This window comes from Anopheles nili, chromosome 3, assembly GCF_943737925.1.
Source record: "Anopheles nili chromosome 3, idAnoNiliSN_F5_01, whole genome shotgun sequence".
Classification (NCBI taxonomy): Eukaryota; Metazoa; Arthropoda; class Insecta; order Diptera; family Culicidae; genus Anopheles; species Anopheles nili.
The window spans coordinates 38762346-39339061 of NC_071292.1; the positions used below are offsets into that span (position 1 = coordinate 38762346).

Sequence of the window (576716 nt, forward strand, 5' to 3'; positions counted from 1 at the left end):
ATTATGTTCACGGCTTATAAATCGATCTGACGGATCTATTTTACACTCCCTGCCAATTTTGGATATTCATTTCGTTTTTATTGAAATAATTCGTAGGAGTGATTTTAACTATCCCTGCTGGTTCAAGTAGCCGCGACAAATAATATGTTTTGTTTCCTGCTAAAAGTTCTTTATGCCAGTTTTACATCGATTTATTCGATCAAGTGCAACGTCATGCTGCTGAATAGATTGTTTCTCTTATTTGTTGCCAAATTTGTTTTTTATTTCAAGCATTCTCCATTGAGGATTACAAAGCTGTTTTTGTGTATCAGCTCGAAAAGCAATCAAATCTACAGCGCAGATGTTATTTAAAAAAATCATTAGATGAACAGATCTATAATTGAGAAAAAAAGCACCCTAACATAACCCTGTTTTTAGTTAGTTTACTACCGTCTGTGCAAAACAATAAACAAGGGTCTTTCATGTGCGAAAAAGTGGCAGTGCAAAATCTCTACTAGTTCAAAAGAGCAAAATATAAAAAAAACTATACATTACAACATTTGGCTGTCTGCAATTATTTACAGATCGTCTCTAATTAAACTTTGAGCTCGCAATGCCATGACTGTGTGTGTGTGTGTGGGTTTTCCTCTTTCGTCGTAAAAACACGTTCAAACAATGTTGTTACATTAGTAATCAAAACCGTACAAAATTCACATTATAATTAAAGCTTTAAAATTGTTGCTAGTATTTTTTATTTAAAAGAAAACTATTTTTTTGAATATGTTTTATAAAATTATTATTTACTTTAATGATTTCAGCATGTGTAAGTAATGCTGATATTAATGTTATGGTATAATAGTTTTTATAATTCATTTGGCCTATTCGCTAAAGGAAGAATACGGAAAAGTTATCGTTGCTAACTAAGGGTTCGCTTCCAGCTAAACAAGGTGAAAATGGAGGTCACATGGCCATTGAAATGTAACGAAAATAGGACGCTGATTACAAGATAAAGTAGAGCTCCGAAAAGAATGTATATACACGCCAATACCGAGCGTCTGCTTCAATGGCTAGAACACTCGTAACAAGGATCGTTTACGATGAAGAAAAGGTCAGACGAACACATAGCAGATTATCTTCGTGATTATAAGCAAATGCTATGGGTCAAAAGCTTATAAATTTAGTATACCTACAGAAATGGTTCATTAAACATTGAACACTTAAAACGATTAAGCAGTATCAGCAATAACTTTAGCATTTCATATTAAAGTTTAGATTTGCGTTATTATTATATTAAACATCATTTGGTTTGATGGATTAATTTATTAAAGTAGTGAAAACATACAACATTATCTGTGACCACACTCAAACTCGTTTTGCATATTTTGCATTATTGATGAATTTATTGAATTTAATCATGAACTTTATAATTAAGCATTATGAATATTGAAACCTTGTATTCACAATCAAAATTGACGAATAGGTAATACTGAAACATGCATAATCTAATTCGAATGTATATCGTGCTATTATTTATGACATCAATTTGTATCTCTTTACTGCAGTTCTTAAGATAGATGTCTATAGACTAAAAAGAACTACCAGATTTAAGAAACTTTATTTATCCCAGTATCACAATTTGTTCAGAGTGATCTATGTAGAGCATCTGGCTGTTCTCATATGCTTAACGGTTTTTATTGGAAAAAGTTTATCGCAATTGTTTGTTGTTTGTCCTTTCGAGGTTACTCACAATCCACGTCCATACACATCCGGTGTATCGTAAAACATCATAACATTGGAAATTTCGATTCCTGTTATCATTCCTGTTATGTTTTATACAGCACGTTACAAGAAGAACAAACTCATAGATCGTTCAATTAACTTTCTATCATTAAACTCGACATATTTTCACAGAATTAAGTCTGTAAAGCAATGCTGTGTTATTGATTGATTCTGGCAGGGTAGAAAAGCACCTTTGAGCATCAGCTCATTAAACTGGTATGCATTCCCTGGTATGCTTTGTGCTGCTAGAAGCTTTTCATGATATCATTAATCTCCTAGTTACAGGCACGTTGGTCTACAGATCAATCACAAGCACATGGAAATTTATTTTGACCCGACACTCCTGGAATATTTTCGGCATTCATTATTCAAGGTATTTATAATTTGCTTCAAAATTTGAATATTCCCTTAAAAGTCTGTTGCTTAGCAAGAACGACATTGCGACATCCCCGTTGTACGTCTAGCGGAACAAAAGGCTGGTGGTTGGCGTTTCTTGTCTCATTCCTCAAGCCGACGGTTAAAGCCAGCCCATTCATTCAAATTTTCACTCGAATGTCTCGTGTCCGTACTTTTTAAAAATCCTACGATGCTTCTTAATTAAACTAATTTACCTTAAATTTGGATGGAGGATACTTTACGAATGTTCGTGACCTGAAATTTTCACCGTCGCAAACGGTTCACCGTCGCTTTGACGTTGTTACACGTCACACAAGCAAAAGAAGATCATTATCAACATTTCTGCGCTGAAATGATTTTATTGCATTTTTCAAACAAACGAAGTGCTTTATCAGAGCTCCATCAGAAACAAACAGGCAAAGCCTACCAAGCCAACGGAGACTAAGACCTATTGTAGCAGGGGTTTTAGGGTTCTAAAATCAATAACCACACACCTGGCCCAGATGGAGCTGATGGAGATTCACCTTTTTTATTTTCAAATGACAATAGATTCCGCAGCCATCACCGTTCCATCGATCGCCCAGCAAATGGTGTAGAGTAATAAAATTCTAATAATCCTACCCACCACCCCTGGGGCCAGGGACAGATTTTATGGTTTCCCCATTCCGTCTGCGAAATCCAGGATACCGAATGAAAGGGCACCCTAAAACGGACCTCCGGTTGCGTATAGAAAGCGAAAAATTTCGAACGCCCTTGCTGTGACAGTGCCCAGTGGCTCAGCAGCTTTTCCCAGGCATTAATTCAACGCTTTTTAACGTGAATCTCCAGCTCAGTCTCGACCACGGCCTAGCTCTGCAGCTTAGTTCTCGTCCAACCGTTCCGATGCTGATACCCTCCCCATTCCAACGATTCAATCAATGTGAGCCCAAGCACCCGGACACTGTCCCCGGCCATATTTCGGCAATTCAATTCAGCCGTGGTATCGGGTTCGTGCGCACGAATCATAACAAGCCCGAGCAGCCGTCATTAAAATGGAAAATATCCTATATCACGTCGCCCCGATCTGAAATATAAAACATTGGCCTTCGGGTTTTTTGTTTGAATTCCCACGCCCGCCTCGATTACATCGTCCCCCTCCCCTTGGGATGGTTCGGTGCTAGTGCTTTGAGCTTATCAAACCATACAGAATGGCGGTCCTTTCGCACCCCTGCCAAGATTATGCCTAGTCGCACCGGTGCTAAGAAGGATAAGTTCCTTCAGCAAAACGTCATTGCGCGGTGAACCACGTACGATCCGGTTTTAGTGCCTCGCACATGCCACCGGTTTCGCTTTACGGCCAACAATGAAACGTTACGATCGTTCGCCCGGTCCACACGCACCAGCCTCTGGGGCCTGCGAGTAATCACAAAAGGCAGTAAATAAGTGCAGGCGCAAATTGCACACTTTCTTCGGCATTCCGACTTTCTCGCTCGCTAGCCGGCACCTTACATGTGCTTAATTCAATTTGCCATTCCTTTGGAGCCGTTTCGTTGCTTAGTGCTCGCATTCCGAGCGATAGTAAAACACTTTTCAATATTTACAGGCAAATTCCCCCGACGACGTGCGCTCCGGAGCGATCGGGGCGAAGGCGAATGTCCAGGCGCACCGGAAACAGAACCCATTTAAATTATCCATCACTGCATAATTCATCTTCGAGGTGGAATGGAAACGCAACAAGCCGGTAAGCGTGCAAAACGAGGAGATATCATTTCCGGTTTCGGCAAAACGACGTGTTTTCCGTCGGGAATAAATAAAACACACACCACCACCAATGCATTTCGGCAATGCAATCGAAGGATGAGATTCTTTACGTTAATCATTTTTTGTTTTCGATTTTACCGAGTCGCTCTGCCTGTAACGCAGTTATCACACGTTGGATAAAAGGCGGTCATAAGACCTATTTTCTTTAATTTGGTACGAAGTAATGGAATACAGTGATGAATTAAGTGATAGTCTAATTACGACTAGTAAAAAGCCACATGTGCAAGGCTCTATCATTCTGAAAGTTACTATGAAAATATTAAAAATTACATGAAACAATGAAATTTCTGTACATTACGAGTTGATGTCCTACGCAATGTTTTACGTTTTTCTTAATCAGTATTATGAACAAATCGCATATGGTTTGAAAGATTATTAAGTTTTTTTCTTTATTCGTAGTTGTACAAATTTTAAAAATTGACTAATTTAAAAATAACATAAAAACATAAACTTTAAAATTAGTCATAGTTTTCGACGGAAAAACAGTGTTTGCTTCATTTCAATTGGGAGGCGTTTTTGTATATGCGCTAAGCATAATAATGGAGGCGCATGGTGCCTCGTAGTACACAAGTTGAACATCGTTGTACATAGTATTGAATATGACTACGAGAATAAAAATTATAGTTGTTTGTGCTTAAAATTACAACTTGCTAGCAACTTTTATCGAACGGATTTTCTGGCTAGCAGGCAGTTTTTAAACCTTTTATCTTTAAAACCTAGTTTGCATTACTTTATGTCATATCGAGCTGTTCAGCTATGTGTTTCATATTCATTATGGAAAAAATTGATAAGATGTTTTTTACAACAAAGATGCAGAGTTGCTGATTACGTAGGTCAATTTTCAACGATTTGTAGGAAGTGATACTTTCAGTAAAAAGAGAAATTGAAAGAAAGCTTTCGAATTAAGAATCATCGAAAATGTGATCAAATAATGTTGAAAGTGTAATTCTGTAATAATGACGAAAACAAAAATAGGTAGCGTAATGTAAGCACATCGCGATTTGTTCGTGCTTTTTAATCCAGATTGCCATGTAAGTGTTCTATTCGAAATAAGGGCTCAATGGGAGCGGTTTCGATACCATATTTGACACTACTGCTCGGTTGGTCTTTTCCACCAGGATAGCACTTACGCGTTCTAAGCGCGTTATCGTACAGCTTTTATGGCATTTAAAATTAAGCGCGAAAAATGCGTTGGCCTTTTCGTTGCCTGGGATCAGATGTAAGTTAAATGCAAATGGTACATACTCGCCTCGAGTGAAGCGATCGAAACGCCTGTTAATTACATCTCCACAATGCAACCAATCCACGGCGCAGGAGAGCGTTCGTAACAGCATTCACGACTCGGAACCCGTGCAAAGAACCCTGTCCGATGAATGCTCGACAATTATCTGATGAACGAACTTGCAAACGGATTCTTATCTGCTGTGCTTAATGTAAATAATAAAACGTAATTTAAACATGCTCATCACGCTCGCCTGTCCGCCTCTACGCTTCACTTTCCGTCATTTTGCATCGTATCTTGTGCGCTCTCGGAACTCTAGAGAGGATTTATTTGATTTCATTGCGGCCAAAAGCGAACATCGCAGTGACAGTGCCATTCCGATACATTGTTGCATTCGCATAATGTGATAATTTATCCGACGCAAAGTGCACACCAGTGTAAGCGATAAAACAGGCTCACCACATCGCGGCCAATTGTGGCCGAGGCCAGCACAGGAATAAAGCGCGCAACACATCCGACGGAACTGAGCTGGGAATAATAAAATAAAAAATGAACGTAATTGAATTGGGAGATCGGCAAATCGAATGGAATGCTTGCGCCGCGTGGAATCAGGGACCGTTTGATCGGTTTAATCAAAAAGAAAAACAATTTTCCACTCCCCCGATGCTTGGCATCCCGTGGAGGTGAGCCTTTCTGTCGAATCGCTACCTCACGCGGTTTCCAAACATGGTGCTGGCGTATTGCGAGCAGAAAATGGCAGTTTCGTTGCGTCATTATCACCACCCTCGGCACCGAAACGAAGGATACTTTTGTGACTCAATAAATTTACGCAGAACGGCTGAGCTTGCGGACTAGATTCGCAAAATTGGTCAATTATATTTCCCGAAAATTTATGCTAAAAGCTATTTAAGAAGCTTTGCGTCTGACGGGTTGCGACGATGGGCTCTTTCTCTTTCTCTCTCTCTCTCTCTCTCTCTCTCTCTCTATCTCTCTCTCTCTCTATCACTCTCTCGAAACGAAGTAATCCCGTTCTGGGGCAGGCGTTGAGTCGTAAAGCTTTCGTCCATCTTCACGGTGCTGCTGCAAGTATGAAATCGATAGACGCGTCCTAGAAGTCCTTTAATATTCATTATTTTTGCCACGGGGGCTACCAGTGGGAGGGTCAAAGTTGAAGAAGGTACTCCAACCCTCGGCCCTCGGCGCCAAAGTGGATTATTAAATATCGCAAACCTTTGGCTCGCAAATTAAAAACGTGAATCTTCAACCGGCGAGCGAAATGCGGAAACTTTTACCTTCAGCACCCAGTCGGTGCTGGGTTCGGCGAATTACGACCGTTTGCTCGTTACGTCCTATCAAAGATCAAGCTCGCCTCTTCTTCCCATATGATGGTTGAGCTTAACCGTCCTTCAAAGACCCTCTTTGGTCTGGGAAGGGTATCTTTTCTGCCTGGGCTCTTTTCTGCGCACACCCCAGCCAATCTCGGCTACGGCAACGGCAGGTCAAACATATTTTTTACACTCTAGAATTCCTCATTCAAAGTAATCATAGCGTTCGCATCGTTCCTTCGCACGCCCAAAAGTTTTCCTTCCCAAACGTTTGACCGGAACCAACGTTACAGCGGCACCTTGTGTGCTATTCTCCATCACGGCTCAGCGCTTTTACTCATTTAAGCTTCGTTGCTTCTGAATGCGTCTGTCCGAAATTGTGACACAAAATGTTTACGACCGTTACATACAGGCGTTGTTTTTCGAGGTTTCGGGAACAGAGTTTCTAGATCCCATCTGCTCAATAATTCAACCCGCAATCGCAACCGAGCCGAGGGAGAACGATTCCTTTTTCGCTCCATCGCAGCTTCCATTTCTCGGGATACGACATAAAAATCGTAATACGTCGTAGCACCTAAATGGATCAATTGATTTTGATATTTCCGAAACTTTTTCATTTCGGCTTACGACCGCACCGAATGTAACGGGAGAAGAAAACCTTATTCACTGAACCTGTCAAATGTCGTTTCACATTCCGGAGCTTGATTTGGATGGCATTTGCATACGCAATGGCGCTTTCCAGTGTACGAACTGTTTTTCTACAGCGCTTTCTGTGTATTAAACTTAATCTCATAAACAGTGCCGCAACACTTTGGCAAGCGTCTGCTAATGTCAAGCGTTCATCTGGCATTCCTGTTTATTCCTACGGCGCGTCGGCCATAGCAGGCGTTGCTTGGCGGAGAGCTGTCAAATTTTAATTTTCTACCTCCTCGGCCGTTGAGCGAACTTTCGTTCGTTTCTCCGCTAGCTTAGGCCCGTAATTCTTTATTTCTGTAAAATGGTAATGACTTTGTGCTGAGCTTTAGCTCGTACTTCGTGGCAACTGTGAGAGCCTCCGTTAAAGGCGGTCCGTTGGGTTGAGTGTCATTCGCACCCGCTGGCAGATATCTCGCAGAACCGTGCACTCGCCACAGTAACAGATGTAGTAATTTACATTCATCTGTTTGCTCGGCCAGGTTGCGCGGTTCTTCTGCTGCCATATTGCACGTTTCTCGCTGACAATGAACCAATGGTCTGGTGGTGCGCCATGCTTAGCGCTGCAAATTTATTCCATGCAATAGGGAGAGGGCACTGTCTCGTTTTCGACCAGGGACCACATTCCAAGCCGTTACTCTTTATTACACACCTGAGGTTGTTGTGCCACCGACGAGTGAACGGAAGCACGGATCGCTTTCACGCCGTCCTTGCAGCGCGAAACAAACCAAACAACATTTCACAAATGTCCCCTAGCTCTCAAAACTTTCCAGAACACGCTTAAGTCATCGGATAAGTCGAGAAAGAAAGCAATTTGTCATCGCCCGACAGAAAAAAGGGGTCGTTACATGTGTACGCGAGTCGCCGGTTCGCATCGCGCTGTCAGGCCTTTAATTTGAGCCATTCGTGTTTCATTTCGTCCCTTTCGGGGTGAGTTTTTAGTCCGCGTTGACTGGATTTCGTGCAAGAATGGATTCCGAGTCGAGAGAGTAAGAGAAAAAAAGGGATGAAATAGCTAACAATGATTTCTTCGCTTCGTTTCACATAAGCGACTTTTTATGTGCTTCTCGAGTGATGAAATATGTAGCCTTCTGCTAGAGCGACGCGTTTGCGTCCAATGCGAGCTTCCGGATTTTCTTCCGAATTAATGCATGTTTAAAAGCAATTCTTCGCGGCTCTTGAATAATCCATCGCTTACCATTTCATCACAAGCTTCAGTTTCAGTGGATATCGCTTCAATAGGCTTACCATTATGATTCATAAGATGCTTAGATATCGGCATTTAGGACATGATTTAGGACCGCTCCAGCTGCTCAGGACCTGCGGCACAAATTCAATATCGTATTCATTAGGACAGACGCGTAATCCATTCTTGTTATCCCAAAAGCAAAACTTGTCAGAGCTAATCCTACTTACGGCCGGCCATGTGCCGGCCACCCAAAACGTCCCAGTAAAAGTTCATCGGCCTCGAGAAAATGCGTCCATGTCTGCCCTATCATCGCGCATCTTTATCCTTCTCTTCGCATAAGGCACGCCACAACTAATCTTCTTAGGACGAAAACGAGTGCACATGTTTAAATTGCACACACACACACACATACACATACACACATCCCATCGATATTCCAGCTCGAGGCCAAAATATTCATGATCTGCTGCCACGCTCGTCCAATCGATTCGTCCATCTATGAATATCAAATACTGACCCACATCGGCCCGGGGCCTCGGATTTGTATCCCTCTCCCAACGCCAAGCTTCGCCTGATAATGCAACAGCTTTCCGAACTAATCCAAACCTCATGTTCTTTGTTGTCTGCGTCTAGAGACTTGGTCTCGAAGCGATATCGCCTGTTTAAGGGCCACCAAACGAAGCATCAAGGCGCATTCGAGGAGAATGAGAAACGCCATTCCGACACGAATCTGCGGTTGGCCACACAAAAAAAAGTTGACCGTTCTCACGAACAACCACGTCACATTTTCCAACTGACCCCCACACCACGCCAAAAACCCGCACACAAAGGATCGCTTACGATCCGTACTTTATGCGGGGTCTGGCTTCCGACCCAGCCACGTACTGGGCGCCTCCATCACGATTGCCCTCCCGGGACGGCATGTGTCAACGGCGGAACAATGGTGTCAACGGAATGTCACACTCCGGCACAAGCGTCCCCACGGTCGGTTGAAGATGAAAATTACTTTCCAAAATGGCAAACGCATTAGGGGGATCGATTTTTGATTTCCGATCACTCGCGTTCCGAACTGTTTGTCATCTTGATGGATTCAATCAAAAAAATAAAATGCCCCCACGTTGCGATGTGTACTTCCATTTCCTTTCGCACCCACGCTGAAGCAGCAAGAAATATCACAACGAACAAACAGACTGAGGTCTGCTTTCGGTGGTCGCATAAGTGTCTCTCGAGATTCTTCTTCATTATGCCGCAACCGCAACCGCCTATCCGGGCCCCGTGCGGTTAGCTTGGAGAAACGCTGGAAAATGTGATTCCTCTCTCACACGCCCCGTGTGATCGTTCAATCACCTTGGGGGAGAGGGGGGGGGTGTGGGAAACCTAGCACGCGCGCACCCACACCCGAACCTAATTGCGTATAAATCTGTGTGCGCCTTGCGAATTTGCGGTTAAGCTCAGGTCCCGCACGCCCCATCGAGTCGTCCTAATTGGTTTCCAATCACAACTCGTTAAAGCACATCGTCCTCGTGCCGTTTTCCTTTTCGATAAGATTAATTTCCACCTCCTCCCGCCCAACCGGTTCCCACCACTGCCATTACACTTTCTTCGCCTAAAGGTTGTTTGTATTTGTGTGTGTGTGTGTGGGTTTTGTCGGCGTTCCCGGACCACCGGCCTTCCGATCTACCTTTAACCCACCTTTGGCACCAGGGCCAGCGGCTCTGCAAGTGGTCGTATTTGCAATCGGCAGGCCCGCATTGACTCGCACCACACTACGAACGCTGCATGCTGCACTTGGCCGCTCACGTTCACCCTTAGAACGTGCCTTTCGCACTTCTACCGAGGGAGCACATACACAAATACACACACACCCAAACACCCACACACAGCACCTATTACAAAACCTGCAGCACACACAATGAAGGAAGCGATGGAGGTGAATAGAGAGAAGCGAAAATGGGACCTTAACTAATCGAGGACCTAACCACAGGTGCGCCTCCGGCGCGATGTCCTGCTGGTGGTGCCACTGAGAGTTTCAACCGTAAGGTCCAGCTACGCACCGATGTGCACTTTGTCGAATGCACCCAGGCCAACAGCCGAACGACCGAATCCCTAAGCGCCGATGACCAAACAAACCACAGTGAACTCGAACTCGCAACACGCACAACGAGCGCAGACATCCGCAATGTACGCTGCTCGAACCCGCCGTGAACACGTTACACAACACACCGCACGCTGTTGCTGCGCGTTCCAGCACGGCCTGCTTCGATGCTGCTGCTGATGCTGCTACTGGAGGCACGGAACGATTTAAATGCAAAATACAGAATGAAGTCTGTGAACGAGTGCGCCAAACTAGCAGCATCAGCGGCAGGAGCGTGAGGATGGCAGATAGAGGAATCCTACAGGAAAAACCTTCAGGACCCACTGCTCAGCGTCTTTGTTGTCGTCGAGCGCGGTAAAGGCAAAAACCCTCAGGACCGAGACAGACAGGACGGTTCGAGAAAACACACCTCCTCACACTGTAGTAGCTGGCTGCTGCTGCTGCTGCTGCCAGCGACGCGAACGCGCTCACGGAACAGCAGTACAGTGCACACCGGAACGCACACCTGCACCAAACTGCTTACTACTCGCCGCGACGTGATGCGATACTCTGCCGAGGCGAGTCTCGTACGGACGCTGTCAGCCAGTTCCGGCATTCCGAACGTTCGTCGTTTGGATTCGTGCATCGTTCGGGTCGTGGGGCTACCGAACTGACACACCAACACCGTCCCAGGCAGTGTACCACCGAAACCGAGATGCCATCTCGGTTGCCATGGCAACACGGACGACGCATGCGGTGCGCTTTGCGTGAAATGGGAAGCTGCGTGGCGTACGTCACGGCTAACCACGACCACATCCCTGCTCGTCCGGGAGGGCTTCATTGTCGTTCGAAAGCTGCCGCAAAAAAAATAACACCGAAACTCTATCACACTGGTGCTGCGAAAGTTGTGGCAAGCAGTGTAGTAGTAACCTGGATTCGATAGTAGCCCGCGTATCGAGCGCTCGCCGAAGCTTCCCCAGCGAACGTTACAACTCCGGGTGGGGAAACTCCGAGCCCGGCTGCGTATCCTTGCGCAGTGGCAGTCACCCCTCTCCCCCGGTCCCCTCAGTTCCCTCCACCGACGGCTCCCCTGCAGAGTTGTAGGATTTGTAATTTTACGACCTCGACACCTCGAGCAGTGAGCAACGAGCGCAGACGACGGCGTTCGAGCCTCGAGCCTGCTGTTGCCGCGAGCAAGGCAAGGTTCAAAGGCATTCCGCTGTCTGGCCGGCTGCGTCCAAAACCGCTCGTTCGACCGAACTTCCGTACACAGGAACTTTGTCGTCGCGTGCGACCGCACCCCAAGCCAGGACCAACTCGCGCATCCCGAAAGGATACGGGCAATGACTGCTTACTAGACCGGCTCAACCAGGCCGCCCAGGACTGGGTGAAAGGACACTGGGAAATGGCGTTGTTTTGTACCATTTCGTGCTTATATCGTGTGCGCCGTGGCTGCACGTTTTGAAATATGAAAATTCTTCGCTTCGTCTTGGAATGCAGCACAACGCGACGAACGGTCCTTCGGCGGGTGTATTTGTATTGATCCGTCTCAATTGTCTGCCATGAAACCGAACGGAGGTGGTGAAGTCCATTTCGAATGTGCCGCCGGGCGTACTTGATGTCGATGCCTTCATCTCCACTGGTGGACATCGATTGACTTCCAACAAGCGCAGGTCCTGCCGCGTACGCCGGAAGCACTTGGATGTAGGATCCTTAGCCGCGGGGAACCATCATTGCTTGACAGACCGGATATGTGTGGGTGTGTGATTACCGTCTTCATAGTGATACCGTGCGGCATTCGCAACGGTGGCTGCAATCCGATATCCGGCTTGGGGTTGGGTTCGGAAGTGACCCAACGGTGACCGATTAACGCCACGAAATCACTTTCGCAACATCCGCCCAATCAACGGGTGCCATCCATTTGCTGATGAATCGCGCGAAGGAAGGCTTTAGAGAGCATTTGACCTGGGGATTAGAACCGCAACGTGGAACCTTTAAGATCAGCCTTAATCAAATAGTTGCGTGATGCGTCCTTTCGCACCGATTCCCAACCACATTCGAGCGCTATCTCGTTTGCCCAGCGAGCCGTGTCGAGCTGTAATTTACATCCATTAAAATAATAGCTCGTGTCTGTGATCCAGTCGGTAATTTGGGTAACAGGTTTAACTGTTGAGTAAGGTTTTTGAGTTCATAATCGTTCATAACAATCAAACCAAACGTCATTAATTTAAGAAAAACTATGGCATCTATAGCATTAGCATTTCATTGAGTTATTTTGAACAGCTCGATGAAAATCGATCACTAAATCATCTAACTCGCAATGAAGAGTTAGACACAGTAGTTCAGCATGACAAACGGGGGATAACCGTGTCCAATCACGCCACATTTACTAACGCTACCTGACACGTGTACACGTGATAGTTAACTCAACAAAGTTGCAGAGTGTAACATCTGTGAGGAATCAAGAGAACGGGTCTATGCTAGTTCCGGTACACACAAGGAAACACCATTGACAAAGCAACGGAACATGCGAAATAACTGCGAATCGATATTATGACCTTTGACGTCGTTAAGGTAAATGGTCACGCTTAAATACCCTCTCGAATGCAAGCAATACTAGTGAGAGAAAACGATCGAACAAAAAAGGCCCTGGTGGTGATACGGATTAGAGGGATGAAAACAGATAAAAATCAAATGGAGAAGAAAGATCTAGTAACCACAGATCTTGATGTTTGAATGCTGGAATTTACCGCCGTAAACACATACAGATAGGAGAATAACGATGCAATGATTCGATAAGGCTGTACGATGGGAGGTAAATGCGAAAAGCAATTCAACTTTCGATTAAACCTTATTTGTTAACATTGATGAAACCCGACCATCGGGGGGTTGGATAATCGTTTCCATCAGATGAGTCTGAATAAACAAACGGCTACGCCTTAACCGTATGTGCGCCAACGGTACACTTTGGCGATGGTCTGCCATGAGCATGTTTTAAACATACGCCTCATTCAAACCAGCCATGAACTGGAGGAAAATATAATTACACAGCCGAACTGCAGCACTAAGCGATAACTTTATCCCTCCACGGTCTATCTCGCCTTAGAGTGTATTCAATTTTCGCCCCGGTTCTGCACGAACTTCGAGGCGTTACTACCGCGACTAGTGCAAACTCCGGAAAACAGTTCTTTTGTGGCGATACTACTTTTCCTCAACTTTCCCCAACCCGACCAGTTTGAACGGGACGGATATACTAATAGCGCAACTTCTCGGAGCAACAAACTTCCGACAAGTTGACGATGAAAAGAATTTTGCACAACCAATGCTGCTACGGTGCAAACGTGTTATTCAAATCATGCGCCGTTGTGCGCCGCTCGAGTGGTTCAAACGATTGCTATTTATTCGCCAAGTGTTTGCCGTAGATTGCTTTCCGGTTCAGGCACACATGATGCACATATGGCTGCACTTGGGAAATATTCTTTATAAACACCGCGAAACAGCCATCGTTCGAGTGTGATGGGCAGGATTGAAACTGTGAGTTTATTTAGAACCATACAGCTCACCATGTTGACACAATTTTCATTAAGCGAACAATGCCAACAGTCCTGCCAGGTTGGAAAACAAAAAAACACTACTCCATAATGCTGTTTCGATGAGGCTCAAATCATAAATAAGGGGGGCTTATTTGGCTTCCAAATTTCGGTTTGGTGATTGATTTACGTTTTTTTTTGCGTCTCCCCCTTTTTTTTACTGCTCTATTGTTAGATTTCAAAAGTACGCACATATTTCCACGTGGGTTTGTACCGCTGCCTTTCGCCAGTTTCGTTTTGTTTCGTTGGTTCTCTCTTTGCGTCGCGCGAATGCCGTATCTATGTGGCGCAACAAGAGTTCCTATTCCGGAAAATCGAACCAAAACGATCGATTTTCCGTACCGTTAAGGGGTTTTTGATTTATTTTTTTTTGTCTGTTTCGCAACAGCTTAAGGTTTCGCATCGAATCGAGTTCAAATCGAGACCAATAATGCGCACTGAGGCGCGAATATGAACCTTTCAGCTTTCTTCCAGTAGGGACAAGCTCCAGCATCCGTCGTTTCGAAAGAACCCGGCACAGGTTGCTCATTATTGATCTTATCATCTCGCAGGACCCGAGATGGGCCAGCTGCTACCATTAAAGGAACGAACATTTTCCCCCCGAGTACAACGGTACCGTACGCTGCCGAGCGGTTCGGGGCAGTTACAATAAATGGAATTATTCATAGGCCAAGATCTACGCGCGGATGGACGAGTTGGTGTGCACCGGAATCGACGGTGAATTGACACCTGGACCCGTTCCGTCGGCAATGAACCTTCTGCACGGGAATCACCTGAACACAAGTGAACCGTTTACACTTCGCGAAAGATTTGCCACCCAGTCAACCGTGATCGGAGGACCCGACGAAATCGAACATCCCGCCTAGTGGAAACGGAACGGAAACCGTTCCGACATTGACCGTGATTGACAATTTGACACTGGCGGGTAATGGCGCCGGGCAGTACATCAAACGCACCCGGGACGTACAAATGTAACCCGGCGAAAATGATTGATGTGCCATCACACCAGGCTCCGGGTACGGCGAATTAGCAACAGCATCAGCCGCGCCAGAGCCAAATGCTCACCTAGTAGGAAGATTTTCGTTAGAAATTCTCTCGCTGAGTCTGCATGTTTCCTTTCGTGTTTCTTCCGCATATACATTATTCTTCCACTTTGCTCAAGTACGGTCGTGATACAGGACGGTGCCTTAAAAGCGTGCTTTCGATGCCATTGCTTACTCCGACGCGTGCCACGAGTAATGAAAATTTACAAACATTTTTTTTCTCAATTTTCACGGAATGTTTCAATTGGTGAATGCTGCTGCACGTAAAATAGACAAACGGATTGCCAAATGCCTTCGTCTCCTTTCCAAGCACAGTACGCTGCGTGTTAAATATCAAAAGACATTCCTTCGCAACCCAACTCTGAAAAGCTTGAGTACACGAAGTATCTACGGTCTCCTTCCACTATGCCAGCGCCACAATTTCCAACGTTTGAGAAATGCTCGTGAATTTGCTTCCAAAATTTTCTATAATTCAATGAACTAGCAACAATTTAGAATCAGAATCCTCTTAGTGCTGTTTTCTATTTAACACGATTGCGCAAAAGCTTTACAAATTAATGCAAGCTCATTGAACACATTGCGCTGTGCATGTTTGTGCTTTTCATAGCACATTTTCTGCGCCTGATGAATGCATAAAATTTAGCGCATACGAATGTTATGCAACTAATTTCTGCCTTCAAAGCTATTTTCTCAAGCCCAAGCTGTTAACGTCGATGTGGCAACGCTCTCTCGTAACAATTATATGATCCACCTAAAGAGATCAACCGAAGCAACCGTATGTCCCACAAATCATTCCGGCCAAGGTTCGGTAAGGCTTTAAGGCGAACTTTTCCCGTCCATGCCTTCGTTCCGGTTGCCTTCGTCACACTCAATCCTTTCGAGGCTGTTTTACGTCAACGCACTCCGCCATCAGGCAATCCTTCAAATCATCCACCAATGGTCGGATTATGGCGCTCCCTAGTCGGTTCGAATTATTCCGTCAAATCATGCCGACACAAGGTCCTGTGTCAAGGCGATACAGAACCGTTCACCTTGCAATGCCAAAACCCACGCCCCGGGCTCGGGAAAGTCACATCCTGATCGGGAACGAGTACCTCGAAGCCTCACAAACAGCTGCTACAATGACGAGACCCCGTTCAAGCACCTCCAAATCCGATGTGCAAAGTTCCGTCTGAACGGAATTTCTATTTGAATAGCATCGGCACCAGCTAACCATCAATCATCCACAATATACAGGACCGTTCCGGTAGCCACGTCAATGCCCCACGGCTTGTTTTCGATGGCAAGTCTATTCCCAGTCGCGCCTTACAGCGTCGCGGATGTCGTTCTTTTTACCCCTGAAAGGTCCTTACGTCAGCACACGGGATTCTGCTTGGGCGGTTGTCACTTCAGAATCCTTCAAGTGTGTTGCTTGCGTTTACGAAAAAAGGCATTAGCTTCATGGCACGATGCTACGAAAATTAACTCCTTCGTGCGCTTTTGCACGCAAACGACAGGTATTAAAGGGAGTACGCTGTGTCCTGGAGCTACATGAAGCTCAACTACTAGAACCACGCTGGTGCTGGTTTTCTGATTGTGTCTTACCGGGATCACCAGATAAAATCGTAATTAACCACTCCTTGCTTCTCTTTTGCGTCGCTTTTTTTTTATTCATTATTGCTGTTTTACAACCTAAATAAATGAAAAACAGGGACGTTTAAAAAATCACCCAAACCTATGATAAAAGATGTCAAAACTTATTCGCATTATAACCTTTCGAGATGGGTGGTAACGAAACAGTGCTTTTCTAACAAAATCTGAGTGGCTGACGAACAACTAGTATTGAAACGAACAACTAGTATTACATGCACGCAGTCGCTTTGTTCCTTCGAAACACCACCAGAGCAACGTGTTTGAACTAGTACCTCGTTTGATCAAAACCAATTACAAAACAGTAATTCATGCTCAAGGGATTGATGCCTTGACCAGGCCATCTACGCAGTTTTCGCTTCGGAGAAACAAAATAAACAATCTCAGCATGTTCAGCCGTGAGTCAATCGAATCCTTTGAAGGAAACCCCATTATCCCTTTGCCATGGTTGCACTAAACGTACATGAAGCCGAAGCAAATCTCCAGGTTTGCATATTGCATCACGGAGACCTACCAACTAGAACTCGGTTGGATTTGAACTTTTTTTCTGGAGCTTTCTTTTCTAGCATTTTCAGAATGCCGCTGCAAAGAACCCGGCATTCTCAACTATACTCTTCAAAATAACAAATCTCATCTCATCGGTCTGGGAATCTTCAGGTCTGGGAAAATGGGAATTAATAAGCTTAAACGTTTCTATCCGATCCAGGCCAATGGTGAACCCTCGACCGACCGAAAGCATGTTGGAACAACGTAAAACAATTCAAACAGCGCCATTGCCTTCCATGAAGACAACATGGGCGCTCTGGATCCTGACAGGCAGACTTTGAAGTGTATCTTCAGTAAATTTAAACAAATTCCGCCGCTTTGAAGTAGGCTCCCTCGAGTGCAGTTAAAGGGATCAAAACGCAACGCCTCACCTCACGCAACCGTCCAATAAACACGACTATCGTCTTGTGTGCTCCTTACCGAGCGATCCTTAAAGGGGCACGAACGCCATCATTCCGTCGCTGAAATCCTTGTGACTTGGCGTGCAAAAAATGTTCGCCTATGCAAGGCGCACATACATTACACCTGACCCACCCACTTGTGAGCTTATCAAGACCGCCATAACATAATATTCATCATAATATCAGCCATCTTGCCATCTGCTGACGTGTCACCATCACCCCTTGGCCTTAACTTATCGATCCCCTCGCATTTGGCGCAACTATGTCAAGCCGCGTCCTTCTCATCTGCCGCTCGAGATCACATCTCAGGACCGCACGCTTCGTGTAAACACATCCTTTAGGTGAACGGGACGGCCGTGTTGTTACCATTGAGCGCCACCACCCGGGCTCCGACCGGGTTCCGTTGCCGGCACCTTTCGGATCTGCTATTTTTACATCCACCCGACAAATAACGAACCGATTATACACAGCACAGCCTCCACCGCATTGGCCTTTTGATACACACTGCTTTTCCTTCCTTTTATGCTCGTGCTCGTGCCGGAACGGCGCTTTCATCATTCTTGGATCTGAATTTATTTTTATTTCCATATTTATTTACGTGTTTGTCATCACCGCCAACGTCACCGTTTGTCGGGGGTTGGTGTCTTTCCCTTATCTGTCCGGTAGCTTCGCTGCTTATGCGGTAACCGAACAGGAACTACTTCAGGTGTTGGTATGTTTCGAAAAAAAAAACACTTTTCCCCATCCGTAAGCCGCTAGCGAAACCACCTTTGAACACCTGGAATGATTGGAACTTTCGGATCTTTGGAACTGATTAATCCAATAAAAAGCGGGCATTCATTAATACGTTCATCCCACTCTCTCCGTCCAGCCCAGCAGGGCCGCCGTTGGAGTGCCGTTCCAGTGCTGGAAATTGTAATGAATTTAATTAAACAGCAAAGCCTCATCCACCATACAGCACTGCCGCGTGCCGCGTTGTCATCTTCGTGTGAAAATTCGAAACGTAGTGTGTGAACAAATTCAATAAAATAACACAACGCGTCTGTTAGTGAATAAAGTTATTCATGTTTAATGATGAGTACATTTAGAGCCTTCAGTCAAACGAGAATCAAATGGTATGTGTAAGTAAATAAGTTAGTTCTGCCTGTGTCGCCCAAGCTCTGCGCTACAAGAGTCACCAATATTCGTTTGCTTGACCATATTTGTTTCCCGCGCGTTCATTGGTACGCTTGCTCTCTGGCATTGTTTGATACTACCTGCGTTTTGCTGTAGAATTACACCCGAACATCTGTTCGGAGTGGTTACTAACATTCTACAAACCTAAGATGGTGTTACGAAAATTATATCATTTTTTACTATTATTATTGTTACGATAAAAGTACAGCTGTAAATAACATGGCAGGCACGAAAGTAGGGAGCATTTGTGATGTAGCACTGGCGTGATCAGGTCCCCTTACCGTCGGTACGGTTGTTTCGAGTACCTTCCCCGATCGTTTTCATTCTTCAGCGACACAAAGTAGCTGTACACCACGATCCACAAGTAAACATAAAACACTGCAAAACAAAACACAATGGTAAGAATGTGCACACAATTTCTTCAGCATCGATAAAGAAAACTCACCGACGGCAAGCAACCCCACGACTATCCATAGCGACCCGGTCAACACGTAACCCTCGATGAAGTGCACCACCGCATTGTAGATCACACTAATCAGCACTCCGATCGCCAGCATCAGACCCAGCACGACCCACGGCATCATGAAAAAGTGATTTTTCTGCAAAAAAATCGATACAGTGAAACAGGAGTGTAAACGTTGATATATGCGATCAAGCGCGATCAAAAACTCACCTTCATCACACCCATGATCATCAGCAGCGAAATCAGGATGGTCATGACGAGATTAAGGGCGTAGATTATTTTTACCACGTTTTGCGGTAACCAGTCCATTAGGATGGTCTTGAAGTCGATCCGCAGAGTGAAGATCATGATGATTGAAATGATCGACAGCAGGATGCCTAGGATGCCAGTTGCAATAGAGCCGCTGCGGAGCGTGTAGCACCGACAGCAAGAACTGACCAACGGTTGCGCCATTGTGACCGCGAAACAAAACCTGTACTCAAACTTTTTTTGAAAGAGAAAGAGTGAAATTAATTTAAACGATGATTAAATTAAACCCATGCAATTAAATTTGTATTCAAACAAGCCACGGCATTTCCGCGAGTCGCCGAGGGACATTTATATCCTATGTGCTTGGATGGGATATTTGCGCTTGCAATAATGAAGTGCTAAAAAATTCATAATACCAATTGGTGCACCCAGGATTTGCCTGGTCGTGCTATCCGTGGGACTAATGTTGCAGCAGCTGAGCAGCTGAGCAGCGAGCGTCGTTCGTGCTGGTTTCCCTAGCATGCTCGTTAAGCCATGCATTTGGGGAGACGTAAGCTACTGTGCTCGCGTTCGAAGGTTACCTGTAAGTGCACAGCGAATCGCGATCTAATTTATTCAGTAGAGCACGAGCTTGTAAAGTCCTTCGGGAAGCTAGAGTAGCGGTTGGTCCAAATTATCTCCAGCTGCACGCAAAATCATGCTTATGTATAACCCCATAAGCACCCTAAACTCCCCGAACGGAAAACATTTTCCATTACAGTCGAATAATTTCAAAATTGTCTTGCAAACTACGGTAGGCAAAAAAATGGCATGCTTATAATGACGAGTTCTATGGTTGAATACCGGAAAGTAGTCATAATGAAGCAGCACTTGACTAAATTAGTACAGCCATCTGAAACTTTTTGCCGCTTTCTTCCACACGCCCTAGCTGCAGCTGACCTACAGAACGGTAGAATGGCGCACCTTTCAGAATGGAACTTTCGATCTGCGCAATCACCGGAGCTCCCCAGCATTCAACGCTGGCCGCACATAAATCGCTCCACGTTTTTCACAGCCTCAGCATCTCGCTCTCCACAGCTCTCCGTGTTATTTGTACATAAATTCCTAGCCTAACTTTGCCATTTTGGAAATGAGCCTCTTTCAGGGACGCCTCATGTCCTGTTGTCATGTTGACATGGCAGCATGTTGACAAACGGTAATTTAAATTATCTAATGATGAGCTTGGAAAAGCTTTGCTCTTGGTCCCGTGTTACATGAACGAGCCGTTGATGAAACAAAAAATAAAATTTACTGTCGTCCTTTCACATGGTTACAGCGACACGAGATTTCCGCCTTCTGCCTTCATTTGGCTGATGACCAAAAACATGCATATGACATCATATCCAGACGAATTTTTCTGCAGGACACGCAGGGGGTATCGTAAATCGATTTATCCAAGGCGCCTTTATTACGTACAAATTCCACCAATCCACCATCGAAAGCCAATATTAACTGGCTTAACGGAAATGAAAGGCGAAACTGGCGGTTTTGGCGGAAGTACAATTAATTTAACATCGTGCGGTTTAACATACCACCGAACACCGTATGAAATGAATATTTTACGACAATCTCGTTGGATTACGCACCAGGGCAATCTACTGGCTATAGAACCGAAGGTCTGTGTAGCTGCCAGCAAAATTTTTGATTAAAGTAACGTTATAAATCTCGCTTCGCAACATATGTTTTGCCGGCATATTGAATGAAAATGCAATCAACAGCATTATCGGTAACTGATTATTAAAATTTGTCATACGATTTTCAAACAATAACAAAGAGACGCAAGGAACAGAGAACGGCTACGCAATTCCGAATTGATATTCACGTTTTTTGTGTTATTCTCTCTTCTTTAGTGGCGCGACAACCGTAATCGACAAAGGACTGCCGAGGATCTTGCCATGTAAAAGCTCTCTTTGACTCGAGATTTCACGTTACCAGATAATGAAGTCCTGTCTCGCTCCGTTAAATTTTGAACCCGAGCTCGTCATGCGTTTGATATTAGTAGTATACAATTATGAAGTAACAAAAACTGATTTCTTCATAGTATGCTATTATAATCATCATCATTATCATCATCCTTAAATATCGCAACAGTTTTGGTGGCCAAGCCATTTTTGTTCATCACGATAGCTCTGATTATATTTTAATGTTCAATTGATGGTATGCTGTTATTTTTGAAATAATATATACTTTCAAGCAGCCGTTAGCACGGTTTTCGTGGATAAATTTAATCAAATTGAAACCACTGCGTTTGGTCCAAGTTCAAATTATAGTCGCTCCCGCCAGGTACCGCGAAACTGAAGGACCAGCTGAGGCGCGCATGTTTTTAATGCGCGAAAGAAATGGGGCAAGCTGTTTTTGGATTGGCCTCCAAGCACCGCGAACGATCTTAGCAGTGAGTCAACGACGGACGCAACCCACTCGCGACGAATATAAACAAAAATTTCAAGATCACTCGTACGGAACGTCGTGTTGGTGCACGCCAAAGGGTGTGAATGATGTGTGTTGTTGATATGGGGCCGCGCACTACCACAACGGACTCGACCTTCTGCCGCACTAGCGACTTACCAACACACGCTTCAGAGAGCGCATTCCTCTTCGCACACCTTCCGTGAACTCGTTCACCACTGCGCGACGAATCTTGGAAACACGCAAGAAATGCGTCATACTTTGCAAGTAGAGATGAGAAAATACATTGACTAAACTCACGAAGGAGCCAACTTGTAATAAAGCAACTATGCATTCCTTATGAGTGCCAGATTTTTTGCAACAATTGTAGCAATACATACTGAGGTACAGTTAAATATCAAAAGGTGCTTAGCTTTAAAGATATTGTTTGTATATTCAGCTCTCCCTTAGCTCGCACAACAACATGAAGTGCACCGAAGGGTTTTCAAAGCATGCACCCAAAAACATAAAATCCATCTGTGCTGGCGGCGGCACCAGTAATGGTGGTCGTGACTGCGAGCAATACTATGGCTCTAAAACTGCCTCGCGTGGAGTCTGCCGAACGGCTGGTAGAAAAATGTGATATTTTGAAACCTCGCTCATGCTTCAATGAACCATCGTGCCGCGAAACCTGAGCAGCGGAACAAGAATTTTACGGATGCGCATTTTTTCTTAGCTTCCGTTCCGTTTCTTCTGTTGCGCGTGAGCTAAAAATAAAAGATGATCGCAGCGTACACGACTGCATATGGTTGCGATCGCAGACACATCTCGTTCGGTTCACCAAAGTCATTCGTTACATTTAATCAGAACCGTTTTGGGTAGTTTCACTTCTCGCTTATCAACATCCGACGGATTTGAATAGAACAAACGGCAGCCAAAGATTTATCAATCTCCGTCTCTATCTTTCTTTTTCATCTTCTATTTTTTCTCGCTCAACCGCTTACACTCGCACTCACACGCTCATCAAACTGTGTCACAACAGCGCGATGCACCAGCCTCTGCGTTGATAGACTGGTCGACTTATTGACCTAGTTTTTTTATTTGGAAAGCCTAGGACACATGATGGGCACGGTGTGACACTTACTCGTTTTGCAAACCGCAGCAAATAACAAGAGCACTCCCGGAGACGCGCAACCGGAACAACACTACCGCAGAACTTTCCAGGAAAATTTGGGTTTGTTTTAAGACAACGAATTCGTACTCCGTTGCCGGAATAAACAGCTTCCGAACGCTCCCAACAACCGTGTGCAACTACTACAGATCAGCGCGAAACCGATGAGTTGCTCTCAGCGCAATCGATTCGCGCGCGTAGCTTATGTCACCCTGCGGTTTGCGCGTGCTAACCGCGAACGCCTCGCACTTCATACTCGTTCTTAGCAGTAGGCGGCCCGGCTCCTACTCTGGTTGTGTTGGTAACGCATGAATGAAATGAGCCTCTTGCGGTGAAATGGTGTAACGCTGCGTAACGTATGCCACCCTTCGCACATGTGGCGTTGGCGGCGCCGAGGATTGGCCAATCTTGGCTTTAAATCTGCTCTCGCAATGAGAAAGAGAAGCAGAGAGATAGAAAGAGAGAGAGAGAGAGAATGTAAGAAAGAAAAGAAAAAACGACTCTAAGCAGAGTAATGATATGACTTAAGAATCGATTGGTGCGTAGGAGGCTATGTTTTTATTTATTACTGTACGATGAATATCCATGTAGGCGTGAGCTAACCACCCGATCATCCGTGCTCACCATAGTGGAAGTGTAGGTTTGCATTGAACTTCGAATATATGTACCTAGACTAGGGCAGCCGTTTGAAAAATGGAAAATAATTTAAATTTATTCGTAGAATATATTCATGAGTAAAACAAGTATTATAAACATATGATTTTGCTTTCACTGCGAACGCCATGTTTCTCGTTTAGGTATCAAGCCGCAGTAAACAAACATGATTAAATATTTATAATGAAACAAAACAGAATTATTATTTGCAATACATGTACTGGGCGCCTCCATTGCATTTCTGCAAATGCTGGTTGATTGTTGCTTTAATTTGCCAATATAAACTGTTCCAAACAACAATTTACAATATGCATACGTTTGCGAGCATTTTGCTCCCAATTTCGTTGAAATTATCCATTGGTCAGTTTGTCAACATTCAAAATTTTCTTGAAATGATCCAATGGTTAAAACCAACCGTTCTGGTAACAACAGCGGTAATGATGATGTTGACTACGAGAGAAGAAGATAAGTCTTCCTACTTTTTCGTACATATGGTTGAGCAAGGCATTGCCTATAATTTGATAACATAAATTTAAAGATTATTTAAGAGTGTAAGAATATTCGCCAAACTCAACCTACTAGTAAATGCTAAATTATCTGATATGGCCTTTTAAAATGACCCATTTCTCTCAGGACGTATGATAACCACACACACTCAACAATATCCCATTTTTTGCTTCATTGTTTTTGATTTAATTTTGATACAGTTTATTTTTATACTTGATACAGCTAAAAATTACTAAAATTTCTTAGCATCATTAACATATATGCTATGTTAACGACAATGTCTCTAAAGGCATCAATGAATATTTACCATGAACGAAAATTTAATTATCATTCGAAAACGAGCCCAATTACCATTGCATGGCATAATTTGCTTTCGTGAAAACAGCTTTCACAGCAATTCATTCAATTATGCGCACAAGAGTATAAGGTTCACGTCGCACGATTTGCAATACTTTCAGAATTGGCATCCTTCTCAGCATTTGCATTGCTCAGTTGCTTAACGTACTACAGACATTACTGGGGAAATCGATCAATTCGTTTGACGTGGTAAGATATAACTAGATTGTGGACAAGATTGTCGCACCATAATGGTCTTTCAAAACGGAGATTTGAAATGGTGATTAATGTTGAATCGTATATGCTGCTTATCATCCACGTTGACACAATTTAAATGTAATGATAATAATAACGATAATATGTTCATAAAATCGCCTCATTTCTCTTCCACAACAATAACAGCTTATCAACAAAATGAAGAGGTTGTAATTACAAACTCAACAGTTTCGATTGCGTTTGAGTCTCTCTTTTATCGTTAGATCGCGTTATTGAATCAAATTACATACTGATTCCCCGTATCGTAAAACTGATCACAATCCAATCAATTGCAGATTCACTGCCCATCTTGAAGCACACTGGAAATTGCTGTTTGCAGGGGGCATGTAAATGTTAAAAACTCATCCACGTCCACCAACCGGCCACGTATCGAGCGACAAGGACGCTTCGACATTAATTATGAAGCTATTATATCGTACTGTCACGTGCAATCTCACGTTCGAGTGAACCGAACGCAGTTTCCCGTGCGGGGAGTTATGTTTTTATTTCCCTTTTTGCGATCGGAAAACAATACCCATGCATCACACGGTGCATCCGGTGCAATAAAAAGGGCAGCCCGATTGTGTGCTCGCGCCAGGACTGTCGTTCGACCCGACGCTACACCGAGCAGAGACACGATCAGAGCGAAAGCACAGAGACGAAACCCTCCAGCAGTATTGTGTCTTTTTAAGTAAAAACTATTAGATTGTAGTACTGCGCAGTGGGTAGCATATTTATCTTTCCGTATCATTGGTTCCGCAACGTCCATTCCACTTCGAGTCGTATCAGATTGCGCTAAAGCTTGCGCGTTTCTAGCAGGATCATCTTGGGTATCTCGTCAAGGAGGAAAAAATGCGACCAGGCCAGCGTGTCGAATAAGGCTGATAGACGATGGTGACGTTTCAAATGCGAACAAATCATTCGATGCAACAGCGCACAGCAGCAAATAGGTCGACAGGTTCTGCTGAAACTCCGCTTGTTGTGGCGTAGTTTTGCTGACAAACAAATTGATACAATATTTTCATACGCTTCTCCTAGAACCTGGTAACACCACGCCGGTTACAAAGTGTCGCATCCGGTCGCAAAAGTTATCCCGAGGGAGGCCGCACACCGGAACCAGTAATCGGAGTCGTGTCGGTGGTGCTGGAAAACTTTTAATTAACCACTTAACAACTCCCTGGGATGTTGCAAAATACCTCCTCTGCAGGCGAGCGCGTCCAAGGACAACAACACCGTTGGGCGTTGAAGCGTTTATCATAGCCCGGATTCGACGAAAAACGATGGCTTTTGAATGCAAGTGGGAAATTAATTCGCACACCGGTCCGGGATGTTGCGCAGCGTAGAAGTTTTTCCGGCGAGCGAGCCCAAAGGACACGATGGCACGATGCCATGGCCCGTCGAGCTGTCGCCGTGCCACTGACTTAATAATGCTCATTCAATCCTTGCAATCGGACACCCACTTCGAGTGCAACGCGTACCGGTTCAAAGGGCTCTCCACTGCAAATGCTAATTAACAATTAGTCGCCGACCAAATCGTTCAGTTGTAAAAACTGAACCCGAGACGGCAGCATCTGCCGTCCCAGTTCCGGTGGCACTCCGATGCCACGGCAATGCCATATCGAGCGTCCATTTTCCACTTGCTAAAGCGTAAACTGTTAATTAATACCCACACGGACACCGGGCACCAGGAACCGACCGAGTTGGTCGGTTTTCAGCTGCATCCGATGGGTGAGTGGAATCGATGCGTGGCATCTCGAGAGGGGCCGGTGTTCGAAACCGAAAATGCATGCGTCCTATCGACGGGGGGCAGCAACCAGTAGCAGTTGATCAACGCTGCCATTTAGCCAAGGTGCACGGAAGCAATAAGACCCGAACAAAGCTTAACGCTCAAACGAGTGTAGGCAATATCCGAGCCACAAGTTATGCACAACCCGATGAGTTACTTGGCAATTTGAGCACACACCCATTACGGAGAATGCCCGGTCGCTGCAATTTGCCAATTAGGTTGTTTCGTGTGATGCATCACCATCAACATGCCTTCGATGTTTCATTGCAAATATAACAAAGAAACGACCACATATCTGGAGACTTTGATTTGATTGTTTTGCGTAAATTGGATTTTCACAGGAAACTAATATGACATTGCTTCAAAATGTCCCGTCCATTGCATTCGTTGCATATGTAAGTTTTTACTCAAGAGTAGATAATAAATTAAAAATCTCCCTTGTCGGAACGCTCGTTATGTCGAGCAGCAATCTCCAGTGTGCTTCAAGATGGACATTGAATCTGCAACCGATTGTATATTGATAAGTTTCGCGACACGGGGAATCAGTATGTAATTTGATTCAATAACGCGATGGAACGGTAAACGAGGGGCTCAAACGCAATCGAAACTGCTAAAAGCTGCTTTTGATAGTGAACTTACACAATCTGGCGAAAATCTACAACATTTAACCGAAGGCAAAAATAAAGAAACTATGTTGACTCATGAGGTGGAATGAAAAACTTACAAGCTTTTGTGCCATGTCGATTTTTTTCCAGCTCGTGTCACTAGTTTGTTATTGCGTTTTAATAATCTGCGCTTTTTCTATGTAAGTGGGAGTCTCAACGTACTTTAAGTGTCTAGGAATGTGCTCTCTTGGTGCAAGTCATTCATGAAAATCATTGAACGAACAATTAAAAAAACAAGAAAAACATGCGCTCTTGTGTACTCTCGAATTAAAAAATGGACCTTTTAACGGGCAAAATTGCACTGCAGCTTGTGTTGCATGTTGAAAGTGCACTTTGCGCAGTGTAGTGAAAAAATTCACAATTCACAACAAAATTTCTCCGCCGAGCACCGGCAACGAGAATCAACACTCGAATGGTTTAAAACGTGTGCTCGAATGCTCGTTACTTCCACTGGTTGGCAGTCGAGCGTTGAACGATTCCACGCTTCTAAATACTTATTATGGTATTATGGACTCACCGGTTCGGCATCAGGTCGACGGAATTCGGATTCGACAGCGTACTATAACCCAGGAAAATGAATCAAAACCCCAGTACAGTCCAGACTTGTGGGCTCCGGCATGCAGATGCACCAGCATCGTACAAAACGAATGCAACCGATGTGGCAGAATGCAGCGATGTCATCGGCAGCGCATGGCATCGAAGCCATCAAACGGAGTTCCGCCTGCTGTAACGAGCTCATGGGCCACCGAACAGGCAAAGGGTTTGGTGGGCTGACCCTTTCACGGCAGCATACTTGTGTTTATAGGAAAATTATTAATCCATTTCATTGAATCGATGACGCCTGACACTGGCATCGACGACGGTACCGATCGCTTTCCGCCTTCAACCGTTGTTGCACTGAAAAGTGCATCCTCTGACATCAAGAATGCTAAAGGATACCCGTCCCCACTGTCGTTTGCAGTGTGCAGTTGCCAATTTTCGAGCAATCATGGAATCGAACCAGCGCATTCTGCCTGGATGCAGGCGATGCAGGCGATCGGTGCTCGACTTTGCTTTCATGCTTGCTTGTTGCTAAATCAGTGCTGCTACCGAACTCGATAGATGATGCCCGACTTAGCGCTTAATATGCTGCAAGACATTCGAGGGTTAAGCGAACAGTTGCTTGGTCCTTTTTGTATTGCGAACCAAAACGAATTATTTCCACATGTAAGCATTCTGAGCGCAATGATTATTCATTTGGTTGCTCAGTGAACAAATGGTACGCATGTCCTGAACACAATATTCGTGGACTGCAAACATAATCAGTTGGAACTGCATACCGGCTTCGCCAAAAGAATGGTTCGTTTGCAAAAAGAATATGATAATGACGGCTGAGGCTTATCATGTAGGAAAATGCAACAAGTACTCAAGTAACATTGAGATTCTCCATCACACGCCCAATCGGTCGGCGTGCTGGAGCATGTCACCCTTCAAACGATATCTATTGCTATGCCAAACTCAATTACCAATCCACCCGGCGGTACCGGATCGAGGTGGCTCCGGAATTGGGTCGATCTGGCGCTAAAAGGTGCATTACTTTATTGCTGCACTCGATGCATTGGACGTAAATGACGCCACACGGGCCTTCTATGCATGCGCACCCAGACGCGCAGCATATTTCGCATACATAAAAGACTACCGTTGACATCGTTTCATCGAGCGCTAGGACGATGTTTCACAAAATATGAGCCACTCCGAACGAACCCCACCCGGTGGTCGATGTCGTACGTCGTATGTCGTTTTTATCCACCCGTGTACTACGAACACTTGTGCACTCTACACGTGCCATTGTAATGCGCCTCTCGCCCAATCGGTGAAGGGGTCCCGGTGCAATTTGTCACATTGACAACCACCGCACGGAACAATAAACCTTAATTAACGATTACAAAGCAAGCGCCACCTTCGGTGCTGAACCGCTTTAGCCAATCGCGTAATTACGTTTTCCCACCGCCGGTAGCTTCCGTTTGTGATCGTGATCCCTGCATCCGGCATTAATGCCGCCGGTTGATGGAAATTTAAGGGAAAAAATTGCGATGAAACGTTGTTTCTATCCAGTCAAAACAATTGTGAAACCATCACAAGATGAGCTGTAATCTGTTGCCGATGGAAGCTGCCGCCGTAACGGTAAGAGATCGAAAACTTCATCTCGGAACAAAGCAAATTCCCGCAACCACACCAAAAGCAATAATAAAACACACAAGAGCAAAAAAAATAATAATACCAAACTAATAGAAACGAACCCTCCGGTGCCCTTTGCGTAGCATAAATCGCGGGTGCGATGCTTACAGCGTTACAATCCGATTGCATATCGACGGAGAGAGCCGTTTTTCGAACTCGCATCATCACTGCGTTATTGGGAGCGTTGTACAAACTTAGGCGAAAATCGAAAGCGATTCCTGAGCTGGGCTAATCCGGTCCATGAAGTGCAATCGGTGAGAAACAGCAAGAAAATTGAAAATGATTCTACATCGGCTGTCCAACCAGGGGTACATTTCTATCAACAGACAAAGCAGGAGGCGGAGGAGCTTTTGCCATTACGTTAAAATATATCCGCCCAGTAAAATCAAACAAACAGTGCAGCAGCATCAGAATGCTTCGTACAGGTAACTCATTTATATCTATATCCATACAATGTGAAAGAAACTGAATAAAAATAAACATGAACGATACGATTATCGAAGGCATTAAATTTGGTACAGTTTTTTTCTACAGAAGATTTCATATTTAACATACAGTGCATTCTATTAGCTTTCTCTCTAGACAAACGAGAAATGAAGGTAACAGCAATAAAAAGGATATTTTTTGTCAGTGGCTTGCATAACCCTTAGAAAATAAATATCAAAGCTTTCTCATCCACGCGGTATGTGGCAAATTTGGGTTGTTTTCAGATTGTGCAATGATATGCATACTCTTGTTCGTTTGCTTGTTTATGTAGTTCATAAGCACACAGCATTATCGTAGTTTGATTCACTCTATTCTATGGGATTATCACTCGTCTTACTTACTGAAATTGTTCAGGAAATTAGCAAAACAATCGAAACGAAATGTAAACTATCCTTATTATTTTCTACTGTATTTCGTGTTACATTTAGCTTTTACTTTTTCTTCGACATAGATTTTACAACAGTATCCGACACATCAAAGCAATGAATCAATTCGCGTCCTAAGGGCTGGTTCTATTCAAAGGATTTCTCAAGTTCAAACCCTCTCTCTCGGAATCAGTGATGTTTTCATCATTTATCGTTACTCTTACAGCTGTTGATAAGCCGTTCATCGTACTGCTCCCTTTTTCGGCTTACAATTATTTTCAAAATTATCATCGTGAGCTCTTAAGCCCGGTGATACCGTCGGTTTCACACACATTAACAGTAGGAAATTGGGACACCGAAATTGTGAGGCACTGTTGAAAATGAAAATCCTATGGTGGGCCCGTTTCTGTGTTTCAAGGCAGAACAAGATAAGATGGTGTATTTTAAATGAACAAACAAATTTTAGCTGCGTGTTGTTACCCATTCCTGCGACAAACGAGCCTGCTCGTTTACAACTGGCAGTGCGGGTGGGGAAAATCAATTTTATCTGATATCCCGTCAAATGATCTAACAATCTGACCTAACTGCCTCGTCCCCCCTACACTGTCTGTTTGATCCAAGAGTCGAAGCGCCACGTAGTGAATGTAAGAAGGCACATTACTTCGTTTCATGTATGCCACGTCGCTAGTTTCCCAGTCGGCGGTATTGTTTTTCATCGTTATCTCTCGCCTTTGCCATTTGCTACCCAGTTGCCATGGTAACCGAGCCACCCTACCCAGGAGTTTTCGCGACGCGCAAAGTGCTTCTACTCACGACATCGAGCTAAGAGAGCGGTAAACAGAGCAACGAGCATCAATTGCTGGCAATTAGGCTGCCGAATTCGCTGTACCGAATTTTCAACATTCTTTTGGCACATTGTTAACGGTGGAACACCTGCGAGACATAATTTACGTCGTTTGTATGGGGGTGAGGAATGGGCAAACGTCTCGTTAGGCGGTATCGCTCCGACGTTTTGTTGACGGTTGAACCTTTGCTCGGTCGCAAATTAAAACTTTTATAACAGTCCAAACTTCATTTAAAGCGTCTCACATTATTTACGAAGATGCAAAGGGTATAAAGATGCAAAAAAACGCAACTAAAAGTTAAGAAATTTATCTCTTTAGATGACTTCGTTAATTTTAGCATTCGTTAAAGCTAGTAAAAATAACTTCCATCTGTTTTCCAGTTTTAAAATCTGAAAACATACGTAACAGAAAAGGCTGAAAATGAAAAAGTTTTCGCTTCATTTTATTGTCCAATTGTTTTTTTTTTAATTTTATTTTATTATCCTTTTGTTTACACTAATGGTTTACACTAATGACAAACTTAAGAAACAAGGTTTCGTAAGTTTACTCCGTCTCTTATTGAGTGCCAGGGGCCCTCAAGAAGTACTCAAGTACTCAAAGTGCCAGGGGCTATAAATACGACTAACGGATGAATAAATCACCCTACACCTTTAAGTTCAAGATTGACCGACACAATTCAAGTTAATTACCAAAAAACACATGCGAAATCCGAAAGTTCGTACACCTTTGTATTTATACTAATGACAAACTAAAGAAACAAGGTTTAGTTAAGCTCACTCCTTCACTTAGTGAGTGCCAGAGTACTCAAGCAATGAAAGTGACAGTGGCTATAAATACCACTGACTTTTGAATAAATCACTCTCTTTCTTTAAATCAAAAGGCTGACCGACACGATTCAAGGTAATTACTAAAAAACACATCCGAAATCCGTAAGTTCGTACACCTCGTCTTATAAATAACTGTAAAACATATCCTGAAGAAAAGCACAATTGTAATCCCAAAGTCATAGAATTTTTTTCAGCCTGAATTAATTTAATGAAACAACTACTGGATGGAATACTCAACATGGTTAACATAACAAGGCTATTACTCAGCACTGCATCAATCGTTTAAATGTGGTTAATTAATTCGAAAAAAAGGCTCAGCTGAAGATTATTGAACTACAACAAATGTGTACGAAACATCGGAAATTCTTCTGATACGACTCATACGCTGTGCAGTAGTCACTGGTATGCTTTATGCTCGCACGATTCCAAAGCTCAGTATGCTACTGTGTACTACAAACAGCCTTTGAAAGCTATCACACGTTACCATACACCGGTAATAAATGGTAATTGCGGTTTGCGGTTGCAGTATGAACCTACTCCGGTCACCGAAATGGAAACAATTTCAATACTGAATGGAAAAGCCCTGGTCAACACTGTTTCGGGATACTAGTTGTGTTCGGTGACTTGTTGGTTCACATTAGGCTGCGTATTGTCCATAACTACAGATCAAGTACTGTTTACACCAATGGCAAGGCAAACGATGCTTCGTATACTTTATACGCCGTCACTTAGTGAGTGCCAGGGACCCTTAAACTACGGCGCTCAATTACTCACCTTGCTAGGGGGCTATAAATACGACTGGCGAATAAATAAATCTCTCTCTTCTTTGAATTCAAAAAGCCAACCGACACGACTTCAGATAACTAACCATAAATCATCCGGAGCCCGTAAATTCGTACAAGTACTTAAAACAGAAAGGCCTTACACATCTGCAACATCGCACTCATTTACAGCAGCATGGGAAAATTATATTTAGCAAATCACCAAAATAAATTATATTTCTACGAGGTTCTTTTCACATAAAAATAAAAAAATTCAATACAGAACTACTTACAAAACATAACGACAAATTCGTTGCATTCATACATCCTGCAGCGCTTTTTGTTGCGCCCACTTTATGAGATCGAACACTGTCTTCAATTCAATGAAGGCTGTTTTGCTTTTGTTCCTACTGGTGTACTGTTGTACGATTCAAACAGTTACTTCGTTGTGTATGGAGTAAAACTGTCGTAAAAAAAGTTTTCCATGAGTAAAATAACATTCTTTCGTTTGTACACCATGAGCCCGTTCCACTCGCTTTGTTCGATAATTGCTTACGATGCGCTGCTCAGACGGGTTCATCTTCTCGGAACGAGATGGAAATCTCCTCCGGTGTGAGAATACTGGCGACTTGTTGGCTTTGCGAAACGCTAACTACGGTGTTTCTGCAGTGCCCAAAAGGAAAGGATTAGTGTATGTGAGTCTCCTTTTCCCAAAACACCGCAATGGCGGACGCAGCGAAGCATATTTTGCGTTTCGGTGTCCTGCAACACCGGGAAAGAAAGCCATATTCAATTGTACCCACTTTTCCACCAACTCGATCCTTACTCCGTTTATCTTTCTTACTCTCTATCTATCTATCTATCTCTCTCTTTATGTCTTTCTGTTTATCTCTCTCTCTCTCTGCCTCTATCTCTCTTTGTTTCTCTTGTTCTCGTTTTCTATTTACTTCCTTTTTATCTATTTTTCTCCATCATATATGTCTGCATCTTTCTCTTCTTCCGTATCGTTGAACAACAAACGGCGGTCTTGCGGCATATAAATCTTCAAGTATTCGGACTGATTTTGTAATGCTCCATTTACGGAACATTGTCCTTTTGGATGCTGGCCAAGCTCGTCGTCGCCGCAAATGCTGAGCGCGGGGTCCGGTTCTTCGTATCGCCACGGTCATTTCTTCTAACCCATGGACGAGAATGAAGAAATTTATACGATTTATTTTCTACACCTGCACCAAAATGCTGAAGTGAGAGTTTCAAAGGAATGTGAAACACAACTAAAGAACCGGAAACAAACATTAGCTGAGTCAAATTTGTACTCGGCGAAATAGCTAGTTTATTTGCACGTGTTTAAAATTGACAAACATAAATTTTTTAAAAACAACCTTTATTATTTTTATATAATATTAACACACTGCTTGTTCAGGTTTTACGGGCAAAACATAGGCTGACTTTTATAATAATTAATATGAAATTATACGTACTTTTATGTATTGTATTTCGCTATAAACTTATTGTTGCGTAATATAAATAATAATAATTCTTAATTAACAGAAAAACTGTTAACCCAAAAATAATAAAAATAAGTTTGAAAAAATTATGATTAATGTTTGCGACTAGCTCTTATCACCAAACATAATTTTGACGGTACCAGATGAAGCATATGGATCCTATTTTGCGATCAACGCCAATTGTGGTCATGATTGACGCGTAAGCGCTTACTAGAGGGAAAGGGCAACTAAGATACATGCATACTGTAAGCATCATCAATAATCGATATTTTTGAAGGTACGATCCATTTAGTTCGATTGTAAGTATTAGTTTCGCACTGGACGATATTTTTCGATGCGAAAAATAAATTGTTTAGCGAATTTACGGCATTAGCGAATTGCATGTCAGACGAATCATTCCTATCGGTCTGTTTATTTCTTACTTGATTGTTCGTCTTACTTGATTTTTATTTTAAAGTTGGGATGCCAACGACACATGATTTTCCCAAGTGGTCACCCACCTAAATACTAACCAAGCTCGATGTTGCTTAACTTCGGTGATCGGACGAGAACCGATGTTTTCAACATGGTATGGTCGTTGCCTCGTCTCACTTGATTTGCACTGTAGTAATGGTAATCGTGTTCTTATAATATTGTTATATTAATTAATGAAACCATTTTTAAACTAATTTTATGCAATATACGATGTGATAAAAAAAAAACGCCCTGTCATCCTTTTTCTTCCTTTATTCCATTTCCATTCAATCACTAGTTTTGCATGGCCTCTGTCTATTGTCTTATCGTCTAAGGCTCACGTAAAGCCTCCCGTATAATTGAGTGTATCTCTCTTGTAGACGTATGGTAATGGACATATTCAGACACTGCACACTAGATAAACCGTGCAGACGAGTTTGATAGAATATTGACTGCTGCTGACAAAGGTATTAAAGTGTCATTAAAGCAGCTCAGTGTACGGATATTCTTTCCGGTTTTTTTTGCTCTAACACGATGGCAAAAAATTCGCCGCATTGTTGCGTAGTCGCATATCCTTTGATAAGTATTAACGGAAATGATTAAATGAAATGGCGGATTCGTGGTCAAGAAAACCAACGATAGTGTTGTTTTGTGAAATAACTACTAAAATACCAGTGTGATCATTTTAGTGAAAGGCCCAGAACGGAACTATAAAACGAACGGTTTGGTTTAACGTTTGTGTGTTGCCCACGTGCCTCGTGCCTCGTATGGTAATTGAAATGCCCTAAAAGATGGCGAAAGTAATTGATTATTTACAATACAGGTAAATGAAGAACGAATAAATCGATCCGGTGAGTCCTTTCTTACAACATTGCTATTAGCTACCGTTTTGTGCGTCACACCTCTGCTAAGCATCAGTTTTAGTTAGTAGGCATTCCAATTTCTGGCCTGAATTTCCAAAATTTAGTATAGCGTGTGATCACGGTAAACACATTATGCCGAAAATGAAGGATATTTTGTCAGATTGCATTCATCTGGTGAGAGGTTTACAGATAAGTCGGTACCTGTTCACTTTAGCTGATATTATAATATAATAATATGTTATATAATAAAGATAATATGAAATGTCATATATATTACATATATATATATATATATATATATATATATATATATATATATATATATATATATATATATATATATATATATATATATATATATATATATATATATATATATATATATATATACATATATATATATATATATATATATATATATATATATATATATATATATATATATATATATATATATAGATATATAATGTAGTATATATCTATTTTATATATTATAACGTCGGAACCTTTTTTTTCATAGTAATATTTTCAAATTGTATATCATTTATTACATGTTATGTATAATATATGTATATTTCGTTGAATTGTAAATTTTAGGCCTGGATGGTCACGCTGTTGATCAATTAGAAGTCATATGTATCGCAAATAATATTTCATTTCATTTCAGCACTAACATTAAAAATAATTTATCCACACACATACACACACACACACACACATATATATATATATATATATATATATATATATATATATATATATATATATATATATATATATATATATATATATATATATATATATATATATATATATATATATATATATATATATATATATATATATATATATATATATATATATATATATATATATATATAATATTCATATATATAACGTCAATTACTTATTTACAACGCATCTATTATTCTTGCAACAAGTATTTTGTTATAAAATCTTTTCTTCATTTTTAGTACATTATTGCCTTATATCGCGAAACTCCCCTGCCTTTATTTGTCAATATTTTCAATGTGAATAGGAATACCAGAGTTTCGTTACAACAGTGCATTACAATTTTCATCTGTTTATTCCCGTGAGTTAAAATTTTCAGGTTAATTTTAAAGTACTTTACTACCGTTTTTGCTTGCTACAGCTATCGGCAATAAACTGAAATGTTCGGGCGGGGTGTTAAATTTGTTGCTCTGCGTATCTTTAGATGCATGTGCGTATCTGCACCTAGATGCAGGTCTCCCTTGGGATATCTAGTTGTAACTTGGGATGGATTTTTACCTAGTTTCCGTATTTGATCGACTTTTGCAAGTTTTCATGGGTGCGGGCTATACCTCAGATACAATCATCTGTTAAAACTCATCGCGCTGCTGCCAATATGTATTAACACAATGTTAAAAATGTTGTCAGGGTTAGGGGCTTTAAACCCGGCGCTGTTGCTGACAACTGCAAACTGCTGAATAATCGTAAATATGCATTAGTATTTAGTCTTTTGGGAGGACCCATACTGGGTCTTTCCCAAATCCTGCTCGCATTCTGTGCAGGTTTTCAGCTGGTCTTCACGGGAGCCGATTTACTACGGCGAGTGGCTGTTTCCGAGCTACACGTGACACCAAGTTGCTTATACTGCGGAGCAGTCTTTCGTTATGTTCGGGCACCCCTGACAAACGCAAATAACATCATTAGTACTAGGGATAGATTTTGATGGATACTGCTGCATCGATAGGAGAGCTTTGTCCTAGGCAAAAGTCTTCGACATCTGCACTAATTGTCAAGCTCGACAGCGCACTGATGTTTGTAGAGTGAGTTCAGTGCAGGATGCTCATCATCAGTCGTAAGATTGGTGCGACAGCCAATGTAACTCCACAGATTGCTTCATCGTTTCCGAAAATAAAGTCAAGTTGACGACGTGAAACGTGAACATTTGTCGTGGATTCCATCACAGAATAAATTTGGTTTTGAAGATTCCAACTGATGAAGCGGAGATTGAAATCACCAAACAACAGTAGTTTGTCATTGGGCTTCAATGCGAACTTTACAGTCTGAATGCTGTTCAGTAAAGTATAGAGAGTGAAAGTGTTAATAGTGTAATCTGGCGGTAGATAGTTTGAACCAACGTACAATATTGCGCTTCGGAGTTTGATACGCACCCATTTAAGCTCCAAAGACATGTTATCGTGGAGTAGTTGGAAGCAGTCGAGGACATTGTTACATGTAATCAGGATACCATCTCCACGAGACAAATGGTCGCATGCAAGCGATCACAGCATTGTATACTATAATTGCACAATTCACTGTACATGTAGTATGTTCCGTTTCTAGATCTCCTCGATAAGGTGCATCAATGCGGAGCATTGCTGGCACCAACTTGTAGCACTCCGCCGTAGTTCAAAGCTGTATTGTTGCTCTTTATCTGTCTGATGGCGCTGGCTACTTCATGTTACTTGAGCAATGAAACTATATCTTTCCAGGGTCTTCAAGCTCAAGGTAGCATCAGTTTGTGTAAGAAGGGAACAGGCAAATAATTAGTTGAATACTAGCATTTTACGGAAAGAGTAACGTAAGAAGGAATTCGGCCATTGGTAAAATTAAAGGAAGAGTTCAAATGAATGCACGTTATTCGAGTTTAGATCTGACTAGTGAAAATGTGAATTGAGATATGTTCTTTGTGACTAGTGCAAGTGCTTTGAGATAAAGATCCATGAAGTATGACAACAAACGTTTGACCATTTGAAAATTTTGCAAACACTTTGAATAAATGTACTCATTGAACGTTATTCTCTAGTTGAGCTATACCCCAATACCTCGCTCTTTGTCAAGAAGCTAAAAAAGGACAGTATGTTTGAAAGGACAGAGCGGGAAAGAATGTTCAAAGGGAACCAGCAAGGGAAGAGATAGATTTGAATATTTTTATGTTATCACCAGCACAAAAACAATTAGGAAAAACGGAGAGCCAATGTCATTTAAATCAATAAGGGACGCAAACAGCCCGACAGGAAACAGCAAGCAGCTGTGAACATTAATTGAAAGATTAGGCTTGGCAGACATAGATGGGAAAAGATTAGAGAAATTTATGTAAAATTTGACTCGGTAAGTTCGATGAGGTATGACGTTGAGATGAGATTTGATTTTTGCCATTTCACAAAGAGACAAGCTGCCTATTCTATATTAAGGCTTATGACTCTAGATAGTCGAGCCTACAAAGTAGTGATTAACCTTTAAGTATATTAGAGGTTAGCCTTTATAGATATTCAAATGTAAAAGACTACATTTTTCTTTGTAAAAGAAGAAGACAAAGATTTCAGCTAATTAACAAAAGACAAATTGAAACCTAAATTACTAAGCTAAAACAAGAGAAGAGTGTGAGATATTTGATTAAAAACAACTTCAAAATCAGTATACACAATTTCGACCTAACCCCTTAATGACACATGACTGGAGAAAGTGAAACACGTAAAATATAGATGATTATATGATGCAGATCATTTGAAAAAAAAACATCTAGCAAGCTAGCAAAAAATTATCCTGGCTAGACTTGCGTATGTGACCGAGTAGCTGCTCTTCGAATTCGTACTTGGTCTAGAGGATTTCAGCATGAAAAAGTCCATGCCTCACATGCGTGCCTATCTGTTACATTTGTTATCAGAGCCGCAAAAGCTGCCACTATAATTTAAATTTTCGCCTCTTTTATCTTCAACCCGAGGTTTTCTGCCCCTGCTCAATCCATTTGTATGCTTCTTATAGATAGGAACCAATATAGAAACCAATGATGTCTATGGCATCAGCGTGTGTCCTGATTGACTTGTAGAAAATGGTTCCCGAAGTTTCCACTGCAGATTCTCGGATGGTTCTGTTACGGTACGAACTAGATTGAAAAGGAGACAGGTAAGTCCATCTCCTTGATGGCATACACGCTATACTATCGCATGCGGTTTTTAAGCCTATGAAGAGATGGAAGAACTCTAGCTGTTGTATCGTCATTTTTTTGCAAGATCAGCTGCATGGGGAAAATCTGTGCATCCTTGGAATCTTCTCCATCTATCTCTATCTCTTCTTCATCTGATACTTTTTGTATCAGATGAGCTAAAGGTTATTCTCTGTGCTCTGTGTAGCTTTCTTGAATATGAGATAGATGATGCCGAGATTCCATTCGCAAGACACAGGTTCGATGTTCAATACCTCAATAACAAATTGATGGACTTCTTGTTGCACCTGTATTCTTGATTAGCCTGTATTCCGTTGGTTTCTGGTGCTTTATTTTCTAAATTTAAAACTTAATTATTTCATAACACTATAATTGCTTAACTTAACAAAAATTTTAATTAGAATATTATATATTGTATTAATTAATTGTACGCAATAGTTTATCAACAAATAACGTATGGTTTTTAGTATTACATTCTATACTGGTTTAAAAATCGTGTAGGTTTATTTCGTTATGATTTTTGTCATTTAGCAAATCTTCAATCCCCTACTATGGAACAAAACCTCAATTTTTTATATGTTATTATTATCGTTATTTTTTAGCTTTTATCTGCTGATACTTTTTAGTGTGATTTGATTTTGTTTGCCTTGATATTGTTGCCTCACACTGCATTGATAATTTTATTTGCAAACAAGGATAAATATTAACGTTTATGTGTAAATCATGTGTGAGTTTGTTCAAGCCCAATTGTAATCACTTCTGTTAGTGTGGTTGTTTACACATGACATTGATTTTATCAACATGCTTCTAAGATAAGAACAAAAATTATGTTGAAATGCTTACGCTTGCATGTCCAGCCAGGACGTCCGTGCTGGGCGTATTTGTCCATGGTAAGCAGGAAATATTCCACTTTGTATATAGTGTTTGTATTATTAGCGTTATCTTGTTGTTTCGCCCTTAGGAATCAAAAACTGCTCATATAAATATTATCATATGTGATTGTTCGTTCTGATCGATTACATTTTTATATGGAGCGCAATGAAATATGTAATAATGCATACCAAGTACCTGTTCGCTGGACTCGAACTTTGGACGCTAACGTCTATGGTAAATGTAATAAATACATCGATGATTAAAAATACACTTTTTTTATCAAATTGTCATATTTTGTCTATTTTCAGATTATAATCCATACAAAAAGCTTCGTAAGCAATAGAATATGTTGATTGAAATTCATGTCAACATATTCCTTCATTCATTCATTTAGAAGCACATGTAAATGATATCATGAAATGATATCTAAATTAAAAAAAATCAATTGTGAGCAATATAAGTATAAATGCAGTGTATGCAAAAGTATAAATGCAGTTTATTTAAATTTTATCCCTTAATGTTTCGAATACAAATTATTGTTTTATTTTTTATCGTTACTTATATTTATTGACTCTTACTCTGCTGATATAACATTATGAGTTGCATCGGGATTTGCAGCTTATTCTTCATTTCTCCTGTTGTTACAAATATGAATTACAGATTAGTTAGTGTTATTCCTTTTTTCTTTTTGTTCTAAGACTCCTTAAAACGATGTTCCAAGGACAATTTGTTTTAGCTCTTATTTGTATATTTTTTGTAACAATAAGTCTCTAACTAAATTTCTTCTGGGTAGGCTCTTTTTTTTCTCCGCTTTGTTTTGTAATGACATTGAAGATTTGCTAACTGACAAAAATTCTTGTTCTAACCAGTTTGGCTATCTATTTATAACTTAAGAATCTGTTTATGGTATTTTTTAATTGTACAAAAGCCATATCAATTTAATATTCCAACTATAGTACTTTCAGAAATTGCTTGCTGAAGAATCAAGCATGAGAATTTTTAAATATGTTTTTTATCATGCAAGTATAAAGATATTCTAGTTAACTATTTTTTAATATTTTGTCTTTTTTATAATAAAAAAAAATTAAAAAATTAAAAAAAATCAATTTCAAAAATTAAAAAAATACTACAACTACTAATTTCAAAAATAACCGTTATAAAGCCAAGACTAGCCACGTGATTTTTCGGGGTACGCAAAACTCAAGTGTACATGCAATGAAATAGAAGTAAGTTGTAAACATAGCTCCATTTTTTAATGTTTACAATCGATTTCAAATAAAATTGATTATTGATATCATCGCAATTAGTTTTTCGCTAGTTTCGCTACTAGTTGCTAACTCTAAAATCACGCATAGTTTGTTAACAATGTTGTGGACAAAAAGGTGGAATAAGTGGTTTCGTCTGAGCTTAATATATACTCTCGTCGCGAGGACCACAAAGTTTAGTTTTATCACTTTTTGCAATGTTCTCATCGCAAAACTTTCTGTTTTTTTCTTTCTCACCCTCGTGCCTGTTTTTGTTTTTACAACTACTACTTAACTTCGACATATTGTTTCGTTTTTTCAGACATTGGCGAAAGCATAGTATGATTAACAACACATTGTATTAGAGAAAAGGACATACGCATATGTAGTATTCATGAGTATTGATTTCATTTACTAAAATAGATGTAAATATCTCGGAATTAAACACTCGCACCTAGGGAAAGGAATAATTTAAAAACTCTGACAGTCTGCCAAAAGATGATACGTAGTTGACTATTGAACAAGCGTTCTCCAAGTTCTCCGAGGCGAGAAAGATGGTCAATGACCAGAACAATCAGATTTAGAAAAGCCTAGATCATGATTGATGTTTGAGATCGCAAGTAACGAATGGTATGGGGATTTCAAATCCAGCGGTTTGGAAAACCAGCGCTTGATTACAAACTCGTATCTTACCAGGTGTGCACATGATTTATCGAAATGAAATATGTCAATTATACTGTTTTTGTTTTGCCTTTTTATTATTTACTTTTGCGATCAGTAATTTGATATGGATATCTTCTGTCCACCTACGATGATTTAACAAACTTATAATTAATGTTTATAAATACAAAAACTTTGTTCGCATTTGGATTAGGCGGAGCCTAATTCTAAAAACGGAGGTATTTTTTATTAAAGTCATAGGACATAGATAGGTCGTTAAATTTTTTTATCATAACTGTTATAGGATCATTTGAGGCATAATTTGTGTGGATAAAATTCGGCTTGAGCAATGTGCGTTCAGGAGGGGGTCTGTCTCGGAATATTGAAACTAATTCTGGACTCGAACAATGGACAATACTCAAGTCGTTGATGTTATTTACCAAGCCGCGGGCAATAAAGAGCGCCTGTGCATTTTTCCGCCTGTCTGCAAGTGAATCTAGTCCTAGTAAAAGTCGGCGAGATAGGTACAGTGGTAATGTGTTGGGCCATGGGAGTTTACGCAGACCAAAACGAGAGAATTTATGCTTTAGAATGTTTGTGAAGTACATCATTTATCACATTTATCATCGCCATTTTTTGGCTATTGTTAAATTTTATTTACCATTCAAATAGATTTTATATCCATAGTTATAAAACATTAGTTTCCGAAGTTACCCATTCTTCTGCTCTTTCGTATAAAAAAAATTGTGGACTTATATCGTCAACAATTGTGTTACATCGACAAGACACTAAAATCGCTACTAGACTTTTACATTTAATCTTTTACTAGCTCTTTTATGGTCAAAAATTTCTCCGAAAAATTTTGTCTTTCATCGATATCCTCGCATTTTTAACGGTACATAATCTGTGCGGGCCCTGTCAACGGAAAAAGAAAATCGTTATTAAAAATGACACGTAGTCCTAAACTCTTGAATATAAACCATCTTGTGTGCTTCTAAACAACCTGTAAGAAATGCGACGATTGTACACACACATGCGCACAAAGCTGACACACAACTCTACGTGTTTACGAATTCCCAATTATGTATTCGTGGATGGGAATGTTTATTCATTCTTCGTGTGCGTTTATGCGTCATCATGAAAAAAATAATAAACATAACTTCCCGGCCGGTCCATTGAAATTTGAAGAAAACAACGAACACTACGCATTTTCATCGATGAGTCATTCGCGTGTAAGAGTGTGTAGATGGTTTTGTGGTAAGCACGCTTTATGCCATTTACCCTCTAGATATCGCTTGTAGAAGAAGTATTTATTTCCAGTCCCAAAATAACCTTCGATCCGTTTGCAGTGTGCGCTTTACACAGATTCAGTACGCATTTCAACACGCTATCAGTACTGTTACTTGCAGTTAGTGTTCAATCGATTCATCCACCCCCCGAGATAACAAACCAATTGGTTAACAGTATGGCAGAGAACACCGTCAGCTCACAATTTGTTCAACAGTCGAATAAATTCGCAATCAGCCTCTATCAAGTGAGTCCAAACCGTTAATCTCTTGCTACACATTCAGCTGCATTGCGAATATATTCATCGTTCGTTCCAGTTGGTAAGTGCGGCGAATCCCGAAGGAAATGTCGTTATTTCGCCGTTCTCGATTGGAGCGTGTCTCTCGTTGGCCGCAATGGGCGCAGGAGGACCTACGGCTGATGAAATGTTCTCCGCCCTACAATTCGATTCATCTAAAGAACGACAAACGGTGGCAGATAACTTCCGTGCCCTTACTAGTCGCCTAATGTCCGATAACACGCTTACCGTGGCCAACAAAATCTACGTTATGAAAAATTACGCCGTCAAAGGATCGTTCAATGCGGTCGCCTCCGAAAGCTTCCGTTCGGAGGCGGAAGAAGTCGACTTCGGTCAGAACGTGGCGGCCGCGAAAACTATTAACGGCTGGGTGGAGCAAAAAACGCAAAATAAAATCAAAGACCTCATTTCTCCGGACGCGTTAGACGAGCTGTCGCGTATTGTGCTGGTGAATGCGGTGCATTTCAAGGGTACTTGGACGTACCAGTTCGACGCGAGCCTAACGCGTCCGTTCCCGTTTTGGCTGAACGAAACCGAGTCGCGCGATGTTCCGATGATGAACATCAAGAAGCATTTCGCGTACAACAATTTCGAAGAGGATGGCTTCTCGGCCTTGGAGCTGACGTACAGTGGAAGTGATATGACGATGTTGATATTGCTACCCAATGAGCGCACGGGGCTTGCAGCACTGGAGGCGAAATTGCCCAACCTCAACCTTTCCGAACTGACCACAAAAATGCATAAGCAGGAAGTCGAAGTATTCTTGCCCAAGTTCAAAATTGATTTCTCTCGTGAACTGAACGAAGATTTGAAGAAAGTAAGCGGTCGAATCGTATGATGTCCGTTTGTGCCTGTAGTGCTCATGCTTTATTTTCTTCTTTTCGCAGCTCGGAATGGAGAGGATGTTCAGTGACGCAGCCGAATTTCCCGATCTGTTGGAGCAAAACGAACCACTGAAGGTTTCTAAAGTAGTTCACAAGGCATTCATCGAAGTAAATGAGGAAGGCACCGAAGCAGCCGCTGCGACTGGTAAGCATTCGTTTTTTAAAGCTTTCCTTCCTGTTTTTTTGTTACTCACTACCTCATTAGTTTATCGCGGCACCTTTCTGCGCGACTAGATCAAAAGGCAATTTTTTATTCTACCTTTCTCTCGGTGTTCCTTTTTGTAGCGGCCGCTGTGCGTGTCAAGCGAGCCCTCGTTCAACGGCTCCAAGTGCACGTCGATCATCCGTTCTTGTGCCTTTTGCTGAAGAGCACTCCGCGCCAAGTGGCTTTCATTGGCCGATTTATTAAACCCGATCAATCCATCGCTACTCGAGCGAACAGGGACGAATTATAGACAGTGTAGTGTGCGAACGTGTTCTTCGTTATCAGCTAACAGTTCTACGTTTCTGCTGTTAACACTGTTGAATTGATACGACCTATTTATCATTTACACATGATAACATTTTTGTCCCCTCAAGCATCGCTACACCACCTTTTCGAAACTACCTATTGATGTATGTGTGAGTTTCCTAATCTTCTCGGTCACCTTTATTCTGTTACGCCAAAACAGTATCGCAAAGTAGCGGACTTTTCGTCAGCGCTACCCTTCCTTTAGACTCGCGTTTTTTATCGATTTATTTTTTGTTTGCTCTCTCTTCTTTCCAACATTACCTCACGCCTCCCGATGATACATCCTGGTCGGACATTCGGTAATAGGCATGATCATGATGATGCGCTGCATGCCGATGCATCCGTACTTCACGGTTGACCATCCGTTCCTTTACATGCTGAGACACCAGCACCATGTCTACTTTATCGGGCGCATGATGAAGATGGAAAACTAGAACAGCATGTCGAATTTTCTTCTGTACAACAGATAGTAACATGGGATGAATCTACATGTGAGAAATTTAGCAGTATTAACTAAAAACTCGCATGAAAAAAATAAATAAAGTGCGTTTTTATGCACCTCAATCTGTTGCACAATTTTTGACATTTTGTCTTACCTTTGTTTGAGAGGTTGCGGTTTGCTTTTAGTTTCTCATTCGTTCCTCATGGGTTAAGTGCTTACTAATATTTCTACCACACTTTTTATTAGATCATTCGTTTCGGTTCAAAGGTTTGACGATTTAAAATTATTCTACTAATCTGCGGAAAGCTTGAAGCTTTTCTCGATTTCGTAAGACTTTCAAAATCCCTACTGCATTTCGGTTGCGATTTCATCATGGTCACCGACCTGTTGCATATACACGTCAGTATGTTTCAGGCTTAGTTATTATCTTTAAACCCTGTAATAAATCTCCGATTTAAAATCGTAGCATTTGATACTAATCCTAGTACAAAGTACCGTGTTTGAGTCATATATTCATTTCTAGACTCAATCGGTATCAATAATCTTATAGCCTTCATTTATCGCATGTTCATGATGTTGATGTACTTTACGGTTGACCATCTCTCAACATGTCTACTTGTGATGAAGATGGAAAACTAGAACAGCATGTTAAATTTTCTGCCGTGTGATAGTTAGTACCGTTAGTACACGTGGAGAATCTATAATCTTTTGTAATTTTATTTAAATCCAATATTTTTTAAAAAATCCTATGAAAAAGATAAATAAAGTACGTTAATGACTTTTTGTCTTGCCTTTAGTGGTAGTGGTTTGCTTTTAGTTTCTCATTCGCTCCTCATGAATTAAGCTCTTACTAGAATGTCTGCCACATTTTCGTCGGTACGTTCCAGACTTAGTTATTATCATTAAACTCTTAATTTCTGATTTGATATCGCAGCATAAGGAAATATTGCAAGATTTGTATTACAAAAAGATAACCTATCATTCCTGTTGACTAAGCACAATGCAATTTAAATCCGTATGATTAAAAGTGAACAAACCAACAGATTGCATTTATCGTCAAATAATATCGCTAGCATAAAGGTGCTTTAAAGTACCGCCCATGAGTCATATATTCATTTCTCGACAAATCTAGACTCAATCAGTATCTCTTCATTCAAATGTACCACTGCCTGCAATATCAAACGATTCCAATAAATGCAACACTTCACCGCACTCACTTTAAGAATAAACAAATTCTTTCGAGCTTGTGTTTAACCAATTTCACGCATGCTTGACCTTCAGAGAGATTTTATTTTTAGAAGTAGCCATCTGTTTTCCCGATTATTGGCTATAGTCTGCAACGCCGGCGCGATAGAATGTAGCTCTCATGCATAAATTAGCGGCAGTGCACATTGTTGACTAATTATTTGTAGAAGGAATAATTCGAAACACATTTCGGACCATTTCAGCATATTTCGTTTTTTTTATTAGTTGCTGTGTCTTTATTCCAATACGTCACGGATATTTCGAAACCGTTCGATACAGACGGCACACGAAAAACTATTATGAACGACATGCTAAAGCCAGCAGATCATCGTTTTATCCCTTACTTCTCGTTAAGAAGATATGTTATCCCTGCTGAACACAAACTATGATAGCTGCAGCTGAATTTTTTGCCAACTGTTATCTGTACTGCTGTCGCTTGCCATTACGATGATAAAACTTTTGTTTGATAACGCCAGTTCTATTGCAACAGAAGATGGGGAGGATCGTTATTTCTACGCTTATCAATTTTCTGTTGCTGTTGAGATTATGCCTATCGTAACCGTGCTGTTGAGATTATTCCTATCGTAAATTTTCCTTTATATTTTTTATTTCTAGGCATGGTGATGATGGCATTTGCTATGATCATTTCCCAACCATTAGTATTCAAGGCGGACCATCCATTTATCTACGCGCTTATGTTTAAGGAAAAAAGTGCTTTTTTCTTGGGAAAATTGTGCAATTGCCTTTAAAATATATTCCACATCCAGCATTTATGGTATGTGCTTCAAGTTTAGCACACTAAAAGTTTCGTTTTGATGGTGTTTTAATTGAATTGAATAAATCAGGATTAAAACCACATAATCTTGAATAAATCAGGATTAATCTGCCTGTCTGCCATATTCCTATAAGCTTTTATTCCAGGCATTTTTGTTGATGGTGTTTTGTTATTTATATTATTTTTGCTAATATTTGGATGTGCTGTGGTGTCAATTTGTTTACCCATGTTAAGTTGTTGCATTATGCCATCTATGAAATTTAAATGGACTTGGTACTGAAGCTTAAAGGCCTTTCACAATTCCGTTTCATAAGGCCGCGAGATCATGTATAAAAAAAACACTTCATGATTTTTTTAGTGAGCAAGTTTATTTATGGTTTCTGCGAATGAACGAATACATTTTTTTGTTTTCACACGATTCTGAATTATATTTGGAATCTAGTAGGAATCTAGGGCTTGAAGTACTTACTTTTTCTGAAGTAATTACGTATGTTACTTCAACCGCACAGAAAGTGTAAAATTCTAAGTCATTCGCATATATCTGACATTAATGAGCAGTAATGCGTTATGAAATGCAACCCGTTTTGTCTCATATACGTAACATACCATCGCTTTCATTCGATTGTATCAGTTTTATTTTGCTTCATTGTTTTATTATTTGTCAATTGGTGCTAATAATGTTTTAACTGCAACAAAATCCGATGAAAAAATCGTTTATAAGTTATCTCTTCGATTAACCTTGTTCTCCTTTACATAGGCATGATGATAATGACATGCGCCATGATAATTTCCGAGCCGAAATTGTTCACCGTTGATCATCCTTTTCTGTACGCTCTTGAGGATTCGCATAAAAATGTTCTATTTATGGGCAAAACGCTCAAGTTATAACTTAGTGATCATGTGAAATGCAAAAATTAAAAATGCAAAAGTGATGGAACTAGAATCAGAGGCCTCATCGCCATCATGTCAACGTTCTTTAATATTTGATTATCGTTGTGTTTTCACTGCTTGCTTTCCTAAACACCAAACAGTTTCAGCCATTTAAACAAATAGAATTACTTTACAATTGCTGCAATTCTGCTGCCTTATCGATGAAGAGCCAGTATGGAAAAAATATATATAAAAAACAAATCATGTATTTAGCGTTTGAATATTTTTTATTGTGACATTTGAAAGAACTCGATATAAGAGCATTATTTTTTATTCAATTAAATTACTGTAAATATATATATATATATATATATATATATATATATATATATATATATATATATATATATATATATATATATATATGTATGTATGTATATATAAATATATATATATATATATATATATATATATATATATATATATATATATATATATATGTATATATATATATATATATATATATATATATATGTATATATAAATATATATGTATATATAAAATATATATATATATATATATATATATATATATATATATATATATATATATATATATATATATATATATATATATATATATATTTATATATATATACATATATATATATATATATATATATATATATATATATATATATATATATATATACATATATATATATATATATACATATATATATATATATATATATATATATATATATATATATATATATATATATATATATATATATATATATATATATATATATATATATATATATATATATATATATATATATATATATATATATATATATATATATATATATATATATATATATATATATATATATATATATATATATATATATATATATATATATATATATATATATATATATATATATATATATATATATATATATATATATATATATGCTTGTTAATGTCATGACTTTCGAACAGAAATTTAGAAATTTAGTTTAGACTTTATGAGTCTAATATCCTTTCGAGGTAAAGCGGCTTTAAATATACACATGCTGTTTATTATATTATAATAAGTTATATCGATTGACAGTTATCTAGATCCACAAAATACAAAAACAAAACAAAATTATCCGGCATGGTTCTTGTTTTTTTATAAACACTATAATTTAATTCAATTTAAGACTTGTTATTGACAACATTGGAATCACATTTTTGTTTTCGTATGCTAAAAAGTAGTATCGTACCGATCGTATTTTGTCCATTATTTTACCTTTTAATTCCAATCGAAGACATTAAAGGCTTCAGCTTAAATAAAATCAATAATGAGGAATGAGTATAACTTTCGCATGTGTGGTTATCAAAGATGTTAATTTCTCAAAAGTCAATAATGAATGGTTCGCAATAAATATCAATAGAGATGATATCATTTTCCAGCAATACATGATGTGAATATATTCGGGTCGCAGAAAATTCAGGGTCAAAAGGCTAGCTATAGATGATAAATGGGGATGTAGCCTTTAACACATCGGGTACACACAACCTTCAGCCTAGGCACATAGTATAGTTGGGCAAAGTTATTTGTCGGACCCTAATTCCTAGTGTTATTTACATACGTAGAAACTAGGTAGATTTCCATAAAGCATTGTTTACAAATCCTCCCGCATCTCAACATTGAATTCATAGTGCATATTTAATATGAAACATTAAAAGTATCTCAACATTCAATTGATTGTGAAAAAACAATACAATGGTGATACAATTCGACAAACAATACAAATCGTATAACTGGCGACAAAATTTCATTTTAACAAGATTTTTCTTCAAACATATTTTTTTTTGTTTTCCACACGCTCTGTGCCAGTGACATCTGCTAGCACATAAAAAGTTGTTTTGTTGGACAAAAGCGATGTCAAGCGAACCACTTGCTATTCTACATCATTTGCAAAGCTAAATTAGTTTTGTAGAACTTTTTCTCAGTTCATTACCGCAATGGATCCGTTGTAAACATTGTATAAATGTTCTCGCAATGAGAAAATCGGTTGCATACTTTTACAAAATTTAGTTTTTTGATTCATTATAGGTTGATTCTCCTTTTTTAGTAACATACAGACAGAATATTAGTTATAGATTAAAAAGTAACGTTGGTGGTGTAATATAATTGAGATGGAAAGATATGTGGTAATCCAAAAGCACTCTGAACGTTTTATCGTTAAGGTAGATGTTTTTGTGCAAGTTTCTTTTAAAAATTCGGAATCGTTTAACGATGACGTTTCAGAAATATAAATAGAGGCGCTTGGTTTCTCTACCGCTTTTGAGACTGTTCAACCTTTTTCGGAGACGCTTTTCTCGCGCCAATTTTGCTTAACTTTTTTGCCAACGCCTCTCGCTTTAGGCTGTTTTTGTGCCTTCTCGTCCATCGGCTTAGGGTTGTAAGGTCGTTCATGGATTTATGGATTGCTGGCAGTGTCATCTAGCGTCGGGTGTCCTGACTAATTATAATCTAGTGTTAGTTCCACTAGCCCATCTCAGAACTAACGCGCATTCAAAGAGCATACTCTTTACATAATTCCATTCAAATTACTGTATGCGAGTTTTGTTATGATACCGAACGTCGTATTTTATGTTAGGGGTCAATCTTCTAATGCTGTCCATCTAATTTATTTATTTATTAAAACTCAGTTCTCCAGCACAAGAGGCCTACAGAACTTTTCGAACAAAATACGCTTAACATAATGACGCTTTACAAAAACGACGCAAAGTAGACAAAAACAACCAAAGAGGCACATAGTTGATAAACCGTACAGGGCACGTAGACGCATTTTGACACTGAACATAGAAATAATAAAGCCAAACGCATGACACATTTCGTTAAAGCTGTTTGAATCATGGGGTTAATAATGCCGTACTCCCTACGCCGGAAGTCAATCGATAGCAACTGCGTGGGTTTCTGTGATCTGCTTGGAGACGAAAGATTATAAATGTGTCAAAGCATATAAGATACTATTCCTGGTAATGGTTACCACGCTGGATTCTTCTTAATTCTTGTGACTGTTCTTCACGGCTTGCATTTCTTCTGAGCGTTGTTGCGGCGTTGAAGATTTCTGTAAAACTTATTTTGCTTTGGTAACAAGCAAGAGTGTTTCTGAGCCTCAAATGATACTAGCATTTTCAATGATTGGATATTCATAATGAGGTGTTTATCTACGGCGGACCCTTTTAAATCAAGATAATCACAACAGCAAGGTTATTGCTTGGTTTCATAGCTTTGCGCAAAGTAATAGATTTTGCCGTCCTATTTCGATGATATTTGTAAAAGAAAGCAAAGAATTGGTTTTAAATAATAAGTTTAATTAAATTTTTATAATTTGAGAAAAAAGTCAGTTTGTGAGAAAGTGTATAATTCATTTGTGGTAAAAGATGATCAACCTAGTCCTAGTTCAGCATGCACTAGAACTAAGCTTTGAAGAACGATGAGAATTTGATAGAAAGATTTAGAAATATTCTCATCGTAATAAATTGGAAACAAGCGGTGGACATTAACAAAATTAAAGGTTATTATCTGGCCACGTATAAACTGTTATTGAAGCTATACAGCTGGTATGACATTCCAGCTACAGTACACAAGGTATTAGCTCATGCAGGAGGTATAGTGTTACATTCTCCTGTTCTAATAGGTTGTTTGGGAGAAGAAGCATTAGAGGCACACTATACATTTTTTAGGGGTTGACAAGATTTTCAGTATGATTTGATCCTAATTTTGACTTATTTCTATGAAACATGTTTTTGATCGGGGTTTGTTCATACATAATTGGTACCTGATAACATAATTAGTCTTTGATAACATTAATAACATAATTAGTCCCTGATCTTTTTTGTGACAACAGATTTTTTTGCCTCGCTATGCTTGCTAATGTTTCTATATGGCCCCATGTTTTTAATCTCATTCAAAAAATCATTTCATTTCATATTTTTATCTCGTGTCTTTTCTTCTTATTTTCAGACATAAAAAGGCAGTTTAGAGACCCGAGGAGGCCTCCGAGTATGTCCCGGTCCGCTTGCTTCCGAATGATCCATAGCAGGTGTCTCGATTCTAACAAGTCTGCTAGCTACTCACAAGTCACTCCATTGGTGTGCCGCTAAATTAGTTGAGGCTCCACTGGCTTCCGGGATAGAGACTGGTTGCCCCGGGTTTTCACTGCCGATGATTCAACCTTGAGATTCTTTTTGGATATGAATCACATAGTGGATCTTGCTGACGGTGCTTGCTCCGATTAGTCATTCTCTTATTGTTGGAAGATTAGTTCGACGTCACACGTGGGGATCTTTGTCTCTGCGGTGATAATATACTGGTGATATGTGATATGCCCCGTTGCTGAACGGGTCAACGTATTGTTTTCGGAGCAGTGGGCTTCTTTCCATGTATAAATCACCCTCTAAACAATTGTTGCTTATGGCAGGTAAGAAGGAGATTGGGAAATATCCCAGTTCCAAGCATTTGTTAAAGATGCTAGATGAAAAGCACAACGCCCTCATAATAACATAATGTTAAAAATGTTGTCCAGGTTGCTAACAACTGCATCATGTAGACTAGTTTTCGCTACAACACAGTTCGATTTATAAGGACTGTGGTTGTCCATACAATTAGAGTATCTGCGCTGGTTGTCAAGCTCGACAGCGCACTGCCGCACAATGTGCATTGAGTGGCCGTGTTGCACTGTTTCATGGCCATGGCCAAAATGTAGGCAGTTACTGCACTGCGTGCAATCACAGCGTCTGGGGTGTACGTTTCGTACCAAATCCTGGTGTAGTTGAGGTGCATGATCCCACGCACCTATTCCAATGTTGTGGTTTATTTTAGAAAAAAGACGACTTTCGAGGAGGCCCTATTAGATACTCCTACTTCGAGCTCGCGGACAGCAGTAGGTGCGAGCTTCTGTTCTGCCGAAAGGGCCACGACATGGTTCGAAGACCCATACCAGAATCCCTTGAGGACAACCTGGTAGGGATTTTCTCTCTAGAAATCATGGGAGTAAAAATCCTAGTTCAAATCGATTAGGTAAGCCCTAATCAACTCATGATCCTTGTGGGAACTACATGCAATCCTGCAAGGAAGGTGAAGGTGACGGAAATATCTCCTTTCTTAAGGGTAGCATATAGCGCGCTATAGTGCTGCTCGATACGATCGAAGAGATTGAGCATTCGATAAATTAATATCAATTAAAAAGCCGAAAGTATCTTCTTCGTTCGTAAGCTGTGATTCAAATTTTTTACTTGCATGGAATGATTGATTCAATAATCTCCCGCATTATTGATACCCTTTTGCCGTTTTTAAATTTACTACATGTGTGAGTTGGTCCTCTCTTTGATGAATTTTAACGATACGTACGAGAGGCCATATTGTTGTTGGTAAGGATTCATCTAGAAGAATAACTAAACAACCGGGTAGTATGTCATTTTTTGGGTGGTGGCTGATGCTGCCTTTCCGCATTTCCTGCAGATAAATCGTGGCCACCATCGTACATCGAACCTGCCACCATCGCAGATCGTCGAGCTTGTCATTGTATCGGCTCTTCCATTGGCCTTCCACACATACGGGTTCAAAGATCCTTCTGAGCATCTTCCTCTCGAACATTTATGTACCGATGAGAAAATGTGCGGGCGTAAGCGGTGCCAAATCGATTAGGTCATCGGACTTGAGCAACAAAGGACGTGAGTTCATCGCTGCTTCTATTCATTGAAGAGTAGCACAATATCTTTCATAGGACAGTCTCGAGTTGCGTAGGTGACGATAGCGTCCCACAATCCGCTTAAGTGTGGAGCCGACGAGCATAGTGCCAAGTGATATACCTTTCCTGGCACAGTCTGTGGCAATGATGTTCTACTGTTGTTCGTTGCGGAACATGTAGAAGAAATCACTAAGATCATGCGCTGTGTCTTCGAAATTGTTATGCGATGCAAAGCGTAGCAAAGCTGCTACCAAACCGGCTGTAATGAGGTCTCCCACGAGTTCTAGGTAGACTGCTTTCGTTGCGAAACACACAAAAGCCCACAAGTAACTCTTCACTGAAGCAGCTCGTGCTGAAGATGGTCGCTTTGTTAATGTCCAAGTTTAGGATCTTGATGTATGCAACGAAAGCAGTTTCCTACGATTTTCTTCACTACATGCCTGTGATCTAGTGGCCAATGTTTCCCGAATATGCGATAGTAGCAATATATTATGTTTTCTACTATTTTCATAAATTTCATGTTCATCATTTTCTGCATTTCCGACTTTTTTTCATATCATTTCTAGAGAATTTTCCTCGTCTATTTTCAATAGCTATGAATCTGTAGTATAAGATTCTTTTTCAATCAAAAAGATTTTGTGTTACTACATCTAGAAGCGAAGAGGGTTTTACAAATTATAAACTCGAGATGATATGTGTTGTGTTTTTAAGATCTGGCTTTATTACTGCACACTGTTGGGGTTACACGAATCCAGCTTACATGAGTGTTTGGGTCACACGAAATACGTTACACAAATCAGGACACTAAAGGAGACACGTCCGTTGCCCTCGAAGGCCGAGAAGAGAGAGAAAGCGGGCGACCACTACCGACGAACTCTGCTCAGCGACATCGATCGACCGATCGGCCAACTCGACGTGTCGCACTCAGTCGATATGCGCAGATCAACCGGCTGCGTCCGTTGAATTCGGATATCGGCTGCGTGCTCTTAACAATATGCATGCATGATTGGCTCTTACGCGTCTGAAGCAATTGTGTTGTGATTCTAGAGCTTCCTATCCTAAACATCCTATGGGAACAGGAGAATGGAGGATAATGTCGCCTGCATGAGCCAAACTTTATAAACAGTAACTGCAATTTTATACCAATTATACAGCTTCAAATACTTTCTACAGATGGCATCGCAATATTTTCCAAATGCTGCTACATCTATATACTTCAGGCAGCTGACAACTATATGGATGTTTCTAAATCTATCGATTAGACCTTCATCAACGTTCATAGATGTTTTTGCTAAGCTGGGATTTGTAAAATTACGACGACAGGTCTTGGTTGCTGTCCTGTTATCTCGAAGATCTTGGTCGAAGTTGATCCACTTTCACTCCAAAAACATTATACAATTGGTGGCGAACAATTGTTTCCGGCATTTAAACTTTGTGGTATCCTCTGCAGTAAATCTTTATTTTTTTAAGTGATGCGATAAGAAATGTTCAAAATGCATTGGAAACCGTAGAGTGAAATGTCGTAGCTCAATGTATATGGAGTTGGATTGAAGCTGTTTTCCAGCATAGCTAGATCATTTATCTGTGTAGGAGAAGCACAACAATCTGGAGAGCACATACTTGGATTTTCAGTAAATATTATTAACACTTTTTCATCTATCATTGTTAGCAAAAATAGGAGCTTTAACATTACACTTTTTCCTCCGCCTAAGCACGCTGTCCTTGTTTACAGATTTGTGAATTCTTTCAATACCGCATATTTCGTTTGAGGCACTAGTTTTCCATAGTCTCTTAGGCAAAAGAGGCATTGAGATTGGTCTACTTAACATGTTAGTGATACTTTTCATGTTGAATGACCGGTAGAACTATCCATACGCCAATTGCACTGCAATACCTAATTTGCTGAATCTAGCTTCTTTTGTTACAAATATTCTTTGATAAACTTACTTTGCATATTATCTGCTCTGCTGTTAGATTTACTAGAGATTGAACATTCACTTGCACATTATTTTCGTTGACTATTAAAACAAACGGAACACATAACTTTTTAGCTTTTTTGTTTTCTTGTCATAAACCACCTAAGGATCTGTCAGATGATTTCCTTCGTGTTGATCTTCGATCGATTAATTATAATCATTTGAATTTCGATCAATACATTATAATCATTTAAACAGCCGAAAGTCTCCTCTCCGTTCATGAGATGTGTTGGATTCGGATTTTGATTTGTATCGAATTATTTATTCAATAATTTTCCCAACAAATTTACTACTTTTAACTTATTTTCATTACTGGTCATTTTTTGCTAGCCTTAGCACTTCTTCCAAACTATATTTTTCACTTAAATAATTTTTTCTCCTCTACTTCAACACCGTCTTTGTTGTTTGCCAAGCACTTTAAAAGATTAACGAGGTCTTCCAGTCCTGATATGATTCTGCTTTTGTTCGATTTTCCCTTGACATACAATATCAATATCTGAATTTGGCAACTTTTGATTACATTTTTCAAATCGTGTTTGGAATTACAATAGCAGAAATGTTTTTCTTTGTCGAACAGACTGCGCAATCAAATTTCTTGATTTAATCATTTCTAGAATATAATTGAAAATAGTTTCCGTATTTTATTTAACTGAATTGAAAATATTAATTTGTTTTGAAAGATCTTGAATGATGAAGCAAACCATGGTGTCTATCTGTATTAATATAGAAATTAACTAGAATGCGAACCAGTAGAACTTATTGCATATAATTTGAGTAGCTTTTTGTTCTGCTCATTAAAACTTTTCGAATTTTTTTAATTTCAACTGCGTTAATTTCTCGAATTGAAACTTTGTTTTCGGTATCTTTTAGATATTTCTATAAGTTCTAGCGTTTAGAAGGCTTGATTGTCTTCGACGACTTATCAACACGTGGTCAATCTGAATGAAAGAGGCTCCATCCGCGGACACCCAAGTGACTGTGGATGTCCCAACGCGCGAACTTGGACCTTCCCACAATCATATTACTTGCTGCTGCAAGTTGGAACAATCTATTACCATTGTCATTACTGTGCTCATGTAGACTATGATCACCAATGTATTGGCGGTACATTGGCTCCCTACCGACTTTTGCATTGAAGTACCCCAAGATGATTTTAAGGTCATGCTTAGGGCACTTATCAATGATTTTTGCGAGGCGGCCGTAGAAAAGGTCCTTCTCGTCTTCGTCCTTGTCTTCGGTAGGGGCGTGAACGTTTATGAGGCTAATATTGAAGAATTTGTCTCGTATGCTCAGGGTGCATAGCCTATCATTAATGGCCTTGAAGTCGATGACCTCGGATTTCAGCCGCGGACCTACGACAAAACCCGTATATCCGAGCATATGGTGGCGGTCGTGGCAGCTGTAGTACAAGTGGTACCGTTTTTCACCACGTCTGCTTAGCACATCATTCCCTAGCCATCGTACTTCTTGTAGTGCTACAAGGTCCATGTTCAGTGTGGCTAGGGCGTCATCTAGTTGCTTCAAGGCTCCGGCTCTGTGCAGAGTGCGTACGTTCCATGAGCCCATTATCATTGTCGGGGGGCGTTACAGTGGTCGGTTACCGTTGAGTCCAGTTCGAAATATCTCCTGATTGCTTTCCGTAGTCATATTTTCCTTGAGGCAGGGTAACTGGCCTCCCAGTACCTCTGGAGGGCCTCGGGACAGTTTAGTTTAGCGACTGGCTGTCCCCCCGACGTTCAGACTGCCCGGTTACCCGCACTGCCCACCCCCCTCCTGTTTAGCCATGCGCCACCATCCGCCCAAGGGGTTGGATCCAGCCCGTTTACCCAAGCTTAGATATACGATGATACATGTTAGCGCTCTGCACGTCGAGGACGTGACGGAATAGGAGTTGGAAAGGAGAGCCTGTGTAGCCTTCTAGAGGCGTTGGGTCCTAACCCATTTGACCAATCGTACCCATGTGAATTGAAGTAACCAAGGATAAAAAAATGGCTCTTTGAGAGCCATCGCTAACTGGTCGAGATCTTTATCGATCTTCTTAGGATCAATCTTGGCTTCCGGAGGGATATAAATGGATGCAAGTGATACATCAAGATTCCCTAACTTGGCCTGGATTGCGACAGCTTCTACTACTTGCAGTGAGGGAATTGGGAGTCTATAGAAACTGTGACTATTTATAATGCCTATTACCGCGCCTGACATTCCCTAAACTTGTTCGAGCTTGACGTATCCCATTATATCCGTGGAAGGAAATTTTTATGTCGGGGGTAAGCCAAGTTTCACTAAGGGTAAATACGTCGCAATTGTTTTGGCCCACTAAAACTTTCAAAGAATCTGTTTTTCCAATAAAAATTCTACAGTTCCATTATAGTATGATGGCCATTTTCCTGTTAAGTCGTCTAGACGAATCATCATACTAAGACATGGTCAACTTACGAGCCATTGCCTGATGAATCTTTTCAGGATCGGGATTGCAAAACGTTAAATTCCTGAGAGAGGCTCAGGGATGTTGAAGGAGTCAACCAGTGATTCCAGCACCTCAGTGAGACTGGGAATTGCCTGCTTGGGATTTTGGGGAACGCGGGATTGGAGGGGGCCTTGGGTTTTCGAGTGGGGAGGGGAGGGAATTCGACGTCAAAGTTTGCCGTTGGCTTGAAGCTCGTGGATGGGCGAGGAGCTTCAGCGGTTTGACGACGTGGTGCCAATTGGGGAGAGGGTTTGTTTTTCGGTTCCTTAACCGCTTTTTTTAGGGAGGCCTTATTCAATCTCTTTACTCCCGTAAGAGCAGCCAGCCCGGGTAGCGTCTCTGCACCATCAACCTCAAAGAGGGACCTGATTTGTTGACTCAACTGCCGCCGATCTGACGGCCTCCGCAAACGCACCATGAGCACGCTGGATTACAGTCCTCTTTTGTTCCGCTTGTTTTCTGCGGTAGACAGGACAAGAGGTGACGTCGTGCCAATTTTCTTTGCAGTGTGGACACTTTTGAGCGAAGGACTGACAGTCCACAGTCCTGTGGCCACCCTTGCATTTTCCACAGGAGACTATGTTCGAGCAGTATGGCTCAGAGTGCCCGATCTGGCCACACTTATCGCATGTGGCGACCTTGGGGATATACGGTCGGCGGATAGGCACGCGGAGCCCCTTGATAAAAAGAGCCTGAGGAAGAATGGTTCCTTCGAAGGTTATTCGGAGAGAGGATGTCTCCTGGTAAACCTTCTTACCATTGACTATACTTGAGGAGTATAGTTTTTTTTACCACAAGCACTTTCACTCGAGGCGCGGTCTGGGTTTGGAATACCCCCTGTCCGAACTTTAGGACGTCCTCTAAGGGGTATTATAGGTCATCGACGACGCCCACGGCCTCTACCAAACTACCTGGGACGTATACCCGGTAGTCCTCCGTAAGGGCTGGATCGGCCGCAATAGCATTGGCTTGAGGGCGATCTTTGACGGTTATACGGAGCTTGTTTGGGCGCAACCGAAGCACGTCCAAAATTTCGGGGTATTTTTTATATACCAAATTCGTAATCATGCGTAAGTCCATAATTTTATGCTTTTGCATGAAATAAATATTATGCACCCCATTATATGAGGCATGGTATGCACGCGCGCGGGTCGGTGAGGGTTGTGAGGTCGGAGGTGTTGGCATGTTTGGTTTTTTGACAGTAGAGTGGCCTGGGTCTGGATTTTTTCGCTTCACTGTAGTGAAGCCATCACTAGTTTCAGGATTCGGGTCTACCTACATGGTAGCACCAGAACCACGACTTGGTCTGAGGGAAACAGGTGATAGGGTAGGTACTGGAGAGGATTATCTTACCGAAGCAGGATCGGATGCCGTCGCCCGAGAGTGTACTGGTTCCTAGTTGCTCCGAGCGTGGATCTTCTCACACTAAACAAATACTAGAAACAGCACGAAAGGAGTACACTCCACACATATAGTTTCGCGTTCACTCGATCACACTAACACTTGCTCTCAGGGGTCAATGTATCCACTTCTCAAGGAGACGCGTTCCCAGCGCAATGGGGTGTTGTCAGTCCTGATGCCAAGCAGGATGTTCCACTTAAACCAGACACAGTGTTATTTCTCTCGCGCCGATGGTGAAAACGACGTGGCGCCTTCCGCACGACGCGGCCGTGACTCCTTGAAGCCAAATCGAGCTAGTGACTCCGTGACTGTTTTTGAAGGGCCAGTGACTGCAGGTCAGGAACTGTTGCTATTAGTACGTTCGACTCTCTTAAAGACAGATTCGCCAATGTTTGTAAGTTCACTTTTTTCGGTAAATTATGCACCTTATATGCTTGTGTCAGAATAAAACTAATTATGACTCACGCCAGTACCGTAATCACGAAGATGTTTCTTTTTCCTATTTCGGCTGCGTTATGCTTCGGGTGGTCCTTTTTGGGATGTGCCTACTAAGCATTCTAGGCTTTTTCGGGGAGAAATGTCCTAGAGTGCAGATCGAAAGTGGTCCTTCGTCGTTTGTGCAGGGTTGGCATTTTGAATCACCTCACTTTGACTTCAGGTGCCTATTCGAGCGCCAGTTAAAGACACTATCACTTCGGATTGTAAAAAAGTTAAGAGAGACAAAAAGCTTCCTTCTTCTAAGACAGTAAGTCTAAGAGCATCTTTTTTTCTAAATTTTTTTCTTTATATATGCTAAAGTGTTTCTATATTGAAATGAGTGGAAACGGGATGGATGTCTAAGGACGTGTTGTTTTGTTGGTCGATTTATGGCGGTCTGAAATACCTGAAGTTTTGGCGGTTTGTCTGGGAATTTCCAGTACGGGTTGACGGATGCATATGTCTATTCAGGTGCTAGGGTACAAGTGGTCATTTAGTTGATGAATCGCTTTTTATGATGCCGCTGAGTTGGTAAGTGGTTGCTTATTCGTCTCAGGCCATTCCTTTTGGTAGATGTTGTAAAAATAAAAGATGCGTGGTGACGGTTAGTAACTGGCGCAACCAAAGCACGTCCAAAACGCCCGCATATTTTTATAAACCGAATTGATGATTATGCGTAAGTCGATCATTTTCTGCTTTTGCATGATATAAATATAATGCACCCCATTGTACGTGGCATGATATGCTTGAGTGCGGGTCGGAGAGGGTTGCACGGTCGAAAGTGTTGGCATGAAATTTATATATATAAATTTATATATATATATATATATATATATATATATATATATATATATATATATATATATATATATATATATATATATATATATATATATATATATATATATATATATATGTATACACAAATTTTTTTCCAAACAGGTTTCAAACATCCAACCCGTGGAATTTATTTTTATTTAGAAAAATTGTTGCGAAACTACGCGACGAAATGTTTTCTAATTCGGATGTGAAATAAAAGAGATTATTGAACTCGTTTTTGTGTTTTAAAAACGATCTTTATTTCGTGGCTATTCTGTCTCGATTCGCGATCTTCATCGATCCTATATATAGGAATCTCAGCAGGAACCTTGTACTTCTTGTCAGCATTTGCCGCGATCCTTTTCTTGTCGCCATTTGTGATGACAGCGGCTGGCGATATAATAAATGTTTTCAAACAAAAATTGTAACCTGAATTCATGTGCTAAACCGAATTCAGCTGTGTTAACACTTGACATGCGGGCAACGTATTTTCATGTTTTTTTACAGTCACTAGCGCGATTTACGTAAAAGTACATATAAAGTAGATTTGGGGTGGTTAGCGGGTATCTACGTACGTACGAAATAAATTGCTAATTATAGTTCATATATCGCATTTTTTTGAGTATGTTGCGCACTTTTTTTTTACAAAAAAAAGGTCGATGTTCATATGCGCACTATTTTTGCTAAAATACGGTACTTCGATCCATATATTTTGTCGCTTCATACCCAATTCGCATTCGAAGTATACCCGTATGCCAAGTGTTTAGCACGACAGTGAAGATGTCGTTCATTTCAGAGTACTCGTCAATAATACGATTTCTTCATTATTTATTTTTGTCCAGTTCTATCTCTTAGAGGATCAAAATACCTGCTAAGCATTTTCATCTTGACCGCGGATAAGAGAGTTTCGCAAGCTTTAAACAGAGTCGTGATTACTGCGATTAATGTATGGACGGCAGTGCTGGAAGTAAAACTTTCGTATAGCTGCAGCTAGCAGCAATTAAGATGAAAGTAAGTATTAATTATACATTCAATATTTCTCAAATATGTGATTGATGAAACGGCTCGCTTATAAGGCTTGGAAGAAAGGTTGCAGGTTGCCGAGCACGGCAAAAAAAAGAAACAACTGCCAGTGCTGTTAAAAGTGGTCGTCCCACGAAACCTTAAGGCCACGATTATCCGTAGTTGTAGTGGAATTATCTTTAGTGCCGAAAGGTGTCTTAGGTTTGAAAAGTGTGAAGGATGGGAAGATAACAACAGTAGAAGGAGCAATAGGAGACAGTAGAGTTGGAGCAGAAGGAAGAGTTGATGACTGAGCAAGCAATCGGAGGAAGCAATCGGAACACGTTACGTTGACTCATTTTCCTTTATTTGGTAAATGTGTATATCTGTTAGGTTCTTACAAAGGAATTTTCTTCCGCACACAACACGAAAAGCATCGCCTTTCACAAAAACCGGATACCAACTACAGAGATAGAAAACAAAAATGACATCCTTGTTTTCAAACATTTAACGACATACTTGTTTTTAATTAAAAACCATTGATCTTTAAAATTTGGCATTAAGACCAAATCAGCGGTTACGTGTAACCCGATACCATTTCTCTTGAAGCATGGATACCTCGGGGCAATAATATTGGCAGCCATATCGGTTGTAGCTATTTTATTTATTTCTGGCTGCCACTTGCTCCGCACACTTCTTACCAGATATAACCCAACGTTTGATCTACAGTAAATGGTTTTCGAAGCAGTATGCAGAAAAGTCATCAAACAATCTAAATATTGCAAACTCTCCATACACGTGTTGGTGATTATGAACATTGCTGGTTATGTGGGTACGACAATAAACTGTGCCGAAATCCTTAACAAATCGGGAAAGGAAATCTTTTGCACATGGCAAAGGTGTTGGTGGTTCGATGATGCCCAAATCGTCACACCACAAAAGTAGAGCAGGAAGTGATTGTAGCCTTGCGCATCATAACAGTCCTTCAAAACCACATGTTGTAAAATATGTGGCTTTTGTTAAAACCGGTGTTCGGATGATCCTTTTTAGTAACCGTTTTATGCAAGTGCTCAGTTGCTACCGTTTATTCTTGGTCCTGTTTGAGTTCATTATAATTCATTTGTTAATTCATTCTTTAAATGTTTTAATGCTTCTTTAAATGTTTTAAAAACGCTTCTAAGCATACGATGAATTTCAGAAGGAAGTTGCATCTGCATTAAAAAATTCGATACAACTTTCTTTACTTGATCGAAACACTGAAGATATCTTTCAAAATTGCCTTTCAGAAATCCTCGGAATATTTTTCGAGTCACCCCAAAGCAATTTAATGGTGTCATTCACCAACCACTTATATCAAAATTTCGAAGGTCTTCGAGTGGCGAAGGCCACAAATTGTGATGGTCAGGGCATGCGCTAGTTCGAAATCCTGTGTCTGTACGTAAGGGAGCATTCGTGGCATCGAGAATTACTTTCTTACCCTGAGTGAAGTATTCTCAAACCCAAGAATACTTTAAGCAACCAAACATTCCGGTAAAGCTCGTCGTAGTTTTTTTATCAATTAAGCCAACGTTCCAAGTATTTCATACTCTTGAAATATTACTTTGAAATATTATATCGGCAATAAAATTGCGAATTTTAAAATGCATCGTTTTTTCGCCGATAATCAAACCTCCTTGGTGAATTTCATTTATTTCATCAATCAGCGGCCGCAAGAATTCTTCAATGCTCTCCGGTTTTGATGGTCCACTAAATGTGGCTACCGTTCACATAAGCGGGAGCTTTCGCAACTCTACCACTTTAACAAGAATAGGCCAAAGCTAAGTTAGCCTAGCCTTATGTAGTGGCAGCCTGTCGATTGCCACATCGAGCGAAAAGTGTGTCGCTTCGGAATTGAGGGCTTTGAAATAGTTACAGGAGTGACATATGTTTTTTTGTTGACTATGAAGAGCGCTTGTGCGTTTCTCTGCCCGTATGCAACGACTCTAGTCCTCGCAAAAGTCGGCGAGATCGGTACGGAGGTATCGTGCTGTTCCATGGAAGTTTACATATTGGAAGTTTACATCCATGGAAGCCTGTGTAATATTGTCCAAACGTTAGCCTGTCATCAAGAGAAATGCCAGGATTGCGTTTAACGTTTGTCTATTGCTGTTTATGCTCCTCAACAGTATAGTCAGATATAACGGGTACACGAGAACGAGTAAAAGATGCAACAAAATATTTATCGACACAGATTTTAGGCGCGTTACGTTTGCACCAATAACTGAGTAGGTCAAGAGTTTTTGTAATTTTGAACTGTCCTTAGTATAAGAGTATAGTCACATATGGTCAGCATATATTAAATAGCTTACATCTTCTAACGGAAAAGAAACACCGTTAACATATATCAAAAAGATCATATGCTCCAGATTTCTACCTTAAGAGACGACGGATGCACAGCTAAATGAATTTGATAATTCTTGACCCAACTTTATATTATAGACACGATCGGACAAATACGAGTGGAGTCAGGCAAGGGTTTTTTGGGAAATTACAAGTTTTTTAGCTTTGCTAACAGTATCGCATGGGATATTCTGTCGAAAAATTGCCCCAAAATATGTGGATGTTGAGCATCGAGACATGACTCCTTGTTATGCTGTGGTTATGTATGGTACTTTGGTACGTGGGAGGACGTCGTGGAATATTATTACCATTACTTTAGCACAACAGCACATTAACGTAATGCCTCTATAGTTCATCCTTTCGTGAGGATCGCCTTTCTTCGGCAATTGGATTGGATGGGATTGGAGAGATCGGAAGATAATCGTGTGACGAATATCCAAGCGTCACCCCGATGAGATTCGAACGGATCCGACAGCAATGTCGATGGACATTGTGACGGTCGCCTTATTGTCCGGTTGTGCTTCCCCAAGCGCTGACGCATAGCCCTCGGCAACAGCAGATGTTAGCAGCCGATCCGTGTTTAGACGTTGAGTAGGTGTGTTACACTCAGTTTGTTGACAGCGCAGGGCTTTTGCTGTAGCTTCACCATGACCAGGAAATGGTCCGAGTCGACGTTTGCGCCCCTGTACGTTCGTACGTCGATGATGTCCGAGAAGTGCCTTCCGTCAATTAGAACATGGTCTATTTGGGAGTAAGTCTGCTGTGGTGACTTCCAGGTGTAGATGAACCTAGGTTTGTGCTGGAAGAAGGTGCTACAGATGTTCATGTGTCTCGAGGATACGAAGTTAATGAGCCAGAGGCCGTTGTCGTTGGTTAGCTGGTGGACACCAAAGCTTCCAATCGTTGGTTTATAGATCTCTTCTCGCCCGACCTAAGCAATGAGTTCTCGGATGACGATCTTTACATCATGTTGTGGGCAGCGATCGTACTCCTTCTCGAGCTGCGTATAGAAAGCGTCCTTGTCGTCATCGCTGCTCCCAAGGTGCAGGCTGTACACATAATACTCAGGTTGAAAAAACGTCCACGTATCCTCAGCCTGCAAATTCTGTCATTGATTGGTCACCATCCGATCACACGTTTTCTCATAGCACCGTCGTACCGAGCCCGTGCTTATCTCCACCACTCTGGTAGATCATGCAATCACTACTGTAACGGCGCTCCGAGACTCCTTTCCAGCGAACCTCTTGAAGTGCTACTATCTCGAAACCGCATGCTCACACTTCCTCTGCGAGTATTAAGACACTCCCGGGAGAGGTCAGAAATCAGCCATGTACCGAGTTTCCAATCGTAGTCCCTTTTCCGTTGCGTGGGTCTGGCATGATTGGTCCGAATCGGTTCTTCATAAAGGTCACGTTGCATACGTCATACATTGCAAATGTACAGGTGGCCTCTCCCCCCGCCTCATATCTCGTCTGTGGAACAACGTATCCTAATTGTTTAATTGTTTAATCCTAATTGTCCCCTGACATGGGGAACAGACGCTGGTTCGAGCCGCTTCTAAGATGGAGAACAGACGCTCGGGAATGAACTACTAGCAACTAACAGTCCAATTTCCCTCTCAATTCAGGATTGTCGCCCATCCGGCCAAGGGGGTGCTTTTCCCCGTGTACCCAAGTATGGATATTTAGAAGACAAGCTACCGTTCTGTACGTCGCTGACGTATTGAGTAGGAGTTGGGGAGAAGAACCTATGATAGCCCTCAGGAGGCGTCGGATCCAACCCTTAAAAGAACCACGAGCATTGTTTTAGGAAATTACGATTAAAAACAATATCTATTGCAATGTGCTTTCTGTTCTGCACATCATTTGTGGACATCGTAGCATCTATAGAACCATTTGCGTTTTCAAAAAAATCTGCATTCCCAAGATTTCCTTCAAATCATCTATATTATTAACTTTAGGTAAGACAAAGGGTTTGTTAGAACTAACATAATTATTACTATTGTTAACAGTATCTTTTATGATAACGAGGCAAGATTCAAGACCTGGCAATCGTCTGCATATTTTAGTTTGTTCGTTTCTTAACTGTTGAAATTCTCTTGCATTCTGTTCTGAAACAGTTCTATTTCGCTGCAGTGCTTTTGTGCTTTTGTTTAAATGCTGCACCAATGCCTCAAAACTGCTACTCGATAGGCTAGGTCGTACCCAAATAGAACTTTCCAGGGTTTAATGATGCGTGCTTCCTCTGTGCATGTGGGCAGCTTAACGCTGGGTCGTCCGGTGTCATTCTAATGGCATGGCCAACCCACCTGAGCCTGGCGAGTCTAATACGCTGCACGACAGTGAAGCTATCGCACAGTTCCTAGAGTTTGTCATTGGGCTCGTATGTGTGGAAGTACAATAAACGAACCGATACAAAGATCCTTCTGAGCATCTTTCTCTGGAGCGCGGCTAAGAGGGTTTCGTCAGCTTTGGACAAGGTCCATGTCTCAGAGGCGGTTTCCATCTACCATCACCTGGTGTGTGACGTTGGTAATAGTCATTTTAACAAGCCTGGTAAGCTTGGCCGGGATTCCAAAAGAGCTCATTGCGTCATAACGTTCTACATTTGCTATGCTGTCGTATGTAGCTTTGAAATTTATGAAGAGATAGAAAGATTGGAGCTGCCGCTCCGTCATCTTCTCCAAGATCTGTTGCATGGTGAAGATCCGGTCAGCGGTTGATTTTTCCTTTTTAGAATCTTCTCTGATAGTTTCCAACTATTTCTTGTACGAATGGGACAAGTCTCTCTTGGAAGACTAAGGAGAAGATCTTATAGGCGGTATTCAACACCGTAATACCCCTGTAATTGCTGCACTGTAGTCTGTCTCCTTTCTTGTATATGGGATAGATGATACCAAGATTCCAACCACAAGGCATCGATTCACTATCCCACACCTCAGTAATGATTCGATGAATTTCGGGTTCTAGTGCTGCACCTCCGTTTTTGATCAGTTCGGCTGATATTCCGTCAATGCCGAGTTCTTTATTGTTCTTCTACCGACGGATTGCTTTTCGAGTTTCGTCCATGCTAGCTGGCAGTAGCATCATATCATCCACTAGTGGAGCCTCTAGCTGTTGGTGAAACTGTTCATTTACAATGAAATGATGAAACAATTCATCAAAATACTGAGCCGATCACGAGAGGACCTCTGGCTTATAGCTGACCAGATTTCCATCCTTATTTCGACAACAGGTCACCTTAGGTATAAAGGTTTTTCGATGACCTGCTATCTCTTGGTAAAACTTTTTTCCTGGGCCGTATCGCACTCTGATTCCTTGGAGCTCCTGCACTCGTTGTTCTTCCCACTAATGTTTCTTGGTGCGGTGTACTCTTTTTTCTTCTTGTCTGAGCCGTATGTAATTCTCTGCGCATGCCCGCGTTCTATGCCGCTGCTGCATTGTTCGGTATGCGCAGTTCTTACGTTCTGTCACAAGTCTACATTCGTCGTCGAACCAGCCAGATTTGGTGTTGCCCCGACGTGGTGGTAGTGTGGATTTTGCACAGTTCACTATCTTTGTTTTTAGAGCGCTCCACCGTTCACTCGTAGTGTCGTATGGAGTTGCTGGTAATAGAGACTCACCTAAAGCGGATGCGAATGCCTTTTGGACTTTAGCGTCCTTTAGGGAGTCCGTGTTGAGCCGGGCCTGCATTTTTCCCTCACCCCTTTTTGCACTAGGACGGGCGATTCTACGACGTATCACTAAGCCAACCAAATAGTGACCGGAATCGATGTTGGCTCCGCTATAAGTGCTGACGTTTAACAGGCTCGGTGGCTTATCAGCACATGGTCGATCTGGTTGGAGGTGGCTCCATCTGGGGACACCCAAGTAACTTTGTGGATGTCCCGACGCGCAAACTTGGTACTTCCCACAATCATATTACTTGCTGCTGCAAGTTGGACCAATCTAATACCATTGTCATTACTGTGCTCATGTAGACTATGATCACCAATGTATTGGCGGTACATTGGCTCCCTACCGACTTTTGCATTGAAGTACCCCAAGATGATTTTAAGGTCATGCTTAGGGCACTTATCAATGATAATTGCGAGGCGGCCGTAGAAAAGGTCCTTCTCGTCTTCGTCCTTGTCTTCGGTAGGGGCGTGAACGTTTATGAGGCTAATATTGAAGAATTTGTCTCGTATTGTCAGGGTGCATAGCCTATCATTAATGGCCTTGAAGTCGATGACCTCGGATTTCAGCCACGGACCTACGACAAAACCCGTATATCCGAGCATATGGTGGCGGTCGTGGCAGCTGTAGTACAAGTGGTACCGTTTTTCACCACGTCTGCTTAGCACATCATTCCCTAGCCATCGTACTTCTTGTAGTGCTACAAGGTCCATGTTCAGTGTGGCTAGGGCGTCATCTAGTTGCTTCAAGGCTCCGGCTCTGTGCAGAGTGCGTACGTTCCATGAGCCCATTATCATTGTCGGGGGGGCGTTACAGTGGTCGGTTACCGTTGAGTCCAGTTCGAAATATCTCCTGATTGCTTTCCGTAGTCATATTTTCCTTGAGGCAGGGTAACTGGCCTCCCAGTACCTCTGGAGGGCCTCGGGACAGTTTAGTTTAGCGACTGGCTGTCCCCCCGACGTTCAGACTGCCCGGTTACCCGCACTGCCCACCCTCCTCCTGTTTAGCCATGCGCCACCATCCGCCCAAGGGGTTGGATCTAGCCCGTTTACCCAAGCTTAGATATACGATGATACATGTTAGCGCTCTGCACGTCGAGGACGTGACGGAATAGGAGTTGGAAAGGAGAGCCTGTGTAGCCTTCTAGAGGCGTTGGATCCTAACCCATTAACAGAGCTATATTTTTCTCATCTACAGCTAATTAATTTCCAAAGATTATCAAAAACATTGCTAAGGAAGCATTTCAAGGGAATTAATTGGTATGAATTAAACACCGCACAAAAATTGAAAAAACACAATACATTTGATGATCCAAAAAACATTTATTTTTAAATATTACTTACTATTTTTCGTCTATATATTACATATTTGGTATTTCAGTTAAAAATATCGACAATAATTTTCTCGAACTATGTTAGCGGACCGTGAAGAACTAGTGCCTGATGGCTCAAGATTTGTCAAGGGTGCTTGTTGTATTGTGTTAGTTTCATTGAAAATGTGGAGAGAGCTGTTTTAAAGCACATTCTACCACACTTCTTGCTCTTGATAATTAAACTGTCGTTTATGCGGTGCTAAAGATGCTGCATTGTATGGCTTCATTTATTTATTTATTATTAAATCTTCTGGCTCGAGTGGCCTACAAGACAGAACAATCAAACAAGGCTTAACAAGATAACGCATATCAGACATGACGCAAAGTAAACAGACGCAAATAAATAGATAAGCACATAAATCACATAAATCACAAGCCGTAAAGGGCACGAAAACGCATTTTAACACTGAACGTTGAATGGTTAAAGTCGATCACATGACACATCTCGTTAAAGTCCCTAGCCATTTGAATCATAGGGTCAATGGTGCCGTACACTCTACGCCGGAAGTCAACCGCCAGCAACTGTCTGGGTCTCAACGACCTGCTAGGAGCCGTGAGATTGATCTTACCTAAGAAGGAGGGAGCATCGATGTTGCCGTTCAATAATTTAAAAACAAACATACATTTGGCCATCTTTCTTCTGTGCTCAAGCGACTCCAAGCCAAAAAGAAGGCACCTCGTTTTATAATTGGCCTTGTTGACCCTACTAGCCCAAATCAATCGGTTAAAGATAAATTTCGTCAATCGGCTTTGAATAAGCTCAATTCTGTTGATGTGTTGTTGGTGAATGGGAGACCAGACAACACAAGCAAATTCTAAAATGGGTGTTGCGGAAGCAACGTTTCTTCGATCCTTAATTAACTGTTCCACGCGATTTTTAACTCGTCAATCTTTATTATCGCTCGGTTATCGAACGGACCGTTCTCGGACCGTTTTTTACGGTTAAAAATTTTACACGTGTCGTACGCTTTTTTCTCCAGAATGATGGCCGATCTTCTTCCTTCCCGATCTAGCGTCGGTTCTCTCGGTACTCAGACACTCATTTAGCACCACTGACAAGTGTACTATCGACTGTCACTAGTTTTGCCAGTGGTGCTAAACTCGGGCTTTGCCGACTGCGCTATTGTTTTACAACATTCTCCCGGCCGGTACATTGCCCTTCAAGCAATTTAGCACTTTTCGGAGTCGGCAATAGTTGGCGTTGTTATCACAACGCGATGAGGATGTCGGTCGGTTGGACTTCGAAAGTCTAGGACTGCTATTTTTGTCGCCGGTCGCTCTAATATACTGTTAGCAGTTTGAATGGTTGCTCGCCTCACCTGTCATCGTTGGCCCTGCACACGGCAATTACTCGTCCTTTCGGCCAACAGTTTCTTGGAAGGTTGTTGTCGGCTATCAGGACTATTTCACCTTCCTGAATGGGCTTAACCGGCTGAAACCACTTAGTCCTTCGTGTTAGGGTAGGGAGGTATTCAGCAACCCATTTTCGCCAAAACAAATGCGCGCCCCACTGTGACCATTTCCATGATGTTTTGACCGCTGATGCTGTATCGTCGAATGGTGCAGGGGGTTTACTGCCGTTCGAGCTACCCAGAAGCAATCGATTGGGTGTTATCGGAGACGCTAAATCATCGTCCAACGGTATGTACGTGAGGGGTCGTGAATTAATGATTGCTTCTATTTCAGCCAATGTAGAGAGCAGTACTTCATCGTTGGGGAGACGTTGAAAGTTTGTCTGTTCGAGAACCTTTTTTACCGACTGCACAAGACGTTCCCAACACCCTCCGAAATGTGGGGCTGCTGGCTGCTCCATTTCAGCTCCGGTCCGGTAAATTCTCCAATCAGCTTTCCTTCATCTAGTTCTTTTCGCGCTTCTTTTAGTTCCCTGGATGCGCCTATAAAATTAGTACCGCGATCACTGATAATTTCGCGGGGTGTTCCACGTCTGGCAATGAAACGTCGAATGGCTAGGATACAAGACGAACTTGTGAGTGTATGTGCGACCTTGAGGTGAATTGCTCTAGTGGTTAAGCACGTAAATATTACGCCCCACCGTTTTTCTACACGCCTACCGACTACAACGTTGATAGGTCCAAACTAATCGTTCCCGGTATATGTGGAGGCGCGCTGGAAGACTGCAGTTCTTTACGGCGGGACGCACCCCATTGACGGCGGTTCGGGAATGGTCGTTTGATTGCGACAGTGTTGGCATGCCATTCGGACACGTTTGTATTCCATCAACAATCGTAGTATGTAAAATTTTGAACGTAGTTCGTTTACAACGGTTTGATGGTTACAGTGGTGGTATCGTACGTGGTAGTGAGATATCAACAAGTCGGTACCTGCGTGTCTTCTAGGGAGGATGATCGGATGCCGTAGAGGGGTTTCAATTATCGAACAATTTGTAAGACGCCCGTTCTTTCGTAGAATACCCTCTCCGTCAATGAAAGGGGATAGTTTGTAGAGGGTCGAGTAAGTTGCGTCGTAGTTCTTCGGCCGTGTCTTTGGGCTGAGTTGATGAGGTTGGCCATTCCTTTTCCGGTTGCCAAAGGAAGCTGGGTCCTTTGATCCAACGGCTCGACGCACTCAGATCAGGCATGTTGACCCATTTCGTTCCATCGTCGGCTACGTTGACCTTTGATGGTAACGCCAAGCCAAGCAGCAACGTCGGTGGACTCGAGGATTTCAGCAACCCTGAAGGCAACGAACTGACTGTAGCGTCGGTGATCCGATCGTAACCAACAGATAACATCACGTGAATCTGTCCAAAATGTAGTTTTAGTTATCGCTAGTCAGTGGGATTTATAGATCGTTGTTGCGAACCGAGCATCATTAACCGCTGCCTGCAGCTCCAGCCGGGGAATCGATAAAAATCTTAACGGTGCCACTCTAGTTTTCGACCCTATCAAGGCACATTCGATTGTATTTCCTTCTTCAAATCTAAAGTATGCTACCGCTGCCATTCCGTTCTCGCTCGCGTCGTGTAATTGAATGTTTCGAGTTAGCGATGACGTATTCTGACGATAGCATCTGGGTATACTTATTTGGCAAACGCTTGGCAGTATGGAAATCCATTTTCCCCACTGTTCTGCTAGTCGGCCGCTGATCTGCTCGTCCCATCCGATTCGGGCACGCCAAATTTCTTGCAGTAGTACCTTTAGGAACATTAGCACGTTCCCCAAGAGACCTAGGGGATCGTATATCCTCATCAGGATTTGTAGCACTTCGCGTTTGGTTGGTAGTTTCGCGCCCGTCATCAGCAACCTATCATTCCTGGGTGAGACTTTGTACGTGTATGCGTCGGATTGCGTGTCCCACCACATTCCAAGTTTTTTTCTATCTTTGAGTCTGTTCCGATAGTAACTGGTCTTTCTTTCGTTATAGTAGCTTGCAATTCGCTTATAACGTGATTCGAATTAGACAGCCAATTCCTAATGTCAAACCCGCCCTGAGAGTGCACGTACCGCACGTCTTTTGCCAGTTCTACTGCTTCCTCTTCGGTCTCAACACTGGCTAGCATATCGTCGACATAATGTTCTTTGACAATACACTCGAAGGCACGTGAAAATTTATCTCGAAAGCGTTCGGCATTCATATTCTTAACAAAGTGAGCACAGCAAGGGGAACACGCTGCACCGAACGTCATTACGGTTACTGCGTATACATCAGGAGCTCGATCAGAGTCACCCCCGTTCCAGAAGATCATCTGACTGCGTAGATCTTCTGGTCTCATCAACACCTGAAAAAACATCTCTTTGATGTCTCCAATGATCGCTACCCGGATCTCTCTGAATTTGTGCAAAACCGTCAGAAGCTCAACCAGTTGATCAGGACCCTTCAGTAAGAAAGTTGGTGAATGGGAGACCAGACAACACAAGCACATTCTAAAATGGGTGTTGCGGAAGCAACGTTTCTTCGATCCTTAATTAACTGTTCCACGCGATTTTTAACTCGTCAATCTTTATTATCGCTCGGTTATCGAACGGACCGTTCTCGGACCGTTTTTTACGGTTAAAAATTTTACACGTGTCGTACGCTTTTTTCTCCAGAATGATGGCCGATCTTCTTCCTTCCCGATCTAGCGTCGGTTCTCCCGGTACTCAGACACTCATTTAGCACCACTGACAAGTGTACTATCGACTGCCACTAGTTTTGCCAGTGGTGCTAAACTCGGGCTTTGCCGACTGCGCTATTGTTTTACAACAATGGGTCTCACGATAGAGCAGTATAGGCTTTTGATCATAAATGGGTTATTTGAGTGCTCTTTGGAGACTCCCAAAATGAAGCCTAGAGAACGAAGAGCTTTTGAGACAATATAGTCAAGGTGGTTCGTTAAAACTAACTTCTGGTCAAGTAAAACACCGAGATATCTAACTTGGACAGCACGAGGAAATGAGGACCCTGACAGTGAGTAGTTAAACGAGACGTGAGACTTTTTCCTTGAGAAAGACACAACACAACACTTGTTGACATTAATGGATAAACAATTAGTCGCACGCCACGAATTAAGCCGGTCAAGACACTGTTGTAACCTCTGGCAGTCGTCGAGTCCTTGCACATGCGAGAAAATTTTCAAATCGTCAGCATACAGCAGCTTCGATACGCCAGGAATCCATAACGTGATGTCATTGATGAATAACGTAAACAGGAAAGGTCCCAGTATGCTGCCCTGCGGTACTCCAGATGCGTTCGAGAATGGAGACGAGAAGGCATCACCAATGTCGACTAGAATGCGCCTATCGTTCAGAAAGCTCTTGAGCCACCGCACCAGGTCAACGTTTACTCCATATTTAGTCATCTTGCCCAGGAGTAGTGCGTGGTTGACCGAGTCGAAAGCTGAATGAAAGTCGGTGTAAATGGCGTCAATCTGCATGCCTTGGTCCAAGAAGGCGTAGCAGTGGCTCAAAAAGCTTACTAGATTTGTCTCGATTGAGCGGTTTGGCATGAATCCATGCTGGTCAGTACTTAGAGAGTACTTGAATCCATTCGTGAAGTATCTCGCAACCAAGAGCTCGAACAGTTTGCTACAGGAGTACAGCATGGAGATTCCGCGGTAGTTTGAACATAAGCTTTGGTCCCCTTTCTTGAATACCGGAAACATCCAAGACGATTTCCACCGGCTGGGGAAACATTCCAACTGCAAGGATTTGTTGAATAGCGACGTCAAGAATCAGAGCTTCCTTGCAGTTTATGATTATAGCGCTGGGAATGTAGTCAGGGCCAAACGCGTAGGAAAGTTTCAAGTCGTCAATAGCCATACAGACCTGCTCTTCAGAAAACACCGGCAAGGACAAGGAAACTCCTTCGCAAATGGGCTCCAAGTCACTAGCAAGACTGTATTGGTCCAAGCTACCTTTTGAGAACAGACAAGCAAAATGAGCTGCGAATGCATCGCAAATCTCATGCTCACCAGAGACAACAGTGCCATTAATACTCATAGAGGAAGGAAGCTCGCCGCCTTTACCCTCACTGCCTGATTAGCGGATCTAAGCTGGTCTCAACTGATATCGAGTAATCGATGAACAGATCGCACACGAAGACAAGGTCCAACAGGTTGCCGTGCCCATTCACAGTGGAGTTTAGCTGTGTCAAACCGGAGAACTGCAATTCGTCGAACAGCATAGTGCAGGCAGGAGAAAACCGTGAACTGGCAAAGTCCAGAGCAGGAAAAGGGCCAGGAGTAGCGTAGGTTAGGTTGATTGAAGTCACCCATGAGGACACACGGAACGAGAGACGATCTCTCTCTTACTTGGCGAAGCTCAGAGCAGAGGGAGTTAATTGTTGCCAGATCATTTGAACGATCCGGAGGCACGTAGATAGCGCCGATCATTATATCATGATGAAAACGTTTCCCGCGCACCCAGAGACTCTCCGTGAGAAGTGTCGGATCAGAGCAACGGAAGGCGTCAAGCCTCGAGGCCTCTGCGATAAGGACACCTCCGCGATTTGTTCCTGTTCGAGGCAGATCGATCAATACGGAAAACGGAGTTTTGGCTGACATCGAAAAGCAGCGGTGAAGTAATAGTGTCATCTAACCATGTTTCAGTCAGAATAATTATGTCATAATCAGCGCAGGTGGAGATCAAGAAGAACTCAGTGGTTTTCGAACGCAAACCACGCACATTTTGGTATTACACTAAGAGGTGTTTTGAGTCGTTTAATCCGTTACTAACTCCAAGGCTAGAGCGGAACTCAGTGAGAGGAGGCCTACTGACTGGACTAGAGTGCACCGCCGAAGCTAACGTGGCCGTTAGTCGTTTAGTTGCGAGATTCGTACAGAAGTGTGAAACGGACCCGGAGAGGAAAAAGGCTCCTCGCTCCTACGAAGAAAATCAATTTCTCGGAAGACAAAACCCCTCGGCCAGGTAGTTGGTGATAGAGCGAACTGTCGAAGTGATAGCGACAGGCTCACTTTAAAGCAAGATGAATCGCAAAATATTTCGGTTGCGAGGATAAATATGCTCTTAAGTGCAATTCGGAGATACACGTGTGACAGATAGCCAGGCACGTGGTTCAGTGACCGGCTCGAAAAGGCTTTCGCCCTGGTTGGAGAGTCTCGTTAGTGGTCCCGGCAAGAAGCGGTAGGTGCTGTCCATGAGAAAAGCAGGGAGCAGTGATGTTATGCGGGTTCATTTCGTTGCATGTATGTTCCGCAAGTAATTCTGCATTACCCGAAGACAGCGGCTATTTTCTGTGGGCAAAAGAAAAGAAAATACAGAAGAATATCTCGAAATACGAAGGCAAAGCAAAACCTGGAACCCCTGGCTATTATGTGGCATGAATGCGTTGCTGGAAAGAAAAAAGAGGACCTAATTAGTACGTTTCATGCCTTTTTTTGCGAAACCGTGATGCAAAATTTATAGTTCTTTGCCTAGATAATTGTGCGGCTCAAAACAAAAATTGGGCACTCTTCTGTTATTTGCTTTATGTGATAAACATCGATGATATTGCAGCGCAATCAATAACATTACGTTATTTCGAACCAGATCATACGTTTATGTCCGCGGATAGTTTCCACCAACAGGTAGAAATGTCCTTACAAAGGAAGAAGAAAGTTTATGACTTCTCGGATTTTGTAGAGTGTGTAAAAAGCTTCGAACTCTGGCAAAGTTGATGCTAAAGAAATTGCGCAAGAAGACTTTTATGTGCGGTCAGATAATTCTTCCCAATATCATATTAACAGGTACAAGCCCAGACCGTACCTAAACGAAATAGTAGAAGTAACAGCTGAGCGTGGGCAGTACCAGTTGAAATACAGTTGTTCTTTCTCAGAAAAACAAAAGTGTTTAAATTTTAAAACGAAAAAAGGGAAGAAAGCGCCAAAACCCCAAAATATTCCGTCCGTGAGAGGAATTACGTCTGCAAAAAAAAACAATCTCGAAAACATTTTGCCACGTATTCCGGTAAATCGCCACGAATTTTGGATAAATTTGCAAGAAAACGAAACTGCCAAAGATTTACGAGATAACATAGAGAACTGAGATTGGCTTGATGTGAACAAAAACAAAATATAAATGCATGTATCTTTTCAATTTTAGCATAAATATTGATTTTTTGAACCAAAAATGTATTTTGTTTCCAATTGTACGCGTAATTCAATTTGGATAACGGTTAAAAAAAATAAGTAAAATAAAATAACTTTCTTGTTTATAAAGGACATATGCTGCTTCCTCGTGACTAATATTCTTTTTTATAATCCAGAAAACTTTTTTTTAGAAACAAAGAATCATTCAAGTATATTAAAAGCTAACATAAAACCAACAAAAGACAAAACAACGTATCATTTGTTGTATATCTTAAATGTCACAAAATCCTATATGAAGAGAAAAAAGGCGTCAAAATAAATCTATTGAAATTAAATTACTTATTAATGTTATTAAACCGCGAAGAAATTTAGAATTGAATAACTTTCGCGAAGATATTTAGAATTGAGTAACGCTTGTGATGGTCTTTACGGTTTTCTTGTGTTGGACAGCCCCTTTGATTTCATGCCAGTTACTAAGCAAAACAACCGTAAGCGCCATTTCGGGGCTTTTTTTTAAGATAGAATATTTTCTTAAACGCCATTCTTTAGCGCATCTAAAATGCCTTAGGAAAGCATTCATTTTAACTATTTCGTTTCAACAAGTCACGAGTACTCCATGCGAATCGCAAAAAAACAGAAAAACGCGGATTCCCACGTTTTTGCTTAAGTGGAATTACTGTTGTCTTTCTTTGTAGGGCAGCACTCCACAACAATGAGCCTGCTTAGTTTTGGCCCAATTTAATGCGAATGCCCGTTATTTCCTTAGCATCAGTCGTGGTAGTAGCTATCTTTTGTGTGCTATCAACGTCAGAAGATAAGAATCAGTTTAGTTTAGTTAGTTAAATTTTATTTCCAATTTCGTACATTTCAGTTTTAAGAATTTGTTGGAAGTATAGTAGTAGTAATGGGTTCGACTTTTTCATCTTTCCTCATTCATTAAATTTCAGATTATTTTAGCTAACTTGGCTGGTGAAGTAGATGAGTTCGTGAATCGACATCTAAGTGTGATCTTATAATTTCTAATTTTCTATTGTAATTGCCTATTCTACTCAAATCTAAGAACTAAAACTGCGACTAAACTTAGAGAAAGAAAAAAGAAACTTAAAATTAGTGAACTATTTACAAACATTATAGTTAGGCTACTAAGTTTCCTATTAACGGATATATACTGCCTTTGCATTTACCATCATACAGTAATTTATATATCGACATGATCTGAAAGATTCTGGGTAACCTACATTCTAAATGTAATGCTTTTGTACTGTACCAAGGAGGGACCCTTAGCGATGTTTTTAAAAATTTGTTTTGAGCTCTTTGTAGTTTTAAGATGTGTGATTTGGCACAGTGGTTCCAAACGGGCGAGGCATATGTAATAACGGGTCTTACTAGTGCTTTATATATTAGTAGTTTATATATTAAATTGAGTTTCGATTTTCTGTTTAAGAAAGGATAGAGAATTTTGTAAATTTTTTCACACTTGATAAGAAGGTTATCAATATGAGTTGAAAGTCAGCCTTTTTTCGAGGAATAAACCTAGATATTTAATTGAGTTTTCCAAGGTATGTTGATGTTATCCATACTTAAACTTCTATGGGGAAGTTTTCAGAGGCTAGTTCGTCTAGAGAAGAAAATTGCTTCAGATTTGGAGCCATTTAGTTTTAACTTCCAATCTTTGCAGTATTTGGAGTATTGTTTTAAGGTTGTATTTAAGTTTTTAATGATTGAGTTAGGGTTTGTAGATGATGAAGAGTAGGCCATGTCGTCTGCATAAAGGTATTGTTCACATTTGCACATGGAAGGAATGTCAGATATATATATGTTGAATAGCATTGGAGACAAAACACTGCCCTGTGGTACACCAGCCGCTGGGGAGTAGGGCTCAGACGTCTGGTTTGAAATGTGAATTTGATTTACCCGGTTTGAAATAAAGGAGGTTTATAATTTTGATTAGATAGGTTGGGTAGTTTAATTTGATGAGCTTGTAAATTAATCCTTGGTGCCATATAGAGTCAAAAGCGTTTTTGGTATCAAGTAGAAGTAAACCCGTCGATTTTTTACTTTGTCTGTCTTGTGAAATATTTTTTATCAATCTGTGAAGTTGATGCGTCGTGCAAAGTGAAGCTTTTCCCAAGGCAGCTGAGTAAACTTATGGGTCTGTAATTTTTTTATAGCGAAAGGTCTTTTCCGGATTTGGGAATTGCAATACTTTAGCTTTTTTCCATGCGTTCGGAAAATAACCAAGTTTTATACACCCATTTATAATATTGTTTAGGTAGATGATGGCTTTGATTGGTAATCTCTTGATGGAGGCATTATTGACTCTATCTGGACCCGTGGATTTTTTTGATTTGATTCGTTTTATAACTTTTATAATGTCTTTGGGTTTAAATAAGTGTTGAATGTTTATATTGTTCAATTTGTTGGTTTCGGAAAACTGTTGTATGGTTGATTTGATTTGGTGCTCGAGTTTGCTAGTGTGGTGAATTGTTACGTTGTGAGCCAGTTTAAATATTTCTCTGAAAGCTTCACATTTTTCTTTAGACGTAATAAGGGATTGGTCTTTGACTTGGAGCATTGGGATGGTTTTCTGATTGTTTTTGATGATTTTAATGAATTTCCATATTTTAGAATTATTTTGTTTTTCTTTGTTTAGATTTTGCAAATTTTTAGACCATACTTCGTTGCGTAAAACTGATAATTTATGTTCAATCAGGTTTTTCAAAAAGTAATATGAGGTTTTTACATTATGATTGAGTCTATGTCTTTGCCATCTTTTCCTGTGTTTCTAATTTTTATCAAGGCTAGGATTTCTGGTGGAATTACGAGGTTATAACTGCCCGGTGTTCTAGTTGGGACTGCGCTGTCGTGGGCTGTATTTATGATCGAGGTGATTTTAGTAATCATATTATCTATTTGCGTCTGGGAATGGATTTTATCTAAAGCTAATTTAGATGGGTTTATCTTGGAGTTGATGAGACGTTTAAAATATAAGTTAGCGTTTTTATAATCATAAATGAAATTATTGGATTTAGTGTTAGCATTTTCCTTTAAAATTGAAAACGTTACTGGAAGATGGTCGGAGGAAAAGTGTATAGATGTTTTCAGCTCTGAGAACTCAAGATTATTGTTGCTAAGTGCAATATAAATCGTTGATGGATTGCGTTTTGCATCTGCGGGGAAGTGTGTGGGTGTGTTTGGGAAGTAAACGGAGAACTAACCTTTTTGGATTTCATCAAATAGGCATTTGCCTGCCGAGTTTTTGGATGCACAGTTCCACAAGCGATGACGTGCGTTTAAGTCTCCGCAAATTATAAAGTTATTTTTTAGTTTCGTAAGTTTGCTAATATCTTTTTTAAAAGTACTGACTGATGTATTTGAGCCAGGATGGTAGGCCGCCACTATAGAAATTGGAGCATTTTTCGTTAATACTGTTATGCTTATTGCTTCTATTATGTTAAGTTTAAAAGAACTTATATGTTTGAAAACTATATTGTTTCTGACAAGGATAAGGACCCCTCCTTTAGTACTGCATACTCTATCTAACCTGCATGTCGCGTAATTTTGAATATTGAACCTATGCTCATTTTTAAGAAGGTTTCAACTATTACCATGATGTCTAAATTTTTTTTCTTTAAGAAAATTGACAATTCAGTTTTTTTGTTTAGAACGCCGTTAGCGTTCCAGTACGAAATATTTAAATATTGTTTCGCTTCCATTATTTGGGAAAACAATATTTGCTTACTGCTTCAAATATCGCAGTGATTTGCTGTTGTTTTGTGTTACATACGCCTAATTTACAAAAAAAAATTCTCTTACTATTGCAGTAACTTCATTAGAGTTGAAAAGCTCTTCTTTATTATTTGCTGCGACGTAACTCCATTGATGGGAGCCGGGAGCAGTACTGCGGGGAGTTGGCTTAGATGGTAAGGCAGGGAACGCGTTACCTTCGAAGACAAATTCATTTGTCTTTGGGTTAGGCACTGGTTTAATGGGCTTCGTTGGGCGCTTTGGGCAGCCCGTATAGTTAGAAGGGTGATTTCCTTCACAGTTGGCACATTTTAATTTATGTTTCGGGACCAGCCCGTTCTCATTTGCCGCACCTTCTATTAGTGGGCATTTACTTGATTCGTGTATACCAGCACATTTGTTGCAAATAGCTGGATGGTGGCAGTTTGCGGCTCCGTGCCCAAATGCTTGGCAACGTTTGCATTGCATTGGTCCTTGTTTGTTTGTGTAGTAGGTCCATCGAACTCTACAGTTACAGAGAGCGTTTATACTGCGCAGCAGTGGCATAGTAATACTTCCTTTGGGGAAGTGGAGCAAATAAGTGGCATGCTCAACATATTTTTTGTTTCAGGTAGAGAATTTTTTAACAGCAAAAGGCTTGATGCCTTCCTTGACCAAAATCTCGAGGACTTCCTCGGTTTGCATGTCGTACAGACCGCTTAGCACGATTTTGGTGGTGCGCTCTTCTGATAATTGGTATGTATGAAAGTTTGTGTTGGAATCAGCTAAGTATTTCACTACAGCCCGGAAATCTTTCGCTTTGTTCGTGTTAACTGTGATACCTTCATTGGCGATTTTAGTTGTGTATCGCACTACTCCTGCGGCAATGATTTTTTTGTGCACCTCTCCTAGCGATTTGCACATAATCTTAATTGGTGGAATATTACCACTGATCTTTACTTGATTTTTACTGCTCGTGTGAGTGTCCATCGGGTGCACTGCCTGGTCACCATCCACCAGTGCAAACGAGTTTGGTGACGAGAATTTTGTTTTAACGCCTAGTTCGTCAATACTATTTAGTTTAGACAACGGAATCTTAATGCTCCGTTGTTTGGCAGCAATCTTTTTACGACCTATGCTTACGGGTCGGGCGACAAAAGCCGCTCTAGTGTTGGGTTTCACTTTTGGTTTATTTGATTTAGTTAAATTTTTTTTGCACTGTGTGAGTGTTAGTTATAATTTACTATTCTTCTCTCTTCGGGACTAGAAAAGCACGTCCGCACTGGATGAGGATGAGAAGAGAACTCGGATAAAAATCAGTAGATACGGCAATTTGTAGGGGAAATGAATTCTCTGCAGCGCGATGGAATAAACATCAATGACTGTTCGATAGTGGTTAAATTGCGTGCAATAGTCGCAGATACACCCGCTCCATCATTTATAAAAGGTGTTGTTTCACATAACGCCAACCACGGGTGCTTGAAATGCACAACCAATGTTACTCGAGATACGGCTACGCGGCGAATGTACTACGAAACAGTTGCGCAAACGATGCAAACGTATCGTCTATTTGTCAAAAATGAATATGGATCACATCGAAAAACACCAACGCCCCTGACTGATTTACGGAATTTTGACATCATTCAAGACTTGATTGTCGCGGACCGTATGCATTTGAGCGACCTTGGTGTCAATAAAAAATTAGTTAACGGGTGGTTAAAAGGTGGATCGACCACGCACCGGAAATGGAATGCCAGAGAAGCCGAGGAAATTTCTAACTTTCTTATGGAGGTAAAATTACCATCAGAAATTCATCGGAAGCTTCGTCCGTTAAAATATCTTTATTTTTGGAAGGCGGTAGAATTTAGAGCCTTTTGCACTTCGTCGTATTGAAGGACAAAATAACTGGAATCGAATATTCTCACTTCATGCTATATTATTGTGGAATTACATTTCTGTGCTGCAAAGCACACGAACAGCACTGGGATTTTGCCGAACATTTGCTGAAACAGTTTGTATCGGAATTTTCACGAGTGTACGATAAAAGTTTAGTTTCCAGTAATGTACACAACTTATTACATATGTTCGACGACGTATGCAGATTTTGCTCCTTGGGTACCATTTCGGTATACCCGTTCGAGAGCACCCTACAAACTATAAAGCGAATCCTACGAAAAGACAACAGAAACCTCGAAGAGCTAATAAACCAGATAGCTGAAATAGACAAGCTTGAAAACACCCACCACGACGACAACGTTCAATATCCAACAATAGTAATATAAGGCGAAAAATTAACTGTCCATATAGACCAATATTTTGTCCTTAGACCAGGACATCGGGATGAATGGCTGCTTACAAAAGACAATACTATCTATAAATATAAAACGGCCGAGCAAACTTCATCAGGGATACGTATAATAGGCCAGCCCTTTGCCCAGAAGTACAAACTTTTCAATCAACCTTGTTTGTCTGAAAAACTATACATTTTCCTTGCAAAGTTGGATGAATTACGTTTATATGTGAACCTGATTTCAGTCGTCAATATTCGATTCAAATTAGTGGTTTTAAACATAAATCAAGGAAATAAATGTGTGGTGATTTCTCTTTTGCATACATTGAAATAAATCTCGTTATTTTCAACATTACGTTTTACAATGGATTTTTATTTTTTGATTTAAACTTTAAACTTTAATTTCAACTAAATTCAAATCTTAAATGAAATTTTAATTAAAAAACAACTTAAACAAAAAATCGGAAATTAAATCATAATTAAACAATAACTGTATCATAAAATAACTTTAAAGTAAAATAATTTTATAATTTCAAAAACCATTTGATTCTAAACTTAAATGCATACTTAATACTATATTCCTAATGCTAAACTGGTCCCATAATTCTGTAAAATAATTGAAAAAATCTTTTTAAATCTCAATTACATGCTACGCAATCACATTGATTAAAATTCAAACTTACCTTATAATCTATCTCGAGCAACAGCTTGTTTTTTATCGTCTTTAATCCTATTCGGTTTTTGCATATTTTAATTTTTGGAGGAAAAAAATTTCAACCATTAATTCGGTTACTTTTTTATAGCGAATTGCTCCTACATGCTGGAATAAGGCGATAAGATTTGTATAGTTCGCCAAAGCTTTTTTTTGGTATGCTCGTTCTATATTCCTCGTCCCCGCTAGCTGCACAATGGCAAATACTTTCTTTCAAACATTATCTAAATCGCATCGTGCAGCCGGTTCTGCAGATCCTGCCGATGGAGTTGGTTATTGAGGTAGCTCACGGATATTGGAAAACTTTATTCTGATGCGATCTTCTCTAACGCCATCGGATCGGCCAATGATGAAGGCAAATGAACAGGCGCACTTATTTTTTTGTGAATAGCTGCCAACATCGTGTCTAAACGCTCTACTTTTCTAAGAAGATTAGCCTGATTGTCTAAATGGCTCTGCTGGTTTTCTTCTATTTTTTTATGTGCAGCGACATTGATTGCATCGACTGTTTCACTGATGCCAGCTGAACATCAATACGATTGCTGGCTGTTGGGCTAGATGATCCTTTTTTCTCGGGCCGCGTGGTGATGGACACAAGAATTTTCAAAGCCGATGAGGATATCGAGGATGTAGACATCGGGCTACCGGCTTCACCAGCTTGGTTCATTTTGGCAAGAATGTCGCTAATAAGGTTTGGAACGTTTGCCATTGCTCATGAAATTATCTAAAAGAATATTTAAACCATTAACGTGTTAATTAAATACGTTTTGATATATTGCAAAGTGCATACCAACCTCTTGTAGAACACCGTCGATATGAAAACCGAATTAAGATGAGTGTGAATTTATATTCTACCGAACTCCAGTACAAATGTATCCAATACTAATTGTTTATGCGGAAGAGATTTGTAGCAAAAGTTTTTACTTGAATAATGATTTTTTCTTTCACGAGGCGTACACGATGGTGTTTTGTAAGTGACTATTTTTTCCTGAATTTTTGTACGTAGTTATATTTGCCCGCGGCGCCGATCTTGGCCGTTGACGGGTAGTGGAAGGATGAAAAGAGTAGTCGTGGGTGAATGAGGATTGTACCCGTAGTCCTAGCGCAGCGAGGAGCGAGTGCTACCTATACAATCCGGTTGACAATGTTTTAACAATGTTTAGGATTTTCCAGCCGTTTGTGTTTTAGCAGAGAAATTGCTGGTTGGTGCCTGACTGGCGAAACTGAACAAAAATGTAGAGTACCCGCAAGAGTAAAATAAAAAACAGGTTGTATCTGAAGGATAAAGGATTTGCAGGGTATATATCCTGGCCGTAACATAATTGCCTTCTTTCTATACCCTGGTTTTTTGAGTCATGGCATAGCATTGAAGATAAGTCCAAGCATAGCCACGACCACCCTTGTTAATATATAATCATCACTTTATGAAAAATAAAGGACACTAGACAACGTATGGACTCCGAGCAGGACACACGTACCTTGGAAAAGTGCGCGTTCTTTACCTTTCACGTCGTATTGTGCGTTGTGAAGTGCTGTGATGTGCGTGCGTTTCCCAAAATTGGCCTCTTCGGGGCCATCAACAATTTAAATAGCTAGTGTGAGTTTATCCCAAAAACGGCCTTTTTTAAGGCCTCACCATCATCATGAGCTGGCGGATGATCAGCTCGAAAGACAGGTGCAGCGCCTCTCGTAAGAGGCGCCTGGCCCTCGTTGCCCGAGAGGCTGCAAACGACGACCGCGCAATGAAGAGCGGCAGTAAGCGTGCATGTTTACGCCCCTCCGTCGGCCAATCGGCGGCGAAGAGAGCCGTGCTGCAGGTCACCGCAGCAACGGCGTCTAAGGAGATCCCGGTGGATCTTCCTCAAGCAGAAGCTTCGGCTTCACCCACGGCGGGGTTACTTGATCCCCGCCATGAAAAGATCCCTCCCATCATGGTCTGGGATCTGTCCGAGAAGCACTTTAGCTCGCTATGTGCCATCCTCAAGGCGGGCCATGTTTCGGCCACCTTTACCTTCCGTGCGAGGAACTTCTGCAGGATTGCTTGCAGTTCCCGCAAGGACCACGAAACGATTAAGGGTAACCTAATCGCTTTGAACCGGGAGTTTTACTCCCATGATTTTCAGGGGGACAAACCTTATCAGGTTTTCCTTAAGGGTCTGCGGTATGGGTCTTCGGACCATGTCGTGGCCCTCTTGGAGGAAAAAGAGCTCGCTCCCACTGCGGTCCGCGAGCTCCCAATAGGAGCATCCATAAAGGTCTCCTCTAAAACTTACGTGGTTTCCTTCCCTAAAGGAACCACAACCTTGGAACAGGTGCGTGAGATCACGCACCTGAACTATACCCGAGTCTGGTGGGAGAAATACTCCCCCAAACGAGGTGATTGTACGCAGGGTGGTAACTGCCTACATTCTGGCCATGGTGCAAAGATGTGCAACATGGCCGCCCGTTGCACAAAGTGCAGGAGTAAACATCTAGCTCGGCAGTGTGCTGTCGAGCTAGACAACAAGCGCAAGTGTGCTAATTGCTTGGGCGAACACAGTCCTTTCAACAAGAACTGTGCTGCCCGCATTGCGTTTTTAATAAAACAAAAACGCAATGCCAATGCCACTCTACCTAGTAAGAAGGTAGAAGTTGCTGAGAAGACAAAGCTCATACCGGCCCCAGTTCCGGAGAGCAAGAAGAAGCGTGAACGACGCAAGAAGAAAAAGGCATCGACACCGCTTCCACCTCAGCAGCAGCAGCAGCAGGACATCCCGGAAACGGCCGCTTACCGCAGTGAATCGGCCCCGAAGACGTCTAACCGCCAACCTGCGCAGGATAAGCTGAACCAGCTGCGTGCCACCCTGAGCGAGCAGCAAAATACAGAGGAGGCCGAGCTAGAGAGCCAGCTTGGCGATGTAATCCGCCTCTGGCTAGAGTTTAAACGGGTGGTGAAGGTCCTCCCGAAAGACCAAATTCTAACTCATATGGTCTCTTTTATCATCCGTAGTGACCCTTAAGTTTGCTACGTGTAACTCCAGGCCCGTGAAGCTGATGGATCCGTCGAGAAGCTGCGGCATGATCTCCGGAAACTGACGCGCGCACCAGGACGTTTCATCGTTGCTGGAGACTTCAACGCGAGACACCAGACCTGGGGTAACGCCGTAGCCTACAAGAACGGGATGCTACTGTTTGAAGATGCGCAAGCAGGCTTCTACACAGTTCTGCACCCGTTTCAACCAACATTCACCAGAGGAAGAAGCTACTCCACTCTGGACATCTTCCTCTCCAACATGGAAAACATCGAGATACCAGTCACCCTGACGGCCGTACCTTCGGACCACATGCCAGTGGTCATGTACCAGGACTTGGCGACGCAAGCCAGAAGGCAGCAGCTTAACTACCGGGCGGCCAACTGGAGCAACTTCAAGCGGATCGTCAGTGACAACCTCGACACGGGAGCACCCCTTACGACGATGGAGGACATCGACGCAGCCATTACTAGCCTCGCAAGTAGCTTAAGGGTAGCCGAGAATAGCTCGGTACCAAGGGTAGCTATAAGAGCCAGGTTAGTAGAGATAGACGAGGAAACGAAACGCCTCATAAAGTTGCGAAACTATGAGGCGTCGCTTCCAGCGATCAGGAGATAGGGCCCAATACCAGACGTTTAGGCGCCTTGGTAAAGTAGTTAGGGACAGATTAAATCAAGCTAGGAATGATCACTTTTCGAAGGAGATCAGTTCCATGCACAAAAACTCTCGCCCTTTATGGCGAGTAGCTAAAGTGCTGAAGAATAGGCCTAGGCCTATTCCCCCCTGGGTGAAGCCCCAAATAGGAGCTTTACCCCTGTTGAAAAGGTTCAGCTATTCGCTGAACATTTTGCTCACTCTCATCGAGTGAGCGACACGATGCCTAGTCCACACAACGCCTTTATTAGCAACAGCATCCGTGAACTAGCATCGGCTCCTTGTTTTCTTCCTGACACTGACCGGACCTCCTTGGGTGAGGTCTAGGCACTCATAAAGTACAGTGTCGGATTTAAAGCTCCTGGACCTGACAACATTTTTAACTTGATGTTAAAACATGTTGGCCATGGAGCTATGAGCTTTTTAATCAGCATCTTTAACAGATGTCTGGAACTGGGATATTTTCCTTTAAAATGGAATCTTGCAAAAGTCGTTCCAATACGAAAACTAGGGAAGGATACTTCCCTAGTCTCAAGCTAGCGTCCGATCTCCCTCTTGCCTGCCATAAGCAAGATGTTTGAGAGGGTGATTTACACTCGGATGGAAGCCCACTGCTCCGACAACAACACGTTGACGGATGTGCAGCTGCAGCGTGTCCTGAATGTCATTAATGACGCGAAACTGTGTGGAAAGTCTACTTCGATGGCCCTTCTGGACATCGAAAAGGCTTTTGACAATGTGTGGCACGATGGCTTATTGCATAAGCTTCGTTCCCAGCAATTTCCGACGTACTTGGTGAAAATCATTCAGAGCTATCTGAGTTCTCGTGCGTCGGTTGTACATATAGGGGGAACAATGTCCGCAACCTATCCCAACTGTGCTGGCGTTCCACAGGGGAGTGTCCTAGGACCACTCCTTTACAATTGTTTTACGTCGGATATTCCCGACTTGGCTGTTAATATGCAGTTGTCCCTGTATGCAGACGACACTGCCATTTTGTACTCCTCTCTAAATCTGAAGTCCCTCCGTGGAAGACTTCAGAGAGGTTTGGATAGTTATATCCAATACCTCAATGATTGGAGGATAAGAGTCAATTTTGCAAAGAAGTGATGGTGGTTCCCTACAAACGTCGGATGCTTATGGCTTCCATCGTGCGTAAGGTTGAACCTATCACCTTGCAAAACTGCGTAATCCCTTGGTCCACTGATGTGCGCTAACTTGGGGTTTCCATTGATCGAAAGCTTTCTTTTAGGAAGCATGTAGATCACCTTGCCTCTAAAACACTTGGACTCTTGATGAGTTTATATCCACTCATCGCGCGCCGCTCGGAACTGTCGAGGGACAATAAACTTATTGTCTACCGCCAAATCATCTTGCCGGTGCTGATGTACGGATCCAATGTTTGGAGCAATTGCTCAAACAAGGATAGGTTAGTAGTGCAGAGAATTCAGAACAAGTTTCTGAAAATGATTCTCAATTTGCCTACTTGATACCCCACCAGGGACCTGCATCTAGATGCAAGGATCCCTTTGAAAAGTGAGCGCATTGAAGCCGATTTCATGCGTCTCGAACTTCGGGCTAAACCGCGGTTTTGTTACCCCTTACCGTAACAGAAGTAAACGTTTCAAATGTTACATTTCATTTTCGAAGAGGAATGTTAAAAATGAGGTCAGTAGACCAAAGCGTGCTACTTCTTAAGAAGCATGTTGCAAATTAAGCCCATTGCTGCTTTTATAACGAGCACCATACACGCTTTCAACGCCTGTAACAAATTGATTTAGATATTTACAAACTAATGGCCATAACTTCAGATAAAAATCAGTCGATAACATCGTCACTGCACAAAACAACAGCATGAAGTGATTTTACTGATCTGTGTTTAAAAAATCTTTCACCACAACGATCGCCGTGTATTGCAGAAAGGATGCAAATTCCGAACCTTTCCAAAAACTCCGAATCGCCTTCCTAGACAGTGGGTCGTTGTCTACCTACCTACCTAGTGGGTCGTAGATCAAAGGCTGGTAGCAGAATTGTATTTAGATGGAATACCCAGCCCACTTTGTTTAAAATGGACGGGAAATACAACAAGAGACAAAGTTGAGTCCATGAGAGTAGCACTGAGGATCTCAGGAACACACGACGGCGCCTTAACTTACGATCTGCCAAAGGTCTATACTATACGCGATAGATCGTTGTCGATAGAATCAGTATTAGCAGAACAACTGGTGTATAAGTATCCCCATATCAGGGGCGTCCCATTAGCCACGTATTCGAATGGCTCACCGCTTGTTCTTATCGGAACCGACAATAGCTGGCTCAGCAAACCATTAAAAAGCAGATCAGAATCAGAAATTATGAACCAATAGCGTCGAAAAGTCACGTTTAGGCTTGACGCCTGGACCCCTACTCAAAGGCATCCACTACGAGCACGAATACTCAACATTGCTTCCACATCTGCAGTTAAGGTAGGTGATGAAGCACTTAACCAATCCCTAAAGGAGTACTTCGCCATAGAATCGATCGGGATCGCTAATACGTCGCAAAAACCAACGTCCGCTGATGACGCAAGAGCGTTAGAAATACTAAATCGCGAAACACGGCTCACATCCGGTTCTTATTGCGCGTGAGACATCAATTGTCAAAAATTGTATGGAGTTCGCTTGCTGGTTTGGTCCGAGCAATGGACACGCAAAACTTACGTGGTGCTCATTGCACTCGTTTGTATATTTAGTTTTTCTATTTAAAAACAAATCTAAAAAAATTCAATTAAATATCTCCTTTTGCTATGAAATAATAGTGTTATTGTAAATACAGTCCCGTTCAAAACTGTTTACATTTGAAACTGTCGTCGAGACAGCTCGCCATGTCCGACGATGTCCGATAGCGTAGGTCCACGACTCTGGAAAATACAAATTGGTCGCTCATTCTCATTCACTCAATTCTAGTCACTCATTCTTCTTGCTTGGTCCGAACGGTGGACACGCGCCATTATGAAACAGGACTATTGTGGAAATACGACAATGTCCGTCTACCGCCCAACAAAGAAATGGTGCTACGGCGGTATGAGTGTCTGCGAGAGAAAATGATAAAGGACCCAGAGTTAGGACGAGCAGTTGTGGAAAAAATGAGGGAGTATGAAAGTAAAGGATACATACGACGCCTCGGAAGAGAGGAACTCAGGAAAAGGGCTCCGCGTGAATGGTACCTTCCTATTTTCCCAGTGATGAACGGAAACACACCAGGAAAACTGTGCATTGTATTTGATGCTGCCGCCAAATCACACGGCGTAAGTCTGAACTCTTTTCTCCTAGCAGAACCCGATCAGCTCACGGACCTTGTCGCAGTTCTATATAAGATCCGTGAATTTTGCGTAGCAATAACAGGCAACATTCGCGAGATGTTTTTCATGATGGTTGGCATGAATCCTGAGGATCAACGAAGACATCTACTCTTCTGGGGAGAGTCAATGGATCCTAGGATTGAACCAGCCATATACGCCGTGACTGTAATGACCTTCGGAGCGACGAGCTCGCCGGGCAGTGCGCATTTCGTTAAGAATACGAACGCCGAGAGGTTTGCCGAACAGTTTCCGCGGGCAGTCGAGTGCATCAAGCACGTGAACTACGTAGATGATATGCTTGCCAGCGTTCAAATCAAGGAAGAGGCCATACGGTTGGTTGAAGAAGTGCGTTTTATCCATCAACAGGGAGGTTTTGAGACAAGGAACTGGCTGTCGAGCTCGAGGCAAGTGCTGGAAAGCCTAAAAGAAAAGAGTCGCGAAGACAGTCGGATGCTCACCGATCTCAGCACAGAGAAAGTTCTAGGCATGTGGTGGGACACAACCGTCGACGATTTTACGTACCGCTTGAACACTGAACTTGATGAGGCACTGCTGTCTGCCGAGAGGTGGCCAACCAAACGCGAGATATTGCGCACCTTACGATAAACTTCCCAATGTTTCTAAAAACCCTGCTTCAGGAGGTTTGGCGATCCGGTTGCGGGTGGGACTAGGTGATCAACAATACGTGTGATGGGCAAAATAGATCGCTCAGTAACCATCACTCCAAAGGGTTACCATCACAAGGTACTACAGGCTGAACACTCCAGCCAATACCCAAAATATACAGCTACACGTTTTCTGTGATACGAGCAAGAGCGGGATGGCAGCCGTAGCATATTTGCGTTTTGAGGAAGGCGAAGTCATAAAATGCACGCTGGTAGGCTCTAAAACACGAGTAGCTCCATTGATGTTTTTATCCATCCCACGCCTCGAGTTACAAGCAGCAGTAATTTGAGCACGGTTCGCAGCTAACGTCATCGCATCGCATTGACTCACAGTCACACAACGATTCTTCTGGACCGACCGAAACGTGTTGAGCTGGCTGAACTCCGACCACCGTAAGTACAGCCCGTTCGTAGATTTCCGGGTCAACGAGGTTTTTGACTCAACGAGTGCGAGTGAGTGGAGATGGATCAGCACCAAAAATAACGTCTCGGATGAAGGTACCAAATGGCAGCGAAATCCAGATATGAGCCAAGGCAGCTGATGGTTTCGCGGTCCAAGTATCCTCTGGGAGCCGGAAAATAGGTAGCCACTAGATAACGCACCCCAGAAGGGAACATCTGAAGAACTCCGACGTAGCGTCCATCACCACATAGCAAATGAACCAATAATAGCATTTACGCGATTTTCCAGATGGACGAGACTCGTAAGAGCAATCGCCTTCGTCCTCAGATTCGTCAACAATGCCAAGCACCGCGCACGAAGGGAACCAACCACGCGAGGACCCATTACGCAGGAAGAGCTCGACCGATCAGAAAAGCTCGTCATTAGGCAAGTTCAACACGAAGCCTTCCCCGTCGAATTCAGGACCCTGCAAAGGAATAGGATGCATCACGACGATACGAGCAAGATAAGGAAGGACAATCCGTTGTACAAATTGTCACCTGAACTGGATGTACCGATGTACTGGATGGATGGACAGTACCGTCATTGTAACCATCTTACGGCGGTCAATAAAAAAATCAGAGCTAGGTTCTACATCCCTCGTATCCTGGCAGAATTCAATCGAATTCGTCGTGCCTACCAGCACTGTATATATATAAAAGTAAAGCCGGAAACCCCGCAAATGGGAAACATACCACGATGCCGGACTGCAGTGGTACAACGTGCGTTCACGCATACCAGGCTGGACTATTTTGGGCCACTCTACGCCGTCGTTGGACGCCGTAAAGAAAAACAGTGGGGAGTCCTATTTACGTGCCTCACAACCCTAGCGATACACCTGGAACTGGCACATACGTTAAATTCGGCATCCTGCATTCTGGCAATTCAACGATTCACCGCCAAAAGGGGCACGCCGAGAGAGATCATCTCCGATAGGGGCACCAACTTCGTAGGAGCGTCGCGAGAACTTAAGGCGGCCGTCAAGGAAGTAAATGAGGGCCAACTAATTGAACGATTTTGTGACTCCAATTTTAGGTGGACATTTAACCCCCCTGCGGCCCCTCATTTCGGTGGGTGCTGGGAGCGCCTCGTTCGATCGGTGAAGAGGATACTGAATGACTTCAACCTACCCCAGCTACCGTCGGATGAAGTCCTACAGTCCACCCTGGCGGAAATAGAAAACATCATAAATTAAAGGCCACTGACTTACGTACCGCTGAACGACGAGCTAGATGCCCCCATCACGACGAACCACTTACTGCTGGGTAGCTCCGACGGATGCAAACCATTGACTGGCTGGAATGATACACCTTCGGCAGTTAAGGCGGCATGGAGAGCCTCGATAAGGAACGCAGATATATTCTGGCGAAGATATGTATCGGACTACCTGTCTACACTAACTCGACGAACAAAATGGTTCCGTCCAACTCGTCCGATCCAGGAGGGAGATTTAGCAGTGATCGCGGACGGAAACTTACCCAGGAACCACTGGCCGAGTAATAGCGGTAGTCAAGTTCGAAGATGGACACCGCGCAAAAATACAGACCGCAAATGGTATTTTGGAACGGCCGGCCACTAAAATCGCGATACTCGATGTAAAGTGTCAAAACCACGAGGCGGACCAATGTGACATGGAAGGTGCGTACTGAGGTGACATCGCCGGGGAGAAATGTTACAAATGACATTTGTAACGCTCTCGCGTGCCTACTGTGTGAACCGGTTCAGAAGCTCACAGACGTGAGCTTTTGAACCGGGAAGGATTTCAGTATAAAAGACTGAACGGGGGTCCTGCGAGGCATCTTATTTATGGCGACCAAATAAAGACCTCTTTAAAGTTTTGCTTTTCCCTTTACTATAAAACATCTTTTGAAAAGTAACCATTGCGAAACGTTGCATTCTCAACATTTACATTGCAGAAGATCCTACTCCTTTGGCGTAATAAGAAACGAAGCAAAAATGAATTCTCAAGAAATCATAACGGAATTCATTCAAGTTTGGAACTCCTATCCAGAATTATTGGATATCAAGCATAGACTATATAGGAATCGCAAAGATAAAGCGAGAGCTGTTGCAAAATTAAAATCGGTCCTCATTAAAGCTAAATGGAGTGCTATGGAATCTGATGTTTTGAAGAAACTAACTAGCCTTCAAAAGAGCTGTCAGCGAGAAAAGAGGAAATGTCAGAAGTCGCAGCTATCGGGCGCAGGAGTGATGGAAATATATACACTACAGCTTTGGAACAATAACCCCAATAATACAGAGAACCCAACAATAACCCCTCAACCTGTTAGAAGAAATTTCAGGTGCAATTTCAGAAGCAATGTGTTCACGAGGAATTTACATTTCGAGGACCACACAAAACCAATCGGAAGCAAAAGAAATGATAGCCAATGCGCGGCGAATGTTAGAAAATGTGTTAGACGAATCAACGCAAATGTGCGTATCATTAACAATTTTACTGCGTCAATTAGACGGCAGGCAAAGAATAACTATTTTTGCTGAAATACAATCCATGCTGACTCGGGCAGTTGTTGCACAATACGACGATTCACAAAGCAATCCTGATGCAGGAACGCCCGCCAGAAATTTGGAAAAGGATAGAACAATGACATAGAACAGAGCATTATATATATATATATATATATATATATATATATATATATATATATATATATATATATATATATATATATATATATATATATGTATATATATGTATATATATATATATATATATATATATATATATATATATATATATATATATATATAAATATATATATATATATATATATATATATATATATATATATATATATATATATATATATATAAATATATATATATATATATATATATATATATATATATATATATATATATATATATATAGAGTTATATATAGGCATACATAGACATATATATATATATATATATATATATATATATATATATATATATATATATATATATATATATATATATATATATATATATATATATATATATATATATATATATATATATATATACATAAGCAGAAACACAATGCCAATCCTGCTCAACCTTCAAAGAGTTAACCAAAGCAGGTTGAAATTGTTAAAAAGACAGAATTTATTCCAGCTTCAGTGCCGGAAAATTCTGCCTCGAAGAAAACCCTCGCATGTACGCAGCAGCATTCAAAAACCACCAACAGCGCTAACGCTCCCGTTTTTTGTTTGCCAGGGGTGTTCAACGAACAATCACACAGCTGCACGTGCCACCTCGCCGCTCCCGATACAACAGCAGCCACCGCAGGACTCGTAGTCGGCTATCAAAAAGAAGCATCGACGTCGCAAGAAGATCTCGACTCTGCTTCCCCCACAGAAGCAGCAGCAGGACATCCTGGAAATGGTCGCTCACCGCAGTGAATCGGCTACAAAGAAGTCTAGCCGTCAACCTGCTCAGGACAAGCTGGACCAGCTGCGAGGTACTCTGAGCAAGCAGCAAATGACCGACGAAGAGGAGCTAGAGTGTCAGTTTAGCTCTATCGTTCGCCTCTGGTTCGAGTATAAACATGTGGCTAAGGACCTCCCAAAAAATCAATTGTTTATTCATATGATCTATTTTATCATCCCCAGTGACCCTTAGGTGTGCTACGTGGGACTCTTGCTCCGAGCTCCAGAAGAAAATGGAGCTCGACGATTTTCGCAACCTGAGAAGGTAAACCTGGGAATAGGCTACACAAGACAGGAAATTTTCAAGATTCAAGACATTTTTTCAAGATTTTTAATTCCATGCATAAGAACCCCTTTTGGCAAGTAGTATAAAAGTGCTAAAGAATAAACCTTAACTGGATCCACCCGTAGTTGAAGACCCGAACAACAGCTACACAACTGACGAGAACTGTGATTTCTCCTGGATTGAGCTACGTTCATTTTTCAATTTATTCTTTGTGTGAGCAACAGCCTAGGCTTAGTCAGCTGTCAAAACCCATCAAATGGCTCTAAAAGTAACGATGTGAATGGATTCTCTGCCGATGTGCTTTTGCTATTGTTTTTCCAAATATGGGGCTTTAAGCTGCGACCTAAAGGTAAGTGGTGCAATGCGACCATTTATATCTATCAGCTTTATATCGATTATTGGTAAGTATCGAAGACACTGAACGACGGTTAGCATTGGGAGTGATATTTTGTTCAATCGAGATTTTCTAGATGCTTCGAGATTTTTCGAAAATGCTGATTTTCACCCAAAACTTTTTTTCGGACGATAACGTTAACACTTTATTTTTTCACGATCAGTATGGCACGATCGCCAGGCGTAAATTTTCAAGAACTTGAATAAGAAACATCATTAAAGAGAAAATCAAGGGTACTGGATGCAGTGCACAGCATCATATCGGTAACATTTACAAAGCTTTTACCTAACTAAGTAAGAAAATAATTATCTCAAGCTTATTTCAGATAAGTGTCCATTTTGTATAACATAAACAGAACAAAAAAAAAGAAAATAACAGATCGGTATTAAGATTAAACACGTGAACAGTGGAAAGGAAAGCAAATAATACGAAAGCAAACTCAACTTCGTCAGCAGAAAAGGATAGGAATGATCAACCATCGATCTGACAGGAAAATAACTCATCAGAAGTTAGAAAATTGCTAAAAATACAAAAAAGAGGAATCCCCAAATTTTTTAAACATCACTGTGTACAATCACACTTCTAAGAAAGCGCTAGGGAAAACTATGATACCCAAAAATACTAAGGCAACGTCAAATCGAAGTCAAGCACTAGAGCTTGCTCTTCTGGAACTAGGCCAAATCACGAAAAAGTTTAAAAGAGAAAAGCTAGCATTGTCTGTAAACGACAATTTATTCAAATATTATTCCCTGCAAACCGTAAAAGAAATAGGTAATAAAGCCATTTCAGGTTTTGAAATAATCTTGTATATACCAACCCAGGTAGATATCAGAGCAGGAAGAGATGCTGAGTATAATACACAATTATCACGTGACCCCTTCGGGAGGACAAATAGGCCAGAACAGACTATTATTGAAGATAAAGGAGAAATACGTATGGAGAAATATGAAAATCTATTTCGAAAAGTACGTACAAAACTGTAAAGCATGCAAGACTAACAAGACCCTTAGATATACACGACAAGAAGCTGCTGTGACGACAACACCTTCTAAACCGTTTGACGTAATAGAAATGGACACTATAGGACCAATTACGAAGACAAATAGTAATAACAGATACGCAATAACGATTCAATGTGATCTAACAAAATATATTGTAATAATAACAATTCCTAACAAAGAAGCAAATACAATAGCTAAAGCACTGGTAGAACAGTTTATATTAATTTACGGTAGTTTTATGGAAATGAAACCAGACCAAGGGTCAGAATAAAACAATGAAGTAGTTAAACAAATATCAGAAATTCTCAAAATCAAACAAATATTTAGAACAGCTTAACACCCTCAAACAATAGGATCAATGGAACGAAACAATAGATGTTTAAATGAATACCTACGTTTATACACTAATGAACACCACGACGATTGGGATGAATGGACCAAATTTTATTCATTTGTTTACAATACTACATCACACTCAGATACTAAATTTACACCATATGAACTTGTCTTTGGAAGAAAAGCTAATTTACCACAAGACATAATCAGAAACAAAATAGAACTAGTTTACAACATAGATGAATGTTACAATGAAATGAAATTTAAACTAGAAAAATCAAACGCAATAGCAAAGGAGAATTTAATTAATCAAAAAGACAATTTATTTAATCAAAAACAAAAAAGAAAAATCACCGCCAATATATCAGCAAACCCAATAAATTTGAAAATTAATGACAAGTATATATCACAAATGAAGACAGGAAGAAACTAGATCCAGTATACATAGGACCATTTACGGTTATTGAAGATCAGGAGCCAAATTGTATCATCCAAAGTGACACCACAAACAAAATTTCAATAGTACACAAGAACAGGCTTATCAAATTTACATAAGAATAACTGCATGTTATTACGTTGTTCTCTCAAAAATGGGAGGTGTAGCATGCCTGTAGCATGTAGCAAACTTACGTACGCTACTGAAGTACATTCAACCTGAACCATTTCGCAACGTTTCCCACACTCAAGTAAAGAATGCACAAAATAGATGATCAATGCACTAATGAAAAATGGCACACTAACCGACTCAAGGAAAACAATATATCCGCATGAACAAGGTAGCCACCCGAACAGATAGCCAAGTAAACATTTCTTCGCGCAAAGCAATAAAGGGGTCATTGCGACCGCAACGGAAACACTTACCAAAACATTCATGTTTATTATGATACAAAAACAACCATGTTATTAAACAAGCTCCAAAACCCAAAACAATGTTTGAGTATAAATAAAGTCAATTTTGAGCTGGACGAAGACACACAGTCCGACAAGCTTACCTAACGCTTCGTGATTCTATTCAAGAGCTTTGAGTGTCCCTCTACCCAAGGTAAGGCTTCAAAGTCTCCAACACTCCAGTATGGGAAAACTCTTCTAGGTTTCCAAAGATCGCCTGGAAGATCATATCCGTGAAAGCTCCGCCGATTGCATAATATTACAGTTATACTAAACAGCGAGTGAATAGTCTAGTTTTTACATGAAAAGCAAATTTGTTATCACTGTAAAGAACTTTGTATGGAACGGTTTTTCTATAATTTGTTTTGCTTAGTTTGTGTCAATTGATTGTTTTAGTTTCGTTCAAAGACAAACTGTAGTAACTATATTTGAACTGGTATAATAAGTTTAAATCCAATTTTAACCAGAAATTATGGCAGGAAGCAAATAAATTTGATTTACTCTAAAGATTGACTCTGCACCACGTCAATCTTTAGAGTAAACCAAATTTATTTGCTTCCTAGCATAATTTGTATAACAGCCAACTTATTGATGCATCTGTTGACTTTCCTTCTTGATTCCGCTGCTACCACAATCCCCACACTGGACGACACTCTGCGCGATAAATTCGATTAGCGTGCGTGTGGGTCGTCCTGTCATGCCTCGACGAAGGTACGGGTATTCGGTACCTTTCGTCTTCATCACGTTTAGCGCATCGATGTGCATCCACTTTCCACAAGGAAGAAACTCTCGCAGAAGAGCCGCAGCTTTACAGCTGTTGGCGCCTTCGCCCTGACCCATGTTTTGTACATCCACGTGCTCGGCTGAGCATATTTGCTGTGTAAAATAATCCCAGAGCGGTAGGCGCCAAACACGATCACCGGTGTGGATGCTGGCGTTTTGCATGCGTTCCCAAAGCTCCTCCGAGTTAGTGAACACAGCACAACACACCCTGCCAAAGGATTCCATGGTGGCTTTAGAGATGGTGGAAACGTCTACGATGAACTTCGGACCAAAGTGCTCCGCGTATAGCAGCGCATCTATCAGCGCGAGTGGAGCTTCGTTGCTCGTTTTCACTATTTCTATACTCTTTCCATTTTTGACTGTTATAACGTCGCCTGGTTTCATGGCGTTGCTACCAAGCATGCTCTCGCAAAGCGGAATCAAAGCGCGAATGTTCACGGGGAGTTTAAGGGCAGCAATGGCTCGACTAGCAGCTACGACACAGGCTGCCCCCGTCATATCTCCTCGCATATCCGTGAGGGCTTCGAGCGGCTTCAGACACAGGCCACCACTGTCAAAGGTATTGCCTTGGCCTATGAGGACAATAGGACGCTCCTTAGTGTCGGTTCCGTAATAGCTTAGCTCCAGAAATATCGGAGGTTCACAGGATCCCTTGGCTACCGTTAGAAATGACGTCATCTCCTCATTTTCGGCCCATCCACGTACTTTGACCTCCACGTTCACACCAGAGTTGCAAAGGATCTGGACGACGTTCTGGGCAAACGTTGTCGGTGTCATGAGGTTCGATGGAGTTTCTTGTAACTGACGGGCGAGATTTTGTGCCTCAGCCTTCGCCAGTCCAATTCGCCATCCATTCGAGTCGCATGGGAGCTCTGGTTCATAGTACAGCTGAAGTTGTGGAACAAATGCCCGATGCTCCACGCTGCGCAGCTCCTGATTTACCCACAGCCCCATATGAGCACCTTCGGCTGCCGATTCAGCATGGCCAAAGTCCTCTACAGAGATACGGCTAGTTTCCAGATTTTGTAGCTCCTGGCACCCTCTGGAAGCCGCTATACGAATAGCTTCCTTAGAAATATCCATTTTTTCGACGTCATCGTAACCAAGGCACTCGCTTCCAAGTCCACAGACAGCGACCGCAGAATACGTAGGTTCCAGGTTGTATAAAATTCTAACCTCACCACGCTTTGGCATGGGACCCGCCAATCGAAGCAGTTCGAGTAGGCGACCGCTAGTGTAAGACTGGAATAAAAAGTAATGCGTCTAAAAAATAACCGGATAATAAAACAGCTTCACGGATTACCTCATTGTACTTAGCCGCCGTTGGAGTGAGGACTCCGATGTCCAGCCGATCATTTTCATCGGCGTACACACCGAGTACTAAGCCACGAGATGCCGGATTCGAACATTGTTCAGTAATTCTGCCATCATGTTGAAGGCATCGATATGCCTGGCCCTGAAGCGATTTCACATGTGGCCTTAAAATTTGTCTTAAAATTCCGAATGACATTTTTCACCAATTGTTCAAGCTTTTTGTTTCACAGCGCGTTAAAAAGGTTCGACTGACTCTGTTGAAAGGCTGAGCCGACTGGATATTTCTCTCGTATAATGACTACTTATATGCTTTGCTAAGATGATTTTCTCATACAATGTCTACTAAGATGTGTGGTGCTGTAGCAGGAAATCTTCGGACAGGAAAAGAACCACTTTTTAGTTTGCAAATTATCGATGTGGTAATTTTTTTAATGGTTAAAACATTCAGCTAATTAATAAAAAAAGGAATAACATGCAAATCGATTGATAACCGTAATCATCGACATTTTTGTTTTGTTATAAAGTTTTATGAAATCTTTAAATTTGTGTGAACACATTGATAGCCGGCGACTGAAAAAATATTTGACACTTTTAGTGCCACGTCCCCAAAAATGGGTGATGGAAAAATTTCCCAGGTGACCATGTTTCCTATTTTTGAGTGACTGCAAAAACGAAAGTTTTTCAAGTAATAACATAATTTTCTGGTCCAATTGTTTTCTTTCCGCACAGTATTTTTCCATGTTGCAAACATATCCGGTTCTAGTTTCGCATAGCATACAGCAAAGTAGACCGTACTTTACTATTTTTGCCAGATTGAATGTTTTTTATATGTTTTTTATGTTCCACCGACAGTTCCACCAGAAACGTAAACGTACGATATACTAATATCGGAATTTACTCTTCGAAAGTTATTATTGCAGAAATTATTACGTCAGTCTTGCGAAATTCCACAGACGGCGACTGCAGAATACGTAGGTTATAGGTTGTATAAAATTCTAACCTCGCCTCGCCGATCGAACCGGGCAGCATTCGGTACCAGCTCATTGTCAGCGAAAATCGCGACAGGTGTTCTGTAGCATTTGATGTGTATCTGGGAGCGCAGACAAACAGGCAATGGGACGAGAGCCAACCAAACGACGACCTGCGGAACGGAGCAGGGAAATTTTTACCGGTTTGTTCAAAGGTCAACGTCCATAACGAACACCACCACATGCTGTTTTGGGCAGTGAGATGAACCTTGCTCCTAGCATCCGAATAGGAAAGGCATAACTCTTACACATTTTCACGGAAGAACGCAGAGCGAACATTTTGGAGTTAGTATTATTGGTTGTATAGCATGCCTGCTAAACACCTGACTGATTATTTCGCAAACATACGTACGCTACTGAAGTACATTCAACCTGAACCATTTCACACCGTTTCCCACACTCAAGTGAAGAATGCACAAATTAGATGATCAATGCACTAATGAAAAGTGGCACACTAACCGACTCAAGGAAAACAATATATCCGCATGAACAAGGTAGCCACCCGAACAGATAGCCGAGTAAGCATTTCTTTGCGCAAAGCAATAAAGGGGTCATTGCGACCGCAACGGAAACACTTACCAAAACATTCATGTTTATTATGATACAAAAACAACCATGTTATTAAATAAGCTCCAAAACCCAAAACAATGTTTGAGTATAAATACAGTCAATTTTGAGCTGGACGAAGACACACAGTCCGACAAGCTTACCTAACGCTTCGTGTTTCTATTCAAGAGCTTTGAGTGTCCCCCTACCCAAAGAAATGCCTCAAAGTCTGCAACACTCCAGTATGGGAAAACTCTTCTAGGTTTCCAAAGATCGCCTGGGCGATCATATCCGTGAAAGCTCTACCGATTGCAATATTACATGGCGACCGTGACATCAGTTTGCAATCTTCAGACGCGAAGTGAACCGTCACTATTAGGATGCAATCTACGGATATAAACAGTGAAATGCAACTATAGTAAAGTTCAATTTGTGAAAAAAAATGGTAAAGAAAAAAAAAGAGAGTTGCACAGTGCAACAATTTATCGACAAAAGTGATATAATACTGATGAAAAAAAATGATCACTAATGTGAAATGAACCTGTGGGATATCAGATGAAACCGGTGATGAAGAGCTGCAACCAGGGATCGAACAACCTGGAGGACGATTGGTGACTAGGCCATAAGAAGATTCATTACGATCTACGTCCAACAATGCAACCAAGATGCATTCTACAGGCGACACTAGTGCTTCTGAGAGAAAGAACGTTGGAGCCACAGAGGAAAAAGCAGACTCCAATGAAATATGCAGCCTACCCGCGAGAAAACCACCGTGATGACGAAGGATGTGATGTGAAAGGAGACTGAGGATGACCGGCAATACAGCGGAAAGGACGATACTGAGGAGGAAGATGTTGAAGAACAAAAGAGAAATGATGTAGAAGCAGAAGTAGACGGCGAAGAATCATTATTACTAAAAATATAAACAAGAGAGTAAGACTAACAAATAAAAACTATAACACAAAATAACTTTTGAAAAATTAACACAATATTGAACAAACTAGGACAAGCGATTTTCTGCATCGTGTATACAAAATCAGGTCTCATTCAAAGAAAAAGAAGACATTCAATTAGAATATCTCCAATTTGAATTGATTTTTGTTTAATTTTAACCTACATCCTAATAACTTTCAACGAATGAGGACTAAAGGTATGACTAGTTTAAGATCAGAACTTGGATTCGTAAATATCGATTAAATCATAGGTACTGGATGCAGTGCACAGCATCATATTGGTAACATGTACAAAGTTTTTACCTAACTAAGAAAGAAAATATTTATCTCAAGCTTATTTCAGATAAGTATCAATTTTGTATAACATAAAAAGAACAAAAAAAAAGAAAATAACAAATCGGTATTAAGATTAAACACGTGAACAGTGGAAAAAAAAGCAAATAATACGAAAGCAAACTCAACTTCGTCAGCAGAAAAGGATAGGAATGATCAACCATCGATCTGACAGGAAAATAGCTCATCAGAAGTTAGAAAATTGCTAAAAATACAAAAACAAGGAATCCCCAAACTTTTTAAACATCACAGTGTACAATCACACTTCTAAGAAAGCGCTAGGGAAAACTATGATACCCAAAAATACTAAGGCAACGTCAAATCGAAGTCAAGCACTAGAGCTTGCTCTTCTGGAACTAGGCCAAATCGCGAAAAAGTTTAAAAGAGAAAAGCTAGCATTGTCTGTAAACGACAATTTATTCAAATATTATTCCCTGCAAACCGTAAAAGAAATAGGTAATAAAGCCATTTCAGGTTTTGAAATAATCTTGTATATACCAACCCAGGTAGATATCAGAGCAGGAAGAGAGGCTGAGTATAATACACAATTATCACGTGACCCCTTCGGGAGGACAAATAGGCCAGAACAGACTATTATTGAAGATAAAGGAGAAATACGTATGGAGAAATATGAAAATCTATTTCGAAAAGTACGTACAAAACTGTAAAGCATGCAAGACTAACAAGACCCTTAGATATACACGACAAGAAGCTGCTGTGACGACAACACCTTCTAAACCGTTTGACGTAATAGAAATGGACACTATAGGACCAATTACGAAGACAAATAGTAATAACAGATACGCAATAACGATTCAATGTGATCTAACAAAATATATTGTAATAATAACAATTCCTAACAAAGAAGCAAATACAATAGCTAAAGCACTGGTAGAACAGTTTATATTAATTTACGGTAGTTTTATGGAAATGAAACCAGACCAAGGGTCAGAATAAAACAATGAAGTAGTTAAACAAATATCAGAAATTCTCAAAATCAAACAAATATTTAGAACAGCTTAACACCCTCAAACAATAGGATCAATGGAACGAAACAATAGATGTTTAAATGAATACCTACGTATATACACTAATGAACACCACGACGTTTGGGATGAATGGACCAAATTTTATTCATTTGTTTACAATACTACATCACACTCAGATACTAAATTTACACCATATGAACTTGTCTTTGGAAGAAAAGCTAATTTACCACAAGACATAATCAGAAACAAAATAGAACCAGTTTACAACATAGATGAATGTTACAATGAAATGAAATTTAAACTAGAAAAATCAAACGCAATAGCAAAGGAGAATTTAATTAATCAAAAAGACAATTTATTTAATCAAAAACAAAAAAGAAAAATCACCGCCAATATATCAGCAAACCCAATAAATTTGAAACTTAATGACAAGTATATATCACAAATGAAGACAGGAAGAAACTAGATTCAGTATACATAGGACCATTTACGGTTATTGAAGATCAGGAGCCAAATTGTATCATCCAAAGTGACACCACAAACAAAATCTCAACAGTACACAAGAACAGGCTTATTAAATATACAGCAGAATAACTTCATGCCATTGCGTTATTCTCTTAAAGGGGGGAGGTGTAGCATGCCTGCAAAACATCCTACTCTAATGAAGACTGATACACTACTGAAGTACATTCAACTTGAACCATTTCGCACTGTTTCCCACATTCAAGTATAGAATGCACAAAATAGATGATCAATGCACTAATGAAAAGTGGCACACTAACCGACTCAAGGAAAACAATATATCCGCATGAACAAGGTAGCCACCCGAACAGATAGCCGAGTAAGCATTTCTTTGCGCAAAGCAATAAAGGGGTCATTGCGACCGCAACGGAAACACTTACCAAAACATTCATGTTTATTATGATACAAAAACAACCATGTTATTAAATAAGCTCCAAAACCCAAAACAATGTTTGAGTATAAATACAGTCAATTTTGAGCTGGACGAAGACACACAGTCCGACAAGCTTACCTAACGCTTCGTGTTTCTATTCAAGAGCTTTGAGTGTCCCCCTACCCAAAGAAATGCCTCAAAGTCTGCAACACTCCAGTATGGGAAAACTCTTCTAGGTTTCCAAAGATCGCCTGGGCGATCATATCCGTGAAAGCTCTACCGATTGCAATATTACATGGCGACCGTGACATCAGTTTGCAATCTTCAGACGCGAAGTGAACCGTCACTATTAGGATGCAATCTACGGATATAAACAGTGAAATGCAACTATAGTAAAGTTCAATTTGTGAAAAAAAATGGTAAAGAAAAAAAAAGAGAGTTGCACAGTGCAACAATTTATCGACAAAAGTGATATAATACTGATGAAAAAAAAATGATCACTAATGTGAAATGAACCTGTGGGATATCAGATGAAACCGGTGATTAAGAGCTGCAACCAGGGATCGAACAACCTGGAGGACGATTGGTGACTAGGCCATAAGAAGATTCATTACGATCTACGTCCAACAATGCAACCAAGATGCATTCTACAGGCGACACTAGTGCTTCTGAGAGAAAGAACGTTGGAGCCACAGAGGAAAAAGCAGACTCCAATGAAATATGCAGCCTACCCGCGAGAAAACCACCGTGATGACGAAGGATGTGATGTGAAAGGAGACTGAGGATGACCGGCAATACAGCGGAAAGGACGATACTGAGGAGGAAGATGTTGAAGAACAAAAGAGAAATGATGTAGAAGCAGAAGTAGACGGCGAAGAATCATTATTACTAAAAATATAAACAAGAGAGTAAGACTAACAAATAAAAACTATAACACAAAATAACTTTTGAAAAATTAACACAATATTGAACAAACTAGGACAAGCGATTTTCTGCATCGTGTATACAAAATCAGGTCTCATTCAAAGAAAAAGAAGACATTCAATTAGAATATCTCCAATTTGAATTGATCTTTGTTTAATTTTAACCTACATCCTAATAACTTTCAACGAATGAGGACTAAAGGTATGACTAGTTTAAGATCAGAACTTGGATTCGTAAATATCGATTAAATCATAGGTACTGGATGCAGTGCACAGCATCATATTGGTAACATGTACAAAGTTTTTACCTAACTAAGAAAGAAAATATTTATCTCAAGCTTATTTCAGATAAGTATCAATTTTGTATAACATAAAAAGAACAAAAAAAAAGAAAATAACAAATCGGTATTAAGATTAAACACGTGAACAGTGGAAAGGAAAGCAAATAATACGAAAGCAAACTCAACTTCGTCAGCAGAAAAGGATAGGAATGATCAACCATCGATCTGACAGGAAAATAGCTCATCAGAAGTTAGAAAATTGCTAAAAATACAAAAACAAGGAATCCCCAAATTTTTTAAACATCACAGTGTACAATCACACTTCTAAGAAAGCGCTAGGGAAAACTATGATACCCAAAAATACTAAGGCAACGTCAAATCGAAGTCAAGCACTAGAGCTTGCTCTTCTGGAACTAGGCCAAATCGCGAAAAAGTTTAAAAGAGAAAAGCTAGCATTGTCTGTAAACGACAATTTATTCAAATATTATTCCCTGCAAACCGTAAAAGAAATAGGTAATAAAGCCATTTCAGGTTTTGAAATAATCTTGTATATACCAACCCAGGTAGATATCAGAGCAGGAAGAGAGGCTGAGTATAATACACAATTATCACGTGACCCCTTCGGGAGGACAAATAGGCCAGAACAGACTATTATTGAAGATAAAGGAGAAATACGTATGGAGAAATATGAAAATCTATTTCGAAAAGTACGTACAAAACTGTAAAGCATGCAAGACTAACAAGACCCTTAGATATACACGACAAGAAGCTGCTGTGACGACAACACCTTCTAAACCGTTTGACGTAATAGAAATGGACACTATAGGACCAATTACGAAGACAAATAGTAATAACAGATACGCAATAACGATTCAATGTGATCTAACAAAATATATTGTAATAATAACAATTCCTAACAAAGAAGCAAATACAATAGATAACGCACTGGTAGAACAGTTTATATTAATTTACGGTAGTTTTATGGAAATGAAACCAGACCAAGGGTCAGAATAAAACAATGAAGTAGTTAAACAAATATCAGAAATTCTCAAAATCAAACAAATATTTAGAACAGCTTAACACCCTCAAACAATAGGATCAATGGAACGAAATAATAGATGTTTAAATGAATACCTACGTATATACACTAATGAACACCACGACGATTGGGATGAATGGACCAAATTTTATTCATTTGTTTACAATACTACATCACACTCAGATACTAAATTTACACCATATGAACTTGCCTTTGGAAGAAAAGCTAATTTACCACAAGACATAATCAGAAACAAAATAGAACCAGTTTACAACATAGATGAATGTTACAATGAAATGAAATTTAAACTAGAAAAATCAAACGCAATAGCAAAGGAGAATTTAATTAATCAAAAAGACAATTTATTTAATCAAAAACAAAAAAGAAAAATCACCGCCAATATATCAGCAAACCCAATAAATTTGAAACTTAATGACAAGTATATATCACAAATGAAGACAGGAAGAAACTAGATCCAGTATACATAGGACCATTTACGGTTATTGAAGATCAGGAGCCAAATTGTATCATCCAAAGTGACACCACAAACAAAATCTCAACAGTACACAAGAACAGGCTTATTAAATATACAGCAGAATAACTTCATGCCATTGCGTTATTCTCTTAAAGGGGGGAGGTGTAGCATGCCTGCAAAACATCCTACTCTAATGAAGACTGATACACTACTGAAGTACATTCAACTTGAACCATTTCGCACTGTTTCCCACATTCAAGTAAAGAATGCACAAAATAGATGATCAATGCACTAATGAAAAGTGGCACACTAACCGACTCAAGGAAAACAATATATCCGCATGAACAAGGTAGCCACCCGAACAGATAGCCGAGTAAGCATTCCTTTGCGCAAAGCAATAAAGGGGTCATTGCGACCGCAACGGAAACACTTACCAAAACATTCATGTTTATTATGATACAAAAACAACCATGTTATTAAATAAGCTCCAAAACCCAAAACAATGTTTGAGTATAAATAAAGTCAATTTTGAGCTGGACGAAGACACACAGTCCGACAAGCTTACCTAACGCTTCGTGATTCTATTCAAGAGCTTTGAGTGTCCCTCTACCCAAGGTAAGGCTTCAAAGTCTCCAACACTCCAGTATGGGAAAACTCTTCTAGGTTTCCAAAGATCGCCTGGAAGATCATATCCGTGAAAGCTCCGCCGATTGCATAATATTACAGTTATACTAAACAGCGAGTGAATAGTCTAGTTTTTACATGAAAAGCAAATTTGTTATCACTGTAAAGAACTTTGTATGGAACGGTTTTTCTATAATTTGTTTTGCTTAGTTTGTGTCAATTGATTGTTTTAGTTTCGTTCAAAGACAAACTGTAGTAACTATATTTGAACTGGTATAATAAGTTTAAATCCAATTTTAACCAGAAATTATGGCAGGAAGCAAATAAATTTGATTTACTCTAAAGATTGACTCTGCACCACGTCAATCTTTAGAGTAAACCAAATTTATTTGCTTCCTAGCATAATTTGTATAACAGCCAACTTATTGATGCATCTGTTGACTTTCCTTCTTGATTCCGCTGCTACCACAATCCCCACACTGGACGACACTCTGCGCGATAAATTCGATTAGAGTGCGTGTGGGTCGTCCTGTCATGCCTCGACGAAGGTACGGGTATTCGGTACCTTTCGTCTTCATCACGTTTAGCGCATCGATGTGCATCCACTTTCCACAAGGAAGAAACTCTCGCAGAAGAGCCGCAGCTTTACAGCTGTTGGCGCCTTCGCCCTGACCCATGTTTTGTACATCCACGTGCTCGGCTGAGCATATTTGCTGTGTAAAATAATCCCAGAGCGGTAGGCGCCAAACACGATCACCGGTGTGGATGCTGGCGTTTTGCATGCGTTCCCAAAGCTCCTCCGAGTTAGTGAACACAGCACAACACACCCTGCCAAAGGATTCCATGGTGGCTTTAGAGATGGTGGAAACGTCTACGATGAACTTCGGACCAAAGTGCTCCGCGTATAGCAGCGCATCTATCAGCGCGAGTGGAGCTTCGTTGCTCGTTTTCACTATTTCTATACTCTTTCCATTTTTGACTGTTATAACGTCGCCTGGTTTCATGGCGTTGCTACCAAGCATGCTCTCGCAAAGCGGAATCAAAGCGCGAATGTTCACGGGGAGTTTAAGGGCAGCAATGGCTCGGCTAGCAGCTACGACACAGGCTGCCCCCGTCATATCTCCTCGCATATCCGTGAGGGCTTCGAGCGGCTTCAGACACAGGCCACCACTGTCAAAGGTATTGCCTTGGCCTATGAGGACAATAGGACGCTCCTTAGTGTCGGTTCCGTAATAGCTTAGCTCCAGAAATATCGGAGGTTCACAGGATCCCTTGGCTACCGTTAGAAATGACGTCATCTCCTCATTTTCGGCCCATCCACGTACTTTGACCTCCACGTTCACACCAGAGTTGCAAAGGATCTGGACGACGTTCTGGGCAAACGTTGTCGGTGTCATGAGGTTCGATGGAGTTTCTTGTAACTGACGGGCGAGATTTTGTGCCTCAGCCTTCGCCAGTCCAATTCGCCATCCATTCGAGTCGCATGGGAGCTCTGGTTCATAGTACAGCTGAAGTTGTGGAACAAATGCCCGATGCTCCACGCTGCGCAGCTCCTGATTTACCCACAGCCCCATATGAGCACCTTCGGCTGCCGATTCAGCATGGCCAAAGTCCTCTACAGAGATACGGCTAGTTTCCAGATTTTGTAGCTCCTGGCACCCTCTGGAAGCCGCTATACGAATAGCTTCCTTAGAAATATCCATTTTTTCGACGTCATCGTAACCAAGGCACTCGCTTCCAAGTCCACAGACAGCGACCGCAGAATACGTAGGTTCCAGGTTGTATAAAATTCTAACCTCACCACGCTTTGGCATGGGACCCGCCAATCGAAGCAGTTCGAGTAGGCGACCGCTAGTGTAAGACTGGAATAAAAAGTAATGCGTCTAAAAAATAACCGGATAATAAAACAGCTTCACGGATTACCTCATTGTACTTAGCCGCCGTTGGAGTGAGGACTCCGATGTCCAGCCGATCATTTTCATCGGCGTACACACCGAGTACTAAGCCACGAGATGCCGGATTCGAACATTGTTCAGTAATTCTGCCATCATGTTGAAGGCATCGATATGCCTGGCCCTGAAGCGATTTCACATGTGGCCTTAAAATTTGTCTTAAAATTCCGAATGACATTTTTCACCAATTGTTCAAGCTTTTTGTTTCACAGCGCGTTAAAAAGGTTCGACTGACTCTGTTGAAAGGCTGAGCCGACTGGATATTTCTCTCGTATAATGACTACTTATATGCTTTGCTAAGATGATTTTCTCATACAATGTCTACTAAGATGTGTGGTGCTGTAGCAGGAAATCTTCGGACAGGAAAAGAACCACTTTTTAGTTTGCAAATTATCGATGTGGTAATTTTTTTAATGGTTAAAACATTCAGCTAATTAATAAAAAAAGGAATAACATGCAAATCGATTGATAACCGTAATCATCGACATTTTTGTTTTGTTATAAAGTTTTATGAAAACTTTAAATTTATGTTAAAATAAATATGGTCAATAAAAATCCCTTATATTCAATCATATCAACTGGTATAATAATCAAACGTTCGGCGAATTTAGCTCGAGTCGGACCAATAGGCTCTCAACTTGGCTATTAGAGCTCTGCGCCGATAGTTCTGCTATTTTTATTTTTAACGCCCTCTAGTGGTGAATAGCATAGAATTTAATACGAGTGACATCAAAGCGCGTATTCGACTACTATGCCACCATTTCATATCAATGCTTCCCTACAACACTACAATTTCATGCTCAAGAATCCTTCGACTACCATTATCGTCGTTCATTACTTTTTAGATATTCTTGCTTTGATTCTTACAAAAGTCTATTTGGATGTCTCCAGTCTATTAATATTTGGATGTTTGGAGAAACTTGGTCTATTACCATTTACGCTAAGATCTATCTACATGTTTCCGATTTGTAGCCCTTAATGAGTTTTCAGTTTAGCTCTTGTTGTCACCCATTAGCAGTATCAAATTGCGTTTGAACAAGCGCGAGTTATACACCCTGTTTCCGGAGCGATAAATAAAAATGTCAACGTAAATTATGAACTTCGATGTAAAGGGAAAAAGCGAAGTATTCTCATTGTAGCATTGGCACACTTAAAACATTGTAATAGTTATAGTTAGCAAAAATAATATACCGTTGATCATCAACTCATGAACGATTTGCTCCATAACTGCATCCATCAACTGATTTATCAGAATAAGAATGAAATGATTAATAGTGTAAAATATATACTGAAAATTAACTTAAAAAAAAACTGATACCAACTGATGATACCAACTGAAACCGAAAGCTTTCCATTGGCGTTGGTATTAGGCATACTAGCTAGAGAGTCCTTTACGTTTCCATATCCCCGATATGTAATACGTTGCAAAATTTAACATTCCCATAAGGCTGCGCTTGCCAGAATTCAGGGCACAGGTTCAAGCACGTTTTAATTCTTTTTTCATTGACATTTCACAATTATAATGCTTACTAATTTTCAAACTAATCATGAGTTTCCAGGAATATAAAAAAAACAGGACATTGTATCGTCAACGTTTCACATTCCACTGCTTTAAAATGATTCTCTACATGACATCGACACATGTAATATATAAAGTATACGTGGACGAATTAAAATTACAGGAGTCTGACAATCACCAATGAGTACGCACTTTATTAAGGAAAAAAAACCTCCCAACCATTCGTTGGCCGGTCACAATTCAGTTGGTTTCATGATACCCCCGTGATATTCTTCCGGAAGAGTAGCAGTTCGTTCGATCGATCGAGTAGTGCACTGGGTTGGTTGGATGAGTTTTATTTTCGTTCGTTATTTTTTTCTGCATTTTTGTTTGTGCACACAGAATATGTAAAACACATCGCGAACCTATCCCGCGATGCTGAATTTCAACCCCCACGACGTGATCCACATGTCCCCTCGCCGCGCCCTACACACAAACACACACAGCTCTAGGCGCCGCGAATCCGAATTAGTAAAGTCATAAAAAACGCCCCATTTTTGGCCCTAACCTCGGATTTCGAGGATCTCTCCCGCCGATCAACATGTAACATGTGTTACACAAAGGAGTGCGCTCTACTAAATTCGCCTACTCCGAAATATCGATGCAGGAAGAGAAAAAAAAACACACACAGACACTATACATTGGTGGAGGAAGATCGACGTACGATCGCCCCTCACGGCTTCATCCCTACCCCGGGCCTGGGTGTTCTGTAAATAATGCCAACAGTCTTCCGGTTCTGCAGAACATGCAAAACAACAACTGCGTCCTAATTCTCGCCCGGTTGTCCTCTTTTATTTCTTCTTTTCTTTTTTATTTTCTGTACAATAATGGACCAGCTCGTGTCCCTCACTGAGCGCAATTTAAAATCGTATTGTTTGTCGCTTTTCGATTTTTGCTTTTAAAAGTAGTCAGATTGTGAAGCACCTTTTGAATAATAAAAAAACACTCAACGGCTTCGGTCCTATTCTGCTTCCGGTTTTTTTTTTGTTCCGGGTTGCCTTATACTCGAATTGAAATGCCTTTGCCATTTTCGAACTTTTCGATTGAGATTTCTACCCTTTTTTCCTTTTTGTTCGTCGCTTTGTTTGCGCACTCTCATATGTGTATATATCTTGTTGCTTTGCACATCACCTAAACGCTAATATTATGCATAGTCTGGTTTTTGCCGTATATCCTGCCGTCCTGCGTTCCCTGTGTGTTTGTTTGAGTTTTACCTTCGGAGATAATAGAGTGATCTTAAAAAGCAGCATTTTTGTGTTTTTATTTCTTATTTTTTACTGTGAGTTGTTTCGCCCCTTCCTCATCTAATTTCTCTCTTTCTCTCTTTTTCTCTCTCTCTCTCTTTCTCTGCATTCCATGATAAGTTTTAAAGCGCTTTATCAAAATAGTAATAATTTTCTTCTCGATCCAGCTCTTTCTTACGTTACGCTTTCCCGCTTTAGAGTCTTCTTCGTATGATTTTATGATTGTTTGCGTTTGCGTCTCAGGAAGAATTTATTTGGTAATTAGCTCTTTGTATAAGGTGGTTAAAAGCTTTTTGTTTAGTTCACTTGTTAGTACACAGATCCAAACACCTCTTTACACTTTGGTAGCATAGATAAAACAGTTTGTTGCCCCTTGGCTTCCTTCCCTTTAATAATCATTTCGAGGTTACCTGCTACTTCTCTTTCTTTTTTGACCGCCAAGAACACCGAGTTTTGCATTAGTCAGTTGTGCGGTTGTGGCGTTCCACTCGTTTACGAGTTAATATGTAGCTTTCCCTACGCTATTGTGTGATGTGTTCTTAAAAATCTTTTTTATTCCATTACTATATTGTTTTGTGAGGTGAGAAAAAAAACGCAACCTCAAAAACTCAAAACTGACGGACTGCGTTTGTGGTTTCAATCAACAGTTAACGGTATACTATAACGATACACTGGTTTAACGATGTATATTATCTCTGCTATTTGACTTTTGTATTCTGTTTTACCGCTAAATAACATTAAACTCGGCTCTTGGCAGCTGGCCCTTGCTAACTGTGTAACGCATTTCCCGGGTAACCGTTTTGTTTGTCACTGCAAACAAACTAAATCTCTGTCGTTACTTCACTCCATCCCATGGATGAAACTCTGGTGCTCCGGTAAACTGATGCGGTGGTGCCTGTGTCATCGTTTAAATTGATGAAGAAGGTGGCTTATGTTTGTGTATGTATCGTTATACGAGCATGGCTCACGGCCAGATCATAAACTCGGTGCATTCGGTTCGCTGCACCCCTTTTTAGAATCACACAAGATCATCGGTACTCCGTCGACTTTGTATTATGCTTTGGCAACATGTTAATTGGATTACTTCTAAACGCTTTGTTACAATACATGCTTCTGCCGTAAACAGTTAATAGCAAAATAAATGACACTGGGTTACGAAGGAAATAAATAGTAGCTCTTACAAAATAAATGATGCCCGTAAACTGCACGTATAGTAATTCTTGTCGCTTCGCCACAACACTCGTACGTACAGTATTGTATCGCTAAAATTTTGATTGCCAAAAAATCGAAAGCTTATCAAGTATTGGTTCGCCTTTTTAGAAAAGTTCATTATTCGCGTTCGTCATGCCACCGTTCGTCATTCCGTTCCCTAAGCTTTGTTCGCATGCGGTCTACTCTGCTGCAGGACTACTGCATTGCCTGGCAACTGTGCGCTTTGGCTCTTTTAAAGAACGAATTTGTGCGAAATTAACCATGTGAAACTTGTGCACACGAATAAGGATTCTTTTTTTCATTTTTGCTTTGCTTTGTCCCTTTGTGTTTCATTACAAAAATCGTCCTACATGAGGCAGCGAAACTATGAGTATGAGTATCGAGTGCTTAAACAAAGATGACTCGCAATAATTCGACATAATGCCGACCAGAGAGTTGTGTTCGTCGTTCGGCGCCTGATTCAATTTGATTGAGTATAAGCTTTGTACTGTTATTAGTTACTGGAACAACTGTGAGTTAGTGTTGCTGGTTTGTTTTCTTTGCTTTACATAGCACATTGATGTGCTGGTTTGTTCGATACACTATGAGTTTGTTTCTGATCGCTCCGAAACAGAAACTGCGCATACAGTGCCATCCTGCCCGTTCCACTGCTGCGAGCTGCAAGGACTGTTGCAATTTATTTTGATTTTCTATTGACCAATAAATGCATAAGAAGCGGCCAAAAGCTTTGCTCTGTAGGCTCGTAACTCGAATACAATAAACAAAAATCCTTTCATTGCGGCCTGCCGACGGAGCCAGTTATCGCCTTTAATTACATTTTTAATGTGCGCGTTTGTGTACGTTTTTACGCGTGGTGCAGTTTGTTGTACCACAACCGAGAAAACGAGAATATATGATAACAATGAAAAGGTAAACTTCGGTAAATCGGAAAATCATCTTCTTCCCTATTGGTTTGATATTACTGGTGCAGCATTCTATAACAGCGCTTCAAAAAAACTTCAAAAATTTTGGAGCATTGTATAGCACGGCGGTCGCTGGGACTTTAGTTCCTGACGAATGGCACAAATACGTTGTTTTCTCCCCTTTTCTATGACACACCATTATTTTGAAACGAATCGGCTCCAACATTCAAGGAACATTCGCCAGTATGGCATCGTATTGTTTTGTTGCTTTGTTTAACGTTTTGATTTGTTAACGTATGGCAGTTCGATTGTGACATTGCTTTTCAACAGTGATAAAAACGAATTCATAAACATAAAAAACGTGCTACCTTCACGATCACATTTCGTCATTGTTTTTTTTTCTTGTTTCTTTTTTGATTAAAATCCTTTTGAAGAATTGATTATTGATTGGCTCTTGCTGTTGTACACCTGTGTTGCGTTTGTATGGCTATGTCCGATGAAAAAGTAAAATGATCCCTCATTCCCTGTTTCCCGTTTCCCGTTCATACTACTGTAAGATGATAGAAAAATAAATCTTTCATCGCATCGATCAAGTGATGCAGAGCGTGTTCATGTTTCTTTTTTGTTCCATTTTGGCACACGATTGTTGTCTCTCTCTCTCTCTCTCTATCTCTCTCTCTCTTTCTCTTTTTCTGTCTCATACATACACGCATATCCGCACTGAAATTCTATAAGAATAAGCGATTATCCGTTCGCGTGCTTTCCCGCACGCGAAAACCGCCCTTATGCGCGTCTAACGATATCGTATATATCTATAAAAAATATTGTTACATTGTACGATCATTAGATGTAGATATAGCACATATATATGTATATGTATATAAATAGCAGAGTGTAAAAAACTATCATTCATTACACAATACGTGCGGCCTACTTCTCTCATTGTCCTGACATCTTGGATGTAAGGCGTGGGGTGTTTGATTGGGTTCGAATCATCAAGTTTCGCCTGCTGATCCCGCAATGATCATTCTTTTTCCACGTTTTATTCCCCTGTCGCCATCAACGACGCATGTTTTAACGATGTGTTAATTTTGTGGTGTTATTCTTTGGTTTTTGGTTGATTTGAATTGGTTGGTTCGCATTTGGTTAGTGTTCGTGTAGTCCCCTCTCCCCGGCACGCTCAGTGCGCGAGTAGTGTTAGGATGAATCGACAATGTGTTGCTGCTGTTAGTAATTAAATTGAGAAAGAAAACAATCGCAGTTTGGGTTTCCCTGCCGACGCATTACCGGCGTTAGCAACGCAGAGCCAGTATCTCTAGTAACGGAAAGCAGATGTGTTATGTACTCTACACGTGTCATGTGCACATGTGAAAGGACACTTTGTTTAGTGTTATGGTATCCCTCTCGATCTCTCTTTCTGTTTCCTGCACCATCTGCAGCGACTGTAGCAAACGACATTGCCGTACTTCGAACCCTAAAACCCTAGAGCGGGCATAAATAGTACACTAACTCTAAAGCATACAGACACACACGCAATATTAAAGTACGTAACAGCAGAGATAAAAAAGAACCTACGCAAAATTAAAGGTAGACGAACACTACACAATTGCTACAGCTAAACCTACGAACCTTACTGATCGCGCGGATTCGCGAATTTATTCGCGCATCTAATGCTCTCTGTCTCTCTGTCGTTCTTATCCTTATCTCGACTACTATTCAATGACTGGTTAACCGTTTGGAAGCTCCGTAACGGGGTTGCAGCTGGGATTGCGTTCCCTTTGTTGGTTGCCCTTTACAAGAAAGAAATCTTAATGTGCTCGCACACGCCCTTCCCTATACTAGTACCCCGTTGCAGGTTCTCGCCCTGCCCACACCTTGGGTGTCGCTGGTTTCATTTATCCTCAAACGGTGTGCATGACGCAACAACTTCCTTTCTTATTCTTACCTAATATGTAACAGGCTTACATATCTGTTTAGCACCCCTTTTTTGTTGTAACTTATAGTTATTGGATGCTTTCGAGCACACTACTCTCTCTCTCTCTCTCTCTCTCTCTCTATCTCTCTCACTCTCTTACACCCTTTCTCTCTCTATCGCTTTCTTACTTCGATTTACACACAAGCCAACGACCGTGCGCAGGATTCAGGTATAAATAAATTAGGGGAAAATATTCAAAAAAAATTTGCTAAATCCACTTACGGAAGAACAATAAATAGAAATCGTTAAAATGAACTAAACAAACAAACAATCAAACAAACAAAAAGTACACCCAAAGTGTGCCACTCCGTAGCCAGGAAATAGGCATTACTGCACGGAGGAGCGTGTGATCGCTGTTCCGTCCACAACCACAATCAATGCTGCTAGCGAACCGGCCGATCCTTCGGGATCTGCAGCAACGACAACAGTGCGCGGTGGTCGGGAACAACTAAACCTCCCATCCGTTTCCGTTCTGCAACGGTGTCGTTTTGTCGTTCTCCTGCGCCGAGACCTCCACACCGAGTCGCACGGCAGCCGGGGACTGTCAATTCCTATTAGAGACCTGTTGCTGACTTGTCTGCTGTTGCGCCTGTTGCTGCTGCGCCTGTTGCTGCTGCTGTTGCTGCTGCTGCTGCTGCTGCTGATGGTGCAGGTGGTGCTTCCGCTTTTCGCTCATGTGCAACCGCTTGATGTGCTGCTCGAGATTCCATTTGCGGCGAAACTTTTTGTAGCAAAACTTGCACTGTATCTTCTTCTCGACGCCGCACTCGTGGTTCATGTGCCGCAGCATGATACTGCGCGTCGAGTACCACTTGCCGCACTTGAGGCAGGGAAAATTCTGTCCGTTTTTGCGCGCCAACAACCGGGCCTGGTTGAGCTGGCGAGAGGGATCGCTGCGACCGTACAGATCGTCCGTCAGCGAACCAAAGTTGTAGTAATCACTCCACAGCTCTGAAATGCGGCCACGCGGAAATTGCGGCATCCCCCGCATCACGGCGGAAAGGAGGCAAGCGTGTGTTGATATATGTGTGTGTTTTTTGTTTTTATGTTTTATACATGTTCGTTTTGCGATTTTGATTCGACGTGTCACAAAGAGTAAGAGTTGGAATAGGGAGAGAAGAAGATAGAATTGGAAGAGAAAAAAACAAAAAGAACATTCTTTTCATTAGCAACCATCGATCGGAGCATAAACGCACATTGAATTCTCGCGAAATTCAGTAAACGTGGCGTGATAGAGAAATAAATAGAAGAACAAATTCCAAATGAATGCATTAAGAGTAGCAGGCAGAAAACAAAAATCGAACTGAATATTCAAAACGCTCTCTGTCCATCATCATCATCATTATCCTGCGGGAGATAGTTAGTGGGTGGAGGTTTAAAATGGGATAACATGGTTTTGGTGTTTTTCTTTTATTTTTGGTTTTCATTCAAATTGCAGTAATGTTATATCATCAGCATTTGGCGTGTTAGTAAACACTTGTGGAGCTTTTTTTATGTACATAAAAAATAAAAAAATGCACTAAATGCAAAATCAAACACACAAACACAAACACACGCAGGCAAGAATTTTGATTAAACGAATAAGTAAACATATCTGATTTGAGGAAAAAGAGAAACAGCTCGAACCAACCATAAGAAACCGAATAGGGGAAGGACCAAAAAATGAACAGGAAAAATTAATCATATCGGCCAAATTTACATTCACCGATCAAACTGAAATTCAACAGACCCGTCGCGTCCGTGCATGCTGCATCACTAGCGTCCGACCTAAGCTCTGCACACATAATTGTCCTTTCACCCACACGTCAGCGTTACGGTCAGTAGAGCAACCCCTAAAGGTAAAGTGTTTTTGTTATCAGCTAATGACGTTTGACATAATACCGGTACATCGTTGTCGATTTAACGATTGCGTAGGCGTTTTGTGAAAAAAACTAACGGTGACACGCGCTTTCCGAAGATTTTGTGGGCCGCTCGTTTGCGACACTTCTTGGAACGACGATGCGAATCATGAATGGTAAGGATGGTGTGGTTTGTGTTTTATTTTTTATTTAAATACGATTCTCACTTCAACAATTTCTCGTGTGACCCCGAGCGAGAAACGTTTCGCATGAAGAACAACACGCTGCAGCTTATGCATGTGGAGTAGATTGGAGTAATGGAATGGAGCAGAAGTAGCGTTGATCGCAAATGATGATACACCAAACGCTTTCGCTGTCCGTGTTTGCTTTGTGTTGTTCCTCTAGCGCAACAAACTGCATACTATTGCTTACTGCGAACAGCAATACAACGCCTTATACTGCCTATACTGGAGCTGCTGGGAACATACGAACACTTGCACCATGACAACTTACAATACATGCTATTGGCAATCAGTTGAAGGTGAACCTTCGTCTAGCTAAGCTAATAGGAGCTGCTGTCACGAATCTCCCCCGGAAGGTGGTATTTTTCGAGGATGATTTTACAAAACCATTTGCTTCATTTTAGATTAGCTTAGCGCATCACATACATACATATCTGCAAGAAAAGAAAATGTAAATTAGAATAACATAGCATATGTATCCATGTAAAAAGCAGTGCGAAATATGAGTATATGAATGAGACCAAATAGAGGGGAAGAGAAAACGATAGACGGTGCGCGATGAAATTGTATTACACCAATCATTGGTGTCGAGGAAGATCCAAATCAAATACCCTATATTTCCAATACTAACAACCAAACAAATCGTCGCCTATAAATCTGAAATAGAGAAATTAAGGAAAATGAAATACAACGCCTTATCTACAAATCTTAGACACTCTATTTCTGTTTCTTTTCACTCGCACGTTCAGAGATGCGGCTTTTGCGAGATTATTCACAATCGCACAATAGCCTACCGAGAGCTCACGCAATTGCATTACAGTGATCGAGGTTGTGCCTGTACAATGTCGGATTTTGTATGGTATGGTCTAGAGCTTCGTGTTGATTTTGTACAATTTTACAATGCATCTGTGCAACATGCTATGAGTTACTTCGAAATGGATAAAAATCTCAGATCAATTTTGGACGTTTTCTATACAGCCGCGCATTGGAGCCTATTTCCCAATGTATAATAGTAAATGCCTGTGGATTGCGCGAAAGAAGAGATAAACAGTACAGCTAAGCGATTACTTTGAATATCATCTCGTGTGTGTTTCAGTTTCATACCTAATGAATTTTCTGCTCAACATAAAATTTATTCTTTTGTTAGGTTATATCGTTTTTTTTTTGTTTGGAAAAATTCCTTGATGGAGTACTTGAAGATAATCCTTATTTAACACAGAATGCAGAATAATAATCTTTGAATTGTTATTGTCATTCATCAAACGATTGGCACAATATTTGAATTTAAACTTAGTTCTGCACGCGTAGCAAAACTTTTGCAGCAAAAAACTGTCCTGTTTGAAAACTGCGCTTTAACATCCAAGCAAAATTAGTATATAAACAATGTAACATTATCTTGTGCTATGGATGCATATGATCCTGGTGTTGCATACGATTCGATTGTATTTATTTGCATCTTCTCGGATGCAAGGGTTTTCTAACGAATTTCTGGCAATTCTAACATCTTACACAAATTTTTGAAAAACTTAACCAGCTTTCCTATCGATAGTTTATTAGAACGTATGCATGCAACCAGCAATTTCTTTTCGCATGAGTTACTTTTCGATATATTCGCGCATGCTAACGCGGTGAATAAAAGAAACCTAAATCTCCCAGCAATCACTTATCAGCGTTTGTTACGAAAAACTCTAGTTGAAATTTATGAAAGTGTACGGCACCGCTCACTGTAACTATTAGTGCTCTACTAATTAGACGCATCATGAGAATCAATTTTTACGCGAATCTTCTTGCAATTATTTTGTCTCTTTATTTGTTTAAATCATAAACTTAGGGTAAACTTCCTTAACAATGAATCGGATATCAACTACATTTGTTATGATCCTATGTCTAGCTCTGATCTTTATTTCAGTTTTGATAATGCACTGCCGTTAGTCATGTGTTTTTTTTTTCCTTCGGTATTCTTCCCATTCGCGTATGTTGATAATATTATAACACGATATGATTGCCGTTGCCAGTCTAATGCTTCAGATTTATCTTTTTTCGAATAAAAAAAGTAGGATACAATTGACCCTACAACAGGACTGTTACTCAAAATTACATGAAATAAACCTATAGCGTTAAGCATGCTGCCAAACCTGCCAGTATCACTGCGTTCCTTATGTCTAGCGCCATCCTTTTAGTGTAGTCTGTTAATCGAGCGAACTGTGTCGTCTATTTTCCAGATCCTTTTGCCATGATATTGAATATTACTTCCAGGACAATTGAGCAACGAGGTAGTATTTAGGAAACGTTACAGTGGCTACTGAAACTGTGATCGCGAAATGAAACCTTTAGCACAAAATCTGATAAAGGTTACCGACTATCGTAAATAATGTTTAAGCTACTCCGCAGGAGAAAAGTAAAGCAAGTCGTCACAAATGAATGGACAATAATGACACTTCAGCAAACGCTCAGATACACCTGTTTATGGCACTGGTTAAACTGAAGCTTGCTGGATGCTAGTAAACCTTACTGTATGATCATGGAAGCGCTTCGCTTGTCCTTCATAATCCCTTCCAGTTATCAGAGACCTAACCGTACAGAATCGTGTCTGTTTATATGTTACGTTTGACTTGTTTTTTCAGTTCATGTATATTTGTGCAAATCGAAGGGAGGTAGATGTTTTCTTCCGCGCACTTTTGCTCGTTCCATTCATTGCGCTTACGTACGTGTGATTAAACGAATCGACAATCTTAAATCAAAACACTTTAAAATGATATAATGCAGAAGAAACGACTGCGGACATATGCACTAACAGCTAACACATTTAAGTAGTAATACTTGGAATGAAAGAAAGTTAATCCTATGCTACGAATTGTTCAATGGATAAAAGTCATATAAACTTAAAATAAACGTCGCGTCTAATGCGCGTATGTTAAATGTAAAATAAGAGAAAACTTTTTCAAAATTAAAACTATGAATCAAAAGTAAGAAAAAAAAAAGCATACGATAATATGTCGTATAAAGCATACAATAAAAATTGAACATAGAAAAGAAACATTGTGAACAACGAACCGAATTTATCTCGCCGCTTGCTTTTGCCATCTGAAAGGCCAATGCAGCGATCAATACGAACTCTTTACAACGAACATGCAATAGTTGTGTTATCCCTTTCTCTCAACTGCTGTCGCCGCTGGTGGTTATTGACAACTTCACCTGGACGCTTTTCAGCTCAAATGATTAGATTTATGTTGCTGGGAAAGTTGTCAATGAAGTGGTGAAACTCCAGCAGCCCATCACGGCGATGACGTTCCATGTGCTTCGGCAGATTACGACGCTGTGTAACTATTTTCGGACACAGCGGACACTGGGCACCCTTGCCGCACTCTTTCATATGTCCGCGCAGAGCACTGAGCTTTTTGTACTTCACACCACACTGCGGGCACACGTAACGCGCTAGGCCATCGTCCATGATCATAACCTTCGGTTCCAGCAGTTCGATGCAATCTAGAATGTATCAAGCAGCACACAGAAGCCCCCAGTTCGCATGCAGCACAAGTTCACACATACACACACACACACACATACACACACACATACACATACACACAAACACACGGGAATAAAAACAAACAATTCGTGTGGCAGGCGCGTTGAAAAGAGAGAGAAAGAGAAAAAAATACATGAAATTTCGTTATTAGTATCTGAAGAGCTCATTTTAGATGCGAGTTTTTTTGTTTTGTATGGAAAATGAGAAGAATCTAAAAATAATGAAATCTAAGAAAAAAATACAATTTTGAACACAAAAACGAAATCAAATTTGATTGATAAAAGGAAAGGAATCTACTTCAAACAAACATTTTAAGAAAATAATAAACTCAGTACCAAAATCATGTTCGAACAGGTTGAAGGAGCAAGGATAACTAGCAAAGATGTAAAGAAAGGAACAAAATGCCAATCGAAAGAAATAGCTAATTCATAACAAGAAATAATAATAAAAGTAATAATAGCAAAACATAACAAACATAACAGTAAAGGAGAATAATCATAATTACCTCCGGACTCAAGCACAAGACAAGAAGTCCGAGAACAAGGTTATATTCGTAGCTAGAATGAGACCAAGCTAGAACAGCGCTACAAAAGACGGATGAAAGGATACAAGAAAAGAACAGCAAGAAACAGAACAGCATTCGGAAAGGGAAATACTTGCTAAAAAAGAAGGATAAAATAAAGGAAAAACACATTAACAGCAGAACAATCAGCTGCAGCTACGACTCCTAGGCAATGGCAGCAACATTCGCCAACGGAGTAACCCCCACCCAAAACACCACACCGGGGAAGAATTTGCATTACCATACTGCGAGGATACATTCTCCAGCAAACTTTGTCCGACTAATCCCAAAGAATGGACCAGTGGAGGAAGCGGTCCGATTCTGACCATGCGCAAACGGACAATCGCTGTAGAGAAGCAATGATGAAATGAAACTGCTAAAATAAACTAAACCACACTACGATAATCGGCTCACATTAAAGCCAACGAGTAAGGTCATTCTTCATTCACTTTTAGCGCATGAAAAAATGTTCCTGATGAGAGAGCTAATGAAGAAATAAAACTGTTATTCTGTTGTTGTATGAACACCATCACCATATGCATCTAATAGAGATGTGAATGTAATAATTATATATATATATATATATATATATATATATATATATATATATATATATATATATATATATATATATATATATATATATATATATATATATATATATATATATATATATATATATATATATATATATATATATATATAAGCCCGCCTAGCAATTCATATGCACACGGACAAAAATATACTTCAACAGATAATGGTGGTAATCGTATTTTGCTTGTTATATCGTTCAGTACACTACATATGCTACAACTTGCAAGCGCATCACACGATTTTATTTTTTCAACAGCATTTGCTGTTGCAAACCTTAAGCGAAAAACGCTAATATGGTGCCATGATGAAGTTTTTCCTTTAGTCATTTCTTATAGGTATATGCTATCTATCTCATCATCACCGATGCACGATCGATCTACACAAGACCCTGCCCATATTATTTGCGCTGTATATGCCCAATGCCTATGATTTTCTCTCTTGCTTTCTATTCTAAAACATGCAGTCTCACAAAAGTTTGATAAAAATGCATAGCAGAGAAAGAAAAAAAAACAATGAGAAAGTCCGCAAGTAAGATTTTTTTTTCGAAAATATTAAACAAATATCACGAGTACAATGTCAAAAACAAATACTTGGTCGGGACGAATTTTTAGTAGATTCTTTTTCTTTTTTTTGCTACAGGAATGTGGCAACTGATCGTTCTATTTCATCTATATTTTTTCACTCTTATTGATAGTTGTCACTAGTCAACATTCGTTAACAGTTCCCCCCGTTCCTGTAACACGCCGCAAGCCTCTCAATAGTAACCGGGACTCTCTTTGTGCACCTTCAGCAGATGACGATTTAGGATAAACGAGTAGGAAAACCTCTTATCGCACTTCGGACAAGAGTAGCGTCGATCAGCGTTGCATTCGTTGCGCAAATGCCGGAGCAACGAATACTTTATTTTGTACCTGAAAGAAGGGTAATGTAAGAACGAACGATCGAATGTCGACGAGGATACGTGTAAGCGAAACCCCCCGAGAACGTGTGCAGATGGAACGAGCAAGCAAGCATGAAAGGAAAGGAAGAGATGAGAAGAAAAACACAAATAAACATAGACACTTCACTCCGGGGGCAATTTAGCACAGGATTTCAGTCTGAGAGAGACAGCCGGCTTTGGACGCTGGACTTGAAAATCGAATACCGTTACAAACACGCGGAGTCTCCTTGATTCGACTTCTGTTCTCCCAACAAGCGGCTTTGTGGGGCGGCTCAGTTAAGAAAGAAACTTGATGTGAACAACGAGAGTACCGCAACGGATTTGAGCGGATGATTTTCTGGCCCAGTGTGTCGACCACCAGTGTACACCTCCTCTTGGACGTGTTTGCCACGTCAAGGACAATCGGCAGGAGGGGAAAACAAAATATGGCAAGCTGGAGTGCATACTTCCGATCACATGAATCCGCCGGACAATGGAAGTAACCATCTCCATCCGGACGTCCAACCATCAACGCAATGTCATCGTTCAGGGAACCTTGCTGATGAGTTTGATTTGCACTTCCACCGACGACACTGATGGACGAGCCGAACGACAAACCTAACGACTCTTCAAACAACGAGGCGGCCGTTGTAACATTCCCATCGTTCGCTTCAAATTGATGCAAAGTTGAATGTATTTTAGCGACCATTTCATCCTCGTCGACAGGATATTCGTTTTCTCCATCCTGGTCAGATACGTGCACTGCGGAATCCGCTATGATCGAGTCGGTAATTTTCTCCTCTTCCTTCACAATATCCATTTGTGATCCGTAAAGTTCCATCGACAATCCATCTGCAATAAAGAACGAAAAAAGTACGTTAGAAAAAATTATCATTCAACATAGAGCTTCCAACGAAACACGGATAGATTCCCAAGAAGAAACATTTTCGTTAGAGATAAAAACAATATTTCAATATTAAAGTAGTATGTATACATTCAACACAATGATGAGGTAGATAAATGAAACAATTGAGAATAACAGGTTCGTGTATGTTCCTTGTGGGTGTGTATGTGTGAGTTCAGAAGTTTGAAAGCAGAAGTTTGGGAAGAACCTCCAGACAAGGGTATCTCCATTCGATCCTAACAAAGTCCAGTGATCTAGAGAACAAGAGTTGATTATCTCCACGCTGCATCAAACACACAGAGTCAAACAAACAGGAGCATACAACTACACACACACACGCGAATCCATTCTTATCACTCTTAGGGGAATTTCTCCTGTTGGCAAAGAAATTGTAATAAATTGTACCGCGATCGCTTGTATCATGTGCTCAAAACACTGAGAGTGAGCAAACGACTTGCGAAGCGCTGGTGAGTATACATGTTTAACGGTTTGGGATTACTTTTTTTGTTTCGCTTTTGTATTTCATTACTTTTGCGTTTCACATTGTGTTGTTTGATTATTTTTCTTCTTGCATTTATGTTCCCCCTTCATGCATTCATAATCGCACGAACAATTATTATGTATACGTTCCGTACCAAACATCCCTATACCGTCTTCAATATTCTTCGTGACATGTACGCCATTTCGTCCATCTAAATATTTGTATATAAATATATAGCTATATATAGATATACTCATACATGCATGTCTGCCGATTGTGGTGGATACTGGTTTTACCTGTTCCACGATACGATTTTGGACAACTTCGACTAGTGACGTCAGCTCGATAGTTCTTCAATGTATGCTTGTTACTTTCAGTGTATAATATATATATATATATATATATATATATATATATATATATATATATATATATATATATATATGTATATATATATGTATATATATATATATATATATATATATATATATATATATATATATATATATTAGCTTCATTAATTAATATGTAAGGTTTAGTATTATTTTTTTTTTCGCGACTTTCCCGCACGGAAAAAGTTAATAAACAAAAACAATAAATGATCATTAGTTTTGGTATAAAATGTACACTCACTACCACTTCAGTGCGCGTATTCGCGCCAGTTTCCTTTCCGCTCAATCCAAATCCCCAGACATGTTACACTAGCCAGCTATGTTTGTTTATCCTATTATCTGTAGATTTGCACGTTTCCACGTATCGCCATGTCCTTCCGTATTTTTCGTTAACATTGCGAGCCTATTTTGCTCAATGCTTTTGCTGGTGTCGAAATTATGGTTTTCACTTCGTTTTACCGAATGCTGTTCACATCCTTGCGCTGCCATTCGTGTTGGTTGTAAAATATTCGTATTATTCTCGATTCAGCACTTAGCAGAACATTAGAATACCATCCACACGTCGCGAATGGCACCCAATAGCTTCCACCAAAGCATATGGCAGATTCTCGTCCTGCTTACTATAATTCAATCGACTCGTTTTGCGGTAACTTTGTTCACACTTTGCGTGTGCTTTGTTTACACCTTTTGCATTTTTGCGTGCACTGGAGCATGTACAGTTTCACTGTTTGGTAACTTGCTGATTGGCGTACGCCTCAATTAGCGCTTGTATTCTTTTCCGATGTATTCTTTTCCAATAATGATTACTTTTACGCAACTTCTCTGAAATCTTTCATGCCTTCCTATCCATCCATTTCATGCCTTCCTAGTCATTTATTCCTAATACATGTCAGGCGGGCGTTTTGATAGTTTGCTTGTTCTGTTACACATAACAGCATCAGGAGATCCAATTTGTTGGTTTGTGTCAAATGGCGTTCTAATTTCGACTCATTTAAGTTACATGTCCACCACTTTTCAACCAACCAGTTTACAAAACATTCTTTAAAGTAACACTCTTTTCCCAACGAACACCATACACACCAGGATAGACACATACTTCTCTTCTACCAATGATGATAAGACTAGCCGGCCCAGAAAAATGGAGAGAGAGAAAACAAGCATGTACAATATCTTGTTTCCTTCCTTAACAAAAATGCTAGAATAAATATTGAAAATCGCATCAAATTACGCACGAATAGTACACCATTGCACGTACTCTGTGTCGTTACACTTCTACTGTCATATTCATGAAAACCGGAAAAGGGATATTACCAACAGAAGAACAAGTCAACCTTACAATCACAGTTCATAATCCAATCTTATACAGATATCCGAAAGACACGGTTCTAAATCAGTGAAAAGAAATCGGTATTTTAACAAACGTTAGAGCGAGTTATTTTGGAGCCATCCTGTTTTCTCACATTTTGACGGTCAACTTACACATTTAACAATTTTGATATTCTTCGCTTTGTGTCGCGATCGTTTGTTGGAATAGCCCAATCTTCATATACACATTTACATGTACATGTCTATTTTTTCATCTTTTTTTTTGAATATACCATTTGTAGAAATGTAAAGATCAAATTGTTATTTTTTTTCCTTTTAAATGGTAAATGTTTTTAATCCTGTTTTATATATTTATATAATTTTATGTTCTTGTTGAACTGTAGCTCCGTCACTTTGTTTTTTTTTTCGGTAGTAACAATAACGATCACAAAAAATCACATCAATATTTTCATTCACAGCGCATTGTTTTTTTTTCTTTTCAATATTTTTTTTCTTTTGTCTCTTCTAACGGACCTATCCATTCCGGGACTGGATTTCAGTATTTAATGATCGTCGGATCGCCAGAATACCAATCATTGTGTTTGTGACGGAGTAGAATTGTCGGTAAAAAATATGACAAAAGGTAAAGCGATTCTTGCCACAAAAGTAACAAATCTAAACAATCACTTCACAGAATTGCACGGAAATTGAACCAAAACTCTCATATCTGGCGCTAAACATTAATTTCAAACACATGCGCATGCATATTTCGACTCCCAACACGTCAATGTTACACGTGGATAAAAAAAACTCATTTCATCGCAAAACAAAATATTATCATACCGTCAATGTCGCATTTAAGTAACTTCTGCTTTTATGTGGATATGGATCGCTCGTGTACGGCAAAATGTGTGCGCGTTCGAAGGCTTTAAGTGTAAATATCAATGTTTGTCTAGTGGTGTGTATGTGTTTTTGCCTGGCGGTTAGCAGAATATTACTGCATTTGAACGATGAGGTAAAAGATTCGCGAAAACAAACAGTATATGCACAGAATACAGCGATTAGTTGATGTTTTTCACCTTAATTTTCCTCCGTTCGTTGAAACTACTCTTATTATTCCTAATGCATCTATATATCCTTTAACGCGTGAAGTTTTCTTTTGCACGTTTGTAAAAATGTTTTTGTTGCGTACAACTTGCGGACTCTTTTTTTCTTACAATGCGGTATCTTTAATCACACTGAATGACGCATATTTACAACTATCGCATACCAATGGTAATATTCTATCGATTCGGATCGAATTCGTTTTTTCGCTCTAATTTAGTTCGATTCAGTTTCGTTACGCAAGTTAACATTATTTATCTCTAACTCACTAAAGGATCTTCCTATCCAACCTCTTTCTAGGTCGGTTAAATTGTTGGCGAACTGTGCCTATATTACATTGCATTTCCTAAAGTGTTCTTTTTGCCTTATGTTCATACCCGCCAGCCCGCATACAAATCTTCGAAAAATTAAATAAAGAACGACTATACTCTTTTGCAAATATCACAATCCAATTGTTTCAGTTTTTCTTCCTCTCACTCCTCTCTTCATCGCGTCGCGAGTTCATGCATCTAACGTATCCTCTTCTTCTTTTGTTTATATTTTTTTCTTTTTTTCATCACTGCGTCCTTCGAGGACTGATAATGCATGTTAAATTAGGCCTATGCTTCGTTCGGTAAATGCATAAGCGATCTTGATTTGTTATGTGTAATTTACTTCTATTTCTCACACCTTGCACTAATAGACCCACACCCGGTACTTGGCGGTATTCCTTCGTATCCCGTGGACTGTTTGGTCGTAAATAAACAAACTATGATTCATGGTAACAACAATAACACATGTATAAGCAGCTATCGTTAGGCAGCTAGTTAGGATGCAAACAATTAAATTTGATAAAACAATGAAGTATTTTTCCCACGAAATGTAAGACCATGCTTTGCTCGGAAATTCCAAATTAGCATGCTGAATTTCTGATTTTCTTGCTATAATTTGAAACTAGAAGGCGGGGTGTATCCAAGACAGAACCCATATTAACAAAAAAAATTACAATCAAACAATTACGGATCGAGAATTACGGTGTGTGTCCTGCTAGAAGGTATATCTTTGCTTCGTTTTACTCCCAATAGCGAGAGCTATTGTATGTTGGCTTTCTCTTGGTTCACTTCAACTATATAAATCTTACATTCATTATTGCACTGCAATTTCCAATCACGCTTTTGACTTTCTGTGACAACTGCACATTCTATAACACACTCGCACCTCACAATCTGGAGGCAATGGCATTTACAGTCGCCAAAGAAAAGCTTTATCGAACCCTATAGGAAACATGCACGATTTGAATAAATATCCCTATCCACCGCACATGGTTCAGGTGCATAGTACCTTTTTCTTTTTCTTCAATTCTGTCACACCAGACTATAACACAGTCTATGTCTATTATCACTGTTAACATCCTTTCAGCTCTGATCGATTCTACCCACCAGACAATCTTAGTGAATGGAGAGAAACAAACAAAAATTACCTCCTATGCGCATCGGCATCAGGACTAATCATAATCATGATCAATTATATTGTAACCCGTTCTTAATTATTTTTCATAAACTAACGAGCTTAACGATGTGTGTAAGTGGGCGTTGTTTGTGTACTTCTACTGTTGTAAACATATAACGATCTGTTTATGTTTCAATCTGGTAACCAATTGTTGCGTAAACGGTAGTAATATTGAAACCCCCGTAAGCGTGAGTTCTTGCCTGTTTTTATGCTACTGTTATCTATTTGCTTATATTGCAACATGTTTTCTTATGGACTAGTGAATTATTAGTGATTGGGAGCTATGCTCTCGTATGTTTTCTGATTACGGCGATAAATATGCTATGCAAGATAATATGAATGAAGAAAATTACCGTTACGTTTCAATCGTTATCAACGAGCTCGCTGCCGAATGGCAACATAAAGTACTGTTTTTCAAAGAACCTTATTCAATTAACTATGACTCAAATTTATCATGCAGCGATTTAGCAACTTCAAAGCATATGCTTGTATCAAACTGCCTTGTTTTACTTTGAATTTGGGTCTATTATTTTTTTAACAACAAGCGTAGGCGCATGCAATTTGACCGAAAAAAAATCAAAAACGAATTTCCTCGATCTACAAGTATACATTAGATGTTCTTTGTCTCTGTTTACTGCCGGCGTATATCCCAGAAAGTTAGCTATAGATGAAATTTTGAACGAGACGCCACCAAAACCTTGATTTCAAATAAAAAGTAAAATAACATTAGTTGCATATTGGCCGTTTCATTAAGATTTTGTCAAACTGTGGAGTCGACATATGGCGGCAACAAGGCAACTTAACTATATAATAACTCAATAAAATAAAAATATAATATATGAATGTTAAGTAACTGACCCACCTTAAATCTAGTTCCGTCACAACAATTATACACAGTGCATGTTTCTTGCGCATTTAAAACGCATTTGCTCTGTCAACTCACAGCGAACCGTTCCTACTATTACTGTTCTATTCTGTGCTATTATGTTTCATTCGAGTAAGCAAACAATTGGCTCTCAAACAAAAACACAACCTCAGCTCAGAGATGTTTAAATTGGCGCATAGCAAATTGAAACAACAAAACGTGTGTCGAATTTTAAGCACATTTTTCTTCCAGCTGGAATCGGAATGACGGTAAATCAGATGTGCTGTCCAATTTACTAGCAGTCCGCTGCTTAACCACTGTTCAAATAATCTTGAACGAATCCACCACATTTTCACAATGCTTCTAAACTATAGATATTACTTTCATTACTGCCCCGCAGCGTACTACCTACGTGCATACGATTACTCGCATGATCTACCACCCGATGCTCGATTGCTTGGCACAGAGCTCGAACGGCAAGTAAAAACACCTTTTCGTCACAATATACTACACTATAGTTCAATATTTCTTGATTCTTTGCCAATGCACTTGATTAGTTCAATTTTATATCCATATAGGATGGTTAGTTCATAGAATGTGATTTTTAATCCTCGCTCTACGGGACTTAACAACTGACTATGCGAACTCTTTTATCCACTAGTCTTCCTCGCCATTGAACTTTTCCATTCTCTTTCGTTCGGTTCCGTGCTATACACCATTTTCTTTGATTCAGACTGATGGATATGTTGTTTTGGTTAATTCTGACTACAAACAATTCCAAGTTACGATAATTTAGAAAATAAAATTAAAAAAAAACAGTACTGCAACTAGAAATTATACCGTTAGTTAATGGTAACAACAATTGCGAAGCAATAGGAAAGAAAAAGGAAGAAAAGATAACAAATAATATAACCGTATGAATTCATGCGTTCATTACGCCGCATTTACGACGCTTTCTCTTTCCCTCATCCGTAGGGACATCCGTATTAACTTCCGCTTTCTCTATCGCGCGCCCTCTCTATATTTCTTTTTTCAGTTGATTCGCTTCTTCCGCAGTATTCCGTGGAATCGCAATCTAAATAATAGCTGCCGAAAAATTGTTTTTTTTTTTCTCTTCTGCGATAGTTATTGGATGGTTGTTGCGCGATGTAATGGTGAAAAATGTCTCGTTTATCGAGCTTTTTGGATGGTCTACATGACCTATATCACACTGCAACCACTGAGAGAGATGGCTTTCATTGAAAAGATCCGCTCTATCGCATCAGCACACCGCAACACTCACTATGCCGATACCGTCATTTATCGTACCATCTTAACCCGATCAACAGGAGATAAAAAGCAACGCAAGGCTCAATCATCGATGCTGATGCGTGCGCATGTGTAGCACAAGGTTGTGCTTATGCTTTGACTTCTTATGACACACCGGACATTCGAACTTGGGCTCAACGCCACATTCGAACCGAATGTGCCGATTCAAGCTATGCGGGCGAGCATAAGAGTTACCACACCGCGGGCAGGAGTATGTACCGCCGACGATCGGCGAAGGCATTGCACCCGGTTGGGGTGGTGGCGTCGTCATGCTCATACCCTTGAACATCGGTATGGGCAGGGCAGCCGTTGTGCTCGCACTGCCGGTGTTAGCTGAAGCAGCAAGCTGAACCGCAACTGCAGCGGCAGCGGCAATCGACTCAGGTTTCACCGCACCAGCAAACTCCCGCAAGTAGGTGGTCGGGGTCAGCATCCGTAGGTCGCACGGTTGATCGTCGCACGGCGGCGATTTTGGAGAAAGCAGAGGCAGTGCGGCCGTTTGCTGATGGTGCTGGTGTAGCGATAGCGCTTGACTTTGAGATTGCAGCTGCAACGATGACACGAGATGTTGTTGTTGGGAAGATCCTTCTCCTTTCAGACAACTGCCCATTGGGGACGATGGTTGAGAAACCGGCAATGGAAACCCTACCCCGGCCGCATCGCTCTTAATGTACTCTTCCATCAATGGTCTACCCACAAGGGCCACTACCGCAGCGGCAGCCGCCGCCGCAGACGACCCCACCGGAACATTGGCAGACTGCTGGTTCAGGGCCAAAGCTATCGCCGCAGCAGCACCATTACTGTTGCTAATGCCTCCACCGCCATTACTGCTATTGCTGCTGCTACTGCTGCTGCTGCTACTGCTACTGCAACTACTGCCACTACTGCTGCATCCGGCGCTGCAAAGCGGTGGTACTGCGCTTTTGCCATCAACAGTGTTACTTTCGGTGCCAATGTTACTAATGGTAGTATTACTAACACCGGCACTTCCGGCACCGCCAGAGGCAACGGAGATGACGACGGAACCGTCGTTACCGATGTCACTTGAGGGTACAATTCCTTCTGTCGCTTCCGCCGTATAGCTGACTGATGGGCCTCCTCCATCAGTGTTGCTCGTTTGACCTACGGGTACAGAAACTGAACAAAGTTGGGTTTTGGTTTAAATTCAACATTTCTACCAAAGATTTAGCATTTGATCATCCCTTCCCGTGGTAGTGGCAATTTGCAGTTTAATTAATAAGATTGAAGTTTGATGTGTTCGTGTTTAAACATTAGCGTTTTGATTTATCTCTTTCTCTGTCGTTGTCTCTTTCATCCAAACTTATGCTCTCTGTATGTTTTTGTTTTCATATGATTATTTTGCACTTTCATCGATAATACAAAAAGACAAAGATATTTGACTATATCTTAGTTGCGCCAAATAAATTGTAGCCAAATATTTAATCGTTTAACCTGGCGTACAATCTCATCTGTTTTAAATATCTAATCACATAACAAATATTTGCATCAAAAGTTCGTTAAAATTTTGATCATCAGGCCAAATTAGTTAAACACTTAACGAGAAGCCCTGAGATGCATGTACTTCCTGTGTTTCGTATTGTTTCATCAATTTTTCTAGTGCCCTTTCAATGTGCTATCTTCAAGTGAAAATGAATATTAATGAAAATTAGAAATTCAACAAAAATATAAGCTTATTCCCTCAATTTTCTTCGTTGATCTTGATTTTACATTAACACATAACCATCATTCCACAAAATTCCAAATACAAAAAACAAACTTTAACTTGTGCATTTATATAGGTTTTTTAGTTTTGTTAAAGCTTATAGTTCATTTTAGTGTATTTATCATGAGATATTTGTAACATGAAGTAAATAAATTATTAGATGTGAATAGCAAAAAATTTAAAGAGGCACACATGGATATACATATGCACACATACGAGTTTTTCGTTTCTCATTGAAACACATCGATCAACGCATTAATAATTTAATACTAACAAAAGCATAAGCTTAGTGCCAAAAGACGTTACTCAGACCTAACTCTTTTTCGTATACCTATGGCCACTAACAAAAAGTTTTTTCTATCTTAGTGTAATCATTTAGAATCCTTCATGTATGTGCTACGCTACATTAATGTGCTTTCTTTTATTATCTCACAAAACAGACACGTGGTGTATGTGTACGCCTCCGTGTGTACAATATGTGCTTGAAGTTGCAACAGATTTTGGGGTATGCTTACTATGCATTGGTGCGTGATGCCAACACAGAACAGGACAAACAGTAACGATCATATCAAAAGTTACTCTCACTCGCTCATCTCTCCTTACTCCTCTATATCTCTGTTTATCTCTCTAAATAGGTTTATATATATATATATATATATATATATATATATATATATATATATATATATATATATATATATATATATATATATATATGTGTGTGTGTGTGTTTATTTATTTATACCTTTCTATCTTCTCTTTATTTATCTCTATGTAACTTTTCTTCGATCAGTTAAAAAGCAATTTCCGAAGCGTTTACGCACCCAAACACCATTCCCCACACACACGCACACAGATACAGACACATACACATATAAAACACAAACGAACAAATACACTTATAGCAAAAAAGTAATTGAGAATTTGAGAAATGAAAACATACAAAAACTTAATAGTATACATTAAAGATGGCAACAAAATGATAGAATTGAGAGAAAAACAAAAATTAATAGTTAAAAGTAATATAGTAACATCTTGCCACCACCAGATTTGCGTATATTGCAAGAGAGCAGGAATGAATGAATTGCATAGAGACGAAGAGATAAAGAGAAGATATGTGTGTGCATTTTGGCTGTGGTTTACATGATAGCAGGGTTATTTAGTGAATGGAGCATTATTTGTTTGTTGCTTTCTTTTTTTAACGTTTCAAAATTAGCGATGTAAATGTCTCCCTTAAGCAACCATTTGATATAACAGATGATTCTAATAGAGAACGCTTCCCAATGTTCTATGCAATATCCCTCAATACATCCAAGTTTACAACAAACGTTCCGTTTGATTTGTTGTAATGTAAAGAGAGTAGACCGTGAAACCAGGACATGATTTTACAATATTCTTAGTCGTACGATAAAACTTCAAACAATAATAAAGAATTTCCTTTTGGGATCTGCGTCATCATCCCCAGCCGGAATATTCTTTTGAAAGGGCCTACATTCTGCCTACGATTATGTTTATTGTTAAGCCGTTCACAATAAACAGTGTTTTCCTTTACATTTTCTCTCGTATGGTTTATTTCCCTAAGCTATCTTCCAATTATAACATCTAATCTCTACCAACAACTATTGTTATCTGTTACAACGTTGGATCATTTGTATATGTTTCCACTATTTCACGACATTTATTCCACCGGAAATGGGATAAAATAAATACAGAACTAATCAAATGCATTTTTATTCAAGGGAACTGCAACCAGATACGGCACAACTGCATCTTCATATACAAATATTCATTTCTCTACCGAGGATTATTTCTGGCAGGGTCAATCAATAATTGGGCCTCTCTTCTCACTTAAAATGGATTTCCAACATCACGTAGTTGGTCACACGATGTTATATTTTACTGATCTCATTTATCCGAGCGATATTGTGACACAAATGTTGATTATGAAATGAGAATAAGTATTAATCCATCATTCAGTCACTGTCTAAGCGATTGTTGATACAATTCGTTAAGAATCATCCAGCGCCGACGGCAACCTAAAATAAAAATGAATTATGTTAATAAAATACTACAGATTCGAATATAAATAAAATATATAGATTCCACAAAAAAAGTCAATATGCACAGTTCACTTATTTTACCTTTACACATCTCTTACCAAACAATTACCGAATACCACAGGTGGAATTTGTGTAGATTCAATTATTTAAATTTTTGCGCAAAATGAAATGCAAACACTGCTGTGCTTTTCTTTATTTGTTTTAAATCGTTCGCATCCTATAGTCACCACCTATATCAGTTCCATTCTCTTCGTTTACCTCAACCAAACATTAGATACGTTACGGGTCACGATCTCTGTATGCTACAATACTTTCTATTGCTCACCCCAAAAATTAAATTTCCCAGCGTGACCTCCGGGCACAACTGATAAATAATTACTTATTATAATATAAATGTATTTTACCATGTCAAGTTACGTTGCTTTTTGTTTTCTATGTGGTGAACAGGTGTATGTGAGACCTCTTTCTAACTTTCCCATATTTCTTTGGAGTTTTTTAACTGAACATGTTTCTCTGATGTGATGTTACATACGTTGCTGTTCTGCACTGATGTGTTTTTGTTATACAGTTAATCAGTTTATCAATTATTTATATTTTTCTTTTTTTGAAACTATTTTAATGCTTGCTTAAATCAATCATCTCAAACAACCAATTACAATCCACTCCTTCTTTTAGCTAGTTCCAAAGTCTATATTACCATATGAATTTGGAACGAGTGTAGCGTATGGCATTGCGGAACGGTTACGCTCCTGTATTTGTTTCAATACATTGCAATACAAGCTTGGCGATGGCCGTTGCGCTCCTTACACCAAACTGATCTTTCGTTCTCGTAATATTTCTAATTTTGTGGTGACATTAATCGATATTTGGTCTCCAAATAAATGCCGCGCATAGATCCTTGCCTTAGCACGCTTCGCTAAACATGTATCAATCTACTTCCTTCATTAGATTACCATTCTGTCACACCCTTATCTTCTATAATACAATATATGCAATTTTGAACCGGGGAATTTTGAATAGTATCGGGAATGTGTTCCGCATGTTCGCCAAACTCGGCGGAAAGCAAACATACATAACGATCTGTTTTCGAATGTTTTTGATGTTTACGTAGCTTACCCATTTCCAAAAGGAAAATTTATATCATATCGGACGCCAAAATCAATCGGAATGTATCACTTACACTATACGTTCAACAAAAAAATAAAAAATTATAACTGGGCGCGAAGTCTTTGAAACTAATACTTTAGAACGAAAGACATGGCTTTCCTACACTACCGTTTGTAAAACAAAACGTAAATATTAAATAAGTACATCCGACTAGATAAGTTAATTAGAAAGTTCACTACTGTTCAATATTATTATCTTGCTTCACTTACACAAGCTTCATGGTTCTCTTTTAAACAGTAAAGCGATTTGTTGAGAACAGTTTATCGTTTCCAGTTTTTGGTTACATTCACGCATTGTTTCGACAATGGCACTATCCAAAATATGGCACTCACAAACCTGGTACTTATACCCTCCTCTTGTTTGATATTTCGTGAAATAAATGTTGTATTCTGAACGTAAAATGTCGTCTGGTTTAAAATAATTTATCTTCGAGAGATGGCATATTGATAAAGCAACAGTGTAGCAAATGTATGCTACTGTTATTTAAAAATGGCAAAATCTTGTTACCTGTTCAATTCTATATATCCAGTTCTATGAATGCTGTCCATATGGCATTCCTTCTAACGTTAAACAAGGAAAACGATGCTGATACTGCTCAGTGTATGGGCTGAAACAATTGTGATGAATTTACCCAAAAACAAAAATATACTCTTGCATGTCAACCCATTCAATCAGCAATGAGAACGATTACTGCTGAGTACGATGGGTATTGTAAAAAAAATACCATTACTACACTAACAAACAAACTCTATCGAGTTGTTTTCTCTGTTTCTTTTCTGCTGTTCATGTAATTGTACTGCAACCAAAAACAAGAGTGTAATGTGAAAAATAACAAACAATTGAATTATGTGGTAAAATAAATAAGCAAATTAAAACTATCAATAATGTGTCTACCGCTACCGGTGCTGACTCGTTTTTCATGCTTTTTTGTGTTAGTTTCTGTTCTTCGCGCCCCAAATATATCAAAACTACAAAGCTTTGCAGCCTTTGCCATCGTTAGTCAGTAGAATAAATAGAAGAAAAATATTGAGCTAAATTAAACATAATCCAATAACCATAGTTCCACCTGACGCGCTTCTCTTGTTTAACTCCGTTGTCCTGCTTTCTACATCCGCCTGAAGAGACAAATTTATGTATTCTGCAAGTGTGATTCCACAATGCATACACATTAAAAGTCCGGATACTAATTAAGCTTCCTTCCACATACTGATAATACGTAATAGTACCAATATTACGAGTAAAAAGAAATACATCAACTGAATTGATAATGCATTTTTTAAAATGGTTAATATTCACCACTCACTGACTGTTCGGTGCATTCTCACGGCGAACGCATCAATTGCACAGCATCAAATATTTGCAGATCGTGGATGTAATTTCAATAAACTTGAAAAGAAAACCAATCGCTTTGCGTGATGTGTGATTTCAGAATTTTCAGTAATAGATTATGTGAGCACGATGACCACTACCGCCACCGGCTACTACCCGGCGAATCCGTCTTCGAGAAAGACGAGTCCGCGGTTGCACGGAATCTGCCTCTTCAGTTTCGACTTCCACTTCCGTGATAGCAGCGGGTGCAACAAGAATAGCGGTTCGTGTGCCAGGAGCAATCGAAAGCGATGAGGCTAGTGTCACGCCCACTGTTGATGCACTGGTGTGAGGTGTCGCCGAGGCGAGATGGAAGGAAGAAGACGGGATTGCAGGGGGAACGGAGGACTGAGAGGACGTCGACGTGGACGACGATGTTGAAACAACGGCAGCAACGGATCCTCCTCCGGTCCTTGCTGCAGTAGCCGACGTCGTCGTCGTGGCCGCCGCCAACACCAGCTCTCAGTTGGGCTTACAGAACTTTGAATTCAGGTGGCGTTTTAGGTTGCTGTGTATGTGAGTCTTGTATCCGCACATACGCTCACAAAAGTACTTCGGAGGCACGCCACATTCATTCTTGATGTGACACTTCAAGCTGTTCTTCCATTTGTAATTACGCCCACAACTCTTGCACTTCCACGGTTTTGCATCGTTCTCATGCAGAAACAAGATCTTCTCCTCTTTACGACAACCGATGGAGCTGGCACTGCCCGCGCTACTACCATTACTACTGCCGCTACCTCCACCACCGCTTGCATTGCTGTTCGAGCCACCTGTAATCGTCGTGCCCATCAGCGAACCGGTCGACGTGAGGAACACGTTGCCGTTGCCAGTCGTCTTGAGCGGTTTCATGATTGCCACCATGCTACCACCGCCTCCCGATGGAGAAGATTTCTTTGCCACCATCATGCGACCGACGGTCGTTAGCATCGGTGTTAGGGAAATTTTTGAGGTCGATTTTGACGTCTTGCAGCGCCAGGCCGGTATGGAAGTTGCGGTGGTGCCGATGTTTCGCTGCGATTTTGGCTGAGCAACCATCGTGCCTGCTGTACCATGATTAGTGACCGGTTCGGCAAAGGTGAACTCGTTGTCGTGCCAAAAGTTTTCCAGCTTGATCTTGGTAATACCACCACCCAGTGAGCTACTGTCCTCGGGATCTTCTGCTTCTGTTAGCCAATACACATGCGTACGTGCGCAAACACATACACATTCATATGTAACACCATCAAGTGATTAGTTAGGATAAAATGCATTGATTGAAGTGGTGGTATTGTTGGATTTAATCGTACAGGAAGTAGTGCATTTTAGTAATATATAATATTAATAAGTAGTAGTAGCAACAACCGATATGTAGAGGTGTTAATCAATAGGCAGTTAGGTATGGTGTATATTTTTTTAACGGACGTATGATGTAGTCGTTGCGAAGTTCCGGATATATGTTTTTGTTCATACATGTTAATACGATTTTATGGATATTCGAAGGAACGTTCATCAGCATAAACGCAATCAGAAGAGACAGAGAAAGAGAAATAGAAAGAAAATGTTATTGTTAGTTGTTAGTGTTATTTTTTTGCAAATATATAGAATTATGCTCTACTATAATTGAATTAGCTTGCATTCACTCATATTACTATTCACAATAAAGAAAGTAGAATTAATAATAATGTTTAATGACAGCTCGCCTTCTTAACAAAATCTACCTCAAACAATGAAATATGATAAAAAAAGGAATAAGTTGAAAAAAAAACATAAAACAAATACACGGAAACACAAATTATCATGGAAAACACACAAAACACGGAAGACAACATTCACAAAATAAATAAGAGATGGAAAAAGTTGACCAAACTGCATCATGAATGAATCCTTTTTTCTTTATGCAACGTGAAATAACATCACAAAATGAATTAAAGACATTTTGTTACATTTGCCAGTTATAACTTTTTGAGACCAACAGAATTTCCACTTCCATGCTGCGTGAAGCATAAATATATACAACCAATACGTGGGAGAGCGAAATAGAGCCAGGAGCTGGAAGCGTATGACTAGCGCGAAGAAATCCTTTACTCAATGTAAGACACAATAATTATAAATAGCTAGATAAAAGATAATCAGTAATAAATTTTCTGATGATTCGTGAGCCCATTATTTGCCTCATGCAGACGTATATTATTCGATGTTAGTAAAACAGCTCCGACCTGAGCATACTGCTCACTGCACCACCAGCAGTACGACAATCATTTATTGTCCAATTTATCGTTAGCATTACAGCATTATTTGAAAATCTACACAATAAGTGAAAATTTCAGTGGTAAACCTGCAGCTATACGCCATGCATTTATATAGCCGTAATGTTAATAATGTTACCAGATAATTGCACAAATGTTAAAACCTGTACATTTTGAACAAACAAGCAGCAATCTTTCGTCGCAGAACGTCATAATCTGTTTACCTTGCAATCATAAATATGTTTCACCATTTTAGTGAATCAAACGAGGCTCTTTGCATAGAACAGGTTGATGTATCTGGTAGCTGTATATCATGTTCAACATATATCTACCAGCACTTTCAATTCTTCGATTACGTCTTCGAACATAAACATGAACATAAGCAAATGGAAAAGATAGCCAGGGACACTCCTTTGATTCCAGAGATCACCAGGTTTAAATTTCCAATGCCACTGTTAACTATATTTTCGAACATGAACATTAAAAAATGAAAGCAACATCCGACACAATTCCTGCAAATCAATTCGTTCAATTAAGTGTTGCCATTTCATACAGCCGGTGAAAAATCCATCGCAGACCATTACTTTAACATGCAGATAGATCGATATTATGTTTCCCGTTCAAATCTTTTTACACAAACTTTTAGTAACTGCTTTCAGTCCTCAGGTCTGGATCCATACCTGAAAAAAGAAAAGGAATATGTTAATAAAAAGAATTACAAATAATATTCCTTCATCTACAAATATTTTTTTGATCGAATTGGATAGAAAAGGAAAATTTTGAAAGATGAAACCATGGAAAGACTGTTTACGAAACTTAATGTTAGTCCATTCCAAGGCACGTTGACGCTGGACTGGCTTATCCTGGCAAGTATACAATACCCGTTTTAATAAATCTATCAAAAATAAGACAAAACAAAAACGATTAGATTATTTTTATGCGAATTTCTGTAAAGATGATTCTGTCAAACTGCCTTTAGTAATAATACTTCTTCCATAAAAGCGCGCGCATGTGCTGTAAGAAAATAATTCGATACTTAAAAAAGTGTTTTTTGTTTTTATTTTGTTGCGTATATTTCTATAATGCATAAAACAACTTACTTAAAAATGGTAATGATGTATTAGAATTAATATAAAAACATGCGATCGTATTATAACGATCGTTCGTTCACGCGGTTCTTCCTTGCTCATTGTTTCGCTGTTACCTTTACTTTAACTACTATGGCTACTTGCGGTTTTTCGCTGACTGCTCTTGCATCAACACTATTTGTGTGTATATTTTTCATCGCTGTTTTGTGATGGAATGACATGACTGGAGAGATGCATAAGACATTACCATCATTCATTGATGCCAAAATGGATTGGATTTTGTGCTGCTCTCTTAACGAAATAATGGAATTTTGTGATGAAGGGTTGTTGCTAATGATGCCATCGATGAGATAATGTCTTAAGCGCAAAAAATCATATTTGAAAATGTTTATGTTTGTGTTTGTGTTTGCATTTCATATTTCATATCTTCCATTTTTGTTTTCCATTTTGTTAAATTAATGAGTATTCAGAATACATTTTTAAAATAACGAAACAATAGTAAGTAAAAATTAAAAATAAATGGAAGCAACAAAAGCAATAGAGAAGAATTGTAGACGAAAAGGCTTTTGCTGTATCAAGATGTGGATATTGCTTCGCGTGGTCCGCTTAAGGATTGTATTAAACTAATCTTGATGTGTATGTTTATCTGTGGTCAACTCAAAAGCACCGCCTATTCTAAGTTCATTGTATGTGTACCGATCGGAAAATCGCATTGTACGCGACTATGTAGTGTTGGATGTTCGGGGAACCCTCCAGTTTTTTCACAGTTCTTGCATTCACAGAATCGAAAAAATATACACATACAGTACATTTCATATACGTGAAACATTTCCAAATTCAACAAGTATCTACAATTTCACCAAAATTCATTTGTTCTGTTGATAAGAAAGACCAATCTTTGTAACGAAATTAATAACAAGTGTAATGGAGAAATTATTGAGGATAGTACAACATTTTGAACAACGCGTCGTATTGGCGAAACATTTACCGATTAGTCATTGAGTGAGTGACGATATCACGAAACTTCACTGTTGCATTGGCTTATCGGATCTTAGCAACAGAGCTAACACACAGCAGCAGGACCAAACAAACAGCTTGTGTTATAATAACTTGCTATGTTTTACATCATTTGTAACTTCATTCTGCCTGAGATATTTTTTAATGAATTTTGCATGACTGAACTCCTTGCAAATCCACTTTATCTTATTTTATGCTCATATTATCTCAATTTGTGGTCTGCGATTTGTTGTTTCATGTCTATTTTCATATGGTGCTCAATTACGGTAATTTGCTCAATTCCCACTGCATCTGATGACTGTAAACTATATACATGAAACAGATAACTTATTATGGCATATAAACCGCTGCTGTGCGTATTCTCATTTCCATGCGTCTCTCCTTTTGCTATAACAATATCTTCAATCACGTTATTCGCATTCTGTTTTCCTTCATGTAACTCGCAGCACAACAACCGTAGTAAAATCAACGAAAACCATAAAAATAATCCACCGCTTGTGAGCTGTAACAGAACACATGTGTGAAATGACGTGCTCGAAATGGATCCTTGATAATAGCGTTTGGAATCTTCCAAACCAAGCTCTAGATATGTCTCTGTCTACTTTTTTTTTCATTTTTGAATGAAAATGATTCTATTTCTTGTCTACCATCATTCGCTATGAATTTTATCTGTCCTTTCCAGGGTTTACGTCTTTCATAAAAAACTTACAATTAAGAATAACAGTACGTAACATCATAACGACCTGTTTCAGCTTTCCGATTCTCTCTCTCTCTCTCTCTCTCTCTCTCTCTCTCTCTCTCTCTCTCTCTCTCTCTCTCTCTCTCTCTCTCTCTCTCTCTCTCTCTCTCTCTCTCTCTCTCTCTCTCTCTCTCTCTCTCTCTCTCTCTCTCTCTCTCTCTCTCTCTGTCTGTCTGTCTATCTATCTCTAGCTTGTGTTTTTGTAATCGTGGTTTTCAATTTACATATCATTCCGTTTTTCAATTCTATATGTATGTATATATATATATATATATATATATATATGTATGCTTAACCCTAGATATCATTTCGATTTCACTGAGTGATGAATAATTGGCGGAGGGTTGTGTTGTATCTGTATGTAGCTTGTCTGAATCTATATCGAAAAAACAATCACAAACGGAAAACGTATATAATTGGTTTATTAAAAACAAAAAATAAATAACCAAACGAAAAATAGAGAAAAAATAATGCTTAGAGACAGGAATGTTTAATAAGTTAAACATATTTCAATCCAATTCTGCAACATTTACATTCTCTTTACATAATTCGATGGAAAACGGTGATCATCTTCTGGACGATCGATTCACGGCATCAGCCAAGCTACACACATACACAACATACAAACATGGCAAACATACGAAACACGCATCACGATGAAGCGCCTTTTTACACTTTTCCTTACATCACTATTTGTTCCGTGTTGTGTCAACCGTCGTGGTGTCAAAAGGTCGTAGCAACTTAGCTACAATATTCTTACATCAATTTGCTTACAACAATGTTACAAATCAGCATTACTTCAATGCTCAACGATCAACACTTCATAATGCTCGCTAACAAATATAATCTATTATGAAGGAGAAATTTACCCATGTTCCCTAAATATTTTACCGGCTAGATTCCTAAAAACATAAAACCTATTCAATCCATATAACAAGTAAAAGAAAGGCACATATGGTAGGAAACATCTGTCTACGTAAGGCGTTCAAACTTGATCTATTAGTTTGCTCCATACTTTACACTCCTTTTCTTGCTGATCGTTCATGTCACTCTTGTTACATCATATTATTTCTCCTTTCAGTTTGACCTTGATTGGTTTCTTTGAACTTAGTGGAACCTTCCAAAACGCACATTTTTATATATGTCACATGATTTTCCTACAACACTTTACCGTAATTTGTCGTGTCATCAAGTTCAGATTATTTGTTTTCTTCTATCCTGCTTTGTTAGATACAAAATGCAATTGAAAAGTATACATTTCTGGCTATGAATCTTTACATTAATAAGCATGAAAAACCAAAGTAGAAACTGAATGAAAAGACCCTACTAAAAAGTAGCTGAAATAGAAAGAAAATTAAAACCCTACTACATAATGTATTTTCTGAGGTAAAACGTTGTTTCATTACTAGTAATTCATTATTCGTACTAAAACACAAAATGATCGTAACCTTAATATCCCGCACCCTATTGTTTGCCTGCTTGTGTCTCGTCTCAACAACAATTGAAGGACGAAGTAAGCATACAATAATAATGTAAAAAACGGTAACAATTTTTAACAAAATATTTTCCATCTTTTTCCGTCTGTTGACGATCATGTCACTTAGCGGTGTGTCGTGATTCGATAATTTAATCATAGTTTCAACAGTCATATTTCCCATGCATGACCTTCGAATTATCCCAAAAAATCCTGTATGCAGATGGTGTTTACGAGTTACTTTTATGTTGTTTTACTTGGTCTTAAATATCATTATATCCGCGCGCCTATCACAGCGTAGGCACATGGTAACCATACCAAAGCTGTTACCCACGACAGTACCTTGCTATAGCGTAAATTAGAGTCCACGGAGGGCAAACAACACCCATATGGTGACGAATCGTTTTATCACTTAAATGCATCATTCTGAGTCGTTGTACACTAACCTAGTACTGCTGCTACAAAGGATTCTATTCAACAAGTAATTGGTAATAATTTATTCTCTTCTGCATATTGGAATTGGATTGGAGAATTTACGTTAATTAGGCGGAACATTTGCGGCATGGCATTTCAAGAATATAACATGGAATGCAAAATACTGAGTTAAACTGCCATATAACTGCATTGAATGGGTAACAAGCAATAATTGAAAACTTTAACCTCCAGATGCGTCATCTTTATGGTTCCGAATGCTTAAGACGTCACCGTCATGTATTCTAATTTTTTTTGATACATTTTGCATTAGTTTGCGCATTTTTAATCCATGCAATATGCAAGGTACAACAATAACAAACGGAATGTATTGATTTTAAAAAGAATGGATTATGTATTTGTTTTAGAAACTTTTCGATTGATTTGAATGTCTTTTGAATGTCTTAGTATTAATTTTCATCTTTTTACCGTGTAACAGATGGAACGAGTTGATTACGCTCCTATCTCCTCTCTCCACCATTCATCTGATAAACAATTTTTTTGTTTTGTTTTTTTTTTTACAACTCGAAGTATATGGAATGGTTTCGTTTACTTCACAATTATAAAAATATATTCTATTACCAAATGCGTAACTTTTACATGACCCGTACACAACGTGTCTAGAATATTCCATGAATTGTCTTTCATATTAACTTTAGATTATATTCTATTCTACGTCACTGATTTCCATAGGGTTTATGCTTATTTCATTTTACCGCACCATTATAAGAAAAAGAAACTCATGTTTTGCTGTCTATTCTGGCTTGTCTCATTTTGCACGCTATGGAAGACTGGTAGAATCGAATTTTGCGTTACGAGAAAGCGGCAGCCTGGAATTGACAGTAGCCCAAAACACAATATTATGCGTTAGTGGAGCTTCTATTCATACGGTGGCACGAAAAGAAATACATTGCATATTTCATTGTTAAATCAGCCACATTGCAAAGCTATTGTTGGATGCTGGCGTCACTTTTCGATGTACAAGAAGTTCTTTATGAGTGTCTAACGACACGAAATGTTAATGAGGAGGATATCTCCCCCTACCTTTCCTTTCGTCCTACACATCACAAATGTCGGTTGATTAAATCATTATCCAAATGTAATCTATGTGTTAAATGCCTAAAATGAGTTCAGCTTTCTATCGTTGCATAATTGTATGGCCATCGATAGCTTTCCTGACGTTTACTTTAACTTCCGTACACATCCAACACAAAAGGAAATATTATAGAACGTTGGTAGATAAGTGCTCCTCAGACAAATCGCTGTTTGAACAAGATGCTTGCCGAGAAGTTATTTGAAGGCGCTACATCTACTACTACTACTACAGCTACAAGAATTATTACTCAATTCGTCCTCTTAACAATCCTATCGGCTAATGAACATCTTGCATGCAGATTTTTATGGCTTCCGATGTACTCCGGCTATCCCTGACAAGATCCTGCTTTTCTGGTTCATCTACTTTGCATTATAATTTTTTTTAATGAAATGGCGATTTTCACTGTTGATTCGCAGTTGTGCACAGTTCGTTTGTATCGATTTGATTACTCTCCCTTTCCCTTCCTCTTATGATTAATGGTTGATTTGGTAGCTGTCCTACCTTGTATGTCGCGTGCTGTTTGGCAACATAGATCTCCTCTGCCGGATTCTTTATCCACCGTACAGTCAGATGAATCCTTCATACGGTATGGTTGAGATCCTGGCTAACCGGATCTTCAAGTGCTATCACTTTGTCACCTTCCATTTTAAAATAGCGCTCTTTATGCATGCGCTCCATGTGCCGGCCAATGTGCATCTTCTGCTTCGCCCGGTACACGCAATATGGACACTGGAATTGAGGCTCTTTACCACATTCCCACTTCTGATGATTGCGCAGTGACGATTTTAGCTTATACGTTCGACCGCAGTCCGGGCAGGCGAACCCGAGCTCCGAGCAATGCAGGGAAGAAACACTGATGTTACTACTATTACCACCACCTTCTCCTCCGATACCACCTCCTCCTCCACTTCGATGGTTGTTGTTGTTATTGTTGCTCGTGTTATTGTTGTTGTTGTTCAGAATATTCACTCCATTATTGCTACCGATATTGCTGGTTACGATGCCACCAGTAGAGGAGGAGGATGATGCCGATGAGATGCACTTTATGTTGACCGGACTGACTGACAGATCGCGTGGAAATATCAGCGGATGATGCCCTTCGCGAAGAGTAGTCACTAGTGGCATTGCATTGCTGGCCGCGGTCAGTAGGGCACCCGATCCCGGGAACAAACGTGCGTCTAGCTGGTCCCAGGTCAAACCACCTAATTTTGTGATGCTTAAGTCTTCCGCTGCACGACCAAATGCAATTTCGAAGATGCAGGCACCGCGTGGTATAGTACAAGCACGACATTCAACGCACATGGGAAGGCAGGCACGGTATATATATCGAGCGGGGATAATAGAGCGCAAAACGCAGCACAACACAACAAAATCACACATACGTAACACAATGTAACACACACAAAACCGAACAAAAAAAGAAAAAAAAAAGAGAAAACATCAATTAGAAAAAAGGCTACGATGGAACTAATTAAAATGTAACTAACTAATCTAGAAAAAAAAGGAAAAAATTAGGTCAAATAAAGCAGAGAAAATATCTCGAAAAGTATAACACAATCACACAAACAAAAATATAAAAAAAGCTAAATCAATGAGCATATTGCTTATAAAATGCATTTTTGTAATAGAAACAATTAACTTCAAAGTAAATTAATATTAAAAAATTAGTTGAACCTCTGCACCTTACAACCAAAGACCAAAGTAACAAGCAAATCACACAATTTCATTTCGTATTAACACAGATTTGTGCTTTCCATCAAACAGCAGTCGGTAGAAACGATTTTCCTCAACAGAAACTATAACATATTTTAAACAAATCCCGAGAATACTTTCTTGATAACCTAACTATGTTTATGTTATCCCGGTTAAAAAAGACGTTTCTAGTATATATAAATATATGCTTAGCTTTTCTACATGAACAAGGTTAACAACAAACGATTCACGGAACCGAACAACGCATTATTCTGAATGCTTAATATAATACAGCAAGAGATTAGTAATGTTTGAAAAACAAATTTACAAGGTGACTTAGATTTTACAAAAATGAGAAAGAATATGAAAAAAGGAAGCATTTTTGTGCTCTTTTTCAAGAACATTAGCATAAATATTTTAAGTAGATAATATAAATAAAACATAACATATGCAACGCTCGATTCAATCGTTAGTCCAATTTTGATTTCTTTCTTTTACAATGCCTCTTTTCCAAGAGATTTCAATTTTTGAACTGTTGGATATTTCAATAATTCAAATGATCAACAATCCTAATGATAACACATATGCTATAATATAAAAAACAATATCGTTAATATTGAAAACATAGTGTTAAATCTTATTTTCTGGTTTAAAAATGAATTGCTTAGGTATCAAGAACATTGCTCTATTCAACTTAGACAAGAAGTTTTCTAACGTATGGTTTCAAACGAACGATTAAAAATAAAAAAATCTTTTTTGTATAATCGGTCTATCTGGTTGACAAGAAGAGTCTTGGTTTCAATAAAATTTCATTTGAATGATTTCAAGTCGTGATCGATCCATGACGAATATGTTATGTACGAATCTATGGAAATTTATAACACAACATACTTGTACACTATTCATAGCATGTAAAACAAATATTATAAACTCTGTTTAGACTAAAACATTCAACATACAAAACAATGAAAAGAACTCACTACCATGAACATTTTACAATCCATTTGATCAAAACGCAATTAAACGCGTTAAACAACTGATCATATGTAGGAAAAAATAAGCTATGGCCGTTTTGTATAGAAAATAATACAACATTTCGTGTGCTTTTGGTTTTACATGAATCAATAAGATTTCGTAATGCCATTACACCAGTCAGTGTGTAAGACATTACAAGTAGTTATTGATTTTTGATGATTCTATCAATTCCGCACTGTACACATTGTTGTTGTTTATTATACTACAATCTACAGAAGTATTGGCAGTACCATCACTGATGATCGTTCGAAAGTTATCATTTCCAATACCACTAACAACTCCATCGGTAGCATCATCATCATAATTCACGTCGATGTCGTTATCATCAATCGTTGTGACTATGCGTATGGAGGGCTTGGGATTGATGAAAATGATATTTCGAACATCATTACTTTTTGAATTGCGATGGGTAATGGCACTATCAACACTAGTTCCAACAGTTTCCCCTTTCGACGTCTTTGGGTTATGATTATCTATTTCGCAGGAAACATGATGCGACTGAACGCAGTGTTCTTTTCCGTGTTTGATGCGATCATGAGTTTTCAATTTATGCTTATATTTGGTCGAAAAATCACAATGTAAACAGTGAAATTGAGATTTCATTCCGCACTCTGTACGCTCGTGCCACCTCCATGTATACTTTGTACGATACAATTTGCCACACCGATGTCATGTGTATACAGCGTTGATGACATTTCTCTAGTTGGATTTGCATTGTAATATTTGTTTTCAAAAACTTTACATAATAGTCATTGTTGGTTCGGAAGCTGATCAATACCAATACCATTGGCATTCGAGCTATTGTTTGATATTTTGTCTTTGGATGGATATGAGGTCATTTCTGCTGCAACGGCTGCGACGTTGCTGAATTCTCGGTGAAGTGTACTATAAATGAAAGGGATGTGTTATAAGGATACGAAAATCGCACAGGATACAGGAAGCAAGGACAATAAAGGAAAAGGAAGCAAAAAATTAAAATAAATTAATCTCATTTGCACATCATTTTATCATTTCTTGAGTAACACGCTGAATGGTCGGATGGCACAGATATATCCTTCAAATTGATTTTCGCAGGATGTTTGAATCCATATAAGCTGCCATCACATTCCATTTCATATTCATCCGAATTACCTGAAAAAGAAGGAAAATATATGTTAGTAAAATTGTTAAATTCTGTTACCTAGAATTCCATCAACACGTTACATTTTCTCTTTACAGTTTTTTTATATATTTGTAAACGAACAACAGAGAAACGGAAATAATGGAATAATGATGTATGTAAAGGAATAATGGGCAAGAACTCATCAATCTGGAAGGCCAAATTCATACACTGAATATGAAAAAATAATAATAAATAAAAATCAAAGCACATCACATTGATGGCACACAACACACAACATCACATTGATGGCATACATTATCATTTTCACTCAATATCGTATGCTCTCTGTCACTTTCTGGTTTTGTAAAGCATTCACTCATTCACTCATTTTCTTACACTCTCTTTCTCTCTGTCTCTCTCTCTCTCTCTCACTCTCTCTTATCACCTGATGAAGTAACGATATTTACACATTCATATTAAGTCATTCATATTTTCTTGACACTCCTCATTCACTCTAGCAAAACACAAACTCTATTCGTTTAACGATGCCCTACCACAATTTGTGATATTTATCATCTTTGTCGATTCAATCACTGTAGCCGTTATTTCACAAATTAGATCGAAAAAAAGATCACCATATGTTTTGATAACTTATTTTTCCTTTTTTTTTTTGTTTTTTAGATGTGTTGAACCTTACGTAAATATTTGTTCGTTCCTTGTTATTTTAATTTCGCGTTTCTCCTTCACAACTAATGATTTTTTTCTTTGCAAACTTTGTTTTCGTTTTGTTTCTTCCTATGTTACTTTCATATTTGTACTCACTATCGAGTTGTTTGAGTGTATGAAGGTGTATAGATTTGTTTGTATTGTATGATTTCAATATTGTATTCCAATAAGGATTTCCACCCTATCGTCATTATGATATTTCATCATCATGATCAGTTTCTTTTTTCGATTTTACGAATCCATTAGTTACTTCTCTAACATACACCAGTTTAAAAATAGTTCTTTTTTAACTTCGTTTGCTTCCGTGTTATAACTATTTGCACATTTTAATCCACACATTCGTAAGCCATACTTCCTCCTGTCCATGACTTCAATATTTGGCTTCGTTTTGCTGTTTGTTTTCTTTTCTGTTCAATATATAAAATGCACGTGCGACAATCATTTATACAGAAAATAAGGATCTTTCCATCGCTTATACGTAGCTAGCATCTCATGTTACACGACTTTACTTCGGCATTTTACTTGTACTCCTTATTTCTAAACAATCTGCATTCGTCTCAATCTAACAACTGATTTTAATTTCTCATTACTTCACGTTTAATCTAATAACTGGTTCATTTGCTTGTGTTTCAATTGATTCCTTTCGGCCAAAATGTACCTTATTTTTACATTGTTTCCTTGAAGTGCATCTCACAATTCTTTGTGATTAAATCGCAAATCGCCAAAACTTCAACTATTTCTAATATTTTATCTTCCACTCTTTTTAAATGGCCATGTATAGCCGCACTGTATCTTCGAGCAGAGTTAAAGTATGGGTTTTATTTGTTTGGCTCTAAAGAATTAAGGAGACTGTATTTATAAACTTCTTGCGATGTTTTTTGCATTTCTTGTTATTTGGACAAGCAATTTCTTTTTGAACAAAATTTGCAAATACCAACAAATATTACCGCTGGTCTGATACGTACGATAGAAATGATGTGTTACAGAGTTTTCTGTTTCAATGTGTTGCATCACTGATACATTATTAAAGTACCATATTATGCTGAAATGAAAGGGTACATGACTTGGAACTAAGGAATATGTAAAACATAAAATGCATTTAATTCACGTTTCTCTAAAAGACATTTCGTTGAAAACAAACATTCTGAATTATTTTGTAGATGCTTCTCGATTTTGCGGCACAGTTCAATACATTGCAAATTTAATTGAAACCATATATATGACACATACAATTCAAAGATCGATAGTATCTTTGAACCAATACATTAAACATTCCGCTGATAACCGTACTGATCAGCACGATTGACGGTAATCGTTTGTATCTACAAATGCGCCAAAGTCGTGGATGTATATATCGTATGACGATAAGTAGATCAACTATCTGAATCAAAAACAACGTATTCAAATGCAACTAAACATTGTAAAGCAACACTCAAATATAGATCGCACGGGATAAAATGGTTGTATGATATAGAATATGAACTATTCAGTAAAATTAACTGTTGAGAAACAATTTGCAGTGAATGTAAGCGGTAATGCATGTGTTTGCGCCGTATGACGTTGCTTGAAAACGAAATGGCTGCACTAAGACTGTATTAAAAATGCAAACCAACATACTAGTACTAGATATTTCTAGTACATAGTGCACACTCACACATACACTAATAGGTATATGCATATATCGAAAATATACGACAAAATACTTAATTAATTATAGATCTTATTTAATAGTGACAAAAGAAAACGTTAGACTAAATGTAGCGCGACTATAACCTTTACCAGACGCTTCCCGAACAAGTTATTCGATAAATGCAAGCAGCTGGAGACAGTCGGTGAAATTTGGCTCTGACGCGTTTTATAAAACGTATTATTTTAAATGGCAAAATCCCAAGGATCGTAGTTTGGAATCTAAGATTTGGGGAACCAATTTGCAATGCATGTAGCCACGTTATCATGTAATACAAGTGTGGTTTATTCAGTATCGTAGCTTGTGCAAGATTTAATTGGACAAACTTAAAAACGGTTTGAGAATTGATAAGCTCAAAACGCTCTACTTGAAAACAGAAACAATAAAAACGAAATTATTGAACCAGGAAGAAAACAAAATCATTCGAATCATAATTTTCTACTTCAGCAGCTAATCACAAAAAAAATATTAATTCCCGTCAATGTTGTTAAAATTTTAAAATTATATTCACTGAGAATAACTAGCTGTTCTATATTTATAGGATTTTAGGACCCCTTTCAACAGATAAAGTTAGCATTTCTTCCAAGATCATTAGTAATCATACAGAAATTTGAAAATGACACAAAAGATACATTTAAACTTTGTTTTAAGCTAAATGAAATAAAATAATCAAATATAGTAGTACTAAGCCTGGCTACACGTTTGAGTGGGACTTCATATTATAGATAAAAATGATCCACTGGAGCTCATAATTTCAATCACTACATTGCTTCGGCGAATGCATTGCAAACACATCCACATACCACCTTTATGAATAAAACATGGTGGTGGAAAACTTAGAACAGAAGGAAGGCTACATAAAAGGAATTAATTAGGAAGTTAAATAGAATGACGGGATTTATTCGAGCGGCGGCGACTTTCAAGCTGTGGCATTTCGGCATGATGCTTGCGTATGTGCACTCCGAGATTTCCTCTCTGTTTGGCCTTGTAGCTGCAATACGGACACTGATGAGAGGCCTCTTTGCCACCACATTCGACATTCTCGTGGCGTCGCAATGTCGACTTCCAGCGATATCGCTTGCCGCAATGCCGGCACACATATTGACGAACCTCTCCATCGTCAGTATCACTTACCACCGTCGATTCATTGACCGTATACTCAAATTTTTGCATGATGTTCGGGTTTGCTAGCAACGCAAACTTGCTATCACCCATAGAAGCATTCAATAATTTTGATCCTCCAGTTTGGCCACCTACTCCTTCCTTCTTCATCTTTGACAACAGCTTTGTGTTGTACTTCGCGATGTGTTGTTCGTCATCATCAGGTTCACCGCTTCCATCGTCGCCTCCTTCGTCCATATCCTGGTCGCCATCATCATCGTCGCTCTGAGATCCGTTGTTGTCCACGTCTGACGAAACTTTGCTCGCTGCTACGAGTGCCACTGTCGTTTGCTGTTGTTGCTGCTGTTGCTGCTGCTGCTGACCAGAACCAGCTAAGGTAGTACCAGCTGCTGCTGCCGCAGCTGCTACAACATTGCTGAAGTTTGTAGCTACACCATCTGACAGATCAATATCCTCGATTACGGAATAATCAAGGTCGTCGATCATCCCCTGCGGAAAGTCTGCACTCTGAGATGTATTCGAACCGGAAGTTTCATATTCATTAACCGAATACCGTGTGGTGATAGAAGTACCACGCGTACCACCTATCGCTGTCGCGATCGGAATTTGCTGGATGGCTGATGCATTGATCGCCGTTAGGCCAGGTGCTCCAACACTTGTGCCAGTGATCGTGACATGCTGGAGCGGTTGCTGCCCAGCAGGGCCCAATTTTCGCGATAACGAGAAATTCAAAAGCTGACGCTCAGTCCCAGCAACTGTTGCCGACGGTTGAGGTGCTAACTGCTGTGAAACTTCTTGCAATTGCATCGAAGAAGTAGTGATGGAGCTACCGATGGAAGGTGTTACGGTTGGGATCGTCAAAATCGGCATCGTTATCGTGGAGGACGTCATGGCGGTATTTCCCGTAATGTTATACGGATTTTTTGCTCGGGAATATTTTATTCGGGGATGACCAAATGTTTTGGCTGGAGCACTGATCGTAGCGTGAGTTAGTTTTCGAGAACTTCCATCATTTTTAGGCAATGACGGAACAACAAGTTCGTTGGGAAAATTATCCGGCTTTTGAATTGAAACAGACGTTATAAGCGAGCCTGCAGAGCTGCTGATTGGTGATGCTCCCGATACAGCGGTAGGCGGGGTTAATACATTGCCGCTTGTTACTCTCTTCCCAACCATTCCCGTGCTGGCCGTTCCAGACGACAGTGCGACATTTCCTTTGGCTACAGTACTCGTTCCCGTTTTGATGGGCAGGATATCTACGTTTTCCGAAAGATACCGTGAACAACACGCATGGTAAAATATACCAATGAATAAGAAAGAGGAAAAAGAAAGAAAAACAACAATAAATAAACAATCATATAATCTCTTGTTCATTTTGCTATTCAATTTTCTGCTACAAGTATGCAGCAAATTGTAGGGAAACAAAAACACACGTTCGCGTTATACAGGAGAATACAAGAAAGAGGTTGGGATGCAATATCATGCACGTACTCCCCAATCGCATAGCGCACACGGAACCACTCATTGCTCGACATAGAATTTAGAATCCTTCTCGTAAGAAGTATCTAAACAACCAAGCACAAGGGATTCTCTGTTGTTGCTGCGTGTTGGGTTTGTGGTAAACAAGGACTTGCTCAGCATAATTAAATGCAAAACATTCAAATTAAGGATTACAGCACACAGGTCAGTACCCTATTTGAGACGTAAGCTGAGACTGTAATCCGCTATCGACGAATGAAAGACGCTGAAACAAGGATATTCTATTAAGGTGTATGTAACTGTATATGTTTGCGTGTAAACTATGTGTGAAGTGCATATGTAAAACAAAACAAAGATAATCAACCCGTTAAAAATAACAAACGATATATAATTTCACCTAAAATACGGTTGAAAACAGTATCGCAAGACTAGAACATAACACGCTGAGTAAAAAAGATGTTGATAGCCAAACCAATAGTTACGATAAGCATAAATTGTTAAGATTAGTAGAAGTAATACCACAAATTTTATTAACCGAAAGGAATAAATGTTATTATAGCAAATATCAACAGCTATGGAGCTATGCGTTAAAATCATACAAGAAAAAAATTCAATACAAATAAATAGTAGAATTCACGCATCACGCAAATAAATTCACTCAAAAAAAGATGATTTTCATTAGAAAATAAATGAACAATTTTTTAGCATTCGACACTGCTTTCAAATGATGCACATATAAGCAATTTAGTATATGAGTTAATTTAAAACTAAGATACAAATGAAATCCATTACAGAAGGAACCCAGGCAAAAACACCATTACACCAAAGAAATTAATATTTGCAACAATGGAGAAACTTAAGAGGAAAATAGAAAAAAGGAGAAAAATAAACAACAATCCCCCCGTCGATGAATATCTTTATTTGGTCCACTGATACAGCGAAAAATAATGTAATCAACAAAGAAAACAAACCACCATATATTAAAAAATATTAGATATGCGAAGAACGAAGAGATCTCAACACAAGTTCACTGATGAACTAATTCGAAAGAAACCCACGGCAAATTAGTAATGACAGAAATCATAGACTCATAAGTTCTAGAACAGATTGTTACACAAATTATAGAAGAATCCAGTGATTATACCAATTCCAACCAATGATAAATTTGTTAGCAACCAAGAATACCTTTACAGAGGTTGACATAAATTTCCATTTTACGCATCATTTGTGTGATGCAAACATCATAGTCTTGGATTTTGGCATTAAAAGATATTTTATCTTAATCTGCTATACATCATGTAAAAACTAATATTCACCAACAAAATGTTGTTAATATGGAAAGAAATACATATATAAAAATTTTACAACATATTACCAATCGAAAATTGTATCACATTAATAAATAAGCAACATGTTTTGAAGAAATGTTTTCAAAATGAAACAAAATGCACAAACACGAAAACAGCTGGCATTTTATTTACAATTCAAATATTTGGCAAATGTACCAATAATAATGATGGTGGAATTTACATGAATAATGTTAATTCTTTCACCGTCAATGAATACTATTTAAAAAAATTACAAGGTGTTAAAAACGCATTCATACAATACGAAAATACACACCCAAATCACACAATACAATAAACCAATTATAAACATAAAATAATCAAAATGAAAAATTGGTTGTTATGAGATTATTGAAAATACAATGAATGTAAATACATTCTTCTTTTTTTATAGAAAGGATTTCAATGAGACACGCTAGCAAAAATATTGTATAACGCTGATTTCGTTTACATTTTCCTATTCTTCCATAAAAGGTTATCAATAGCCAACAGAAGTGGATTTTTAACCAGAAATAATAAGATCCAAAAACTGTGTGAATGTACAAGACGATGTAAAAGCGTGTAAATTTGAATGTTTAATATTTTGTGTATGTTGCACTATTTATATAGGTTACTAAGCTCTGTATCCACGCGAGATCAGAGAGAGTATGTGAGCAAGAACGGGTATTATAGGAAAGATAGAAGTTGATTTCATGAGGGTATGTGTTTTGTGTTTGTAGTATTACCGCACTCATCGAATATGTACGTCGTTGCCGTTGTGCCATCGGGGTGCAGCTCCGTCTGTTTTATAATCTTTTCCTTCTTCAACAGATCTTCTATCCGCATCTCGTCGATTATGGTGGCGATGGTCGTCGTGTTACCAATCGACGTGGATGCACCGCCGGTGGCAACCAAAGTAGCACTACGCATGGGTAGCATCACCGTGGTTCCCGCACTCACCGGTGGTTCCGGTGATGCATCAGGATCGGCAGTGAATAAAATATAGTTGTTGTCCTTCTTCGTTACTACTATGTTTTTGCTCTCAAGTAAACAGTCATTCAGAACAACAGGTGTAGCATGTGTGATAAGCGAACCAGATCCAACATCATTACTTTGTTCGGTCAATGGTGTTGCTATGGCCGTAGTTGTGGCGGTAACGGAGCTCGATCCGTTAAAATCACACTCTACATTGCCAGCAATCATTGCGCTCTGTTGTTGTCGTTCAGTTTGCCGTAATCGAATGCCCTGATTAGTAGTGATAATGGGAATTTCATTTTCATCCACCCACAGAGCCGGTTCAGAAGTAGTAACTGTAATAGTTTTTATTTTTTTGCCACCGGTAAGAGGGCTTGCGCCAGCTAACGCCATCAAGCTGCCCGGATCTCCAGAGGAACTGCTAGCTTCGGCAACTCTCTTTGACAAAATCACTAACTTGCGTCTGCCTGCAATAAAACAAAAAAGTTTGAACGTTAGAGAAGGCATCTGTAAAGGAACAATAAGATTGAAACATCCATCCAATGCTACTATCAGCTCTACGTTATATTCACTGTGCGCGATGCTATGCGTGTTTCAGAATATCACGATTCTTTGATCTGGTTGTCTTAGTTTCATTGTTACTGAAAAACCATTAGAAAATCTTTTTGACAAGGTTTAGTTTATTTTTATCCCTAAATTCCATTGTGCTGGTATTTTGATTTTATCAGAATATGTTTTCATACAAATTGCATACCATTAACAAGACTATTTTCATAAAAACAAAAGTTTGACTCTAATACAATGCAAACACAAATGAATGGGAATTTAATTGTAGGAATGTGCTAATATATATAACGAAACACTCGAAGACATTTATCGGACAATAAGTTTGAACAGACACATTCTATGGAGAAGTAATCTCCCAATTACAAAGAATTTAAAATAACAAGCACTATCACAAACTTAAGCTGACAGTTAATAACTTAATTACCACGTCATACCCATCGCCTTTGTGCTTAAAATAATTACCGGTTACTAAAATATTGGAACAGAGGATGTTCCCTTCGATTAATCGAAAAATTTTACACTATATTATTCGAATAAGTTTCGGAATGGAAAATTATTTCAATCTTTTGCAAGCGAAATAAATTCAGTTATTTTCAGTGAACAAATACAATTTGATGAACCCTTGCATCCTTACCGCCTTATTAACGATGAATTATGAGAAAACTAGATTACTTCATATGAAATCATTTCTAGTTTCATCGTAAGTATCTCCCCGTTTCGCATTGTCTGCTGCATATTAAATACACTAACCACAACTTCTATTGAGATAAACAATTATTTACAAGTACGACTGAACACTCAATTCAATTCTTATATTTAATTTATTGTATATTGTTGCTATACAATGCCGACCGTTCGCTAGGATCGTGTCACCACCAAGCCCAAAAAATTAACTCTAATAGTCAAGCATACGTTATCTACTCAATGATGTTAAGGAAAACTGACTGACGGATAGCATGTTAAATCATGATAAGCGAAAATAAATCAGCTGAAGAAGGAAAATTCATTAAAAAGATTATTCATGAGGGTAATTTCGAAGAATTTCAAAACAGAATCGATCTACATAAGAGATGGTGAATGGTGAAAAGGAGTTAGGAGGGTAACCTAACATGTGTGACTCAAGCGAATTGATTATTTTATGACATAGTGATCGGAAGTGAAACATGCGTATGAATATTACATAGGCAGATGAATGAAACATTTACATTTATTAAACACTTGTAGAATATGCCGGAACTATCATTAATTAGTAACGATTTCTTAGATATGATGACTTGTAGGATCCCTGAATCGGATGATCTTTTTTAAGCTCTTTTATAGACACAATGAATTAATCATCAATAAAGTCCGTTATGTCCATTTGTCTCTATAATTGGTATCAGAAACCTAGACACCATCTTTCAATTGTATGGCATCATTTAAATTTAAATATGCCGATTATCAAATTGATACTAGACAAGGCTGCCTACAGTCGCCTATCAAATATGGCTGTCGCAGTTGAGAACCTAAACTCGAAAGTCAGGTCATACAACGTTACCCTCTGTTTCAGCTAAGTCTAAACAAATGTCTTCGTGTCATCTGGTTTTCCAACTCCACTGCCTCTTCAATTCAGGATCAACTAATCAAACATTAAATGATTATTCCATACGTCCCAGCCAGCGTCGATAGAAGAAATTCACCTGAAGTGCTAGACCATGTGTAGCCTCATAGAGTGGATACCGAAAAATAGAAGAAAACAAGAAAACATTGTTATTAATTAGAAAAATATTTTACGAATAGCTATCAATAAATACAAAAAAAAACACATATTTGACACATTTTTCTTTATAGCAATTCCAGTACATACAAGCAAATTTATACAAACCCTAGACCGATGGATATTCGATACGCTTTGTTCAAACGATTTCTTATTCAACCGGTCTAAATTTTATTCGGAAATGGGACTACAAAAGAAATATTCTTGTATGAAGACCAGTTAACGATTTAGTTAGTTTCAGTTCTCTGGTTCCTTTTTCGTTTCGCAGCTCAAGCTGTTCCTGTATTTGAGGTTTCTACTGTAGATTGATAAATCGACATTGGTACATATTTTGTTATGATTCTCTTCTTTTTTTTCATACAACACGAAACACAACCGACTTGCATCAAGTCAACTACAGAAATATTCGATATTTTTGGCTTTAACTTTTCTAGATGACAGCTTTATAGCTCCCTACAAAAAGATTGTTTTTTTTTACTTGTTCAAACTTAACAACAACTTGTTACCAATGATTATTGGCAACAATCTCATGAGGTTTTATGATACATATCACACTTTTAACTAGGTATGATTTTTTTCTGCATTTTATCCAGACATACCTCGGGTTTTTTTCTTTCTAACAGTACAATCAAGCGGCCGCCACTACATTTTCTCTCTTTCAACAAACAAAAGGTGGGAAATATCACACTAACTGATAGCTATACTCTATTAGATTGTACACATCACTTTCTTCTTCTCTTTGACTTCTACTCTACCATTTTTTGCTCCACATATTGAGTATCTAAACAATGAATAACAATAATAACTTTAGTTTTCAAAAAAATATATATAATTTTATATTATTTATATATTATATATATATATATATATATATATATATATATATATATATATATATATATATATATATATATATATATATATATATATATATATATATATATATATATATATATATATATATATATATATATATATATATAAGCATTGGATTGGCATCAAAATCGTTTGATACAATTATTTTTTATCACGGCGAGAACGCATCACTGACATCTGTAACTAAAAATTGACTAGAACAATACATTTTAATATTACAAACGTTCGTTAAAAAAAATTTACAACGATACGTCTTCCAGAATTGTCGACGATAGCTCAATCTTACATAAACGAAAAAAAATAATATCCACATTTGTTTTTGTTAATTTCCATCTGGCTCCATCACACACAACACTACTTTACGCGCCAGCTCTGTGAATAACAATTTACAAGGTGTTCTACGAGCAAAGTAATGCATTCAAAGCTGATGCAACCCACGCTGCTAGAAGTAGTACTTGATGCACACACCGGATTCGAGGTGACGCTTCAAGTGCGATCCTTGGGAAAATGCTTTCCCGCACATAACACACCGAAATTTTTTCATGCCTCCACATTCGTACCTGTAATGAAACAAACAAATTTAGAGGAAAAGACCACAAGTGGTCAGAATGTTAGCAAACTGACATCTGTGGTATTTGATGTACATACTGTATGCAAGAGATTGAACTTTCCAAATGTTATGGTGCTAATGAGGAAAAAAATGATAACCACATCAATATTGATTTCTCACCTGATGTGTCTCTGCAACGAGCTGGCGTCTTTATAGTTTTTATCACAATCTCGCCGCGGACACTGGTATCGTCCAACGGCATTGAGAAACTTAGACAAATCAGAGAACTTCACGTCGTACAGCAATTCGTTCAGCTGCACCAGACTCCGCCTGCCTCCGTCGAACAAGGACGTGCTAGTGTCCCCGCGGCGAAAACCTGCCGCTACTCCCGGCACAGCTAATGAAGATAAGGACGACGATGAAGTCGTGGATGAAGATGCATTCAAACCACCTATATGTTCACGAAGGGAAAAACGAATCCGGAGGAACCAAGTTCAACAAATATTGTTTTGCGCACACATTCCGTACACAATCATAAGTATATATGAGCGGGTGAAATATTTTGTATGAACTATTGCTTGAGTGACTGACTGGAAACGAGCAAAAAGGATCAATGTCTGAATCACGAACGCATTTAATACACAGACACAAACACACGCATTTAAACACACTAAAATAGTTTTGATAACACAAAATATCACACGCGCGCACAAACACAGCAAATGAAAACATTGATGAAGGGGACTAAATGATTCGTTTTCGATTTGACACAATGTAAGACATTTAGAACAAGTTCAACTTTGGCTAACTTCCGATATTGAACTAGCTCAAAGCTAATCGTCCACTATCTAATATCACAACACTGAAATCAAACTTTTTTATAAACATTGAACTACACGTTGTATGTGTGCGAGCGTGCTTATATGTATGATGATCGTGTCTGCGATAGGCTTTGATCTTCTAAGTCAATAGAAACAGTTCAGAAGCAAGGGATTGCGCAACGATCCTAATTCAGTTATTTTTGTCGAGTGATCATCAACGGAAATAGGATACCATCTGTTAGCATTCGCTGCTAGCTAACGAGCAAGTAGCGAGTAAGTAGGAGAGAACACAAATCACATGAGATTTCAACGCAATTAAAAACCTCGTATTAACGCTATAAACACTAAAATCACTAACAAACACGAACTCACCAACAAAGGCAACGTGCATACAACACAAGGGTTGGTGGTAATGCGCACATTGTTTGTTGCAATTGTTTGCTGTTCGAAGCAAAAGGACACACGTACACGAGCCTTCTGGCGCGCTAGCGAATTATGCAGGACAGGATTTGCTTGGTATACGATGGCTTTAGGCAATCTAATTACTATGATGATGTTGAGATCTAGCTAGGTAGAACGCTTGCAGCTAAATTTATCATATGAAATGATTGTGAAATTATGCACGCGCTGTACTCAGACATAAAAAAAATTGCCAATTTGAACGACATAAAGATGATGCTGCAACCCAAAAACTATTGATTAACAATACAAAACATAGTATTCCGATAAATAGTAGCTTACAAAAGGAGAACGGCAAACGAAAAACGAACTGACAACAATCCAGACCTCTTTAATCAAGCATAATTAGAATCCACAACAAAATAAAAACGTCGTCCTTTTGACTGTTAGTTACATTAGGCGTTTAACCGTAAAATAATTTGGCTCATGTTTATTGGTATGGTTTCTCATCTTCGCAGTGGGAGTGGGAACGCAGTATTACTAAAGAAAAGCTTCCTGCATTAATTCAGCCTCAAAATTAACTCTACAATATCATTTATCGTCAAGAAAGAAAATGAAACTAAACGAATCTCGCTAAAGAGCTATTATTGACTCTTAGTTAACTAATTGAAATATTAGAACTTAAATTAAAGCGAAAAATGAGAGATTAACTGATATTGAGATTCTCCTGAGTAGCTGTAGAAGGATTGAATGAAGTAGAAGACTTGCATCTAATAAAGTATAGCGTAACTCTTCCTACGCCAGTGTGCCCTGATAATCTTACCGATCGCTTCACACACGATTTAGTTATTTACGTACCACAAATGTTATTTTTTACATGAATGTAAACCCTAAACCGGGTTTTCAATCAAGTCAAATCAAGCGCCGCTAATTTATAACTAATGTGAATGCTTTTTAAAAAATCTACAGAAGAGAAAAACAGAGAATTCATGTTTAAACAAAATTCGTACATATTTGAACCTCGGATTACTCTTCCATATACTGTTGCTTGTAGTTTCGTTCGCTTGTACTTCTTATTCCTGTTCCTAAACGCTACTCTTTGATGTAATTACAATCTACAAAAATGGCATATTTTGTTCATTTTGGTCTGGACTGAAGAACTTTGTATTGTATAGAAAAAAATACGCTTGTTGTATTATCTACTTTAATCAACAAAAGTTTTTAGTTTTTCTTTTACCACTCCAATGACTTTGAAGGACATTTTTAACAAGGCAAATTTTGTTTTGGTGATCTTTTGGTATGCGGTGGATGTAATGCTTCTATAAATGTACAATATTGTACTGGTACTGCCTTTGAACATGAAACATTGCTTAAATACAGACACACGAAATAATTTCACTTCGTATCACCTAAGTGACGTGTCAAATTTAAAAAAAGTGAGTCTTCAGATAAAAAACAATATCTCCCCAAGAAACGCTATCGACTTCCGAGATGTTCAAACGGACGATGAACATTGTCTTAGGCTTATTTTAATTTAATAAATCTTTATAAGAACGACCATTCACCGTTCTTTGATGAGATAATAATAAAAGCGGCCATGGCACAAATAAAATCCTTAAATGGGAAACTAACCGATCATGTATAATTAATTCAAATGTGTATATGAGCTACCCAGAGCAGGTATCACCCTTCCATAAAGCAACGGAAACCAATGGGGACACAAATGCGGAATATAAATCTTATACATAGCTCAAATGGCACACAACTCCAGCTTGCCTTCACTGATGATTCCTTAGTATTTGCGCTCTACTACTGCATCTGGGCCGGCACGTTCTTGAGAGCGTAATCCAAGAACAGATTCTTGAAGTTCTGATACATTGTCGACTGTGAGTTAACCGGTTCGATCTCTTCCTGTTTCACCATAAGCGCATCGACAGAGAATTTTGCATCGCTACTGTCCGTCATTCCGTCGCCTCCATCATCGTGCCTACTTCCTTTGCCATTTCCGGCTGCTGCCGCCGCTGCTACTGCAGCGGCAGCTGCTATTGCCAGCTCACTGTTTCCTGCCTCCGCCGCTAGTTTGACATATTTGATCTCGTCCCCCTCAGTCCCACTGCCAGACCCTCCACCATTAGCAGCAGAACCTCCGCTCCCCAGCTTTATCGGTCCCGGTTCCATCTGGATACCGTGTTTTGAGAGCATGTGGCGCACCAAATGATATTTGCGCCGAAACTTGGAATCGCAGTGTTCGCAGCTGAACCGTGGAGGTATTCCGATGCACTCATCTCGCATGTGCCGCTGCAAATGCCTTTTGCGAAGGTAACTTTTGTCACAGACCGAGCAACGGAACCGCTGCATAGTTATGTCCAGAAAGTTGCTGTACAGTAGGTTGGACATTTTGTATTCTAAATTTTCCCAACAAACACGATTTATGCACGATTGTTTTAATTGCAACAACGTTCATGATGATGATGATGATGACGATGATCATGTTGAGAATGACGACGACAATGGCAACAACGGCAATGATGACGGTGGTGATAATTGATGATGGGTGGTGATGATGATGAACATGTACGCAAAATTATCAATTCACGTACACAAATATAACAACAAAAAATGTTCATCAAATGAAAATGATTGCGTACAAAACCGGAATAGGATAGGCACCGAACAGAGAAGGAGAAAGAAGAAAAAAGAACGAAATGATACCATCGATATTGAAGAAAATGGCGAAAATGATAAAGGTTTACGAAACCGATGTTGGATTGTATTTCTCTTTGACTACACGCGCTCTCTACCTAATTAACTACTATGGCGCTTGCTGCTTTAGAACTATCTCTCATATGGGTACTGTATTGACTCTAATGACTGCTAAATCATTCCGGTATAATTCAAAGCCATAGGCATGTGATTCCTTACGACAAACACAAACTAATAACAGTAATAACAGTAGTAAAGTTTAAAAAAAATCAATGAAACAAAAATCAAATTAAGCTAATCTAAAACATATAAACTAACAAATCAATACAAGTAAAATGAAATACAAAACTAAGCTACACACTGTTTTCGCCTAGGTCTGATATCATGAGCACAGTACCTAACCATGAACTGTATCTCCTCACTCTTTACATTCATTTCGGAGCGGGAAGTCTAGACACACACAAGAATTTTGTACACCGTGCAATGAAGGTAAACTATCTACTCTAGTTCATGTATAACTATAGACTTATACTATTGACGAAACAGAAAATTATGCTCTAACAATCGTTTTTCGCTTCCCCCCTCAACAATTACTGAAATTGACACGATCTACAATACCGGTGTCCTACGAACATATTTGAATATTTGACAACCAAAAGAAGACAACGAACAGAAAGCCCCAGTATAACGAACGTAAGAGAACGAAATAACGGACACAATGACAAAGGAACGTCGCTCGCGTTACAGTGCCGAAAACAGAGTATTATAATTTTTAAACTCTGTTTCATTGACTTTTTTTTATTAATTTTTTTTTCTTTCTCTCATTCATAAATCAATCAGAGTTTATATACTAATGAACAGTTTTAAAACAATCCATACTAAATTTCCACTTTACTAGGCTGAAGAAACTGAATAGCACCGGAGAACATACAATTGTAACAATAATTTAAAAAACAACATAAACTTATGAACCTGCACAAGTATTCCTCAAGAAAGACAGCTACACATTCTTTTTGTGAATGCCGTGCTTTTGCTTGAGGTGCAGTTTCAAATCATAGCGCCAAGAGCACGAAAAAGAACAGTATTCGCAACGGAAGCGCTTGCTGTTGGCAGCATTAGCATCATCATTCACACCGATACTAGAGTGCAGCATCAATCCGGACGCAACCGTTATTCTCCCGCTACTACAAATGCGACCAGAGGCTCGTTGTTCACGCGCACGATGCATTCCAGTCACATTGGTCCTTGTGGACATGGACGCTCGTTCCGATTGTTCATCAGCCTTGGACGTACAAGAAGAAGGGGTGGAAGACAAAACACCTAAACTAATCCCTCTTATAACCCCTTGGTGTTTTTGCTGGGATCCAATGCTCGGACGAAGTTCTAAAGGATCAAGAACTCGGCTGACTGTACTGGCACCAACAGTAGGGGAAGAAAGCACAGAAGAACACATACAACTGTGCTGCTGATTCTGTGGCAAGGAAGCCTGATCGTTGCTCTCATGAGGCAATGAATTCGATGTATCACGACAAAAGCATTTTACGGAACTAAAACGCCCAAGTTCTCCTGCAGCGGATGCGGTAACACTCATACTGGAGCAACCATCATCAGCAAGCACCGAAGACGAGGAAGCGATCATTAGCGATGTTCGCGAATGCTGTTGCTGCTGCTGATGGTGCTGCTGTTGCGATAAAGATGACGTCGGGGAAGTGGATAACGACGATAACAACAGCACCTCGGGGGGAGCCATTCGAACTACGTCGTCAGATAGCATTGGAAGATGATGGTGGTTGTAGGCGGACAGCATCATGCCTGCAAGTGCACCTATCAAAGAAAAAAATCAAACTATAAAACAGGACCCACTTAAGCATATAAGCATAAGATACTTTCAATTCGTTTGGGTCTGTGTAAATACGTGTATATACACCCATCTGGGAAACCAATTATTTCTCATTGGGCGATTCAATGCAAGATATGTTACTGTCGCTATATACACAAATATATATTATGTATGCATTTATACACATATATATATAAATATATATTATATATCGCTTCCTCTCTTTCTCTTTCTCTTGATCTGCCTCTGTATATTTCTCTCAATTAGTCTCTTGCAAAACGCCATTTTAAATTTAATCTAATTGAAGGCGTTTAAAAAAGGCCGTGTGTGACGATGAAAAGGGATTCCAAATTCTAACAGCAACACAGACACCCACGCTTCTACGTCCACCAGAAAGAATTAAAACAAATAAAATAAATATACCAAACACAAGTGAGAGAACAGCGAGTGCAAATAATGAGAAAGAAGAAAATTCACCATTTAGTTAGCAGATAATAACATATCAATTAAAGTTAAATGAAAAACGAGCAATATCGAGTCTTCTTAAGACATAAAAGAGGACACATACATGGGATATCAAAATTATCTATAACATGATTCTCTTGCCAACAGTCATAAGAAAAGTGAAAATGCTTGTGAATACATAAAAAGATGCAACCATACAGAGCCAATAAGTAACACTACCACAGCATACCTTATTACATTAGCAGCATTTGAAGACAAAAAAAATGCCGCAATCTTGTCAATCTTACGGTTTTCAAAAACTATCTGTTTTTTTAACAGAAATTTGCAATTTTTTAGGTCTTTTTTATGCCTGTCTTCTTCTAAAGCAAATCGCCCGTGAACATTGGGTTTATTCCTGGAAATTTTAAACTCATTACCACCAGAATAATTCGTTAGAAAACTAAAGTAATATAAACACACTTTGCTTACTAATATTAAGATCATAATATTCCAATTTTGCATAACTTTTTTTATTGAATATTCAACAAATACAGTTTTCTTTTTGCCCTTCTTAGAATAGCAAACAAAACGAAGCTTATTGAACTTCTCGTTTTTGGTCTTGATTTTATCGGTAAGTATGCGAAGTCCAATTGCCTCACAATATTTAAGCACTGTATCATCCCGGAATGTTGTCACTTTTACCAACCAAACTTGTTTATCCAAGTAAGTGCTGCTGTGAAAAACTAAACGTTACTGTTTTAAGCATTTAACGTGCATGGGAGGATAGCCACTGCCGATATACGACGATGTAACAACGTCCTTAGGAACTAGCGGAGGATTTAACACTAAAGCTGTCGTCTTCGAAGGAAACATCATCAACCTCTCTTTTTTTATCGTCCACAGCTACAGCAGCAGCTACCGCAGCAGCACAGTGCAATCTTGTGTTCGATATGTGTGCCTTCAGAATATCCCTTCGCGAGAACCGCTTGCCGCATTTGAAGCAACCAAATTGCTTGGCCACACCACACTCATATTTCATGTGACGCTCAAGCGTATAGGACAGTGCGTATGCTCGTGGACATCGGGGACATTTGAACCCGGATGATGGCAAGGCCGAATGTGATGACGTAGCTACAGAAACGGCACCAACTGTCGCATAGCTATTGCAATCTCCAACAACTCCGTCACTATTATTATTTCCGGCACAGATGGATTCCTCGCTATTACAACATGCTGCACCAACCGAAGACGATGAAAACGATTTTACTGATGATAAAGAAGATGCTGGAACGTTGGTTTGCGATGCTGCAGCAACGGCAGCCGCGGCACGTAACGTAGCGGTTAGCAGACGTTGAGTACTAGTACGCGGACAAATGTTGCTTAGGCCACATACAGGTGACATGATACAGGAAGACGACGCTATCATTGCTGTTGAGGTTGGTTTCGATGAGTTGGATGTTATGCACAACGCTGAAAGTAGATTTCCATCGACACGAAATATTTCAAATTGATCGTCGGCGTGGAAAAAGAGAAGAGCGAGTTATGGGATAATAGACCGCGCTAATGGTTTGTGAAGTCGAACGTACGACAACTAACATTGTTACTCAAGGTGAACGCAGTCAAATCACACTCAAAGTTAAGGATTCAAGTACACCCCATATAGTCCCAACCATACGAAGGCAAGAATTGCTTAAGATACTGAAGGTAAAATAAAAAAGGAACCTCCGACATATGTCGGATCTTATTTTGACAAACCTCCACACAATTTAACAATTTTTACATCGAAAAGTCGAGAGTTAACGATATGATTAAACAACGACTTACATTTCCACAATTTACTCCCTCAATAAAAAATATACAGTAACAATTAAATACGACTGCTTCAAAATGGCGTCGAAAAATGTTTTCTATAACTTGTAGAATCTACGACAAGCTCAAAACACAAAGAAAAATAAATATAACTAATAACAACTGTGAATGAAGAACTCCATTTATTTCCTCCCTCACGCCAGTTGAACCTATTTTAACAGATATGATAGGCAAAGAAACAAGGAACAGTGAAATGGACAGTAGAATGTAGATAATAGATCGGAAATTCTATCAGATTTTTAGGGATAAACTCAAGCAAAGCAACTAACAAGAAGCTTGCACAAAAGCATACATTCTTCAACAAAGCACACAACCATGGCGTACAAGTTGAACACTTTTAAGCATTAAAGAAGAAACTAATGAAAAAAGAAAAGTTCAACAAGTCGAACAAGTACAATCCGACATTGCCGCGCGCGTACGTTTTTCTCGATGATCATGAATTAACGAGATCCGAAGGTGATTTCAAATGAGCGAGTTTTACTTAAATTCGAAAACGACAAAATGGCGCTATGAGGATCAAAACAAAATGTTATGGACATTTATTGCAAAGCCACTGCCAAAATAATGCATGATGAATAAAACAAGGCGTGGAAAACAATGTCCAGCGCGTTTTGCAACATATATCAAGGATCTCTATAAAACCTCTGATCTTAGGGCTAACAAATTTCAAAAATTCCAATTGAAAAATTATCAATTCCAAGATTAGTTTTCATACAATCTTTTTTAACCAAAAGTAAAATAATAATTAGAAAATATATTACTGATGAAATGACACAGAACGACAATTAAAACCTCAAAACAAATCTTCTACAATGTGATATTGCTTTGATATATCCACTGAATACACAGACAACAAATTTAGTATTTTTCTAAAAATTGTTATGATTAGTTTATTGTTGCACTAGAGGATCCTTGAACATGACTTCAGTTCTATTTGTTAATCTACTAGTAATTCTGCCAACGAACGAATCTTTTAAAACAATAGCTTTGCTCTGGACACACCGTACCGATTGATTCTTCAAAACATTACGAACATTATTACTTTTTGTCTGAACACAAAATCATTAAAACGATAATTTGTATTCAATGGAACTGATGTAGGGTTAATTTAACCCTGTATTTAATTAAGAAATCTTTATGAACGATAACTCAATTACGTACAATCTAAAAAATGGTACGTACATGTTCGTTTGTGAAAAAATACGTCTTACAATCAATCAAGATCACAAGGCATAGTATATACAACACAACCGATAGATGGCACAACCACGACGACTGCTGGAGGCATATCATTTCGGTTTCAATGTTACAATGCTTTAAAATGTACCATATCTCTACAACGCTGCTCACGAACGGACAGCATAAAATATATGAATAGCTGACCTTAATGCACACCATTCCTCTTCTCTAATAATAATAATATAATATTCAGCAAGCATACACCTTCTACCACTTCTCGAAGCAATAACTGATTTTACAATAATGAGTAATAAATTTTGGCTTCCTTCGCGCCGTGCAATAACCACGCCGCAGGATCAGATCAGTAGAGGATGGTGACACCAATTCCAGGCAATGGATACAACCACATACATTTGCCAGGCTTCTTCTCCATTGGACTCTAAATCTGACACACCCATCGTAATACTTTCAAATTAAAAAAAAACATGTAAGGAAGGTGGTGTAGGCCGGCGCTTGTTTATTATTAGAGTTGAATAAATGCTATGGTCGCGCGCGCTCCTTACTAGGTCGGGTCACCGTCATTAGGCATACCAACCCTAGTTTTCGCTTGCTGGCAGATGGAAAATTTGCATACTGATGGCATCAATTGCGACACAATTTACGACCTAAGTATATATAAATTTTAAACATAAAAATCTGTCCAATTACCATTTGCTTCGTTCAACACATCGGCAATGAAAAACACAACAACATTGCAGCAAATCGAATACGTGACATAAGACTATATTCCATCACTTGGTAAAACTCTGCCAAGCGTCGTTGAAGTAGCTACATTAAACACGTTTTCCTGAACTCCAATTCATAGAGCACGCAAAATGACGCCCATGCTCATAAATTTACCTTAATTATTTTACCTCCCTTCAAGTAACTCTGATACGTATATTTAAATTCTCCAGCACACATCCACCATAGCGAAACATGACAAAGATCATGCTTTAGCGAAAAGGTTTTGTCTCTGAAATGACTAACCAGTGTTTTAAAAATTCATAACGACACACAATATAAATTACATGCCGAATGAAAGATTTATTGCCATGGGCGAAAGGTCAAATTTTGATGCATCATTTGCATGTAACTTTATTTAACACAACTATTTTATGCTCTAGATAACATCTGTTGCAATAGATCCAAATAAAATTCCTTCAATGTCATCTAGGTTGGATGATCTTCTGTTTAGCTTTCTGATTTTCACACAAAAAAATAAAATAATCTTTTCCTTACTCTCAATAAATAACTCAATCAATAATCAGTAAATAGCTGTTGATGGTCGAAGCCATTCTAACCGTGTGCAGGAGAATTTCTTGTCTATTAAACTAATATCTTTGATGTTCTATTATACTTACACATTTCGTCTCTTTTTGCAGGCAAAATTAATCCGTACGTCGTCAACATCGACTTGATCTTCTTTCCAACAAAACAAAGCGAATTTTACACATCAACGCCGAGTTTGTCATGGGTGGATATAAACTTCAGGCAATCATTCTAGGCAGTCAATACAAAAACATTCTCTCTGCCACACATTCAACGAATACAATCATTCACATCTTACAAAGAAGGTTTTGGATTCGAAAAAAGTCTTTGCTCCGCGCTTCAATGCTTTAAATAAATATTTTTTTCATTTCGATTTAAGATTTAAAATTGAACGAAATCTAGAACTATTGATTCAATTTTTTTTAATTTCAATTTTTTTTAAATTTACTTTACAATTCCAATATTAATTTCAATAACTTTTTTAAGAAGTAAAAAGCTAGCAAAAATTAAACTATCTTTAAGGAAGCATAAAACAGACGTTGCTTTCGAAGAAACTGGTAACCTTCTTTGGAAAACGTTAGAAGCGCAAAAATACACGCACTCATATTCACGCTATCACACACCAAAAACATATCGATTCAAAATGATTCAAAATAATTCAAACATATGGTTTTCGTTATCCTTAAACGAAACAAGCTTCAAATTATCGTATGCTTATTCGTGCCTGATTTCCGACAATACCTTTCTCGGAATTAGCCAAAAGATAGTATATTTTTCAATAGAAAATAATACAAAAAAAGGAAACTATAACCATATGTAGGAGTACAAAGAGTAAGGAAGAATGATGATTTAAATGAAGTGAGATACTTATTTTTAATATGAACATTGTTCCCAGGCAATGATACTTTTGCCTTGAGAAGCATACTTACCGACCAACATACCTGCCAAGCCTGCTTTTTCTTAATCCAGTTATATCGAAGAATTCTGCTCGTGCACTCAACAATGACATAAATGGTTCATGTTTATCAAATATATGCTGAATAGAAAGCGGTGTCCGATCGCATTAAAGAGCATTGTTTTGAATAGAGAATTATTATTTAGAATCCAAATTTAGAAACTGTTTAGAGAATTGATTAACTCATTCGTATTCTTTCATCTCATAACTCTTGCAATTTGTTTTCTACGTCAACCAACTTCGACATTGTACGTCAGAGAGGCCACAATTCTACGAGCATTGACATTAGGCTCGTTTCGAAGTGTAAAATCAATACAAAACAAATTACATGGATCAACATTTTTACGCCACTTTTGCATATTAATGACCAATTTAAATTAAACAGCATTAAAATGTATGTAGATTTCAAGCAATTGGAGAATTGGAGACACACACGACGACTTCGGTGACCACTTCATTGAAATGCATAAGCGTGAATATTTCTAATGTGAATGTGGATTGAATTTAACATATCAGGTTACTCATTATGCAAGTCACAATACGTAAACTATGCCAATAATGCCAATACAATGCTTAAACGACTCATCCACTGCTTTCAATTCAGATTTATCTTACCATACTTATTTTTTTAATGAAAAACCATGTACCATTTACATTTACCTCACTGCAAACCAACGAATGTTTTGATTTGCAGCTACAAAAGATCAAACTTTGTTGTTGCTGATGCTGCAAATGACAATGATGATGATGACGATGGAATTGCGGGAAGGCTATGGCTGTTGTTGTTGTTGATGATGCATCCAATGTTGAGTGCGTTGCAGTTGAATGACCTCAACAAGATATATTCCTCGTCCACTCGAGTTTGCAGGATATTAACACACATCACAAGAGGAAGATCACTAACACCACCACACAAACCACTTGATGAGCACTTTACCAATATTTCACTGCAATGACACACGCTTATAACTCACATTGAACATAAACTTGAACACGGATGTATACTATTTGAGACAGCAACACTTTTCATATATACCACCGAACTGCACTTGCAACACACATTGACAGAATATTTAAATTGAAACGCAAAGCGAGCAAATAAAATTTGATATCATTAGCACAATGCATATTCTCAATCAATTTGATGATGAGAATAAGAGAGCGAGTAAGATAGAGCATGAAAAAGGAAAAAATAGAGAACAGGAAGAGAATCACAAGAGAACAGTAGAATCGGGGAGGGGAGTAGGGAAGAGGATTGAAGAAAAACCAAAAGCGATAAAATTATTTGCATGCTTTCACGACGCCCGAACCGAACGCGGTTTTGACAGAACAGGCGCGCACATAATCAACGTTCGCGAAATTGGATGAACGACGACAGTCGAAAAATGAAAAACATTTTGTAACAAAACAAACCCGAAAATGCGAAACTAAAAACGCGTCACCCGGTTCGGAAATGGAAACGGTTTCCTATCTTCTAGCAAGAGGATTGGCAACCGAACGAAGCTAAACATGATATTTTGACAGATTTGACAGCACACGTTCGCACATATGAAGTAAGACCATATTTTAACTATTTACTACAGTAACCAGCAGAGAAGAGAACGACGACGACGATGCGAAGATCTTAGAGTGAATCAAGCGAAATAATCCCAACCCCTATCGTATATAACTAATATCGTACCAACCCCTCATACATAATAGAGAGCAGAACTCGGGAAAAAATAGATCCCAGTTGTTTTACTCGTTGCAAAACATATGAAAATCATCCGTGCGAAACGCGCAACTCCTTTTCTTTGGGGAAAATCAACAGTTGGAATAACAGCGAAATTTCTCGATAGAGGTGTCAAACTACTAGGCATGCGAAATAAGTACTAATAGATTATTAATTTGGGCAAAGGTGTGCCACAATTCAGTAATCTGATTAATCATATTAAATGTAACATTTGCTTCGTTTACTTTAGGCAAACATGTATGAACATCGAAAAGAAACTGCAAATATTTGTTTCTTGTAAGCAAAGTGATCAAGTCAAGGTCATAATAACGAAAACCACTGATGAAAAGGAGCAGTTATCCGCACCAAATGAAAATATGGACAAATTATTGAAATAGGCGGCTCATTTGCAAACAAGAAATATACAAATGTTCTTTGAGACATAAACAAAAATCATTCCCTAAGATACGAAAAACTATGTTAAAGCAAAATATACAAGGAAAGTGTGAAAAGAAAAAAGGCGATAGTGTTAAGACAAAGTATCACAGAAGATATCAGATATTCCAAAAGAAAATAGTAATGAAGATAGAACAGTAATAACATATTGGTCAAACAATATTTTCGAAAAAAAAATACTACCCAGCTGTGCTATGAGACGAACACAAATATACATTTGTAAATTAAAAATATAATGGATGCAAAACAAAAGCATGACCATGCAGTCAAAGCCATACTAAACGCAACGGAAATCTAAAATCTATTTCGCTTTTGCTATTATTTGCTTTTCAGAGCAGGAATATAACCAATTATTTGAAACAAAATTTAGTTAAAATAAATATAAACCTTTGGATCGAAATGTACTTGTTGGTTGGTTTACATATGATTTTTTATGTTAACGTAAATGGAGCTCAATGAAGTTTTAGAAAACGAAGCGCAGCTAGTATTCTTTTCCATTTATCTCATCCAAGTTATTTGAGAATTAAAGAAATTAGAAAAACAATCTTATTAACAGAAACGGTATGCGACATTTAGTAAAGTATGTTTACCCGATTCGCGAGGGTAACCTCAGACACTTATATTCCTACATTACAAAAATGCAACTTCATAAGAAAGAATTATCCTGCAACCCTACTGTTGACTACTGTTGGCTAGCAGCGAACTATCGTTCGAGTATAAGGATGAGTTTCAATTGAAACTTTCCACCGCACTAAACAAGTAGAATAGCTATCGTGTGTTAATTTTGAAAAATATAGAAAAGAAAACATAAACCCGACTTTCTTCTCAACTTTTAAAATCAATTGTAAATTCACAATGGCAACGTAGGATTGTAAAAGCAATAATATAGATCAATGAATGGCGTATGCATGATGTGAAATTGAGATTAACGCACGCGCGCGCATAAAAACATAAACGCAAAATTAAATCATGGCGACAAACTTCGTGAAAAGAAATACTCGTTTAAGGATAATAAATAAGAAAGATAAAAAATACATAGCAGATCTGTTCAAAACTGAAGAATAAATATGCACGAATAAAAGAACGAAGAAGAGAAATACGGAAGGGATATTTTAAATCGATTGTCATTGTTCCTTAACAAAAATACATGCCGCACTCAACATGACACTGAATTAACGGGTTGCTGACCGAGTACATTTGATGTCCCGCTACCAACAAAATTGATTGCGCACAACATTTATTACACATTTGCAATATTATAACGAGCATTTCCAACCACCAAAACCCTCACATCGTCAAGGGTTTGCTTACTAACGTACCCTTTATTATTACTAATTTCGCCTGCGAATGCTCACCCGCACACGAACCACTAGCAAAATACATGTTTATGTTTTTGTGTCAACAGTAACAAAAATAATAAAAAAAAAGCGATAGATAGAAAGATATAGAAACAATATTTCTTAGCTAACATAAGCGGATTCAAGGAACCATCAACCGGGGACTTAGGCTGGAGCAGTTATGAGAAATATATTGAAAGCTTATAACATACGGACAATGAAATAATGGACTGAATGACGAAGGATATCAATAGTGTGCAAGATAGATTACTCGTGAAGACGAAAACGGAAAGAAAGGCGTGAGGGTGGAGATTATTGACCTTTACAAAACATAATTATTCTTATTACAAACTGAATAATGCATAGTAAAATATCAATACTACAATAAATATTAAAACTAAAGGAAAATAATAAAAAACAACATTATACTCTGCATAACTGTATTGGCAAACACAAGAAAAATAAAAGTAATACAACACTACACAATCACCAACTAGCAATTAAATAAATTTACGAGAAAAAAACAAATCAAACAAAATGGACACAACACGAAAAATATATTAGAATTTACAAGTCTATTACATGTCTGTTATTGAATTGACAAAAATCTACAAACAATGCAATTGGCATATCGGACAAGAAGCATCAAGTAGGAGCAAGAGAAAAACATCATATATGGCCGATCGTGTGTATTGTGTATTGATTTAATTAAATATGACTTGGTTGAATATTTTTCAAAACAATTGCAAATTCCTCATTTACAGCAACATATTCTACAAAAAATTGCGATAATTGCGTAAATTCGTATGCAGCAAAAGCGTGTTTATGAAAATTGAACTACTACGGTAAGTGTTTCGACCAAAAAACCGGTTTGATTTACCCCAATCCATCAGGAAATGAATGATGATGAGCTCATATTTATCATCGTATTGTCCATGACAATCGAGCCCTACGCAGACCGCGAACTGGTTAACGCCTGAGTGAAGCGCCATACTTTTTATTGATGCACCACTCCTACGTTCCTTCTGGTCAGGAACATTCCACAGTGGTTGAAGCGACAAGTGGTGGGCCGATTGAGAAGATGCATACAAATAACCTTACCACAAGATGCACTCATACAGTTGAACTAAAAAAGAGCGCATTCCGTCTTCGCCCAAAGTGGAACGGAAAAGTCCACAAAAGGAAACTCACCTCCGCTGCATGGTAACAAAAAATGCAGCTGTAAAGGTACAAGCCAGGGGGTGTTATACTGCAAATATAGCATCGAAATGATCCAACACGAAACACGTACCGACCGAAATGGAGTTGGAAAACTACGACCGACCGCATCGAACGGGGTAACACTGCAGAAGGACACATCGCAGTTACTTTCCCTTCTTTTCTTTCCTTGCCGTTCTTGCTGCCTCTAGCATACACAACGCACCCAACACCTTCCAAAGAGAATCCACCAGAACGACCTCTAGTGCGCAATGACAATAAACAGTGCAATGATTCCAATGAGTGTTGCAATTGTTAAGGTGCACGCATTAAGTCAGTACACTGAAACGCAAACGTATGAAAACCTCTAAACCGCGAGCCACCACCGTATTTGCTACATTCTCAGCAAAGAACATTGCCCTGTGCCACGAACAAACCGCAACTATCGCGCGGGTATTGTTGATTCCTAAAGTAAGAAGATGAGGTGACGATGGTCATCATCCAATGGACGCGTATGGATTTACGATACGAACAATGCCGCAGGAAGATACATCCGACGGTAGGACGGTGGATGTAGGTTGTGGGCATTCGCACATAAGAAAAACAGGAAAGGAATAACAATCGGTGGATGGACCCTGTGTAAATGTCACTCTCTGTAACAAGCACACAGCGGAAAACGACGAAGACGCGGCGAAAACGCTGAGGACGAACCAACAAGCGCCTTTCGCCCACGCGTCGCACAAATCGCGTAGTCATAAATACGATGGACAAAGAGAAGGCGACGACGACAACGACCATGGCATGGCGGCGTGGCACAAAAAAAACATGGCACATGCTGTTTCTGAGCTCAGACGTCCCAAAAATGACGGTCAAAGCGGACAGGCAAGGCGCGCGCGCGAATGTTTCGCATTGCATTTGCTGCTGCAATAATGCAACGTGCTGTATATTTTATGGGCGCGTGAGCGCTAATACCTGGCAATGTGTGCGTGTGTGATGACTTTAACTTAACTTTTGCGAAGGTTATTAACACCAATCATTTGTCTCGCCCCTCCTCACCGTTTGGCTTGACCAAGACACGAAATGGTCTTGACGCATTAAGTTTGTCCTTCTTTCTTCCAACACGGTCGGTTCTCCATCTCCACAATCCTACCACCACCAACCGGTAAAATCCCTTCATTTTCTTATTCCACATATTTTGGTCAAGGTGCACCTCTCGAAATCAGTGCAAGCGGTAGTGATGAAGATATCACAACGCACAGCATGGCAATTCCTCAACTATATATTGCTCTGCAGTATATTTGTTGAGGAAATATACTTTATTTAGAACTCACGTACATACACAGACTTTAAAGCAACTACCCAAGTAGCAAAAGTCGGAATTCAGACATCGAATGGTACAATTCAGACGAGATGTCCGATATATGGTTGTTCGACGAGTGTTGAACAACCATATATCGGACATCTCGTCGGAATTATAACAATTCCGACTCTTGCTACTTAGGTATATACTGTATTCAAATGAAATATCCGTGTTCTATGCCCCACAACTCGCACCGCAGCACCGCAAAAGTAAAGAATATTCCGTAACACGATAAACCAACAAATTCAGACACAACTGTCGCCACGTGCAATGCATGTATTTCTCTTGCTTGCTACTTGGATGATTGTTTTTGTGAATATTAACAAACAAACGGTAAAGCTAAATTTTTAAAGAACAAGATTTCGGTATTTATTGTTATGGAGGATTAATTTTAAGCAGTTGGTTTGCCAACGAAAGCGAATGAGTTATGATAAACCATAGTCATATATATCTAGCATTTCTAAGTTAATTTAATTTACGAGTCTAAGGAAATACTTTGGAATTTTAATTGCTCTTTTGTCTATTTTGCTTGTGTTGTATTGTGATTATACTTTTTAGTTTAATAAATACGAAAATGTTTAATTTTGCAAGTAATAATAATACAAAAACCAAACAAACAAACTATGAGAGATAGAGAAAGAGATAACAACAAATTTACATTGTTTTCTTGTTTTTCGTTTGGAAAGACATACGATCAATAAAACACTATCCGTGATCCCATAACAATCCAAGAAAAACCGATAAGAAACTGAGAACGAGATGAACTAATTATTTTACCCGCCTACTTTTGAACACATATACTCAACTGGTGTTTCCATAATGAAATTAATTAGATGCATGAAACTTTTTTTTTCATAATTATTCGAAAATACAAACTGCAAATAGTTCATATATCGTTGAAAATCATAAATACATCGAAGAAAATCTCGAAGAACATAAAACAATCAAAATAGGACACTTTGCGCTCTCTTACGCGATGTCTTGCATTTCATTACGCATTTAAAAGCTTAAGTTAATAATATGCTCCATTCGGGCGTATACCACAAACTAACTTGCTTCTCCGAACGCGCACGCGAAGGACGCGTACAAATCCGCAGGAAGCGCAACTTAATGTTTATCGATTCTTCTAGCACGCACGCCTCATTACCATCTTTATTACTTTCTGCTCTAACCGTGCAGTATTTTTATTTTGTTTCTGCATCTCGTTCTCAATTGCACAATCGGAGAAGGGAAAGGGAAATCAAACTGCCGCGATTCAAAGCATCCTTCCGGACGACCCAGACGGAGGAAGAAAATCGGATAGCTGCGCGTTTTATGTATCGTAAATCTTGGCCAATTTGAAGAAACGGAAAAAGCTCGCTTACCTTGTGCGTCTCGATGTTGTCCACCGACGGCGTCTTGAGCGGCAATAAACGCTTCGTTCTGCTCACGTTCCATCGGCCATTGTGCATACCCTGTGAGGTTGCCAAGTTCATATTTTACGATTGTACACGTTCCAATTACCCATTACGCGCAGTGATTAAGATCCGACCGCAGATAACGTAGTATGTAGCGATGCATGGTGCACACAGTTTAAAAGAAATTAATGAATACGAAAATGCATTAGTTTTCAGTCAAACGGGGACTCGCGTTATAAATTAAGCCGAATGTTTCAATCGAATTGAAAATCATTGTCACCATTCGTGCGATGGTACGATTCACCCTACCTTGACTAGATACATCGCCACCGTGGCTCGGTCCGGGTTGGTCCAGTTCGTCCATTAGATCTTCATCGTCCATAGTCAAATCCTCAACATTTTCATCCTGTACGTCTTCATATTCGCTTTTCGGTTCGATCATGAGTTCACCAACGGACGAAGTGGAAGTTTTGCCTCGTCTACCGCCATCCCGCAGGTGATGATGACGTGAACCCGATTTCACCGATGAAGCACCGTCACCATCATGTTCGTTATCCGTAAGCTCATTTCCGTCGTCGTGTTCAGTGCCGGTGGCCACACTGCCTGGTCCACACCGTTCATCATCGTCGGAGGACTGGGCAGCGGCTGCTGCAGCTGCGACCGCTGCTGCCTGTTGCTTCTGCAGCTTCAGCGTTTCGGCGGCAGCCTGTTGAACGGTTTCAGTCTTTTTGAGTGCAGCGGCAGCGGCCACAGCGGCGACCGAGAGCACATTGGCGCTGCTGTTAACGCCTGCAGCGGCCGTGGATGACGAGGACAAAGCTGATGCGGCAGCGTTGGCGGTGACACCTGAAGCGCCACCCACAACAGCGGCACTCGTGTTCGCACCCGTGGCGGTGTGGATTGAATGTGATGAGGAGTTAGAATGCTGGTCATGATTATCTGGTAATAAGATAAAATAAAACGAATGAAAATATTGGCTAAGCACAAAATTTAAAGGCTATTTAGGCTTGCAATTAAGTTAGACGGTTAATGGTAACCAGAAAAGGAATTGATACCCCAAATTCGATGTAATCGATAACAAAAAGGAAAAGAAATCAACAATAAGCCATTTTCAATGCATCAACTTAGTTTCAGCTCAATTGATACCGCAAAAAAATCATGTATGACAATATTCGTGTTTTGCATTAAATCTCGACAGTGATACACGAATAACTTCGAATTTTGACATAATTTTTTAAAATCAATGATTGAATTCAATGATTGATACCCGTACACTCCCTGAATCTCGCAATCGCATTGGTTATATCCGTTTTGGTAGATAAAGCTGATTATAGTGCATTTTCCGCCTATTTTAGAGCTCATATCAATGTTATTTCAACAAAGTAACAATGAGAGGAAAAAAAGTACGTGATAACAACCACACTCGCTTCTTGGCAGTTATTTAGCACACCAACGAAGGAGCCAACAGATTGGTAATCGATCAGTAACTGAACGTCAAAAGACGGCATAGATAAGATAGAGAAAAATTGTGCTTATAGAAGAGGGGAGAAATATTTTTCTAGCAAGCCATGTTAAAATTTAATTGTATGTTCATGAGATTTTGTTTCTTACCGATTAGTAGATTATTTGTATCTACGCTTCGTCTACGGACTTTTTTACGCTTCCGCGCAGTGGGACTAGTTGAACCTTCCCGCGAACCGGACACATCCGACTCAAGTAATTCCGACTTCAAAGGCCTTTTATTTTCAATCGTCAGACCTGATGCCTAGTGAAACAGAAAAGAAATGAAATATTGAGATCAGCTGCTATTTTTACGAGACTGGCCACTGAAGCGCTGAGTTGACTACGTGAGCCTCACTACTTACCTTGCTTGCAGGTACGGGAGGCTGTAGCGATTTTGTGGCGGAAGCATCACTTAGCTTTTGCTGCTGCTGTTGATGAACGCCTCCTCCCGCGGCTGCAGCTGCGGCAGCAGCCGAAGACGAAGAATTACTGCGATTATCGGAAAGTCCCTTGATTTGCAGTGATTCAGCCGCCTTCAGTAGGGCAGCAAGCTGGTCCTGGGAGATGTTTACTTCGCCACGATACATGTAGTCCATCATGGCGCGCAGTTCTTGAAATTTCACATCTTTGAGTATAAAGATCGGATGTTTGTCGTATTGTTGGGAGAGTAAGGTCTGCAAAAGAGGATTATAAAAGCAAGCCATTATAATTCATGCCCATTCAAGCACCACAATTGCACTCTGCATGAAGTAGAGCGTTTGGGATCATGGCCAATATGGCAGCAGGAGAACTTACCGCAAAGTAGGGGCTGCATGCCGAAAGAACAACTTTGTGTGCTTTCAAGAATTTCCCTTCAGCCGCCAATGTACAATCCACCAGGGTGCCATTCTCCAACAGTGTGTCGAACACCGAAATAAGTGTACTCTGGTGATTGTTCCATCGAAGACAGAACTGCTGATCATCGTCCATGGTGTGAGCCTGATTCCACCCGTGGACTGAGTTTGTGTACTACGTTATGTGCTTATTTTGCTTTTCTTGCTTATTTCTGTCGATTCTGAAGGAGAAAAAAGATAACGTTACGATTAGTCAAAGGTCGTTAAAAAAATGATAACAGAACAAAGTAACGAAAAGAAAATGATGCTCCATATTGCCCTCAAATGACCATCTTTCTACAGCCTTACATGCGCTTTGAAAGTCCGTTACGTATCCCTACTAGTGAAATCAATTTACATTGATATATTTTTAGCGCACAAAAAACAAGAAAAAACGTTTATCCAGTCCTTAACTCGACTAGCCCTCACCACAAAGCGCAAGTGACGGAAGAAAAGATGCGCAGTCCAAGCTATCAAAGAACTGAAAAAAATATCGAGGCTAATGATCTCATGCGAGGATCGCAAAAAGCTCACTCTAAATTTTAATAAGGAAAGCGACGACATACCCAAGAGCTCCGCTGTGTTTCAAACATTTTCTCGACCCTTGCTGCGGTCAGGCAGAAAAGGAGAATGTGACACACATGAGTGGAACCGACCACCGTCCTCCTCCTCCTCACGAGACCATTTTGACCACACACTCCCCACCAGTGTATATATGTGTTCACACACCACTCACTTCAACAAAGGAAGATGTGCAGACGCGCGCTTCATCGCTTATTTTTCCCCTGGCACACAATTGGAAAAACAACGTCCGAATTGACAGCCACACACAAACCCGCCACATATCTCGGCCCCCTGTCGTGTGGTGTATCGTTAATGTGTGCGTATCACATCTCGCTCCTTTAACAAAAATGATACACAAAAGCGGAGTGAGAGCGAATTGCTAACAGGGCATTACACATAGCGAAGTGTCGTATTTGGATGTTTAGCGTCAACATAATTATGCTCGCACCAGCAAAATGTCTTCACATATTAGAAAAAAATTGATCGCACACAATCCAATCGCAATCGATCGTCGCGGCGTGGAGTAATTTTCTCATTCGCTCTCGCGCGTTTTGGCTCTCTCTGGTTCGCGTTTTAACACCACGCTTTTCGCGGTGTATGCGTGAAATGAAAGCTTAAAAATATTTACGTGTGACCCACATAAAGGTATTTGATCCACGGTGACGATGCCCGACGAAGAAGAAACAACCCCAGCCAGCCATCGTTCATCATGAACGCGCGCGTTCCGCAGTTACGGGCTGTGGATGATTCGAGCAATTCACAATAAACCCCACCGAATGCGCATAATTAGACAACAGTGATCAAATTCATTCACTTATAGACCGGAAAAAACATCCCCCTTACATTAGAAGATCCATCGATGGAGAATTACATTTGAGTTGCGCGATAGGGCATACGGAGATAGCAAACGTACGATTCTCCCCGTCTCTTGCTACTGAAGAAGCATGAAACGACATGCGCAAAGCGATCACGTGGTGGGCGAGCCACAAATTCCTTTCATCGGAAACAGGAAGTATAAAATTTTGCTTGCTTGTTATTTGCTCGCGAAATGAAGGAAGCACAAATAATCTTTAAGACGATATAAATTCAAGCAAAAAAAAGGTTAACAACGGTGACCCCCATCTTCAATAACATATTTTTCTACATATTTTCAAATATATTTTTAAGAAGAGTTAAAACGAGTTAAGCGCCTCTTAGTCACATTTAAATTCTTAATCGTCCGGATCTTTCGAAATCAAAATACCCTCACGGATTAAATCCAACTTGGGTGACTAATAAAAACTCCAGTTAAGTTTGATGGGAAAACCCAAAGCTCTCTTAGCTGTTGCACCACCGGACATAAATACTTTTCTCTTTTCTGTTCTCAGAAAACTTACGCTTACGATCATTGTATTGACTTGTGGATTTTCGCACACAAGTAGAACAAAACGCGCATACGGATCGATGCTGAAAATGCTGATTCAATAACATAGTGGTAGGTATCAATGATCAAAACTAAAAGCAAACGAAACATATCAGAACTTATATTTTGTCTGCAAAAACACAAATAGAGGAATGCAAAATAAAGGGAAAATATTCCTCCATCTCGCATTCACGCTCTCGCTCTCTCTTCTTGTTGGTAATTCTTATGCACCGGCTTTACCGTGCACTGACAAAAGTCGCCAGAAAGAACGAAAAAATCCAAAGCACAGCAGATCCGACACGCAAAAGAATCACCAGGGGGAAAACCCAAGAGAAGAGAAAATGGCGACCCACTTTCTAGAAAAAGGGAAACAGTCATCCGCAGGAGGCTGCTCTGCCGTTCGCCCATCGATGTCGTACCGTTCCTTAGTTTGTCTTTTCCACAGGCGATCAGGCGTGCACACACAGGCGCGCATCACCACACGACTACACTACCAACTCAACCGAGGCGCGGCAGTCAGCATGCGAAGGCACACATCATGCTTTTTCTATAGAGTAAGGCTCAACAGGAATAGCGTAGAGGTAAATGAAGTGTGTGCGTGGAAAAGGAACATGAAAACGAAATCGCCTGAAATGGGTTCTCGAGTGAAAGCGATTTTCCTTCCAGGTCACACCGGTCAGTGGATTTAAGTGAATACATGATATCTGTTAAGGAAATTGCACAGGAAATTGCCTGAATATCCCGACGATCGTAGGAAGATACAAAGCGCAAGCGGCAAATTCATTCATACGACTAATTTCGTCGTCTTTGATAAAACATGCTAGGCTCTTTCCAGGAAACGTCAAGAAAAATGTAAAAATAAAATCTTCCAGCTTGATCGCGCTAATCTACAGCCTTCTTTCCCCATACACAAATCCTATCAAATCACACAGCTATGATTGAGACGTACTTTGGAGAAAGGTTTTATAAAATTCTTGAGCGGTTCCGACAGCCGTAGAGGATCGAGTCTCGCTTATTCAATTTTCACCCTACCATATTTATGCCAAGAAGCAGTACGGGCTCTGTGGAGCGATCGACTTAAAAAAAATTTCTTAGTCATAGGACCACCCATACACAAACGTACGACCAGAATGAGCCGAGATACGCAAACATGAGCCGAAAGGATAGAAAATATGAATATCGCCACCGTCTGTCGATGGCGACACCCGCCTGTCAGCTTGGGAACACGAGCACAAACCAGAGAGCCACACCAGGAAGAAAACACGTCTTGTTCTCTCTCTCTCTCTCTCTCTCTCTCTCTCTCTTTCTCTCTTTCTCTCTGACTCACCACCCCGGCGGCACTGATCATCGCGTTCCCTCTTCTGGGCAAAAATGCCACAGCCAACACACGTATTGGGAGGAAAAAAATCTCATGGGGAAAAGCACGCACCGACGGCTCGGAGGTCGGTTTATATTTTCCCCTTATAGAAGGTGCCTTTTCCCGACCCAAAGTGCAGCAGTACTAACGCCATCAGGCATTATACACGCTTCAACCCTCACAGCTTGTGTTCTGTCTCGTTTTCTCGTTCGATACACGAGCTCTAGTACCTCAAACGGGCAATGTATGTATCAAATGAAAGAACAGAACGGGACGTATATGGACGCGTTTGCAAAAGCGAGAGAGCCAACAGAAAAGTGCCTCAGTCGGACAACGCTTGCCGTCGCAGGCTTCTCTCAGGCGGTCTTTTTCCTTTCCACAGGCTAGCTGGCGTTCGAAAAGTACGTAGGCAGAGTCCACACTACCACCACCAGCAACAACAGCTTACGACGCTAGGGCTTAACAGAGTGGGAGACGGCGACGATGACGACCGACACATTTGTGTTCTCGGTCGTTCTCTGACACGCTTTGCCCGCGGCGGTGACGATCGTGCGACCGCGTTCAACACCGCACACATCTAACCACCAGCCAAGTTCAACATCTACGTGAGCCACACACTCGAAATGTTCTCCCTGCGGCCCTATTTTTTCAAACCTGGGCGAGCGCGGATTTCGTGCTCGTGCGTACCAAACGGCCATAGCAATCACATACCACCAACACCACACAACAAAAAAAGGAACACATGCACACTCTGGCGTCTGATCCCAGCAGCCCGCGCAGCGCACGATATGGAGGATTGAACGTCCGGCCAACGCGCTAAATACTTCTCGTGAACATGGGGGATGGATTTAGTATTGCTCGCTTGGTTTCCCTTCTGCAGCCATATTTACTTTTAGTTCTGCCAACCCCCTTTTCGACGAGGTTTCATGTATGCCCAAATGCGACAATCGACTCACTCACATACACGCACAGAACTCTACCTACAAGGTTCGCGCGCAGAACGCGCGGTCGTGTGTTCGTTTTCGTTGGTCTTGTTGAGAGTTCATAGAAACGAGGGACACACTTTTAAGAAAATTCGAGGACACTAAATACAACATAGCAAGTATGCTGAATCCAACACACCAATAATTGATTTATTATCTGGAGCTTCATGGACCCCGGTTTTCTCAAGTATTTGTACCATCCTCCAGAGGACACTCGAAGCAATTAATGCGTTCTTAATTTGAGCCCTCCTTTACATCCACATTATAAGCCCAACAAAATTGGGCTTTTCATTCTAAACTATTCACATTGAACTGACAGTTCACTGTCATCGGCCGCAGTGAAAAGTTACGACTGTCATATAGGATGCCCCAACAATATCTACCGACAACCATGGCTTGCTTCAATGCACGTATCGAAACCAAACCAAACTCAACAGAACAAAACGTACCCATAGCTTCACAACACACGCACACACTCATACACGTCGAGGACACTACCCTTGTCATCGATGCGAGGACAACTTTATCCCACATATAAACAGAAGAACGATAATTAACTTCCTATACTCCCAGAATTCATCATCGAAAATCCGTATTCGGAATGTGTACCATATTAACACCAAACCAGACCGAAATCTTTACCTCACACGGTTAATATCGCATACGATCGCTTGGCCGTTGCGTGCGCTTCCATCAAACGAATGTACTCCAACAATCTTTTGGCACTAAGCTAACTCTCTTGCTCGTACTCTACAAAAACACACACATACACACACAATCTCCTCGTCGTTCTGTTTTGCGCTCGCGCTGCTACCTACGGTTGTGTTGTGTTTTTTCTTTTCTTTTTTTCTATATATGGGCGCCTCACTTCACACGCCGCCTTGGAGGCCACGACCACGAGCCAAGCGACACGTTCTCAACGACGCGTAGATGGCAACTGAAAGCCTGTCGCGAGATCAGCGTCGAACACTCTCCCTAACAGCTTGAAATCGAAGGCTTTCCCTCTCACTCACGCGCGCCTAAACGCACGTACTCTCACACTCTGTGTTTAAGCCTCTCTCGACCGACTGGGATGGCGGAAAACGTGAGAGCAAAAAGCGAGAGAACCAGACACAAGGCCGGAGCGAGAAAGAGCTTCGGGGTACACCACTACGCGGTATACAACACAGCCACTAAACCCTAGCCTGCTCTCGCTCTTTTATAGGGTGCTTCTCTCTTTTGTATCCTCTGAGCCCACACACCATCATTCGCCCTGGTCACACCAAAAACACCGGACGATGACGGCAATGATGGTGATGATGACGATAAAGCGACGGTAGTCGCCAAACAGGAGGAAAATCGACAAACGCTGCGGCGATCCCACACGAAAAGTCATCCGTCGCCCGCCAGCGTTTGTGCGAAGTACGTACGAGTGTTTGTGTATATTGCACCCACACACCACACGCAAGCAACCCGGTACTAGAGCTCCCCTGGTGCTGGATACGCGACCATAGGCCGTGTGTAATTCATATGTTTACAGCCTCGGCCGGAAAAGAAGAAAACACGCTACGCACACAACCACACGCGCTTCCCTAGCAGCGAGGCCATGCCACAGGCCTGGAGTAATAAAAGTTTCCGACCAACCGATAAATGCCCAGAACACACACGCGGCGCACCCTGGGACCTGGCCACAATGTGAAGGGGGAAAAGGGCGATCGCAAATCGCTCACACACACGTGCGCGCCTCGTTAGTTTCCCACTTCGTTCCTCGCCATTTACCCTCTGCCACACAGGAGGTACGCACTTAAACGTAACTACGCCATTTTGGCGACTTCGACGTCAAAGCCTTACTCACCAACGCCGCCATCGCCGATGGTGGTAGTGTTGTATGCATGTGTGTGCGCAGCAGGAGCTGCGTGTGGTGTCGTGCTTGAGCGGATCCTTTGGAGAGGAAACCCACAAACCAATCGGCTACAATTTCCCGCAAGCTGCGAGCAAAGATGCGCGAGAGCGAGTTAAAATATGAGCTAAAGGAAAAGCACACACACTCACACTACCAACGGTGACCCGATGCCGACGCGCCAACCGACAATGATCCTCCGTGAACGTGAACGCGAACGCGCGTCCATCTCCGCGAGAACAGCTCCTGCCTGTTGCCTGATGCGCCATTTTCCTCGTTTCGAAACGCTCCCCGTAAAACGATTAGCGTGAGCCCTTTCAATGAAGCCCCCTTTAGTGAGGAAAATAGCATCCGAGACTTTGCTCTTGTACATTAGCGTGCAAGGGGCGCGTAGAGACTCGAGTAGATCCTAAAATCGACCCCCCAGCGTGAAGCCACGCTCAAAAAATAATGCTGCCGAACAGGCAGAAAAAAGCAGCCATTTTGTTGAATGCCCCTTCGCACGCAGAAAGAGAGATTTTCACCGGAATAGATCCACCATGAGCGATCATACCGCTGTTGTGTGTTGTACTAGCTGTGGGCGCGAAAAGGATGGCACAATTTTAGTAGCCTACACGCGCACACACCCAGTGTCTGTCATATCAACCCACCAACAATAAAAAGTCCCCCATGATGATGACGATGATGGATGATGGTTAAAAATGGTTAGGTGTGCTCAAACACAAACGCACATTATGGCCTACGATACCAAAAAAAAAACAGAACCTAAAATCGCATTCGAGAACATACACACTAGCATCTACTGCTCCGTACGAACGCAACCACACCACCAACCAACAAAAACATAACGATCCCGCCGAGATGACGGATGATAGAAAAAAAGAAGCCCTCTTTTTAGTGTCCTCACGGCACACTACCTTTTTTGTTGCTTGAACACACAGCCTAAATATCTCGTTTTTTCCGTCACGCAAGCTCTCTTTCTCTCGGTCTTTTTAGGCAGGCAGAAAAAAGACTGCCTGTGTCGAAGCGCATACAAAAAGTCACCGCTTGCTTTGATTTTGTGCTTTTGGTACTCTTTCAGCTAGTTATTATGCGCAGAGCCGCCGCCATGAAATGCATTTCCTTCGTGATCCTTGATGCTCTCTATATTTTGCTCTGTCTCTCCCTCGAAGCCCAACGGCTGAGATCACCATTACGGATAACAGGAGATGCATCGATATCCTTGCAAACGTGAGCAAGCAGGATCGAGCCACTTAGCAACATCATTGGCATGTTTTTCCAAGCTCGCCTGCCGTTCGATCGGTTAGCAACAGATACTCATCCTCTCCACGGTCAGGATGGAAGAGAAAAGGCATTAGACCTCTTCCAAGAGCGTGTACGTACATACACACATCTACCAGGCGGCGGCGGGTCAGGGAAATATACACACTCACACTAACGTCCTCGGTGTTTCTACCTGTGGGGAATACACGCGCCACCCTTCGCCGTCTCTTCGAGATCCCCTTTCGAGCTTTTGTTACCACCTCCTCTCACCAAAGATGTTGGTGATTCATCCCTCGACCGATCCTTTGTGCTTCAGCCCGTTCGAATGGCTGTGTACGTGTGTGAGTGCGTGCGTGTGCGATGAGTTTTACTCACGCAGGAAGAAAACGGACACTGCCGTCATATTCTCTTCTACCCCATAGACAGTGGATCGCATTCATACCTATTCCACACACACACACACACACACGACCATAGCTTCCTTTTCACGCGTAAGCAACACCCAGCTTTCCGGGAAGTTCTTGAACCGCGAAGGCTTAAAACAACCAACCAGCGGGAAATTAGTGTTTGCGCCGTGCGTGCGTATACATGTTTGTGTTGGTGTGATGCGGGTTCGAGAACGATACTAAAAACTCGCACGTTAAGCTCGTTATTCGTCCCATGCGAGGTCCATTTTCTTCGCACCTTTGTGCGCCTCCCAAATGCGGCTCGTTGTACCGGTGGCTTTTTCCCCTGCTGGTGTGGGGGGCATATACACTTAACATATTCGCGACTCCATCGCACTTATTTCTGCACACCTTCGCTACTCGTAGAAGGAGAGCGGGCTTTTATATTTTCAATTTTGTAATCCACTCCTTTATACCACTATCTTGCTATCTCTTTACGATACATTCGATTCCGAAAAATACGCTTACTTAGAATACATTATAAAGGAATACAGAGGAGCTTTATCGTTTGTAAGACCTTTGAGAAAACATAGTAGATCCCAAAATAAGGGGGATAACAACTCTTAAGATCAACATACTCACACACACACGCGGCTCAGCACGGATGGAAGTGCTTTTTTTTTTAAATCCTAAATCCGTTTTCTACCTGAGATGATTTTTTAGCGATACAAAAGCAAACATTTTTGAGAAGGGAAACGCGAAACCCGACACTGACGGATCCCAATGATCAAAGGAAAAAAGAGAAAAAAGAGAGAGGCGCCCCGCTAGCCAGCTAAAGCCCAGGGACTCGTCGGTTTCAGAAACGTTCCATCGCGCCACACTCCACTCAAAAGCACAAGAAAAGCCAAGAAAAGGAAAAGAAAAAAATGTGCGGCAGGAAATAGGTCCAACTCTCGAGCGATCGCGCGCCACAGAGCGAAAGGAAATTTCCTTCCAGGGGGCTGAGCGAGAGAAAGAAAGAGAGAGAGAGAGCGAGCGAGAGCATGGGTTAAATTAACGAAACAAAACAAAGTAAAAAAAAGAAAAGCATACCACGGGGGGAAGAAACATCATTTCCATGGAAAGACCCCAAAAAAAGGTCCATGGAAAACGTGATACGCAATGGAAAGGAAGGGAATGAAATGGAAAAAGGCACAGGATGGAGGATGATGACACCACACAAGGGGGCAGGGCAAGGCATTGGGCATAATATAGCTGGAGTGAAGCCGGTTTTCGAGAGAAGAAGGAAAACGATACCCACACACACCCCAGAGCGAATGGTGCGCCGAAAAGTAACAGGAAAAATGTCGGAAAAGAGACACTCTGTGTGCTGTGCCACTCCCTCATTAGTACATGCTGGGGCGTGTGGGTGACAGAGATAGTAAAACGGCTTCGGGCAGCAACAACAAAAAAAACGAAGCCCGTTTGAGCCGTGCGCAAAACGGAAAGACGAACAAAAAAAAGCGGAAAAAGGAAAGACAACCGTACGAAGGGATCAGACCAAAAATGTGACACAAAATAAGCACCACACACGAAAAACCACACCATCTTGCCATAATCCCGCGATCATGGGCTGAGCAAAAAAAAGTCGACCCGAAGGAGAAGAAAACAAAATGCAAAAAAACAACCCTCCAGGGACCCCCCCCCAACCAACCATCTTCGTGTGGTACATTCCTTTCGCCCACAGCCGCCGGTGTAGTAAAAATGCTTGATCTTCTGATCCTTTCCAGCACGACTCTGTGGCGTCTCTGTCTCACATTGCTTCAGCACTTTCTCGATCGATCATGCGCCTGCGACAGGGAGTCAACGGTTGGGAAAAAGGCCTACTCACAAAAAAGTGGAAAATAAAACATTCCCCACCACCCGCGATAGTACTACTACTGTGCGAGGGATGGCAAAAAACAAAAATCAAATACCCAAACAGGCCCTGGGCGTACAACAGCAGCAACAGTTCGACAGGTGGGGGGGGGGGGACTAGATCATGACGACAGAGAGAAGAAAGAAAAAAAATAAGCGATACGAAAGAGGTCGGAAAAGGGCAATCAGGGAAGAGAAGCAGTCGGCTTCTCCCGTGTAGCCAAAAGTTTTAAAGAAAAAGGAGAGTGTTGTTGCGACGAGATAAAGCCCGACCCAAAAGCGACGTGCTCAAAAGAAGCAAGAAAGAGCAACAAACATCGGGAGCCGTTCGCTCAAGCTTTCGCTCTTTCTCTCTCGCTGAGCTTGTCCACCCAAAAATCACAAAACACAAGGGAGACAACGAAAACACTACCCACACACAACCTTCGGGGTTTGGTGGGTCGAGACCCAAAACGCAGCTATAATATTGCAAGAAGAGATTTGGGACCTTTTTTTCATGCCACCACCACTGGCCGCTGTTGATGTGTGGGTTGATGATCTTTTCTCCGAAGAGAGATCGATCGTACTTGTGCCGGGTGGTGCGGCAGTAGCGATGGCAAGGGGGAGTAAGGGGAAAGGCGCACCTCGTTTTTCCCTTCATTTCTCAGCAAATTCCGCCTCCATCGATCTCTTTGGGAAGAAAAATGACCGAGTCTTTATTTTTTCCACCGTCGCTTTTTCCATGCTCCACACACCACCAGAAGCCAATTCTTTTCATCATTGGTGCCCGAAACGACCGAGTGTGTGTGTGTGTGTGTGTGTGTGTGTGTGTGTGTGTGAGTGGCACACTGAAAATAAAACCCTTTTAGGCGATTTCTTCGCAACTTCTCTCCGGTCTCAGGTTTCGCCCACCGACGAAATCCATTACTCCACAGGCAAGCAGGCAGGTGTGTGTTCGAAATCAAGGAAGGGTAAAGTTTAAAAATTAAAAGAGAAAACAACGAGAAGGCTGCTGACTGCGAAACTCAACCACCAACCACCAACAAAAAACCGATCGCACACATTCTTCGGGTGGCATAAAGAAAAGACAAAAAAACAGGGGGTTAAAATACATCCACGGAAAGGTTGTCGCGACGGGATGATTGGAATCTGTTGAAACGCAAAACATCGATCCATCATGCGATCTGGGTCTTGGCGAAAAAAGGGACTTTTGAGGGGGCGACGAATGTACTGCTCGTTGGAGAAATAGACAGCTGTCGAAATTGGACCTCATAAAAAAGGGGGTTCAGAAATATAAGATTCAAGATCCACGATCCCCATGGTGAGAAAAGCCTCTTTCCAAAGCGACCGCCATTCCAAGTGACCATTCAAACGAAACTCATACTCGTGCACCACTCACACACAAGGAGACAATTTTCCTGCGTTCGAAAATATAAAGATCGTCATCGGCGCAAAACCGAAGCCTACCAACAACAAGCAGCAGCAGCAGTAAAAACGCCATCGACACACACACAAACGCGATGCAAGCAAGCGCAGGATCTATGTGTGTATCCTTGCTGCGTTGCCGCTGCGCATAAAATGGCGGCTGCTGCCAGTTTTCATTTCCATTTTCCCTTTTCTGGGCCCTTTTCTCAAAACCAACTCATCGTTGAACTCGCCCTTGAGCCTGCTAGTAGTGTTGGTGGTGGAGGTGGCGACGAGGGCCAACAAGCTCCAAAATGAGCATGTGGCGGACCGGCGGAAGAGACTCGCAGGAGACGTGCAATATCATCATCACCGTCATCGATGACATCGTCATTGGCATTCGTCGGTTTGCGTGCGCATGAGCATTCGCGCGCTTGCGTCGCCTCGCGTTTCGCAACACGTACACTGGGGGTTGTGTGTGTGTGAGTGAGTGGAGATCTTCCTCTCCCTTTACGGAAAGCTCCGTCGTGAGCCGAGGGAAGAAGGGAAAACATGAACAGAACAGCTCTTGGACGCCCGGAAAACAAGAAGCGGTCGAAGAGAGGCGTCATTGACTTTTCCGAGTGTCACGGGCGTGGGTTGAAAAATGAAAAAAATAGGTGCACGGCATGTTGGCATGGGAAATGGAGTTTTCCACACGGTGGGATAGGCTTTTTCATTCTTCGAGAAACGATCGCTCACGGAGGACGCGTAGGAAAAAGCAATAGCAGCTTCTTCAAACGCCAACCCGACAGCAGGATACGGACTGACAGAGTAATTACAAGACCTGAAGGAGCTGCTTAAAGCAAACAAAGAAAGCCCACACCCACACAATCGAGCACGCGCGCGTGTTTGGTGAAATACAGCGAAAAGGGGAAAATTCGACACCATTTCCAATCTTGCCGTGCGATCTATCTGTTTGATATACACGCGCCCACCCAGCCCACCTGAGTTGGGAAATTGTGCGGATCCAGAGTACGGAGGCCGCATTTCAAGCCACGCACACGAACAAACACACCCATCCGTTGGTGTGTGCATACATCGTTTCTCTCTCCCCCCATGCAGCAGGAAATCCTGTCACGACAGGATCCTGTGTCTGCTTGCTAGTCGACCCCGACACCGACATCGAGTTTCGAGTACGATCTCCCCCTCGATATTTACGCTGCTGCTGCTGCGCAACAACGCGCACTCACACACACACGCGCGCTCGTGGTTTTCCATGCCGAGGGGAGAATGGCGTTCCAGTGAAAAGCAGACGTGCGGCAGGACGATAAATCCGCCTCCGGCGCAAAAGCCACCCTCCGGTCGAAAGATCCCCGGATCCTTTTCACGCGCGTACGGAAAACGACACAACGAGGATGAAGATGATGCTCGCACCAATACCACAACACGTGCGTGCACCACCACCCCATTTGGATGAGCCCCCTGCGTTGTTTGGTAGCGTGGCGGAAAATAAGGACGAACGGGCGCGCGTAAGCAGGATGCACCGCCGCCGGCAAAAATAAACCTGGGGAGAAGAGCCAAGTTCCATGTCCTGGGGTACAGTACTGGCGAATAGTGAATGGTGAAAAAAGGTCGGCTTTCTCGCCCCCAAAACGCACACGCGCTAGCAAACGGGCAAACAAAGAAACAGGAAGACGGCTTCAATGCGAAGAAACAACATCCGAACGGGACAACGAGCCAACAACACGGGAGTGGCGGCGGTACATACAAATGCCGTATGGTGATGGAAAAAAAGGGGGCACAAATGCCGGCAGGATCTAAACAGGACCAACTGACGCCTGGTGCTCCACAAAAGAGCGCACACGAGAAAAGCGGGCGTCAGGAGGACCTAAACCCAAACGAAAAGGTGTTCCATGCAGCGTAAAATAGATCCTCCACAGGACGCCATTTCTTGTGTGACAACGGCGAAATTAGCTTCATTTCCAAAAAAGGGGTTTCACAACTCCAGCTACACATGAAAACACCTTCAACACCCTCCAGCGGCCACTAAGCAGCAGCTACAGCGATAGAGAGAGAAAGAAAGTGGACAAAATTACGAAAGGATCCAAAAAGGAATGAATGTTCATTCTTTTTTCTTTATGATTAGGATACTTCATGTCCACAAATTTACAAACCCCATTCTTCCTTTCGAACGAGTTTTTTGTTTTGTTTTGGAAAGCGAACCGATGAAAGACTTCAATGCGCTCACACCGCAAAATGGGTGCGCACTGCTGACGTGTACCATTAAAACATGAAGAAAAAGAATGATTCACAACAACTTCATCTACGTGCGGGAGGACGGATGTTCAACGTGGAACAAAACATTTTTCCAATATACTCTCGCAAAACCTGACCCTCGGTGTGTCGTTATGTTGCTGGAGGAATGATTCTTCTTCCCAAAGGTTTTTTTTTATTTCCGCCACTCTATAATTGGCTTAGCATAGATCATCGTACACTTTTAGCAGAGGTGAATGGATCCTTCGGAGTTGGGCAACAAAGCAGGATACACGATTCTAAGAATCGAGCATGAATGCGCTTTCTCACTGCTTACAAGCCACTCTCGCGAGGAACAACATCCTGGCCGGAAAAGCACACACACATACACGCTCCTTCTGCTGCTCCCCCAGCGGGATAAGGGGCTTCTTTGGCCACATCCGATCCTTAAAACATCGGGGCGAAAGCCCTTCGTACAAACACACTCACACGAGAGCTGCTGCCTTTTGTGTTTCCAACAGAGCAGGGAGCTGGCGGCGAAGGTTTGTTACCCCAAAAAAAAAACCCTCCTACCGACCCTTAATGCTTCTGGTCGTGGTCCAAATGGTTCATGCTTTGGTTTTCCGTGCTTCACTGACGAATCCCCGGGGGATGTGTGTAAAAAAATTGCTTTAGGATAGATTTTTGACGCGGTACATCATATGCGTACTCACGCACACACACGCAAAAGGACGAAAGGACTGCGCGACCGCTTTCTACTGCCATTAAGCAGCACTAGGAGAGGATCGCCTTTCGGAGCTGTATCCAAAACCCAACGTCGAGATTGGTGCTGTTTGCTGGTCTCGCAGAGGGAGGAAGGACAGAAACAAAACTCATTAGGTAGAAAAATCCTTGCGCGTACCCCTGGGGAGAGATGGGTTCCCTACCGAAATGAAAAGGGTCCCTTCTCTCTGATCATTGCCAACCGACCGAACGTAAGCGGGCCCCTATTTTGTCTCTGCGTGCTGCTGCTGTAAATGCACCCCAAAAAGCATCCCGATTCCTGAAACCGGTCATAAACGCACACACACCGCTCTGGGGTAAATCATGGCCATGGAAGAAACAAAAAAAAGGACATCTCATTCTGAGGCGGGTGCAACAAGCAACGATGATAAGAGAACGCGTGCACATTTACCCCCACTGATCCTTGTAGCATGAGATCCTGATGATCTGAGCGAGTGAGAAGGATAACACAGCAAAGCAAGGACATGGTCGCTGGCGTAACGCATTTTTTTCGTATTGCTTTGTGTCCCTTCGTTTTCCTTTTGTGTTCCCTTTTATGCTGCTCTATTTCATTTCCTCTACACACAACTCCGCACGGCACCAGGACCAGACCAGGCTGGTTGCTAGTTGGCTCCTCTTCTTTCCCTTCTTTCATGCTTTCTCTCTCTTTCTCTTTCTCTCTGCCTCTTTTTCTTTTCTACTAGCTCCCACCAGAAGCGTCCCTTTTAGTGATCCATCTTCCCGTCCATGTGGCGGCTGCATGACCTTTCCCTTTATGTCTCTGCATTCGCAACGAAATCTCTGCAACGCAAGGACTAAAACGTAATAAACGGTACGACGGGTAAGGGAACCACCAACGAGGGCTGCACCGTTACAGCCCCCACAAAAAGGAGCCCGCAACACACACGCACACACACACACACGATGCACGGCAATGTGCACCCCTGGAAATGGCGTCCCTCAACGCGAGCGGAAATGATCCCTCTCTCTAACACCAACGACGACGTTGTGCCGAAACGGTGCACCAAAAGGACGAAACGAGGACCACAAACGGGGTTGCCGCATGCAGAAAAAGCTGAAAAGCGCACATATGCGCTTCGGTTTTGGGCCACCGAATCGAACAGATGTTTGTTTTTCCACGGCCACACACAGGGGCTACCCTTGATTTTTCCTCCCCGATTGCCGTCGTTCCGGGGGTAATGGCGACGAGAGTGGCAAGGAGAGAGCGGGGTGAATGATCACGCACCAATCCCCTCGACGAGTCCCTGCCCTGGCCTGGTAATGCTCCAGCATCGAAGCAGCGGAACCAGCTGCCGCCCGTGGGCTCGTTCAGAGGAAATCCTTTTTTTACAATTATTTCTTCGCCACTGGGCGGTATTATGCATGGTTTCGAACAGATGCACATTCAGAAGGGGAAAATGCCCTTCGATACGGTCCTCCAGCGACGTTTGTCGTCCATTTTTGTACCGTATATTATTGGCAGTATGGGGACAAGCACACATAATACCTTCTGTGCGTCGATGTAAAAATCTCGCCTAAGTTTGATTCCATTTTCGTTCGCCCCGACCATGTAATAATTTATAAACTTGCTATTTCACACCGACACACCAGTATCACAGTTAATTAGTTTGAATTTCACGAAGTGTTGTGCATAAAAGGTTCTCTTCAATTTTAGATTATCATTTTCTTCATATGCATAGCCTCGAATACGAGGAAGTCAAACAACAATTGGTTCGAAATACAACTAAGGACTGGAAGAGCGGATATTTTTGCTTTTTTGATCCTTGATTTCGTGGAGACGAATAGCAGCAGGAAAACTATTTGAGTTTTGGTCGAGTTTGTTTGACAACAGCAAGCCTATTATAAACAGACGCTGGGAATATCAGATGTTCACTAAGAAATATGCATAATGTCGGCATTAGTCGAAATTCAATAGTATTATATAAAATAAGATAAAACGGTGAAATAAGCAATAATAGCAAAAAGAAGAAAAATTTTAAAATAAAAAAAAATGTCTAAAAAAGTTAAAAATCTACTTCTTATATTCAAAATGACAATATCCCAGAAATAAAATACTACTTCCGTAAATGAGAATATCTCAAATATTGGTTAAATATGTGCACGAATATGCTCGTTTTCTCATTACACGTATTAACTGTTAATTGTCGTCCGTCATGCATTTATGAAAAACCAATGAAACAAACTGCCCGCAATGCATCTCTACATCGATAAATAGCATCTGGACGCATGCATCCAGATGATATAAAGCTACAGAACATACATAAGGGGCAAACCAAAACAGGGGGATGAACGCGTGCATGTGTATGATGTTGCCTGACGTGATCATACAACACAACTATGCATCATCGTCTTCTTTAAAGGTGCTCTGAAAAATGCATTTCAAACCCACTCAAAACCTCACTCACACGATTCCCGTTTAGTCGATCAAGGTGCCACCTCAAACAATACCACACCAAGCACCAATAAAAACGGCAATAAAAAAAACAAAATGCGAACAAACTTGGCTCGGGCCAAAGGGAATAAGTAAAAATAAAAAATAAAATAAAACACCGATCCTCCAACATCATTTGCGCGCGGACAAAGAAAATCCACCCCAACGATGGGGGAATGAAAATATAAAGCTTCCCCAAGGGGCGGGAAAAGGCCATGCGTCATGGTGTGTGTGAAGAGTGGGGTGCGGGCGAGGACAACCCTACCCGGCACCACCCACTCTTCCTCACACCCCACAGAGGTGCATTCGAATGCGGATTGCGACGACGCCGCCATCGCGCGCGCGTTATTTTCCGCTAAAAATTGTAATTCATTGCGATCGCTAATATTCTCCTCCTGCGTGGCGCTCGTGCATGAAACTACGACGGTTGACGACGACGGCGTCGACGACGACAACCCCACCAGCAGCAACAGCAGCAGTTCGTTCGCTCAGCCTGCATCTAGAGGAGAGCAGGTTCCGAGACGACGTGCGGTTTTTCCTGCCAAGTTTCTAAGCTCCACCACCGCTGGGCGGCATATTAATGGTGCAATTCGATCGCATTACACACACAAACACACTGACACATCTACTAATCCGCCCGGGTTGGAAACAGGTAATAAAAATGTGCTGCACATAGCTGAAGGAGGAGGGCGAAAATCAATCACTAAATTCCACCCCAAGTGATTCGTGGGGAAATCGGAATGGGATGAGGGAGAGAAAGAGTAAGAATGATTGTGTGTGTGTATGTGAGAAAGAAGGAGAGCTCCCAACTCCTCAATCACCTTGTCTGATTTCCATTTTTTTAATATGCGGTTTCGAGCTCACAGCACCGTCGGCGACTATTACCGATTAACCAAACAACATAACACGCTAATGCTGGCGAAGGTCATGCTCTACCCCCTCCGTACACCACCCGCTCACCCATTTACCCTTTTCCTCTCTCTCTCTCTCTCTCTCTCTCTCTCTCTCTCTCCCCTCAGCCTATGTTTAGCCTTAGCCGTGAGCCAAAACCCGACTCTTAGTGGCGGCTTTCAGCATAGAAGGCCTCTCAATTAGCCCGGTTTGATGTTTATGACGCCTGTGCTGGCTCGCGGAAGGTCTCGCATACAAGGCAGACATGGGAAAATGGAGGGGGTGGGGATACGAGAGAGAGGGAGGGGGGGGGATCGAGACCAGGTAGGGACAGGTATACGGAACTACACGCTGTGCACATGTGTGTGATGCTGTTTTTTTTCCCGGGAATGCTCTCGCCAGCTATATGGGATGTTTTTTTTTAATGCGAACGCAAAACGAATGCAAATATAAATGAGGGGCACAGGCACTGCTACAATCCTTTCCGAGGCAGCATATAGTGCTGTTGCTGCTGACCTAAAAGGAGCAACCAATTCTCAGGGTAGCCTTCGCCTAATGTGCTTAGACTGAATATTGATTGCCCGCCCGGTTTTTCTTCGCATCATGGATGTTTATGACTCTTTCGTGAGAGACCTGCGCCCCATGAGACTATAGCAGAAAGAGGTTCGCTTAAACGATTGTCTCCTCTTAAAGAGATACGCAGCAGCAGCATGTGCTTCGAAGCTCATTAACTAGAATGACCACGAGGCGCGCTCGCGTGTGCAAAAATGAAGCATGAAAATAAGGGTCTGTGTGTGCCGCCTCCAATGGTCCACTAGCAGTATGAGTGTTCATATTCGTTTTAAATAGCACGAAAAACAATCAAACGGACAAATATATTAGAATACAATCTCCCAACTCATTTCGGGCACATACATAGCTCGTGGTAGTAGCTTGTAGATCGTTCGAGGTGGAAAAACAGGTTAAAAACTCCACCGAGAATCGGACCAGAGAGAAGGAACGGAGGAAGGGGGGTTGGACTTTGCGATCGTGAAGCCCCACATGGCGCTTGTGTGTCACGAGAGAGACCGCGCGTGCGAGAGAGAGAGAGAGAGAGAGAGAGAGAGAGAGAAGACACGATTGGTGTACGTAGTACATGTAAAATAATCATAAATATAACATGCAAACAACAACTACACATTTCAAGGTCAACTTCCTTGCTTGACGAACGTGCGGAAGGGTTTCATCGAGGAGGAGAAGTGGGCACGCAGCAAGCATGTGTTTGAATGTGTGCCCCCTCGCCCCTTTCATCCAAGCACTGTAAACGACGACAACGAGGTGGAGAGAACGGAGACGTCTCCACCCTATCCCATCCGCCAACCCACCTCACGAAGGTCCCAGAGATGGCAGCAGGGGGAGTAGGCTATGCAGCAGCAACATAGCGATGTGGTGGAGTGAGGCTTGTTGGGTGGGGAGGTGGGTGTGTGGTTTTTCAGATTAGTTGGCTCTCACATTCAAGATTAGCGTCAGAAAGTGAGGTGATGCGAAAAACGACAACACCCAGGCGAGAGAGCGATAGTCCGGGATATGGGGTAAAAGGGGGGACGGATGACGGAGTCAGAAGAATGGGGAAAAAGGTGCTCGATTAATGCTCTTTTTCTCGAATGGGAGAGCAAGAAAAGGCGGCAACCAACGTCATAGCTCACCCTCCGCATTGCCAACGACGTTAGTTAAGTTACACCTTCAACAGGGCCACCGATGATGATGATGATGACGATGACGATGTTGAGGTTAATAATGCTCCACCACTGGTACTGACGCACACACACACACACACACACACACACTGACGGACAGCGATTAAAGGGAACGAAAGAGACATACAAAAGTACACACAAACAACACGCGTCCACGCGGCCTTTGCAACAGGAAAAACCCTGAATATGATGACCGGACGATAAGTGCATTCAAATCTGCACATCATAGCATACGTACGTGTGTCTGTGTGTGTGTGTGTATAATTTGGAGTCTTAGACCGGGCCCTTGATGATCTGAGCATATAATGGCCTAAAATGCATATATGCTCGCGCGTTTTTCATCACGGCCATCACCGGCGCGGTTTGACATTGAAAGAACCTGAGTGCGTTCATGTTCAAAGGTTGGGTTTGGTGTATCGTGAGCAAAAAAAATTATTAATTATACACACCCCAGGTCCGCGAGGGTGGCACTAGCAGCTTCCCTATGCAGCATAGCAACCCCGTGCGTTGAAACAAGTAAATTAAACGTGCACACACAAGGGCTGATTGTTGTTGGTGTTGATTTGTTGTTTTTTGCTCCCTCCCTCATTGAGCCGAGCGGGCGTGTCGTGGCCATTGACGGCGAGTACCCAATGCTATGCATGCTAATAGTTTATGTAAATTTTGCATAGCCATTAGCCTTCGAGCGGGAAGTATCACGCCGGCTTTCCAATCTATTGCGAGCCGTTGGCAAAAGATTCGCCCGCAAATTCCAACGAAACATCGAATAGTCCCAGGGAGAGGGGAGGGGATGTAGGTTTTTCAGGGAGGGTGGGACAAACCCCACCACCGTCTTCAAATATTGCTGACGTCTGGAGTTAGTGATGTAGGAAAGAGAGGTTTTCCTGTACATTGACACATTCTAAATAAGAGTGAAAGGATGTCGTCGCGTGTATCCTAAAAAAAAAGAATCCCAAAGCTCTCGTGTTGCCTGCCTCCTCCCCATGATTGCCCCCTACATTCCCTTCTACCGCCTGCCTCAATGCCCAAAATTTCACCTACAATAGACGCCACATTAAAGCGCTTGATAATGGGAAGATAAATCACAGCGGGCCACCCAAATGCCCACCCTTCGAACATTGAAAATGTTGGTCCCGTAAAAAGTGATCATTAACGAACGAGCGGACGAATTTGCGGTTACTCCAACACGGCCTTCGAAACCTTTGCGTTGAATAAAAGAAAAAATGGCCTCACAGTGCGCTATTGCTGCGGCGATTGGGCTGACTGAAAATTAACTGCTTCGCGGCTACACACGCAGCGAGGGAAAAGCTGGCTGCATGTGTGTGGGGTGTAGGGCTCTTCTTCCCTCCCCTCTGTTGGGGGTCGTCCCATCAACTCCTCTAACAACACCAATGTGACGACCGATCATCGGTGGAGCACACAACAAAGTTATGGAAGAAAGAGAAACCTACTTGGAGCGTGCGCAGCAGCGATAGAGAATGCGATATCATAGGGCCACACGAAAGGGCATGGGGAGCTGGCCCAACGGGAGAGTGGGGAGGTAAGGAAGCACTCACGCTTTCGGTGGGCTTTTTCTTTTTTCATTTTCATCTAATTCAAGAACGACCATAATTGAGAGAATGTGGGTCTTCCCGTGCCTGCGCTCCACACACCAACGCAACAAAACAATAAGCCAGCATACTCTCGCTCTCTTTCTCTCATGCACACACATACACACATACACGAACCCCCTACACGCTTACATGCAGGTAGCTCTCCAGAACAACAGGGCGCACATTCCTCGCGCGCACTCAACATATCGCCCGCCCGCCTCAAACAGCGTGTGCGAGTGTGTGAGAATTTTGGGGCACCAGTGCCATGGGCCAAACACACACACGCGCACACGCGTGTGGCCCGTTTTTCCCTCGCACTCCCCACCCTCGATCGAGCTCTCCAGAAGGAAATCAACCCCAAACTCAAAAACGCAGTGCGCGGCCTACTTAACCGAAGCAGAGCAGTGCGAGGTTTAGGTGGAAGCGGGGGGGGGGGGGGCTTTCTTAATGCACACACACACACACACCGTTTTCCTCGAGCCTCCGGGTCACACTCCACCCTCCCCTTCACAGCGGAAAACGATCCATTCGATCAGCGCGCACCCCATAAAGGCGGATGCGGGAATAAAACAGAGGGAGCAGCAGCTCTGAGAGCGTGTTGCTGACTAGCGCACAACCAATCAACCGGAGCCAGCAAGTGCCAGAGCGAGAGGGGACATACGATAAGCTCCCTCCTTCAACCCTTCACACATAAATGCACGCGGGTGCCCGCGAGTGGAGCAGCCAGCCAAGCACACATTATATATTAACATAAAAACGCGCTGTGAGGCGCGCGCAGAAAAAGGGCGAGAGCGCGTTGATCGGCGCGTCACCCCATAGCGCGGTTCTGCCATTTATGTTCCTTCCTGCCTGCCTGCCTGCTTGTCTCCCTTCTCCTGGCAACCCTTTTCCATAACCACATCCACTCCCACACCCAAACCCCCTCCTCCATCAACGCAAGCAAATTCCATTGAGACGTGCGCGCGCGCGCGCACACGCGAGATCACGCGCAATTCCTCATATACAATAAATATATGCTTTGGAGCAAAAGCTGACGCGAGGCGAATGTGTGGTGTGGCTGTGTGCGTGCGTGCGTTGCTTCACACTCAAACCCGGAGCCCACGTCGTGTGGGAGGGTTTGACTTAATAATAGCAGCAATAACAACGATGCCCCCATAAACCCCCACACGCGTTCCGGACGCGCCGTCTTAGCAGGCTTCTTGGGGGATTTTATTTTGTCCTCATCTCCCCCCCCCCCCTCTCACACTCTCTCTCCCTCTAGCCTTTTTTTGCTTGCTTCACTTGCCCTTGTGTGCCCTCTCGCGGGCGCGATGGTCGGCAGCGTTTTTGCACCTACTCCTTTCCTTTCATTGCACACACAACACGCTCGAGGAAAGAAGCACAACGAAAAAAAAAAGGCCACAAACATCGCTCGAGGCAACCAACGACCACCACGGCTATGTTGGCTTGCCGGGCCCGAAAGATGACATCATCCACTTCAGCATCCACCGTCGTCCACACACGCACGTACGGAGGCGTGCCGTTGAAGGGAAGGTGAATCGTCGTCGCTCCCCGGGAAACACAACACTCAGTCGGGATAGGGCGCCTCACACACGCACACGCATACGGACACACGCATGCATGCTCACAAGATGAACGTGATTTATCTGCAACGCTTGCAGATCCACGGAAAAGCCCAGTGGCAAATGGGGGATGCAAGCAAAAAAGGGCAGTGGAAACCGGCGAATGACTCACATACACACACGACCCACGGCCTGATCGCAGAGGCCACCCCCTGTGAGGGTTGTGTGCGCCTCTGGAAACGGAAAAATGTTCTAAAAAAAGAACCTTCCGAGATCGAGAGCAGAAAGAAAAACGACCGACCACCATCAGAGTGTGATTTCTGCTGGGGTAAAGCGGGAGAGCGAAAGGCTTACGCTTTCTCTTTCGCACAGTTTTCCAAGAAAAATCGCCTTTTAGGGCTGCGCACTCCTCTACACCCCGCTAGCGGTGGTGTGTGGCATTCTCCTGAAAATATGCCTTCCCTGCGCTATAGATCAGGGCTAGTACTAATTTCCCACAAAAGAGGGCTTTCTTTCTCGCTCTCGCTCGCTCATCGATTGGCTGCGTTCGTCGTGCTGTCGCTCTCATCTTCCTGTGCGAACAGGCAGCCCCACAGGCAAAATGGTACGATCTCCCCACACAACCATAAGTAGTAGTAGTAGGCGCTGCTGCTGACCTGCTTGGTAGTAGGCGATAGAGGACTCAAAAGCAACACACACTTCAGCATGGATCGCCGTAGAAGTGGTGCATGCTCGCACTCAGCCCCCCGCCCCCCACCCACACTGATGGACTTAGTAGTGGAAGCCTTCGAGGGAGTGAATTGAAAAAAAAAAAAGAAATAAACATCTGTATCGAACAACGCGTGGCGTACGTGTGGTGGGCTTTGTATAGGACACGACCCCATGAACAACGGATGGATCTCGAGTATGCGCACTCCACCATTTTGCCCGTGGAACATGATGATGACACCTCGGTGGCATAGACGGTGCGAGGGAGCGAAGCTTATCTATTTATTTCCCGATCGTTTTCAGCTCGCGGGCAAGCGGACAAGAAAAAAAGGTCCAGTGCTCCTTTGTGTGCGCGGACACGCACACTCGAACGCAAGTAGCATAGCGAGCGCTTCCTTGGTGAACTTTGGCACAATTTCAGTGTGTGTTTGCCTGCGGAAATGCCGAATGATCCTTGACCATTCGGCGACTCTGGCGCACACGCATACAACAATGGATCTTAGCTTAAAGGAGGAGGGCTATTTAGCTGATATATTGTTCGCGTAAATTCGAAAAAAAAAACCGATCGAATATCCTTACTGTTAGGATAGTATTCTGCTTACTGTTAGGATAGTAGATCTGCCATGATCACTAGAAGGGGAAATCAATAGCTCTCTCTTTCTTACTGCCATCTCGCTCCGGTGGAGCTGCTAAAAGTTGAATTTTGGAGTATTCGAAGGCCTGACTAAAAAGCCACCCGCCAACGGAAGCTTCATCGTGAGAGCTCTCGTTTACTAAAGAGCTCCAAAAACAGAAGCCCTCTCTATCTCACTTGCGCTAATGGAGAATTCTCTTCCTCTCGCTCGAGCACCGGGTTCGAATTTCGATCCTCTGTTACGTACCCCTCCTTCAGGCATTAACACACGGTGGGCCGCTATGGTAGTATGTGTGTGCCACAGGGTTTTATGATCCATCCGTGCATTGCGAGATTTCGGCAAAAGTAGTATGCGTTCCCGAAAAGTCGAGATCAACCTACCCACTAAGTAAAACCCACTTTGAAAAATGCATTTTGAATAACATTTTATACTCTCAAGCCCGAACATTTCATACAGTGGTTGCAAATAAATATCCCAACCAAACGCGCCGACGATAAACACACACGGCGACAGAGCATAAGCACAACATTATTTTTACATGCACTCACACACGTTCTGGCCTCGAGTAGCGTGGCGACTACCCATAGACACACACACTGACGCAGAACCATCCCTATTCAACACAACAGAGCCACTTCTACGCCGCCGTTGCCTACTGGGTGATGGCTGATTTTCCGAAAATGAACAAAGCCAACATAAAACAAAATGGCGGTCGGGGCACTTATTTTCCAGAATTTTTCAATTTTCGTCTCCATATCCGAGATTTTGTGGTTCTGGTACGTGTGATATCGTAATTTGACACGGTTTTCCACATCAATGACGATGGGTGTTTGAATTTCGAGCTTCCAGGTTTAATCGCCTGGCAACTCGGCATCATTTTTCATAATTCGAACCTAAACCCTTGCGTGAAACATGTGAGAAAAATAGCAGCGCAATATTTTCGCAATGCCTATGCCACTTCGCTATTTGGAAAACGACGATAGCGGTCGATTGATGTAGAACAGGGTCACCATTTAAAATGACCAAGCATAATCGAGAACTCCTCCATGCACAACGCCATGGTGCCATAGTAAAGGTGGCGGAAAATGATTCAACAATAACCGTATCGTTTGCATGCAGTCAAGGAAATTATTGCGTCTTAATGCTTTCCATGTACGATGCCAACACACTCGAAACGTGCCTAATCGACGTTATATTAAATATTCATTCACCTTTTCCAAGGCAGGTGCATCACCATCAAAACTTGCGGCAAAATAGAACTGTGCAACACGAATCACACGCACAAGGCACCTTTAACGCCATATACACAATCGATGCTTTCCATTTGCACCGCTTTCTGGTGGCGTTTGTATGAAATTTAACTTTGTTACAGATGAGAAAAATGCACTTTCATAAGCACTCGCTTTAGTGCCTTGTTAAAAGTCCCGAATCACATAAACACATTCATTAAAATATCTTACTAAAAGTTAAATAAATCACATAACGCTTACCTTAAACAGCACAGTCTTCATCGATGATGTTTGCAGCAGGCAATGTCACATTTGTGAGACAGTGTGTCTTATTATGAACAATCCCAATCAACATTGAAAAGCCTCACCAGAATGACGTTATGCTCGATGACGTTTATGTTGACAGTCACAGTCAACCTAGGGTTAACAGCTGCCCTTATAAAGGCCAGACCAAATTTTCAAAAATGCAATGGTGTATCGGTTGAAACTTCGTACAGAAAAAAATATTTTTTCTTACGAAAGAGCTGTTTACAATGAATTGTTTCGAATGAATTTTCATATGAGTAGAACGTGGTTTATAAGTAGTCAAGCACGGATATAACGAATGCGGTAAAGCATTTGTGTTGACATAGTATGATGTCATTTTTCAAAGTACCCTAACCCGTATTTGTGTATTAACAATTGTGAATATTTACATTAAAAATATCATTGCTCTTTGATGATATAACGGCAGTATTAAAAAAAGGTTTTTGTTCGACTTCAAAAGTGTGTTCACCAGTCACCAGGCTTCTTCAACATGTTTTTGGTGAGAAGATTGGCATGCAACCATTTGCTTTCGTGCATAGTGGTTATAAGTCTCAATTTTCGAACTGATGCACGTTGCAATTGCCTAATAGAATCATTTTTGTTAGTAGAAAATCAATTAGTTAGTTGATCCATATGATTTGGATACACATTTGGTGATGATAACTGAACTATTTTTGATGACATATTTTAATATATTTTGATTTTTGATATATATTGTGTATGGTGTTTATATGGATGTATAAGAAGTTTCAAATAACCAAATATTCAACCAAATCTTTTACAACTTAAAATTAATGTTTAGAAGAGCAGTAAGCACCATTTTACAAACAGGAGGGTCTTATATAATTCTTAATTTTCTGTACACTTTATTAATTCAATTTAGATCATACTTTGTCAGTCCACGGCCTTACAGTCGGTAAAGGAGGCATGCTATACGTTTACAAGCTCTGATGCAGCACTGGAATGCTTGTAACTTTTCACAGGCATCGCGTTTTGATATCTCTCTCTCTCGCTTTCTGTGGCGCGCTCGCTCTTAAGTTATCTTTACTCTTTTTCTGTTTCAATGTCTAGCTTTTTGTGCTCATTCATCTATCCCGTTTCATTCATGCTCCTTCTCATCGTTCCTAAGCAGCGGCAAAATAATAGTCTTTTTCTAATAGTTCACCCCTCTTCGCTCTTCCATGTGGTGAACATAAACGCGGTGAATAGCGGAATCAAGCTCCACTGGCGCATGATCTGTCCAACGATAAACCGCCAAGATCACCGAAAATTGACACAGCCCCCAAATCCCACGTACACAAATAGAGCCCGAATCCAAGCATGGGTAACCTGCCGCATCGAATGTGTGTTCTTTAAAAACCTTTTCTTGCTCGGTTGCCGTTTACAACAGGCAGGCGCAAAAAACACGACAAAACAGCGCGCGCTCTCTCTCGCCGTTTTTATTTTTATTACGTCTTCTTCGGGACTCTCGCTCGCACGGCTGCTTTGCCTATCGTTTGCGCTCACTCCCACCTCGGTGGCATACTTTTCGGCTCTCTTTCGTACCGTCTTTCGCTCTCGCGCGACTCATCGCCTTTTTTTTTCGGTGTGTACATTTTATCTCACCACCGGGCGCCAACCGCGCACACGCTCTCTTTCTATCGCTCTATCTCGCTCTCGCTCTCGCACTCACGCTGGGGAAGGAGTTGTGTGTTTGCTTGCTCCATCGTTCGCCTCATCCGTCGTCATCGTCGTTGCCTTCTTCGTTCGCATGTCGCACGGGAGAAAACCCCACGACGGCTCACAGCGGTGGCAGCGACGTCGACGGCGACAACGGCGGGTGGTAGTAAAGTCTCTAGGCGAATTTATTTCATCTAATCAGCAACTCTCGGCCGCGGTGTAGCTCGCTGCGCTCAGAGTAGTTCGGTCCGCGGTCTTTGGTGTCTAGGCACGCGCGCGCTCCTCTAAGCTACGGGGCCCTTTTGCTACGGGTGTTAGTGCGCCACACGCGAACCGACAGCGCGAAGGCAAGAGTCAATCACGGCGCAGCAGCAACTGTGCGGCGAAAGCGAAATTTTAAACAACACCCCAGAAAAGTGCGCCGACTGTTATAGCCCCCCTCCGCGCGATGACCAGAATTGGGGTGGTTTTCGGATGGGTGGATTTTCTTTTCCTCGAAGGGCCAAAAATACACGCGTAGCGTAGTGTACAAGCACAAAGGACCACAGGGTGACCCGGTTCCGGTTCTTCGACTGGACACTATACTAGGGCCAATACGGGCCCGTAGGGTGTCCGTGTTCCACACCGAGGGAAGGCGCGAATGGAAACCGAAAAACTCTACCGTGCTGCGTGTGTATGTGTGCGGTGTGTTGGTGTAACGTGCTGATGGTTCGTCTCCAATGATCAACAGTTTTGACAGGTGCTTTATCGGTTTCTGCTACAGCTGTATGTGTGTGCGTGTGTCTCATTTATATTGGTTCTTGCCTCTCGCCCATTTCATCCTTCGTGTCCCTTTTCACGCTTCCACCGAGTGGTGTTGTGCAAAAAAGTAAAAGGATGCGAGCTACGGATAATCTGCCCAACGGATTTCCGCATTCCGTGTTCCGATGATCCAACAACAAACTAACGGCGCATGGCAGCAGTGATCGGTGGTTGTCAGGATAAATGGTTCATCTTGCGCTCCCTTTGGCTATTGTTTTTGTAAAAGGGCCCCAAACTGAGGTCCGGGAATCACACCGGGAACCGCGTGAGTGCGTGTGCTCGGGGTCAGCGAAAGGACGAACGAATAACGCGAATCACGCAGAATAAAGAAACGAGTTGACAGCATTTCGCACACACACAGAAAGACACGCAGGCAGGCACACAACAACCCGCGCATACATGTGTACGAGCCGGGTGGGTGATGGAGGGTGGGGGTGGGTTTCTGATGAAGGTGGAGGGATGAAGTTCGCCAGCGAAGAAAACAAACCAACCCCACCGTGAACGAGACACGCACACACACACACACACGCATGTAGAGAAAGCGAGAGAGAAAGGAAGAACAAAGGGACTGCGGGATTCGGAACTGGAAAAAGGACCGAGTGGAAAATCCATCGAATGCGGAAAAGCAACCTAAGGGCGGGAGTACTCTTTGTGCGTGTGTGTGTGTGCTCTCTCTCTCTCTCTTCCTTCCCCCTTCCCCCTCACCAACAAAAGCCAGAATGCTTGCGCGGAATTAGAACACAACACAACACAGCTCGTTCAGAAAACAGCGATGCGGCACAACGAACGGACATTTCCTTCACAAAGGGTCGCCTCCCCTCGCCATCGAGGGCTAGCCAGCAACCAACCCAATCCACCCCCAACACCTCGGGGGTTGTCATGCTGCCTGCCATGCATTGCAACACAGCCTCCTGCCTTTCGATGGTTTTGCGAGATAACGAACAGATATGGCCGCGAACCGCCGAATCCTAGCCCATGAGCCCTTGTGCTTGGGTTTCATCGTACGGAACACCGGAATTTTTGGATTGTGATTTGTGTAGTCTTTTTCTTGACACGGGGGAGTCATGCTTATTCATCCCCCCACCCTTGCGCTATAGTTACCTTGGGCGGCTCTAAGCTACCGCCCGCAGTGGTGGTTGTTGTTTTTATCCGTTTTAAGGCCAGATGGAAATAAGACAAACGAACGATCGGTGGAGACGTGTGATGCAAAAAATAGGGCAACATGCGCTCGCTCACGTGTGCGTGTGTGTGTGTGTGTATGTGGAGCCGTCTATATTCTCCTGCCCCAATAGGAGCGCTGCTATATCTATTTCCCTTAGTTCTGTTTACCGTGCGGACAAATGTGTGTTTTGTGCTTCATATCATCACCGATTCGGTGCCAGTTGTTCCCCATTCTCTCTCTCTCTCTTGTTCCCCTTTCTCATCTCCTCTCTCGGTCTCTCTCTGTTTTTTTGCTCCTCTTCAGCGCTTATCTTCCGGATGGAGCGAAGGAAAAACGGTGCGACCGTGTGCGCACGCGTGTGCCGCTGAGTAGATCGTGTGCGAGTGAGAGTGGCGATCTGTTCTTAGTAGTTGACAACCGCCAGTGACGTAACAGTTGCGCGCGCGCGCGCTCGCTCGCGTGTTTACGTGCGTGTGTGAATGTGTGGGCCACGGTGGGCGGTGGGTGGATGTGATCGCGAGCTCAATTTGTTCTGTGGTTTTTGTTTTTGAGAACGTGTAAAAAGCGCGTGTTGTTTTTTCGTCAGATCGTTCACTCCCATCGCGCCTCACTAAACATCTGACAGGTGAAGTGTCACAATACCGGCGAAGAAGTGTCATCTGTGACAGGGTGTGCCATAGATGGTGTAGCTTGAAACCGTTACCGTTGGGGGTGGGTGCGCTCGCACTTGCCTCTGTGCCATATGTGCAATTGCCGCTATATAGCGGCGCCAAAGGGCACACGGAAAACACGTACGTGCCATACACCGTCTACTAACTGAGGTCCAGGAATTGGGGCGAGTGAACAAAAAAAAAATCGAAAGCCAAAGCCCCCACAATACGAAGGTGAGTACAGTTGGGGCAACTGCGAGGAATCTAATGAGCGAAATGAGCATGTTTCGGTGAACTAGAAATCGAACAAACGTAATCTGAACCTAGAAGAACACCAGCGTGGATCGGTTCCACGAAAGAGCTTTGTCCAGTTGTCGATTTTCAATGGGGGGCAAAATGTGTGTCACTTCTCTGGAATGTCCACTCCAGAGCGCCCTGCATTACCAACCGTCGTTCATTGAGTAAAGCTTGTGCGATGCCAACTGACAGCATTGGCAATGCAACAGCATAGAGAGCACCATCGTGAAGGTAGCAAAAAACGAAAGAGGTTAAGCAAGCACATTGGGTCGCTATTTAGCCGTGTAACGTGTTGTGTGTCATCATTCGGTGCATTATGCTTAGAAGTTGTTACTACTACACTTTTTGTTGTTCTTTAGGCCTATGGCTATCCTGCTAATGCCTTTTATGAATGAACATTTTTTGCATAGCTGGATTAGTGTCAGTTAGTTCTGTGTACGAGATTTGAACCCCAAACCACCATTCTTGTGTTTGTGTCGCTCGCTAACGCTTTCGGTTATGAAGTTACCCGTCTATAGATGATATGGAGCTTGTTACTAACAGACTTAAACAAAAAAGATCATACCGGTGTCGTCGTTGCCCTAAAAAACATCCCCCACATTCACGTTCTTCTCTAGTTTCTTCCGCAAATAATCCACACAATGCCACCGACTGTTAGGCTCAAATAGATCACTCTGTCTGTGGGGATGGATAACTCAAAGGATGACTTGGAAAAGCCTTGCTCCTTCCCCCTACAAAGGAAAGTACCTCGCTGTTGTTTGCGAGATCGAGGTCCACATCTTGGGCCTGGTTGGTGTTTTTTGTGCACTTAACAATTTCGTGAACCTCGAATGCCAAGCGTCGAGAAGGAAGGTTGAGATGAAGATCTCGTCGCTGGGGTGTGGAGCTCGGGCACTCGGGACAAGGGCGCCAGCAATCGATGGCAAAACAACGGTAACGGTGGAAAATAAATTAAAAGCCGCGCGCGGTGGGGGCTTTTTGGTGTGCTCTTAAAGCGGTCGAAATTAATTTCAACATAAAGCCCGAATCGCTTCTAGAGACCCATCCACAGCGAGTCGTGTCTCACACTGTGTGTGTGTGTGTGTCCTCCCGATGGAGTCCAAGTGGAAGATTGCTTTCTCGGCTCACCTTCTGCCGGCAGAAGGCTGCTGCTATGGGGCTAAATAAAACAAGTGTCTTTTCCTGGGTCCTCGGGATGGGGCGAGATGAATAGGGGGTGGTGGTGGTCGGGGGTAGGGGAGCATTACGGGGAAATAAGGGCAGGCTGCGCATGAAAACAAGCCAACAAGGCGATGGGGGCGGGAGGGGAGGAGGGGGGGGGGAGAAAAGGGAGCTCCACCAGGGTGAGGATTCGGGAAAATGGCGAAAGAAGGACGAGCTCGGAACAGCAGGAGATGGAGACGGACGGGACAGAAGGGCAAGGCAGTGAAAGCAAAACAAGCTAAAAATCGATATTTTATGGGCAAACGCGAACGGAGCCGCAAGCGGAGGAGCATTTGCTGAAATCCGCCTTTTTCTGCTCTGCTTCAGTGGGACAGTCAAGCAAGGGGAGGGTGGTGTGTGTGTGTGTGTGTGTGTGTGTGTGTGTGTGTGTGTGTGTGTGTGTGTGTGTGTGTGGAGCAAGCGAACAAGCGACGTAAAGGCGAAATGGGGAATTTTCATTCCCGCATTTGCCCGCGTTTCTGCTTGCACGAGGAAAGGAGATTGTTGAGGCTCGTTCCCGCCACTCTCCCTTCCTCCCAGTACACCCACACACACACACACCACTCGCAACTGTGTGTTTGTCCCCGTTGTGTCTCGTGAAGGTTTTGGCCCTTGCGTTGTTGCGCGGTTCCGTTCGACGAAAGCATTGATAAAGGGGCCGCCAATGGGGCAAAGCAGCTAGCATCACACACACACACACGGATACACACACACAGAACACGGCCACCATAAAAAAGAAACACGAACACGTGGAACGCAAGAACGTGTGGGCGGGTGAAATGTAAAAAGAGAATCGCTAACAAAAGCGAGGAGAAAGACGGCAAACAAAAAAAAATACAGAACGTCAGAAGAAGAACGTAAGCTAACGAAGGAGCGGAGTGGAATGGAACGCGAAGAAGAGGGCTTGGGGGTTGTTAAAATAAGTACTTCACTTTTTTTTTGTTGCCATTCGAATTTTGCTTCGAAGCGGCGAAAATGGGCGGTTTGGCAAGAAGGAGAGAAAAGAGAAGCGCACAGAATAAAGCGCACAGAAAATAGTAGTTTCCGAGCAGCGGCGAGAGGCTTTTATCGCGCGCAAGCGAAAAGTACACACAAGGGTCGGGCGCAGGGGGTGTATGTGGGAGGTCGAATGTGATGAAAGGACGAGGTCCCGGCGGATGGGTGAGTAGAATAGGGCAGCGTGGGAGAGCCGCTGCCTCTCTTTCTCGCTCCATCCAACGGGTAGTGCACCCACGAGCCAGGCGCGCGAGCAGAAGTAGTAAAAGCGAACAGCCGAAGGAAAAACACGGTTGGTTAAGAGGTTGGTTGGGTGGGGGTGAGTTGGGTGGTTGGGGGATGGCGATTGCGTCAAACGCAACAAAACGAAAAACAGGCAGACGGCATGTTTGTGACCATGGTGAGAAGATGTTTTTTTTTTGTGAGACCCGTTTTGTGGGGTAAAGTGAGGATGGACATGGAATGTGTGGATTGAAAGGGCCAAAAGCAAAGAGGAGTGCGCGCGAATGTGTGAGAGGGCAAGATAGCGTGTGTGTGTGTGTGGGAGGGAAAGATGCGCGAATTGTGTCCGATAGAAAGGGGAGAAGAAGCGACAGCGCTGGCTGGCAAGAGGAAAAATAGCTGAGGCAAACACGCCGAGTGTGTTACGGGGGTGTATTGAAGAAAGGGGGTAACGTGAAGAATCCTACGCGAGAGAATAGCGATAACACACACCCAACATAGTAGCGGGGGCGATATAGCTCGTCGGTAGATATTGTGGCCGGTTGGTGAAGCCTGATCGGGTTTTTTCCAATTTTCTTATGGAGGTTTCGATAACTACTACAAACATTCTAAGGTTCTAAGCGTACTAGCTGACCTTTGCAATGGGACCTAATCTAATGTCGACTCGACATTCGCTAAGTTTGCAGACGTTCTTGATCTCCGAACACCTTGTTTAAGAGCGAAATGTTTGGCATAAACAATGCAAATAGAAATGAATGTGCTTGTAACATGGTTCTGCTGTACGAATTTCCAACTTCACAGTCGTCAGAGCTATTACTCTAGCCTTAAGAGTAGGTGCGTAAAGAAGATGTGATCTTTTTTAGTGCAAATGCGATGGATTACTTTCACTCTTGTACTGGAGCTCTGGGCTAGGCGAGATGACATCTACGATGTTCTGTTGTGTGAAAATTCGCACTTCTTCTTTCTCTGTCTAAAACGTGACTATCGCATTCTGCTGTGCGGAACTCCAGTTCTGCTTGGTAGTTGGTAGGAAAAGTGGAAAACTTGACCTCTAACTGTTGTTAAGTTTTCATTATGGTAAACACCGCCAAAAAGGCCCCTACCCCAGAGCCAAACGGGAAGTAGATGCCGAAAATTGAAGCCTACTGTAGCTTTACCTGGCTCCGGAACTCGGGCCACGTGCAGCCTAAAATGGAGACGCACGGTAACACATGGAGGTGGGATCGAATGTGGTATTAGGAGCGGACTTTCTTTAAGCTCCCCCACCCAAGAAAAGGAAACAGAAAGAAGGAAAATGTGTGTGCTTTTCCACCACATCGAGGGATGGGGTGGGAAGGGGGGGGGAGGGAGGTGGATTGACCAGTTTGAGGGATTTTTCTCCCTTCCCCACCTAGCCACCCACGTTTTCTCTGTTTCTCTCTCTCTCTCTCTCTCTCACACATTTCAAAGAGGAGGAAAATTAGGATATACACATTTTCATTTTCCACCGACACGACGTTTCTCCATTATTTCTTCGTCCTGTGACGTCCACGGCGGCGCAATTGGCTATCCTCTTTCGCAGTATCCTCCCTCAGTCCCCCATCCCCCCCACATCAAGATTGTCCGTTTCTCCACCCGCTAGGCGCCCAACGGAGCTCAATGTTCGTCGTTTCCTTCTCGAAATAAATACGCTTTTCTTTTCGGGGGTTTTTCCCGTACACCTATGCCCTTCTACCGTCGATCTTCTCGTTACTCTTTCTCTCTCTCTCTCTCTCTCTCTCTCTCACACACACACACACACACACACACTCTCTCAGTCTCATTTTCGCTCTTGCTCGCACGTTCTACCACACGTTCCGCGGTGTTCTGCGCTTCTTGCCGCGACCCAAAACCGCTGCCCTGTTGCTGCTTGTCTTTCTTGCGTTTTATTTCGAGCCGTTCGAGTGACTGCGCCCAGGAGGGGGTGGCATTCCGCGGCCTGTAGCGGTAACGGAGCCTTGAACTCGTGCTACACAGTCCACCCCCCCCCCCCGCCCCCTCAGTCCCTTTAGTATGTGCCCTTTTAGTATTCCTCTTTAGCCGTTCACTGTTTACTTCGATTTTTGCGCCGCCAACGACGACTCCCTCCCCACGATTCTGTTGTGTACTAAACCGGCACTGTGTGTGTGTGTGTGTGTGCTAGCTCGTGCCACCCACGCGGGGGGATAGATGCCCTTTGTTTGATCGCGCTTCCTTTTAGCAATCTTTGCGAACTCGTTGCTGAGTTGATGGGGGGCTCTCTTTGCTGCCGGTGGACTCTTTTCGTTCATGTTTTCCGGCTCAGCTCTTCCTTTTTTTGTGCCCAAGCACACCGGTTCGTTCTTTTATCTTCTTCTTTTTGTTTTCATATGCACCCCCCCCCTTGGCAGCCCTTAATCTAGCTTGTACGCGAGCGCGCGCGCACGTTATTTATTTATTATTTCGCTCCGTCATCGACTCACTCGAGCTTGGGTGGCCCAGATAGTAGGCCTGGCGACGACACCCAGCTGGTAGTATAATATAAGGCAACATGCGTTAAAGTGCACCACTAGTTGGTTTTCATTATTGTTTTCCACCGTTTGCTTATGATTGTCCAACCCATGCCGAGGGTTTAATGCCTTTCGTCTCGAAGAATTGGGGTTGCAAAAATCAAAACAAAATAACCCCCCCCCCCCCCCAGAACAAAAAAAAAACAACATTAATGAAAACAAATAAATAGGCACATCGGCTGCATCGCGGGAAATCGAGAAGGGGGTTGTTTTCTGGCCACTTTTAGTGTGCTAGTGTGTCTGCCTTAGTGGGTGGGGGACTGTTTTGGTTGAAGTGAAATCCTGGAATGGTTGCAAATATTACCAGCACAATGTATTTTGCGGAATCTCTTCCTAAAGCATCTCGCATTCATGTAGGGTCTCCCGCGGTTTGTTCTACACCCTGTGCGGTGTGTGTGTGTGTGTGTTTGGCCTTAGCAACGAACGGGGCTTACTTTGATCCTCGAGGCTCGAGCCACCACCAGGGGGATATGGAATATTCGAACACGGCAGCTCAAATTGTCCCATTTCATGTACCATGTTACAATCAGTTGTTGGAGAAGAATGTGTGTGAGAGAGAGGGAGCACATATCCTAATATTCGTCGAAAATGTACGAGAAGCGATTTTAATGTCACACAAAAGCGACACGGGAAACGGACGCGGCAGTATAAACCGGCAGCAACGCGCATCGCTCGAGCCGTAGTAGGACACAATATTGTACGCGTTATCACCGCGTGAAGGCAAAAAGAGCAAAAAAGCAAGCGCATAATAATGAACGTCGCAAAAGAGGGCGAACCAAAAACACAATTGTTGGTCGAGGAAGAGGTGGGGGAGCTGAAAAGAGAATGTAGAAAGTGGAAGAAGGAGGGCAAGGAAGCGCCGAAGTAATTTTAGGAAAATTGTTTCTTACAAGAAAGGTTTCCACCCGCGCTGTTACCGCCAGTCCACTTTTGGGCGTGGGCGAGGATAGGTATGGAGGTGGTGTGTTGTGCTCCCGCTCCCCCTTCGTGTGTCCTTCGAACCGCCCTCCTCCCCATCCCCCCGTCCACCAGTAAACTCCGACCATACGGCTGTGTTGTTTCGAGGAAGAAGAATTGTACACTAAACGTTCGTTCACATATATGCGCCATAGAAAGAGGGAAAACGTGCAGCAACAAGAGAGCGAGAGAGAACGAAGGAACGCAAGAGAGAGAAAGAGAGCGGAAAAGATGAAATGTCGAAGATTTTCGCCGCGACTCCCACCCGGTTTGTTACTTCCTTTCGCGGTGTGGTGGAAATAGCAAGAGAAGAAAGGACAAAGACCGAGCGAGAGAGAGAGAGAGAGAGAGAGAGAGAGAGGCAAGAGCACACTCATCGATCCCACTCACCTCTCCAAGGGGGGTAGGTGGGGGTGGTGGTTCGCCGGTTCCTAGCTTCAGCCAGAACACGAGCGTTGTTTTACCTATGCTCCACAAAACCATGCGCCCCGGCGGAGCCACTCGTCACCCCCGCACCCCCTTCATGCACCCATATGCTATTGCGTTTCATCGTCCCTTGCCATGTCCCCCTTCCTCTCTTCTGCTACCGGCCATCCTAGAGTTCGCTTTTTACTACTTTTCCTTTCCCACTCGCGCGCGCTGCGCCAACAAAACCCCTTTTTCGCTCGATGCCTTCTATGCATGCACTTCGCTATTCTAAGCGGTCGACCTATGCTCCTTCTCTCTCTCTCTCTCTCTCTCTCTCTCACACACACACACCCGCTTCTCTCCGCCACGGTGCGTGGCGTACCCTTTTTGTGTCAGGAATATGGCACGAAGAATGCACGTGAGCGAAGGGCTAGAGGGTGGGTGGGTGTCAGACCCTATCTTTGGTAGAAGGAGGAGACGAAGGGGGGAGAGAGTGATGCGTGCTTCTCTAACCCATCTCTCTCTCTCTCTCATTCCTGATGGTGTCCTTTCCGTACTGCAGCGAGAAGAGTTTGTTTGGGTTTTGGTTAGGAATGGAGAAGGGGGTTGGGGTGGTTGAAGATGGTTAGGGATGGAGGGAGGGGGGGAGTCTTGTGCTGCGTCGTGTACTCACTCACTCACTCACTCTCTCTCTCTCTCTCACGCACACACACACACGATGCGATCAAAGGGTGTGTGGGGGTGGGTCGGAAAAAGGATCGCACAGCAGTGGCTGAGAGTTGTTTAAAAACCGACTGAAAGCGTTGAAAAACAGTCGGTGTTTCTGTGCAAAAGTGCAAAGAAACGCTGCTTGTTTTGTATGTATGCTCGTCCGTCCGTCGGTGTGTGTGTGTGTGTGTGTGTGTGTGCGTGTACGTGGTTGGGGTTAAGGCGGTGGGGAGCGAGAGATCGGCGACGAGGAGGACGCGAGAGAAGCTAGAAAACGGTCGTTTTTCTCCGGCCACGGACACGGCAGGCTCAGCACCACGCAAGTTGTTGTAGGCCATGCGTTTCCTCCCCAAATCCAACCCCCTCCCTACAGACACACCGTGTGTACGTGTGTGTGTGAGTGTGGAGGAATGTTCTAATGCCGTCGTTCGTTTTGCATATGGCCGGAGGTTGCAGCGCGAGGTCTGCCTACCAACCGTGCTAGGGCGAAAGTTTTTGAACGAAGAATTATTGCAATTGCAAGGGCGGATGTGTCCCTTCCATCCTACTTTCCCCCCCCCCATCTTCTCCCACACCCACCACTCAGTGATCTGGGTGCGGGATTTTGCGTGTTCTGTAGCCCGCACAAATGGCTTTTCGTTTGATAATGTTGCCACGAAAGCACAACGTCGGCGAGGAAATGCAATTGGGCGCGTGAGTCACCGGATAAAGGATGGAAGTTTTAAACAACTTATCGCTAGTGACAAGCTCAGTGCATGTAAAGGGCAGTCAATTAGAATCTCGGGGTTGGGAAAATGCGGTGAAATTGACCTCCGCAAAAATGCTGCAACAGAAGTAATGCCACGGCGCATCGGTCGGTGTTGGAAATAAAAAAGGAAAGATCTCAGAACACGTTTATGAAATGCGCTGCCAGCATATAAAGAATTTAAGGTACAACAACGGTGTGCAACACGTTCTCGAAATTCTTCCCCACACCACAAACAACACACACACATACGCATGTAGTCGACCACCGAAGAATGCAATTTGAGCAGCAGTAGGCGGTGACGGTAACCTACTTTTGTATTAATCGTCATTCATGGCCTACTGCGCGAGGACCGCATGAGAAAAGAGAGAAAAAAAAACGTCAGAAAAGCGCCACCGAACATGGTGATCTGTCAAAACGCGCAGTGGAGGGTGTATTCGGTAAACAACGAACAAAACCCCCCAATTGAAAGAATCCAGTTGGCAAAAGAAGAAGCAACGTCGATCGAATCCAAATAGGAAAAACAACACCGGGGCGCACATACTAGAAGCGATCGAATTCGGTTGCCTAAGTAAAAAACCTTGAATAAAAAAACATGCAAGCACACACACAAACACACACCGGTGAGGACAACAGGCGGCAAAAAAAGTCATCGTCGGCGGTAGGCGAACCACCCTCGGGGCCGGTTTTGTCTGAGACCTTGTCGCGATAGAAAATCGTTGTGACGTCGAGGCTGTCGCAACAACGCCGCGCGGTAATGGAAGTCGGCACATAAAATAGAAAAAATGGCGAAACAGTGAGCGCAACCGAGAGACAGAGAGAGAGAGAGAGAGAGAGAGTTAGAGAGTAGGTGCACACACACGCACACACTCATGCACGCTAATCCATGTCGACCACGATGGACCTCGCCGCTTCCGAGTGGAATTGGAATATATTATCAGTTTTGTTTTTATTCCGCATGTTTATTTATTCGCTTCTGTTCGCGCGCTCGCGATGGCCGTGTGGTGTTGGTTTTCGAGTTTTTTTTGTTTTGTCCTCTACTCGCCCCGTGTGGCACTCCTTCGCCCCCAGTTTACCTCCGCACGGTGCGAGAGCATCAACACGCTCGAGCTGACGAGAAGTTTTCTCCCGTCCGGTGAAAATGGGGAAAATAAAACCGACCGGGAACACCGGGTGGAGCAAAAAACAATGTTAAGCATTTCCTTAAAACCCGCCAACGCGCGCGGCCACTTCATTCACTCGTGTACAACACGCTCTCGCATCATATTTGGCAGAGCATTCTCTCTCGCTCTGAAACCCGAAGCGCATCCTATTTTTAAATCCTGTTTTCCGAAGTGTACAACCAGCACTCGTAAACGCAATTTTCTCCAATATCGTACACCCGTACAGTGTGGTAGAAAATAGTGGAAGCACTTATTGCGAAGCATTTTTGAGCCATTGCTATTCGTCTCGTAAGTTTTGCGCCTTGCACCGCGTAACAAGTTGCAATTACGCGTGCTGCAAAGTATTTTTTTGGTCATTGGCAAAAATGAAGCATTCTTCATTCACCACGAAGATAGAATCAGCTAGAAATATTAGCATTAGAGAACGCTTCTGAGCCCTATTCTGAAAATCTGAGAATTTGTTTGCTCAAATTGATATTTCTAAACCCAAAGCCGACGGTGTTTTGAGGTTTAGAATTGTATTATCAACGTACTGAATCAAATAAAAACATTTCGTACATTAATCAACTTTCGAACAATATTAATGTGTCTTTATTTTACAAGTATACAACGATGAAATTTGGTTGAAAATTGACACTATATGAAATAACAAAAAACTGCTGTAATAATCATACTATGGTATATTATCATATAATAGTGTTTATATTATTATAAAATTCGCTCTTGAGAGCTGCAATTTTGTGCTTGTCTAATTAACACGTTCAATATTATTAATATTGACTGATAAGCGTAGGCGTTGAATGACACTGATGTGTTTCAATGGATTATTAGACATAAATACGTCAGCATCAGAATCTGATCCCTCGGAAAACTAAGTCTCTTCTGTTGATATTCCTATTCTATAAACATGTATGCACCATGGGACAACGGGTAAAAAAATGGAATGTAACTTCCAAAACTCATAAGAAGCACACTTGAAACTGCTGCGTGTGTATGTGTGTGTGTTTCCATTTGTCATGCTTTCGTGTCCAATAGAGGGGGGGAATAAATTTTCCAATAATTAAAAATTCGCCTCGATTGGGAGCGGTGATTTTTGCTTGTTTGTTTGTTTATGCCGAAGTAAGTGATATAAATGGCAACAGCATTCTCGCACAGAGAGGTGCACGGGACAGGAAGGTACACAACGGAGCTAAATATTTTATCGCGATAAGAAGAACCGTGCATTGTTCCACCTTGCAGCGGAGGAGCGATAGCCGTGAATCGAGTTGTTTTGGAACAATTGTTTGTTGCCCATTCGAAACGCGCTCCGGCAGCGTAAGTGAGAGAAGATAGCTCAGGCTAGTGGCCGAGTACGGTTTGTATTTTAGCAACAGTTTGTATTTTGGCTGCTTCCATTCGCTTCGCGAGCCCATACGTTAACGTTTGAAGCTTGATTTTTGTTACGATATTATGCAGATTCAAACGTTTGCTAATCATTGTCCAGCAGCAACACTTCGAGGCCCTCCTCGGACTAGCTGTCGCTCGCCGCTGGTGTGTGAGTGAATCTACTTTCCTCAGGGCATTGCTGCTGCTATTGGCTGAAGATATTTAGAACAAACACTCCTCTGTTCAAACCTGCATTCTGCGTTCCACACGCCCGAGCTACGATGAGTAAATAGTACTCCGAGTGCGCTACTCAGCCAGCTAGCCAGCCAGCCTCTCTCGTTCTCGAGGTGGCCACTAACGCTTGCTCGTTGTTTGCGTTGCTGTACCCTTCGACGGCTTGGAGGCACATACTACCGCACAATCGCACGCCCTTGTGAACCGAGGAAGCGGCCGGTATCTGGGGTTACTATTTCCGTTTCGCTATATGTACCTGTTCCGCGCCTCTCCGATGCTAAACAGCTTGAGAATACAAACCAACGGAAACACGATAGCCGGTCGTGCGAGTAGTGTTAGCGGCTGGTGTACTATTTCTTACGGGGCACATCTTGTTGTGCCGTGCCGGCGTCTTTATAAAACGCCTCTTTGTTCGAGATCTCTGTTTCTATCACCTGGTCGAACGATTAACTTGCACGTATTTAGAACACCGCAAGCTAAGAAGAGAGATGAAACAACATCGAGAAAATGAGGGAGGACGTTGGTAGTCTACTGCACGAAAGCGATACGACTAGCGACCGGATTGCTTGGAAGCGAGCTTTTTTTGTTATCGAAACAGATCCGGTGGGGAAAATAAAGTAATGTTCTTTTGGCATATCTTGCTGGCCAGCTTAGCAACATCTAGTCTTTTGCTTATCGAAGTACGACTCTCGGAAAATCCTCGCGACATCATTGGTTCTTTGTATGTTCCGTGAACAAAATGGACAAACCTGAAAAATGGAGGAAATTGTACATGTGCTTAATCGAGAGCAAAATATGGGGAAATATCACTAACTAACGTGTAAATTATTTAACTTATCATCGAATGGAAATTGCACATGAAACACCATGAACAGAAAAATGTCGAGTCTTAACTCTGATGCTCCGTCGTGTTTTTTTACATACATGGGGAGAATATTTAGTTATTTTGCGCTGCCTATCACTGTCGTCCTACGTGATGAGGGAAAATTTTGCCATTTGCATATGCTGTACGGGGTAAATTAAGTTGACCAAGCGTTTGAAACCTTTCCCAAAACCCTTATCACTCCGTCTGGCATTGTTTTATTGTCGCTTTTTTCTATTTTTTTTCTTCTACTTCCAGACCGAAAGCCATACTCTACTAACTAATCTGGGCGTGAGGTGGAACCATCGAAGGGCGAGCACCTTTGTACATTAGATAGTTAATCGAAGCCATTCAATCGAAGGAATACCAACAATCAGTTAGTCAAATCGTAGTAAAACCAAAAACCACAGATTAGTCAGTCTATAAGACACCTAGGGCGAAATTGCATAGCAAAGGAAGATAATTCCAAATAAAAAAAGGCGCACCACAAAGCCATTGTAACTGACACCAAACTAATAGGAAGGCAACCGCACGAGCAACAGCACACCAACGCCTACGAGATATGGATACCAAAGCAGCATCGGCGGGCCCGGCCCCGACGCATTTACCCTCGTCCACATATCCAGCGACGTCGCCGTACTCGAAAGGGGGCGCCCGGTCGTCGCATCAGTATTTTAGTCTAAGATGGAACAACTACCAATCGAACATGACGTCCGTGTTCCACGAGCTGCTCGAATCGCAGTCCTTTGTCGACGTTACGCTTGCCTGCGAATACAATTCGCTGAAGGCGCACAAGGTAAGTGTTGCTTCTTACGTTAAAGAAAAAAAAACACACACTCACAAGATCATAAAACTCTTAAACAAACCTCCTACGGGCGCGTCCGTTCGATCCTCCTGCTCGCGCTGCCAACAGGTGGTTCTGTCGGCGTGTTCGGCATATTTTCAGAAAATTCTGCTCGACAACCCGTGCAAGCACCCGACCATCATCCTACCGGCCGACATTTGCTTCTCGGATCTGCAGTTTATCATCGAGTTCGTGTATCGTGGGGAAATCGACGTGTCGGAGGCCGAACTGCAGGTTAGTGGCAATATTTTTCTGGATTTTGTTTGATTGGGAAAGAGGATGTAAGCAGTTGCCTACTGACATGTAATCGGTGGCATCAGACTGGAAAATCCGTAGGCGTAGTGGCAATCATTGAAAAGAATCGAATTTTAATGCTGACATTCTGAACATTATTTTGATGCGGCATGTTGTGTACGCACGATTAATTCACATACGCGAACGCACCACAAATGCATCGTGCTGGAATGCGTATTTCGTTCCTATGGACAAATTCTCCACGTTAACTTTCCCTCCCCCCCAATTGTGTGTTTTAATGACCAGGACCTCGAAGACAAAGTTTTCCAGTCCTTCCGCGAGAAAATTTAAAAGAATTGTATATAGCTAATGTTGAACGGTTTGTAAATCCTACCCCATCCACTAGGTGAATGTTTCAGCAGCGACGGATGGCGAAAGTGCACGGAACATTGAACAGCTGTTGGTAAAACACTACAATTGTGCACCAACGAGAAAGCGAAATTACGTGCTAACATTCACCCATGCTCGCTGAGGTTTCGTATGTAGCCGCTAGAGGGCGCTACTTCGTCACTCTAGTGTTTTCTCGGGGAAATGGTTTAGCAGCGTTTTACTCAATAGGTGGCGCTGCAAAGCATTTTTGTTAAGCGTTGCAACGGTTGATTATTACAGCATTTTGAACCGTTTGAATCATTTTTGTACCGTTTGAAATGTTCGCTTCAGCTTTCGAGCTGCTTCTCCAAACAGCGGTGTTTCAATCTAAAACATATGTTCCACATTTTCCAATCGGAAATGCTTGAATCATTCAACCGCTCTTTATTATAGCATAGTGCGATGCAGATTCGTTGTCGGTTATAAATATTCAATGATGATTCGGTAATAAATAAAATTAATCTAGGGTTACTTAAACATATATGGAAAAATTTGATGTGAATATCGATTTTTACATTCGAATTTCTTTGTGGATCGATTGCCAAGTCTCGAATAGTGGACAAATAGTTTATTGATTCTTCCTGATGGAGTGTGAGTTTGAGCTATTGAACTATGTAGCTTTTTTCGAGCAGTATAAAATTCGCACTTGTGCTTTGGTTTCCTTTAGCCCCAGTTACCGGAAGGCACCCGAAGTATCCAAATAGCTAAGCAATTGAACAAAAAGTGCCTAAATGGCCACCGTCGTAATTGTATCCACTAGAGCCAGTTAGAGAAATCGAAACCAATTGCCTAGCAAAGCTGCTGGTTTCCTTTTTAATCGTTTCTTTCCCGTCTACTTATCTTCGGATCGATTGGGGTTTTATGTATTGTTTTTTTTTATTCTCAAATCCATCCACTCCATTCTTATGCTGCTTATTTGCGTAACGAGTGCATTGCTGTTGTTTTATAGATGATTGTTTTGCTTTCTCGTTCTTGCTGTTCACCTTCGTGTGTTCTTACTTTTGTTTGGAGGTTTTGCACCTACCAATCTGACCCACCGTATATCTTGTCGGATTTCTCTTTACATTTACATTCACGTCGACGGGGGCTGTGCGTGTGCTTTCTGTTCGGTTGGGCATAGGAGCACTCGTACAGCTTTGCATCTGTAGCTGCAAATTTGGTTAAATTTAACAGAAGGTGCATCACTTGCGAGCACCGGTGGCAGAACAACCGAAAAAAAAACCGCCTGCTCTTTTTCGAGCAATCGTACGACCAGCACCCAACGCAAAACATGCGCCCCTTTGCGCGCGAGCATGTGCGATTAAAATTCAAACGCGCTGCAGTATGCCTTAACGCGCGTGAAGTGTCATTGACGTCGCTGGAACACAATGAAAGAGAACGCAACACGAACGGCACCTCACCATCCGGCCAGCCGGCATCAAGCCGGTGTGGTGGCGTCGAGTGTGTGCAAATGAGCCCCGTGTGTCCAGTAACCCCAATGGCAAAAGGCGACGAGACGAATGGCAAATACAAATCAAACACATCAAACAAATCAAGAAAAGACCAGTACAGAAGGAAGAGTCGCGCGTCCACATGCGACCGTGCGACGGTGCGTACCTTTCGACTCCTGCACACGTGGCTATAGACGGATGGGGGGGGGGTTGGTTTTTTTTGTGCTCTGAGGTTGGGAAAACAAATATTTCCTCCCAGCGACGCGCAGTAGGCAATGGCTTCATGACGTGAAAACCCTAGCAACCAACCCAACCGGGTGTGCGAGCAGAGCGAAGCAAACGAGCTGGAAGGACGTTCGCAATGGAGCAGATGTTTCGCGTTTGTGGGGGCAACAGTGACTAAAGACGCCCAAAAATCATCTGCTCGAATTGCGCGAACGAAACTAAGTGGGGCTACAGTAGCAGAAGAAACGAAAGTGTGTGCTGTCGTCTCCTCGCCGCTTTCTGTTTTGCTATCGTTTATCGTTGATCGCAACGTTCTTCTGTCGTCTAGTTCTTCGTGAATCATTTCGCTGTGCTCCATATCGGGGGAGGAAGGGTTGAGACACGACTGCTCGTAATCGATGGAAATAGGTTGCCCTTCAACATTTGCCCATGCTCGCACACTCGCATGTAAAACGTGAGCTTCAGAGGATCTTGAGGTGTGCTTGTTTTGCGGCTTCTCTTTACCCACCAGTTGACATGTGTTGCTCGTGGTTGTGGATATGTTTCTAGTGGAGCCCAACAGGTGATAACTAAAATGTCTGTTAGATTGAAAAAGAAAACATGATTTTTCTATTTATGGAACTCAGAACAATTGCCTTTAATAATGTCATAATTCAATTTCCCATCAAAAGCCATTTGTTCTACAGCATATTTACATGTTGCCACATCTCCATGCGTGTGATGAAGCGATTTTGTTGATATTCAACATATTCGTTCGATTGCTTCAAAACAGATCGTTCGGAAACAACCCCCACTATAAGCCCATTCATCTTCAGTGCCTGCTTAGAACAACCCAGAACGACTGTATTAAGGCTTGTAGCTGGTGCTAGTGGACAACCCTTCGTACCACACAGCTGGTGCTAGGATGCGAAGCGAGACGACGTTCGCTTTTCTCGCATACCGATGCACGGTGTGGCCCCAGGCGCGCATACACAGAGCAGCACAAAAAGGAACACAAAAGATAGAGAATAAACTTTTGCTGTACATAAGTGCAGCATAAGCACATAAGCGCGTAACCCCGGCTGGAAACGGAAATAAAAATGTATCCAATGCCAACCGTTTGCATAGTGGGAAACAATCCGTCTGAAGAACGGTGGATGGGCAATTGTTTTAGAGATGGTCCGCTAAATGTTTGTGCCAACTACCGAGAACGCAATGCTGGGTGGTTTGGGTTTTTTTTCGTTCTAATTTATTTCTACATAATGAGCTGCCGAGAAGTGTACAACTACAATGTATCGTATGTCTACGTACAATGTTTCGCATTTTTAATACTTACAACCATTCAGCTACAACACAAAACTTCCAGTGAAAATAATTCCAAATAGCTTGTGCATTAAAAAAAAATAAATGTTTATTTTATTTTATATCTCGCAAGATCTAAATGAGTACCTAATTGAAGCGCAAAGTTGCTATTACACAAATAGACAATGTTACAAATGCAATCATCGTGACACATGCAACAGATGCGCGGAATTGAGTGCGTTTTTGAAATATTAAATTCGAGCAACATTATCGCCATTTACTTCTTACAATAATGGTGCCAGAATTTTGCGTCAATAATTGCCCATTGTGCATTACCGCGGTATTTATTGGCACCGGTGGCTTGGAAATGATGCTGCCTACCATTGTGTTTGCGTGTGTGTGCGTTTTGAGTCGCTGTATCAGTAGTTAAAATTATGTGTTTAAATGAAATCGTTCTTTTTTTTTTGTTGCCTTGCCACTTTATGCCGACTTCGGAATTGTTTTTTTCTCCTCCTCACGCTTTCGCGGTTCTCTTCAGATTTCTTATGATTTTATTTTGATTCCCGCTTTGCGCGTGCTCTCTCTCTCTCTCTCTCTGCTCTGTTTCGTTTTCTCTCTCGGAATTGTTGCACGCTGTCGGTCAGTCAGTCAGTCGCGACATATATCTATTGGTTTTCCTGCACGGGAATGGTTTGTTGTGTATGGTTTGCGTCTCCTTTCTCCAACGGAGTCTTCTCTCAGTCTCTCTCGTGGTCTGCATTTTCGCATTCTCTCCTCATGACGTACTGCGATGTGGAGAGATGTTGGGTGTTTGTAGAGATCACTGCTGAACGTTTCCTTGCAGCATTATTGACATCCCACACTACAAGCAAAATTTGCGATGTATCGTTCGTCTCGACGTTTCATGAGCTTGTCACCTCTTTGCTCCATACAAATTTCCAATCCGTAGCGTTGTGCATGGGTGTGTTTGCTATCGTCGTGAGCACCGCGCGTACCGCTCAACACCCCGCTCCACACAGCTCCCACAAACTAGCTCATTTTTCTTGTCACTCGTATCGGCCGGGGTCGTCACGAGTTTTTGTTCCGTTCTGTCTGTACCAAAACTATCTCCGCACTCGTCTTGAGCTTCAAACCCGTACTGAGCGGCCCTAACGTAGCTCAATCACTCAATGTTATTATCAGAACGGAATGTCCGTGGAACAACGACTAGAAGTTTGTAGCGATCGCTTATATTTAGCGAATTTCAATTAGGGGTTTCCCATTCTTAATAAATTAATAATTTCAAAATAAGTTTAACCCTTTCCGATGCCTCAACAAAATGGTTCAACCATTTAAGCAAATCACACAGTAGAAGAAAACCGAAGGGAAAACCGTATGGGACAATTTATTTTATCAATTTTGTAATCGTCGCGAAATTGTCTAAATTACGTTTACGATAGCTTTTCCTATAGGAGAGATGCATTCAAAAGATGCCATGCATGCGAAATTCATTGACTTCAATTTAAAGCATAGACCGGCAATTGTTTCTACGATTGGTTTGCAAAGCACATTTTCATAACGATTCAGGTGCTTGTTTATATTAACAAAATATGGTATTGAATTTACTCACAACCGAGGGTAGGCTTTCTGGTAAAAGATACAGCAATTCGTACATTTAGCCAATCGCTTCGATCAGAAAGCTATTGGATTGGTTTTACCCTTAGCGAAGGAAGTCTGTTTATGATAAACACCGAAGAAGCAAATCCAGTACAATTGAAAGTATGCGGAATGATAAGGAATGAATGATTGGTTGACGATGGGAATCACGATATCGGGGGATCGATGGATATTACATACGTATTTATTACCGATCGATATATTACCTACCGAGCTCCATCACCTAAACATGGGAAACGGAAGTCCTTCCCTGCAAACCAGCCAGATATGGATAACGCTTTTGTAAGGTTGAGTTAAAGTCCGTTATTATGTTCAATATTTTTTTCTACTTTCATATAAATAATATCGACTGTTGAAAGATTAGTTTTTAATATTGTCAAAGACATATGATTTTGACTGAAATATTTACGCTCATATCTCTTGATGGTTCCTACTCATTTGCTCAAAAGAAATAATTTAGTCTGTAAGAAGTTTAATCCAAGCACACTTAGCGCCAAATACCCTAATCATTTTTTTAAATCCACTAAAAATATCTATCTTTTTGATTGTGATGTGCCGACCATGAACGTGAAATAATGGTGCAGATCAAAAACAAACTTGCGAGACGGTATTTTGCTAGGCAAATTCAAGTCAGTTTCACGTTATGGGTAATATGGGGTTCTCAGCGATCTCAAAATATATTTTAATCGGCGTCATAATTTGGCCTTAAAAGAAAGAAAGTCAACCGTTAGCAACGGGGCACATAATATGAGACTCGACGGCTGAATCGGTAAATTTTCGACGCTCAATCATTTCAAGACAAAACTTCATCTCATCAGTTCCAACTTCTCCCCTCTCTAATTCGACCCGAAATAATTCAAATTTGCAAAGAAAAGGAAGAGAGGCAGAAAAAGCAAGGCAGCCAAGCACAACAAGACCTAATCAGACGAATACAGAGCATAGGGGGGGGGGGAATCGTTTCGACACTTAGAACACTCAGAGCTAATGTTCCACTCCGACATGCACTCGCGGCCACACGGTCAAGAAGAGCTTGAAGCGAAAATAACGAGAGCAGAGCGTACGGGCGGGCCTGAGCTTCCTTCCACATGGATTTTTTTTTATTTCATGATCACTCAATTTTACGCGAGCGCCATTGATTTGCAACACATGCTAGGCAACATCCTCATGAAACGTCGACTTTTTACTGCATCTCGACGTCGACGCGACGGTCGAGGCGACGATACGAAACGTCGGCTCGACGGTCGAGCCGACGATATTTAACGTCGCCACAGCCCTAAATGCTAGTCGTGCATTCATGGTTTCCTTCGTACTCGCAAGCAGTCCCGTGCTGCATCGGTGCAACCGAGTGACACGAGAGAGAGAGAGAGAGAGAGAGAGACCGCAAATGAGTTGGGAATATCAGGGAGGAAAAAAGAAAGGAAATTTGTGTGGGGTTTTTCGTTGGCATTTTTTTTCGGAAATGCCATGCTCATACCCAGCAGCAGCCGGTGCATCACATCGCTCGGCTCCTCCAACATTGTTCATTCAAACACCCTTTCCATGTTGAGTGAGAGCGTTCGGATAAGCGAGACAGAGACGGAAGGCCGTTCGTACGGAGCGCATTGGGATACGCGATGGTTAGAGCAGTACAGGCTCTACCCGGCTCCGTACACACACTAACACCCCGAACACCGTGGGGACGCTGTGTGTGCGTTTTTAAATGCTGCGCGAGATCGATCATTCCGGAGCCGCTGTGCAAAAATCCATTCTTCTTCGTTCATTTTGCACCCGTGCTCGTGAGTTTGTGGTCGAAAACCCGGTGTTGTTTCAGGAGGCTCGCGAAACTGCGAAAAAGTGCTGCTGTTCTGCGTGTGTTGCGAAGCGCAGTGGATACGAAGGCGAAGAGAAAATCCCATCCTTTTTCCCAACCTCCCCGAAAAATTGTGGGACGATAGTGTGCGAATGCACCACACCACACACACGCCGGTCTCGCCGGACAACTTGTTCCGATCTTCGCATTGCCTGGAGACACGGAACGTGTGGATCTAGTGCAGGCGATCGCGCTCTGCTTTCTTATTGGAATGTAAATTTCATCCGCCGGCTGCACTCTAGTGGACGATTTCGGTGTGAATTTTGGCTTGGAAAGTCTGTGAAGATTCTGGAGTTCTAGACCTCGGAGAAGCTCTCCCAAGTCCCAAAGAATAGGTAATCTTTTGCTGTTAGAAGGTTCAAAACTTATACACGACAACTTGACGTATGTTGCATGTTGTGGTAAATTTAGCAGCATTCGCAAAACCATCGTGAAGCTCCCAAGCAGGTCGTGACTTTTGTGTGCACAATGACATTATTTCCAATCCAATTCGTCTCCATTTCGAAACACAATACACGTGTGTCGGTCGTTCGTTGGAATTGTCTTGTGCATTGATTTTTGAAACGCAGTCACTCGTTGGCTTTTTCTTGTTCGGTCGGATTTGCTTGCAAAATTAAAAATAACTGTTGTTAAAGAGAATTTGCTAAAATCCAGCGGGATTCAAAGAAATTCTCACTATTGCTTTTTTCTCCTCTGAACAATCGTATACCACACACTATCGGACAGGTGTGGTTTTGTTGAGCAGAAATTAATCCCAAGAATAAAAAACCACAGATTTCCCCATACGATCCATCTTCCCGGAAGTCCCCTTGATGCCCTCGAAACCCACTGAAAAACATCCTTCCGTCCCGAGTCTCGCCGTCGTGTAGCTGAGGAACTGTCAAGTGTAAAGCAAGCCGCCAACCAAGCGTCAGTTTGTGCCAAGCAAGTTGCCGTGTAACGTCAGCCGGGCGAAAGTGGACTAGTTATTCGCGTTTTCTTCAGGGCGTCTGCCTTTCTGCGTTCAAAACTACGTGGCCTGAGTGCCCTGAGCCCCCCTGGTTGTGCTCCAGTGCGGTTGGTTTTGTGGCTGTAGTTGTGATTCGTCCGTAAAAAATCTGCCGGCAATCCGCCCAATCTGCCAGCCAGGTGTTCTTCGCGTTCTTGAAGCGAGAAGTGATCATTGGCTAGCCCCAGCTTTGGACAGTGCTCGAATTTCGAGGTGATCGTGCGATGTATTGAGCTGGTTGGTGGACATTTATCGAACCAAAACGTGAACTGATTTTGGGTGAGAAGCTTTCAGACGAAGATCAGCTCCCTCTCGTCTTCGTAACCAACTTAAGTGGCAGCTCAGAAGACACCGGTGGCAAGGTAAATATGCATACGGCAGCTTTATGGTTGCGAAACAAACATCACTACTTGCATACAAATTTCACTGCGCAAAATTCGATCAGAGATTCTTAGGCATCAAAGTGGGAAGCTTCACCGTGCCACAATTGGCCATGGTTTATTGGATGATTGGCTTCTTTTTTTTTCGTTGGTGTTTTGCCAAATGTGACCCAACAAGCACACATGTTGCGCCACATGATGTGTTCTTGGAATCGCGACCAGGCGAGAGCCATTCGAAGGCCCTGTTCTTTTCCCGATCGGCTCGCACGAATTCAAAATGGCGATCACACGAGGAACTGCACTGGAAGAACGCGCGGCGATCGCCATGGCCCACCATGGTTGGCTCCGGTTTTTTTTTGTTTTTTGGAAGTGGTGTCGAACTCGCGTTGTATTGCTGGTGTGGTGTGCGTGATGGTAGACAATTTTGCTGGCTGGTTTTGGGCCTCTGGAGGAAGTTGCCGAAAACCCACCATGGCGCCATGGGTGCTTTTGGGCGATCAGAATGCGATGGCTGTTGGACCGTGTTCAATAAGATCATACTCGGGTTGTGCATTTACCGAATTGAACATTAATTTTCCGTTTTTCCATGCTTTGATTATTTAGTTTGTTTAAGAAACTGTATGACTTGTAGCCCACGTTGTATCAGAATTCAATAATCAACGTATGCGTGTGCACGCATTTTTTTTGTATTTTTTTCCTTCAACCTCTAAAACATTTCATAGCTTTTTCATACCTTTGTCATTCCATTTAAAAGGTATATGTTTGTATCACATAAATGCTTAATCTGTACGAACAACGATCAGCAACTGCTACTGACTATCACGAATTTATCTATGTTTTTGACCGGCATTCCTACAAAATTGAGTGAAACATCTCGAATAAATAGTATGGCAAACAAGTCAATCTAATAATTTTTTGTTGAATGATTCGAAACTTACTTCATGTGAGGCTAATTAAAAAAAATGCCACATAAGGCATGGGCACTGCTTTTAGTTCGCGTTGAGCGCCACTGACCTGACCATCGTCGTCATCTCCTCTCTGCCATTGCCGAGAAAACGGTATCTGTGATCAGTTCTCAGGTAGACAAAAAAAACGGCCTACAGTGAGGTAGCTGTCTTCTTCATTTTTGGGATTTTGGTTTTGGTGGTCAACGCTGGTGTCCGCCGGGATTTGAGGGGATTTTTGAAAGACCCTCGCAGGTAGTTGGCAGCGTAGTTAAGGGTTCTATTCCATCCCCTAGCACCGACCTTGTCGGTCTACGTATCGTACCTTTTTTTTTCAAGTTCAAAACCGAAACAAGATCCAGTTTTCGAACCAGCGAACCTTCCTGAAGGATTTGTTTTTTTTTGTTTTGCTACCCAAATCCCCGGTCCCTGTACACGCGGGGAGTTTAAACCCGACTCACAGCGCGATCGCGATCGCACGACTTGGTCCTTGAGTCCTTACGGTGTGTGTGTGTGTGCTCACACCCCGAATTCGGCCTTGTATAAATGCTTATTGAAACCCTCCCCCCTGGCATGATGTCGTCATGCTAATTGAATTGCAACCGGCAACGAATCGCTGTCACTCGCGACGATCAGAAGATCCTCAAGGAAAGGGTTTTACTCGCGCAGAAGGATGACACTACCGCGTGGCTTGACTCTTCAAACGTGCTCTTCCAGCTAGCTGCCATTTTCTGCTTCTTCACGACGCCCATCGCGAACATCTGGTCGCTTTCTTGTGGCAATTTTGGACCCCCACAGTAGAAGCGAGACAAGGAACTGACAACGACGACGACGAAGACCGAGTGACGTTGGCTCCGCGGTTGACTGGTTATTGCAGCCGGTGGAATCCCAGCGGAAAAGACCTCGCAGACAGGGTCTGGTAGGTGCAGTGGCGTCAACTGAGGGTGTGTGAGTGGGTCTCTTCTTGCTCTTGATGATCGTCTTGCTCGAGGGAAACCACTACCGCGGGTCTCACAGCATATGGTGCACGCGGTTTTGCGCTCGACGGCATCGTCCGAGAATCGATCATCCAATCAAGGTTTTCTTTTTGAACCGATGCGAACGACGGAGCAGGTGTTGGTCGATTTTCCCTTACCTTCGATGCTACGGTGGGTACACCTTGCCTTTACCAGCTGGGAAAGTGTGAGGGAGGAGGGCGTGTAAAATCGGCTTCGAAAAACCCCGAAAAAATGCGCTCTTCCTTTGTCGGATTCACACACGAGCGCCGCTGCCAGGCCAGGAGAAAACTAATACTAAAAATGCACCGGACCCCGGTCCAACGGATTTTATGACGGGCCATTGGAAAATCTTGATCGTTCGTTTCGAATTGTGTTTTCTCTGCCGGGTTTCTTCGGCCACGCAGAGCCGGCTGCATGTGATATTTATGGACGGATAGCAAATAATGTTGCACTCCAATCGCGTTGGTGCAGTAAAATTTATGGCTTTTAGATAGTGCACCCCTCGGTGCGTGTTTTAATCCACGTCCCGGTGAAACGGTGAGAAAGACGCTTGCTCGCTGAAAAGGTGAAAAAAAGTGGAGACAAAATGTGCGTGATTTTTCTCGACTATTTCAAAGGAGATTCGATCGTGGTGTGAAAAATCAGCGAATCAAAGCCGGGGACATTCGCTGCTTAGCGCCGCGAAGTTGCTCAAAGTAACATTCCCATCTGGGATGAGAACTTGCGATTCTCCTTCTACACCTGGACGGGAAAAAAGGGACCTCTAGGGAATGCATCGATTCACACACCGATTACAGCACATAATCGCATAAAAAAGGTGTACCGCCACAAACACACCACCGCGGACTAGTGCACACATGAGCGCCACGAGGAACTCCATCTCGCCAATAGAATCTACGTGTTATGAATGAATCGGAAAGCGCAGAGCGCAAAGTAGACAACGAGACGAACAGGTGAAGAACGCGCGAAAGGACCAACCGATAATACGCCTTCACAGAAATCGTTGGCAACACTCTCACTTATCGTATATAGCACCTTGAGAAGCAGCAGCATCTTCGCTGTGTCCGCGAATCGGGCTATAGCAGAAAAGCCCCACGGATTGGAGTCGTCCAAGACCCATCGTCGTCGTCGTCGTCTTCTCGCTGTGTTGCTTTGCTTCGTGGCCCATTTCACTTTTTACCACACGTTCGCGTTCTCAATTTTTATTGCCGCCGCGTTTTCCACGCCGCCGGGGCTTCGTTCCCCGGGTTGCATCCCTTAGTCCTAGACGCGCGGTGTTGTGTGGGGTCATATTTGTGCTTCTCTCTATTCGTCCTACGTCTACATTCGAGTCCTGGGATCAATCCGCTAACGGCAGTACGGGAGTAGCAGAATCGTTCGCGCGTCGTAAAGCGGCTGTGCTTTTATGAGCCATTTTTATCGATTATCATGCTGGGATTGGTGCTACCGGGCGTAGAAAACCGTGGGCTACAGCCAATAACCGATTGCATCACATTCTCCACCGATGGGGCGTGCAATGAATGCAGCTTCTTGTGTTTATTCGATCTTTCGAAATAGGTTATGTGCAACTCCGGGGTTTTGATGCAAAATGTAATCGCTAACTGTCGATGACCACCATCATCAGGTTTGAGTTGTGCTTCAGCACATCATTCAACCCGTTGGGTAACGCGTCTCTTCAGCCGCGATCAGCCACCGATTCACACACACATACACACACACATACGCCCGTCGGTCACTCGACCGCGCGCGATGCCGGCAAAAGGTTCAAGGTCTAAATATTCAAAGCCAGCCACCCGTCGTCGTCGTCGTCATCGTCGCGCAGAAGAAACGTGTTTGGTTTTGTTGCGTATGTGTGGTGGCGTTTATCTGCGCGCGTGTGTGTGTGCGTGTGTGCCTCACGATCGTACGCCGGCCGGCACCGTGACCGGCAAAAAAGGGGGTTGCTGCAGAGGTTTTGCAGACATTCGCGTTCAACCCTGCGCGCTCAAGCCTCACTCTTTCTCTCTCTCTCTCTCTCTCTCTCTCTCTTTCTTACACACACAAACACACACACTGCGGGCGATGCTGCGTGTGTCAGGCATGGTTGCTTTGCGCGTGAGTGCGTTTATCTAATTTTTTTTTCTCCTGTAAAGGCTCGCGCAGCCTAACGGCGTCTCGTTCCGCCACACGTGGCGTGAACCTCTCGGTTGGTTGGTTGCGCCTTGGGGGTGGCTCTATCTCTCTCTCGAGACAGAAAAGGGGGTCCGTACGCAACCCCCTGATCGACGCAAACCGGCTTGCGAGACGCGAAACGGACAAAGCCAAAGACCGGCACGACGACGACGACGACGACAGCGATGACGCTTACATCCGGCGGAACTCGTCGTGGGGTGGCTTTTGGTGGGGTGGTTTGAATCACCCTCCCCAGCGCAGCAAGTTCAAGGTGAAATGTGCGCGATTTTCCCGCTGGTGGTGGGATGGGAGTGCTTTTAGCTGAAGAAATCGTTTCCTCTCCCCCACCCCTGCGAGGAGAGGTCATTTTGCATACACACACACACACACACACACACACGCGCATTCGCATTTTCGCGATTCTAATTCGATCGTACGGTTGCGTCTTCCGGTTCATTAAACTCTGACCAAAAACCACCGACCCACACTAAGACAGGCGAGAAGAGAATGTGATCGTTTTGGACGCCAGCCTTTTTTACGGCTACCCTGGCCCCCTAAACGGATAGTTAATTTTATTAGTTTTAAAAACAATCCATCATGCGCTGGGGCCGAATTTGCAACGGCATTTGCATGGCCAAAAACACAAAAATGAAGCGCGAATTTTTGGTCCCACCACCGACTACCATCAGCTCGTCGGAATGCTTCGCGCAGGTCTACGAGATTTTGTGTTGTTAGCACACGCAGACTGGAAGGTTGAGCTCTCGTTTCCACCCTTTTTTTTTTCGTCAACATCCTTTTTCTTCAGCACACACACTTGACCCTCGAAGCCGGAAGATTCGAACGTTCTATCACACGGCGAAGGGGCGTTTCATGCAATTTGTGATGCTTTTTTTTTTCTCATCATGTTGGGGGGGTATATCGAAATCGAACCAATCTGGCCCCGGAGAGCCCCCTCCATCTCGTTCCCTAGCACACCCCATCGTCGTGTGTTATTTCGGGGCTGCTTCACTTCAAAATCGCTCCAAGCAACGCCGGTTCAATAGAGCGAGTACAATGGGCTTGTGGGAGTTCTCAGGGGTGGAACGTGCCGGGGGTGGAAAGAGGGGAGACTTTAAAAATCGAATCATGTCTTAAATGTCTCCGGAAGGGCAGTTTGCAGCGATGTTGGGAAAGATTTTCGTCACAAGGTTTTTTATTAAAGTACAACAGTTATTATGGTGTTTGTATAAAAAAGTGTCACAATAAATGTTTTCATAAATGTATATGAAAAGCTTAGCTTATTTAGGGGTAGTTTGGAGGAGTTGTAAAACCGTGTTACGGGTTGTTTTAAATTTTGCATAACACAAGAATCGAAGAATCGTGTCATTCGATTTAGTTGCTGAGCAAAATAAAAATGAAATGGTTGTAAGCAATACATGTTTTTCAAAAGTGTTTGTATTAAAGATCTGAGAATTCTCATGCTTCATGGGTTTTTCTCTACTGTGTGATAATACAACGTCATAAAGTACAGTACTCTGGCCTTTACAGCACTATATGTGATAGTTTTGATAACAGATTCTAATAGATCTTGTAGTTTAAAGATCGTGCGGTTTTCCTCGTGCCCTGGCAACAGAATAAACCGTGGGCGGCATTATTATCTCTTTCACATGCTGCGGAAAACAGGAATATTGGCACACGTAATCGACCCTCTCGGCGAGCATATTGGCACATTTTCGCCGTTCCCGTGCCGTTGCCGTGATTGATCTCTCAAAACCTCTAATCAATAATCCTTGGAAACCACTGCGCCATTCTCGCCACCAATCGGGCCGCGTTCCTAATCACCGGCGATTCGTCAGCCCCCGCAGTGTAGTAGTATCGATCGGGGTGAGCTTGTCTAATGAGCACCAGGAAATGGGATTTTTTTCGTTCGCTTGCTCGCTCCCCCCACGTTCGATGAAGGCGAAAAATACATATCCTTCAATGGGTGGGGAGCAGACGGAAAAAGCAAATTAAGTACGAGGCGAAGGAAAAAAACACACCGCACACATACACACGTGTGCAATGCACTTCATCCTCGATCGATTCATCATCGGTTTCTCCGATGTTCGATGGCGATGTTGGGGAGCTTCTCGGCAAAGATGCTGCTGACGATCCTGGGCCCACATCCTGGAGAGTGTGTAGCGTGTGTAGAGTATGTGTGTTCGTGGCCAACCCCCCTTCCCACACACACACACACACGCTTCGATCGTGAGAGGGAATGAAAAAAGGCTCACCCAAATGGCCACGTCATGTGTCCTCCCCCCCCCCCCCTGCCTTCTCGCCTGTGGTCGTTTTGGTTCGTCTTCGGACCAAGGAAGCCGGAAGGAAGTCCGACAGGACGATGTCCGTCAGGATATGCTTCGCTTTTTTTTATCTTTTTTGCTCCTGCCAGGCGGTCTATTTGCCATCTGCTCCGGCGGCGGGAACCGAGCATTTGCTGACCACCGCTGATTGGTTCCACTCCTTGCAGCGGCAGATGACAACTCGTTTGCTCTATTCTTTGCACGATTGCGATGCGATTTTTTTACTCACTCTCATGCACAACAACGCGCTCGTTCGTCGTCCTCGAACTGGGTGTGTGTGTGGGAGGGGGGGGGGGGGGGGCGCTGTTTACTTTTCTTTTCTGTTCCTGCTGCTGCTGCTTCTTCTTCCAACGCGATTCTTCGGCACCGTTTTCCGACCGGCGTGCTTTTTTTCCGCTACGACCAGAGGAAATAATCGGCAGACGGGAGACGACGACCACGTGAAGAAGGGATTGTGTGAAGGAAGCCGCGCGCGCGGACAGGACTTGTTTTGAAGATGATCGTGTGAGCGAGAAGGCACTAGCGAGCTCCCGATGAAGAAAGCAAGAAGCGAGTGAGAGCGTGCGAGTGTGAGACGGTGTGTGTGTGAGAGAGAGAGAGAGAGAGAGAGAGAGAGAGAGACGGAGAATGCTCCATAGTGTTGGAATTGGGTTGCTGGGCGAGCGCAGCAGGCCATGGAAATGGATACGGTATGGCAAGCAAAAAAAAAAAAAAAGGGATGTCAGAAGCAGCACATAAACATTTCTTTCTGTAGTCCTGTTGGCTACCCACCACCCACCCACCACCCCCCATCGCCCGTTTAATGACGCCCGTCTTTACCTATTTTTTTTGTGCTCTCCACCCAACAGGAGCAGCAGCAGCAGCAGCACGACTTTCTTATTTCTGTGACGATATGTTTTTTTTTTCTTCTGTGACGCTCTTCCTTGGCGAAGCCGAAGCCCTTGGCGCGCGATTAGGAACGCTCCTGACCGATGTGCGTGCGTGTGTGTGTGTGTGTGCATTGTGTTGTGCGAATGTGTGCGTGCGTCGCAGGAGGTTTTTTTTCCCTCGCCCTTGGGGTGGAGCGTGTGCGCGCCTTTTGACTAATGATAAAAGGTGTGTTTATGTATTATTGCTCGCTCTCGAAACCCATCGGTCACTATCATCGTGTGGGGGCTGAGAAGGGGAAGGTTACGACGACGACGACGATGGCGAGGTGTGAGGGGAAAAGGGATAAGATGGCGCACTGTCGTCGTTGTCCTTGGAGTCCTTCCTTGGCTGAGCTGAGATAACGCGTTGTTGTTTTTTTTTTGGCTACTCGCGTTTGATGAGTGCGCGCGCGATATGGTTCCGCTGTTGAAATTGTTCGCGCCAATTGGAATGCTTCCTTTTCCGAGCCACCGGGAGCAAGGAACTGAGGTGCTCGCTTCTTCCTGTGCACTTCCCACCGAATGAAGCTATTCTTCTTTAATTTTTTTAAAAGCCCAGTAAAAAGCGCAAGGACGAAAGAGAGAGAGAGAGAGAAAGAGAAAAAAACACTGCGAGCGTCATTGTATTGATTATTTATCTAATGCCACCCTTCGAGGCCCTGAAGTCCTCTGGATCGTAAGAGCCGGCAGTGATGCTGGTGCGTGAGGGAGCTGAGGGCTGGAGAAGAGGGGGAGGAGAAAGTCGTCAAGGGGGGAGGGGTGGAGTTTTTTTCCTTCATTCAAACTGCCGTTGTTTAAAACGAAGGAGCTAGGGTTGGGTTCGCTTCTCTCTGCTGGACTCACGGTTGGTTGGGTTGGGGACGGAAAAGGGAAGTGGAGGGTGGGGACAACTCCAAGAAAAAATGGAGGCTGGACATTTGCGCGCCATCACAGTAGTGGGCAGCCACCGAAGGACGCCATTTGCCGAAGGAGAGTTGAATTTTTTCCCTGCTTCTTCTTGGTGTGTGTGTGTGTGTGGGTGTGTATGTGCGCGAAGAAAATAAAAATCTAATACCACTCATTGGGCGTGTGGAGTGGAATCCTTTTCTCTCGCTTGCTCTCTCTGTCTCTCACCCAGCGTGCATCTCTCCTCCGCGTGCGCGTGTGCTTTTTTTTTTTGTTTAATTTTCCAACCTTTTTTTCCGCTTTTAAATTTTCCACCATATCTCGCTGTCTCAGTCGCTCCCTCTTCCGGGTGTTTCCTCCCACACCTTTCCCTACATCCGCCACCCACCCAATCAAACCTCTCTTTCTCTCTCTCTCTCTTTCTCTCTGGTGGTGGTGGTGGTGGGTTTTGACCGTTCGAGGCTGGATGGGCCATTTTTTCCTCATTTAAGGAGCGATTTTTTTTTCTCCACCCACGATACCTCCCCCTTGCCCTCTACCGCCATTAAGTGGAATGTGTTCGTTCGGAAAGGGGATCGGGGTGGGGGGTGGGGAGGGAGATTGCGGGTGACTCGGCGAATTTTCCCGAGTTTTCCATTTTCTTAGAGACAGTTTTCTCATTTACCACCTTCTCTTTTTCTCTCTCTCTCTCTCTCTCTCTCTCTCTCTCGCTCACACACACATACACATTGGCCCACGCTGAAATTGGTGCGCGCGCGATTAAGCGAGTGAAGAACAGCAGAATCGGGAAATCCAACAAAAAAAAACCGCCACAAGAAATAACGAAAAAGTGTACTGCGTGGAAGGGGCCCCAAGAGGGTGACGAGAGAGAGAGAGAGAGAGAGAGAGAGAGAGATCTGCTGGACATTCAGGGTTCCGGTTCTGTGTTATGTACGTCCGCCCACAACCACCTCCCTGCCCGACCACCCGGCGGCTGTGTTTTCCCGGAAAGAGGGGGCTGGCTGGCTGGCTGGCTGGCTGGTCATTCGATGTTGGAGGCGAGATTGGTGTACATGGGGGCAGCAAAATGTTGGTACAAGAAGGGCATGAAATATGTACACCATGCTGCTGCTGCTGCTGTTGCTGCTGTTGCAGGACACTGCAATGTGATAAAGGGAAATGGTGGGGTGCAATCGGGCAGAAGGGGTTTGTGGTGTGCCCGTCCTGATAGGTGGTGGTGAGGACGCAGGGAACGTTGGAGGGGGGGGGGGGGTAGGGAGAGGCGAGTGAATAAAAAAGTTTTTGGTTAAATTGTGAAACGGGCAGGAAATTAAAAAAAAAAAAGGACAGCGAAACCAGAGCTCCAGCATTTTTTTATCCCTCCCTTTTCTATAGTAATTAACATTTTTTTTTCGAAACCCATGTGCAACGCTCAACCCGATCCCTTTCGATCTCCCCCCCCACCCACCCGTCTGCCGACCCAGTGCTCATCCATTTAACGCACCCACCCCCCCCCCTCCCTCCGTATCATCGTTCGTCCCGCGCGAGTGTGCCTTTGAGATTTTTCCTCTTCGTTTTGTGTGCTTTTTTTTTGTTGCCTTTTTTGTGGGTCTATTCAACGCCCACCACCACCATCACCATCGTTTGGTTGGCCGGGGATATAAAGTTGAAATTGAAGCTGTTTCTGCTGACGTGGCCATTGCTGCTGGGCGTGTGTGTGTGTGTGTGTGTGTGTAGAGGTGGTCCTGGGAAAAAATCATCGATCGATCCAGCACTCCAGCAAACAACACGCGGCGTGGTCATGAGGGGGGCGGGGGGGGAGGAGAGGGTTCGGGTGGTATCTGAGGAAGGAGGGTGATGAAAGTGGGAGAAAAAAATAATGCACACACACACACACCAGCAGGCGGGGAAAGGTAAAAAATAAAAAGGATAAAGAAATGAATGCGCCATTTGCCGTGCCAACCTCTCCCTCCTTCCCCCTTCCTCCCCTGTACGGATGAGGTCCCCCTTGTGTGTGTGCTGAGGGGGGGTGGGCGGATATGAGGGTAGATGCCCGGCGGTGGTTGAGGAAAAATTTTAATTTCTGCTCGCGAAAGCGCCGAAAGTTTTCCAATGACCGCGGAACAGCGCGGGAAATGTGCGCGCTGTGGAAAAAAAGGAGCTGTGGAAAAATAAAAAGCGTAAAGCCACGATCGGTCGGGAAACCTTACCTCTGGGTGGGGCGGGGGGTGGGGGGGGGTAGGTGGCGAAGGGGAGATGCACAAGTAATTTGCATTAACAAAAATGTGTTAAAAGCAAATTTTTGGAAGCGAAATAATGAATTTATTATTCTTGCGATCGCGAAAAAAGTTTGCCACACTTTTTTTCCCGAAATACACAAGCAATCATGCATGGGGTGGTTGCATTTTTCTCCACCCACCCCCCATTCTCGCTCACGTGTGAGGAATCCCCTGAGGGGCACATACACAACAGAGACAACCACACACACACACACACACGCGCGCGAAGGCAGTGTTCTCGACGAACAGCTGATATGATCCTGTGTCGCTCGAGGGAGAACGGACCGATAAAAACAAAACTAGCAAAACTCGCGCCGCTTCCATCGCCCTTGATGTGTGTGTGTCCGTGTGGGTGGGGGAGAATCGTGGGCGAGTGCGTAAAGCGCGTGAAAAAGGAAGCCAAAAGAGAGGACGAGGAGTGTGTTACGAAACAGCAGGCAAAGACAAGGGCCTAGAAAGATAAAAGTCGCACGCCGGCGAACGAGAGATGTGTAACTTTTGAACCGGAATCATCCGGAGGAGACGACGATGAGATGGTGGCATCGAAGGGGCGCCAAAAGGGAGGAATCAAAACAGAAAAAAGGAAAACAAACAAATGGGAAATGGCGCAGGGAGAAAAAAAAACGAGAAGAAATGATAAAGCAAACGTCGACGACGAGACGAAAAATCGGAGGCGAATAAGATGGTAATATTCTTGCTTCTGTCTCTGCTGCTGTTTCACTATCAAAACACGTTCGTCCTGTTGGTCCACCCTCCTATGTGTGTGTGTGTGTTTGGGAAGCAGGAAAAACGGAGGAAGTGAGTGAAAATTGCGTGAAAAGGCTGTGTGTGTGTGTTGGTGAGAAGAGAACATGGAAGTGAAATGGTCCGATAAAGCTAGTAACAAAGTGGGTGAAGAACCGACGACGACGACGACGACGTTGACGGTGCTAAAGAAACGGAAAGAAAGAAAAACGGCACACGCGAGAAAGTAACAGTAAATAAAAAATCAAGAAAGATATTTCATAATACCACACGGTCCGTGCTGCGGAAGGTGTGTCCGGGCGGGGGGAGAGAATAAAAGGCGTGGAGTGAAAAGCGCAAGGATTAAGGCAAAAAAGGCAAAGGCCGAGAAGCGAAGAGAGAGAGACAGAGAGAGAAAGAAAATCATAGCAGCAACAACGGCGGGGAGGGATTGTGTTGAGACTCCCCAATGTGTCTACATATTTTGCCGCGGTTTGTTTACGAAGCAGCCGAGATAAAGCCGACAAGAGAACTCTGTGCCTGACTGGCTTCGTGGGCCTCGCGTAAGTGTGCCAGCAACGAGGGAAAATAGGGCACATACAGGTTTAGGGCACGAAGGGCGTCCGCGTCTCCTTACACACACGCACTAGACGACGTGCGACGAAAATGGAATATTTTTCCGCCAGCACACCCACGGCATCATCATCATCGTGTGTTTCTGGGTGACCATGAAATTTGCCCAACGAGGAACCAACAGCGAGCGAGAGCGCAGGAAAAAGGAAATAGGCGGAAAATAGACAGCGAGGAAAATATAGACAAACACGTGCACACACGCACACACAGGCGCGTCACACTTGTCGGAAGGCAAAAGGAGAAAGTTAATCCACGGTTCCAGCACCACCAACTCTGGGATGTGTTCCGTAACACACCCAAACTGTGCAGCTGTTGGAATGGAGCAGAACACATCCATCGCTTGTTCGAGATTCGCTTTCATATCGTGCGGAGGTGTGGATGATGACGTCGTCGTCGGTGTGTAAGCTGGCATTAGTTGCGATTTCTGCGTTGCACAACAAAATGATGGAGGGTGGCAAGCGAATAAAAATAAAATAAAGCACACGCACACGCTTTGCTGATGGATTTTGCAAATGAATCCATATCCTTTGAATTGAAAATCGACAAAGCCAACGGTTTTGCGAGCGATGGAATCGATGGAGTAACATACAATTCCAAGCGATTGCTGCTGACGCGATTGAATAGATGCGTCCGTTGCTGAGTTTCATATAATGAATTTGTGTTCAATCGTTCTGTTTCCATTCTAATCTAAGCCTCGCACTTTGTAAAATCTATCGCTCCATCCCGATTGTGTGCAACTGATATGCGCTCTGCGTGTGTGTGTGTGTGTGTGCCTATATGTTTTTTTATTTCGCCTCTGTCAACTTCGCAACAAATGTCAACCGCCTGTCAAATGCCAACATCAAAATTATAATATCGATTCGTGAAGCGATAATCAAGCGGTTTTTTTTTCTTCGCCGTCTAGCTAAAAAAAACACCACCTCACCCGTTGGATGGATGGATTGAGCTGTTCAAATGTGCCTTTTTGCCACCGAATGGCGCGGTGCCTTTTGAATACCAATCGTTCATGCCTCTCGCGACTCGCGGTGGGCACACGCGGCTTAAGGCGAATTTTGATTGATGGGGCTTCGACTTTTTCGAAGTCTATCCGTAGGTCCGGAGCCCGCGTCGATGTCAGTGGCCTGCGAGTGTGCTGCGTTCCTTTATTCAATGGGTGAACTCCGTTTTACTTCGCGGAGAATGTGCGCGGCAGTGCTAATGAGCCACACGAGTTCATTGTTCGTCCACGAGAGGGCGCCACACAACGTTGCTTCGCTGTCGATTGGAGAGACTTGCTTTTGCTTCCAGGGAAAAGGTACCATTCTTTGAGGGTGATCATGGCGCCTTTGTGGCCAGGGATCGTAATTGAAATGTTGCGTCTTGCCGGTGAATGGATCATCATCATCAGCAGCAGCAGCAACATCGTGGCGAGAATTCACTCTCGTGTATGCTCGATAGATTTCGCAGCGCTGTGTGAATTTTGGGCTTGGTCGTCGATTTTTTACCATCGATTAATGAGACCCACCCGCGAAAGGGTTCTTTTTATTGGCACTGGAACTAACTCCTTTACATCGGGAGCCTTGCGTACAATGAACCCTGCGGGGTGGAGTTATTATGACACGCGCCAGGTTGGACAAAATGGCTGAATGGTATTATCATCAAAAACCCACCGTTTAGATTGTGCGACGCCAATTCCAATGTGTCCAAGGCTCCAACTTCGACGTTGGTTCGATCGATTTTTTGTTCAACATTGGCGCGTGGATTTTATGCATGTATACAGCGGGTCGATCGGGTTCGGAAACAGGACCTGACGACGAGATGGATAAATCAAAAAAGGGACACGCATTCCTTTCCTTCATACCGAGAAACTCCATGGCCAGAAGAGAAATCTGGCGAAAAAAAGCCACTAAAGAAGATTAGACAAGGGCGAGCTGAATGTGTGCGTGGCTGTATGGGTGTAAAGGCTCTTGCCTGAGAATCAGTATTTAATCAATCATGCAACCCCCACTTCCACTGAGCCGGCCTCGTTCTGTGCCGCTCGAACGTGACGCCTATCCCGTCTTTAATCTGCCACTTTCCGGCAACTGGCCGCTCTGTCAACTCGATTACATCCCAAAGAGAGAAGACAAAAAATGAATACATGAAACCGTGCGCGGCGGAAGCTCAAACCGGTTCCAAGCTTCTTCTGGTGCGTTCTTGGTCTTTCTTCTCTGCACGCTTCACTGCTGCCTGGCCATCCATCCCGGTGTTCGGAAACTCCTCGGACTTGTGGCCAACACAATTGCTTCCCAACTACTTACCAAGCCGCACTCCGCCAAGCGATTTGAACAGACGTCACACACCATCCTGACCGGGTTCTCACCGCGTGGTGCGCGTGTATTGGTGTAAGGGTCGCTTTTTGACTCAGAACCCCTTCACCTGCCTGTTCGAGGCGCCGTGGGGGATGTGCGTTTTGAAAACACCAACCACAGAAGGAACAGCCAAAAGAGTGAGGCTTTGGCGTTTTCCTGATTGTTATTCGATTAAGATTTTTCTTCCAACCGTCGGTTGAGGATCGTTATGAATTCGACAACGGCTTGCCGCTGAAGAACCATATTTTCGAACTGCCACAAATCCAAATTACTCGACCTCAGGAAAGAAGGAAGGAAGGAAACTATTTGTTTCCCTCGAGGTTTTATTTTGGGAACGCATTTTGGACAAGCAGAAGAATGTAAGAAGACTGGCGATCTGGGAGTCGAGAGTTTGGGCTTTGATCGGAATCAATTCCGCGGTGGGAGATCGATAGTTGTTGGGCTTCATTACACACTTACACACGATCAACGCGAAATACCGATCGTAATGCCGTTTTGGTTTTTGGGTAGCCGGACTTTTCATTCGAGATTATCTCGATATCCTCGCAGGAGACGTGGTGGAGGCTTGCCAAGGTTACGATGGCGTTGCTTTTGGCATAAGTGTTTTTATGCCATGAGCCAACAGCTCGATCACGACTTTCGGTGGTTTAAAATGGCGGTATTGATCGAAAGAACGGGCGTTGGGCGCAGTCTGCGATTGAATTTTAATGTTTTCTGATCAGCCTCGATGCGATGTGCAAGCGTTTGTCGCTTCAACATACACTACATGAGCGGAATTTGGTGTGTCCATGCATTCTGAAGTAAAAAAGCACTTGTATTCTATTTGAATTGATGTGGAATTGAGCACCAATGTTTCCTCTTGAAGTATAATGCAGTTTAGCGTGAATAAATTCAATTAGAATATAATATAACCCAAAATAAAGTGCATAGTGATAGATAAAGCTAGCGGGTGAACAAAATGGCAAAAATGCTGCTGGGTGAAAATTTGCTTACGCTCCTAAAAAATCCCCAACTAAAAGCTTTCCCGGATGGTAAATGCAATTAAATTTACAATCGAAAGCGTCGAATCTAATTGGAACAGGTTCCAATGGAGGGGGAATGGACGCCACTGGTAATTGTGTTAAGCCTGTGATTTTTTTTTGTTACACAGCTTTTTATGCGTAACGTGCGCTATGTTGCGTATGCCGTTGCGAACCGCCCGGCGTCTGGCTAGATCGTTTATGAGACCATTTCATTCATGGAAATGTGGCCCCAACGAGAGAAGCAAAAAACAAGAACAAACCTCCCGCCGGCAGCAGACACGCATCTAGCGTATCACCACCCACTCGCCGTTGTTACGAAAGTGGCGTAGAAAGAAGGGCAAAGAAAATGCGAATATATGATTCATGCATTGGAAAATCATGCTCCCAACCCACACACTGTCAGAAACACACACGAGCACGCAAATGCTCACCAACGACCCATGACGACTCGCCGCGATATCAAATTTTCCTCCATTACGACGTGTTGTAAGCAACGCTCCCACACGGCGCTGGTGGTTCGTTTCATCGTTTCGTTTTTGTTGTTGCAAAAAAAAAAAAGAAAATGCTCTAGGAATCCCCCCTCCCACCTCACCGTTGTTTAACTTTCGGCAGCGTGTAACCACGTGAGCGCGCGCGCGTCCTACGCCAACCGCACGAGATGGAGACGCCTGGTGTTTATGCTTTGCCGGGTCCTAACATTGCGTCTCTGTACACACGTACGTGGTGTGGTATCGTGCGGTTATCTGGACGTGCGGAGAGAAAAGTGGTGCTAGAAAGAGAGCGAAAGCGTGAGCGTGAGAGAGAAAGAACCCCATTCGTTGCGTACACGCATCGTAGACGGTTTCGATGTTCTATTTTCCCCAACACCGGACGATTCTGCTATCACGTAGCGCACGTGTGTGTGTGTGGGTGGGAGTTTGTGGGAGGAACGTCGGATGCTAGCGAAATACGCGCTTCCATGTGCGTTCTATGTATCAACCGGTATGTTTTTCTGTTTTCTTCTACGACTCGTCGTCCGCGTATTCGTTTTGTACACGCTATCTTGCGGCCCTTGTGCATTTTCATGTCCCTTTCGCGCTTGTGATCTAACATTCACGTTTTAGAAACGCGCGTTCTTTTGGCGCGCTCTCATTTCAACGCGTCACTGGGTCTTTGCTGACGAACAGATGTTTTCCAATCGGTCCCTTTGGTTACTTCTACGCTGTGTCACGTGGTGCTGCTGGAGGCATGTGCTTATGCTGTCGGCCTACTTCGATTTCTCGTTATTGACTCGTTTTGATCCAAGTAGCCCACGTGGTGAGACGTGTTTACTATTGACATATATTGTGAGTCCGGAAGGAGTCCTTGTCATGTCTTCAGATCTTTGAATCTAGAGACACTTTTTATTTGTTTTGCTTTATTAAATAGGAAGAAATTAGGTTGTTCATCCCGATCCGTGTTAGAAGCATCCAAACAATAATTCCATGCTGCAGAATAGCACTTTGCACCCTGTTGGTGTTGCAAGACCACTTTTCCGTGCCCCAGCAGTACACAAAACAACAGCGTACCGGAGTCACCCACCATCGCCTCTACCGGCTGAACGTGGCCGGCGTGTTTTGGTACGCATTTTGCCATTTTCGTCCCCCACTACACCGGTTCGTCCTTGTGGGAAAAAAAACTCTGAAACGACGGAATGTGTTCTAGCAAAACCGGCACACAACACATGTCCCCCTACACTAACACATGCCGCTTTTTAATTTTCAAAACACGCACTCACACGCGTATTTCGCGCGCAGGAAAGACCGTGAAAATGTACGCACGCACCACACCCTGTGTGTGTGTGTTTTATCCCTTCTGTTTTCCCGATTCCCCGCGCTCGTTTAGCGCGGGTTTACCAATATTTCGCGGCCCAGATGAGAAGAAGATACACACGGGGTCCGCCCGTCAGCCGGGATTCGGTTTTATGAAACCTACTTCGCTTCGACACACCACTCTGCAGAGGGGGCTCGTCTCCACTGGGAGGGTGGCACAGCTGTTTATGTTTTATTATTTGTTTTGGCCGTGGCGACGAGCAACAGTGCAAATAAAAATAATCATTTCACTCTCTTTGGCTCTTTCCTTTCACCTGCGCGTCGTTCAGCTTCACACAAACACACACACACACACACCCACATATATTGGTCGTCGGGCCCACCTACACGCGGTCGGGACGGTTATCTGTTCTGTTTCTTGGTCGGCTTGGGGGAGGGTTGGTTGGTTGGATTTATTTTTATCTGTTTTTCGACGTCTCTTTTACACGAGCTGGGGCTGGTTTTTGCGTGTTCCTTCTCTCGGTTCGCCTCTCGGTGGGATGTCTCGTTCTAGTCAGACGACCAGACCGCGGACTATTGAGCAGATTGATGCTGTCGTTTATGCTGGCGCTGTGTTGTTTGGTCGCCATTTCAATTGAGTGTGGTACTTGTAGCAACAACCGCGTGCCTAGAACATTGAGGGCCATTCATTAGTGCTATTGTCGTTACATTAGTAATTGGGTAGAAATGCGTTTGGCATTTGTTTTTGTAGGTTTAGGGATAACGGATAAGCCCCAAACAATTTGAATTTTTCAACCCGGGGACTTATAGCGCCAAACAAAACGTCAAAACAATGCGCTTGATTTTTCGCTAATTATTTCACAGCTCTTAAGGAGCACACATTAGGAGCGGTCGGTTTTCAAAACATCAATATATGTTTGGGTGAAATATTTATGAATTTTACTATTTTGCATAGATTTGAAGATGGGTGTTTGATAGATAGGCTGTAATTTGGAGTCCTTTATTTTTATTCTACGTTACACTTATGCAATTAGCTAACTATATGCTACTCACATGCACTTTAGGTGAATGCCTGCATGCCTTCAATCGTGGCAATTTACACACTTTTCTTAAAGTTTTCCTACACACAGCAAGCCCCGAAACACATAACGTGAATAGTGCCGGTGCTCAGCAAAAAAGTTGCAGGCGAAGAAAAGCCAATCCAAAATCGTGCACCAAATCCAACCGACTTCTTCGCACGTGCTAGAAAACAGCTGACTCCATTTATCAAAAAATCCCCATTGGTGCATCATCTCTCTATGGTGTGGTGTGCCTTCCCAGCTTCTACGTCCTGGCTGGCCCTGTGCCAATGCCAAACGCACTCACAACAGGCATGAGGAAAAGCACCTCCCGAGAACCCTGGAACGTAGTGAATGGCGCGAACGCGAGAACCTCAGCTGCAATCCGCGAGGAACCATCCTCAACACGACATGACAGGGCGGGGGGCATAACCGGGTCCGTGGTCTAGTCGATTCCGTTTTGATTTTCCTATTCCCACCCAATCCCACGAGGGCCGCGCCACCAAGCCGTGCCAGGAAAGGAACCGGCCGTGTGAAGCTAACCTCCTAACCTTGAAAAAGCGATCGCAAAGGAAGAAGCGATCGGTGGTACATATGCGTGGGCTTGTTGCACTGTTTTTCTCTTCGCTTTTTTCCCCATCGTTTTCCGCACCCACCCACACATCCAACCCCCCCATTGGATGCTTTATCGTACGCTCGCGTACGGTTTTACGACGACTTTTATGCACCACGGCACCGCGGCCATGGCACAGAACTAGTAGCGAAAGCGGACGACGGCTAGACGAGAAAAGAGAGCAAAAGGAGAGAATAATCGGAAAATCAACAGTGAAGTGGAGGGAATGTTCAATCAAACGGTGGAAGGGCCAAAGGGAAAAACAACCAAAAACAACAACCAACAACGATAACACGTCGTCGTCGTCGTCGTCGTCCTCCCCTGCATGAGTCGCGCGGGGAGGATAGAACGTTAGGGAAATAAAAATACAAGCGCACAGGCAGACATGACGGTGTGTGTGTGTGTCGGGAATGAGGGCGCAAGAGGAACGGTGAAAATGTGAAATGAGGATTTTCCTTTCTTTTCGGGAGCTTTGTGCTGGCGTGCTGGCCTGGCCTGGCATGGGCTGGCGTCGTCTTCCTTGACCTAGAGACTGACTTTTCATTTGCTCTCTTCGTCGTCGTCGTCGTCGTCGTGCTCTTGCCATTTTTCTTGCCTCCCGCCCCGTTTCGTTTTCGTTGATCCCCGTCTACACATCACCGCACGCCGTCGCGGACGGTATTATGTTATGCTATGTTTTGATGTTATGCTGTGTGTTGTTTGTTTACTTTTCCTTCTCTCTTGCCTCTAGCGCGGGCGCCGCGTTCGTCGTCATCGTCGTCATCGTCGTCGTCGTCGTTGTAGGGCTCGACCTTTACCTGTTGTGTTGTGTGTTTCTTCCTCCTTTCGATTTCGTTTCGATGTGTGTCCCTTTTTGCTGCTCCCGTGCCCGCCCGATGGTTGGCGTTTTGCGTTCCATCACTTGCACCACATTTGCGGCCACGTAGAGCAGAGAAGGTGGGCGGCGTCGTGAATTGTGCCAGGTTTGTTTATGTTATCTTTTGGGGTAGCCGATTCCGTTTTTCCCCTACCGGTACCACCGACAAGCAAGATGGGCTGCTTAAGCACAACAGCTGATCGTGCTGCAGGACAGAGGGCCCGTAACGTAACTGGCCAAGGCATTGCTTACTCCTTCCTTTTAGACTCTTGTTTAGCAGGAATGGTGTTTAGGTTTTCGTTTCTAGCTTGCTCTTAGACCTAGTTTCATGCGCTAATTGTTAGCACGATGCATTCTCAACCGCTCGCTTTCAGAATCTTTTCGAAAAGCCTTTTACAAACCGAATTTTTAGCATTGAAATGCCAAGGGGCAGTTTTTTATTCCACCAACTTGCTCACTCGCAAAGCACTTCTATTTGCGTTCGGCGCGCAATCTGCTGCAGCATGTTTGCGCAATGAATTGGAGAAGGATGAAAAAACAAAAAATAGCGAAATGTTTGCAATAGCGCAGAAATAACCTCTTCCCGCGTACCCCCCTACCCCACCCCCCCCACCCCCCCCCTCATCATCACGGCCGCGTTCCATTGCATTATACATGCTACATAAATAATGCCATTGCATTTTATACCCGTTGTTATTTTAAAAACGAGCGTTTTTTGTTTTATTCTTCGTGCTTCTGCTATTTTGCGTTTTGTTTTTTGTTTTGGCTTTTTTTTTCGAACACCAAACGAAACAAAAAGCGATGTAGTTTATTTTATCATAAGGCTATGTACGATGAAAAGCGCCCGAAGAGGAGGAGGAGGAAGAAGAGAGTGAGAGAGAGAGAGAGAGGCGCCAATGAGCGCAGCGAGGCGGGAAAAAGCAGGGAAAAAATGTGCTAGGAAAAACATAACTGTCACTGTGGGGGCGCGCGCGGTGGATGGGGGGGGGAGAGTGACTGGGGAGGACATGGCGATTTTTTTGCCGATCAGCTACTGTTTAAAAAAGTTAAAATAATATATTCTGGAAAACAAAAAAGAGAATCCTCGTGCTGGAATGCGAAAGAGAGTGTCTATGTATGGGGACGCGGCAGCGAACGGAGCAACCGGGAAATGCGGGGGAGTGGCGGCGACGTGTCCACCCACCCAACTCAGCCCTCCGTAATGGCGGGCATTAGGTGGATGAAAAAAAAAGTTTGCCGTATAAAACACACACACACACACCACTGCTCGGGTGGCAGCGAGCAAAATCGATAATTACTACAAGCGGGGGAGGAAGCCATCATGAGCGAGGGGTTGGTTTTTTTTTCTTGTTTCTTTCTCCCAACCGGGACGGTTTGAGGCGCTGTTTTTTTCCGAGACTGCTGCTACATAAAACGCGGCAGAGGCCAAGAGAGAGAGAGAGAGTACATAATGCAGGCATCGGGGATCGGAAGTAGCTTTTTTTTTTGTAGTCCCCGTGTCCCGCGAGCGCACGAGAAATATATGTATGAAGCCCTAGCAGCAGTAATCTGGCGCGCTGGTATTTATTTAAATTTTAAATGCTCATTTTATTGTCGCTTTCGATATTATAGCACTTGTTGTGGGGCTATGGGGCTGTTCTGGGGGGGGGCAGTGCGCATATTCTCTCTAACACGGTCGTCGGGCTCATGGCTGTGAGTATGCATAAATCGAACCAAAAACCATGCCTTCTCCCCACGATGAAGAAGAAGAAGAAGAAGTAAAAAACACCCGCGATCCAACAATTCGCATTATTTAACGTACAACTATTCAACTTCTTCTCTCTTCTTGCTCTTGTTAAACACCGCCTTTCACACGCTGGATGGATCAATCACATTTTGTGTGGCATTTGAACGATCGGAAACGCTTCTCACAAAGCCCCCATCGTGGCCCCATGATCAGCTGATGCGTCTCTTTTACTTCTGCCTATCGTGTGTGTGTGTGTGTGTGTGTGTGTGTGTGTGTGTGTGTGTACTATTCGCCGGGAGGCCTCTGCTCTGCTGGGCTCCTCGTGGGGAGCACTTCTGTGGCAGGAAAATGGGGAGCGCTTTTCAACGGGCCATTGCAAAGGGAAATTAAAAAAATGGAAACAACAAAAATAAAAACCCCGAAATGCAATGACAGTCCGCGCGCACTTTTAGTCTTTTATTTTCACCGTTTTCCCATCGCCCGCTCGAACTGTGTGACACTCAAGGCGAGAGGCGCGCACACACACGTACTCGCGAGTTTTCTTCGATGCTTCAGCGAAAAGGATGGCTTATTATAAGTATGTTCGCACATCAGTTTGTGCGTGTGTGTGTGTGTGTGTGTGTGCGTACGCGTGTGTGAGTTGGATTTTTTCGGGCTCGAAATGAACGACCCCCCAAGTGCGTGGCGCGCGGTATGTATGTGTGTTGCGCCGTTGTAGTATTTTTTTTTTAATATTTTTCTCCATTGTTGGAACTTGGCCCGCGCTGCTTTTCCTTTTCCATCCAACCGGCTTCAAGCTTTTTTCGTGCGGAGGGCCCATGCTTTCTTTCTCCACCCTTTTCTATCGCACGCTAGGCGGGGATGCGGGGATGGTGCGTTGTAACGCGAGTGGTGGTGGCGTTTTTTTTTCTGCTCCAGCTAGCACCCTTCTTTCGCTGCTCCTGTGCTGCCTTCCCCTGTCGTGTCACTACTCGGGGAAAACTCGCCGAATCGGAAACTCTCGGGCGCGCGCTGCTGTGTTGGTTTATGGATCGGGGTCGGTTGTTGGAGTGATTTCCTCCACCCAAAACCGGGTACGGAAAGGGGGGGGGGGACCCGGGCGGTTACGGTTCGATGGTGTGGGAGGGTCGTGGGGAGAAAAAAATCCGCAGCACCACCACCACCACCACTTTCAATCGGACAGCAGCAGCAGCAGGAACCCGCACCACTACAATGGTGAGGCCGGAAAAACCAGTAGCCCAGGAAGGAAGACGCGCGGGGGGGGGGGGGGGGGGTTAGGAGGAGGGAGGTGGGTGGGTGTGGAGGTGAAAAAAATCTGCACCAAATGCAAGAAAGAGCGCACCAGCAGCAAATACTGTGATTTTTTTTCTTCCCTCCACACTATCACGCTTTCCCGCTCTGGCGGGGGGCTTTTCCGCTTGCGGCTTCGCTTTTCATTTCCACGGAGGGGAACGCACACGAACACACCAACACACACTTGCGCGCCGGGTGGGGGATTCAGCAAAAAAAAAATACATAATATATGTGTTTTCCCTGTGATGCAGTGGGGCAGGGGAGGGAGGTGCGGTTGGCCTGACTGGAGAGGGACACTTTTCCTCCCCAAACATGTCTCCATGGTGGAAATATGGTGGAAGTGAATAGTAGCGCGCCCGAGTGAGCTGCGAAAAAAAAAGTCGCCACCGGCTTCTCTCTCTCACTCTCTCGCTTGGGTGGTGAAAACCACCAACCGAAAGAGCGAGACGGACAGAGAAAGGGAGAGAAAAAATCTGGAAGGTTATTGATTTGGCTCATCTTGTAGAGTGATGGTTTTTTTTTCTTGCTGTTGCTGTTGTTTATCTTCTTCTTCTTCTTCTGCTCTCTTATCTTTCATTGACCGTCTTTGCTCTCTTTTTTTTTCTACCGAACACACAGGCTTTCTCTCGCTCTCTCTCTGTCACTTACTATCTCCACAGCCCACAATCGCGCTCAGTCGGGTAAATTTTTCTTTTCCCAAGTTGGGAGACGTTTTTTTTTTTGGTCGAGCAGCAAAAAAAAGAAATAGCGAAGTGAAAAAAAAGAAGCAAACTTGCCTCCTCTGATGAGTTTTATTTTCTCGCATTTCCGCAACCCCAACGAGGCGGAAGAAGAAAGGGGAAAAAAAAAGCTGCAAAATAAGAGAAATATAAACGCGCTCTATCGATTTATGTACACATATAACTCACACGAAACGGCGCGCGCCGGCCAGTTAAAGATTTTTCCGGCCGGCTCCTGGGAAAGGAGACGATGATGCAGCCCCCTGGTGGAAATCGAGAGAGAGAGAGAGAGAGAGTGAGAGAAAGAACGAGAGAGACGAAGTTAAACAAAAAAAAACCCTCCCGCAGTCAGTAGTGGTTAATCAGCGAGCGTACTGCTGTTGCTGGTGGTGAGTAGGAGCTACACGGCGTGCAAAGAAACACCTTCTTCGTTTGAATGCCTCGAGACTCGTGCGTGTGGGTGTGTGTGTTTGAGGGTGGAAATAAAAATGTTCGCGCAATTCGCGTCCGTGTGGCACACTCTCTAAATTTAACTTCCACCCATTCGAAGGATGGGAAAAGATCACCACCACCCACCACCAAGGTTTGAACTTGTGAGAACAAACAAACAAACATACACATATGCACAAACGAACGGACGAAAGCAGGCTACCAAAACCGGCCACACGCACAAAGTCCTGCGAAAGTTGAGCACAGCAGCCCACCTTGACGAGGGCATTCGAAAGCTGGTTAGCACTTATCGCTAAACCTTGCTTGTTAGTGTTGGAAAAGCTAGCCGAAGCTAGTGAGGAGTCGTGTGTCCTTTCGCGACGCCGGCGAGCAAAACCAAAATAATACAAAAAAGCTGCTGCTTCCTGAGTGTGTGGGGTGGGTTTTGGGGGGTGGAGCGCAAAAAAAAAAGCAATTACTTCCTGCAGCAAATTAGTATACAAGAAAAGATGCACACGCGAAACGGGTGGGGCCCGAATGGGGGCAAAAAAAAAAACTCCCCACGATCAGTGTGTCTCGCGTCGTTGTGTGAGACAAAGCAGGAAGGCAAATAGTGCAAGGGAAAAATCGCCCATCGAGGGCTGCGCGCGCGAATCTCACTTACAAGACGCATGGGGGTGGGCGGAAAAATCCTTTGATGGTGGGAAAAGCGACCGGAAGGACAACGGACAGGGAGTGGGGTGACTCAACCAACGCAAAGAGCGAACAAAAAAAAATAAGTCAGACAAGACAGAATGAATAAAAATAGCTGCTGCCTTTGCTGCTGCTGCTGCTGCTGCTGGTGTGTGTTGCTGGTGGTGTTGATGATGAAGGAAGCAACATTTCTTCGCAGGAGATCCGGCGATGTTGCAATCGAGTACCGGAATTGCCACCTCCCCCCAACACCCACCTCCCCATAGAAGGGGCGATACGCCTTGCTTTAAATTAGTTTGAAAGCGAAAGAAGAAACGCTGCTCTGCTCTGCTTCTGACTGGCGCATGTTCGGAAATGGCCCGAATGGTTGGCCCTTTCTCGCTTTTTTTTGTCATGCTCTTTCAATTTATTAATTGTCATCCTTCGCGCTGGCGCGCTCGTGCATCCTTGAGCGGGGGAGAGTGGTTAAATGCGAAAAATAAAGCCGCCATCCAAAAAAACCCTCGCACAAAGCGGCATAATTATGCGAATGCTTTTCTCGACATTGCTTCCTTTAGAAAAGATGAAGTTGCGTGTCCTTCCCCGAAACTCGAGTCAGTCCACAGGCGCGTGGCGCAAGGATTGTTGAACCCCTTTTTAACTATCCGGGCGCGTAATTCCTCAAACAAAAAAAAAATAATCGAAAGGCTTCTTATTTTGGATTTTTTTTCCACCCCAACCATCTTCAGTAAATTGGTGTGTGTGTGCGCGTGTGCGTGTATGTGCTTATTTCTTAGGCAAGTCCTCGCACCTTGGTTGGAAGGCACCGAGTTTTTTTTTGTTTTCCTTCTTCCACCCTCCACCACCCAAATGCAAATCGGCCAATGAGAGGCCTGTGTTGGTGGTGGGCTCTTTCTGTCCTTCGATCGCGCGTGGCAAACTCTTTGGCCTTTTTCTCGCTCTGGCTGGCGCTTTATCCTGGCATTAATCGCACTCCATCAATTGATCGATAGCAAGACAGAGAGATTATAACCTTCTCCCGGGTCGTCGAAAGCAGGCGCAATCCCTCTGGGAGGCGCAAAGAGGTTTTTTTTTATGAAGAAGGAGAAAAAATTGATCCTGCCGTAACCCTTGGGTGAGCAGCTGCGCTGGATGTTTTTCTGTTCTGTCATATTTATTTTTCGTTTGTTAATAGGCGAACGCGTGCAAAAGAGATTGAACCATTTCCGTCAGCCAGTGGCCAGGGTATTTTCATTTAGCCAACCAACCGTGCGTACGTAGACTGCTCCTCGAAGGGTTAAGGGTTTTACATAGGAACTTAGAAAGCAAGAGAAGAAAAAAAAACGGATCCAAGAAATACGCGTCAAATCTGAAGAGGAGAGAGAGCGGCACGATTAAACCAAGCCCAAGCACCACCGGCACAAGTGGCGAAGACAAATTGCAAAAGTGTGTGTTTGCTGCGAGGAACAGGAGAAGAAGAAAAAAAAGATGCGTATGCAAAAAGCATTTACGTCATCGAGAAAATAAATTATAATGACAACCGGGGGAGGGCCCGAGGCGAATGGGAAGGGAGCGAAAAAAAATAAGACAAATCTATCACCCCGCGGCCGCCCTACTTGTTTGTTCCCTTTTTTTTGCGCGAAACCGATGGAAAAGATGGAAAAAAGGCCCGCCCTGCTTTTTTCCCCCTTGTACCACGGAACAGCGATCTCTTGATCTTGCCTCGGTGTCCAATTTTCCATTTTTCATCAACGCATCGCAGGCTTTTGGGAAGGGGGGGAGGGGGGGGGGGTGGATGAAATTTGTAGGGTGTTGAGGAGACCCGAAAAAAAACCGACAATGACGATGACGACTACTCAGCCGTCAGCTAGTGGTGTGGTGTGATAGTGGTGTTAGTGGTGGCCCAATGCGAGCTCTCGGAACCATACCGGAGTTCGTCGTCTCGCACAATTTTGGGGCTGAGAAAATGCCCTTGCGAAATGGAAAAGTTTCCACGAGCTGCCGATGAGTGAAAAGTTCGTCTCTGGCGTCCCAGCTTCGAACACACTTGTTCAATGCAATTCGTGCGCCGTGCGGCTGCTGGAAAAGAATGTGTTTCTGGGTGGGCCTATGACTCACTTCGTTTTCGTTTCGTTCACCGAGAAAGGGATCGTTTGCGGCCGAAAAGAGGGCCTCGTCTATGGACAAAAGAAGGAGAGAGAGAGAGAGAGCATGGCTCCCTTTCCTTAGCTCAGACCTCAGATCCTTAAAAGCGATGAAATATGTCTTTGATCAGGACCCCTCCGTTCGTTGGGAGATGCGCACACGCCATTATAGGGCTATCGATGTTTTTGCGTGTGTATGTGCGTCTCGGCATCAACATAATTTGTGCTCAATAAGGGTTTTAAGAGAACCTGCACACCAGCAGGCGAAGTAACGAGGAACGCTCGATAAACACGTGAGGAAGAATCAGTCAAACGCTTTATATTGTCGCAATCATTGCCAAATATGCTGCTCCATGCACAGGCGTATCCTCCTGCTCTTTATTTGCTGCACGATCATTCTAATACGGGAGTGGATAGCATGCTTCAAAAGAATACCGATTATGTGGTGGTTTTGTAAGATTTTAACGCCCCTTTTATGTACTACTAATTCATGTTCTAGAAACATTGATCGCTTGACGGAATGTGTCTCAAAAGGCTCCGATAGCAATCGATCTAATGTTTGTACCTATTTATAGGTTTTTGTTTGTGCGATTACGTTATCCTTCTCGAAGATCAAAGGAGTATCGATAAATGTTAACAAATATGAAAGAGTTGGTGCAGGAGTTCGCGGATTTGAATCTCGGTGGTTACATTCGGATGTCGGTTCCTCAATGATTTTTGCGCCATAATAATTGGTACATGTTGTATCTGAAATAGATGAAACACATCATCATCTGTCACAAAATTTAATATAAAAATAGTTCGATTAAATACTGAATAACACGAACAGTTTCGTAAACAGCATGTCGGAAAACTAGCTGCAAACTGGCTGGTATATATATCCGAGCTTTCCACTGCATGTAATCGAATTGATTATACCTTTTTGTGCATCCATACTTGGATTGCAGGAGCGAATAAAACGACGCCAGCAACTATCATGTGCTCCCTCTGTCTGTGTGTTAGGTATTGCTGGGGGTGATCTGCTTTTTTTTGCAGATCGAAATTGCAAATTAAGTGCATGCGAGTAACCGTTTCTTTTCTTTTTGTTTAATTTGCCTTCCTTCTCTATTTCCGACCGCTCGGATGTGGTTGCGGGACGGATTCGGCGAATGGACTAATGTGGTTTTCGGTTTTCGGGTTTTGGTTTGCGTCGAATCACGCTCTTGGGACGATTTCGGGTTAGTGGAAAGCAGCGACCAGTTCGATGCCATTTCCTTCTGTTCGCTGTGGTACCCCGAACTCAAAGACACCGGAAAAATTCGTTTTCGCATCCTGTAGCCCGGAAAACTGGCGGCTCTGTGTGGCTATGGTGCATGTTCCAAGCCGCGCTGAAAAGAAGGGCTCTAATGTGTAGCGCACTCGCAATCAAAGGATTTTTCCAAAAAAAAAATCCCCTCATCTTTCTGATTCGTCAATGTTGAGCAGCAGCAGCGAAGGGAAGCCCCAGTGGTGTGTTGGTTCATTGGCAGTAGAGCAGCACTGGCGAAAAGGAACCGTTGCCTTGGCAGAAGAACCGCAAGACAAAGAAGAAATTCTTAGCCATACAGCGATGTCTGAAAGTGTAAGCGAGACTTTCCCTAAAGGGCTTTTCCACCCGCTCATTGTGTCCCACCCACCAAGCCTCGTCCAGGAGCTGTTTGAAGTGTAGAGTAAGTTGCGGTTTTGAACTGGCTCGATTCTGTCTTTCTTTTCTTTTTTGCTTGCCAAGAAAGAAAGATTGATAAGCAGCCTTTTTCATCGGGGGAAAGTCATTAGAACCCTTAGGAGGGAAAGAAAAAAATCCATCGCCGGGTTGGTGACGATCGGCTCGTTTGTTGCGCCCGTTCCAGGAAACGCGAGTACATTTTCCACTCGTGGAGGAAAATCATGAGAAAAAAAATGCAACGCACAACTCGCCGCGGGTATATGGGCGCGGAAAATTTCTGCGCCAGCCGTTAATTTGAGTCGAAATGGAATATGAACGCAACCCACCCAAAAATTCCAATTTTCCTTTGATGATCAAGCGCGCTATGGAAATGCGGAGAAATGCACACAAAAAAAACACAGCTCACCGCCACGTGTCTAGTGAAGTGTGTTTGTGTGTGGAAAAAAATTATCATTATATTTCCAGAACTCGCGCGCGCGCGGTCCAATGACGATCAGCGCCCGAAGGATTCTCGAGGATCCTCTGGAGTCGGGAGTGGAAAAAAAATTGCTACATCCGAAATATAAGTGGTGCCGGCCCAAGCGAGATGAAAAAAAAAGTGGTGTTGGCCATTTTCAACCGTGGGCAACATTTTTTTTCGCCAACTTTTGAGCCTCATTTGGAGTGGAGCTTTTTTTATTTTCATTTTCTTTATCATTATTTTAGTGAAGCATAATTTTAAACTGCATTTTTTGTGCGACTTTCCCGGCCTGGCAGGTGGGTGGGGGCGCACTCGCTGATATCGTTTATTTAGGATGGAATGCTATCTTTGTTTTCTTTTTTCGGGTTCTTTCACTAGATGCCTGGTTTTTTGCTGTTTTTTTTTTGCAACCGTGCAAGCCCTGTCTCTCTCTCTCTCTCTCTCTCTCTCTCTCTCTCTTTCTCTCGTGCGCGATTTTTTTTTGGCTCACACACACTCATTGGTTCTCTCGTGCTAGTGCCCGATTGGGTCGATCTTTTTATGTTCCTTTCCCGCTGTTTTTTTTTTTCGAAAATTCAGCAGCGAAAAAATTATTTTAAAAAACACTCTCTCAATCTTGCATATTATATAGCAGCAGCAGCAGCACACAGACACGCGCAATGTGTCATGGGTTGGCGCCTCGGGTGGGGACACGAAGGGACTATCCGCAATCCGCCCTTCAGGACGACGACACCTAACCTTGCTCACTTGTGAGTGCGCTCTCTCTCTCTCTCTCTCTCACTCGCTTGGTGTTGCGAAATGTATAACTGCTGGGATATATTTTTTAAAAAGTATTTGCATTTTTGTTTTCGCTCCATTTTTAATTCCTGGCCCATCGTTCTCCTCTTATTATTACTCCATTCAATCGCAACAATTTGGAGCGTGTGCCTTTTATTTTTTTCTTGCTGCTGCTGCTGTTGCTGTTCTTTGTCAATAAATGTTGTTTCCCTGCAGCAGCAAGGCGTTGGCGCATAACTCTGCGTAGCCTCATGGAACAATAAGAAAAAATCAATAGGATGTATAATTGAATTAAGTTAGAGTTATTTTTTCGCCCACCGCTGCTGCTGGCGGCGCACACGGACGTAATCGATGGTGCGCTGGTGCTGGTGCGCGTGTATTTGCGTGGCTGCTCCATTATTCATCCTTATCCGCGTATCGATTGGAAGCGGCCGGTATCGCGGCCGGGCGAATGTGTAAATGTGAGGATGAATAATCAATAAGCACAAATTGTGCAAATGGAGCAGAATCGAGTGGGGAATGCGTGAGAGAGAGAGGGAAAGAGTGAGCGAGAGAAAGTTAGAGAAACTGGTACTAAATCAGAAAAGAAATCTGCTTTAGGAAACAGCACACAAAAAAACGACATCATGCCAGATGAACAATAGCGTTGTAATTTTTATCATTTTCCCCGAGATATTTTGCCTCTGATATCTTGAGTAGCGAGGACCAATGTTGGCCACCACTGCAGGACGAGCAAAATTGGGCACTTTGAGAGGGAGCCTTAAAACCTAAACAACTTGATTCGAGTGCTTAAACTCCTTCGGTAAACATGCTCAGATGTTGTTCGTGTTAACACTTTTCTTTTATTTTTCTCAGAGTGAGGTTATTGATTGCATGTATTTAAAACCGAAATCATCTAGCAAAAGCGGCAGCCCTCTGTTTATGGCGCAATATTCCATTTTATTAGACACGACCTATCTGTGTATCGAGCTAACATGCCATAAAGCAATTCGCGCTTTCGGGACGATGTATGCAGCGCGCAGGTATCGCTTGGTAGCCAATTTTTGTTTCGTTCTCGGGCGGCCTTCCAATAACACGGCTGCAAAAGCTTAATGCACACCCCAAATATAATACTCGTATCCCGTTCGCGAAGGAATGGGTCCCGTACCTGGTCAAACCTGGTACCTAAGTATATGACCTCCCGATAGAAGCAATGTGCTTTTGCCATCGCTGTAATGGCTAGTAATAAAGACTCTCTCATTCGTACCTGGAACGCGATAGTTGTGTACCCTTTCGGATCAGGCTTCGGAGTCCTGGAGGATGTTTGCTGCCTGTGAGCGTATTTGAAATTAGAGTTTTGAAAAATATCACTTTCCGAATACGATTGTGAGCAATATGCAGATGTCCGCTTGAAAGATTAGGCATTTGGTTCTAGCTTATTGGTATTGAGATCGCATCATGGATCACGGAGACAGATCATATTTGAGCCGATGCTCTCGACCACCAAGAATTGGTTCCCTTGCTGCTCTGTAAGCCACATGCGCTCCATTCGCCAGTTCATTTCCACGCCATCGATGGAGCCACAGAATGGCAAACGAATAGAACAATCCTAGAGCATTAGCACGTTGTCTCGCTGGTTTATGGGCGCTACATCATTCATTTTTCTCCCTCTTGCGAATCACACATATAGCAGGCGGAAACGCGAAGATAAAATCTTCAGCCCCAAGGTGTGTGGTGCGTTGTTTTCTTGCTTCGTTCTTATTCTCAGCCGTCCATAATTTGGCAAACGTGAAAATTTAACTAGCTTCTAGCAACGCAGCCACCTCTAGTGCGCACCTTCATGCCAAGAGAGCCTCGGTGGCGATGAAGCAGAAGAGGAGCAGCACCAGCACCCCATGAACACGAAAAGGCCAATGCCACCGATCGTGTGTGTGTGAGCCCGGAGGGGATATGCTCAAAGATCTACGCCAGCCGTGTGTATCATTAACCTCGGTCAAGGTTAGCATTTAGCGTTTTTTTTGCTGGCTGTCTTGCACGTTTCCTCCAACAACTCGCCTGGGTTTGCCTTATATTGCGGAAGCTTAGTTAGGAAACTAGTATACAAAACTTGGAACACGCTTCGCTTATCCACCTGATACAGGGAATGCCATTGAATTGTGGTGAAATGGATTGAAATGACACAATTGTTGCATATGTACCCCAGCCGCCGTCACGTTGAGTTTGAATGCCGCACGATGTTAATAAATTAGAAAGGTGTAGTGCACACTCTTACTTCGTTCGTCACCGTTTGGTGTGGCCCCTACAAACACCGGCCCCAAAAAACGAGCGATCGTGTTCCAAAGTTTTCGAAGGTGAATGTTCCCCATATGCAAATAATTAAACCCGTTTGTAGTCGTCGTCGTCGTTGTCGTTGACGAGCGGTCCTTGGCCGCCAACATACCATCAAGCAAAAGAAAAAAGGCAACCCCCCTCAACGGCGTTTGACATCCGGTGTGCGGGTTTTCGCGTAAGAACTCGCTTCCAGGAGGCAGCACGCGTTGTGTCGCGTAAATATTACGCTCTCCTCCTAAGCGCGTTGTTGCGTTCTTCGTTACGCGACGGCTCTGTGGGGCGCCAGCCCTGCCGAGAAGAAGGAATAAAGGAAACACACCAACGGCGATGGCAACGACGGCGAGCATAAACGACGTAACGAACGAATGGTACCGCAAAAAGCAAGAAAATCCAAAATCAAGGTCATTGTGCACGTTTCGCCGGTCGAACAAAAAAAAAGGTAATACGGTTTGCGCGAGCGAGCGCGAGTATGTATGTGTGTGTGTGCGTGTGTGAAGAGATGGATTGGCACAAAGGCAACGGTTGCTTTGGTTCTTCGCGAGCCGCCGCCGGCACATGGTGATGTGTGTGCTTGAAGGGGCGCGCGAGTGCATCAGCAGCACACACTTCTTCATTCGCGGGTCGCGTAGTAGCGTCCGTGCCTAGAGAAAGCAGGCGCAGCCGGATGGGGTGGATTTTATTTTGGGAAAAAGAGAGAAATTTCGGTGGAAATCTTTTGGGCCGCACTGAACCAAATCGGTGGTTGGTGGTGGTGGTTTGCGATTTGTGAATTTGGGAACGCGAAATCGCACAGCCTCCTCAGTCGTGTGACGGCATCATTTCTCCGCAGCATGCATGCATGCGGATATGGAAACGGGAAGAGTCTGTCTGAAGGCACGACACACATGTGCGCAACATGTGTGTGCAGCGGGATGCATCCTCTCTCTCGCATTGACCGGGGGAAACATGATAATGTTTATTTGCCACATTTTTGTTCGTGTTTCTTCCCGTTACACGGTCATCTCATGCGGGATTTGCACCAACGAACATATGCCAAAGGTCCTTTTTGTTGCTTCTACTGCTCTTATTTTAGCCAGCATCCTGGAGGCGTCGAGTTGACGTGCCCTGGTTGCCTTTGGTGGTGTCGTGATCGCGAGGAGATAATTTGTGCGGCTTTTTGGTCGATCGCTGTCTTGCGGGTGAAAGGTTCGCAATTTCGTAAATTATTCTATACGCCGACTAAAACCCGCCGGGGGATGTTGTGCTGTGCGTGAGAAGGCATTTCGCTCAAAAAATGGCCTTGCACCGTGTGTCACATGTCGCGCCGGCCAATATGGGTATTTGTGCGAATTTTATTTCTTTTCACACTCTACTTTTCCCCCAACGGCAGTTTCTCGCGGTCGGAAATAGCACCCGGCGCGGCCGGCACACGGAAAAAGGAAGAGGCGACGCACCGAAACCGGCCACACGTGTGTGTGTGTGTGTGTATGTGCGTTGATGATGACGGACGGATCGTAGAGCATTATGCTGCGAAAGCGTATGCATGTTTGCATGCCCGAACAAGACGTCGCCGTTACAAAGGAAGCAGCGAAGAAGCGCTGGAGGATGGAGTCTCGCGCTTCCATGTGTGCGCACTGGGAGGATGTGTGACGGATTGTGATGGGTGCATGGTGGGTAGTGGGTGATGGGTGGTGGTAGTGACGCGACCGTCATCGTGGTCTCTTCGACGACATTTGGCCGCGGATCGTTCGTCTGCGCTAGGCCGCCGTTGTCAGGTTGTGGGATGGCAAGTGTCGTGGCGGAGATGTACACACACCCGCAGGCACGCACATACCACACACACACACACATACTCGTGCACGCACCCACTAAACACACGCGGTCGCGTGAGCGTGTGTGAGTTACATTTTTAACTTTTTGCTCGCCATCTCGCTCTATTGCCTCCGGGGGCTCTTCGCGCTGTCTCTCTCTTTCACGCGTACGGTTTTGCCGGTACGGGCCATCGCGCATCCGGTAGATAGGAGAGCGAGAAGTTTGGTGTGAGTTTGTTGTTTTTTTTGTGTATGCTGTTCTCTGACATCCCCACCCGCGAGGCTTCAGAGTGAGAGCGAACGTTCGCGCGAGAGCGTGATAGCACTAGACCGAGAGCGAGTGTGAGAGAGTGAGAAAGCGCGAGCTCACTGAGGTGGATATAAAAATTGTACGGAGGAAAAAATGCGCCTGTGTGAGTTGTTATGTGGCAAATTTTTTCCTTCGGATTTTTTCTCCGGCTTGGTGGTTTTTTTTCTCTTCCCTTCGTTGCTTCCATCCTCCATCGTCGGTTCCACACAGCCTAGCGGGCGTGTGGTTGTGTGTGTGCGTGCTTGGGTTGTGCAGCCACGGCAGAAGGAAATATCGTCAGCCGGTGTAGATGGATGGGAATGGCGTGTGTTTTTGGGCCAAGAGTGGTGGCAGAGCGGATCACCAGTCCACGGCGTGTGTGGGGACGGTAGTGAGGAACTGAAGCGACGAACGCACACATCCGCGTTCGGGTGTGTGCGTGGTGGCAGCAATGGGACACAGGATAGATCAAGCGGTGGAGCATGGTCGTCGATTTTTTTCGGCGAATTCAGAATTCAGTTTAGTTTTTCGACTGTGGCTCTTCGGTTCGTCGTTGGGTCCCGGGGTTTCGGTCTCGTGTGTAAGCGCGCGCGCGTGTGTGTGTGTTTGTGTGTATGTATGTTGGGTCGGGTGTGTCGTGTGTGTGTTTTTACCGCAGCCGGTGTGTGCTAGACCTGCCGCACGCTCGGTCGTTGGAAAGAAATTCCAAGGAATCTTATCGAAAGGAACAAAAATTAGCCAAGACGGACGCGCGCGCGCCTGACTTGCGTGTCCTGCTCGTGTCAGTATCGCGCCCGGCTGCAGGAGCAGTCCTTCTCTGCACTTTTTAATTGGATCAGTACGCGCGCGGTCTGCTTGATTGTCGCAGCAGCAACAACCGGCAGCAGCAGCTTTGGCAAAGCGGCAGGACAAAACGATCGATCAAGTAGGCGGCTTTGGCGAGCAAAAAAGGTACGTTGTTTGGAGGTCGTTCGACGTCATCGCCACCTGCCGAAGAGGACACGCACTGCCACAAGGCGGTAGTTCCTGAGGTCCGCGATGGAAAAAGTGATCCTTCAGCAAATGATCTGCCCTAAGTTTAGTTAAGTCGAGGTTGTTTGTAAGTGCTTGAGTGAGAAGTTTACCATCACAGTGCCAAAGGATTACCGAGTGTACACAACCATAAATCACACCGTAGGCCAAACTTTCAACACTTAGTATAGCTGTGAGAGACACCTCTCTGCAGCTCAGTAGAAGTTCAAGTTGTTTGGTCACCCTAGCAGCGGAATGAATGATCGTATATTATGTGTGGTGTTGTAATGTTGTTGCTTTTTTGACAGCTGTTGAAAACTTGTGCATGAACTCGTAGTGTGACGAACTTTCACTCAGTTCGCAAAACATATCAGGAAGTCTTAATTCATGCTGTACCAGACAAATCTATGATAATCGATTCCCCATTGGTCTTTTACTCTTGAAAAAGGTCTCCCATTTGCAAATAGCTCCTGTTGGGTTTCATAATCGAAGTGAGCCATATGCTTCTGTCACCTGTCGCCTCTTCGACTGGCGACGTGTTTGTCCTTGGTGACTCGAGCAAGTTGGTTGTCCTGTTGCAGCAGCAGCCCGCTTGACGTATGGAATATTTCACCCATAAGTAAAAAAAAAAGTGCGTAACTTGCTGTACAATGTACGCAAAAAAAGTCGCTCTAGGCGATGAATGTCGCGTTGAAGAATTTTCTTCAAAGCTCATCCGACAGTGCGTGCGTGCGTGCGTGGGTCTAGTTTACATACCATTTGGTGGATTTTCCGATGGACTCGCACATTCCTTCGCGTATCCGTTGGAATTCGGGAGCGTGTGTTTCAAAAGGACCCGGGGAATGCATGTGTGCGATGAGCGGCATATTAAGGGATGCGCGAGAGTGTGTGGTGGGTGCGTGCGTATGTGTGTACACATTTGGGGTGGTGTTGGTGGCGACGAATAAGCTTGGGTTTGTTGTGTTAACATTTTTCTCCGAAAAAATGTTGTGTTCGTCCTCGAGCTGTGTAGAATTTACCCCCGAAAAGCAGTGAGGAAAAACCACGCACGATGGGAAACTCTCGCGAATATCCGTAAGGATTCCCTACCGGTACCGAGATTCGAGAGGTGGAACAGACCGTCTTACCTGGTATCATCTCGCTTACCTTACCTATTTTTGCGGCGTAGTACTATCAATTTCCTCGTAAATCATTGCCTGTTTAGCTCTAGTGTAATTTACAGCTCGCTTTTTCCTGCTGGAGAAGCAGAAAAAAATTCCAAAATAGATTCGTGCATTGATTTCGGGGCCCCTCGATATGGTTGTGTGCTTTTGACGCGCGTCAAGTGAACGCCTCTTCGATCCTCGACGGGTGTATGGGTGCGCGCGTGCACGGGATTCGCTAAGAACTTTCAGGCAGCAACGCCGCTTGATGAGAAGATCGTGTTGGTGTGTAGTGGTCAGTTTTTGGTAGATTTTCGGTTCTTGAAATGTCCGCCTCTTTTGTGTTGGTATTTTCGAGCAGCTTTTTTTTTAATATATGACATGGCTGGCTGGCTTCTGAGGTTGCCATCGTCTCGTCGTATTTGGCGTGTTCTGCCTGAAAGAAACGCCTCGTCGACATTGGTTAATCGATGCAAGGTTTTGGAATTTTGGAAATACTGTTGGCTGATAGAGTTTTGGGTTGTTATGATCGTTCGCAATTGTTCAACTGCTCAGCTTCAGAAAACGCTTTTCTCGATCATAGTTGGCGTTGTCGCAGTTTGGTGTACGATCATTTGTTTTCAAGCGTTAATATTAGCGCTGTGTCCTGGCTGATGACGCTTTTGAAGCGTTTTATTCGTCTTTACTGTATCCAATGTATTCTGCAACCCTATTTTAGGCTCATAATTGTAAAGCCCTGCAATGCAAAATTTAATCAAACAAATATCGCATCTTGTCCGTTTCGGTAATTGATTGATTTTTAGCAGAGAGTCATCCTATGGGTACCCAGTACCTTCTGAACCGGGTTGAGTGTATAGTTGAGTTTAATTCGCCTGTACTTTCTCACGATCTTGTAACCTTTTTACCCTACACCCCCACCCTCTCTGAGGGCATTCCTTCCACGTCTGCATCAGGCCACTGGTGCTGCCACGAGGGAAAGAGAACGTGAGCGAGAGCATGAGATATGCTCTTTCGCTTCAACAACAGGCCGTTGGAGCTGGAGGATAAGTTTTGGAACGAATTAAAAATTGCCTACCGCCGGTGTCGGGATTGGTCACGGGTCTGAGGTAACTTCTCGTCGTTGAAACCCGAAATAAAACAGGTTTTTGATCGGGACCAACAACGGGCAATGATGCCTTTGCTTCGCGCTTTTGCACTGAGACACACGTCCCTGCTTTTATGCTCCACTCCTGGCAGCAGGGACTCCCGAATGTACGCACAGGGATGTGAGGAAGGATGCTTTTAAGCTCCCCACAGCAACATGAGCCAGGTGGGGAGTGGTATCCTGTTACGGGTAGGTGTGTGTGTGCGCTTTTTCGAGCAATTATGTCTCAAACGAGTCCTGTTACATGATCCACAAACGGATCGCGGGGGATGCATGCCTCATTCAGTCGTGGAAATGTGATTCAAGCTTATATAGCCGAATATTCTACATCTGAACGTTGTCGTTAGAATTTAATATTATTAACATTGAGGATGGTGCATAAAGAAGCCCCAGTTTCGAACTATCTTTGGTGCAAGGAGAGTCAACAATTGAAAGAGACTAAAATTTGTAATGTTTCACCGATTACTGGATATAAATAAGTTACAGTTTTTAAAAGAAAATAGAAACATATTTTCACTACGTCAGCAAAATCGAACATTAAGCCAAATCTCACAATGATGAATTTGTTTTATAATTAGTAGTCGGGAAATTACTGCTGTATTTGTGCAGCAATTGGCAGATTCCCGCCCTCTAGAACATGTCCGGTAACTGGTAAATGGGTTTGCGTTAAACTTTTGCTATAAAACTTAAATTAAAAACTTGCAGAGCTTGTAATTCTGCTCACTTTGCTATTGACTGCATTTTAGACTCTCCGTGGACTGGCTAAAATGCGCGTCATCTCCACCGTCGTATATGACACAACGCGCTCTGGTGTCCGTGGTAGCATATCCTTTTTTGAAATGTGGAAGCAGAACGAGACACGGGGGTGCGAGAAAGAGAGTCTGCATATTTTTAGTTATTTTTTTTTTCGGGCGCGCACTTTCTGGAGCAAGTTCCTGCATTTTTTTGTCCTATTATTTTTAGTTTTTTAATCACGTTTTTCCCGTTTTTTTATCGCTACCTCTCGCGCGGGGACGAGAGAGACGTGGGGGGAATCACATAGAGACGGGTTTTATGTGCAAGCCACCGAGAAGGTGCACCGAGGTGTATCCAAGACGTGCGGTGCCGAAGAGAGGCAGAGTGTTGCGCCGCAGGAGGAGAGTTATGTAAAAAGTTGAAATAAAAATTAAGGGGTGGCACTAATCAATACACAACCTGATATCTCTCGCCTTCTTTTTTTTCTCCCAACGTGTGGCTTGACGAAGGGTCGTGTGTGGCGGGGTGGGGAGAATTTTTTTCCCTCGATTTCTTCCCCGAAAGAGCGAATGAGTTGGTCGCAAGGGGGAGCAGGATAGTAGCCGCGTTAAGGATACCACCCGAGGATACATCCAAGGAGGAAAAGCGAGAAACGTGGCATATCGTGGTGGTGGTGGTGCACCAGCAGCAGCAGCAGGTAGTGACGAGGTGGTATGTCGGAGAGGAGTGGATGGCTGTAAGGGTAAGGGAAAAGGGACGCCGAACGATGGCACGTCCATCGTCGTCGTCGTCGTCCCGTAGCTCTCGAGGGTTTTTTTTTCGCTCCGAGCGCGGATTGTTTCCTACGTTTTGAAGAAAAAGAAAAAGGACGGGATCTTGGATGGAATGTCCGTGCTTGTGTACGTGTGTGTGTGCGACGGGGTGGGTTGAGAAAAAAAGAATGAAATCAGGATGAACATCATCTAGTGTGCCGTGGGGTGTGTGTGTGTGTGCGTGTGCATGAGAGAGAGCGAGAGAGAATGTAAGCGAGCCTGTCGTCACCGAGCGAGATGCAAGATGCTTCGAGATGCAGAAGGACGTCAGCCGCGGCTGGGTTTTCTTCTTCTTGGTGGCGCAGGAGCGAGAGTTGCTCAACACTACTTCTGCTGCTGCTGGTGCGCGCGGATTGAAAGGAAAAAAAAATGGTTACGTCCGCTAGAAAGAGACGGGACGTGCGAACCAGTCGCCGCCACCGCCTGCTGTGAGCGGGAAGAAACGAGATCGAATGGTTTTGCGTTTGCGCGAGCGTGCAAGAGCGAGAGGCAAAAGGGAAAAGAAAAAAAGGGAGGGCAAAAAAAATCGGATGAATCGTGTGTCGCATTTTTTTTCTTCCTTTTTTTGAGTCAGTGTAGTACCACCCGGTCGGTTGGGGGGAGGGAGTGGGTGGGTTGAATCCTCGACGCCACCGGCGTGCTCCCCTCCCTCCTCAGCCCCCGCAGTCCACTCATTGGAAGACTCATGGAGGGTGAAAGAAGGACGCGTTCAAGATACGATCGCGCAAGGAAGAGAAGAAACGAGATCCACGAAAAGAGGAGCAGAGACCCGCTTCCTCCTCCCGTGTCAGGCGGATGCCGGGGGTGGTGGGTGGTCTCCCTTTAACTTCCCTTTTGCGTTGGCTTCCTTCCCCAAACGACGTCTCGACGGTGGCCTCGCAGGCTCAAGAACGGGACACCCGACAAAACATCGGAACGTACACACCGACGCACACACACACACACACACACGCATACACGTGCGCAAGGGCTGGGCCTGGCTTATGTATGCTGTGCCGGAATGGTGGGAAAAAGTTGCAAAGGAGAACTCGCGCGCGCGAGAAGGAAGAAGGAGAGAAAAAAAGGGCCCTTCGAAGAGGCCTGTAGTGCCCTACTCATACACCCCCACACACACACATACACCCGGATGGGCACACATACTCACGCACACATCCTCTTTCGAGCAGTGTGTTGTCGCGTGTGGCGAGGGGGGCGTTTTTCTTTTCTTTCTCTCCGCTAAGGCTCCATTCACCCCCCCCCCAACCTTTTCCGTCGATGGTGACGGTGGTTCTTGAATTTTTTTCTCCACTCGCGCGCTTTGGTGGCTCTTTTTTTGTCTTTCTTTTTCTTCTCCACAGTGCCAATACAAATACGTTCGTTCGTTCGTTCGTTCGTTCGCACGTTCGCCCGTCCTTTGGGAGTGGTGTGTTTTCCGTGGCTTTCCTTCCGAGAAGTATGGGTGAGGAAAGAAGAAGGAAGGTGGGGGAGAGTGCACCCTTCATGAGTGAGTGAGAGAGGGAAAAATGAATGTTGCAAAAAAGAAGTCGCCACCACCACATCGCGTCCATTATGGTGTCCGCTGCGCACTAAACATGCTGCTTAACAGAGGGGATGGCTCCTTTAACATTAAATCTTTCCCCACTCACACACACACGCAGCCGGGCACGTACACGTAATCAAACACAAACGCACACCGTCACACGCACAAGGGAATCTTGTTTTTTTTTATTTTTATCGCCTTCGTCTCGCGCGCTCCGATGCGACTAACCGATCTCGGCTTAGATTCCCTCCAGATGCTTTAGTCCTGTTGGAGTACAGGATACAGAACAGCCAAGGCTCTTAATTTAGCGTTGAAAGTGGTACTGAAATGAATCCTTTTGCTTTTCAGCATCACTCAGAGATAAATGCGAGCTTCGACTCTCGATCCTTATGCATTTTGGGAAATGAATCCAACCAACGATGCTGCTGTTCATTGCAAAAATAAAGAAAATTTGCAACAAATCTCTTTGCATGTTAAACTGCTGCTTCATGCATTTATTATGCATTGAGAAACATTGTACATTTTTATTCGATGCTGACAACTCCAAATAAAGAGTTGAAAATTTTGTTACATTACTTCCATTGCGCTCAATCAAGTTTTGCGAAGGGCATAAGCCTTCTTCTTCCGTTGTGAGAGCGCCCTTCTTCAGCTGTAGTATGCAAATGGGCAAGAGAGATAATTCAACGTATAAGCCAACACAACTCTTGTTCGTCGTGTGATAAGAGCTCGTTTATTTGCACCACTCCCTTTGCACCACTGCTGCACCATTGAGAGTGCACTTTCTGCTGCTGTTGCAGGGAATGTGTGTTTTGACCCGGCTGCTATCGCGTTATCAAGCTGCCGAAATATAGTACGCAAGAACGTGCGAGCCCTGTTTTTTTTTCTCTTCAAACCGCGCATATGGCATCAAATTTGATAAGCAGTTCATTCGGAAGCGCATGTTTGGGGAGGATTTGTTTTTGGCTCTTTGAGATCGCGTTGTGTGACGGACGCGGAATAAACAAACTCTCCGAGGCAGCGAATGCCGATTACAGCCAGCAGGGTCGTATGCTGTAAGGAGGAGAGCAAGAACACCACCAACCAAGTGGGCAAAAATTCGTCCTGATAACAGCGTGTCAAACGGGGCGAATCATCACGCCTCGGCGTGCACTAGGAAGGATAGCAGCAGTAGCGTGTTAGTAGCCACACTAGGTTGCTGCTAGGGCAGTCGGGGAAAAGGAAGAACTAAAAAGTAGCAAAAAAGGGTACGAAAACGACGAGCGTAGAGTGAGAGACAGAGAGAAGAACGCGCGGAGAACGGGGATGTGTACGATGCTGGGAATCAAAACAGAACCGAGCAATAAAGAGAAAAGCAAGGCGAAACATGAAGTAAATATTACACACTCAAAAAAGAAAAGAAAAGAAACGAACCCACCGACACTCGAGCATAATAATAATAATAATAATAAAAAAACAGCCAACTGGGGGAAGGTCGCCCCGAGAAGGTGTCGTCGTCGATATGGTGTTTAGAAAGAGAAATGGGGAAGATTGCGATGATGTGTTGTTGTTGTGCGAACAGAGAGAGAGAGAGAGAGAGAGAACGAAAGGTCGGAATGGAACCGAGAGATGGCGTCCGAAATGAAGATGAAAATGAATGAATGGCGTAAAAAAAAATGGTGCGTTGTAAAAAGGCTGCGCATGCTTCCGAAGGGCGCGCATGAAACGAAAGCGTGGCGCAAAAGCACGCGTGTGTGGAATATGTTTCCTTTCTGGTGTGGCGTGGGGAGTATATATGCGAGCCTCCTGCATCCACGGCGCGGCGTTTTAATGCTTTAATGCTTCTTCATTGCTGCTTTTAGTGCGCCCTTCGGTGCACTTGTTCTCCTGTTCTTTCTTCGCTTTCGTGTGGGCTTTCTTTCTGGGGCAGATTTGACGTGTGGCTTTTCTATTTTTTTCGGCTGACTTGCCGCCGGAGGCAAATATTGAGTCCTCTCCGTACTTTATCTAGTATGTGTGTGTGGTCTGCTAACAACGCACAAGGTCACTTCTCTTTTTGGGGAACAGGGAAGATGGGCGCAATGAAAAGCCCTGCACCAGACCGGGATTGTCTCGTTTGCTCAAGCCCTAAACATATGTGAGTGGGAGGAGAGAGAGAGAGAGACGATGGGATATAGGCATCATATGCTGTGGGTGCTGTTCGTGTTTTTTATTCGATTCCCGGTTTTATCGAAGTGGAGATTTCCATATGGTTATTTGTTATACGTTTAATGCACATCCTTTAGTTCAATCAGACGCAATAAAAGATTTTGCGTCATCGTTGAAAAAGGATATGGGTTCTTTGTTAGGCTGATTATTTAAACCCGCAACCCGCAGGAACTTCCTGGGATTTAGAAGGCCATTGGAAAGCTTTCATACAAAAGCGTGTTCTGTGATTAATTGCTCAATAATTAACGCATTATTTCTCTCGTCTTCCCCTCCCAATGTCCTTTGCAGAGCTTACTGCGAACGGCAGAGCAGCTGAAAATCAAAGGCCTGTGTGAAGTTGGTGAACCGCAGTACGAGCAGGACTACTCGCCGGCGGTCAAACGATACAAACCGTATCGATCGCGATCACCACCGGACAACCGGCATCAGCACCACCACCACCAACAGCCACCTCCACCTCCACCACCTTCATCGGGAGCGTCAGGTGGTTCCACCGGCGGTAGTGGCCGTTCCGGTGGTTCCGGGGCGACAGGAGCAGCCAGTGGCGGTGGCAGTAGTGGCGGCGGTGGTAGCGGGGCCAGCAACCCCAACAACAGCAGTTCGTCTTCCTCCCAATCGACGGGGTACAGCGAGAACGGCAAGGGTTGCAGTACGGGCAAGGGTGGAAGCGGCGGAGGAGGACTCAGTAGCACAGGTGTAGGTGTAGGACGCAGTCATTACCATCCCGCTGCTCAGCATCACTACCATCACCCGCTGCATCATCACCATCATTCGCTGTTGCATCATCATCAGTTGCAGCACGGCGGTGGTGATCCACGTTCGGCGTCTGGTCACATTATCAGCGAGGACGATGATGGATCGCCGGCTTCGCTTGTAGTGGTCGAAACGCACGATCTAACCACTACCTCCACGAGGTCCCCAGCGAAGGACAAGCACTACCACCTGCACCAACATCAACAGCAGCAACAGCAACAACAGGCGCATCAGCCCCATCATCATCATCATCATCACCATTCCCAGCAGCATCCGCTCGGCAGCAAAATGGCAAGCCTCGGGATGGGCGTTGGAATAGTGAGTAAAATATCAATTTAGAGCAACAGCAGAAACTGCGACATTGCGCATCGACAAAATCCACGAAGGAGAACGAAACCACCGGAACCTTTCCCAACAACGGTGTGCGCGGTAGTGATGGTGTTACACCTTACGCAAGACATAAACGTGTCCTTTCGATCGACCGACACCCTTTATGGTGTGGAGAAGGCGTTGTTGGGGAAGTGTTGGATTTTGTCGATCATATCCTCCCCGTTCCGAGCCGTTCCGAGTGAACTAACAGTGGGGCATTATTTTCTCGTGTTTTTTTTTCTTCCAGAATGGTTCCGTTATGGGCGTACCGATGGGTTACTTGGATTTTGCACCAGAGCCTCCGGCACCGACGGCGACGCCAGTGACAGAACATGTGGACATTAATTGTGCGCCTAGCAGCCACGATACCCGTGATCTGTCCAGTAAGTGTTAGTAACCTTTTCTTTATTTACTTCCTCGTTTCCATCGTATCCTTTGTTATCCCGTTTGCGTTCTCCCATTGCTCATGACTTCCGGTCAGGACATTCGGTCAAACATGTCTGCGACATCGATATCGTTTCATTGGTCTGGTTTCATGTCTAGTTTTTCAAGAAAACAAAACTCATATTCATTCAAACCTCTCTTCGTTTCAAATATACAAATTTTGAACATAATTAAGAGCGTGTTTCATAATTATCATTGCAATTAAAATAGCTGCTGAGTTTATAAAATCAGTATTTTTCTCTCAAAACCAAAGATCTTCATTGTTGATGAAGCATATGATCGATCGTATGAGCTGTAGTCCACCAACACCTTCCCCCCCCCCCCCCCCCCCCCCCCTGTAGTGTTTTGAGAAGTAGAAAGGAATACCAGTGAATAAACTAACCGGAAGTTTATTCCTTGCTTCCGAACAGATTCTGTGCCAAACGATGGTGATTTACGAGTGAAATTCGAAACGTTACGTTCGTTAGATCCTCCAAATGCGGTTCAACTGGACAATCACGGTGTGAGTCACCAGCAACAACAGCTGATACATCAGCAGCAGCAGGCGCAACAACAGGCCCAACAGCAGCAGCTACTGCACCAGCAGCAACAGCATTTACTCCAGCAGCAGCAGCAGCAGCAGCAGCAGCAACAGCAGCAGCAACAAGCGAGACAGACGCCTCAGCCTGTAGGGACTCAGCAGCAGCAAAACGATCATCAGCGACATTCGCCACCACACATGCAGCAGCAGCAAGCCCAACAGCACGTGATGTTGATGGATCAACAGCAACAGCATCATCCGACCACGCACAGTCCCGCGTCGAGTGTGTCGTCGTCCTCGTCCAGCCAGCATCCGGAGAATTTGGTCACCGGAAGTGGTGGCACTGGTTCTGTCACGCCAGGACCGCCTACCAACGGTAGCAACGGTGGTGGACCGCCTACGGCCGGTGGTGACGAGCTAAAACCTAGACTGAACCTGAAGCAGGAAAACATGAGTGATGCTGGCGATCAGCAGCACCAGACGATGGAGGTCGAGCAGGACCAGTCGTCGATGCACGGCATGGTGGTGACTCCGGAAATATCGGGCATCATGAACCAGAGTCAGATGAGCGGTAAGTAGAGGATCAGTTGCATGCTGCAGCAGAACGAACGCCCGTTATTTAACTGTTTCCTTTTTTCTTTTCGCATCGCACAGACATGTATCAATCGGACGCCAGCGAAGACTCGAAGGCGGGCATCCTGGATGGGTCCTCGATGCAGTACACGAATCTGACAAGTCCGAACGAAGCGAAGACCCCCACTGGTCCGAAAACGTGGACAGCCGAGGATATGGAATCGGCACTGGAGGCGCTGCGTTCTCACAACATGAGTTTGACGAAGGTAACGATCCTTCCTCATTACTAGCACGCATCTTAATGGCGATGCAAAAATGATCTAACCCTTTTGGTTTTCTCCGTCCCGTTCAGGCGTCTGCAACATACGGTATTCCATCGACGACACTCTGGCAGCGAGCGCACCGGCTCGGTATCGACACTCCGAAAAAAGAGGGTCCGTCGAAGACGTGGAACGAAGACTCACTCAACAGTGCCCTCGAGGCGCTGCGGACGGGTACGATCTCCGCGAATAAGGCCTCGAAAGCGTTCGGCATTCCGTCGTCCACGCTGTACAAGATTGCGCGCCGTGAAGGCATACGTCTTGCGGCACCGTTTAACGCGGCCCCCACCACCTGGTCCGCAGAGGATCTGGACCGTGCCTTGGAAGCAATCCGTGCCGGTCAGACGTCGGTGCAGAAAGCCAGCACAGAGTTTGGCATTCCCACCGGCACGCTTTACGGACGTTGCAAGCGGGAAGGCATCGAGCTCTCGCGCTCGAACCCAACGCCTTGGTCCGAGGACGCCATGATGGAAGCCTTAGAGTCCGTGAAGTAAGTGATGCTCTCTGCCGGCCACGACCTGCAGGCCTGTATTTCCTGTGCCTTGTTGTTCCAAATATCCTTGTCGATCCCACGTACATAACCGGAATATTTGATTGTGATTGTTTTTTCTTTCTCGTCCCACTCCCTGTACCACCCACTTTTAGACAAGGACACATGTCGATCAATCAAGCCGCCATCCACTACAACTTGCCGTACAGTTCCTTGTACGGTCGGTTCAAGCGGGGCAAATACGACACGCCCAGCTCGGGAGGAGGCGGTGGCAGTTCGTCGAATGCTGCTGCTGCTGCTGCTGCTACCGGCGGTGGAGCCGGCAGTGGTGGTGGTGGTGGCGGCGGCGGCAGCGGTGCCGGTGGCGCTGGTACCGGTGCTGGTAATGTCGGCAGTAGTCCCCAGATGGAGTTTAAGATAGAACCGCAGCATAACGATCATAGTCCAGAGAATACGGTAAATTACAGTTATTATTAAACAAAAAAAAATCTAGCAAACTAAGCGATCGATCTATTTAAGAATCCTTGTCCCCATGTACATGTACTATTAGTAGCCAAACATTCATTGAGCAAAAAAAAAAACAGTAACAAAAAATACATGAAAATGCAGTTAGAGGGATATAAGGTGGAGAAGGAACATAGAGGAGCGCACTCGAGAGGCGTCATCAGTTGTTCATCGGTCGCTTGCATACGAAGCATGGGATCTAATAAGTAGTTTAGTTGTACAGCGCTGGGAATCGGGATTTGGGACATCATCATTTTTACTATTGCTGCCTCTCGCCAAATAATGGGGCTAATGACAGTAGTGAACGGGTGCGCTGAGCGCTAGTTAGTTAAGGGTGCTTTCAACCCTCACTATCATCATTCAATCGCTTTCTTTTTTTTAATTTTTAGTTTTTAATTTGTACACTTTACTCACTAACCTAACCCTTCTGCTTGCCCCTTTGGTAATGGTATACCTCGGTTGCAGGGCAATAGCATGAACTACCTTATTTATATTAAGTTAGCATTTGTACATAACTTCAGTAAGTTTGTCGTTCTCTACCTCGTTCTCCTTGCGTCTTCTTAAGGTTTTTCGCGTATGTTTATTGAATTGAACTTGAGTCTTCTCGAGTGCTGATCTCATCTCGTGGCTAGCTAATATAGGCAATGGCTCGAGATTGTACGGTATTTGTTTTTCGTTTTTTTTTCTTTCATTGATTCATTTAAATTTGTTGTCTTTACAACAATACATAATGTGCAATTGATTTGATCACAACATTACAAATCGCTAAAAACATTATCTTTATCAAATCTTCAACTTCTGTTAAAGTTACTGGCATCGAAGTAAAACGATCCAAGTGCATGGTAATCAGATGATGGAAGGCATGCAATTAGCGACGCATGCGACGATATAATGTTCTGTAAAAATTTTACGAAAAAAATAATCGAATACATCCAGCAATCGAAAAGGGAACACAAAATGGTCTATGCTACTTAAAGGACTCATAGCGATCTTTTAGGGTGTGTTGCAGGAAAATGAGACACGGGGACTGTAGACTAATTTACCCTTTAGATGTGTTAGCCTATTAGCCGGATTTAGTTAGCGCCAAACAGCGGTTGTACGGTTAACTGGTAGTGGAGTATACCGAAGCATTGTATAATACACCTACAATAATTAGCACCGTGCAGTAATGTGTTCCATATGTATCTGTAATATCCATCGTAAAACCATGTCTTTATCTTGCTAATAAGTGTATCTATATTGTGCATACCAAACAAAAAACAATCATACCTTAGGTAGATACTAGTGCACACAAAATAAAATCAAACTATTTAAAAAGTCATGATCGGAAAGTGAATGATGAATTATGAATCCATAAACCCCCCGATATTACAGCAACATTACAATCCTGCGCTATCGGCTTCGTCGACGCCTACAAGCAATACTCCAACACAACAGCAGCAGCAGCAGCAGCAACAACAACAACAGCAACAACAACAGCAACAACAGCAGCAGCAACAACAACAACAGCAGCAACAGCAGCAGCTTACCCACCATTTAGTCCAACAGCCTCCGTCGGTACTACCAGTCAGCATTCACATCGTCGATGCCGCACACCATCATCTTTCGCATCCACATCAACAGCTGCACCATCAGCAGCAGCAACAACTTCCGCAACCACAGCATGTGGTGGTTGCTCAGCATCAGCAGCAGCAGCAACATCATCATCTGCATCACCAGCCGCAGCTAATACAGCATCACATCATTCCGCAGCAGCATCACATCATCTATCAGCAACCGCTGCAGCCGATCCAGCAGCAACCGCAGTATCATCCGATGTATCACATTATCAAGCAGGAGAACGACAGAAGTTGAAAGCATCGGCGCCCCCGCCAGCATCGTTATGGTGGCGGTCAGCATCAACAGCAGCACCAGCATCAGCAACAGCAACAGCAACCGTTGCAATCGCATGATCATAACCATCATCATCATCATCATCTTTTGCACCAGCAGCAACAGCAGCCACCGACGCCACAACATCCGGAGCAACAACAGCATCTGCAGCAGCAACAGCACCATCACCAACAGCAGCATCAGCAACAGCAACTCCATCACCATCAGCAGATGCATTATGACGAAGGCACATGACTGCGAAAGGAGGACGCAAAGTGAAAGCAAAGCGCCAAGTATCCTTGCTCACGCGGGGGAAGAGCACGAATGGATGGATTAAATGAATGATCTATGAAGAAGGGGTGGATGTGCTTCCTGCTGCGAATGCTGTTGGCACTATGATCGATCTATAGGTTATAAGTGGATAGGAACGATAAGTAAACAAAAAAAATCCAGCGGTGAACCGCGTACCCAACAAACTCTTCCCCCCCCGGTGTGATTGCGTCTGAGATCCATCTACCTCCTGTGTGGTGGTGATGCGTATTAGGGCATATTGTGAAATGCCACTGACGCCAGAAATGAGCTGCATGCTGTACATTAAACTGCGCTATCTTACGAGTAGATCGAACAATGGAGCAGGAAACGTATTCGCCGGCCAATATATCTACACTGTTACTGGTGCAACTGTTTGTTCAGAAGAGCTAAGAACGCATAATCAAAATTGTTTTCGGATAGGGTTCAAAGTGCTGTAAAAAATGTACTAATAGGACACACCCCGTTCAACTTCCACGCTTTCTTCGGAACGAAACACCCTCGCCGCTACATGCATTTGCTGATGAGGATGTGTTAACTCCTCCGTCACTGAGAAGAAGGTGTGTTGATGGGGTTGACGCGAGCAAAACAATAAATATTCGGATGTATTTGTTCATAGGGAAATATAGGAAGGGTCACGTTGCATACAAGAAAGGCAAGGATAAGGACAGTGCGTCTAGTGTATAGTATGGGAGTTTTTTTGGGACGTGTGAACTGCAGTTATTCGCCTTAAGCAAAGCAGTGTAGGACATTTGTGTGGGCTCCGAGGACTCCAAGCATCTCAAAATCATTACCTTCAGGGTAATAATTGTCAAGCAGGCAGCAGGCAGCAGTGAAACATTGCAGTAGCAGCACTGTTTGCTATAGCATGACGAAGTGACATGTAGTGAATAGGGTTGCATTTTCGAAACGATACGATAACGCGTAGCATTGGTTTCGGAAAGCCTCTTCCAGGCCAACAACCACAACGCCCGTGGTTGTGTGTACGTTTCCCTCGAGGCTAGTTGAGTAGGTTTGGATTTTTGTTACTGTTTCAATCTCCAAGGGCTTTTATCACGTTACGCTACAGAAATTGCATTCCATATCAGCTGACAAGAATCAACAATCATAGGTAGCCCCCGTTTTTTAATTAACAACCTTTTTTTATCATCATACGACTAAGCATGGGATGAAGTGTGTTACACGACGTCGTATTTGAATTAGTAGTGGCAGAAAACAGGTTGATGTGTTTTTACACCACTGCTTTATTTCTACTTGTCAGGGCCGTTGTTCTGTTATCTCAAATGCATTCTACTATAAAATAAATACACTTTTGGTATTTAAATCTTTGATACGACGTGCGTAGTACAGTTCCCGTTTTGACGATGACGATGTCTAACTACAACTACCCGGGAACGTACTCCAGGGTCGCGCGAATCTTACAAGGCTTTTGATGCTAGGTGATCCCTCTTTTGCAATCCAATGTGGTCTCACGGGGTGCGATAGTAGCGGCAATGATGATGTTGTCGATGCCGGAAACATTGTTGGCCCGCGGTTTTCTGGGTAGGGAAGATGATGTAGCGTTGGAGCATCGAATTGCGCGGAGTTGTATCATCAAACGGGACGGACTGATTTATAATGATTTTAATACAAATTAGTTATGTTGAAAACATGCAAACGAAGATAATCTCATGGCTACAAAATAATACGGTGTTAGGTTTATTTAGTTGAGAAAAGAAAAAGTAACGGAAGTCGATAAGAGTTACAGGAAGAGATCATCATTACCGGTAGTGTGAGATATTGTGGGAGGTTAAAATTAGCAGCCGCGGCTGGATTGAGCGCTTTTTTGACATAAAAATGAGCAAACACCACCTCTATCGACCACTTCTTCTGGAGCTAGCGTAGATGCTGTGCTAAGACTTTAAGATTGTTGGTTGTTTACGTTTTTTTGTTTCAAATGGTGTTTATTATTTTTGTACCGGAGATTCTCCAACACGTGTGGCGCCGGCAGTGAAATCCATTTTCTTCCTCTCTCCATCTCTAAAGAAGGAATTATTTCTCATGGAATTACAAGCAAGCTTAGAATATCATTAGTTACTTGTATACAATATCTATTGCGATTATTATTGCTATTATATGAATATCTATTGATTTGTGTACTATTATATTTTTGTCAATTATTCTATTCTATTGATATTATTATTATTACTATCATTATCACTATTATTCGATGGCCAGCTGCGTCTGTCAAAAGCGCTCGTGGCGTTCGCAATTACTTGAGATTATAGTAAGAGAAGATATTCGTCTTGATGATTCTTCTCTTCCATTTCATTTCTTAATCACGGCTATTTGAAAAAAGAGAGGCATACAGCGGCACGTGCTAGAGTTAAATGCTTCCGATGAACATATGCATAACGAAAGAGCGTCGGTGTTGCAGCATATGCATATATCGTGGATACTGTTGGATGAAGTGATCGACTAGGTATATCGCAAACATTAAGTGAGCACATTCACAGGTTATAAGAGGATCGTTTAGAACGTTACGTATAGATACACTCGTGGGAGCAGGCGAGCAAGGAAACTCGTTATTGTACACGAGAAGAACCCCAACAAATCTGTCACTTCCTGGTAGGGACGAAAAAACGTGTTAGAGAGTGCTTGTTGTAAACCGAGAACGAGGAGAACAAACCGAAACTAAATGTACTACGCGGTTGAAACGTAAAGATTTCAAAGACCCGATCAACGTAGCGCAACACTCGAGAAAGAGAACAATAAATCGGAAACATCACGCAAAGTATTAGCTAAAGCTGTAGTTTATGGAGTTGTTGTATGAGAAGAGGAGCAATATACGGAGTAAGGAAGACCGCACGCATTCGATATTTCGGCGGATGGTGTGCACAATCGCAAGATAAAGGTGGTCTACACGAAAGAAACACAAAATCGCAACAACGACTACTTACTCGTTTGAATCTCTCCGATAGTGCGAGCGAGTGTTTCAATGCTGGTCTCAAGGCATTTTGCTTCTGCCACGGCGTTGAAATGGTGTGGTAGAGCAAAACCCATATGTACTAGGTGAAATTGTGATGAGGCTGGATGCTGATGAACAACTGCACCTTGCAAATGCGATCCTGCTGGTGCGAAGTAGAAAAACGATCCACACGCGGAATTGCCGCATATAAGGTAAAAAATGATGGTGTCGTGGCCCGTCAAAACGGTGCCCGTTCATCGTTTGGAGGGAATAGGAAACTTAAACATACAGGGATACTCGAATGTTTATTCGTAAAACAGACAACTGCTGTTTGCCGGCGTGATTCCGTACGAACGAACGGCGTGTAGTATTAGACCATCATGTCCGCTTTTATCGGTACGGGAGTGTGCGGTGCAGCCGACAAATTGGCTTACCGGAATGTCCTGTCTATTCTTCTCCCGCGAATGCATTTGTAGGAATAAAAGAAAAAAAAACCATGGTCATAGGAACCACCAGACCATGACTAGCGGCTCCGGTGGCAGGGAAAGGGATTCCTAAACTACATAATTCGTCCTTTAGGCAAACAAACGATATGATAATAGTGAATAGAGAACAAAAAAAGATACTAGTTAAGCTACTAGGGGATTGTATTATACGTAGATGAAACCACAACACAATAAATCATGAAATGAACGGTAATAACCATAACGAAACAGATAAAGGCAACAATCTGTATAGAAATAGCAAATCGGCTGAATGATGTAGAAGAAAAAACGACTAACAGGAACCACAATACCACAAGGCAGGGTATTTGTAGCTGTTTGCCTGATACTTCTACGATCAATGGTTTTCCGATACACACGGTGTTCACCATTGTCAAGAATTTTTTGTAAAAAAGTTACACACATCCTCCCACACACACACAGACAGAGAGAGAGAGAGAAAGAGAGAGAGAGAGAGAGAGAGAGAGAGAGTAACGCAATTTGTATAACAATCACTTCCCAATGGCCCCCAAGGTTGTTTTTGGTTTCTTGTTTTGATTTGAAGGATTACGAACCAACGCAACGCGTGGGTTAATTTTAAATAATGGATTATGAGTAGCTGCGATATGCCCGCGGTGTTTGGTTTGGCAGGCGAATACAAACGCAAACTATCGCACTGCAACTTAATTGTGCACGTTGGCAATTCAAACACAAACGCACGCAAAGCTGGTTGTCGAAAAACTTCAGCCATGCGGTGTTTGTGCAGGGTGTTTACTAATGGTCAGGTTTTCTGTTTTCACGAAGCAATAAGTTAACACGCATGGCTCTAGTGCATTGCCAGGTCTCGCCAATGGTGGGTAAGTGTGTCGGTTTTTCGTTGGTCGTAGAAACCCGCCCGAAGCGCTTGGTGTAAAAACTTTCGGTCGGGTTTGGTTGTTGTTTGCTGTTGTTTTATTTTTCTTATTTTGTTGAGCATGTTGAAGCATCGTATGATGAGAAATGTAAATCTTCCACAGAAAAAAATCTAATCGTCTTATGACCGATCAGTATAGCAAACTGGAAACGTATAAGTAGAAAGCCCTCCCGGGCGAGTCCATAAGCAAACCATTGTGGTGTGGGAGAAGTGCAACGTCATTCGTCACGAAGACACAAAGCTATGTACAGTTTCTGTGGCGGACATGGTGCAGTTTTCCATCAATAATACTTCTTATCAGACCGTTACAAACTTACTGCGCATTTCCGGCTACAGAACGTAGGTTGCAGTTTTGCTAGAAATAGATGATTGCTGACGGTGGTGTGTAGCGAATGGTGTAGGGGAGTAAAGTAAAAACAATACAGGATCGCGTGAACTAAGTAAACTAAAATCAGAAAACAGTAACGCAAACAGAGAATCAAAATACAGTAGAGAAAATGGAGTACAAGCGATGCCGCGCTTTATCGACGTCATTCTCGTAGAGTAATAAAGGCATTACAGCACACGCTATGACTATTAGATCTACTAGCGCTGGAACATGGAATTAGACGACTACAAATCAAACATACCATACTAATGCAGCATGCAGGCAGGCCGGAGATCGATTTAGAACTGCGAGAAGGTGAACTAACAGATCCAAATCCAAACTGAAACATAGGCAACCACTATCTAACCGTTACAGAAATCGCAACAATACTGCAGAACTGCATGCATGGAAAAAAGAAAATGACCGCAACGGCAAAGAATACAACTGATATGTGTACAAACTGTAAAACCAAGAATTAAAAAAAGGAATATATACATGCAAAACCATTATATTATATATATACATACGTACACACATACATACATATATACTTATATATATATGTGGCGATATAAAGAAAACAGAAACAAAAAAGGCGGATATTTTAAAATGAAATTGTTGTGTTTCGTTTTTTGTTTGAGATGTCATCCGAAGATTTCACAGTGGGGCTAAGTATCCGAAACACTAAGTATCCCGTACTAAAGGGGAGAATCGTTTAAAGAAACGGTTATGTGCGCATGATTTGAATTGAATACATCTTCCGTATTGGCTTTAACAGATTACAGGCATCAAAGTTAAACGCGTAAAAGCAGAAATCAGTCCACAGAGATAAATTTCACCTCATCGTTGATCAAATAACGATCACGCACATTCACCGCCTACTGCTACTGTTCCATCGATGACAATTGACGTTAAATAGATCAATCTGCAGAAAATTGACAGATGCCCGTATTGTTGATAGTAGAATTGCTACATTGCTGCGCAATTATTGGCACCTGTTGCGTGACGTTAATTGGCGGCTTAATTTGCTTTCAAATGCGTTTACCAAATCGCTCCCAAACGCAGATGATTATTTGCCTGACTAGAAATGATACGAATCAGGTTTGGAAAAAGCAAGAAAATCATTCCGAGCCGCTAGTTCGTTGAACCAATCGGTTATTTTTAGTCCGGTTTCTTGTGCTAGCGGGAAGCTAAACTGCAATGGAATGCGTGTCTTGCATCAGTGGCATGTTACGCCCACGTCCGCGAATGCACCGTTTCGAATAGCGAGTGACCGCATTAAATAAGTGGCCCGAGGACCTGTTCGGATGATTAGAAACATCTGCTTGCACCGGATACCACACCGACACTAGAAATAAGCGTATGGGTGCTTAACGTGCACGATTAGGGCATCGAGATCGGCCATTGGATCACACACGTTGATTTATTTATCCAACGAATTTTGGATTCGTGGCTATTGCACCACGTTGCGGTGTGTTGCTTGCAGCTGGAATGGCGATGGAGACGCCTGGTGCTTTGTACGAGAGGCATTCTGCGTGCTAATGGCCGCCCTTTTGTTTTCAAAATACACCAGAATATTTAGATTTATTTATATTTAGACTTAGATCGAACGTATTTGAAAGCACTTATTACCGATGCTGATCTTGAGCAAATATAAAAGTACTATAGAACAAAATCTGTAAAAATATGGTGTCTAATCACAATGTACAACTTAACAGACATGCGTACGAACACGTTTGATACAGTAGGGTGAAACCTATCACATTTTCATGTTGTTTTCGTGACTATTTTAGAAAAATACTCAAATTGTTTGATTTTCACTTTATTTGTAAAAATACTTGGATTGTATTGATCAACTATCAATGTTTGCCTAACTGTTACAACTGCTTGTTAGTCTGTTATTTGTTCTTCCATTGTATTTTTAAATACGGAAGCTTTTATGTGAAATTTAATTATAATAAAATATGATATATGAAATATCAATCGATGTGTAGATAGTTTAGGACAATTTTGAATTTAGAGTGGCTTTTGTGCAAATTTGAAGAAATGAGGTATTTTAAGTATTAACTGGATTTGTGAATTGCTCGCGCCATGAACAGAAGTGATGGCTCTAATTGAGATAATGTAATGGCGTTAATGTGCTCAGCAAAGAAGGCTAAATTAATGATGGGCAATATTGGTGGCAATTGATCGTAAGCAGTTGTCGGATGATATTTGAAACAACACCCAAAAGCAAGCTACTTTGCGCAACATTCTTTTTTTCTTTTGAAGCATTTTTCTATTCTTTTTTTCTGCATAGATTGCTATGTCGGGCCAAATTTCTCTCTTTCCCTTATGCTTATTTGTTTAAATAGTTTTATACCGCCTGAAATTGAATATGTCTAAAAATGCTGATTGTTTTCTTCATTGGAAAGATATTTCCATCGTACAAATTGTTATTTCGTTTGAATTCCAATTTTTGAAATTTTACTTTAACTTCTTTTTAAACATTTTATAAATCCAACTAGAAAGCCGATAAATAAATCATGTAAAAAGATTTGTTTTGTGATTTTATCGTTAAATAAATTAACGATGATCAAACTCTCTGCAAAAACCGTCTTCTGGACCTCGGTATAGAGCAATCTATAAATGTAAAAACTCTATTTGCAATTTATACAGAGCGAGCAATTTACACTCAACACTCCCGTTTCACATTAACTCATCTCGTGGGATGGAAGAATTTCGTCGGCGAACACTTTTGGTTGTTGTGATTATTTACACAGTGTTATTTTATGCCGGCCATTGTCTTTACGGATTGCGAATTGTAAAGAGTGCATTTAGCAAGCGCAATCCCTCGTGAGGTGTTAATCACCAGGACCAGGAACTTGTTTGCATAAGCAGAATTGGCAGCTTTTTGGCGGTTCAATTAGCAGCAAAATGCAATAAAACTTTAACTGCTGAACCGGTTCAGCGTTTCATTCGCAGCATATTGAGTCCACCATCCATGGCGAGTGAGTTTTTTTATTCTAACTAATACAAAGATAAACAACGCTACAAGATACTACATTTATATGTAGATACTTTTCGGTAGCAAATTGCGAAAGACATCGCCTTGGCGCTTGGCACTCCAACTGGTTAGGTGCGAGCTGAGTAAGGTGCATTCGAGCCACGAGCATATAATTTCGAACAAGTCGTTATCCCGGAAAATCCGATTCGATGGCGTGAACGCAATCCGTGAACGAAACACGCCTTCCCTTGCGTGTTGCAACGATGTTTTTCGAGGGGGATTATTTTTTTTCTCACCTCACCTTGCCTGCGGTCGGGATTTGAATTACAAACTCGCGAGCGGATACACCGGCACACGGAATGGCTGGCCGGATTTAGAAATCGCGCGCCGTCTGTGAGCTTTGTTTACGCGATTCGGCCAAGCAGTCGACCAACACCGGGAGAATTAATGGCGGCCAAGGCCTTAACGGCAATGGCGTGTTCGCTATGTGGCTGGATTGTGGCACGAAATTCGATCATCGAAAGTGAGCTGGCCGCTAATTAATTGCCGCTTGGAACGAGCTTTTCTGGCAGCTCGTGTGGTGTCTTAAAATTGCGTTGTAATCGAGCTCCGTAGCTTCTCTCGATGACGTCACCAAAACCGCACGTACGTACCAAGAGCTAATGGAGGCGCCTGGTACCTAGTGATTGTGCCTAAAGGGTTGGATACCTGTTGTTTGGATAGTTTCCCTGGGTGGCCAAGACCGAGCGAATTAGGGAAATGAATTCGCGCAACGATGCTCTCACGACATGGGTAGATAATTAAACCGAGAAAGAGATGTCCTTGCCTGGCTCTGAAGCGTGTATGTGTGTGTGAACGGGACCCTGTGGTCTGTAATATATCAGACGACCGTGGAGGCCTTTCGGCAAACAAACAACCCGGTTCCAAATGGCCGTGAATCCGTGAACCGTGCCGGGAAGGGTGGAACGATTTTCCATTTTAACAACGTGCCTTTTTCCATCCGGGCCTTCTTCCTTGACCTAGTCAGGGGACTTTGTGCCGAACGGGACAAGGCGGGAAAATGAAAACACGAGTTTACACGCATGCAAAAACACGCGGCAAGGTCTGCACAGTGTCCGCATGTGCGTTGGGTGTGCGATTGTTTACACAAATGGTATTTTCTTGCTCTTGCTTTTTTTTCGGCATGTCGTGCGCGTGAAGAGAATTATTAATAAATGCCACAGCATCCGCGAGTACCGATACGAGTGCGAGAGACCACTTTAATTAGAGAATTAAACCGGAACCATGTCGGCGTAATGGTGGAATAATGAAATGGTGACTAGAATGGGTGAAAATGGTTGAAATTATTTCGGTTGCTCGTATTGTGAATGTACCCATGAGTTGAAACACCTGAGGGTTCCATTCTGATGGAGACGCCAGTACTTTTCAGCCGTGGATCAAACGACTTTTGCCGCCACGAAAACACCCATTCGGGAAGCCTTCCAATCCGGCAGGTGGTTTCTGTAACAGGTTTTTGTTGTGCTGACCGGCGCGTGCATGTTTAGCTTTCCCATTTTAGCCCGCAACGCAATGGATGCTAACGACTCGCTGGAAAGCGAATGCACGTGCAATGGCCACTTGGTGGCACCACTTTGGAGCCCCGTTTCGTCTAAGTACCGTTGAGTGGAAGAAAATGAGTAAAAAGGAAGAAAGCAACGCACTTGAAAGAAGAGAAAAAAAAGGACTGAGGTAAATCCCTGTACGAATTTATCAACCCTCCGTCAAGATCCTCGCACTCGGCGTGCGCGTTCAAGTGTGCTGGCCCACGATGGCCTATTTTGTTTCCTCATACAGGGTGCCCTTTCACACATGCACACACCCACACAACCCCACACATACGGGTGCTGCTACTCGCGCAAGCTGTCAGTTTCCATTGGCGCCTTTTTCCATCATGTAGGCGCTTTTCGCTTCGAGGGAGTTCACTGACGTGCACTCGCGTGGCCTTCTTGACTCGGCCGGGCACGTACTTCCGGGCGTTTTTTTTTCGGAACAGCCGGCAGCCGTCGCCTTCGGTGGAAAGCCGGTCGGGCAATGATTCCCCGAATCCGGCCGTCTGCTGCTACAACAACGCTGCTCCGCCAACGTCGGTCACGCCATGTTTCCATTCTACGCTCATTGCCGAACATCAGCTCGCTCGAGAGCAAGAGCGCAAATTGAACAGTACGCTCTCCCTCTCTCTTGCTCCCGTGACGTCATGGATGAGCAAAAGGAGCCTTGCGAGGGAAGGTTTTCTAACCGCGGATTTGGGGCGAGTGTTTGGTGCACGATTGAGATGAGTTAGAAAGAAATGCGTGAGAGAGTGAAAGGAACAGCGAAAAACAGAAAAGAGGTGTAAAACATTCGCTCACAACACAACCTGCGCTACTCGCTAATGCCACTTTGCGTGAACACAATGCACGTAAATGAAGGCAATCATCGGCACCGTCATGAACGCGTTCGCTTTCTTCACACGCAGGTCACTCGGCTCATCTGCTTTGATATCTCTCTCGTGTTCTCTCTCTCTCTCTCTCTCTCTTTCTATCTCTCTCTCTCTCACTGGAATCAAAGGGACTCTCTCGTGGTCGCCGACAGGAGCTGGGTCATTTTCACTCCGACCAAGCACGGTGCCGGTCACTCTCAGCAGGAAGTCAGCAGGAATCAGTGGTGAACCGTGCGTCTCCATCGGTGATTTGGCTCGAAAAGTGTGCTGGTGAGTGAGACCCCATTCGGTTGCAGTAGTTCGCAGGTTCGGTTGCCTTTCGCGTTCGGGTGTGTGTGCATTTGGTGGCCGCGTTCTCGAGGAGTCGGTTAGCACGCAGCAGTTGGCTGCAAAAGACCTCTTCACCTCGTGGTTCGAGTGTCGTGTGCCGGTGGGTGTTGTTCTCTCTCTTTGTGCAGGCAGTCAGGTCCTGGACACCAGGTGTACGGGCGTGTGTATGTGTGTGTGCGGGTATTTGTGTGCCTAATCTAGCCGAGACACCGACGGCACTTAAAGCTAGCTGTGGGAAGTGTGTCAAGAATTCGGTGCTAGTGAGAGTGCTTACTTATGAGGATGGCTTTGTTCCGTGTCCGTGATGTCGGAACAACTCGTGGAATGCTTCGCAAACTCCGACCGAACGGTTCATTTGGCGCTACGGCTTTTGAAAGCCAATCGTGCGTGGAAAGGCGGAGAATATGTTCTTTTGCTGTCGATCACACAAAAATGCCCGCCAAATGCTGGATGGGGAGGATTATAGCAAGATAAACACATCTCACGCGAATGGCCCTGAAAGGATGCTTCCTGAGGCCCTTCCCCAACGTCGCCACTACCGACGACGACGTCTCCTTCCACGGACGAACGATCAAACGGGAACCGGAATCGGGAAGCGCTAACCAATGGAAGGAGTAGGAGACTAGCTATCTCTTTCACTCACACACAAACCCGTTGGACACCCGAATGGACACTCTCACACACCCACATACCCACTGCTGTACCCACATACGGTCTGTTCTGCCAGCGAAGCAGAAGATGTGAAAGTGACGTCGTATCGTCAGCAGCAGCAGCAGCAGTAGTGGACTAAAATATCTCCGCCATGGGCTAAAAATAATCGGTGCTCATCGTTTCACGAGCTTTCCACCGCTTTTCCACCCACCCAGCGGCTCCCTACGGACTCGGAGGAAGTCAGCGTGCGACAGCTCGAATCGCAAAAGGAGTACCGAGAGCGTATGTGTGTGTGTGTATGTGGGAACGGGATGAAAAGTGAAAATCCTAACGAGCGGTCGAATAGACCGCGGAATGGGGATGGTCGGAAAATTCTTGTCACCGACGACAACGACAACGACGACGACGCTTGGTTGTGCCACGTTGTGTCTTTTATTTGTCGGTGTTTTTTTTCATTTCTTTCTATTTTGCTCTCGATTTCCACTCCCCCGTCGGTGTGGTCGTCGGTGCGAAAATAGCGGCCTTTCCCTCCGCACACACACAAAAAAACAATCCGTCCACTATCCTTGGCGGTTTGAGACGTTGAGAACAAAACAAAACCGGTGCGCGTTACGGGTGTAGGAACGAAAGAAAAATAAAAAAAAAACAAAAAGGGAAATGGAATCAGAATCGTAAGTGCCGAAGAACCGATGCATGCGATGTGCCTTACAACGAACAAAGGAGGCCGTTTTTTCTTCGTCGGCTGACAGATGCGCGATTTTCCAACGACTCGAGGTCATGCGAGGGCCAACGTCGTGTGGTGTGGGAGCAAATGTTCGATTCGCTGATAAGTGATAACGCGCCAAATGTTTGCAGCTGCTTTTCCGAAGGGAGGGGGTGTTGGAAAAACCCCGAGCGACCAATATGGCGCACGATACGTGAAATCGGCCGGAAAACGACCGAAAAAAAAACCAAATACGTGAGCGTGCGTGTGGAAATCGCTTTCCCAACCACCCATGGGTGGGAAATAGGGGAGTGGAGGGGGAGGGGGGGGGGGGGAAGGAGATGGAGTGGCAGCTCAGAGAGTCGAAGTTTTCCGTCCCGTGAGGCTAAAATAAAACCCAATCGGGGAACCGGCTCGAGGTCGCCGTCGTCGAAAATTGAGCGAATTAATACTAACCGGATATGGATATGATTGAATTTCTGCTGATTACTGGACGGCGATGGCGGCGTCGGTAGCGACGGGTTTCCTCGATCACCCTGGGGAGGGATCTTACAGACCGGGAGGAACACGCGGGTCCACAAGATTAGAAGTGGAGGGGAGGTTTTTTCCTCATTTTCCTCACCGCCCGGAAAGTACACACAAATTCGATTTATTGCCCGCGTGCTTATCCGACGGGACACAATTTCCCGTGGGTGGGTCGAATGGGCGGCCAAATTGTGGAAAATCGTGACAATGATTTGTCTTTGCTTTCTCGCGCGCAGATCGGTGATGTTGAAGCTGATAAGGTGAAGCGTTCCATAACGCGTGTGTGTGAGTGCTTAGAGTGTCGTTTGAAGAGTGCATTCGTGCGAGTGAGTGAGAAAAGCCTGTTAGTTCGCCGAGAGGGGTCGGAAAACCCGGAACGATCGAGGAGGCTCGTCCCGAATGACGGCTCCCACGGAGTCATCGAAGTTTCCGATTGAATGACAATAAATGGAACAATACTGGCCGGCTGCAAGGGCGCTGTTTGAGGAGGTAAGTTTTGGAAAAAAACAAATGCGCCCTATTCCGTTTTCCGGCGTGGGTGGTGGGTGGCGATTTGTGAGCAAAACTCATTAAAATTTAAATTCATCGAAGAAAGTTAAATCGCGTGGTTTTCCCGGTGCGAGGTTCTCCATCGCCCTTTTGGTTGTGATCCTCGGCAAAGAGAGGCCCGGAATTGCGGGTGCATCGATTCTGGCAGCTCGATTGGTGTTCGAAACGTTTAATTGAAATTTTCCGTTTTCCGGCATCGCCGCATTGATTGAAAACGTGCAAACGGTGCAGCTTCGTGGACAAGATTTAGTTGAATTTGTTGCATTACTTGCTAACTTTCCTGCTCCAAGAATCGCTGTGAATTTTGAAAAAAAGAAAGCACCTTCCCGAAAAGGTTCGCCATTTTCCGTGCCAGAAGCGAAATTCATCACACCCATTTCAATTATGTTAAAGGTTCGCTTCTGCAGCAAGCACCGGAGTTTGATTTAAATTGGGCAAAAAGAAAGTTAGAGCCCATTTCACATTTATCCGCCGTCATTCCATCTACGGACTACGTGTTCTGTATTTGGCACTTTCGAGTGAGCTGACCAGAACGACAGTGAACAACTGCACGCTCGATTCGTTGGGCAGTTTTTTTTTGTTTTTTTCGGTCTCTTTTTGAAACGACAATCACACCAACGCGACCGAACCTCGTGTGCTTTCGTCCGCTGGCATGGGAAACAATTTACGGCAGTACATTCGCTAATGAACACCGTGTGAATGATAATTGGCAATCCGGAGCGCTGTTTGGAATTCTCGCGCCGCGTTATTCTGTGGCATTTTAATGAACAAGACCAAGCGATTCGACGATCATTGCTTCGCACGTAATTATCCCTCGCGCTAAAGTTGAATTGTCACTTCGACAACGAACCCCCGCGTTACGTGACATACACACACATACACAAAAGGAGATCCTTAGCCAGGTGGCATCGCAGTAGGTGACGAAATAGCAATTGAAATTTCCATGGTTTCGACGGTGCTTTCGGATTGCCGCCTTAGTTTTGAAAAACAATTCTCGTTAGCCAAGCGAACCCCAACGGGTCGATGGGGTGGCGCTAAAAATAACGCTAATGGCAATTGTTTCATAATCCATCTCGCTGATTACTTAATCCGTAATACCAAGGTTGCCGCCGACTCGACCACGGAATAAAAGCGGGGAACGGGATAATAAAATACGTCCGGCTTTGGCAGCATTCCAAAATCCGTGTTCCGATCGCAAGAAAGGCGCACCAGTAAGGTGGGTAAGAAACAAAATGGCGCACCAATCTAGGATAACGATGCAATGCGAGATTGGCGGTCGGTTAGCTACTTGGGCCAGTATGTCCCTAGTACAACCACAAATGAGCCCAATTAATTTCACTGCCGATCGTTGACCGTAGGACCGCTTCCTTAGAGAGACCCGAGCTTGGGCTCTATAATGATGATGAACAGCGATAATAAACCGGGGCAAAGTATGAATTTATTGCGCTGTCTCCGGGGTTTTCTAGGAGCCGTTCGTTTTTCCCATTGCTGGGGGTCGTATTTTCCGCCCCACCGTGTGACTGTTTATTCAAACTGAAGCGGAATGCAATCTAGGAGATGGAGCCCGTGCCGGGATTGTATCGGTTTCAGGTGCTTTCAACACAACCGGCTCGTTAATGCGGTCGTCTCGAACCAGCGCTGCATAAACGAGTTTTTAGTCGATTGAAAATCGCTCACTACTGAAAAGCGCTAATAGCGTTTGGGAAAATGGCATAAATTTCCAACGGGTGATTTGCTTTCGGCATTCCATTCTGAGGTAAACATCCTTCCTACGCCTTGGCTCGGGTTGCATATACAACCTCAACTCGAGGGATCCAATTACACGTGTATTGCATTTGACTCCAGACAAAGTGTTTTCTTTTCAGAGATTAATCCTATGATCCTGACCATCGCTCGATGGAAACATCTTTTCTTGACTACGGTTTTTTAAACCACTCGCCGAAATGTGGGGCAATTTCCATTAACCTTCCCAATTGGCCAGTTCCTTATTTCCGCGGATATTAATTGTCTACCATTTCGAACTGTCATCAGCAAAATGTGTTGTCGTTTTCGTAACATTTCTGAGAAACATCATCCCTGAGTGAGTCTACCACCCAGGGGGAGACTTAAGAGAAGAAAAACTCAGCGATCGTTATTAATTGCGCTGCTCGAAAGGTTCCATTCGGCACATTGGCGCTCGAATTAATGGCGCTGGTTGCTCACTGCTAAGGAAGCGATTGACTGATCGCCGCAGAGCTTAAAATAGACACTCCCAGCGTGTGATGAAACCGTGGAATTAATCTTCCCAAAACGAGCTGGATGGCGCTGTTCAAAGCCACGTTGCGATCTAGCAACTTTGTGCCATTTCCTTCTGCGCTGATGGGCTCACTAATAGATCTTCACCTCCAGAAGTAGCAGCAGCAGCTATTCGAGCTGTTTCCTCTTGTGACCCTTACGTTGACGATGATCACGAGCGCCATCACAAGAGGCTAAACATTAGAAAATGGGAGGAAAATCACATCGCCACTCGTGATGAACGCGTCATTTTTGCGTCGTTGAGATCGAGCGTTGCATAAATAAAACCCAAGCCAAAAAGTCTAGAGTGCCGCAGACGGGTGATATTTTCGAGCACGGCTCGTCATCGGGTCCATTTCTTTGAATGGGTTTGAAAGGGACTCTTCGCTGTAGAGAGCCCTTGGGCCTGGGAAATTACACGCACACCAAGACCCACTGGGAAACAACCTGACCTGGGGCTTAGGTTTTCCTGCCCTCAGTGAAAATTCCATCCCCCGAGGGCACCGGGCGAAAGTAAATATCGAACTCATCATAAACATCCGAAAACATAACAGACCGAGAAGATGCTATAATGGGCATCATGTGTTTCGAACCGAGAAGCTACTGAGCCCCCCCAATTGGTGGCCAAGTGGCCGTGTTGCCGTGGATGGTGCGATCGTGGTGCGAAGCTGTTTGAAGATTATAAAAACATTAAGCTATTTATAACGGGTCGGCCGGCGTCGCTATCGGGAAAGGTCGCCTCGTGATTGTAGTCCTTTTTTGTGTGTTGGCGCTCAGGCGCTGCCGTGTGGTGGAAAACGTCTGCCGAGCCGCTAATGGCGGAGCTTAGCCAAGAGTGGCTCGCTTTTGGGAGAATGTAAACAGAAATTAATGCCTCGCCAGTGGAGACTGCGGGATAGGGCGCGATCCCGTCCTATCATTCGAGCAGCAGATTGAGCGGAAAACGAGGATTTCATTTCGGGCGCTTAAGCGCTAGCGGGCAAGATTTTAGCAAACTGTCGCAGGAATCCGAGGTAGATTAGCTCGCATTTGGGTCCGGTTGATCGGCTTGTGAAGCGTGCTTTATGAGGTGAATCTTACGATACACTTTGTGCTGGGAATGCTCAAAGGTGAAATGGTGATTTTATGTATGAATCAAAGTGTTAGAGTTCGATAGCACTATTTTACGTTACGGGTGGATATCTTTGACACACGATTCTGAAGATATTTGGAGCTTCGGTCATCGGTTACAGTAAAACCCTATATTGCTTATATTATGTATACCATATAGGCGCTTGTTAGCACTCCTTTCCATCATCCTTTGTATGCGTGTTTGAATAAACAATAAAACAAAGTTCATAATGAAGTTATTTGTTCAAAATGAGCGTGGAAATATATCTACCGCTAGAGACAGATAAAAGAACATTCGTAAATTATCGATTGATCCGTATACCTTATACCCGTAATACCTTATTTACCTTTTGTAATCACAATTTATGTGATGCTACAGTGTAGCGGTTTACATGGAGATCACGGCCTATGTCTGTGAGCTAGAAATACTGGGCTGACGTTATCCAAAAATGGTGTTAAATACGCTAAAATATGCTCCATTTTGACCCAGTTTTTTCTGTCCCCACCATGTCACGTCGTCAAGAGGTATGTTTCCATCTCAAAAAAGAATTCTATTCCAGAGTTTCATACTTCGTATTACTTCGTCGCTTCACTCATAAAACACAAGACGAACGTAATAATGAACATTTATCTGCTTTTACATAGAAAATCAATGCCAATGAATGTGTTCAAAATATAACACGCTTCCAAACTCGATAAAAATATCCCTAGTAACCCTCGCATGCCATTGCGTACATCGAAATGGGATGTTTCTCCCAAAAAAGGACAAAGGGTTGTTATGCGCTGGAAATGGATCACCTAACGGGGTGTATACGCACGGAGGGTTGAACGAATTTTCCCGTCTCGCTATCAGAAGCGTGCAAAAAAAATTTGCTTACGGATGGCCGCGGATGGAGGATCAAAACCACCAAAAACGGGACTAACCACGGGGAGTCCATTCCATCCCATCTCGGCCCAGTCAGACCGTCACGAAGCCGCCAATCTATTTTGGGGAGGCATGGAGGCTTTTCAACCCAACGAACAGACCCGCCCTCGAAAACACGGCTGTGGCGCGATATCCTTGTGCACTTCCGGTCACCGGAAAGCGACGCGAAATCGCTGCCTGCACAGAGGGGCGAACCTGACCGCGATATGGAAAGCGAGTAATGGAATAAATCGCGAGCTGCGACAGTTCCGGTGCCGAGGTCCACTTTCCACAGGTGTTGCTGGCGATTAGTGACGTGGCGTCGCTTATCATCGACGGGCCGGAACTCTTTTAGTCCTTAGGGGTTTTCTAGTTCGCTCGGGTTCTTTCCACCGCCGGATGCACAACGGACACGGCGCAATGCAATTTTCCCATCGGCCGTCTTGTAAGAAGCACGATAGGATAGGTGTGTGTCCATGACTCGGTGTGTGTGTGTGTTGGTGGAAAATGTGCCGTGTGAAAATGCCCGCAACACCCAGTGCAAGTGCCACAGTGGCTGTCAACGGACGATACTCGGTGATCCGCGGGCAAAAGTTCATTTTCCTCGGAAGCAAAATGGCCACCACACGGTCCGTTGGCTGGGTACGGTTGGACCCGGTTTGACGCGCGGTAATCGGGTTAAAACCTTGCAAGGACGACGACGACGGTCGTTCTCGTCGACCAGGACGAGCTGTCGCTGGCTGTCGCCCGATAGCAGCCTGCGAAACAATACCACCCATGGGTGGTGTGGGGTGAAAATATGGCCGTGATTGCCGGCTGGATGGGTGGGTGGATGGAATGGTCGATGGTGCGGCCCAAGGGCCGGATAATTGAGCCCACGTACAAATAAAAGGGGCCAGGCTCGGGCCGTGCCGCCACGTCAGACATTCAATTATGCTTTAGTCGGTGCGGGAAAATTATGTTTCACTTAAACTGATTAGTCGGCGCGGTGCGTTCGTCGGTGCAGCATCCTGTCGTTGCATTTGCCGAACGGTCGAATGCATTAATGCACGGCACGGAATGCAGGCGGAACCCGAATCCCCGATTCCACGAGTGGTTTGTGGTTTGCTAATTGCGATTGCCCAGGCGCTGGAAACCCGTTTCAGTGGGATCATAAATTATGAATCAGAGACCGGTTCATTTTCCTCGAGAGGATTGACTTCTAGCGATGGTTGTAAGATGATTAAAAATTCCATTAAATTTACACCCGGGCGTTTTTGTGCGGCCCTCCGGCTCCAACCGGAAACGAGCTGCAGCTCATTCCCAAGATAAACTCGAGTCGATTATAGGCTGCCTGTGGGCCGATATTTTGGTGCAAAAATCCACGCTCCCGGCCACTGATTGACGATTTAAATCAACCGCCCAGCTGGAAGTCAGAATCACGAGAAACACCAGCAAAAACCACGCATGTCGTCTCAATGTTGAACGGACTAGTGATTAGTCGGCACAATACCCCTTGGCCAAGGCATTAAAAGTGATATCTGTCACAAGAACCGAGACACAAAAGGGCTGCGACGTGAAAGAAACGGAGATGAAAAAAAAAATGAACCGTCGACAACGACGACTTATCTGACGATCGTCGGTTTGCCTGATGATTCATTTTGCAAATAAACGGCTTACGGGATTGCGCGTCCTCGAAGCGTCCCGCACTGGAAGGTCCTTTCATCCTGCTGGTGTTCTTTTGCATTTTTTTGTGTGCTGTTTGTCGTTGAAGCGACGTTGTCTGCCTGCGCTTCCGAGAACGGACCACAAGTACTTACCCCGTTTTTGTGTTGTTCTCTGGCGAGGACAGCGTTCTTGTTCCATTTTTTTTTCTCTCTATTCAAGCCACGTTTCGGGCTTTGCGCGGAAAATCTCGTTTTCCGGCCCACTCCGTGGTTAATGGGTGCGGGCGTTTTACAACATAATCTCCCACCGAGCGACCGACCGAAGGGCCGTTAAGAAGGGAAATTACTTAACGGAACGAAGGACACATTCGTCGTGTTCGCGTAGGTTCTTCTCTGCTTCTGTACGCTCATCGTTACGCTTTCATTTGCGGTAATGAGCATCGGAAAAACAATAAAACAAAATGCGAAGTCGCTTCCGCGGCCTTTGGACGGGGGGAAATGTATATACATATATTTTTATCGAGGTTCAGCATGCGAAGGATTTTTTTGTCTCTCTTCGATACTTCGATGATAGCGCTCCGACAACGATGCGATCATTCACCACGTGGGAGAGTTTTCCCGGCCATCGGGAAAACGTTGGTTATTTCCCGCATTGCGTACCCCCAGCGAGGACGCTCGAGGCTCGATTGCACTTGGCTCTCGAGAGGCGAAACACCCCAGCAGCAACTTCTGTGCCGGTGTCGAGTGTGCAAAAGTTAAACCAGCTTCTGTTGCCTCAGGTTCAGGTATTCTTGAGCGAAACAAGCGATTTCAAACGACGCCAAGGAGCCTGGTGGAGGAGGAAAAACAGCAAACTTTCGCAAATGGGGCTGGGACGCCCGACGGCTAGTTGGGGCCCAGGCGATGAATTCCAGCTCATGCCCCGGGAACGATGTAATAAAATTTGCAGCAAATGTTTTGCTCGGAGCGAAGTTTTTGCCAAACAAAACCCAACTCCAAACGGTGGCATTTCCACCGATACGGACACGTGCCTGCTTTCGTAAGATTTTAGACCATCGTACCGTGCGCGTGGTGGCCATTTTGTTTTATTTTATTCGCTCGAAAGAATGCACAACGTTTTCTTTTTGTTGCTTCCACGCGACCGGAGATATGGTGCTCCGTTAAATTTGGCGTGGTTTAAAGCGAGCAAACTAGGGTTGGGTAATAAACACAATTTGTTTTATTCGCCATTTTCCAGGCACAAACGAAGTAGGCCATGAATTTGGTGTGCTTGCTTACGAAACAAAGAGGTTGCTTTGATATCAATAAACCCATAAAGATGATGGCAGAAACCCTTGTAAGGATGGTTGTGATCCAAGCGCCAATCTATTCTGGGAGCTGAATGCTATGATTATGATCTGGTTCTGGCTTTAAATCTTTTTCTAGTTCTGTTAGAACATTCAAGACTCACTGCACTGACGAGTGATTAGCAAACTCCTAACGAGGATGACGTGAAATTCGTTCGATCTCGTTAGGCCTCTCGACAGTAATTGTGCGGTTAAGGGTGTTGTGTACGACCAACGGTCGAGTCTAGATAACCTGCACTGCAAAGGCTTTCACCCAACCAGCCCAACTTTAAACACGCTTTTGAGCAGCATTACTTAACGCACTCACCGTCGAGGAAAACGCACCAACCACCACCACGTCCTGGTGGCTAACGAGCTACGCGATGATTAATGAGAGAGTTCCTCGCCGGTGGGGGCTAAAAATAATCTTTTTCCGCACATGGAAAAGCCGCGCGAAAATTGGCGTGTCTTATCGGCTGAGCGGCGGGTTTCGGTGCCTCAGAACCCGCATAACTCGCCGGAAATTCGATGAACGTGTTTTCCTTTCGACCGACGTGAGGTAAATTAAATCGCCTCGCCATCGTGCTCGTGCTTTGTGGGTTGCCCTTTTGCGTGGAGTGTTGCCTCCTTTTGGGGGTTGGGTGAGCGACAATTAATTGAATTTAAGCCGAACTTCAAAGTGTATGTGCGAAAACATTAGCCAGCATGCCACACAAAGCCTCGGCAAAGGTTCTCAACGGAGTCTACGGCCTACTTTCTAGCGTTCTCTTCGACGACGGTCGAGTTAAAATATTGAATTCCTCGTACACATTTCCCTTTGCTTCGGTGACGAGGAAAACGGCAACGGCGGCATGTCGAACAAGGAATTTTCCACCGCACGCCGTCTTGCCGGGAAAACTTTCGGTACTCGAGTGGCGTGTGTTTTTCCCTCCGGAACCGCGGTTTGCCGACCACCCACCTCAATTGCTCTATCAATACCAAGCGTTGCACCCTTCGAGGAGCAGCACTGATAAGAGACGTGTACGTGTAAGTTGCCGGACGGTTTGGAGCGACTTTTAACTAATTGAATTTGCGGAAGTTTCAAGCACGGCTCATACAGCCGCGGAACCTTTGGAACGCCAAACCAAAACGGGGTGCCATCGTGGTGCTGCGGGTGGGTGTATGTGTGTGTGTGTATGTGAGTCACCCGGTGTTGGGCGGGAAATCAGGCTACAGAAAGGGCTGATGTTTATTCATGAGCCTCCGGGTTTTCAGATTCGGTCCATGGTGGTGAGCCTGGTGGGTGACAAGCAAAGAGCTTGCACCCGTTTCAGCACCTTTCTGCTTCTACCGCACACAGTGACACGTGCCACCCGCGCGGTTCACGCCGTATGCACCGGTTTTCCGAACACCGCACTTGCTGTTTCCGGCGTGGTTGAAGGAACAGAAGCGCGACCTGCATATTGACGCGGCTTCCGACAGTTCCGACGGGGTGTAAATAAAGGTAACAGAATAATGAATGCATTCTAGTGGGCACTTGCGTTAATGTACCGGTTGGGGGCGAGCACAGACTAACACGAGTACTAACAGTGTGTCTTGTCTGCTTCGGCTCTCGGGCAAACTTTCCCTTCCAGTGAGCCACGGAACCCACGGAAAACGATGCGCCAGAAGTAGCGACGGTACAGCGAACGGAAAAGCCCAGGCAGCGAGCTGCGATTCGGCAAAGCAATACATACGGAAGCAATTTCAACCCTCACATCAACGCACCCCGTAGCATATAGGCGAAGGGTCTACGAGTGCGTTAGGACTTGGTAGAGCAGCGCAGCAGCAGAAGTAGCACCAAAAGCAGAGTAGTCCTTCGAGACGTTCTACACCGATGACCATGGCGGACGAGATAACTTCATCGGCGCGACCCGCCTATAAAAAGCGCAGTTCGTCGATTTCGGCCCCGGCCTGTGCGAGTCTGGAGACGATCATCAGTCCTCCGTCGGAGAGCGAAACACCGGACAACGGGACGCCAGGATACCGGCGGCGGAAACCGGCCACACGATCCCAGAGTGCACGCATCACCGGACCTCGATCGGTAAGTTTTATGAAGAAGAAAAAACAGCCTTTTTAGGTACGCCTGGGTGCTGAGTTGTCGCGGTGTTGATGTCAGAAGCCCTGCACCAGCGGTCAAAGTAGCCCTTAATTTCTCTATCCAATCATCTGGGCCTTATAAATAACTTCTCTTTTCGACTGACTATTGGAACAGTGATTTGCTTGTTATTCGAATGTTTGAGCGCGGTACATCACTCTCCCACACATGGGGTAGCAACAACTAGGCTTCTTCCGTCAAACAGAGTTGTTTAGACGCTCAGAGTTATGGACTAGCACCCATAAGATAGTCACGAAATGGCTGACGCCGAGGACACAGAATGTTGATTCTAAATTTCATTGAAAGGAGACTTATAAACTACATGAATTACAACTGCCTGTAATGATGCGCACTCAACACATGTATTAAGAAGTCTAACATGTTTTATTTCCACCAAAAGCATATCAGTGAGAAACATGTTTTCTCATATGTATTTACATAATACTCATATGTATTTTGAGACGATCTCTAGATCGATCTTAGATAGGCACGTACCTCCACAGCAGTCTGCTTCAAACACCAGAACCAAAAGGTGCTGATGGTAACATTCTTACTCTTGTCCATCACTGTCGGTTTAACTACCGATTTACGAGTCGTTTATCAGATTGATTGTGTTGCTAGACTCCAATACTAAGTGTTGAAAGTAGAGAGGTGGCTTGATACTTTTGTTGGTTGAAATGTCGAAAATATAGATCTTATTGTTTTGATTCTTGTGTAGTCAGCCTCATGTTCTTATATTATAACAAGCCATATTCCTTTAGCCTTACTGTAAGAAGGAGAAGTACCTTTACAAAGAATTTATTAAAATGATTAAGTAAGCTACGATGTTTGTTTATTTCACATATCCTAACCAACCGATTCATGTTTTTGATACTTTGATTGTAAATGCCATATCTCAACCTTAGAGCTATATTTGCTCACGCCAACCGATAAACTTGATAAGATGGGAATGGTCTACACAAAATGCTTACTCTTGATGATTCAAGAGTCTGATCGATTCCAACAATTGTGTTGAATGGAGTATTTATGCTAAATGCTAATACGTTAGCATACGTCAGCAGTTTTTCTGAGACGAGAAATATTCTTCCAAGGCAGAATGAGGGCTATCCAATTTGTTTAAAGCGTACTGACATCGTAGAATGTTAGATTTTTGAAGACTCGACAAAAAACCAACCCTATGAATTGAATCCATCTAAGCCTTTAGACCAACGACAATGTCCTGAGAAAGTGTAGGGCGCGCGTCTGTGGAATATGCGTGTGACTGAGCAGACCTCAAGGGACAATTTCCCGTGAGCAGGCTGAGTAGAAATGGTTTTACGGTTAACGGTGGCACACATCCCGCGCTCTGGATGGCTGCAAAGAGCCCCATCGGGAACCTTGGGACGAAGGGCCATAAATTTCCGGCTTTCGTTTGTATAATGTAAAAACCTCCGTTTCGCGTGAAATGCGGTGCGTGTAAAAAATATGACCGATGTTATTTACGGGCCGGGTTTGTACACGCAAATATACGCTACATTTCCTTCGCGTTCAATCCGTCTTCCGTTACATTTTCCAGTGGTTCCCTATCCCGAAAAGACACTTTACCGATCAGGCTAGTCACAACGGTCAGAGCAATCCTTTTCTCGTGAGTCGTTTTTGCAACGGATCTGCTCGGTCGAATTTGCTTATGTGTGTTTGGTTTCCGCTTACGAAATAGAGCTCTCTAATCCGTGGTTCATTATTCACGCTATTTTCCGCTCCTCGTGCAAATTCCTTACGTCAAGTGGCGCTTTTTCAACACCACCCAAGTCCATTTTCCACAGAACTTGGTGTCGGATAGGCCAACTAAATGCGCGAATGTAATCGGTTTCCAAAAACCCTTCAGATGTCAGGATGTGTTTTCCCAAAGCACGGAGTAGAAAAATGGCCGCTTGACTCTCTCGGTAATAAATCGCTTTCCGCACTTTTTCCCTCCCCACAGGTACGCCGCAAGCCACAACCACCACCACAAACCCTGCAGGACTCGCGAGGACACTGCACAAGCGAACCGCGGCTGAACGATTCCGAAACGCCACCACCCCAGAAACGCCGAGGATCCCAACGACGTCCCATGCACAATTCAGGTATCGTACAACCTCCCCAACAGAACCTCGCCCAATTTTGAATAACACATCACACACTCATGCCCGCTTGCATCACTAACTGGGCGCAGTTTTGGTTTGCTTTTGTTGTGGGAGTGAGGGACGTGGGAAAAAAGGGGGAGCGAAACGTGTTTCAGTTTTGGGACGTATTGGGATTTTCCCCACAAAAAAGGACTTTAGAGCGTATTTAGAAACAACACATTTCGGCTTTCTCTTCGTTGCAGAGCGGCGTCACCAAAATGTAAGGACTAAGCTAGGTATGGCTGCGAGCGCGCGACATTCGCCCATTTGCCCAATCGAATTACCCACGTTCACGACCCACATCCACCCGGTGTTTCGGTGTGTTGTTTTCCAACCCTACTCCCACTCTCCCCAACCGTTGGTTCCGCGTGCCAACCCCACCACAATGGCCGCCAAAGGCGTCTTCCATTCGTCGAACCCTCGGCAGAACCCCTTTTGCAGTGTCCTTTCAGCGCTGGGTGTCTTCCTTCGCACGTTGTTTGTCGTTTCTCTCTTCCCTCCCCCACTCACCTTCTTATCACTCTCTCTCTCTCTCTCTCTCTCTCTCTCGCTCTCACACACACTCTCTTTCATCCCACCCACAACCTAGTAAGGACGACTGCTTTCCAGAGGCTGCAAACGCGTCCCGCTGGATGTCGTTTGCAAAATTCAACAAGTTCCGTCGTGGCCTTAATGCTGATCGTAACATGTCCCCGTGTGTGTGTATGCGTGTGTGTGTGTGTGCCAGTTGCACTCGGTTCCGAGTCCCGGATACCAACAGAATCCTGAAATTCCAATTTCAACCCTTGTCGGTGGTCCTTTTGCGCGAGCCCACGCCCACCTGACGTGGCTGACGTGGCCGGCTCGGGACCGGAATTGGTGTCCTGGTTTTGGTTTTGTAATCGACCGACCGAGAAATGTTTTCCCTCCGGTCGGGTGGTGGTGGGGTGATGAGGGTGTTTCGAAATGTGGCAAGCTTTCACTCACCCGCTTTTCATCGATCCAGAGCGCTGGTGCCGGTGGTTTCGTCAAAGTTGCTGCTGGTGTTGCTGTTGATGTTGCTGTACTCTTGCTTTCCCCGGCCACCGAGGCCCCAGTGGCTTCATTTACGACGGGTGTAATCGTAAATGATATGGCCTGATTATTTCCCACCTCGACGGGGGCGCATACACACCCACACACAATCGTATCACACCGGTGTTCCAATGGCCGACGGGAACTTGGTGAGGCACTGTGGGCATTAAAACGTCCATCCAGCTCGCAGAGGCAGATCAAAGCCAAACGCATTCCCGTTGCATGCCTCATCCCGTGGTTGTTGTGTCGTTTGTTGTTGCATGTTTGATTAGTCGAATGTCACTGTCTGTGGGTGTCTGAATCTTGACCGCCCCCTCGAAAGCCAGGAAGGGAGCATTAATAATCGCTGAATGTGTGCTTTCTTTCCCTTCCCGATGCCTGAACCCCGGACAGCCACGCCAAGGAAGTCGAATGCGTTTCTGGACGTGCCGCAGATCAACCTTCAGCACCTGCAGATAGACGACCAGGAGGATGACGACAACATCAGACTGAGAACGTTCAGCTCATCAAAGCAGGGTAAGAGCAACCTCCTTTGAGGCATGATCCGCTGGCTCGCGCTCGATGGGTTCAGGAAGACTTCCCGGAACCAGGGTTGTGCGAAAAGTTCAAAGACCGAACCGAAAATAGCGCGTTGGGTGTAAAATTAACTGCGTAATTGCCGGATAAGGTGCGCGGGGTTTTAAAGGGACCTGGTCGAACGTTTTAATTTGAACCCCGCCCCGGAAGCTGGAATTGGGGTGGAAAATCCCGTCGCGGGGACTCGTGCGTTCGAATCGCGATCCTAATTGCTTTCTCAATCGAGAACGGCCCGCCTAGGTGGGTGTGTTATTTCGTGCGAAATTGACAAAATTAGGGTCCATTGCTGGGATTCGGGTAAAACCCTCGCGATACGCTTGGCCTGATTCGAACGGATTGAATTTAATCGATCCGGTGTTAATAAACGTAAATCATTTTTACTGAGCCGTATCCGGGAAAGGCCGCCCAAGAAGGGTGTGATCGTCGGTGCCATTTTCGACATATTCTTTTCTCTCTCCTTCACAGGCGTCGTGAATCGGGGTGATTCGTTCCGTAGAAGGCGCTCGAGAAGCAACAGCTTGGCTCCGGTCAGTCCGGTGCGGGTTACCAACGAGATCCTGACGCCTCCAACCGGTCCGACGGACTCGTACTGCGTGTTTATGATTGGAGCGCCAGGTGTCGGCAAAGGTGCACTTTTGTCGCAGTTCCGATCGTCGGAGTGCATCAACGCATACGACACTCGAGGTAATGACGGGACCTCGACGGGATTTTGTCATCACTGCAGGTGCATCGATCGTTTCCCGTTCTCTTGTCGGTGTCGTTTCAGAGTCCCCGGGTGAGCAGAACATATCCATCATACTGAATGGGGAGGAATCGGAGCTGAAGTTCGTGACCGACAATTTAGGCAACAAGGTAAGTCCACAAAAGACGCTTGGGTTGGGCTGTTTGGAGCATTTTTCCACGACTCTGAGATTCTAGACTTTAGTTGTTCAGTTAGACAGTAGAAGGTTATAAAAACATTGCTATCTTTCAGAGCAATACCTAGCTAAAGCAATACCTTCGCCAAAGAAAACAATTGAAAATGATTTATTTCAATGCTCCAAATTGCACAAAAACAAGTTAAGCTTTCACAACGAACACTTAACTGTGGCGTTTTTTTTTAAATAATGTTGAAATAATTCTGATTCTTCTTATAGGAAGTGTGGAATGTTTCAGATTCTCTTGATGTCGGTTGGGCATTACATTCGTATTCAAATTTTGGCCTAAGAATGGTTTTATTTATTACAACCGCATACTTTTTTGGATTTTAAAATGTTTTTGGATTCGTTTGGATTATTATTTTAAAGAAGTCAGATAAAAATATCCCTAGTCAGCTGACACTCCTAAAAGGTTTAGTGCGATCTACACTTTACAACATTAAGCTGAAATGAAGAAAATTATATGAAAGCATCATTGTTAAGAATATCATGGCTTCGTAAATGCAATGGCTTTGCAGATAATGTCTTACCTAATTCTCAATCTAAGGTTCATGAAATGACATGATCTGAAAAATAAATCCATAATTGATTTATACCAAACTGAACACATGCGGATCAGATGGCCTACACTAAGAAAAATCGTCTCTGCGTGGAATTGGTTTAAAAATCCTGCAACTGCACATTCGCTTATCGAATCATTCCACCATAACAACCAGCTACAAATGCGCACAATGTTTCCTTCTCAACCCAAACGCCCATCAAAGGCTCTAAGCACTTTAACGAAAGACTAGCGTGCACAGAAAAAAAACAGCAGAACACTCTACAGTGTACGCACGAGCCCTTTTGCGAAGTAGCAGTATGGTTGTAAATTGAATTTCCCACCCAATGGTGGCCAGTTGGTCCGTTTAATTGGCGCCGTCGGATGAAAAATTAATCAGCGTTCAAATGAAATCATCTCGTCCTGTGGGATCCTTTCCTCGGACGCGGCCGCAGGCCACAATCACGCCACGGAATCGAAGAATAAGCAAACGAAAAAAAAAAAAACATGTGGCTTTGCGAACGGAAGAAACCCGTCACGCGCCCGGTCACTAATTGCGAATTCATGGCGCTTTTATTGCGAACTCATCACTTCTGCAATCGCTTACATTACGGCCCAGCGGCCTGCACGAAATGTGCATGGTAATTACTTCATCAATCTTTTCAGACGCCAATTTCGACGCACAACAAACGGTCGCGGTTTTTATTTTCCCTGCCCCCGGTTCGGTATGGGATTTGTCTGCCGGTGGCACCTCGAAAAAGGACTTTTCTACTTCGGCTTGAGCTGTCAGCGCCGTCAGGCGACAGTCCGTTTTATTATTCGTCTCCACACCGTCCAGCGGGAGGCCGAGTTTAAGTGAATGGTGTCGTTTTGCATTCCAACAGCCAGAAGCTCCGGGAGTTCCGACCCATCGACGCTAATCTCGAACCGACTGGGGCACGACGACGGCGACGACGACGACGGAACCAGTCCGTCATTCTCAGCCAAACGCTGACAGAGTGTTCGCGTTGATAAGGGCACACGCCACACAGGGGCCAGTTGAGGCCCCTTTTTGGTTGTGCTTGTCACGTTCGCGAGGGAAAATCGCAGAAGGTCTCGTTTTCTTTTTTGTTTTTTTTTTTAAGCAGCTTCTCAGGCTAGTTCGAACAAGGCTGTTAACCCTTGTGGTTGGAAGCAGTTCTCCTTAGAATCCTTTTTGTGGCGTTACTCCAAAGTGTTTGCTTACACGATGTCATTCATCCAAAGCGTGGAGGTCATTTGGGGGTTAAAATAACGAATTTCATATGAGATAGGCAGTTTTTCTATTAGAAACATAACGCTTATTAACCCTTCTTAGGCATTGGAAAGCTTTCTATTATTATTTTATTTTTCCCCATTGCTGTGCCTTTGTTCATGCTCAAAAGCATAGGGGAATTGAAACTCATCAGCCAAAGCACAAACAAAAAGCAATTTGTTATATCTCACCCACCTCATGACCTCAACCAGGCAGCATCCAAAGGTTACAGGAGCGGAAGAAAAATGAATATTTAAATTGTATACCGGGTAGCAGGCACACATCTAACATCGCAACAACCCCTAGTGGCTTCTCAGCTATGCGTACGGTTTCGGCAGATCCGCCTCCACCCACCGAAAGCATTATGCCGTAATCGGCACCCAGCAAATGGAATCGTTTATGAATTTTAAATAGAACCAGCTCATGTGAGCTTTCGACCCACGTGGGCGAAATCCACGGATGCTTGAACCAACAACCCCGGTGTAGGTCATCACGATCCGTTTTACGAGTGAGTGAAGAGTGACGTGGCGAGGCGAATCGCGGTAAAGGCGATTTTATTTCAACCGTACCGTAAACGCGTTTAATCAGCGGAAGATCCAAGAGACCCCTCTTCCCCAGAGGCCACAATGTGACGCGCTTCCGGAGTAGGCAGTTTCCGGTTTGACCCGCTTGGTGGGTTTTGTTAGCAACATGATATTCAAACACTCCCACACAAAAATAAGCTTTCGTAGCCGTTCCCCAGGAAAAAAGACCACTAGGGATTAGGACATGGGCTTTTAGCGTGCGTGGGAAGTGAATCATTTTCGCATTGGCCCGCTGTCGGAATAGCAGGGTAATATGATTTGCATTACTGCAATGAATGATAAGATTGACTTTGTGCAGTTTGCTGCTGGCGAGTTGAGCGACGGGTCTTTTGAAGGCGTGAAAGGGTAACATAAGACGAGCTCGAGCAGGTACAGAAGGATGAAGAAGCCCATGATTGGGTTTTACTTTAAAAAGCAAGATTGATTATCGAAATCCGGCGGAAGAGTATAATCCACAAGCTGTAGCAAGTTGATAAAGCTGAAGCTTATGGGAGGGCTTCTACTTCATGCTCGAGCTCACAAAACACGCGTTTCATCGAAATTCAGACCGTTTCTTTGGCTTACTTAATGGCGTCGGAAGTCAATTTCGAAAAAACGAAAGTCCAGCAAATGTCAAACAATCGGTGGTAGATAAATCCGACCGAACTGGGAGTCAATTGAACGGTGGTCAATTAGCAAAAACCTTCCAACCAGCTAAAAAGCTTAGACGCCAAATCGACCTCAGACGCAGGATTGTTTGTGGAAGCAATTTGAATCGTGACTAAGGCCGCCTTCCACCCATCCGTGCAGATGATTAAGCAGTCAGGATGTGCCGGCAAATGTCTCGCTTCAGCTGCAGCAGAACCCTTCGTTGGCTTGTCGTCGCATGATAAAATTATTCCACCGTCGTCCTAATCGCATGGCGCGACCACCAGAGGGCGCCTTGTTTCGTTGGACATCCCGAGTGGAATACTAATTCGGCACGAGTTGACATAATCAAGCCAATCCGGGTGGGGTTGAAGAGATTTTTGCCATTGCAAAGTTGCCCCTTGATTCGACTCTCATTAATGTGTTGTTGTCTCTGTTTCTCTCGTTCTGTGTTGGCTTCTCAAACAGGACGAGATGCTGAAGGCGGATGCGTTCCTAGTTGTGTACTCCGTGGTGGACAAGGCCACATTTAGCCGGGCGGACCAACTGCTCAACATGCTGCACGATATGGACGTGAGCCGGTCGCGACCGACGATTCTCGTGGCGAACAAGATCGACCTCGCTCGGTCTCGGGCCGTATCCTCCCAGGGTAAGCTGGCAGGTCCGCTGGAATGTCTCGCGGGAATTCTGAATCTATGTCATGCCGTTTTTGCTTTCAGATGGAAAATGCTTGGCTTGCACCCACAAAATCAAGTTCATCGAGGTGTCCGTCGCAATCAACCACAACGTGGACGAGCTACTGGCGGGCATTTTGTCTCAGATTCGTCTGAAACGGGAGCAATCCGCCGTACAGGTACATGATGTCCCATGCACGTAAAATATTGAGATTGTTGTATAATCAGGACCCATGCCTGTTCTGCAGGGAACTCGGGAGCCTTCGTCTGCGCATTGGTACAAAAACCGCAGCGTCGTTCGGGCTTCGATGAAGGCACGCCAGATGATCACGTGGATATTTGGCAAGGAGGACTCCAAGTTTAAGAACTGCGAAAACTTACAGGTGCTGTAAGACGGAGTGGCATACGAGAGAGACTTCTTGTTGAGAACTCTACAGCTCGTGGCAGGCTCATCTATAGCATCACGCCACAGGCAACCCGTCTTCGAACGGTTAAACGTGACGCGGATTAGGCATTCTGCGGCAGTTCGGAACAGAAATCAGCCTAACGCATCGCTGTACATGATGCGAGAGGGTGCAAGGATCACATGTAGTACGTAAGCTGTACGTCGTGTAGCAAACAAAATCCCACACAACTGAGGCGATATCAACCGGCATCGTTACTATTGTTATACATCTTGTTAAAAGTGCCTTTGTCAGCGTATCTGAATCTGCGTAGATATGTATAATGAAAATTGAACGACGATGTACAGGACGGTTTCTTTAGCGCTTGAGCAGCAGCATATTGTGGGAACGTGGGAAGCTAGGAGGAGCGAGCGAGAATGAGCGAGAAAAGGGTTAGTCAGGCAGTTGGTGTCGGTACATATTCAACGGCCGATCACATCAGGCCAACGCAAATCAAATTAAACGATAAGTAAACTTATTACCATGTGCCACGCTGCAGTTCTTTGTAAACTCTACTCGACACTTAAAAAACACTTTGTTTTCCATCGTTTTTCCAAGAAAACAGTAGCTCGCAGGTCTTTAAACGTATGTTAAACATATATACACATATATACATAAAATATATACATATATACATGCATCTTTTCTACTTAATTGAAAGCTAATATAATAAGCCGACATAGCGGGAGGTTTGTAAACAAAATGAAGGCAAACAATAAAATACCTTAAAAGCAACAACACGGGCGATGGCACGGGCAAAAAGAAAGGAAAGAAATATAAAATATAACAACATAAAAGAAAAACAAACAGAAGAAAGGAAGGATTTTGAAAGCATCAAACATTAGGCATACGGTTGGAGAAGGTGACAAAAAATATAAGCGCATACACGACGAGACACAAACAATAATCATGTGTAATGGCAGCAATAAACGAAACATCGTAATCATTGAACATCTTCATCCAGTATTCTGAGGGCTTGTTCGCGATGTTGGCATAGCAACCGTTAATGCGGACTGTGGCAGCCTGTTTCGTCGGCAAGGAACGCGTAACACCACTGTGTCGTATAGGCTGGCGTATTATATAGGAAGCTCCAACTAAACCCGTTCATCATCCATACTTCATCCAGTAGAGCACGTGCATGGGTAAAGATTCAAATAAACGGCTGTAACTGCGATGTCGTGGGAGTGAAAGTGTTTATACTACCGTTATTTGTACATTGATCAATGTTTTGCAACGCGATCAAAATAATTCAACATAGTTAAAAATAGCAACAACAAACAAAACATCCTCAAAACCCCGATTAGTAAATCGATACTTTGAACCAAACTGGCCATCGATGTCGTTGTAAAGTGTGAAAACTGTGAAAAGAAAACCCTTAAATTGCACCGTGAAATATTAGCATATATTATGATGGTTGGTGGCGCTGTTGTACGTTCGAATGTTCTATTACACGTATTAGAGGTATATGGGGACACGCATATAAAGTTAATAATAACAAATTCAATTAATATTTGAACGGATACGAAAGCAATCAACCTGTTCATCATCCCCGGTCCAAAGGCGAATAATGCACGAGACGATGATTTGTGCCATTATCACCAATAGTGTTGCATTGCGTTAGTCTACGTAACGGAACAAATTTCTTTTCTTAAACTCAACAGAACATATCTGAAACCAGCTACAAAATTGAATAGTTTCTCAATGTGAAGCATGAACTGCTTTATTGTTTACCCGTACAGTGAGGCAAACCAAACTATCGTTCCTCGTTTGTAGTACTTTAAAGGGTTTAATTTTCTTCCTCTGCTCGCCCGGTAAACATATGCACTTTCAAGCGAGAGTTGAAAACTAGTTACGAAAGCAAACCTGACAATAACAAAAATTAGTAAGTGTTGCTCATGAATTCTATCGTTTTCCGCTGACGTTGGCTTTATCTGTTCTTCTCCAAGTTTGAATGTGCATAGCCGGAAAGTCCATGATCCACTCACTATGTTATTCCTTTTGCCTAGAGTACGGACCATCCAGAATGTGCGACAAATATAGCTGTTGAACAATTTCTAAATCACACACACCATTTCCTTCGCCTTCCAGCTGTTTTAGAACAAAGCGATTGTTAGCACCTTTCCTAAAAAAAATTTGGTACATTTTTCCTCAGTGTCCGAGGCTTCCATCTAAACTATTATTCAGTAGTTAGCACGATACGCTAGATAACACACTGGTTGAGGGAAAACATAACTTCCGCGACAGTGGCCAAATTCTGAATCTATCTCTTAAAGCAATCTCCGATGATTTTTGAAACTTGTCAATACCTTCAGAGTCCGCCTTAGGCATATATTGGCAATACTTTACTAACGGCACACATCCGATAACACTTACCGCAACAGACGCGACTCACTTACATTTGTCCATCCACACCAGCGTGTACGCGCACAACCTCTTATGGCGCTACCTGTCTACTCTAGTACTTTGTTCGGATCATTGTGACTTTGTGAAACAATAATCATAACAGTAGAAACAAAGCAAAAACCAAACAGCAATAAATCATACCGTAAGAACGCTATCCAATAACATGGAGCGGAATGGCTGGTACGGAATATGAAAATCAAAGAATAAAAAAAGAGCATACAATAGTAAGTAATAATGATAATATCAAACATGACGATCAAACGCATGATGCATTCGCTATTTGTATAACAAAACGTTTAAGCAAAGTTGATAACTCGTTAACTGTGGGCCCAAAGATAATAATAATGTAAGGAAGCGGAGAAGATTAATTCAATCGAAATGGACGGAGAAAGCGAAGAACGGAACGATGTCGTTTGTGTCCTTCCCTGTTGTCCTTGAAACGGAACACCCTCTCTCGAAAACTAAAGTAAATATGATCCATCCAAAAGCACCACTCTACTGTCTATCGTTGTCCATCGGAACGGCATCAACCCGTAGATTTAATACTTCGAAACGAGTAGAGTAAACCTTAGTGTAAGATTGAAAAAGGCTCGCACGGCCCTCGAACGGCGGAAAGGATAATAATAATTCGCGACTGTCGAGAGCGCCACATGTCGATAAACATTAACACAATAAAAACCAAAACAGAAATTAAACATTTGGCAAAACACACAATCAGGCGCAAACAGGGCCTGCACATGCACATCTACCTGTACAACTGTACAAGCTAAGCTTAAATATTGATTTAGTATACTTTGTTTTCCTTTTTCTTAAAATAAAACATAAATCGTTCAACTGACAATGGGAGGTGGCTGACTATTTGACCGGCGTTCTTTCGCATGATAAAGCCCAATCTTGATTGCTCGATGTGAAAGAACTCGTTGTTTTTATTCCATTTTAAATCAATAAATTAATATCACATTACGTATTGTTGTTAGTAGCATCTTACCAGTACGAGTACCGCCGCCATTCTTGCGGCCCTTAAATGCGTCCCTTAAACGTTAGGTTGAGAATTCTCTTCGGTATCATGCAACATCGGTACTTCCTACTACTTCTGGCTCTCTGATCCCTGAATGTGCTTGAACGTATGATACGTATGTGCGTCTTTCATTTTGTTTTTTTTTCTTATCTGTGCTGGCTGCCGGACGGTTCGTCGCTTTGGAATCCCTTCGGAAACTTTAAACCTCCTCCAACGTGGTTGCTAAGCGTCGTGTCATGGTGAAATGCTTGATCGTCGAAGGATTTTTGGTATAAATTTGCGTGCTGTCACAGGACATGATCGCTTTAGCTTCTCTAACATTTCTCGTTTTGGTCCCTGTGTTCTCAACTCTCCCCCCTTGTGTCAGCGCAACAACCACGTTCACGTCCCGCGTCCGTACGGGAAGGATTCCTCAGTCGGATTCGTCGCGGCAACCTGACACACCTGCTCTTTCGCAATTCGTCGCAACGCCTTGGTTTGGTAGTAAAACTTAGCTCAGGGAAACAATCTGTATACGTTCAGCCTTTCATGGACCGGTTTAACGCTTCTAGACGTGTGTGGGATTAGGTTTAGAATAGTGACGTAAAATTGAAAATTGAAAGAAAAAAGAAATTTTGTCACCTAGCCTACAGATACGACGGATCCAAAAATACTGCCGTGTTTATTACTACCTTCTCGTACTCTCGCACTCTTTCTCTCTCTCTCTTTCTCTCTCGCTCTCTCTCTCTCTCTCTCTGACACACCGTCTCATGAAACTAATCCTAACTAAGCTAGGCAGGACTAAGGAAGGGTTGTCGACGAAACCGATGGTGGCTCGTCAGAGGCCACCACCGCCTGCACTTGCGAATGGCCATCGTCGCCGGTGGTGGTGGTGTTGTTGTTGCTACTAATACTAGGACTACTGGTGGTCATTGTGGCCGGTACCACCGGGGATGCGTTGTCGCTGTTGTCGGAGGGTTTCTGCGTAGGAAACAGCACCGAGTATGCGGGCGGTGGGTCAAGCTCCCCATACTGAGGTAGATTGTGGCTAGGCGTGCTACCACCGGATCCCATTCCAGGCCCGGGTGATGACGTTTGCAGAAACGATGGCACCGGATCCGGCAGCGAATCATCCGGATTAGGCTCGGGTTTGTGCGTTCGGCAGCAGCACTCTGTGTGGGAAGCGAGTGGGAGAAGCAATGTGAATTAGACTTTGTGTTGTGTTGCGTTGTGATATCGCAATAAAGCGGTGGCTCAAAACCACAACGATACTCACCCCAAAGACCGCAAATCAGCAACGCACTGCCGCATATGAGCATGCCGAGGAACAGATAACCCCACGGGCCGTACTTCGACAGTCCGGTCATGCTGCTGCGGTGTTTTTTGGGCGGTGGTGCAGATTCGGTGGTTGGTGATGCCATCGTTGGCGGCGGCAAAGCTGGCGGAGAGTAGACGGATCCAAATTTTTGCTCCAACGCAATGTCCACCTCACCGAATGGAGGCTTCGAGGGTAGTTCTTTCGGTTCGCCACCGAAAAATGACTTTATCGTGTTTTGGATGTACTGTCGGAACACGGATTGGACGGGGTTTTCCTGGGAAAGGGATTGACACCGTGGTCAGTGAAATGAACGTCCACATGCATGAATGCACGAAGCACGAAGACGACCAATTTCCGGGGATTACACTTGTGAAAACGGGCATCAAGCAAAAAACTTGCTGACCAATTTTGGCCCACTTCAGAAGTAGCTCGAAATCGGAGGTAAGCGTGACATACATAATACAGCTTAACTTTCCAAACAACGGAAAAAAGGAAAAGTAATGCGCACACAAAGCAAACAAAGCACGTCGAAAGCGAAACAACAGCAGGCCAGGATTTCTCCCAATTCGCGTACCTCCAACGCACGGTTGCGAAAGGAAGAAAGGAAATCAAACATGTCACAATTTATCACCGGGACCAGAGCAAACGAGCTGGTTTTAATAGCTCTTCGTTATGTTTGTGGAAGGAAAAGTAGTCTATCAGGAACGAAACAAAATGCACTGGTAGGATTTGGTTAAAATCGTAAGACAAATTTGTTTAGTGAGGGGTTTTGAAATTTTAATCACTCGTACCGATGGATAATCAAACTTGCAATGGACAGGTTGACGTTAGAAAATACGCTTAAAATCAATTTTATCGCTGGTGCCGCCGGCGTAAGGGAGCGACAGATTAATGCCGTTATTTATTCCGGGTGTAAAATCAACGTCGGATGGCGATTTGTAACAGGACGGATAAGAGACAAAGCCGTCAGTTTGATTGATAGCTTGTCCAACAGGATACGAGTAAAAGTAATCGCGAGCTCAAGAATCGGAATGCAGGAAACAAGGACATTATAGCGAACGGAATATAATTACATTGACATGCATAAAGAGGTGCTTTAAATTTCTTATCGAAATTAATCAGGTAAAATGACAAAATTAAGACTGGCAATATTTAAGTAAACAGAATTGTATGATTTTGCTAGTTTAGTGGTTCTGTTTTCATGTGAATACATTTGATTATAAAATGAAATGACCCAAAGCAACAGCAAAAATATTGTCTTTGAGTGCAATTCCATGTTGATAGGACATTTTTTGAAAACCCGATCCAGATGTAAAGAAGTTCATTTTCCAACACAACACAGACACTTGAGTCGACTGCAGTGCTGTTCCTGCATGAACAAACACACATTCCCTCCGTGTGGGATGATGGCAGAAGGCCCGGGACGAAGTTAATCAAGGTAATTTGGGTCAAGGATATCCCACCCCCAGATATCTGTTAGCAGTGGGCGAAAACGTAACACCAACAGCAGCATCTGAGAGAACCTTACCGAGTATTCCTGCTGGCGGTGTTTTATGCACATCGCTTCATTTTCATCGCTGACCTCAGTACCGAGTGGGGGACAGTTTGGCAGCCCATCACAGACCAATTCGCGGGCGATACACAGCAACGGCATGCCGACGTACTCGAGACAGGAGTGCTTTTCTCGCTCCAGACATACCGCCCCTTGGCCGACGACCGTGATCTGAAGTCGGTAGTTGGCTGCGTTCCCGTCATGGTTCCAGACGATATTCAGCTTGCCCTGCAGCAATCGCATCGGTTCCTCCTGAATGCCGCCGGCCGTCTCAAGCAGACAGGGATCAAGGCGCCACGATGGCAACACCTCCCCATTTGCGGACTGAGACTAGACCCAACCGGGGAAGAGAGAAAACAGCGAAACAAGTTCAGTTAGATCAATTGAGAGTTCGACCAAATCGCTCGAGCTAATTAGCACTCCTCCACTGGCCAGACTCTGTTGGGGCACGAGGTGTGAGTTGTTTGCTACGCATCGTTGCCCTCGGCCGGTTGTGGTTGAGCAGTTGAGCACACTGGCAATACCGTGTACTGACTGTTACTGACTCGAGCACCACGAGAACGGAACGGAGGTTGGCCAAGAATGTGCGACCATTCTCTTGGAGGCCCACCTCCGAATGGCCGATGTTCGATCGACAGCAACGACTCCTCTTCTAGTCAGCGGATCCTAACATGCTCGAGCGCTTATACACGAGCTCTGTACGTACGATAGTTAAGGGGCAGCTGTGGGTGCTGTTGCTGGATTTGTTGCCGTTGTACTTTCTGCTCGCTGAGCTGCGATGACTGCCCGTGGCTGGAATGCGTTGCATCCGGACGAAAAAGTTGTACGCATCAGGAGCCCGGAACTGGCGCTTGCAGGAGGGTTTGCCGTGTTCAGGGCGTAGAGCTAACAGCACGCTCGATGTAGCGCCCTTATCGCTGACGTACTGCTCACTGGATTCTCCATTTTCCGCACACAACGATAACAGACCCGCAGTACCGGTGGTCGTCGGTTCGGCATCTGAGGACGAAAACAGGAAAAAAAAATTGAAAAGCGGTCCCTTCGTTCAGGTACAAGCTAATCAGAGGGTTTGCAGGAAGGAAGATGTCGAGTTGCTAACGTTCTGTTGTGTAAGAATGTCAGCAATGCTTCAAGCGAACACAGAACATAGCATTTGAGTTGCAGAAAATGAGGATTTTTCACTGTGGGCGGAAGCGATATGAGATCTATTTTTATCTTCCCTCATTATTGATTAAGAACAAGCGCAATAGAGGAGGTCAGGACTAACGGTTGGATCGGATCAGAAGGATAAGAGCCGGCGACACTTATAGTTAGAGCCTCATCTCGGTAGGCTATGAAACCCAAAAGTAGGCTATAGAACCCAAAATCGATGCGTTTGAACAAAAAAGGTCAATTTATACGTTACAAAAGGCCGGGTGCGCTGGGTTTTAGAATAAAAAAAAGGAATATTAAGATCATCGCTCTCCCTGTCCTTCGCCGTATCCAAGGATCGAATGCCTTGTTGGAATGTACAGTTTACAAACATCACCCGCATAACGCTTAACGATCCTCGGTGAAAAGAATGCAAAAAACAAAACACAACAGCGAGAAATTGGCAATGAGCGCAGTTATTCAACCGTCTTGCGGTGTTTTTGTGGATCGTCTCGGTCGTGATCCATCAAATCCGCAAGGCGACGGACGGACGGAGCCCTCGTAAAGCGTCATCAGGGAAAAAAACCACCCGCTGAACAGCATAGATCCTGAAAGTGAGTGAAATCAGCAGCAAACGAATGACTATCATGCGGGATTCAGGAAGTCAGACACAAAAACGTGTTACATGATGCCCTTTTTTGGAGGTCCATGAAACGGTAATGGCGCATAGTTACTTTCTAAAACCGGCGTCCACTAAACGTGTGCGACACCTATTTGTTTTACGTCGGTGGTCGGTGGTGGCGCAACAAAATGTTGGCCACTCGACAGCAAAATGGAAGCAAACCCTTTGTCGAGGGAGGATCGAATGTAACAAACTCGCACCGCTGCCATGACGCACCAGGGCCCAGTAGGTGTGTTTGCCGATTGCTCTCAATGCTTCGATGCCAGCGGTGCCATCAATTATGCGAAGGTTACTGAAAATGACCTGTATCAATTTAATGTCCGCCGTCGGGTGAACGCCGATGAGGCCCCGGGACGGAACAGATCCATGTCCATCGGATCGCGGAGGTGTCCGCGTTGAAGCGTGCCAACACACCCAAGACCATCGAATCCATCGCACGGGTTGTGCATAACGGACAAGTGCACGGCCGTGTTGTTCGAGAGCGGCCTTTTTCGTGCTTCCTTTTCACGCTGAGCCACGAGTGGGAGTTGTAACGGTGTGGCGAATGCTGATGCAATACCGGTCACACAGGTTGTGATTGTTTGTGGCCCATCAATCGCTCAAGTGGCACGTGAATCTGCAGGTAGTACTTGAGACTGATGTTGGTTCCGCCACTTCCGCCATGAGGTGGCTGCTTTGGGGTGGGTGTGATAATTCCAGCCGAAACAGCCGAGAATGGGCTGAGGCGTCATCACATTGCCTGCCATCGATAAAGCGCATTCGTGGATAACTTTCAGCTTTACGGGGTTCAAACTTCGGTTGGGTGAATCTTGCATGTTTAATGTCGCAAATTTCGAAGGCATTTACAGTCAGAAAAAAAACGAACTGCGGTGATTGCCCCAGAGAAAGCAGTGGGCGAATATGACACGGATTTGCCAGTGGGTGAACCTTAAAATGGGACAGGCGGTTTCTTCACACAGCAAATGGAGTCTGTGTGCCGGCAAAAAAAACTCCCTTAACTGATCTAACGCGGTGAATCGCCGGCTGTTTTCATTTTAGTGGACATAACGCACCGTACGCCGTGCTTTATGGGGGACATGAGCGCCGATTGTAACGAATTTCGGCGGATTTGGACGTGAATTCCGTTTGGACACGCTGAATGTAACAAGAGTTTTGTGGGTTGCAGACAACCTGCCTGAGAATTGGGCAACACTTCCTCGGTGACACGAATACCGCATATTGGAGCATAGAAGCATTAGAGCATTTCAGCATTTGGAGCAAACCATAACACCAGTCTTGGGAGGTACTCATGTCCGCAATGCCTAGATATCAAGTTGCAAAAGCGTATTTGCCGCCCGATTTGTCATCAATACTGAGCTAATTGATACCCTGAAACGCTTTAAATGATAATTTTGCGTTGTCAGATGATCAGGTCTGAACTCATTTACATCCATCGTCATATCAAAGGTGATGGGCTCGAGCCCTATCACAGACGCATAATATGATCCGCGAAGGGCAGCAGCTTATCGATCTCGCGTTTTGTGATGAAATCTCGCGTTCATTAAGGTACGAAAGATCGAACTGAGCTCGCCGGTCGATCACATTTTTTTACTGACAGGTCGAGGTTACAGCCTACGTGAGCACAATCACGTCGTTCAGGTGAGCCTTTTCTCGTGGACCTCGCGTGGCCCTACAACATGAGATGAGATGCGCATTTGCTCATCATCGAGCCGGCACCCCGAAATGGACATCACCGAATGTGTGTGGTGATTCAGCCGAGCTGGGGAAAAACTTTCATCAACGATCATCCATGGCGGCGTGTGAGTCAACTCGGGGTGCTTCCATCAAGACGCGTTCCAGTTTAATTCCACGCGGGTGGTACCGTTTCCATTTCAAGCATCCGCGAGGGAAGCGATGGAACCACCAAAAGAAAAAAGAACCGTGCCGCCCCGTTTCCGTGATCGAGAAAAAGATGCTGCCTTTCTGCTTCTGCGTGCTTGCACAACACTTACTTGAGAAGAACGATGCACTATCGGTGCGTTGGGTGTAGAGTATAAAAATACACCACCACTGCAGGGATGTCGCCTTCGGGAGGATCATTTTTTATTTTTATATATCACCGTGCTCCAGCTGTCGCGATACCGTTGATGGTGCTTCTGCGTTCCGGCCACACACACAACACACAAACGTACAGACACACGCCTAGCATCTATCGCGGAAACCGATGCGGGTAGAGAACGGCTGCGGTTCGACCACTTTACACACTCGCGAACTCACGCTCTAACGGCCCCGGGGGCACCTTTTACAAGCGCGAAGAGTTTCTCCAACGACCACGACGCGTGAGGCCACCTTTTCTTCTTGATGAATCTTCTGCTCACGAGGCGCTACTGCTGGTGGTGGCCTGTTGAGTCGCCGCTTTCCAACACTTGGTCATAATTCGAACACTTGGTCACTGTAATCGATCGCACTGGTCATGCTGCTTCTCGGACGCACACAGAATGCGCTCAGCGATGGCGAGATTAAACTCGCGCAATACCCCGGACGGAAGCGAACCGCGAGACACGGATCGTGCGAAAGGAAGACGCGAACAACTGCGCCGTGCGAGCGTCAAACCATCTGGAGGTTTCGTTTCGTTCGGCGAAAATGCGAAACGGCGATTCGCGCACGGATCAAATGCGACCGCGATGGCTACGCAACGGTTGGCTTGACAACTTAAGCAATTGCGTCGAAGAAGCAAGCGTGCGCGGGTGGGAGAGTGAGCACGCGATGCAGTAAAAAAAATGGCTCCCTTTGAGAGTGTTTGTTTGTTTACATCCAACGGTACGACTTGGAGATGGCGCACGCACACATGCGCCGTGTGTACAAACGCGGGTCGAGAGTGCTGTGTTTGAGCAGGTGAGCCAACCCAACGATGTTCTCGTAGCTACGAAAGCCGTCACCACAGGCTTCAAAATCAAATTTTATGGTGGATGTACGAGATTTTAAGCGACATCTATTATTATTAATGAACAGAATATACAAGCTAACACAAAGAGCGGAAGGACTATGCGACTTTATGGGCAACAAGTTTGCGTATAAATGCCAAACCGTTTTTCAATATGGCAGCCAATAAGCAATGTGCGAGATGGCCCAGCCTTGTTACTTACTTATCACTATCGTAACGAATAAACGTCAAAAAATCCTGGAAAAACTTGATTTAAATCCACATTTTGCTCGAAACGTTTCGTACCGTTGGTAGAGTACAATTTGTATTGAAGTAGCATAGAAGATAATATATAACCGATATCTTGTATGATATATCTATGCCTTATGTTTAAAAACATGTTCATATCAGCGCAGAAATTAAGAACGATGTACAAAAAAGTTTCTAGATCAATGGTTTGAGCAAGTAATGATGTTTGATTCGGCGGGTTAACCATTCTCGCTTCAGTCTCCATACGAGAGAGTACATCAATAGTTGTTTTTCAATTACTTTTTCATTTATTATTTCACATACCAAAGCTTCTTGCTATTGTTCGCGTAAACACAACAAAAGCAATCACAATTTAACGAACGAAATAAATTAAACTTTCAATGATGCATTAGATTTGCAGAGCCGCAAACATGCTGTGCTGTATGCGATTTCTTGAAATCGGTGCCTTTGCCGTGATATCATATCATATCAACTGTAATGCAAGTCAATCACATATCATAAAACGAGGACTTTATCTTTTGAAACAGCTGTGTAATGCTTTCCAGAACATGCGTAAGCGCAGTAGACTTCTCTCAAGGCACATAAAGAATCACGACAATTTTGATAATAAATATAAAATACGACGGATTTTACTTGGAATTTAAGCATCTTATATTTTAGCCGTTATTATAATTAAATCTATAGAAACATTTGTATGCACATTTTCTCGCTGTACCATCACGTATATCACGCAATTAATTAACTAAACCTAGCATGTAATGACTATCGTCCGTTTCGATATACAATTAAAATCTATACCCGGTTTTGTCATGAGCGGAAGGAGCACTTTCTGGCACGTGCACAAGGGTTACCGGGAAGTCAGCTAGTGCCGATGATAAGCCTCGTCTTATCAGTGAAGTATTTTACGTTCGCAATTAATCAGAGATGCCACTCCTTACGATTGTTAATTATTGCGTCAGCGCGGTCAATCGCGATTACGAGATAGACAAAGATGCACTTCAAACGTAAGGTCACCCACTCGACTAGCGCAATGCGGAACCGCAAAATACTATTTGTAACACTAAGTTTGATTTGCGTTTAGCACACCATTACAGTTCCGTGACGTTGCGATCTGTGACGTCAGGCCCAGGGCGCGCGGTACTCTGCTCCACAACAATAACGGGAACATCGTCACTTTCACTGCTAATATCACTGATGTTCACGGTATGTTGATTGGACGGATGAAGGCGAGGCGAAGCAGGTTCTATGATCTGCTCTAGATTGCTTGCCAAGTCCTCAGCGTTTCGTTGGTGTCCGTTTTCGATCACACTATCATATGGAATGATGAAAATGCTATCGTTATCCTTCTCGAACACGAGCGAATCGTAGGTAGGTGGCGCAAACTGGCGATAGGACGGTGCCGGTGTTGGTGGCGCTGTTCTATCTTCGGTTGCTGGCTTCCGGGAGCGACAACGATGGCGATCAGCACAAGCCATTACCAAAAAGAACGCGATCAATGCGAAAAACGTAGCCAGGTACCAAATGAGAGTAATAACATCCATGACAGGCGATTCGGTAAATAGAACACGGTCATGCGTTGTTCCTGTGCTCTGGGTTGTTACATCTGCCGAAGGATTAGAAAGCGAGTTAGAAACAGGAGAAACTACGTATGTGGTGGATCCTCTGCATCTTACCTATCACGTCTTCGTTGGTAGTAACGGTAGCGTCGTCCCAGGTGAATTTGAACAACCCATCGATCTGCTCCGGGACCGTTACTGCCCGGCCAGGTACGGTTGGGATCGGTTCACTTCGCACGTTTCCGGTCACGAAAAGTGCTGAAATGCGAATGAAAATGTCCGTCACTAGGGGCAATGAAACATGATTCCATTTTTGCGCTAGCAGTACCTTATCTAGCAACCTCTTAATACTGTGATAAGCGAAAGTGTATCCAGGAAGCCGTGGGGTTTAAGTAGCTCGCGATAAAAATCATCATCATCCGACCGGAATACGTAGGCGAAAAGAGAATAAGTTGCACCGAAAATAGTGAAACAAAATTGCAGATTGTCGAGACCAAGGCCATGGAAAAGCCGGTAATCGTGGTACGAAACCACAGTGCACTAGTTACGCTCGTTTCCTCCATATTACACCTTTTCCATCGGATCACTTTCTGCAATTTGCGCCACATCAATTCGCAAATACTCGCTCAGCATGCAACAAATTGCATAAAATCTTCGCTGGACGATCAACATTCAAAAGCAATATGCTTATCTTCATTTAAGCCACGCAAGTGTAAATCTTTTGGTGGCTTCAAAAATGTGTGTTTTTTTTTAAATCTGATTATAAGCTGATTTAATCGACATAGTTTATTACACATCGGTTGGTTTAGGCTGTTTTCAAACTTACCGATTATCATGCAACATAAAAATCGCTTCCAGTGTCTTCTAGCCATCCCAGTTTGTAAAGTTGACATCAGCGTGTTCTCGATCAAAGTGTATCCCTAATATTCTGCTCTTTCGCAGCACGACGATCAGCTCCGTAGATATAATAATGTGGTTCGTTTTGGACAACATTGACACGCAAGTCATCGAAAAGTCACAGTAAGCAGAGATCCATCGCTGGCAGAGGTAGGCAGGAGCTAGGAATCACAACGACGGTTGACCATGGAGGTGCATTGAAATCGAAAGTTATTACACGCGATTAAATAAACCTTGCACGTAGCGCTTTGTTCTACGTCTAGCTGATCGAGTGCCGGCGAGACGACGCGAGAAGCAGTACAAGCGAGCTCAACTAGAATGGAGTCAAAGGCTTTCCATCTGCAAGGAACAGCTTTTTATACCTGGCGCCGAGATCGGGCCCACAAGGCCCGCTAGATAAAACAATAGCCGCTAAAGTGGGTGATTTTTCGCAGGCATTCGCGACAATAACAACGTTGTACGTCACCAAGCAACGCTCCAATATCCCTTTATCAGTACATGTACGCTTGATAACGGGCCGTATCGGAGCTGTCGTTTATGATATTCAATGAATGCGCGCGTATCTTCGCGAAGGCTTAGTATACCGAGCAATCCGATGCGCAGAAGACAGCTGGTCGGTGAGAAAAAGGCGAGCCTGCCCATATAAAGTGCATTCGTTGCCAGGTTCGATTCCTACGTTTAGTGTCCATCGTTATCGCTTACATAACACTGGAAGAAACCTCTGCCAAGTGCATACGATTTGTCGCGAGCAACAGATGTAGCTACATGGAAGGAAAATGGTCATCTGCGGCGCTTAAATGATCGTTCATCCCGATCGTGTCCGTCAGTAAAGGTAGAGTGAAGCGTCTAATCACACAATGCATCTTACCATGTTCTTACTCATTATTGTATGGACCGACCGACGGGATGTGAACAAAATAAAACAATCCAACAAACAGACCCCTATGACCAGCTCACTGTTACGGCAGACGAAATGCTTATCTGAGTTGATTTCGTTTGAGGAAAAACAACGGTAAAATGGAATTCCAGTTACGCTACAGTGCGGTAGAGTGCATTGGACATTGAGGTTCGGGGTAGGTTTATGGTTTTGCGTATGATAACAAGGGCACAGCAAAGGAGAGATAAAACAAGCCCGCTATCTTAATTAGACAAAACAAGCCCCTTGACAGCAGATTCGGCGCAGAATTCAGGAACAATCGACCGGAGCGCGTGCCGCCCGGTTTTGCTAACGATGATGATACGATCTTCGATACTGGTGTGACAAAGAATCCAACCACACCAATTACGGGTCGTATCTGTGTCCAGTTGCGAATGATAAGATTTCGGAGCGAATGTGTTACAGGTGGCAGATTTTCATCAGCTGCATACATGCATACATGACCCATTTTGCTGTCTGATAGTAGTGATCGGATAGTTGAATGGAAAGTCCGCATTTCAATTTCACATTTTCTAGTGAGTAGTTTTATTTTCAAAATAACACCCCACTGTACAGAGCTATAGTCCAACGTTACTAAACAACGCACGAAAGAAATCGTAGAAGACCTGTAGTGGGTCGCAGCTTTCGCGTTAACCAAGCCACCGTATCGCCGCGGATAATAAATAGATCTACAGTATTGTTTGAGAGTTTTGCCGGAATCGACATCTAGCTTCTAGTACAGCGCTCTTCTTGACAGCGATGCTCGAATTGTATGCTCGAGATTTCGTTTAAAACCCGATTTAACCCGAGTAGGCATATTCGTTAAGTAATGCTGACATTTAAATGCGCAGAACGTGTGAGATTAGCTTATAATACCGGCTGGTTGACACATTTTCGACAAAACAGTTGCGCGAAATTTGGTTTAATACTAGCAGAGTGCTCATTACCACGCATCGCTGGGATGCACCCCAGGCCATCTCGGTCCACGGTTTGGTGGACCTCGTTCACGTTTAAAGTTATCCTATTACAACGTACGGTAAAGCTTATATACAGCAACAATAACGAAACGAAATGCAAACGACTGCATTTGCGGCAGGATATTACGTCGACGTGTCCGATTCCCGGTCCAGGCAGGTCTTCGGTATGGTCGGCGAGGTGGCCGTCGAAACTGTTGTGGGCCCAGCGGAGCTGGAGGCAACTGCGGCGGTAGGAAACAGGGCGTCGTAGCTGGGCGGCAGATCCTTCTCATCCAACGCTAATGGCGGTGCTGACGGCCGTGTGCCACCTCGACTGCCAATGTCCGTTCCACTGCCACTGTTGTATCCGCTACTGCACAGAGGCATGCTTTGCCTGTTTTTATAAAGGCACATTAGACACGTGCCGAATACAGTTGCCGTCGTCAGGAGGGAAACAAATGCTGTGAGGGCAATATTTTGGTTGCTCACGACGACTTCGGCTGGCACTAGGGAACAACTTGGCTCGTCCGTGCAATTGGGACAGTTTATCACACCGTCGTTGACGAACGATTTGTGGATGCAGGAATACGAAGAGTAACTCTCGCATTGCAGCTCGTCCTTGCTGGAAGTGCACTCTCTGGTCTGCGTGGCCACCATCTGTATTTGTAGCATATCTTCCACGCTCGGTAGCGGAACGAACGAGTCCAGCTTGATGGAAATCTTCAAATTGTTTTTGTCGAAAAATTTTCTTGGCACATCTTCTGGTGTGTAGCAGAAACGTGACTTTTTGCCGGAACTCTGCTTAATCGAGACTAAATCGATGCAGTTTCCTTTCGGGTCCCGTCGTAGATTCAACTTGCGTATGATCAAATATAGCCCCGTGCCTACTTGGGACTGCAGGGTGAATTTACATTCGCTATAGCGCTTGAAGGAGGACGAGTTCCAAACCTGCTCGTAGATGGCACCCTGCTGGAATTCGTTCAAAGTTTTTATTTGCTTTCGCGAGTCTAGCAGTGTGTCGATTTTGGCAAACAGCGCGATCCGGCGTTCATAGCATATGTCGGATTTTATTAAATCGTCTGAAAAGAAAGTTGAAAACAAACACCATCTCACTCAATGTCATACTGCATGAATAACACTGTCCCTCCCCCGCCTGGCGTACATATTTCGTCATTGAGGAAGAAAGCGATGCGTCAACAACAAGGGGTTTCCCTGCATTAGCGTACTTACATTCCGCGTAGCTCGCGCCATACACGCTGATGAACGCCGTGAAGAGAAAAACCAACGTATATTGTACCATTTTCACCCGCGTTTGAATGTTACTCCCATATGAAAAAATCTGTTATTTGTGGATGCGGAACCATTTCTCTGCGAGAAAGACCCTGGGCGACTTTGTGCGACTTATCAGAATTTTCGTTTGACAGCTTGTTTTGACTGCTCGTTTCTAGGAAGCAAGTGCAACTGTGCGACCGCCAGCTACAGCCACTACTCCAGTACTTCGCTCGCACACGGTGAGCAGATTTTGCTAGCAGTTAAAAAGAAACCATTCCTTCCCGAATTTGTGGATTAGTTGCGTTGTGGTCTAATTTCTCAACTTCGTGGTTTTGGGTTTGCAGAAAGTATTCCTTTATTGGTTCTTTTCGCACTGAACTGAAATATTCAACATACTTGTTTTTTAATCATGCGAAGGTATTTCGGTTGTGTTACGCATACTTATACACGAACGAACTTGAATTGACCACGGCCTAACCAAGGGGTTGAGAAGTAAATAATTGCGACAAGTTGTGTTAACTTGCGCGGAGAGATCAACAATCTGCCGAATCTCTCGATACGATGGACGGGACTGATTTCCTGCTCGGTGGAATTGGCTCTATGGGTGCCACGCTGATAACTAACCCTTTGGAGGTAAGAACGGTAAAAATTAGCAAAGAATCGAGATGGTCACTATCGAATCTTGTTCCAACAGGTCGTCAAAACGAGAATGCAACTGCAAGGTGAGTTAGCTGCTAAAGGAACCTACCATAAGCCCTATCGCAGCGTGGTGGACGCTTTTGTGACGATTGCTAAAAAGGACGGATACGCAGCGCTCCAGAAAGGCCTAGCGCCGTCATTGTGCTTCCAGTTTATTCTAAACTCGTGCAGGTAATTACGAAAGCATCCTTAAACAAGACAATCCGATGGCTTGAATCAGTAGTCCAATGTCTATCGTTTAGATTAGATTAGGCATATACAACACGGCCAATGAGCACGGATGGACGAAACAGAGGAATGGCAATCAGTCCATTCTAAAAAGCGCCTTCTGGGGAGCAACGGGAGGGTTCGTTGGATCAGCTTTGGCAAGCCCCTTCTTCATGGTATAGTATGACTGCGTAACTAGCAATGTATGTCATGTTCATAATCGGTTGCTGCTTTTATTTTTTGCTCTTGTACAGCTACGCACTCATCTTCAGTCGCAGGCAAAGGCTGAAATTGCCGTTGGCTATCAGCATCAGCATACGGGAATGGTTAGCGCGATGAAGGATATTTTCAAAAAGCACGGCATCCAGGGGCTGTATCGTGGTGTCGCGGTGACAATGCCAAGGGCTCTGCTTGGAAGTGGAGGTCAATTGGCCGCATTCGGATATACCAAAGATTGTCTGTTACGTTACCCAATCGTTTCGAATCAAAGCGACACATTCGTATCGACGGTTGCAGGAGCGGTTGGAGGAACGGTGATGGCCATCACAATGACACCACCGGACGTGATAGCGACAAGACTGTACAATCAAGGAGTAGATGCCAAGGGCAAGGGCATATACTACAACGGCGTGGTGGATTGTTTTATAAAAATCCTGAAATCGGAAGGCGTCGCCGGTCTCTATAAGGGCTTTTGGCCGCATTACATGCGGATCGGCCCACACGCAACGTTAGTGCTACTTTTTTTTGATGAGCTTAAATCGATTCGAAGGAAATATTACGCAAAGAACCAGGTTTAGGATTGCGCTCAATTCACAGCGAATCAATTTGTTGGCTCGATATCAAATTAAACATCAATAGAACAATATGGTGCTTAGTGTAACCTAGTGCAATAAATGTTTTGGTTAGACAAAAAGAATTAGTCACGCTATTTGTTTTTTTTTCGCCAATGTTTGAATGTTTTGTTTTCGATTAATTGCCGGAGGAAAGAACGTTGGTTTCGTTGGACCGAAAGTGTTTTTTCTGATTTCTTCTAATGGATAAGTATCCTTTGATAGTATTTTTATTCCGATTGTTTCTGAAAAGAATAACCTTTTAATCTATACAAAACTAAATTTTCAATTGAATTTTACCCAAGCGTGTACGTTCAAGATACAGATTTTTCAATAAAAAAATACGTGCGTCGTGATAAAAAGCGGAGAGAGTAGTGATGAAGTTATAAATTTAAAAAGGTAAATTAGGAATTCCGTAGAGTCAAGCACGGACTCGAATTTTGGAGATTTTATTTATTTCTTTACGAATGCCCTGGTCATATTATGTTTTCATATTTTGCAAATAAAACAAATCACCTAGCACAAGCAAAAATTTACTACTTTTGTATACATTATTTACTAATGCACGAATAACGTGGTTTCGTATCAGCGTGGCGACGCGGTTAATAATAACTAAACATTGACGGAAGACTTCGTTAACAGGGTGCATATTCCAGTATTGTTTTTTCTGTAATTCTCGACTGACTACTCCAAAAAATTGAAATACACGATAAGGGGATGTCGTTAAAGAAAGTTCTAGTAAAATGTAGTTTAGCTAAGTTGTTGTTCTATTTAACTTTAGAACGAAAACCATGCGATACCTTCTGTACAACTTCGGTAATTTCTTTACCCCTGGTTTCTGGTAAGTAAAGCTGAACTAAAATTGTCAATAAAACACACGTAATGGAAAATGGCAGAAACACAAAGGCACCCCAAATGCCTTGTAGAGTTGGAAAGGCCATGCCGACAATAAAGTTGCATCCCCACGAAGAAAGACTACCCAGTGCCATGGCCGTCGGGCGTGGACCAAGCTCAAAGAGTTCTGGATGAGACGGAGATAGGTGGTAATGTCGTAAATTATCTCTTGATGCATTTCGACCATTGCTTACCTGATCCGATAAAGAATGGAATAGGACCGAGTCCGAATTGGTAGAAAATGATGTAGAGAAGGATGGTTCCTATACATAAGTATGAAAACCATTCGATAGTTTCCTTCAGGATGGAACAATAGTTTAGTGATCGTACTTCTTAACACCCCGTCGTTCCTCTTGTGGCTATGTTGGCAATAAAACTTACGATAAAATATATGGATAATGTAAGAAGGAACAGAATGACTGCACAACTGGAACACGACAGCACACATAGACTTCGGCGATTGCAGCGTGCCATCAGTAACGGTGCAAATAATGAAACAAACAAATTCAAACATCCAACTCCTAGATTGGCGAACTTGGCGGCTGTCGAGCTAAAGCCCACTGATTCGAAAATAGACACCGAGTAAAAGAACACCTGAAACGGGACAATCGAGAAGAGTAGCGACAGAAAAGCAGTCCAAAACATTTACTCACGGCATTAATTCCTGAAAGTTGCTGGCCTCCTTGAAGTGCACAGACAAGCACAAGCGGTAATGTGAGTGTTGAATCCTGCAGAACCGAACATAACGAACGGCTTGCCGGTGGTTGGCCATCCTCTGGATGTTGCCCATTGCTCGAGCTACCGTTCTGGCCATTCGCGCATTCCATCTGCAGTTTTATGTAATCATCACCAATTGCATGGCGTCCGAACAGTTTCCGGATGGCACGCAAGGATCCAGCCTGGTCGCCTTTCACGCTGTACAAATATTTCGGGCTCTCCGGAATCCAGCAGTAAAATGCGTAACAGAAAAGATTTAACACCACGTAGCAGCCGAGGGCGTAATGCCAGAGCTCGTCAGTTCCAAAAACCTGTTCGAGACTTGCCACCTGCCCAATAACGACCCCAGTTGTGAGTCCCAGCGGACACAATACACCCATGGCACCGCGGAGTTTTATTGGAGATACTTCGGCTAGGTACATCGGGATCACACCAGTTGTTAAACCTGACGCCAAACCAACCAGAAGTCTTCCCAAAAGCAGCAACTCCACCGATGATGCAGCACGACACGATAGGAAACATATCGCACCTACCGTAAGCAGGACCGCGCAGAACAAGAATGATTTTTTTCTAAGGAACACATTGGGTTTTCAAAAATTATTTAAAATCGATGCAAGGACCATGAAATATAATCGACGTCATAAATCACCTGCCATAGGTGGTAGCGATGTACGCGCTAAAATGAGACGTGATAATTCCACCCAGCAAAACTGTCGACACGATCACGGACCAAATAATCTGCAACGCATTGGGTGTAACATGCACATCATACCGTTGCAAGAAAACAGTGCGAATCCAGGCTTTTATGAACTAGAGCACGTGCGAACAACACACAGGGCAACAAGAAATGAAAGCTCATTGGACAGCGAACATAATATCGCAATTGGTTTTCGGTACGAACTTGTGCCGGTGCGTTGATAGAGCTTACTTGATAGCCTACGGCCATGGACACGGAGAGGTTCACTAAGATGCCGAACGTACAAAGACCCCAGGTCACGCCGGTGTCCTAAGCATGAAAAAACCGTATTCGTAAATTACAAAATGTATGGGCTGTCGCCATTGTTACGTACAGGAAGCTTCAGTTCCATTGCAAAACGATGCACACTGACGCCTCAGAAGAGTTCAAAATTAAACTGGACGCCTAGAAACTTTCGATATCTGCACTTCAGTGCAGTACTCAAGTGCATAGTAAAATAGTTTGTTTAAATATTTGCAATAGCAAAACGTCAGTAGATAATTCTTATTAAATATTCGATCAATTGAGGATTCCGCACTGTTGGCTATTTTTCTACGTAATTAGCGTGACAGCTACAACGCAACTGATCCGGCTCAAATTTTAGTCAAGCTTTACGTTTCGAGCGATTTTTTAAAAAGTTGATTGATCTTACCTTCCATATCTATCCGCTAAATATGCCCCTTGCAACGATCCAATCACACCACCGATCAAGGCAATTGAGATCGTCACAGCAATGATAGCATTTAAGGCAGAATCCGATAGATGAACGTCGTAGTTTCGATGAATCGTGCCATTGCACCAGTGTTTAATGAATTCAGATGGTGCATTTATAACGCCTATACTGAAACCTACTGGTATCGATGCACCAAACGTTGTTATCACACCCAAAGCTACCAGCTGGGGTGTCCATCCTGTTTCCTGCGAGATTGAGAAGCCAGCGAAACCAAATTAAAGAAATTTACACGTCATTGTCTATCCGAAGGTACTCCCAACCGGTAAAGTAAGATCCATCGCGTGGTAGCCAATCGCTGGCCGCAGAGACACTGGCCAAAAGCACTGACACTGACCAGATCGTGCAAATTCACGCAACGACTGGTCCACAAGGAAGTGGTGGAGCTTTAAGCCGAGTGCCAATGGAATCATTCCGAAGGGCTCATCTCGGCGTGTGCTTAGAACGTAAGCAGGGATGAGGATAAAATTTATGGCATCTACAACAAACCGGTGTTCAGAGGAGCATTATCATGACGCCGTTCAGCCCTGCAATGCATCAGCTTAAGATAAGTCTAAGATGGTGTGTGCTTTCGAACGAACTCTGCCCATTCATAGTGCCTATGGACGGGGAAAACGAACAGCAAATTCGCATGCGGCGTATATTGTTAACCGTGTTCTTTATTCATTTGCAGTTTTCACACAATCCAATCGCAGTCCTGCTTTCGTTTGAAAATATCAATCACCTTAAACTAAGTACTAATAAACAACGCAAAACTTAGGAGTACGGTTTAAGCCACTTTGTTCTTCCTGCATCATACTCCGCACGTTTGAGCAATGTTATAAGAATCACAACACTTTTCAAGTGTAGCTGTCGTATTTGCTTGTCATTATTGCTGCAGCTGGTCTGGCGACTTAAGGCACTAGCGGCTTGGAGCTGAATCCTTTAGCGACGAGCGGTACAATCTGCGAGATATGTTTGCCGCGGGTCTCAGGCAGGTACACCTTCAGTAGGAGTGTAAGGGCGACACACGTGATGGTGAAGGGAAGGAACACGAACGCACCCCACGCGCCTTGAAGGGTGGTAAACAGCATAGCCACGAGGAAGTTGCATCCCCAGGAGGCTATGCTACCCATGGCCATCGCTGCTGGCCGTGGACCGACTTCGAACAGTTCTGGAAGGGAGAAAATCGATGAGGCCACGTCGTTAAATCGAATTCTACTCCTTCTGCACTACGGGGGGTTCGCTTACCGGAGCCAATAAAGTAAGGAATCGGTCCAAGGCCGATCTGGTAAAACAGAATGTACATCAGAATGGCAACGATGCTCGCGTAAGAGAACCACTCGACGTCGTCCTGCGGAATGGAGCAAGAACATTATTAAATGTTTGCACACCGGCGTCGAACCGGGCATACTTACAATGAAGTACACGATGAACGTGAGACAGAAAAGAAATATTGCACACATGCCACAGGATAAAAGTGCGAGGAAGCGGCGATTGAATTTTGCCATCAAGATTGGACTGAAGAACGCCACGAATAAGTTAAGGCATCCGGCGCCGAGGTTCGCAAACTTGGCATCTGTCGAGCTTAAACCTACGGATTCGAATATGGATACGGAGTAGAAGAACACCTAATGGAGAGAGAAAAAAAAACACGTCGTTTAGTGAAAATTGCACGATTCGTCTGTAGCGAACTGTCTCTTACCGCATTGATGCCGGACAGCTGCTGGCCTCCTTGTAAGGCACACACTAATATTAGCGGAAGCATTAACGTTGGATCCCTGAGCACGGACAAAATAGATCGTTCCTTTGGTTTGTCGATCGTACTATCGCTCTCCCTGCCGGTTTCTTCGTCGTTCTCCGGGGTACATTCTCTTCGCATGGCGTCGATCTGTTCCCGGACGTACTCGTCACGGACTTTGCGGCCAGCTACGCGCTTCAACTCGTTCACCGCTTCATCCTGGCGCCGTCGAATGACGAAAAGATATTTTGGGCTTTCTGGCAGCCAGTGATAGGGTACGAAAAACGCTACGACCAGTATGACGTAGAAGCTGAGCGCAAACTGCCAGTGATCCTCGGTGCCGAACACCTCCTCGAGGCTCATAACCTGACCGACTACGACTCCACCGGTGACACCCATTGAGCAAAATACGCCCAGGGCACCGCGCAGTCCTAGTGGAGCCAGCTCCGTCAAATACATTGGGACTGTAGTCGTCGTAAGACCGGCCGCAAGACCCACTACTATTCGACCGATCATCAGCAGTTCAACCGATCCGATCGCTTTGCAGAACTGGAAGCAGAGTCCGCCTACGACAAGCAGGAAGCCACATAGAAGAAATGAACGCTTTCTGAAACGGAATGCACAGGCATACAAAAACTACAAATGAGTGATCTGTGAGGAAGCATCTGACAGTGGAGTCATCCTTATAGTGGATTACCTACCTTCCAAGTCGATCGGCAACCCACGCACCACCTAACGACCCTATTACGCCTCCGATTAAGAAAATGGACACAACAGCGGACCAGAATGTTTCCAAATTTCTTTCCGTAAACACGGTGCCATACGTTTCAAAAATGGTTTCATTGCACCAGCTTTTGATAACCTACACATGAAAGGATTAAAGACAAAAAGAATAACATGATTAGTAAGTGATGCATTGGCTTCCATTCGATTCCTACAGCTCTACTTTAGTCAGATTTAAAAGAGGGCGCTTACTTTATGTAAGCGCAATCGGAGATGGGTTGAATTTTTCAGCACAAGAGTCACGTGCTGCTAGTTCTTTCTGGTCAGCTGGAATGCACCATGGATGTTTACAAACTAACCAATATTTTGATAAGTAGTGTCGATAAAACTCTCAAGCTAGTATAGCAGACAAAGGTTTTATTTACGTTGGGACGGGTTCGAAATTCATGTTTTTCCACTTACATTTGCCGGAGCATTTATAACGCCTATATTGTAGCCGGTCGGTACTGCTGCGCCAAAGGTAGTCGAAACACCTGCCGTGATGAGCCAAAATGTCCATCGCGTATCCTGTAGGAAAACATTAGCAATCAGGTAGATATACTCAAACAGATTTTCTTAGGAGGATCGGCTATATTTGCTTAGCTAGATTAACGACATGCGAATGGATTAACAGGCTTAGTAAATACTGCGTCAGTTACTGTCTACACAATAAGGCATTGAAAACGTCCGAGGGTATTCAATCGTTATCATACGCGTGATAAGATTGTATATGCATTTCTCAAACCATGAAGGTAATCTATCAGCCAAGGGATACACGCGCTTCTCATAATACATATCAGCTACGTTGAGAAAACGTGCAAAGATATTTTTAATAGCTTTTTGAACACGATCGTTTTGTTTTTTTCATTAAAGAGATTTAAATAAATTGTCGTAATTCGATCGCGAACATGGACACACAAGGCACGAGATAATTCTGACGCTCTTCAGATAAGTAGGATCCGGGATCGTGTTTCACTTTCGCTCGAATGATTAACTATTGCTTATCACTCACTTCACTGTCTTGCAGAGATGGCGGAGTAACGGTCATGTTTGGGCAATAGTTTTTCTAATCATCGGAAAATAGATCACACGCGAAGTACTTTTTATGCCCGCTTTAGCACATGCTATGCCACATTCCGTCAACCGTAGGAGCGGTTGGTCCGAAGGCGACTAATCTTAACGACTTTTTTCGCGGCTAATTGCGTTCGGGATCGCTGGGTGCGATCCCTCACATTATCGGTAATAATGATGCTAATTGTGCGATAATCCGTTATCGACTATATACTGTACCCGTTGGTGTTGTCCTGTCTGGGGGCCAGGCAATTGCTCACTGGATGCGTGTATTGATTGCAACGCTATTGCTGTGAAGCGTGCAATCTGTGAGCTTCATAATCATCAATCCAAACAAGCCGTTAGCTTGAATCAACCACGCCGGCGGCTACCAGAAACGTGTTTACTTTTCGCGCGTTTTGTATTCGTATAACGCACAGATAAACACGGTAGGCGCCGGGACGCATTCGGAAACGAGCCTCCATCGTTTCCGTCAACAAAAGCGTTTTTTGCAAGCAACAGTTCTTCGATCTTCAGCGTCCATAAAATGCACGTGATCCATAAAATGCTCCAACATTTTATAAATAATCGCTCACGCAGTGTCTAGCCGTGAGAGTGAGAGTCTCGGCCGAATAATAGTCGTGGTGTAGTTTACGCATCACCTGAAGAACTGTCTGGCGCCGTCCAACCAGCCAGTCATCAGCTGTTTCTGCCGCATTCATCATTTCCTGCCCAGCACATGCACGCAACCCTTTTCGAACACCTTCGCACGGCCCCTTTCGTATCATTTTGCAAATGTCGCACTTTATTCAACCTCCGAGACTGTTTCGCGCGTGCCATCTCTCTCTCTCTCTCTTTCTCTATCTTGCACTCGCGTAACATGAGCTTTTAGCGATTTCACTATTTTTATTCGATGTTAGTTGATCGAGAGAACCGACTCCGCATTCCACCCTTAAGCGCGCCGCCACTTGCGTTATGAAACCGTGGGATTAACGGCACAATGGTAGATAAAAGGGCTACAGACGTTGCGAGTGAAAATGCTCACCTTGCGCACGTTGGCGTTGACGTTCGGTACGATTTTGGGACCCCGTTCGGAGCTGTACAGGACACTGGCTTCTTCGTGATCGGACGGACTCATGGTAGACCGTGAGGTAGTTGAAGCCCCTCGTGGCTTTTTTGCACTGCGCCAACAACACACCCTACAACTGCTCGTGCTGGTCAGAAGAAGCACTTTCACCACCGCAAATTATTCGCACAACCTTCGGCATTTAGCAATGATCTTTGCAGCTTGTCGGTACCGCGTGCCGCACTCTATTTCTCATGTGGTCTTGCTATGCTGTCTACATGCAAATGAGGTAGAAATGTTCGAACCCCTTTTTAATCAGGGGCTCTGTCCAGCTAACCGAAAAACTTATCACTTATTAAAAAAATCACTGATATGCGAGACATTCCTTCTCTTTCTAAGCAAGAGCTGTGCAAATGGGAGAAAAAACAAACCGAGAATCGACTTACGCACAGTGGGTGAGATAGCAAGACAATGGGTTTGACGTAGCATCGGTTTCTTCATTTTCACCGGTTCGCTGAGAGCGATCGTTACCTGGTAATTACAGAGCTAAAAAATGCCAGTACATTACAAACGGTATTTTTCACGTAGAATGACGTTTCGAGAAAATTCAGATTAATTATATATGTGTAAAACAGAAAATTAGTTTATGTTCCGTTAGCTGTTTATTTTGATTTCCTTGATGAAGAAGTAACTGTCATCTAAATGCGTCCTGTTCCAGCTGGTAAGCTGTCAAAGCGCATTGTACAGCGCGACACGACGTGTGTTATTTGTCAATAGATGGATTATAAACAAATTGCTCACGTAGCGAGCTTTGTGGAAAACCAGAGTTTATCTTGAAATTGTCCATAATTGGAGCTTGTGGATAGGCATGATTGCTCGCGTGCCAATGCGAAATTATTCTTCCGATGGAGTTTAGGATAGCTGTGTAGCGAGTCCAAGTTCTGCGCAAAAATAATTCGTTTCCAGCATTGACAATGGAAGCAATATTGACCAAAGGAAGCTTGGCCTCTCTGGCCACGGTTGCGACGGTGTTACAGTTCCTTACCGGCACGTAAGTAGTACAACGAATTCATTCTTCCTTTGATGTCTATGGTGTCATCAATCGTTACTCTGTTTAGTGTCATATGCAATCGATACATCAGGAAGAAATCTACTGGAGATACGTCGGCCTTCCCTTTTATATCTGGTTTTCTGTCGTAAGTATTTGTGGTCGTTCTTGTTGTGGCGAAATTTTTCGAAATGATGTGTGTTTTCGTTGCAGATGTTTCATGTGGCTCAAGTATGGTGTACTAACTGAGGAAAGCACTTTGATTTTGGTGAACTTTATTGGTTCAGCGTTGTTTTTCTCGTACACCGTAGTTTTCTTCGTGTTTTCCGTCAACAAGCGAGAGGTGGTTCGTCAAATGATGCTCATTTCGTGCATTATTTTGAGTGCAACGATCTACACGTCGTTTGAAGTGGATGCTGAGAAGTCGATCAGAGTGATAGGTAAAGTGATGTGAGCTTTTCAGCCAGGAGTTTGTTCTAATCAAGCGCTGTATTTTGTCCCATGCGCAGGTCTGCTTTGCTGTTGCCTGGCGGTTCTATTCTTTGCATCACCGCTGACGACATTGGCTCATGTTATACGCACTCAAAACACGGACAGTCTTCCTTTTCCGATCATTGTTGCTTCCTTTTTTGTGTGCTTGTTGTGGACAGCCTACGGGATACTTATTGGTGATCGGTTTATACAGGTTTGTGTTTTTGAGCCATGGTGCTTTACTAGCAAGATTAACGCAAGAGATTTATTGCAGGTACCAAACCTTCTTGGAGGAATATTGGCCGCAATTCAGTTGACTTTGTATGTGATATACCCGAAACAGAAAGCTTCCTCCGGCGGTGGACCACGTTACTCCCCGTTGGTATCTGAAAATCCGATTTTGTAGTATTAATGGTGGTATGATAGATAAGAAGTACCCAGTGTGCTTATTGTTGTAAGCAGCAATGAAAGGTATTAACGCCGTTGTTATTCCATTTTAGTCAATAAACAAACATGTGAAATACGATATGTTAGTACTGTTTTGGTAATTACAATGAGTGGAAAGTATTTAACTGATTGTAGTAAGCTTGACAAATAAATTTCCGTATTTTTGCTATGAGAAATGTCTCATTTTCAATTATAGAAACTTACATTTACCCTACGACATCATGAAAACTGTACATAAATATTTGATATGTAAATATTTCGATGTTCAGGTTCTGTATCTGTTCAATAATCCTTAACATTGATTATTTATAAAATAGGAGATTTGTATATTGAGCTACGGAATACTCGGTAGCCACTCCGTGAAATGGTTTTATTTTTGTTTTAAATATTTGATTGTATTTCCTAACAATTTCCTTGTTAGATTCTGTACAAAGGATGGTTACAATAAAATATCCTTGCACAAATAATCGATCATATTTTCAAAATATAAATCCCCCCAAAAATATAAATGGCTATTTGCTTGGCTAAATTTTGGAAAGAAAAACAAAAAATAATTTTTACTAATACCCATGAATATTTTGTAATAACATAAAAATAAAATAATTCGTATTAAAAAGCTTAAAGAAGTAGATGTTTATTATTTATTCTATACTTTCATGTTTTTCATAAATTGCAGCGCCCATTAATCTTATCGGATGAATTGATTGTGGTGATGCTTGATACTTAATAATGTTTGATTAATATGTTAGAGATGTATGAGAACATCCACATTAAATTCAAATTGATGCGTCCTTGTAAAATATTAATGACCTTTCAGAAAGGGTTGGATCACCTTCGTTTGCTTTTGTAGACATAGTAAATATGCAATGTGTAGGAACTACGAAAGGTCAGAGTGCTGGCCTCATGCGACCCGCCAGAATCTCTCAAGAGACACAAAACGAGTTTGAAAAACCTGAGATTACGTTTAAGAAATATAACATTTGTATGAAGTATAACATTTATAAAACCCGTGTACAACATCATCTAACAATGATTGTCAATATTCGTCAACATAAAAAAACATTTTATGCCTCGTTCTATCCAGCCACGCGTGCTTCATGATTCTGTACACTTTCTTTCTTGCAAACCGCTTCGAGTTCCCCAGTACAGATGCACAGATAATAATGTTTACTTGATTTGGTGAGCGAAAATTTGTCTGTTACGGAATCACACCTATCGCGTGAGCAACGGTGATGCAACGGTGGTTCAACTCGTGTTATGTTTTGCTGCAATAAAGCTGTGGACGTGATAAAGGGCCAACAATGGCCGGTACACGCTGCAGCGATGCGCCCCCATTTGCTCGGCAGAATAGAGATTTCAGACTGGCACTTTTATTATCGCCGACAACAATGCGTGTCAATGAAGTGAAGTGCACCCGAATGCCAACATAATTTCAGTGCCCATCACTCACAGCACCCCTCGACAGGGCGCCCGTGTTAAGGATGCGATTGATGAGCACGGTCGGGACGGATTGATCCGTAATGCTGACTTACTGATGGGTTTTCGCGATGAAAATCGCTGTCCCAAATTGACACTGTATCGTCACGAAGACCAGAAGGACGAGCACATCCGCAGCTGCAACGGGTGTTTCGGTGTTTTATTCCACACAAGCCATGGGCTGAGGCGGGATACATTGGAAAAGGTCATTCGTTTGTAATGTCGGTTGGAAGCACGCGTCAGACTCACGTGCCATGCAGCTGATGTACCTGGGCTCGTTCTCAACCTTCCCCTGTGGTGTTACGGATCCTCCACGAAACGGAAGAAACCAGATTCCGGATGCTGGCGTGACAGAGACGGAAGGACGGAAATGCGTCGGACATTTGCATAAAAATCATCAGGATGCGTGCAATCAAACGAGCTTGTTTGTTTGTTTATTTACGTTAGCTGGGGTCCACGCGATTTTCCCTGTCGGTTACTCGATTAAATCCCAAGGTGAGGTGTTCGTTTTTTCCCCATGCCCAAAGTGTTGCATTGTTTAATCTGATCGATTGTTACAGTTTTGAAGCTCAACTCACCCCTCACCATTCACCAGGGGTGAACGAAATAGACGCAATTTATGGTATGCGTTCGTTTACTTCGTTTGAATTTATGGCCTTTTAAATGTGACGCGCAGGTTAAGGTGATTTGGAAAGTTAAATTTACCCTTACATCGAGCACGCGAATTATCGTTCCGATTGGCGCATGCTTCACGCGTTGCGTTGACCATCTACTCAACTTACTTGCGTACTGCTGTTTTTGTTAAAAATAATTTAAAGTCGTGCTGAATCGTATCGACCATACCAGGGGAAATTTTCCATTTTCCTACTATAAGTGTTGCCAAAACGTTGCAGCCGTCCCAGTCGAACGCTGTAGGATATAACATTTACAATCAATGGTTTCAACATGGACGGAACGGAGCGATCGACAACAATGCAATAATAGCCACTTGATGCGCTCCTCCCCGTTGTGGTTGCTTATGATTTTTCACAAGTGCAGCCACTTGGTGCCGAAATGGTATCAACGAGCTCATCTACTGTGAAGCCCATGGGAAACGGGAGTTCCAGTTGGGCGTATGATTCGTTTTGTTCCCAAAATAGGTACCGGATTTGGAATTATTTTCCTCAAGCATTGCAACATCCAGGCGTTCGGATTTTAAGTGTTGTTACGCAAATCAGACAGCAAACCAAGAGCCGGGTTGTAGAGCGCAAATTATTTTTATGTAGCAACATATATTCTTTGGGTTTGTTAAATAAAGCGTGAGGTTTAAAAAATATCTGATATCTCTGCTGTTAAAAAAAAAACATAACAACAAAAAATCTCCACATGAAATTTGCGCATTTCCCATATGAGCACCACTGGTTTGCGCATTGTTGCTGAAATGGAGAAGAATTTATTTATTCGCGTTTAAGCGCCGAACAAACAACCGAAATGAAGCGATAAAATAATACCCGCATGGTTGGTGTAAAACGTAAATAAAATCGAATAAAGATTCCACCAAAAAGGGAGCAAAATGCAAGGGATTGATAGCGCAAGTAAAAAAGGGCTTTTAGCTAATGAAACCGCGCGGCCGTTTTAGAGCGGTAGTGTTTATTTTGAAACCCGATCAAAGCAACCACAGATCGCGAAGCCTGCGCCAAGCGTTATGCGCAAGGATACAGTGCTTGCTGTTCCCAAAGCTGGATGGTGTAAGTGGATGGGAAAGGGGTGCCAGGGGGTAGGAAAATGATCGAATGCGGACACAACCCTTCACGGAATGTTCGTGTAGGGACGGAACACAAATGGAAGGGAATGAAACAATACGGTCCAGGATGTAAAAAAATAATAATCGTTGATAAGTGCAACGTGAGGACGAACAATGTGTGTGCTTTGTCGATTATGCAACCGACCAACAATCGGGGGTAGTTTCCAGCCGTTTCTACCGTAGAAGGGTGCGCAAATGATTGATCCCATTCTGGTGACGATGGTGTAGACTGTACCTTGCCAGCACCGGGGGTTTCCTCAGTTTTCCTTGCTCCGTTCTATGTAGGGTCAACCCTACACGGTAACGCAGGATTTGGCTTGCGACGAGGAGTGCTCATGACTTTAGCATGCACATTAGAAAAAAGCCTAGGGAATGGGGAAAAAACTAGCTTTCTGAATCCCTCGCACAAACTCCGATAACTAGAGCATGCAAATGCTATCAGTGCGTAAACCCGCAAGTCGACCTAACGATGTCTCATATTAAAATCTGATAAGTTGGCAACGATTAGCGGGAGTCACCCATCTTTCTGAAGCAAGATATTCGAAAAATTGTTCCAAACACTGTCCTAAAGTTTATCAGTTTATCCAACATGAGTAAAGGAAATCTAGTTTCCGAGTTAGTTCTCCATTGATATATAAAGAATATAGAAGATAATTAGACTTGTTTTTTTTTTATTCGGTAAGTAACTTGGATCGTTTATTTTCTCTATTTTCATGTGCTAGTATCATCTATGGAAATCGGTTTCTTTAGGTGGACACTGTTGAGACTAAACTTTTAATGTTTTTGTAAATCCAATTTTGTTTCCGTGGTTTAGCATGCAAAACCTAATTATTTATGGTCAAAAAATAACTTACATAAAATTACTCATGTAATATTTTATACAATGTACAAATCCCGTAAACAGAATTACGATTTGAGGCAACATTTGAATTTTAATGTAAGTAATTTTAATGTAAGTAAGTATAAGTAAGTTCATTTGCCATAAGCCAATAAAAATGTGATGAGTCGGTCCATTTTGTCCATAAATAAATTATAAATATAAAAAAAATGCTCAAAAAAGCCTGTTTAATCTTTTAGAAAACTTTGAAATAATTCGTACTGCTTTAATCCAAAAAAGATTCGGATACAGTTCTACGATGCTAGAAGAAGCTAGAAGAAGGATAACGCATAACGGATTGCACGAGAGCGAGGCAGAATTTACAGGACATATGGCACTGAGCACCTAGAATGTTAAGCAATGCTTTGAAAACTAGGATGAATAGCTACAAAACATGAGCAAAAAATGGCTGATCAAGATGTGAGGGAACGAAAAAAACTGATAGAAAAAGGCAATTAGACGCTTTCACATGTGGCAAAACAGCAAAAATGTTAGAAAATTGATGAAGTTAACAGCGCGTACAAAATTCAACAGGGATAAGAAGCTCTATATGATCAGTACTGAGAAGTATTGTTTAGAAATGCTAAATCTTATTTTAGTAGCTTGACGGTTGCCATCCTTTTAAAAATATATATTATACACAATGGCAACAGGTAGATTTTAGCATTTTCGGTTTCCTCAAGAGAAGTACAGAAACATTTGTTTTCATCGGAAACCAAATTTCTGATGAAGCTGGCTAAATTCTCACCAGAGCTAAATTTCCAGTGGTCGCTCTCTCGACTTCATAGCCTGCTCTCCGTGCTCATATTCTTACAGCAAAGCTACACGAGCCACATCATGAGCTGAAATACGCAAACGGGCCCAATGCATAAAATATCTTATATGAAAATGTTTCTATGTATCACATTACATTCTTGAGTGATCAAACTCATAAAATTGTCATCTGAGCCAATTTTATAGACTTAATGTTGAACCAGGATGAACCAGTACCGTATCATACTGAATACGATATAATCGAGTGCGGTGTGTGTAGTTTTGCTGTCAGCGCTGGTTCCCTCTCAAAGTTGACATTGCGTAGCAGGCGCGCGCTGCCGCCATTTCGAATTCGTCCGTTACTGCGTGCGTACGCACGTCGTGGTTTGCGCGATAGGACTGTAAACGGTGCGCGTGTGTTGTGTCGTTGAAAACTGATACTTCGCACGGTAGAAACTGAACGGAATCCCATCGGCTCTCTGCGGTTGCACCAGTTGGGCATAGAGGTCGACGTCGGAAGCCCTGCACTTTAGCCGCACTTGAGTTTGTTTATCTCTGCTCGGTGCCATCTGAGGCGCAAAATCAATTACATTCACCGTGTGTTTGTGGAATCATCCCGAGCGCTGATAGAAGGCAAATAAACGTCGCTCGGACAAGAATTCCTAGCGGGGGCAGCGTAGTGCATGTGCATCGTGAGAACAAAAGAAGGCGTGCAGTGGTGGCTTACAAACAAACCAACGTGGGCTTGGTGAAGCCCGATCGTTTGCTTGCGTGTTCATTGGCGTGTGTTTATGTTCGGTGATATTTAAGCCCTGCTCTCAAATTTGTGTCGAAATGGTGGTAAAGTTTGTTGCGCCAGGCATCACAAGGATATCCACGTTCGAGACCATCTGAGCCACCCAGATACACCGTGCACAAGGTACGTGAAAGGATAGAACTCTTCACACAACTAAATTGGGCCGTTTGTTTGTGCCATGCGTTTGGAAATGTCCTTTCGTCGAGTTATCTGACAATGAGGGCTAAAAAGGGGCTCTCAAACGTTTTCTCACCCTAATTTCTGCTTTCTTCCTATCGGTTGGCGTCGTTGATGTCGTTGTTTCCCTTCTCGTTGGCTTTCTTCGACCGTTCTAGACGAGGGTGAAGTTTTGTAAAGTGTCGATACGCAGGCGATATGCTGGAAGCATGCGCAACAACAACGCAGCATGTCATCTCGACCTGCTGCAAGTAAAGTTTGGGATAGTTTTTTCCCACTTTTTTGTGTTGTTGCCTGCTACATTCTCTCACGCCATCGATCAACGGCTGCACTTCATTGTCGTCCGGCAGTTTGCAGGTCGATGCACATTTCCATTCGCCTTGGTGAATTTTCTTGCGCGTTTCCTTTCTTCCTTCGTGTGTGAGAAAATGACCACCGGTGCATTGTTCCGAGAGGGTGCACTTCCTTCGCGAAGGGCCCATTACTTGTCCGAGAACATTTCCCGCCAGCCGGCACTCGACCGATGGCCAACGTTCATGTTTCCGTTTTCCTTTCGATCGTTTACCGTGGGTTTTGTATGCGAAAGCAGCAGAAATGCGAAACGGTTGCGGTTGCTCGGTTTGTTCTGGCAAACGGTTTGTGTTTGCTTTTTAGCGGCAGATCAAGTAGAACCTGTGGAGTGTTTTCTAAGGAAAAGCATTGTTTGAAACGGAAAAGAGATGCTGCTTCTTGGTTGATAAATTTTTAGTAAAACTCCATGGCAATGAGCTATCAATTTTCTAAGAACACTAGGTCAGTATGTATACTAAGAGATAGTCAAATAATAATTATTTTTTTCTACGTTTTTGGTCTCGTTGAAATTTAAATGAGAAGCATAAATGTAAATTAGTTGATAGAGCTCAATTACTGATAACATTAGTCTCCGTGATGATGTTAGAAAATTAATTTAAAGACAAAATACAAAATTTTGTTAATAAATAACCAAAATTGATTTTGTCTTCTACAAGCAATAGGAATTTAAATCTCATAAATTCCAACTTTATTGAAATAATAAAGTATTGCAAGCAAAAAAAAACATTTTTTCTCAATAAAGGGAGGGAGTGTTTCATGATGCAGTATAATCGATCTTGTGACATTGGGTCGCTTATTCGTTCTGCCATTCCACACAAACCTTGCCAGCTCTGCACGTTCTGTTCGTGCTGGATGTTTTGGCAGGTGTTACAAATCAAATGAATGTAGTTTACCTACCTCATTACTATGCATTTAATTTCATTTAGACTGCGCGCGGGCCTGTGCGCGGTAGCAACACAATTCAAAACGATTCCCACAACCGGCGTACAGCGAAAGAAAGTCGCTAATTCAAACCGACGGCCTCCCAAGAGGGCGAATGCTGGAGATGCCAGCTAACTTGGGGCTTTTACCATAACGACATCACCAGCCCAGCACTGGCACAAGGCCACCGCGTACAAATGAGTTGTTGTGTTTTCGCATAACTCAAAAGTGTCATCACCTATTAGCCGATTGTATGCAAAAGGGCTCTGCCAACGGAAGCGAACAAATGGAATCCCATTCACCAGGGCCATGGGATGAGTCTTGGACAGGAAAAGGTGTTCTGCACTGTTCGCTGGATGGTTTCCGGTTGGAAATTCCTCAGTTTGGATGGGGATGGGGCTCGTATTTTTTTTTGGGCTCGAAGATGAGATTCAACCTCAACATTGCGCAATCTCGACCGGCGTAATATTGACCACGACCCGCAGCCAAAATAATTTTGCCAGGGCGGTCGGTCACGTCGTGATCATCGTTCGCAGGGCTCTAGGGCTTACGAAACGCGCGTGCGCGAAGGGCTCAGATTGTCTGATGCTGGTGGCCATTTCCCAGCCATCCCGGAACAGTGTGCCATTGTCTTCAACGGCTGTGCACGAGGCGCGCACAGGCTAAGAATGTGAAATTGAGCTTAATCGGTGAGTGAAAATTGCACCTGAGATAAGCCCCGGACAGCAACGCGTTCCGATCCGCGAGCAGCAGCAGGTGAAGAAAGCAGCACGCAGTTGCCGTCGACACGGACTCTCTGGGGGGAATATTGGGGATGTGCCAGCACTAGGGCGCGGAAAAAGGTGAAAAAAAAACACGGCTACAACAATAAACCGAGCGCCAGAGCACCTCGATGAGGCTGACCCATGGCGCAGTGGGAACTGGAGGTGGTATGTAACGTTATGTTACGTTTCGAGATGCGCTGTAACACACCGCCTGCAGAAGGAAAGAAGCGCACACGCACAAAACGACGAGTGGTTCGAGATCGAGATATGGCTTGTTTGCTGGTTATTTTGGTTGGGGGAAAAGAGTGCTTTCTTTCTCGAATCGGATCGATCGCGCGATCGAGAGAGGATCGTGTGCGAAGTGACGTGAATGCAACGTGCGCGAAGCAAATCGCGGAAAGCGCCAAGCTCTCGACCCGCGCATTTCCGCGGGTTTTCTTGCGCGGACAAGCGTTTGGCGTTGTAGCGAGCTGTGTAATTTGATCATCGAACAATTGGGTCATATGTACGATTATCACAAACAAAACCAATCCAGCCTGGATTCGCTCCCTGGGTGAGGGTTTTTTTTTCTTCGCCACACACGCATCGTGCGTTTATTGTTGATGCCCCTATTTCGGATTATTTTCTTTCGCTTCGCCGCACCACAACGGGCCCAATAAAGGGGGAGAAGGTTAGAAAATGCGAACCACAAACACAGACGAAGCAGCTCGGGCTCGAAGGCAGATCGACAGGATTATCGATATGCCAGTGATAAATCATGCGCAAACTCTCCTTGGGCCGGTTTGGTTTAATGAATTCAACGCACGAGCGCACCTCGTCGGACAGGGCTCGTGCTGCTAGATTGAAGGGAAGGATGAGAAACAAGCAACAACCATCATCATCACCATCATTGGTTGGCCCCGGCCGATTTACCCACAATGTTTTTGGAATGTGATGCGAGCAAACGCGCAGGAATATAATATTGTCGATTGGCTGTAATGGGGCAGCGTTTATGGAATCATCCGAAGTACGCTTTAATTCGCGTTTTCAATGCAAATCGATTCGCTCCGATCCGATCGATTGATGTGATAGCAGAGTTGACAGAATGTGTATGACTGATGTGAGGATTGCTCGATGGATGGGTTATGCATAATGTTGAGAATACATTTCGAAGATTCCCACAGGGCGCTTGATCGCAGCATCGTAGCATAGGAACAGTGGATTTGCGTGTTGTTACTGTGCGGGATAATGCACAATCACCTCATGCCTTTGAGGGTTTTCGGGTGACTGTTCCCACCGGAACGTGACGATCTCGGGGAGAAGTTTGAAAGTTCAATTCACGAGCCACAACTGGTCCTGGCGGAAAGACAACAGGTTGTACCTCGAAACAAGGTTGGTTGGAATGTCTAATGTGGCGCTCATTGAAGAGAAACGAGCCCAACGAGTCGCAATAATACCTTAAGCTTGCGCTAACCAGCACGACTCGGAATGATACAGTTTTCCAGTCACCGGAACCCACCTGCGTAGACATTCCCTTCTCGATTCCACACGAGATCGCGCTGGAAGCGGCAATTTTGACGAGACACCTCAGCTCAGCTTACACGTCGGATCGTCGGAATGGCCGATCGATTCATCCGGCCTGTGGAACCGGTCTCGCAGGCGCAGATTCCAACACCGAGCGATGGCTAATAAATATGCAATGACACACTGACGCATTTATCGACGACGCCTCCTTCACCACGACCTGATGACTAGCTCAGGAAGCGCGGGTACTTGCGATCGAAGGACGTTTAGCGTGAAGCAGTATAATCGGCGGATGTCGGCTCGGATGGTCGATGGTTAACCTTGGCAGGCTAATCGCTAACCTCGGTGTCACGGTGGCGGGAATCGATCACTGGAGAAAGCTGATTGGAAGTCATTAAAACTGTTTGTCCCCGTTACCGGTCCTCAGTCGTCGAACTAAACAGGCCAGACAGGCCCGTGATTGATCCGGATAACTGGCGAGGCTTATATGGCCCCTGAAAGTGCGTGTGTCGCCGCCAGGTGGCGCAGTATTGTAATGGCACTTTAGGGGTGCTGCCAAGGAAGGAGTTGAACGTTTTCTCATCTTTGTTGAGCTGTTTGCTCTCTTACCCCGAGGTATGCACAAAGACGCGCCCAATCGCTCCGCTCGCCCGTTCCGACCATCCATCAGAGGCAACCAACCACTAATGCACATTAGCGCCAAACGTTTGCCGCGTGCACGGTAAATTGCATTTATAATTGTAGCTATTGTAGCGTGGGGAACCAGCGTCGAAGACCGACGTGGCTGAATAGGCCAAAAGCTGCAGCACCAGCACTTGAGTTGGGTGGGCGTCAAAGCTACCACCTCCATAAGACTGGCACATTTGCTGCATTAGTTTTCTTTTTGCTCGATGTTATGCATTCGCCTGCCTTTGGGAGGCGTGTGTTTGGGATCGTATCTTTCCTGCGCCTCTTGTGTTGCTTGGCCATTGTTGTGGCGTGGCAGGGTGCGAAGAGATCATGCCGATGTTAATGTACTGCGAGTGCGTGAGTATGGGAGGTTATGTTTCCCACTTTGCGTTACATTCCGGCCTGCGGCTAGAGCGACTCGTCAGCGGCCGTTTTGATTTGTTGCAATTGTTTACACACCGTGTATACAGACCATTAAAATCGGCCTCAAACAAAGCGTGCGGCAAAGGTGTGTCTCGACTTCGAGCGATCGGAGCCTCGTGGGCACTCCTCTAGTGTCTCGAGTGTGTCGCGGGATACGATGTGCTTAATTTTGGGAGACGCATAAAGACGTTTTTTTTTTTTTTTTTTTTTTTTTTTTTTGTGTATTTTTATAGCGACTTTGAGCCGGCGTGGCTACATTCGCCTCTAAAATAAAGACGTTTGCGAAATTTGATACACACTCAAACGGCACTTATTCGACAAACGATATGCGCGACTTGGATTTATGTGCTGCCGTTTTCTTTCCCAGCCGTCACAGCCTACTTGGATTCGTTTGAATTTGTTCTTCCTGATCACGTCTGCGGTTGCTTTGTTTTGATGGCGCAGAGCGAAACGTCAGCTAAAAGAAGCTGACTGATAGCAAGAGCTGGTCGTCTGGCGGCATACAATCGATAGACTTCCGGTTCTGACGGTCGACTTTACGTTGGTGCTTAGTGACTGGTGCTATGGATCGTATTTTGGCTACCCCAGCTCACCGGTTTGGTGTCTCTCCCGTTTAACCTTACATGGGACTGCTTTTGTTTCAACTCATGAACGCCTTCGCGAGATTGCGCGCTGACTCAAGCTATATGAAGTATGTTCGAATATTATTTCGTGGGTGATGAACGGCGACTGTCTCAGATGCGTGTTTTCGTTGGGAAACCGGCTTAGAGTCGACCGACACAGCTCCAAAGGATTTTAGCGGGGGCATGGCACAGAATCAAGGCTGACAGTTTTTCGGTCTAGCATGTTATTAGCACGCCTTTTTCTAACTACGTTATTAGTACACCTTTTCTAACTGCACTTTGGAGACTAGGCGGCATGCATTGGATACTACTCAATGCAGCGTGTAGTCGCTTTGCTGTTTGCGTTTCATTTTGAAACACTCATCGGTAAAGTCAAAAATGAAAATCTGAAATCATAGTTTCGTTCGATAGGATGAACTTTGAATATGGTTGTTACTATTTTGCTAGAAAGCTATCATTTTCGATCTTTTCATCTATCGTGTCGTTGTGGATGTAAAGCCAGTTTTGAGGAAAAATAACTCAAAATTAGTTGTGTATTCTACTATATTCACCTAAAATAGGGAAAAAATTTCCAGCGTGTCTCAAGTGGGGCAAAGAATGACTCGGATAAATCTCAAAAATTATAGTGTCCTCATTCGAATCAGATTTTACCCGATCGCTAGTGAACCACCAGTATCTCGAGTATTATAAATTTTGCATGGTTCTAAAATTTACATTCGGCCTAAAACATCTTGACCATGCATAATGCGAAAGTCCTTCAAATTGTCCTCGCTTTTCTGTCGGTAGCGGTTCATTTTTAAAGCAACGCTTGGCCCCGACTACATGGCTGCAACGCTGGAACGAAATAGGCTCCGTTTCCGTTGACCATTTCAAAAGGTAAAATTCGGATGCATAAACTTAAGCAGCATTACCCACAGCCGAAAAATAAAAGAAACAAAACAACCCGCAAATTATAACCATGATTAATATGTCGCTTTTGGTCGGACCGTGCAAAAGCATCGTCCATCATCCGGAAACGCATATTGCCCGGCACATCACGCGGGATGTCATTCGGCGCAATTCCCATCGCCATAGGCTGCAGGCATCGCAATGCACCGGTGCATGACGACAATGCCACGGTGCATTAGCGGCCGGTTATGCACCGACGGAGGGGGAAACGAAAGCCAACATCGGGGTGCGTGTGAGAGCGTTGGTCAAAATTAATTTGTACATCCAAACAGCTGCTTTCAGCTGCTGCCATACGGGAAGGGTTCGGTCTCCGGTGCAGCGGTGTATCGATCGCATGGGTCCGGATGCGTTTATCAACCTCGGTCAAACTGAGGGCCTTGTGCGTGTGTGTGTGTGTGTGTGTGTGTGTGCAATGGACAATGCAACATATTTAGCTGAACGGCGGAACGAAGGGACGAAATCATGCGTAACGTCTTTGGCCGGCCCTTTGTTGCGCATCGTGGGCAACTTGTGGTCAAGTTCATGCATCAGTGCTAGTGGAACTCGTCGAAGGGACTTGCGTCAGTGTGTCCACTCTGTCCTGGCACATGGCTGGTTGGTTGGCTTGAGTTGGGCTTGGGTACATCAACTCGGAGTTGGTTTTTCGCGAGGGTTGTGGACTCGTGATTTATCGTCCGCACAGTTCGTACCCTTGCGGCAATAAGTGCCGCTGGCCCTGGGTGCGCTTTGGCAAGGGATCGGGTTCGAGAGTCACCGAGTCATCAGGAGATGCGTTACGACCTTGTCGGGGGAAAATTGCATGGGAGGATGTTACGAAAGGCGCTCAAAACACGCCCTAGCCTGGACAATGTCGCCCTTTCGTGTTGGGCCGTGAATGTGGTGCGTTTGGTGAACGCTAATTGTTAACGTCGATCGCGTGTAATTCCATTCAATCCCGTATAAATTATTTAAAGTCGTTCGCTTTTGGTGAGTTGTAAAATTTATTGCAAGCACTCTCAATTCTCAATTCGGTCCCGTTGTATAAGCTGGTTCTAGACGCAAACCCATACCAATCGCAACCTTCGGCAGTGAGCATGGGGGCATGGTTTATTTGATCTGAAACCCTGATTGTTACATGCGGAAATGAAATGAATCACTGCTAATCCTTCACTGCGCATGGTTCAGCATTGTTAAGCCGTTCTGCGCCACCAAACCTGAAACCTGGGTTGGAATGTGTATGTAATGCTCGTTGGTACTCGATGGTGATTCTAGATTTAGATCTTGAACCAATCCAATAACAATTTGTCCAATGAAAAGATGTACGATCTATCTATCAACCGTTGGCTGCAACAATCCAGCAAATGGCAAATAACAGAGAGAAAAATCTGGAACGTTAGAAATCAAAACTAACCACCGTTCTGTAATATTTACGATCACGCTGTGCGAGTGAAAAATAAAATATAAAACCCAACCGAATGCTGATTGTTGAATATTAATTTTACTGCTTCGTTATTAGCTGTAAATTACCTTTTTATGAATGTGCATAATTTTCAAGATCCTAGTTTGATATATCCTCATTTATAACGTGTATATTCCCATTAAAGGAAAATAATACTACCGTAAAAAAAGTAAAAGTTTACCAGAATAACAATTATTGAGTTGAACATCGAACGTTTTTCGTTCACGCTAGTGCTCCGGTTTTCCTAATGTTTTTCGGACCACCAACAATTTGGGAAACCCATCGACATTTCTTCATGTTCTGTAGGCATTATTTTTCGGGAACATTTACCAAGGGGCCATTTGACATTCGTTACCATTAATTTATTTAATCGCATCCTGCACAGTTTACTCCGGCCCGCATACAACGGCTACCAACGCATGAGGCACAATTTGCTTAATGAATGTGACCCCATCGCGTTGGGTTCGATCATAATTCTGACGGCGCGTGAGAAGTACGCCAAGAATGTCACCTTGGTTAACCTCACAAAAATTTAGGCCGCGAATGTCGCCTTCATTCTTCCGTATACCGTGAAGGTACCTGAAGCCTTCGGGCCATAGCTTAGGCAAAACATTTCAATAAAACCCCGGCTTGATAGAGCACCTCAGGGTTGGGACCGGAAGTGTCGCGAAACATAAAAAAGCGAACCGCCCCCGGACGGCACGTCGTTTAACGAGAGTGTGCCTTGAGCTGGCGCATGAAGGCCCAGAATTCACACAATTATTCTGGCACGAAGCGGCATTGGCGATATTCCATCGCTTTGCCAGGGTTTTGTGGTTAATTCTCGGTTGGTTTACGAACCGAATAACCAGTGTCGGAATGGAACATAGGCGGTGGGGAATTGGTGAGCAAAATTCTCACACTCAACCGTGTCGGTCGGGGGGAGGTCGTCAGCTCGAGGCTCGAGGGCCCAACAGCCGCAAACTCCAGTTCTCGGTTGGTTGATTGGAGAATTGCGTGCCGATTTGCTGGTGTTCCTGTGGTCTCGGGATCAGGCGGTGTGTGAATGAAGTCTTAATGTTGGTACCTGCAGGAATCGGCTCGTTTGGCTCCTTCGCCGTGCACCGATGCGTGACGTAGGCCGGGAAAGGATCCAGAGTGGGTTGGGGAAGTAAAAAAAATAAACAAAGAAACATTCATAATACATAAGAAACTTGTACCACCGGAAGAAGCGCGCCCCGTAGCGGCGATACGGTTCCGTGCACAGGGCAGAAAGAACACGACGGTCTGGCTGATGCGGGCAAAAACAGGCCCTCTGTGGGGCCGCTGAGGTGTAAAGATCGTTCTACCAGCTCACGGGGCCGTGTAATAAATGGACTGAACCAACCCAACACAGCTCCCAAAGCGGCGCGAAAGGCGAACCTGGAGTTTCTGGTCGAAGCAGAGCCGAAAGATAAAGCGAAAAATAAAAACGCATTCGGTCTAGCGAAGATCGAGTGGCGTTGATAAGATGGACACTGGCCCGAAAAAGAGGAAAAAATACTGCCGCAATAGAATTTAATGCCTCTTTAATGGGCGATCCCGGTCGAGAGCGGAGACCTCTAGTTGAGGAAACAACCGATAGGCTCTCGAAGGGATCGGACGAGGGATCTATCGATTTTTTGATCCTCAAGTCGCAGGTCCAGCTGCGGATCGATCGACAGCAATATGGCTCCAGATCGGTGTGTTCCCAGGCACCAGATCGTACTTGTGTAGAGCCGTGGAGTCATTTTTATTTATGGGACGGTCTTGGTCGTTTTGAGCTTTGGTGGCTTTGGAGGAAGTGAAAATTAAGGTAGCTCACTAGCTGGGCAATAAAGCTTCATAAAGAAATTATCACCTTTTGCCACTACCGGACCGGTCATTAGCATGGCTGCGTATTTCGGCCTGTTAGCGTCGGCGTTCAGATGCGCTTCCCATCGGCTCTGGGAGCTACGGAGGGCCGTAATCGAAATGAAACGTGAAAATGGCAACAACAAAAAAATGGGGAATAAAAATACCGAAAAAAAACTAGCCGCACTTTCGATAGAGCTGCTTAAAATAAATTTCTCTTTCGTTTAGTTTCACAGCGCGCGATCGTCGACTGTGGTGCTTGTTTTATTTGCCTCTCACTCTTTCTCCTCTAGTTGGGGGCGAAAGTAGGGGCGTATTGTGGAGGGCAAGAGGGTAAAAACTAAAAAAAAATGAATCAATTTACCGTCCAGATCGGCTCGCCGAAAGTAAAGGTCAATTAAACAGTTCCGAGCCTAGTTAGTAAACGTTTGGCCGGCGGTATTAGAGTCGCGAAAGTATAGAAATCTACTAGACCTGCGAACAACAACAAAAAATGGAAGAAAAATGCGAGCGGAAGGAGTTGGATTCACATTTCTTCGCCATCGCTTGTTGCGATACTGGAGCATTTGTAGTTTGAATTATTGTGAGAATAGATAACTGTGGAAACCGTTGGGTAATGTATTTCTACATTAAACTAAATATCTCAAAAATCTTGTTCGAATGTTTATTTTAGAAATAAATCGATAAAAGTTGTTATCATTTTTGTGAGAACTAATATTCCTCATTCTATTGTCTATGAAATGTGATTCAGAGGTTTTATCGCAAGGCGTTTAAAAGAAAAATTAATCGAATTCTCGTTAAACTTTGAGCGTGTTACTTTGGCAATAGAATTTCCGTTTTTTTTTCGTTGGTTCTTATACTGAAAGTTCTTCGAAACGTGAAATTTCTTAATTACATAATTGGTTGCGTTCGTTCAGCCTTTACCTAAGCCAGCTGCTGCGTGGCGGTTTGGTCGTGCTCCAGACTCATCGTTACGTGCGCCAGTGTGCTTGCAATGCTGCTGGAAGGGCTCGCGTTCAACAATCGCGTTCGCCTAAGTGTCCCTGCGCGAATTCCACGCTTCGGCAGCCGGCGTTGCGATCAATTAATTCGCTTCTACCCAGACGCGGCGCGGCATGCAACTTCTTTATTTATGAGCCACTCTTTTCGCTAATCGTTCCATAAGCAACGCGATCGCGACGAGCACCTCAGGGCACGTACGAATAGGCCGCAATGTTCTACCACCGGGAGAGACTTGCACGATAGCGCTGCGTTGCGTGTCGTTTGTTTTGCGCGATGAGACGGTTATGCGTTATGCTTCGGGCGTATGATCGCACACATGTGCTGTACATCGGAGCGTACTGATGACGAAACGCCGACACGGGGCGATTTCGAGAAAGAAGAGCAATTTGTGCTGCATTATATCATAGCAGTCAGCATGGGCTGGCGTTGGGTTGGTGAGTTTTGTTTGGGTCGAGTCGAGCAGACAAATTGGAGGCAAATTAAGTGCAAACTGGAGCGCATCCGATGCTCCTTCGAGCACGCTTCTTCTGGACGGTATTGTCTGCTTTGGCAGCCAGGTAAGGTGCTCGTTTGACGAGCATGCCATGCCGTAGAATATTCGTCTGGTTTTCGTTATTCAATGTTGAGAAGAAGGTGCCGTTCCGCAGGTACGTTAAATTATCTCAATTGGTCGAGTTTGTGGGTGAGATCGTTTGAACGATTACCGCTCAATTAAGGATCTGCGAGTAGATGTCGATGGTATGACTCCAAAGCCAAATTGTATGTGTGTGCTTGATTGACTTTACTTAACCAATACCGGTGAATAGCGAATGAATTATAAAGTAAAATGTACAAAGTCTAATTTTAATCAATTGAAATGAAACAGAATTCAATGAATTCAAACAGAATACTACATCGGGTACATACATGCAAACTGCAGTAATCATATCAATACGCTCATGTTTATCACCAATCTGCAGAAAACCATATTTCACCAATGTTTGAATTGTAGATATCGCTTAGAAATCGAATGCCATGGGTAGAAAATGTATGATGAATATAGAAATGATTGACTTTCTTTGCTAAAAGCCACGAAAGACAGGAGAAAGGTGGACCGAACAATGGGCGTATTAAATAAGGTCTGTCTATTGTTAGTAGCAAAATGCCCTAAATAACGCTAAATTGTAACTATTGAAACCCGATGTGAAATACGACTTCATATCGCATCAAGGTACCGTGAAGGAAAGGTAAAATGGGCTCATAAATTCGCTGGTTGATGATTGGTAAATTGAACGATGAACAATTTCTGTTTCGAGATTGATTGATGCGCAATTGTGTCAATTTACTTTTTTGGGCAGGGTGCAACAGAGGCAGCAGTAGCTTGGTCAGGGTAAATGTGTTTTTTTTATATCTTTTCCTCGAAACACAATCATTCGAAACATACTGCTATCATATCCAACACCCCATACGTCTAACATACCTAATGCTCGGTTCCCATTTGTTGTTTCAGAGCAGCCAGTTTGCCAGAGCTGGCCTTGCAGTGACTCGCGCTGTCTTCAATCGATCATCATGATAGTGTCGTGATGGAATCCGGTAGCCTCATCGTCAACCATTCGCCCGCCACTATATCGAGAGCATTTCTGAATGAGCGTTCCTCCTCGATGGTAAGTGTGTTGTTCCCACATGTGCATGTGCTTCCAACTGCGCTCCATAGTGAACCAGCATTAAAGGTTTCCCGCTCGATCGGAAGTGAGCGATCGTTGTGCCATCGTGCTAATGCAACTGCCATCTGGTTGGGGCAAAAGGGCGAAACAATCGAGACTGCCGCTTCGGAACACGTCATCGAGATCGACTGGTTCCTCGAGACCGACCACGAGCTCTAACCACGAGCAAACCCGCCATTCGTCCGGATGTCGATGATTGATTATGCGCCGCCTGGAGCGATGATAAATGATAAACTGGTGTTGCCGAGCAGTAGAGGGGAAAGTTGCCGGTTGACACATTCTTCTGTGATGAGCGTGCTGCGAGGCAAAATAAAAACCCTCAGCTTTGCGCAAATGATTCGGCCTTTTGATGCGGCTGTAGCTGGCTGGGACTGCCGACAAACGCGGATAGAAACAGATCTCAGCTCGGGTCTAACGCGAGGCTTTGGAGAAAATGTGGTTTATGATTTCGAAAGCGATGCTGAAGCCGCATTTTTCGCGCATGTGGTGCGATGTTGCTGCGGTCGGCGTATCGGCGTCGTGATAAATTTATTTGAACCATTAAGGAAAAGTATGGGTTAGCACCTTCAACCGGCGCTGATCGAGGCTTCGGTAGAGGCCAATTTGGCGATTTTTTCGAGAGCCAACGACGAAACCACCGAAACCGTCGAGGATCGTGAGCGGAGGGTCTATACTTAGCGGCAACCAAGGGTTGGCGCATTTATTCCAGCAAATGATGGACCTCCGGGCTTGATCTGTTCGCCATCGTGAAGCGTGTCAGGAAATATAAAGTGCAAGCTTGTTGATATTCCTTCCCCGACGGAGGTGGCAGCTGCATTATGCCAGCGAAGAGAGGCCAGTTGCTTTGAATAGCAACGAAGGGCCTCACATTAGGTTGTGGTGTTGCGTAATGATAATGCATTTATTGTGTTTGCCACCGCGGGGTTATTATTATTCCGTGAGCACAAATGATTTCACTAATGCCACTGGTGGTAGGCAGAGGGATGCTTCGTTTTGACATCGTGATATATGCAACCGCTGAGATTTAGCCCGCGTAAATAATTTATTTTTATATCAATCCCAACCGCGCACTTAATGGATGATGATGCACTCATTAATGCGTTTCATGAGTGAAATGAATTTTTACCCCCCCATTACTGAGCGCCTTTTTCTTTGCAGACAATTCTTCCATCACATGGAAAGCTGCATCAACATCCTCCGAGAATGTCACAACTGGAAACCTTAGAAGCAAAGGTAAACGAATGCGCTTTCCTCGCAAAAAAGATCTAACTATATTCAGCTCTCCGTTTGTTGCTTTCATGTCATTTCAGATGGCGAACATTGAGGTGTCGCTGTGTGCCGGAACCCCACGAAGAAGAAAAGGAACATCCTTGGGAGGGTCCTTGTCGGCTCGCTCCTCACCTCGACCGGAATCGGCACCCTCACGTGAACTCCGATCAGCCCTACAGGATCGTGAAGCGGTCATACAGAGGTCAGTTCGACTGTCTGTTTAACGGTGCATGTTTTCCCTAGTAACACGTGTTGCCTGTATCTTTCTTCTTCAGCCTGCGGCTGCAGCTCGGCTTGGGAAAGCTGCCCCGCCCGACAGGACCTCCGCTGGATGAAACTGAACGACCGGTGGCCGAACAGCGCCTAGCGAAGTTGAAATCGGACGCCGAAACGAAGCGACATGTGATCAAAAGCTTGAAATCAGCGCTGGAAAAGCTCGACGTGACGGAGTAAGTGCCAGTGAAGGTCCTGTGACCCACACACCAGAGTCCTAATAGTGATGCTTTTGTTTTGCAGTAACATCGACGTACGCATCCGGCAGGCCGAGCTAGAGTACGCCTTGGGTCGCGAAGAGCTGCAGCTGTTGTCGTTGGTCGAAGAAGCGCGGGCTCTTCAGGGTCGGCTAGATAAACCAAAACACGAACCAAATACACTGCACGGTCTGCTGCAGTCGGGCGCCAGTCTAAGCCTGTTGGCTGTCCGTGCATCGACGGGCCGTTGGAATGCCAGCACCCGGAATGAACAGCCCGGCTTCTGGGTCGACTGGGTATTGGATGGCGAGAGTCTTCAGCGAGGAGATCGCATCATTGAGATCAACGGTAAAGCGATCGGAGGGCGCAACCGTGAGGAGATGGTGCGTGCTATCGGTTCTCATTCCAAATCGGATGTGGTTGTGGCAAGAGTTCGCAAAACACCACCTAGCGGCTTGGGAGCCTTGTCTCAGCAGTCACTGCAGCAATCGCAAGCGGACAATGTTCGACTACAGCATCGCATCTCGTACCTCGAGGATCAAGTGAAGGAGTTGCTGACTGCGAAGGAACACGGAACGATCCGCACCGGTGGGGTGGCCGTGAACGGAAGTGGCGGAGCGCACATCACGTCCATTAGCATCACGTCTCCACCGTCGACGCCTCCGGAGGGTAAAACACCACAACCACCGCACATTTACAACTACATCGACGAGCGAGGATCACCGCCACGTAACGGCAGCCCAGGACACGTCACGACGACCACCATCATTAAGGAATGCGATCGAATCAACGGCGAGCTGACGAACGGCGGATCAGACGTGCTGAAGTACAACCTCAGGAACTCGCTCTCATCGTCGAAGATCTGTATTAATGGCGGTGTCAGTGAATCGCTGGCGGCTCAGTACTACAGTCGTAAGGAACGGGACAAGCGTGAGCGTGAGTCACGTCGGTTGGATCGAGAACGCTACTTGCAGCAGTTCGGAGCGAAGCTGCAGCGCAGCACTACCGATCTGGAAAACGACTCCGATCGGGGTCGGTTGCTGCAACACAGCCACATTCGCAATCACGCCCGTAGTGTGGAGCACTTGAACGGTGACCGGAAGCGTTTGGTGGCGGCGGCCACAATCGACAGTGCCACGACGGGACGTCGAGGTGACATTCGCACGGTGAAGAGTCTGGACTTTGAGTCCGATACGAACGATCAGTACGCTTCGGAACCGTCTGGACCGGTGGGAAAGCATGGTGTTGGTGTACGGCCCGCACCACCTAAGAAACCGCTGCGTTTGTCGTTGCAACGCGCCCAGAGCCTGCAGACTGTGGATGGGTTGATGCTGGAAGCGATGAACGCTGCCAACGGGCATGATAGAAAGCGGGCGATGAAACGATCTCACAAGAGTGGCACCAAAGCCATTGACTCGAGCGTGACGGCCACGGTGCAATACATCGAGAACAGCGTCCCGATGCAGACGGCTTCATTGGGCCGGCAAAAGTATATTTAATGTGGCACGGGATCTTGGGGTCTGGCAAATTGTTATCTTGCGTACTATTACTGAGACAATGGGGGAGATTTATTGGCAACCCCTTAAAAGAAATGAATAGCAATAAAAGGTTCTGCAAAATTTGTAAGTAACGTTTGTTTATTTGTTTTATTTCATTCACTGCATATTTTCCAATTGAATTTTAAAAGATGTACTGTTGGAGGTGCAGTTCAACGGTTTTAAAAAATTCCAATGGAATATTTCAACGGATTTAGTCAACCACTAGCGCCATCTAGGTGTGAAGTAGTTAAAACAAAGGATCGGTGACAAGATCTAAGTAAATCATTTCAAAATTAAAAGAACACTAAAATCAGCTGAATAGCAAATAAATTTCAATGTAACCTTAGATACACAATCTTGTGACATATTTAGTTAATTGTAAGTGACTTTACTTAGTATCTAATACTTCCCTAAAGCAAAAAAGTTGAAAAATTAAACAAAATTCATACATCTCTTATATTTGCTCTACATTAAACTACTTTCAAATTTCATGGAATACATTATTGCAGTCTTCATAAAGTAGATATATCAATTTGTTATCTCTAATATTCAAACAAAAAATTACCTTATCTGTTGTCCCCAAGGTGTTAAAATATTTGCTTGGTGCTTTAAAATGATAAAAGAATTAACGAAAGCGGGAAAAATTGAACGATGGACGTAGTGTGACCTATTTTAATAACTGAGTTGATAGTTGGAAACGAATACAAATTTTTAATTTTAGGTTCCAAATATGCCAAAACTCTAGAGATGCAAAAATTTTAAACGAATAAATTATATGGGGCTCGATGATGTGCGCCAACATGGTATGAGGAGTAAAACATCCTCATGGTAGTGTTTGCAGTTTTTGTAAATTAGAACTCGATATGAAGATGCCGGCTTAATGACTACTTGGGGAGCGTTTCACACTCGTTTGATTCCAATAGCGTTCGCTGAATCATGCGCGGTTTTTCCCTTTATTTTGTTTTGAAGTAATTCCAATAGTCTGTAGTGTTAGTCGTATCATTACCTTATTCATTAATAAATAAGTAGTAGCGAAACTGATAAGAAAGTTTTTACATTCACCGAATGTAATTACGCTTGTAATGTTTTGATGTAGTAAGTAAACATAAAAATGCTTATTCTTTTTTCTACTAAAATGTCAAGTGCTCTAGTTTTTTCTTAGATCGCATATTAACATTGCCTTAGATGCTTTGTAACATTGCCAGTGCAAATGTCACTTCATTTGATTTGCAGTATTTATCGAGCAATATTGTTCGTTCTAGAAATGTGTGGTTGTTATACTTTCAACAAGATATATTCCTTAATAATGCGCAACTACGAAATGAGAAAAAAGTTTACCGGGATATTTCATGCATGCAGTCTTGTGATATGAAAGGGGTTACACCATACCGAACAGCTAGGTAAAACCCTCCTGTTCATAGGGAACTAGCATTTCACACCCATTAGGGCAGATTTGTGCACTCAATTATCTTCACCTTGTGCATTGTACCCCTATTGATCCGGGAAACACGGCGAGTGATTAGTCAAACCACGGTGTTTGGCGAAGTTGGTCCGATTGTAGCAGAAACTGGGTTGTGTGCTAAGGTAGCAGTAGGCTAATACATTGTGCCAAATTTCCTGACTATACAGAACGACCAGCGCGTGATAGATTTTCTCGCGATGACGCCAAGCTAGGCATGCTAATAGCTTTGATCGTTAAGGTGGCTTTGATTTTGCCTTTGCCACTCGCTAGATGACCTTTGTAGATTGCTGAACGCGGTACGCGTGTGTTATGCTCGCCGGGTAAGGTCATTGCCGTTTCCGTGTCCGCGGGGTTTGTTTCAACCGGAAGCTTCGCCAAGTCAGCCCCGAGTAATGAGAGTCACGTTGGGAGCAACACAAAGCGCTATTGCGCGAAGTCGCGAACAGATTCGGCATATCGGTGGGAAGGATCAACTTTGCTTTGACCCACCATAAATCGATGACACAAAATGATCGCTTCGAATTTCGCATGTCTCGGAAAGAGATTTTAATAACAATTATTACTCGGCATCGCGCTGACTTGATGCTCGATGGTACCTCTTTTATCGATCTGGAAGAAACCGGCTCGAAAATGAGAAAGGTTACGCACGTTCGAAAGGGTCACCAACTGGAGCTGTTGCGGCGAGCTGGAGGTTGATTGGCGCCTGAGGCAACAAGCTAGCTGCTAAAGGTGCTGAAGGTTTTACGGCATACACGACATTGGGATAAAAAATGCAACGACGTGTTTGTTGGAAATGGTACGAGAGCGGGGCAAATGAATAATCCTTCATCCTAAATCGCTTGACGTGAGTCAAATAGGGTTTTAATAAAACATTTGATTCGTCTTCCAGGTAAACACGCTTAATTAAACCGTTACGGTCGTTTGAGTAGAGTGTCAATGGCATAGATGTTCAATAATAAGCTAGGTGAAATAACTATGGGAAAATACAAGCTCATACGGATGTTCATTGTTTCGGGCCTATTATCAATGTTTGATACGTGCAATACGTACAATGATAAGGATAAAAGTGTCCATCAACAGCGGTTTACGTTTTGCGCTGCCATTTATTAGGCTGATGTTTGAAGTATTACAAAACCTTGTTTTCATATCCTTTACCGTTCGTTTCGTACCCATTCGACCATGTGGGATGTGAGTGGTTTTTTGCGCCCCGTGTCCACCGCGGTGTATATCCAATTATTGCAGAAACGTTTACGTTGGCATTCATAAACGATCAGTCTACAACGCGATATGACGCGCACCCTTGTTTAGGCTGTGTACTCCTCCATCACGCTACACCTAATCCTTGGCCACCGGGGACAGGTCGTCTACTTTGCATCCCTTCGTACACGTGTTCCATGCACTCGTGCAATAGCCGATGGGTTCGTGTCAAACGTGAATAGAATAGAACAACTATTCGGTGCCTACTTGAGCCACTGCACTGGAGTGGTCGTATTTCGCGAACCATCGAGTGGGAAGACCGGTCTGAGGTTAGAAAAACACGTTAGCTGGATCGTACGGAGGCTAGCACACACAGGCACAACCGATCCAGCCGCCAAGTCACGTCATAATCTCTACGGTGCGACGGTGCGAGATGAACAGATATAGATGGCGTGTGTGCTAATCCGTCCGTCGGTGGTGTGTATCTACCCCTTCGGATCTTGCACGCGCTGGTAGTGGTGACGGTGATATGCTAGTGCGTTGGGAGACAATTGAAAGTCAATTTAGCGCTACCACCACAGAGTGGCCACACGGGACTTGTTGGGGGCTAGCGAGTGCGCTGGGACTCACCGTTGCATCCATTCGTGACTGAGACTCGAAGGTGTTCAGTTGAAGTACTTCAGGAGCGTTCAGTTCCGTACGGGCAGTATTTGTAAATTTGCTTAAGTAACTTATTAACGATCACTGGTGATCTCTCGATCGGTCGCGCTTTGCAAAAGATTGGTAGTAGTCAACATGAAGGTGCTAATTGCTCTTTCGGCCGTGCTGTGCGTCGTGCTGGCAAAGGTGAGCGCGTCAAACGGGACAAAACGAATTAATTCGCATCTTTGGGCGTTAGTTTGGTGTCATTTTGTTGGCTTTTAACGGTCGTTTGTGTACCGCTCGGTTGTACCGCACCGAGCAGGATACGAAAGTGAGGCCTTGCACGCACCCGTTTTTTCGACACGCTAATCAATTGTCACCAGAGACAGCTGATAAGCGACAGCAGCGACGGAAGACCGCGATGCACGATGACGGAGGGGCTGACGCTATCAGCGCAATTTAACTCTATTAGAGGGCCGTGTAAACAAATGTCCCACCGGAGCTGGGCATCGCTGGGGTCTGCGATATACCACCAAAAAGTGATGACGTATGTGTGCGGATCCGGTGCTGGTGCTTTTCGGGGTCTTGCGTCTCGACGATCGTTCGCCGGTGTGTCTTTCGCCCGTCAGCCGAACCGTAATGGGAACCATCTTCCCAATTGATTGTGTGATTGTGTGTGCGTGCCCGTACGAGCTGCAGCCCGTGCAGCGACGGGATGAATGCAAAATGCAGCTCCATTTGCAAGCTGTTCGTGTGCGGGACCATTAGATTAGCGGCCCATCTTTATGCGCCTGTTTAGCGGTGCAGATCCCGAGCAGTGAGTTGGAATAAGGACGCCACGGTCAAGGTTCGGTACATTTTTGTCACTTTTTTATGCGGCTTAAAATGCGCCAACGACGGTTAGAACAATTTGGCTAAATGGCTTTCATGAACAATAGACTCTATTGTTCATATTTCGTTGTATATTCAGCTTAACGCTCTTGAAGAGCAGGATTCTGAATGGCCTTCAATATTATTTTATGAATTATGTGATTTACCTTCACCTTATTCACCAGTAGCCCAAATTTTGAAAGATAATTGCTTAAAGCTGCCAGCAACTCACCTTATTATATTTTCCTTCGACACCTTATCTACGTTGCTTATCTGATTATCTTTGTCGAACGATGGAATGGTAGTTTTATCAGCAAATTCTCAAGACACGTTGCAACGGTGTTTGAACGTTTCTGTGTCATATAATTCTTCCAGGACCAGCCGAGGAAAGCGATCGTGTTCCTGAGCGGACACACCGGAGTCACAGGAAATGTGACCATCTCGCAGTCCTCCTGTTCATCGAACGAACCCGTGTTTATTGAAATCAACGTTATCGGGCTCACTCCCGGCAAGCACGGGTTCCACATTCACGAGAAGGGTGATCTGACTGACGGCTGTGCTAGCACCGGTGGTCATTACAATCCGGACAAGGTAACCGGACTAACCGGCTTGAAACGAATCCCTCCCAAAATCGGCTAATCCCGTGTATGCGCGTCATTGCTCTCTGTTTCGCAGGTTAGCCATGGTGCCCCGAATGACCAGGTGCGTCACGTTGGTGATTTGGGTAACATCGTCGCTGATGACAACGGCATCGCTAAGACGTCCTACTCGGACACGGTTGTGTCGCTGTATGGAGCCCGCAGCGTTATAGGACGCGCGATCGTTGTTCACGCCGAGGTGGACGATCTGGGAAAAACCAACCATCCGGACTCGCTGAAAACCGGAAACGCTGGTGGACGTGTGGCCTGCGGCGTGATCGGAATTGTGTAAATATCGGCCCCGCTTTTTGTGGACCACTGTCCGCGTCTGTATGCTTGTGTTTTTCACGTCTTGTATGGATCAACAAATTTGTTTTTATCTGTTTGTGTTCGTTGCAATTGTTGTTGACTATGTGTTTGGGACTAAATGTAAACAAACAAACAAATATTAAAAGAGCAGACAAAATCAAATACTCGCACGAAACCGCACCGCTTAACCATCTCGTAATGTAGCTTGTGATGTAGCGTAGTTTGGTTTATTTGTGTCATTAAAATCGTTTCCGACGCCTTCTCACAAAACTGTGGCTACAAGTAACACTGTACTTCTAAATCATCCTGAAATTTCAATCCTCATCCGTAGCGCCGTCGGTAATGCTTGGTATCGAGCATGGTTTAAGCTCAATTTAGGGTTTTAGTAACATTCACGGGCATCAAATGTTCAGCAAACTTCCTCACCAGTGCGTCTCGCGGCAAGCGTGACCTATTTCGTGGCAAGTGAATCGATAGGTCGTTTCCGCTCTCGAGACGCACCATTAATCGCGTCTAGTGGCTTGCTTACCTTGAAGCTGCCAAGATCGAATTGATTTGTACGTTCGAACACACGCCAGCCGCTCCAGGAACGGAACAGGGCAAAGGAGCCGAGCAAGAAGCGTTTTTATGGTTCACCTGTTATCGCACAAAAATAGTTACAACCGGATTGGTAGATTGCTGCGAGTGGGAAACTTGTTTTTGAGAACAAGGAAAAAAACAATTGCTTTAAAGGCCCCGAAGCGTGATGCAAATTTGAAGCAACCTCGTTTTCGATCTTGAACGAGCTGATGAAACATTGTGCCGAAGCTAGGGAAAAGAAATGACCGTGCTGATCCTTGATCGCAAGCATCGAAAAGGTCAGTAAAGGACACTGTGAGGTCCTTGAGCGAATGAGCATTCTCCAACATTGAGCAAAAAAACACTACGGACAAATAAGGAAACTGTAGGTTTATTAAATCTGTGGTCTTAAACGGAGAGGCTGTTAAAAGGCCAGGATCTGGTACAGGGTGATAGGTTATGATAAATGATTAGCTTCCACATGAGATGTAGATCAATGCGAGGTGGTAGATTCGAATGGTCAGATACACCTTTCGTACTAAGAGACAAACTATTTTGACACACTTTTCGTAAGCTCGTACGGTTCACTGCTCCATTCATTGGTGTATAATTATACCCTCCCATGAAAAACATTGACTTTCCCGGGTATTAGCATAATATTGTCGTTTACATGTGATCACACCTCACTACGCAGTTTGCGTGAATTACAATAGGCCTTATAACATGCTAATGTATCTCTTCTTGGCGTTTTAAATCATCGTTCGAATTGGACCCGTAGTTATTCATAAGATTCAAAAAGGTTAACATTTTATTGCTTTAGAGTTTGTCATACACAGATCAGATCAGGTTTAATTCTCACAGTATCGTTATTCGAGAACCATCCACCATTTGGTGATCAACAACTTCGTCTCGGGGGATCGCATCAAAATCATCATATTTGGACCGTAAAGTAACTTAACGCGCAGTAAACCTTCCACTAATTACTTGTTGCCTGTGCTTTGCTAAACGAGTCTTTGGTGGTGTTGAACCCATACAGGTGCTTATGTGCTAATATGCGTGTTTCTGTGTACGTACATAATAGCGATCGAGCAGTCTCGCGAACTAACAGCGTTCACGTTTCACTCCTCACTCCTTTAGAGCGCCCTTCGATGAGCCGGACAAGGAGTGCAGTAGTGGCCAGCAGGGACTCCTGCCAGCGGTTGTCACGATAGTGGCTTCGCTCTTCGTCACCCAGTGGCTCATTGTGTAAAGACGAGGAACTGGCACACGCGTGTGTGCGTGTGGTGCTCGAAGGTGTGCGAGAGCGGTATACGCGAGAACTAACGATTAATTATGGCTTTCGGAAGATAATCTCTGGCAGTGCGTAGAGCAGAAGTTCCACCACGGCTCAACCGTCGTGCTTTCGTGTGGATCCGAGTTCATCGAACTCGCGCAACATTTCCGTCCGAACACCTTCGTCCGTTGCTTTGGGCCAACAACTGCCAATCGCCAAGTAGCTAGCAAGCGGCCATCCTTTCTTGACCGTTATTATGTGCCGCAGCATATGTAAGAGGACTAACAATAGACCGCCAACCCGTACATAGCCGCTCGTTCATCGGGGGCAGATTCTTGGCAAAAGCTCGTCGGAAAGAAGACGAAGCTTTTGTCCACCGAGAAAAGAACGAAGTCGCATAAGCACTTGTTTGCGTGGAATGGTATATTTTTCAGCCCGTTCGCTCCCACTACGGCTCCATGGACATCTTCCACCTGACCGCTTCCGTTCCAGCACACCCGACCATCGTCGTTATTAGTTTGTTACTGTTGTTCTGTTCTTTGTTGGGATCGTTTTTTGGGTAAATAAAGCAAACCCAGGTGGCGTCGTCGACAAAGTTAAGTTCCACACAGCATATTTTCTTCGGGGAAAAATTCGAATTACAGCACATTTGCAGCACTTCGCTTTTGTTCCATTTTCCGGCACAGCTCCTGGCGGAAGGACAGCCCACTTTGTGGCGGTTTGGATTCAGGCGTGGTGTATGGCGGGAAAGCGTAGGGTGGCGAGAGGGCTGTGAATTTCCGCTTTCCGTACGGAGGGTGGCAAGATGGCTGCCGCTTGAGCTTAATGGACAAACGTCTGGACGGAATCAGATAATGCCTGGTTGTTTGCTCGCGAGCTCTCGCTGTTTTATGTGCGAGTAAGTACCGGTTCACCTTCAAGGACACCATGTCAACCAAGGCATCTGTGAAGTACGATCGTTCCACTGGCGATGAGGTCTATGCACAAATTGCGTATTTTTTACGTTACATTTGGTATGTACCAGAATGAGAAATTAGGAGAGTTAAATCAGGATAAAAGCTAAATATCACAAGCTGTTATGTAAATATCACAAGAATTCGGAATGGGGTCAAGCACAGAATCTGACAAAAAGGGATAAATATATACGTGTTCCCGAGTAGATATTTGATTTAAAGCTAATGAAATGTAACAGTTTTAGAAGTTTCATTTAAAAAATATGATTACGGTTATGATTACATCGGATTGATTATTATGCTATTTTTATGGATATTTATATCCTACGTTGATGATTAACTATGAAATTATAGATTATCGAATATTTGGGTATAGAAGAATATCAGCTAGAGGAATATCAGGAGAAAATAATATTATTCACATTTTCATTATGCTGCAATTTCATTGTTACCCGAGAAGATTAGTAATCTTCAATCTGTGAATATGTTTTTAAAAAATGATATATTTAATGCATAAGAAGAGGAACAAACGCAAGATCAAAAACCTTTCGTTATTACGTACACTAGGCACATCTTATCTAGGCATCTTATCCCAAATGAATGATGTGAGATATTATCAATTAAAACCAATTGCATCATCACTCTGCGAAAGATATTTATGTATTTTAACCAAAACAGGACAAAAAACGATGTGGAAAATAATAATATCTTAATTCTGATCATTTTGTCTCTTCATGATATTTTTGATGTTGATTTTGCTGATGATTAGGAAAAATTAATAAAAAATAGTGCGGAAAGATACGATATAGTCAAAATAAACGCACATATTGAATCCACAGAACAAGAATGTAATGCAATGTGTATCGAATTCATAAAGTTAACTCGATGGATAAGGATTTCGACCATTACATTACCCACGTGGAAGCAATATTTTTAACATATGAAACATTACCTTAATATATTTGTATTCTAGTGTTAAATTTTAAGTAGAAGAGTGACTTTAAATAAAACATAATCAACGATAATCAACGAAAATTAGTCACTAAAGATACATTCGCTCTTCGTCCTGACGAACTCTACCACGATGATGATGATGTTTATATTGCTTTTGCAATCAAATAATGCTGTGAAATCGTTTTGCTGTTTGTTATCTTTGCAACAAACGTATTTTTTAACCGAAATCCGTTTTTACACTTACTAATATCTTTAAAATCATTACACTTTTCTCATCTAGAAGCTGAGTTTGTGTCAAATTCGATCCAGTGATGTTGATTCGGCGTAATAATAGATATATGTGTATATTTTGCACAAAACAATATAGTATATGGTAAATACTCTTTATTTGGTAAATTGAGAAGCTCACGAACGTAAAATTAAATGAATTGCAACTAAAAGGTTATTAAATCACATATTTACAATAACGCAGTATATTGGCAAAGTATCATTGTTTATTGATTTTATACTCGTTTGGATGTTTAGCAATGTTCTAATTGTATTGAGAATCGTTGAATTTGATAAAAATCTCGCAGTCACAATATTAAATGCAGCACCCCCTTATGTTGATCAATGTTTTAGAAGGAGCACAAAATTTGTTGAAATTTTTTTATGAAGCAAAACTAAAGTGCCTTCGAGTCCTCCAGAATGAAGCCATTAACATAATTATGTACATTTGGCTGAGACGCACCTCTCGTGACGGTGTGTTCAAACCCCATGGGTAATCATTCGTCTTTCAAAGCCGCCCACGCAAATTAAAACGTGAAGAAAGCTAAATTCTAGAGGAAAAATGCGGCTGACCATTACGGCACGGATTGAATTCGTCGCACGGCATGATGCGATGACTAATCTAATTCTATCCCGATCAATCTCAACGATCTGACAAAGAGGTTGATACACTTGACCTCGAACGCGTTCAAGAACACCCAAAGCCCGTAACGCGATGCGGGAAAATAGTGAAAAATCTTTTAAAAATTCGCTCCTCTCCCACCCTTAATGGGTCAGAAAGTCCGAAATAAGTCAATGTCAGCGGGAATCGCTTTGAATCAGGAGCAAAATTTATGTGTCTGGAAAGTGTGGAACGTGTCTGCCCGATGGTGGTGGTGGCTTCAGGGGTAGTCGGATTCCGCAATGGGCACTGCCTGATGGCACCGCTATACAGCAGAAATAAAGCCAACCGAACCAATCATTCCTTCCACGGAAGGTATCCCGTCGGTTATCGGCTCCCGCAGGTGGAAATTATGGTAGACTGCAGCATTGGTTGTTCTTTGACCCCAAATTTAAACTCATTCGTCAGCGTGGGTCAGCTTGTGCTCCCCGAGTATGCTTTCAGCGCAGGTCCTGCCCGGCAGTACATAAGGACCTCTCGTAACGACTCACGGACCGTGTGTTGGTGACACATACCAGTGCAGCTAGGGTCAGCTTGGGCTTGCGAGTGTCCTGCGAAGAGGGTCGAAAGTAGCACTCGCGATTATGCTTACCTTAGGTACTACCAAGCTGAGGTGGTGGATAGCGAACACAGGACGTACGCACCCTATCGTGTACACGACGCGGGTCCCGAGGATACATAGGCCGAAGTAAACGGCTATATTCAGGTGACCACAGGCCACTGTGGGGTCAGTTTAGTCCGGGCGCTCGAAAGGATTTGTTGACGCATAGTGTTACTCGTGGGAATAATAACGCTTATCTCCAGTTAGTGCTGAATCGCCGAATAGTTTTCTGAAAAATTGAGACCGCAACAGAGGTCAAATTTGAAAAGCACACATTTTGGCACGCACCGGTTTTAATTTTCGACAGTGAACTGGTGCCCGTGAAGAACGGACAGGTTGCCTAAACGAAGCTCAGCTGAAGAGTTTGCAGTTAACCGAAGATGAAGTCCAAGCTGATGGATAACCTACGAGAGCGGATGAGCTCTTGTGGGACCACCACCATAAAGTACTTGCTGTTTGTGTTCAACCTCATCTTTGCGGTAAGTAACGGTGCGTGCGAAGGTTTCGGGTTTACAAAACTTTCATGTCACGGATCCAACGGAACTTGCGGTGTATTTGCATTTGCAAGCATGTTTAAGGAAGTTTGAGAGTTTTCTAGACGAAAGGGGTGTAGCACTTGACCCGTAGGTTTATCGCATGTTTGACCCGAATAGCGAAGGATATTGTGTAATTGCATGATACAGAAAGTATTCGTCCTTGGTACGTAATGGCTGATAAAGTATATCAACGAGCAGTAGCTAGGCTTCACGCGAAGGATTAGCGATCGTAGTGGCCATAAAGTGCAGAAAGTAGGTCCGGTGAAGACAATAATTCAGTCCAACTGTGATCCTGATATGCAAATCCATGTGCCTATGGCTCGATAATCTACGCGTTTCGAAAACTGTATCAAAACGTTAAGACTGAACAATGCATACGATTAACATTCGATTTGAGTTGGATGTGAAACGTATATTGGAGCTCGTTCTTGCTCAATGAGATGTGGTACATTTTATTTGCATATTATATGATGTTTTGAAAATTAAAATATAAAATTTCCTCATTGATATTAGGAAGCATGCCGATTTTATTAAAATGAGTGCTGTTTTTTTCGTTTTCGATCGTTGCGTCCAGAGCATGAAATGAAATACAAATACTTATGATTGTTCGTTAAAGGTAAATAAACATTTGATTTAATTTGAGTAATTTAGTTTGTTACAAAAACGTATGCCCATAAATACTTGTCGGTAAGCAAATGATGTCGTTCGTCAAATAGTTGTACGAGCGGTTGCTTTAGGTTGCGTAGATTAATAAGCAATAACGTGTCAAAACTGAGGGCAAGACAACTCTGCGTGCAGGTTAACGAGTACATTAATGCGTACGCCCAGTTTCGCTGTGTGTACAGATCGGAATCATCGGAAAAGTAGATGCAGGAAAGCGTCCCATGCATGATTGATGATGTGCTGCCGGTAGATTTTTGTCAACCGGAAGTAGATGATTGCTACACAGCGTAATGGTTCGATTCGTCGGGTCCATATTGAGGTCGATTATACACCCATTTCCTCGATCCTTGGACGTGTGGTCCGCCATTAGCGCGTTCATGCCAAGCAGCCTTGAGCTGCGACGGCCTTGTAGGCTCATTCGAGCTACATGCAACGTGGAATGAGTGTCCTAAATAACGCAGTGTGCGTGTTTTAGATTTCAGGGCTGATCCTTCTGGTCGCGGGCATCATCGTGTTGGTGGATGTCAACGACTATCAACACTTCGTGCAGGACCGCTTGATAGCCCCACCGGTCGTGCTGATCGTTGTTGGATCGTTTGTGTTCTTGGTGGCGTCGCTGGGCTGCTATGGCGCTATCAAAGAATCACCTAAATTGCTGAACGCGTTCGCCGTCTTCCTGCTGATCGTTTTCTTGATCGAGGTTGCGGTAGCCATTGCGGCGATCGCATTCAAGGCAGACCTGCAGGACGCGCTGAAGACGCAGCTGGATAAGTCGATCATACGACACAATAAGGCCGACTTGGTGGCTTGGAACAGCGTGCACATGAATATGATGTGCTGTGGAACTAATGGCCCGAAGGATTGGTACGACAACTTCAACCGGACCATCCCTGCATCATGCTGCAAACCAGACCTGATCGAACCTGAGACGGGAGATTGCAAAAACGCTCAACCGTTGTTCATGGACCGTTATTATCAGGTACGTTTCCTACGTCCTTGCATCGTTCATGAATGCTAATCGAGAGCTTATTTCTTTTGCAGGATGGCTGTCTAATGAAACTGGAAGACCACTTTCACAAGAATGCTGTGGTTTTGATCGCCGTAGGGTTCGCAATCGCCATATTCCAACTGCTGGGGGTATTTTTCGCTTGCTGGTTGTCAACATCCATTAAAAGAAGCCATGCTTAACTGAGAGTATGAATGCTGGTGTAATGAAAGTGTCATAAATTTAAAGTTAGTGTAAAAATATACCTTTTGATCCACAAATCAACTTGATGAACACATCACAAACACCGTGTAGTCGATACCTTAGAGCTGCAATTCTTAAAAGTTACCAAATGTAGATTTACAATGTTACAATTCAGTCCCTAATTTTAAGGCCCACTGTCGGTTTAATTATGTGAAAAGCTTGCATAGAGACAAATGCGTCGCATATCGCACCGCCGTGGATGGTGGCTTTCAAAAATTAGTTAGAAGACAATGCTTTGAATGATCAATATGCATTGTTTGGTCGTATGAAAACGTTTTCCATCCTGCAATACAGTGCAACCAATATGAGCATTATGATGAGATTAATATACATAATAAAGATCCGTTTCAATAATAGGTAAATCGGCCGTATTTGCAATTGTGCTTTTATCTAGTAGGGATATGTTTTAATCGAAAGAAAGCAATTTGTTTTGACTTGAAAATTGTTGTGCTTGGTTTAAAATAGAGCGGGATGTAAATCGACGAATATACACATTGTCGACGGCGATGGAGAGCACGTGTTGGTGAGGAATTCAAACAAGCTAAAAGAAAAACTCACATATAGGTGGCGCTGTTCATTGTTCATTTGTTTATTTTTTTTATCAGTTGTATCAAATGTAAATAGAATGCAATATTTTGGATGGACAAAATGGATGACGAATGCTAGGAGTGTTCAAAGTGTAATGGAAGGAATAGGAGACTGATGGCAATCATTGCCAAATAATTTTTATCAACAGAAAGTGATAGGAATGGCAGAATTGTTTAAAATTACCCAAAAGCTCCAAAAAAGACAACATTTGAGAGCCATAATTACTAATACGATATATACTTCTGTGTTAATAGTTTTTTCGGAGTGTTGGGATGTTGCTCAATTGTACCGTAAAAAGGTTCATTTTCTTTTCCTCGCCGATTACATCAATCAAATCTTCGACGAATACGGAATAGTTTGACAATCGTATATGAACTGACAGCCTACAGCCACCACACAGCTAGGTCTGACAGGCTGTGAAACAAATGCATACTGTCAACGCTGCTCTTAGGTTAAGCATAGCTCAAAACAACAACATAACTAACGAACATAGCTACCATGAAAGGTTAAAGTATTTTCGACGGAAAAAAAGAATGAAATTGTAAACCGGGAAACCGGCAAGGGTTTCTCTTGGATAAGGTGATTTATGATAATCGTGCGAACAATTATCGTTTAATCTCGCCTTATTCCAGTGTCCGTGTTAGTTTAGTGTCTCGTTGCAGAAAAACCATGCTTACAATACGCAATGGTGTCTAGACCAATGGAGTCGCGGGGCTGAGTGAGCTTCACCGCTACAGTGCATGGTGCAGTTTCGGTTTCACTTTCGTTTTCGGACGCCATCCGTGGGCGGGGTTCTTGTTTGCAGTTGAATTTGATCGGTATATTCGGCAAAAACGGATAAGAAAAGAGCATCCTACTCGCGACACACGCGGTAAAGCGTGAAAAGCCGTGAAAAGCATGGGATTGTTTCCCGATCCTCCCATAACGCCGAAGCTGAAGAAACGTTTGTTTGGTGGCGGAAGCAGCAGTTCCTCGCGCAACAGTGAAAGTGGCCTATCCACTGCACCGGGGTGCTCTGACGTTGGCAATGCGTGTGGTAGCAGCACTGGAAAGTCCCGCGGGAAACATGGTGATCGCCGTGACCAGGGAGACCGCAAAGATCCCTCTAGCAGCTTGTCCAAGTCGTCGACGCCACAGCAACTCTCGACCTCGTGGGAATTCATCCGGTAAGTAGGCGCTTGATGATGCTTTCCTTCAACGGTTGCTAAGATAGTGGCCTAATTAATTTCTGTACCAACATGCCTCGAAAAATTTCATTGGATTAAGCGGGTGAAAATAGAATACATAAAAATTTCCAGAAACGCTCATACCCCTCTACGTTAAGCGCATAATTCAACGTGGAGATCGATGGTCTGGCGTGTGCGTCTCGTTCTCGCCACTAGACTTGCCTACGATACGCAATCTTTGAATAGTTTAGCGCTAGACATTTTGGTGCCGCACGTTTTCCATGCGGCTAAAAAAAAATCGCCAGGTTTGCTTCAGCAAATTGAGATGTTCCGAATGACTAACCTCGAATTTCGATGGCGAGTAGTAAAAGGATATTCGCCAAACGGTGTCCCGATGAACTCGTTCCGATTCCAATGGTTTACTGGTCGTTGTGTGTTTTTTTAATCATCAGGCGCCACGAATGGCGCACTATTTTGGCACGAGGAATCGATTTGACCGAGATTTATGTTTATACATATTTTCCGACTTTGCACACCGACTTCGTGCAAGGCGGATATTTTCCTTTTTTCCGAATATTGTTGTGATTTGCTTCTGCTCGTAACATTGTGGGTCGGGAGACTCGCACACGCCGCAGGATGCTTCGGGTGGCAATTTATGGGCTTGGCAATAAATTTTGATTAGTTCCTCGTTGTGCGCACGGCCGGGTTTGTGACATCAATTGATTGACGATGAATTGGTTCATCGTGAAGCAGACCTAGGGAAATTGTGTATCGCACGTCGAGCTATGGGAAAATCTTGGGAAACATCATAATTTGGTTTTCGCTTCTAAGCAGCCGAGCGCACGTGACACTCCGACATTGTGCCGCTGCGAAGTCTATCGTAAACGCATTGAAGAAAAAAGCCTATTCCGTTTCGGACCCATTGTGACCCGGTGAACCAGTTGTGTGCCGGTGAAGATAAGTGTTTTAATGCCCTTTGGTATCAAAAGTACGGTTCGTCGAATGAGCTCTAAAAGCTGTTTAAGGCACATTTCAATGAAATGAGTATTATCAGCGTATGAGGATTTGATAACAGACTGGTGATGATTAGCTGGCTGATGAACCAGATGCTCGATGTGTTTCCAATGGATTAGGACAGGCGTTTATAAATACATGTGCGTTATTAGATGTTGCTTCATCGTTGTTTTTTTGTTGTTAGATTAAACCTTTGGCCGCATTGGAAAGAGTGAAAAGTGGTGAAATTTATGTTCAAAATAGTTTATTTTATTCAACGTATTAAATTGGGCTTCACTTCGGGTTGGGGCTGATTATGTGAGCAAATCCTTTACAACAATAAATATGACAATCCAAACCAAATAAAGAATACAACATTTGCTGCAGTAGTGGCGTGGAGCACAAAATAATCCTGCTGTCGGTTTATGTGTTCTGAAATGTTGCTCAACTCCGTCCACATAAATGGCACAGTTCTAGGATTGCGTCCCATGGCATTTGACGACTCCGTGGGAGGCATTAGAGCTTTTTTTCCCTCTTTGTTTGACGAACGAGAACACCAAGAAGGTATCAAATGCATCGATCGCTGTCGGTGGTTCGAAGAATTCCTTGGGCCTTCTTTCGGTTGATGGTGTCGCCGACAAGTCCATCAGATGATCGTTCAGGATCTGATCGGTTTTACCCGGGGGCGCTCGCTCGAATCGGTCGGCTCCACTGAAGTAGAACTGCTCAGTCCACAGTCGTTGGGGTTGTGTGTTTTCGTCCAACGAAATGCTTAGCAGGCAGTTAGCCGAGGTAAACAACAACATAAACGACTCGCCGCCACACATGAAGCACATATTTGTTTCTGGCTCGGGATCTGGTTTCAGCCTGCGATTTTCGCGCCGGACTGCCTGATGTGACCGTTCTTCGGCGAGCATGGGTGTGTCGCGGCACCATTGTGGTTTCGAATTAGTTCTAATGCTTCTGACGTGTGCGATACAAGGGTTTCTAGAATAAATAATAAACCCGAATGGAAATCTAATTTCGTTTGAAACAGCGCTCAAACAAAATGGAAATGCCCGTTGGTTTGTAACATTGCGAATATTTCGTTTAATTTCAGCTTCATGCTGCTATTGCGCGTGATGAATGAAAAATTACATTTATTTTCTGTAAGCGCATAGCCTCGATAAACTATAAGGTTGGTTGCTGCGGGAAATTGCACACGGCTTCCTGCGAACCGATGTGACACGTGTATCAGTCAACGTGAAGTGAAGCAACCTCGTCTAGCGGGCGCGCCGGATCGTTGTGGTTAGCGGAGCCAGACCGCTTCGCGTTTCAGTTTGCGTATTCGGTTCCCATCCTAGAGCAAAGCAAAAAAAAACAAATAAAAGCACTCCTATGCACCGGGAGGAATGGCATCGACACTCCCCGTAGGGTGTTGCTTCACTGCTGGCGAAGTGGACGAAACCGCAGATGAAACTGTTTTGCCACCGCATTAAATTACGCGACGTCATTCAAAAAACCGGAATAGTGAAGCAATTTTGGTGTTTGCCGTTGTTTTTCTCGTTGCCGGTGTTTTTTTTCCAGGACTACGAGGTTGTCGCCAAACGAAGGCGATCGAGGGTGCCGTAGTAGTAATAAAGCATGTTCTAGATTCTAGGGTTCCTCTGCTGACAAATTTGGTTTGGATGAGACAAGCGCCACCACTTGATGAATGTACTGCTTGATGTGCTTTCAATCACCTCGGACTTTGAGATGGATATAATTGATTTGAAGTTACAGCCGAACGTTCTAAAATGACTACAAAGATAGTAATGCAGTACAGTAAAATGGGTGTAACTTAAATGCCAGTAGAAAGATAAATTGATGAACATGCTCAAGAAGCACGGTAAAATGAGGTGTTCTAAATGCGAATTGAACACATTGTTATGCAAGTTATGACATCAATACCACCCTTCTAAGTATAGCAGGAGTTACTGAAACGAGGCGTGCTTTTTCCACCTGTTCAAACAGGTAGCCGAGTTATTTCGAACCATTCAAGGTACGTAAATCTCCTTTCGGTGCGCCGCAGCAGACGCTTCCTGAAAGACGCGTCGAAAAAGTTCGCTTCCGACAGCTCCTCCTGTGGCTCTTTCGGGGGCAATGGCCACGGATTCGCAATTCCCATTCCGTTGCAATCCCCAGTGGCTGGTGAAAACGTTGCAAAACCCGATCGCCGTCGCAGGCGTCGACGGTGTCTTCGAGGAATTGTGAAAAATAAATAAATGGAAGACAAATACAGAAATCCACGCTTCGCACACCGGCAGCAAGAGCAGGATTCGTTTCGCATCGACTTGTCAATAGCAGCGAGGCAGCGGTTTGTTGTCACTTGGTGTCATTTTCTAAGACAGTTGCAAATGAGGTGTTGTCCCGTTTATGTTGCCGCCGCACTTATGTATTGTCTGCTTTCGATTCCTTTCGCCGGTCGCATCCTGCATATATACGCCGTAGGGATGGCTGCTTTTAGACTTTGTTGTTATTTATAATTTTCTGCCCGGCGGGCTTCGCCATTAGGTTCGAGTCCTCGCGTCACAGATAAGGCCACCGAAATTGAGCCGAAAAAAAAGACTTCAGGTTACGTTCGAAAACACGTTCCAACCGGCAACTTTGCGCGGCGTTCTCGTTCCGGTGCCATTTCCTGTTTCGCGAATAATGGACGGCTTGTCCCGTGTGGCCTGATACAGACGAACCGGATCAGGACAACTCCCGATGACGATGCATCGCAGCGGGCTGCTCTAATGAAAGCAAATGGTTCTACCATTCGTTCTCCAACGTGCAGTAAACATCTGCCCCGATAATAAAACGATAAGGCTCCGCTCCAACCGACCGGTGCCGGTGTGATTGGGAGCTTAATAATTGGTCGCTTTTAGGCGCTCTTCTGCCGGATGGTGGACGATGGGCTGAGGACGATGGGCTTTTAAAAACTTGCTCCGAAATCGAAGAGATAAAAAGCATAAGAATATAGCCGCAAAGCACTCGCCGGGCGGGAAGAGGTGAATGAACAGAAATGTTTCGAATGGTACCAAAAATAATTAAAGCAGATAAAATCAAACCTTCGAGTATCTTGTTCGCGGAGCACTGAATGACGAGCACCACCGCCATTTCTTAAGGTGCTGCAGGAAAGCCACGGACCACGACCAACCGGGAAAGATTCACTCTATCGCCCATGAAATATGTCGATGGTGTTGCTTGGGAAGAGCTTTTGGGTGGTGCTCGCTTTGAAGCTTGCTTTCATGAGGAAAAAGCCGGAACAGGTCAATGAATCCTCACACTTGATCAATCGTTTACACGGCTGTGTGAGTGAGCTAGTCGCTTCCGGTGTGGTCAAATCGGCAGCCAACGGTGTATAAAATGCGAAACGGAAGAGACCCGAGCTGAGTGAGCTACAAACGTAAAAAAGGAAAAAAAAATTATTCCCTAACGTCTGCTCTAATTAGCTATGAAATTTCAAATGGCGACAAATAGTTTACGGCACACGAGTGCTTTTTCGAGTTCTTTGTCACTTCTCCGTGTGCAAACATCGTTTGTTCATTGCGGGGCGGAAGTTGTGTGTCTGCTTAATTAGTTGTTAGAACTGATTTCGTCCTCTGTAAATTCGGACGGGCTCTCTCGAGCGCAGCAGCATTAATTTGGTTGAATGAATGTTCCTGAACGGTTTAATGCCCCAAAAACAGAGGAAATGCATGTTAAACATGGTTGGTGGGTTTCGGTCGATTCACGGTATCTAGTATCATATGTTTGCGAGGAAAATGAACGTGAAACAGAATTACTTTAGTGGACTTGGGATTAAACCAAATTACCTGTGTCGTGTATTGTTGGGTTCTGTCATATTGTTGCATTTGACATAAATGGAGACCCTCAGGGCAATAATTCATAGGCTTTAGCCTTAATCATACGCTGTATTTCAAACGGCTGTATTTTCATGGTACGTTTTTTGTGTCACTAGAATACTACCGAAATATGTTAATCAATTGTTTACGATATATCTCACAAACAAATTTTTAAAGATGTTCATACTAATTTCGCAAAAGGGTTACGGTTTTGTTGTTCGTGCTCTTTTTGTGACATTTGGAACAACATTTCTTAAATCTACTTAAGAAGTCTGTATCGCCATGCCGTGTGAATAAATCATCATCTAAACAAAGTACGCTACCGGTGAGACAAAGCTCAGGAGAATGGAAGATATTATGCTGAACAGCAGTCTAGAGAGGAGATAAAGCTGAAGACAGTGGGTGGGCAGGCAGATGCATCCCTATCGGTAGCAATAACCTCTTTCAGCAACAACCTTTTACCGGCATAACGAACCGGCGGAAACGAACAATCCAGTGTAAACGCAGTCCGCTTCTGCGTGCTGCTGTGGTGCCGTGAGAGCAAAACGGAGAGCTCTTCAGAGAGCGATTGAGAGGAAGAATCTGTCGTAAGGAAGTTTAGAGTAAAACGCACCTTTATGCTTTCAGCATGGCAGCACAGCATGACTCGTTTGCAACGAATTCAGCCCTTTAAGTCGTAAAAGTCTTAGCCTACTACTATCGTTGATAAATAGTAGCTACTAAGTTGACTGTCATCTGTCAATATATACAGCAACAGATCTCGTGAGCGTCTGGCAAATATCTATGCAAATCGTTTTTAATCCCTCTGAAATTAGCTTTAAAAAATCATGCGTACTCAACAGTCTCTAGTAAACATTGCAACATAGCGAGAGAAGTATAGATGGTTCGTTCACCGGCGGCCGTATATAGCTTCCACTGCTGTTACTCTGCCTCAAGACTCCTCTCGAACGCAAGAGAGACAAAAATTCCCATCGAGAGACACACACCGCCTGCGTTTTGCAGCAGTTTCTCTCTGTGTTGCTTCTCATTCGCGTTTAGCTTTTCGGTGTGTGAACATCTGTCGCGCGCGTGATCCTCTTGTTGCGTTTCGTTCATCTGCCGTGTCTGCTTTCGCTTTCGACGTGCTTCGATTTTTCCTGCAGTGCGACCTTGTGCATCACTTAAACTAACTCACGGTTTAGTTTCCCTTGTGCTTATCGTGCTCCTGCGGAAGGAGCTTAAACTCAGTTCATGCAAAATTCACCGGTTTCAGTCAGGGAAAAAGTGCCCATTTTTCTAAGCCCAACATTGAATGTTCTTTGTAAGTGCAATGTACCTAATGGAGTGTTCCCAAACGCCATTAGGCGCAGAACACGGCAGCTCCGTGGAGTGACCCATTATTCTAGGTTCGATCGATGGTCGTCCTACGAAGGTGTTGGTGCGCGTGGTGGCGAAACTCTCGGAGTTCATTTTTCGTTCAAACATTTTCCCCCAAAACATAATCGATTGCGTAGCGGTGCCTCGTGATGAGGTGGTTTTTTGTGTGCACAAAATGGTGTTTAAAGGCTCTACCACCTGCGAGAAGCGATTGTCGTTCAGCGTTGTTTAATGTGGTTGCTATTTCTGCTGCTGCTGCTGGAATCAGGAAGGTCGAATGACGGGACGGAAATAAGCCAAAAAACTTCCGAAAAAATATGCAACACCAAATCTTGATAAATGAACATCGGTTTGTTTTTTGTTCGCCTTGCCGTCGTCCTGCGTGGACATGCCCGTAAACGGAGCCGAAGGGTCGACCGTCATCGTCGTCGGAGTCGTGTGGGTGTGTGTGCGTGTGTGGGTGGCACGGAAATCCAGAAGGTGGCAGCATAGGACCAGCTGGCTCCCTACTCTTGCGCCGGCTCACCTTCAGGGCTTGTGCCCTTGCGTTCGCGAGTGTAATTTTGGGTGCCTTGCGTTTTGGGGGCGCAAAACAAAAACCTCCGTTTGGCGAAAAGAGAGAAAGAGAGAGAGGAAGAGAACGAGAAAAAAAACAGTGCAATTCACGTCTCCCCAAACGTCGTGTTGGGGTGCCGCGTGTTGAGGTGGATTGTTTTGTTAGTGTTTATTGTGGCATGTGTTTTTGTTCCACCCTGGGCTGGTCGTTTCGTATCGTGGTTTTTGCTAAGGGTTGTAGCACCTTCTGTCGCATTTTGTATCATGCTTTGCGTTATCATCGTTCCGCTGCGTGTAGTGGGCTGACGTATGTGTATGTGCTTGTGCTTAATGTGCCCCATTCCTTTAGATTCTTTTGGGGGTGGCCTTGCCATCCGGCAAATGCTGTCACCGGCACCTATCGGCCTCGAATCTGCTCCAAGACCAACTGCTGGGGTGGTGTTTTGCTGTTCTTTCACCACAGAATTTTAAACAACGGCCGCGCAAAGCTTGAAGGGCGTATAAATAGAACAAAAGAACACACCGCTTTTCGTTACATGGCCGGGCGGAAGAAGTTCGCCGCGTAATCCGGCATTCAATCACGGTGGCATGCGACAGCGAATTAAACATCGTTGGCTCACAAGTCGCGGATTGACCTTGGGATGAGTGAATCCGTACCGAGCGGAAGGATTTTAGTGGATGATTAGATAATTTACGAGACACTATGATTGTCGCCAACGTTTCGTGTAGAGTCTGCAAGTGTTTAAAATTAAAGCAACGGATCCGATAGGGTGCTCGAGTCTCGTATTTGCGCCTGATTAGCCGCTTTATCTAAAATGGCGATTGCACCTAGCAGAAGCAGGGCATCAATCAACACTCGGTGACGTTATTGTATTGTTTTGTACCACCCTGGTTCCGGAAGAGTATTCTCTCTAACGCGCTACATGAAATCGGGTTTACTTTGGAGCAGTCTTTTTAGTTCTTCTTTCGTGCGGACTCCGACCTCTGTTGGTGTGGGAATGATGTTGCATGAACTGGGGTGATTCAGTAGGGATTTAAAAATCGCCATTAATTGTAAGAATGCCAGTTGCGCTGTTAAGTAACGCATGCGGCTGGGAGATTTCGTGTCAATTAAACACGAAGATAAGAGCGCGAAATTCGGCGCTTCCCGTTGTCCTGCCCCTCTCGATGGCGTCTGCACGAATGACACGTAATCTCACGTGTAAAAAAGGCTATAAGCTCTCGAGCAAAAAAAAAAGAAATAACACAAAATCCGTCCCCTTCGTCGAGGTGGCGTCTTCTGTTGCCTTGGCGATAAGAAACGTGCTGTTGTTCCTGCTGTGACGTGCAGCCAGTTGAAGCAGGTTGAGTCATGCCATTTTGTGCACACATCGGCTGGCAGACCTGGCTCCCGATATGTGCTGGAAGGTGTCGAAACCGGTAGCAAAAAAAGTCATATCACCGGCATTACCGTTCGCATGTGGGAAATTGAGATTGCGAGCAACGACCTGCCTGCAAAGTTGCGCCTACTCGCGGCGTGTAGGCGTCATTCATATAATCTTTGGTGCGAACAGGCAAATGAGAAGACGATTCTTTGGCTCAGGCAGCAGAGAAAAGAAAATCAGCCTTTTTTTCGGGTAAGCAGTCTAGCGAGGAGTTAGCATCGACCCTGCAATTACAGCGCAATAGTTACTTCGTGGAGACCTTTCCTATTGTGCTAGTGGTCTGTCTGCTTCGTCTCCGAACCGGACGCCCATGCTTTTCCGGCTTTTCACCACCAATGGGCCGGTTTCAGAAGTGTATGTGTGTGTGTGCGATTGGACAAGACACATCATTTGAGCGAGTTCCAGTTTGAACCTTCTGCGCCGTTTGCGTTCGTATCCCTGTTCGGTTCAGAACCAGCATCCCGGTTCCCGGTGCTGGTCCATTATTTATCTTTCTCTTTTTCTACCGTTGGATGCCGCTCCGTAGGACTACGTGTCTCGTTTATGGGGGCCTATTGATTAGGGTGGTTCTTACGCGCGAGTGCTTCGATGCTTTTACCTTTTGCATATTGATTTGAGGCGGTCTTCCAAGACAGCCCTGCTGGCTGGATCCGTTTTTAGCAAATGAGAACCACGTTCACTCGCTGGAGCCACGAACAACTGGTCCAGAGGCGTTTACATCAAGTCTGCAAGTGTGCGGTCGTTCTGCTTCCTCGTTCCTGTTCCTCCAAACACCGCTCAGCTCGTTCGCCTATGTTGCGCCCTCATGCACGTTGAGTAATTTATGTTACGTTTCGTTGTGTTTTTCCCCCTTTTCGCGGAGCCCACTTCTATGTGGGCTTTCGGTATTGCCTATTCGGCCGAAGCCCTATCACTTCGAATAACAGTAAAAACCACTTGCCGCCATTACATTTATGATACACCGGGAGGCTGCAGGCTCCTCTGGGCCTCTCTGCATTTGAGCAGAGCAGGCAGGTCTGTAGCCTTCTGCTTCTGTTCGTGTTCGCTTCTTTTTTGTTTTGCACCAACGCCACCAGGCGGAGAGTCGATCTCTGGGCAGGAACCCAACAAGACCCACGGCCGGTGTCGATGGATGGCTTGCAAATATTGCTCGGTGTGTGGGTTTGCACCAAGACGCCGAGATCCCCTACGGAAAGGGTGAACAAAAAAAAAAAGAAATCACCCCGACACTCGATGACTGCGGGCAACATTATGCTGCTGCTGGGCCCGTCCGTACACTTGCACCTTGTTCGACGAGGGTAGTACATTTGTTCGCACATGCGGAGCAAAAACCCGCCGCCCCATTAGGGAAGGGAACGCTAACGGAGGTGAACATCATGTATAATTAAATTTTATGCTAGTTACAGTTTTGAGACCGTGTCGTCGTTGAAGGTGCGCAATTATTGGAGCTTGAAAATGGTTACAATTTCGAGGATTTTATTCGAGAGGATAGGTTTAACCCGAAGCGAATGTGTGCCGCATTCAATTGAATCACTAACGTCGCGATGTAGGCGAATGATTCGATGTAATTAAATGTAACCATGTTGTTGTTTTTGAGTTTTATGCTCTCGGTGTATCGTTGTCACCAGGCATGTCAGTGATTAGGAGCTTATCCTCCTGCACAACGCTGCACAAAGTATCGCTAGTGTTAAAATAATGGAACTTAAGATACATTAACTAACTGCCTGTTAAAATAATCCTCATGTTTTTTTTAACTTTTGAGTTTTTTTGCTTTGCTTTGCTTTGTCCTAAAACGGGTCCTTGGGATAATTGTGAGCGTTCCAAATCCAATTGCTCAGCCTATACGAGACACCAATGAATTTCGATACCATCTGGTGCTGTTACGTGCACGAGAGCCTGATTGCTTCTAATTGCCAAAAGGTTGTTTGCCGAAGACGTAACACGCTTGTCGTAAATGGAAGGAGTGTGGCTTCAGTAAATTGGCCATTGTCCGACTGACGAGCGAATGCATTTTTAGGGTATAATTTCGCGCCGCTGGTGATTTGTTTAGCGTTTAAACTTTACGGCACAAGTTAACGGTCCCGCGATTGTTGGGCTCGAAATTTAGTGTATCCATTTTCGGACCATCGAATCGCGATCTAACTGACAGAGGGAAGCGAGAACGTGTCAAGTCATGCTCTCCGCAAACTCATGTCCCAACCCGCGGCCCCGACTCGTGGTGACGTTTCATCGAAACGACGGATCAGCTGCTGATCGCAAAGTTGATCGAAATTTAAATGTTGCTTTTCTTCGCGGTCTCTTTTCGGCTTCTTCTCGCGAATACGTCCTCGCCGTTGACGTGTCCCGGTAGGAACGATGTCACACGTCGCTCAGCCGCGAGATGGATTGACGGAACATTTCGAGCGTTTTATGACGTCGTAATAAGCGCGCATGAGTGTGCGCTCCCACAAATAACGCTTTATGATCAGCGTTTGTTTGATGCCGATGGTGCCTGTTAACGGACACGGCGATCGGTGGCTGGGCGGCTGGGCGGCGTTGTTGGCGATGGTCACCACCGTCTCCTAATGTTCGATTGCCAAACTCTCCGGGGCCGGCCCATGGGGAAGCTATAAATAGTGCTCCTTTGGATCACATTTCTCAAGGAATGCATTGCGCAAAATAAAAAAAACGCTCACCCCACTGCGTGTGGGTAAGACTTGAAGGGAAATATCACTTTGCCCCTTTTTTTTGTTGAATCGACGATGGCCACAGCCGGAGGAATTTAGATGCCTGCTCACAGGGTTTGGGCTGAGCTGCAGCATTGCCTTCGACTAGTACTGGAGCTGCAGTCGGCGCAGGTTGAACGTTCTCTTTTTGCCCCCGGGCGCTGTTAGTTGATATGTATCTAGAGGGATAAATAGGGCAAACAAAGTACGCATGGCAGACCTTAGGTTGTTGATGTTGGAAAAGTGACGCTTTGCCTCGTGATATGAGAAGATGCGTTTGAAATTTAAAGAGACTTCGCACGATGTAATTGAGAAAAAAACGAGTAAATTTTGAATACCTTTGGCTAATTCCTGGTAATTGGTTTTGGATTTTCTTACAAACGAACATCGGCATTGTGTATAGTATCCGCCTCAAAATTGAAAAAGATCTAGTCCATATTCCGAATAACATCTTCCAAAAAATTGCACGAATGTGAGGCGCATGTAATATGCAATCAAAAGCAATTTGCATGTAGGTTGTTATTGCGAAAACTTTTCAATCCAGCAGGCATCAAGCATATTCGTTTCGCATTGCGCACACCTAAGCTGATGAATCTCTGAGAGTGCACCGAATGTGGGGTTGAGCGATCCCGAGACCGGCATGTGCCGTTTTCGAATGTGACGAAGTAGATCTTTAATGGTGCATAATATACTCGCGTGTGCAGCCAGCCAACCCAGCCGGTTCGGAAGAGGGCTGTTGCGCTTGACGAGTTTGCTGGTACGGAACTCCCACACAACAAGCTCGCTCCCCGGCAGCAACACCAGCAGCAGTTGCAACGGGGCCAACCCAGTGAGCAACAGCATGCATTTATTGCTCGGCGAGAGACGCCGTTTTATTCGGAGTGGCATAAATTTTTAACCTAGTAAAAAATATACTCACAAGAAAGAAGAAACCAGAATGCTGCAGCCGTGGAAATATAAAATGTGTGATCAAGTCGGGGCGGGACTGCAAGCAAAAATCAACCCATCGTCCTGATGATGGTTCTTTTTCCATACCGCGTGTTTGCTTCACTCTGCACATTGTCTGCATTCTCTCTGGCAGCTTGGCTGCTTGTGTATTTTTAATGTGTATAATTTTTGTTTCATCTTCCACGCGGTACGCTTCTCGCACACAACTCATGTGTGGGTGATAGGGAATGTGCGCCAGCGTGACGTATCGAAGGTTAGTTTTGAGCATGGGTCCGACTTGGCGAGCTTCTCTAGTGCCTGGAGGCTGTGAAAATAAATCAGCGAATGGTTGAATGGGACGGAGCATCGATACGACAGCCACATCCCTCTAGACAGCGTGTCTGAGGCGCTGCAGAGAGCATTCGCGTGCGCGTTGGCGTGTGGCACCCACGATGAAGATCAGGTGGAGGTCGGCAGAATGGGTCATTTACGCACCGCAAGTTAAATAATGATCTCGGGTGGTTTCTGCCACATGCAGTCTCGTTGTGTGATCATCAGGAGTTATTTACTCTCGGAACGATATATTTTTTTGCCGCAAGGTGCATTTTTATGTGTGGAGCAGCTTTGTTGTATGGTGCAACTCATAAAAAAACTCAGCTGATAGCTGTTCATGGAATAGCCTGCAGTTGACGTAAAATGTTTCTCCGCGGTAGCTTTGATACGTTTTGGTATGAAGTTTTATTGTAGAAAATATTCGTCATGCATAACACTTTTAAAGTGTCTCGAGTTCACGGTGTAGATGTTGGAAATTACAATGTTATATTCTGGTCAATGTTTAACGTCGTTTTCAACATGCATTTTAAAGGTAATTCCAATGTGAACGATTCGTGCATTATGAATGTGTGATAAAGTTTAAAACACATGCGCCTCGCAAGGAGATACACGCATACACTCTAAAAGAGCTTAACGGCAGATTAAAGTACAAAAAAGTGGCTTCAAATTACGAACTCCTCAAAGCACCCAACTGCGACAAGGATGGTGCTAACGGTTTCGGTCAGTGTCAAACAGTGATTCGGTGGTTAAATACCGACTAAAAGGCTCCACTAGTGAGCGCAACAACTCGCGCATAAACGTCATCAGAAGGCAAGAGTCGGACGGCGCCATCTTTCACGCCCTAGTCGCTCCTGCCGTGCCGTACGCGAGTGATATGTTGAGTGAGTGTTATGGACCTTTTGACGACAGCTATACGAGCGCGTAAAATTCTGCTACCATCGTTGGTGTGCGTGCGGTGGAGCCCGTTACGGACGACGCGAATATGCGTTTTTGCCTGATGCAGTAGCGGTGCTTCGGCCTGGGTTACGGAAGCTGAGCAAAAATGTTGGGTGCACTGAAGCGTCGATGGAGGACCACGAGAAGGTTTGTAAAAAGAGGAACAAAACAACCGTGTGTGTGTTCGCCTTCTTGTTATTATCGTTCAACATGCTGCGAAACAACGTAACGATCTGTTGTTTTTTGCTGTGGTCTGTCAGTAATTATGATTTTGCAAGTAGCAAAAAGAGCTCAAACATTGCCAACGCTATTTGTTATCAAATTGTGCGCTGATCACATTGATACTGAGATTAAGCACAGTAATGTAATGTTGCTGCTTCATTACCACCAAACATACTGAACACAAATCCTTGGTGGTGTAATTTTTATCCTTTGCCGTGTGAATGAATCATAAAACAAACACGTACCAGCGATTCTAAGTGCGTGCCTCTTTTCGATTAAACCATGTACGATCGGCCCTTTTGGAGTCCCTCCCACCCGAAAAACGTACAACACACGAGGCACAGGAAATGGACCTCATGCGAACAGGAAGCGATTTTAAAATGCAATCCGCTGCCCAGACATGACACGTGATGTTTTGTCCTTTGCTTTTCTCACCTGAGTACGGGATCGGGTTCCAAGTTCACAGGGGATTGCTCAGAGGATCAAGGGCCGGGCTAGACGGTACATCACGAAACCGAAGAATGAACAGAACAGGACGCAGAAAGGTGGCATTATTATTAAATGGCTCCGTATTGTGTAACGTCCGTTTCCGTTGGTGCGCCTTCGCGTTAGAATGGCTCTCCCCGCCCCTCGTTCGTGGTCATTCCGCTTGGTGTACGTACGGTACTACTGCGGGTTGGACCCCCGACAGCAGGGCAGACGAGTTACGTCAGGCAGAGCGAATAATGGTGCAGAAAAACAGCTCCATCGGAGGAGCATAATGGAAAGGAGGAAAAAAAACAACAGGCGAAACTGCCGACGATGACGCCGTGTGTGGGGTGTGTCCAGAAGGTATTATAGGGACGGGTGTCGTTGTCAGAGTTCGACAAACTGCAGGGCGATGCGATGCGCCGAGAGACAAGCGTGTTATGTGTGGCTTTGGCTCTGCCCCGGAATCGAATGCCCGTCTGCGAATGCATTTTGTTGTTGTTTATATTCGTCGACTCAGGCCCAGGTCGTTCGCCTGCTGGAGTCGCCACAGGACGGTCTGATGGTGGGCGATGATTGAAAAGTTTCGTGAATGACCGAACGAATCGCTCAGCACGATTTTGTGATGGACTTTGCGAAAAATATTTCAGATTTTTGCATGGGAACATCTCGCAGCTATTGTAGTTATGACATGAGCGTTTGACAGAAAGTGATTAACTGACTCTGTTTAGAGCTTTGATCGACATCGGACTACTTTATTTGTGGCATTAGTAAGTCCAGTTCAGTGTATTACCAGGATGTTCTTAAATATATCAGAAAGATAATTTCGGTGCTAAATATGACTTTCGAACGAATTCAATTAATCGAAGAACACGAGAAAATATGCGTCCTGTTCCATCATTCGGCGTTTTGCTGCAAATTTTACACTTCCTTTGTAAACTTATCAGCCTCCGAAAGAAGCCTGTAAACCAAACAAATAGTGCAGAAAAATGATGACAACCATATTTTGGTGTTGCTTGATTGGAGAAGTGGCAATCGAAAGACGTACAAATGAACAGAATCACTCGGGAATGGAAGGAAAGCGATGGAAGCGCGGTGTGCAATGCGACCTGAATGGACCCTTCGGCCCTTGGGACTTGACGTTGCAAGCCAGTGCGCGAGGAATGACGGATGAGCTGCTTAAAACATCGCATGACTGCAGTCGCTCCGACGAATCCAAGGCGCCAAACGGCCAAGAGAGATAGAAAGAGAGAGAGAGAAAGAGAGAGAGAGAGAGAGAGAGAGAGAGAGAGAGAATGCGCACCGAAAGTAGGCAATCGGTGGAGTTTTCCCGGTCTGTCCTGGGCAAGCGCCAACATGGTTTTCCATCCGCAATCTGGTCGAATACGTTGCTCTCCTGGACGTTCTTTATCATTCCAACAGAGGCCGCAGCATAACCACTGAGGCGAGATATCGGCGGATGCGACGGATTGTGTTCGTCCTCATGGACCGGCCACAACGGTATTGCGGTAGAGAACTTTCGTCTTAGATCGGCTTACTCTCGGTTGGCTTTCCTTTTCCGTGCCATTTTTGTTTCCACGACCAGCAACGATCTCACCGCATGGAACCATCGCACGAGACAGTCCGGAACCGCGGGATTTCCCGGCGCCGTTGGTTGTGCAATGAGCCAATGCTTTTGCTCCTAGGAAGCGAATAAGTGACCTAATTCCGGTTGGATTCGCTGGCCGCAATTGAACGAGCAGTGAAACCAGCCATCATGGTCGCTATCTGGTAGCGAAAAGGGCCAAAGGCATGTCACACTTTGTCCGTCGGTCGTTGTGGTTTTTTTTCTTGCTCGCGGGATGAATCGTAATTTATTGCGGGATTTTATGATTTGTTCGACGGGCAAACGGGCTGTGTCTGGCGTCAAATCATGTTTCTTGTCTGGGATGCGACCCTTATCTGGTCACGGAACCGATTATCATCTTTAGAATCACGGCGCTGCAAAATTTAACGGGGTTGGTGAGGCGCATGAAAACAAAACACTCTCCTCTGACCGTTTAGGGGTGGAAAATGGCGCCTACGGACCAATAATCCATTAATCTGTGGCGTTGATGTCGGTCGACGGGTGCAAGAATATAAAAAAGGACGGAATGGCCGATCGTTTGCCGTTTGGATGCTTCGATTTTTCAATAAAATATTTAATTTTTGTACTGTGCTTAATGCCAGCAGCATAAAATGGCGACTCGTGGTGGACAGCCTGTCTTATAGTGCGATCGGTTTTATTGCCACATGGCAAAGGCCGTGAAAGGTGGATGCCATATTTTTATCGCGATGTTGTGCAGTTGATTAGCATTTTTTATTATCCACCGGACAATGTCAGCGGTAAATTCAATCATCGCACGAGAAGTGACAAGGCGACGCTCGCAAGGAAACGTATTTTATCGCCCTTTTGGGGCGCACGCGCCTCGAATGGACTGTGTAAAGATTGATTAGTTTTGAACCATGTGGACGAGAAAGGTTACTTGTGTAATGATGACTCTTTGAGAAGGGCTTTTAGAGTAAATCAGTTCTCTTTGACTTTAGCTCTTTCGTTTGAACTCAACGCTGTAAATAAGTCGAATATTATACATGTTTAAACGAGCTATTAAAAAAACGTTTTTTTACATATAACGCCTGTCTCAGATGAATCAGCATGACAGAAACATATTGCTCCATGTTACTGAAAATAATAGTCCCATCCAGTTTAACGCTTAGTTATCAACATGATTGGCTGCAACTTCTATTCCACAGAGCCACATAACGAATGCCATAAACGTGTCTTTGCTAAATATTCCACCGCGAGATAGATCTGCTGTGTTAGGTAATCCTGAACGTGGAATTGATATCAAAGAGCTAATGGGAAAGCTGCCAACGAATTTTTCCATTTGTTAGAACTCATGCTGCGCTGCTGTAGCAGATCTGATATAAATCGTATGTAAATGTCGCTCAAGCGGCCTCGGCGTTATTGAAACCCCCCAGGGGCTCAATAATGCGGATTCGCTCGGACCCTTTTCGCCGGGGAAGCATGAGAGCTCGCAGAACGAGGCACGAAAAGATCTATCGTGTCACGTTCCATCGCGTAAATTGTGGACATATTTACAACATCCCCATTTGCCTGGCTTCGTGTCACCCGCGATGGGTGGGCGCAAAACGCGATCGGACTGCGAGCCGTGAGGACCACAGAATAGAAGGCTGAAAAAATGTTTAAGGTTTTTTTTGTGGCTTTTTTGTGTTTAGGAGCAGAAGATCCGCGAAACAACGAGTGAGTGCATAAATGAGAGGGCACGAGTTAAATGCCTGCGACAGACAGACACTAGTGGCAAATAGAAGTCCTTCTTCGGGAGTCATGACCGTGGCTTTGGAATGCGAGGAAGTTGAGCTTCCTTCCGCGTCGAATGAGGCTCGGGCCACCCTTCGGGGCACGTATTACTGTCAGCATTATTTAATTTTGCCGAGTGAATCTGGGCGTGCTAGGTGGTTGGCTGGCCCGAGGGCTGATGTTACTGGGCGTTTTTCGTCGTGACCTCCTTTGTCAGATGTCGGAAAAAGGCAATCGAGCTGGTGGGCTGCCCGTAGAAACTTTAGCTCCAATTCGGTGGTAGCTTCGCGAGCTGCTCGGAACGGAAAGGCTAACGAGAGTGCATTTTATTACGGTGTCGTTTAGGGAATGGAAGCTCCATCACGCTCTCACTAGCTCTGTTTCGTGTTTCTTTTTTCCGAAGCGATGTACCTTGCTGACTTTGGCACCGCGGAAGAAGCGGTCGGGACTACTGTCGGTGACTAATTAGTGCAGATTGCTGGGTTTTATAGATATCGACTGTCAGCTTTACGATACGACACGATACGCCAGTAGTTGGCTTGAGGTGGATTAATTAGCAACAGGGAAATCGTTCAGTTCCGCACAGCAGCAACAGCATAGACGGCGGAAAATGAATGCTTGGTCGATGCAGTGGGTTGTGATTTGGAAAACCGCGTGGGCGGTGGTGAAATAAGAAAAAGGAAAACGTGCTAAAAGCCAGGCGTGATTTTGGTAGAAGCTTTCATCTGGAGACTGAGTCCACTTGATGAAGATTTTGTTTCTTTTTTTTTCGCTCCCATTTCCTTGCAAGGGTGTGCTTCCTGTGGCGGAAGTTCTTCAATTAAATTATTCCATCGGAGTACCGATGGGGCGGCTGTTCGAATTATAACAAACGGCTTTATTTATGGGCAAAGGTTTTTATTGGAGATTAGGCACTCACCAGCACGCTTCTCGTGGGTCTTTGTTTCCGGCCGAAGACTCATTAGGCGGATGGGATGGCTTAAGTGCCGCTCGCAAAACAACGGATTAGAAACTGGGTCATGGTATTTATTTGGCTGGATCACGCCTTCGGAGGGTGCACATACTTGAACCCTGCTCCCGGTAACGTGGAGCTTGGCTCTTTTATTTGCTGATGCGTTCTTCTCGTTCTATACGCTCACGCCCGTAGGCACTAGAATAAACACGTGTTTTTAAAGACTTGTTTTTTTATCATCGCACATTCTTGAGCATAAAGCTCCGCTCGCAACGGCATATGCGCTTCCGAAACGAGCCCTTTATCTGGGGCAAAAAGGGCTTGCAGCGTTCGCCACGCATGGCTTCCACCCCGGTACATAGCCATCAAACATTGGGCTGTAAAATTCGGCTTTATCTTCGGGTATTGTTTGCGTAACCCAGAAACAAAATAACTCCTCGCCCTACGGGGGTGGACCGGGACTCGGTGCTCCAGGAAAGCGTGTGTGAGCGCGCGACACTACGGCAACGTCGGCAAAGGTTGGCGCCAAAACGACCGACAGGTCTGGGACACGGGTCTGAGAAAGGGTTGTCCCGAGGGGTTGCGGATAAGGGCGCGTCGGTATATTGCATTGTTTAACTTGGCCGAAATCACATGACAAAATCGGCCATTGAAAGCGCGCCCAACGATCCTGGTGGGCGTCGATTGGAAATGTTGGCTGTTGGCGCCCCCCAGTTGGTGGCTGGTGACACATTTTTGGCCAATTGTCAACTACCTTGGGTTGAGGCGGACAGAGTAACACGAGGCTTTTGTGGCATTGCCTGCTGCAGCGTTAGGGATGACATGCGAGAGCAAATATGCGCGCGTTTACACAGATTTCCGCACAAGACCAAGGCGTGCAAAGGACCACCAGAACCAGAGAGTTATGATCTCTCTCTTTCTCTCTTTTTCTCGCTCTAGATCAGCCTTGTGGTATGTGAAGTTCGATGGAATTTCTATCGGAAATAAAATCCTTTGCCCCCGGTCGTTCGCTAGATGCCCGCGGCCTAGAGATGGCAAAATATGCGTTCTAGGCAGCATTTTTGTCAGCTTCCCCGAATGTTGCTGACGGGCCGGAATTTTCTTTCTTCATCACACATTTTTCCGGGCATAAATATGTTTCGATGTCGCCATACTGGTCGGGGTTTTCTTGACATTGCCCAACCGTTGACTCCGTTGCTGCTCAAATCCGTCGACGATGGTGACCTCTGGAGAGTGTCTGAGTAGTGGAGATTGTATCTGGGAAGAAGAAGTCATTCGCTGAGAACGTGTTGCGTAAAACCAGTGTGCAAGGTCTACCCATTCGGCTAGGGTTCTGGAAGTAGCAAACAGCGTGCTCTGAACTCGAGAACCCGTTGCTTTGGGAGAGTTATCTGAGTTATAATTGATGGTATTTATAGCGTTTGGAGAGCTCCTAATGGGAGTCTCTAAGCGCCTTCCTGGTGAAGTGGAATTCGGCGGAGTTTTTTTTTCGGAAAATCGCTTTGAAAATAGCTCCAACTCACCGGTTGGCTACAAACACTTTACGATCTTGGAGAATCTTCGGAACTCTGACGCCCTCTGTTGTCTGGAGATCTAAGGAGATAGCCCGTGCGAATAGTGAATCATTAATTTTTGCCGGCTTTGTGCTGGGGTTGTTTGCTTCGGCTTCTTAGCTTTTTAGCTCTATTCGATGGCGGCAAACTCGCTTTTCGTGCCTTTTGCGCACGAACTAATGAAAGACATAGCCTAGACTCTCGCCGAAGTCTTGGATGGAGCACCTTTGTGGTCATTTTCCGTTCCCTAGTGCACCCGCACGAGGCCCATGAATGACTGATAATACCACGATTGTTGCTCTGGCAGCGGTGAATGATGGCGTAGAAGCTGTTTCCCTCGTTATCGATAATTCAGTTTGCAGTTATAATACACCATGGCGTGATGTAGTTGGTCTTTTTCTACGCTATTAACCAATTTGGCGCCTCTAAGGCCTGGCGGCGTGGTCGATTCTGTGCCAGCTCTCGATCGTCCGTCAGCGGAACTCCGTCATCATCTCGTGCATCGTGCGGGACATAAGATAATGGGCGGAATGTTATGCTTCCAGCACCCTGAACGAAGCGGCCCATTTCCCCCAATATCGTGGAGGATTTTCCTGCCCTCGGACTGGTGATGTGTGGCTTTTATCGATGTTGGTTTTTTTCCACGCTGCGGAGCGTCGTAGCTCAACCCCTCTACCTACAGTGTGATAGCGTAGCCGTGGGGATAAAAGTTTTCCGATTTGTGTTACGACTGATGCCAGATACGGCTTAGGGTTGGAGAAAATACAAGTTGTTCCTCGGAGAAAATACGGGTATTTGTTCGAATGGCACCATTTATGTGTGGTGATCACTTCGCGTTATCAGTTGCTAGTATCGATGTAAAGCTGGCACACATACACAATGTGTGTGTGTACCATAAATGGAAATAAAATGAGGAATATGCTACGTGAAATACCGCTGGTAACTGTAAACGAAACATCAATGAATTGCGTAAGTGTGTTGAAAAAAACTTTTTTTCCTTTACAAGATTAATGATCGGGTGGTCTGAAACGAAATTCGTATTCATTTCAAAGGTGCTGAAAGCTTTCGTTGATTATTGTGCGCACCTTTCTTTTTATGGTCGCTGTGAGAAAACAAAACTTTCACTGAGCATAACAAGGCGCCGCACTGTTCTCAGTGTTAATGGTGCTTGTGCGCCATTTTTAAAAAGGGCTGCGAACATTCTCATCATCCCCACGAGCTCGACGTGACACTCGTGGGCGCGTGCAAATGTCTCGATGTCCTCAATCTTGTCTCAGCGTCGCGATTTCGAAGCCACGCGTGAGCTGTGTGCGTTGTCATCGGCCTCAATGACATGTTGTTAACAATTGTGTCGCGATCAGTGTCAAACGCTTGAAAAAAGGGGTTTCTCTTGGTGGTCTGCTGCTGATGTTGCTGCGAGACCTCGTGTCGGTGTAAATCTCCTACACGCGCCACCACAACCGCAGTGCAGGGTAGATTAAGGGCGCTTTCGGTCGGCGTGGTAAGCGAGCATAATTTCTCCATCTGTCGGTCGAGATTGGCCACGCCAGCCGGGAGGGATCGCGAATTCACGCGGCACTCGTCATTCGTGGCCCTTCGAGCTGATGGCATTTTGGTGAAGTGTAGCGAAAACGCATTTCGCGCTACATTCCACCATTTCGTCAACTATTTCACGGCGGAACGCGATGTGTGCGTGTGTGCAAAATTCGCACTGAAAAGATTCGAGACAGGGCACGGCAATACGCCATCTGCCTTAATAACTGTTGGTCAGTAGAGAGTCAGCGATCGTCGACGTCGGCATGATTTTCACCGGTGCATCGGTGCACTTTGTGAGCCCTACACGGTGCGCTCTAAATTGCGCGTGACGCGATGAAAGCGCTGTTTTTTGTTGAAACGACTCCTACCAAAGACGCATGCATGCACTCGATGTGAAACGCTGCTTCGGTTTCTTCTTCTTGACAATCAACGGGCCGAGTGTCACTTTACGTACGTTTGACGAGATGGAAAAAAACTCACATCCAACGTGCCAAAGATGATCGCTGCCGTCGCTTAATTGAACGATCGAATGCGACTAACGGTCTGCAAGAACCACAGCCGCGACGGGCAAAAGAGTCTCGTTAGGCTATAAAATTGGTCGCTTCCCTTTGATGAGTCAACATCATTACTAAAGAACTAGCTACCGTGTCACAGCACAGTGCGATGTGTAACATTGTAACAGTGCGCGACCGTTACAGTGACTTTTCGTTTTTTATTTTTGATGCCAAAAACCGATAACACGTATGTTTGATCGAAATATGATTAGATTGCGTGTGGCGCCATTCGCCGTATGCTCTTGTCAAACAAAGCATGGAAGTATGATTGAAGTCTTCGAAAAGTCTTCCTGTCTGTGACCAGTAGAGTAGCTCAGAAAAGCTTGATGAATGTGCTATGGAGAATAAAAAAATAACACGCACGGTTGAAATTGTAAAGCAATTACCATTTTGCCGTTGCGGAAGATAGTCACCGCGGCAGCAGCAATGTGGCAAACATCGGATGCTCACTGTATTGGAAAGTGGAATGAAAGGGCTCACCAGCAGCAGGACGAACAGGGTCTGCGAGCACTGCCACGCCTCGCAATCGCAATATGAGCGAGATAAATTGTGCAGCGATGTGATAGGACAAGGCGCTGCTAGGCAGGATGCAGGCTCGACAGCGTTTTATCGTATGGGCCTAATTGAAGTGCTCTTTCTTGTTGCATGCTTGCCGTGTAGTGGAGTGTTAGTCGCAGAGAACCCGTGAGCTCTAGCTGACATGCTCGGTGATCCGTGGCGGACGAACAAACGACCGAATGGACAGCGCGATCATTTAATTAAATCACTGTCACATGATAAATAAACTCGTTTGCTTCGGTAGCTCGGTGGAGTGTGAGCCGTTTGTATGGTCGTCATGCAAGCCACAGAGATGAAAGAGAAAGTTTCGCTTTTTCAGCACCCTTTGGCTGTGCTGTCTGCTGGTGTTTCTCGGAACGGTGACATTTTCGAGGATTTTCTGATAGGTGTTTCGCTGGGGATTTTCATTTCGCTTTTGGTACAGTCTCAGGCGGTTTCCCTCGAAATTTGCCAAATGAACAAAATTCGAGAAAACCAGCGTATAACCGACTGTAGCTGTTGAGGAAGACGATGCAGACCTCGACGACCAGTTTGCTAAGATTAAATTTGACGGAAGGATCACTCTAGTGGCGATGTTAGGTTTAGATGTGGCCGCCGAGTTCTAATAAAACTAGCGTACGATAACAATAAGCTCTTAAGCAAGTCATCACGTCCGTCGTAACGAAATTTTGGTGTCTAGCTTCACTTCCAAGAAGACACAAATCAACGAACGAGCAACATCTGAAGCGCATCCGATGGCAAATTAATTAGCACGTAGCTTTCCAAACCTCGTTTAGCGCATGGTTTTCCGCCGGCTTTCCTCCGTAAGCCCGAGAACCGTGTTGCTGAGCGGCTGAGCGTCACACACCGTAGCCGGAGAAGTATCGATTTCTCGGGTTGCAGCATGATTAAGAGATTTGAACGGTCCTGATTCATCTGCTTCCGGTCGAGCCGCGGTGTGGCGTGGAAAACGTCGTGGTAAAGTGCCGCCAGCGAGTCGAGTCGCGGGGTAAATTCGTCCTGACAGCCATGATGTTTGTAAGGCCTCGTTGGATAGCGACACCCTGCTGGCAAGCATTTTGCTCACCCTTATCGTTTCGGCAGTAATGCCAGGAAGATGGCTACCGACTGAATGTCTGGAGACCTCTCTCTCGTAGTTGTTTTCCACACACATGGACACACGCGCACAAAATAAAAAACCGAAAACTTTGCAGCGTAAACCGCGCGTTTAGGTAGCGAAAATATAACAGAACAAGGAGACTAGTCGTTCCGGTAGCTGCACAGGGCCGAAGAATCAATTAGAAGTGAGTAGGGTAGCGAATTGGTCGCCCATAAGGGTCTCGTGCCTCGGGCTGTGGATGGCAGGTCGCATAATTTTCCCGATTTCAGTTGCCAATCGCACGCCAAAAACACAAGATGGATGGCAAACTGCAAGGGACGCGAAACTCGTAGGTTCGCGTTTTGCCCTGCAAACGATGCATGGTTGTGGTGGTTGTGTTTTTGTTTGCCCCATTTATAGGGTGTGTTTCACGTGTCGGGTATTCGTTTCTGCACAACATTTGGCTGTCTCTTGTTATGGTACTAAATGGAACTCCAGGTTCCGCTCGAAGAGGGGCTTTGCGAAGCGATTAAAACAAAGGAAGATGTATTTGGGTCACGGAATCTCGCCCTTAATCCTCCGGACGGGCGCACACATGTGTACGAGAAATTGTTGAGGTTAATCCGGCAGGAACTGTGTGCACGTGCTGCTGCGGTGGATATGCAAAGTGTGTCTTTCGGACGTATTTCAATTTGGCCAAAGTGCCGAATGAATAAATTAGAATGGCATTCGGGAAAGGTTAATTGCTAAAGTTCGAAGTGATTATGTAAAATATTAATTTATCCCTTCGACAGTCGCTCGGCTATTGAGCATGCAATCCGGTTTCGAGGACCCGTGTCGGGTCTTCGAGCCATTGTTGGTATGTTGGTATTCATATTCAAATTTTTTTGAAAGAATTCAACCCATTTTCCCGCCCGTCGTCTAGCCGAGGCGGTTGATGGGACGAATTTTTGAACAAATTCTGCCTGCTACTAGGGTAGAGTGAGCCGGGGGTTCGGGTGATTGGATGATGTCGGATAGGAAAATTGCGTGCCTGGCTGGGAAAGGTGTTTATGTTTTCCTTTTACCGACGATTGTATGTTTCCGTGTGATGTTCGTCAAAGTTTCGACATGAAATTGCATGAATGGCGCTCAGTCCGGTCGGCGAATAGCTTTGGAATGGATGGCGGATGACTTGGATTATTTATGCGGCTTTATCGTGGTGCTACACGCGAAGCTGAAAGGTGTGCGTGAAATAATTTGGGAAAGATTCGCCACTGAGTGTCTATCGGGGGCCGTAACTTTTCTCCTTTGCGCTAACAATCGATTGGGGCGATGTAATTTTACGCTGGGAAACGTATTCTTTGTATACGAACTCGACAGCTCGGCCTGTAATGATGTAGCGGAAAGTGTTTGTTTTTTGTGTATTTTGCAGCTGAAACCTCTGCTTCTCGTGAAAAGAACCAAATTTACTTGTTACAACCACGCTGTATGGATGTTGACGAAGCGCCCTTAGAACGACATTTTGATCAGTTTATTCTAAGAACTAGCGCTCTTTAGCGACAAGCTTCATCTTCCTCACGGTGTATTGAAATCTTTACAAAGCTGTGTTACAGCGATCGATAAATTTTACACCTCCAGCTAACATCATAACGTGGATTTCCGTTGATGTCACCTGTTGTTCGCCGTCGTATAAGGCTTTTCCTCACGTAGACGCTGTATTTTTCTCACCTCGTTAATGGCGGCGGTAAATAGATTATATGAAATCATCGTACGTAAGCACGCATCTGGCGAGGGATCTTTCGGTAATGACGATGCGTACCGCGAAGGTTTGCGCACGAAGACTACGGCAGGTGGCGGCATGTGTGTATGAATAATAATGAGAGTCAATGTTGGTACAGAACGCTTGCTTCTCCGTCGAGAGCTCGTCATTCTTGACGCGAGATACGTCACGTTTGGAGTCGCAGCCTCTCGAAGATGTTTGCTTCTGTCCTTTTGACTAATGCGCCATCATGGTGTGATTTTTCTCTCTATTTTTTTTTCTTCCGTTACAGATCCGTGTCAGCTGACAATCAGTACGAGGCGGACCGTGAAGGGCTCAACGAAATAATCGCCACTCCGCGGTACCTGGAGTTCCTCAAAAACTACCGTGAAGAAGCGGCCGCTACTGCAGCCAACGAAGCGACCCTAGCCGTATCATCTCCACGATACATCGAAGTTCGCAAGGGTCGGATCGTGCTCGAGTCAGCGTCCCAAGAACAGCCGCCTCCACTGCCGACCAGAAATGGCGCCAAGACTGATCAACATGGCCGAGATTCGGTTTTACGAATCAATCACGACAAAACGCCCTCCGGATGTCCGGTGGCCCTACCGGAAGCTGAGCCGGATGACGACCAGGGTGCTCCACTGGCACCGCTGCCTCCGTCACCGCCCTGTTCGCCTTCAACCGAACGCCAAGGATACAATCCAAACGTCTCTTCCCCACAGCGCGAGTGTGGGAAACTTGTGCGGAACACTTCCGGTTCGGGGTTCGGAGATGTCTGCAAGAACACGGTAAGTGCGTCAGGCACTGGGCATAATTAAATCGTTACACCGTTCGGCTACGCACAGTGTTCGAGTGATTGCTTCTACCGGTGGGAACGTATGGAACTGCTGCCCTTTCGGTTGATCGTAAAGCGCAACCAACCGTGCGTCAGATTCCCACACACTTGCCATATGCGCGCGATGGCCATATCCGTGGGATGGCGTAGAAAGAACTTTTCGGGTTCACATAAGGGCCAAGATGTTGCGATCGCGATCAACGGGAAAACGACGAAAGTCGACTTTTACGCTGCTCCAGACCTTCGGCTCCAGGGCAATTATGCTGCGCTCTCATCCAGAACGGTTTTTCCTGCGCCCGCTAGTTTCTTTCGATGTCAATGTTGCCCTTTTGGTTCGTCGTTCCTTCGTCGTCACGCTCAACGTCCTGAAATGTGTGCGCGAACCATCCCTCAGAACGCTTCGATGCACACACCACGCGAATGGGAGAAATTGCCCTACGATGACCCAACAGTGGTGGCATGGTGGCGATGGAAAATGCACTTGCACCAAAGCGAAGGTCCCGCACACTTGCTAGAACGCACGTTCGATGGGATCGCATCAAGATTAGTGGTGTTTCTTGCTCTGGGTTGGGTGTTTTTTTGTGCCTCTCTTTTTGCCGCTGTTTTCCGTTTTTGCTGCCTTGGCCCACACGCGCAATGATGATGCCGGTTGTGCGCGTACGGAGATAGGCACAATTGAACACGAGAAAAACGGGGTATTAGTGAGATTCGGTGGAAGTGGCGTGGCATTTGGGTAGCAGGGAAGAGTATTTAAATCACAAATGGCTACAGTTACGCGACTCTTGGCCCGTGCCTTGTGAAGAAATGTTGCGGCGAAGCTATGCGAAGCATCTGCCAACAAATCGTCGGAATTCTTCGCGTCAAATGAAACTATCGTGTTTTTATTCTAACGGGATGTCGGTTATTATTCTGCCGAGCTCGTCGAGTTGAAACGTTAGCGCTAATCGCTATGAATTCCCAAATAATCCTTTTGTCTCATGTAAATCACAATTTGGCACCTAACTGAATAACATACTTTAAGGTAAATTCAATGATCTCAGTCGAGAACGAAAAGTTTCGGCAATATCGTTATGCTTTATAAATATGCAAGCGAGCTAGAACTTTTGGATATATTGACATTGTATACAGTTATTGATGATTACATTACATCATACACAATTTTATCAAGACACATTCCGCGGGTAAATGTTGAAGAAAACCTGGTACACTTCTTACGTCTTCTAATTTAACATCGACTAAGAGAGCTTTGTATTTTTAAGAATGAATGCATATTTCAGTGGTGTTTGAGTTTGTTGGGGGTCAAAACGTCTCAGTTGCGTGGAACACAAAATGTTTTGTATAGCCTTGGCTTCAAAGCTTCCAAAATACGCCTGCTAAAAATTATAGGAACGTTGACGAGAAAGCGAAAGTAAAAAATAATGTTTACATTTCAGAGAGCCTCAGATCATAATAAATGGCACTATTTTGCATGAGCCATGGTCCGTGGTCTAATTGGCGAAGGTGGTGATTGGTAGCAATGATTACGCCGTTTTCTCACAACGCTTCATCGCTTCGGAACAATCGCGCGCGAGAAATCGTACGACAAGAGAACCGAAAATAACCCCAAAACGCGTGGAACTGGGCGCAAAATGTATAACCTATTAGCGGTCCATCCATCACGGCATAAAGTGCCGCATTTGCAAGTGGTACAAATGACAGTTTAGTGCGGTGCGGGGGCTTTGGCTTCAATTTGAAGACGAAAATCTCCCCGTCCGCGAGGGTGACGAAGGCGACAAAGGAGCCCAAAATATGGGGAAAAAAAACAGCTACACAAACAAATGTTGTGCCCACAATGGTGCGGAACGAAAAAACAAACTAAAAGCCTACGACGGCTATTGACGTGCTCCGGTTGTTCCGGTGACGGTATTTTATAAATAATTCATCGTGGAAATGAAAGAACGAGCCCCGTTACGCGAGGGAGGCTCTGGTCCGCGATGGAATAGCAGCATTATTGTCGTAGGCCGCGTCTTTCCTACGTGTCCGCTGATGTGACGCCCGACTCCGGCGGATGATGAGGAAGTTATTGAAGAATGATGATGAAGGCTTCTTCACGGTCTCCCAGTATTGAAAGATAGTTTGACTGTTTTCTTTAGCGGATCGCACGGATTATTTACCGTGAGGCGGGAGCGTTGGCGTTGTTTATGAATTGCTAACGAACCTCCCCGATGCCGTGCTTGGTTTCAACGTGGAAGCCTAGCAAGCGAAGGAAATCCAAAGGAAAACCGCACTAGGAAAGCAGCTGCCGCCGGGCGCGGGACTGGGGAAAAATATGGAGCACGCTTTCTCTGCTACACGGCGGAGTGTTTTCTTTTCCTGCTCTTATGCTACACCATTAATTGACTTGTTTAATCACGATTATAATGCGAAAAGACCGCCACAGCATCGCCTCAGTGCTCTCGCATTGCTTTGTTGGTGGTGTGGATGGGGCAAAAAAAAAAGAATAATTCCTCATTGCCGTAAGTCTCCATGCATCATTACACTTGTACATAGTTGTGCTGCTCAAACGTGAGAAACTGATGTGCCAATGAGGAGAACGGTCGTGTTGCAACTTGCATACAACCGTACTTGTTTCAGTTCGCTAATGTACCATGGATCTTGGTGGATCGACACGAACGAAAGTCCAATACACGAATGGCGGGACGGTTTATATAATTTATTTTGCCTGCTCATAAATTCTCCTTTTTTAATGCCCGAGAAAGGAATACATAAATACACTTTATATTTCGTGTTCACCCGGACTTTGTGTAAATCTCTCGCGTTTGTTTCTTTTTTTTTTGCGCTTCCACCCTGACACCATATGGCGATGAGCGCCGATTTTGGAAGTCTTTATTGTCTCGATTGTGCATTAACATTAAACGGCGAAGCAGGCATCGGGACAGGAGAGATGTTTTAACGGATTGAAGTGAAACCGGAATGGGGCTTATTGCTTAAGCAACGAAACGGCATTGTTTTGCGTTAAAGTTGTCCTACTGTCTTATTCCTGCTTGTCATACAAGCCGATTATTTTCATAATTGCATGTATTAATTGTGTTGCTTCCAAATTCGCGCCTGCAAAAAGATCGCTTCTTCTTTAGTACTCCATCGAGCATATCGGCTGGGGAAACGAAGCTTCAATATAGTCGCCGTATATTTTATCTGTTTCGATCCGCTCGTCATCAAACAGCACAACAATCGATCGGCAAGATGACCCACATAAATCAAGTGGAAACTGTTGTGCAATGTCCGGTGGCCATCCTTTGGTTGGCTCGGTTTTGAGCTCATTAGCTCGATAATGTAATCAAATTGATATGACAGAATGGATGCAAGCCAACTTAAACGGCCAGCAAACAGTCATCGAAAACAAACCGCACTCATCATCCGGGGTTGATTTTCCATTAGATAAGCACGGGCGCTTATGGGATAGCATTTTTTGTTGCTGCGTTTTGGGTGGAAATAAATAACTAAAAAACCGTCTCCCCACCCATGGGAACGTCATCAAACGTAATTTTATGATCATGTGTATCCATTAATGCGGTTGTGCCGTGTGCGTAAGGTGCGCAACCCTTCGACTTGAGCGCATGGAACGGAACGGGGTGTTGGAAACGCGTATGCAAATGGGGTGCTTTTACGTAAAGGAGAATAAATAAAACAGGTTTCAATCGGGCTGGCGAACCCGGCGATTGCCAGCGCCCTCGGGGACGTTGCCCCGCTGACTGGGCTGTGTTTGTCCGCCATTTTCACTCACAAATCGGAGGAGATTTTCATAAATGAAAACCGAACGTAAATATCATGAAAAAATAATGGGAATTCATTAAAAACCAACGACGAGACGAAGTGAGCGATATCACGCAGGGCAAATATAGAACCGTGAGCTAACGAGATGCCATTCCTTCCGTTTCCCAAATGATTTTGGCTAAAAGGGCACGACCAAAAAACCCCTTTCAGTCGATCGATGGGTTCGGCAAAAGCGATGATTTATGGTGTGACACATTTCGCAAACACACACAAACACACCGAGCCGTCCTGCGAAAAACAAACATCCACCGTTTGGGGCCAGCGAGAAGCCAATGGCGCAAAATATCAAACGATCCTTGTTGCCAAAATGGACAGCGCTTCATCGCTCATCGGTCCGTCAAATCGTGAAACCTCTGTGGAAGGGTCAGCTGTTGGGGCCTTTCGGAGACTGAACTGACCCACCAGCAGCAAAATGAGCCTCTCGGCAGGGTGTCGAGCGTCGTGCTCTGGTTCCGTGTCGGTTGCTGGCTCGACGTTCGGAAGTGAGCATTACAAAAAAGTTATGCGTAAACATCTTTGCCTTCTCTGGAAGAAGGAAAGAAACAAACACCACCTTTGATACCGGCGAGTGTGCCGGATGTGGCTCCGGAGCGAAAGAGCAGAAGATCGAGACGTGTGTCGATGCACCGGCAGGAACCTCAATTTCCACGGGGCACCCATTGCCTTCAAAATGGTACCATGAAGGGTTTGAAAATAACTCAAAATTGATCTTCGTTTCGTCGCGTATCTCGTGTGTCAGTCAAGCCTTCATGCTCCTTCACGGCGGTGGAGCATGCTTTTTCTTCTTCCATGCTCCGTTCATGCCCAGCGCCTTCATGTTGGGCGTTGTTATGATTCGGGTGTCTTTCGGTTTTCGGCGTTTTAAAAAAAGAACCCGCTGAGAGATGAGTGGAAACTAATCAAGCTATAGATCAAAGCGTGCGTTTCGTCGTTTGGTTTTAAGTGTAAATCCGGCCACGAGAAAGGGTCGCGCGTAAGTGGATGAAAAAATGAGGGAACGGCTTTAAAAGGCTTTCGGAAGTGCCAGAGCAAATCAAAGAGTAAAAAAAGAAAAGAATTATTGAAAGATTACACACTTATCGCATGGGGCTGATGACAAGCGTTGGATTAATGGTGCACCAAATGCGGATAAGAGGAGTGATGCCATGCGTCACACGGTGCTGAAAGATGCGCAAAGTTTTCAGAGCTTAGAGGCGTGGAAAATGATAACCGTGCACCGAGAAACCCTTCACAGGATTCACGTTCCCCCTTTTTTCCACTCATTTCCAGGAACTGTTGGAAGCTCGCATTGCGGAACTAGAAGAGGCCTTATTAAAGCTACAAGAACGAGTAAACCAAGTAAGTACACCCAAAACGGTGGCAAGAACCAAGAAGCACAAAGAAGTTTGCATTTCGTAAAGCAAATTGTTACACTGGCTGTGTTTAATTTTCATCCGCAAGTACAGCCGGCCGCCGCACGCTGTGGCTTCCGGTTTTCGGGTTTGCCTCCAATTTCCTGACACTCACACACCTACAGCGTTTTATACGAGCTCCCCCTGTTCGTGTACGACAGGCAGCAAGAGAGCACAGGAAGGCTTTAAGTTGAAAATCTCCTTCCGCCTGAATTGCGTTCCGAGCGGACAGCACAGGGGTTTTTCCAATGGGCTTTTTTTCTGCGTCACATTCTCCCAGATCAGGGGACCGGGCTTAACTATCAATTCCGTTGAAAGTTTCACGTGGAGGAAAAAAATCGAAAAAGTTGTCCAGCTCGAAAGGACTTATACCAATACGGAAGCAAATAAAGAAAAGTTCCGCTAGTGGGGATGACGGCACGTGAACCCGTGAGGCTGAACAACCAAAGGGAAGCCTGGTGACAAACTCCAGGGTGCGTAGGTACGCCTTAACGGAAACGTGAAAGTGACAAAATCTCCATTGGTGTATCGGAATGAACGGAAGTTTACACCACTGAATTATGGTTTGTGCGTGCGCGCTGGGAAAGTGCGCAAAAAATATGGATTTTTTTTATTTGTTTGAAAATGTTTTAAATTCGAAGCTGACAATCGCAGCTGGCGATTCGGAGTCATCAATCCCAGAGTGGGTGTCGTTTTTATTCACGATTGATTGGTGAAATGCTAGCTTGAACTAGCTCGAAAACCCCAGCAAAAGGGCCTCTAAAGGTTCCGCAGGGATACGAAAAAGAGCGTCTTGGGTGGGTGGGATCTGTTGGTTCTACTGCGCATCCGAACCGTTCGCATGTCCCAGCCGATTCCTTTTTCCTTTCTCGTCGCAATGGAGGGGATGATGAAATTGAAAGAAAATCTCTTTGTCTTTGTAGCGAGATGCCACCGAATACGGTCGCAAAAGTCGTTGAAGGAGAAGGAAACAGATAAGCCCTCCGTACCGGTCGGTGGGAGGCCTCGGAATGAGGCCTTGAGATGATCTGTTATTTGAATTATCCCCGGAATTGGTTTTATAATCTGGCAATCGAACCGAATCAGTTCCTATTTTGGGGGCCCATTTTCCTCACCTGATTGCTTCCACTTATTGTGCCTGCGAGCCCACCATCGTCATTTAGGGGTGTGCAGATAAGGGCTGTTACCGACAACCGACAGAAGACGTTGGCAAATTCTGTTCGATTCGATGTCGCTGCGCAGGAACTTTCATTAAGCGTTTATATTGTCTGCGTCTCGATTGGAGGGGATTCACGGAAAGCATCGAAGTTTGGAGCGACATTGAAGTACATCATGACAATCGCTAAGAGCTTGATGATGAGCGTTTCTTTGGGGGTATTTTTTCCGTTTCGAATCCCTAACTCTGAAGCATTGAAGTTTGGTTTTGTGTTTTTTTAAGAGCAATCCTACTGAAAGTTTTCTACTTATAGGCATGCAAATGATGAAATGCATAACAAAATGAACTGTTCCAAAAAACTATATAGGAGGAACCCGTCAATGTTCATGCATTTAAAAATAATCTAGATCGTACCGGTTGGCTCTCATCAACAAAGGGGTTATGCAAAAATATAAACCCCTTACACATTGTGCCCGGCAAACAGATACTCGCAACCTCTAATTCCCTGGACGCGGCTTATATTTGCCCTTTGGTCCTGCGTGTGTGCTGCATGAACTAAATTTCCGCTCCAAGTTTCCGTTCAGCTCCGTGGGGCAGTTGGATCGCCGACAGACTCGACCCTTCATGAATGAACCTTGCGTGGGGAACAACATTTTATCACTGCTTTTAAAGTATCTACCACACACGACAGCCTTAGCAGGAAGGGACAGAAGCGTAGGCGTTCTGCATTCACCGACTGGTTTTGGAACGCATTCAACACGGCTCCGCGAGCGAACAAACGAACAACAACGCCAACAAACAAAAGTGGGAATGCTCCCATCGATGGGCAGACCCCCCAACTCCCCAATCAATCCGAGTTGCGCCGGAGTTGCGTGTGTGGGAAATACCTACGTAATGCCGCTTATGCGAGGACGTTGCACGTGGTTGTGTTAGTGTTGGGAAATCGGACGATTTCGGCACGTCGTTCAACTACACACACACACACACGCGTGTACCGGGAAGAAGACACGGCAAAATATTCACTGTGTTACCATTGCAACACCACCAGTCCTAAAACCCGCCCGGGGGATCCTTTGTGCGTCTGGTTGGCTTGCGGGCACATACACAGCCGGCGGGAGTGTATCCCAGGGGATCATTTTCAGTGCGGTGAAGAACGAGATTTTTTTTGCCATGCCAGCCACAAACCAGGGTAGCAGCAGCAGGATGGTAATCTGGATCCGTAACCGGGTCCGGGGTTCGGGTGTCCATCCGGTCGGGGTTTTTTACGGTGTGCGTATGAGAAGATAAAATCTTGCTTTATTACCAGAAATATGATCCGCATTTTATTACCGATTCAAAATCGCCAGAGAGCGTGGAAGTGTGGAAGGCGCATCCGAGTTCAGGTCCGAGGGATTGTTTTCGGTGGAGCCCTTTTTCCGGTGGGAAGAAGCAAACAGACCGTAGTTGGTGCGAGGAAGAGGATAGGACGAAAGTAAAACAGTTACTGTGAAGGACGAAAGGTTCGTCAAATTTATGCCATTTTTTTTCTTCGTCCGCTATACTCGCCTTTAGGTCATCAAATTTTGCGAACTTGCCGCTCCATGTTTGAGTGTGCCATGTTTACCGAGTAATTGATTTTGCATAAGTAAGACTGAGTGGAAAACGATTTTCCGTTTCCAAACGGGGAGGTCCACGAAAAAAGAGTCTTTAATCGACGGGCAGTTTTCGAAGGGTCGGTTCTGACGAACGTTGAACGAAGGACGTCTTGAGCCGGTCTCTCGGTCGCTTCCTGGCGCCAGTGGGTTTTTCCGACTGACGGAGTTGCCACCCCTACACTTAACGCAACGCACTTCATCCCTTTCCAAAAGAGCTTCCGAAAGACGAACACGAGCCTATGGAATAGCAACTCCACCCTCCGGGGTCGTGGTGGTGGTGGTGTCCCGTTGTCGTCTCGCTAATGAAAATGAAATAAATGTGCTTTGGTGGCAGCAAATGGAGCGAACACACCCACCACCCAGCATGCTTTCGTTCGCGTCATTTCACTTTCCGTACTTGCGCTTCGTCGAGGTTTGACCTTTCCGTAAGTTCGGGACGAGACGATGGCTAGAAGTTGAAGGAAAACGCCCCGTGTACCGGTCAAGTGAGTTGTGAAGGCAAGCAGTGAATAAAGCTGCAAACCTTCGACCGGGTGGACTCGACTCGCCTACGACGCCTACGATGGAAAATGGGCTTTTTCAATAACAACTGGCACTCACTCTGCGAGGGGTCAACCTAAAATGGCCGTCCGTCGTCCTGGCGGGGATGGGAAAATGCTTCCTTTCAAAGTAATGCCGTGCAATCTGGCCAATTAGATCGCGTTCCGGAAATAGTGTGTACACACACACACACACACACACCTACAGACGAACACCGAAGGAAAAGTGCAATCGTCGAAATGAGGAAATGCGAGCAGACGAAAAGGGCGACACGAGAGGCCAATTCGGAGGCCAAAAATGAATAATTGATGACTGAGAATTATTTCGATCTCCGAACCGAGTGGAGTAATGTGGCTCCTTGCACCGGAAATGCTTCACTTGCACGCGTAGCCTTTTCCAGTAATTCCGGCTCCCGTATGGAAATATTTTGATGAAATAGTTCAGTTTTAAGCCTTCAAGCAGCTTTTGACAATAAGGTTCTTTGCTAGGAGCAGCAATTGTGGTCCATTTGAAAAGCATTATGTTGTGGTATATTTTCACGCCCCACGATGATGTATGAATTATGGGTTTTTCCGTAGCTTTGCGTTGCCTCTCCGAAGATCCGGATGTTCTCAAGCGACAAATCGGAAAACTCATTTTTCTTAGGTGGCCCGGTTCAAAGGCGCCGTGATTGAATTGGGTGCCATTTGTCTTGGGGCTCGGTTATGTGCATATTTTATTGCATTCGAAGCAAAGGCGGCACCACGCGCTTTGCTTGTTGTATGGGGCGTCGCCTAATCCATTGCGCCACTTAGTGGCTTTTCGTTTGATTGGTTCTATTGCTTTCATCGCTTCATTGGTGCGGAACAGTACTGGTAGCCGGAAAGTGGAGCCTGCCCTAGGGAACTAGAAAGGGGTGCTGAAAAATAAAATAAAATAAAAACCACCGCACACAATGACGAACGAGAACGCGGCACTGATGAATGCTGCCCGGTTGGTAAATATGCACAGAATTATGCTTCATTATGGTGCTGAGACACGCGTGTGGCATTTGTTGTGAACATGTTGTGTGTGTGTGTGTTTTCGCTTCCCGTTTTTATATGTTTACACATTCTTGCTCCATCCATCCCGTAAGGCACGCTTCGCTTTAATGGCAAAGCTAATGGGACAGAAAAGAATGCGCGCGGCTATGAGGAAATGGAACACGTGCGTAAAAATTTTCAACCGCCCAATAAAATGCGCCTCCTTCTTGTACGTGTGTGTGTAGATCGGCTTCACCGGTGACAGATTCAAGGGCCATTCTCGACCCTCAGTTTTCCATCCGCATTCGTCCCTTATCGGCTCCCGATGGCCGGGAAACGGAAAATCCCCGAGCGTGCGTCGAAGCAAAACGGTCCTTTTTCTCTACGGCAAAAAAGGGGTTGCGAAACTCGGACCAGTTCATTTTTTGCTAATCAATCAGAGCATCTCCCTAATGATTGAATGTTTCTGCCGTTGAATGGCGGTTTCACTGCTGGCCTGTGTGCAGATAATTGGGAAAAGGTTTCGATGTTTATGATGCTCTCTAGTCTGTTTCCATTTCCACCACTGGCTCCTTCCGGGCGGCTCCATCGCAGGCGGTCGTAAACCTCGGAACTCGGACTCTTGCGCAGTACGATGAAGCTAGCTTCCGAAAATACATAAAACATCAAACGAAACGCGCCAAGAAAGCTGCCTAGATAGCATTTCAGCGGCGTGTGCTGTGCAAAGCGGCGTGAGGGCCCATGGACAACGGGCGTCATTGTCAAGCTTTTCTTCGCCGATTGCCGGGCTCCATATTGCGTTGGTTCTAATTTAACGGATAATTCAACGAACGGCCAGCACGGGTTCTCATCACTACTGTCGCAGCAAAGCCCATCAGCGCAACATAAACGTTCTCCTCCAGCGTGGCGTCAGAGAAAATGGAGGGAAAATAGATAAACGGAGGACATTCCGTACCATGGAGGATTCCACTTTTGACGCGAACAAGCACAAGCAGATGATGACAATGGGAACGCGGGGTAGTAGTGACGGTGAAGTGGTGGTGGTCGGCCTGCGCAAAGATGACTTCCGAATGGCTCTTGTGTCTTTGTGATGAAGTTTTCCTTCCTGGAGTGAATTTAAATTTTTCCACGCCCCACCCAAGGGTTGCCGTTTTTTCCGTTTCCCCCATTTTTCCCCGTTTGCTTCCATCCTCGTGGGAGTCGTGTGGAAAAGCTGGGGAGTCTAGCTGGGGAGTAGTGGCGGAGTTGCGATTGAATTTCCCTTCATGTCACGGAGCGCGATGAGATGCGGCTGACGCCGGTTCTTTTTATGCCACGCCGGAACCGAAGCCTGTGACCGATACCGTGTGACACTTTGTTTTGGTTTTAATTGAATGCAAAAGTTTTTGCTCGAGCTCTAGGATGGGAAATTGTGCTGCGCGCGCGTTGTTTCATTTCATTTCCGATGTGAAAATGGGCGCTTGGTCGGTGGAACGCTAATGAAAACACTATTGGGCGGTGAGTCCGCCGTTTCGGGCCTTGGGTGGGTAGGGAGACAATTTTCCACAAGCGTTTTGTATTTGTTAGGCGTAAAGCGGAAGTGCGCTGATTGTCGATGATGATGTTGCTAATAAGCTGTTTTCTTTCTCTCATTCACAGAGTCAATGTAACTCGCCAACATTGGAAAAGGAGATAAAGGAGCACTTAGAAGTGTAAGTATTAAAAGCGTGCATCAAACCCCTAGCGATCATGTGCAATATGAGTGTGAAAAAGAATTTTAAAGTAAGCCATCATAATATAAAACGTTTTATTGGGGAGGTTTTTTTACACTCCCAAAAGCCGCTCGCGGTTCGAAATAGGGGAAGTCTTCGTGAGCTGGGAAACAGCCCAGAAATGTCTCCAATTTCGGCAGGGTGCCCGTTTCAAACAATCACACCCCTGTGTTTATTAAAGTACCGAAAAAACACATAAAAAAACAGCGCGCTTACACAACAACCTGCACACCAATGAGGCGCAGATGCAGAAATACGTCTGGCGATGGCATGGCATTAAGCGAGTTCGGTTTCACCCGGTAGCAACAAGCCGAAAAAATGTGCAAATATTTACCTTTCCTTTGCTTTCTTTGTTCTTACGTTGCGTTGATAATAAGTTGTCTAAATATGAAAATCCCGGCTGGCGTGTAGCCATGGTTTGTCCGCAGAAAGGCGTCATCCAGCGCGTTACGTCGGAGCGACCGTGATACCGAAGGGTTTTGTTTTGTTTCTCTTGCCATTTCCGGAGCTGTGCGTGGTTTTATTTTGTAAACCGATTCACACCAGTGGTACCCGTATCCGGGGATAGAAGAACAGGTATCCGCCTCGCAATTGGAAGTCATGGAAATGGGGAGTCGTTTTCTCCGCAAAATCTGCTTTTCGTCGTCAAAAGTCACAATCGGGAACCCCCCCAGATCCAGACGTGGAAACTTGGGAAGACGATGGGCGAAAGGAAACGCCAGGCGAAAGCGGGGGTGTGTTGTGGGTTTTCCGTTTAACCTAGGATTTTAATGGCGAAATAGAGGCTAAGAGGAGGGCGCACGGTTGGTCTACGTGGGGAATGGGATGAGATTTATGGTCTCCTGAGGAACGGTAAAGAAAATTTGCGTCTTGCGATCGACTTTTTGGAGCAACCGAATTTGCTACAGCGCAACTTTTTGCTGGCGAGACGGTCCTTTCTTTCTCAAGGACTTGTCGAAGAGATGGCGTGGGCAGGATAGCGACGATTAGGCAAAGTAAACTAAGCAGACAAGGTGGGACAATACGCCGATGCTATCGAGGTTGGTTGCCGCGCACTGAGTGGAACCCTTTTTGTGGCGTTCTTTGTTCACCCAAAGTCGTCTTCAACGGCGTGCCGGGTCGGGCTCGTGCCAGAGGGAAGTGTAATCTTTTAGGTAAATATATGCTGTCCTATCCCCTTGCGAAAGCCCACCAGCTCAAAGGGTCGTTCTCTGACGAGAGCCGATTGAAATGCACGCACGCACGCACCGTCCGGATCCGGAGGCCAAATCTTCGGTTTGTTGGACGACAGTTTGCTCCGAATTGCCCCCGGCTGCGGTACCCCAGTTGGTTATGTTGGAAGAGCATGAATTTTTTATCGATTTAAAATTCCCATTTTCCTTGTTTGGCGTCTTCTCGGTCCTAGTCATGCTGCACGAAGCTGAAGCTCTCTCGAGACGCCTGGGAGAAATCTTTCTTCACCGAAAAGGAATTAGTCGAATCCGTGTTTGTTTTACCATCCCCGGAGGAAATTAGGGTTGTTTAAATCTCACATCCGATCCGAAAAGATACTTTTAAATCCCTGCCAAACGGAGGGTCGTATCAGTTTCCGGGGAGGAATTTAGCGAAAACTTGTTGGTACTATGATATCCTTAGCGATAGAAGTGATGCCTTTTTGAGAGCGTTGCCGTAGCAACCATAATCCTCAATCCTGGTTGCTTTAAGGCTCGTCGACTAGCGGTTAGTGGTAGTGGCTCGGGACCTCCCGACCAGACCGGGACCGACGTGTTCCATTCCATTAGCAACCGAAGTGGCTGGCAACGGTCGCAGGAAGTTGTAATATCTCGGATGTTATATTGATGTGCTCAAACTAACCTTTTGCTTTCTCCATCTTCCGTTACAGCATGAGCAAAGCAATGAAGACAAAGGATCGAAAGTCGATGCAAGTTTGTCGGGAGCATAAAACACTTCAGGTAAGTTATGGGACGATGGTGCGTGCATGCCACATTGTACTAATGGACGGATGTTCTTTCAGGTGCGCTTTCAGAAGCAAGAGAACAGCCTGCTGGCGCTTCAAAATGAGAACAAATCGCTACACCAAAGAGTAAGGCAGTACGAGACGTGTTTGGACGACATTATGCGCAAGGTGGTCGATGCACTCGTGGCGGAGGATAGCCTACGGGATGAGGTTGCCATCCTGAAGGGGCGTGTGCGCGACCTGGAGGCGCAGAATGCAGCTCTCGTCACCACCCACGCCAGTCCTGCAAAAAGCCGCGACGAAGGCTACTGCACGATGAGCTCGGGACAACCGCAACCACCAGCGGAAGGACATCTGGAAGAGCTACCAGAGGAACCCGAGCAATGGCTGATGTCGGCAGAACCCTGCACGGCCGATATGGAGGACTGGAGCATGTCCCAGGAAGAGCTGGCTACGGCGCTGGATGAGGAAAACCACGAGTGGTTATGGAACTCCAGCTTTCTTACTACGACGGAAACGCAGACTGAAGACATAACCGCTCTGCTACACGAACAAGTACGCGTTCCGGCCACCACGTGTGCTTTCTTCCGGTCACGATTTTCTGACGAGGTGCTTTTATCTTTTCCCACAGATCGTGTACTCTGAGGACGAGGAAGTGGCGTGTACGAATTTCACCCGTGACTTTTATCGACTAGTCAGCTTTACATCCGGCAGTACGCGCAGTTTACACTCGCCGGTGGCCGCTGGCGGCACAAATGGCGAAGGTGTGGGGGATCTTAGTGATTCGAAGGACACAAGTAGCAGTACGTTGGCGGCGGATGGACCGAGCCCAAGCAAAGACGCCAATTGCGACAGCAGCGATGAAGACGACCACGAAAGACTGTCTCAGAGCCCAACACCGAGCGAAGGAGGCCGAGCACAGGTGCTTAGTTGTTCCTCGAGCGATTCGAGCGACGCGTTGACTGAAAAGCTGCAACCAGCGGCTTCGGTGTCGTTGTCGACCAGCGCGACCACTGCCGCTGAAGACGAAGATGTGGTAGTCATCCGCTGCCAGCCGGCCCACAAGAAAGGTGCTCAATCTCTGCCCCAGTCGCCAAATCGCCGTCACTTGACTGCGTCGAAACTACCCCATGATAGCCACGTTAGAAGTGGGCTAGTGGCAACAAAGCCTCCACTTCCGCTCAACACGGCCGATCTGCTGCAGGATGTGCTGATCACTTGTCGCAGTCAGCTGTCCGGTCAGGGTGCCGCCAAACACGAGAACTCAGCAACTGTACGTTCGCTGTCACCAGCCTCACCGACATGGCGAAGAAGCACCGGTTGGAAACGAGTACAGCGCGGAAACGGGGTACATGTAAGTGGAACCGGCAAGAGTCGTTCATTTGATGTGTTACATTACGGCTGTGCTTGTCATTTTCAGGAGACGCACATCCCTATCCCTATCGGAGCGAAGGACCGACTGAAGTCGCCACCACCGGTGCCGATCCGCAGGACCTACGCCAGTTAGCCGACCGTCTATTGCGGCGACTAACGGGTAACGGCCGGACTGATCTAATCCATGGTGCTTGTAACGCCCACGTCCCGCAGACATGCCCAAGAGATACAAACTAATCAGGTAACGGAGCGCAAATGTGCATTTATGCGTACACGACGCTGTATACCGCAGCCTGCCGGTTATTTTGGATGTTTGGTCAAGATCAGGGAAACGGTATTTGCTCTCCATACACCAGCGTACACCAATAGCAATAGCACACAATCCTCACATTTATTATATACATATACATAAATATATATACAGTTATACACACGGTCCTGTAACACCTTATATATATGTGACGGAGAGCGAGATATTAACAGGAAACACTAACTCCACGGCGCTGCAGCATTAGCTGCGTCGGTGAACAACTCAGCATAATGCGTTAAACTAGCTGCGCGAGCAGAAGCAGAAGCGAATTAGAGCGTAAGATAACAACTTTTGTGATAGTACGTTTAAACACACATAACTCGGAACAAAGGAATGTCGAGGGAAGACATCCGCAGCGAAACCTCGGAGCAGATACGCTGACCTGTACTGAAACGGAGACACGCATACTGCCAGCAAACAATGTTTCACCTCATACATAACTCGGCGTATACAGTTAACTATATTCTACTTCGTAATAGGCGATCGATGGTTGGAACTGTTGGACAATAAGAATTTTTGCATGCATTTCTGGCGAATACGAGGCAAGATGTGCGATGGATAGAGATGGAACACTCAGAAAGAGCAACCTTCATCGCCTAACCTATGAACAGTTTCGGCTTCAGCGAAACCGAAACTAAACTAAAAGGATTGGTTGTGACCGAGTGCAACAATGTAATAAATTAAACGCTAAATCAGAGCAGGATATCTCGTAGTCGTTGCGCTACCTGAAACGGGTTAAGAACATCGGATGGTTTTTGTTAAGTTCGGTAAATGTACATCGAGACGTCGATAGATATGATGCAGGGCAATACAATATTGCTGCTAGAGGCTGCTGCGTTAACTACCAGCCAGCATAGGATGACCGTATTTAACGGAGCTGCTTTTTAGAAGATTACGTCGTTTAACATTTCGTTGCTTTCCAAATATGGTTTGACGTGGTGGTGAAACTAGCCCGTCACACGTTCCTTAACACACTCAAACATGCTATATTGCGTTCCGTTTTCTCAGCATGCATCCTTGGCGATATTGCACACGTGCCCATGTCTCGACGGACTAGGTGCTTCCGACTGTTTCAGCTTAGGTGGCAGCCTTCTCGCTTAACTCTGTGCTGTCTTAGTCGCCGACTACCACCGTTTGTAAATTGATTGTTCTTTAGTTTGGTCTGTTTTGCTACAATCACTCGCATTTATACTCCTTTACTGCTTATGTCACGAGCTTCGTGGCAGCTATCGATTGTTGTTGAAAGACAACAAGCTCGCTTCGTTTAGTGATGCCAGGAATGCGCTTCGTGAATTGTGTATGTCACCGTTGTCGTACGCTAGCATGTCTAAAGTCTTCTCGCCGCTTCATATCCTACAATCGCGAACGTATAGTAGTTGTGAATACTTTGTTGCGTGGATTTGCTTAGCAAAAATTTAGTAGAAACCAAACCATGAAAAGAAAGGAAAGCTGACGGGACAAGACGGAATGTGTGATGCGACTGTGTAGAGGATGCGGCGGGTGATGTGTTGTCCTATAGAAGTTTCAAAAGCATCTCAAGCAGCTTTGCAAACCCTAACCTACAACCGCTCCCTAACAAGCATCGCATTTTTGTTAACATGCCTCTATCAGCCATGCCTGTTCTTAATAGTCATACGCAAACTCTCACCCATGTTCACTAGGTCTCCGAGGCTGCGGGACTAATATTTTACTGTGTCGCCTAGGGTAGTTACGATATGCTAGATGTCGTTGTGTAAAAGAGAGTGTCGTTCGGAATGGAGCTACGACGGTACGTCTGAGTTAAAAGTAGAGTTACTAGCCGTTCGGTCGTGGTAAACTTTTCGAAATATCAACAATCATTCATGCACACATCATACTAACGCATTGTGAGATATGTGGTTACTGTGCGGAGAACCGCAGGTTCCCCTCGTTGACGGGATGTAAATTTAACTTAATTTTCTCTTTGTATACATACTGAGAACGTTGAAAACCGTACTGAGACAACGCAATGCATTATACACTATTTACTTTCGTAATAGGTTCGTATATAAGTACCAGCTAGAGGGACTTCTATTTATATCGTACAGTGTCACTTGCCGCTACTAGCGGGCAGTATGATCAGGTATGTTGTGTATGGTGCAGAGTTTGTAAGAAAAACGTCTGCTCAAAAATTAAACGAAAACTTAGAATGGCCTTCGCCGTGCGCCGAAGAAGCAGAGTAGGGTTTGTGAAAAATTTCATGATAGTAATATTAAAACCTTTTCAAACTAATCAAACTAAAGCCGATGGTGTATGTGTGTGTTGTACCCTTCGAAAAATCATGATGACTCTTATTCATAGTGCCGGTTCCGTTGAGATAGAGCACGATGACAAGTAAGTGCGATCAAAGTATGGATCAAATCTAATGTCTAAATTGTTTTTAATGTATTTTGCAGCTTACTATAGCTGTTGTAAATATTTTAATAGATTTTTATTGTGTTAGTTACGTTTAGTGTCTATAGATTCTTGACAAATTATCATTCACAGCATCTTGCCAACGAATCTCGAAAGTGTTGCAATCGACAGTAGCGTCATCTATGGTCGGGGAACGGCATCATCGTTGTGTGAGGGAGACGACTAAACACTGCTTCGAATCGTATCGGCACACTGGTTTTGCAAGCGGACGTAAATCATTTACTAGATATCTTTTATTTTGAATCATTCTCTGATTACTCCGATAATTTCGGATGCCTTAATAAAGAAATAAAGAAGTCTTTCACGAGAGTTGTAATGTAAAACTAACGAAAATCGAATCAAATAGCAAATTTTATAACATCGAAAAATAAATTGATATTTTTAAAGGGAATGATTTTGCATCTAATTTGTAAAGTATGTATTCACAATTAAATTTTAAGATAATATTCAAAGAGTATTGTTTAATAATATTTAAATGGAATCCTGTGTTTGTGATGTGAAAACTCTCAACTACTCTATACTGTTCATCAACCGTGTATGTCATTTTTTTATTCAATATGCATGCATGTTCCAATTGTAGAAATTGACGAAAACAATCTTATTATATGAATATCAATAATGTCAATTTATCGCTCAAAATTTATGCTCGTGAACTTCTGACAGATTTTTTTGACTTCATACTTTCTATATTGTAACCTTCATTCTTCGACGAAACAGTTCAACAATCAAACCCTTTTTGCGCCTCTTTCGTGGTGGTAGCAAAAACTACATGATTCTGCAACACAATTTACGCCACGCTGGTACGTATCTTGGAACTGAACAACCGAATACTTTGCCCATTTGTTTGAAGATGTTGTAAGAAAAATGAGCCTCGTTTGAGCCTGTATTGTGAGACGAATAAGGAGAAAGCCGTAGATTGATTTGCTGTTGCTTTCGATGAACAGATCTCGACGTGTTAGGAATCATTTGATCGGCTTGCGTTTGGTGAGCCTTTTTTTTTCGAATACGCTTAGCTGATCTTTTCTAAAACAAATCTGTTACGAGAAACAGTGTTCTATCGCAAGAATCGCATGTAGTTTCGGTCGACTCGGTTGGCCACCATTTGCTGTTAGTTGATGAACACTTTTTCGGTCGGTTGAGTGCATTGCATTAATCAAATGTTAGCACATTTTAGCTGACTCGGTACACTTTTGCCCACATTTTTCTCAGCAGTTTCGATCGCATTGCTTTCGCTCCGTGCGCATCGTCTTGTTCGCACCAATCCAGTTGTCCTTCTGCGTGTTTTTTTCCACGGATCCAACGCCGTAAAACTAATCGCCCGTGAAAACACACACGAAGCCAATTCCCAGCGGTATTGTTTTGAAACCGTGCCCGGTGTTGCCATTTGCTTGTGCTCGTTTGATTGCTTGTCAGCGAAAATTTCGCTCGACGAGCGCCAATTGAATGATGAGTGGCAGTGCTAGTGGAGCGACAGGAGCGAACCGGAAACACTCAATAAATCTGGGTCAATTTTGAAATTCCACGTAAGCCGCATGAGCGGGACACATGGGCCGTTGAATCGCATTCGATTTCGAAGCTAATCAATTGCCTTCGGCCCCATTTGATTGATGGGTTCAACAGCGCACCATACGACAGAAAGAAAGAGAGATGGAGAGAGAGAGAGAGAGAGAGAGAGAGAGAGAGAGATGTCTGTGTGCGTGTGTGGGTGGCGAAAGGGCATGAGAATACGACCGGAAGAAGACATCCTTCGGCAGGGAGGCATCCTCCAACAAGCTGGTTAATAATCGTCCTTGAGCTTGAAGAGCATCCATCTCACGGAGGATGCCGTTTTGACGTTTGAAGGGACATTCAACCGAGGACCGGAAGCACATTACATTAGCGGTCCTTGTCGAGCTGCGAAGGTGGTGGCACGTGGCGAGGCGCGTTTGCGTAAGGCAACTTTCTTCGGGCCCGGATGTGACCACCCTCAAATGGGAGGGTAGGGATCGTCTTCCGTCCACAAAACAGATGAACCCCAACCCAGACAAACGTGTCCGTATGGGCGATGACTTAACAGGTTGACTTGCTCCTGGACAGGCTAATGAAGGACGAGGACAGCTTCCACCGGGAGAGATCGTTTTGGCAAAATCACGCCTTTGCCACGTGTGAGGTGGCTTGCAAGTGGGAATCCATTAGGCGCTGGTTTGGTGTATGTATCGGTTTCAAGTGCGGCATTACACGTTGTAAGTCGTTTCCGCGAACCGATGAAAGCGAACCGGCGTGAGTTGTGGACGGGCCGTATGAGCACACACCGGAGGCGAATAAGTAAATTATTTCGAATGTGCTACGACAGTTCCGCTTAGCTCCTTTGTGGCCTGCTGGTCGTGTGCGTGTTTTTATTTTGGGAGGTATCCTGCAAAGGACTCCACGTGGTTCCGTTATCGATCGTGTTCCACGTGCTCGTGGGTGTAAGTACACACAGGTAATTATGGCACAGCTATCTTTCGAAGAGGGGATCAAAATACAAGCTCCAGGTAACGTGGTTTAATTCAGTCTTCCGCGACATTCCACTTTTCTGGTATGCGAAAAACCCAAAAGACGCCATGTGTTGAGAAGTGTCGGAGATGATTTAATTATCGTCGCCTTTTCGGCTCCCTTTTTAATAAATTCCTTGCTTAATTTCTTTTCGTCGTTGTGTGAAACGCGTAAATAAAGCCTATAGAACGACGTGACGAAGGATACTGTCGTTTTGGCAAGCCTGGTTATACAGCAGTTTGCGGTTTTGAAATCGTGACATAGGTGTAATTGTTCTCTTGTACACAGTATCTGGAATGGAATATATGCGTCACTATAACAACTCTATAGGTACTGCACTGTAGTTTGTCTCTCTTGTTGTACATTGGATAGATGATGCCAAAAATCCAATCACAAGCCTTCCATTCTCTATTCCATAGCGACAATATGACATGATTTTATTGTTCTATTGGTGCACCTTCATTCTTAATTAGTTCAGCCGTTTTTCCATCAGTGCCAGGTGCCTTATTTTTCTTCAGCCGATGGATAGTCAGTGGAAGCTAGTATAATATCGTCTGTTAGTGAAACCTCCTAGCGTTTTTGAATTGATCTTTTAATAACTCATCGAAGTACTGAGCCCATTCGGAGAGCACCACAGGCCGATAGTTGACCAGATTCCGATCCTTTCTTCGGTGGCATATCATCTAAAGAGTGAAGTTATTTCGATATCCTTTTTGGATAATAGTAATGCATTCGTTTTCGATCTGATTTTAATTGGCTCGATACGGGTATTGTAGATGTTCACACACGTAGACTTCGTAATATATGATAGTCAGTTAGTTCTTGAAACAATATGACTGGCCCAAAGCCCAAACCTTCAAAAGGCTCAAGATGAATTTGTATACATAATTGGTTCATAGTGATGAAACACGTTTCATAGGTCAATAAAAAATGTTTAAAACTGCTATCAAAGTCGGTATGCCCTATGATATACTCAAATTTCAATATATTCAATTTAACGGATCAACTTAAAACCGCTCGAAATGAACGACGGAAAAAGCTAGATCTATTTTTAGTCAAGCATCGTTCCTGCAACTCCAAACCAAAAAAAACTTATTTTTCTAATATAAAATGATTCATTGCTGTAGCTAAAATACAGCTTAGATCGTATTCGTTGTCTATAAGCACGAGAAAATCTTTTATTTGAAATTTTTTGAATGAGGCAAAGACTGTTTCATTAACGAATGTAGATGCAGAAACTAGATGAAGGCTGAAACACTCATCTCTAGTGAAGTTGCATTACATTTTGAAGCAATGGTTTTCGTTCGGCTTTTCATCAACTTCAGTCATGACTTGACTGAGATTCAAAGAATTTATGCTAAAAAATGGGAGGAAGAATGACTTTAGTATATTTTAACTTTTTAAAAAAATATGGTGCCAACCAGAGAAACACATTGTATAAATCAAATTGAAATAAATTTTGTGCTCGACTACCACATGATTTGCTGAAGGATGGATGACTTAGGGATGTCAGCGCTACTTGTCATGACGAAGCTTAATTTTTCTCAATGGACCATCGTGGTGCCACAGGATATGATTGAATCTGCAGCATGACTACCAACTTGTGAATGGAAAAAAAATCAAAATGAAGTACCTTTTCTTTATGATGTTTTGTTGAGAAAACATGAAATGAAGAAAAAAACTGATTGCTTTCGGCGAAGCAGTACGTATAAACGCCAAGTGTGCTGGATTGGCTGATTCTATTGCGAAGGAAACAAATTGTCTTATAATTTAAACTTTAATTTAATTTTTTTTACTATTCCCTTATTTTACTGTACAGCATGATAACGTATAAGAATACGAAAACGCATAAGAATTTCTCTATGAATAATTTATGTATAAAGCTACAGATATCGTAATATTCTAACCGCCGTAAAGCTGAGTATTGACAGGCGTAGGCGAATGAGAATCATCCTAACTCAAGTAAACGATCCATTATTTAAAGCCCCCTTTTTAAACCTACAAGATGATTAAAATTAACCTCGTCTACGCACGATTTTATGTTTCTGGCGGAAAGCCATCGATCCGACAGAAGCGCCTCGTTAATAATTTTTTTTTGCCGTTCCTTTTTTCAAACTTTCTTTCGCTTCGCAAAACCCACGTTATCTACGATGAAAATTCTTCGGGATCACAAAAGTCAGTTAAAGCTGATCATTAATCAAGGAGATGTAAAATATGGGCAAAGCACTCGGGTTGGGTAGACAGAGTTCTAAAAAAAAATAAACGGCATAAAAGGTAATCACGCAAAATAAAATGGCAAATAAGATGACGAATTGTGTACATTTCCAAGGTTTGCATGATGCTTTTTGCCGCTGTTACACCAACTCGTGATGCGAAAATGAATACCACCCATCTGGTATCATGTTTCATCTTAAAAGGGAAACGATTCTTACCGTTACACGGTAAAAGGTTCCTTCGTAAGGACCAAATAACCGGTGACGCTTGTAATCAATAAAACAAAAATGAATCCGCACCGAGGCACCGTAACGACGTGCCATTTAAAATACATCATCACGGCTTGTAGATAGAGCAAGCATTATCATTGAGTAATAATTCATTTGTGTAACTTCTGCTAGCGCTAAACAATTAGCTCAAATGGCTCTGACTAGTCAGACACGGAATCCACTTAAACGCCACACAGGCGAGTCATGACAATGATTAATCACTTCCTTCCCAACGTCGATCTCAAGCCAGCTCGAAACCAAACCAATGATCGGTTTCACGACTCCTTCCAAAAGAAAACGCCACGAGCTAAAACAGCCAGCTGAAGGGGATAAGGATGATTAGCATTATGTTTCGCAGCATCGTTCATTGGCTAAATGACCGTCATTTAGGCATCGGAAACGGTTATTGAGAGCACCGATAAAGTTCAGATGCATGTTTCATGCATACCGAAATGGCCGAAAGGGCAATAACACATGGAAAATGGGGAAATAATCACGCAAACACGAGCCCATTGTCGCAGCGGGGAACGAAACGTGCGAAAAAAAAACCACTCGAAGAGGCCTTGGAGGGCTGCAAGTGGAACAAGGGATATTGATTTCCTAATTTTATTCCCATTAAATCGCACTGCAATCCCAGCCAAACCGATAATCCTGGCGCTGGCGGAAAGTGTCTCAAAACGATTCCCGTTTCGGCGTGGGTGGGAGTTTTTCCCGAACAACATGGATGCAATTATTGACGAGTGTGTGTGTGTGTGGAATTTGACGTCGTTTCGGTCGTGTCGGGAGCATGGCAGCAAAGTAAAAACAATGGCAAAAAAGTCCTTGAAGTAGACCGAAGAGTGTGGGCGAGCAAAAATCGATACAATTTGCTTCTCCCGAGAGCCGACGATGCGTGTAGCTTGTTTGATGAAAATTTCTAATTGAGCGATTACATGGGCGCATTAAATCCGCCATCTGGCGGGCAGAAATAGCCGTGTTTCGTGTAAGACGGATGCTTTCTTGGTTGCTCGGAAGCCCGCATGCGTTGCTTAGCAACGGAGGAATAAAATAAAAACTTATAACAAGGCGATGGGGATTTCCTCGAAGCATTATCCAATCACGATGTCCGAGAGAAAGCTAACACCGAGGTTGGATTAAGGACGCCCGATTGGCACGTCTGAAACTCAATATGCCGATTTTGGAGCTCGGAAATAACAGTACATTTAGTTCACATCCGATACCACTGCTTGTACCCGAATGTACTCGGAATTAACTATTCCGATATCAACTAACTGCAATTATTCATTACATGAGCCTGAAATTGCGCGTGGTTCGCAGGATTTGTATTCAATTAGAGCTCTGTCGATCTCACTACTCGGTGGTGAATAAATCACAACCTCAACTAGCAGCCGAATCGCGAGCTCGATGGCCCTTTGGGTTGGCATTATCGCCCGACGGTGACAATTAATAATGCACTTGATCGATGTGTGGCGGAAAAGCATCCAGGTGTTGCTGTAATCACGCGATCTGCGATGTAAGCTTGTTGCTGTTTAGCATAATCTGCGAACGCGTGCGTGGTAATTAATTTAAATTGCAGCTCAAATTGCCTCACACTCGCGGCGATCAAACTCGTCGAGCTCGTGGCACCGTAAATTATCTGTTCTTGTTGGTGAGCGAGCAAGCATCACGGGGCGCTCAAGCGCGTAATATTTGGGGCTAGTTTGCTTCGAAAGGGCAAACCACGCTTATGTTGCGCCGGGTTTTGAATGCGTGGCGAAATCGACGAACAGCAAGACCTCTGTTTCTCGGTTGGTAAGATTTACGGTGTTTATTTCGCTTTCGCCGCAATATCGGCACCACACGACGACCCAGCCACCTGACGGGTTCTAGAATTCTTGCCATCCCACCAACTCCTTCCCACCGCCAGGCGAAAAATGCCAAGCGTGCCAGGAAGCCAGGAATCGGAAAAGCAAAACAAACCATCCCACAACTCACCATTATTGCCATCGATTTGACAAGAATGGGAGTACAAGGCTTCATGCAAGGGTTGCGAGTGTTTAACCCCGTTCCGAACGCTTGCCCACGAGGACGGTAAACGTTTTTCCATTTCCATTTTCACCCATTCGCCGCAAGTGGGACGGGAAAACCCCTACCACCCGAGTTGTTTGTTGAGAGCGTCAAAAGTCGACGGCATGTGCGAGCAGCAGCTTAAAGCGCAAACTGGTGCGTCCTGGCCACGGTAACGAGCAGTTTTGTGATTTATGAGCGCACTCGTAGAACGATCTTTCAAATTTCTGTGTCACGACGGCGGCTGCTGAGCGCAACACGTGAACCGCAACACGTTCGAAAAGGACCAAAAAATGCTCGCAAATCGCGCCTTCAGCTCCCGTCCGTGGGGCGCATTGAGTATGCAAATGGGATTCATGGAAAGTGTCCTTGTGCGGGCCGTGCCGGGATCGCCGTGTGATTGATAATGCAAAACTGTGGCACGAGACTCCGGAATGAATTTCAAGGGATCTAACTTTTCTAGCGCCGTAAGTGTGCTGGTGGTTTCGGTGGTAACGCAGCCGAGTGCCTTTTTATAAATATTCCAGCTTCATTGAGCACCGCAAATGGACGGACGTACATGCGTCTATTTTTACCTTTTGCCGTACGCTGCGTACGGTATTCGAACAAATATTCAGCCAGAAACACGTGTTGTGAAAGTGTAATGGAACCGAGTGTTTCAGAGCATAGGTTGTGGCTTCTTAAAACTCAAGCAATCGCCCGGGGGACGGAACTTTTTGACGAAATGACCACCTGCAAGAGGTGACTGTTTGAAGCGTCCTTTACGACAGCCGGAAGCTGGAACCCATTTCTTGGGGGGTGAGAAATGAAATGCTATACCAACACGCAACGGTTACAGATCGATGGGAAGTGATCCTGTGCAACGTTCAAATAAGGTACGACTGTTCAAAAAACTGTATTGAATTCATTTATCGCTATAATGAATGGGCATTTGTACATCGAACTGGTTCCGAATGGGCTGATAGTGTGAGTAAATTGACAAATTACTGTTGATTATGCATTCCAGGGAAATTCTCCGTCTATGGTACGTACAATTAATTTGCCATCAAAATTGATGACCCCTTCGGCATCTTGGTACAATGTTGCCAAAACCGCCCACTCCACCCACATTATACGACCAAATAATTTGCTAATGAATGGCCTACTGAGCCATTTATTATTCCACTCTTGTGCCGGCGTGCCGGATGGGTCTAAGAAGGAAGAGCAAAATTTATGCAAATACCACCGCAAAACCCGTCAGCGGGCCATAAACAGCCACGTAAAACCAGTAGCTAAATGATGACGAGCTCGGTTCGAACCAACGTCAACTGGAAACTATTTTTAGTTGCTTCTCCAACCACTGAAGATGTCCGCCCTGTCAGTTCCAGCCGGTAAGTGATGCGAGACTCGCCCCGAACACTTCCGTTTATTATTTTTATAATAGCGAGTGTTTATGCGGGCTGCAGAAATCAAACCACCCACTCGACAGGGGATGAAAATAATAGTAAGCTTTAGTAGTTTGCTATGAGCGTAAGCGCGCGCACGCGAGAGAGAGAGAGGTATTTAAATTTCCACCCAAAACGACGCTCTTCACGCAAACGATAAAATAAGGAGATTTAAATTCGAGCTGGACGTTTTCGCGGGTGCTTTTGCTTATGAGATAACCTTCCTGCGGTCCGTGCGGGATTATGTGTTACAATTCCAAATCTGCGCTGTAATCCAATCTTCCCGAAACTCGCTCGAGGCGGGCTACGAAGAAGTACGAATTTTTCGTCTACACAAACCGGCCAGAAAATGGTTATTTTCTTTCTACTCCTTCACTCTCGCCTCAAAACCCAAAAGTTGTTTAATTTCGTGATGGTTCGTTTGCGAATCGGTTGCCGATGCTGATGTGCTTTGATGCTGATGGGAGGCTGGGCTTCGATGTGTTTTTTTTTGTTACTCTCCCGCATGTTTCTCTCCCAACTGAGCTTAATATGGTTGATGGATTGAGCTGGTTGAGTTTCGAAGTAAATATCGAGCAGTCAGAACAGTAGGCTACGCTTCATCGGAAACCTCACGCAGTTTCTTAGCAAACTTTCGTAGACCGGCGAACGACCCTCATTTGATCGAATGTGTTTTTTTTTCTTGTGAGATAAGGGATCCTTTTTTTGGTTTAGTTTGTTAATGCTCGGTCAATTGGTCATGCGGCTGCTCTTTTGCATGCTCCTGATGATGCGGGCCAGTATTGTTTGACTTTTTTTCCTTTTGGTCATTTTGTTAATTTCGATCCGAAACGTCATCGAACGTGCGAATATACCACAAGGGAAAATGCTGTAACGCGAGCGATGCTGCACCCTGCAAGAAGCGTCTTTCCCACGAACAGGTATCGCAAAGGCCTGCGGAAATCGATTCGGAATGCGAATGGATTCGTGGAACGAAGCCTGGATAAGCATCGCAACGCGCTACAAAAGCTGAGCATTAAAATAGACGCTTTTCCAGCCCACCATCGGTGGAAAATGTCTTCTTTAGGTGTGCAAAAACTCAACATCGGGTGAACCATACACGGTGTCAGTGTCAACTCTTTCGGTTGTGTCGCTTTCACGCCATTCACTCACCCACCCATCGACTCCCCAACGTGCCCTTGGCGCAAATCGAGACATTCGATACCCGGATTCGACGGGGGATGATGGCCGGGATGAAGGAAATATCAATCAACCCGCAGGAATTTGGCCGCGGATTGGCGCTTGGATATATCTCGCGCGTACCGGCGTGCAATTTTACCGCCTTGTGTGATGGGAAAGTAGGCGCTTTTCCGACGATGGTGATCCTCACACAGATAGCTCAATAACGCGTGAGAGAGAGTGAAAGAGATGGAAAAAGCCGTTTTTCGCGGCAGATCGTTTCGTGCCACCCGTCGCGACTTTGCGGTCGCGGAATTGCTCAGAGGAGGAGTAGGTTGCTTTTTTCTCGCTCGACCCCGGCACTTTTGTAAACATCGACTCCAGTCGACTCCACGATCGAAACCCAAACCCCCTGCCGATGAAGCATACGTTGCACCTTTTGGCTTTTCGCGTGGTTACTCGTGTACTGTTTCAGCGTGACGCAAGCGCATTACCACGCGAGAGGATCCACCGAGAGGATGCCAACCGGCGGTTCGTCCAACCGACGAGCAGTTGACCGCGAACATCGGTCTCGCCAGGATGGCCACGTCCGGAATTGGCATCTTCCGGTGAAACGCGACTCGGGCGTGATTCTGCGTGCGTATGCCTGGTCGTGCGCGCGAGTTTGTGTCGTTGCGTGATTTTTAACGACTCCCACCGCATGGGTGATTACCACTGACGTGAGTTTTGCCGTTCGTGCGCGAATGTGGTGAACTATTTTTGGAACATTCCCCCCCGAGGGGGGCCGTGGATGGAAATCCGAGAAAAGTCGGCTTCTTCGCGCCGGCACTTAACGTGTAATTAATCGCGAAGATTGTCCGTGCCGATCTTTGTTTCGGGTGACTTTGGCGTGACGGCGTTAATTAAATCGATCAAGAGTGTGTAGTGGTGTTAGTGGTTGCTCGTAAAAGGACTCCGCTTTCGCCGCAAGACTTGTTGCGCTGCCACCTGTGTGTTGTGACCAACGGAGGGCACATTTTTCGGCAGATGCCGTGGTTTTGTGACGGAGTGTGACGGAAGTTTGGTGCGAAAGGGCGAGCAAACAAATTAATGAAATTGAGAAAAATCCCCCGCCACGGGGTGGTTTCCATCCAGAACAGACTGCTGTCCTGAAGGCAGCTGATAATCCCGAGATTTGGAAAGAAAAAAGAAAAGCGCCCACGAAATGAACGAAACGTTCATTAATCATTTATCGTACGCGTGGATCAAAACGGGCCTGACGTGGAATGGAGCCATCGCTGCTGGGTGGACGTGCTTTTTTATCCCGCCCCAGGCTCCGGTTGGGCTTTTCCGGGAAAGACTCAACGTTTTTCGCTCGCTACCGAATCGGAACCGCTCGTCAAAGTTCGTCTTCGAGGAATGGTTTGTTTTTTATCGAGCCCTAATTCAGTCGCTACTTTCGTCGCTGGAGCTAAAAGGCTCCCGGGCCCGTGATGGAGCCTTTTCAGCCGCGCTAAGCCTCGGTTGGAGCAGATGTTGCTGCACCCATAAGCATTAACCATCGGCCAGCAATTGGCCTTCGGCGGAGCTGCCGATAAAACACCCAATTTCACCCAAAATCACCACCAACGAGGTGTTTGCTGTGTGTCACCTCGTTGTGGGGTGATCAAGACCTCTTTGCTGGACCTAAACGGAACTACGGAACCAATTTTCGACGCACATGTCCGATAGCGGTGTACTTTTAATTACTCTCGCCAACACCGGAAGCTGAAAGGGCTCGGCTAATGCTTGGACGCTCAGGTGCGCCCTCGCGTGGTGTTTGCCGCCATATTTGCGATCCACTCCGATCCACTTCCGGTGGACAGGCGGCCCGTGTAGATTGTACCCACACATGCACACATATGCACATCGCACGCCAGAAGGCAGGAGTAAAAACAAATTTGATTCAAATGCTCGCACACCCACTCGAGAAGCAAGTCCATCAGGAGCAGCCGGTACCGGCACGTACTTGTGCAATTCCGTCTGCCCATTCGCGACACAGCCCTATGTGTGTGTGTGTGTGTGTGTGTGTGTTTACCGAGCATGGCAGGATACAAAAGAAGCTGATAACCACCCTCGCACGAGGACCCCCACATCAGGATTTTGTTGGAATTTTTCATACCATGCGCCCATGGGCGGCTCCTTTCGCTATCGGATGTGTTTATCTTTTTTCCCGTTCGTTTTACTTTTTTTTTGTTCACTGCCACATTTTACAGATTCTCTCTCTCTCTCTCTCTCTCTCTCTCTCTCTCTCTCTTTTTCTCTCTTTCTCTGTTTCTGCTTTTTTTCCCTCCTTTAAACACGTTGGGTGATATTGCGGTGTGGCAAAAGGCAAATTTCCCATCGGTCGAACGGCACGAGACGGGAGTGCATTCATTAAGGAGCAGAATAATGATACTAAAAAAAAAGTGGAGCCTATAAGAAATGTGGAGCAATCCGTGAAACCCCTATATGGTGGGTAGGGGGGTGGTAGGGAGGAGAGAGGGATTGGGAGGATTACGCCGGTCGATGCATTCAGCATTGCGCATTCAACCACTCCCCTCGACCGGTGGTGAGAAACATTATGTTAAAACAGAACAATAGCGTTCATTAAAGTTGGATGGTAGGTGAATGTGAAAAATGAATCCCTGAAGATGGTCTGCTGCACTCGCGGACACATCCACCCACGCTTAGAGAGAAGGTTGGTTAGAGAGAGGTGGGGGTTTGGATGGAACCGTACGCTACAAGAGATGGCATAATTTCAAAAAGCAAAAAAAAAACAGCCTACACGCCGGGCAAAATAGCGTGGAAAATAAAAAAAGGCGCAACTACATGGGTGGAACATTTCACTGTGGCCTCAGTGCCCTTCCCGCGGTTGCGTGTGCGAGAGTGTGTGTGTGTGTATGTTTGAGCCTTTCCGCCATTTGTAGTTTATCCCCGGGTTTTCATTGCCACCGTTATTGCCGCACAAAACAATGTCCTTTCAGTCGCCGGCTCGAGCGCGCTGCTCTCGGCCATTCATTCGGCCATTTCGCAAATGGAACAGAGCGTATGAATTTAAATATGGCCCCCTTCTCTCTGCCATTTTTTTTTTGCTTTGCTACGTGTACGCCTCGGTGTGTGAGGGGTGTTTTTTTTTTCTTTTTGTAAATCTCTACACGCCCTGGTCTGACGAGATGGGGCTAGTAGTTACGCTGAATGCCGAAAGTAAAGTTTATTCTGCACTGCACTCGCTCAACACTTCATCCACGGCGTGGCCATTTTTTTCGAGCCACTCGTTAAACAACTTGCATCTGAGAAAGCGCGCCTTACGCACTGACTAACCGCACTCAATTAGGGACGAAAAGGACCACCCCGTGGGGTGCCTGATGTGGGTCGGGATGGTGTACCGCAAGGACGACGTGAATCCTGCCGACGTTTGACGGACTGAGATGCCTGAAAATGGTCACAAAACGATGATTACTGTTTAGGAGGGCTTAAATTGTGTGTCGATGATTAGGATTGACGCCTTTTGGTCCGACAACCGAGTGAAAGTGAAACTCACGAAAGGCTTTCCCACGACAAATCCAAATCACTGCGTGGTCCTTCCGCGAAGTATGCTCCCTCCGCGAGTTGACAACACTTTGTTTAGCTATTTATGCGGGCTTAAGGTTGAAAGATGTCGGCGAAGCCGCTCAGTCTTAAACTCAAACGTCACTGGGATCATAAAGAAAAAAACTGTCGCTAAAGCACTCGAACCAACGGGACGTTCGCCCGAACAGTGAAGGTCAAAACAATTTGCGTGTATTTTCGCGTGTTGGGTTCTTTTAACGTGGTTCTTGAAGAAAAAATGGTTATAAAAACTTCTTTAAACACGCCTAAGTTCTTACGGCTGTAAGCTTTGGCGCTTCTCTAGCCATAACATTTCCCCGCTATTTCTTGCAAAGGGCCAATTTCGCGCTCGCAAACAGGAACGTTTTAAAAGATAATCGCCCTTCCGGTTCAGGGAGCGTGTGACGTGGCTTTATCACACTGGCTGGATGGCTTTGTCGTGTCCTTTGGTGGATTATAAACATTCATCACGAGACCAAGGTTGGATCAGACGTATCATTTGTTGTTTCATACGTGGGTCGTCTTGGCTTAGAGGCTGAACATTTACAACCTTGGTTTACAGACTGTTTCATTATTGCGCCATAAGCTCACATGAAAAATAATCCAACCTAATAATGTCATGTGTGTGGTTCTTGTTTGCTTAAATCATGAACAAAATCGGAAAGGTACTATCGAGCACTTTTCCTCTCGATTTGTGTGTCGGTTTTATTCCAACCGACCCATATGGTGCCCGTTTAAGGCACTCAGAGCATCATTCCGCTTGATATTGGTGTAGTCAATTTAATTCCACTCTAATTGGACTCATCATTACAAATGGAGCTATCTTCCATGCCTATGCCTATGGGTGTCCATTATGGAAGTAAATTAGTCACTGCCTTTTATCACGAGTTTTACCGGTCCAAAACTCCATTGTTCAGCACACCAACGTGTGTGGAAAATTGTGCATATCCCTCGGTTCGATACCACGTGTGGGCTTTTTCTCGCCTCGTTTTCCCAAACCAACCGACACGTCCGCAGTTTTCCCGATGCTCTGGATCAGACGCTCTCTCATGGTTCAGCATCCGGTGTTCGCTCCATTCATCGGATGAAGCTATGTCGGGCAGTTTTCCGGCTGCCACACGTTACCATCGTCCCATTATCGACTGACCAGGTGATCGTCCTCCATCGCTAGTCAACGAGCGTGCCCTCATGGCCAGCCCAATAACGATACGGGAAACTTTATCATCTGCAATTAGCACTCCTGACAACGGTCCGATAGGCGTCGTTCGAACTTAACCCGCTACGCTGCTGCATTATCTCACCGGGTGGATATAAAAGAACCATCTCATCTACCGGACCTGGAATATGTGTGTAGTATTTGCTTTCGGGGGCACTTTTTGGATTACGCTTGCTCGTAGACGCAGATCTCTGCTGGCCAGATTCAGCACCGGTCTGCATTTATCCCAAGCCTGTATGATAAACCTAATCTTGTCTCTCTAACCCATTGCTGTGGGGTCGGAAACAATCGGTCAACAATGTTTCACCCTCGCAAAGTCCCCATGAGAGACTGTTGTCCGAGCCGTGGGTCGTTAGGGACGCACAAAAAAGGAGCTTACAAGCAGGCTTTGGGATTGCGCCGCTCCAAATTCGCGTATCAAATATTAACAATTGTGTGAAACCGAACCCGAGCACAACTTTTGCATCCCTGTGGGCGGAAAAGCCACAGTAAAGAAAAGCCATCGTTTCTCATCCCTTCTTTTTTTGTTCGTCCGAGTTTTGGGTTGAGGTATATAAAAGCAAAACCGCACCTACGCAGCAGTTCCGGAATAGGAATAGGGTGAGTTAGAAAATGTATGCCTGATAAAAGCACTTTTGGCTGGAAAAGTACTTCAAGCGTACAGGCAGAAGAGCATGCAAATGGACGATTTGAATCGTTGCTGATTATTTTCCAGCTCATTGGACGACCGGGCCCAGGTATGGATGGGATCGCAGCATAATTCATACACTCTGCCACGCCTATCGCAATCCTTGCTTTAAATATTCCATCCAGCGAAAGTCTCTTAGCGTCGAATCGCCATCCACATCACGTGCGAATGAAGCGAAGATAACTCGCGCCAAGGTTAGGGAATTTGTAATTAAATTCTGTCAAAAGTGTGCCTCGAGGTTTATTTTCATTCGCGCGAAATCATCCACCACCATCCATTCCAGTCACTGACATTGCGATTCAATCCGGCACCCAAACGACTCCGGCGAAAAGACATGCCCAGCTGGGAATGTTTCGGTCCAGTCGGCTCGCTTAATTTGGGCACATTTGCATGCGCCTTCTGAGAGCGATTCGCGCGAAATCTGTGAGCCGCAAGGACGATAAACAGCGTCACGGGCCAATGATGGAGTGCCTGTTTACAGATGCCACCATCGTCCTTGCACCAGGACACTCTGCTCGAGTGTTGGACAATATTAATCCATTACCGACGGGCCACCATCGTGGTTAGGTCAACCTAACAGGTCAACTGAAACGTTGGCCCTGGTCTCGGGCATATCCGTCCATCAACGGTCAGCCGGCCGGTGGCTAGCCCGCGAGCGTGGAACGGCCCACGATCGACACCGGATATTAAAATAAAAGCCCCATTCCCCGACCACCTCGGGGTGGTGTGTCTCATTTCCTGCCCTTCGTACGGTTTGGTCTGCCTTCGGTGACATCGCATTCGGTCGAAGTTTGTTTTATGCTTTAGCCAATTTCCACGGTAGGATGCGGGACACAATTTCCACAGCCACCGGCTGCGCTTTCCGGGCCGAAATTGAGCCACCGGTTTTTGCTTTTCGCCGTGTTACTATGCAAGAGGGTTTTCAATGAATTCACCCGAATGGAACCGCGGTTAGCATACCTTCGACAGAATTAAAAATGCTCCTTCACGTGTACCCTGCGGGACTCAAGTTTTACACGCGAAATTCGATGGCTCCCATGCACCGTATGGGACGCTTTATAACGCGCTTTTCTCCGTACTACAGAAACCCCTACGGCGAGTTCAAGTTGATCAGTACAGGCACCGATGAGCCCTTGACAGCCCACGTCAAAACCTTGGATCAGTGGGTTACTTTCGCGCAACTCCCAAGCGCAAGCGGCTCGATCCAAGCAACCCAAGATGAGCAAACAAAACGTCAAACTCACGTTTCGTGCTTGCTGCACTCGGAAAGAGCTTTTCGCTGTATGCAAGCAGCGTAGAAAGCAATTCGGGCGCCAATGTTTGCCTTCCCGCGGGTGATGGGGCCGGAACCTTCCGGCGACGCGAAAAAATTGAGCTCAAAAGAATCCTTTTACCCGAGCGCTAGGGGAAAAAGCTCACATTCCGAGACCGCGAGGAGTCAAAGCGCGCTTTTTGAAGTAAAAAAAAAATAAACCGCCGAGGTTTTGTACGATGGCGAAAGATTACGTATGAGCCGGTGCTGATGCGGGGATTCTCGTGTTTGCTCTCGGGCGATATTGCCTGGCACGGGCTCAACGGTTCGGCGTAAATCTTGTTAGGCAATATGTCACGGACCGGCCTGCCCGCCCGGGGACGCCATGCTATCGTGCTCTACAAATTAAGCCATCAGAATGTGTGATTGAATTTGATCTAATATGCGTCGCACATTTCGCGCAGACATTAACGAACTTTCAGGCACGTTTCGAGTAAGTAAATTGCCGAAGAAATGCGAACCCACGGGCACGTCTAGTAAACGGGCATTGGATTTGGTGATCGTGGCAGAATGCTCAATTGCTTCATTCAAGCTCAACTACAATGTGGGTTAAGGTATTTTTTTGTACTAAGAACCCTAGCTAAAAACGTGAAAATGCTTTTCGATTGCACAACGCGCCTAATGCATTTCCAATTTTGGGAATCTGATGTTCTGCGTTGTTTTTATCATTTCTCAGACTAATCGTGCAACAGCTGGCCGTTTTTGTGCCGCATGATATCGCATTTGTGCTTCAGACAATCGATTATCTGCGCTTATCTTTGCAATATGCTGTCACAGCAATGAGCTGGCTAATCCATCGACTAACCTTTATTCGTATCATTATTCATCTGCCGGATAAATTATGAGCGCCATAATTCGTTTGTTCCCTTTTTTTGTCGAAGCAAATAAAACAGACGAATTTATTTGCGTGTATTACCAATACTTTGTCTTGCTTTGCACTGGTTATTAGAAGCATTAGTCGCCATTAGGAATTGGATTTGAACGCATGTTGGATCTTTCTGAAAGGATCCCTAAAAAACTCTACGTTGAGTTTCATTCAGGATGAAATATATCACAGGATTTTTTGCAACACCTCAGTAGCGCAAGGTGCAACGATCATGCAAAAATTCAGTTTTAAAGTTTGTTCGGTTTTAAATGTGCATAGCTCCTCGCTCACTGCAAAACAAATGGCAAAACATATTTACTCCAGCAACTTTCAGCTGGTCATTAACTGACATTCATCGGAGTATACCTTTCAGGTATCAAGCAGATTTAACTTTCATCATCCTCTCGGCAAGGGGAAATCACAGAAGCACAGCACGAGGCGAATGGCGGCTCCTGTTTTAAAAGTTATTTAACGTCTGAAAGGAGCAATTCCCGGTTTAGCTGCACAGCTCTGCACCGCAAGGTGTGTTAGTGTACATTTTCTCTTTGCTCGTGGTTTCCTGGCCATGCGGAAAACCCTTGAGCTGGAGCGTAAAATGTTTGTTTGAAGTTTAATCGGATGCCTCCTATCATCATTTCCCCCGGCTCCCGAAAACCACAAACGAAGCTCGTCTTACCTCTTCACCGGTGATGATTATTTCGTAAGAAAATTCTCGCCAAAGAAGCGATAAACGAAGAAGCAAAGCAGAAGGTGTAAACCGAGCACTCGTGCATAAATCCCAGCGCTGCTTCATAGATTTCTACCTTTTAGCCTATCGTCGGCGGGTTCACGTGGCCATTTCAGCAACGTTCCTGTCTTTTTGAGCCCAATTACAGTCTGCTTCACAGCTATGGCAATTTTTAACGCTGATTTGTCAAACTGATTTCCTAAATTAGCGTGAACACGGCTACAAAGATCGACCTCGGAACCGGAGAAACCATCATTCATTAGGGCGTATTAGTCGATCGAAAGCGAATCATGAAAAGTTTAAGTCGCGGAATTGAGTTTTGAGCTCATAATAAACTCCATGCCACGCTGACGAACACATTATTCATTTCCTAGGGAGAGAGTGTTGATTAATATGGAAGGCCCAACGCGAAGAGCCCATTCAATTATGCTGCAAATTTTGCAATGTTTCCTAATTTCCATACCTTCAATGGCATCGAATCAAACAGCGTTCTCGAGGAGGCTTGGTACGTCCTGTTTTCCGCTCGCTTTTGAACATGATTTCTCCGAACAGTGACCATCGGAACATTTTTTGTCCCCCGTGCATCATGATGTAGTTTTTATCCCGTGTTTTTTTTGCCCAATGAATTTCTCGTAATGATGCTCCCGGCAGGTGAATGCTGGGTGAATCAAATCGCAGCCCCGACGCGATGTTGCCACTAATGTTCAACGGCAAACTTCCACCGTCTTGGCGGGCTGCTTGTTCACGGTTGATTGGTTTTTGTTTTCAGTTTTCCGATCGCAAACCGGGTCGTTTTGGGCCGGGAAATTTCGCTCAACATGGCGCACAAGAAAAGGAAAAATGAGCCCCACGAAATGGAACGGCACGTGCATGGTCCACCCACCGACGACGACGATGACGATGGCGGTGGTCGGTCTGTGTGCCATTCCGCCGGTATAGAGAGCGAGTTAATTGGAAATAATTCAATTTGAAACTTTCTCATCACGCTTCTCGCCCCATCGGAGAATATTCTCTTAATTATGTAAACGGCACCCGGGACCCCGGGACGATTTCGCGTCCTGATGCCGATGAAGCCAACGTTGATGTGTATTGCTTTCGGCGATAGGACACGGAACTTGGCCCTCCATTTTGTGCCGTTCGTCCTAACCATCCCGAGGGAGCGCCGATTATTCTCGAAGGATTAGTAACTGCGACCGGCTGCTCTCGGTGAAAATAATTGCTGGCGACATCAGACGCTCGTTCTGCTGGTGTGTCACTTTTCAATGAAACTTCGAGCTTTGCGGAGTGTTTGCCTGACCTGCTGGAGGACGCGTTGCGAGCGCGTTGTAGGGTGTAGAAAACAAAATGAGAAAAACATTTTTTGGTGAGCCATTGTCGTCAACCGGGAAAGAAGTTGAAAGTCCTCTCGGAGTAGCCGGGACATACGCTAAGACACGTGTGCGTTGCTGGGTCCCTGGCTTTGCTGAGAATGATTAAGTGCAAATTTGATTAAGCCCACAAAGTATGCAAAAATGCTCGTCCATTTCCACCCATTCGAGGATGGGCCTCGCTACGGGTGATGGGGCAGATAATCAAGGGCACACTTGGGATAGAACACATTCCACTTGGCGCGTTCTGAGAACTGAACCAGCTGGCATTCAATTGAAGTGGGGGTCGGTTCGAGACACTAGAACCGATGCGGTTGTGCTGGAAGACATGTACAGCGAAATCCAATCCCACATCGCTCACAGTCGGTTGAAAAAACCAAAAGTTTATTCTTTTCCGGCTGGTGTTAGAAAAAATGTTTTTTTTTGCATAAAAATGTCTTCAAGCTCTCATTGTGGTTTCGAATATTTATAAAATTCTTACATTGCACTGTTACATTTGTAGATATTGGTATTGGCGTGCTAAATAAAAACATCTTATTTATACGTCAAAACGAATAAGTGTTGAATCGCAGGAAAGAAATAACAGGATTATATACTCTTATCAAACGTGTCAAATAGTGTTAGTTACGCATTTATTCACGGTGTTTACATTTGGGGTGACAAATTTGAACGAAACATCAGATTGTTTTTCACCATCACAGCTACTTTAAAGCTGACAGCTTTTAGCTAATGGCTAAAACTAAATTTAACACAACTACCCACAGCACCTGCCTTGAAAATTCGTAATCCATTTCCCTGAGACGGAAGTCCCATGTCATCGCCCAAGTGTTCCTAGCATCGATCTGGCATATGGGAAGAGCTAAGTAGCCCCATGTCATGTGACAAGGGCATTCGTCCGAAGCGCCATCATGGTTGATCTAGGAGGGTCCACATTATAGCAAACATAATTACTTTAAGCCCCTTTTTGACCATCAATAAATCCCAGCAAAGTAAGGCAAATAGTTCCTTTGCAGATTGTAGTACAGGAAAGAATTAGATGAGGTGTTTTTTTCTAATGTTAACAAATCCAATTAACGGGACAATGTTTCGTCCGATTTACTAGTTGTTAAGGCAATCACAGAAACATCGGCATGTTCGTAGAGATTAGAAAAAAAAATCAAGACAAACGCAATGCAGCAACAGCCCTAGTTTTTGGTCAAACTATAAAAAAAAACAAATGAATGTTGGAATAGCGTTGACCAAATGGTCGAAAAAGAACCAAAACTCTGGGCAACAATCCCGCAAGCACGAAGAGGAGATTCAAATCAAGGCGTCATTGAACGAAACTTTCCCAGAATGGTCGGGGTACGTGGATTATGGATGTCTGAAGCATTCAAGAAGAACTCTTGTGCACGCGAAACGCATCCATCATAAAAGATAAACCTATTTACATAAATTCACTGGCGTCATTAGGAGCAGGTGGTTTTTCGTTCCAGCCGAAATGCAGAAGCAAAATTGTCACTAAAGTTACACATTTTCCCACAATTCTAACGAATGGGTTGTGGGTGTGAAACTCTCTCTCTCTCTCTCCCTCTCTCGATTGGATTGCTTTATCAGGCAGTGAGTCGGATGATGCCTTAAACACACGCACACCCACACACATACAAACTTTCATAAAGTGTTGACCCGCGTCTGCGATCGCTTCGTGTCAATGCTCCAAATGTGCTTTAATGTGTTTTATTAGGAAAACCTTGGCTGAAAGTTTTTTCATCCTCACAGAACGATAGCAAGCTTGCGATTCGCGAGATGGATTCGTTTGATACTAAACCTGATTTCGCCATCTATCATTTGGCCAACTGATAGATTACGAGCGGAGATCAATCGAGTGAGAGTGAATCGTCGGCGGGAAGTCCGCTCCCGTGGATGCGATTGACGATTGGCGTGGAAAACAAGCCCGTGAAAAGCATTTCCTTCGTCGGCTGTCGGCAGCAAAGGACCGAAGACTAAAACACGGCTCACCCGAGTGTCTGATGATTTTTGTACGTAATTATTTCCTTCCTTCTTTCTGGCATGGTGTTCTGAATGCCGTCCTCGTCGTGGCCCACCCGGGAAAGGAAAGCACAGCCGAGCGGTATCGCCAACAAACTCTCGAACGATAAACAAACTCCCACGATTGCCCTTCACCTAGGTCGGTGTGATCTGAAATTGATTTACCAGCGTTTCCCTTCCGGTTGATCGAATTCCGCTCGCACGAAGAAGCGAGCTACGGGTGCTTACGGGAGGCGGAAATCGAATCACTCACATGCGTCACACATCGAGCAGAATACGGTGCCAGAAATGTACATACCGCATCAGCTCAAAGCAGCCTCCGGAATGCCGGGAACCGAACCCGGAGGAGTTGCCGTCGGGGTGTGCGATCGCATTGTTTAATTTCCATTTCCGTGTCTTTCGGTGAATATATTTTGATTTAATGAAATCCTGTTTACACCAAAGGAGCCACCCCATCTCGTTTTAGAGCCGCTTTTCATTCTCTTCTCAGCCCTCGCCCGTGCTCGTTAGTGAGTGAGTATATTCCACTGAAGGAGTGAATTCACACTTCACGGGTTTTTCTGCCATTCCACGGCGACGGATGCTTCGGAAAAGCCAGTTGGCGGGAGCTAAGCAACCAGTAATCCTCGCGGAGGACCACAAAGCGTGTGAAGGTGGCACCGAGCGCAAACGCCAAGTGTAAAGTGGGGGAAAAATGAACGCGCTTCAAAAGGACGTGGCGCTGGTCGACGGAAATGCCAAGCTCTAGGCAAAACCGGGCTCAAAAGCAGATCCCAACGAGCCCGGTTTCGCTCGGTCAAGCGAACGTGAGCTCGATAATTCATGACCGGAACCAATATTGGCAGCAAGGGCGGCGAAATCAAGCGAGCCATTTGAAGAAAGAGAGAGAGAGAGAGAGAGAAGAGAAAGTGGAAAAAAGACACAAACTAAGCCCGTGTGAATTTTCTCCCGTCAAGCAGCAACGAAGCAGTGTGGAGTTAAATAAAAAAGGGAGCAAAATAAGATATCGTTACAGAGGAGTGGATACGATTTTGCGCCAGCCAGCGAAATGTGGCCATAAACGGAAGTGAGTGCGCACCGGAGCGTGTGTATTTATGCGCGCGTGTGCGCGAGTGAGCCGTGTGACCAACCCAAGCGTAATATTAATCAAAACATAACAATGAGCTCTCTGGAATTGGGAGAATTTGTAATAAATGTCACCGATGGGTCGTCCGGGAGTGGTGCTGGTGCAGGTGACGATACCGGTGGCAACGGTGACAACATCTCGGCCACAGCAACCGCACACCTGCTGTACTGTGGCAAGGCGTTGGATGACTTCCACACCAGGTAAGATGGCGGTACAGGGTGGCATAAATCAGGAGCACCTTTACCCTGCCAGGGTATGGTCGCGCCCTAGGGACCATTCGGAGCTGTCTACCTTACAGTGAGCTGCGATGACCTTCGGATATTCCATTTATTTCTATTAGCTGGCAATCCCACACCAGGCCGCTTAACACGAATGATTTATTGCCGGGCAGCAGAGCAGCATATTGAGCATACGAATATGAAAACGCTGACGGGCCATTTAGCGTTTCTTTTTGTGGCCGATCGGTGGCTGAGTGGGTGGTGGGTTAAATAAAAAACGTGCCTGGTTTATCTTTGAGATCGTTTCTGATATTGCAGGGTCAGGCACACATAACTTAACGAAATCCTGCAACGTTGCACTTTGAATTAGATTTCTCGCTTTATGACCTGATCCTCTATGGAGTCTTATGAGCAGTACAGTTTTGCTATAGCGCAGCATTGAAGTGAAACATGCAATTTGCAGCGCATGAGTAGCTCGAAACAACACAATTGCCAGCTTATTTATGGTGTCTCACTATGCCGGGGCTTTTTGCGGCCTGTTCTGTATTGATAACTTTTCCGAATTTATGAAAGCTTTTTTTTCTGTTTAGATCTTCTTCTGATGGATCACAAAAAAAAGCAATATCTGTAAACCACCATGCGTCTCCATCGGTGGGTGAACGACCAGGCGTCTCCATTAGTCGATTTCAACTATAAGCTCATATGCAATGTGACGTGTTCATCGACCTGTAAACCAATTTGCGGCTGATAATGTATTTCAAAAAACGCGCGTCTGTTTTTGCGTCCGTTGGCGAACGAACATCTTGTCAGAGCTTCAGTTTTATCGAATTTTACACAATGGAAAAATGCCACCATCGCACTCTTAGTTTGATACGTCTTGTCATTAAACGACAAGTATTATTCATTTAAGTTTTAGCTACTAATTTGGAATATTTTTGACGAGTTTGGTTACGATTTTTTGATGCAAATTCCACAATCTATCAAAACAAATACATTTAATGTGCGTGATTATTATTTCTGTATTCAATAATAACAATCAAAATACATAAATATTACTCAAAGGTGTTATTTTCTATCGTTTTCTTCAGTTATTCGTGACACATGGTCTTAAATTAAATATATTTGAAGGTGTTCCCGTAAATTAGGTTGAAACAAGTACATGTATATACTGACTTCAATAAACGTACTTTGAAAGGTATAAGACTGCTAGGTACATTCCTTGCAACGTTTTGATTACACACAGTTTTGATTTTGATTTACTATGAGTCCCAATTCCAAATTACTACCCGTCTTGCCACGCTCCTTCATAAAAATTCAAAACCGTGCTGTAATACACGCAAATTTACTTGATTGTGTTACGACAAGCAAGCCATTGCTAACGAGCAAAAAAGGAATTTGAAGAGTTCTTCCATTTGTATCCATGGGCTTGTGCCAAATAAAGAACTTGTTTTGTTACCAAGCGAGTTTCTAAACAGATAAATTTCCAGATAAATAATAAATGTTTTCTTGACAGTTCTACAGGCTCTAGCTCGTATAAATTCTAAATAACTCGATTCTAAATAACAGCTTTAATATGCTTCTAAAATTAAAAGAATATAAAGATGCATGTATTTATCGATATTTAGAATGTTCCAATTGAAATTTATTTTACTTAAGTATTGATAATCTGAACACCTTAAAAACTAATCTGCAAAAATAGAAGTGTTTGTAACGTAACAAAGGAAGACCAAAAAACTATTTTATTGATTATTCTCTATGGTCGATAGCCCAATCAGCATTAATATTCATTATGATGAGATAAAATATGTATTACACTTGAGGGAAACGGGCATTCTATTTGTTTCGGTTCAAACTACTTGTTGCTGTGTGTTATGACCATTACATTCGACAGCTCAGTACGCGCCAGAGACATTATCCACAGAATAATAATGTTTGATTCACTGGAACACGAAATAGAAAAAAGCATTCCCATGAAGGAGAATATGACGGAAATATTTCGTAGAATGTAACATAGACGCTGCCAGATGGAAAAACTCTTCAGAAGGGTAGTTATTTTCCGGTAATAAATACCAACGTGCCACAACCACTTGGAAGAATTTCGTCCCGCATTATGAGTATGAGTCTGACGATAATGGACTTCTATCTGCATCAAATATCTGCTACCCATCTAAATAAAAATGTAATATGTAGTTGGGCGGGTGGACGTGCAATAAACGGCAGCCATAAAAAGCCCTTTGGGTGAGATTTTTGGGATGAATTTCACCTGAGCTCCTTCAATAATAGAGGGACGGATCGGATCGAAGGAAAATAGCAATGAAAAGAGAAAAATCGAATGCCATTTGCCCTCATCTTTTCTCTTTTTTACGATTCATTAGTAGTCGGTGTTATGTGTAGTATATGAATAACAATTTGAAACGATACGTGGTTAAAAAGGATTTCATTACGTAAATTTTTTTGCTTACCCAAAAAAATTGAATAGTTGTTTTGCACTTCAAGTGGATCGAAATAGACCGATAGCTGATGAACGGACGTAACGAAAGAAACGCAGAATTTTATCCATATTTCTGAGCTAGAAACCTGATTTTTGTTATCGGAAGAAAAAATGAAAAACAAATCTGTTATCGCGATATTGTATTGTTGTTTTAAATGGCGAGTTGATCCATACGGACTACAAAAATAAATACCCCCAACTAAGGAAAACAACTCACAAAGAAATTTCCATAGTGTTGCACATATAAATAACCACTACCCGTTCGGTATTTTTATCATTCCCATCGACTGCCTGAGAAAACTGCCCAATGGGAGTTACAGAATGAATTCATGAATGTTCTGCTGACGCTTCAATAGAAAAGACATGTTTATTCGCCACATAGCGACCACATGCATATGTTTATTCTACAGAAACGCTTCTCAGATTCACGCTGGTAGCTGTTTGTCTCTTTCAATGTCATCCGTATTAAACTCCGCGGTACTGTAGCAATTTCTCTTCTATGAAATTCTACATTAACGAAAAGCCATTTATACCCTCAAAATAATGAAAAAGCCATCGTGTAAAATCGTCCCTCCGGTCAGGGTTGTTAGAGCTGCTTTGAAGGATGATATGTTTATGAACAGCAATTGCGCAACAGCACCGAACAATTCTACCCTTATTTCAACGGACCAGAATTCATTCCTGCTTCCAAAATTAAATCTTCGCCATGGTGTAAACATGCCACAGAAAGGGTTCTCATTTGTGATGCTAATTGTGCACTGCCATTTCTTTGACCGATTGTTTACCAATTGTTCTTTGTACTATTGAGCTGGGGGTTATGTTTCAAGGTCTGAGAATTCATTTCGCACTATCCATTTTTTTTTTCATCAAAACTAATAACTCAGTACTGATCATCCATTCTGATCTCGTTTTATTACAGCTACGCGAAAGTTCACGGCATCGTCTGTCTGCTGGTGTGCATCTTCGGTAGCATCGCCAACACGCTCAACATCGTGGTGCTAACGAGGCGTGAAATGCGATCACCAACGAACGCGATCCTGACCGGACTCGCCATCGCTGACCTGCTCGTCATGCTCGACTACATGCCGTACGCGATCAACTCGATCCCTTACCTGCGGCTGTCACGTGAAGAACGTCTCACGTATGGTTGGGCCTGGTACATCATGTTCCACTCGATCTTCGCCCAGATTTGTCACACGATCTCGATTTGGCTTACGGTTACGCTGGCAATCTGGCGGTACATCGCCGTAGCTTATCCCCAACGCAACCGTCAGTGGTGTGATATTTCCAAGACGCTGGCTGCCATCTTCAGCTCGTACGTCGTGTGTCCTTTTTTGGCGGTCCCGATCTACCTCTCTTTCAGCATCCAGTCCAACGTGGAGCTGCTGGGCTGTGATGGCAACTCGCTGGCTCCCGAGGCTGCAGGTAACGCGAGCCAGGGACGCAATGTCACGTTGTACCGGTTGGGAACCTCACAGCTGGTTCGCGATAACCCAGCGCTGCTTAACATCAACTTTTGGATCTACAGTGTCGTGTTCAAGCTGATCCCATGCATCGCGCTCACGATCCTTAGTCTGCGGTTGATCGGGGCGCTTTTGGAGGCTAAACAACGTCGCAGTCAGCTCACCGGAACGGCCACCGGCATGAAGCAGATCGTCGATGGACGCGTTGTTGACGCCAAGGGTGGCAGACAAACCGACAAAGAGAAACAAACCGACCGGACGACGCGAATGCTGCTGGCCGTGCTGTTGCTGTTCCTTATCACCGAGTTCCCACAAGGCATCCTTGGGCTGCTGAATGCCGTGCTCAAGAAGGATTTTTTCTTCAACTGCTACCTCAAGCTAGGTGAGCATACCGCCACAGGCGAGCCAATAGATAAAGAATTCATGCTCTGCAAGCACCATTCCGGGATCCGAACTCGCGGGCTAACGATACGTACACTCGCTGGGACATCGGTGTAAGTGCACCTACGGCTGTCTTCTGGGGGAAACTTTCACACATCACTTGCAGAGCGTGCTGTGGACAACGCCAATCATACCTTCCCAGCCGGATGTGGCCATGGGTTCAGAGGGAAAAACAAATGGCGTACCCATTTGTCACCCATTTGGCGAGGAAAAACTTCGGCGACGTCTCGAAGTCGACGACAGAAAGGGCTTTGGGCGATGTGTTCGACAAGTGTGCGAAACGAAATGGTGCGACAAACAGCTCCCCGTGACCTCGACCATTTGTCAACGAGCGTCCATTAGGCTGGAGACCTTTATTAGGTGCGCAGCTGAACGAACGAACCGACCCTCACACGACGCCTGGGAATTTCTCGAATTCACCGACGACATATTGGCGCGCTGCCTTTGTTAGAAAGGTCTCTTTGTCCGAGCATCGCTCTTTGGCAAATCAACAAACGTTTTATGTTGATTTATCGAGCAATTATTTTTGGCTGCATCGGTATGCATTGAACCACGCTGGAGACGGCTGGGAAATGATCATTTTTGATCTATTTTGGGACTATTCTCAGGCGGCAAGTGGTTGAAGGCAGCAATCGGGCATTTTTTTCGACCGCAGAAAAGATTACCCGAATGTGTGTACAAGAAGGCAGCAGCACAGCGAGCTATGTGTATCATATTCACGTAAACAAACGCAAAACGGATCGGAAAGCATTATTAGCCACCACCGAGACAGGCTGTTTACGTTCCGAACAGCTCAACTCGGAAAATGTGGTGGAGACTCAGGAGGCAGCAAACATTTTGGGTACATAACAGCATAGGGCAAGTAATTGGACAGGTTTGGAAGCATGTGTTGCTAGCCACGAGACGAAACAGCGGTGGAAACTGTGCTATCTTTTTTCAGAAAGCTAAGTAAAAGACGGAACGGGACTGCACACGTGTTGTATTCCATGGAAGTTGAAATTTTGCGTTTTTTTAACTCTATCCCACTATTAAAAATATCGATACAAAAACATTTGCCACATAAATCAAGTCACATAGAAGTAGCTGAATTTTACATATAAATTCACAGTAGTGAATGCATTTGCGTGTTGCGTCCGTCTTTCACATCACACCTAAGGTGCGATCCAAACAAACAACATCAAAATGGAATGAACACCAAAATCATCAGCTTCACCAGCAGGATAGCACGTGTTGTTTGTTTATCCTTAGGCGTGAGCAATTTTTTCGACTATTATGATTGCAACACAGCAACAATTTCGCACTGTGCGAGGCGCGTGGCAAAATGTATTGCAGTCTTTCAGTTTACCGCTATGATGCTCCCCTGATGACAAAAGGGTTTCCACCTTTCCGATCAAGATCCTCCATTGTACGGCTGAACGACTGTTTGCACTTACTTTAGACAACTCTCTCACCATCCTTGCATCAATTCTTTCTTCTTCTTTTCTCATTAGGCAAGATGACAATGCCATATTGTCAATCGATCTTTTGTCCATTGTCTGAATCCCCCTTAAGTAAGGTCGTGTTAGGTACGATTTTAAGGGATATCTTTCTCAACAAAAGCTCAAACCCATTTACCTTTGTCAGAAAAAGAAGTAACGGAAATAGCTGACGAATCAGAAACGAGAAAGAAAAATTACAAATTGACAGAAAAAGTTTAACATTTCATGATTGTATTTCCAGAAATTTAAACTTCGAAACATTTCTCAAATAATCTTTTGATTCATAAGTATCAATGTATTTGACATGGCGATCTTGGAAATCAAACCGATACAATTCGGTTCTTGTACCAGAATAATGTTTGGCACACATATGGATGTGACTCAACGAGATCGATCAGTAAATCATATATTTATTCATTTATCATTTATTCATCATTTATTTTAAGTTATTCCACATGTTAACCCCATAACATATTCATTTTGATTCAATTGGTGTAATTTCAATAAACACTGTACTATTTTTTTTTTGCAAAATCGTATAATTAATTCTTACTATTCGTACTTGACGAATCTAAATTCGATAGGTTGATATTCCTGCCAACTAATGCACGGTGCATATTTATTTATTACCATTTCAGGCGACGTCATGGATGTGCTGGCGTTGGTCAATTCGGCAATAAACTTTATCCTCTACTGCTCGATGAGTCGCCAGTTCCGCAGCACCTTCAACGATCTGTTCCGGCCACGTATCCTGGACCGCTGGATGGCCGTGCCACAAGGTGAAGACGAACAGATGGGCCGCGGACAGATCCAGGAGGGCGCAACGACACAGATAACGCAGATATAGCGCCCACAGGGACGTCCTAGAAGCCATTGTCACGGTTGCTTCGGGCAGTTTGCAAACGCGCTGGCAGGTGTGCTAATTAGCAATCGGCAAACAACGAGCCGCGACGACTGTGCAATGCTCTAGCGACGTCCCACGACGTTTCTGTCTCAGGCACCCAACTCGACCCAGCGGAGGACCGTTTGCTTCGTTTCGTGTTCCATTCGAACACCAGTAGCTGACGCAAACTCCCAAATTCGCAGTTCATCTCACGGCAAATCTAACATTCGACGACGAACCGACAGTGAAAGCGGTCTGTCCCGGATCAGCTCAAGAATGAGGCATAATTGACAAAATTCAAATTCGTTCAGCTTTAGGCCGCAATTTAGCGAACGGTCACACGCCGAGTATCACATACACACCGGGCACAAACGAAACAGAGGCAACGAAAGAAATGGTGTTTCTTGCAATGTGTGTGGCTTTTTGTTGCAACCGCGGAGAAAAATATCTAATCGAATGGCGCGCTATTGTAGCCTAACTAAGGGCCAGTTGTAGTCAAACTATCCCTTACAGAGAGAGACAAATAAAGTGATTGGCAAAGTCGGATTCGCGGTCGTACAGAGCCGGCTCAGTTCAGGGCTTTGCCGCTTAGGTAATTACGTTTAAACAACGCCACGGTCAACACTCTTGCAGTGAAGCCTGCTGCATGTCGTTTATTATATTCTAAAAAAGCAAATGTTGTACAAGAAAAAAAACACATACACCTTCTGATCAGCGATGTTTGTATTTTTAAGCTTTCGAGTAATGGCTCCAGGTTGCGTTCCTCTCTGTCAGCACGCGAGTGTTGCGAGTCTTATACGCGCAACGCACAGCGAAAAGGGTCTCGATGAGGGTAGGGAATATTTCTTAACGCTTGTTGTCGAGTGAGTGCGGCTCTAGCTCTAGCTAACTAACAATAAGTAGAGTTCAGATACATGTTTTATATTTTTACGTTACTGTACTCGTGAATCACAAACAAAAAATGTTGCGTTGATGCATAATAAAAGCCTTTGGGAAAAAAGCGAGGAGTTCGAATTGTCGCGCATTTCTTGCTACCCGAAAACAAGAATTATTTTTTTTTTCGCACCCACACACACGAACACATTCGGGTAAGTGTCATACCGTTGATGGTGGCTGTATTTCAACGCTATAGCAAAGAACCGTGTGAATCATCACAATCAAAGACCACGAGGAGTTGGTGATATAATTTTTATGGTCCCCTGATGACTGGTCGATCATTCAGCATAAATATATTTTTCAGTCTTGTACAATTCACCGTAAACGAATCTCGATTTGTTTTGATGACGCTTCATCAACTATCTGAACAGCTCTCAAGAAATGCAACCGAAAAGCATGGCAACTCAATATCGCTGCCCAACATGCCGGATCCATGCTGGAAGCTCGAAGTACCGAAAACTTTTAAATAGAACCAATAAAAAAGTCTTCGTAAACAGCCAACAAAATGTGCGAGAGCAGTTCCAGCTTTAGGTCAAGTATTGTTCACGTCGGTTTTATTTCCAACATAAAACTTTGCCATGGTGTGCTGCCGGGTCAATTTTTTCTTCCTCGCATTGATTGATACTTGGCACCTGATCTATTGTGGTTGATCGCAACTGGATTTGATTTGAAAACTTCGCACTATATTATACCTTTTTTTGAAAACAAGCGCGAGACAGCTCGCAGTTAAGGATAGTGCCTTTACTCTCGTGTGCAAAGGAAGGTATTTGTGCAAAAGTTACCGAAATGGAATGCATCGTATTCCATGCATCCATGTGTTCAACACAGCACTATTGTTGAAATGTGAATAGAACACAGCTTTATTGTTTGTGTGGTAACATTTTCAACATGTCGTAAAGTATTAAAATAACATTTGAATATTTTATTACTTTGCATAGAGTATGCAAGTTAACCTTAAAATTTGATATTATGTTAACGATTGTATAATGGATTCCACTGATGTTTTCTTTCTGAATTTATCAGGAGTACACAAATTACAAGCATGAGTTTCATATAATATTTACCTCAACTTTGTAATATTCAGTATACAATCAGGTTTTATTTAAAAATATTTATGGAGCGTGGTAAATACAAAACAATAGAATTTATTATCAAATTATTGTTTTCATAATCTTCTGGTTGTCTGTCTGTTCAGTATGATTATTATGGAATATTTACTAAAAATTAAATGAAATTACTTTACAACCATCGAGCTTAAACTGTGAGGCAGCAGTCCATCTGATAAACGAATCAGGTAACGCCAGATAAGTAATCAAGTAAGTACTTACAGCTTACTAGCAACAGTATACAGCAGCCTTATAAAACAGTAATATAACCAAAAAGGCAAAAACCGAAAGTTGAAAAAAATCTTCGTTATGAACTAATAAGCATTTTTATAATTTATGAAGGCACAATTCAGCTTAATTCAAATCAATTCGAATTTCAAATTAATACAAATGGATAATCCTGTCGCATTATGAAAGGTGGAAGTAGACAAGTACCGTATTTATGGTGTATTTAGACATACATCCTACATCTTCTGCACCATTTGGAAGTTAGAAGATGTTTGGCAATGCAATAAGCCCCAAAATCAATATGAAAATCGTTCTAAACCTTGTTTGCCTGGCTTATTACACCGATTATACATTGTTTTGGGAACGGATGGGGCCGGAACATTACTTATCGTAATTTGCAACGTACTGCCGCTCGAGGTTCTGTAATCGCGCCATCTTGGCGGCACCCTGTGAGCGGACTAAAAAAATTATTTACATTTAAATTGCTTCGTCTACTGGCTGGCAGATTTTTCTCGAGCTGCAGCAGAGCTAACGAACGTCACCCTCGTCAACAGTTGCATAATAACGAGCCCCAAGTCCCGAGGCCCGCAATTTTGATCCCATTCCTCAACAGGGCTCATGGGTAATTAAATTTACATCGACAATGCCAGCCGCCATGACCATGCCCGCGATCATCTTGATCATCCCAGCGTACTAATGCGGTCGTGGTACGCGTGTGGTTTGCGTGGCCTGCTTTGATGCTTGAAAGAAACCGCGATGTGCCTCAGAACACAACAAAGCGAAAATGAATTACGCCGACAGTCCGACCCATCCAATCAACCACACTGGTACGTCCCGTTTCGATTTGTTAGGACATTAATTACTGTCCAAGTGAGCCTGTAAATGCTTGCCCACGATATTTGTGCTAATCTACCAAGTGCAAGATGGTGAAATTAGTTTGCAATTTTCTGCGTCCTAATTAAGCCAAAATGCGACAAAAAATGATTGATTCTAATACGAAAATCAAAGAAATTGACCAATGGCTACGGATTCTGTTGCGAGTTGTCGGGATTTTGCTTTTATTTGCAAATTCAACAAACGATTGGTCTTTGGAACACAGTTTTTTTGTTGTAGCTGTATTGCCAGAAGCACGATTCCAAACCGTTGTCGATTGAAGTTGTCCCACACATTAAAGATGTTCATCAATTTGCTTTTTTATCACCCTCAATCATCACCCGCTTATGAGAGAGATTGAAAAATGGTGAAAAGTGTAAAAGAGCCCCAGAAGTGACGATGTTGGAAAAGTAAAACCCCATTGTTAATTAAACTTTTTTCCAGGCGAATATCCAGGCCGGACTTTTGCCATCAACTTGACTGAGGCTCACCCATGCAAAAAATCGAATAAGATTACATCGACGTAGTTAGCAACTGGAAAACCACATTCGCACGATTCCCCAAAGCATCTTGTGGGAAGTAAGCGTCAAACGCGTCAATAAGACAAGGCGAAACAGATACAAAGTAGTGAAAAAAGTTGTTTCTCGACTCATCACTGGCCACAGTCTCAGAGCATGGATCCCATGAGAGACATCGCCTCGACAGGCAAAGCTATTGATGGGCTGGTAAATATTCATTTAGCGCCTATTCATGCATGTCAGGGCTGCGTGTGTCGAGCCCGTGTCACTCCAAACCGTCATCTCGAGAACTAGGAATCGTGCCAACACGTTTCGATCGGTCCGTGATGCTTCATTTGATTTAGGTTATATTGATTCGTCTTTCACGATCACATAGTATCAATGTTTGCTGTCTCGCGCACTCACCATTTCGGTCATGATAAATAAAGTTCAGTTGTTGAAAATTTCTCACTGTTCTTTTACATGGATGCAGATGACGCATCAGTACCAACTAATTAGTGTAAAAATTAATTGGTTATTCATAAATCAATTACAACAATGAGCTAACAGAACGATTACATGCTTACATTACATACTTACAGAACGGATAGTACCCCCTGATTACACGATTCACTTATGAGCAGTTACTGCGATCGTACGGTTATTACATTCGTAAAAAATTGATCATCGAATACATAAAGTTGATGAACGGGTTGCAAAAAAGCACCCGAGAAAGGTTAAAATCAAGTTTGATTAAAAATTTTACAATAAAAATCATATACATATATGTATAGCAGTTACATTTACATAAAGAGTGTAAGATAAAAATGACAAGAACAAGAAAAAAGAGTGGAAGAAACCACAAGAAATAAGAGTCTAAATAGAAAAACAATACAATGTTCTAAAATTTCTCAAGTAGTACAAAATAAAAGTGTTAGTACTATATTACCAAATTATATTATTGTATGCAAGTTTGAATGCAAGATCACCATCTAATCAAACAAAAGTTTGAATTCATCACCATCACCATCTAATCACTTCTATCAAGATAATTTAATCAAAATTTAGAACATTCTTTTGATGATGGACTTTGCTTACTACAGTATTATGTAGCAATCGTTTATCTTTAAAGGTTATTTAGTATAGGAAAAGAAATGCAATTGAAATCCTTACGCATTTTAATACTCAAAGGTAGAGGCTTTGTACGCGCATCAAATTGTTTTACAAACCAATAGGCTAAGCTGTTGGCGAATCTATTTTACATTACATCTCTAGGGTTTTAAAACGACCTACGTGAACTGGATATGTGTTCTCATATTTTGAATGCAAATTATTAATTTCATTAGTGGGCTTGATATATGATGTTACCGGGATTATATTAAAAATTAAATAAATACTTCATGAGGCTCTGTCCACTCTATTAGAAAATTGGTTAACGTGTTATTTTAAAAAGTTTCATCATCTTGAGGTTCTAATTTTGGTATTAAAAATTTCAGCTTTAAGTTCATAACTCCTCCAAATATTTTTATTATCAATTTAATTAGCGTAAGTTTACCACTAGCTTTACTCACCCATTCATTTCGACTGAAGCATTAGTTTACTGCTGAGGCATATAACCCCTCGTGGTTTGCTATTCTGATATGAGCCTAGTCTACAGAACAGAGTAATTCATTCAAATCGAATTTGAATTGCATCGTATAACAAACATAATGGAAATGGTTGACGTCTGTCAAACATATTTACGCTTGCTATCCAGCAAAATAAGAAGATGGACAGCGTAGACACAAAGCCACAAATTGTGAACATTCCAGGTGAGATGTAATATGCAACCTCATTCAAATTTGAATAATCGAACAAACAAATTTCGTTCTTTTCTTAGAAACTAAAGTGCAGCCTGTGGAAATTGAAATACTACCCGTAGTCTACGATATTATTCGAAGGTAATACAAGTGATTTGCTATGTTGTTCTTGCTGTTTATAACACAGCGGTTAATACTATCCTTCCAAGCGCAATTAACATTGTTAAGATATTTTGCGGTAAAAATAATGCAATGTGTGTTATCAAAACCTCTGCTCAGACATACTTGCACACATTACACCACGTTATGTGCCATTACCGGTCAAAAACAGAAACAATTACATAAAAAGAAGCCCAATTTCGCAGTTCTTATCAGTGCTTTGTTTTCAATCATCCTTTCTGTCCATTTAGTGTTGAAAAGGATCCAATTGATAACACTGCAAAACAGAAGGAAAGTGTTGAGTGCAGCCAGAAGGTGAATATTGTTGCATTTATGTCGTACTCAAAGACAAACATCAATCTAACCCATCGTTTTTTGTTCGGTCATGGTATCATATCAAGGTACTCGAACTCCAACGTACGCTGGAAGCAGCTCGCGCCACCATTCGTAAACTGCACGGCATCGAGTACAGCAAAGAAGAACAACTACGACGACTGTACAGTTTGCGCAAGCAACTGGTGTTAAAACAGCAACTTATTAAAAAATATAAGAACGTCCAGTTCTAGATCGGCCACTAGAGCCTGACAATGGTGTTGCAAATAATCCTGCGGTATTTGGCAAATAACGAACAACTCATTCAACGTTTAGCCGATTCGTATCCTTTACGCAGGGCTGCGCAAATGGTACTAAGCGCTTACTACCGTAGTCGATCGATCGCAGAACAGCAAAAACTTATCGGAATGTCTCCGGAGCGATTGCAGCAGGCGCTGCGTAGTTTCAAGTCGAACGTGCAAAGGGAAATCGAAAATGCCAAGAATGATTTGAGCAAAAAGAAGTAAACTGACCATGAACAAGTAAGACGAAGGAAGTGTAACTGTGCCGTGTTTCAATGTAATTAAAATTTATTTATATTTTGAAAAATTCATGTGATTTGTTTTAATTGTTGATTTCAGTTGCAAAAACAAATGATTGTGTTCAATACCGTAACTTTGCACTATCAATATTACATTTCAGTTAAATTCTCACTTCTCCGTAACTCAGTTCTAGGTGAAGTTGTAGCACTAGGCACATCCTGTCTGGTGCCCATGAGCCAAGCCACACACCATTGATTATGAAATCATGAAACATGGCTTTGTTGGCTAAGTTCATTCAAAATCGTCTTTGAAATTCAGTTGCTTGGTCTGAATTTAATTGCTAAACCGTATCGTGTATCCACAGAACCATTCTCAACATGCGGTGTCGAAATTTCTATCTGGCAAACAGGGACGTCAAGTCCTACAAAACTGACTGATATTAAATAAGTAGTACAGTAAAATGAAACAGAAACCAATTTTTCAGGTGGTTTTCAACCAAATGGTCCCTCGCTGATAAACAAAGCGACTAATAAAAAAATGGATCAATGATGTCATTACGACCATGTCAATTTCAACAACAACATAATTTCTAATCTAGTTGGAAGCAATAGAAAGTTTGCTCATGTCCACCGCAACCGAAGCGCCAGTCGATGGCGTGGGTCCAGATGCAGCAGAACCAGATGCTTGCGACGCAGTTGCACCTCCAGTGGACAAGATCTTACCGCTGGGGTTTGATAAACTTGTTGCCGTGGACGTAGAAGCAGCAGCGCTTGTAGCAGTATTGTTTAAACGTTTTTTACCACCTCCTCCTGGTGGTCTGTGATTTCGCTTATCAGTGCCAATGTCAAGCACGGGAGTAGAATCATTAGTCGGTGAGCTGCTGGTTGTGTCATTGTCGACATCTGTCGCAGGAACATCAACGGTCGCACTAGAGCCCTTTGAGAGTGGCATGTTGATCGATGCGGATCCCGACCCAATTTGTACCGCTACGGTTCCACCTCGGTTGGACTGCATTTTATTCGGTTTTGAACGCTGTTGAATGCTGCCGGGTGTGTAAAGTGGCTGTATTACATTCCCGACCGCTTTTGTCCGCCCCTCACGGAAAACCATCCGTTGGCCCGGTTTCATGTACTCCGGGTTTTTAATGAAGCGAAAACGCACCACCGCTTTGTCACCTGTGCGCAAGCATTCTTTTGACATTTGAAGAATTTGTGCAGTTTGCCTTATGCTGCCACAATGAACCATCGCAGACCATCGGCCGTATTTGCTCGAAATTGTCGTCGGATGGTGTAGAACCAATATTTCACAGTCAAACTCCCAGCAAGCTTGTGGGTTTAGTGCTTGACTTACCATCACCATACCTTTGCGAATATGAGAACGTTTGATCTTCTTCAATGCGAAACTAGCCGTCTGACCACTGCGCACTTCACGTACCACCATGCGCTTCCGGTGAATACTTTTGATTGTAATCGGTTGGAAGTCACCTAGAGGATCTGGCCCAAGCAACAACGTGTCGTTCAATCGCACGATCCCTTGCAGGGTAATTCCTGATACGACCGTTCCCACACCCTACGATAAATAGATGCAAAAATACGATGATGAAATAGTGCAGATGTTGTCGCAATAAGTTCCAACTTTTCGACGAGCATTCTTACCGGTACGGCGTAGGTGTCGTCTATCTGAAACTCAGTCGGCAGTGCATCGTTCCCCGTAGTGCGCACGTTTAGTAGGTTGAGGAACATCTTCAACAAATTTAAATTTTCGCCAGTGACGTTTGATACTTGAAAAATTGGACATAGCCGTTCGGAAACGAAATTTGTAGCGCTCAGAACAACATCATCGCTCGTCTTCACCATTACCGGAACCTTTCGGCAGCCCTGTGATTTTAGTATTTTGTACAGCAGCTTCAGATTTTCCTGCAAAATATTTGGCGGACACATATCTATCTTTGTGACCACCACGAAGACCGGTACCGAGAGAGCCAGGGCGAGCCCAAGATGTTCTTTCGTCATTCCAACAATGCCAGAATTCGCACCAATCTAAAACGGCAATTGATAGCATGTAGCAAGAATTTGACTGCTTGCGAGGAACGTAGTCCGTTATCATACCATAAGCATGCCAAAGTCAGGTGCATGACCCGTCATCCCGAACACGGTCGTCTTTAAGTATCGCTCATGTCCAGCTAAATCAATGAATGTGATGACTTTGGCAGACTTCTCGCAGATTTTTACCCAATCTAACGTTCCGTGGTCCGGCTTGTTGACCACGTTCCCCACGCTATCGAAACCGAGGATGTCATTGCCAACCGAGCTGGTACGACCACTTTCAATTTCATGTTTATGGCGGAAGAGTCGTTGTCGCGCAAAACCACGACCATTGTCTAGCTCCCCGTGTGTCAAAACACCGAGCAGAGTGGATTTACCAGCGTCTACGTTTCCCACGACTGCTACTCGAACCTCGGTGAAATCGTCTTCCTCTACTTTCCGTCGTATTAGATACTGGCCTGTTATTCCCTTCTCAGCTTTTCTTGTACGCAATTCGACACATTCTGCTTCAAGCATAGCCGCCAAGGATTGAAGTGTTGCCAAGGAAGCAGCATACTCGTCGGGCTCCAAGCCATTCTCACTACCATCTGGGCGAAGAAAGCGATATGTATCCCAGAATGTATTGTTATCGTCAAGACTAAATTTCTACATACCTTCGCCAACACCGATCTCATAAACCGTTTCACCGCGACTGGCAGTTATGCGTTCCAATAACCGTTTCATCAACAAATCGAACTGTTCCTCAGTCGGTCCAACAAGAACCGTTTTCTCCCGAACACTCGAATAATCCACGAATTTTTGTTCCTCCGAGAAGCCATTGGATGACGAAAAGCCATCTGGGAGTTTACTCACATTCGCGCTTGAGCCCTGCGCGGCCGATACAGCTTGTTTTGTTACGCTTGGTTTCATTTTTATCTAGCCTTTTGTTTTCGTAATAATTTCGCGCGCGTCGAAAATGTTCATAACTGCTTGGTAACACTTTTAGCCATTCCTTTCGCCCAGTCAGTGTTTTAACTTATGTGATCAGCTTATGGATTTTGCAGTACCACTTTTATGAATAGGATATGACTATTTCCCCTTAATCCAAATCAAGAGAAGCTAACAATTCGGACTGTAGGTAACTTTAACTTGTGGCTATGATTCTTAATATTTTTCTTTTCTTTTTATTTCGATGTGGCAAACTCTCGACAGGAGGTATCTGTACAGACAAGAAACAACTGACGACGAGACTGTTTTGTTTTGTTTGTTTGACACATCCGCTTCTATAAATGGAGCTAAAATCTCTTCTGTGGTTTAAGAAGCAAATTATTATTACGACGCGGCCACTGTGTCGCTACGACAAATTTAGCCACCGTTCTATTCTCTTTCTTTGCACACTTTCTTCGGGAAAAAACTAGGAAAAGCAATATTTGGCAATGTTTGCATTCGTTACACCAGCCACCGTTGCATGCCAATTGTCAAGCAAAAGCAAGGTGACTATAGAAAACAGAAGAGCAAAAAAACTTGTATGTAAAAAACGATGAACATTGTGCAGACAGATCTAGAACAGTTTGAAAAAATCCCAGATTATGCTATCAGCATAGCAATCGTAAAAATATTCTAGCCTTAACAATTGTGTATCATTTACATAATAAATTCTTTAATATTTATTAGTTTTATGTTCATTTTTCGCTCGTAGTTCGCTTTCCTATTTGATTCATATTGAAACCTCGTGTGCATGGGTTTAGCAGTTCAAGTGCTATTTTTTTCGTTTTTGTACCATTGAAATATTTTTAAATGAATTCCTTGTTTTTGAAAGAATACTCTGTAACAAACTTGAGCCAGTATCATATTTTAGTGTGTATACTGGATGAATTTTTAAATAGTAGATAGATCGAAAACAGATACAAAATACAAATTGCACGCAAGTTCACTTTCGACCGTATAATATCCATGTATCGACATTTGTGCTATGTCGACTTGGACTGCTCGAATGTTTTGTTTGGTTTTTTTTTAGGTCGTCTATTTTGACAACAAATTGTTTTCTACAGCGGCTGTATACAATCAAAACAGGAACTAAACATATACTTTCTGTATGAATATTGACTGGAAAGAAGATAAATTATGTACCACGAGAAGCAACAGCGGGAATTGTGCGCTTTACATGCTTTAAACAACTTGTTTCAAGGTATGAATTCTGATTTTTTATGTAAGCAAGAATCTATATACAAGTGAGTGCATGTTGGAGTTTCAGATAAGGCTTCCTTCAGCAAATCACAACTCGATCAAATTTGCCAGAGTTTATCTCCTAACGAGTACATTAATCCTCACAGGTTCGTAATTGATGAAAAAGCACTATAATCAAGATTGACTGCCGAAACACATGGTATTATTTTCTTTGTAATTTAGATCCATTCTTGGTCTGGGAAACTATGACGTGAACGTTATCATTGCTGCACTGCATATGAAGGACTGTGAAGCCATCTGGTTCGACAAACGAAAGTATGTGAGTAATTTGATTTATTGGAATAGCACGTTCATTATAATCTTTATTTGTAGAGATCCGTCGCGAATCGATACATCAAAAATAGTCGGGTTCATACTAAATGTTCCAAGTAACTACAAGGTTGGATTCGTCAGGCTTCCCATTCAGCGCAGGCACTGGATAGCTATCCGCCAAATTAACAAAGAATACTGGAATCTAGATTCCAAATTAGACACACCACAGTGTTTGGGAGACGTGAGTGTTTTTTGTTGGATGATGCAAATTCTTTTCTTTTACCCCTTCTTCGTCTATTGGCCTCGTGTTCCAGGAATCAAGCATGCTACAGTACCTTCGAGAGCAACTTAAAAGCAATGATAAAGAATTGTTTATTGTATGCACAGGCGAGGTGGACAAAACCCAACAGTGGCTACTGCCTGATACCGAACAAAGTTGAAAAAGAGATGAAAAAAATAAATTTGAATGAGTAAGTTAAATTTCTCCATTCTTTTTATTGCCACTTCCTAACTATTATTTTATTTATTTGAGAAAGAATGGAATAATCAACAAAAAAGGGATTTATCTAGTTACTTTTTTTCACTAAATAGTCTATATTCTTTGTGAATAGTTAATTTCAATTGTCTTCAGTACACTATAGTTTTTTAAAGAAAACTTAGAAATAATGTCAAAATATGTTATTTGATTTGAATGAAAACAGCTAATGTTTTTCTAATTATGATAAAATTTCTCTTAAAACGTACAACGTGGAATTCTAGACCTCCTACAGGATATTTTGTTCAACCATGAATTCGTCGTTTGTGCCGGATTGACGGTCGCATGAAACATAATTCTAATAAAAGTTCCCAGTATCAATAAATGAAACACAGGTTCGAATGTATTTCTCATTAATTAAATTTGAACCTTATAGTTAGTTTAACATACATGAAACAAGTCTTCAAACGGTCGTGGAGTCGTAGCCATAACCGAGTTTAATACTGTCAATATGCACGAAATGGCATTTTTCGAGGCACACACTATTACATCTCACCTATGCTTACCTTGATTTAGTCCGCAGCGTAACCGTCTTCTTGAGTAAGCGAGAAGAGAAAGAGGAAACGAAAGAGAAGAAAACGACGCACAATGGCGTCGTCGAATCTGATAGTGAACGTAAATAACCTGGAAAAAATAGAGAATTTCCTAAACGATTCCACGTACAAGGAGATAATTGAAAACAGTGAAACGTTCAACACGCGGTTATGCCTCGAACGACGCCTTCGGATGCCGTTTCTCGACCCTCAGACGGGTGTTGCTCAAAATCATTGTGCGCTGTTTATGCATAGCCGCCACCGGATCCCCGGCCTGAAGAATGGACAGGTGTACAGTTATCCGGCTGCCCGCTGGCGTAAATCCCGTCGGCAGTATCTGCTGCAAAAACCGCACCCGCCCTTCCCGGCGTACACGCACCGGCCGTTTGGTCATTTGCAGCCGGCGCCTCCACCATCGATTCTGCCCGGCGGAGGCGTAGGCGTGGACCGAAGCGGCAGCGGCACCGGTGGTGGCAATAGCACCTACGATTCGGAAAACTCTAACCTGGATCAATCGAGTGCAGTCGATGCTTCAGATCTGAAAGAGCACGAGTCGGAGAAAGTGGGTAAAGATTGGTACTACGACGAGATGGAAATGCACGACATGGAATCGTTCGAAGACCACGATCTGCCCGACTCCGACTGTGACTACGAGGAAAGCTTCAGTCAGCGAAAGAAAAAGAGCAAGAGCGCCCGTAGTGGTGGGGGTGGAGGCGGCGGGGGCTCTGGTGGGGGGCGCAATAAGTCGGGCGGTTCCTCCTTATCGGACGCGAATAATCGGCGTGGTGGCAGGGGCGGCGGACGGGGCCGAGGACGCAAATCGCAAGGTATTGGGGGCGAGCTGGGTCCCAGCTTCAAGGATATGGTGGAAACACCGAAGAAGAACCGTGTTCAAACACTACCCAACCTCACACCCCAATCGAACAGCTCATCCCCATTGACCCTGCCCGGAGGAGGAGGAGGAGGCGGATCCGATGAGCTCCCGATGCCGGAACTGGTGCCGGAAGTGAAAAGCGAGAGTGGCGGCGAACCAACGGATGGAACGGGACCACCGAAGCTTGGCAGCAACCGTCCCGGGGTGACCGCTAACCATGCCACTGGACCGGGGACCAACAGCTCCCCAGGTGGCCACATGGGCGTCATGAGCGGTCTAGGCCCAACGGTTGGTGGGCCTCCGCCAGCGCCAGCCATTGGCCCCGGGCCGGGCCCCGGAGCATGCGCTCCGGTCGGAGTAATGGAGAAAAGCCGCGCTGTGCCATCGCCCTACTGTGACTTTTGTTTGGGTGATGCGCGGGAAAACAAGAAAACATTCGAACCGGAAGAACTAGTGTCCTGTTCGGATTGTGGTCGATCGGGCCACCCGTCTTGTCTGCAGTTCACGGCAAATATGATCATTTCCGTGCGCAAGTATCGATGGCAGTGTATCGAGTGCAAGTACTGTACTATTTGCGGTACGTCCGACAACGACGATCAGCTGCTGTTCTGCGATGACTGTGACCGCGGGTATCATATGTACTGCCTTTCGCCACCGCTCGTTTCGCCACCCGAGGGTTCCTGGAGCTGCAAGCTGTGCAAAGAAGAGTTCCACAAACCCAAGTAAAAATAAAAGAACGACTTTGCGCGGCAATAGGCAGCTTGCATTGACCGTGGCGGCTGGGACCTGGAATGGCCGAGATCGAGAAGAGGACAGTGCGTTGGCAAAATTGTGTGATGGCAAATGCACAAAAACTAACTACGATGTGTAGCGTGAATTCGCCATGCCGCTAGGACTGGGACTCCTCTGCCACACGGTCCACGGCGCAGGTATTAATCACAAAGCGACAATTTAGTATTAAGTGTGAAAACACAAGCAATTGTACTATGACTTCGAAACCGGGTCGATCGTTCGTTCGATCGTATCGATATTAACTGTCTCACTAGGTAACTATCGCACATGCTCAAAAGAAGGGAAAAAAAGAAAACAAAAGAAAAATGGATACAAAAATTCGTAAAAAAGAAAACCAATACACAGGCGTCGCATAGTGCGCTCGTGCAATAGTAATAATCCCTCGTATCAGCTCCGTGTCGATTCGTATTTTGTATGTAACATTTGATCTGTTTATGTGTTTGTTTTCCATTTTAACCTTACAAAAGCATACATGCATTTCTTTTAGTTTTATTTACTATCGTTTAAGAACCGTACTTAAGCTAATGGAATTAGAGCGTAATCGATTAGCGTACATCCTTCGGGACAAATGGCGCAACCCAGCACGTGCGCGTGACATCTTCCAGGACCAGCCCTTTGTTTGCATTCCTGCAGACGATTTGCGTTCTTGGCCCATCTCCCTTCGCTTTCTCTCTACATCTCTCTACTTCAGGTTTAATTGTAAATCGTTTTATAAAATGCTGTTTGCTGCCCTACGATTATTGAAGCAAGCTACGAAAAGCAAAAATCATTACTATAGTCTTGACAAATTCACGCAATATAACTACAACTCGATAGATTACTATTAACTTATATCGTAAGCAGCTCTCGCGTACAATAATATCAATGTTTTCGAATGATTTTCATGATGTGTTTTATTATCTCAAAAGGCTGCGGATCCGAAAACATATGGCTCTGCCGGGTACCTTGTTTGCATGCTACTAGTTGATTCATGGTTTCGTTTTTCTTGATTCGTCCACCTTACGGGTTGTTTATAATATCACAGATTCTCAGTATTCTTCGCCCTAGCGGGAAGAATTCGCCTCGATCATTAACAAAAGATCGTTACAGTGTGGCGGGGCAGTTTTTATTTTTTGCAATAAACAAACGATCCGGGTCGAGGCTCAGCTGCTCCAGGGCGTTGTAGATTTTTTTCCTGATCTCCGTCGAATAATCCCGTTCGCGTCCGAGAAGCCAAATTTGATCTGATGTCAGCCACGCGGGAAAGAGGAAAGGAAAATATTACTATTTCTTTTGCGTTCGCCAGCATTTACGAATATTTGCTTACCCGCATGAACCGCAACAAAGCTAGTGCATGACCACAAGATGGCGAAATTATCATAGTTGGTGTAGAGCACTTGGTATCGGCCGGATCCGGGCAGCAGTCGCGCAATTGCCGTTGGTAGCCGTGATTGAAGCTGTGAAGAGACAACAAACAGGCCTCATTGGAAAACGTCTTAATGATCTCAAGCTAAAACAAAAAAAAATCTTAGCTAATCTAACAGAATAGTAACTTATCGCGGATTTTTGCATGACAATTTTGTATCCGTTTACTATTATTTGTAGCGTCTGATAAGTATGTAAATTGCTATTACGAATACTCAAATATCGCATGTGGTTTAGTAACAAGTAAAGAAAGCGCAATAGGCCAATGCAATAACAACCGCCTCCCCACGAAAACAAATGATGTTGGATCATACAGGGGGCATTTTTAAAAAATATAATGCAATCGTACCGGTGTTAATCTTAATAGTCTTGAAAGTACCTAGCTTTCACAGCTTTCGAATTGTTATAGATAAACCGCAACATATGGGTGGGTTAAGCCCTCAAATACATGTGGTTCGAGTTTGTCATGCAGCAGGTCAAAATCGGCAAGCGACGGATTTGTAAGTGAGCATTTTATTTTTATGTAACTATTAGTGGGTTTTCCGAATCGTAATAGTCACAACAAGGTTCAGCGCTCTTTTAACCTTCTTAATCCGGATTATGTAGCTATTTGGAGGGAACATGAGCAAGAACTAGTACTAAGAAATAGGTTAACTTTTGCCCCAAATATGAAAGAGTCCGGTTGAAGACGACGGAGTACAATGTGCTTTCGATCTGTTATATCAACACATCCTCACTGACGACTTGCAGTGTTTTGATATGGTTTTATGAAAGGAGCATGAGAGGAACAACAACATAACTACAATACCGTTGGAATTCAGCACGACGAAAAAAAGGTTCAGATTCCCAATACCGTTACGGTTAAGTATGTTTTCGTTGGCATCATTAATCGAGTATTGTTGAGCGCTAATGACGACCGCCGCTTTGTGACGGTTACGTTGTGTCTTGTGTTCCCAACTCACCTGCACGTTCATGATGGAGGACGTTTCGCTCTCCGGTACGGCTTCTCCAATGCTGATCGATGGGTTCCCCGTCCTGTGGGGTTGAAATAAACCACTAGAAGTGCATCGTAGGGTCTTGCAGGGCTTGTTGCTCCACTTACCATTGATTGACGGATTTAATCGATATCTCCAGCTGGCTCCGGCCGGCCTCGTCCCGGAGCGTGGTGTTTTCAAAGGTCAGCGTCGTGCAACCCGAGGCCAGCTCGGGCAGATAGAAGGAGCGTTCCACTTCGAACCACTTGCCCAAGAACTGGAAAGGTACACACGAGAGCGTTCGATTACTGTTGGTTGGTCAAAATCTTGCCATCTGGGAGCTTTCACGGAAAGCAAACCATGCGGTCCTCGCAATACGGGATGACACACCGACACACTGCCGGTGGACAGCTGGGTGTTACGCGAGAAGCCCAAAGCATGCTTCGATGGTTCGGTTCGTTCCGTGCACACGGCACTGTAACAGCCTGTGCTGTGCAATGGCAGACAGCCAAAGAAGCAACACCTGCAGCAGCCACAGCAACCGAATGCACCCCGACGATGGGCAAGTAGGCTACGGATTTTACGGATAATTACGTAAGTTTGGCACGTCACAGTGGATTTGAAAGTTTTGCTCGTTGCACGGGCGGAAGACACGCGCGCGTGCCCAACCATTCGACATACATCGGTGACTTGGGCTAGTCCTGCCTGCGGCACATTGCACTGCCCTCTGGGGCACTCTCTTTCTCTTTTTTGATTTCACCGAACGTCTCGCTGCGGGTCTGCAGTGGACACTTATTTATTCGAGTGTTTATCTTGGCCGTTTAAATTTATTGAGCCAAGCCAAGTGGCAAGTGGTTGAAAATCCGCATCAATCTCCACACCCACACAGGCGCACGGCTCGCCGAAACGACAAAAGCAGGTAAATAAGCGCGCACTGGCGGGAAGCGAGAAAGTACGCGAGCGTGAAATGTGTTCGCGCACAGGGTGAATCATTGGCCAATGCGGCCAATGCGGCCACTTCGGCTCGAAGGTTCCGTTTATTGGCATGTGTGGAGGTGGATTTGTTTTGCCGAAGCCATTGTAGCGCCTATTACCGCATAGTGTTCGCGGCCAGCAAAGCCCGAAGAAGACTGATCTATTTCCAATCGAACGTTGGCTGCATTTAAAGCGCAATGGTGGTCCGAATTCGAACCGGATTGTTTACAACCGGTGGTGCTCGGTGGGGGAGGAACCGATTTATGTTTCCTTTCACTATACACCGGGTCGGTTGGCTTTGTCGGTATCTAACCTCAATACTTGGAACCGGAGCAAAGGCAAAGGTGGCGGAGGAACGAGGAACAAAAGTTTTTTTTTTCGTAAGCCAATAACCCTGAACTCGTTGTCCGTTGATCGTGGAACTTTTGCGTAATTTACGGTGCAGACAATAGCGTGGCTGTGTTGCGCACATTACGCCCTTCCCAACTCACAGTACTTCCACTTTCATTCTAGACATGCACACGGGGCTTCACAAGCGCCGGTTGCGACGCCCACGATTGCATAAAAAAACAAGACCCAACTCTTGGTCGACTTTGAGAAAGTTTCCCGACCAACGAGGTCGCTTCTTACCTTCGTCATGTTAAACTTTGGCATCGATGGATAGTTGGGGCATTTGCCGAACCCCGACGCCAGCACAGGAGTCAACCGGGTGAACCAGAGGGCGACAAGGGCGAACCCCAGAACTCGCAGCTCCGTGCCCTGAAGATACATCCTTCACGTTTCCACGCGAACGGGGTAAAGGAATCCGACCCGTTTTCCTTCACCGATCTTGCACCTTGAACCAAGCGGCAAAGTCCGCCGAACAGCGCGAGCGATCAAAACACCAGCAGATCACCGAAGGTCACGGTGATTTTGATTGTGGGAGTCGTTGACGGTACTGCTGACGCTTCACGCCTGTTGTTATCACTGTTCACGATCCGTCACTAAGTGATTCTAGTGGCGAGGCGCGTCCGTGTCCGTAGGCGTGTGTGTAACGATAATCGACCACAATTACGGGGGTCCGGACTTCACCAAACAAGAACTAGAACGTGCGAACTGACCGACGAGAACACTTGCGACACGAGAACAGTTACGATCGCATACGTGAACAAGTGGTTGGGCAGGATCAGGTTCGCTAAATGCACATTACTTCACCGAGCAGCTGCGGCTACCGTATAGCAAGGCTCTATCACTTCCTGTGTCCTACCGGTCTGAGCTAGCCAGTAGACGTTCTTGCACGGCCGCCGTGCGTTTATCGAATTTGCGCATGCAGCGTCTCGCGGATCGACCAAGCACGCCACACTTTAATCGCGCACCTGTGCTAATCGATCGATCGTTCGCCAACGCGACGGGAACAAAGATTGGAACGAAGAAGGAAACACCGACCGTGATTACCCGGCGGGGAGAGAGACACAGAGAGCGCGTGAGATTGGGAGAGAGACAGAGAGAAAAATCGAAACGTCGAAACACGACCGAATCGGATTACAATCCGAACGCAACTGATTTTTTCGAACGGGCGTTTCGAACGGTGGCCGTGGACTCGCGCGGATGCAGCGCGCGTTGTGGTCCCTTCTTTTCTTCGTATGCTTGTTCATTCACACGGTTCTCGTTCGGTCTCGCTCGCACGTTCGGTCACCATAGGGGGCCGTTTTCTCCCACCACGGTGGGTCGCACGGAAGCCGTTTCCGTGGAGAAGCGTCTCGATCGTGTATGGCTCACGCATGGCCCACCCGTACGAATGTGCGTTGGGTTGATGAAGACACTCGATGGCTTCCGAAATGCCGTGCAAGAAGTTGTCAAGAGAGCGAGCCAAACGCACTGTACCGTTTTGTTGTTTGGTTGTACGCCGGCGGTAAAGGACGCGAGGACGGACCTCCCGTGGGGGGTGCAAGTTGCAAAAAAGCGCTCTCGTGCGCTGTGAGAAACCGCAAAATCGCTGCAGAGAAATGCTCTCGCGATCGAATGCCTCAACACAGGGTGACTCGTGCAGTGTGGCACGTGATCACAGAAATTAACAGCGGTTGGTCACATTTTGTGGCCACAATAGGTCATCAGTCGAAATGCAGCATATGGAAGCAACACTTGCGTGTTCGAGCTCTGTTACGAACAATACATTTACAAACAGCATGTACAAATGACAAGCAACATATATATGCATAGGAACTTTTGATCAGTTGTTGAGGAGCTTTTATGATCCTTTAAGCCAGGGGTCTCCAAACTACGGCTGACATGGCCATCCCTGCAGTCCGCAAAGCTTTCGATTTAATTTTGATTTCTAACAATGATTTTGTTAACAACAATAAAAGTTTTCAGCAAAACACACATTGTTTCTGGGAACTCTTTCTGATCTCTTGTCTTGTACATTGTACAATGTATAAAGAGTGATTTTAGTTCAGAGAAGTTTTCTACTAAAGTTGATATCATCACTCACTTGCTTGATGTAGGGAAACATATACGCTCTATTAGCATAAAATAAATAGCTACATAGTTTGTGCGTTAATTATTTAAAAGTATAATTATTTTCTCAAACATGCACCGCCGACCCAGCCCTCTACGCCCTCCATCCACATGCAATCCAAAATTATTTTTCCCGATGATGAACTATGATTGGCCCTCAGCTGCGGCTATTCCACCCAAAGCGGCCCGGCATGTAAAACGTTTGAAGACTCCTGCTTTAAGCTGTTGAAAAACAAGGATTTTGTGCTATGCTTTAGGATGCTCAAATAAATCATAAATATGATAGTGTGATGTTTCTTGAATAAAATAAGATTTGGCATACCACAAGATTGCTTAAAACGCAATTTGAATTTAAACAATTGATGATCATTTCTACCCCATGTATAAAACTTGGTAGAGGGGTGTAATAAAAGCTTTAATCCATCATCACTTCGTAGGCTTAATTAACGGCATATGCCAAATACCAGTGGACGGTAATCTCTCAAGGTCTCATGTGCTACCACCGTGGGTCTTCAGATTCAGTAGTGGGCTGATCAGGATGATCCACAAGTCTTCAGGGATCATATATTAGTAAATAGCATACGTGGATAATACAGGCATCATTGGATAGTGCCGCTCTTACGCTGCCAAAACATACGACAGGGTTTAGCAGGTGGCAGAAAACATTGAAAACAGGTGGCAGAAAACATGCAAATCTATCTTGGATCCATAGTCTCTGACCTCTCTGTTTTGCAGTGAATTGCACCGAACGATCTATGCTGCAAAATATTTTTGGGTAGGCCAAAGCCATTATCCTTTTTAGATTGTTTCTCTGCATTTAAATTGCAGGCTGATAATAGGATGTATTAGATTGTACCAGGATGATTGTATGAAGCTGAAAATCGATAGCAAGGGAAATCACTGAGCAAAGTAAAAACAATAAACCTTATACTATTTTACAAACACACCAAAATACACGACAACGTTTTCCTACAGATCATTTATTTTACATATACTTGTGTTTATGGTATGAAATGATTTTTCCACAGCTGGTTATTTGTAACATTTTGCTAGGAAATGAGACGATAGCAAAAATGGGTTTCATCATACTTGTATAAAAAATGTTCGCGTAAGATTAATATGCTTTATCGCTTCGCTCTCTCGATTTTCGTGGTATTTTCTCTTATTGCAGTGAATTAAGCTAAGTAACGGCGAATTATGTCGAATGGTTTCAAAAATGATCGAGCCCACCTCGATCGGCGCTGGCGCTCGGTTACGAATGTATAACGTAGTGCACAACTAAGTTACGGAGGAGTTACGTAAATATTGCCCTCTAATAACGATTCAAATTGTACTGTTTCGATCGGATGGTAAAATTTTATTCTCAGTAAATTCTTGCTTATCAATTGATTGCCAGCCGGTTGCGCCGGTCTGTTTGCTTCGCCTTTCGCTTCGACTAATAGAGTAGGTATGTTGTAAAAGTGGTTTGGTCTGTCATTCGACTTTCTAACGCAACGTCCTAGAATCCTTAATGGCGTAATTGTGAACAGAGCGAACAAACGTAACGACAAAAACAAACAACAGCTTCGATTTCGATGTCGTAGGAGTACGACAGCGCAGCTTCATTTAAACCGAACCGACGCGGCGGCTCCGAGAGGAAATTTTAAACTACATAAATACGATTTAAATTTCGGATTACATCGCTCACTTGCTGTGCCTTGTCGCTATATGTTTGTTTGTTTGTTTGTTTGTTTGAATTGTAATGTAGCTACCACGCTTTGGCTAAACACCCACGTCCGGCGGGTCTCGTCGTTCTATGTAAAGAGAAGATGTTGCAAAAACTTGGTGGGTTTTTCCTTTCCTTACACATCCGCAACGGTCGAATCGCGAAACAGTCTTGCGCTCGCGTCCATTTCGACAGGTTTCGTTTCGTGTTCGTTCGGCTACAATTCTGCTTTGGACACATCGTTACGTTTAACACTCATTTATGTTGTCCGCATTTAAATAGTTTATACGTTAGTTTTGTTTGAACACACATCCTTTTAAATATATGTATATGTTTTGTGTTTTGTTTCTGTGTCTGTGTCGATCGGCGTGTCATGCGGATTCCCATGCAATGCTACTCACGTTTCGCTGCATGTTGGCCCTTAAAATCGATTTGTGTTGCTGACCAGTAGGTAGCGCTACCATTCCGTAAGAGTGGCATTCACCGGAAAAGGGATCAATTTTGTTTAAACTAGTTTCTCTAACTTGTTGAAATCCCGATGGTTTTCGTTTGTTTGATTGATTCGTGATTGATATATAGTAAAATTCAATTCCGTCCCCTCGAAATGAGCAAATGTTCATAGTGGGTGAGCGATAATGCGTAAAATAACAACAAACACATATAACAAATCCTTGGGAAAGGTTCCGGCAAGGGAACGGCTCGTCCTTCGCAGGATCGCACCAGTCGTTCCTTGCTCTACCATACCATTGGCACTAATGTTCTTTTACGTGGGGATTGTGTATCTTTTGATTTTTTTTTTCATTTTAGTTAGCTTACTTACTATCGATTCTTCTACCGCGCGTCTCGTATCTATCGTTTCTAGCATTCAATCGTCTACCTGTGGGTAGATCGCTACTTAGCTGACGAATATGGGGCTGAAGAAATTGTATCATATTAGCGGTTAAATGGTATAAGTTGATGTTCTTGATTCCGTTCGCGTCTTGTCTCGCATGATGCAATTGCGTACGACCAAATGGGTCCATCGCGCTCACTTCAGCGTTGTACGCACGCCGGATGTGGTTATATTATTTCGTTCTATATGGGCTGCTACCGTACTTTTAATGGATTTTTTTAGCCGACAGGTTAAAACGTTTCATCTCATTTAATGTATCTATACTTCTTGGTTGCTGCACGTGTCGCATCCGTTTCGGGGGCTCTGTACTTCAATGTCCTGAATACGGTCGAAATAGTCTCAAAACCGCATCTCCAACATGCGGGGCACTGCTACGAGGTGTTTAAATAAATAATGATGATCAACACAACGCACAACGGTCCTTTTGATCGATACTATTAGCACCGCTGGGAAAGAATCAAATTCGATGTTGCGAGACAAAACCAAACATCTGCTCGTATTGCACATTTTCACCCTTTTACGGTGAAGGAATGATTGCTTGCAAAAGATACCGCCGACCGGTTGATCGTAAACTTAACGCAGATATTTTCTGTTCATAACTATTCGGTTCATAAATAAGTGACATTGCAGCAATGCCCGTGGTGCACCGTTTTTTTTTGTTTTCGTCTCCCCCGTGCGATAACGTTGAGCTTTTAATCGGCCCATTCGAATGCACCTGCTAGATTTAACGGTTTGTGCGTGCACCATCTGGTGACGACTGATCTTTACCATATTTAGTGGGGTGTATGAAAATTTTTATCATTTAGATACGCTCGGTAACGTAAACCTTGCAATTGGCCGGTGAGTTGGAGCGACGCACCGCAAACGGAATGATAATTCCGAGTCCAGTCAGTATAACGCCGATCGAGTTCATGATGATGCCCTCCTCAATTGTTTGCGAATAGTTTTCACTGGAAGTGGAACATGCATACATTAAAAACGTTATTCTAATGTGTGTATGTGTGTGTATATATATATAGCACACATGAATCGAAAGGAAATGTGTTGTTTGGGCTATGGAGGCTGGCTAGGAATTTATTGTTAAGGACGTGTTTAGGACGTTAAGGACGTATTCATCGCAAGGCAACGAGGTGGGAGTGTTATTTGGTTGCACAGAACGGCAACGTGCACGAAAGCAGTACATTTCTGATACAGGATCAACGAAATGGTGCAACCTGCAATGTGGTTTGCTCGATCGCAATCTTCCGGGTCAGCCAACATAGAGGTAAAAGAGAAAACGATGGCCGTTTATAACTTACCCGAGTTCGAAATGAGCCTTCTGGGTCAAACCGGTTACGGCGGTAGCGATAGCCAGCATGAACGTGGCCACACCGAAGCTGGCGTGGATGGGTACCATTGTGGAACGGAACTTGTACGTCGCGTTCTCGCAGCACAGCAGAATGAGGAAGCTAAGGTAGAACGGGCAAACGCGAGTGGTGAAGTACGTCTCATCGTTGGGGCGCGTGCGTTCCAAAAATAAAGGCTCATGTCTCTTACCTGAAGAATCCCAGCACGAACTGGAGCGCAAACAGTCCCATCGTGATCATGCCGAGCCAGGAGTGCAGTGAGTAGAAGTTCGGTATCTGCTGCTGGTTGTGCGAATCCCAGACGGCCATGAAACCGATCACTATGCACGGTATCGAGCAGGCGTGGAAGAAGGTATGACACAGCTTGACGATCAAATGCGAGCAGCATCGGCAGATCCGGTACAGCAGGATGGCTGTGGGGAACGAAAGAAGACACCACAGAGGTCGGTTAGATCTGCCCAAACCTTGAGGCAAAAGAACTAGAACAGGAACGGAAACGTACAGAAGCCAGACAGCGTTACGTAACCCCCGATCATAAGCACAGGGTGCAGATTGAACTGCAGCTTGGGATCGTCCATGTTGAAGCCCTTCCGGTAGTAGATCGTCCAGAAGATGGTCAGCACCGAGGCGGCGATGAGCAGGATCGAAGAAACGACCACAACCAGTATGTACTCGAACCAAGCGCCACAGTTCCAGACGCGATCGTCATCATCATCGTATCTCCTGCGGGTGATCGACAGTGGACAAAGTAAGGTTAGGGTGGCCCCTATGGTGGCTAATTGAGTTGGTTCTCCGATTAGTGAGGCAAATGAAATTATAATCCCAATCTTCCCGGCCACCTTCACGCCGAAAGCTGGGTCGAAAACCGGGACAAGATAGAAGACCGGGACCGTCAGAAGAAGATCGCTAGAATGGCGTGGATGGCTGCATCCTGTCGTCGTTGGTCGGGAGTGAATCGACATCGCCGTCCGCAGTCAGTTGACGCGAAGAGGTCAATTTAGTTAATTGGCTCTGGCGAAAGAGACCGGCACACCGACTGGCTGCTCATTTAACGAGACCCAATAGGAACAAGTGGGTGGATGCGTCCGCAACACAGACGCTGCGAGCAGCGCTACCAGCTTCATTACCAGCCATACGACAAGATCAACAATTCCAATTCCGGGCGAGCCGATCTGCAACCGTATTCCCTTTCCGGCAGGGCTACTAGTGTTACGCGCCAAATCGGCCCTTTTCGGTGTCTCGCTAGTTCCATCCATCCATCTCTAGTTGCGTTCAGCGGAATACCGTGGGTTCGAGATAAAATGACACGCTAATTAAACCAACGAGCAGTTGTCTCCACGAGCGGGAGTGGTCCCCAGGGAGATTTATCTGTTGGTTTTGTAGTTTGTGCTTGGGGTCTTGCGTCGACACCTCGCGGACGCGGAGCGTTTAGAAGATTGCGCTCGTTTTATGACCCCTCGCCAGAGAGCGATGTTTAATGTTGCTCGGGTTGTAGCAACGTTTACTTTTTTCACGCCATTTAAATTTATAATCCTCCCAAACATGGTCACACGCTGCGACCCATTGCGGGAATGAGTTAATTCGTCCGCAGTTGGCAAACAATCAGCACCACGGGCATCCATGTTATGTTGCAGAGTTGAGACTTCAGCTAAGAGATGGAACTGGATCGAGTAAAACACGGCCCGGTTCGTGATTCGGGACGCGTTATCGTAGACTCATTAACCGAAGGGATCAGGCAATCAACCGATGGGACATAAATTAGCTTCCAGCGCCCTCGACACGTCCTTCTTGAGCCGGAAATTGCCGACCAGTCTTCCTGGTCCTGCAGCATGAATATTAATGGGTAGATTTAAATTTCGATGCATCGCCACTGACCAGCTCAGCATGAGGCCCTGCGGAGTTCCTTGCCCTTGCAGGCACACGACGAGTGCCCAGAGTGAAAGTGAACGTCTCGTTGGGCTCAACCACGCGCCCTCGGGGCCATTGCGCCAGCGATCAAAAGTGGCCAAGCAGGCGCAGCGATCGCGTGCAACTTGACTAGGGCCAGCCAGCTTGGAGTGCGTAGTCCCGCTAGGGTGGGCTAGGGCTCGGTGGGTGGAAAATCAAACTTGTTTACAGCAAGCTCGACGAGCGGCTCATTTCTCTCTCTCTTTCTCCCGCTTGGTTTCGATCGCCGTTAGACGGCCATTTCGGTCCCACCTGTGGCGGAGACCGTGCCATTGAAACGAGCTCCGAGGGCGAGGAACGCCGGGCATGGATTTGAATGTGTTTTTCCTCGCGGCTTTCCCTCTGGCTGCGGACAAACGCGCACTCTCGCATCGGTGTGGCAAGTTTATTTTCACTTTCTTTTCCTATCAAGCAGCCATCATCCGCTCGATCTTGCCACCGCCCCCATTCCGCTCCCGACGTTGATCGGTTTGCGATCGCGTTCGAACACCTGGCAGATGGAAATTGCCGCTTTTACTCGCACTCGCGCGATTGGAAAACCTTTGACCACACGGAAGAAGCGCGATCGGCCGACCCGTGGGACTGGCATTTAGATTTCGCATCAACTTCGATCACTGGCACAATCACTGTGGCCTGAACCAACGTGCCTGTGGTGGATTGAAATCGATCTCATCGCGCAAGCCGCAAAATGTGATCCGCAAGAAGAAGGAAAAAACAAATTAACGTTGGTTTTTCGTCTCATTACAATTGCCCTTAGTCGTTCGCAAAACGCCCTCTCAAAGCTCGTGGGATCGTGCCAGCTTCCGGATCGTATGCCACCGTCGTGCTGGCGACACGTGACACGCCAATAAATACCACTCCCAAATAACGAACGTGCGCCACGTGCGAGTAGCAGCAGCCTTACCCAGTGGTCGTGGAGGAATTGCGCGGCATCGCGAGACGGTTTTGTGGGAAAATGCACGCAGCACGAACTACGAATGAGTCACCAAATCACTGTCACTACCGTGCACCAAACAAATCAAACCGTGGCTAAAAACGACACACGAATCTGCGGCTGAAAATCAACACGATTGCTCGCGATTCGGATGGCAATCAACGCGCGGGTGAGTCTCTATATCGCGTTAATTCGACGCGTAAAACGAATGCGTTAATGGTAAAAAAGAGCGCAAAAAAACGGAATGACAGGCACGTGCGAAGACTTAGCGTGGAATTGATGCGCATCCGAACAGCATCACTAACGTACACTGACTGCGAGTGACTGCGGTTCAGTTCCCAGCTGCGCCGACGTCAATCTTCGCCGTTAACGCGTTTTATCATTACACTAGCGCTGCGTAGTGTTTCTCCCTGAGTTAGCCAACCGTTGGTTGGTCGTTTTTCTCTCTGCGAGAACTCACGCCGTTGGATCATCTCGTGGCGCAGTTGCGCCAACGGTCGAGGCGGTCTTTTGCGCTCCCGACTCGAGCATTTTTGGTCCGTGGAAAAGAGAATGACTTTACGAGCCATTTTCTTCTCTCCGACGATCGGACGGTCCCGTGAGGGGTGTTTTTTGTATGTTTTTTAAGGGAAAATGCTTCACGCAACACACGGAAATACACGCAAATTAGCAATTGGCGATCGTTGGCATCGCGCGAAGGGTCAAATAAGGACCCGAGAGTGAGTGAAATGAATGGGAGATTTTCCGTTTTTTTTATTGAAACCCAAAGCTCAGTTGCGGCAAGAATATCGTCAGTACTATAGCAATCTTGGGGCATCTTTTTGATACCAACTGTAGGTCAACAGAACCACACGATGAAGCCGTGAAACACCGTGTTTGCTGCTGCGATTATCGTAATTGGCCAGCAGTTGCTGCGACCATCGGACACTCTAAGCAGCAGGAAGCGCGTATGTCGCTTGCGTAGTTCAATTTATGGTGATTGAAAGACGACTTCGCCCACTTACTCAAGATGGCTCAATTGCGCGGGATCAAGATGGCTCTCGTGATGCCGATGAGTGGAAAAACACCTGCAGTACTTACTTTTCGTCCGGCGGTGGCGGCATATCGTGCTGGCTGGGACTTCTCGGGGGTGTCTTTTCGCTCTCCATCATCGCTAGCGGAGCCTCACAGGGAAGAGGGCTCACCGAGGATCCGTCCATTTTGAGCTTTATTTTGGCGGTTTTCTTTTAGCGCACGGCGCACGAGATCACTACACGACACGACACGGCAGTCTGGCCTGAATTGCGGATGTTGCGAAGGTGCTCGAAGGTTGCGAGACAAAAAAGCGCGCGCCTGTAAGCAGAGAGCAGAACCGAACGCAAGCAAGATAAGTCGGGTGCTGAAATGGCGTAACATTCGAAAGGGGTAGCGCTGGAAGATGGCTTGATAAGGGCTTCTTATATGCGCGCTTCTTATCGTATTGACGGAGGCTGACGAAGGTGCACTAGATCGTGCAAATGATGAGCCCTGGACAAACGCGAGAGCTGCCAACTATGCAAATGCACTCCCAAGTAGTTGGGTCCTCTCGGACGCACTGGGTTTAACGCCCTTCGAGGCCGCGGGGGCTCGTTAAATCCTCGGGGAGATCTGGGTGTTGGCATCCCCACTTGAACCAGAATCCAGGATATAGCGCCAAAAAACGGCGCGCTAATCGATAGCCACGAGCCTGCCAGTCCAGGAGTGGCATCCGGAAAAACTTCCACCTCTTTGTTTATCTCACTCCTGGTGGTTCCTGGTGAGCTGGGGTGCTGTCTCGAGGCGTAGTTTGAATGAAGCACACGAAAAACCCGCACCCCGTGGTAGCAAGCACGGTCACACTCGAGCTGCAGGACACTTTCCGCAGGCCAGCAGCACCGTCGGGAGTAGGCTATTTGTTGATTTTATTTAATAAATCACGCAAAATAGGGCGGCACTACCTGGGCAGGGATGTGAGATGCGTGCAGTTGCGTTGCGACTCCCGTTGCTCCTAGTTGGGCGGAAAAACTGCCAAAAAACGGCACGGGCGACTAAAAAGAGAAAAGTAGGCTTTTGCATCCCTGCGAGAGCACGCGAGAGAGTCCACCCGAGCCCGCGGTTTCTTCCCAGTGTGTTCGAGAGAAGGAGAGCGCGTGAGAGTGAGAGTGAGAAAAAATGCAGAGCCACCGCGAATGCTGATGAGAGAACAGCTAGCAACGTAAAAGCTCGCGGAAGCTGCGCCCTTTTGCACCCAATGGGTACGGGCGGACGACGCGAGAGGGATGCTGGGCCTACTTTAATTGAGGTTTATTTACTTTCGCATTTAAATTATTCAAAAGCTGTTAGCCGAGTAGTGAGCAGAACCGCGAGCAACCGAGCAAACAGACCGAGCAAAATCGTTCAAGGCATGATTGCACGCACCTGATACGGCCACTAACGCACGCACTTCAGCCGAACTTGATGCTGTTTCTAGTTGCGTTCTATCCTAATACTGAGCCTCTAGTTGTCGATTGCCGTTTTGTTCGTCTTGGGCTTAGGCTGGATTGATAACGGGAACGAAGTAACAATCCGGGCTTCAACGCGCGACCCAGAACGTGCTTCGATACTGCGCAAGAGCCACCGCGAAGGGTGGAATGGTGGAGGGAAGTGACCCGAAAAAGATCAAAAAAAAACCAACAGCTTCGAATTCAATTACACTTGCCCTGATTGGGCGATGGTTAGGCCCTTCAGTGCGAGCATGTGGCGGTGCCTCACAATGGCATAAATATATGAAGAGAAATAGTTAGATTCAATAATGCAACAACAACAGCAGCAGCAACACCCTTCGGCTGCTTTTGAGGAGAGACCCAAGGGCCTAAATAATTTAAATGCTTTCGTGTAGCTCGCGTTGAGCGTTCACACGATGTGCGTTATGTTTTGGATGGTGGATTCCACGCCATCCGTTGCATTGCATTGAATGTCATACACTTCCGCTCGGGAGTTGTGGAGGCGTACAACTGTCGATGGAAATCGAATCGCGGGTATGGTTCTTCGAGAGGTGGAACTGGCGAAGGGAGTTCTTAGTCCGTTCTTCTTCTGATGCTACTTGAGGCGATTCTCTCGTCAAGAACGCGTTTCTCGCGCGTAAAGTCATTCAACTACGCTGGAGCCATTCACCATAAACAACCCCTACTACTAGCAGAACTACGGCAAGAGAGCGTTGGGACTATTTTTCCACGGTGGAAAACACTACTAGACCCTCGTTAGCTACTTGCGTTAGAGAAGCTGCACTTGTGCAAACGGAGCGAACGGCTCGAAATCCGGGACATCCTGCTATCATGCTGCAAGCTGTGTTTGTTAGTGCCTTTTTGATAGTACTTGTGAGAAAGAGCAGGCGGAAGACAGGAGAGAGAGAGAGAGAGAGAGAGAGATACACACACACTGAGCGCAAAAGGGAGAGTGTAAATCTGCCTCTTGGACAGGCGGAGAGACACGAAAAAATCCCGGAGAGATCCTTCGTGTTAACGCCCTTTTTGTATCATGCATGCGCTTGTTTTAGGGCTCCTTTCAACACGTGCTTGAATGTTTGCACCATGCGTTCCCTTTCGAGGTAAACGCACACATATAGGATTTCGAAAGAATAAGCTTCATCGTGTAGATAATCAATCTTGGAATGAAGTTTGCCTTAGTTTTCCTTACTTTCGATAGCGAGGAAATTTAAAGTTGTGACCAGCTAAGACACTACAACGTCAAATAAAAGGAGTTTTTGTTTGATGCATATTGCAAACAAACACACATGAGCAATATGGAGATGAGCAAAACACAATTGTTTAAATTTCATTTCATTCTAAACTACGTTAATACATTTTTCTGATGTGGAATTCATTGAGAAAATCGTCTAGTCATGAGAACTAATTTTTTTTCTATTATCTGCAAATAGTTAGCCTGATCAAATCAAGCGTATGAATACCAATCTTTTGTTTCTTATTGTTTATTCTTTCTTCAAACCATGGTAAATTGTCTTAAACTAGAGATACTCGAACTTTTTTCATGATCCAAGAATCCACTCGTGGATCAAATCCGTACTAAACCTCCTACGTAGAAAGCAGAACTGACTATCCCGTTACATGAATCACTTCAAGTGGTTGAAAGTTCCAACAAAACCGTACAGGTTATTGCGCCATTTTAGAAAAAAAAATGAATTATTACTAACAAATGTATTGGATAGCGAAAGTTTGCATCAACCTGTTTAAAAATTTAACAAAGATCACATTAACCTTTTCATTATTTTTTAAAATTTTATACTCATGGTTAGAAGAGAATATATTTTTAAGACAAAATGAATGTTTGAAAAGCAAATATACAAATATATAATAATATATTATAATAATATATAGAGTTGTAGACGGGGTGTTTCATTAGTTTTAGTTGTATTCCAACAAAGGAATAAACTCATAAACAGAGTGGCATTTATTTACTTATACTTGGTTTTTAACACTACTTTGCTTTTCTTACTTTTCCCACCTTCTGCTTAAAGGCATTATTTTTCAAACTCTTTCCTTTTTTGTTGCCATTTTTCTTATCTTTTCCTAAAACCCTGGCACTGCCGTTTTGTTGTTGAGTTTGTTTCAATTTTTTCTTCAAACGTAACGCCTCTTCGGCATCTCGTGTTTCTGCATTACTAGCCTTTGTCACCTGCTTTTGTTTTCCGTTCGATAGTTTTTCTTCAGCTGATTTTATGGGTACCGTCTGTTCCTTCTTGCCGGATTCGTCATGCTGGGCTTTCTTGCTCTTTTTTGTGCCCTTGGTCTTGGTGTTGGTTGGCTTCTGGAATACTTTCACGACATGGTTTGTATCCTCCCGTTCAGCTTTTCGCTTTTCAATTATGTCCTTATAGTACCAATCGCGTTTGTCGATTTTTTTCGGCACAATAATTTCTTCCACTTCCGCTTCCACATCTTCGGCATCCCCATTTGTTGTGCCATCAGAGATGTTCTTCGGAATCGCGTCGGAGAATTTTTGCAGTTTGGCCACGAAAAACCCATCCAGATTATGCGTATGAGGGTAAAAACGGCGCGTTAGCTTCATCGACGGATGAAACCGATGTGCACCAAATCTAGTCATGCCCTCTACACCAAAGTCAAGCCCAGTAGACACCAGCCGCACGTTGCGCATTTTTAATGCATAATCAATGACCCATTCGTTTTCTTGAGGAAGAATGGAGCACGTGGAGTATACTAAATAACCACCCGTCTTGGAGCTGGCCGACAAGCAGTCGATCGCAGTTAACAGCAGCCGTCTTTGCAGATTGTAACACCGCTGCACGTCGATATCCGTCTTCGTTGCCTTGACACTGGGATCTTTTGAAATAACACCCGATCCTGTACAGGGCGCATCGAGCAGTACTCTATCGAAGCCCTTCATGATGTCTTTATATTTGATACCATCTACACAGGTGATGACCGCATTTTGTATCCCTAGCCGATGGAAATTACCCAGCACCGCAAGTAAACGATCCTTATTCGAATCGTTCACGAAGAGTACACCCGTATTCTTCATTAGCGCTGAAATGTGAGAGCTCTTGCCACCCGGAGCAGCGCACAAATCTAGGATGCGCTCGTTTTCTTCTGGTGCCAAGGCCATTACCGGTAACATGCTGGATCCTCCCTGCAGCATGTAGTGTCCGGCAAGGTATTCGGGAGTTGCTCCTAGCGGCACTTGTGAGGAATACACAACCAACCCTTCCTTGGACCACTTACCAATCGGATCGAGATTAATGCCGCGATTGATCAAGGCTTGTGCCAAATCTCGACGTCGAGTCTTAAGGCTGTTCGTGCGGATTGTGATTGGGCGTTGGAGTTCCGATGCCTCCAGAAACTCGAGCAGCTCGTTCGGGGAAAAGATGTCCATCAGCAGACCCATGAAGTACTCGTTGTACGAGTAGTACAAACATAGATCTTTCTTCAGTAGTTCGACGTATTCGCATCGTGATTTGTTTGGATCGCGATTAGCAGAGAAATCTGCCAACACTCCAATAACGTCCTTGATTCGAATATTTACGTCTTGAAGGTTTGCCGTTTGCGCTATCTCTTCTTCGGTAGGAAATTGGAACCGTTCACGATTCTTTGCTGCTTCTGCCATCTCGTCGTCAGCTTCTTTTTGTTCCTTTGCCATCCGTTTTTTAAGTTTCTTATTTGCTGCCTCGATGGGTAGCATATCCTCGTCGTCGTCGTCGTCATCATCATCATCATCATCCATATCGTCATCATCATCGTCCTCTTCCTCTTCTTCCTCATCAGAAACTTCGCCTTGTTCATCGCTATCCTCCTCCATATCTTCATCTTCTTCCTCTTCATCTAACTCTTCTTTATCGTCCTCATCTTCATCATCTTCCTGCTCGATGTCGGCCGCTGTTTCGGTGTCTTGGTCCTCATCACTATTCACGGAGTCATCTTCATCCGAGTCTTCATCCTCGGATTCAGCCTGTTGAAGAAACTTTTTCATTTGGCTCTTCTTCACTCTCACTACCGAATGCTGTTGTTCGTCGTCATCCGGTTCATTGTCACTATCGAACAGGTTGAGGCCCTTCTTAGCTACTCCATTATTATGTCCATTCGCAACCGTCGATTGCTGCTTACTTTTCTGACCCAATTGTTGGTACTTCTGTCTGCTTTTTTCTAGATTGAATATTTCAGATGGATCGAACGAACCGGTAGCAACGGTGGCAGATACTTTTTGAAGAGCCTTTTTACTCTTTTGTTCCACTTTTTGCTTCGCCTTTACTTGCTCACGCTTTTTCAGTCGCTGTATCTGGTGACGAGACATTTTCTTCTGCTGTTCATCATCTGAAACAAGTTTATGATGAACATTGATTGTAAAGGAATTTTTGAACATATTCTACTTGCCTTCAGACTTGTTAAATTTGAACATAGGTTCCGGTTGCTTGCGAGCTTTTCTTCCCGGTCCTTTTTTAGGCCTTTCGAGATGAATTTTACGACCCATTTTGCACAAAAACAGAAATCAACAATTCTCTTTCGGAGAGCGAGGCGCGTGGTGTTTTCGTATTAAACACGCGGTAGCGGCGACTTGACAGATGTGTTGACAGTGTCTCGAATAAATGCTTGTTTACACTGGTGTAGTCTTGCAAGATTGCTAGAGACGTGCTAGGTCGACTATTTCGAATAATGTGTGATGGTCGTATTGTTTCAATGAATATAAGTGCGCAATATTTCAAAACATTATTGAATATCAATAGTTTGGGAATCTAATTGAAACTTCTTTCAATTTGCTTAAAAAAAGTATTTTACTCAACCAAAAGTAAAAAACCAGATAAAAACAGATGCAGCCGGGAGTTCGAAAATCTCGGAAATGTCAACATTCCGATGGTCTTCATTAATTTTGTAAACAAATGCACATTTACTCCAGTATTTTTAGTTAGTAACAGAAGATTCATTTTGATACGTTTTGTTGCTTAAAAATGCCAGTCGCGTGTGGTAGCAATTGTGGCCGAAATGCGTTTATGCGAGTAAGCCACAATCGATAATAATGCTTTAAGGATGAAACATGACAACATAATTTTTGCGCGTTTCAGAGGCCGAAAACAGGAGATGTGCTATGCAAGGAATGTTTCTTTGTCGCGTTTGAAACGGAAATACACAACACAATTCAACAAGAAGAGTTGTTTCGGCCCGGTGAAAAAGTGGCCATCGCTGCCAGCGGCGGAAAGGACAGTACTGTACTCGCGCACGTGATGAACGTTTTGAACAAGCGGTACAACTACGGATTGAATCTCGTGCTACTATCCATCGACGAAGGCATCACCGGGTACCGGGACGACAGTTTAAAAACGGTGGCACAGAATCGAGATGACTACGGCATGCATCTGCGGGTGCTATCATACCAGGAGTTGTACGGATGGACAATGGATCGAATTGTAGCAGAAATAGGCCGCAGTAACAACTGCACATTCTGTGGTGTATTTCGACGGCAGGCATTAGATCGGGGAGCTCGGTTAATGGAAGTGGACTGTGTAGCCACTGGACATAACGCCGACGATATTGCGGAGACCGTGATAATGAACATACTACGCGGTGACACGGCACGATTGCGACGCTGTTGCGACATCAAAACTGGATCAAAAGAGGCGGATACTATTCCTCGCGTGAAACCGCTCAAGTACAGCTACGAAAAGGAGATTGTGATGTACGCACACTTCAAGAAGCTTGTGTATTTCTCCACCGAATGTGTCTTTGCACCCAACGCGTATCGCGGCCATGCACGAGCTTTTCTAAAAGATTTAGAAAAAGTACGGCCATCAGCCATTATGGACATAATTCATGCCGGCGAGCAACTACAGATAAAGGGCACGGTAAAGAAGCCAGTGCGCGGAGTTTGTGGCCGGTGTGGATTCGTATCCTCACAGCAGCCTTGCAAAGCCTGCGTGCTGCTAGAAGGTTTGAATCGTGGGCTACCAAAGCTAGGTATTGGTAAAAAATCGAAAGGCAAACGAATGGTGGAGCTACAGGAGCAACAGTTGCGCGAAAAAGCACATCTAGTGAAAAACGACTTTTGATTTATCGGGTCATTGGCAATAAACATTCTTCAAACAATACACACTCAATCGTTTGTAATATTATGCTTATGATTTGCTCGAATCGTTTATGATATAGATATTTAATGCCAAAATGATTCGTTGATATGAAATGTGCTGCAACGATGAACCTAGTCCATATTTCTTCTTTCTTATTGAAACCTTATTGTAGCACGTGCAAAAGTTCGGAGTGCAATGTTCACAGGACACTCAGGGCATTACCGGTATACATTCCATGTAAAACAAAAACCGTTTATTCAACTTTTAAGAAGATATAAAAATCTCACGATGTGGGTATTGTGCTACGATAACGACAATATTTTGTTCTACACTACGGGAAACTACACTGCTGACAATGGATTATGGGGAAGAGCTAGCACCGGCGAGAAGGACAAATCGTTCATTTCGATGAGGGAGGATGGTTTTCGTTATTGTTCAGTTATGTCCATCAGATGGAGATAGGGGGATAGGTCCTCGGAAAAGAAAATAAAAAGAGCAAGACGTAGCTAGAGAGACAGTGAAAGAGAGATAGAGAACAGGGAAAAAAAAGATTGTTAAGATTGCGGGACTCGTGGATGAAAAATGTTCAAGATTCCTTCTATCTCGTCGACGATTTGCACTCGTCCTGCCGAATGGCCTTTTCCATGGCTCGCTGCACTTCCAGGTCTAGTGCCCGCTCGCGATCACTTTCCGTTTCGCTAAACTCGGCCGCCGTCACGTAGGTCTTATTGTGGTATCTACAAACGAACCCAAAAGGCGATTACTAGGCGTTCTGCCGGATGGCAAGGACAAACGTCCTGTCGATGGGTGGCAGTGTTCCAAATCCGGTTTTGTTTTTGTGGTTTTTGTATTTGGATTTTGGTATGGCATAGGTGGTCAATTTTGATTGCGGGAGTCGTTACTGCAGTGACGCTTGCTATGTTCTAAGAAGGCGCGGCCTCACATTGGCTCACGGTTCAGTGATGCAATGCAGTAGGGCTCCCATGGTTAGATTTTGGATCAGAGATTTAGGTACCTGAACTACCTGTGCGTACTTGACGATGGTTGCATGTCCAGGCAATGATTGTCCTTTGTCCGTAGCTGATGCCCGAAGTGGCCTTTCGCCGACGAGCCGTGCACGTGACGGGGCGTGTTGGCGCGATGATCCCTCACCGGTGATAGTTCTTTGATGGATTCCGTGCTTGATTCGTGGTGTAGAATGTCTGCAACAGAACAATCGCCAATTAGTTACAGTTACATTCGCCGACTCATGGGGGAAACATCATTTCTTCGTACTTGGACAGGGTGTTTTCGATGGTATCCTAAAGGTGGGTGCGTTCGAGAACTCGTTGATGGGACTGCTGCTGTCCGACTCGGAGTAGTTGCTGGGACCAAAGTTTCGCTGTCCCATGCGCCGCAAGGCTCCGTCGTCCCACTTGGCTGCAATGGACTTCGTTGAGCTTGGCAGATTCATCGGTGTTTCGTCTGCACGCAAACCACCAAGAAAAATTTACATTACCGAACATCTACCACACGTGCTTTCTTCGTTTGAACTATTTGTATACCTGTCCCGTAGAACTGTTGCTTGTGCCAGCTCGATTTGCCCTTGATATGTCCCGGCATGTGGCCGGTGCTCTCCAGCAGCGGGTAGGCAGTGGCATTTAAGTCGCATTCCGGATGACCAAAAGTGCGGAACTGCAGCGAATAATCGATGTTCGACGGGTTAAGGCTGCGAGGTTCTTTGCACAATCGGCCCGTGCTGGCGTTGAACGTGGCGTAGGGCGAAATTTCGTACATTTCAGCGCTCTCCTCCTTGTTGATAACCTTCACCGGAGACGCACTGTACACTTGCTGGTTGCGAATGTTTTCAGACTGTTCCTTCATGCTCAGGTCAGCCGATAATGTCTGCGTGCTGTAACGGTCAGAGTTGCTCGTGAAGCACAGGATACCCCGATACTTCGCTCCGATTACGCTAGGAATGTAAGGGAAACCCACAAAATAGTCAGTCACGAGGAGAAATCATCTTGTTGTCGTTGTTTAGCTCGGTACTTACAGACTCAGAACCACTACGATGATGGTGACGATCATTACCGCTGATTGCACCCATTGGAAGTCTTCCTGTTGCAGCGGATCCGTGTCGTTGGTTTCCTCCGGCATGGCCTTATACTCCGGCGGTGGGACCTTCTCTCCAGATAGCGTCAAAGTGGCAAAGTTGTACTGGGCCATCGTTTTGCCCGCATCGTTGTTGGAGGTGATCTTGAGCTCGTACCAGGTTGCGGGCACGAAATCGCAGAACGAAATGCTGCCGTTGGTGTGTTGATCGCTACCGGACAGATCGGATGACACTATTGTCCAAAAGGGCGTATGCAAACGGCGGTATTCGATGGAAAAGTGTGATATGGGACAGCCCCCGTTCAGCCAGGACGTGAGAAACAGATTCAGGCAGCTCGAGTTGGTGCTGAACAATTCTCGTTCCTCAGGGATGTGTGGTGCTGCAGAAATGAATGTAATGTGAGAACACATAAACCAACGAATTGGTGTGCAGCGATCCTTATGGTATTGATTTTAACACACATTTGGTAGCTGCTTTAGTACAGCATCAATGTACATCGTTCATTGTAGGCATAGGCGGTAGGCTCCCGATTGTTATTCATCAAATTTTAAGTAGCATGCAAATATTCCAGCTTTGGAAGGTTTAATATCATTCGGCTTTTCATTCGATAGAGTGGCCCAATATATGTTCTTTGTAACAGAACAGATGCACTTTCAATTTACAATTTCATAATTTGTATACCACAGAAAGAGGTTTCACAAATTCATCAAATTTTTGCTTGAAATGGGATTTCAAACAGGTTTAAGAAGGGATATTAAGGAGATAATTAATAATTTAGCAGATAATAAGACAGTTGCTGACGTTACAAAGAGTTATGGGGAATCGGAATACTAGGAAATTATAATCGAATATATAGTACAAGGAATCAAAAGCTGGAAAAACTATACTCAAAAGCTCGTTTTAGCCATACAGAGTACTGCGAGATGGCAAAAATAATTGAGGTCTGTCTGGTGGGTATATAAATGGGTATATGTTATAGAGGAATGACGTGTTCAGGGTGAACGACAAAAAATTTTGTTTCAAACACAAATGAACAAAGTTTAATAGTAGCTCATCAGCTACGACGCTAGAGAGATGCGTCTTCTTTATTTCCCGCGCTGCCTTTTTATAAGCGATTATCCTTTTCGGTTCGCGAGCTTTTGAACCGGTTCGCACAGTGGCGGCGCGAGAGCGTTACAAATCATCTGTAACAATGCCAACGGTCGACTTACCGTGGATTCTACCGAACCGATTTCCACAAAACTTGGTGCATAGGTTTGAAATGGTTTTGGATTCGGGGTTTAGATATTTTTTAACATCCCAAAAGGGGACTCCCATACAACCATAATTCGTGAATATTCGTTTAAAAATACAAATAATAGCCGATACGCTTAAAATTATAAATAATGTCCGATTTGGCTGAAATTTGGCCAATATGCTTCTTTTCAATCTTTTTCCTTAAAATATAATGAATACAAAAAGAAATCGAAGGAAGACGAATAAACACATCAATGTTTGAATTACACATTCGCGAAAATGATCCTTAATGTTCTCTTAAACTACATCGACTCGATTAAAATCGTGTAACCTAAATAGAAAACCCCAATAGATAAAGCAAGTAATTGAGCAAATGGAGAAAGGGAATCTAGAAATGGAGAAAGAAATCGAAGAAGCACTCTAATATATTGTTTGCATTTGTGATTAAAGTTTCATTTAGTTTTCGGTTTTCTTTTATTTCATTGGATTAAGCCACATACGTTACAGTTTTAGATGAATACGCTAACCGATTGCTCCACAAGGCGTTTTCTTCTTCGAGAACAATTGTACGTATTTCAATGCCAACGGCTTTGCAACTTTGTCTACTAATTTTCTGCTGTCGATGAAGAACGAGGCTCTGTAGTTTATTGAGCAATCAAAAATGTGTTTCCAATGTTATTGAATGTGTATACTTATGAACTCTAAAATCACATGTCGTTCAAATATTTTATACTAAAAATTACATTTTATAACCAATGTTTGAGTTATAAATAATTAAAATAGATAAGATTGAAAGTTCTTTCCATTTTTTCAATTTCGAGTTTTCGATTGATACTCGAAGCATCATGAATTGTGTTGTTGGTCAATGCGATGAACTCGAAGTACCTGGTTGCAGGGGAGGTTCTGTCCGTGATTGAGCAAAGCTGGAAAGAAGTGCACCGTGGCGCGGAGGCGGTCGAAAAAGCAAAAAATCCAGAATCTTCGATTGTTGTGATTTGAAAACCGTTCGACAGTAAACATCTTGGTTAGGAAAATTTAGATTTTTCAAAAGTCTGCTTGCTGAGATATAATCAAAATCCCAAAAGGTGTTTTTGCTAAAATAAATATAAAATTTCAAGCAAAATATATCAAACGAAATGGTAATGTTTGGCTTTTCCAACATTGAAAAGGATTGAAACAAATGATTCCACAGTTGTATTTCCAGATAAAATATACGTTATTTCTTATACATCAAACAATTCATTTCTGAAGGACTCCCACCCAACCACATCAGACACCTAATGGGTAGCTAAGTTTAGATATTCATAAATACTTATTACGTTAACTTAAGCATCTAGAGTTGGAATCATCTCGCAACAAGCCTATTTCTATCTGAAAACGATTCCCTAATACGCAGTATGTTTAAATTTAAATTAAGAGGCGTTTTAGTATAGACTAGGAGGGCAACATATTTCAACTTGACCTTCATCAAGGTTAACTTTAAATCACATATCAGCTAGCGTACATTGAAGTTAATGTGAACCTTGAATGTAAGTCTCCCATGCATCGTACATTTCGTACATCTGTACATCGAGGATCTACTCAGAGCAGTGTTTTTTAATAAACAGCTTAGGTTAATTTTATTTTTCCGTTAATTTTAACGGAACGAGCTGATGCCAAGAAGTGTTTGGAATGCAATCGAATGCAGTTTTGAGGTTTTAGCATATAGTAATTGGCGAAAGGTAATAATTTCGAGTATATATGATGCCAAACACATATGGTTGATCGTTGTAGAATCGTAGAAATTATTATTATTTTTATTACGTCACACAATGCGCGTCAATTTACACGGTTTGTAAAAATCGTAACAACCTTTTAGATTTCCGTATGGTAGTGTTGTTACCTAACTTGTTGCTCGACATCTGATCTCGGTATTTTTACTTAGATTCGCTGAGCACTCGCAGATAGATAGCGATTCTAAACCAACGCTGAAGCAACTGGTTGGTAAAGAATGTTACCAAAGAAAAAAGGTCGATAAGACGTTAGAACTCGTGAAAATAAAGATGAAGACACAAAAGCAGGAAAACAAAGTAGTCAAGATTTGCGGGAACTAAAGCCACGAGTCGGCGGATGGGTTAGACGCGTCGTTTAAACAATTTATAAAGGGTTTTGTTTTATAAACTTAGTTTTGACTGTTTTTTGTTGATCTCTTGGCAAACATGTTTTGACAAAATGTTGGGTTTGTTTCGTGATTAACAAAATGTTACATATACAGTAAACAAGCAAGCACATTACAACACATGTCTGCCGTGGGTCTGCCTGTAAGCATTCTACCAGCAATCAGCAAGATCCTGTGGCGTGGGCATTAAACAATTGGTTCGACTAATTCGTCCTCGGGGTTGGGTTTCTTTTTGCTTCCCAACATCCCACCACCATCGGAAACGGAAAGCGGTCGGGGCGGGCATAATTAATGGTACGCATCGAACCAGACCCAAACTCCCACCAGATCGGAACGGTATCCGTTCGGTTGCAGCAGCAGCACCGTTGACAGTCGTCACTCGAGAGTCGAGAGAAAAGCGTGTTGGAAAAGTACAACGTTTAGCCTGATTTCCCAGCCAGGCTTGCAACTGTCACGCTCTCGACACCGATTGGGACGCGTCCCCTCGGTTTGTGGGTGTGGGTTGTGATGTCCTTTGGCACAACCGCACACGAGTGTGTGGGTATGCGTGTGAGAGTGCGGATAGTGGGAACTTGTTAAATAGTCAAATTAATCCATTCAATTACATCAGCACATCACGAGCACAGTGGTTGTATTTTTGATGTCAGTGCTGCTGTTGCTTGGACTGATTGGATGAACGACTCATCGCCCGACACAGGGAACATACCGGGAGTCGAAGGGATCCATCTCCGGGTTCCAATTTCACCGCCCTTCTCTCGACCAGCCTCGGACCCTCGAGGGCTGGGGTGTGCAGCTACATCATGTATCGGGCCGGGATGTGGCCGGGAAAAAGATCGATAAATAGTCCAAATGTTCGGTCGGATTTGGGTACCGAGCGTCACCACGTACACGGTGCGCTTCTATGTAGCAGGCATCCCTCGGCATGCTTCCGGTCTCCGTTCCCGGTACCGACCAGGGCCACAATCGACCACCGAATCGAGCTGCTCTAATGCTAGTGGGCAATGGCGGTGTTCGTCGTTTGGACGGCCGGTCGGTTGGTATTATGTTTCGTAAGCCCGGATCTTCTGGCCCGCCCGGATGCAAAGGACAGGATTTTATGTTTCTGCCAGTGTGGCACACACGATGTGTGCATCGATGCGGACGGGTGTGTCATTTGCCTCCGGAAACTGGGTACCGGGCCGGGTCCACTGGGGTAGTGTGTATGTGCGAGTGGTGCGGGTTGTATGTGCGACTCTTTGCATATGTGACAGCGGGTCTAAGTGTATGTGCGATGGGTGGGTGTACAGCCGTGTGCACATTAGGTTTGGGGTTCATTGAGGTGTATAATTAAACGTACATTTAATGATGCTCCACGGGATACTTCCGCTCACCTCGCAGCCCGGTAGATTTCCACCCTCTCCCCCTCCTCCACGAGGATGCCAGAGTCGGGTGTGCTTATCATTCGTCTGTGTCAAGATTTTTCCTGCCCGCTTTGTTATCACCGGTGGCTTGGCGGAGCTTTGTGGTCCTGGTGGTCCGACAAAACCGCACCTTGAAGGCATTCAACACCGAAGCACTGAAGAGGGGGAAAATGGGGATTAGGACGAGGGGAAACGCCCAGAGGGACATGCCCTGAAAGGGGTCCCCAAAGCTCACGGGTCGAAACGTTCCTTGGAATGTGGCACAATTTGCTCGAAAGTGCCCTTAGGTGCGTCGCAGTCGTGTGCGGAAATGTGTCGAATTGTGGCCACCATACCGGAGCGCTTGGGGACCCTTTGGGGGTACATGCGCGAAGGTCCGGCTGGGCTTTTGGATAATTATGCACCTTTGGCCGTCGGGTCGAATGGATCGGAGAAGCCCTTTTCGAACACCGAGCACGGAAAGTGGCGAAGAATCCCCACGGAACCTTGTATAAACTGCAATGCACGCAGGGCCAGTCGGAACTCGCCATCCGTATCAAATGCAAATGCAAATACGATAAAAATGCTATAATCTGCACAATCCCGATAGGGAGATAGTTTTAACAATTCATCGGTTGGACGCACACGAGTACGAGAAGGCTTCATCCCCGCGGGCCCGGGAAAACCGGCAGCAGGTTTTGCGGTTAGAAATAAATCAATTTGCATCACTAATCGAATTTTCCCATCTCGTCGAGATACTTGCTAATTTCTTCATCCGTGTGCCTCGAGGCGACAGATAAATAACGCTGGAGAGATGTAAATAAAGTGCATCTCAGCATTTTCCACCCTGCATCCTTGCTGCTGCACCGTCTTAGCCCAAGGTGCATCGCAATGCATTGTCGATTTATGCTGTTTGTATATGTAAATAAGCGAAACTTATGCTCGACCGCCTGTCCCATTGCGGAGTCCCAGAAGCGACTCCTTGCAGCCAGCCAGGGTTGATATTTATCATGTGCAAATGGTCGCACGATCGGAATGCAAATGCCGTTGCACTTCACCGAGCGCTCGGTCAGAGGAAGTTGAGAGAAGTTCTTGTACCCGAGCTCCCGAGCTTCCGAGCTTCTTCGCTCAAGGTGTATTTTAATGGACCAGCCAGGTGTCGGTTTGGTTGAATCCACAAACCTTTTCCGACAACCCCGCACGAGGAGCTTATCGTTACGAAAATTATCAAACTTTATGACAATTAGCTCGGCGAGATTAGGCGTCTTCTCGAATCTCGAGCGAAGCGTTTGGTGAATAAATGAAATGTAGCGCCTGGTGGCACCTGACGAAGCGGCTGCTTTCCTTTATGTGGCGTTTAATCTCAGGCGTGATAATAAAGAAGTTATTGCCGCCTGGCGCGCATCACGCGTGCAAGTCAATGGGACGGAATGAATGCTTATTTTGATGTGTTATGAAGATGGTTCATAAACAACGTACAAATACGCCCGGGTGATTGCGCACGGGTTTTACTTGTATTCGACAATGCGCCAGACGCGCCCTGTGTTTTACATATACACATTTATGTATATATACACATTCGGAAGCTTATTGGCGCCACAGCATGATTTAAAAAGCATCACACTGTTACAGATATTTGCTGTTGCAATCCGCTCAAGCGTTCTTAGCATAACTTATCGAATAAAACCACTTACTTGAGGTGTACCGAAAGCATGCTGTGTTGAGTGTAAATATAGAACTTGTAGAAAAAAAACGATTCACTTGTTTTTATACATGGTCCAGTCGTACGCCAGAAAGGCTCTTGCACACACTTATGTTAATAAGCCTTTATGTTGCCTTGCAACATTTGTGGCATTATAGCTTACCAAAACATCACTCTTCTTCGATTCTCCGATCGATAGTTTTCCCATCTCATGGTGCCTTTTTTATATGTTGTACATAGCTCTTTTTTGAATTTTGATTTAATAACATTGTGAAAAACTTTACGAAAGACAAATTGGTGTAGTAAATTGTAAATTGGAATTAATTTTTCTAGACTAAATCTTTTCTTGATAAAATGCATTAGTATGGAACATGTCAAAATATGTAATCCCTTTCCGTTGGGAATATTTTAAAATCGAACATTGTTATATCACCACGCAAATGACCAAGGCGTTAAGGAGATGATATCTGACTAAATTCAAAACCATCGTTACGTGTAGAAATGTATCCACTCTCGGTTTAAATACCATTTAAATGCTTGCAGCCATAAAAGCGCGGCAATATGAAATGGACCCGCACAAAGCCAGTAACAAGCCGAAAATGATACCTTGCCTTGATGGTCGCACGGGAAATCATCGTAGCTAGCACATGCCTAGCGATGCCTAGCGTGTTCAATACTCACCTTTTCCTTTGGTGCGCACGGCCAACTCCTCCGTAAACATGCCCACACCGACCTTGTTGTGTGCGTTGATCTTCAAAATGTACTGAGTGCCGCACTTCAGCCCGTTGAGCGTGTACGCTGCCTGATCGTTCGGAATCGCCACGTTCGACCACGTCCCGGTTGTGGTGCGGAAGTACAGGTTGTAGCCCTGGATGGAAGCGCCGCCATCACTGGCAACCTCCCACGTGACTCGTAAGCTGTCGAACGAGGTGTACTGTACCGCGAGCTGCGTTACGTTGGGCGTCTGCAGTGCAATCAACGTGTAGTGGATGTCGTCCTCGCCGAACAGATTCTTGGCCGAGCAGGTGAAGTTACCCGCTATCTGTGGCTCGACGCTGTGTATCTTGAGGAAGCCCTGCGATATCACGTAGTACTGGCTGAAGGTGACGGCTTGGTCCTTCGTCAGCCATCGGGTGCGTGGTGTCGGGTTGCCTACGGCGACACATTCCAGCACGAGGCTCACACCTACCGGCACCTTGAGCATCCTCGAAAAGGACGCAATTTTGGCCGGGGCTCGTGTGTTGGTCGTCTGCGACACAACCATCGTTGGGTCACCTTCGCCCTTGGCAGTGGAAGCTGACACCCAGAAATCGTACTTCTTGTTCTCGCTCAGGCCTCGCACCTCGAACATCGACGGACGTCCGGATTCATCCACGCGCACGATGTTATCTGGGAATTGGACACCACCGCCATCAAAATGGTGCAGAGCAGCGGCACAAACACAAAAAAAAAGAAGCGCAACAGAGCATCCAATTAGTACGGCACGCATGGTAGCACAAGCGTCAAAATAGGTACGTTTTGTCGATCCTTTCTTGCCGTGATCCTTCCCGTACACCGTGTAGTGAGTGATGAGCCCATTTGGATGAACCGGTGGCAACCAGGACACCAGAATCGAGTCCGCCGTTAAGGTGAGCGCTTTGATGCCAGCAGGTGCTTCCGGAACTGCATGAACGAGATGGTAACGAGTTCTAATTATCATATCGATGGTGGATGGAATTGATAAAAGATAAATGAAGTGTGCGTAATTGGGTAACGAGTGAATCGACGTGTGTTAGAGAGGACCGGCCTATAGAGGGACGGGCTTTGTAGTTGGGTTATTTGCGAAAGCTAATTGGCTTCGGTAACCATAGCTTAAACAAATGTTCCACTGCCGCAGGGTATCATTTGTGTACAGAGGCTCGAAGTTTTTTGCGCCGAAAAAAGATCAAACATCTGCAGCTCCATGCCATGAGTGTATTGATAAATGAATAGAAAATAAACTCATTCATACCAACATCACAAACACATATATATCACCATTATTTGTCTTTTTATTGCTTATGCTATCATAATGTGTTGAATGCCTTTGAGATCCGCACATTTAATATTTGATCTAAATGCATCTCAAAGTATGTAAATTACTCTTTATCAATTTCAGCTCTGTTGCACAAACACTTGAATTTGATCAGTAAGCTTTCATCTAGGTAATTGTGCATAGCTATTGCTATGGGTCGTTAATAACGTCGAGTTAATAACTAAAAATACACATAGAAGATGTGAAAAGATATTGAAAACATGATTTGAAAATTGTGCAAATTATCTTTAATATATCTTTAAAAAAAGCCTCGCGAAAGATAATGAATTCGAAATGGAATGCATTACAGTTTGTAGCAATCCCAAATGTCGATAGTACAATACAATCGTCATACAATCAATATAATGCAATATGACGAAGGCTAAAGAAAATTGCAATATGAATGCTGTAATCAGTGATATGTTCCATTCATATTATCGCTACCAGTTGGTACAGTTTTCAGTGAAAATTGGATTTTGTTGGTGTTTGAAGCTTGATTTGAACAGTGTCAGTAATATTTCCGAAAACCGTACTATCCGAGGTAAAAGCAATTGGAGGGCGGAATGATCCGAACCAGTTGGTCGAAGGTCGGTTCGCATGAATGAACATGGCCACACAGCATGCATGATTCCATCCCGCACCAGATCTGCTCTACACCGCGCTCATCGTCCAACCATATGATCAAAGCGATATCGATATTTATCGAAATGAACGCATCGCAACCACCAAAATTGGATGTGGCACAGCGCAATGCATATAATTAAATAGGTGCCCATTCGTGGCCTCGTGGCTTACACACTTACCGTCCTCCTCGGTGGCGCAGTACACCGGAACGCTGGCCACACCATCACCGGACAGCGTGAAGCTGAGTACCTGGACGGAATAGTTGGTTGCCTTCAGCAGGGCTTGCAGGTACGTTTCCAGGTTCGAGGTGCGCTTGATCTCGAATGGCAGCACGAATTCATCTAGCGAATGACAGCAGAATGAGACATTAGCAGCATCCAGCAGCATGCTCTTGCCACGAAACACCGAAAGCTTACTGTTCTTCGTGAGCGGCCGATAGAGGATTTTGTAGCCCTGCAGGACGCCGTTGTGAAACTGTGGCGGTGGTTCTTGCCACAACACCCGGATGCTCTGAGAGGACAGACTGGAGCATGATACGTTCTGGGGTTCTGCCTCAGGAGCGTCCTCCGATGTCGTCCCGTACACGGCCGCACTCCAAGGTCCGGGTGCGATGCTGTTGTACGTGCGGATACGCAAGGCGTAGCGCGTGAACTTCTTTAGATGTGCGATGCTCGTTTTAGTCGTTGCCCAGCCGTGTACTGTGAGCGTGGTGTTGGAGATGTTGCTCAGGCTAGCAATGAAGTTGATGTTCGTCTTCTCCTCGACGCAGCTGACCGTGTAACCGAGGAGCTCTCCGTTCCAGGACGTCCTACTTGGGATCTGCCAGGTCAGGATGAGTTCGCCCATGGCACCGGTTTTGACTTTCAGTCCACCTGGCGCTTCCGATGGTGCTTCTTCCTGCGTTCGCACCACAAGAGGGCCCGTGAACGATGAACACTCGATCTCGTTAATGGCCAGCATGCGCAGGAGGTACTGGGTCGCCGGTAGAAGACCTGCGATACTCGTCTCATCTCGTACGCCTCCGTCAATGCTGCAAGTCGTAATGGGTTGTAGGTGTTCAAAATCATCCCTCAATCCCTGCCCTGGAGCAGTAACGTACCTTTTGATCATGTTCACCTTCGAGAAGGTGACGTTCACCGTCAACGGGTTGTCCCAGGAGACCATTGTGTCGTCTGTTCCAGCTCGGTGTGCATTCGGGATAAGGTCTTTGCCGAGTCGGACGGGCTGATACTGCACGAGATAGCTCAATACCGGAGACATCCCGTCGTACGGACGCTTCCAGGAAAGCCGAATCTGTCGACTAGAGACCTCCATCACCTCCAGATCGGATGGAGCATCCGGACGTTCCTGCACGGCCAGGTAGATGACGTGTTCGCTCGTACCGTACAGGTTCTCCGCCGTACAGACGTATTTGCCAGAGTCGTACCGCTCGGTCAGACTAATCGATAATTGCGATCGCACACCGACGCTCTCCTTCATTTCGATGATGTTGTACCTGTTCGGCGAGATAATGCTAATCGATAAGAGCGATAGGCCCGAAACGAGAGTTCTCATCCCATAACCAACACGCCTCTCATTGAGGCAGGTCCAGCTTAGGTCTGGGTCTGGGCGAGTGACGTTACCTGTAGTTGTTGAAATCGATCCGCTGGTTCTTGTGCGTCCAGATGATGTTGATTGGCTCGTCGCCGAGCGCCAGACACTCCAGCATTACGGCATCATTCCGGCGAGCGGACACGTTCTTTACCGGTGTATCGAAATGGACCGCCTCGTTCACGTCGATGTGGATGATTTTCTTCAGGCTGTTGCCGATTCCGTTGGCCGCCTCGCACATATAATAGCCTGTGCCCGGAAGGTCGGCCCGAGGGAGAACCGAGGGAAAAGCGATATTTTCGATGAATAATAATTTGAGTGGGCGAAATAATAATGCATTCTAAATGCGCTCGCACAGAGCCGCCCACTTTTGGAAGCGCTTCATGTGCAATGAAACTTCACTGCGTACGCTATCGGGATGGTGGGCTCTGTTTTTCGGCATTTCAGCATATCGTTTGGAATTGGCAGCACTTGGGAAAACATTTTAAGCTGCACACTGTTTGTCGAGCAAATGTTTGCCGTGCCGTACGAGTGCAATCATTAGAGCACAATTTGGCAAACCGATTTTTAACAAGCTACCAAAGCATTAGAGTGCTCACTAATATATGAGTTAGATCACTAATGTTTTCTGTGCATACATTAAATACTTGGTGGACTAAAGCAATAGGGAACAAAATATTCTTCATATGACATGTATTAACATTGACAAGGAAACCAAAAATCAACAAAAATGTTTAACTAAAGAAAGTAACTGTAGTGTTTAAATAGCAACCTTATTAACAACAATCAGAAACACAGTTTCGAAATAACAAGATTTCATAAATTTCTAACACTTTAACAAATAAATTATATTAACAATACTTTTCATCAGTATTAATATCAAATTCTGTCACAATCGAACAGTACATCGGCATTGCAATGGGCAGTTAATATATTTTGAAATAAAAATCAACAAAAGCAACAAGTAACACAACTATTCCAATTGTAAATACTGAGTATGAGTAGCATTCGAAACAAACTCTAATGGTATGCTTTAAATGCAAACCATCTCTGATTATGTCATATGTGCGAGCATTTTTGCCCGATACACATAGAGTATTAATTATTGGACGTATTTTGCGAAAGCTCCTCACAATCATACTTCATGTGAGATTGAAGTTCGCTTAATCATAGAATGCTGGCACATTACTTATTTTAATTACGCACCATGGTGATGTACTTCCGAAGTTACTTTTTGTTGGATTGTGCGGGTTGTTGGATCCCACTATTAAGAAGTACTAAGCCGCGACACAGAGAGGAGAAGGAAGCATTATCCACTAACCTGCATCCGGCGAAGTGGCGTAATTGACGCTCAGGGAATTGTTCTTCGAGGGAATGGAATGAAAGTCGGTGGACAGCTTGCCCTTGCCGCGAAACCACGTTATCTTCGGCTGCGGAAATCCATCCGCCTCGCACGGCAGCACAATCGGGTGGCCAAGGACGACCGCGATGTCGTGTGGTTCCTGCGTCCAGGAAGGTGGAACCTGCACCAGCAGTTCGGCCGTGTAGTTCGTCTGTGCGGCGGTGTTCGTGGCGAAGCAACTATACCGGCCACTGTGCCGCGCTGAGATGTCCTTTAAAACGAGCAGCGAGAAGAACTCCTCCTTCTTCTCGCTCACGTGCAGATCCTGTGCGATGGGGGCGCCGTCCTTCTTCCAGCTAAAGTAGATCGGCATGTCACCGGCCGACACCGAGCAGGTCAGCTGAGCCCGGCCACCGACCTTCATGATTTTCGGAAACGCAAACGGCTCAATTACGGGCGGACCTGCGACACCGGAAGGAGATGGAAAGGATTAGCTCCTTTCACCCCACCAGCACTGTGGAGAGTGGCGTTGCAACACTTACTGTGTACCACTAATTGCAGCTCCCGACGTCCTTCGTCACCGCTCGGTCCCGTCACGATGCACGTGTACGGCCCCCGGTCCTGAGCCGGATCGACGGTATAAATTTTCAAATATCCGCCGTGCTTAACGTCGGCCACACTATACCGGGGCCCTAAAGTCCCATTTCCGGGCAGCGGTCATCCCGCCGAATGCAAATGCCATAATAAATGATCCACACCGTCGACAGCGATATGGGCAACGGGCATCAGAAAGGTTAGGGGAGCGCGAGAGCGAGAGAGAGAGAAAGAGAGAGAGAGAGCAAGCGAAAGGATTACATTTAATCGACAAACGGCGCGCTGCACATAGCGGCGGCACATTATGTTTTCCACTACGTCCTACCGGAAACCAGTTCATTTCCGCCACGCACCCATCGCACTGACTGGATGGGGTGTCCTGAGAATGGGCAATGCATCTCGATCGGTTCGCCGGCCACTGCCGTGATGGGTCCGATGGCGCGCACGTACGGAGGTCCTGTGAAGGACGAGAACGGAGAGAAAGGTTTCGTTTAGAGTGGGCCAGATAGCGGTGGGTAGCACAGGTAGCAAGTGCTGCCCGACCGGACGCTTAAAAACCGCACGTTTGTAAATTCGCACAGTGCGTTGCAGAAGCGCTCGTTTTTTGGACGGCTACGGATTTCACACGTTTTTAAATGGATGCGAGTAACACATTTTTGCTTATTGTCACTTGCTTCCATCCAGAGCAGACCTGTTATTATAGCGTTTTGTTTTTGTATACCTTTTGATATATCAAGTTTATATTCCAAAAATTGGACACGTGTCTTCCTTAAAACATTCACCGTTTACAGGTTGTTTGTTACGCACTGTAGGTTGGTCTCCCATCGGGGGCTTTACATTGCAAGTTTAATGGCGGGCCAGTTAAGCTTTTGGCAGGTATGGAGGGAGTTGTACAAGCGCCAATAGCAGCGGGTGTTAATAGGGAGCGCTATCATAGTGCGATCGTGCGATGTAAAACCCGAAACGCCTCGTCCCTGAAAAAAGGACTCTCCCCGTCGCTTTCCCCGTCGTACACGTACCGTAAACGTTCAAGCGTGCCTTGTGCGATGCCGAACCCATGCTGTTCGAGGCGGCACAGGTGTACAAACCACCATCGTCCCCGTGCACATGGCTGATGTTGAGATGCGTCGTTACGTGACTGTTGATGTCCAGAAATTGATCCATCGTGTATCGGTGCAGTGACGAAACGTCCAGGATGGGCTGATAGTCGAGCAGCCAGACGAACTGCGGTGGAGGCGAACCGGCTGCCGAACATTTCAATGAGATATACGCCGAGGTGCGCACATTCTGCTCCACGAAGCCGTAGCTTATCTCCGGAGGGCTTTCTGGTGGTCATCGAGGCATAGAGAGAGAAAGAGAGAGAGCGAAAGAAAACACGAAACAGGGGTGTGTAATAAAAAATGCGATAAAATGGCACTCGTCCTTTTACGCCTGGGTCCGGTGCGGCGTCGAAGTGCTCTACTTACCTCCCAACTTCAGTTCCGAGCTTCCCTGGGCGCTGCTGCGTGCATTCGACACAATGCACTGATAAATTCCTTGATCCTTCTTGCTTACCCTATCAATTTTTAGCGTGTTCGCCGACAGCAGACTCATGCTGACAGTGCCATGGTTGGGAAGGCGATAAAGAACGGGCCACCGGGAAAGAGAGCAGGAAAAGGCATAAAATCGCAAACAATCAAGCGGGGAAAGTGCAGCCCCAAAAGGAACGAGGAAAAAAAAAAGACAGCCCAGATTGGTCCCACATTGACGAGCAACGTCCTGCGAGTTGCGTACCTTCGTTCCGTGCGGCCGTTCGCAAATAGCTCCTGTCCGTTGTGAAACCATTCGATCTTGTTCACTTCACTGCCGAAGATGGAACAGTTCAGGAGAGCGGAATTGCCCGAGTTGATAATCTGGATCTGGGGGTGAATGTGCGCCACCAGCTCGTTGCTGATCGTGAGATGGATTTCGAGCTTCTGCTCGCCGAACTGATTGAATGCTTTGCATATCTGCACGGGGGGAATTGAATTGAAATTGAACGTTACGTGCTATTAGTTGCAGACTTTCGGTGAGGTTCACAAAATGCGCCACTATGTATTTCGCCTTCAATCATTGATGTGTGGTGGAGATGCTCTAACACAATTTTGACAAACGTTTATGCACACTTTATATCTGGAAATATTTTGTTTCACAACTGCGTGACACAGACTTCTTTAGAAAACCGTTGCAATTGTCCTTATTACTGTCTTATTTAATTGGAAATAACACGTTACGTTATTGGAATTGTAGTAAAAAAATTGTAGACATTACGACATTCTTGTTGCTTCAAAACATACTAATCGATAAACGACTCTGGACAACCGAGATTGGAAATTCAAAATAACGTCTAGCGTTGCGCTTACTATTTTAGGGTTTCATAGGACGCGGGAGTATGAGATGCAGATTTTCGACTAAAGATAAAGATATTGTTAAGTGTTTTAAAGAAGATTTGAAAAATTGCCTACTAACACTGTCAAAAAATATGTTAAAAAGTTAAATTCAAACCAATCAAATTTGCTTCCAATGCGTTTATTCTCTCTACATAGGATAGTTGCTTCGAACGAGAATAGATGTTGTTGAGTTGGATCGTAATGCAAGAATTTATTGAAACGCATAATGTAAAAGCTACACACAACTCCATAGTATGGTACATGAATGTGAACACGTGATGGATGTACGACTCAATCTAAATCAATATGCAGGATTCTGTCGAAGGAATGCAACAAACTATGATATCCTGGGTGGAGTAGAATTAGTAATGATAACAGAGAACGGGTATAATAATTATCATCAATCATAAAAGAAAAAAACAACACACACTGACTTAATTGAACTGACTCGCGCACGTACATGCACTTCCACTGTGTTGCAGCGAAATCGGTCTACTACTACTGTTGCGAAAAGTTTTGTGTACGTCATATCGATCATTGCAATCGTGACGGGGATATTTTAGCGGGTAGATCTGTTGTGAGTGTGCATTCATTAATGCATTTGCACGGTGAGTGAGCCAAACAGTGCTATCAGCAGACAGGAGACTTGGAATGTGCATTGTCCATGTGGAGGTACAACAATTAGCCGAGCTCGAGAAGTGGCAGGAACACGCCATGGAATCGTGGAAATCGTGGAGGAAAAATAACTAGACCACGAGCGTCCACGGACGTAGTGGATTAGCACAGTTCCATGAGTCTGCTTTGGGCCGTCGTTCATTTATTGTGTGTCCAGCGAATGCATCCGAATGCACTCGATGTTACGCCCGCATACCGGTCACGCTCCGATGCGTCCGTACATAGAGCCCCGGCCAGTTCCGGTCAACTCGGCGTGTATGTGTGCGAAATCTATTATACGTAAATAATTACCCATCTTCCGGCGTCCCGTTCGTCGGCGTTTCGGATGAACAGCAGCGACTGCGATGGCACGATCCGCTGCGAGGACGGCACGGTATATAAGGATCCGGTGTCAGAAATGCGAAACCAGCTGGCGGGATGCAAGTTGTGGATCGTGGTGCCGCCGTCATTGTCGGTGCAGGTGCAGGTGCAATTGCAGCCGGGTCCGATGCCACACGGTGCGAGGAAGGAAATGAAAGCAAACCGTGATGATGTTAATGGAGCCGGCGAGAAAACAGGCATTCCAGCCGATTTGTGGACGGCGAGCGCGGCGGAAAACCCGGAGCAATGTGGAGCGAGTGGGGCGAAGGACATGGGAAAGGATACAGAAACATCATCGATGTCGGCCACATCATCCGATGGATCGGCAGTGGGAAACAAATAAATCAAACCATGTGCATAATTAATGTTCAATCAATTCGATTTAAATTAGTTTACGCTCTGATAATTTGGTATCAGCGCCTATGGAAGCGCCGATAGAACAACAATGCTTGTGCTCGTGAGCCAACACACCGCGAGTACGCGAGATGCGTGGCCCGTTTCGCATACCAATGCAATCGGTGCCGATCTGGCCAATCGACACAGATATAACGGCAGGACCTGCCACGGTGCATCTCGCACAGCAGACTCATCTTGATTTTGAAGTCTCGCTAATGGATTGGACGTCACTCGTAGCGGTCCTCTTTGCCTCAGATTACATTACACAGAACCATTCGCATGTGTGTGAGTGGGGGGTAGGTAGAGGGCCTTATGGGCCTTTATGAGGGCCCCGACACTGCGCCCAAGATAATCCACCCGATTGCATTAACCCGATAAGGACACGCGTGATAGATTGCGCGTGTTTGCGCGTGTGGTAATTATTTCGGCCGACATGGATTAGCGCGAAAGGCCGAGCAAATTTGCGGCTCGGGACAGTCGTGATTAAATTTTATTTCTAATTCATCTCGACGCTCGAGTGCAATGGCATGCTGGTGAAATTAATTTCATTCCCGACCACGTTCCGGGAAAATGAAACCTATACCCAACGCCACAGGATCGCCACCGCGAGAGGGATATGGTTGTCGCGTGAGCGATGCCTCATTCGTCACTGCGATATTCTATCGTAACGATAAATCAATATGTTTAACGTGCTTACAAGCATTCCATCACACGGTAACATAAATTTTCCGTTGAAGAGTAATGGATGCGAATTATTTGTAGTTACACTCGGCGTTTTGAATATTTGTTACCAGCAATATAATTTGCAGTTTTTCTGGCATCTTCATTTTGTCTAGAGTACATCATAAACGAGGACATTCATGAAAATTTAGATGAACGACAATAAAGGGCGAAAATAGAGAACGATGATGGAAACGAAACGAGGAATCTCGTTTAGCTTTATCTTGACTAAGTATACAAGACATGCAAGCATAGTTATGTATTATATCGAATCCTTTAAATGGCATGGCTCTTTAAAGCACAGTATATTCGAAACGGAATACCAATTAAACTAAGCCGGTGAAATTTCTCTTGTTTTGAAAAGATTATAGCTCTTTAAAGTACTCATAATTGCCTCCGCTGTTTGTCATATGTTGCGTACCGCCGAAAAATAAAGACATTCATGGAACATGAACGGTAACGAAAAATATTTTCCGACCTGAAGTCGAAAGTCGCTGGTCGAAAGTTGCCTAAACAAGCGCGTTAGGGCTAGTATACCTCTCAATCAATAACGTATACATTATGAACGTGCTGCATCAAGATACTCTCGCTTGTCACTATGTATTTGCAGATACTTTCCCCGAATCTCTTGTTTTGTTCGATATCACCGATACGATACGAAGCCGCTTCAGCTAATCCCAGCGAGCACGTTCTAAAACCTCCCTGCCATGCGCTCACAAGAACACCCATTCCTGTGGCGAACGCAAACCAGCACCGGTGTTCACTCAGGTGCAAAGAACAGATTAAACACTACCCCGGACCGAAACCTGAGCGAACATCAAAGCGGTCGGTCGGGATTGATCGAGGGACACTTTAATCGCTTCCAACCAGTGCTTCCGAACACGCCCGAAGCCACGAGCTTCACGCGGCAACGATCAAAGTGTATCAAAATTGCAGCATCCATCAATGGATCATAAATGAATTTATTATGAATCCAGCCGGGGGCCACTGTGAAAAGGGCCACCCTCGACGGCGTTTGACTGGGAGTTTCGGTCCGAAAGCTGGGAAGCATAAATTTCTCGTGCTCAGCCGGCAAAAAGCGGGGTGGCCAGGGTCCTGTGGTTCCGAGGAGTCCGAGGAGGTCGAAAACGCTTTGGAGTTGGGCTAGGCTCCGTTCCGGTGCAGTTCTCATGACCACGACGGACGGACGGACGGACGGAATGGGCTATCAAAGTTAATGGGATGAAAATACTTACGAGAAGCTGGGTACGGGATTTCCCTGGACGTTGCACGGTAACTGCACGCTGGCACCCTTACTGGCCGTCAGTTCGCTCACTGTCTTCTGGCCGGTGTACGGCGCCATGTTGGGTGCGTTATCTACGGAAGGATGTGAAGAACCCGACCAAAGGAGAGAGAGATAGGATGAAATTGTATTAGAACTTTCGTTACATGGCCACGCCGATTGTAGTTAGACCCCCAACGAGTACCTTTCAGGGTGGGCAGGACAGCTTCGCTCGTTTTGCGCTCGCCCGTCAGCGTGTCGACTGTTACGCATGAGAACCGCTTCAATCTGTCTTCCTCGTTGACGTTGCGTATGCAGAGCTCTCCGCCGGGCGTTGTGACAACATACCGAGTGCCTGTTGGAACGCGTGAACGCATCAGACACGACCAGGACACGTCTTTGCAAGGACTACCAGAGCTGACTTGAGCAACTCTGCGTTACTCACCAATGTCGGATCTGCCGGGAAGCAGCATTTCCTTCTCACTGAACCATGACGACACATGCACGAACTCACGCACGTGCGAAGGGACGAAGCACTTGAGGAAGGCCGTGTTACCAAGCGCCACTTCGGCGCTCTCTACCTTCACCTCGTACGGTTGTCTTACCACTAGGTAGGCGGTTGCGAGAAGGAAAAGAAAAAAGCGGGACCCATCGACGGGCAAGCAACAAAGTCTCAGATCGGTGTCTAATGGGCGCTCCTTAAGGCGCTCTCTGTTGGGTGGACGTGCCACCAACTCACCTGCCCGTACGCGGATATCGTGGCTCAGCAGAACGAAGTAGGAGTAGCTGATTCGGCACCGGTAGGTCGTATCGTGCACGTCCGTCCGAAAGAGATGCCCGGCAAAGGGCGGAAAATAGAGTGTCCCATTTGGCAACGCTTGTCTGGTGAAGAGCAGAAGAAACAGACCAGAAGGGTTAAGATGTGGCTCCACCAAACCCACTACTACTTCCGGTGGGGAGTCGTCTTTGTGGGTACATATACGAGCGGATACGGCTCGGGGTTAAGGCTGTACATATTGGGACGGTTGAGTGTATTGCCAATATTGCCGATATCGATACATGGAAATGTAAATTTGATACGATCCCCCGGCTTTCCGTGCTCCTCGGTGGCTAACGAATGGGAAACGGAATGCAATCATATGTTGATCCAGAGTTGAATTTTGGCGAGTGATATATCACACATCCTCGGGAGGAATGGCGCGTGTGTGTGTATGTGTTGGCTACGAGTGCTTCAGGCAACCGACCAAGTCCCATCCCGAATCGACGTGAAAGGTATCACAATATCAGGTTGACGTCAATTTATATCTGCAATTCAATTTTTGCACAAAATCATAAATCTTTTTCTACAAAAATTAAGATCCAGCCAGCGTCTGGGTCGATGGAAAAGTGGAAAGCGAATCACCAATATTGAGCGGATGAATGTTGGTTTTGTCAGAAACGGATCAAACAGATCCTTAAGAGGGCAAACATCGACCCAAGCTGATTGGACATTTCCCGACGATGCTGGTGCGATCATTTTGAGACATTTTCTTACCACAATATTTGAGTATTGAAATAGAATTCGACATGTCTGAAAAAAATTTAGCCAGCTCGTTGAAATTTGGCATGATATGTTTGATGGTATATATGTTTTCACAATGAACACACCGCCATTTTGGGAAAAATGTTTGTATGTAATATGCTCACTTTAGATTGTATGTGTATTTGTGTTTGTATTCCGTTGAATATGCTTTGCTTTTGAGGCTATGCATTGAGCACACACACAGTACAATACCAGACAACAAATAATACTCAACAACGAAGCAAATCATTATAACATTTAAAACAAATAAATGAAATAAAATATCAGTTAACAAAAGCAAAAAGCAAAATAAAAATGGAGACTAGGCAAGAAGAATGAAATGAGAAACCAGAATCGATTGCAAGTAATATTAAGCAACAAAAGTTTTATATAAAAGTATTAAAGCCAAGGTATAAAAGAATGAGGCAAAGAATAAAGAACAAATCGACAGTAAATAACATGTTAAACATACTTTATTGCGCACTGAAGTATAGATAACGATTCTTTCTTGAACGATAAAGAAATAATTGTATACGAGGGAAAACACGTACATGAGATTGTGCTGACAACTGGTACTGATAAACATAAATAGCCTCTAGGGGTTTGCTGATTTTTTTTGAGTGAAATACTATATGAGTGAAAATCCATTAGTTACATGTACAAAATCACTTATCACACTGATCAAATACTGAAACCAATCGACCCCGGTTTGCGACATAGGCATTAGACGATACATTGAATATGTCATTGCACACGTGAGTGCTACCCGTAATAGGACAGGATTTCTAGGAGAGTACAAAAGCGGATGTTCTGATGAAAGCCCTCAAAACCTAATAATTCAGTGTGTAAAGAAAAGGTATACGATTTCTTAATATTGGTTTACAATTGATACATCATAAAGCCTCAAATCTCACCAGACATGCCGTGATCTGCTCGATACGAAGCATTTTATATCCAATATGGTTTACATTTGTAAATAATTTCATTATCCTAAGTTAGAGGCACAGTTTAAACGGGTACTTGCATGTCTCTTTCCACTTCAATCCATTTGAAGCACTGCAGAAATTAACCAAAGCCACAAGGACGTGTCACCAGTGTAGAGTTCATTAGTAAGAAACCAAACAGACCACCACCACCACCACCATAGTCAGTGATCTTATCAACCCGACTATGCACCAGCCTTCGTTGTTACAGAATACGTGTTCCCTGTCATCTTTCAACGGGTAGTTTTTGATGTTCGAAGCCACACGAAAGTCGAAAGGAAAATGCATGTACTAATTGAAAGCCCACAAACTTTTCGAATTCAGCTCCCTCATTCAGCCACTTTCACGGAAACCGTAAACATATACGAGCTCCGAGCCCAATTTATTGATTCTCAAAACTTACCATCGCAGTTCGCAACTCACACTAATGTCTCTATCGCCGGTGCTTTATCGGCATTTCCGGTTTGCGTGTCCCGGTAGAGCCGGAACGGGCCGCGCCGCTAGAGACCAAATACCAATCAAGCACTGCACAAAATCCTGGAAAAGCTGCTTTGGGGAGGGCACTTCATCATTCCACGCTCGACTTGAGTCTAGTCTCTGGTCCCTGGCCAGGGCAGTTCTCCGATGGGCAACTGCAGGTGTGTAGCAGTATCGTATCGTGTGTAGCAGTGTCTGACACAGACGCACGCACGTAATCCCAATAAATATTGCATCAGTACTGATAAGTTTACGGAAGATTGAGCCGGTACATAATGCATCGCGTTTGCGTGTGTTTCCCAGCTTCCGAGCTGAGAACCGGGCCAGGTTTCACAAGAAACCGTCAGGTAGCGCTATATTATGCTACGCACATAATCAACCGTATTATCTCGTGGCGGGCGTAAAGAATGGCTTCTTCAGCACCGCGGAGATTGCGTATGCACGAATTAATGTGGAATTTGTTCTAGTTTGGTGGATTTAGTGGTCTGGCCTGTTGGAGGGAACGAATACGTCCTGTACGTCCACAGAGGGTTCCAAGTTGGGGTAAACATCGGCTTACATGTTGGTTTTTATTTTGCTTTCTGTGGTTTTCCCTCTCCCAAGGGGGACCTAAGCGTCGACAGTCGGTAAAAGGTCGTAACCGCAAATCGTGACTTTGGCTGTCTTCTAAACTTTTCCACCACCGCTTCGGCCTCATGCACGTCCGTGTGTGTGTGTGTTTGTGTCGTGCCACCAGTGGAAAACGTCGGAAAATGGGTGCCAACGAAGCGAGTGCTTACGTGCTGGGGTCTAGTTTGGTTCGTTCTTCGTTGCGCCTTTCATCTTTAATTAATAATTCACGTATCAAACGGCACGACGCACGGATGAAAAGTAGTTGTGCGGATAAAGTTTACCTTTCGCTTCACGCCCCAAGATCCGGTGGCGTTCCACCTCGCGGCAAGCACGTCGGCGGGACGATAATCTCATGTTTGATATGTGATCTGAAAAGTTTTCCACTTACCTCAGGCCCGGCACGCTGCTCACCAGACTGCCGTCCTTCAATATCCACTGGATGATCATCTGTGGACCACCGTAGGCCTGGCAGACGAGCTGCGAGCTGCCGGTGTCGTTGCTGAACAGCACGCTCGAGGGAAGCTCGTGCAGAAAGTTGGGCATCTGAAGATTCTCGGACGAAAGCACCCGTCCCGTTCGGTCGATGAGCATCACCAGCACTAGGAACTGCACCAGGGCTGCGTCGTGGAGGTCCGCGTGTGGTCGAGTAGAAATGGATCGGTATGATTTATGGTGTTACGCGCTAGTTTATTAGTGGATTTATTACTGTTGGCAACAAAATTTGTCTGCCCTTAATAGACCACCGCTGAGGGAGTGGCAAAAGGGTGTTCCGCTCATTTTTGGGCCTAATTCCCTCGAGGTGCGCGGACAATAACACCCGAATTCGCGGTCGAAGACTTACCGAGAACGCGTGGTAGAGTTGCTCTTACCGCTTCCATAGTTCTTCAGTGGTCCTGAAAATGGAGAACAGGAGTAGATTAATTTCACTATGCATACAACAACCCATAAGGGTTCTTGTGTGGCACATGCTCTGCAAACAATAGAGCTTTTCATTGGAAAGAATGTTTTATTTGTTCGTTAAATGGTTCAAAAACTATCTCCAAACATGCCATGGCAATGAATAATATTAAATGAAACCAGGATGGCCTATAAATTAACCAGTTTAGCTTCTTGTTGACCAAGATCATAACCGGTAAAACCATCATTTTAGGTAGTTAACACCTTTAGTAATTGCGCTTTTTTCCATCGAGAAGCAACTATTAGGTTACAAAAACAGATAATCATTATTTGCCATAAAATGCAGTCAAACACGCAGAAGTTCGCTAGCTTTTTTTCTCGAAAGAAAAACAAACCATACAAATTTCCAAACCAGGCATATAACAGCATACGCTTATTGGTTGTGTCCTGTTTGATGGTTGCCGGTTGTCTGGTTTTACCACGACCAGTATATTTTTGCCACGGATCGCTCGTGCTCTCAGCGGGATATATTGCGATAATCATGAATGTTTAAATTCGAAATAGCACTCTAACCAACGTCCCCCTTGCAAAATCCCCCGAGCATTTGGATGTACAGTATCGTGCACGCTCGTGGAGCGAAAATTTGTCCCTACACAGCCCTTTCGCTCCGATGTCGAGCGTAGTTCTTAATCAACCAAATGACAAATTACCACCCGTTGGTGTCGCGCTACAATCCACTTGCGTATGCCGTTGATAATTCATGGCGAACGCGCCATCCTACATGGGTAAGAACCGCGCACGTGGAAGGGAAGATCCGAGTGTCAAAGACAGTGCGCTAAAATGGTATTGTTGTGGCCTGGCGCAGCCCTTGTAGGCAGTCGGACGAACGGTGTAGGACGACCCGAGAGATGGAACAATAGCGCACCACAACCGCGCTACCAACAGAACAACCGCAAAAGTCCTCGGGGGACGAGACTACGAGGAACCGCGCCTGGCTTCTGCTTCTGCTAAAACATACATTACGGGATGCATTTTCCGATGCACCCGGGACAACAAAACGCGGGCGCGTGGACGCAAACTAAGACAAAAAAACCAAGACCGAACACCTGCCCGGATGCAGCATGTCGGGAGGAGGTCTTTGTTGCCCGCCACAGTTTGTTTGAGGTTTGTCCCGGCAAAAACTTCGAGATGGTGATGGGAAAAGTTGGTGGTTGCAATGGAGTACAAATGGTTTTTTGATTCGCAAAAATTTATTCTACCACCCGTCGCGTCATCCGTGCGCTGCGGTCCCGATTAGACCGACGATGTGTTAAAGGTTTGCCCTTGGAAACTTTTGTTCCAGCAGTGACGCTCTCATATGGCGATTACTTTCCACCCGAGTATCCAGCGGAGGAGCATGTGAGTGGATTGAATGCAGATTTCAAAGCAATGTCTATTTTTCGTTTTCCTCGAGAAGTTACGACAGGGATGCAGCAGTGTCTCGTAGACTGCTTCCGTTCAACGTTCGCAGCCATTGCACCCCTCTAAAGAAGGCATCGTTCGCGTAGGCTCCAGCTCCGGGATGCCGTATATTTGAGAGACCGCCTCAAGCGATTGTCAATGGAGGGACTCGAGTGCATCTGTAGATGCCAGACAAAGAACTCCCAAGAAAAATGGGTGGCACAGGGACAAGACGATGAAGAAGAGCTGACTGGAAGGACGATCCCGTGTCAAGTGGGAAGCGCTTTCGGTGAACCGGGGGATTCTGCATTTCTGCACTTTGGATCGTTCCGTACGCATGCACGCCCATCAGCGAACTGCATATCAACAACTCCGCTACAGTCTAGGTGCTGTGAAATGATAATGCCTAGGCATGATAATCATGCAACCATCGCTTGGTAGCCAAACCGGCTTCCGTATCGGTACCCGCTCGTTTGGAGCAAAATAATGGAATTTTCGTTCAAATGTACCGCTTTTTTGCCGCCGGCACGAATCGGTCTTTTAAGCACGGGTGAAAACTGAGCGGACGCAGCAGTTATGAGGCTGGCATTATGTGTATCGTTATACGTCTCATTAATACTTAATCACTTCACTCGCGCAACTGTGGCCTGGTTGGATGTGCGAGCTTGAAATAAGAGATCGAAAACGTACGAGGCCGTTAGCGTGATTCAATCCGTTGTGGAATGCTAGCTCGAGGGTCGTAACAAAATTAAAGCGCAGTCTTTCATCCCCACTTGGAAGGAGATTTAGTGCACACGGCCTATGAAAACCCAAATGGAGGAATTGAAAATATACTTTAAATATGAAAATTTTATTTCCACATAATTGAGAGTTTTTATTGCATTTAGAAAAGACACTGAAAACCTATTTTTCTTTCGATGACAAGATACTAACTAGTATAATAAACGACTGTATACTTTAGTCAGACGACCAGCCCAGCCTGTAAGGTTTTTATTTTTTGTCCTCATGGGCAAAAGAAACGCAATAGGCCAAAACAAAGCTGGAATTATGGCGTAGATGGGTCCGATAAAAATGCCTGGATTTAGAAATGGCATACGACAGCAGTCGACCGTGAGGAGTTCCGGCTTTTCCGAGAGCAGGCTAAGACCACTAAGCGTTTGAAGCTCTTGATAGGTAAGTATAATGTTGTTTGAAAGGCACCGTGTTGTTATTGTTTGTTGCTTTGGATTACTTGTTCTAAGAATAAAGGACCAATTTCATTGCTCGGAAACTTGATAGCATTTAGATGGCAGAAATCGTGTCAAATTGGATAGTTCGAATTTAATTTCGAATGCCATAAGATTATTAGATTGTTGTTTGGGTAATTAATTTTATGATTATATGTATTTTATAAATGAGCTATAGAATAAAATATCTGAATCAATCAATTTTTTGTTGTATAAGAGGTACCAGGTGACTCCTCCGGCTAATGAAGTAATGGAGACGCCTGGTGTTCAACTGATGAATCATGTCGGTTATTGGTTTATAAACTTTTTGCCCTAAAATTATCATATACAAAAACATAGAATGTAAATACTTTTTATATAATGTTGACTAAAACACAACCACTAGAAATGAATAAATGTTAGTATTTTGTCATTAATTCAAATTTTCTGACAATCTGGTTTGAATGTATTTGATGGCTACATTTCGCAGATTCTTAGTATTGGGTTAAAAACATAGACTTAGAATGAAATTCTTTGGTTTTATCCTAAAGGTATAATGTCAAGGCACTTGTCAAAGTTGCGAACTGTTATAAAAAGCCTTCAATTAGAATAATTTTCAATTGTTAGTATACTAGTTATTTACAACCATGGTAATGGTTCTATTAAACTGAAGAACAAAATATATTTTAAACTAGTCATTTTTCAACATGAAACGAAATAAAAATAGAATTTAAATGTATAAATAATCTTTGCATTGCTTTCATCTCAATATATTTTAATAATAAAGTGTTTGAATTTAAATGTAAAAAAAGTAATAATATCATTAATATATTTTGTTTCTAAATAGAAAATCTCGATCAAATCTATCCATCAATATTTTTTTAATCAATAGTTTAGCAAATGAGCAATGAGCGAATGAACTTATGATGCATTGGATTAGCATTCAAACATTTTTTTCAAATGTTAACACTATACTTAACATTTAAGTTTCCATTCATCTGTCGCAATGTGTTATGTTAGAATCCCAACACACAAACAATCATAAACTGATCATCTGTTAACTATTAACAAAACGTAAAATGAAATCACTCGATACTGACGCTTCATCATTGAAATTTGGAATAACGAAAAAATAAACCGTCTGTTGAAAGTTTTTGTGTGAAAAAATGCGAATGCTCGCAAAAAGAATATGCTAGAATACACAAATAGGGCAAAATTGGCTCTTCGTTTGCAACGCGATAGAATTCGATATCTACCAACTTGTGGAGTCATTATGTTTCAACAGGTCGCACCATGCTCGTCGTACATCCTATTTGATTAGCACTGTTTCTCGTTTCGTTTGGTGGCCATTTGGGTTGAGCTTCTAAAAAACTGAAGTGGTCCTACATTTTTGGATCCAATGTTAGGGGAGGAACAAAAAAACATGGCCATAAATCTAAATCGGAAAAGTTATACTGTTGGGTTGTGGAAACTGTTCTCTACGTATGCGGCCTTGTCTTGTGTCGTTTGGCATCATTTGCGCTGCCATTGTACAAAGATGGCTCTCGTCGAGAGCAATATGTTGCAGGTTATGGTCAACTGATGCTATCAATCTGCATGAAATTGAATATTCATCCGTTCCATTCTTGCGGCACTTCTTATGCGAGTAGCCATTGAAGTACAAATGCAAATCAACACACATTGAAAAGAATCAGGGCTTCACTCTGAGGTTTTTTGAGACTATTTAGCATTTTTTTCTTACTAGTAGCAAAAACAACAATACCCGCACAAAATTAAATTGTATTCAAAAATAAATTGTATTCAATTGGCGCGTATTTCAACGGTACCAAAATGTCTTCTAATGTAGAAGAGCTCTGTGAGCTATTTTATGAAATTTTTTATTACAACAAATAATATGTTCTACTAGCAAACTTTATTTGTGCCACCTTAACCTCTTGCTACTACTTTATTTAAATTTGTTTTGTTTATCAATTAGTTATATCATATATTGTTCAGGGTAGTAGATGATTACAAATCTTTTCATTTTTTGATTTATGATAAACAAATCGGCTTTGAATGCCGAACTTACCTTATCGCGTCCACAAACTCATAATACCCGTTCGTGATAACTACCAGTTCTCAAAATTTGCCTACGCACACACCCGCCAACATTCACAGGCGTTCATAGTGGACATTTTCGAAAATCACCACACGTAGGCAACAGACAACTGATTCACTTCATTTCCGCTTCCGTCGGAATTTCCCTTCACTGTTTCAACACCACCACGAAACCCTAGCAGCTCCCCTGCACCGGCATAGCTCCCTGCGAAAAACACGGTGAAATGGACACGCACAATCGCACGAACACGACGGAACAGAACTCGGATTCAGCCCGTATGATCCACTTGTTCTCGACGCCTGGCCAACCACCCGCTCCCGAGCACCGCTATTATGCTATTTCATTATCATAATCATTCCGCACTCATCAGCGTTGCGCCGTGAAATGAAGAACTCGTGTATGCATTATTATCTCATCACTTTATTACACTCGAGCTGCACTGTTGCACCTGCAGCGTCGCACGTGCTGTAGAGTCCTTTATATTTCCCCTTTTGCTTTTTGCACACGCGGCCTGTCGCTGCGTTCACGGGAGGAATATGAAAAAAAAAACACACACACGAACCAGAGAGGGTGAGAATGGTGATTAAAAAAAAAGCAAATGAAACAAGTCACATGCACACACGTGCACACACACAGGGAGCAAAAACGAAACCGGCACGGTGTGGCGTAGAGCAGCAGCAGCAGCAGCAGCAGCAGAAGGTAAAAGGATATAAATGAGACCAATTATCCTTTCTCGGTTTTCGCTGCCAATTTTCCCGCCACCCGTCCTCAGCTTGCTGCTGCTGTTGCGCCAACGAGTGCATGTGTGTTCCGCTGTTATTGTTGTCCCATATTTTCCATTTATCACCGGTAGCGCTAATCTTTCGCCGCTGGATCGTCCTGCACACCACGTGCACCACGTAGTCGGAGTTGTTTTGCATTCAATTGCTTCCGGCGTAATTTTTTTACCTCGCTTTTGCTCCCCCGTGGTTACGCTTTCGTTGTTTTTTTTTGTGTTTGTTTGCACTCCCCTATTTGTCACGTCAGTCCGGACGTAGCGAGCGTACGAGTTGCCGTAGCGCGGATAGATAGGACTAACGAGATCTCACATTCCCCCCCCCTCTTTTTTTCCCATCACGCTACCGCCGATTCCGGATCCTACAGCGGAGGAAAGAAGTTTTGTTTTATTTGCCGGTCGCTACACGCGCGCGATCGTAACGGGAAGGGAATTGCTTTCACTTTTCAAAAACTTTCCGTCCACGTGAACGCAAGCGGAAGGCGTTTTTGTCCTTTCACGCCAGTCACCAACACGTCGAAATGGGATCGCTGCACGGTGCACAGACACGGTTCGAGTGAACTGAACATCGAATCCGAAATGGAATCCGACCGTAGGCCCCGTGTCCCGATATCGTCGATGCTCTTGATAACTCGTACCGTACCATCAAATCCGACCTGAATTGTAACGAACCCGGGATATAGATACTGTGTCCAGGCGCTCCGTGCACTCGGCCACTCGGATTTGCTCTTGCAATCGTATCCTGGCCCCCCTCCGGGGGTCCTTGTCCGGCTGTCGTATGTAACATCGTTTATGTACTCCTATCTAGCTGCGGCGGAAGCGCTACCGTACGCGAACGAGCAAGGAAGAGAGAGAGAGAGTGTGAGTGTGTGTGAAAGAGAGAGAGAGAGAGAGAGAGAGAGAGAAAGAGCACTGGGGGCCAGAGGTGAGCACACTGCAATTCACATAATTATTCAAAAGTACGAAACCGAAGAGCAATAAAATCATCTCTCGCTTGAGTATCATCCCGGCATCCCGGACGTTATCTACATGCAGTCCCGTTTCCGGTCGACGATCCGGAAAGGACTAGAGTACACACTCGAGAAACTGTTGAGCAAACACACATGGACGCACCGGGCTTTCCGCCTCCGCCCACTTCCAACAGCAGGACCACCCTTTAATGCGGGAGCTATGCGAACAATTATTTTCCGCTCACACTATCGTGCGTACGTGGGTTGAACAGTTTCCAGCAGTACTGAACGTGCCCCACCAGGGGGAATTGGAGTAAAAAATATAAAAACCGGACTTCTGGGTAGTATTTGATTCTTTCTCCAAATGCCACCCATCCCTCCCGATGGGATCAACAGTGAAACGCGGTAGCTTTCGAGCATCATTTTCGCCGAATAGCCGTGAGCGGCTAAGCTGGCGCGAAAAAGAAACGTACTTTGTCGTGCAATTAACGACACTTATCACTTTCTCGCCCGAGCTGCTCATATATGTGTCACTTCTGGGCACATGTTTAACGATGCGTATCAATCTCTCTGTCTATCGGTCTGTCTGTCTATCTCTTGCCCCTTATCATCGCTCTCTCTCTCTCTCTGTTGTGTGTACAGGTGTTAGTGTGAGGTGTTGTGGGTGGTTGGGAAGGATACGAAGCAGCGCCCACCTACGACTCTGGATGATGAGATACAAACAGTTGCGATGATACAGACATCCCTTCTAACGAAAGCTTCCCCCAAATACATAGCGCATTGTGCAAGGAGTCCGGCCCAGGGGACCGGGTGTGAGGGGATAATAAAATCAGTGTGACATCCTGCGGTGGGTGGCTGAGAGGTTAGCTTGCGGGAGGTCGGAATGCAAAGTGATAATGTACCTTTTCAACGAAAAGGAGGCATTCCGTCGGTGCGGCTGCTTCAACAGCAACGACTGTTTGGGTTTCCCTTCGAAAGGACACCTAGGGACAAGCTTAGCTCAGGATCAAAGGTACCATGCGGTCGTCTCGGCATATTGAGCAGAAGTACCTCACCAACGCTCACTTTCACTGCTGAGGCGAGTGTTTTGCGATATGTCATGTGGTCGGCAACTCCAACAAAAAAACGCTAAGCCGGTGCTTATGACTCTCTTCATCACACACAGGGATTCGCACACACAATTGCACCTCCACACATTCTCGCACACGCACACATTAACGCCTAAAAGTGCTGATCCGCCGGGTGATGGATGCGCCAAACGGTCCCGTGTAGAATTACCTTAACCGAATGCAAGTCCTACAAAGCGTGCTAGCGATGGATGGGAAAACACCTTCACCTTCACTTAACTGCAACGGACTACTTGGATGCGCAACGACTTAAGCAACTTTCGTCCACATCTATCATCTCCCTTTACACTCATTCGTTGCTCTCTATCTCTCTCTCTCGCGCGCTTTCTTCATTACTTGTTTTATTTTGCACCTTCAAGTTTTCCGGCTCAAACGTAGCTGTAGCTGCGAAGCCACGAAAAACTCCCGCGTGAATGGAAAACGCGTCGTCTCGCACGTCCTCGCGTTACGAAGGGCAACCGCCAACTATATCATTTCAAATAGAATCATATCCTCTCTAGCTAAGAATCCTTTCGGAATGATACATGATATATAAACAAATTTTCATCATGTGTCTGTATACGAGCCGCCACATGCCGGCTCCCGGCCTCGTTTCAGCACCGGCGAGCGCGCACGCGTCCCTCCTGCTCGTACGGCGCTCGTATGTGTATGTGGGTGGGTGGGTGGGTGTGTGTGCTGGTCTCATCCCCCTCCACAGTGCCTCACGTGCTTCGTCCATCCATCCTTTCCCGGCAGGTACGCGTGTGTGCGCGCATCGTCGCTTCATTCTCATTCACATCCTCGCATGTATGGCCTCCACGCGTCGGTCTGCCCTCATCGTCCTGGTGGAGTGGGAGTGGGTGGAGCGGAACACTGGAGCGGAGTTAGGAGGAAGGAGGGAGAGCTGTAGGGTAGAGGTGCCTGGCGGAAGGACTGTGTTGTCATTCTCGACCGAGCGCAATCGGAGCATCATCGTGGCGCTCTCCTGCCGCTTGATGGTGGGATGCTGTGCAGGCGGCTAGAGGGGGCCCGAGGGGGCTCATCTTCAAAAAGGATACATTAAGGACACACAGTTTGGCGGAACGAGAGAAACTCGCTCGTACAGTGCCTGATCGAGGAAAGCAGCATCGCGTTCGAGTACGATTACTTTACGTTTGTTAGGAGTCAAGCTTTTTAGGAGTCTGTGGTGAATTTATCCTTTTTTTATGTTTCACTGTCATGCACTGTTTAGATTATTTGTTAGCGCATTTATTTGTTAATGCATTTGCAGCAAGCCGCTTATGCGGTAGTTTAGTTTAAATAATCCAATATTGCGATAATTCAATGTGTGTAATACTAAATGTTAAAAGGTGTCTATTTTTCATAAAAAAGGTGTCTTATGAAGGTTATGAAAAAAATGTAGTAGTCGTTGTTTATTTTTCTTTTGCTATAATTTTTAGTAAGGAAATGTCATATCAAAAATTCTAAATGTTTCAACTGCAAGTTCGTTTAGTAAGGCAACGCATGGTTTGATATAAAAAAGCAACACTACTTTAGGATAATTGTATGGCATGCTGTGAGGTTCAATGACACTTTGTCGTGTTTCCATTTCCATGTCCAGAAGATAGAACACATCTCGAACCGATATACACCCCGATGCTCGAAAGCGTAGTCTAGCCTTATTACGTCCATCACTGTATATGTGCACACATGCTGATACCGAAAAACCGATGAAATCAATGACCGCAATGACTGCGATGATGCAGATGATGACGATGCTGATGACGATACGTTTTACCGGTAGTATTCGATGATCCGTTTGCCTCCTCGTATTCATCGTTTGCTGCTTCCACACACATGCGATCTCTACTGGACGATTATCACCCACTGGTCCCTCGAATGCCGCACACACCCGCGCACTAGCACACAAACACACCGACGCGCTCGAGCCGGCGAGAGATAGAGATGTTGTGAAAGAGCTCCTTTCTCCGACTGGTGGTGAAATTGAACCGAAGCATACAGAGATAAAATTGTTAGAATGTTACACATTTGTCGAGGTGAAAAGAATGAGGGGATAATATGATGATACCTCTACCGCCCCCACACACTCGCACACTGTCTCCCATTCAACGCACCACGCCCCCTCCACCATCCTTTCCCTCCGCTAGACAAACGTCGCCGCCGACGTCCTTCTCGGGCGACCTTCTATGTACAGTCGAACGTTTATCGGGAACTCATTGGCAAAATTTCATACGAACGATAAGATGTGGAGCCGATTCGATTCGGGGCTGCTTAGCGGGGGTTGTTTGCAATTTGGTGAAGTGTTGTATTTTGCACCCCACGAACCCTTCCATGTTCAACGCGTTGGACAACGTGCCAGTGTAAGGTGTGTGTTTGCTCGGGATGCTTGTTTTGCCACAAAAAAGGGCATTTTTGATAAACCATTTAAATTATGCTCCCACCCGTCAGTGCGGCTAACGTGTGGAGAAGTATGAAAAAAAAGAACATGAAGAAATATGCTTCCGAAATTCCGAACCCCCCTGCGTAGGGTCATGCAGAGAAAACGTCATAATTATTTCACAGCCCCCGTGCCAACTAACGGCCTTTTGCTCGAGCCGGATCGGGCCGGCATGATGCTCCAAATTTCGTTACCTTGCATTATTGACTCCATTCGGAAATGTGAGTCCCCGTTGTGCTATGTACGCGTGGCCCTTGCTCGGGATGGCTCGTATGTACTCTACCTCCACGGACGAGCTGAAGTCCTTCGCAGTAGGACCGCGTGAAGGATGGGCCGGAAAGCTCGTCCCAAGCGAGAAGATCAAGGCTGGAGGTGGTTTCGAGCGGCCGGCTGATGATTTGGAAAAGGCGGGAGATTTGGAGATGAATGCTTAGACCGGGCACCGTTGGGCCTGCGTTGGAAAAGGGATGAGTTTGCTCGCTCGTCCGTCGACCGGCAACTCCGGGAAACCTAATACGTGTGTGCGAAACCATCAAGATGTCGACATTATGTATCCATTTATCTGTACGCGTTCCCATTGCGCCTGTGTGTATGCTAAGCCAGCACCATTTCTAGCCACCCGGAAGGCACCGGCGGGAAACCAAACGGATCAGAACCTCGCACAGCCCATCCGAGGACGTGCAGTGGACTGGTCCACCATTGAGCACATCCACACCACGATAAGACCCGACTACGATCGTCCTGTGGGAGGAGGCAGTGGCCGGGTGGAGGGGGGGGGAGTGGTGGTGTAAGCTTGCCAAACAAAACTTGCCACTCTAAAGCCTTCGCAAACTGGGACGCTCGTCGACCTCCGAAAAGATTGAGCGTGAATTTCGTGGACAGCAAGCCGCAAGCGAAGCGAGAGTGAAAAAAAGCTCATAGCCACACACACATACACATCCATCTCGACCGAGAAGAAAGGATTAAAGACAGCGGTGGAAAACATCACGCATGGCGAGTCCACGCTGGCGGTCACGCTGGCGTGCGATGGTTCCGTCCGATGATGGCCCAAACAGCGCCCAGTATGAGGATGAGCGAAGACTAACTCTATTTGCCGAGCATTATGCACTATAGATTAAAAGTATCTCGGACCGAGCTGAGTGACAGGAGCGCAAATAGATTGCGTTCCTTGTTGCAGCGCGCTTGGGCAAATATCGGGACGCCACCTATTGCTTCGCAAATAGTTCGTTTGGCCTTTAGGCGCCCATCACAGACATCACAGACGGATCGGCCATTCGCAAACGCGTGTGTATGGGTGTGTGTTTGTTTGTTTGTGCACCTGCCCACCTCACATACAGGCATGGCACGGGTGCGGTACATACCCCCCGATGAGCTATGAGCTTCTATGTATTCTGCTAAGTCGTCTCGTGTGGATCCGGTGTTGAGGTTAGATTCTGGACCGGCAGCTTCATCTGGCACGGGCCAAGCGATACATGGTGTGTCGTTGTCTCACTTGCTCCATTAGGACGTCCATTGTGGAGCGATGGCGCAGCTCGGTGCAAGATACACCCGATAAGAATCCTCACCATCGATACCATCTAATTCGCCGACTGCTTCGAGCCCGCTGCCAGCTATTGCTTATTTTCGTTCGGCAACGTATCCCGACGGAGACGAGCATGATTGTTATTAATGGTCGTGAAAAATCACCACCAATTATCGCTCCCGGCACCGGAAGGATGCTCGGCATGGGACGAGGACGGGGAAACCCCAATAAACTGAAACCGGGCGGCCAAGGACTGCCTGTTAACCAGTTGCATGTATCATAGCTGCTATGTAAGCGACACGGTTCGGCGAACGAAAGCGGGCCGGCGCTTGTCAGTGGAGATAATCCTGGTAAAAGTTTATTATCAACTTATGGTGTGCAATAATTTTCAAACCGTTGAAATGGCAGCCTTCTGGCTGCGGAGGTGACGCGCGGATTTTACGAGAGAACCAAGCAGTATAACTTTCTTTAAACATTACATTATTGTTGAGAAAAGATAAGTAAAGGTATCGAATCGCATATTGTTTGACATGTATTGTGGCATACGCAATAAGTAACAGTTTAAGTATTTCATGGAACTATTTTTAATGACTTGTACCACATAAAAATTCCTCATTGGTGTATGATAATGATTCAAAAATTTCGAAAACGGCAGGCAATAGTACTAACATGAGAGAAAACAAGTATAATGCAAAACTTCCATTCTAATATTCTTTTTAAATTGAAAAAAATATCAATAAATAGATACAGATTAGATACTTTATTTTTTTTAATCCTTTGAAAACGAAACTTTACACCAATGTTGGCACCAGATTATTGATGTTTGATATTTCATTGCTTTAATCGTACTATAGAATGGGAGCTCCTGTGCAATATCTTTGCCAAAAAAATAACAATATATTCTATTTTCAAAAGTTCGAATATACAATTTTCACAAGAAATATGGTACATAACCTCTTTTTTTACTACATACAAAAATTCAAATAATTTTATTAATTGATAGACATTTTTCGCAAACCTCTCTTTACTCTTTTCACATTTTGGTTTCCTCAAAGGATGGAAGAAAGACTTTCTTAGAGAACTTCTTTAGCAGTTATCTGAAATATTTTGAAAACCACAAGATTTTGAAGAGAAAAAACAAGATTTTGAAATGATAACAAGAAATGGCTCTATTAATTTGAAGTGCGCACCTTCATGCATAGTGTCTAAGCCAAGGAACTTGCAACAGAGAGCTTCTGAGTCTGAGTCGAATACAGCAATACATATATTAGCCATTATTATGAGGTAGCATAAATGTTTAGAATAAGATACATAAAAAGTGGTAGCTGATAAAGGGTAAAAAAGTTTGAAGTAAAAACGGGAAGAATTTGTTGATAGTTCCTGAGTGAGATTGTGTAATTCAGAAAAGGATGAAAACGAAGATCAATGCTACAGGTTGTGGTTTCTGAAAACATGTTTCTTTGCTCTATGAAAAGAGTAGGATGTATTGATATGATAGCTGGAAATAAAGATTGAGGATAAAATAAGCAGTAACGGAATCTTCAGAGATTTTCAAAGTCTTGGAATGATGGCACATAGGTCCTATTGGCTACAGGTAGATATGGCATAAAACAGAAAGAAACATGAGGGCAAGAAACTAGACAAGTTATATTGGCTTGAACTTATCAAGGATAGGCGTGGGTAGAGATTGAAACAAGAGTTTCAGTAGTGTTAACATTAAGAGAGAAATGGTAGAATGTATGGCAGTTGAAAAAAGTGATTTATAACTGGTATGCTAGGCGATGAGAACAACATAGGTATAATTAAACTGGGAATGAGTAAGTGAGTTGAGTGAACCGATGCAGACCGAAGGAGTTAAAATTTGAAGATACCAATGGGTCAAATAAAATAGGAAAAATACGGAATATATTTAAAGAGAGGATTTGCTAAGATTGTAAATATTTATTGATTTTGTATGAAAAATCTAATGGAAGTTATTTCTTTGCAATAGTTTCCTGCTATTTTTTGATTGGTCCCAGTTTTTACAACTATCCCTTACCAAATTCTTTCTTCAATCTTTTTTATCATCTACATTTTCCTCATATTCTCTCTAGTAGTATTATTTCTTCTTAGCAATGGCATCTAGAACTCTGTCACCAGCATAAATTCAATCTTTCTTTGTGTTTATGAAACCATAAGCATAAGTAATAAATTCACACCATATCGGTGGTCGTCTTTATTCTAAAGCGGTTTTTAAATGTGAGAAGTGGTAATCTCCAGTAATCTATATAGGATTATGCTTTTCTCTCGTTTTTTTGGGGCGTCAAACTTTAAATGTTATTTCTGAATGTTACTAATATTGCATGTCATTTGTGATAATTCTTAATTTGCTTTTTGATGATTTGAAAAGAAGGTTATCTGAAAGTTCTACTTTACCCTGGTTTTCAGTGCTCCATTTTTTCTCTCCGTAAAAAATCAAGAGGAGCAAGTGTGAACCATTTTTTGTGTAGTAGTCCATACGAAAGCTCCTCTTTTAAGGGAAGCTAAAAAAACATTCATGATTACAAAACAAAATTTTTCATACTTGCACAAAGATGCAGATCGACCTCTAAACTTCACTTAACCGTTAATAAGATGCTATGATACTCGTCAAAATTCAATCGTTAAGCTTTTCTTTTACCAGGCTTTGTAACTTGATCTTAGCCCGGGATAAGGCTCAAAGTGTCTGTTGGGAGGAAATGCCTTTCAATCCAGATACAATCATACTGTTGGTTTATGGAACTGTTGGTTTATGGAAGATATATGATTGATGCTTGATATGATACTTGATTGGGTATTATAATTTGTATTCTGAAATGCATCCGTCTACTTTGTTCAACACATATACAACGTTCCAAAGCTATATTCACTTTACGCTTTATTTAGCTGTATTTAGCACCTTTAATTGCCAAAAGATAGGAGAAAACAGGATGTGCTTTAAAAAATACACATAAAATACGGTTAAAGCACACGGTCGTTAACGAAATATAGCTACATTTATTTTACACTTTTTTAGGTTTAGGTGAAAAGCCCTACAATTGTAATAACGGCTATACGTTTGACAGCATTTATTCGAAAAAGGTTCTATCGATCTATCTTTCCTGACGTCTGTAATGTCAAAGTGCGTATGTGTGGGTGTGCGCTGGATTCGCGATTGTTTTGGTCGGTAAATTTGTTTGCGACGATTTCGTGACTTATAATGTTGTATTTTGCATGAAGGTTTTTATCTCAAGTGGTTAACCGTTGTTTTCAGGTTAGTATATTTACCGGTAGTTCAGTATCGCTGGTAAGGCACGGAATCAGTTGAATTGTCTTACAGGTTCAGTTTATATTCTATACAGATAAAGAAGAATAAGAAGAGAGATTAGCTTGTATATCGGTAAAGCTGCAAAGTGAAGTTAAGCTAGAAAACGAGTCTAAATTGTGTTTCAATTAAATAGTAATAAATGAAGGGCTTTAAATTTCGCTTGGTAATAGAAATTGTGAAAGAAGAGCCTACAACAAATAAGTCACAGAATATGTGTTACGCATTCGTTAACATGTTTTTTCCCTTCCAGAGCTTTCACTGTTGACAGGCTTGACTCAGAAAGACAAACGGAAACGACTCACCCATTCCCCAGGGGGTGCTGGTACAGGTAAATGCAATGAGCACAGCCGGATTTGTCAAATCCGAATCCGATGGAAAGCGACCATCCAATAATAAGAACGGCGATTGGATTTGTCCGGAGCCCGAGTAAGCAAACCCCGCTGGCAATATATTAACAAAGCACATTTGAAGAGTATTTGGGATCTAACGTTTTTGGCTTCCTCCATGCATCCTTCCGTGAAATGGTCTATGCCGGAATCCGGCGGAATAACAACGTGTTATTTGTCCCGCAACACCATCCGCGAGTAGTTGTAAAAATCTAAATTTTGCCCGCCGAAGCCAATGTAATCGGTGTGGCAAGGAACGTCCCAGCAGTGGCTCGAAGAATGGATCTACGGCTAGCGATTCAGATGGCGGCGGTAGCAGTAACGCTGGAAGCAAAAAGAAAGTTGGCACGGAAATCGGTAAGGCAGCAGCGGAAAAATCGCGCGGACTGTTCAGTGCCGAAGACTGGCAATGCAATAAATGCGCAAATGTAAATTGGGCCCGTCGGCACACATGCAACATCTGCAGCGCCCCACGTTTTTGCGACGTGGAAGAGCGAACAGGTAGGTGATACTGGGCGATGGAGTCCTTTTACTACTACAACTAACTTTTTGCGTACCCTTCCAGGATATGGCGGTGGTTATAACGATCGAGGTGTGGTTGAATACAAGGATCGCGTAGAGTCTGACGATGAATACGACGAGTTTGGTCGTCGCAAAAAAAGGAAAACCAAATTGAAGGAACAAGCTGAACGGCAAACACAGCGAAGGCGAAGGAGTGATTCTGAGGAGGAGGATAAATTGAAAAGTGGAAAACGAAAGGAACAGCAGAAGCGAAAACGAGACGATGACGATTCTCCGGAAGACGAAGACGATGATGATGAAGAGGACGATGAAGATGAGGACAACGAGGATCTCTCCAAATACGATTTGTGGGGATCAGACGACGAGGTGGCAAAGCAACCGGCTGCGAAAAGCTCTAATGCCAACCACAAACAACCATCACATAATCGTCGGTCACGTTCAAATACTCGATCAAGATCACCCAGCCCGGATCGGCGGCGGCGCTCAAGTGATCAACGCTTCTCAACAAAATCGACTGTTTCATCGACTAGATATGGCCGATCAGATTCAAAACGCTCCAGTACATCTCATCGGTACGCAAGATCCAAATCACGCTCCCACTCTCGCTCACGGTCCCGATCGAGATCAAGATCACCTCGATCCAACCGCCGGAGTAAGAACTGGAGAAGATAAGTCATTTGTTGTGCTTACTTGTTTACTAAACAGGTCAATAACCAATCTTGATGGCAAATAAATTTGTATATTTTAGATCGACCCATTGTTATTTGATTAATGTGTTCGCTTATTTTTCTCTACATCTCACTACTTCACTATGGCATTCAAAATTTTAAATGGAAAAGTGTTTTTTCTAATATTTCTATGTACCGACAATCGAAGATTTTATTATGTTTGTTATTGACGATAAACACCAAAAATAAGCTGACCATTTATTCAAAAAAATGTATCCTTGATTGAAACATCGAAAAAATTGGACTGTGATGTTAATATTTTATAATAATCTCATAAAATTAATGACTGCTGATGAGTAGTAACAAGTAGTGTTTGAAGAATACTAAAATATTCACAATGTGGTTTACATTATTATTCAAACTGTATAAATAAAGCACTTGCTGTGTAACTTTTCGATTGGAGAGAATACTGCTAAATTGTTTCAAAAGCTGTGCCAGTGTATACGCAGCAAATGTTTCAGGCCCTGTGAAATGTTTCCTTCCTTTTCGGAGTCAAGTGTGCAATTGGTCACTGCAATGTCGTTTTCAAAAGTGGTTGTCGTTTTCTTCAAAGTTGTAGAATAAAACTGAGTCAAAGACTAGTAACAGATAAACAAGTTTTATGCAGTTTTCTATATACCGTTCCATCACTTCAAGTAATACGTAAAACTTATACATGAATGCCGAAATGACGAATAACACATGCTACATCTGTTCAAAGAAAAGTTTATTAGACCGTGCTATCTTCGAATACTAAAATTTACTATAAGATCAACTATAAATATTGTACCCAAATATATTCATCATATCCAATACAGTTTTACTTCGATTGAAATAGACAAAAGTAATCCAATTTTAGCACATTCCAAACCAAACAAATTGTAGAAAAAATAAGCTGAAATAAATGATAAATAAACGTAACATTAGTGAACGTACATCCATTGGCATTATTACATTAGAATGAGCACATTCATTACATTAGAGTTAATCTTTTTCATTTGTACAACAGGCAAAAATTAACGAAGTATTAGCAATATATGCTATACAGTCATTTTCCACTGTAATGCCATTCTGCGAATTCAGATTTCATTAAACGAAATATATCATTTTTGGAGCTTATTATTATAGTTTTTGTACTATACATATCAAAAGACAAAATAATTTTGTAGCGCAAAAAAATATTTCGCATGTTTTGGTGGTTTATTTTAGCAGGTTTGGCAAATTGTTTTAGCAGGTTTTGGCGAATTTAATCGCTGCGTTAAGGAATATCCTTCCCGAAAAATGTTCAAGGTACGAATCATTAACATTTGATCACCTTCAAAACCCATATGCCCTCGAAAGCCGTGGCAATAATCAACGTAGTAAACATGAACAACCAAATTGTAGTACTCTTTCTTCACAGCATGAATAACAAATAGCAGGTAGTAAACATCAGCATGAATTATTACAATCGTAGAAGAGCTTAACTGTCTAGTTTAAATAAAAAAAAGGCTTTACACTTTTAGAGTGATTTAGAGACTAAACGGTACCGATTAACAAAGCTTAATTACAGCGTTACAAAAGGAATCAGATTAATATCCCATTCATCATTGCTTCCGCGGTAATTAATTAATAAAATGGTAAATTAGCTGTCGATCGTAAAATCCACGGAAGCACCGGAAGGGCGCTAGTTGATGACGAGTTTCATCAATCCCAACGAGTTTGCGAAGGTCCTTCGTCCAAGCACCCAGAACTGCCAGTGTGGACTTTAGTACCGAAAAGGATCACTTACACAGATTGTTCAACAGATTGCGGTGGGCCCTTCTACCACACGTTTGACCGTGACCGGTCGCTAATATGCGGCATCACGCCCTATCGGCCCACTAACGCCCGTGTTTTCGAACGTTTGGGTTTTCCTCTAATGAAGTACATTAGCAGTCTAAAAATTCACTCCCCCATACTCATCCCACTGGCACCAAAGAGAGTGTTGGAGCGCGTGTTCTAGTCCACCAGTCCAACGAACTGTTGCTGCAGCCTTGAACTGGTTTCAGAATGCTACATTATTGCCGCGACCACTGGCACCGTAGTAAACGAACGAGTCCTGGGCAACGCCGTTGTAGTATGGCGCAGCTACATGTTCATTCGTCCGAAGGTATGATTTCCACGAACAAGTCCTTCATCGATACTTTGCCAGCACGAAGCAGTGATCCCGAAGTACGTACAATGTCGCACCCACTAGCACCAGATGTAAGTCAATCCTTAGGGAGTGGTTTAAAACCATTCCATTAGTAGAATGACCGTGGTCATCGGTGGAAGTTCTGATGCAGAAGTATGCATGCAGAGCGCTCGTATTATTGTATCAAAATTGTATCGGCAAAACCAGAAAGCACCAAAATGGAAATAGCACAAGTTAATTGCAAATATTTCGTCGCACCGTTCGGGTCACTCGTCGTAGTTGCGTTTCGTTCTCACACTCACCCTACACAATCCTTCATTTGAACGCCATCCTGGTATCCATCGTGGGTACCAAAACCCCCAAAAGGTCCTCCGTATTCCCTTCCGTTCTTCCTGCCATCCTGCCACTGCCACCCACAACTACCAACATTCCGCGTCGATGCGTGATGGCTACGGAAAGCAATAACGATTAGTTCACCGTTGGATTGCCTTGAGATGGAAGGGTCAAGGCGTGACTTTTCCTTCCTTCCTTCCAGCACCTGGGTGTGTGTGTGTGTGTGTGTGACCACAGCAGCTGGACTGCCCGGCTTGCGTGGAAAATAGCTCCGTCGCGTCCCATTGGAAACCCCGCTGCGAAAACGCGAAGGAAGTACGCGATGGGGATAAGCGAACAATGGTTCGGTAATGGGACCTCTCCCTGGCTTGGGTGTGTTAATTTATTTTTAGTGACCTCCAACGACGTCGCTAGTCCAACGTGGACTCCAGATTTAGTATTGCCCTAGCAGCCACACGGATAGGACCTGCAGTCCCCTCTGGGTCCAGCCATGGCCACCACGACAGGCCTTCGTGTGTAGGGGCGATACATAGCAGTGGTGCTGTCCACCTACAGTCCGAAGCGCTACCAACAAGGTATACAAATGAAGTGATAAACGGTGGTTCGTTTGGTTGTAACATGCAATGAGTACAAGTGGTGCGTTGTGCTTAAGGATAGCCTATTGCATGGGCAGCTGTATTCACCCCGTCGAAGCATGTTTTATGCAGATAATTTAACGCTTAGACGGCGATAATCAAGTGAACGAGCCTTGCGCGACTGTGAATGTGTTTCGATAGCTTTATCGAATATTAATCGAACTCGCCTCACACCCATGTCCACCGTGGTTGTTCTCCTGCTGTGATAACTTCGTTCTCCCTGTGGCTGTGTAAAGTAGTTCCCCTCGGATGATAAAATATTCAGCGCTGTTCGGTGGAAAGGGTTCTGTGACATTTTCAATCGTTCCGGAGAATATGAAAAAAATGTAGATAAAAATAGTTTTCCATTCTGGTCATACTGTCTGCCGGCCAACAGTAAACCTGGTCGTGGCGTATTCTCAGTTGTGTCTAGTAGACACCAAAGGTGGGGAATGAAATTTTCACCCGAAAGCTCCTTGACATCTTTCAGAATGGGGCGCCAAAAGCATCGCTACTATGAACCCACGGTGAGGTAAGTCGAAATTATTACATTTGCCCAAATAGCAACATTTGCAACACCATGAAATGCTTATGCCAGAATGTGGGACCTAATGGCCTGCAAAGTTATACTAGACTATTTCGCTAAATATACCCTGCAACGGCGTTGGCCCGAAGGTCACACCAAATTGGCAATGCAATTTGTGCAAACTTTTATTCGTGCATGAATCTGGGTCGATCGTGTAAGTAACATTTCCGCTCGCTAATTGGCTTGTAAGCGGAGGCCCCGATGCGCCGAAGGATAATGGGGATGGAACAGGGCTTTACGCTACATCGACCAAACAGTGCATCTGATTACTGCGCAACAAAGCTTTTAAAAGCTAGTTTCGTCTGTTCTCTTAACCAACTGCTGTCTGCTGCTGGTCAATTTTGTGCATTAGGCTAATCGAAACCAGCTATTTAATAACTTTTTTGCAACGTGAAATTTTCTAAAATACTTGATGTTGTACATCTTTTTTATCACATCACCGCTAGATAACAACTCAATTTTTTAACCCCAGAAGTCCAGAACCTTTAAAACTGTAATTGTTAAAAAAATAATCATGCAATCAGTTGCAAACAAAATTTGAATTTTATTCAACTTTGCTCGTCATCAACAATCTTATGGATTTATTCTTCTTTATTTCTGTGTAACAGACTCAGATAAAAACTACGATGTAACTCCATAAATGGAAAGGCGAGCACATTGTGCTTAGCTCAATAATGAATTGAAGTGTTCATTTGCTTAAACCTGTGTAAATAAATTTACGAATATTTGAAACTGCCATTAACACCATATTTTACAACTTTTCAATGACTGCAAGTTTATAATTATAACTGATTCCATAAATTAGAAAAAAAAGAAAAGACCATAACCCAAGAAAGGACCATAGCTCAACAAATCGAAGTACTTTCGAGTAGACGGATATGCCGAACCAAAGCTTTTAAAAGTTCTATTCAGTGACGAAGCGCATACAAATTACCACACATTTTAGGATAAACAAATAATAACTCATTCATCATTGCTTCTCTCTCATAAACGATATCGTTAGGTATTGAAAATGCAGCTCAAATATGTAAATTATTACAGAAAATTAAGGACTAACTTGTTAATAAAATAATTGTTGAGCATAATAGAACGACAAAACGGAAAGAAGTTAGCTATATTAAAATATTCATACAGAAATAAGAATATATATATATAAGAATATATATATATATATATATATATATATATATATATATATATATATATATATATATATATATAAATATATATATTATATATATATATAAATATATATATATATATATATATTATATATATATATATATATATATATATATATATATATATATATATATAAATATATATATATATATATATATATATATATATATATATATATATATATATATATACATACATATATATATATATATATATATATATATATATATATATATATATATATATATTTAAAAAAAAGATAAAAATACTATTTCCTGCAGCGATATTAACGTTAATGGTTTGCATAACAGAATTCGCACAATTGGAATTTCCATTCTATTAACGTATTAAATGTTGCAGCATAGTTAACAGATAGCTATTTCTGCTATCAAATAAGCTTTTATTGGCAAAATCAATGTGTAATAAAATTAGTGCAAAAATAATAATGGTATCACTAAGCAATTTAAAATCGTATCAAAACTTAAAAAATAAGTAGCATGAACAGCAAACAAAAGAGAAAACAACTTTTCATAAATCAATGAATTAGGTTGCAGCTTTTGGTACGCAACAAATGCCTCAAAATGAAAAAAATACAAAAAAATCGCTACTGTTCATTCGTTACAATGCTTTGCATCCCTTGCCAACGGGATTGTAGTAAATAATAGCAATGTTGCTTAGCGATGTTATTCAAACGTTTATTTGGATCAATGCACAGGAACGCACCAAATAAATTTGTTTGTTTGGAACGGCTGTAAGTTTGAGTTTTTCTTACGAGGTTTTCCAGAGGTTAGTTCTGTATCGATATGTTATTAATTTAAACAACTTATACCTAAAGGTTAGTGCAACCAGGAATATTCTGTAATAGACATCCTGGCGAATGACTTAATGACTTACTTTTTGATTAAAATATAACCTTAGAGCCAAACTATTGTGTCGGTACAAGTGTCGAGTTGAAGTCTCAAGCTGGATAGATTCGCAACAGCTTGATTTAGATAATCATGAATCAAAGTTTTCAAATTTAAGGATTAATATTTCTCACAGATCCCGTGGCTCCCAATATCTGGATTGGAATGTTTTTGTGTCGGAGCCGGACATACCTCGATTAAGAAGAAGTAAGTAAATTTGATGTATTGTAATATAAGCTCTGCTTGAATACTCATTGGCTGGCGATTGAACATTTTCACCACTTCATACGCTTGAAGTAACAGTGAATTTGCTTGCTTATAATTGACTGTCATGATAAATTAATGTAAAGCACAATTTAAAAAAAAAACCGTAGCTCACCGAGCGATTGACACTGTTAATAAAAAACAACCCCATCAATATTGTTGACAAATCATTGCAACACACACTTTTACCGACCTGTTCCTTCCAGGAACCGGAAGCTGGTGGTACACGCCGGAACGTATATCCGTGAAGCATCCGCACGAATACATAACGGTAGATGAGCTAAATTGTTACCGGAAGCGGCAGTTCTCGCAAGCCCACGCCAGTACGAACATCACAAACAATACACGAACGGTCGTTTTGTACTCTGCATTATCTCACGTTTCCTCCCCCAGGACATCTTGGAAGTAATTTCTCACTGTACAACAAATCGGAACCATCGCTACCAACGGCCGTGGACGCTCAGCAAACAGAGTACGCCGATAGATTCCAGCATCAGCAACGGGAGGTCTGCAATCGTGCAGTTCCACTTAAACGTAGCACCTCGCTACATATTGTTCCGGGTACGATGAAGGGACTGTCGGAGAACCACTCAAAGTTTGTCAGCTATTCGCAGGACACGATCGTGAAGTACGGATCTTCATTCGCTGCTAATTCATCCATATAATGAAGTGCATTTTTCAGATCACGACCACCTCCAATAAGGCCCGAGGAGAGCTTCAAACTGCCCAATGGTGGAGCCCGGGGAACCGGGCTCGCTAACGCGTCTTCCGAGTATAAATCGTCGTTTTTACCATACGACTTACTGCCAGAAGGCATGGACCACAGGTACCGCAATCGCAGCAAGCGCGGCGAGAAAAGCAAGCAAGAAGACCTGAGTGCCTCGGACTCCAAGTTGCATAATAAGGAGCAGCTGACCCGCAGCAATCTAAGACTGACCGGTGAGGCCACATTCGAACCGGAGTACAAAAGCCAGTTTGGACTTCCGCTTACGGTTGATAAGTCACGATCGACGCCACAACTTAACAACATTTCGTTCACTGGCAACTTCCGGGAGGCACCGTCTGAGTACAAGGAATGCTACAAGTACTACGACCACTTCACCAAGAGCGCCCCGATACGCAAATTCGACAACCTCAGTCTGCATGGCACGATCGAGTTTCGACCGGAGTACAAAGAAAGTTACAGGGAGCTACCGACTGGAGGTGCCAGCGATCAATGGCGATCACAGTGTGTCGTGCAGAAGGACAATCTGGCGCTTAAGGGCGAATTTCTTGGTCGTGAACCCGAATATAGCTACAGCTTTCGAAATCCGCATATTAAGAACAAACCGGAAAAAGCCAAACCCAAAGACAATTTTCTAGCAATGCAGGGTGACATGGATTACACCCCAATGTATCGGTTAGTATATTTAGATGCATTCATTTTATCATTACCACTACTGTTGACTCATAAGATTTGATGGGATTCAGTTTTTTTATTCTCTCCTGCTTCCATTTATTACTAACGATTTATTTTCATTATTTACTGTTAACTGGAGAACTGTTATTAACTGTATTTAAAAAAAAATGTAAAAATAATGTATCTTTTTCATTAGCTGCTCTTACATCGACTATCCGCGCTCGAGACCCCTGGTGAAGAAACCAGTTTGTAGCATCAACTTGGAGGACGTATACGAGAAACCTCCACAACGGCGATTGAATCGCCGCACACCATCCCCGATCAGATATAACATTCACGCTGCGAGCACCGAAGGTTCAAAGCCAGATGTGCTGGAAAATTTCGTCGCTCAGCCTGAGTACCGGAAGGCGCAAAGAGAATTGATGATAAAGAAACGATCCCCACCGAAAGAAAGGGGAAGTCTGTTAGCTCAAAAAATACTGCAAGATAGTAAGCTGTCCACCGATCCGAATCAGCCACTTCCCGTAGTGCATGTGGAGACGGTGACCGGACATACTAACACCACAACCACCAACAACGACGGTAATACAACAAGCACATCGGATACTCCTGCTGCTGGTGGTAGCACAGTAGTAAAGGACACCAAACAGACCGGACGAACTGGCAGTCCGGTGCATTTGCCTGTACGGATAGCAAAGCATGGCCGACGAGCCAAATCACCTATCATTGCCATACAACGTGAAAACGAACCGATCATCTTCTACAAAGATCTGCACCGGAAAGGTGATCACACTGTGCGTAATCGCACGAGAATTATAGAAGCGAATCCGACGTACCGCAAAACGACTTTTCAACCCACGACGAAACCATTTAAGAAACATGAAAAACTGAAAACAGGAACGCAATCATTCGTCGTACTGAACGCACCCGCGAAGCACCGTTCTACACGATGGGCGGAACCGGCAACCATCTATGATTCACATTTCTATTGAACAAGCGTCCATCGCTGATAATATCAACGTCTGATTGTATCCACACTACAACGATGGAATTATTTGAGCATTAAACATTTGAAAAAAGTACGATGATTTGTTAACCTTGATTTATCCGATAAGTGGTTATTAAGTAGAAAAGTAGTCCAACATGTGGATTCAGGCTCTTCACAAATAATCCACTAGCTGTTTATGAAGGAAATAATCTCTGCTCATAGTTTCCTCCTTTAACCAAGCATTGTATTATTTTTTTCGGACAAAATCAAAAATAATATGCTGTATTCGATGTACAATATGCTATAACAAGCTATATATGTGTTTATTTCTTCGATAATCCTTCCCAGCGGTCTGGCACGCATAAAAAGTATCTGTTAAAATGACGGACAATACAAATACCTATTTCATCAAAGGCTTCAGTAGACAAAGTAGTATGCTTACCTTTCCATCGCTACTATGAATCGATTTTTATACATCTTTGGAGAAACGACAGTAGGTAGTTTCCCATGACCTCCCATCAAACCCGACTGTTTAATCATCGATTCAAACTTTTTATCCAGTGTATAAGTTCGAATATAATCTGTAGTGAAATAAACATTTTTGCTAATTTTTTTCCCATTTGAAACATGACAGGAACAGACTACAAACAAGTGCGTTCGTACTTACCAATGATTCCTATTACGAGATTCTTTTCAGTATTTTCCAAACCAACCAATAAAGAGTAGTCCATAACCTCATTGCGCTCCAAAAAACAAGCATCGCGAGTAATTGCTTCTTTTAGTATCGTTTTGCTGTGGGATAATATATATAACGGATTCGTCCAGGACACTACAATCGAAATAAAAAAAAAAGGTTCATTGTAACAATAATGCACCGCAATAATGACATTCGACAAATGCATACTCTGTATAAAATTTTCATCCATTAAAACCCGCTCCGTTCCTGTTTGACGATTGGGATCTACAAGACGATTACGATCCGATCCTTTCAAATCATACTTTTCGTTGATATCTCTACCGCAGAAAAGATTCTCCATTACTAGCACGGCGCTTTCCACAGTCGTATTACTGTTTTTGCCAATAAAGGAAAGATGAGCGAAGTTAGTTTGGTAACAATCCGGTAACCCTTACAATTATAGCATCGTTATACTTACTCTTTTCGTTTGATTGTTATTTTGAAAACCCCGAAAATTTTTGCTAGTAACGTAATGTGCTTCTGTTTAATACAACGTTGCAAGTACTCGAAATAGTTAGGAGCAAAGTTTTCAAATATCGTTAAATCGGTGCGAGACATCTCTTTCAGCACGAACCGATCGTCGACGGTTTTGCTAAATTTAGAACCACTTTTACCACCACGTGCTTCCCAGCGAACGCTTTTGCTGATGGAACGGGCAAACATTTTGCGTAACATTTCCATAGTTTCCAGCGATGATTCGGTTACATCTGATGCTGGAACATTGCTTCCATTACCTCCTGGAGTGAGCCCGATAGTGTTTCCGGGTGCAGAATTCGAAAAACTTCCAGAAACTCGATGTACTGTACCTACCACTGATGGGCGTTGCAGTATCTGACAACGCAGTAAATCAAATTCTTTCGCAAAGTAAATTTTGCATACAAAGTTACAGTTCGTGTCCTGTTTAAAAAAATATTAAAACTTTACATTACTTGGACCTATAACGTACAGATTCACCAACTTTTTTAATTTCTAGCTTTAAAATACCTGGAAATGAATTTCGCTGTGTGCAGTATTTTTATATTTCTTATCTTGTTCATTTTTAACGTGAACCGTAGAAGTCGACTCCTCACCATCTGCAGTGGAGCTGCATTATAAAGACAAATTTATCTATAACGTACATTACATTCTATACCTATTGAACTTACCTTACAGAAGTGGACTTGCGCTTCATGTTTGGACTGTTCTCGGTGGCTCCGATTGTAGTAATACCACCGCTTCCTCCACTGTTCATAGCATCCAACATCTTGCGATACTCCTGTGACATTAGGCTATACGCAATGCAAGATCCTAAATCTAATTCATTCACAACAATTGGAAAAAGGCCTGCTTTCAAGCAATGATGTTCATGGGCAGGCAATGGAGAGCTTAAAATGTGTGTGTGATCGTTCGTCGAAAGCAGTTGGCTCAAAAGCGTCTTCACTGTTTTCTTCTCATTTACACTATCTCGCACAGGCTGTTTCTCCTCACCAACGTTGTGAGTCACTCTATCCTCTTCTGCATCAGCTATCAATTCCTGTTCAAGTTTATCTCCGGCACCAAGCAAAGAATTTTCCAACGGTACTGAATCTCCATCGGTAGTAATTGCATCCAATCCCTGTTGATGATCGGTGGATCTTGAAAGGTCTAAATCTTCCGTCACAATTGTACCATTGTCGATAGCTGCCAAGCCGCTGTTATTGCCAGTGTCCGCCACTGGCGTCGTCTTGGGTACTTGAGCGCTTTTTGTCTGAGAAATGATTTCGTGAAGTTTCGGTTCCCATTCCTCAATTGCTTCCGCTAACGTATGTTTCAGCGTCACTATCGCATCATCAATCATTTCCACCGAAAGTACGTCTTCAGTCAGCAACTTCTGGACTTTCTCGATCCGTTGTTTGAATGAAACTTGATCCTGGTTAGCTTTCTTCTTCAACTTCGCGAATGTATCTGTATCCGCTGAGAGTTCCGCCAGTTTCTCCAAGATTTTTACAAACACGTCGTAGCCCATGATAGCAAGAGTTTTCATTTCATCCGTACGCTGGTCCGTAATATTACGCTGATTTCCTGCAACCGTAGGCATCACGAGTGATATTGACATCGCCGGTAGAACAATTTCCCACACTTCAATTGCTGTGTATCGAAAGCTTGCCACGATACCTTTGTAAGAAAAGTTCTGTTCAAAATCGCGATGTAACGAATGCCGGCATACCATTTCTTCTCCATCGCCGTCGCCTTCAGACATTATTCCTTCACAATTCCGTTTCTTGTAGGCATGTCCATGGAAACGTAGCTCGAGAAATTTAGCAAACGAATAACACCATGTGTCGTGCGACATAGGCGCTGGTTTGGAATATTCATTGCAAATAGTACATTTGGAGGATATCAATATTGTGCCTGTATCCATTTTTGTCAAATCCTCTGCCAGTTTCACTTGAATGCAGCCACCTGAATGGACGTACCGGCGTACATGATCCATCATTGGTAAATTACACGATTTGCATATGTACGAACTGCGAAAGCAGTAGTGCTCGAGGAACAGACCCAACATTATGTCGTTTTGTCCGTAGAATTGCATATCCAAGTAAGAAGGTTGCGCACAGAATGTAGAAGGAACATTTTCATTGTAGTTGAAGCTACAGAAAAGTACTGGCAATCGTTGATGGTTTTCGATGTCCAACGCATCACGATAAACTAGCTCCTCGAGAGATCGTTGAGCTATAGTAGTAAGACGTCTTTTGCGGGAAGATGCTTTTTTCACTGTAAAAATAACCGAATTTACAGCACATTCTGCAGCCTGTTTAAACATTTAGGCTTGTAAGGCAAAAGTGGTATACTTACTCATGGCAATTTTAGGATAGCGACCTCCACAGGCACGAAAACTGGCCAGGATCGTTTGCATTTCTTTGCTGTCCACCGAAGTAGTGATTTTGTGCATCACAAATGGGTGCACTGGTAACAGTTGCTTTTCTTCGTCTTCTTTAACTCCTGTACCTACTCCCACTCCAACGCTGCTTTCTCCTTGTGTTGCCGAAAATCTATCTCCACTCAAACCCCCCGTCCCGGTAACACTCCATTGTTTGGAATAATAAAGCTCCTCAGGAAAATGTTGCCGAAGAGCACATTTACGCCCGCTATCTGTTTCGAGGAAGGGTAATGGAAAACCCACAAATGGACTAATTGATAATATTGTGGAGCTTAACGCAGATCGGAATCGATTATCGTTCGGAGTTTCTGCTGCCAGCTCAAAAGAAGTATCATCTTCGTCGACATTCTCTCCAGTTCCGTCTTCTGAAGGTCCTAACGCTCCAGAACGCAGAGGATCGGTCCAATCTCCCACATTTTCTCGATTGGTTGCAGTTCCTGCCACTGTGCGAACTATCTTTGCAGCATGCTCGCCTGAAACCGCAGTGAAGTTCTGGGTAGCCGGAGGAGGATCTGATGGACTGGATTCTTTCGAATCGAATATACTTGCTCGTGGCGTCGGGGGCATAGCATACACATCGCACAAGTACGATAATTCAAAGCGCCAATTGTGACGAGCCAAAAGCAGGAGCGAGGCGATCTTTTTTATTTTAGCCAACTCACTTCGCTTTGCTCCACGCAAAAGAACGCAGCAACCTCTTGGACTGTGTTGCTTTTCTAGGCACATTAATGTTTTGGAAGAACCTGAAAGTATAAAAACAAACAAAAAAAAATAAACAACAACAAAAAATTATCAATCCATTCAAATTATAAAATTTTATATATTTTATGTTAAACGAATAATAATAAACTCGTTTAACATAAAATATGTAAAAAACACAAATATTATCCATCATTAAATACATAAAATAGTCTTCGTTAAGTATGGTAGATTGGTAACTTTAAATAACATACCTTGATCATCGTAGAATGTTTGTATCCTAAATCGATCGCATATACCCAGCTTCGGTTGTCCAACGTTCGAGTCAATGCAACTGATAATATCGCAATCGAGGAACCGAGCAATCCTTTCTAACACGCATAATTTCACATCCAATACTAATGTTATCCCACTATTCCGCAACATATCCTGGGCAATACCAGCTACATTTTTGTGAACCAATACAATATTCGGCCCAAGACTGATGATTTTTGATACCTTGTTACGCAGGTAGTCCCGTTCTTGTAGCATAAGTGTGTCGAAGCTAACAAATTTTCCCTCCACACGTTGATATGCAATCGCACACTGTAAAAGTAATATTCTTGGTTTATCAACCTTTTGCGACATTTCTTTATGGGCAACATTCTTTGAAAAAACGACTCCTCCTAATATTTGCGATTCGTTTCGTTCACCGCCTGGTACTTTCTTAAAGTAAACATAGTTCCGTATGTCCATCGCATCTGTCCCGTAAGCAGCATCCAGACGCATAGTATTGGCAACACGTGCTACTATCGGAATTAGGGTTTTGCTCCATGAAGGATCGAGATTCTGCGCACGCAGCAGTTGATTTACAAGCAGTTCTTCGTGTTCGCAAAAAACTTTAAGTAGAGCTTTAGCACCAGTCGATATCAGATACGAACTATCCATTACGGAATCTTTTAGATTTATACTGCTCAATGTAGTGTTTCCACCAATTCCGCTACCCACACCTTCTTCGCTGTCAACGGATAACTGATCATCGTTTCCAGAGCGCATTAACACAGAACTCGATTTGAAATTTAACTCCAAGTGATAAGCTCCTCCACCTCCACTGGAACCAGTACCACCTCCCGAGCGGTCCTGTAGTACGGCTAGCTTATACACGGTGTTCTCGCTAAACTCGATTGTTGATGTAGCACTATCTTCTTCATCCTCAGTAGATTCACTTTTGCCGACCCGGTTTAGCTGTTGCTGTTGATCGGTTTGTCCAAGAACAACATTTGCCTCCACATCTCCTACATTTTCGGTCCTCATTTCACTGATTGCGATCAAAAATCCAGCATCAATCATTGCATTAAGAATGGCGACAGCTTGCATATTGTTAGACGATTTTTGCTTGCTGAAGAGAAAATCAATCAAATCATGTCCCCGGTTGTACAACGGTAATGAGCGGCACATTTCGTCGTACAGCGTTTTAAGAGAGTTCGATTGTTGAAGAATAGATTTACGATCGGCCGATGATATACCAGACCCCGCACTAGCTGCAAAGCGTTCCTCTTGGTACCCCACAGATATTTTTCTCCTATTTCGTCCACTGACCGGTGCGGATGGGCCTCCAGCGTCCGCTCCATTGCCTCCTGATGGTTGTAGAGTTGACAACTTTTGAACCAGATCATCTTGTAAAGCCTTCAAGTCTGGCTTTAACTCGTCTGCAATACCTGACGACTTCAGATACGTAAGGACTACCTTGGAGCAGTAGTTGCACACGCGTAGATCATCCGAGCAATTTATGATCTTTCCTGTGACGACTTGATTGCAGCATTTAGTGCAGAATATTTGGCCACAAAGGCGACAATGATGTTTGCGACGGAACGTGGAAAATTTTACCGAGCAATCATAGCATTCGATAGAAGTGGAGTCAGGCATCCAGAATTTTGGTAGATCGGTGTTTTTGTAGCTTCGTGTTGTCTACAATAAAGCAAGGAACAATTTATTAGCGCTCAATACGATCACATTTTTGCTAGCTAGCTAATTACATTCGGTTTCTGCGAGATTAAGTTGCTTAGTCGACGAAGAACGCTCGAAGTCGTTCGCTCTCCCGAAGACGATTGCACCATAGAAGTTGTTTGCTCAGCATCATTGTAAAAATTACTTAAAATTTTGATAGGTGCAGCGCTTGAGCTGACTGTGACATTAGATTGGTTAGCGTTCGAAGCCTTCTTACGCTGATTAATATCTGACAATTCCTTTTCGTCTCCTGGTTCTTCAAAAAGTACCCCCACAGCATTTGATGATTCATCGCTAGATCGAGTGTTATTGGTAAGTCTATTAACTAGTTTCGAAAATATAGTTTCTTGCTCTTCTTCGAACGTCCGAGCGAACTCGGTCAGTATTGTAGGGGAATGTAAATGTCTATTCATCATAATGAAAATGTTAGGTGATAAAACAGAGTTGTTTTACTATTTCTAGTTTTGTAGTGTGACGGTTCCGAAATTATTGATTGAAATTGCATCCAAGTTGTGTTAAACACCTGGAAAATTAACTTGTTCTGTGACTGATAGATCCGGAGCCAGCGAGGCGAGGGCCAAGTCAGTCCATTTTTGTTCTTGTTCTTTCAGCGTCATATGCGAATCGCCATTATCCGCCTCGGGATCTGGCAATTTATCACAAGGCACTTGAATGTGGTCGAAAGGTAACTCGTCGGCGATCCACTCGTTATCCACTAAATCAACCAGACGACCATCGTATGGTGGCTAAGAGTGTAAGACGATTATCATAAGTTTTGCATCACTTTTCTCTCGAACACTTGCGCTGGATTTTTTACGTAAAACATGAGCTTACCTCACTATCCATTAGAATGTCTTACAAAATTGCATAAAACTGCACCGAATGGAATATGTAGTATGTGCAAACGCCCAACAGCTGATCTAATTTCTTCAAACACAAAGCGAAAATCAGCTAAATAAAGATAACGCCAGGCTATACTGTTTTTGCTGTTGTAATTTCCTGTGTTGATTATTTGAAAGCTGTCATGAAATATCAAGATATCTATAACACATGATGTACGTTAGTTTTAGCACACCATATTTAATTTGACTACATCAATAAAATAAACAAACTAATACAAAGAAATTTGTTAACTATTTACTTCAGGATTTTATTTTTTGAATAAAGAAAATCAGATGTTAAGAATATACAGATCTTGGGTAGAGAACAGATGGCCACAGTTAAGCATGTATGGATGCACCTTCGATATGTTATGTGCCGGTAATGTTTTGTTTTGATCCTGTGACACTCTAAACATTAGAAAATATTTGCATTTTGTAATATGTAGTGTAGATACAATCGTTGCTTCTCGAAGTTACCAGGCAGATAGATAACGTTAATGGAAAGTTAAAAGAAAAAAGATTTGATCCGTAAATTGCCAGTAGCAATTTCTTGCAAGAAGAAATACTATACTTTGCAATACTTTTACTTTGAATCTAAACCATGGTAACAGTGAGCATGAAATTAGGTATAACGTTCCAAAATACATTACGAAAGTGTTCTACTAATTGCCTTATTTCGAGGAGGTTAGTCGGTAAAATAACCTAATCCGAGTGAATCTTGTAGAGAAATTTGTACAGTATTGACATTGTTACAGAAATTTTTCATCAAAAATCCCGGTGGTTCTTGGAATCGAAACTAGCTGCGATGACACAGGAGCTGCTATAGTTTCAGGAGATGGCAAGGTCCTGGGAGAATATATCCATTCTCAACAGAGCAGCCACTTAAAGTAAGCATATAGTCCAGAAATTTTATAGCGTTAGTTCAACGGTCCCATTTTTCTACAGATTTGGTGGAATCATTCCACCCGTGGCACAAAATTTTCACCGTGAAAATATCGAACATGTCGTAGAAAAAACGTTTCAACTAGCTAATATGACCCCAAAGGATATTGATGCAATAGCCGTTACGAATCGTCCTGGTTTGTAAAAAAAAGCTGTAATTTCAAATTACTTTTAGCTACTGATAATTATGATTTTTTTCTAGGTCTGCCGCTTAGTTTATTGGTTGGTACGAGATATGCAAAACACATTGGCCGTACATATGACAAACCTCTGATTCCTATTCATCATATGCAAGCTCATGCGTTAATGGCGCGAATGAGTGCTACTATTCCGTATCCTTTCCTTTGTTTGCTCGTAAGCGGCGGTCACTCATTATTGGTTGTAGTTGAAAATACCGCAAAGTTCAAAATATTGGGAGAAACTTTGGATGATGCCCCAGGCGAAGCTTTGGACAAAATTGCACGTCGACTAAAGCTGCGTAATTTATTCGAATACACTGAAATATCTGGAGGACACGCGATTGAATTAGCGGCGCGTGCAGCCCCGACACTTACGACTGCTTATGAGTTCCCGCTTCCATTATCAAAGTATCGTGATTGCCAATTCAGCTTTGCCGGCTTGAAAAATACGGCTACGAGGCACATACTTGAGCGAGAATCGACCCTTGGTTTGTGACGTTGAGAGATAAAAATGAAACCAGCATATTATAAATAATATTTCTTTCGAAACAGATCTTGCTCCCGACGAGTTGTTGCCTGACTATGAAGCGTTTTGTGCTTGTTTCCTCAAGGGAGTCACACGTCATATGCTCCATCGAACACAGCGTGCAATAGAATTCTGCGAGCGGCGGAATTTGTTGTCGAACTTAGAGCGACGCCTGGTAATTTCTGGAGGAGTTGCTTGCAATGACGTTATCTTTCACGCGTTGAGCGCGATGGCAAAACAGTTTGGCTACAGCACTTTTCGGCCTCCGAAGAAATATTGCACAGATAATGGCACGATGATAGCTTGGAATGGCGTGGAGAAGCTTATCGGCAAGGATACGGCCGAAATGACAAAGGATTACGCAGTAATTGATATAAGTGGCAAATGTCCGATAGGTGAAAGTTTAATCAATGATGTAAAAGAAGCAAACATAGCCTGTAAATGGGCTAAGGTAGAAATATTTGCTCAATAAAAGCACGAATGTTGTGTGTTAATAGCATAATATACGTTTAATAGCTTTAGAAAATGGATCAATAAAATGAAAATTGTGCGATCAACGATTGACGCGACGTTTGTATTTCTTTATCTTTAATTCTCGCGTTTATTCGTCTCTAGGTTATGAATCGTACCATAGTGCATTTCGAAGAGCTTTAAGCTTCTTTGGCCAACTCGAGCTCAACAAGCGTTTCTAGTTTGGTTCACTGCGCAGCAATCTTGCTATGATAGCCCCAGAAATAGGGGAAATCAAAGCTTATTCTCAGGATTGGTGATCCGATGCGATAGCGGCTGTGAGAAAAGAGTGACAGAGAGAGAGAAAGAGTATCCACGGGACTGATCACGATGGTAAAAGCTCAACACGACGGCTGCCAACACGTTTGAAGATGCCCCGCCAGAGCATAGGGATAGGTAGGTGTGCGTGTGCTTTGGTGTAGTGTTCGTACTGGCCGGGCCCACCGAGAGCCAGAGCTAGCAGGACAGAAAAAGCTACATTCGATCGATTCCCACAAACCCGTATCGCCCTCACGATCAAACAGGTGAATAGATTCGAAGAGCGTGGTCATCTGAGTCGCGCTAGTCGTTTGTGTCGCCATCATCACGCCCAGACGCTCCAGACGTATGACGTGTGCTAGAGTGCGGTGAAGAAAAGTTTAGTAACGAACAAATTACGTCGATATCTCACGGTTCCCGCACGGGACCAATCAACTAGAGAAAACTAGTAAATAGTCCGTTTGCGATCAGTTTGTAACTGTGCGGGCTAGCGGTTTATAGGCGAACAGTGACGTGAAATTCGTGATCGTGTTCTGTACGGTCGAAATTACGATCGATAAAGCAGTAGCAACAGAGCAGTACTACCTTGTGCGGCAGTGGCAGTTTCTGTGCTCTTGTGACAGGGCTGATTTCCCTTTGCGCTCGGCACGGTAAAGGCGATCGGTGCTTGCGCGACGCTAGCGGTCAAACTAAATGTGCTACGTATGCAGTTTCTTGAGCATTGGTCCGCTGTCCGGTGCGATCGGTGAGACGGAGACGGAAAGGCGTACGGATGCGTAGTGAAATCGTGTCCAGAACGGAACGGAAACAACGTAATCGTAAGCCAGTGTGTTTTGACGATCATTTCGACGTAGGGAAAGCGGAAAAGTTACCCAACTTATCGCAAGAGGAGAGCTGGTGGATTCTGGATTCCGCCTTGACATGCCGTACATGTGAGTGCTAGTTTATGTGTGCTTATGATTGAGTGTGGCTGTGTGTAGGTGTGCACTATTGTCTTTATCAATATGAAAATCAATCTCCAATGTAAGTCATGTCTGGTGCAGAGTAATTTCCACCGAATTTGCATGGAACCAAAACCTAATTTGCGTTTTAGCAATTTTTCAACGATAACGACAAATTACAACAGCTAGGATTTTCCTCCCAGCATAAAACCAGCAACACTTTCGACAAATGAAGTTTTAACGCATAGAAGAAAATAAAACATATGCCTGAGCCTAGCAGCCTGTGAGCCAAAACAAGTGACGTGACAAATTCTTGTATAATCTACCTTCTCTAACACTTATACAGCCACACGCGTCCATCTTTTAACGGGGGCTGAAACGGTATGCATGATGCTGCCCGTATGCTGCTGCGTGTGACGCGTACGAGCTTACGAAGTTAGTTTCCTTTTTCCACCTCATCCTCTGTTGTGAGGTTTCTTTCTCGCTCTCTCTCTCCCCCTCGTTTTTCCTTTATTTCTCGTACGCGCCCCTCCCGATCATTCCACCGTCTTGCTTGCTCTAACCACCTGGATGTACCTGGCCGATCCCGCGATCATTCCCATCGGTGGTCTTTCACCGCTTGTTGGCGTATGGACACTTACACACGCTTTTCCACACACACACACACACGCGCGCGCGAGAGAGCAAAGAAGTGGAGGAAAGGTAGAAAAAAAAAGATTGCTGTAAGCGGCGGCACTCCCAGCAGCGGGATGTGCTTTTTCCCTTCCAAAGCACCGCCACCATCCACACGCTACGAAGCAGCACACATAAACAGAATGGAATTCCATTGAAGAAATTGTTTCGTGTCTTGTGCCACTTTTGCGCCACTCGGCCCGAAAGGCTAGCCTAGGCACTAGCAAGGTGTTGTGTGTGCTGCCGTAGCTTTGAACCGATGGAATGTTGCTGCTGGATGATGGAATGATCGAAGGTGGAACGGCTTTCGTGCCAAACGTTTGATAGTAGCTCCACTGATAGGAGCTTTTTGAGTAATGTCCTGTTTTAAGCCTTGACGGACAGGTTCTGCGCTTTCGAGGGCCGAATTTGGTGACGGTTGCAAGGGACACACCGCAAGGAAGGGGCGCACGTGGAATGCTACGGCCCCACCCGAATCCGTCACGTAGAAAGGCCTTCGATCGAACGATTTCTTCATCGTCGCAGTCGATAGACTTGCGCGAGTGAGCAAGCGACGAACCCCGGGCACGGTACCTTACATTTTGTCGTGCACGCAAATCGCGCGACTACACTGGGACTAGAACTAAGTAGGCGCAGCCACAACAGGTTGGCACCGTTTTTTTGTGATGTGTTTGGCAATCGCGGCGGGGATCATTGGAATGCAATAAATTAAGCTGCCATAAAATATGTGCGTCTTAAATGGGACAGAACGGTGAGACCGATTGCGTGGAATGGATTTCATCAGTTCTGACGGAGAATGGATTTTGTTGCACGCATTCGGTTGCTCGGTTGCTCGTTTGCTGAAAACAGTAATGTATGTGAGGCACCACGCAAGCTTGGGCCAAATTTTCGAATGCTTTTGGTCGCACTAGATAAGCTCAAGCTGAGCCACAGCCCGGTGCTAATTTCTCACATTTCAACAACGTGCAGCATTTCCCAACCACGATGCTAATGTGCTCCCCAGTAGAAAGCTACCTCGCTCCTGAAGCGATGTCAATCGGTACTTAATAATTGTTTCCACAAACGTCCGAGACACTTCCTTCCCTGCCCTTTGGCTGTGTAACTTTCTGAAGCACCGTTTCGTTCCAGCGTTTCGGGCACGCGCTTATCGCGAACTTACACACGTGCCTGCTCGGTGAAATCATACACCAGTTTTGGGAAGACTTTCATTCCCATGCCCAACGATCAATATGCAAATACTCCTCTCGCTGCCGGCCGCTGTGCATAAACACACGGCTGACCTAGACCGTGGCGAAAGTTCCCGCCTGTGACTCGCTGGCCATGGGCCGTGCATACATTAGCAAACGGTGCAGGTGGATAAAACTGGAAACATCGTGACACAAAACTGGCCGCACTTGTGTGTTTTTGCCTGTACGTGGCATTCCTCGAGATGTGGTCCCTGCGGGTACAGGCTGAACCATGTCCCAGCCCCCAAAAAGCCCATTCGCACGGGAACTCCGCGCTTAAACAAAAATTCGAAATAAAAACTCGCCACGGCCGTTTGGTGTTCGTTTTTCTTCACGACGAACGTGGTGGTTTTTGGTTTACGTTTACACGTACCGCGCTCGTACGTTTTAGAAATCTCCACTCAGGCGGGAAATTTGGACAAACCCGCTTAGTCCAGGACATTGTCTTCCTCGGGGGCATCGGTATACTATGCAAATGAAAACAAACGTGACCGCCGTGTGGACACTTTCTCCTCATGTGTGAAGCGCCTGAGATCCGATCGAAAACGGTCATATCGAAACCCGGACGAAGATTCCATCGACACTGGGATTCATTTGGTTCGTTTTTTCGTTATCTCCTTTCTCTCTTTCTCTCTCTCTCTCTCTCTCTCTCTCTCTTTCCGTTGGATTGCTTTTTTTCATTGAGACTTGAATTAACTGGCTCACCCATTCGTGCGTCACGGCCAAGGTTTGAATTGGAGCGGACGGATGGAATGTTATGCATTTTGATGGTGTTGGGGGATGGATGAGGAGCTGGTAGAAGTGGGGGTTTGGTATTATTTTTTCTGGTGTTTTATTTTATATTTTTCACGGTACCGTTTATACTTTTCCGTCCGGTACGTTACGTCCTTGAACTCGCTCGCATCGACACACAATAGTACAGATGCATGTGGTGCTGTTGTAAAGGGAACACCAGGTTTTTGCTGTGACCGTCGATCGTTACGGGAGAAACACGGATAAAGCCGCCGAATGACACGCATCAGAATAATGCTTGTCAATTGTGCAGAGAGCCGTAAAGCGTTTTGCTTTCAGGGGCACTATACTGGACGTTTTGACGGTGCCGGCGAAGGTACCCTTGTATTTTTACGAGCGGATATCGCAATAAATTGGGCTAACGTGTTAACATCCGATCGGATTGCTCTACTAACTTACGATAAGAGCAAGGCTGCCAGAAAAGGACTGTTTCAAGGATACGCCAAGAGAGCTACAAGTGACACATATAAGCGATAGTTATTGATCCCGTTTATCTCTCAAAATTAATTTCAATCGTCTGGTTGTGGCGAAACAAACCTGAAAGCTCAACCTTACAATCATCAGAACCATAAAAAATGTAAACCCTAGGTAAAAAGTGTATGGTAGCCTAGGAAACAAAAATTCTTCATTCGAAAAACCATGCACTTTTAACAAAAATAGAAGTAACATTGTACAAAGTAAAGGCTAAATCCCCTAACTTCTATCACCGGCAGTAGAGAAACACAATACATCCGTGTTACAAAACGGTCGACCGTAAACGCGATAATAAAACCCATTTCAATGTTTTATTTATCAGCGCGATAGAGAAATTATCTAATTATCGTCTTCAAATACTTTTGCCGTTTTCCGGCGGTATAGTGGCAGAGGGGCCAGATATCTTCACACACCACTACCTGTGCCCGCAATCGGGGCTTTAACCGATGGTTCATTTCGAGCGGCAGCCGGTGAAACAGTTAAATAACAATTGCATCGAGCAGCTTCTCAAACAGCACGCCACCGACATTGTTTGCATCTGTCCCGCGCTTTTAATTCAATTAGCGATGACAATGTTGCGAAAAAGGCTTCAACAAACGCGGCTCTCTTATGAAGCTGGTGGCTTGGGAGATCTCCCAAAAAACCTCCCCAAACTTTTTTTGTACACAAAATAGAAAAACTAAAACACAAAAACCCCATGCGGCTGGGGGTTTGAATTGTTTGGCATCCCAAAACCCGTAAAGATCTAGATTACGGAGTTTCTCTCACTTCCCGGCCAGTTCCCGCTAAGACGGAACCGATAATCGAGCCAACGATTTGTACCGGGCGATAGTTTCACCAACGAAATCGTCGATCAAAATACGCTTCTCCAGTTGACTGGCCTCATTAGCTGGCCGGTTGGTTGAGATGTGGCTGTTTTGATGAGCAGAGTACAGGATCATTTCCACGAACTGGGCGTTATACAGAGGGGCCAGACGATCTCCTGGTGCTCGAAATATTTATGCGATCGCGCGATTAGCATGCACTCTACGGGTGCTTCAACGGCACTGGAAAAAAGGCTTGAAAATTGAAATCAATTTAACGCCAGTTAACTTAAACACTTACAGTGCAGTTGGAGTTTATTGCAGCGTAGTTTTTAGTTTGATCAACTTGCAGGAAAAGCGTTCGATGCGTGCATATGTTTTTCAATGGACAGCGGCCGTGTACTAAGGCAATAAATCGTTCAATATTTGCATACATCTTTAGCGATGGTTAGGATTTGTTCATTACAAACACGGTATATGCAAATCGTGCAAATCAATGCATATCGTTATTTTTTTTAAATTATTTTAAGTGAGAGGCACATTTATAGGAATTATCACGTCATGCTTGATGGATACATAGATTTCATCGCAAAAAATTTAAAAAATAATCACGAATTATTGACAAATTCAGCAGCTCCACTTTCAGCAGCATATGTGAATCCTACAAGTGACACGTCTTTTTTCTCTTACATTTCCCATTCAATTATGCAGGATACAGTTAACCTAGTGACATCGAAACACTCAACACCGGTGCTACAAAAAACACAACTTCAAACCGTCATCATGGACTGGACCACGGGCGATCTGGTGTGGTTTGATCCTGGCCTCGGTCATCCACTACCGGGCGAGATTCAGGAGGTGCATCGTGCCGCCCAGATGATCATCGTGCAGGCACTTATCAACGGCAAGGTAGGTAGCCTTTTCCACCGCGCGTCATTAACCATGCAATTTCTCGGCAAAGCTCACACGCATCAACGGTACCCAAGTGCAGCTTTCGTGGATGTAGATGCAGATTCGGCTGCAAGTGAGCAATGGCGGCACGCACGCACACGTTGCACACGAGATATGGTTGCCTTTTTTTCTCGGGTTTTCTTTTCACTCCATCCCCAGCGGTCATGAATGGTGGTGGAATAAGCGCTAAACATTGCGCTTTGGCCTAGTCGCTGGTAGTAGGAGCGGGAATATTGCAACTGCACTGCTTGCTTAGGCATGTGCGGCTGGTCAAACTAGTTTCAAACGCAGCTTTGTGCAGCTTTTTCCTCCCAGATCGATTGGCGGGTGCAACCCGGTGGGTTTCCTTTCGGCAGTACGAAGAAGTGGCCCGGTTGCTTTTTTTATTTTATTTTTACACTCACAGCACTCGCCGCCACCCGCCATCGAAAGAAAGGGATGCCGCCACAAATCGCGATCGGTTGCAATTGCAATCGGTTTGTGCACCGCAGTTGCATTGGTGGTGCTATCACGAACGAAAGCAAAAGTGAGCTTGTGGCGCGTGTGCGATGGTTGGTGGGTCTGTTTAGAAGCGAAAAAGGCCCCTCGACTGTAGGGCGCCAAGGGCAAAGGTTCCTGAAAGGCTGCTTCCAGTGTCCCGAATGCGGACGGTCACCTTCCACCTGGAACCGTGGCAGAAAGGAGGCACTCCCTCACCGAGCCAGTCGTTGTCTCTGCTGCCACAGCGTATTCGTCGTCGTCAAAGGCGAATGGAAACGGTCAGTGAACTTTCCCCCGGTGACGGAATGGAAAGTGCCACCAAGCCGTCGGTTCCCAGGATCAGGAAACCGCCACGCAACACACTACTGCCGACAGATGTACCGCCTGAAGTAGGAAAACTGACTCACCTTGGCTAGCTTCGGAAAATTGAGCTTTTAACCAAACCCCACTGATGTTTTTTTTTTCTGATGTCTTTTTTTCGGATCACTCCAGCCGCAAACCTTCACGCTCGGTCCGAATGAAGGAAACATCCGCGCCCGGCAGGACCTTGGCAAGACGGGTGTTGAAGACATGACGCAGCTGGAAGACCTGCACGAAGCATCACTGTTGTGGAATCTGAAGCTGCGTTATGACAACGGGCTGATCTACACGAACGCGGGCAGCATCCTGATCGCGATCAACCCTTACAAAATGTTCCCCGAATCGTACGGCATCGAGATGGCCAAGCTTTACTCGGGTCGGCCTCTGGGCACGTTGCCACCACATCTCTTTGCGATTGGATCTGCCGCTCATGCCGCTCTACCATCGCCACAGGTCGTCGTCATATCCGGTGAGTCTGGATCGGGCAAAACGGAGTCCACCAAGCTGGTGATGCAGTACCTAGCTGCGGTTGTTCCCGGTGGAGGATCGGCCTCTACAGTCATCACTGAGCAGATTCTCGAGGCCGCACCGCTGCTGGAGGCGTTCGGAAATGCGCGAACAGTGCGCAATGATAACAGCTCCCGGTTCGGCAAGTACCTGGAGGTGTACTTCAAGTCGGGCGCGATCATTGGCGCGAAGATCACGCAGTATCTGCTCGAGAAGTCGCGCATTGTCACGCAAGCGGCAGGGGAACGTAACTATCACGTGTTCTACGAGCTGCTCGGTGGGCTGTCTGAGCCGGAACGCATGAAATACGGCCTGCTGGAGGCGGACAAGTACTTCTACCTTAACCAGGGCGGTTCCGACTGTGCTCCTGGTCGGATGGATTGGGCCTCGTTGCAGAGCGCCATGCAGGTGCTTGGAGTGACGGAAAGTGAACGCGAGGGCATCGTGAAGGTGTTGGCTTCGGTGCTACACCTCGGCAACGTGTACTTCCACCGACGGCAACTACGCCATGGACAGGAAGGTGTTGAAATTGGGTCAGACGCCGAAATCAAGTGGGCTGCTCACTTGCTGCAGTTGCCATCTGAGGGCATCCTTAAATCGCTGACCTCACGCATTACGGAGACACGCTCCGAACGGCTCTACACACCACTCGGTATCGACCAGGCGTTAGATGCCCGAGATGCACTGGCTAAGGCACTCTACTCAGGCTTGTTCAACTGGTACGTATACGGTTGCGCACTAATGTCGCATAGACTAACCTATATCTCTCCTCCATCACAGGCTGGTGCTGCGTATCAACTCAATCGTGCACCGGGGTGGCACGCACGATGCCCAGCGACTGTCCATTCTTGACATCTTCGGGTTCGAGGACCTGGCCGAGAACTCGTTCGAGCAGCTGTGCATCAACTACGCGAACGAGAGCCTGCAGTTGTACTTCAACAAGCACGTGTTTAAGCTGGAACAGGCCGAGTACGCACGCGAACGACTCGAGTGGACTAACCTGGAGTGGGAAGACAATCTGCCGGTGATCCACCTGCTCGCGAAGAAGCCAGTCGGCATTTTCCACCTGCTGGACGACGAGTCGAACTTCCCACGGGCGAATGATTCGAGCTTCCTCGAGAAGTGTCACTACAATCACGCCCTTAACGAGCTGTACTCGCGTCCAAGGGTGGGTGCACAGGAGTTCGGCATCACACACTACGCCGGTCAGGTGTGGTACTGCGTGGACGGGTTCCTGGAGAAGAACCGTGATGCACTGCGTATGGACGTTATCGAGTTGTTAAGCTCGAGCGCAGAACCGTTGGTGGGTGAGATGACCAAGCAACTGAGGGCTCAACGTGACGTTGGCAAGACCCTGCCGAAGGGCTCAAATGGGCGTTTTGTGACGATGAAACCTCGCACACCAACAGTGGCCGCCCGGTTCTCCGACTCGCTGCAGCAACTGCTGCAATCGATGGCCAAATGTAACCCGTGGTTCGTGCGGTGCGTCAAGCCAAACAACGACAAACAGGCGCTACGCATGGACATGCCGTGTGTGCTGCAGCAACTGCGTTACCTCGGTATGCTCGACACGATCAAGATCCGTCAGTCGGGTTACCCGGTGCGATTGCGGTTCCAGCATTTTGTTGAGCGTTACCGTCACCTCATGAAGACACCCATGCCGAAGGGCACGCCCTATCGCGAGCTGTGCCGGTTTGTGTTGGACGCCCTACCGGGCACTACCACCGAGGGTCCCGATTTTCAACTGGGTGCGACCAGGGTATTTTTGCGCGAGGCATTACACCGAGCACTCGAGGCAAGTCGGGCCGATCGGCTGCGACTGGCCGCGGTCACTATCCAGCGGAACGTGCGTGGAATGCTTGCACGCAAGAAGGTGCAGCGAGAGATCCGTGGGGCGGTCACGATACAGCGCTACTGGCGTGGATATCGCGATCGGCACCGTTTCCAAACGGTCAAACACGGGGTCATCCGGTATCAGGCTCTGTATAAGGGCCACGTACAACGCAAACGGTACGCGAAGCTCAAGAACGAGCTGAAACGGCGCCGTGAGGCTGAACGGCTCAAGAAAGAACGCACGGCCCAACGGCTCGCCAAGGAGCAGGTCGAACGTGGTTCGGCCGTCCCACTCGACATTCCGGCTGAGCTGGCGTTCATATTTTCCAAGTCCGAGAGCTGGGCTGGTCAGCAGAGTGACCGTAATCTGGTGAAGGTGGTTGGTACGGTTCCCGGACCACCCTCGGCGGCTGATCTACCTCCTGATCTGGACCAGTTCGCTTTCGGAAAGTTCAGCTCGGTATACTGTAACGGAGTGAAGCTGGCACCACGTCGGGACATCATCTCGGCACCATTCCTGTCCCGAGCGGCTGCTCGCGATCAGGACTTCAAGGATGCGATCGCAATCTTCAAGCTTATCATCCGTTGGACGACGGATGCGACGATGGATGCACACCGCGAGAAGCTGTTGGCGGACTACGTCGTGCATAAGGGTCTGTCTTCGCGAGGCCTGCGAGACGAGATTTTGGTGCAGATCTGTAACCAGGTGTATCGCGCGGACGAACCCGCGAGTGAGAAGCTGTGGACGTTGCTGTCCCACTGTTTGTCCGCGTTCCAACCCGGCTCGGCCTTCAGCAAGTACTTGATCAAGTTCATCGTGGACAACGCGCCCACCCACACGAAGGAGCAGTTGCTGAAGAAGTTGCTGCGTAACGCCAACGCCGGTCAGACGAATCCGTGCCGATTGTTCCCACCGTCCTGGCTCGAATGGCGAGCTTCTTCCCGGTTGTCGGATACCGCGCTAGGCCTCAGCCTTCCCGACAGCAGCGTGCAGACGGTAGCCGTAGATTCGTGGACCACCTGCGAGGAAGCGGCCGCTTTGGCCATCTCCGCCTTTGGCATACCGAACCTGGGCTGGACTGTAGTGATTGATGAGTCGGATCAGATGACCGACTCGTGCGGATTAGACTTCGTGCTGGACCTTGTCGCAGAGAAGGAACTTCCACCGGCATTCCCGGCCGTGCGTAGTGACATCCTGCGATGTGGCCGTAAGCTCCCACCGAACGCCGGTCCGGCCACTGGAGGCGTGGGCGACTCCACAATCGAACCGAGTAGTCCAAAACGCCCACAGGTGCCACCACCGGAGCCACCGTCAGCGAAGCGGAACTCCCACGACCAACCGCTGCTGATCCCGGTGGCCACAGCTACAGGTTCCGGCAAAAAGACGCACGATCCGGTTGACTACGGCGGACCGAGACACTCGATGGAGCACCCGACGGGCGTCAACCGGAAGACATCCCACGACGTATCGCTGTCACGGCACAAATTGCGTGAGGAACGCGCCTTCTATGAGGACAAGAGTCGATCGCGGTCTCTCGACGATCTGCTGGCGGGTGAACCGGATGAAACGCTGCCGGATGTGGACGAGCCGGAGAGTTCGTTGACGCTGACACTGGCCGAGAACCGGATCGGAAACAAGTACCGCTCGGTGGACACGATCGCACCGCTCAAGGAGCAACACCCGCGGTTCGTGAAGTCGCAGTATGCCGGCAAACGGTCTTCAGGATCACACTCGCTGAAGTACGCAGAGAAGTCCGAAATGAGCGTACGTTCGTCGGCTATGTCCGATACCAGCGAGGCTCCCTCACTGGCCAGTCACGTACGACGCGTGCGTGTGCCATCGCAGGCCTCCGACGTGGACCAGTTCTTGGACGATCTGTTCAGTCCGGTGTTGGATGGATCGCTTGACGAGCTGTCGGATGCGCGCTCGCTGGCGGCTAGCATTCGCGGGAGTGGCCAATTCGTGCGTGAGGTCCTCGCGTCCGTCCGCACGGACCGTTCGCTGACGGACCTCGAACGGAGTGAGACAATCGTTCGTGCAACCAAGGGAGGCACGGCACATCAGGCCAAGAACGCTACTGCAAACGGTTTTTCGTCGTCCACGACGACCTCTACTCCCTCGGCCGGTACCGGTCCGGGCTCACTGTTGATGATGGGCGGTGTCGGTCCGGATGTGGTCATGCCGGTGTTCAGCATTCCTCCCGGTGTAGACAGTACCGCTTACCAACAGCAGATGCAGCGGGCCTTCCTGCAGTCTGCCATGGCACAGAACATCCAGATCCAGCAGCAACTTATGGCCCAGAACCAAGCCCTTCAGACGCTGCTCACCCAGCAGGATGGCCCAGGCTCATCCTCCGGGTCTCCGGGTGCCCCAGGAGCGATCTCTCCGAAGCACGGTGGTGCCACCGGATCACCAGCGGCCGCACAACATTCACCGATTCGCAAGATGAGCTCCAAAGTGGTCACATCTCGGCCAGACTCGTCTGATCGCGCTGGCCAACCGGCATCTCCATCGGCCGCGGCGTCATCGTCCTTCTCGGAGATGCTGCGTGGACGCAAGGACTCGTCCTCATCGAACTTGATACCGCCGCCACCACCGCCACCACTTCCACCGCCGCTGGAACTGAAGGATCCGTTCGAAGTGCGCCCGTTCCTCGACCCATACGGTCGTGCGAAAACCGTACGCATCGGCAAGTGGCGTTGGCCACCGCCCCAAGGAGCCCCAACGCATGTGGACGCCGAAGAAAACTTCATTCAGTTCAAGATGGCTCGCCAAAACCACCGAAAGACCACACCCCAGTCCCAGCACAGCAGCAACCTGGAGTCGCCGGTCGGATCACCAAGCGGCGTCGAATGGGAAGAATTCGAAATCGATCAGAAGCCGCATGAACACGGTGGTGCGCGGGATGGTTCGGATGGCGCGAAGAGATCCGATGGGCAACCGGCGTCGAGGACGGCCAAACGTAGCTTTGACATTGGCGCCGATCGACCGACTCCGAACAGCGTTGGAAAGCTGAAGTTAAGCAACGAGATGCGCCAACGGCTGGAGCAAGTGACGGCGGGTCACTCCGTGCGGTCTTCTAGCGCCAAATCGGATCGACCGGAACGCACACCGGCCAAACTCGAGGACACACGCCGGATGATGCTGGAGCAGCAGCTTGGTGGCATGAACGCTCCCAGTGGTGCCAAATCTCCGGGTGCTCTTGGAGCGGATGTTCCTTCGGTCAAGAGCCAGGTGCAGCGTATGGAGGCTGGTAAAAAAGGCGCTCCAGCCACGGCATGGCCTACGGTAAGTGACCTCGATCCGGCCTGATCCGGGATGCAATGGATGCATTCTAACGAGAGGTTGGTTTTTTGCTCTGAATTTTAGGTCTTGCCTCCGGCACCGCCAGGCCCAGCACCACCACCACCGATCCGTCCGCCTAACACAACGCCACCGGCTCCACCACCACCGATTCACGGCAACATGGCGGCGGGTTCGAGCGGCCACCAGGGCCAGTCGGAAATTCCTTCATTCGTGCAGCGACAGGAGCGTGACACTTTCGGTGCCAAGGACAGCTTTCTAGATTCGTGGGGCCGCGCCGAAGCTGCCAAACTTGACCTCGTCTACGAGACAAGTAAGTGTGTGTGTGATCGCAAACGTGTGAGCGCGAGTTTTCATGTGTGGTTTTCTACTCCGTCGAAGGTTTCAAAAAGGAGATGATCATCGAACGGGAACGTTCACGGTCCAGGTCGCGATCCCGCGATCGCGAGAACTTCTCCGAGTCGGTTTGGGACCGGTCGGAAGTCGAAGGACCGTCGTCAACGTCAAGCGATCCTCGGGAGCGCGATCGCGACAAGGAACGCGAGGCGCGTGAGCGCAACTACGAGCTGACACAGCTCCAGCGAGAAAAAGAGAGCAACAAAGTGTTCCACCCGGCCGGTTACTCCAAGGACAAGCAACACCAGCAGCAGCACCTGCAGCAGCATCAGCAGCAGTACCAGCAGCAGTATCAGCAGCAGCAAAAGCAATACACCGCCAACAATCACAGCCCGGGTTCGATCGCCACCTTTAAGACGCACATGGTTCAGAAGAGCGTTCAGGAGCGCGAGCGAAAGACGTCGGCTGCCACAACCAACGGTTCGGTGTACAGCGAGAAGCTAGATGACGGAGGTATGTCCGATCCGCCCGCTCCGGTGATGCCGGTGCAGGTAAATCCCTCCCTGAAGGCCCCTGCCGCGGCCTGTTTGACGTACAACCGCGTTTCCTGGACGTTGCGCGTGCGCAAGGAGGTGTTCCGGCCCAGTGAAACCGTCACCGCACCAGCTGCACTCGATCTACTGTTCAACCAGATCACGGCTGACGTGTTCGGTGTGACGCCGTGCATGCGAATATCACCTCAGGAGAAGCGATTGGCGGTGAACCTACTCAGCAGTCATGGTATCACCGCAAATGGTCATGCGACTTCAAAGCAACACGTGCGTGCGATCGTTAAGCGCCACGTGTTGGATATGGCGCGTGGCTGGCCACTTTATTTCGCCCGATTGTTCGTCGTGAATGGGTCACCGTCGATCCAGGAGGGCACGCTGCTGGCCGTCTCGCATATGGGCGTCTATCTGGCGGGCAAGGAGCCTGAGTTTCTGACGATCCAGCGCGCCATCCCGTACGACGACGTGCAAAGTGTTACCACGTTACCGCGGCCACTCACGCTGCAGTTGACGCTGAAAACTGGAGCTCGCATTGTGCTGCACGCCTCCAAGGCGAATGCCATCCAGTTGATGGTGCAGTCGTATCTCGCCGAGTACCGACAGGTAGGTGATCATTTAATATTCATATTTCTATCCAAGCTGTGGATCCATGCTGCGGATCCAAACTGCTTTTGTAGCATGTCAAACATTGCTTAACACATGATAATGCGTTCTGGTGAGGGCGCGTTGCGTCAGACATCAACGCACCCCCGAAACAGGCACGTTCCTTGTGGTTGTTTTGTTTTTTTGTATTTTATTTTGGTTACTGTAGACCTGTGCAGTCTTTTTTGTGATTATGCTGTGCTGCTTATGAAGTAAATGTTGTGATAGAAGCCGTTACATGTAGACGTTTTTTTTTGTGGCAGTGTATAGAACGTTTCGTAACGCATTGCTCTTCATGTTGCATTTCACTTAATGCAAAGACATGTTTGGTTATATTCCCTCATTTTTAATTTAGGCTCAGCGCTAAAAATTCTATCATTATATTTTTTCTAGTATTGCTACGATCCGTGTTTTCGAAAATATTTATATTACTCAACATATTATATATATATATATATATATATATATATATATATATATATATATATATATATATATATATATATATATATATATATATATATATATATATATATATATATATATATATATATATATATATATTATTAAGGACCCTAGTACACTTTTAACGAGGGATCTCGTAAGTAAATAATGTGAATTAATCTTTTTAATCAGTGCGTCAATGCAACAGTGCATTGCAGTGTTGTTTTAAAATTGATGTGTGTTAAATTTTAAGCATAAAAAATGTTTGAAAAACCAGCTAGATATAATTTAAATCTTTATTTATTACACCATCGTAAATCAACTAATTTTTAATTTGCATCACCAATTGCAAAGGCAGATTGAAAGGTAAATTTTCCATATAAAAACACAATTTTAGATGAACATGTTACACTGCTACAAATTATTAAACTTACTGAAAATTGTTGCTTCTTATATGGCTAGATTGGCATAGTTCGAAGAACTGAACAAAGAATAGCAAATGAAGCTTGAGAAAGTTATTTTAAAATATATCTGCTGCATATCTCGCCGTTGAAAGTAAAATCAGTCAGCAGGCTCTAATAACGCACCTATCCAAACACACGATCTTAATTAGCAAAACATTAGCATTCGCTGTGTGGTACAATTTCACCGAACCACTGCTGTCCGTCTGCTTTCGAGTGCAACCGCATGTGACATGCAGGTCCGATCGAATAATTATTCAACAAGGGCTCCACATGCCACATTCGACGGCCCCGGCGGGCGTATTATGCAGCCGTACGCCCTACGTTTTAACGGTTCCAGCCCTGTGCTCGGAATTATATCACATTGCGTGATCATCTCGACGGTTGCCCACACACTCCATTTGGTCATTTGTAGCATCCCTACCGAAACCAATGGATCCGGACGATTAATATGCATTCTCGAGCGTTCCAAGCGCCGAGCTACGTCTCACCTTGATCGATCAAGTTCATTAACGAACGCATTTAAAATTATTCCAATTCACGGACAGCTCAAGCTGGAAGCAAAAAGCTTTCATCGTATCGTCGTTTGTGCAGCCAGAGCTGCTGACGATGATGGCAAAGAAATTATCGATGATATCTCTCGCCCGATGCATGCGATTCGGTAGTAAAAGTGAGAAAGTTGGCAATTACCTGCATCCGGATGCGTTGTCACCATCTCGAAGCAAAGCGTCGAGAGGCGTGTTTGGATGCTTTCCGGAGTTTGGTTTTATGCTGTAACCGTGTTGTTGTTTAATTTAAAGCCCGTTCAGCTAGAAGCGTTGTTGGAGAAAAAGTCTCATTTGGTTCAAGGTGCGAGAAGCATCGCATTAGAGCACTTATTTGTCGCGACCATTGCAGCTAGGAAAAAATATCGCGGTATCAAAGTAGCGTTTATTTTGTGTTTATTCCTCGATTGATGGAATTTTCACCGGCAAGCAAGATCGAATCGTCAGACGATCGAAGAGAAATTGAGCAGTTTCACAGCATTTCTCTCCGCGAATGCATCCCAGAAGTGAAGTGTTTCATTTCTTTTCTCTCGCTTCCGGCGCAATAAGCATCGCCGTGAAAAGGGTGCATGCTGACATGAAGGCACTCGACAGTTTGTGCCGTACTCAACCTCATCGCTCATATATCATGCAGTAAAGCAATTTCCGATGCGGCAGCCGCGGTTCGGGGAGAACGTGAAATATAAAAATACCACACCATGATCCGCGGTGATGGAAAAGCCCTCCAGCGAGGGGAACAAGACAAGAAGATTGTGTCGGTGGGCGGAAGACCCGTCGGATCGGGGAGCGCAGAAATGGGAAGAAATGACGAAACAAAACGAAACAAGCCGTTAGAAAAGCGGAAAAGTGACCGCAACAGACCCTGCGGTAGAGCGCTAGCGGCCATGTGAGGAAGAGTCTGACCACAACTCGTATGTGAGCGGGTGTGTGTGTTTGTGGGTTTGTACGCTACTTTCCCAAACCCCAGATGAGCTTGGCCATCACGGGCATCACGGACCAGGGAGTGATAGTCAAAACCAAAGCGCCCGGAGATCGGATAACAAGCTGCATGGTGGGTCGGCTGCGTGACGGATAATGCCTGCGAGATAAGCTCAGGTCTGGGTGTGATGCCCAACCAACCCAACCAACAGGTCGGCCGCGAGATTCGAGTACGGGTTTTGTTTTTAATCTGCTCCGTTTTAGTTTTTTTTTCACCCTACTCACATCTGTTGGACCTACTTGGTTGCGCATTTTGCAACTTTTGCGCATTTGCTCTCGTGTACGTTTTGCTCCACTCGATAACTTTCCATTCGTGGCCGAGTCCGCGTACGTGGAAAGCCACGCGAGAGCTCTTCCACTCGAGCCATGTGATCGCGCGAGAGCGTCCAAACGCCATACGCAACCGGCCAGCACGCAGACGAGAGATCGCGATCGTGAGCGAGGCGTGGGTTTCCTTTTTCCACCGATGGTGGTGCAGGTTTTTGGTTTCTTTTTTTTCACGCTCTGGGCCCATCAACACGCTCCGGTACGTGTTGTGGGTCTGCTAGAGGAGCCGTTCGGCGTGAGCGGTTAGTTCGCATTCGAGCCGCGATCGCGCAGCATTCCACGGGTCCGGAGTTCGACGTTGCTAAGGCACCACGATAAACACGAACTGTGTCCGGTGGAAATGGTGGAAACGTGCCTTCGGTGGCGGGCTACGATCTGCCCAGCCAACAGATGTGACGATCTGGGTCAGGTGGACCTCCTTTCTGGACGGTGTTGGTGATCGGGACGAGAGAAAATTCGCGTACGAATCGATCTAACACGTGGTTTGGTGCGAGTTTTGATGCGTAAAGTGCACCGAATCCTCGTGATTGTGAGTGCATCCTGATCGGTTGGTCGAGTAAACCTATCGAATTCCGTGAAAGTCCCAGCAGGACAGAAAGAGGAAAAAAAACAGCCGAACGATAGGCGCCAATAAGCCGTTACGGCGAAGTATATTTCGTGGACGCGCGTGTTCCGCGTGTGGTGTGTTGATGGTGAAGCATATTTTTCTAACGGCATCCCATGAAAGGCTGAAGTGAGCAGTTGCTTTCGATATGTCTGCAGAAGACGCACGTTAGCAGAGCGCGTTTGCGAAGTGTAAAGTGCCCACCGCCTCAACCGTTTCCCGACAGGTGCGCAGTTGTTGGTGGAAAACAGTTAGCTTTTGAATTGCCGCAAATTGGCCGCACTGGCCCGGTTGCCGGTCGAGAGTGGTGGTGATTCGAAAACTCGTTCCGTTCGTCCGGTTGATCGATCGGAAGAAAGCAACCGACGATCGCTCCGGGGTTAATGTGTGTTTGGTGGTCCTGTCCGTGTGCGCAAAGGTGTGTTAGCTAGCAACATTACACTTTTCGCTGGTGTTGTGGTCTCACCATGAGCCTTTTAGATGATCGCAGGAGTCTCGACTCACTGCAGAGTTCGTACAAATGCTACGACGGCATTCCTACACCGAGTCCCATTGGGGGTGACCGTACAACAGGTGCATCTGGTACAGGTCCAACTCGGCGAGTTCAGGCCACACAGTCGACGACCAACCTGAACCGATCACCTTCGATCGACAGCCTTGTGGAGTCGTCGGAACCGGCCGCTTCTGATGGAGACGATCCCACCGAAGATGCCGACGATATGGAGCGGTTGTCCGATTCGGATTCGATCGCTGAGATCGGTCGCATCACTGGACAGATCCGGGTTGATGTGCATCGGCGCAGCGATCTGGATGATGTTAAGAACGTGCAGCCCCTAGATGGGCCCGTGATTAAGGCATTTCTCGAAAAATCGCACGAAAGATGCGAGTACACCAACTGCGGCTATCGGCGGCGTAATGACTCAGGTCATGAAGCCGATCCTGGCCAGGAACCGGACATCATGGCGGAGGACGAGGTTGTGCCGGCTGGTGGACACGGTAGTCGGAAGACAGCGGGACATCTCTTTAATGCCACCTCACCGCTGTCGTCGTGTTCCTCGTCCCCAAATGCCAACCCGGTTGGGGTCTCGGCGATGGAAGCGACTCCTCACAGTGCCAACAGTAGCGCCTGCAGTAGTACCAGCAGCAGCACGAGCAGCAGTAGTACCAGCAGTAACAGCAACAATGGTGGCACACTGACCGGTTCGGGATCCGTTTCGGCCTCGATGAAAAACCGCCGGAACAGCATCGCAAGTTCCGGATCCGTTGGGCGTATGGAAACGATCATCGAGGAACCGATTGAGCCGAAAGTGTCGGTGAAGGAGATCCTGGCCCGTTTCGAGACACTTCGGGAGGCAGCCGAGGTAACACGGCTACGGGAAAACTACGGGCAGCATCTGCGTGTGTGCGTGCGTGTGTGTGTGTGTGTGTGTGTGTGTGTGTGTGTGTTAGAGGAAATTGCTCCCAATCGACTCGACTCTCGTGCGTGGCAAACGTGCACGATCATAAATCGGTTGATTTCTTTTGCCCGTTTTGCTTCTCTGACGGTTGTTGCGTATTGGAATTGCAGGTGGTTCGATCATTAATTTTCCATTTCCAACCTTTTCCTCGAACCCTCGTCTTGAGCCAGTCTGTGCAAAGTGGCCGCATCTCCGCTTCGCTTTCTCAGCTGAGGGATTTCTCCTGAGACCGATGTCCACGACGCGGGAGCCTCCAATCCGACCACAAATCGTCGATCCGCCGATGTGCGCCTTCTGATGAGGTCGTATTTTTTTTTTGTTGCGCCCTTCCGTCATCCCGATCGGCAGGGTTTTGTTGCAACATTGCCATTATACAAGCGATAGGTTTCCCAATGGCGGTGTAGCTCACAGCTTTTGTGTGCCATTTCCTCTGCCCAAAGAAAATTTGCTCGCGAGCGGCATGCAAAGCGCGGCTCCAAGAGTAAACCGCAGCTTGGGGCAATTTAAAAGAAAAACAGCAGAAAAACGCGTAATCGATTTTGCGGTTAATGCACCTTCGCGTGTGTTTTATGTTTGTTTTTCGATACATCCACTCTTCTCGCGGGCGTTTCTGTTATTTTGGGTGAACTGTTCTCTGCGTAGTGTCGGGTCTTAAAATGCCAATCTTAGCCACTAGCCGGAGAAGAAAGCACTCTACGTTCGATCAGCGATTGGTTACGCTGGCTGCAAGCCCACGAAGCCAGTGGTTTTATCGCCCTAAGGTACCGTTTTGACCGACCCGCCCGGGCCGCTTTTCTCCGGCCTCAGGCAACGCACGGAGGAGATGTAAATTTCAACCAAATCATCTTCCGTTAATCAGGAGAAACTCAATTGAATTCCGGAGCGCTCGGCGCAGCATAAATAGTGCCAGCCAGAGAGGCGAAAAATAACTTAATCGACCCCGATGCAGCAGCACCTTATCATTGAGCTGAATGAAGCCGCGCAGGAGTGAGAAGGAGCGTATAAATCGGTTCGCTTTTATAATCCCTACGTGCGTTTGTTCCGTGCAACGGGACGAGCATCGGAACGCCGAAAACCCGTTTTTATTTTGACTACATGCGAGAGACCGTCCGAATGATAGACATCAATCGCATCTCATAGCGGAGTTGCCATCGGAAGCTGCGGCTCAAAATCAATTGCTTGGGCAAAGGCTGCGTTAAGTGCGTTATTGTGAGAAGTTTAATTAAACGTACGAGCCTGCTAAAGGCGAACCATTTGCTTAGCAGCAGATGCGAGCTGATATGAAAAAAAGCGAACCGTGATGTAACGCGTTCCATTACGCTTGAGAAGCCGCAGGTTGATGCAAAGAAGACCCCAAAATGTCATCCCTTCAAACTCGGTCACCGACATAAGGGTGAACTCCCGCATGAAAGCATCGATCCGGACGTGCCTTACTGGCTGCAGTTATCTTCAGTTCGGCCGGCGAAAAGCATTTGGAAAGTTTGGCGCTCGAGGAGAAAAAAAAATATTTATTTATGCGCTCATACTAATGGCACATTCGAAATGGTCTGTTTACCGCCTGTTCACCACCGAAGCGCCGGCCAGGCGCGTTTGGGTAAAAGACTCTTTCTTCTACTATCATAAATAACAGAGACGAAAAATCCATCCACATTTTCCACCGCGCTGTCATTGAAGGTGTGTGTGTGTGTTTTTTGTAGTAATCAGAGGAAAAGTGATTGTAAAGCCAAACGATGGCAAACCGCGATAAAAACGCCACAAGAAAAAGGAACCGAGAGAGACCGAGAAAATGCACGCCAAATACCGTCATTTTTTTTCTGATGTCACGTTGCTTGCGCGCCTTTTCACTCAAGATGATGATCGCGCACGCGCGTTATAAAACTTTTCACCGGCCAATATGGCCGCTGTGCTGTTGGTTTTATTATTTTTTACCTACTCTTACCTTTTCATCGATTAACCCCGCGGCGGGGGCCGTTTCGGGTTTTCTTCCTGCCCATCTCCATCTCCTCCGTGCCGGGCCAATTCGGCCATTTCACAAATTGTTTACTTTCCCCGCGATGCGACACACGCGTGAAAATTAATGGCAAGCCAAATTTGAGCTGCCAAGACGCACTCAAACCGATCGGATTCGCTTTTAATTGGTTTATTCGGGAAATTATCACGTTCGCACGTTAATTACAATGTTTCTCCGGTGGCAATAGGAGTCTGCCATCTTCCAGCGAGTCTTCATCGGAAGTAACCGAAGTAACGCTTGCAGGTACCAAATAAAAGCGGTGTCAAGTGCGTGTAACCATGGTAACACCTTTAGCAGCGACTATTGCGTTTATCGCATTTCCACGTTTTCCGCCGATTGTACGAACCGTTAGCTGCACGGCTGCATTTGCATAACTTCGCTTTATGTAATCTAGCAAATGGAGCGGAAATGCAGCTCACCGACAAATGGATGAAAGTTAAACAGTGGCTTGTACGGTGTAAAATGAGCTGGAAAGCTAACAAAATAGTACTTCAACAAAAAAAGCCTGTGTAGCACCAATGTTTGATATACCCACCTTGTACCTCGATATACGGTCTCGTGCCTTTGCTCCCATTTACGTATTTGTTAGTCGCGTTGTAAGACCTTTATAGTGATCTGAATAGGATTTTTTTTTGTTGTAAAATTAGTAGGCTTACCGTGGGGCCTTGAATTACGGCCACTTTTTGGGGAAAAAATATTAGAGTCATAAAATGAGGTAGCTATTAGCATGCAGGCCTTTAAATGCCAATCATTGGCATGTTGGGGCAAAATTACGATACAAATACAGCAATAACAAGCGACTGAAAAAGTGGTGTGCATACAGCATACTTGCGAGCGTTTTCGTCCGCCGATTTCGCACTTTGCCGGGCAATAAAGAAAGCATAACGAAAATCGTCGATTGCCGGGATGCGATGCGGCTTTCGAAATTTAATAACATGTTCGAGCGAACCTATAACCTCACCAAACTGATCAGTTTCTTCCCTCCGACTCGTTGCAGACCCAATCGAAGGGCTCGACCATCTCGTCCGGCGTACGAGCAGCCGCGGCCACTCTCAACGTGCCGCTCGAGCGACTGGAAACGTCCAACGTCAATAGTCCGGGCTCACCGAACCAAATCTCACCGACGGAAAAAGGCCACCACCATTTGCACCATTTGGCGCACCCGGGCCATCATGGCGGTCACCACCACCAACAACTGCTGCTGGACGATTTCGAGGATATGCACATCGAGCACGGGTTGCCGGAATCATCCTCACCACCGATGGGTGCCTACGGAAACGAGCGTAACCACGGCGGTCTCAAACACGCCGGAAATGGTCAACAGCAGCAACAACAACAGCGCCATTCCCCCTACGGTGAGCGAGGCTCAGGTGAGGGTCCAGGCCGTGGAGGCAATGGAGGCGGCGCCGGTAGTGGGGCCATGATTGTTAACCACAAAAGCTCACCCATGGGTAACGGAGGCGGCAACTACAGCGACATGCACATCGTGGCGCACCATGAGAACGACTCATCCCCAACGCAAACGTCACTGACCAAGCACTCGCTGTTGCAATTCGCGATGCAGCACTTCCGTACGGAGTAAGTACCACCCACCAACCGGTTACCCGAAGGGCGGTTCGATCCGTTGAACAGCGGCGATCGCTCTTCAGTAGCGCCCAGCTAGCGTGGCTAACGTGGCTCGATTGATCGCTTTCTTCCCCGCACAGTGACGAGTTCAAATCCAACCGATCCGACAAACGCGCCATGCGCAACCAGCACGCCGACCTGGTCAAATGGCAGGGTTATCCGTTACGAGCGCCTTTACTGCGTCTTCCGGTTGATCTGACTCCCCTAGCGCTGGAGTGCTTCGATTGCGTCCTGCGATACTGCGGCGATCTAGCCGTTGATCCGGAACTCTCCGAGGTCAAGTGCGTCTACACGGTGTTGATGGTAAGTCTCCGAAAAGCGCGTCCTCCAGCGAGGACTTTTGCTCAATTTGCCTTTCGAGCATACATAAATCCAACTTTTCCTATTCCTCTAGCACTGCCACAAGCATCTCACCCTGCGCGATGAGGTGTACTGTCAGCTGATGAAGCAGACGACGGCCAACCGATCGGCGTGTCCTGATTCGGCGCAGCGAGCCTGGCGATTACTCAGCATCCTGGCGGCGTACTTCGGATGCTCAGACGCCTTGCGGCCGTACCTGATCGAACACCTAACCTCGGCCGCCTCCGATCGGCGCCGTCCGTGTCACGGCACAGCCGCCGTTTGTCTCACGAACCTGCGTAAAACGGCACGTTGTGGTGGCCGCAAGAACGTCCCTAGCGTCGAAGAAGTTACCGCCGTATCTGCGGGCAGATCAGCTCGCCGGCAGATCTACCGTCTACCAGGGGGCGCCGAGCGGATCGTCAACACCCGGTGCTCCACCGTTGTCGGTGATGTCATTGCGGAGTTGTGTTCGCTGCTAGGCATAGAATCGCCAGCAGAACAGCAGGAGTTCTCGCTGTACTGCATCGTGCAGGGTGACGCCTTTACCATGCCACTGGCCGCAGACGAGTACATCCTCGACGTGACGACTGAGCTGCTCAAATCGGGACAACCATTCTACCTGATCTTCTGCCGATCGGTGTGGCACTTTGCACTCAAGCGAGACCCGGCCCCGACGCCACTTTACATCGAGGTCCTGTTCAATCAAGTCGCGCCGGACTACCTGGAAGGGTTGCTGCTCGAACTCCCCAACGGTGGAGCTCCCAGTCCGGACTACGTGCGTGATATGGCTCGCATTGCGGCGATCCTGCACCGTGCGGCCGACCTCAACCACCTGCCGGCGATGAAGGAAATTAAGTTTTTGTTGCCCAAGCCGGCTCTATCACTGCGCGAACTTCGCCCAGCTCAATGGGTCGCACTGGTGCAGTCGGCCTGGCCATCGGTGGCCGGTCTGAGCCCGATCCAGGTGAAGGCACAGTTCCTGAACGTACTCTCGTCCTGGCCGCTGTTTGGTAGCAGCTTTTTCGCCGTAAAGCGCGTGTGGGCGGACGAAAATCCCATGGAGGAGCCAAGCCCGATGTGGCGCGAGCTGATACTCGCCCTCAATCGACGGGGGGTGCTGTTCCTCGATCCCAACACCCACGAGACGATGCAGCATTGGCCATTTAATGAAGTGATTTCAACTCGAAAGGTAAGTATCACGCTTTTTCTCGCAAAACCGCCACTTGATGTTAATTCGCTACACTCTTTTGCCGTGGCACAGGTACGTTCAGAGGATGGGGCACTCTTTCTCGACATGAAAGTGGGCAATCTGCTCCAACAGCGTGTCATCCGTGTGCAGACCGAGCAGGCGCACGAAATCTCGCGACTCGTTCGCCAGTACATCACAATGGCCCAGGCGCAGCAACGGGATCGCCGGGAGTAGGAGAACGCATCCCTGGCATCTGCGCGCGCCTCCAGCCGGACGACTTTGGTGCAAAGAGATAGATAGTTTTTACGATTATTGCATACATGCTTTAGGTAGGTCGAGTGTGGTTTAGTTGGCTGATAAGATGATGATTATAAATACACATAAATCGTATGCTTATTATACATACCGGGTGGATATGCAGTCAGATAAACGTTGTCTTAAATCGAACGACAGGAACAGTTCATTTTGTACCGATCGATCCCAAATGCAAACAAATACACACCACATGTATCATGCTGTATTGATTACATTTTTCTATATTGCTGAAAATATATGCATTTTAAATAAAGTAGCGATTATTTGCCCGACTTCATTCGGGTCGATGTTGTTTTAGGGAATTACTTTTACGTTCATTTAGAGCGAGCATTAATTTTGAGAACAACAGACCTTCAAAATGAAAATTGAATATTTGTGGTTGCACTATGAAAACTCATCATCGACACGGTTAACTACTTGTTATTCTTCCCCATTTGATTCATCTTTCCCTTCCGGATCTTCTTGTTTTTGTATCAAATATGCTTTGTCTCACGTCGATTTCCATCCATTATTCCTCTACACGCCCTTTTGGCATCTCTAGTTCACTCCGATATATTTTTTAACAGTTTTATGAACCCCGACAGGCTACAGTAAGGATTGTACCGTCAAACCATTTTGGCTCTAATGCTTGAATCAGGCTAGTCTCCCGTCGAAGTTAGTGGGCACTTGGTCTCTTGTGACTCACTGTCGAACACCTTTCAGGCGGGGCTTTATACGAGCATTCTCACAACATGTTCCAGAAATCGTATACTACCGGCTACAGCCGTCATTAGGAGGTCTGGCTTACCGAACTAAAGTCCGTTGAGGAACACCGGACGTATCAATGTACAAAATATCTCACATTTCATGCATTCTCAAAGACTTCTGATTCGAAGCAGTTTGTGGAGTGCGTAGTACACAGGATATCCCTTACTAAATCTTCTGTTCTCTACTGCAAAACCACGCGATTTACTGTTTATGTTTCTTTTTTCTTGTTTCACCCTAGTGATGCGCAATTTGGTGTTGGATCGTTTCATAGCTCCAAATGTCACTCTTCAAATTTATAATTAATTTTTTTTTACTCGTCCAACATAAGCGTTATATATTTCTCGCCAATTCTTGTTTTGATATATTTCTTGTTCTTCTTTTGATATATTTTACTTATGTATTGTTACTATGTTACTATGATTAACTATCTCGTTTCTTTTTCTTCCACCCTGAGGCATTTACTTTCCAGCCCTTTCATATTTTTCAAACTCTACATAGCCAATGCAAAATTAATGAAATTTTATGAGTACCGGAAGATGCATGGGAGCTTTCATTTACTAACTTTCTGTAAATATATGCAGAATATCTACCAAAACGAGCATCATTCGAGTGTTTGGGCGATATATATTCAGCGAGCGATAGTTGTTTGAAAGCTGCACTTTGTCTACATTTGCTTTTTACTTGCATAGCAGAATTGAATCCAGATTTGGTTCGTAATTGATAATGGGAAGAAAGAAAGTATAGATTTTCGATATTCTTGATTGAAGCTGCTAATTAAGCTCACAAAAGTTTAAGGAAACTTGTTTTGTCCCAAGTTGGCAATAGACGAACCTACCCGCATATGCTTTCTTAAGTCACACATTTGGACAAAGAAGAACGGCTATGAACGAATGGATTCTGGATATAGCGATGCATATGTTGATATAGAATGATGTAGATGCTTTCGCCAATAGCCCCGAAATCATGTATTCGCTGGAAATATCTCAAGATTCTTCTGTATCAGGGCGAGGTCTTTAAGCGCCTGATAAAAAAGTACTTCGGTTATGTTTTTATAAATTTTATTTATATGAGAGCAATTTGACCAAATGATTCTAAAAAAAACCTCCTACTTAATATGTATATCTTACTCATAATTGCGAAAGCAAATATAGATATTAAAAGGATTCGAAGGAGGTTTTAACAAATGCTGCCAAATATTACACCCAACACCTTCATGCAAACAGAGAAAATTGAGCTTCATATTATTGCTAACTCTTTATTTGAAACAAAAACTGTTCAGATGATTCTCATGTATCTGTATAAAAAGGTAATGTGCAATATAGTTTTAAATGATTCAATACTAACATTAAATGGCTGATATATTGGTTGACACGTTAAACCCCTAATTTGTTATCCATTACCACCACCCATCCATGGGTAATCGTGTCCAACACTCTCAACGTAATGTACAAAATAACAACACAAGTTTGGTCAACAAAATTTTAAAATGCTTCGTTTTATTTGCGGTTTATTTTGAGTCAACTTAATCAACTCATACCCCTTATAAACGTATTTAGATGCATACCAGAACAAATGCTTACAGGTATTTTTGTAAAAGATTTAAAAAACCGGTCAATATGGCTATCTAGAGCATTGAACACTTAAAATTCGTCATTATCATACTTTTCATTCAACTATGGCGTGACTACGCTTTTTATCATCATCATAAAACATAGGTTTGTTTAAGATTTTTTCATCAAACTCTTCACTTTCGACATGAATGTTTTCCCTTTGCGTTCTATTTGTTTAGAATTGGCTACAACTTCATCGAATGTAACAGTATGCCAATACTTGTTTTGCGATTTTTCTGCTATCTTGGAATTGAACAGTGTGTAATCAAAACTACCTAAACTGGTTCGCGTATTTCCTACGTCTTTGGAGGAAGGCCATTGTTCGAGAAAGTCTGCAAACATCACAGTTTCCAAAAAGCAGTTGAGAAACAGCTTCACTTCGGGATTTTCGAACAGTTCCAAGAATGAAGACTTCTACAATATTGAACGAAAAAGATTAGTCCAGCAATCAACGTATTCAAAATTGCCATGTACTTACCTGATAAGTGGAGGGATCCAAATTTGAAAACAGTTCGACAAAAAAGCGTACAAACGCGCCTCCGATCAACACACTTGCAAGCTCTTGGGAATCTTCGAATATTTTCACGAGCTCTAGCGACACGCTTAGCGGTTTCTTCAGCTCGCTCGGTAGAATTGAGTACTGTTCCTTTGTTACTGGACGCACGAGGCGCCTATCTAGATTCACGTAACACGCATTCCCGTCAACCCATAGTTCTTCCGGTACAGGCTGCAAGGTGCCGGCAAGCATAGGAACGGGTGCTTCCAGCATTTGTTGCAAGTGGTCCGGAATGATCGTTACTAAAATATGCTGCCATTGGAATGGGTAGAGTATTAACAGTAGACCCTGCACGCAGGACGTTAATAGCGATATGTGTTCGCTAAATAATATCACCATTTTTTCGAGGAGTAGGCATTCAAATACGTGCATAAGCCCATCAGAACCGAGACATTTAAAAAGATCGTATAGTTCCGTTTTTTCTAAGCGTAAGTCTTTGGGACGGTTTATTGTCATGATGATAGGCAGTAGTTCTGCCTCTTGAGGGATGGGTCGAATCTCAAAACTGACTGGCAGCGTCAAAACAAGTTTTTCGCCGGCTAGCGGGAGCTTCTGCTCGTAAAATTGCTCCATTAACAGTTCCGGCACACGGCCATTTCCATGTTGGCTCTCAATGCACTCCAGAAGCTTATAAAATACTTTCGGCTCATTGTACTTCGTTACGAGGCAATAGGTTAATGGAATACAAAATTCTGATGATTCCGGCAGTACTCGTCGACAAAATCCGTACAACCGCTGGGGATAATCGGTTAGTATGATACAGTACTGTTGATTAACGTTCCTCACCAGAGCCCCGTTGTCTGGATAAACAAATACTTCAATCAACTTATGCAGTTGCTTCTTCGTAGGATATTTGCTCTTAATATACGCTTTGTTTTGCATCATATCGTAACCGACAACAATGCAATATTCGAACAACGTTTGCAAACCCACAGAGCGTGGTTTAGCTTCGACAATGCTCAATCTGTTGTAGCGTTCGATCAATCCTTTGGTATCCGTTGCTTCATACTCCACAGCGCCAGAGGTGTCTGCTTTATCCGGAATATCATACACCCGGATTGTGCCATACTGTTGGGTGTAGTGGTTTAACTCAGCGCAACGCGACAACCTTCGAAGTCGCTTTCGATGCTCTTCACTCACGGGCCGTTTCAAAGATATTTGCTCCCGCGACGGTGATTCATGTGCCCTTTTTTCTGGTTCTTGGAATGCGGCTTCTATAAGCATGTTTACCTCCTCGTAGTGCTGGGACTCCGTAACCCGATCAACATCCACGGCAAACCCGGCTCCATCGGAAGTCTCACGTTTCCACGTTCTGGGAGGTTTCTCCGGTGGGGGACCAACCGGGAGTGGTTTGTTTAGTGCTTCCCGAATGCTGTCCGTGTGAATGAGCTGCTGGTTTGAGGTGGTTGTTGCAGTAACACCATTAATCGAGCCCGTTTTCGACGTGCTTCGGCGGAATGCTTGAGAACGTTTGATACCGCGCCGAGCATCTAAATCGCGCACTTCAACAGTCGTATGATCAAACTTTTGACTGTCGCGGTCAAAATTGGGCCCTTTCAACTGCGAAATCTGGACGGATGGGTGTTGGTGTTGCTGAGGATGCACCTGTTGCTGTTGCGATGTTATGAGCGTTTCAAACTTTTCTGTTATTTTCTGCACCCTGCTATTGTTGCTGTCCTGCGAATTTTGTGCCTTGACAAATTTTTTCGACATTTTGAGCAACGCATAGTTATCTCATTTCTTTTGCACTCTTTGCCTACTCTGCATAAATAATCTGTATACACTTAAAAAAAAGTCCCGCTTTGATGACAGAAAGCAGAAAATCAGGAAATGAAAACATAACAGAAGCGGGAACGAAACACAAAGTAGTTGTTTTGTCATGCCAGCTCTTTTCTGCTATCACGCAATCACAACACGGAATGCGAACTATCGGACATCTACTATGACAACTTTTTGCGTAAATTTGAATACAGTTTCTTTTTCGACTAAAATAACTAAACAAATGTATTAAATTATTTATTATTTTTTTAAAATAACTTCAGAGAGAAAAATATAACGTTGATCAAAAGTAAATGAATTATCGTTCGTGATTGTGCAATAAAGAAAATTATTCAATATTGGCATTCTTTATTTCTCAAGGTTTATACAATTCAAATGTTTTTTAAGCTGACAGATGTGCCGAACGTTGAATGGCTCTGTTTTGGTACGACGAATTTGACGTTTTTCTTTTGACAAATTCTGTCCGGCTCGCAGGAACGTAAGAATTTAACGTGCTTAGGTGTTTACAGAACTTCGCCAATAAACCGTAAGGCTTTTTTACAGTGAACTAAGTGGAATAGTTAATTTAGACAAAAGTATACAAATCAAAAATGGATACTGGCTGTCAAGATATTTTGGGAGACATCGAAGATCTTATTTCGGCTGATGATCCTTCGCCCAGTGAACGCTACGCTAATAAAACAGATGTAACAGTACGTGCTAAGCGTACTAAAATTCGCGCCTTGCGGCCAAAAGAACCCACGGTTTGTATCGAAAAACCGGTACTGGATAGTGTCATTCCGGAGACGCAGCAAATTTACATGAAAACGTGGGGCTGCGCCCATAACACATCCGATACGGAGTACATGGCTGGCCAGCTGGCACAGTACGGCTATAACCTAACAAACGATAAGGGCACGGCCGATCTATGGGTGCTTAACAGCTGTACGGTAAAAAACCCATCCGAAGATACCTTTCGCAATGAGATTGAAGCGGCTCATCAAGCTGGGAAGCATGTGGTTGTGGCTGGCTGTGTTCCGCAGGCTGCCCCAAGATCGGACTATTTAAAAGGATTGAGCGTAGTTGGTGTACAACAGATCGACCGTGTTGCGGAAGTTGTAGAAGAAACACTGAAAGGACACTCCGTGCGCTTGCTACAAGCGAAAAAAGTAGACGGACGCAAGGTAGCAGGACCGAAGCTCGCTCTTCCAAAAGTTCGCAAAAACCCTTTAATAGAGGTTATTCCAATAAACTCTGGGTGCCTTAATGCATGCACTTACTGCAAAACAAAATTCGCCCGTGCCGATTTGGTGAGCTACCCTGTTCAGGAAATTGTTGATCGCGCGATGCAGGTATTCCAGGAAGGAGTCTGTGAAGTTTGGCTTACATCGGAAGACACTGGTTCGTTCGAAGTCAATGTTATTCGTATTGCATTGTTTAGTATTGATTTCTAATTTGCTTGCAGGAACCTATGGCCGAGATATCGATTCTTCGCTTCCTATATTGTTGTGGAAACTAGTTGAGGTAATTCCTGAGGGTTGCATGATGAGACTTGGGATGACCAATCCGCCATACATTTTGGAGCATCTGGAAGAAATGGCCAAAATTTTGTCCCATCCGCGTGTATACAGTTTTTTACACATACCCGTGCAAAGTGGATCGGATACAATTCTCGGTGAAATGAAGCGCGAATACTGTGTAAAGGATTTCGAACGAATGGTTGACTATTTACGACGTCAGGTGCCGGGAATCACTATCGCAACAGACATCATTTGTGGATTTCCTGGAGAAACGGAAGCTGATTTTCAAGATACGTTAGCACTGTGTCAAAAGTATCAGTTCCCCAGTCTGTTCATAAACCAGTTCTTTCCACGTCCCGGAACACCAGCGGCGAAAATGTCTCGAGTGCCGGCAAATGAAGTGAAGACCCGAACCAAACGATTAACCGATTTGTTCCATTCCTATGAGCCGTACCAAAAGTACGGTGTGGGGTCTAGGCAAACGGTGCTTGTTACAGAAATCTCGCACGATCGTAAGCATTACGTTGGTCATAACAAATTCTATGAGCAAATTCTGCTACCTATGCACAACAATTTACTGGGAAAACAAGTAGAGGTTAGTGTTGAAGGGAAACAGTGTCACATAGGCGTTCATTAAATTGTTTTTCTTACAGGTGGAAATCACAGGATGCACTAAGTTCAGTATGTTCGGAAACGTTTTGCAGCGTGAACAAGAATGGGTTAATTGCAGTAAGCCTGTGTCCACAACTTTAATGACG

At 44.1% G+C, this 576716-nt stretch overlaps 41 protein-coding genes and 1 pseudogene across 41 annotated transcripts in view; 21 read left to right on the plus strand and 21 right to left on the minus strand.

Moving 5' to 3' along the window:
- Positions 1-18735: 18735 nt before the first annotated feature.
- LOC128724806 (uncharacterized) lies at positions 18736-23397 on the minus strand. Its single transcript, XM_053818527.1, has 4 exons — positions 23123-23397; positions 19516-19788; positions 19288-19441; positions 18736-19220 (listed from the first exon to the last, which is right to left on the minus strand). The coding sequence occupies exons 2-4, from the start codon at positions 19756-19758 to the stop codon at positions 19120-19122; spliced, it is 498 nt and encodes a 165-aa protein (XP_053674502.1). The 5' UTR covers positions 19759-19788; positions 23123-23397; the 3' UTR covers positions 18736-19119.
- Positions 23398-34821: 11424 nt separating this feature from the next.
- On the minus strand, positions 34822-34940 carry LOC128728042 (5S ribosomal RNA; annotated as a pseudogene).
- Positions 34941-43632: 8692 nt separating this feature from the next.
- Positions 43633-45935, plus strand: LOC128725195 (leukocyte elastase inhibitor-like). Its single transcript, XM_053818918.1, has 5 exons — positions 43633-43642; positions 43735-43919; positions 43990-44787; positions 44858-44999; positions 45672-45935. The coding sequence occupies exons 2-5, from the start codon at positions 43851-43853 to the stop codon at positions 45797-45799; spliced, it is 1137 nt and encodes a 378-aa protein (XP_053674893.1). The 5' UTR covers positions 43633-43642; positions 43735-43850; the 3' UTR covers positions 45800-45935.
- A 45415-nt stretch (positions 45936-91350) lies between these two features.
- On the plus strand, positions 91351-91887 carry LOC128724214 (uncharacterized). Its single transcript, XM_053817980.1, has one exon. It carries the CDS (start codon positions 91351-91353, stop codon positions 91885-91887), a length of 537 nt encoding a protein of 178 aa, XP_053673955.1.
- Positions 91888-99315: 7428 nt separating this feature from the next.
- LOC128724215 (cytosol aminopeptidase-like) lies at positions 99316-101023 on the minus strand. The gene is made up of 2 exons (XM_053817981.1): positions 100817-101023; positions 99316-100755 (listed from the first exon to the last, which is right to left on the minus strand). The coding sequence occupies exons 1-2, from the start codon at positions 101021-101023 to the stop codon at positions 99316-99318; spliced, it is 1647 nt and encodes a 548-aa protein (XP_053673956.1).
- Positions 101024-109335: 8312 nt separating this feature from the next.
- Positions 109336-111043, minus strand: LOC128724216 (cytosol aminopeptidase-like). Its single transcript, XM_053817982.1, has 2 exons — positions 110837-111043; positions 109336-110775 (listed from the first exon to the last, which is right to left on the minus strand). Exons 1-2 carry the CDS (start codon positions 111041-111043, stop codon positions 109336-109338), a joined length of 1647 nt encoding a protein of 548 aa, XP_053673957.1.
- Positions 111044-124790: 13747 nt separating this feature from the next.
- Positions 124791-138190, minus strand: LOC128724217 (serine-rich adhesin for platelets-like). The gene is made up of 4 exons (XM_053817983.1): positions 138187-138190; positions 133507-134409; positions 125908-126292; positions 124791-125432 (listed from the first exon to the last, which is right to left on the minus strand). Exons 1-4 carry the CDS (start codon positions 138188-138190, stop codon positions 125276-125278), a joined length of 1449 nt encoding a protein of 482 aa, XP_053673958.1. The 3' UTR covers positions 124791-125275.
- Positions 138191-140067: 1877 nt separating this feature from the next.
- On the minus strand, positions 140068-140630 carry LOC128723331 (zinc finger protein 282-like). The gene has a single exon (XM_053817058.1). The coding sequence runs from the start codon at positions 140533-140535 to the stop codon at positions 140068-140070; it is 468 nt and encodes a 155-aa protein (XP_053673033.1). The 5' UTR covers positions 140536-140630.
- A 13782-nt stretch (positions 140631-154412) lies between these two features.
- LOC128723330 (longitudinals lacking protein-like) lies at positions 154413-189482 on the minus strand. Its single transcript, XM_053817057.1, has 8 exons — positions 188913-189482; positions 183888-184146; positions 183455-183766; positions 183201-183354; positions 181899-182528; positions 181557-181646; positions 158633-159328; positions 154413-156338 (listed from the first exon to the last, which is right to left on the minus strand). Exons 2-8 carry the CDS (start codon positions 184059-184061, stop codon positions 154840-154842), a joined length of 3555 nt encoding a protein of 1184 aa, XP_053673032.1. The 5' UTR covers positions 184062-184146; positions 188913-189482; the 3' UTR covers positions 154413-154839.
- Positions 189483-225725: 36243 nt separating this feature from the next.
- Positions 225726-282699, plus strand: LOC128727003 (myb-like protein Q). The gene is made up of 9 exons (XM_053820859.1): positions 225726-225959; positions 226077-226241; positions 277098-277880; positions 278179-278320; positions 278786-279466; positions 279550-279734; positions 279821-280278; positions 280434-280734; positions 282157-282699. The coding sequence occupies exons 1-9, from the start codon at positions 225726-225728 to the stop codon at positions 282634-282636; spliced, it is 3429 nt and encodes a 1142-aa protein (XP_053676834.1). The 3' UTR covers positions 282637-282699.
- Positions 282700-295644: 12945 nt separating this feature from the next.
- LOC128726734 (GTP-binding protein RAD) lies at positions 295645-317337 on the plus strand. The gene is made up of 9 exons (XM_053820559.1): positions 295645-295814; positions 304747-305195; positions 307210-307351; positions 308837-308959; positions 309485-309703; positions 309786-309871; positions 313427-313607; positions 313678-313811; positions 313881-317337. Exons 2-9 carry the CDS (start codon positions 304989-304991, stop codon positions 314022-314024), a joined length of 1236 nt encoding a protein of 411 aa, XP_053676534.1. The 5' UTR covers positions 295645-295814; positions 304747-304988; the 3' UTR covers positions 314025-317337.
- A 711-nt stretch (positions 317338-318048) lies between these two features.
- On the minus strand, positions 318049-324297 carry LOC128726454 (uncharacterized). Its single transcript, XM_053820268.1, has 5 exons — positions 324150-324297; positions 321052-321344; positions 320322-320675; positions 318752-319067; positions 318049-318647 (listed from the first exon to the last, which is right to left on the minus strand). The coding sequence occupies exons 1-5, from the start codon at positions 324235-324237 to the stop codon at positions 318277-318279; spliced, it is 1422 nt and encodes a 473-aa protein (XP_053676243.1). The 5' UTR covers positions 324238-324297; the 3' UTR covers positions 318049-318276.
- Positions 324298-325959: 1662 nt separating this feature from the next.
- Positions 325960-328011, minus strand: LOC128725264 (uncharacterized). The gene is made up of 3 exons (XM_053818994.1): positions 327713-328011; positions 327004-327144; positions 325960-326933 (listed from the first exon to the last, which is right to left on the minus strand). Exons 1-3 carry the CDS (start codon positions 327777-327779, stop codon positions 326419-326421), a joined length of 723 nt encoding a protein of 240 aa, XP_053674969.1. The 5' UTR covers positions 327780-328011; the 3' UTR covers positions 325960-326418.
- A 1210-nt stretch (positions 328012-329221) lies between these two features.
- Positions 329222-330991, minus strand: LOC128724982 (uncharacterized). The gene is made up of 2 exons (XM_053818702.1): positions 330886-330991; positions 329222-330734 (listed from the first exon to the last, which is right to left on the minus strand). The coding sequence occupies exons 1-2, from the start codon at positions 330953-330955 to the stop codon at positions 329800-329802; spliced, it is 1005 nt and encodes a 334-aa protein (XP_053674677.1). The 5' UTR covers positions 330956-330991; the 3' UTR covers positions 329222-329799.
- Positions 330992-331488: 497 nt separating this feature from the next.
- LOC128726177 (solute carrier family 25 member 35-like) lies at positions 331489-332657 on the plus strand. Its single transcript, XM_053819969.1, has 4 exons — positions 331489-331560; positions 331622-331797; positions 331874-332009; positions 332088-332657. The coding sequence occupies exons 1-4, from the start codon at positions 331489-331491 to the stop codon at positions 332628-332630; spliced, it is 927 nt and encodes a 308-aa protein (XP_053675944.1). The 3' UTR covers positions 332631-332657.
- A 429-nt stretch (positions 332658-333086) lies between these two features.
- On the minus strand, positions 333087-336021 carry LOC128723414 (solute carrier family 2, facilitated glucose transporter member 3-like). The gene is made up of 6 exons (XM_053817151.1): positions 336004-336021; positions 335663-335928; positions 334211-334844; positions 333939-334151; positions 333752-333854; positions 333087-333684 (listed from the first exon to the last, which is right to left on the minus strand). The coding sequence occupies exons 1-6, from the start codon at positions 336019-336021 to the stop codon at positions 333431-333433; spliced, it is 1488 nt and encodes a 495-aa protein (XP_053673126.1). The 3' UTR covers positions 333087-333430.
- A 444-nt stretch (positions 336022-336465) lies between these two features.
- On the minus strand, positions 336466-340410 carry LOC128723645 (solute carrier family 2, facilitated glucose transporter member 3-like). Its single transcript, XM_053817407.1, has 7 exons — positions 340318-340410; positions 338646-338750; positions 338162-338322; positions 337425-338067; positions 337138-337350; positions 336971-337073; positions 336466-336893 (listed from the first exon to the last, which is right to left on the minus strand). The coding sequence occupies exons 1-7, from the start codon at positions 340408-340410 to the stop codon at positions 336634-336636; spliced, it is 1578 nt and encodes a 525-aa protein (XP_053673382.1). The 3' UTR covers positions 336466-336633.
- A 723-nt stretch (positions 340411-341133) lies between these two features.
- On the plus strand, positions 341134-342377 carry LOC128725273 (sugar transporter SWEET1). Its single transcript, XM_053819003.1, has 5 exons — positions 341134-341389; positions 341457-341534; positions 341600-341826; positions 341896-342071; positions 342132-342377. The coding sequence occupies exons 1-5, from the start codon at positions 341313-341315 to the stop codon at positions 342261-342263; spliced, it is 690 nt and encodes a 229-aa protein (XP_053674978.1). The 5' UTR covers positions 341134-341312; the 3' UTR covers positions 342264-342377.
- A 5714-nt stretch (positions 342378-348091) lies between these two features.
- LOC128723313 (uncharacterized) lies at positions 348092-363697 on the plus strand. The gene is made up of 6 exons (XM_053817040.1): positions 348092-348112; positions 360154-360302; positions 361521-361595; positions 361673-361833; positions 361907-362080; positions 362148-363697. The coding sequence occupies exons 2-6, from the start codon at positions 360222-360224 to the stop codon at positions 363598-363600; spliced, it is 1944 nt and encodes a 647-aa protein (XP_053673015.1). The 5' UTR covers positions 348092-348112; positions 360154-360221; the 3' UTR covers positions 363601-363697.
- A 3270-nt stretch (positions 363698-366967) lies between these two features.
- Positions 366968-371181, plus strand: LOC128723074 (uncharacterized). Its single transcript, XM_053816781.1, has 4 exons — positions 366968-367144; positions 368186-368401; positions 368486-368736; positions 370453-371181. Exons 1-4 carry the CDS (start codon positions 367094-367096, stop codon positions 370562-370564), a joined length of 630 nt encoding a protein of 209 aa, XP_053672756.1. The 5' UTR covers positions 366968-367093; the 3' UTR covers positions 370565-371181.
- Positions 371182-374404: 3223 nt separating this feature from the next.
- Positions 374405-376411, plus strand: LOC128725775 (23 kDa integral membrane protein). The gene is made up of 3 exons (XM_053819546.1): positions 374405-374503; positions 375699-376202; positions 376265-376411. The coding sequence occupies exons 1-3, from the start codon at positions 374405-374407 to the stop codon at positions 376409-376411; spliced, it is 750 nt and encodes a 249-aa protein (XP_053675521.1).
- A 1546-nt stretch (positions 376412-377957) lies between these two features.
- Positions 377958-419040, plus strand: LOC128725152 (uncharacterized). Its single transcript, XM_053818873.1, has 8 exons — positions 377958-378226; positions 403598-404096; positions 409226-409294; positions 415317-415369; positions 417312-417381; positions 417444-417941; positions 418018-418740; positions 418807-419040. The coding sequence occupies exons 1-8, from the start codon at positions 377958-377960 to the stop codon at positions 418891-418893; spliced, it is 2268 nt and encodes a 755-aa protein (XP_053674848.1). The 3' UTR covers positions 418894-419040.
- Positions 419041-443538: 24498 nt separating this feature from the next.
- LOC128727551 (G-protein coupled receptor dmsr-1-like) lies at positions 443539-452020 on the plus strand. Its single transcript, XM_053821477.1, has 3 exons — positions 443539-444245; positions 447674-448599; positions 450775-452020. Exons 1-3 carry the CDS (start codon positions 444079-444081, stop codon positions 450981-450983), a joined length of 1302 nt encoding a protein of 433 aa, XP_053677452.1. The 5' UTR covers positions 443539-444078; the 3' UTR covers positions 450984-452020.
- A 4407-nt stretch (positions 452021-456427) lies between these two features.
- On the plus strand, positions 456428-457183 carry LOC128725517 (mediator of RNA polymerase II transcription subunit 9). Its single transcript, XM_053819268.1, has 4 exons — positions 456428-456470; positions 456539-456599; positions 456869-456932; positions 457019-457183. Exons 1-4 carry the CDS (start codon positions 456428-456430, stop codon positions 457181-457183), a joined length of 333 nt encoding a protein of 110 aa, XP_053675243.1.
- A 21-nt stretch (positions 457184-457204) lies between these two features.
- Positions 457205-457492, plus strand: LOC128725518 (protein NCBP2AS2 homolog). The gene has a single exon (XM_053819269.1). The coding sequence runs from the start codon at positions 457205-457207 to the stop codon at positions 457454-457456; it is 252 nt and encodes an 83-aa protein (XP_053675244.1). The 3' UTR covers positions 457457-457492.
- Positions 457493-457565: 73 nt separating this feature from the next.
- Positions 457566-460815, minus strand: LOC128723168 (GTP-binding protein 1). The gene is made up of 4 exons (XM_053816883.1): positions 460170-460815; positions 459580-460103; positions 459127-459510; positions 457566-459040 (listed from the first exon to the last, which is right to left on the minus strand). The coding sequence occupies exons 1-4, from the start codon at positions 460423-460425 to the stop codon at positions 458066-458068; spliced, it is 2139 nt and encodes a 712-aa protein (XP_053672858.1). The 5' UTR covers positions 460426-460815; the 3' UTR covers positions 457566-458065.
- An 804-nt stretch (positions 460816-461619) lies between these two features.
- LOC128725895 (josephin-like protein) lies at positions 461620-462443 on the plus strand. Its single transcript, XM_053819669.1, has 5 exons — positions 461620-461683; positions 461750-461828; positions 461905-461997; positions 462055-462235; positions 462309-462443. The coding sequence occupies exons 1-5, from the start codon at positions 461620-461622 to the stop codon at positions 462432-462434; spliced, it is 543 nt and encodes a 180-aa protein (XP_053675644.1). The 3' UTR covers positions 462435-462443.
- Positions 462444-463117: 674 nt separating this feature from the next.
- Positions 463118-465129, plus strand: LOC128727580 (zinc finger protein DPF3). Its single transcript, XM_053821509.1, has one exon. It carries the CDS (start codon positions 463118-463120, stop codon positions 464660-464662), a length of 1545 nt encoding a protein of 514 aa, XP_053677484.1. The 3' UTR covers positions 464663-465129.
- A 105-nt stretch (positions 465130-465234) lies between these two features.
- Positions 465235-468974, minus strand: LOC128727581 (apolipoprotein D-like). Its single transcript, XM_053821510.1, has 5 exons — positions 468712-468974; positions 467235-467383; positions 467095-467167; positions 466035-466164; positions 465235-465951 (listed from the first exon to the last, which is right to left on the minus strand). The coding sequence occupies exons 1-5, from the start codon at positions 468850-468852 to the stop codon at positions 465812-465814; spliced, it is 633 nt and encodes a 210-aa protein (XP_053677485.1). The 5' UTR covers positions 468853-468974; the 3' UTR covers positions 465235-465811.
- Positions 468975-471539: 2565 nt separating this feature from the next.
- LOC128726301 (transmembrane ascorbate-dependent reductase CYB561) lies at positions 471540-478600 on the minus strand. Its single transcript, XM_053820103.1, has 5 exons — positions 478482-478600; positions 475023-475243; positions 474711-474933; positions 474473-474622; positions 471540-474124 (listed from the first exon to the last, which is right to left on the minus strand). Exons 1-5 carry the CDS (start codon positions 478598-478600, stop codon positions 473977-473979), a joined length of 861 nt encoding a protein of 286 aa, XP_053676078.1. The 3' UTR covers positions 471540-473976.
- A 3089-nt stretch (positions 478601-481689) lies between these two features.
- On the minus strand, positions 481690-484376 carry LOC128726300 (uncharacterized). The gene is made up of 2 exons (XM_053820102.1): positions 484280-484376; positions 481690-484219 (listed from the first exon to the last, which is right to left on the minus strand). Exons 1-2 carry the CDS (start codon positions 484374-484376, stop codon positions 481872-481874), a joined length of 2445 nt encoding a protein of 814 aa, XP_053676077.1. The 3' UTR covers positions 481690-481871.
- Positions 484377-484851: 475 nt separating this feature from the next.
- On the plus strand, positions 484852-485946 carry LOC128726348 (cytoplasmic tRNA 2-thiolation protein 1). Its single transcript, XM_053820152.1, has 2 exons — positions 484852-484899; positions 484966-485946. Exons 1-2 carry the CDS (start codon positions 484852-484854, stop codon positions 485944-485946), a joined length of 1029 nt encoding a protein of 342 aa, XP_053676127.1.
- Positions 485947-486195: 249 nt separating this feature from the next.
- On the minus strand, positions 486196-511846 carry LOC128724218 (cell adhesion molecule Dscam2). The gene is made up of 25 exons (XM_053817984.1): positions 511795-511846; positions 511057-511080; positions 510576-510804; positions 507294-507436; positions 507000-507161; positions 506760-506909; positions 506529-506649; positions 504109-504226; positions 502508-502722; positions 502201-502328; positions 501754-502059; positions 501060-501191; positions 500683-500832; positions 500120-500602; positions 498831-499047; positions 498308-498703; positions 497625-498238; positions 497388-497549; positions 496047-496193; positions 495213-495920; positions 487997-488435; positions 487509-487915; positions 487240-487428; positions 486989-487166; positions 486196-486701 (listed from the first exon to the last, which is right to left on the minus strand). Exons 1-25 carry the CDS (start codon positions 511844-511846, stop codon positions 486563-486565), a joined length of 6009 nt encoding a protein of 2002 aa, XP_053673959.1. The 3' UTR covers positions 486196-486562.
- A 14433-nt stretch (positions 511847-526279) lies between these two features.
- On the plus strand, positions 526280-527599 carry LOC128725593 (zinc finger Ran-binding domain-containing protein 2). The gene is made up of 3 exons (XM_053819351.1): positions 526280-526368; positions 526531-526829; positions 526894-527599. The coding sequence occupies exons 1-3, from the start codon at positions 526280-526282 to the stop codon at positions 527520-527522; spliced, it is 1017 nt and encodes a 338-aa protein (XP_053675326.1). The 3' UTR covers positions 527523-527599.
- Positions 527600-531150: 3551 nt separating this feature from the next.
- LOC128724219 (uncharacterized) lies at positions 531151-536035 on the plus strand. The gene is made up of 6 exons (XM_053817985.1): positions 531151-531191; positions 533469-533539; positions 533803-533919; positions 533990-534224; positions 534279-534995; positions 535192-536035. Exons 1-6 carry the CDS (start codon positions 531151-531153, stop codon positions 535985-535987), a joined length of 1977 nt encoding a protein of 658 aa, XP_053673960.1. The 3' UTR covers positions 535988-536035.
- A 233-nt stretch (positions 536036-536268) lies between these two features.
- Positions 536269-542716, minus strand: LOC128723157 (putative 1-phosphatidylinositol 3-phosphate 5-kinase). The gene is made up of 10 exons (XM_053816872.1): positions 542333-542716; positions 540572-542264; positions 539534-540361; positions 537865-539452; positions 537704-537803; positions 537138-537616; positions 536888-537051; positions 536651-536812; positions 536426-536564; positions 536269-536355 (listed from the first exon to the last, which is right to left on the minus strand). The coding sequence occupies exons 1-10, from the start codon at positions 542714-542716 to the stop codon at positions 536307-536309; spliced, it is 5586 nt and encodes a 1861-aa protein (XP_053672847.1). The 3' UTR covers positions 536269-536306.
- Positions 542717-542818: 102 nt separating this feature from the next.
- On the minus strand, positions 542819-543232 carry LOC128726785 (anaphase-promoting complex subunit 13). Its single transcript, XM_053820613.1, has 2 exons — positions 543138-543232; positions 542819-543049 (listed from the first exon to the last, which is right to left on the minus strand). Exons 1-2 carry the CDS (start codon positions 543147-543149, stop codon positions 542819-542821), a joined length of 243 nt encoding a protein of 80 aa, XP_053676588.1. The 5' UTR covers positions 543150-543232.
- A 553-nt stretch (positions 543233-543785) lies between these two features.
- Positions 543786-546048, plus strand: LOC128724220 (probable tRNA N6-adenosine threonylcarbamoyltransferase, mitochondrial). Its single transcript, XM_053817986.1, has 6 exons — positions 543786-543868; positions 543940-544071; positions 544130-544263; positions 544329-544793; positions 544858-545290; positions 546012-546048. Exons 1-6 carry the CDS (start codon positions 543786-543788, stop codon positions 546046-546048), a joined length of 1284 nt encoding a protein of 427 aa, XP_053673961.1.
- A 5242-nt stretch (positions 546049-551290) lies between these two features.
- LOC128722798 (unconventional myosin-XV) lies at positions 551291-569942 on the plus strand. Its single transcript, XM_053816479.1, has 9 exons — positions 551291-551416; positions 552431-553524; positions 553586-557927; positions 558009-558255; positions 558324-559429; positions 567293-567873; positions 568002-568224; positions 568316-569452; positions 569525-569942. Exons 1-9 carry the CDS (start codon positions 551291-551293, stop codon positions 569684-569686), a joined length of 9018 nt encoding a protein of 3005 aa, XP_053672454.1. The 3' UTR covers positions 569687-569942.
- A 2135-nt stretch (positions 569943-572077) lies between these two features.
- LOC128726542 (DENN domain-containing protein 2B-like) lies at positions 572078-574393 on the minus strand. The gene is made up of 2 exons (XM_053820357.1): positions 572603-574393; positions 572078-572538 (listed from the first exon to the last, which is right to left on the minus strand). The coding sequence occupies exons 1-2, from the start codon at positions 574391-574393 to the stop codon at positions 572236-572238; spliced, it is 2094 nt and encodes a 697-aa protein (XP_053676332.1). The 3' UTR covers positions 572078-572235.
- Positions 574394-575049: 656 nt separating this feature from the next.
- LOC128722897 (threonylcarbamoyladenosine tRNA methylthiotransferase) overlaps positions 575050-576716 on the plus strand; it is a 1778-nt gene continuing 111 nt past the window's right edge. The window contains exons 1-3 of the mRNA XM_053816584.1: positions 575050-575839; positions 575904-576553; positions 576612-576716. The exon at positions 576612-576716 is cut by the window's right edge and continues 111 nt beyond it. Of these exons, the coding sequence (XP_053672559.1) occupies positions 575050-575839; positions 575904-576553; positions 576612-576716 (1545 nt within the window). The remainder of the gene's footprint in view (positions 575840-575903; positions 576554-576611) is intronic.
- LOC128722898 (translation initiation factor eIF-2B subunit gamma) overlaps positions 576692-576716 on the minus strand; it is a 2004-nt gene continuing 1979 nt past the window's right edge. Inside the window, exon 6 of the mRNA XM_053816585.1 lies at positions 576692-576716. This exon is cut by the window's right edge and continues 378 nt beyond it. The gene's annotated coding sequence lies outside the window, so the exon portion shown is untranslated.

Bases quoted from the DNA above. Each gene is read 5' to 3' on its own strand.
- LOC128724214 (XM_053817980.1), top strand. From the start codon at position 91,351: ATGGTTGGCATGAATCCTGAGGATCAACGAAGACATCTACTCTTCTGG.
- LOC128727003 (XM_053820859.1), top strand. From the start codon at position 225,726: ATGGATACCAAAGCAGCATCGGCGGGCCCGGCCCCGACGCATTTACCC. The intron at 225,960-226,076 runs GTAAGTGTTGCT...CGCTGCCAACAG, and splicing joins ATTCGCTGAAGGCGCACAAG to GTGGTTCTGTCGGCGTGTTC. The intron at 278,321-278,785 runs GTTAGTAACCTT...GCTTCCGAACAG, and splicing joins CCGTGATCTGTCCAGTAAGT to ATTCTGTGCCAAACGATGGT.
- LOC128726348 (XM_053820152.1), top strand. From the start codon at position 484,852: ATGCCAGTCGCGTGTGGTAGCAATTGTGGCCGAAATGCGTTTATGCGA. The intron at 484,900-484,965 runs GTAAGCCACAAT...TGCGCGTTTCAG, and splicing joins GCCGAAATGCGTTTATGCGA to AGGCCGAAAACAGGAGATGT.
- LOC128724219 (XM_053817985.1), top strand. From the start codon at position 531,151: ATGGGGCGCCAAAAGCATCGCTACTATGAACCCACGGTGAG. The intron at 534,225-534,278 runs GTACGGATCTTC...TGCATTTTTCAG, and splicing joins TCGCAGGACACGATCGTGAA to ATCACGACCACCTCCAATAA. The intron at 534,996-535,191 runs GTTAGTATATTT...CTTTTTCATTAG, and splicing joins GATTACACCCCAATGTATCG to CTGCTCTTACATCGACTATC.
- LOC128724218 (XM_053817984.1), bottom strand. From the start codon at position 511,846: ATGAATTATCAACGGCATACGCAAGTGGATTGTAGCGCGACACCAACG. The intron at 498,704-498,830 runs GTAACGTCACTC...CTCGCCGAACAG, and splicing joins ATCGATTTCAACAACTACAG to GTACAACATCATCGAAATGA. The intron at 487,167-487,239 runs GTACGAAGAAAT...GTTCTGTTGCAG, and splicing joins ATCGAAAACACCCTGTCCAA to ACATTCTACACCACGAATCA.
- LOC128723157 (XM_053816872.1), bottom strand. From the start codon at position 542,716: ATGAATAGACATTTACATTCCCCTACAATACTGACCGAGTTCGCTCGG. The intron at 542,265-542,332 runs GTAATTAGCTAG...GCTTTATTGTAG, and splicing joins TAATCTCGCAGAAACCGAAT to ACAACACGAAGCTACAAAAA. The intron at 536,356-536,425 runs GTAAGCATACTA...TCATTTTAACAG, and splicing joins TTCATAGTAGCGATGGAAAG to ATACTTTTTATGCGTGCCAG.
- LOC128724216 (XM_053817982.1), bottom strand. From the start codon at position 111,043: ATGTCATTCGGAATTTTAAGACAAATTTTAAGGCCACATGTGAAATCG. The intron at 110,776-110,836 runs GTAATCCGTGAA...TTTTTATTCCAG, and splicing joins CGGCGGCTAAGTACAATGAG to TCTTACACTAGCGGTCGCCT.
- LOC128724215 (XM_053817981.1), bottom strand. From the start codon at position 101,023: ATGTCATTCGGAATTTTAAGACAAATTTTAAGGCCACATGTGAAATCG. The intron at 100,756-100,816 runs GTAATCCGTGAA...TTTTTATTCCAG, and splicing joins CGGCGGCTAAGTACAATGAG to TCTTACACTAGCGGTCGCCT.
- LOC128725273 (XM_053819003.1), top strand. From the start codon at position 341,313: ATGGAAGCAATATTGACCAAAGGAAGCTTGGCCTCTCTGGCCACGGTT. The intron at 341,390-341,456 runs GTAAGTAGTACA...TACTCTGTTTAG, and splicing joins TTACAGTTCCTTACCGGCAC to TGTCATATGCAATCGATACA. The intron at 341,827-341,895 runs GTAAAGTGATGT...TCCCATGCGCAG, and splicing joins GAAGTCGATCAGAGTGATAG to GTCTGCTTTGCTGTTGCCTG.
- LOC128723331 (XM_053817058.1), bottom strand. From the start codon at position 140,535: ATGCTAACGACCGTCGGTCGCATGATGGTGGCAAAGAAATCTTCTCCA.
- LOC128723168 (XM_053816883.1), bottom strand. From the start codon at position 460,425: ATGAAACCAAGCGTAACAAAACAAGCTGTATCGGCCGCGCAGGGCTCA. The intron at 460,104-460,169 runs GTATGTAGAAAT...TTCTTCGCCCAG, and splicing joins TGAGATCGGTGTTGGCGAAG to ATGGTAGTGAGAATGGCTTG. The intron at 459,511-459,579 runs GTATGATAACGG...TTGCCGTTTTAG, and splicing joins CTGACTTTGGCATGCTTATG to ATTGGTGCGAATTCTGGCAT.
- LOC128726542 (XM_053820357.1), bottom strand. From the start codon at position 574,393: ATGTCGAAAAAATTTGTCAAGGCACAAAATTCGCAGGACAGCAACAAT. The intron at 572,539-572,602 runs GTAAGTACATGG...TCAATATTGTAG, and splicing joins TGGATCCCTCCACTTATCAG to AAGTCTTCATTCTTGGAACT.
- LOC128725518 (XM_053819269.1), top strand. From the start codon at position 457,205: ATGGTGTTGCAAATAATCCTGCGGTATTTGGCAAATAACGAACAACTC.
- LOC128723313 (XM_053817040.1), top strand. From the start codon at position 360,222: ATGGAATCCGGTAGCCTCATCGTCAACCATTCGCCCGCCACTATATCG. The intron at 361,596-361,672 runs GTAAACGAATGC...ATGTCATTTCAG, and splicing joins TGGAAACCTTAGAAGCAAAG to ATGGCGAACATTGAGGTGTC. The intron at 361,834-361,906 runs GTCAGTTCGACT...TTTCTTCTTCAG, and splicing joins CGTGAAGCGGTCATACAGAG to CCTGCGGCTGCAGCTCGGCT.
- LOC128722798 (XM_053816479.1), top strand. From the start codon at position 551,291: ATGGACTGGACCACGGGCGATCTGGTGTGGTTTGATCCTGGCCTCGGT. The intron at 559,430-567,292 runs GTAGGTGATCAT...GACTCGTTGCAG, and splicing joins ATCTCGCCGAGTACCGACAG to ACCCAATCGAAGGGCTCGAC. The intron at 569,453-569,524 runs GTAAGTATCACG...GCCGTGGCACAG, and splicing joins AAGTGATTTCAACTCGAAAG to GTACGTTCAGAGGATGGGGC.
- LOC128725775 (XM_053819546.1), top strand. From the start codon at position 374,405: ATGAAGTCCAAGCTGATGGATAACCTACGAGAGCGGATGAGCTCTTGT. The intron at 374,504-375,698 runs GTAAGTAACGGT...TGCGTGTTTTAG, and splicing joins TGTTCAACCTCATCTTTGCG to ATTTCAGGGCTGATCCTTCT. The intron at 376,203-376,264 runs GTACGTTTCCTA...TTTCTTTTGCAG, and splicing joins TCATGGACCGTTATTATCAG to GATGGCTGTCTAATGAAACT.
- LOC128727580 (XM_053821509.1), top strand. From the start codon at position 463,118: ATGGCGTCGTCGAATCTGATAGTGAACGTAAATAACCTGGAAAAAATA.
- LOC128724220 (XM_053817986.1), top strand. From the start codon at position 543,786: ATGGTAACAGTGAGCATGAAATTAGGTATAACGTTCCAAAATACATTA. The intron at 544,264-544,328 runs GTTTGTAAAAAA...ATTTTTTTCTAG, and splicing joins AGCCGTTACGAATCGTCCTG to GTCTGCCGCTTAGTTTATTG. The intron at 545,291-546,011 runs ATTTGCTCAATA...TCGATATCTCAC, and splicing joins AAATGGGCTAAGGTAGAAAT to GGTTCCCGCACGGGACCAAT.
- LOC128723330 (XM_053817057.1), bottom strand. From the start codon at position 184,061: ATGGACGATGATCAGCAGTTCTGTCTTCGATGGAACAATCACCAGAGT. The intron at 183,767-183,887 runs GTAAGTTCTCCT...CCTCTTTTGCAG, and splicing joins CATGCAGCCCCTACTTTGCG to ACCTTACTCTCCCAACAATA. The intron at 183,355-183,454 runs GTAAGTAGTGAG...CTGTTTCACTAG, and splicing joins CTCCCGTACCTGCAAGCAAG to GCATCAGGTCTGACGATTGA.
- LOC128726177 (XM_053819969.1), top strand. From the start codon at position 331,489: ATGGACGGGACTGATTTCCTGCTCGGTGGAATTGGCTCTATGGGTGCC. The intron at 331,561-331,621 runs GTAAGAACGGTA...TTGTTCCAACAG, and splicing joins TGATAACTAACCCTTTGGAG to GTCGTCAAAACGAGAATGCA. The intron at 331,798-331,873 runs GTAATTACGAAA...CGTTTAGATTAG, and splicing joins TTTATTCTAAACTCGTGCAG to ATTAGGCATATACAACACGG.
- LOC128725152 (XM_053818873.1), top strand. From the start codon at position 377,958: ATGGGATTGTTTCCCGATCCTCCCATAACGCCGAAGCTGAAGAAACGT. The intron at 417,382-417,443 runs GTAAGTTATGGG...ATGTTCTTTCAG, and splicing joins GGGAGCATAAAACACTTCAG to GTGCGCTTTCAGAAGCAAGA. The intron at 417,942-418,017 runs GTACGCGTTCCG...CTTTTCCCACAG, and splicing joins CCGCTCTGCTACACGAACAA to ATCGTGTACTCTGAGGACGA.
- LOC128724217 (XM_053817983.1), bottom strand. The intron at 126,293-133,506 runs GTACATACTCCT...TCTTTATTGCAG, and splicing joins GCCTTCGCCGATCGTCGGCG to ATGGATTGTCGATGGAACTT. The intron at 125,433-125,907 runs GTATGCACTCCA...CCCTTCTTTCAG, and splicing joins GCGGATTCATGTGATCGGAA to GTACAAAATAAAGTATTCGT.
- LOC128725264 (XM_053818994.1), bottom strand. From the start codon at position 327,779: ATGTCAACTTTACAAACTGGGATGGCTAGAAGACACTGGAAGCGATTT. The intron at 327,145-327,712 runs GTAAGTTTGAAA...TTCGCATTTCAG, and splicing joins TTTATGTTGCATGATAATCG to CACTTTTCGTGACCGGAAAC. The intron at 326,934-327,003 runs GTAAGATGCAGA...ATCCTTCGGCAG, and splicing joins TACCAACGAAGACGTGATAG to ATGTAACAACCCAGAGCACA.
- LOC128724982 (XM_053818702.1), bottom strand. From the start codon at position 330,955: ATGGTACAATATACGTTGGTTTTTCTCTTCACGGCGTTCATCAGCGTG. The intron at 330,735-330,885 runs GTAAGTACGCTA...CTTTCTTTTCAG, and splicing joins TGGCGCGAGCTACGCGGAAT to ACGATTTAATAAAATCCGAC.
- LOC128726301 (XM_053820103.1), bottom strand. From the start codon at position 478,600: ATGGACGGATCCTCGGTGAGCCCTCTTCCCTGTGAGGCTCCGCTAGCG. The intron at 474,623-474,710 runs GTAAGAGACATG...GTTCTACCTTAG, and splicing joins TTCGTGCTGGGATTCTTCAG to CTTCCTCATTCTGCTGTGCT. The intron at 474,125-474,472 runs GTAAGTTATAAA...TTCCACTTCCAG, and splicing joins AAGGCTCATTTCGAACTCGG to TGAAAACTATTCGCAAACAA.
- LOC128727551 (XM_053821477.1), top strand. From the start codon at position 444,079: ATGAGCTCTCTGGAATTGGGAGAATTTGTAATAAATGTCACCGATGGG. The intron at 444,246-447,673 runs GTAAGATGGCGG...GTTTTATTACAG, and splicing joins TTGGATGACTTCCACACCAG to CTACGCGAAAGTTCACGGCA. The intron at 448,600-450,774 runs GTGAGCATACCG...TTACCATTTCAG, and splicing joins CAACTGCTACCTCAAGCTAG to GCGACGTCATGGATGTGCTG.
- LOC128723414 (XM_053817151.1), bottom strand. The intron at 333,855-333,938 runs GTAAGTTTTATT...TCCATCCTGAAG, and splicing joins CATTATCCATATATTTTATC to GAAACTATCGAATGGTTTTC. The intron at 333,685-333,751 runs GTAAGCAATGGT...CGTCTCATCCAG, and splicing joins TCCATTCTTTATCGGATCAG to AACTCTTTGAGCTTGGTCCA.
- LOC128726454 (XM_053820268.1), bottom strand. From the start codon at position 324,237: ATGATCCTCCCGAAGGCGACATCCCTGCAGTGGTGGTGTATTTTTATA. The intron at 321,345-324,149 runs GTAAGTGTTGTG...TTTCGTCCTCAG, and splicing joins TAGTGCATCGTTCTTCTCAA to ATGCCGAACCGACGACCACC. The intron at 318,648-318,751 runs GTGAGTATCGTT...CTTCCCACACAG, and splicing joins GCTGATTTGCGGTCTTTGGG to AGTGCTGCTGCCGAACGCAC.
- LOC128723645 (XM_053817407.1), bottom strand. From the start codon at position 340,410: ATGAGTCCGTCCGATCACGAAGAAGCCAGTGTCCTGTACAGCTCCGAA. The intron at 338,323-338,645 runs GTAAGTGGAAAA...TTTCATGTGTAG, and splicing joins TTATAAATGCTCCGGCAAAT to GTTATCAAAAGCTGGTGCAA. The intron at 337,351-337,424 runs GTAAGAGACAGT...TCTCTCCATTAG, and splicing joins AGCTGTCCGGCATCAATGCG to GTGTTCTTCTACTCCGTATC.
- LOC128726734 (XM_053820559.1), top strand. From the start codon at position 304,989: ATGACCATGGCGGACGAGATAACTTCATCGGCGCGACCCGCCTATAAA. The intron at 307,352-308,836 runs GTATCGTACAAC...AACCCCGGACAG, and splicing joins ACGTCCCATGCACAATTCAG to CCACGCCAAGGAAGTCGAAT. The intron at 309,704-309,785 runs GTAATGACGGGA...GTGTCGTTTCAG, and splicing joins CAACGCATACGACACTCGAG to AGTCCCCGGGTGAGCAGAAC.
- LOC128723074 (XM_053816781.1), top strand. From the start codon at position 367,094: ATGAAGGTGCTAATTGCTCTTTCGGCCGTGCTGTGCGTCGTGCTGGCA. The intron at 368,402-368,485 runs GTAACCGGACTA...TCTGTTTCGCAG, and splicing joins GTCATTACAATCCGGACAAG to GTTAGCCATGGTGCCCCGAA. The intron at 368,737-370,452 runs GTAAATATCGGC...TCACTCCTTTAG, and splicing joins TGCGGCGTGATCGGAATTGT to AGCGCCCTTCGATGAGCCGG.
- LOC128725195 (XM_053818918.1), top strand. From the start codon at position 43,851: ATGGCAGAGAACACCGTCAGCTCACAATTTGTTCAACAGTCGAATAAA. The intron at 44,788-44,857 runs GTAAGCGGTCGA...TTCTTTTCGCAG, and splicing joins TGAACGAAGATTTGAAGAAA to CTCGGAATGGAGAGGATGTT. The intron at 45,000-45,671 runs GTAAGCATTCGT...ATTCGGTAATAG, and splicing joins CGAAGCAGCCGCTGCGACTG to GCATGATCATGATGATGCGC.
- LOC128727581 (XM_053821510.1), bottom strand. From the start codon at position 468,852: ATGTATCTTCAGGGCACGGAGCTGCGAGTTCTGGGGTTCGCCCTTGTC. The intron at 467,168-467,234 runs GTAAGTGGAGCA...TCAACCCCACAG, and splicing joins ATTAAATCCGTCAATCAATG to GACGGGGAACCCATCGATCA. The intron at 465,952-466,034 runs GTAAGCAAATAT...GGCTGACATCAG, and splicing joins CTTTGTTGCGGTTCATGCGG to ATCAAATTTGGCTTCTCGGA.
- LOC128725895 (XM_053819669.1), top strand. From the start codon at position 461,620: ATGTACCACGAGAAGCAACAGCGGGAATTGTGCGCTTTACATGCTTTA. The intron at 461,684-461,749 runs GTATGAATTCTG...TTGGAGTTTCAG, and splicing joins TTTAAACAACTTGTTTCAAG to ATAAGGCTTCCTTCAGCAAA. The intron at 462,236-462,308 runs GTGAGTGTTTTT...CTCGTGTTCCAG, and splicing joins CACCACAGTGTTTGGGAGAC to GAATCAAGCATGCTACAGTA.
- LOC128725593 (XM_053819351.1), top strand. From the start codon at position 526,280: ATGAGCACAGCCGGATTTGTCAAATCCGAATCCGATGGAAAGCGACCA. The intron at 526,369-526,530 runs GTAAGCAAACCC...ATCCGCGAGTAG, and splicing joins TGGATTTGTCCGGAGCCCGA to TTGTAAAAATCTAAATTTTG. The intron at 526,830-526,893 runs GTAGGTGATACT...GTACCCTTCCAG, and splicing joins CGACGTGGAAGAGCGAACAG to GATATGGCGGTGGTTATAAC.
- LOC128726300 (XM_053820102.1), bottom strand. From the start codon at position 484,376: ATGGGTCGTAAAATTCATCTCGAAAGGCCTAAAAAAGGACCGGGAAGA. The intron at 484,220-484,279 runs GCAAGTAGAATA...AACTTGTTTCAG, and splicing joins CAAATTTAACAAGTCTGAAG to ATGATGAACAGCAGAAGAAA.
- LOC128724806 (XM_053818527.1), bottom strand. From the start codon at position 19,758: ATGGCGCAACCGTTGGTCAGTTCTTGCTGTCGGTGCTACACGCTCCGC. The intron at 19,442-19,515 runs GTGAGTTTTTGA...ATTTTTTTGCAG, and splicing joins TGATCATGGGTGTGATGAAG to AAAAATCACTTTTTCATGAT. The intron at 19,221-19,287 runs GTGAGTTTTCTT...TTTGTTTTGCAG, and splicing joins CGTGGGGTTGCTTGCCGTCG to TGTTTTATGTTTACTTGTGG.
- LOC128725517 (XM_053819268.1), top strand. From the start codon at position 456,428: ATGGACAGCGTAGACACAAAGCCACAAATTGTGAACATTCCAG. The intron at 456,600-456,868 runs GTAATACAAGTG...CTGTCCATTTAG, and splicing joins GTCTACGATATTATTCGAAG to TGTTGAAAAGGATCCAATTG. The intron at 456,933-457,018 runs GTGAATATTGTT...TATCATATCAAG, and splicing joins GTGTTGAGTGCAGCCAGAAG to GTACTCGAACTCCAACGTAC.